General features: G+C 42.2%; 2 protein-coding genes, 3 long non-coding RNA genes and 2 other non-coding genes across 22 annotated transcripts in view; 5 read left to right on the forward strand and 2 right to left on the reverse strand.

Moving 5' to 3' along the window:
* Positions 1-3,704: 3,704 nt before the first annotated feature.
* LOC107400709 (uncharacterized) lies at positions 3,705-97,991 on the forward strand. 7 transcript variants are annotated; one of them, XR_013042781.1, is made up of 8 exons: positions 19,436-22,160; positions 22,269-22,348; positions 83,122-84,616; positions 86,200-88,596; positions 89,761-89,849; positions 90,498-92,417; positions 92,508-92,628; positions 97,138-97,991. XR_013042781.1 is itself a non-coding variant. In XM_076546017.1 (8 exons), exons 5-8 carry the CDS (start codon positions 90,538-90,540, stop codon positions 97,222-97,224), a joined length of 474 nt encoding a protein of 157 aa, XP_076402132.1. In that variant the 5' UTR covers positions 19,436-22,160; positions 22,269-22,348; positions 83,122-88,596; positions 89,761-89,849; positions 90,498-90,537; the 3' UTR covers positions 97,225-97,891. The 7 variants fall into 7 exon arrangements, 3 of the variants coding, with proteins under 3 accessions (XP_076402132.1, XP_076402129.1, XP_076402131.1); XR_013042779.1 differs by having other exon boundaries at positions 19,436-20,797; positions 21,967-22,160; positions 83,122-88,596; XM_076546017.1 differs by having other exon boundaries at positions 83,122-88,596; positions 90,498-90,631; positions 92,246-92,417; positions 97,138-97,891.
* A 28,270-nt stretch (positions 97,992-126,261) lies between these two features.
* Positions 126,262-144,174, reverse strand: LOC121832697 (uncharacterized). Of its 3 annotated transcripts, XR_013042796.1 has the most exons (7): positions 140,480-144,173; positions 135,493-135,772; positions 134,072-134,172; positions 132,859-133,420; positions 131,319-131,412; positions 128,517-128,666; positions 126,262-127,605 (listed from the first exon to the last, which is right to left on the reverse strand). It is a non-coding gene; the product is annotated as an uncharacterized LOC121832697 (long non-coding RNA). The 3 variants fall into 3 exon arrangements; XR_013042794.1 differs by having other exon boundaries at positions 126,262-128,666; positions 140,480-144,174; XR_013042795.1 differs by lacking the exon at positions 140,480-144,173 and having other exon boundaries at positions 126,262-128,666; positions 135,493-136,930.
* A 3,820-nt stretch (positions 144,175-147,994) lies between these two features.
* Positions 147,995-390,778, reverse strand: Cobl (cordon-bleu WH2 repeat protein). 8 transcript variants are annotated; one of them, XM_076546019.1, is made up of 16 exons: positions 390,482-390,752; positions 306,245-306,445; positions 296,484-296,694; positions 294,276-294,504; positions 291,938-291,982; positions 288,180-288,277; positions 284,755-284,829; positions 256,377-256,550; positions 222,047-222,182; positions 218,427-218,597; positions 180,575-180,884; positions 170,523-170,620; positions 167,436-169,321; positions 165,380-165,499; positions 163,561-163,824; positions 147,995-149,379 (listed from the first exon to the last, which is right to left on the reverse strand). In XM_076546019.1, exons 1-16 carry the CDS (start codon positions 390,520-390,522, stop codon positions 149,362-149,364), a joined length of 4,077 nt encoding a protein of 1,358 aa, XP_076402134.1. In that variant the 5' UTR covers positions 390,523-390,752; the 3' UTR covers positions 147,995-149,361. The 8 variants fall into 8 exon arrangements, with proteins under 8 accessions (XP_076402134.1, XP_042141531.1, XP_042141532.1 ...); XM_042285597.2 differs by having other exon boundaries at positions 306,245-306,448; XM_042285598.2 differs by lacking the exon at positions 291,938-291,982 and having other exon boundaries at positions 306,245-306,448; positions 390,482-390,778.
* Positions 367,613-367,695, forward strand: Trnal-cag (transfer RNA leucine (anticodon CAG)). The gene has a single exon. It is a non-coding gene; the product is annotated as a tRNA-Leu (tRNA).
* A 111,600-nt stretch (positions 390,779-502,378) lies between the features above and the next one.
* LOC121832696 (uncharacterized) lies at positions 502,379-565,132 on the forward strand. Its single transcript, XR_013042797.1, has 6 exons — positions 502,379-502,505; positions 540,068-540,160; positions 541,485-541,630; positions 554,122-554,240; positions 563,926-564,082; positions 565,041-565,132. It is a non-coding gene; the product is annotated as an uncharacterized LOC121832696 (long non-coding RNA).
* LOC121821051 (small nucleolar RNA ACA64) lies at positions 545,294-545,428 on the forward strand. Its single transcript, XR_006061751.1, has one exon. It is a non-coding gene; the product is annotated as a small nucleolar RNA ACA64 (small nucleolar RNA).
* Positions 565,133-567,284: 2,152 nt separating the features above from the next.
* Positions 567,285-576,716, forward strand: part of LOC143267566 (uncharacterized) — a 99,677-nt gene continuing 90,245 nt past the window's right edge. Inside the window, exons 1-2 of the long non-coding RNA XR_013042798.1 lie at positions 567,285-567,422; positions 571,105-571,269. This is a non-coding gene — a long non-coding RNA (uncharacterized LOC143267566). The remainder of the gene's footprint in view (positions 567,423-571,104; positions 571,270-576,716) is intronic.

Here is a 576,716-nt window from a genome sequence, read left to right on the forward strand (position 1 = left end):
AAACCACACTCAAATAAGCAGCGAAAACCTCCAGACCTTAGTCATCAGGCGAGGTAAATTACAAACTTCTAAGAGTGTGGCTTCTCCAAGATACCACATTTTCCTCGTATAATGAGCCTGCAGTTTGTGGCAAGGAATGACTTAAGAACAAGTGAACTCACTGTCTAAAAAGAGAGTTTTTATCACTATCAATTGCTCTCTGACTGACAGGACTGTTATTTCTTTCAGTAGGAGAAAGGGCTAAAATACAGAGAGAAAACCTAGAAATAAACACAGCCTGCATAATGGCAAGGTTTTGTGTTGCCAACGTCAAAAGAGCAAGTTCCTGGGTAAGAGACCTCGCTTACTCCTGTTACAGTGACTTTGTAGCTTCTGAGTCCCTTAAAGCAGCTGCTACCGCCACTTTGCCATCAGTTTTGGGGCTGGGAGGCAGCCCTGGCAGAAGCAACATCCTTGTAAACCAGGAGCTCAGTTGAGCAGGAGGAGGCTGGCGAATGAGGCGGTAGGAATCCACATGCAAGGTCTTCAGGTGGAAATACGATGCCAGCGTACATAGAAGGCTCCAGTGGATTTTGCTTTGGGGGCGTGTCACTGAAGGTTTCCCAGAAATGACAGTTGAGGTAGATGTGGTACGGTGTGTAGGAATAACCACACAGAGGGGAGGAAAGTTCTTCTTCTCAGCAGTAACATGGAGGTAAGTTCATCCAGTGACCAAGAACTTGACTTGGCTGGTATGTAGAGCCCAGCAGGGAGGCAAAAGGAAGCCCAAGACGGACTCGCCGAGTGTGCCGATGCATGAAGGCTAGAGAGAAAATGCCTTGCAAGGGTGCTTCACAGAGGCCGACGGAGCCAGATCTAGGATTTAGTTAGTCACTGGCAGAGTGTCCAAGGTGTGTGAGGTATGCAGGATACTGTGTCATCCAGCAGCGGGTTATTCTGGGAATCTAGGTGAAGTATCTTGACATGACATTGAGGCGCGGTCTGAGTTTCAGGAACTTCAGCAACTTCCCTTTTATAATGTTGCCCAACTGTTAATTTTGTATTGTTACTAGAAAATTTCTTAGAGGCAGCAGCAGAAGGCACATTGCAGATGGCAGAAATATTTTTCACAGCTTTTATGGTGGATAACAATATACTTGACATTTTTCTCATTAAATGTGAGCTTTGCTGTATGATTAAACTCGCTAGGCATCTGTGATCTAAAATTACAAATGTGAAAAGCAACAGCTCAAATGTTTCAGTCAATAAATACACAGGAGACAGTCAACATGTAACAACTCCATCATATGCTCTCTTCAAGGAGCTGCTCGGCTGACACTGACAGTGTTTTTGGCAATGGCCTCACCTTCACACCAACAAGAATAAGGAAACCAAAGTCCCAGACTGCTAATTACAGCCTGGGAGTCCAATAGGAGCGAGTGGTTTCCATTAGGAAATCTCAAGGCTGAAGGCAGACAGAGCTGGGAGAAAAGAGAGGCTTTATTGAGGCAATTAGGGAATTACCAAGAGGGTCGCCAGGGGAATAGAACCACACTGAGCAATCCATCATAATGTAAAAGCATGGAAGATCAGTGGACCAGTCCAGTGAACAGCAGACGGTATACACATGGATCTGCTGAGGTAACTCTTCGTGTGTGTGAGTGTGTGTGTGTGTGTGTGTGTGTGTGTGTGTGTAAACACGCACACACGCCTGTGTATTCCACCCTTTGCTAAAGGAAAGGTGCTTCTGAGAACTATTCTCATATACAAATTAGCTACCTAGCCAGGATCCCCGGGTCCCCAGGGACGTCTGCCACGTGTGGAGAATCACAAATCGAGTGTGGCTGCTGTCATGACCATGATACAGAAAGAAAACTGGCACACACGAATCCTAACAGGCCCAAGGGAATGCACACATGGGAATGGCAGTTAAGTGAATGACCCAGTGAAAACCAGGATTGATGAGGAAGGATGTATTCCACTGGGCACGTCTGCATGTTCTAGAGACAAAGAATGGCATGTACGATGTGTCAGAATGAGGGGACCAGGTGTTCCACAGAGAGGATGAAGGAGACAGAGGAATGTGACAAGGTGGTAGAGAAGGGCAGCTGGACCAATGGAAACAATTAGCAAGAATGTTGGCCACCAGAACACAATTAGATCAAAGAATTTACAACCTGTCCACAGTACGGCCCCCTTCCTGAGTTATGTTGATAGCAGAGTTTGTCTATTTGGGGCATTAGAGCTAGGCTGATGCTTAGAAGCTCAGCTTCTCCAGTGCCATTGTTAAGGTACCTGTGTGTGGTGCTCAGGTTTCCATAACAAAACACCTCACCTGGGAAGCTTGCACACTGGCATTGATTTTTCTCGTAGACTAAGAGGCTGTGCACACAAGACCTGGGTGCAGGTGGGGTGGGCTTTTCCTAAAACCTGCCTCCACTCTGCTCTCACCTGTGCTTTCCATTGTCTGTGTTCTAATCACTTCTTAAAGACGTTAGTCGTATTAGAGCCCCCCCCCCATGACCTCAGTTTAATTTAACAAGCTCTTGAATGACCTTGTTTCCGAATGCAGTTACAGTCTGAGATACCAGGAGTTAAAATGTTAACATATGCATTAGTGGAGCACAATTTAGGTCTTAATCAGTGACACAATGGTACACACCTGTAATCTCAGCGCTAAGGGGATTGAGGCAGAATCATGGATTTAAAGCCAGTCTGGACTATATAATGAGAGTCTGGTAGAGTGTAAGAGATGGGGGAGGGGTGGAGAAGGAGAGAAAGAGAGAAATTGGGGTTGGAAGTTTTTGGTTGGGGATGTAGCTTGGTGTTTGCCCACATATTCAAACCTTGGGTTTGGATCCTGGTACTATACTGGAAATAAAAAAAGACCCCAGTAACCCCAGCTTCCACATTCCATTATTTATTCAAGATGCTCCAGTCATCCTTTCCTTTGTTACTCTTTAATCTAGGAGATCAGAACTGAAAACCGAGAGTTCTGAAAGCGTTTCCATTTTCTTAAGGGCTATCAGGATGTGGTTGATCAAGACTTTGGGCAATCAGCAAATAGGGGAGAAATATGTTGCTAAGGCTACAGGAGGAGAGAGAGTGGGAATGGTCCAAATATCCTTTTTTTTTCTTATAATATATATGGAATGTTGAAAAGGAGTGAAATCTTCTAGACATGCTGAGAGTTCAAAGTGACAAAGATATATTCTTCCCACCAGACCTCACCCATGCTACCTACCCTCAAGTAATCCATCAAAAGCAAAGTCTGGCTCCTCTTCCTGCATTTTCTCATGCCTCCTAAGTAGGAAAAGAAGAATAATGATGAGACATGCACATCCTTTCAGGCATGTTTTCATTGGGTTAGAGTTTCTTATGAGTGGCCCCACCTTTATCTTGTGGTTAGCTCGCCGAGGTAGGGTTTAATTTAGCTTGTGACCAAATGAGTAATCGTGGGTTTCTCAGCTCCTGAAGACTTCAGCTGCAGGATCAGCCAAGAAGCACCGTTATGCCCTCTAGGCGGGTGTTCAAGGGAGCCCAGGATTTTTTTTTCTAATAGATGGAATACTTTATTGCATGTTGTCTCAGCTAAGTGAGATCCTAGGATGGGAAGAGGTGTCAAGGATGTAATGTGTAGATCAACATCTATCACTGAATTGCCAGTCATTCTGCTGTGAGCCTTTCGTATGTTATGGTGACAGGACAATTAAATCAGATAACATGTCAAGTATGAGTATTATGAACTTACCCATTAGCAGAAAGCAGATGTTTAAATGTCATTTCCTTTCCCATCCATGGACAGCTTGCTTCAATGGATCTTTCTCACAGCTTTCCTTGGGAAGAGAGAGGTCCAGCAGCAGCAAGTTCAAGCTCAAAGGGAAAAAAAAGGACTTGGCCATGCTCTGGGCATCTGTGATAGAAGACCAGGTAAAAGAACATGGGGACTAAAGAGGTGGGCTATTCTTGTTAATGTTTGTTCTACTCACATTCAGAGTGGGCTGTCGAGATAGTAAGTTTAGCATGTTCTTATCTGTTGACACTTCTCTGATGACCTCCGTTTAAACTGTACTGACACCAAAAGGTCTTTACAACAGCCATGAGTCTCTCCCTCTAACATGCCCTTGACTTCTGATTCTGCCTTCACTTCTCTCCATGTTGCTCTGAGTATGCCAGGCGAGATCCCACAGCTTGCCCTCCACATTGGCTCCTTCCTCAACCCCAGAGATGATGCCTGCTAAATCTCTTACTACTTGTGGGTCCTCACTCAGGTGCTATCTCTTCAGTACCTCTTCCCACCTCTCTTTCTTATTTTGCATGCTTATCATCAACTAATATAGTCTATATTTTTTCATAGAATTTGCTTTTTTTGTCTTCTGTTATTTCTTGTCTTTCTTCCTCCCCTTTCATGATCTTCTTTCTAGTTTAATGGCACATATACAAATGGGCATATCACATGGATATATAAATACACATACATAATTTAAAATTTCATTTCTACATACAAGAGAAAACATGATTTATTTTTTTGAGTCTGGCTGATTCCACTTAACAAAATGATTTCCAGCTCATTTTTTGCATGTTTCAGTAACTTCTTATGGCTTGAAAATAAACTCTATGATGGTAGGGATTTTTGACATTTTTGAATATTTTTTTTACTTATTCCCTGGTATTTCTGTTATTTAAGTAGCAACCACAGCTAGAGTGAGTTGGATGTTTGAATGTTCTGAGATGGAGGAGGCCATCAATCCTGATCTGCCCGTGCTGGTTCAACTGCAGAAAGTGAACACTTGAAGTTGAACTGCAGCAAAACTAGTTGAATTATAGTCTTAATACTGTTATCTAACTCCCATACCTCTGCTAAATTGCCTCAGTTCCAGCAAAAATCAACTGTAGGCAAAAGTAAGAAGAGCTGATTCCTGGGACATGGTAGTGGGAATCATTGTTCTGTGAAGGTTTTAGGAGCTAACTATTTGATGTGTTCTTATGGACATGGGTTGGGAACAAATGAAAGGATAATAGGTCCAGCTAAAGATCCCTGAGTGCATGTTTAAGGCAAAGAAATCTGTGAGATTAAAAATGGCAGTATAGAAACAAGACTTTGTCGAAAATATAAAAGTGATTTAGCTGTCTGTGGGACAGCTGAGAACTTTGGTCATCAGCAAGAATAGAGAAGATGGAGCTTGTTGGTAGAGATCTGGTGGAGGGAGAAGTACAGCATTTCTCTCTTTTCTTCATATCTGGTGCCAGGGCCAGTCCCTCAGAATGGCATGTGTAACCCATGTGAATGTGTGTGAGAGGAAAATTTGGCAGTGACTTAGCTAGTGCCTAGGAGAGATGGATCCATTAAGGCAATGACCAAATCTGCCTTTTGATGGCTATATTCCCATTTCTGGCTCAAAGCCTGGCATGTCATAGATGTTTAACCCATGCCTCCAGAATGAATTCATGCTGAAAAATCAGACCTTGGTGCCATTGTTTCTTTTCTAAGCTTTTTTTTTTTCTCTCTAAAGCCTCTAATGTGGAGGCTTGAGGCTTATTACTAGACATTTGGTGACAATCTAAAATACATTTGTGTGAGCACACGTAAGAGTCTGCAGGGGGTTGTGGTCTATTTTTCAAGTATCTGTGTTTCTGGTTTGCTTGGTAGCATTTTGCCTTACATGACTACTTCTTTTTGTCAGTGAGAAAAAGAATGGCCCTCGTGCCTTTGGAAATAAGATGCCTATATTCATATTTCAGCTCGGTCTTCCTTCCATGTGATCTCACAGAAGTTACTACATTGTCCTGAGCCTCAGTTTCCCCATTTGTAAAGGAGTAATTATGGTTATACTATCATAGAATTGAGTTTAGAATTAAGAGAGATAATCCAAGGAAAGTCCTTAATGGTGTGCTGCCTATGGGAGGTATGTTATGAGGAGCTGATTCTTCTTATTCTCTGTGCATAGAGTGAAAGGGTATGGGAAATGAATCCTTCACCTCCTCCATGGGGGCAGGAAAGAAAATAAAGAGAAACACCAGGTCTTGTCTTGTTAGGTTGAAGCTGGAGTTGGTCAGGCTTGGTCTTATTTGGGAGCAGGAAGAAGGTATGAAGTTATTCCTGAGGACTTTAAGTGCTAAAGAAATGAGCTGTGAGAATCTGCAGAATCCCAGTTCCAAACATGAAAGGTATGTCCAAAAGGTCCAGGCACACCTCCTAAGAGCTAGGTGAAGAGCTCAAAGTTCAGGAGCAAATAAAGGCAAGGGAAAGACTAGGACCAAAAAAGGTAGAAGAAGAAAGGGCTGGCCCTGCGATACTGCCTAGAATGTTGTCACCTACAGACTCCTTGCTGGCTTGCCTTGAGTCAGAATTGCTTAAAAGGTCAGAGACGGGGCATGCAATGAGAGAAAGCAGCAAGGCTGTCCCCAGGAACTCTCTGGTGAGCTCAGATTTAAATGGCACATGAATAAAACATAGAAAAAAAATGGCATGGCATAATATTCTATGGGGAATATGAGGGAAGTGTGAGTTTGCAACACAGCTTTAGGAATACTAAAGACTGATATATATGCCCCAAGGACACAGACTTTCCAAATGCTACCAAAGGGGCTCAGACAAAGAGCAAGGTGTGGTTGTGGTGCCGGCCTGATCCCGGCACAGTCATACTGATGGCAGAAAAGCAGATGAAACTCAAGAGCAGGAACAGCAGCAGCAACAACAAAAAAACAGCTCTTGGGCCCTAAGTCAAGAAGCCAGTAATAAGTATACTAACATGGGCAAGACTGAAGCAACATTTTTGTTTTGGGGCGAGGATCATGGAGACAGTCCCAATCCATGTCATTGATGGATGGAACCTCAAATTTAATGTATAAACCCAAAATTTAGAAATCTACATATTTCTTTCTAAAAAAACCTTCTATTTTCTCAAACTATTAGATGGTTTGATATTGTTGGATGCTTAGCACAGGGTCATGAAATCTGAGGTGCTGCTGACTTTGGTTGGGAATCTTTAGTTTCCCATATTTTCCCTCCCTCCCCTGTCCACTACTTGGCTCCTATAGACATTTGAGTTTGTGACCCCTTGCGTAAGTGCTGGAAGTCCGTCCAAGTCCCTGGCTAAGATCCCAGGGGCCCATGAGACCTTGTAAACATTGAACCTCTGTGGGTGATCTTAAAGGAATCCTAGAAAACTGAATTGATGTTATGAAATGAAAATGGGTGGCATCACTGCAATGTTCAAAAAAGCAACAGAAAGTGGAAAAGGTCCCTGGGTAAACTGGGAGATGCACTGAGAAGAAGTATAATTTTTATTTTTCATAAGCACCAGAGAATAATCTACAGTGGTATCTCTAGAACGTGTCCGAGACCCCATCCTCACACTTGTCCAGTGATTTGGATGAAAATAAGGGACAGCTGTCACGTCATGCATATAACACAAAGCTGGGAAGGATATTCTAGCCACTCTTAATGGAAACCTCATTACAACACTGTAGATCCCACCCCACTGACTTTGCAGAACAGTGCAGTGAGAGGAAAGTAAGGTTGGTTTTTGATCAGAGTAGGTCAGTAGGACTTAAGAATTGGCTGCCAAGGATGCCAATCTGATCTCTGACTTCTAGACTAAAATGGAAATACCTAGAAAAAGGAAAAAAGTTCCAGCCTACTGCAGATGTCTTTCAAACCTGGCATACATGTACAATTCAGACACTTCTAAGACCTAGCTGGGTTCTAGAGCATTTGCCTAGTGTGTGCAAAGCCCTAAGTTCCAACCCCAGCACTCTGTTAGATCAGGTTGATGGAGGTCAAGTGGAAACAAAGGAAAGCAGACAAGCATCTCCAGAAAGAAAATGTAATTGTTCTTTTAATCAGAACACCTGAAGGACCGTAGTCTTTCTATGAGAGGGGAGATTGTGGCGTGAGGGTCTTGGGGTTTTAGAGGACGGAAAAGGGGGAGTCTGGCATTGTGGAATATTACTTTAAGAAAAGATATGTTACATTTGTTTTATTTGTTTGTTTCAAGACAGGGTTTCTCTGTAGCTTTGGAGCATGTCCTGGAACTTACTCTGTAGACCAGGCTGGCCTCAAACTCACATAGATTTGCCTACCTCTGCCTCCTGTGTGCTGGGATTAAAGGTGTGCACCACTACTGCCCAGCTATTGCTATATGTTTTTCCGAGATATTTGAAAAGAGGTTGCAGGCATCAGAGCACTCATACCTGCATCTTCTAAGAAGGATGACCTCTAAAGAACCACTGTTCTACCAATACATAGAAGAAAGTGGACAATGATTCCTAAGCACAAATAATATCTAGCCCTTATGTTATGAGTAAGTCAGAAAGCCTTAACACCCGGTGAGAAAGCATTCTCCTGCCTCCTTCCATTCCCTATTGCTTTTAGGGAAAAAAAAATCTTTTCTAACATTGATAACATTTCTCTCTCCACTCCACCCCTCTCATCTTTTAAAAATTAAATCTTTGAGAGTTTTAGACAATGAATTTTGACCACATTCATTCTTTTCTCCAAACCCCTCCCAAATCCACCCCTTTCTCTACCCACCCAAATTTGTAAGCTGGGAGTTTCATCCTATGAGCTAGCTTTCATAGCATTGGAAGGTGCTATGCATGCTACTGAAGGAGAAAAGTAATCATCAGTCTCACCTAGCTGTGAACCCTTTGAGCTACAATAATGAGTGGCCTAGCAAGACCTCTCTACTGCTGCAATAGTGGTTTGAACCACTTTCTGATTGGATTGCAGTCTCACTCCATAAAATGAAGCCCATACCTGGTGCCAATGTTGCACCAACAAAACAAAACAAAAAGTCCCAATATCTAGGCACATCATAGACTCTAGGGTAGAACCTATTATGTTTACTTTGCTAAATGGACACACCATTAAACTGACTCCTAATGAGTTCTTTCAGCACCCACAATGCATCTCTCGACTGTCATCAGAGAAGCTTCAACTTTTAGTAGATGATAATTGACACAGGGACCTACAACTGATCAAGGTGTGGAGAATTAAAGACTGGAATGTTTAGCCTTAAAATAGAGCATTTATACTTCCCTCTTTCCTACAAAAGCTCGGGAATCATTGTGGAAGAGCAGACGGAAAGAGTATAAGAACCAGAGATGGTGGATGACTGCAAGGAAATAATAGTGCCTTCTAGGCACAGCAGGACAGCTACACATATGAAGTCACAGTGGTTGTGACAGCATACATACTCCCTGTGAGCCTCAAGCCAGACTAAATCCCAGTATGGACAGGGGAGCTGTAAGTGAAGTCCCACCTTTCACTGAGGAGATATAAGCAATTGGCACCTGCTGGGAAAGGGAGCATCTGTTTCTTTGAAGTGATGCCATTGACAGGTGAATCATGTTCTAGTAGAAGACCGCACAGTCATGAACATATGGGCAGCACAAATTGGTCTTGATGGGTGAAAAAAAGACTACACAGTAGTTGGTATTCGAAAGGTTTTACTCTTGTCTTGAAGTGTTTTGTGTTTTTCCCCCAGTATTTTTGTAGTTTGAGGTTTTACATTTTTGATCCATACTGAGTTGATTTTTTTCAATACATACATATGTAGAGATATCCAATTTTCCATATACCACCTGTTGGCAAGTCTATTATTTCTCCAGTGCCATTTTTTGGGTTCTTTGTTAAAGACCAGTTGGCTCTAGATGTGCGAATTTATTTCTGAAGTTTCTATTCTGTTCTATTGGTCTTAGTGCCTGGTTTTATGCTACAGTCATATTGTGCTGTTTTGGTCACTATAGCTTTGCAGTATGTTTTGAGGTAAGATATCGTAATATTCTAGCTTTGTTCTTTTGCTTGAGTTTGCTTTAGCTCCTTTGTCTTGTAGTAGGTAGCTGTTCCAGCTTTGACCTGGAAGTAATAACCCCATTGAGGCTTTCGGTAACTGTCACACCTACAAGGTGGGCAGAGAGGAGTCATTAAGACCCAAGATCTGGATATGCCAGCTCTCTTGGTTTCTGGATCCTGGACACTGGAGGTAGACTGAGCAGAGTTCTTCAGAGAACACCGCTGGACTGCACTACACCTTTCCTGTACCCTGTAACTTATCCCTTTACTTGTAAGTTATCCACAAAATAAACCTCCCTTTTAACTACATAGAGTTGACTTAATACTTCCACCAATATTGCCTATTTATGTATCCTTGTTTTTTCTTCCTGTATCCTCATGATTATTTCTGTTTCTGTGAAAAATGCTATTGATATTTTGATGGGAATTACAGTGAATCATTAAATCACACTGTGTAAAACAAACATTTTAATAATATAAATCTTTTCAGTTAGTGATCATAGGCTGTCTTTCTATTTTTTAGTGCCCTTGTCTATGTCTTAATGTTACATCATTTTTTTCTTGTGAAAATAAACAACTTCCTTGTTAAGTTTACTCTTAGATTTATGTATGTGCATGTGTGCATGCATGTGTATTATGAATGGAAGGTTTAAAAACATCTTTTGTAGTAAGTTTTCAATGGGATTTAAAAATAGTAGTTATCGTTACATGTTGGTTGCGCATTCTGTAACTTTACTGTATTTGTCAGTTCTAGCAGGTTTTTAATGATATGTTTAGGTTTGTCTTTATATAAAATCATGCTGTCTGTAAACACCTACAATCTGTCTCCTTTCCCTTTTCTATGAGGAATAAGTTGAAGGAAGTGGATAGGTATTCTTGTCTTGATCCTAATTTTTACAGGACATTTTCAGTGTTTCCCAAAGACATTGGCTGTGAGTCTAACAGGTAGCCTATACTATTTTTGGGTACTTAAATTCTATTTTAAATTTTATCCAGTGGTTTTTCTATATTTATTGAGATGATCTCCCCCCCTTTTAATATCTGCTGATCTCACGTATTTTGTTTCTATGCTTTGGTTGAATAATTGTGCCTTCTTAGGATGATCATAGGGTATAATTTTTCAATGGTCTGTTAGGTTTTGTTCACTAGTATTTTGTTGAGAATTTTTGCATCTATATTCATCAGGGATGTTTTTTTTTCTTGTTGCATTATCTTCTCTGATTTTGATGTATTAGTGGTACTAAACTAGAAAGAGTTTGAAAGGATGCCTTGTTTTTCAATATTTGGCAGTAGATTGAGAATAATTGGGGTAGGTTTTCTTTCACAATGTGGTCAAATTCATCAATTAGGCCATCTTATCCTAGGCTGTGGTAGTTTAATGTAATCCCCCCCCCATAATTTCATAAGGAGTGGCACTATTGGGAGGTGTGGCTGTGTTGGAGTGGGTGTGGCCTTGTTGGAGGAAGTGTGTCACTCTGGGGGTGGGCTTTGAGGTTTCCTATGCTCACGATACTGCCCACAGGATACTGCCCAGTGTCTCAGTTAACTTCCTGTTGCCTGCAAGATGTTGGACTCTCAGTGACTTATCCACTACCACATCTGCCTGCACACCACCATGCTCCCTGCCATGATGATAATGGACTGAATCTCTGAACTGTAAGTGAGCCCCCTCAATTAAATGTTTTCCTCATAAATGTTGCAGTGGTCATGGTGTCTCTTCACAGCAATAGAAAACCATAACTAAGACAGAAGTTGGTACCAGGAGTGGGATATTGCTGTGATAGGTCTGACCATGATTTTGTTTAGAGGAATTTAGACTTTGGTCCTTTGGGTTATGACAGTAGTGAGATGCTTTAAGTACTGCTTAATGGGCATACTAGGATGAAGTTGGAAAACAGAGGTACTAAGAGTTATTTCAAACTGTTGGGGGCTAACTCAAGAGGTTTCAGAGGAGAAGAATTTTAGAATGTTGCCTAGAGATTGTTCTTGTGATATTTTGGTGAATAAGATGGCTGCCCTTTGCCCTTGTCCAAAGCATCTCCCTGAGGCTAAAGTGAAGAGTTTTGTATTAATTCCATTGGCAGAAGAAATCTCAAGACAGCCTAGTACAGACTCTGTTATGTGGTTATTAGTGGTAACTGTAATGAAGATTTATAATGAAAAGGAGCAAGCAAAGCAGGGTAAATTAAAACTTGTAAATTTTGAAGAGAAAAAGAACACCAGAAAGTGGAATAGAGCTAAATCCTGTGCTCAAGGAGATATAGGGATAAAAAAATTGAGTAAAGGGAGTAGTGACCTCAGGGCAAACTCCCACTCAGCTAATTTTCCAACTTGTGAAAGGAATTAAAGAAACACTTAGAGCTGGGTGTGGTGGGGCACATCTTTAATACTAGAACTCAGAAGGCAGAGGCTGGCAGATCTCTGAGTTTGAGGCCAGCCTGATCTACAGAGCAAGTTTCAGTATAGCCAAACTTAGGCAATGAAAGACAGAAAGCTGGTGAAGATATAAATGAATGTTTCAGCCCCAGCAAGCAGCAGAACTTGGCATCTTCAGTCACGTGGTTCTAATTTTAGAGTTAGGGATAGAAGAAAGGAGTTATGGAATAAATCCACTGAGGCCAGGCATGTGTCAAGGGTGTCCCTGAATGGAGGACTAGTAGAGAGGCCATTGCATGAAGCTATGAAGTTGAAGCCTGGATTGCCTTGGAGAACCCAAGATGTTAGAGATGCCAGAGTCCTGGGATACCTGCCTAGAAGAGCTGCTAACAGGGAGTGGAAACAGCCCAAGAGAAAGTGTGTTGCAGTCAACAAAGCTGAACAGAGTTGGAGATCTGATGAGTGTTTCCAAATCAGACATGAAGATGCAGAGTTTGGAGTTTGCCTAACTGGTTTTTGGTCTTGTTTTGGTCTAGTATTTCATTGCTATGCTCCCTTCTCTGTATTTTTGAATGGTAATGTATATCCTGTGTCATTATATGTTGGAAGTATGTGATCTGCTTTTTGATTTTGGTTTTTACAGGTGATTATAGTTAAGAGATTGCATGAATCTCAGAAGAGACTTTGAACTTTGGATTTTAAACCATTGTTGAGACTGTGATAGACTATGGTGACTTTTGAAGTTGGACTAAATGAATTTTGTCTTATGATTCCAGGGAGTGGAATGAGGTAGTTTGAATGTTATTGGCCCCTATAATCTCATAGGGAGTGGCAATATTAGGAGGGGTGGCTTTGTTAGAGTGGGTAAAACCTTGTTGGAAGAAGTGTGTCACTGAGGGGGCAGTCTTTGAAGTTTCCTATGCTCAGAATACCGCCCAGTGTCTCAGTCAACTTTCTGTTGCCAGCAAGATGTTGGACTCTCAGAGACTCGTCCAGTACCTCATCTGCCTGCATGCCATCATGCTCCCTGCCATGATGATAATGGATTGAAGCTCTAAAACTATAAGTGAGCCCCCTCAATTAAATGTTTTCCTCATAAGAGTTGCGGTGGTCATGTTGTCTCTGTACAGCAATAGAAACCCTAACTAAGATATGGGCTTTCCTTTGTTGGGAGATTTGGGTTTTGCTACTGATTTCATTTTGTTATTTATTGATCAATTCAGATTTTCCATGCCCTCATGGTTAATCTTTTTGTTGATTATATTATCTAGAAAATTGTGTACTTATTTAGGTTTTCCAATTTGTTAGTGTATTTGTTTATATTAGTCCCTGATGATTTTTAATTCAATGATATCAGTCATAATAGCTCTTTTTCACTTGGGGTTTAATCTATTTGAATCTTTTCCTTTTATTTGCTGAATTAGTAAGTGGCTTGTTGAATTTCTTTATCCTTTCAAGAAATACTTGTTTCATTGTTATTTTGTAACTTTTTAGTATCTCATTTTTTTTCTGTTCTACTCTTTGCTATTTCTGTCCTACTAATGTTGAGTTTTGTTTGTTCTTGCTTTTTTTCCCTTTAAATTGTGCCCTTAGTTGCTCATTTGAAGCCCCCCACCCCATCATTATTATAAACTGGCCTCTTCATACTACTTTTACTGTATCCTGTAGATTTTGTTATATTGTGTTTCAGTTTTCATTTGTTTCTAGACATTTTAAATATCTATTTTGATTTCCCATTGATCAATTTAGACGATGTATTTGTATTTTTAAAGTTTGTTGATTCTAGTTAAATTTGATTTGTGTAAAAGATATACTGAATTCTATTTTGAAAAAAATTGTTGACAAGCATTTTGGGCTCTAAAATATCTAACTTGGAAAATGCTGTTGTCCACTGATGAGAGGAATGTGGATTCTACTGCAGCTGGACCAAGTGTTCTGTAAATGCCTGGTGGATCTATTTAGTATACAGCATTGTTTAGCTCTGAATTTTTTTCATCTGGCTGATCTGTACGTTGATGAAAGGGTGTGCTGAAGTCCCCTGAAAGCACAGATTATTAATATTTATACCAACAAGTATAATGAGACATTGTACAATAAGTGAGTATGAATAAAATGAATAAGAAGAGGTTACAGTGTGATGCAATCCACTGAGAATTTAATTTAAGGGACTCCTGACTGTGGGTGGATCTTGTCCCTCAAAAGTGCTTTTGTTTTGTTTTGCTTGAGACAGGGTCTCACTATGTTGCTTAGGCTGGCTTCAAACTTATGGCTTGAAGTGATATTCTTTTCAAGACCTCTCAAGTAGTTGGGAATGGCAGGCATGCACCACCATGCCAGCTTCCCCAACAGCATTTTGATAAAAGCATAGTTTGGTATACGTGCAAAGCAACAGAACTTTTTATGTTTTAACTCAACTGAAAAATAGAGCATGAAAGAAAAAGGAAAAGAAAAAGCACCCCACACTTACAATTCTTCCCAATAATCACAGGCTTTATTTCTTGGCCGTTTTGCTTCATAGTTGTCTTTGTGGTTAATAAATGTCTCTTAAGACCTAAAACACCACAGAACCAAAGAAAATGGCTCACAATCCTTTGTCCTCAAAAATCATTTTCAAATTCTTTCCTTTGTTATATTAAGCAAGTTAAGTCTAATTTTGCAAGAAAGCACAGCTTACTTCCGGGCATCCTATACCATGCAGAGTTTTTATTTTATTTTTATTTTTGTCTGTAATTCTGAAGAAAGAGCAGGGAAGGGCAAAATAGCAAAGCTGTATTTTCTCATGCCGACCCAAGAGGAGGTTAATCTCTGTGGCCTTCAATGAATGCTTCAAGTGTGGGCTTTTATAATAATGTTAATATAAAAATCTAACTTAGGCCAGAGTTGCTAAGATTCTCAAGGTTTTGTCAACTGGAAGCTTTAAAAAGTGCATTCCCTTTTCTATTTTGTTTGAACTGGGAGCTACTTGTAAAACCTGGTTTTGCTTCTCGAGAACTTTCTCCTAGACATTCTGGCCAACAAAGGGGACACTTTCCTTGAGAAACGAGGAAATTCCATGAGGTGCTTTCCTGCCACCTCCTTCCTGTCCTCCAGTGAGTGGGAGCTGTCTGGTAAGCAAACACAGACAGTCCTCCTGTAAACCAGCCAGAGGTTTCCCTTAGCAGTGGAGGATGGAGAACATTGCAGAAGGAGATGTTAATCATGGGGTTGACTCTTTCTGGTCTGGGTCTGTGGCTCGATCTGCAGCCACCCAATCTTGACCCAGGGAGTAGGTGGAGTGGAAAGTCTGATTACAGCTTCCAGTCCCTGGTCATGACTCCCACTGCTTCTTCCAAGGTGTCAGGTTCGCCAACTCCAGTGAATTGAACGGCACTAAAACTAAGCCATTAAAAAGCACACGGCAGCCGGGCGGTGGTGGCGCACGCCTTTAATCCCAGTACTCGGGAGGCAGAGCCAGGCGGATCTCTGTGAGTTCGAGGCCAGCCTGGGCTACCAAGTGAGTCCCAGGAAAGGCGCAAAGCTACACAGAGAAACCCTGTCTCGAAAAACCAAAAAAAAAAAAAAAAAAAAAAGCACACGGCCCATGAGACATTACCTGGAAAATACCCATTCGTCTCTACTTATTGGAAAGCATTAGTCTCTCTATCCTGTGTACTACTTGTGTGAAGAAGAGTGCAGTGAACTTGAGCTGAGGAGAAAGGAGGCTAGGCGGGAGAGCTTCGTAGAGAAAGCATTATGTCACTAGGCTATAGTAGAATGGTGATCTGTCTAAAGTGCATTAGTGAAGTAAAGAGGACACTGAGCACTTTAGTAGCTGTGGTCAGGGAAAGCCTCAGGGAGGAGGTGATATGTAAACTGGGATAGACACTTTATAAGTAGCACGTGGGAAAAAGAATCTTGATAGGATTTTTCAAGTCTGAGGGCAGCAGAACAAAATCAAAATCAAAACCAAACCAAACCAAACATATCCTGTGTTGGGATAGTGAACTACACCTTCCATGAATAGTTGGGAGAAAGACTGTACAGGCAGATGTGTCCCACACTGTCATGTGTCAATGTATGTGCAAGTGTGTGTGTGTGTGTGCGTGCGTGCGTGCGTGCGTGCGTGCGTGCGTGTGTGTGTGTGTGTGTGTGTGTGTGTGTGTGTGTGTGTGTAGTATGGTATACTTAACGTTCCCCTTAGGTTCATCTGGTGGAAATTCCCAACAGGAATTTGATTTTCATCAGAGGGACAGACAGGCTATATCTTCCAAATGCAATTTTGCAGACAACTGAACCCCTCTACACAACTGTGTTGGATTGTTTCTTGTACATAGGGTTAAGCTGAGAATTTTCCAGAATCGCTTTCCTTGAGTAGTTCTGGGCTAGGTTTGGTCAAAGACAAGTTGGAAGAGGTCTGAAAGCAGGAGTGAAATGATACCATGGCACTGAGGCTGCCTTGCTTGGGTACAGGACAGAGAAGCGTCCATGTCCCATGCCTCCTCACTCTGTGCTGCACCCACCTTTCCATTTGGGCTACAGCAGGTGTTGGCCATGAGTGGCCTGAGCCTCACTAACTATGTGGATCAGGGCATTTCTAGCAAAGGCACCAACTTCTCAGACACCTTCATGAGCCCCCTTTGTGATCCTGGATTATTGCCTGGACATGTTCAACTTTCAATTTCCCTACAAGATCCCTCCCACCTGCTACTCACTTTATTCTTAGGAAGCTGGTAGTGGAAGAAAGCCCGTCAAACTTTTCCTTCCAGCTTCTTACATACTGGGTAGGTCCTAAACCCGGTATCAACTACCGTGTTCCCATCATGCCCATGGCTGTTTCCTGACCCCGCTGGCTTGTAAGGGGGAGGCTTACACCCCTGGGTCAGAGAATCAGGCCTCCATCCACTGGTCTGGGTTTAATAACAATCTCTGGTCTAGACATTCTAGCCTATAGGAAATCCTTCTGGCTTGGCCAAGCTGCCACATCCTCCTAAGTTTCTTTCAAGATCCCGATGCAGAGGGTTTCTGGGAGGGGACATGGGATCTGAATTTTGTAACCAGCTCTTTTGGCTAACCATGGTCATCAACTTGGCTACATCTGAAACCACCTAAGACGAAGGCTGCTGGGTGTTCCCGAGTGATTGTCTTGATAGATTACTTGAAGCAGGACGCCTTATCCTAAATGTGGGCGGTGCCTTCTGCCGGCAGCCCTGATGAAAAGACATAGAAGAAGGAAACTTCCCTTCTAGCCTGCTTGCCTTCACTCTTGCTGGCAAATCCATCTGTCTTTTTGCTGTGGCACTCCTTTGCTGGTATTAGAACCAACTTCTTTGGGCTTCTCATTTAGAGTGAAAACTCAAACCTTTCCAGGAATCCTTCAGGCCTTTAGCACTAGACTGGGACAGCTGAGGCACGCTGCTGCATGGACTGAACAACCACCAGGCTCTCTCCCCCTCCTGTGTGAGACAGCCATTGTCAAAGTGTCCAGATCACATCATGTAAGCCAACCTAAACTCTCAGTCTCTCTCTCCTCTCTTCCCTCCTCACTCCTCTCCTCTTTCTCCCCTCCTCTCTCTCTTTCTCTGTCTCTCTCTGTCTGTCTCTGTCTCTGTCTCTCTCTCTCTCTCTCTCTCTCTCTCTCTCTCTCTCTCTCTCTCTCTTTCTCTGTGCTCTATTCTTTTGGAGAACCCTAATACACCAGGTTCTTTATCTTTTCAGATGATTCTGCCACTATATACTGGTGTGTTCTAGATTGCCCTGAGGTCCTTGCTTCATTTCCTTCTTTACAGACAAGGGTGCCATGCAACATCCTCTTGTTCTTGTGTCTGTATTGAGCCGTGTTTACTTCTTGTCAGTCTCTTTTTGTGATAAACTTATTGTGTCATTATCATCATTATTTTTGTTGTTGTTGTTTATGTATTTTGAGACATGTGCTTACTACGTAGCCTTGCTGATTTGGAGCTTTGATCTGCTTGCCTTTGTGATTTAAATAAAGGCATTTCACCTCTATAACCTTAGAGCATCATTGTTGATATATTCAAGCTGCTGCATGATCAAGACAAAAAAGACAGTGAAGAAGGAATGAAGGCACATATAGGGTAGGTTCCACCTTAGGGTGGGCCCGTAAGAAGAAGGAGGGAGGGAAAGAGGGCAGGCCTGGGGCTTGGACACTTGCCTGAGGTCAGCATCAGTTACAGAAGGACGCAGCTGCCTTTTCCATCTGCAATTTAGGAAGTATGCCTTTATCTCTGTAGGAAGAAAGAATTTTCAGCTGCTTCTGTTCCTTACCAATCCCAGGAGCTGGAGCCCTCTGGGCATCCAACTGGGACTGGTGGAGACTACATCAGGGCAGCCTGTCCTAGGACAGTCACAGACTCTGGAGCAAGCAGATGCAGGGTCACCTTCTGCCACTCATCTTAGACAAATAGTAAAGCTGATATTATTGTACCACCTATCTGACAAGGGTGTTGGGAGGGTTTGAAAGGGATGACAGAGCCCAAGCACAATGCCTGGTACAAGGCAGGTTGTCCACGTTCAGCACATATGTCTATAAACCCTCCAGTTCTGGTCAAGACTACCTCTTGAGCTGCATGGCTACACACATTTGAAACTTATTTCATGTGCACCTTGGAGCTCAGCTAACCTCCTGCTTGGGGCCATCTGGATGTTGTTCCTGTCTTTCATATGGAGTAGAACAGGTAGGTAGTGGACTGTGGCTCAAAAGAGTTTCCAGGTGGGCGAGAAAAATCAGGGTCAGTGATATCAGAAGGACCTGTTTGGCTGTGTGAGTTATTCACACTGATCAGACCTTCCCAGAGGTGACTTAGAAATGATTAATAATATCTGAATACGAGCATTCTGTGAGCTTGCAAAGAAGCTCAGTGATAGAGCATTTGCCTGGTTTGTACAAGGCCCTGGGTTTGATCCCAATTCTTCAAAACCAAAACCAAATAACCTACATAAATAGTCATCACAGAGTTTTTAGACCAACATTGTGCCCTCTGAGCAGATACTCCTTCTCTCCACATACTCCTGCTGATGGTGAAATAAAGTTGGCACATTCTTGAAAGACACAGCAGCCCACCCTGCACAAGTTTCTGAGTATTCTTCTTATCTGGGCACCTGAGGGAAAGAGCCATGATCAGAAGAATCAGAATCCCCTTCAAGCTCCATAAGACAGTGGCTATCTGATAAAGCCCAGGTGGCCTCTAGGAGTGGACAGCTGGCAGAAACAGTGATTGCTATAGCCCCTAGCTGTCCTCAGGGCTTCTTTGTCTTTTTTCTTTTTTTCATCTCCACTTTCAGTCCCTGAGATATTATCCAGCTTCAGTCTGCAGAAGCATTATCTCTGCAGTAGGGCATGCAGCTCTGCACAGCAATGTACTTGCTCCTGCAGGCTCTGGGGACTGACCCAAGCCTCTTTAGTGCTCCCCTCCATTCTTTCCCAGGAGGAGAGATTCTCATTTGCCTGCTCACAGCTGTGTAGACTCCCCACCTTGCATCTCCAGCTTTTTCTTCCAGGGCCTGAGTTGGATTATGAGGACTCATCAGGACAGCGGCTGCTGGCAGTGGCCATGCCATTATTGTGGGCTGGGGCTCCCATGTAGAAGACAAGTGCTGTTCAGGTGAGCTTCTGTGCACATTTTAGCTTGGAGGTGGGATCTAGGGCAGGGAGGCTATGAAAACCTTGGGCTTCTGTTTATATTGAAGCATTTGAGGGCATGCCAAGTTGTGTCATAGCATCATGGATTAAATATAAAGCTACAAGAGTGGCCGCCTGTGGAACCGAATCCCAACCTAACATGCACCGAGGTCCAATTTTATTCCACAGATGCGGCCATTACCACAGTCAAGTTTGTTGTGGCTGTGAATATATAAATAAGCCTTAACCCAAGAACTTTTACCATTTCACAGAAATGAGGTAGGTCTTTTTTGACATACAACCTTGCATTGTTTTGGATCTGTCTAGAGGGTTTACCTATATTTCCAAATGAATTCTAGTTGTAGAAGTCGAGATGGAGCTAGTTCTAAGTAGCTTTGGAGGACTATAGACCCCAGATACACGTGGGCAAATCAGGACCTATGTCTTCCTACCTTCTCTTACTCTCTCAGTGGATGCTGACTAAGCTGGTTGAATTTGGATGGGTTTCTACAGACTCCTGCAGTCTCCAAGGCTGTCCAGTCTGAATCTTCCAAACAGCAATGACTCCATGTGAGTGAGAGATAAGATAATATCTCAGGGACCAAAAGTGGAGATGAAAAAAAAAAAAAAGACAAAGAAGCCCTGAGGACAGCTAGGGGCTATAGCAATCACTGTTTCTGCCAGCTGTCCACTCCTAGAGGCCACCTGGGCTTTATCAGATAGCCACTGTCTTATGGAGCTTGAAGGGGATTCTGATTCTTCTGATCATGGCTCTTTCCCTCAGGTGCCCAGATAAGAAGAATACTCAGAAACTTGTGCAGGGTGGGCTGCTGTGTCTTTCAAGAATGTGCCAACTTTATTTCACCATCAGCAGGAGTATGTGGAGAGAAGGAGTGTCTGCTCAGAGGGCACAATGTCAGTCTAAAAACTCTGTCACCCTTCCTGATTCCTTAGAACTCCAGACCTCCTGTCTCTTCTGGAAATCACAAGAGTGTTGTCACCTGCTCATGCTCAGCAGCCAGGAAGTATGTCTTAAATGCAGGTCGAGTTCCCAAATCAGGCACTTCATATTCCAAATTCACTGTGGCCACATACGAATACCCAGAACTTTCAGAAACAACCAGGGAGAGTCTTTTTAAATGCAACTTTAGAGCCGGGTGGTGGTGGGGCACACCTTTAATCCCAGCACTTAGGAGGCAGAGTCAGGCGGATCTCTGTGAGTTCGAGGCCAGCCTGGTCTACAGAGTGAGATCCAGGAAAGGCGCAAAGCTACACAGAGAAACCCTGTCTCGAAAAATCAAAAAAAAAAATGCAACCTTAGTTGTCATGGATCAGAGAAGAGATCTTAGTTCCATTTGCTCTTGGTTTTTAGTTGAGGGCATAATGTAATCACTTCATTGTGCTTATGAGTTCATGGATCAGGAATAAGACAGGGCCCAGGGCAGACTCGTTGCTCTTTATGGTGACAGATCTTTGCTAGAAAGACAGGAATTACATGACTGGAAAATCCCTTCCCACATGGCCTCCTCCTGCACTGTCTGCTAACTGGGCCAGGATGGCTAAAGTGAGGCTCACCTGGGACCAGAGCGCTCATGGAGTGTTATGATTTGAATCTGAAATGTCTCCCACAGGCTCGTATTTTATCTGTTACTATTTTGGGGCATGATGGGACCTTTAAGAGGAGCAGAATAGCTGGCAGAAGTAGGCCACTAGGAACAGGCTCTTGAGAGTTAAAAGCCCGGTTCCTGATTCCTGGTCTGCCACAATGTGAACAGCCGCTATCACAAGCTTTGACTGTTGTTTATGCATTCCCGACAACGAAGGTTTGAGGCACCCCGAGATCCTGAGCCCAAAGAAGCCTTCATTTACTTGTTTCTTTCAGGTATTGTGGTCACAACAATACAGAATTAACCAATGTGTGTGTGTCTTGAGCATGTAGCTTGGGCTTCTCAGAGCATGTTAGCTCGGCCATGTGTGAGAATGTCCAGAGACGGCACTCTAGGAACAAGCTGTGTTAACTATTCTGCCACAGCAACAAACATCTTTAGAAGCAAAGGAAAGGACACAGACCTAACTGAGATGCCCAAGTCATATACATTGTAGGGAAGCATTGGTGTGACAAGTATTTTCATGCCATCTTTGGAAAATATAAACCCCATGTATTCTGGATCTAACAATTCTTTCTGACCTCTAGACTGCAGAGTTCAGTCCAACCGAAGGGAGTACAAGGAATAGCAGTTGTATAGTAGAGATGATGTCCCATCTTCTTCAGCGCAAAGGATGGCCCAGCTGCTTTCTGGTTTTCCATTCGGTGGTGGTTTTAATGAGATGTCCTTCAAAGCCTTGAGTCTTTAAAAACTTGGTCCCCAGTTGGTGGCACTGTTTTGGGTGAGATTATGAAGTGTGGCCTTGCTGGAAGAAGCATGTCACCAGGGAGTGGGCTTTGATGTTTAAAAGCTCCACATCCTTTTGAGTTCACTTTGTTTTGTGCTTTAGGATCACAATGTGAAAGCTCAGCTTCTGTCCCTGCCACCATGTGTTCAAGCCACCATCATGGACTCTACTCCTCCGGAACCGTAAGTCCAAGTAAACTCTTTCTTCTGTAAATTGCTTTGGTCATGATGTTTTGTCACAGCAAGAAAAAAGTAACTAATATATATTCCAGTCTCTCTTTCACACAGATATAAGGTTTACAGTCACACCATGTCACATTGGAGCATGCGGAGACTGACAAGGGCTAAGGATTTTAAAGATTAGTGTGATAGTAATGTTGATTATCAAACTTGACAGGATCTAGATTCACCTTCAAGAGAGGTTTCTGGGTTTATATAAATTAGGTGCTAATATCTGGCTGTGCCTGTGAGGGATTAACTTGATAAGGCAAATTGAGGTAGAAGAATCCACTTTGTTAGTGGATGGCACTATTCCCTGGGGTTGGCTTCTGGAGAAAAGGAAGACAGCTGGGCTGAGCACCTGGAATCATAGTCTTCTATTTTCTAACTGTAGATAAAACAAAACCAGCCTTTGCCACCCAAACTGCCCTTCTATGATAGACTGTCCTATTGAACTTTGAGCCAAAACAAACCCTTGCATTTGGGGATTTGCTTAGTGAGGGCTGTGGAGAAATGGAGGCTCAACCTTGAGGTGATTATTGCAGAGCTGTGCCTTATTTAGTAGCTCCCAGCAGTCCCTGTCAGAACTGGGATGCAGAGTGGGTGCCCAAGGTCCACCTAAATTCCAATGAGAAACTTTAGGGCATTATCAGTTGACAAACAGAGCCTGGAAGTAGTTGGGGACTTTGGCTTCTGGGAAGAGACAAGGAGGCATTGTGTTCAGAGCCAAAGGTGGATGTTTGTCTTAGAGAAATGTCCTTCTTAGGGATGTCATAAGCTTCTGATTCTCTAGATGCACCCAACTCAAGTCCACCCTGTGTTGTGTGCTGCAAGAGGCCAAACAGTTTGACTCACACTACCAGTCTTCCTTTCCCATGGGACCATAGTTTGTCTGACTTCTATAGAAAACGGGAGGAAGGCGAGAGAAACCAGACACTTATTTCTTAGGAGCCCCCTTGACATCATCCTCTTTCCCATGTGTGTGTGCATGCACTCATCTGGGAGTCCACAAGTGTGGAAGGCTGGATGTCAATACCAGGTGTCTCCTGTTACTCCTCTTCACCATACCTTTTGAGACAGGATCTCTCTCTGAACCCAGAGCTCACCATTTCAGCTAAACTGGCTAGACAGGGGAACCCCTAGGATCCTCCTGTCTCTGTCTGCTCCCCAAAACTTGGGGTTACAGATGTTCGCTGCCATTCTTGGCTTTTATGTGGGTGATGGATATCCAAAAGGTCCTCATAATTGTGCAACGGGCATTTTTCCTGCTGAGCCATCTCCTAGGTCCCAAGTTTACCTTCTTCCTATGAGACTAGGCTCTCTATCCTTTGGGGGTCATCTAAGACACTAATGTTGTCCACCAGGAAAGAAGTAAGACAGCATAAATCTACCAGTTGCTGTTGCTCATTAGTCAGGGGTTGTCTCATGTTCTGAGACCGACTGTGAAATTTAGGAGATTTGTAAACAAAAGTATTTTTATTAATTATTTGAGAATTCCATACAGTATATTTGTTTTGTATCCACCCACACATACTCCTTCACCTGGCTAGGTCCACATCACCTCCTTCCTCCCTACAAATTCATGTACTCCTGCTTGTTTTGGTCTTAAATAGCTCACTGGGCCTACTTTGTGCTACTTGTAACATTTGTGCCACTATCGAGCCCATGGACATCATCTAGTCCCACTGGTCAGTATTGAAGTTCATGAGGTTCACAGCTAGTTGAGATGGTTGATGATCTTTTCTTCCGAGAAGCCTGCCTAGTACTTTCTGGTACTATGAAAGCTAGACAGCATGGAGGAAGCTTCCTATGACCAAAGTGTGTGGTGTTTTCAGCCACAGGGTCTTATTACAAAGTTCTGCTGGGCAACCAAGAATAATAGAAACAACATATATTCTCCTGGGGCAGGGATCTTTAGGGGAGGTATCCCACATCTGGCATTGGACCTTATATTTGGCAATGTATGTTTTCTGGGAAGAGCATTTTCCCTGTGTAGGTTAACTCCCATTAAATGTATTGTGTGAAAATATAGGTATTGAGGAAGCTTATAGCATAGTAAGTTTGCATATGGCGTTTTCAGCTATCATTGGTATTAATTATTACCCCCTACAGCTTTGCTGCCCTACTTTCTCGTCCTTTTTCCAACTTACACCTCCACCCTCATTATTCTCCCTTCCCCCTTCATCTCACATGTGTTCTGACATGCCCTTTCAGTTGGGATATTTTTCCAATACTGGTTCCACTTCATTGGTTGTTATGGACTCTTAAAAATTACTAACCTCATCTTATTTAACTGTAGTAGGTCATGTACACCTAGGAATTTATCCATTCCTTTAGATTTTCCAGTTTCATTAAATATAAACAGTTAAAGTAGGTCTTGTGATTCAAATTTCCTCATATTATAACAGTATCTACCTTTAATCTCTACTTTTGTTAATTTAAATCCTTTCTTTCCCTCTCTGTTAATTTGACTACAGTTTTGTCAAACTTGTTAATCATTTCATAGAATCAAGCCATCAATTAATAGATGTTTTAATTACTTTTTTGTTTGTTTGTTTTTATTTCACTCAATCTTGATTTTGATGATCTCTTCCTGTCTACTGTTTTTGGATGTTGTTTTTACAAGGCTTTCTTGTGCAATACTAGGTTTTTTTGTCATAGTGTATTATCTTTTTCAATATTATTTCTTTTATTTTTCATATAATTACATCATTTCTTCCTTCCATTTCTTCCTCCAAACCCTCTCATATATCTGTCTTTGCTCATTTTCAAATTTATAGCATCTTTTTCCATTAATTATATATATTCTTAAGTACATAAATACAACATACTCAGTCTGAATAATTTAAATAATATGTATATGTTTTCAGGACTGACCATTTGGTATATTCATCCCTAAGGAAGACTATTTCTTCTATTCTCAGCATTTCTTAGTTGTCTTTGGTTCTTAGTGCAGAGTTGAGGCTTCCTGAGGTCTTCCCCATTCCTCTAAACATATCTATTAGAATCATCCTTGTCCAGCTCAATTTGAAGTTTTTAACTTGAGATCTTTCAATTTTTTTGATGTATTAGTGCTATAAACGTTCTTCTTAGGAAGAGTTAAAGTATCCTTATTTGCAGATGGTTGGTTCTATACATAAAGGATACATATGGTTGGTTCTATACATACTGAGAAAGAAGTCAGGAAAACAATCTCCTTTATTATAACCTCAAAAATATTTCAGAATAATCTAACCAAGAAAATAAAAGTCTTATATAATGAGAAGTTTAATACACTAAAGAATGAAATTGAAGATACCAGATGTAAAGACCTCTTACACTCATTGATTGGTAGGATTAATGTTGTGAAAATGGCCATCATATCCAAAGCAATCTACAGATTCAATACATTTCACATCAAAATTCTAACACTATTCTTCACAGAAGCTGAAAATGGAATCTCAAAATTCATATGGAAGTACAAAAATATCCCCAGAGTCGCTCAAATAACTCAAAACTTGAAATGAAAAACTCAGGAAATTAAACAAAAGCTTATAAGAAAGCCATACCAACAAACTGGATCAAATGGAAGAGAGAATACTATGTCTTGAAGAGAAGGTAGAGAACTTGAATCACACAGCCAAAGAAAATATTAAGTGTCTACAAACCCCCAAAGAGAAATTTCAAGAACTGTGGAACAGATAAAAAGACAACACTCCCAAATCATATGTATAGAATAAAACTAAGAAATCCAGGTCAAAGGCAGAGAAAATATTTTCAACAAAAAAATCATAGAAGAAAAATTTCTAAAGCTAAGGAGATTCCTATTGAGGTATAAGAGGTATACAGAACACCAAATAGAAGCAGAAAAGAAACTACCCATATCACATAATAATCAAACTCTTACATATACAGAACATAAAAAGAATATCAAAAGCTGTAAGACAGAAAGACAAAGTTAACTATAAAGGCAGATTCATTAGAATAACACCCAACATTTAAAACTGACTTAGAAAGACAGAAGGTCTTGGTGTCTTCACAGTAATAGAAAACCCTAACTAAGACAGTTGCCAATGCAAACTATCATACCCAGCAAACCTACATAATAAAAGCAAAGGAGAAATAAACACTTTTCATGATATAAACAGAGTAAAAGAATTTACAACTTCTAAGCCAGCTCTACAGAGCAGACTAGAAAGAATACTTAAATCTGAAGAGAGAGATAAACACACTGAAGAGGTCACAGGGAACAACCAAGCAACACCAGGACAGATTATCAAAAGATAACTAGGAAACACGAGGAAATCAGCAAAACAATAGGAATTAATATACATATTAATATACATATAAATTAATCAATCAATTAATATACATATCAATAATAATTTAGGATATTAGTAGTCTCAATTGCCCATAAAAGACACAGACTAACAGACTGGATTGGATAATGGGATCTACTTATTTTTTTTGCCTTTAAGAAACACATTTCACTATCAATTATAGCTAACACCTTAAGAAGAGTATGTTGAAAAGGTATTATCTCAAGTAAATGAAGCTGAAAAAAATCAGGCATAGATATTTTATTATTAAAAAAACAAAACAAAATAGTGAGGAGAGATAAGGAGGGCCACTTCCCCATCAAAATTCCAAAAATTAGAAAAAAAAATAGAGCTTAAATTTCATTTGGAAACAAAAAGCAACAGACACACTGATCAATGCAGTTGAATTGGGGACCCAGATATAGGAGCAATACTCCTATAGCCAGTTGATTATTGACAGAGACCAACAATACACACCATAGATAAGACAGTAATTTCTGCAATGGTAAAACTGGATAGCTACATGCAGAAGAATGAAGCTAGATCCTTGTCTCTCACCCTGCACAAAACTCTCTGCTTCCGAAGGACAAAACTTTTATAAGAGGAAAAGGAGAGGGGATGATAGAAAGCCATTTGAACAACATTATATTTCAGGTACCATCTTACAAATACCCCCCCCCCAAAAAAAAAACCCTCAACTTCAAATGTGTCAAGAGAAGAATTGTATTTGTTCTTTGTGTCAGCTTCCTGTCACATGACTACTAAAATACTTGGATCTTCCTAAGTAATAGGGGTATCTTGTTATTCATCATGAGCCCCTTTGAGGTCTGAGCATTTTCTCTTGTGGTGACTTTGGGTGGGACCCTTAGATAACTTTCAGATAGGACCAGTACCAGGGAGCCCATGTATTTGGAGACATTGTGTGTGGTTTCCAGGCCCAGTTTCAGTATCTAGGAAAGAGGTAGGAGGGCTCTTTGAAAACCTTTCTGCAAGGAGGTCTAGTGATCTTCCAGGTTGGTGAACATAATCATGCATTGGGAGGATGGCTGTACACTCGAAATCCCTTGAAACAGAACTCCTTTGCTTAAGACTTTCTGGACCTATCTATGTGACTTTCTCCATCTGGCTATTCTTCTCTTTCCTGTGTAACATTCCTTATATCCAGCCAGTGAGTGTCCTGGAAAAGTTGCTGAGTGTGAGCAGGGAAATCACACAGAATCCAAATGATACTGGTTGGTTCGAAGTACAGGTTTCCACTGCAGAATGGCCATCTTAAGTGGGCACAGTGTAGTAGACTGAGTCTTGAATTTATGGAGTCTGATGCTACCTCAGGTAGAAGTGAATCAGTGTCAGAGGTGAATCAATTGCAGATCAACTATTTTGAGGTCAATTGGAGGATTGCTTAGTATGTATGTGGGATAGAACCCATGCTTTTGCTGAAAAGATGGTCTATGCTATGAGGATAGGAGAAAGCACTATGTCTTCCTGAGAGGCTGATATTGCAGATACCAGGTAGCTTAGACAATAATTATTTTCTCCATCATTCTGGATTCTCAGAGAAGTACAACTGAGGAGGGGAGGTATTCCCTGAGTGGGCAGCACAATTTCATGGATTGGGGTCCCAGACTGAATAAAAAGGAGAAAGCAATCAAGTACCAGCATCGTAAGTGCTTCCTGATTGTGGATGCAATATGCGACAAGCTGCCTCCCTCTCCTCCTGGTCATGCTTTCCCCACCGTGATGGACAGACAGACCTTCACTGTGAGCCAGAATAGATGCTTTCTTCCTTTAGTTGCTTTTGTTAAATCTGTTTTCAGAGCAACAAGAAAAGTAACTAATGAAAGCCCCTATTTCCAAACACAATAACAACAGAGGCTAGAGATGCCACTTATTGATGGGCACACAACTCAGTCTATATAAATAGGCTATGAGAATGTTTCAGTCCCCAAATTATAACACATGAGGCATGTGTATGTGTGTGTGTGTGTGTGTGTGTGTGTGTGTGTGTGTGTGTGTGTGTGTGTGTCGTTGTACTCATCTCTTAGGGATATCAAAATTAGATAGTAGTTTTATTTCAAAGTTTGTAGGTGACCTGCAGCAGCATGTATTTCACTGTAGTCTTTCCAAGATGCCATGCCATTTTACTGTATCCCATTTACTCTCTTGAATTGGGGCTCCCTCCTCTGCCATTGTCTATAACTTCATACTGCCCAAAGAAGTGAGTCTTGTAAATAAACACTATATCTTGCATGTGTCAGGATGAATAGAAGCCTGAGAATTGTTGATTTAGGGTACCATGAGTGCTGAGTGGGGGTGGAAACAGGTGGAAATCCGAGATAGCACGGAGGCACATGAGCAAGTGTCTGTTTTTGCCTAAGTTGAGTAAGCTACTTGGAAACTCTTGGGTTTGGGCAGTGCATTTCTCACAGAATGCTAATTGTCATTATTATTTTTGTCAATGTTTTGTTGGTTAAGGAAACAACAAGGAAGCAAATGCTGAAATTGGACACAGGGTTGGTAAACGTACTGTGCACATTGGCAGGTGCACTACTGAGACTTTCCAAGGGCTCTTTTCCACAGGCACACTTGCCAACAAAACCTCTGCATAGAATGTATCCTGAGGGAATGTTTCCAGTTCCACAGAGAGTAGTCCTGGTAGATCTAGTGCATGAGAACCCGATTCCACCCTTTAAGACAGTTGTTTTGAATTAGACCTAAGCTAACATGCCAACAAGATACTAATAACCATGATTTCTCTGTATTTCTGTTGCTATTTTATTTCCAGAAACCAAATCCAAATCTTTTTAGTTGTTTAGTTTTCCACTGCAATTTACTGATCTTGTATGCTAGCCAAATTGCTTTTTGGTTAGGTTACAGTGACTAACTTCCTAGCCCTCAAGAGCATTGCTCTTATTGCAGAAACCTATAGAATGGAGGCCTTCAGTTCCTGTGGGGAAATGTAAGGCAGGAAACATGACCTTTCCTGGTGACACTGGCTTCATGTGTGTCAGGCTCTGTTGTGTTCACTTGGGTCATGTATGTGTTTATTAGTTCAAGGACTAGTCACTGCCTGGCTTCACAACCAACCCTTTGTCATCTGTTGTCTTTGTCACCACTCATTCTGTAAGGGACATAAGCCACAGTGATTTTTTTAAATTCTTTATAGTGGAAGATCTCTTTTATTGCTATTTTTGACCCACTTCTGAATAATGTTCTCATAAGCTACAATAGAAATGAATTGCCAAAGAAATGGAATAAGGCATACAAATGATATACCTCAACTTTTCATTATTAGATTCAACAGACATAAAATTACATTTGAATAAGTATAATAAGAACAAATACAACATGATTGCACTGAAAGATTCCGAACACTCTCGGTAGTCATTTCAATTGTAGCTTGGAAGCAGACAATTCCTGGACCATGGTCTGCCTAGCCCTGGGGCTGAGATCTTTCTATGGACTTCCCATCCTAGGAAAAGCTCTCTGTGATCTGACCAAAATTTATGCTGTCAGTTTTGTCAAATTTGTGTTTTTTCCCCTAGGTGGTCCTCAATTGAAATTAGGGAAGAAGTGAGAGAGCTGTTCAGTTATTGATCGAGTCCTGGCTGTTTGGGGCTGTGTGTTGTACTGATTATGCTTGGTTTCCTTGACTGATTGCTCACAAGAGTAGGTTGGCCACCAGTGCTTTTGCTGTGTCAGAATATTATGGTATGTATGCTCTGTCCCACTGTCTGTGCATTTAGCATCTCAACAGGTATGAGAGTGGGGACCAAGAAAGGCCATAGATTTGAGCCTCAGCATTACCAAAAGTAAAGATAAAATAAAATCTCACATAGAGGTAGTACGGATGAACAAATGAGAGCAGATGTGGAAAGATTCCAGGAGCAGAGAGTTGTCCAAGCTGCTATAGCACCGTTGGCAAGATGAGGCTACCAAGATCAGTGAATCTAAAAAGTGTCTGTTTCTAATGACATTATCTAGACAGAGAGTCCTGATCTGGGAGCACCTGTGGATGGCAGCAAGGTGGGGCAGTGGTCGTCAGGTCCTGGCCTGTGTACTGGTAGGGAACTGAGGCAGAAGGTGCAGGGAGGCAGCCAGGCCGAACTGATGAGCAGCACACAAGTGCATACTGTCTTGGGCAAGACTTCTGTCTCTTTGATGTTGATACTCCTTTCATAAGACAAAGGGCTTCATGATGCGAGTCAAAGTTCTGTCTTTCCTTCCCTATAGGAAAAAAGTACTCATTGACAATTGAGTTACATACTTTGGAAACCAGTAACAAATGTGTTACAGTATCACCTCAGTTATTCTAGACTTTCCTCCAGCTCCAAGTGGATAGGGAATTTTAGCCAAAATCTTCTAGACATGGTATTGCCCAGAGACTTGACAGGATCACCGAGATGAGGCAGAATGAGATAGCTAGCCTGTACGGGAGTGGGAGCAAGGGTTCAAGGGCACAGAACAGCATTGGGACTTGACGGAGCTACAAAATGTTCTATGTGACTGGAAGGAGAAATGAGAATGCTGAAGCCGTAGTCTAAAATGAGGCCCAGCATTGCATTATAAAAGGTAGAGTATGAAAATTGGGATTATTCCAGGATGGGATGGTGACTCCGTAAGACCTCACTGACACTTCTGGGAAATGGTGAAGACATTACCAGGTCCCTGCATGGGAGAGGAATACATCTGATCTGGCTTACAATGCTGTGAGTCAAGGAGGGAGCAAGATGCCAAGGAAAGTGATGGGAATGTCCTACTTCCATAAAGAAGTAGAGGGGCCAACAAAGGCTTCAAGGCATCATCTCAGATTAACCCTTTCAGTAGAAAAAGAAAGGGGAGATAATTACTATATCTACACAGCCTGCGTAGATCTAGCACAGCATATGCAACCTGGTGGAGAAACAAAACTCTTTGTAAATACCCCAAACAAAGCACAACCCTGAAAATTAATTTTATCTATCTAAAAAAGCTTTGAAAATCAAGCGCAATACTTTAATAAAGAATAAAATTGCTGCATATAGAGAAATAGTGTTTTTTTATTTCTATTATACTTTCTATACATCAGCCTTAGCTTTAATTTGATAGTGCTTAATCAGAATCAACTGAAGAACAGAGGCTGTACACTCTCAGTTACCTGGATGTCAAAGTAGCCAGCCTCAGGAAGCCTCCAGTGTCCCCTCCTGACAATGAGAAAAATAACAGGACTCAGTGCTTAGGGCTCTTGTGAGGGTCACATGAGGTAATGTGCATTGTGTACCTTACATGCCCAGCACATTTTAGCTTTTATTATTATGGAGAATAAACCACAAAGCAGAGTTTATACCCTGTAGGACATTTGGTGGCTTCTGAGGACCAAGTCTTGATCTTGCTAATATCTCTTTGACCACTTATAAAAAGAGGTGTGTCTAAATCTGGGTGTCATCATTATGAAAACATGGCTCACAGTGGATCATGTGGGTGGTAGCCAGACACTGCGTCTTTGTTTGGTCATTTGGTGATGTAACCCTTGAAAAATCCTCTCTCAGATAATTCTTTTGGGAACAGTTTCCAAGCCATTAAAATGTTATTCTTGCAAGTCCTCCTGCGTGGGCAACAGGAGTGGAGACAAAATGCTATGTCATTTGGGCTTTGCCTAAAATTAATTGAACCCTCTCTAGTGTGTGAAATTGATAATAAATTTTCTGAAATCAGAGCAGTGGCTGGCTGATGTGAATGTCAAGGGTGCAGGTAGAGGAAGAGCTCATTAGCACAATCTTCATGGATTTGGAATTGCAAATAATTTTCACAGTGGTCTGGAAGAGATTACTGATTCAGGGACCAGGCCTGGAGGAGGGGTTCCCTAAGAAATCAGTACCTATTGATAGAGATATTTCATAAGATACATTTACCTTGGAGCATGAAGCATTTGCAGGATATCCATTTACATGGAAGTAATTGCTAATTATTTACAAATAATCCTTATCTGTTTCTCAGAGCAGTTTCTCTAGGGAGAAATCGTGAATGGATTATAAAAGGTTATTCTAGGCATAAGATGGAGTTTTGCAGCCAGAAGAATAAATTAAACCAACTTTCTAATTTTTTAGGCAGTAGGTGTCAGGAAAGTGGGGGCTAGCCTGGCAGCCTTGCTGCAGTGCTGACAGACAGAAGCCTGGAACAGGAAGAGAGTAGAGGCTTCTCTTCTGACCCTGATAAATGAATTAGAAGTTGTTTCACAGATGACTGTGAAAAAAGGACCCTGACATCACCCAGGAGTATGAGGGTCTTAGTCCCTGCAGTACTAAATACCTCTAGCCCCATGTTAAACTTATTTCCAATTTTAAATCCTGGAAGATCATACTAATGAGCTATTTTTCTATCTTTATCCTCCTAAGAGAGGGCATTTGTGCACCACTATCTAAATGATTGTGTTGACCAATTTGGCACACGGAGTTTATTTTGGCTCATGGCTTCAGGGGATAGATACAGTCATCACAGAGAGGAGTTCTGTCAAAAATCTCAGCTCCACATTTATTATATACCAACTCTGATGTGTTGCAGCTACAAAGTCACAGTCGAATATAATTATATCTTCTCAGAGCTTCAATTTTATCGATGGTAAATTATTTATAAGACCCACCTTCTGTTATTAGAACTGAAGCCTTGGCTTTGATCCCCAGCACTACATAAACTGAGCATGGTAGCACATGCCTGTCATCCCAGTACTTAGGGGCTAGAGGTGGGAAGATCAGAAGTTCAAGATCATCTTTAGCTACATAATGAGTTCAAGGTCAGTTTGGGATACAAGAGACCATGTGCCAAAATAACAAACAACAGCAAAACAGGAATACACACGAAGACACATACACACAATGTTCAGAGATTAGTGTTACTGGTGCATAGAATCCTGGTTTGACTTGTGGGGATGAATATTTATCATTCTGTGTCTTCTGTTCCTCTGCACTGGATTAAAGTACATCAGCCGATCTGTAATCGCCCAGATATGAAAACAGAAGAACAAGCGAGACAGTTGAGCACTGTTTGCTTAGAGTGCTCTTCTCCCTTTGGGGATTTAGTTATATGAATTCAAATCTTCAAAAGGAATGTTCTGTTTGTTGACCCGAAGCTACAGCATTGAACATTGACACTGCAAACAGCAGAAAAGAATGGAAGATGGGTCTGTCCACTGCTAATTATAAAAAAAAAAAAACATTTGCACAAAATCAACTAAATGCTACACTTTTCTCTAAGCAAGAATGCCTGTGGTGTACAATGGTAGTCAAGAATAGACTGTACAAAATCCTTTGAGACCTACTTGTATAGATCTTGGAACCCACAACAGAAAGGTCATCAAGGGAATGCTTGCTTAATTTTATTGAAATGATACCTTTTCCTGACCGGAAGTGAGTGATTTTACCCAGCTCAGAGCTCTCTTACTAGCAACCAATGACATTACTGAGTGTGGTGGTGGCTGAGTTACTTGTCTTATTGGTGTAACAAAAACTCCCCACAAAAGCGTCTTAAGAAGGAATGACTGATTTAGGTTCACAGTTCCACAGTATAGTCCAGTATGGCAGTCAAGTCATGGGAGCAGGTGTTGGCCAGTCATATTATGCCTACAATTAAGCACAGAGAGATGAATGGGAACATTCGGCCACCTTTTTCCTTTATATGAAGCCCAGGACACCAGTCCAAAGAATGTGCTTCCCACATTTAGGGTGGGGCTGCCCATCTCATTTAACCTAGTGTAGATAATCTCTCATAGGCATTCCCAGAGACTTGTCTGCTGGGTAATTTCCAGGTCTTGCCAAACTGATAATCAATATTAAGCAATCACATGGATTTTTACAAAGAACACAGACCAAAGGTGTTGGTGAAATTCAAGTGAAGTAAACTGTTTTCTTGCAATGTTCTTAAGGATCTGGGGGAGATCCTTAAACATCGAGATATAGTTCAGAGAGCCTATCAGTCTTCAGAAAATTGAATTTATTCCTTATCTAGCTTCAAGAGGACTCCACATGGTGTTAATGAGCTCAAAGGGAGTATTATTGCTTTAGGATATCACAGGAAGGTTAGGTTATCAGACTTTGTGCTGTTGATTTTTTATGTTAACTTGAGAATATCTAGAATCATGTTGGAGACAAATCTTGGGACATCTTTGAAGGATTTTCCATATTGAGTTAATTGAGATGGAAAAACCCATCAAAACTGCTGGGCAAAAAAAAAAAAAAAAAAGGGGGGGGGGCAGGCTGAGCATTCATTGTTCTTTACTTCCTTACTGTGGACAAAATGTGATCAGGTCCCTCAATTTCCTGCTGCTGTGACATCTTCCACAATGATCAATTGCACCCTTGAACTCCGTAATTGCCTTTGTCACAGCAATGAGATAAGTAACAAATACAGAAAATTGATAGCTAGAAATCAATTGATTGTTGCTGACTATGGGGTATCTAGCCCTCCGAATTGTTTTGTAGGAAGAAGGTAAAAGAGTTTGGAACTGGGGATACAAAAGCCCTAGAATACCGCAAGTAGAGTCTTTCTGGTTGGACTATGGAAGATAACAATGTTGAGATTGACATGTAGACAGTAGAGGTCTGGCTCCTGATGTTTTAGTGGGAGAAGGACTCTATTAGAAATTGGGCTAGGGTCTAAGTGGGTCATACCCTGGCAAAAATCTGGCTACATTCTGCATGTGTTCTGAGAGTTTGAAAAGGTTGAATTTAAGGCTTAATCTTGTGAAAATGAAATTTATTTGGAAGGAGAGTCTAAACTGAGAGTGCCACGGAAAGGGTTCTCTGACCCTCAGAAGTGATTCCACAAGGAAGCGTTAACCCAGGCTCGCCACACAGAGCCTGCTGTAACTGTGGTCCAAGGATGCCAGGTGTCATCTAGAGCTGGCAGGAGAATTTGGTAGCATTGTCCATTTGGTACTGATTTTGCAGGCTTAAGTTGTTTTGAGCTAGGACTGTCCTAAATATCCCCAACTTCAAGTCTCATCCCTTGACTATGGGAGGTATAAGACTTTATCCACACCATGACTAAAAGAAGAAACTGAAAACAAGACTTAAAAACTTAGGCTAATAGGGGCTCAGGATCCATCTCGTTTGGTATAGTGCTCTCCTGTCATTCACAAAATCCCGGGTTTGCTTTCCAGGACTTCATAAACTAGGTATGGTGATGCCCACCTACAATCTCAGCACTCAGGAGATGGTGGCATAAGGCTCAAGATGTCAATGTCATCTTTGGCTAAATAGTAAGATAGAGGCCATGGGATGCAGGAGATACTGACTGAATACAAACTAAGCAAAATTTATTATTAAGCTGGTGAATACACACTCCTTTCCCAACAGCCAATCCCAAAAGAAAAGATATACTTAAGTACTCCAGACCAAATTATTTTCTTCCTTCATTTTTCTTTTTGGTTTTTCAAGACAGCATTTCTTTTGGTAGCCATGACTGTCCTAGAACTTGATCTGTAGACCAGGCTGGCCTCAAACTCACAGAGATCTACCTACCTCTATCTCCCTGAGTGCTGGGATTAAAGGTGTGTGCCACCACTGCCCACCTCAAAATTATTCTTTAAAAAATACTTGATATATATTCCCTTGGTCACTCCCAGACTCCTGCTGGGACCATTAGCAACTCTGACTGACCCAGACTGAGGTCAGTGATGTTCAGCCTAGTTCCATATCCCTTCAACCATCTCCAGACTCCTGCTGGGACCCGTAGGGACTCTGACTGACCCAGTGTGAGATCAGAAACCTGCCAAGTTATCCTGTGCCTGTCTCCAACTACATACTCTTGCTCAAACCCAAGGGGCTCTCTGATGGCCACTGGGAGTTTAGGGACCCATGAACTGTGACCCTTTCCCTCACACATCTCCATTCTCTGCTGGAAGTACAAGGATTCTGATTGACCCAGAGAGAAATCAGATGAGTTCAATGATTTATACCTCTATTTCCTCTCCCAGTTCCAGGCTTCTGCCAGGACCTACATGCATAGTCTTATGTGAGGCCAAAGATATATAACATGAGATCTCAGACCTCAGCCTATTGACACATTGAATCCTGTCTCTAGAGATCAATGACTTTGCAATATGGTACCAATAACAGCATATCCTGTGGGCCCCTTTTGAGAGATCAGAGAATGTAGGGATGGCCTCAGTTACTCATCTGTGAATCAGCATTAAGTATCTCCATGACTGAACTCCAAGCCAAATCAAGACCAAGTAAACTGAGGGAATACAAGGTACCAATCCAACTGGTATACTAGAAAGGCTCAGCCAATAAACTAACTCCAGACGTACAAACCCCAGCACAATAACACTACTAACAGCTGCCTGACCAGAGACCACACCATTATCAGAGAGGCTTCCTCTGGCAGCTGATAAGAGCAGAAACAGAGACCCACAGTCAAACATTAGGTGGAGAGAGTGCCCAAATTAGAGCTTGGGTCACCCCACAGAAGAGGGAAAAGAAGAATTTATAGGTGCCAGAGGGGTCAAGGACACCAAGAGAACGTGACTTACAGAATGAACTAAGCAGGCAAGGTTCATAGGTGTTCACAGAGACTGAAGCAGCTATTGCAGAGTCTAAATGGGTCTGTGCTAGTTCCTCTGCAAATATGTTATGGTTGTTAGCTTAGTGTTTTTGTGGGACTCCTAACAGTGGGAATGGGGGCTGCCTCTGACACTTTTGCCTGCTCTTGGGACCCCTTTTCTCCTACTGGGTTATCTTGCCCAGCCCTGATGTGAGGTTTTGTGTCTAATGTTATTGTAATTTGTTAGGTCATGTTCAAATGATATCCCTGGGAGGCCTGCTTTTTTACTGAAGGGAAAAGGAGAAGGAGTAGATCTGGGGGAGGTTGGGAGAGGGGGTGCTGGGAGCAGTGGAGGGAGGGGAAACTGTGGTCAGGATGTATTGTATGAGAGAAGAATAAAAAACAAAACAAAATAAAACAAAGAAAAAGACATAACTAACAGGAAAATGAAATTAATGTCTCCTCCAAAAATCTGTTGACCTGATAGTGATAGTGATGGTCTTGAGGAAAGACACTTAGATGAAATTTTATATGAAGAATAATTATAAATATGTTCAAAGGATTCAAAGTGGACATGAATAAACACTAAAATTAATTTAAATAGGTCAAGCATACACTCCTGAATAAATTCCAAGAGAACATAAGCAAAGAACTAAATGAAATTAGAAAATCAATTCAGGACACAAAAAATAGAATTCAATAAAGAAATAGAAATACTATGATAAACCAAATTGAAATGAAGCTGTAAATGAAACATTTAATAATTCAACTAAAATCCTTAGTAGAAAGCTTGCCAGTAGAATGGATCATGTGGAAGATGGAGTACCAGAGTTTGAGGACAAAGTAAAGGAACTGGAGCATCCAAGTGAAGAAAAATGGCACATTTAAAAAATATCAATGGAACGTACAAGAACTTTGAGATACCATGAAAAGACTAAACCCTTGAACTGTGGACATAAAAGAAGGAGCAAAGGAGAAGAATCACAGACCAAAGGCACAGACAACATTTTCAATAAAATCATAGAAGAAGAATTTACAAATGTAGGAAAAGAGATGATAATCCAGGAATAATAATCAAAATTATATAAGTAGAAAACAAGTTCTCCACCTCAGATTATAGTCAAAACTCTGAATAAATAGAACAAACAACATATATTATAAGCTGCAAGGGAAAAGGGCAGGGTCACACACAAAGGAAGTCTCATGAGAATAACAACTGATTTCCATCTTGAGGATTCCCTGAGCTTGGCCTGATGTTTGACTGTGGGTCTCTGATCTCTTTCCATCAGTTACTGGGTGAAGACTCTCTGGCAGCAATTGGCATAGTCACCAATCTATGAGTTTAGCAAGATATCATTAGGCATTATTACATTGACATTTTTTTCTCCAGTCATGTTTGATTCTATCCTAGGTCTCTGGGCCATCCAGCCTCTGGGTCCTGGCACTCCAGGCAGTGTCAGGGGTGGGCTCACTCTCGTGGTGGCATGGGTTTCAGGCTGGACCACTCATCATTGGTTGGCTACTCCCACAATCTCTGCACCATCCTTACTCCAGCACATCCTATAGACAGGACAGACTGTAGGTCAAAGGTTGTGTGGATGGGTTGGTGTCCCAATCCCTCCACTGGAAATCTTGCCTTGTCACAGGAGATGACCAGTTCAGGCTATCTTTCCACCATTGCTAGGAGTCTTAGCTGGGGTCATCCTTGTAGATTCATGTGAGTTTCCCTTGTACCATATTTCTACCTGACCCCGAAATGCCCCCTTTTCCAGTCATTCTTTCTGTATGCTCTCCTTCCATTGCCCCCCACTCAATCCCTCATATTCCCATCCTTGCCTGCCCCCAGTCCACCCACAAGACTTCTTCTATTTCTCCTTCCCAAGGAGATCCATGTTCCCCACTTGGGCCCTTCTTGTTACTAAGCTCTCTGGGTCTGTGGATTGTAGCATCGTTTTCCTTTACTTTATAGCTAATACCCACTTATAAGTGAGTACGTACCATGTTTGTCTTTCTGGGTGTGGGATATCTCACTCAGGATCATTTTTTCCCCTAGTTTCATACATTTGCCTGCAAATTTCATGATGCCGTTGTTTTCTTTTTTTTCTTCTTTTTGTTTTTCAAGACAGCTCTTGCTGTCCTGAAGCTCACTTTGTTGACCAGACTGGTCTTAAACTCACTGAGATACACCTGCTTCTGCCTCTCAAGTGCTGAGATTAAAGGCATGCACCACCACCACTTGGCTGATGTCAATGAGTAATATTCCATAGTGTAAATGTACCACATTTCCCCCCATTCTTCAGTTGAGGGACATCTAGGTTGTTTCCACTTTCTGGCTATTACAAATAGAGCTGCTATGAGCATAGTTGAGCAAGTGTCCTTGTGGTATGATTGAGCATCCTTTGAGAATATGCCCAAGAGTGTTAGAGCTGGTTCTTGAGGTAGATTAATCCCCAAATTTCTAAGAAACAACAACACTGACTTCCATAGTGGCTGTAGAAGTTTGCACTCCCACCAGCAATAGAGAAGTGTTCCCCTTGCTCCACATCCTCTCCAGCATCAGCTGTCATTTGTGTGGTTTTTTTTTTTATCTTAGCTATTCTTACAGGTGTAAGATGGAATCTCAGAGACACTTTGATTTGCATTTCCCTGACAGCTAAGGATGTTGAACAGTTCTTGAAGTGTTTCTCAGCCACTTGAGAGTCTTCTGTTGAGAATTCTCTGTTTAGATCTGTACCCCAGTTTTTAATTGGACTATTAGGTTTTTTGTTGGCTGGTTTCTTGAGATCATTATATATTTTGGAAATCAGCCCTCTGTGAGATGTGGGCTTGGTGAAGATCTTTCCCCATTAAGTAGGCTGCCATTTTGTCCTTTTGACCATGTCTTTTGCCTTATAGAAGCTTTTCAGTTTCATGTGGTCCCATTTATTAATTATCAGTCTTAGTGTTTTTGCTACTGGCATTCTATTCAGGAAATTGTCTCCTGTGCCAAAGTGTTTAAGGCTATTTCCCACTTTATCTTCTATCAGGTTCAGTGTAACTAGATTTATGTTGAGGTCTTTGATCTACTTGGACTTGAGTTTTTGTACAGGGTGATAGATATAGATCTATTTGCATTATTTTACACGCTCACATCCAGTTATGCCAGCAACATTTGTTAAAAATGCTTTCTTTTTTCTATTGTATAATTTTGGCTTCTTTGTCAAAAATCAGGTGTTCATAGATGTGTGGATTGATATCTGGATCTTTGATATTGATATTGGGTCCATCTGTTAGGATCTCTTTTGTTTGTTAGTTTGTTTGTTATTTGGTTATTGCAAAAAACACAACTGACAATCAAAGACACAAGTTTATGGTGAAAGGATGGCAAAGATATTCTAAACAAAGGGAACCTGGGAACAAACAATCATTGTGATCCTAATATCAACAAAATAGACTTCATATTATAAATATAAATATAAACAAGACCACTTCATACTAATCAAGAGCATAGCCCCTCAAGAGGATATTATAATTATAGGTGCTCCCGATTTCATTTAAGAAAAAAAAAACTACTGGATATAAAGTCACATATAAATCCCAATTCAGTATAGTGGGTGACTGTAATATCCCACTCTTACCAATAAACAGGTAATCTAGACAAAAATAAACAAAGAAACATTTGAATTAATGACTGCATAGATCAAATGGATCTAACAGATATTTGCAGAATATTTAATCTAAGTAGTGCAGAATATACATTCTTCTCAACAGTCCATGAGAGTTATTACAAAGTAGATAAAATGCTAGGAAACAAGATAAATCTCAACAAATAAGAAAAAATTGACATTATTTTTTCTATTCTATGTAGATGTAACCAACCGTTTTATTAAATAAGAAACACAGAACCAATGTAAAAGAGAAAGCCAAGAGGTCAGAGCTCAGAGCTAAAATCTCACCCTTCCTCCTGCGGTGGTCCTAGCTTCCTGAAAGAGAGCTATTTCCTGTGTGTAAGTCGTTTCATAGTCTTTTGTTCTGCCTTCTCATTGGTTGTAAACCCAAACACGTGACTGCCTTGTCACTGTCTGTATGTACAGCCCTCCAGGTCTTAAAGGCATATGTCTCCAATGCTGGCTGTATCCCTGAACACACAGAGATCTATGGGATTAAAGGTGTGCGCCACCACCGCCATGCTCTTTCTATGGCTCTAATAGTTCTGACCCCCGGGCAACTTTATTTATTAACATACAATCAAAATCACATTTCAGTACAATTAGAATACCACCACAATTCTATATGACCACAATAGAACAAAACTAGAAATCAGCAGAAGAGATATTAGTGAAAATATGCTAACTCATGGAAATTAAACAACACATTTATGAATGATGAGTGGAGTCATTGAAGAAATAAATAAGGAAATCTAGAATTGAATGAAAATGAACACACAATATAACAAAACCTATGGAATAAAATGAAAGCAGTCCTAAGAGGGAAATTTATGGCTCTTAAGTACATGAATTTAAAAAATCAGATATCAGGTCGAGGGATTCTGGCTCTGAATTCCAGATCCAACCTTCCCAGGCTCGGGATGGCTCTTGCAAGGAAGGGTGGTGAGACAAAGAAAGGCTGTTCCGCTATCAACGAGGTAGTAAACTGAGAATACACCATCAACATTCACAAGCACATCCATGCGGGCTTCAAGAAGTGTGCTTCTCGGGCACTCAAAGAAATCTGGAATTTGCCATGAAGGAGATGGGGACTCCAGACATGCTCAGTGATACCAGGCTCAAAAAAGCCATCTGGGCCAAAGGAATAAGGAATGTTCTATACCGTATCTGTGTATGTTTGTCCAGAAAAACATAATGAGGATGAGAACTCACCAAACAAGTTCTACACATTGGTAGCTTATGGGCCTGTTATCACATTTAAAAATCTACGGTCAATGTGGATGAGAACTAACCTGCTTAATTTCAAAGTTGCAGAACTGCCTTCAAAAAACAGAACAAAAAAAAAAAGACATATATCAGAAAAATAACTTGATGATGCACCTCAAGTCCTTAAAAAACAAGAAAAAATAATCCCAAAGGCATAAGCATAAAGAACATTCAAGATCAGGGTGTGAATCAATGAAATAGAAAGAAGGAAAATCATAAACAGAATCAATGAAATGAAGAGTTGGCTCTTTGAAAGGATAAAGAAGATTGATAAATGCTTAGCTAAATCAACCCAAAGAGGAAAAAGGCCCAAGTCAGTCAGGTTAGAGATGGCAAGAGAATTAACACACACATAGCAATGAAATTCACATCGTCAGGACATAGCTTAAAACCTACGTTCTACTAAATTAGAAAATTCGAGAGAAACGAATTTCTAAATGCATACAACATACCAAAGTTAAGACAAGATGCCACAATTTTTTAAACAACTAAACATAAGTAAAATAAGATGAAACAAAAGCCACCATTTCTAAGCAAACCAACCAAAGGAAAAGAGCCCAAAAGAAAGTATAAGAACCAGAGACCCATTCATTTACATTCACATACTCAGGAGTCCCATCAAAATACTAAACTGAAAGCTATTATATACATACATACATAATACATATATGTATGCATGTATTATGTATGAATGTATATACAGAGGACCTGGTGCAGACCCCTGGAGGCCCTGTGCTTACTGTTTCAGACTCTGAGTTCATAGGAGCTTTTGCTCAGTTGACTTAGAAGGCCTTGTTCTCCTGGTATCCTCTATCCTCTCTGGCTCTTAGATGTTCCATCTTCTCTGAGCTCTGATGGGGAGAGATTTGATGGAGACATTCCATTTAGAGCTGTATGTCTCAAGGTTGGTCCCAAGGTTGGTCAGTCGGTCTCTCTCTGTCTCTGTCTCTGTCTCTGTCTCTCTCTCTCTGTGTGTGTGTGTGTGTGTGTGTGTGTGTGTGTGTAATATCTGGCTGTGGGTCTTTGTATTTGTTTCCATGTGCTTCAGGAGGAAACATCTCTGATGATGGCTGAGCAAGGCACTGATCTATGAGTACAGCAGAAAATCATTAGAAGTCATTTTATCATTATTTTTTTTAAGGCCAGTAGTATTTGGTTTTACTCTAGGTTTCTGTGCTATTTAGGCTCTGGTTCTCGGTCACCTGAGCAGTGTTGGGCATGGGTTCCATCTTGTGGCATGGGCCTTAAGTCAAATCAGACATTGGTTGGTTATTCTCACAAGCTTTGTGCCACTGTTGCCCTGGCATATTTTTTTTTGCTGGCAGGACAGCATTTTAGATCAAAGGTTTTGTAGCTGGGTTTGTGTTTACCTCTCTATTTTGGTAACCTACAAAGTACCTTCTTGTAGACACTAAAATGTAGAGATGAAGGTTCTTTGTAGGCACCAGCTCAACCTGTCCATGTTGAATGAGTTGTGTGGGTGTTTTCTTCAGCAATGGTGCCTTGCTGTCAGTTTGTAGAGAGCAACCTATTGTCTTGGCAACAGCCTGCATGGTTAGGGATTTCCATGGGACCCCTTTGGCCAACAACTCAATTAGATATAATCTATTCCCAGTACTAGAAGCGTCCTTTGGTGACAAGAGATGGCCAGTTTGGACTCTATCTTTCTCCTTATTTGGAGACTTCATTAGGATTATGTTAATATATTATAGGAAGTTTCCACAGCACTAGTTTTTCAAATTGTCCCTCAAATACCCCTCAATTCCAGATATTTCTTCCTGCACTCCCTCCCTCAACTCCATTTTCCTTCCCCCTCCCTAATATCCTTCTGTTCCTGCCCACCCCACCCCTAGTCCACCTATAAAACAATTTAAACACACATACAACAAACAATGATTTGAAGCAATAGTAATTAAAACAACAACAGCAACAATAAACCCTTGTGTCTAAAAGGATCCCAGGCCTAAATGGATTTGCTACAGAATTCTGGCAAGTACTTAAAGAACTAAAAACAATGATTCCCAAATCATTTCATAAAGTGTAAAAGCAAAGAATGCATCCAAGCTCTTTCATGAGGTCAGAATTATGCTGGTACCAAACCCAGATAAACAACATACCATAGACAAATCGGTCATGAATAAAGATGGAAATATTCTTTATAAAATACTTGAAAACTGAATTCAAGAACACATCAAAAAGACCATCCATTATATTCAACTTGCTTTCATTCCAGAGATATGGGGATGATTTAACACATGCAAATCAATAGCTCTATTTTTCATATAAATGGCCTCAAGGATGGAAATCATATAATCATATCAATAGATGCAGAAAAGCATTTGACAAATTCAACAACCCTTCATCATAAAAACTTCATAACAATTAGGATGAGCTTTCTCTCAGTAAAATGAAGGCTATATATTACAAATCTATAGCATCATGCTAAATGGGAAAAAAAAATCGAGAACTTCCCATAAAGTCAGGAACAAGACAAGAGTGTCCATGTTCTCCATCATTCTTTTTTTCTTTATTAAGAAATTTTCTACTCCTTGTGTTATCCACAGACCCCGTCCTCCCTCCCACCCCCCAGCCCTCTTTCCCAAGCCACCCCATATCCCCACATCCGCCAAATCGAGGTCTCCCATGGGGAGTCAGCAGAGCCCAGCACACTGAGCCTAGGCAGGTCCAAGCCCCTTCCCACTGTACCAAGGCTGTGCAAGGCGTCACACCACAGGCACGGGATTCCCAGATGTCTGCCCATGCACCCGGGACAGATCCTGATCCCCCCTGCCTGGGTGCCCCCCAATATCCATCATTCTTTAGTATAGTATTTGATATGGAGAAAAGACCTTCACAGTGTCATCGTCTAAGTATAACACTGCTATGATAATCATGAATTAAGAGAAGTTGTGCCTCCTGGCACTGGACCTATATAATCTGGGACCTCCCAAGTCAGCTATGGGAAGGAATGGCCTCACAGGATCCTGCCACTTATTGATGACCTATTGGCAGGAGATTCTTGGAGAGGGGTTGTCATTGTATCCAGTTGTGTATCTACTAGTTAGCCCATCAGGCTCTAATGGATAGTTCCAAACCTCATGGTGAGTTTGTCAGGCTACAGAGTATGATCCCTCCTCCTTAAACTTTTTTGAGCATTGCGCATGCATACACACACAGACAGACAGACAGGCACAAAGAGAGACAGAGAATAGAGAGAAGATAGAGATAGGCAGGCAGACATGGGATAGGAGCAGTGCCAGTTTGGAAGAAAGCAGTCAGTTACATTGGGAAGGGACAGGAGAGGGTAATGCAGGGTGACTATGATCAGGATGCATTCTACACATGTATGTAATTGTTAAAAATGAAATAATTTTAAAAAGAGAGGATAAAGCTACATGACAGCAAAAGATAAGACATGATAATCCCAAATTGAATCCTTGGCCCAAAGTAGATTTTACTTTTATTATTGGAAACATGATCACAGTAACTGGTGAAATTTGGAACTACCCATAGACACAGACAATAAAATAACTTGTTCTTCATATATGACATTTTAATATTAAGCTCAACAAGAAAAATAAACAAACGAGCAAGAAACAAATTGAAATAGCTAACAAAATGGTGCACACCCATCCTCTTCATGAAGGCAGAAGGTAGACCAACATAGGGTGTCTCCAGGCCATAGCATCCTTCTTTATTCCAGCTTGAGCCTCAGATCCTGTAACTCACAGTTCAGATAATTTCCCTCATTTCTTTCTTTCCCTTCCTCATCTGTACCTCTTCCTCCACACCCCTTTTGTCTTCCACAGAGATCTTGAAATTATACACTCACATAAAACGTGACCAGTTTCAAGGTCTGTTACTCCAAGGGTTGCTTCAGGCACAGCACATAGCTCTCTTGTTCTCAGGAATTTTAGGACAGGCAAAAAAATGAAAGAGTCACAGGAGATCTTTCTAGTTTCAGTGTAAACTGTCCTACATTCCTTGTGATTCTGCTTTTGCTTCATGGTTTTTTAAAGGTGGCATTCTTTTCAATTTTACAATCTACCTGGCGCCTTGTACAGCCCATAATTTCTGGTTCATCAAAGCAAGGAGTCGGACTTATTTGGTCCTCACATCCTGTATGTCTTTGTTAACACTCCATTTGTGAAATATTCAATGGGCTCAGAGTGAAGCTCTAAATTAAGCAGAGGCTGAAAATGTGAGTGTCTACCAGATGCTTCAGAATAGGTTCATCATATTCTGGGACATTGTCACTGCACAAGTTGCTGTTCTTAAAAACAACCAAACAATTTCATCAATTCATTTAGGGTCTCTTTTTTTTTTCATTCAGATTCTCATCTTCAGTCTTGGTATTTTTTCAGTTGCTCCAGAATTTCTTCTTTTCCCCCCTCTCAGTTTTTATTAGTTCTTTAAGAATTCCGTACAATATATTTCGGTCATATTCACCCCCTTCCCCAACTCCTCCCAGATCCATCCCTCCTTCCAAGCCTACTGAACTGTGTCCTTATTTAATTTCAAACCCATCAAATTCAATTTGTGCTGCCCATATACTCTTGGATGTGTGACCTTCACTGAAGCATGATCAACCCACCAGGGGCTCCACCCTTAAAGAAAACTGACTCTCCTGCTGCCAGAAGCTATTAATTCTCAATAGCTCCTTAGACGGGGTGAGACTGCTTTCCCATCTCCCCTCCTCCATGCTGGGAGTTTTTCTGGATGCAGCTTGTGGAGGTCTTGTGTATGCTGTCACAACGACCGTGAGTTCATGTGTGCCAGTACCATGCCGTGTCCAGAAAACACTGATTCCTCATGGTCATCTTGTACCTCTGGGTCTTACAATCTTTATGCTCCCTCTTCTGTGATGATTTCTGAGCCTCGGGAGGAGGGAGTGTGATACAGATGAGTATTCAGTGGTGAGCATTCTGTGGTCTCTTATTCTCTGCACTGTGACCATTTGTTGGTTTCTATGTTAATTTGCCATCTACAACAACAACAACAAAAGCCTCTTTGATAAGGGTTAAGAGATGTATCAATCTATGGGTATAATGACAAACCATTAGGAGTCACTTTAATATGATGTCTGTTTAGCAGAGTAATAGTGGAATTCTCCTTTAGGGTCCATGACACATCTAGCCACAGGTTCTTGGACCCTATGACAGTGCCAACTACAGGATTCAACTTGTGGAGTGGGCCTTAAATCTAATCAGAAAGTGGGTGGGCACTCCCGCGAAATTTGTGCCACTATTTTACTAGTGGCCAACTCTTACTAGACCAGTCATTATTGTGGATCACGTAATTTACAGTCGGATAAGATTGCTGATTCCTGTTTTTCCTCTGATAGCATGCACAGCACCTTCCAGAACTTTGAAAACTAGCCAGTAGGAATGAAAGCTGGCCAGTGAGGACCAGCTTGATGCCCCATATTCTGTGACTTAAGTTTGTGATGTCTTCAGCAATAGCATCATACCATCCAGTTCTGGATGGTAACCAATATCATTGGCAATAGCTTATAATATTGGGGTGTGGGTGGGTGTCTCTGGGACCTGACTGACTAGCCACGAACTCCAAAAACTTGCCTCCTCTAATTTCCATTCACAGTCTTCTATTGGTTAATATCTTGCATTAATGACCTCAAATCGCTTGTCTGATGGAGATAGAATTAGAATAATGTACAGCCTTTCAAGATTATGAACTTCCCCCACAGAATCTGGCTCCTGTCTGTGGCCATTGAACTTGAATATGTATGAAGGCATTTACTGACATTTAACTACCTGGTACAAGAGTTTTGTGCATCCCATTGGTGTTTTTATGAGACTATCAAACCTTTCTTGAAGGGCTGGGAGAACCTGATGATTTTGCATGATCTAAATGTCCAGTTGGTACACTGTGATTTTTCTTCATTATTGTTTAAACCATTCAAAATCTTGATCAAATGAAAAACTGTCCTTCACTGTCAGCATCCGCCATCTTGTAAGAATTTTCTGTGGCTAGTACAGGATCCAGGAATCCAGAGTTGCACAGGCAATGGCGCAGGGTCACAGTGGCCCTCGAAAGAGGTGAAAACTGCATAGCAATAGGTACCAAACAAGACCTGAGAGCTCACCCCTGATGTTCGTGTACAGATCTTCCCATTTTAACCATTGTATTGCAGGTACATAGATTATCCATCTGTTGGTAGTGGTTTTAGGAAACGCACTATAGCATTTAGGGAAAGCAAGTATGTATTCTCAAATGGTTCAAAACTAGAAAGCAATATGGCAATATAATAAAATATTAACAACAGGCATATATATATATTCTGTTACAGTTTGAATGTGGAATGTTCCTGTAGTTTTGGCTACTTTTTTTGTATACTTGGTCCCCAGTTGGTTGCACTGTCTGGGGGACATTTTAGAGATACAGCCTTGCTGGAAAAAGCCTGTCACTGGGGGCTGGAATTTATAGTCTTGCCTCAGTCCCAGTTCTTTTTCTCTGCTTCTGGCATGTGTTTGAATTTGTGGTCTCTCAGCTTCCTACTACGGGTCACTACTGCCATCCCTCCCCTGCTGGTATAGACTTTCCTTCTAGAAACATAAGCCAAACTAAACTCGTTCTGTGAGTTGTTTGTGGTCTTTGTGCTTTATCACAGCAGTAGAAAAGTGACTGATGCAGCTGTTGTGGGGACTCTCTCTGCTGTTGTACACGTCCTGTAAATTTGAAATGATTTTAGATGGAAAATGGTTTAAATGTCCGAAAATGAAAGCTATCCCCAAGCTAACACACAGTAGGAGATCATATTTACAGTGTGTATAGCTGTCAAAGGGTGATAGGCCATATCTATAAAGCATAAGCAACTCTTTCACTTCAAAAGTCAAGACAGGGCAGGGGTTACAGCTCAGTGGTCGAGTACCTCCTTAAAATGTCTGACTTCCTGAGTTCAATCATTAGGACATCTGTGAGCATGTGCACAGTAGCACAGACAGACAGACAGACAGACAGACACACACACACACACACACACACACACCATAGTATTAAAGAACTGGACAAGAATACAAGAAAATTTGAGGCATTTCATAAAAGTGGATGCTCAAGCAGCCAGTAAATAAATGGAAAAATAAAACCATCTCACTAACAATGTAAGAAATGAAAATTGGAATCATTATGAGATGACACCATTCACCCACAAAATGGCCCCAATTTTAAGTTCTGGAAAAAAACAAGTATTGGTGAAAATGAAGAGCAATGAGAATTCACAGATATTGTTAGTGGACGTTTCCATAGTGACCTCTATAAAACTGACAATGGCTGTGAAAACTCAACCCATAACTACTTTGTGACTCCAAACTTCTCATTACATACCTTGTAGAACTGCATTCACACATGTACCGAAATGTCTGTCTTTCACAGACAACAGCATATATTAAGGAATATGTAATCAATCCATCAACTCAGTATGCAATAATATCTGTATTAAGGAATATGTAATAGCACCATATAAAATACAAATAAGCAGACCATAATTTAAGCACACCTCATGTTCTAGTTTGCTTTCTGCTGCTGTGATAAACACCTTGACCAAAACCAACTTAAGGAATAAAGAATCTATTTGGGCTAATGGTTCCAGAGCAAGCGTCTGCTATGACAGAAGAGGGATGGCGGCAAGTGACTGAAGCAGAGGACTGAGAGAGCATATCTTCAATCACAAACACAGAGCAGAAAGTACATTTATAAACTCATACCCCCCAGTGATGTGCTTCCTGCCACAAGGCTGTACATCTTAAGGTTTCTACAGCATCCCCAAAACAGAACCAATAACTGGGGACCACATGTTCAAATATCTCAATCTATGGGGGAAATTTCTTACCTCACCACACCTCACAATGATAAGAAGTTTAAAAAGACATAATTGCATATGCATTTCTTGCCTTCCTTCCTTCTTCCCTCCCTCCCTCCCTCCCTTCCTCGTCTTCCTCTTCCTCTTCCTCCTTCTCTTTCTCTCTCTCATTTGTAGTACTAGACACATTTTGAAATCTTTGGTGAAGAATGGTGAGTCATAACAGGTTTTGGGGGGGCTTTGATATCTTAATTGTTGACTGAGTAGTGACTATACAGTTATGTTCACTTTATGATGGTAAATTGAGTTGAAATTTTATCATCATTCCCTTTTTCTATACATATAACACACAGTAAATATTAATATAGAGTGGAGATGATGAGCATGGTGTTAATTGACACTAAGGATGTTTGAAAAAATGTGGAAATATTTTTTGGAGACAGGGTTTATTGTATAGCCCTGGAATTCACTATGTAGACTAGGCTTCAACTCACCGAGATCTGCCTGCCTCTGTCCCTTAAAGTGCCAAAGTACCTGGTAAAACCTATTATTAATGCATATATTATGTATTACAAGCTACATATTATACAATTTTATAAAATTATATATATTCATATAAATAATTTAATTGGGGTTATCCTACACAAGGATAGTGTTCCTCTTAGAAATCGTAGGTTACCAAACCAAAAGCCTAATGCCAGATGTGGAATACATCACTGCAAGTTATTGGTGAAGGGTGTCCCAGAGACACCTAAACAATACAGGCTACTGCCATTGCTCTTCATTGACTACTGGATCTGATGGTAAGAACCCGTTGTTGACAACACCACATACTTTTGCCTGAGGCCCAGGATACTTCCTTCCTGATAGTTACCGTCACAGTACCAGAAAGTTCTATGTAAGTTGTTTTGAGTAAAGTCATCAACAGTCTTACTTGGCTTTGAACCCTGTAGACTACAGTAATGATCCGTGTGGCAAAATATGACCATGGGTTCAATAGTGGCATGACTGTTAAGAAGTGTGGTGGTAACCAACTACTTTTTGATTGGATATGAGGCCAAATCTACAGGAAGAAACATATACATGGAATTGCAAATCTGGTCAAGAACCCATGTGGTGAACATCCTGTTTTTATACTGCTAAATGGACAATAGTGTTAAACTGCCCTCTGAATTTGTCTCTATATTCATAGATGAGTGCAATGTCTAGGCCTCATCAGAGAAATTTCTTTGTGCAGTGGATAGTGGCTAACACAGAAATTCACAGGTAGTTACAGGACAGAGAATAAGTGTCAGCAGAATTCTCAGTCACAAATGGGACATCTGTATCACCCCTCCAAGGCCCAGAGACCATCATAGAAGAGGTGGTAGAAAGATATAAGAGTCAGGGACTTCTGCCATGACCACTGAACTCATGCACACACAACAACTGTGTTTGTCTGCAAAAGACCTTCACAATACCAAGCCAGCCCTCATTCTAATTGATCAATCCGCCTCTAACGAGTTTTCTTTCAGGGTGTGTCCCGTGGTGGGTCAGCACATACTGTAGTTGATGGGCATATGCATATGAATGTATGGACAGCAAATGTTTTACCCTGGTTATTAAAAAATTAAAAAAAGATAGAGGATATGAGGCTGGGAGGTAAGGAGTGGATCTGGGAAGTGTTAGGGGGAGGAGTGGGAGATGAATATGAACAAAATACATTGTATGAAAGTCTCATTGAATTAATAAACATCATAATGAAAATATTAAGAAATAGGGAAGTAAATGAAACATAACAATAAAAATAGTGAAACAATTTAAAAATGATTCTGTTATAGAAGTATGAGTAGCTAAAATTAGTCACACTTACAGTCTATTTAGTAACATTGATAGCTACATCATGTTGCAGATATACTCTCAATGGGTTCACCTGCTTCTTATCTGTGTTCCAAATCATTCCATTTGATTAGGGCTTATTTTTGGCACCAGAAAAAATACCACGTTAATAATGATGTTTATTGGGCAAATGTAGTTAAATTCCACATTGTGTGTTACATGGGCTCGATTTGGTAACATGCTTCTATATAAATTTTTCAGCAGAATCTGTTATGTATTCAGTGCTTAGTTTTTGCCTTCTCTAGGAGGGGAGATATTCTGAACCTCATTTGTCATAATAACTTGCGTTGTAATACTTTAGACCACAGAATAGTAATTTTTCACAGCCAGTGGTGAATTAATGTAATGATCTATCTCTGTGCTCACCAATGCGTTTGTATCTCATTTTCCCCACTCTGGATTTTCCTTTTCTCCTAAAGAGAAGAGTTTCCTAATTTGTTCTTTCAAAGACCTGTAAGTGGTAAATTCTTCATCTTTGAACTTCAGAGATGGCTTTATTTGTTGTTCACATCTAAAACTTGTGTTCAAAGTTCAAGATTGGCAATCATTTGACAGTTTGGGAATGATTGATAATGCCGATTGGAAGATTACCACCAAAGTGCTATTCTTTTTTTGGTCATCTATATTCTTCATGAGTTAATTGAACACATGTTCTTGATGTTTTGATATTTCATAAATGTATATTGGTTTTCATTAACTCTTTTAAAACCAAGAATCAATTTTTTGAGTGATCAGATTATTTCTACAAATTTAGAAATTCTCAGTTATTATTTCATAAAATATATTTCCTGTTACTCACTATCATTTTAATGATACTCCTAAAATATATTATAGTCTCTAAACCTATCTTGTGTGTCTCTTTTTTAAAAATTATTTTTTATTTATGTTTATATGTGTGTGTGCCTGCATGAGTTGATGTATACTACGAACATGCAAGTGCCCACAGAGGTCAGAGAGCATTGACACCTACGGAATTGGAGTTATAGGTGATTGTGAGCCCCTGATGTGTGTGCTTGGAACCAGAGTCCTTTTTAAAAATAGCAAGTGTTCTCCACCATCCAGCAATCTCTCCAGCCCTGACTTCTTTCTTTCTCTTATGTCTCTTGAGTCTGAGTTCTGGATAAGTCATTCATTGCTAGCTTCCAGCTCCCCAGTCTCTTTTGGCAAACACTTTAGAATTTATTCAACAAAAGTTCATTGAATTTTAAATGTGTATACTTTTTTCCTTCAAAGATCTTGCGTTTGTTTTTAATGTACCATTAGTTGTCTTTTTTCGGTTTTTCTTCAGTTTACTGAAGTATAGTTTATATAAGTAATTTCAGTTTATGGTTTGATACGCTTTTGGCAATTCTGAAGTCTTCTGACCACCACCACAACCAAAATACCCCTTTGCAGTCATTCCATTTCCCAGACTCAGCCTGCGAAATAACAGCTGGAATTTCCATTACTGAAGTTTTTCCCATTTAAGGACTGAAGATAGAAGAAATCATACAGTATAGACCATCTTTTGCCTTTAATTTCCTTCTCTTTGAAAAATGTTCTCATTATTTATTGATGTTTTTGCATGTACCAATCTTTTTTTATAATTTAAATTTGAATGTTTTTGAAATTCTCATACATGAGTACTGTTTTTATAACATCTCTTTCTCACCATCCAACTTCTTCATGTCCCCCCACTCCCTCTAAAATGCATATATTCATCTTTAATTATCAGTGTTACATGTGTGTGTGTGTGTACAACCTACTGAGTCTTTTTAGTATACATATATATATGCATTTATTATAAGTGCATAACCTATTGAGTCTGTTTTGCGTTGTCATATTTACATGTGTTTAGGGTTGCCTTCTTGAGCCTGGATAGCCTTTCAGGGGGTTCATCCCTGGAGAAAACTGATCCTCCCTCTCTCAAAAGTCACTGATTGCCTGTAGCTCTTCATCTAAGGGTGGGACTTCTGAAATCCCCCTCATCCATGTTGGCATGTCAGCTGTTGGCATGCCAATATGCAGGCCAGTCTTAGGCAACCAACTTGTTGATATTTCATGCTTGTAACTTCCCTCTCATGTCTAGAAGCTATGCATGTATGATTATCAGGGATGCTGATCTGTAGTTTCCTTTGTTGTTGTCTTTAACTGGTTTGGGTATGAGAGTGATACTGGCTTTATAGAAGGGCTTTGGGAGTGAGTGCTTCTTCTGTTTGTTCTTCCCCCCGCTTTGGGTAATTTAAGAAGTGCTACTTGTAGATACCCTTTGAAAGCGTAGTAGAATTCTACTGAGAATCACCTGGGCTCTTTTTGTTATTGTTGTTGTCAGAAGGCTTTTCATTTGTGTCTTGATCGTCTTATTCATTATGGGTTTATTTAAATTGTTGATCTTTTCTTGGTTTAACTTTGGTGGTTTGGATCTTGTCCATTTCTTTAAAATCTTCTAATTTAATAGAGGATAGACATTCAGATTATTCCCTTATAATATTATGTTCGTTTGTCTGCTATTAATTTTAATGTTTGCCTCTTTCATTTCTGGTTCTGTTAATTTGAGTCATTCTTTTGGTTAATTGGGCCAGTGTTCTATTTATTTTAATCTTTTTTTCCTTCAAATTTTGAGATTGTAATAGAATTACATCATTTTCCTTCCCTTTCCTCTCACCAAACCCTCCCATACATTCCTTCCTTGCTCTTTTTCAAATTAATGTCTTTAAAAAGAACCAGTTCTTAGATTCACTGATCCTTTTTATGGTTTCTTTTGTTTCTGTTTCATTAGTTTCTGCTTGATTTTTATAATTTATTTCTCTCTACTGGATTTGGGTTTTGTCTGTTCTTGTTTTTCCAAATTCTTGAGCTATATGATTAAGTCATTTATTTGTGCTCTTTCTAATTTTTTAATGTAGGTGCTTAGAGCTATATATTTTCCTCTTAGGGTGGCTTTTAGTGTGTTCCAGAGGTTTTGTTGTGTAGTGTTATAATTTTCATTTAATAGGAGGACTTTTAATTTTCTTGATTTTCCTTTTAACTCATTCATCATTTAGTATTGTGTTGTTTAATCTCCATAACTTTGGTAATTATTGGAGATTTGCTTGTTGTTAATTTAAAGCTTTGTTGCATTGTGGTCAGATAGGACACACAGATTCATTCAGTTTCCAGAATTGGTTCATATTTATTTTGTGTCCCAGGATGTAGTCTGTTTTAGGGAAGCTTCCATAGACAGCTGAGTAGAATGTATGCCCTTTGGTGTTTTGGTGGCATATTTTGAAAGTCTATTAGGTTCATTTGATGAATGGCATCATTTCATTCTAACATTTCTCTGTTCGGTTTTTGTTCAGATGTCCTGTCTATTGGAGAAAATGAGATATTGAAATCACCTATTATTGCTGAGTTGGAGTCTGTCTGTATCTTTATGTTCCATAGTATGTTTTTTATGAAACTGTGGATGCCAGAGTTGGGTGCATGTATATTGAGGGTTAGATGTCTTCTTTGCTACTTCTTTCCTTGATTGGACGAAGTATCTTGATCACTTCTGATTTGTTTTAGTTTGAAGTCTATTTTGTAAGATAGTAGGAGAGTGGCACTGCCTACTTCCTGGTCCTGTTTACTTGGAATATCTTTTTCCGTCTTTCACTTTAAGGACGTCTTTGAAAGCATGATGAGCTTTTTTTCCCCTTTCTTAATCCATTCAACTAACTTGTGACTTTTGATTAGGGAGTTGAGGCCATTAAAAGGTATATACTGATTGTTGCCCTTTTTTGATATTTTGTGTTTCATTGAACTATAGCTGCATTTGTATTCTTTCCATGATTTCTTAGCTATGCTAATTCCTTTCTTCAGTCTGAAGAACTGTTTCCAGTATTCCCAGTAGGGCTGGTTTGGTGGGCATAAATTCTTTTAGTCTATTTATATCATAAAAAGTTTTTCTTTCTCTTTCAACTACTGCAGATCATTTTTCCAGGTACAATAGTCTAGGCTGCCTTTAAAAGCATGCATAACTATATCCCACTAATCCCTTGTATTCTATGTGATCACAATGGAATAAAAGAATTCTTAAAAGTTGGAATACAAATGTCTGAGAAACATTTATTAAAATGTTCAACATCCTTTGTGATTAGGGAAATGTGAATTTAAAGTACTTTGAGATCTCAGCTGATCCCAATCAGAATGGCTAAGAGCAAAACAAACCTAAAGATGTCAAAGGCCAGCATGGGTGTAGAGAAAGGGGAACATTCATTCACTGCTGTGGGAGTACAAGCTGGCAGAATCAGTCTCTATGGAAATCAGTGTGTAGGTTCCACAAAAAACTGAAAATAGATCTACCTTATGATCAAGCTGTACCATTCATAGGCCACTCTGTATCCTACCACAGAGATACCTCCTCATCCATGTTCATTGTTGTCTATTCACAACAGCCAGAAAATGAAACAGCTTAGATGTCATCAACTGATGAAGGAATAATGAAAATATGGTATATTCAGACAATGGAATATTACTCAGTTATTAAGAAAAGTGAAATTATGAAATTCACAGGTAAATGGATGGAGCTGGAAATTATTCTGAGTGAGGTAACCAAAGAAGAACAGCACATGCTTTCTTTCATTTGTGGATGTTAGTCTTGAATTTTTAGATATATTTATTTCATTTGGAATATCCACGGAAATCAGGAAATTACTAAGAGCTCTTGGAGGAGAGTTTTCAAGGGAGAGGAAATAGAAAACCCTGGTACAAATGGTTTAAAGGGAATTATGGTACAGGAAGACTTAAATTGGGTTGTTGTAGGGGAAAGCAGCATAAAATAAGGTTAACTTGGAGGGATAGATAATGCTAAAGACTTTTCAAAAAGTTCCTGTGGAAACCTACTGCTGTAGAAGCTTCCTAAAACGCATCTATATATACACAAAAGAAGAGTTAAAATGGATTCTCCTATAATAGGAAGCATTGTCCCTAATAAACACCAGAGGCTAGTAAATAAAAAGCCCAGGACCAGGAATGGCTGCTTCTTTTCAAGTTTTGGCCAGTGGGGTCCCAAAGGCCCCTAGACACAGGCTATTGAAAGCTTTCTGATTATCCTCCAGAAGTGGACAGTAAGGCCCTATTGCTGCAGACATCACATACATGAGTCACAGAACATAGAAAAATCAAGCTAGTACAGACCTGGAAACTTCATACATACCGGCTACCCTTCATAGTGCTGGAAGTTGCTGACTATGCTACCAGAGGAGAAAGGTTAGCATCAGTCATACTCAGAGGGACACTTTGCACGCCACAATAATGACTTGCTTGTCAAGACACGCCCACCTGTGCAATAGTAGCATAAATATCATGGCAGTAAACAATACTTTATGATTGGATTTAAGACCCATTCCCCAAGATGGAAGCTGTACCTGGCATCATGATTGGGCTGAGAACCTGTGGCTAGATGGGTCATAGGTCATAGGAGAGAATCTATTGCTATTATTCTGCTAAATGGACACAATGTTTTATCAGTATACCAATAAATTAAGGCACCTTTCAACCCTTACCAGAGAAGCTTCTGTTTGTAGTAGATGATGATCTACAGTTGACCAAGGTGCAGAGAATAAAAAGAAAGTTCACCCTAAAGGGAACATAGGCACCATCCCTAGTTGCTCAGGAAACATTGAGGAAGAGGGGATTGACAGCGTCTAAGAGCCAGAGGTGCTGGTGACCACAGGCGAAGTATTCTAGACACAGCAGGACAGCTGCACATATGAACTCACAGTAGTTGTGACAGTATGTCCAAGAGCTAGGCAAGCCCAACCCAGACCGAATTTCAGAACAGAGGGAGGAGGTAGGCCTGAAGTTCTGACCGAGGAGATACTGGTGACTTTAGAGAGGGGTCAGGTTTGTTTGTTTGTTTGTTTGTTTGTTTGTTTTAGAATGTAGCCCCTGATATTTCAACCACACCCCAAGTGGAAAGCCATGCACCCATTGGTGTATAGGCAGCACAAATTGATCTTGATGGGGGAAAAAGACACAAAGTTGGGTGAGAAGAGAAGGGGATGGGCTTTTGGAAGGAGTGTAGAGATGATCGGAACTCATTATATGAAATTCTCAAAGAACTAATAAAATGATAAATAGGTAATTTTAAAAGACTGCAAGTCAATAGCAAGAAAAACCTTATAGCATGTACAATCTCATGGTGCTTGAACAACACACTATTGATGATGAGTCTGAAAAAAAAATGAATCAATCAATTCATTTCTAAAGTTGAATGAAAATGAAAACACAACATACAAAACTTATGGAATAAAGCTCATGAGGGTGTTCCTAAGAGGGATGTCCTCAGTTCTAAATGCCTATGTAAGAAAACAGAGATCTCAAAGAAATAACTTCAAGATATAACCCAAAGCTCTGGAGAAAGAAGAACAAGCCAAACCTTAAGTCAGTTCAGGGAAAGAAATCATTAAGATCACAGTAGAAACGAATGAAATTGAAACAAACATAAAAGACAGTACAAAGGATAAAAGAGTTGGTTATCTGAAAAAAATAAAGAGAATGACAAACATTTAGCTGAAGTACTCCAAAGGGAGATAAGACCCAAGTTAGTAAAATTAGAGATGAAAAGAGAACCATAACAACAGATACCAATGAAATTTAAAAATCATCAGTTCTTATCTGGAAAGTATATTCCACTAAATGGGAAAAAATCGAAAAGAAATAAATGAATTTACATACTTATGACTTACCAAAATTCAGCCACAATGAGATAAGAAATTTAAATACACATATAATAAATAGTAAAATTGAAACTAATTAAAAATCTTCCAACTAACAAAGGTGTTGGTTGAATTTTCCAGACTTACAGGAGGAACTAATGCCAGTGCTGTAAAAGAAAGGAGTAAAGGAAGGGAGGAATGATGTAATTATAATCCCAAAAGAAAAAGACCCCAAAAATAATGCTGCCAACCTCTTTTTATGGAATGAGTATTACCCTAATACCAAAGTGCATAACACAACAAAAAGGAAAAGTATAGCTTCTATGATGAACATAGGTCCAGAAAGTCTCAGTGAAATACTTGCAAACTGAATCAAAGAATACAACAAAATATCACTCATCATGATCAAGTTGAATTTATTCTGGGGATTCGGGGATGGTTCGATGTACATAAATCAATATAGGTTACAAATTACATGCATGAACTCATGGACGAAAATCACATGGTCATCTCAATTGGCGCAGAACTATTTCTGAGAAAATCCATTATCCTTTCATATTAAAAGCTTGTAAGAAATTCAGAATATATCTCAACATAATAAAGGCTATATATGACAGTTCTACCACCAACATCTTATTAACTGGGGAAAACTGAACATTTCCACTAAAATCAGAAATAAGGCAAGGGTGCTCACTATCACCACCCTCATTTAATATAGTACTGCAAGTGTTAGCTCATGCAGTAAGACAAAAGGAAAGAGATAAAGTGGATACAAATAGGAAAGGAAGAAATAAAAGTATCTCTATTTGCAGATGATATGGTTCTATATATAAAAGACCCTAAAGAATATAATGAAACATTTAGAACCCTGACGAAAGATATTGAGTATGATACTAGAAGCTAGAAAGAATTCCAATGCCCATGGCTTGGAAGAGCCAATGTTGTGAAAATGGCTTTTAAGAATTCTAAAAGATTTATTTATTTATTTTATACATCTGGGTGTTTTGCCTGCATGTGTGTCTGCACTCCACATGCATGCAGTGCCTCTGGACCCCAGCAGATCTGCTGAACTGGAATTACAGATAGTTGTGAGCCACTCTGTGGGTTCTGGGAACTGAATCTTTACAAGAGAATAAAGTACTGTTAACTATTGAGCTATGTCTCCAGCTAGAAAATGACTATCTAAGAGCAATCTACATATCCCAGGCAACCCTAATCAAAACACCAGGGTCTTTCTACACATAGTAAAAAAAATCTTAAAATTCATATGGAAACACAAGAGACCCCAGACAGCCAAAGTAACTCTGAGGAAGAGGAGGCACACTGCAAGTATCCCTACATCCGATTTCACATTATGCTACAGAGACATAGTAATAAAAGCAGCATGGTACTAGCAGAAAATAGCTCATGTCAGTGGAATAGGATGGAGGACCCAGTAACAAAACCATACCACCACAGTCATCTGCATTTTGATGCAGATGTCAAAAACACACCAGAGAAAATAATCTTTAACAACTGCTGCTGGGAAAACTGGATATTTATATGTAGAAAAATAAAACTGAAACCATATCTCTCACCCTACACAGAAAGTTAATTCCAAATGAAGCAAGGGCTTCACCCTAAGTCCTGAAACTTGGTAACTGCTACCAAAAAAATTAAGAGTATGCTTCAAGTTATAGTCGCAGATAAGGACTTTCTGAATAAGACTCTGATTGCTTATGAGATAAGGCACATAATAAATGGAACCTCATGAAATGAAAAATCATCAGTTTACTGAAGGAAACTGTCAACAATGTGAAGGGACATTTTCACATCTGACAGGTAATTAGAACCTAGAACCCAAGAATCTAAACATCAAACCCCCAAACACCCTAACTTAAAAGACAATCCATAAATCTGAACAGAAAGTTTTCAAAATAAAAAGTGCAAATGGGTACTGTGAGGGTTCGAATGTTCCCCAGAGGGTCTTGGATCTGAACACTTGGTCCCCAGTTGGTCATGCTGTTTGGTAGGAGGTAGTGTGGCCTTGTAGGAGAAAGAGTGTCATTGGGGGGTGGGCTTTGGGGATACTATAGCCTCACTCTACTTCCTGCTCACTCTTTCTGCATAGTGCTTTTGCTGTCATGCCTGTTTGTTACCACATCTCCCCATTGTGATGGACTCTTACCCCTCTGGAACCATAAGCCCAGATAAACTCTTCCTTCTCCATTGACCTTGGCCCTCTTATTTTACCACACCAACAGAAACATAACTAACACAGATAATAAACATTTTAAAAAGAATTCAGCATCATTGGCCATTAGCGAAATGCAAATTAAACCTACTCTGTGATTCCATCTTGCCCTAGTCAGAATGGTGATGTTCAGCAGATGGCTTCTGGAGAGGGTAGTTTTCTTCTAACATTCTGATAGGATGCCCAAACCCAACTGGTCAGTCTTACACCCAAGTGCATATAGGCAACACTAACTGGACCCCCTATGTATAGATGTAGGTAGATGTATTATATATGTCTATATGGTACATAAATTTATATCAAATTATATTTATTGAGGAAGAGGGTATAAATTTGAGTGAGGTGTGTGTGTGTGTGTGTGTGTGTGTGTGTGTGTGTGTGTGTGTGTGTGTAAACATGGGAGAAGTTGGAGAGGGAAGGAGGTGTGGAAATGATGAAAATTCATTGCACTCATGTGTGGAATTCTCTGGAAAAGTAAAAGAACAAGTGGCAACAAATACTGGGAAGTATGTGGGGGAGTAGCAGGGGGAAGGCTTATCCACTGTCACTGGGAATATAAATTGGTGCAGCCAATGAGGAAGCTTCTCGAAAACTAGAAATAGATCTACCCTATGATCCAGCTGTACCACTCCAGGGCATTGCAGCTTTAGTCACAGGAGCCAGGAAATGGAATCAGACTAGAAGACCATCACAGATGAGTGGATAAGGAAAATGTGGTATATACACAGAATGGGATTTTAGTTATCTGTCAAGAAAACTGAAATTTGCAGGAAAATATTACACTAAGTGAGGTGACCTAGGCCCACAAAGACAAAATTTGCATGTTTTCTGTCATATATGTACAAGCTTTCATTTTTGTTTCATGTGTTTAATTGAGACTATCTGTAGAAGCTAGAAAGAGGAGGGGAGGAGGTAAGGGACAAGGGGATAGAAAACACATGATATGCAAGGAGAGGACACAAATACTCAAGGTTGAAGGTTTAATCAGGGATGGGGCAGGGAAAGGGGAGAGGAGACAGTAGGGGTAACCAAAAACTTAAGGATGTGTGAAGATCTCTTGTGGAAACCCACTACTTCTCTTTATATAGTTATAAAGAGAAGGAATTTAAACACAAGTACACTTGTATGTTGACAATGATTCCCCCAGAAGACATGGGTTGTCACATGATAATCTTAGTGTCAGATGTGGGATAAATCTTTATGAATTACTGGTCAAGGAAGTACTGGTGGCTCCCAAAACAATGTATGTTATTCCCATTATATGTTTCTACATACATTATTCCCATCCACTGTTCTTGGTTGCCCATCAGAATGACATGGAAAGATCCTGAAGAAACTCCATACTTTGGCTAGAGGACATAGAGAATTCTATCTCAAATCTACTGGGAAAGCTTCCTCCCTGATGGCTAGCTTTCATAGATGAACACATAAACTCATAGTGGCTGTGATTGCATGCGTAGAACCTGAATAAGATCAAGCCAGCAAAAATCCCAGTATGGAAAGAGGTAAAAACAGATAAACTTCCACTTCTATCTGAGGAACTATGGGCAATTGATAGCTGCTGGAGGGACAGTCAGTTTCTTTAAGGATGCAAGTCATTGGGCTACCCATGTTGCAATAAAGGATCCTGCATTCATGCACACATAGAAAGCATTAAATAGGCTAAGTGGCTTTTTTTTTTTTTAAAAAAAGAGATAACATGAATTTAGAAGGGAAATATGGTAGAGGAAGAGGGGAGGAATTAGAAGGGGATGGAGTAGACTTGATCAAAATACATTATATATGCATGCATGAAATCTCAAAAAAAAAAACAAAATAAAAGACAAAGTAGAAGGTTAGTTAGGAAGAAGAAAGGGGTTATCAGGAAGGGGGACCAAAATAGAGGTTAATGGGGGATAAATATTATTGAAATACTTTGTGTCCATGTTATAATGAAACCCATCATTATATGTTTTGATTTTGCTAATAAATTATTAAAAATGAGAAAAAGATGTTTTTTTTTTTTTTGCTGTTGTTTTTTGGTTTTTTGAGACAGGGTTTCTCTGTGTAGTTTTGCGCCTTTCCTGGAGCTCACTTGGTAGCCCAGGCTGGCCTCGAACTCACAGCGATCCGCCTGCCTCTGCCTCCCGAGTGCTGGGATTAAAGGCGTGCGCCACCACCGCCCGGCCAGAAAAAGATGTTTTAACCCAACACTGAAAATGATAGATGTTTAATGTTTTTAAGAGGACAGGTACATACTCTTATTTGACTGTTCAGAGTATGTCCACACCTCAGCCCTGCCTCACTCATCACCCACCACACCTTGCAATTGGCCTCTCCTCCACGCAACATCAGGAGCCGAGATTCGGAAGTTCTTGACCCTTTCTTTTATCTTTCCTGTCAATTAGTTTCCATAGTAAAAACCAATATAGCCAATTGCATACAATTATTTTAAAAATATCATCAAGGCTTATATAATACCTCAAAGGAATCCCCCTCCAAAAAATGAAAAATTGCAAGTGAAGGAAGGTTGTTTACTGAAAAGTGGATGGATTGCTATTTTTTTATTTTTTGCAATGGAACTCTGTTTAATTTGCAGGAAATTTGTGCAGACTTTTCAAAATCTATCATTTAAAAAAAAACATTATATACAGAAACATGCCTCCAGTTCCTTTATGTATCAAGAATTTTTTTAAATGTAACAACTCAGATTATATTATAAAAGCCTGTTATGTGGCAGCATACTTAATACCCCCCCCAAATCCAAATCATTTAGTAATGGTGAATTTATTGAGCAATGTATGGAGAGGGTAGAAGATATGGTATGCCCTGGGGGGGGATGGGATATTTTATATTGTTTTGAGACAGGCTCTTACTATGTATCACTTAAATACATGTACCCACTATGTATCAGGCAGGTCTTAAACTCCTGATCTTTCTGCCCCATTCTCCCAAGTGTTGGGATTGATGGTGTGTGCCACCATGCCTGATGTGATAAAATCTATTTTTAGAACAGTTTGGACTTCGCAGCAAAAGTGAATGTAAAGCACACAGAATTCCTATGTATTCCTTGTCTTCCACATGCATATCCTTCCCAACTATCAACATATTTCATCAGGGTGGTTTATGTGTAATAAAAGGTAAGCTGCCTTGAGACTTCATTCTCAACCAAGATTCCACAGTTTGTATTAGATATAGCTCTTGGTATTGTATATTTGGTTAGTTTGGATACTTTTTTAATGGTATGTGCACATCATGATCCTATAGACTAGTTCACACCCCTAGGAAGCCATTACATTCTGCTTACTCTTTTTTGACTGGGTCTTTGTTTTTGCCAGAACACCACTTGATTAGAATCATATAGATTGGTGTCTTTTCAGATTGGCCCTTTCCACTCAGTAATAAACATATTCATTTTCTCCTCCTCTTTTCATGGCTTGGTAGCTCAGCTCTTTCTAGTGGTAAGTGCTGTTCCATTTCCCAGCTTTGCCAGCTTGTTTATCTATTATTAAAAGAGATCTTCGTGGCTTTTAAGTTTTGACAGTTGCAAATAAAGCTACTCTAATGATCATGTGCAGGTGTGTGGATGGACATGAAACTTCAGTTCATCTGGTTAATTACAAAGGAGCACAAATGCCAGCTCAAATGGTGAGAGCATACACTCTTCTAAGAAATGAACAGACTGTCTTTCAAAGTGGCCGCTCAACAACAGCAAGTCTGACTTTCTGGTGCTTCTCTTTATCAGTAGTCTATGCTGTCAGTCTTGGGTTGTGACATTCTGGCAGAGGTATAGTAGCAGGGGGCTTTGTTTAATTACAGTCCCCCAGTCATAGTGGTGTTCAGCCTCTGTTCATGTGCTTACTAATTTTTAAAAAGTGGGAGACTTGTTCTCCCTAATTTCTTTCGTATATATGCACATACACTCATATATGTGGCTGTGCAGGTGCGCCTACATACCATTGCACAGGTATGTGGAGGCCAAAGGGCAAACTTGGGTGTCATTCATCAGGCCCCATCCACTTAAGTTATTTTTTCTAGACTCTCAGGGTTACTCCAATGACCTACAAGTTTGTTCTTATACAGGTATAACATTATCTTTTTAAAATACCTTTTATTTATTCTTTGACAACTTTACACATGTGAACAATGCATCTTAATCATATCCATCCCCAACTCCTCTGTCCCACTTCCCTAAAGCAACCCCAACGTGTCACCTTTCTCATTTAATGGCCTCTTCTTTTATTCCGTAACCTTCTGAGTCCAATTAGTGCTTCTTGTTGGAACATGTACTGATCTTGGTGACTTGTGGTCCCCTGAAGGTCTTGTGCAGGTAATCATAGTTGCAGTGAGTTCATGGTTTTGCTCTCCATGCTATGTTTAGAAGGCAGCATTTCATAAAGCTCTCTCTACTCTCTACCTCTTAAATTCTTTTTGCCTCTCACTTTACTATGTTCCTTGAGTCTTGGGGAGGAGGATGTTGGTGTAGGTGTCCTATTTATGGCTGAGCACTCAGTAGACACTTATTCGCAGACCCTGTATCAATTTATGAGTCTCTGCATTAACTGCTGAGCACTGCAGAGAGGCGCTTCTTTGGCCGAGGTTGAGTGTATCATTGATCTTTGGGATACAAACATAAATATTATAAGGTAGGTGGACAACGTGTCCATTTAGCAAGACCACAGTCGTAGGCTCCACATTAAGGATTGGAGCCTCCTGAGCCATGGGCTTTGACCAAATTTATACTGCCAGGGTTAAATATCCTCTTGTGGAGCAAGCCTCAAAACCAAACCAAAAGTGGTTGGTTACCCATATAACCTTTATACCATATTTGCACACGTGGGTACATCTTGTTTGGTAGCTTGATATTGTAGCAATGCATTGTTTGTTGCTTGGCAATACCTTTGATGTCTTCCCACCCCAGTAGCCTTTCTGGCACTTTGCAGCACCATGAAAGCTAGCCAGTGGGGAGGAGGTTTCCCAGTTTGTTTGAGATTGATTTCTCTATGTCCTACAACCAAAATGTGCAATTTTTCAGCAACATGGTATTCTGTGTTACTGTAGTGTGCAACCAAGAGCAATGGCAGTAGCCTGTGTAGAACACATTTTGTTGTCAGTTGTCAGCGCACTCCAGGTCAGAGCATAAACTTACCTACCCCCTTCATTTTTGTGTTTTGTTTCATTTTCAATTTTATTATTCATTTATCTATTTAGTATATGAGAGTACTTGTACTTGTGGAGCTCAGAGGGCAACCTGTAGGATTTGGTGCTCTTTTAACATGTGTAGGTTCAAGGGATCAGTCTCAGGTTATCCGGCTTGGCAGCAAGTGCTTTTACCTGCTGAGCCGTCTCACCAGCCCCATTTACTTATTTTAAACATAACTGGCTCCCCAGATAAACTGTGCTAAATATATTTCTTACCATCAGTCTTGGCATTGGTATTTTTGATATATTTTTCAATGTCTTTTTCCTTTAGGAGAAAAGCACACTGGCATGGCTCTGTGGATTCCATTCTTGGTTTTACTTCTTATCTGCTGCGTGGATTTGTGAAAATGGTCAGTGTTTTTGACCCCCCAGCTTCCTTTTCTGCAGTGTGGCTATCACAATAATAGTTGACTGCCTGCTGCTGCTAGGTCAATAGTCAAACCGAGGGATCACAAAAGTTCAATAACTCTGAAAACAGTGAGGGTCGAGAAAAATACCACATGTTCACATAGCAAAATACTGTTATTTAAGCTTTATAACTTAGAAATCGATATTCACAGAGGCCTATCACTGTCCACTCTCGGCACTTCACTGCCTCTCTGGTCAGAAAGGCAGGTTTCCCTGTTGGCGTTCTTGGCTCAGCTCTGAGACCTCTGTTTATGCTGCATGTCACTCGGGACAGTCTCAAAGACACAGTATCATGGGAACTGAACTGAATCACTGGCAGATGTGACGGTAGGAAACTAGGCAAGCATATTTTTTTTTACCAGTTTTATTTGCCCCACTTTTACCCCTTAGATTAAGTGAGTCAGAAATTAGTAAATGTGAAGTTCACTTTTGGATCACGTGGTTTATTTTGAAATAGCATTATCTCAAATAACATCACACATCTCTTATGCATAACATTTAAAAGCATTGCTTTTGTCTCTTCTGAGGTGAAGGCCAAGGGAAGTGTTGCCACATCAGTAGGCGTGGCATTTCCAGATAAGAGCCAGCCACATCTCCGAGCTTCTTTTCAATGAGACTGAAAAACAACAGCGCTAATGTTTCTATATTTTTTTTCTCTTATTCTCTTGGCACTTTACGTTTCAAGCTGTTTAAGACAATTTCTTCGGTTTGTTGCACTTCATTTCTCTGGCGACAGGCACACTTAGCAAAACACATGGCCCGGCTCATCTTCAGGTTTAATCTATGTAGTAATTCTTACCTATACCATCCCACCGTGACATTTCTGGAGACATGGCCTCTGTTTATCATGTTTTCCTTATGTGTACAATGCTCCATCTCTAAAGTAGAAATGAATGGAAAGCTGACGGGGAAAGAATTTGCAACCACTGTACTGAAGCCTCGGAGAAAACAGTGGGAGAGTCCTCATAAATATTCATTGTGCGCACTGAGAAGGCAGTATGCTGAATAGGATGACAGATGAGACTTCCCATCTTAAATGGATAATAAGCAGTTCTACAAAACGACTTTCAACCATTCCTTACTTGGTAGAAATGCTGAACACTGTCCCAGGAATTCTAATGAGATGTGTGTCCGTATTTTTTTGTTCAAAAAAACAGGTGATATGCTGCATTAGAGACATTCTTACCTGTGTGTATGGTCGCCATCAAAATGTTCAGAGCTTTTCTGATGCTAAGAATCAGAATTTTTGATTCCAGATTTTTGGTTCTTATCTGGGACTTGGACATTTGATATGGGAGTACCCTTAAGTATTTTCTGTTGCTCTCAGCACTGATAATTTTATCAGTCAGTTTTCTGTGGCTAATTCCACAAAGAAGAGACCCAGTAACTTATAAAGAAAAGTTGCTTAAGATGCCCCGTGACTCTGGAGGTCCAAAGCCTCAGGGCTGCTTTTTGGTGGTAATGCTCTTGCGGGTGGGGTCCTAAGGCTGAGGGAGAAGGAACACCAAATCTGCAGGTTACTTCCTTATTCATCCTTATTCAGTCACAGAGACTGTACCCTGATAAACTGATATAATTTTGATTGTTTTCCCAACGTCCCACTCTAAGAACATGACCAGGCCAGGTTTCCACCCTCTTTTTGGTTTTTTGAGACAGGGTTTCTCTGCGTAGCTTTGCGCCTTTCCTGGAGCTCACTTGGTATCCCAGGCTGTCCTCGAACTCACAGAGATCCGCCTGGTTCTGCCTCCCGAGTGCTGGGATTAAAGGCGTGCGCCACCACCGCCCGGTGGTTTCCACCCTCTTAATGCCTCACAATGAGGATTAAATGTCATCCTGTGTTTTCAGAGGGAATACAACCATATTCAAGCCATAGTGCCCACCAAGTGGTACTTCTCAGGTTCTGCAGGGGACAGCACAGTGTTCAGGTGCAGCCCATGTGGGTTCTAGTACTATCAGCTCCTGGGCATCATTATTGGAGTCACACGTGCTTCCTGGAAATGATCTGTATTGGTATTCTTGTGTTCTTTTTCTTGTTTATAAGGACGAGATGAGATGCTGGCTGTGAGGTGCTTAGTGGGCCCAGCACAGAGATGGCATGATCCTTCTCTGTCATTCTCAGTGAACAGCATCACGTCTCAGTTCTATTGATGACAGTTTCCTGACAAAAGCATATTCTTTGAGCATTTTGTGCCTGTGTCTTCAGTTTCCTGTGTGGGAGAGCTATGATTCCTTGTCCCCATTTTCACGGACCTCTTCCAGCTTCGTTCCTAAAGCCACTCACATCACTTCCAGCTTGTAGCCTTTTTCCATTTCTGCTTCCCAAAGTGGGGGCTAACTCTGTAAATACTCTTGTGCCTAGGATAAGTTATATGGACACGTGTATACTGGCATTTCTTAGACAGTTTGTTTGTTTATTTTTTTCCCTGTCCCAAATTGGATAGACCCTTTCTGAAGTCATTCTCTGTCTACTGTTCTGAATCTCCCACTAAACCTGGAATTGCTTATTCAGCAAGGCTGGCTAGTGAGCGAACATAAGGGATCTGTCTGTCCCTGCCTCCCCAGTGCTGGGACTGTAGACAGACACACCGCCACACTTAGATTTTCACACGGGCTATGAGGATCCCAAACTGAGATCTTCAAGCCTGTATGACAAACACTCCCCCAACTGAGCCATGTCCCTAGCCCTGGAGGAACTTTGTATGTAGTCACTTAACATTTTAGATTGAGCAAGTGGTCTTCTTGATCCAGTTCCCACAGACTAGAAACAGTTACACGAGAGACTCCCCTGGCCCCTCTTGATCTAGTTTCCTAATCTTCCCTAATCTGAAGTTTCAGTTTCTATGATTTCAACTACCCATAAGCAACCATAATGTGAAAATAGCTAAATGGGAAATAATAATAAAAGAACACAAACAATTCCTAGGTTTTAAGTTTCATATAGTCCTAAGTATCTCGATGAAATCACACAGCATCTGCTGCTTCTAGTCCAGGATACAATCATCAGTCACTCGGGGTATCCATACAGCATATGCTACCAGTTCATTTGTCACTTAGTGGCTTAGTTGACTGTGTAACAGACTAGTGTGATGTCACAGTGCTTTTGTTCAAGGAACCCATATTTTACTTAATAGTAACCCCCAAGTGAAAGAACTAAAAAGGGCTGGTAATTTAGATATTCCCACATGAGTCACTAATATTCTTCCTTTCAATGAAGAGACAGAAAGTGGGGGAAAAGACAGCACGTAAAGGGTTGACTCCTAGAGAAGGTTTAATACGTCTTAGAACAGCTGCCCATCCATGGGGTGGTGGTGGGGCCAATGTAATTTAGTGTCATTATTTAAAAGAAGCCTTTAAGATGTGTCTGAGGAGCAGGATGCCTGGAGGTGTTGCATGGTATTTGGAACTACTCACCTAGGAATATTTGACATCATAAACAACCAGAACGGTAGGGCCACACAGCCACCAGAGGAAGTCTTTCTAACTGTAATACTCCTAAAAGTGATCCACATGCTGTACGAGGTATTGACCCTACCCAGAATTTGCCTTTTGGACTGGCTGCAAGTAACATCACATTTACCAGGGTGGCACTGTCCTGACCTGTTTCTGCACAGATGTTCCCCAGGGTCTCTTTTAAATCTCCCGGACTCCATGAGCCAGAGGTGATGTCAAAAATAACTGCAGGTACTGAATTCTGAGCACTTGCCTTGACTTGATATGGCCTTTGGGTGCTTTACACGACCATGCTTCTACTTTTACAGTCACATCGTTAACCGTTAACCGGTTGTTCTGCTTTGTAATTGAGAAAGCTGAGGCTGCAGGTGGTCAGTAGATGACCTCAGGCACCACAGTGGCCAGCAGCTCTCAGCTCTGCCTCATCAGCTCTTGACCTCCCATACATTCACATTGTTTGGGGAGAGGCTTTGTAGAGTTCTGCCTTGATACCTGAAGCCTTGATCTCAGTGGGTGGGGGTGAGGCAGAGATATGAACCTGGTATTTGATCTGGACGGAGCGGTGCTGTCTTCCTGTGCCCTTCCCTGCTCACTGTGGCTGCTGTTGGCATTGTTGCCTACCGCTTATCCCCTTGGGGGTAGCTGCATCTAACAGCGAGCTCGAGGAGAGGGTAAGCCCCCTTTCATCATAGCTCTTAGGTAAGCCAAGGAAAGCCAGGGAGCAGGAACTGAGGTAGTTGGAAGGAAGAAAGCCATCTCCCACTTTTCTAAGACACCTTCATGCCAGTTGCAAGTGCTCTTACGGGTTTTTTTTTTTTTTCAGATTTTTCCCTTTCTGTATTTTACAAGATAATTGACCTTTCTCTAACCTATTTGCAGTTCACCCTTCATTATACATTCAAGCTTTATCTTTTCAGAACGTAGCTTACTATTTCATGAAACAACACAAGCCTCATTTTTCATTAAATATTAATATCAGTGTAATAAAACTGAACCATCAGAGTTTTTAATCATCCCACTTTCAATCATTAAATCTCATGTGAGTTACTGATGATGCCAATACAGTGACATATGTAATGTACATTGCTAGAGTTTTAGCACCACAAAAAATTACGTTCTGCTATGGTTGCATCTTGTGAGTTCTTCATGTTTACCTATGACATAGAAAAATAGATCAGAACATAGATTTTTTTTTTTTTTTTTTTGGTTTTTCAAGACAGGGTTTCTCTGCGTAGCTTTGCGCCTTTCCTGGAGCTCACTTGGTAGCCCAGGCTGGCCTCGAACTCACAGAGATCCGCCTGGCTCTACCTCCTGAGTGCTGGGATTAAAGGCGTGTGCCAGAACATAGATTTTTATACAAAATGCTATTATGAGAATGTGCATAAATCTATATTTGTAGACCATTGCCAGTTAAAAGACAAAATATGTATGTGTCTAGTGGAAGCAAGTGTTCACATACTTCTCAGCACTCAGGGTAACTGTGTCAGTTTTCCATTGCTATGACAAAGTATGTGCAATAAACATGATGTGAGGAAGAAAGGTTTGTGTGCTTCTGGTTTCAGAGGTTTTGGCGCACAGTCCCTTTGCTCTGTCACATTTGGGTGTTTGATGAGGTACAACGTGAGGACAGAACAGAGCTGCTCACCTATGGCTGGGGAGTGAGAGAGAAAGGGATTTACATCCCCAAACCCACTCCAAGGACATGCCCCAGTGGCCTAGTTCCCTTCCACTGAGCCACATACCCCAAAGGTTCCAGCACCTCCGTGGTTCCATGGACGAGAAGCAAGCCTTCCATAAGTGGGTTAGTGCTGTGGGATGTTCTGTATGGCAAATGTGTTGCTCTGATTGGTCAATAAATAAAACACTGATTGGCCAGTGGCTAGGCAGGAAGTATAGGCGGGACTAACAGAGAGGAGAAAAGAAAGAACAGGAAGGCAGGAGTCACTGCCAGCCGCTGCCAGGACAAGCAGCATGTGAAGATGCTGGTAAGCCAGGAGCCACATGGCAAGGCATAGATTTATGGAAATGGATTAATTTAAGCTATAAGAACAGTTAGCAAGAAGCCTGCCATGGCCATACAGTTTGTAAGCAATATAAATCTCTGTGTTTACTTGGTTGGGTCTGAGCAGCTGTGGGACTGGTGGGTGACAAAGATTTGTCCTGACTGTGGGCAAGGCAGGAAAACTCTAGCTACAGGTTAGTCCAAGGCCTGCATGTAGCAGTAGCTTTCCATTGTGACTGTTCCTGAATTGGGAACTCCCGAGGCCTTCACACTGGGAAGTACATGAGAAGGAACCAAAGTAAAGAAGAGAGGAAAGACAAACATTTTGTGGTTAAAATGAAAACACAGAGAACACAACTCAGTGCTGGGGAATCTTGTGGAAATCTCAACAGCAGTCCTGCTCACAGATCATTCTTAGCTGTAGTGTCCCCCAGTCGTAGATGGCTCTCTATTCAGGTTCTATTCATGCTGTACAAGGGCCTTTGTGTTTCCACGGTACAAACCAGAATGGCTGCAGTTTTACAGATGGCTCAGACAGTAAATCACAGCCCAAAGTTCTAATCAACAAATGACATTAAACTCCAGCTGCAACACTAAGTGGATGCAGTGGGTTTTTTTTTTTTGATTTTTTTTTTAAGAAGGAAGAAGAGGAGGAAGCAGAGGAGAAGAATGGATAGGAAGAAGAAAATGGAGGAAGAAAGACTCAGAACTGGGAGGGGCCATGTTGGGGGATTCCAGGGAGAGTTGGAGGGAGAAAAATGGGGAATGAATATAATCATAACACATTGTGTGCATGTATGAAATTCCCAAAGGATAAATATAAAGTATTTTTTAAGATGACAAAAAACCCAAACAAACCCAAACCTCCAGCTGCCTTGGCCACCCAGCTGCCTGGCCACCCAGCAGCCTGGCTGTGAGGTGAGATAGAGAGCTACAGTTTATACACTGCAGAGTGTGAGGATTTGGAGGGATAAAAATGTTGAAATGCCTTAACTGATGAGATGCAAATACCAGGTGCCCTGGCTGGGCTATTTCCAGATATTTTCTATGGATAATTCAGGGCTTCAAATGCCTTCAAAGCCAAAGTGCTTCTCTGGGGATTAAAACAGGAGTAAAGCAAAGTAAATCCAGGATGGCAATCCTATGACAAATTGATGCCAGCCTTTAAACTTGATAAAGATCCACCTGCCAAAGGATAAGAAAAATGAATTTGTTATTTACTCTGTAAATGATTTTAAACTTTATCACGGCTGGAAATGTTCATCGAGTGCCAACTCTATTCTGGGCACTAAGTAACACATGAAAGTTAAAATGCTGAATTAGGTAAGATGGTGTCTGCTTCTTATCACTCATACTGGGCAGGTAGACATAGGTCAAAACTAAGAATTTAGGACACTTGAGTTCTATTTTTGATGATTGTTTGGAACTAACTTAGTTCCTTGACCAAGCTGAGCTTAGAGATAGAAATTTCTGATCTCTCGTAGAGGGTCATTGTTTGCCCAAATGCAAAGAAAATGATTGGTGCTAAAGCTAGCATGGCTGTTTGTCAATGGAACAAGACTTACCAGAATTTTCTCCCCTCCTGTGGGTTAAATACAGTGAGTGCTGTGCAGAGGAGCAGAAGGGAATGCTAGAGAGCCAGTGATCATAGAGGTCAGTTTAACATAACCATTAGAGGATGGAGGTTCTGCAGTGGCATGTTTTTGTACATGAACCTACATGCTTGGTAGTTGTTTTATGTGGGTCTGTGTGCCTGACTGAAATTTTTAAAAGTTATAAGCAGCTATGTCTACCTAGTGTGGAGACTGGAATTGGCTTTGAGCTAATCTCCTCTGGGGCGCAACTTTTAATTACAGACATGAAAGAAGGCTCATCCATTCTTGAGAGAGAACAGACCACAATCAAATCACATGAACAGCAGTCTCATGATGGCCAACTGTGAGATTTAAAGACAAATTGTGGGCATTTAAAGAGTTTTTAGTAATTGCTTTTAATTGTACAAATTTATGGGATATGTGGTGATAATGATAAACTTCTTAGATGTTCAGTGATAAACCAGAGCAGCCAATGTTGCCATCCTCTTAAACATTTTGAAAAATTTTTATCACATAATTCCTCATTTATGAAGCTGAATGTGATATTTATGGTAATTAGCATTTCCATATTCTTACCACTCCCTTTGAGTTCCTCTCCTCTCATAAAATATATGATAGGTTATTATGAGTTATAGTTCCCCCATTTTGTAGGACACTAGAACCTAGTACTTCAGTCTACACTTAATTTTAGTTTTGTGGGCCTTTTAAATTATTCCCTTGGGATTGTTTATTCGAAAACAGTACTTTACAAAGTGAAGTGCTGATTTAACTGAGCATACAGTGAGTGAGGAAGAGAAAGTTTGCTCTCTGTTAATGGCTACAGTCAGCCCTTCCCATCTGGAACTGGAATCCTCATGTTCAACCAACCTCAGGGTCAAAGTATACCAAAAAACAAATATCCTTTTCCCTTGTCATTATTTCCTAAAGAGCTAAGATTACTCTTGTAGACTTTATGATTTACTAGATGAATGATCAAGATAGTACTTAAAACATATGAGAGATTATGTGCACTGTTTGTTATACACAACTACTTGGTCACTTCACATATGGGATTTGTGTGACCAAAGATCCAAAAAGATCCTGGTTGCCATTTCATATAGAAGCTGAGAGTTGATTGAGCATAAGTTGGAGATCAGGGCTTTCGGGACTGTATGCTTCCTCAGCTACAGTCACAGTAGGGGAGTGGTGTGTGTGTGTGTGTGTGTGTGTGTGTGTGTGTGTGTGTGTGTGTGTGTGTGTGTGTGTTTGTGTGGATAAAATACAGTCATTTCCCTTGAATTGAAACCAGCTCTTGGGTTCCCTTGTGATTTGATATTTAGAACACAGTTGGAGTGTATTTAGATGACAATGAGAAGCCTGGCTCCCATATCCCACTGTCTACTATCACTAAATCCTAGAATACACAGAAATAATTCAGAACTGCTGACTAACAGTAAGCTCCCTACCTAGAGTTTAGTATTTATGTACACTTCTGTCTTTAGCCTTAGGGCATATAGGTACAAAAGCTTGGTCTCAGGACACTCTTCTCCACCGTACCCAGATCTGCAGAAGCTCATGACACTTACGTGAATCTGCAGTGTTTGTATGGCACCTGTGCACAGCTTGTATATTCTGAGTACCTCCCCCCACCCCCCGGAAGAAATGCCTTTTAAATTCTTTATCCCTTCTTTTCATGGTGGACCTACATTTCTAAGTGGTAGTCATATGTTTCCAGCCTGGGGCATTATTTATTAACTATTATCTATTAACACCCCACTACATGAGATAATACAACACCTAAAACACAGTAAGTGTTATACAAGCAGTTGTGCTGCATTGTTTAGGGACCATGACAAGAAAAGATCTGTTTGTCATCAATCTAGACACTTTTTTAAACTAAAAAATAAGTTGAAATTGTAATAAATCACAGTTTTCCCCTCCCCTTTCCTCACACTATCCTTCTCACGCACCCATTCCTCTCTCCTAAATTCATGGCCTCTATTTCTTTAAGTGTGTGTGTGTGTGTGTGTGTGTGTGTGTGTGTGTGTGTGTGTGTATGTGTGTGTGTGTTTGTGTTTGGATGTATATAATTACATTTCCTAAATATGTGAATACAATGTTCTCAGTCTGTATAATGTTACTTACATGCATATGATTTCAAGGTTGACCACTTTGTATTGTATAATCAATTTGGGGCTTCTTCCTTAGGGAAGACTATTCTTCCCCTTCTCATCTCAACATCCTTTAGTTGCCTGCAATCCTTTATCTAGGGTTGAGACCCCATGAGATTTCCCCTTTCCATTCGGCATGTCTATTGGTATCTTCATTGTTCATGTCTTCTTTAGTCAGACATTTGATAAGGCTTCATGGGTCTCGCTCTCTGACATTTCTAGGAGACAGAATCTCACAGCAAACCTCCTACTCTGCTGTTTCTCATAGTCTTTTTGGCCCTTCTGCATCTATGATCCCTGAGCCCTAGATTCAGGAGTTGTGTTGAAGGTGTATTAGTTAGGGCTGAACACCACATGGCCACTGTTTTCAGCATTTATTGAGTTGTGGCTTTCTGTAATGATCTCCATATGTTACAAGAAGAAGTTTCTTTGATGAGGGTAAGACCTATACTTATCTGTGTGTATAAGGATAAATATTTAGAGTGTAGTTAGGAATTATGCTGGTTTAGTAAAGTGGTGGTTGTACATTCTCCTTCAAGACCTATGACTTCACTAGCCTTGGGAAATAGGCTAGGTTTCCAGTACCAGGCATGGTTTCCCTTTTGTTGAGTGGGTCTCAGTACAATTAGAGAGCTGTTGGTTACCACCAATGTATGCTTGCCACTAATGCCTCCTTAGGGTTACTGAGCCATGTGGATCATTGTTGTGATTCCTAGGCATCATTTCTGGTGGGACTATTGGTTGCTCCCCTCCTTTGGAAGCTTGCATAGCACCTTCTCATACCATGAAAACTAGTCTTCCGAGGGGAGGCATTCAAGTTGGTTCTAGCTCAGGGGTCTCTGGGACCTAAAGTGCATGGTGTCTTCAGCAATAGGGGCTTACCTTCCACCTTTGGAGTCAACCAAGGGCAATAGCAAAAGGCTGTATGTTTTGGGACTCTCTCAGAGAGCCTTGACCAACAGCTCAAAAGAGGGCTTCTCAGGTCTGGTATTGGGGTTTTGTTAGGTGACCTTTGGCTCTTGGAGGGAGCACTGTCAGCCCAAATGGGAAAATTCATTAAAACTATATATGCATATTTATGCATGGAATTATGTATATTTTATTTTTTAAATAAATAGTTAATAGTATGTTTTCTTATGACTTTTTTCAGACATCACTATTGTTATTTTGCCTCCTCCCTCCTTCTTCTATATTTATCTCCTACTTCCCTATAGATCCCCCATTTCCACATTTTCCTGATCAGATTGTTTGTACCCCGCTAATCTCCCTTTTGTTGCTCCCCAGCACCCCTATACCCCATAAATGGTTCCCTTTTACCTTCCTGGTTTTTGTAGTTACTCCAGGACATGTACTCCCATCTGAAGATGTGGAGCTAGATGTTTCTGACAAGAGAGACCATGTGATGTTTGTCTTTCTGAGTCTGAGTTACCCCATTCAATATGATTTTTCTAATTCTGTCCATTTTCCTGCAAAGTTCATGGTTTCATTTTTCTTTATAGCTGAATAGTATTCCACAGTGTGTACGGACCACAGTTTCAATATCCATCTGTCGGTTGTAGGACATTTAGGTTGTTTCTATTTCCTAGTTATTATGAATAGAGAAGCAGTGAAAGTGGCTGAGGGAGTTTCTGTGGAGTGTGATGCCAAAGAGTTGTATAGCTGGGTCATATTGTAGATTAATCGGTTAGCTTTTTGAAAATTCTTCATATTGATTTCCATAGTATCTCCAGTTTGCAATTCTACCAACCATGAATGAGGGTTCTGTTTTCTCCCACATCCCCTCCAGCATCTGTGGCTAGTTGTTTTGGTAACCTTTGCAGTTCTGACTGGGTTGAGATAAAATCCCAAAAGTTGATTTGACTTGCATTTCTCTAATTGCTATGGATGATGATCATATTTTTTGGGGTATTTCTTGGCCAATTTTCTTCTTCTTTTGAGAACTCTCTGTTTAGTTCAAAACATTTATTTTTATTTCTGTGTATTTGTGTATATTGTATATGGTGTGTGCCTCATATGTGGGTGTCCAGAGACCAGAAATGGGCATTGGGTCAGCTGGAGCTTCCAGGTGGTTGTGCGCCACCTGATGTGGATGCTGGCAACTGAACCTGAATCCTCTAGAAGAACAGCAGGCTGTCTGAACCGCTGAGCTGCCTTTACACCTCCCAGTCTGTCTTTTGCTTGGGGGAATTGAAACCATTAATATTCAAGGTTATCATAGAAAAGTGTATGTCAATTTGTTGTTTTGTTGATTGTATAGTGTTTGTTGTTTTTCTGTTTCTTGGTTGCTCAGCTAATGGTCTAGCATGGTTTATTCTTTCCTGTAGCCTCATGGATATGTTTATCGTTTTCTTCAGTGCTATGAAATTCTTTAAATATCTTTGTATAGCTGGGCGGTGGTGGCGCACGCCTTTAATCCTAGTACTCGGGAGGCAGAGCCAGGCGGATCTCTGTGAGTTCGAGGCCAGGCCAACCTGGGCTACCAAGTGAGTTCCTGGAAAGGCGCAAAGCTACACAGAGAAACCTTGTCTCGAAAAAACAACAACAACAAAAAAAAAAAAACAAAAAAAAACTTTGTATATACATACACATATGTAACAATAATTAAAGAATTAGAGGCCATGAATTTGAGAGAGAAAGAGAGTAAGGGACTATGGGAAGTGTTGGAAGGAGGAAGGGAGGGAGTAGAAAAAATAATTATATTAGTGTAGTTTCAAAAAATTAAAAAAAATATATTATAAAGAACGTGCAAATAAAAACATCACATAGTGAAAAATATTTCTATAATGTTAGATTATTGGTCATGAATTAATTTAGTTTGTATTTATTACAAAAATCTTTCCCTTTTCCATTAATTACCACAAACAAGTTGAAGGGCATAGTAACCTGGGTTACCAGTTAATGTCTTTCAGATTTAGAGTATAGACTTCCGTACTCTTCAGAATTGGAGGTTTTATGTTGAAAAAAGATGATATAATTCAGGTGGATTTGTCTTTATATGTAACTTGGTGCTTCCTTCTTGAAGTGTGTAGTATTTTTCTTGTTCTCCATGCTTCATGTGTTGACTGTTGGTGTATGAAGGTTCTGTTCTTGTTTTATTTGTCTGATGTTCTAAATACCTTCTGAGCCTGGATGGCCATCTCTTTTCTTAGATCTGGGAAATGTTTTTATACCTTTAGCTTAAAGTTGTTCTTCTGTTGCCCAGATTTATAAGTTTGGTCTTTTAATACTGTCTCATAGATGTTGTATGTTACAGTCACAACAACTTGTTATTTTATTTTTGTAGATATCTAAATGTTCTAATTAATCTGTTTTGTCTTCAGTCTCTTCCTGAGGCTTTCTACTTGGATTAATGACATCTTTATTTCTAAATTTACAATTTTGTATTTCTCCAATATTTTTAATCTCCTTCTTGAATTTCTCTTTCATATCCTGTGTTGACCCTCTTACTACATTCAGCTCTTATGTGTATTTTCTTTGAATTCATTTGGGAGTTTAATTGCATTATGTTTGATTTAACTCAACAATCTTATAAGTATTTTTTGAACTCTTTGTCTGGGATTTCATGTAATTCATTCACATTGGAATATATTACTGTGGAATTAATTTTTTTGGAGGGGTCATAAAACCTTGATTTTCTTCTTTCTTATATTTCTGCATTCCTACTTGCACTTTTGGCCTTCTTCTAATGGTTTTAAAATGAGTTATAATCTTCCAGGGGAAGCACTTGCAATGTCCAAGTGGGACTGGGTTGTAGTAGGAGCAACACTATAGCTAGTAGCTAAATTCATACTCCACATGCTGAAGGTTCAGGGTCTGAGCCCCTATACAGTTTTGAGAATATAACATTAACTACAGAAGCAACCACAACCACCAGATAGACCCACTATGCAATATTAGAGCTGGTTAAATACAGTCACCCCTTTAACCTTATAACTATTGAGATAACGGGAGGGTAATATAATTTGGACTAAGATATTAGTTACTAAGGCAGGAAAGAAAGGGAAGTAGCCTGAGTAAGGTTAGAGATTAGTGTTAGATCAACCGAGAAAAATATTGAGGAGGGAAAAGTAGGAAAAGGTAGAAATGAATGTGGAAAGACATAAGTCATGTACAGGAAAAGCAGGGTATAAACAATAGAGTGGGTACAGAAATATGAAGACTATTACTGAACAATATAAAAAGTCGAGCCAGGTAATTTATTAAGAGCTGTTTATGAAAGAGTGATTAAAAAGAGCAGTAATGAGTCTTTTCTGTGTCTATTGAGATGAACATGTTATTTCTGTCCTTAAGTCTATTGGCTGCATTGCGTTTGTTGATTTGGATGTGTTGAACCATCCTTTCATCCTTGGAATAAAATTACCTTGCAATGGTTTAAGGCAGAATCTTTATTTGAATACACCGTTGAAATATTTATTAATGGCCAGTACTTGCATTTTTTACTTACCAGTATCGCCAGATGAATATCAGTTACATTTTTTTTAAAATTCTTTACTTTCTCAGTACCCATTCTTAGCCATGTTGGATCCTAGGACTTTCTTTCAGCTTACTATGTTCCTATTAGTCTTGAGGCAGACATCAGACTGGTGGTTTTCCATATGGCTTCTTAGAGTCTCTTTCTTTTCTTTGTGTTCTAGGACTACCAGTATACCATTAAAAAAAACAGCATGGGTGGTGTAATGTAGGGGAAATACAAATGAGTCTTGTAGACTCCCCTCTCTTCACTTGTCCTTAGTTAACCTCCAAGCGTGTTAGCTGGTAGAAATCCACAGACTCTATCCCCAGGGAGGTGCATTAGAGACTGGAGTCTCCTGTGTCCTCTAATAATGTCTCCTTTATAAAACATGTCCTTTTGGTGATTGGCATGCCATTCAGTGAGAAAAACTAGCTGGTTTAGTAACAGCAATATCCTACATGTTGTGAAACATCATTCTAAATACACTTTCTAATTTTCTCTTTGACTTCTTTTTAAACAGTGAATTATGAGGAGTATTGCTTAACCACAGGCATCTGGGGATTTCCCTGGTTATTGTTCCTTTTTCAGAATTTTCTACCTTATTTCTAAAGTAGTCAGAGAAACAGTTCCAGAGGTATCTTAGAATTCCTAATTATACCATTACTCTGTCATTATTTGCTTTATATAGTTTAGGTGCTATTTGATGACATTGTCTTAAGTGTCCTTATTTATTCTTTGTTAAGGTTGGTTTTTATTTTTAATTTTGTACATGTACGTGTATCTGTGTGGATGTGTGCACGCAAGTGCTGTTCCCTGTGGAGACCTCAGATCCCCTGGAGCTGGAGTTACAGACCTTTGTGAGTCACCTGATGTGAGAGCGTGTGTACTCAACACAAGACCATCTCTCCAGCCCCTTCTCTTTGACTATTAAGCATAGATGGATTGGAGTCTACACAGTATGAAGTTGCTACTGTCACAGTACCTTTCCTTGACTTGTGTTTCTTCAATGTACCCTTTTATCATTTTCCTGTGAACTTTTGGTATCTTTATAATCGAAATGTCTCCAAATACCGTAAGTGTTAAAATTTCAATCTGATAGCTTATTATTTAAACTGGTAATACTTGTTATGCTCAAATTTACTGTATATATAACACATTAGTATCAGCAATTAGTAATTTATCTGCCTCTTGGGACTTAGTATTTCTGTTGTACCCCTACTTCCCACCTTTCATTCTCTTTCTTTCTTTTGGATTAATCGTGTTATTTGCTTTTCTCCTAGTTATCTTGAATATCTCATTGAATCCTGTTACTCTTCTTTTGTGGTTTTTATGGCTCGTAGATACAGGTGATTTTTTTTAAACATCATAATATGTATATTGGGTTCTACTTTAAGATCTCTAAACCAGATGTGATGATGCAGGTTTGTGGCCCCAGCACTTGGGAGGTGGAGGCAGGAGGATCAGGAGTTCAAGTTCAGCTCTGGACACACAACAAGCCTGACACCAACCTAGGCTATATAAGACCCCGTGTTAAGAACAAACAAAACAGGACAAGAAATCACGAGGAATTACTTAAACCCAGCTATCCTTTTATCTGTATTTGATGTTGATATTTCAGAGTTAAAGTGTTCCTTGTATTACTGAATAATTCCATAGTCATTTCTACTTGCTAGATTGTGTCCCACTCACATGGTGTTTTCTTCCTGTATTCCCATGCTACCATGGAGATCAATTTCTGTCTGTGTTTCTGTATTTCCTGGAGGGCACATTGTCTCATGTTGGATCATTGGTAGGAAGTTTTTTCCAGTGGTCTTTTTTTTTTTTTTAAACAACTTCCTTATCTCCTAGTTTCCATAGTTTCTCCTCTGGCTGCTTAGATGGTTTGTCTGCCACCGTAACAGTGGTTTTGTCTTAGGGAGATTTTTCTTTTTAACTATGATGCATGTGTGCACAAATGCGTGCACACATGTGTGCGTGCATGCGTGTGTGCATGCGTGCGTGTGTGTCTTGGTGTTTATGCTGGTTGGAATTTTGCAAATTTTTTTCATTCTGTGGCTTGATTTTCTCTGCCAGTTTTGGAAAGCTATTGCTGGTAGATCTTTAGGTCTTCTGACCTTATCTTTGAGTTGTTTCCTTACAGGATTTCAGGTATACATACATTAAATGTATTTCTTATTTGCCTTATATCTTCTTGCTTGTGTTTTGAACTCACTGTTTTTCCCATTGTTCAACCTGAAAGCCATCTACTGACCTGTCTTGAGTTCCAAGAATGTTTCCATCTTTCATTTATGTGATGTCTAATTACTGAAATTTAAATAATTTTCATTTTATTGATCTTCATAGTTTTTCTATTAAGAACTTCATAGTTCCATCTATATTTGTAATTACAGTTGTTATTTTGAATTCCATGTGCTTGTCTCAAAATGGTTGCTTACAATTTTGATCAAATATTAGACATTGTTTACAAAAGGTTGTTGAGAAGCCAGATGTGGTGTGGTTCACATCTGTAATCATCAGATTTGAGAGGCTGAGGCAGGAGGATTGTGAATTATATCCAGTCTGGGTTACATAATGAGACCCTGCCTAATAACAATCCAAATAGGAATAGCAATAGTAAGGACATAGAGTTGCTGAGGTTCTGAAAGCAGTTAGCTTCAGTAAGGGAAAGCGTAGTGTTTGCTACTTCACAGATAATGTATCACTTTGAAATTGTCTGCCTTTCTCTATATTGACCTGAACGTACTAGTTAATGGACTAGGTTAACTGTCCTTGGGTTTAATGGAAATACTAGAAATACAAGAGCAGTATTCTCCTTGGTGAGTCTTAGAATCTGATTTTTCTCCTTGGCACCCCAGGGCCTCCAAATTTCTTGCATAGGACAAGTAGCCATGGTCTGGTATCATCTGCCTCTCAGAGTTCATAGCCTAGAAGTTAGCAAATGTCTTTGATGGAAATTATACTTAGAATGTCAGGTTCAGATTTAAAAATAAAGGAATGACTCTTAGTGACATTCTGCTATGTTCATAGATCTCTGTCTTTCTCAGTCATCATCAGAGAAGTTTCCTCCTGCAGTAGATGGGAAAAAATACAGAGAACCACAGATGAGCAAGGTGCAGAGGGTGAAAGACTTCGGAACACTCAACCCTAACTGGGAGGTCCCCATCAAATCTCTCTCCTCAGGGCTCAGAATGCGCTGCAGAGGAGGAGACAAAGATTGTAAGAGCCAGTGGGGACAGAAGACACCAAGAAAACAAGCCCTTCTAGGCGAAGCAGGACAGCTCCACGTATGAACTCACAGAGACTGCTGCAGCACGCACAGAGCCTACACGTCTGACTCAGATGAGATTCCAGCACTGAGAGGAGAGGTGGACACGAGCCCATCCCTAACCTAGAAGCTATCTCAGCTGATAACTCTCAGAAACGAAAAATAAGTTTTCTCCAAGGGAGTCTCACTGGGTATACAAACCACACTTGAGCACAGGGCTCATGCCCAGTAGTAGATGGCCAACACAAAACAAACTCAGTGGTACTCTTGGAGGGTTTTTTGGTTTCATAATGCTTTGACTGGGCATTGTTTTTCTTTTTCTTTCTTTTTTAACCCTAAAGGTCTTTTGTTTATATATTATGGTTTCCAGCTTTGTATTCTTATGGGATTTCTCTCTCTTCCTCCCTCCCTCCTGCCCTCCCTCCCTCCCTCTCTCTCTCTCTGCTTCGCTCTCTCTGTCTCTGTGTCTCTCACTCTCTCTGTATGTGAGAGTGTGGTGTATGTGTGTGTGTGTGTGTGTGTGAGAGAGAGAGAGAGAGAGAGAGAGAGAGAGAGAGAGAGAGAGAGAGAAGACAGAATATGTATGTCTCTGTGTCTGTGTGTGTTTCTTATGCTTATTCTTTGGCTCTTTTTTTCTGTTTGTTTTGTCCTATTTTGGTTTGTTTTTTATTTTATCATCATCATCATCATCATCATCATCATCATCATCATCATCCTCATCATCATCACATGCTTGTTTGTATCCTGATGAGAGAAAGGGTGTGAATTTGGGTGGGTGGGGATGTAGGGAGAATCTGAGAAGAGTTGGGAGAGGGGGAACTGTAATTAAAATATATGAAAATCCATTCTCAATACAAAATTCCCCTAGTCTGTCAACTTGCTCCCTAGAGTTCAGTGGGCACAGGACAAGCCCTAGGACACGTTTATTTGTTTGTTTGTGCTTTTGTTTGCTTGAGACAGGCACTTGCTCTCTAGCCTAGGCAGGCCTTTAACTCAGTCCTCTTGCCCCAGCTTCCTAAATGAGTGCTGGGTTCTCAGAGGTATGCCATCATGCTTGGTTTAGGACACATTGTTGTTAATGTGTTTTGAAAATTAATTTACCCATTGACAATTTCCTATGTGCATATAATACAGGCTGGTCACCTTCATCCCTCCACCTCCATTTACCCTCCTCCCAGTCCCACCAAACCCCCCTTCCAATTTCATGTCTTTTTGTCTTTGTTTTGTGACCCATAGGGATTAAACAGGGCCACCCCCGTGGGCAGGAGTTGAAACTATCTACTGGAGCATGAATAACTCGCCAGTGGCCACATCACTGAAGACAATGACTTCCTCTCTCCCGCAGCCCTCCACTGCCATTAGCTCCAGTGGGTGGAAAGGGACCCCATGAATCCATCCCCTTCTATGCAGGTAACCCAGCTGCTGTGGATTTGAGTACCATGGCCATCTATGATGCTGGGTTTTTTTGTTGCTGTTGATAAGACGTTTCTCTGAACTGAGAGGGAACTGCTGTGTCAAATGAGGCTCACATCAATATTTTTTCTTGTTACAAAGATTCTGCTTTTTCAAATCTCTTTTGTTTTTCTCCACAACTATCGCTGTTCTCTGACAGTGGTGTACATGGTGGGTAGTGGGCTTTACTCCAGATGTACAGATAGAGGTGTACTTCAAATCAATTTCCCGCATCAAGTCTCTGCTGCTGCTAAGAAAGTCAATGTCATTTTGTTTATTTTTTTAATGAACACATTTTTGAACTTAGAGCATTTCCAAGGTTTTTTTTTCTTCTGTTTAATAATATAATGGTTTTGACAGTTTGGGGAGAGAAAAATGATAAAATCTCCAACTATGGTTGTAGATATGTCTGTGTGGTCCCTTCAGTGGTGTCATGAATTTAAAAACCCTTTTTAGGTGCATATATATCGAAGATGCCTCTTTCTTTGCGATGAATTGATCCCTTATCATTGTGCCCTGCTTGCCTCACCCTAGTACCTAGTTTTAAAATTCACAGTATGGATATAGTCACTCCTAGGTTTCTTATGACTAAAACCTGTGTGGCATAGGCTTCCCTATCATTTTTACTTTTAAGATACCTGGATTCCCATCCTCAAAATATGTTTCATATAGTTAATATTTACCTACATCCTTTCTCCATGACTTAACCCTGTAATGCGAGGGTTTGATATATAAGTGCGTTGTAAGGTGATTAGATGAAGTAATAAAACATTAAGATTTTGTTTATTTACTTTTGTTCTTATATCCCAACCAAAGTTTTCCCTCTCTTTCCTCTTCTCAATTCCTCTCCCCCTACCTCCCCTATACTGCTCCCCCCATTCACTCCTTCTCCACTGTTTCTCTTCAGATACAGGTGGACCTCCCATGGATATCAACCAGCCATGGTAGATCAAGTTGCAGTGAGACTAGGCCCCTCCTCTTCTGTTAAGGCTGGATGAGGCACAATCAGTAGGAGAAATAGGTCCCCAAAGCAGGCATCAGAGACAGAGACAGCCCTGCTCCCACTGTCAAGGGTCCCTCAAGAAGACCACATCACGAAACTATAACATATGTGGTGCTGTCCAGATCGTCTTCTCATTCACCTCTGTCTGTATGCTTCTGCTTTCCTGATTAGTTCTAAGTTTTCAGTTTGGCTTTGTTTTGCTCGATTAATTTACTGTAATGATTTGGGGTCTACGATCTGTAGGGCCTGAGACCCCATGGCTGGAACTCTTAGGCAAGGACTGTCCTTATTCACAGGGAACTTCTTCCCCAGGGAGCCTCTGTTCTGCTCTTCCTGCCTCTGATAGATTTGATCAGACCTACTCAGTCCACCCAGGGTCGTTCCTTCCTAAGCATTAACTGACACACACACACACACACACACACACACACACACACACACATACACACACACACACTGTGGTTTTTGGTCTACTGACTAGGTCTTGTGCATGTTTCTTTACTGCTTCATCTGTCTACTGATTTCATTTTGGTTCTAGATAAAGGAATTTCAGCATGACGTGAAGTGTGAACCTTTAAGGGCTACCCCTCAATGTCTGTGAACACAGCCAGGCCACCCTCCTCCTGTCGGCAGAACTGGGGTGATGTGTGGGCTCTGAGAGTGGCTTGACTGGCTGCTTCCTCGTCCTTCCGTGTGGTTATCCTGGCCTGACCTCTCAAGTATGTCACCTGGTACATCTGGTGCATGGAGGGGTGCACACCTGCACGGGCCTTCCTCAAGTCTCTGTCTACCTTCCCTCTTTCTGACACTCTGCCCTGCACATTCTAGCGGAGTTGACTGAGCTTAGTTCTTTCTTCTGCCCAGCAAGACATCTGGGCTCTGAATAATAACATTGGAGTCTAAAAATTCCCTTCACACAGGGAAGCAGAATTACCGTGGATTTCCCTACTTTTTGCCCCTCCTTTATGGGTCTGCGCCACTTAGGTCTGAGTCCCTCAAAAAATGTTTCATACGTTTTTTTCCACTTGTACATTTATAGCGGGAGGGTGATCAGACAGTCTTACTTGTGGTGACATGGATATCATGCTATGCTTTTGTTGACATTAGTATGCTAACTTGTGTGACTCTGTTTAAAAAAAAAAAAAGTCTAGCATTGCTGTATTTCCAGCCAGCTTCTGAGGGAGATCTGCACAAAGTTTCTAGATTGAAATTCCCTTAGAGTCCTTGGCTCAGTCCTTCTAAGAAACTGTTCTGAGTGCCACTTTGACTGCAGGCTCAGGGTACACATCTCTACCTTTTATTAATATCAGTTAGTTTCACATCACTGTGACCAGAATACCTGACAGGAAAGACTTATGAGACAAAAAGATTTCTTTTGGTTCCGTTGGAGAGAATCGTGGTCTATTATGGCACAAAAGGCATGCCCACAGCAGTGAGAGCACATGGCAGAGACTCCCTGTGTGGTGACTAAGAAGCAGAGAAGGTGCTGGAACAAGGGGTCAAACTGTAACCTTCAGAAGGACGTCCCTAGTGGCCTACTTCTACCAGCCGGCCCCACTGCCCCAACTTCTTGCCTCCCCAAACAGGGCAGCTGGCTGGGAGTAAGTGTTCCAAGCATGAGCCCATATGGAACACTCCTGGTTAGATCATAGCACCCCCAAAGCCACTAGTGCCCATGGGATTGCCTTGCTTTGATCGGCCCATGGCTGACCCAGCTCCTCTCCCTACATCCATTTTAGACTGCACAGAGTGAGAGCAGACAAGAGAGGAACTCAAGAGAAAAAGAAACACAATGTTATTTGAAGAGGAGGACAGGCAGGGACTGAAACCGCATGCATCCCTGCCTGTGATGAAGGGAGTCCAGATAGTCCAAGCCTCCTTGTGGTGCAAAATATTTTGAGCAATATGGTGCTTTCTGGATTCTCTATCTCTTCAGTGTTCCTTTGAAAGTTTTCTTTTGGACCCATCTTAGGGCTGTCTTTTGTGTCCTTGAGATTAAGACATGATCCCTAAGATGCTTTATGTGCCTTAGAGAAAATGATCGTTCTTGCCACCCTGGGTCTCCTTTCCCCTTGTGTCTCGAGGCACTGCTCCTGAAAGCCTTGTTGGGGGCCTTCTGAGGTGCAGGTGTTTCCCGTGTAGGCCCTTGCATGTACTTCTGTATCCAGACAACCTCTCCTCCACTTCTATCTGTCCACCAAGGGTCAGCTGCAGGTTAAATGACATCTTCCTAGGAAGCTTGCTTGACAGCCCAGACGTGGCTGAGACATACCCCTCTTAGGAATTATAAAGCTCCACGAGGGATGGAATTCCTATGCTTCATTCACAAATGTAACTGGGACCTGTCAGTGTTCATTATACACACAGCCGGGATGCCTGGAGAACAGCTAACCTCTGAACTCATTGCTAAACTAGACAAATTCCAGTACAGTTCAAAAGCTAAGTACACGGACTACATGCCCATCAGCAGAGCAAGTTCAGAGCTGTACAACATGGCTGACCCATGTGAGCCTTTATGCCTCGGTTTTCCCATTGAAAAGAAGCAGGAGAAGAATACCTGTGCAGAGAGGTACCCTGCATGTCATGAAGCATCTAATGGATGAGCAGAGCATCTGCTTCCCATGTCCTCTGATCATCTGGGTTTGGCCATGATGGGTAGGTGTACACAGTGGACAGTGGGAGCTGGCAGGAGCCTGTGGCTTCTGACATCACATGGTTCTTGTCTTATATTTCAGGCGCACACTGGGCTTTGGTAAGATACATGAAGAGCATGTCCCTAACAGTAGGTTGGTGTCAAGAAATAGAATGTCTGTCAGTTCTTCTGCCTCCGCTCTCACGTGTGTGACTCTCAGCAGGTGCTGCAGATGGTGTGAGCATGCCCTTCGCCTCAGGTTCAGTTGGCAAAATGGAAAGGACTCGGAATCTCCTTCTTCAGGTCAGGAGAACTTCTTCAGGTCAGGAGAATGAGTATCCTTGGGGCCCTTAGCATTTACTGGCCTTCAGTTCTGAAAAATGAAACCTCATAGTTTCAAATATTAAAACTGCTTGAAGTTAGAGCCTTTTGTCAAAGTGCTAAATAACAAGAGTATGATTAGATATTGTCCCGCTATGTGCACTTTTAAAATTTTGATGGTTGGGCCTCTTGGTCACAATCAGTTACCTAAAGCATTTCAGCTTTCTCATCTCCTTTTCCTAATCATTAGGGAACAATCTCATCATTGGGACTTCACATGTCTGTCTTTCTTTAAACCAGGAACTGCCCAAAGCTCCTAGTTCTGATTTGATTGTGTCCTTTGAGGGCAGTTTTGATAACTGTCGTTCTCTTTCCCTGGCTGTCAGACTTGCAGCACAGCCTGGCCCTAGTTTGGGGGGTGATAGCTAATAGACACTCGCTTTGCAGATCCATGAGAGTATAAATTAGACCGTTAGGGACCAGTCTGGTTTTGAACTCATTCTTATACTAGTATAAATAATGAAGGATGCTAAGATGCTTCCATATATTTAGTTGGATATAATTAAAACCCCAAAGGTTGTGGTTTTTAAAAGCTACATTTGCCTGTTGTCTGCTGGGAGTTCAAGGTCCTGGAAAACGAGAGCGTTTCTGTCTTATTCTTTTCTTTGCCTTCCCTATTTCTGCTCTCCTCCTCTCTTCTGCTGCTCTTGCCTTCCAGCCCTCCAATTAAAGGCACAGTCCATGAACTTTAGTGTCAAGAAGGGTGATGGGGGATGATTTCTGTTTCCAAGGAGCTGTTAGGGAACAGCCAGATGAGAGAACTAACTGAATAAGATGTGGTAAGTGATGGATGAGGCAGCATGCCACAGTCTCCGTCAGGGTATTTAGCCCTTCTGGGTAGGATCAGGAGTCAGAAAGGCATTCTGGGAGAGGATCCATCTCAGTTCATGAGAGGTCATCACCCTTTGGGGAATTTTCTTTGAAGATAATGTCTCTGTTCCTATCTCTGTCTCTCTCTCTGTCTCTCTCTCTCTCTCTCATTTATTATATGAATCCAACAATATTGCTTCCTGTTCTTGTTCATACTAAATGTCACTTTGCTTCTGTCTCTCCATGATCTCAAATATCCAAATACTCTTCCTCTAGATCTCCACCAACACTGGGGACTAGGAACAGCTCATGCTCATGTGTAAATGACTGCTAGGACTCGGTCATTCTTTAGTGAACTTTTACAGGTGAGAAGAACCCTTAAACTATACGAAAGTGTCTTTTATTATGTGAAGGCTGTATCAAAATATAGGACATATCCCTACAGCTGAAGAGAATGGGATACCAGGAGAGCCGTGTCCACCATCGTCATAAACTATTAGGGCCATGGCATCTCTGCATAGGTATCAGAATGCTGTACCATTAAAAACTGATTTGAGGAAAGCTCAAATCAAGAACATCAAAACAATTGAGGACAGTATATGGTCCAAAGTTGAGGTTTCTTTGAATCTTGTAGGGAGGGGTCTACTATGAAAATGCATGATTTTATCAGAAGTGGCTCATGTTGGCCAAGCCTGATAAAAGGCAGGCTAACTATAATAACTTTAGTTTTAGACCAAGTTTATTCCAAGTATTCTTTACCTTATATCTCTTTATTTTTTTCCAGCCACCTAATGCAAAGACACATCTGACTTTACTGAGCACTAGTAACCTAGCTAGCATCTTTGGCTTTTTCTTTTAAACTGTTGGGCAAATATTATGATTTACAAACAAAACTCAATAAAAATGCTCACCAAGGAATGAGCCCCCAGAAGCTAATTTTTATTCTAAATGTTGGGGTTTTATTCTTCTTCAAGTTCTCTGGTATTGAGGATTTTTTTTTGTTTGTTTTAAAGGAAACGGTCACCCACTCCATTTATAAATTCTGGAAAGAGAATGGCAAGTCTGAGGATGGAGGAGAACAGAGCTACACTCTTGATGACACCTCTGAGGACCAGGAAAGATGGAGTTTCCCACAGGGACCTCTTGGGTAGTATGAAATAAAACATAGTATCATTGTTTTGTATGATAACCTCTCTGAAATTAAAAGAAACAACACTTTGAGCTTCAGCAGTTATGAAGAGTAAGTCTCTCACTTCTCTGACCTATCTTAGAAACTTGCTCCTCAGCATTAGCTCACAGCCACCATACCAGTGGTGTCCCTGCCTGAGAGTATCAGGGACAGTCCTCAGAGTGGGGAGGCTGAATCCTTCCCTTGAAATGCTCTCATTCATGTTGTAAAAACTAGGTGTTTCTCAGTGTCAGTGTTTATGTGCAACTGAAAATAATCTCCCCAGCCATCAATCTATTGCGTCCTGCAGACCAGGTGTTTTCTCTCCACAGAACTGGAATGTGATTCTGAGTAGGGACATTTTATCTGGCTGCTAACAACTGCAGAGTATCACTAAGCCATGTCTGGACTCTTGTTTGTTTGTCAAGACATAGTTTCTCTGTGTAGCCCTGGAACTTGCTCCATAGGCCAGGCTAGCCTTGAACTCAGAGATCTGTCTGCCTCTGCCTCCCAAGTGCTGGAATTAAAGGCATGTGTCACCACACCTGGCTCATGTCTTGAATATTGCAGTGGTCAAGGCCAATGGCAGACCTTGTTTAGAAGTCTGGGAGGAAGATGGCTGGCCCAGGAACCTGTGTGAGAAAGTCTTCTGTCAACCTCTTCTCTATTATGGAGATCCTGGGGTAACAGAGGGTGAGGACTCACAGCAAGAAAAGATGCTCTCCAATTCAAATGTGTTATCCATGCATTTGAGTTTCACCATGACCATCTGTAACAATTACATCAAAGTAGTTAGCATTTTCATCACTTCACACATCATTTCTACATCTGGGGAACCTTGAGACTTCTCTGATTATGTGCAATGTGTACAATAACCATAGACTAGCATAGATTGTAGTCACCTGCGCTGCAGAGCTTTAGAACCAACTCTTCTTACCTGTGTTCACTTTGGTCTGAATTTGCCTGTCTGTTGCTCTAGGTACAATATATGATGGATATGGTGGTACCCAAGAAACTGATGCAATAAGAACCTAGTGGAAGTTAAAGTTCCAGACTCCCCTGCACTCCTGGCTGTGTGTTAGATGGATGTCCATGTGTTAGATTTGCAAAGATAGCAATGGCTTTTATAAGGCTCTGACCCATCCCCCACACCTATCCCACAGTTTGCTTGTGGTTGGGTGCACACAGGAGACATGAGCACAGGTGTGGCGAGAAGTCAGTTCAGTTTTCTGTGGCTCAGCAGTGTGCTGGCTATTGTGAAGGAGGGGAAGACACATCCAACTCTTCTGGCTTCAGCTGGGTTCTCTGCTGAGGAATCCAGGAGTCCTGCCCACTTTCTTCCAGGATTCTTTGGCTTCTTTTCCTTTGTTTTAGGGACAGCATGCCTCAGGACTGGTGACAATGTCAGGGAGTCCAGCTCCCTCTCCTGACAAAGAGAAGCCTCCCAGGCACTGCAGTGAAGCAGGGGAGGAAGAGCCCTCAGTGGTTACTGTGTCTTTGGATTAAGGAGTGTGACCACGTGTTCAGGAGCTCTGGACAGGCAAGGGGAGGCAAGAGCCTTGTTTTACACGATTCCTTCTTTCTGTCTTCAAGTACGGGGCATTGGAAAGGCAAGCATATGGCAGCACCATCTGGCTCCCTTGGGGCAACCCGAGGTTCTACAAAGTACCCAAGCTCTTTGCTCCAGGTGTGATCACGAGCTTCTGTGTCCCTGTTTCTGGATTCATGAGGACAAGGCCATGTCAGGCCCCAGAAGAGGAGCTGGGTATGAGGCTTGCAGCACTCACTCATGATCCCTTTTTCTCCCTATATATGGATGTGATACAGGGTTCAAGCCCTCTTACTCTTGTTTCAGGAAAGAAGACAGATGGCTGGTAAAATTTTCACAGTGGACCGCACACTGCTGCACAGCGGTGCCTGAGCCATGGGGACGATGGGAGCAGCTTGAGTCTGCAGTGGCAGCCCCACCTTCTGTGGTAAGTGCATTGTGATGCCGTGGTAGATAGTACATGTGTGCAGACACTTGGCTCCATCAACTGGCAGGTGTAAGTGCCAATTGCTGCTGGCTCGCCTCCACTTATGTACTCACTGGGTGTTACAAAACGCTTGTTTTGGGTCAGGTACCAGGAACATAGCAATGGAAAAGACAAAGTCTTAGCTCTGCAGAGGAAAATGGAAGATAAACAACAGACCAGAGAAACATTTCAGGTAGTAGCGATAGCTATGATAACCATAACACACGATGATGGATGACCATCACTGCACTGGGGAGCAGGAACACTAGGAGATTTTAGGGGTGTGTGTCACGGGAAGAGGCTCTGCTTGGCTCACTGGAAGAAGAATGATGAATTTATGGACAGCCCTTGAGACCAAGGAGATAGGGACCACCAAACCTTAGCAACTCTGAACTCCTTTTGATATCAGCAACTTCCAGTTCTTCCAGGTCCTGCGGGACAGCTCTGCCTACTTCTTCCTCCTGTCTACCTTCCACTCAGCCCTCAATTGTTGCAGTTCACACCGGTTCACTGCGGAGATTCTGTAGCTGGCTAAGATTTAATTAACCAATGAGGGTGAAAAAAAAAGAGAGAATTTCAAACACTTGCCTCTTCTGACTCCTCTGTAAGAGACTAGGGTGCCAAGGCCACACTACAGCCCCAGGTAGCTTTGAATTTGCAGTCCTCCTGCCTTGGCGTCCTAATGCTGTTATTACAGATTTGTGCCACAAGGCCTGGCCCATGAGAGAAAAATTTTGAGCCTTAACACGGGGGGAGGGGGGCGTTGTTAAATTTTACAGTGCTAGCCAGAGTGTGGTCATGTGGCCAGAGACCAGCCATTGGTTTCTGTTGCTGGAATTTGAATGCTAAAAAAAGAGATGCAAAGACCAAGGACCAAATAGGAAATTATATTGAAAGGGATAAGAGTACTGAGCCATGCCTTCCAGGTTCCTCAAATACATAATACAACTGAATTCACAGCTTTGGCCCGAGGTAGCTAGATTGGGAACTCACTAGTTCTGTCTCTGTTTCTGTCTCTGTCTCTGTCTCTGTCTCTGTCTCTGTCTATCTGTCTGTCTCTCTCTCATTTGTAATCTTGCTTGATATTGATGGCTAAAGAGTTATTAAGAAATTATTCTTAGGAAGGAAAAGGTATAACAAAAATATGGTTACTAAAATCTTAGTTAATTTGATGGTACTGGAGCTAATCAAGCAGGAAAGGGGAAGTAAATTCTGAAATCATGATCTTTGGTTACTTATCAGTGTTGAACAGAGAATTTGGTCTTGGGGTTGTTAAAATATAACAAATAAGCATGGAACAATAGTCAGGCGTCACAAATTTGGTTGGAAAATGATCTAATCACATTTCTTCTATAAAACAAATACCTAAATTAAATAACACAAAAAAGTTGAAAATAGAAATGAAAAAGATAATCTTTTTAAATGAAATTCAGCTACATGGCTAAAAATATCCTGCCCAAAGTGTACAGATAGCTTAGTGGTTAAGAGCCTGGTTGCTTTCTCAGAAGACCTGGGTTGGATCTCATCCCCGACAGCTGCAGGTAACTCTAGTCCCAGGGAATCCAATATCCTCTCCTGGCCTCTGCAGGCCCTGCATGAACATGTACATAGACACATAAAATAAAAATAAAGTTCTTATAAAAGAGTATTACATGGATCAAAGTATCTCTTCTTGATGAAAATGACATTCTACCAAATACACACCAATTTAACCACCAAACACGGAAGCACTGATGTCTACATTACTCAAAACAGACAAAACATGCTTCTATAAAATATGATGTATCATACTTACACCATCTATATTTTTATAATAATACAAAAGGAAAAGACTATACCTATGGAATATTTATCAAGTGTAGCATGTCATAGGATACAAAGAAAAACTCAATACAATTCCCCAGTGACAGAACTCATAAGTCATATTCTGTGACCACAAGGCAGTGAACGAAGAAGCTAAGAAACAAAATTAACTGAGCAAAATCTATCCATTTGGAATATTCTAGAGCAGTATTCTTAAAATTCTTAGAATAAAAAGGAATCAAAGTGGCATTCTAGACCATTCAGTAACAAGCAGTAGTGAGGTACTCCGTGTGCCAGTCTGGCAGCCCATGGAGAGAAAGGGAAAATGCACAGCCATATGCATTTAAAAGTCTTAAAGAATGGAAAGAATTTAGATAATGTCTTAATAATTAAACTATACTTATGAGCCACAAAACCAGGTCAGAAGTAGGTGCTATATTAGTCAGATCCACGTTTCCCTAACAAAATACCTTAGAGCAATTAACTTGCAAAGGAAAAACAGCCTGGCTATTCTGAATAGAAGTTGCAGAGGTTCCAGCTCAAGACTTGTGGCTCCTTGTGAGGGCAGCATATCATGGCAAGGACACCCGATGAACAAGCCACAGCCCTAATGACCTGAGGAGCAGAGAAGGGAAATTTAGAGATCAGAGTCCCATAATACCCTTCAAGGGCATCCCTTCCATGACCCGAGGACGGCTCATCCCACCTTTTAAAGGCTCTGCCACTTTGCTGTTAGATCACCTTGAGTCTTTGCAGACATTTACTCTCCAAACTACACCAAATGTATGATGATAGAACAGAAATACCATAGGCTTGAGAAGGAAGGCCCTCTGTGGCTTCTCTAAAAGGATAATGCATAAAAACCATACATTAAAAAAAACTCTGAATCTAGGAAGGAGAGAAGAAGAGAGAGAAAGAAAACAAAAACCAACGACTGTGAGGTACAGAAAAGGAATTTTAGGTCAGAGGGCTGCAAAGTTGTTCTGGAAGAAACCAGACAGTAAGTATGTCAGGCTTTGTGAACCACAGGCAGTCTCCGTGACGAGCAGTCACCATTTATCATGGCTCCAAAGCGGCCAGAGACAAGAGTCAATGAATGCATAAGCCATAGCTGACGAAAGCTTTATTTATTGAGGACAAGGTCTGCTCATTGCGCTGTGAGCGTGTTCACTGGTTATTTAAGGGATCGTAGGTGCGTCCAGTCATGGTGGCCCAGTGAGTACACACTTTTGACATGAAGCATTATGTGTAGAACAAATGGACACACCTGAGGTGGGTGACTGGATAGGGATCTTCAGGTGAGTGGTCTCCTTATTACAAGGGCATGGGAAATCCTCCCCATAGTAGATCATTACTTTCTTAGAGAGCTTGGCCTCTTGGTGGGCCTTTTTGGGAAATTGAGTCTGCTCAGATTTGCCTTTTTTTTTTTTGGCCTGAGGACCCTTATGGTCTGTACAGAAATGGCTGGTGATCAGCTGCTCTTAGGTCAGTCCCACACAATGCAAAAGTGAAGTGTTCTGAAAGTCCCAGAGGATGACAGTCATTATTCCTGTAAATTAATGTACTTTAGAATCTCATTATATGGAACAGGTTTTATAGGGTCTGATATAATAATTCATCAATATTGGAGAAGATTGTTCTGAAAAGAGACATTTATAAGGAAAAAATAGTATGAGTTATTTTTTAAAGAATGGCTTAAAACACCACTGCTATTTCCCCTTATACTCTATGGGACAGGAGTCCAGGCTCACTTGACCGGGTCTTCACGAACATATCACTGGGCACCAGTCTGCCTGTGTTCTGGTCTAGAGCCTGTGATTCTCTTCTCAGCTCATGTAAGTGTAGGTAAAAAGTCCATCTTTCTGCACCTGCATGACTGAGTCTTCCTGCTGGCTCCAAGCCAGGAGCTGCTGACACTTCTCAGAGGCTACGTATGTGTCCATGCTTGCTTGCAGTGTGGCTGTTTGCTTCTTCAAGCCGTGAATCAAATTTTAGACACAATTCCATTCTCTAATTTCCTTTTGAATAAGGAGTGTGCTCTCTAGGAGTACACGTGCACTCCCCTTTGTTCCTGTGCCAGGATGTTTCATTGCCGAGGATGTGGTCTGAATCACCGCTCCCCTAAGGATTGACTCACCTGTGAGAGCATCATGAGTCCCCTTCATTTTCACTGTCATCACCTCTAGGTTGTCGTGATGTGGTCTCCCTGCTCCAATAGGTTCACTACATTCCTTTCTCATTCTACACAAATAACAGGTTTTCTGCTCTCTCTTACCTTGTCAGTTATTATTGTTCTGTGTCCATTATATTTCCTCTCTTTCCTTTCCCTTTATTTCTTATGCACACATGGTTTATAATTTTTCTACCTCTCAGACATTTCGTTGTTCCCATTCTCTTGCTTCTTTCCTTCAGGACTCCCATTGCATGTATGTCCTAATATTTAGTGCTGTTCTAAAAATCCTTGAAGTTGTAGTCAGTTTTTTGGTCAGATTTAAAGTGAGCTAAAAAAAAAAAAAGCCACATGAATCCTTTTGCTATAAGCATTATTTGGCTATAAATTTTATCCCATGATGTTTTTATTTCAAATGTTGTATTTTTTAATTGTAAAAGTGCCATATTAACAACTAATTTTGTGTCTCTGCTGTGATCTGTTTGTTCATAAATTAGAACCATATTTTCATTAGGCTACTGAGAACAGATGTCATATCTACTTTGATGTCCTCATCCACTTCATCAACATCTGGATCATCATGAAGTCTGTTGGTTGTATTTTATAATTCTTTGTATATTGAATAATTTTGTTGTATAGGCAGATATTGTGAATTTTATTATATGAAGACCTTGAATTTTATTATATCCCTCCAAAGACTGTTAGTTTTGTTTAGAATGCAAATAACTTGGCTAGACCCATATTGCCAACTACCTCTTGAGAGGGAACTTAAATCTCAGATCCGTTTTTAGGACTTTATGGGGCTCAGGACACAGTCAGATCTGATGTACAGGATTTGGATTCCTTTGTCTGGCTCTGTCCTTCTTGGAATATCCCCTCATTTTGCAAAGACTTAGATAATCCTAAATGATACGTTTTAACCCACCCCAAGCTGGCATCAGGTTTTCTGCTGGAGTTTCAGCCATCCTGTAACAGGGAGGCAGGTGCTACCTGCATGCCAGAATCCTGTAGTTGAAAAATGTACCCAGGGCAGACCCTTTCTTTTTCCTCTCAAATCCCTTCCAAAATCCACCTCTGTTTATCCTCCAGAACTTCAAATAGCTGCTTAGTATATTCATCCAGACATGAAATTATTATTATCTGTGAGAAGGGTCTGACAGTCACCTAGTTACCCTAAAAAGAAAATTCTTCCTTACTTTCTGTAGATTTAAACTTTTAAACATTTGTTGTTAGTAGGTCCAAGGACATAAGTATTTCCTTATATATTAAAATGTTTATGTATTTTATTATAAATTCATTATGTTGAACTGTTTAAGATAATTTATATTGTAAATAAAATGTGATATAAACTATATATTATAAAATTGATTTTATTTCTTCACATTATAGCTACTTCATCATACATTTTAAAGAAGTTACATTAGTAGATTACTTTGTTAGAAACCATAATTTACACAATAAACATAGCAGGGTTGATATTTTAATTTTTTTTTACATTTAGTGATGTGTGTGTGTGTGTGCGTGTACATGCATGCATGCATGTTTGAGGGTCAAACTCAGATCATCAGGCCTGGCAGCAAGTACCTCTCCCCACTGAGTCATTTTATCAGCCCCTAAAATAGTTACTTTATCAAAAGGATTCTGGATGGGTGTGATAGAGCTGAGCAGCTCCCCCATGAGAATATGTTAATGGTGCAGGACACATGCACAGATCACCAAGAGACTATGCCCTGACTTCTGACAGAGATTGAGCTGTCGGGGAGAGGTACGGTGGCAGAGCAGTGAAAAGCAGTAACATACAGGAAGAGCTTTAGACAGGAAGAGAAGAAAAGAGATTGAAAGGAAGGAAAGAGAGAGTAAGAAAAAAGAAATCTCTCCAATTCAAAATGTGTAGTGAAATTCAACCCAGGAGCTTCTGAAAGACTCTGATGATAGAAAAGCCTGTTAACTAAGTCTACATGGCCAAATTAGCATAGATGGAGCAAAAATAATACAACACAGTAGTCTGACAAAGATAGTGACATGTGGTCTTAGAGTTGTTTAGAGTTATAGATGTTATCTATAACTACTGATAAGGCCAGGTAGAAATGGTAAAAATAATAGCATGGGCAAAAATCAAATACCTTGCAAGTGAACAACGTGGTCACTGAAACTTTTGTGTTGACAAGAGATTTGCGAGTCCAAACATTGGCTGAACTCTTTCCACAGCTCCTCTCCCTTTGACCAAGGTCCCGTCCCCTGGCAGACAGGCAGAAACAACAAGGAAGAGCGTTCTCACCAATGACTCTTCTGATTTTTTTATTTTTCTAGAAAAAGTCTCCAGATAAGAAGAGTCTATGAAACCCTAGCTATCACGAATTTCTTGCTTGATGTGAGTAGTTAGACGGAATACCGCAGCAAACCATTGTCCCAGTTAGAGAATTTGTTCTAATGGCCAATAATAGTCCCTTTCTGAGACTCTTGTGCAGGAGTGTGACCCCAATGGAGTGTGTTTCATGTGGGAAACGTGCTCTGGGTTTGGCTCGTGTGGGCTTGCCCCCCACTTTCCTGCTGTGCACCTCTGTGGGCATGATGCCTGCACTGAAGGTTTCCTCAAGTCCTGGATGGGGGCAGACCACCTGCACTAGTCTCGAAGAGATAACTGAGGATGGACGGAGGAGTGTGGAAAGCCTTCATTTGCCAAGTTTCCTTCAGTCCAGGCATCTCCCTCTCACTATGGCGTTGAGCTGGGATGCCTTGGACATCACCACCTGCTTAAGCCTTTTTAATAGAACAGTCGAAGCCAGCGCTGTTCATTTACTTTTGCTTGGCTGCCTAATCCATTCTTGCCAAGAACTCCCCAAGGTAGGCACAGCCAATGAGCCTGAGAAGATGCCAGCTGGAAAAAGCCATCCCTCCTCCCCACCTCCACTCCCCCCCCCCAGTTTGCTATTATTTGTGTTTTGATAATGCCGCATAGTTGTTACAGGCTTCCACTATGTTAAAAGTGTTCTATTAAGCAAAAGCAGTCACGCGCAGTTGGATGGCTGACTTTTCAAAGCTGGAGTTGCTGTAGACACTGGCAAGGTTGACCCAGACACGGGTACCTGCTCAGTCAGTGGGAGCCAAAGCAGGGCTGGCACCTGCTCCTGATTGTGAAACTATGCGGCTCTGTAGGAAACATTTGAGGCACTCTTGTGATAGGAGCCGTCACGTTTTAATTACCAGTAAGCTGCCTCGGCAACACATCCTTTCTTGGCAGCCTGTGAAAAAAATACTTTTACAAACTGGAATGCAGACTGCTGGTTTAATATTTCTGTGAAAAGAAACTCTATGGTGCCCAGAGGGAAACACCGTTTTAAGCTTCCTACAATATACCACATTGCATAGCCAGGCATTTCTGCATGCTGCGCTGTGGCTCACAGATACTGAGACATTCAGAACACAGGGTGAAAAGACAGAGACTTCTTCAAACATTTCAGGAAGAAAGTGTTTGGACTGACATCTTGGGGCAAGAAGGAAAACTCTAAGAATCCCTTAGATTCCCTTTTCCCAGCTCTTGTGCTAGGAATATGGCCAGGGTTTCTTCCTTCACTTCTATCCTTCTTCACCAAGGACTTTTTTGGCAGGATTGTCTTTCCAGTCTACCTGGGGCTGTCAGGATGTCCAGAGTTAGTGAGAGCTTTGACACTTGTCTTGCACAGACAACATAAATAAAACATTTTCCAAAGCAGACAGGCACTTGGGTAATTCTTTGAGATCCATTCATGGCACTGCAGTGAATTGTTGCATTCATGGGAAGAAGGATGGAGGCACTAGTGAAAATATGCAAGTCTCCAGGACTGGGTGTAAGCAGATTAATATGTGGCGTCACAGTAGCGACCCATGGAGGTCCGCTGAGCATCAGCCCATGGAAGTTCCACTGTGGGAGGAAAGTGTTCTGCTGTGCCAGATGTCTCTCACCTGCTGCGCATGCTTTGCAGGAGTGTGGCTAGAGACTGGACAATATCTGCTAGAGTTGACAGGATATTTGGAATGATTTGGAGGCCAATATAAAAACAAGGTGAGCACCCAACCTCCCATAAGGATTAGATTATTTATGTATGTGTGCATGTGATTGTACATGTGTGGGTAGGTGTGCTTCCTTGGGCATGTACAAGTGGAAACTGGATGTTGTTGACCTCTGGGAACTCTGTTGGTGGCTTGTCACTTGATTATTGTTGTTTAGATAAGGTCTCTTCACTGAACATGGATTCATTGTTTCAGCTAGGCTGGGTGGCAATGTTAAGAAGTTTGATGAAAAGGACACCCTGAAGGAGAGCGGGGTGACTCGAGGGGCCAGGAAGCTTGGGGGACAAGTCTCTATATCATCTTGTAGTGGGTGACCCAGCCACACTTCAGACCAAAGTGGCATAGCTCATTGGAACCTTTCTCCTTCTCCAAGACTGGCTCTAAGGGCAGCCACTGTCTTCTCTGCCTTCTCCTGTTCCTGCATTGGAAACGGCACACCCTACATGATTAAGTACATTCTTTCCTGATACTTTTCAGTTAACTTTATATTGGGGCTAACAGGATACTAATTGTTCACTTTGAAGAACACCTTCACGGTTTTGTTCTCACATCAGCTAGAAAAACATGGGTCCCTTGCTTTCCTTGTTAGAAAGAACCAAATGAACAAAGGACATTTCAATCTCAAAACTTCTGCGGGCTTTCTATGAGTGATAACGGTCTGTTGCGGTATAATCTAGGGACAAACAGGCACCTTAATGAGGTGGGAGCCCTGGTAGAGCAGGAAGAACATGGGCCTGGGCATCAGATGCTCCCAGCTCTTCACTCACGGACTAACTGATGCCTCTCAGTCTCCCTTTCCTCATTTATAAAACATGAGTTGCAACAATAGTACCATTTTCAAGTCATTAGTGGGAGAATGGTAGTGTTGGAGCTTGCTACAGTACTGGGATCTGATTGCTGTATCTCTGTTAACAGCACCGGTGGCAATGTAAGTGTTCATATTCTCACAGCCAGAGATATTCAGTCATAATGAATGCCTGAATCTGAGAATTTTGGAAGCAAATTCTGAGAATCAGAATGGCCAGGAGCCTTCTTCAAGGGGCCTGCTGATGAGAATAGGAAGATGGGTGTCTGGCCTGACCAAGACAGAGAGGCAACAAGGGAAACAGATACTTCCATTGTGATCCACGCTCGGCCACAGGGAAGCTGGAGTCACCAAGAACTTCAGTTATACCCGTCATGAGTGCCTGTGTGCTCCAGTGAGAAGGATAGGCAGAAGGATCAGAAGGTTTGGGGCCCTTCCAGGCTAACCTAATGAGTAGGCATCTGCTTGGAGTCTAGAAGGAGAAATCCCAAAGTATTCAGGCCCTAGAACAGTGGAGCCAACACCTGCAAGGAGGGAGGTGGAGCTGCCCATAGGACAGGGCGTGCATAGAAAGAACTAACTAATGGCTAACAACTAACCTGGTTGCAACACACATGTAAGGAGACAAGGAAAGACCGTGTGATGTGTGACTTCTAAAGGCTAAGAGAAGTAGTGGGCCTAACCTCTACGTAACAGGGCAATTCAATGAGATGTTGGCGGAAGATGTACTGCTCCTCATTGCACGCAGAAGCCAATGGAGGCTGGGGGGGGGGGCGCTTCAACTCGTTGAGTCAAGCAGTTCTTTCCAAAAAGAGAATGCTTGAAACACACGCAACTTTTAGAGGTCCGTCCTCTCAGAACCCCCGTGCACCAAGATGAGGGTTTCTAACCCCCAATGAAGATGCACAGAAATTCTAACTGAAAAACAGGTCACTTCTCACAAGGTTACACTTAGAGGAGTGAGGAGGACTTTGTACTCAGTAAGTGTTGGTGTTGGGTGTTCAAGATAGGTAAGGGTGTCCACTTCTGTGTGTGTGTGCACATACTTTTGTGTGTACATATTTATATGTGAAGGCAGATGAACAGAGGACAGAGGACAACCTTTGGTGAATTCCCAGGTGCCTTCCACTCTCTGTTGGAGACAGGGCCTCTCATTGCCCTGGAACTTTGGAAAGAGGGTAAAACCAGCTGGCCATTGAGCTTCCAGAAGTCAATCATCTGCCCTCATCTCTAGTTTTACCATCATTGGGTATGCCCCAACATCTAGCTTTTTATGTGGATTTTGAGTTATTAAGTTAGATCCTCGTGCTTTCAAGGAGAGAGGTATACTGACCAAGCTGTCTCAATAGTTTGGGGTGCTCATCTCATAATCCCAGCATGGATATTGATGCACATGGGTTTTGAGGTTGATTTTTCATTCAACTCTCTCAGTATTTATGTGCAAGTATATGAGCATTTCTAAACAAATGAAATAGAAAAATCAACAAGTTTCTACCCTAGTATGAAATTCAGTAGAAAACTGGCTGAGGAGGTTTGCTCCCCCAAAATGTCCATTGCACCGTGGCCACCTTTTCCACAGAGTTTTGCTGTTGAGATGTGGACATGAGGTCTGAATTTGCATAAGTGGGTACATTTGGTGAATATTCTTGGTTGTAAGCCATACTGTCAAGTCTCAAGGCAAGAGAGGACCTGGTGTGAAGCTTGAGTGGGAGGATTAGACTCAATGAGTGGGCAGAGAGCATAAGCAGTCTTGGTTCCCTGCAGCAAGAACAATTAATGGCAGAGGGAGGAAACGTAAGCATACATTGCTGATGAATGCAGACGGGTAGGAGGAGGGTAACATTTTAGAAGCGATGCCATGAAGCTTCATCTGCCCAAGGCACCCTCCTAGAGCAGGGTGGGGCTGGGAGTGTGTCTGTCTATGTCCTGTGTCTGTATCCTGGTTCCAGAAATGGAGGAGGACACTTGGTGCTCATCATACAGGGACTTGGTATGCTTAGTACCAGAGAAATGAGGGAATTTCCACAGCAAGGAAGCTGAGAGGGACCTGAGTCTCAGAACACAGAGCAGTCAGTAAACAGTCTCTATAGTCACTGAGTCTCAAACACAGGGAAGCCTATATTCTCCAGATGTGTTCTTGTTACACCAGGGCATTGGTGTGCCTTATGAGTCTGTGCTTTTTCATCTTTTAAATCTTGAGTGCTCAGGTTTCAGCCTTTCCCCCAAGTGAGGGGGAACAGGTCGGACATGTCCTTACCTGCATAGTTCTCAGAGTTGGGCAATACTGGCTCTAGAGAATGTAAATTTTTTTGCTTTAGGTAAATATGATAATAATTTTGCTCAACTTTGTTTTAAACTTTTTATTATTGTTATTATCATTATGTATCTGTATATGTGTGTGTTTGTGTGTACACACACAGAAATCAGATGACATTGGGACTCAGACATCTCTTTCTACCATAAGTTCTAAAGATGAAGCTTCTGTGGCAAACACTTTTCCCACTGAGCCATCTTGCTGGACCAGTTTTTTTCTTCTTAAAGTAAGAAGATGAACACTGTCCATTTGTCAAAGAAGTCACAGGGTCACAATGTGCCAGATCCTGCTATTTCAGGTCCAGGGAGCTTTTTTTGTTGTCTTGTTTTCACCTTAAAAAGTAAGACACTTGGTTTGGGAGTTGGTGGAATGCTTGCCTAGCACTCACCAAATCCTGGATTCAGTTCTCACCATCTCATATTCTAGGTGAGACAGCACATGCCAGCAATCCCATCACTTGAGAGGCAGAGAGAGGCAAGTCAGAAGTTCGAGGTCATCCTCAGCTACATAGCAAGTAGCTGGCTACTGGATAGATAGTTGAATATTTCCACTCTTTTTTTTTTTTTTTTTTTTTTACAGTGTTTCTCTGTGTAGTTTTGGAGCCTTTCCTAGAACGCACTCTGGCTTCCTAGGTGTTTTTCTTTTGGTTTTCTGTAGTTTCACGATTTCCTGAGATGAATACTATTTTTTAATAGTATTAAAATATGTATGTAAGTATAAAGTATAAAAATATTATTTTCCTGCTGGAAGTTTACAGGGATTCTGAAATGGGAGATGGATATCTGTACTAAATAGAACTGTTTTGCTTCCACAAAACTCTACATTCACCTAGAACTTCAGGATTATGACTTGATTTGTAAATTAATCCCTGCCAATGTGGTTGATTAACAGAAAATAATTTTACAATGAGCTTGCTTGCATTATTTTGTGGAAACTAGAATTTGTTAGCTATGATTTGGATATTTACCTGAGGTTATTTCCAAGCTAAGTGGTGGGAGCATGTAAGAGTTTCTCCTCATTGCCCAGTAGAAAGAGTAGAAAAAAGAGGCAACTCAAGGAAGAATCTGCTAACCAAAAAAGAAATGCCAAGCTGTCCCAGAACCCACAGACATTAGGAGCTGACAAGATGGAACTCTTTCCCCAAGCCTTCCAAGGGCCAGATCCCTGTAAGTGCATTGACTTTGAATTTCCAGCATCCAAATATGTGATCATATGTTTATGTTGTTTGAAGTAAAAAACCATTACGATAATTTATTCTGAAAATCAGTACAATCCCAGAAAACACACCATCCTTTATCTCTTCAAAAATGAGTCCTGTTTCCCTTCCTCTCCCCTTTTGGGATGTTGGTTGAGCTGAACTGTCCCTCATTATGCCGAAGTTTCCTCCCCTCGCATGTATAAGCTCTTACTCCTTAGGTTACAGACTCTGCCTATGGTGTATTGTACACACTCTTAAGCCTATTTATTGTGGTTTTAATCAACTTTTTGCTTTGCTTATTCTAAATTCTTTTGAAAACCTGTCATTTTTTTTAATACCAAGTCTGTTCTGGCATCATACTGCTCCACTTCCCATGTACAGATGCCCATGTCCATCCTCTAAAGCTTTAAGCAGCACAATCTTTGGTCAGTTTCAACATGTAGTGTTTCTTCTGCAAGTTGGCTGTAGTTGGGACCTGGGGTATTTCACCCAGACACTATGGTGAAGGCTTGGCTTCCAGCCTGACACTATTAGGAGGCAGTAAAAAAAAATCCTTAGAATGTGTAGACCAGAGGAAGGCTTAAGGCTGTTGGGTAATGCAGCCCTGAAGGGAACTATGGGATACTGGTTCCTCTTCTTGACTATCCTTTTTCCTTCCCAGTTGTCATGAAGTGAGCAGCCTGCTCCTTCACACCCTCCCCATCATGATGTGTTTTGTCTCATCATAGGCCCAAAGCAATTGGGCTGATCCACCATGGACTGAAACCAGGAGACCAAACAAGCCATTCTTTCGGAAGCATCTCAAGTGTGTTGTCATGGAAAACTGACTGACAGTCTCCTACGTTTTCTCTGGATGGTTCTTTCCTGTTGTCTCATGCAATCTAGTCTCCACACATGGCTGGTTGTCTTTCCATGTTTACAGCATGTTTTCAAAAGTATTTGCAGAATTAATAGAAAGTAATTAATTAATTAATTAATACATGAAAGTAGCTCTCTCAGAAAATATCTGCATGCAAGGGGACTTGAGGACATTGCTAACCAAAGACTGCCATTAAACAGAGCGAAAGTTTCGAATAACTAGATTCACCAAGTGATTGAAAGCTGTATTATACTTTCTATAAGACCCTCTGATGGCATACCACTATTCTCAGGGAGGGATCCTTAGGGGTCTTCACTTAATCCAAGCACCTCTAGACTCCTCATCTAGTGTGGAGATCGGACTCATTTATATTCCTGTTTTCCATAAGAACTTTGAAAGCTAAATTAATTTTTGGGGAAATGGATTTAGGATCAGAGGAGTTTCCCTGAAGGGTTGCACTTCCTCACTATCACCAGATTTTTCTTGTTTCTAGGAAGACTGGCTTTCAAATGTCCCAGGTTTTACTGTGATAAGCAGTAGGGTTACTTCGTATCACCTGGCAGAATGGAGTCATCCGCTCTCCACACCTCAGTATTCAGAGCATCAGCATTGGAAGCAGCTGTGCCTTGAAATCCTCTCTAAACTGTGCTATTTCTGTAAAATGAGAAGGACTAAACAACCATCCTGGCAGGAACAGAGTGAGGGGGAAAAGAGACACTTTGCCTCCTTCTGAGCTATGTGAACAACAAATCCCAAGCATTTAGGGCTTCCTCAGGAATCTCATGCTATGAGAAAGAAAAGACTGAACCCTGTTGCTAGCCAGAGGAGTCACTTATCTCCCAGGGGGAAAAAAATCTCACACAGTTCTGAGCACTTTGCCCAAGAGAGCAGGGCAGAGCCAAGAGGGGTTAGTGATGGGAAGAACACCGAGGCCAGGAGACCTTAGTCACATCAATGTCTACTCTACTTAAACCCAAGCCTCCTGTTAGCACCCTAAAGGTGGACTCAGGGGTCACCGAACTTCTTTGTTGCTTTTTTCATTGTGGCCACATTGAAAGAACTTCTCCTCTTTCCACGTCACTGTCATCTCTCTCTTGAATTGGTTATTGAACACAGCACAGCTGCCAGAGGCCATGCTTTGATCCTAAACCTTCAGCTGATGGAAGGAAGTCCCTCAAGATTCACTACTACTTCCTCTCCCCTCCAGTGTACACAGGACAACCAGAATACAAATTCTAATTTTGCCAAATTCTTCTTATATGAGCAGTAAAATTCTCTCTTTAGAACAATTCGGAGAACTTTGAGACTTACCTGACCTACATAGACCATGTGTGCCTCCCCTGAATATCAGTATCGTTTCTTTACCTGCTTTCTGTTGCTGTAACAGGATTGCCAAGACTGAGTAATTGATTAAGAATACAGATTTATTTGAGCTCATCATTACGGAGGCTTGGAAATCTAAGAGCATGGAGCCAGCAATTGACAAATGGGATCTCATTAAACTAAAAAGCTTCTCTACAGCAAAAGAAACTGTTAACCAAATGAGGGCCCAAAATGGAAGAAAATATTTACCAGTTACACATCTGACAAAAGGTTAGTGTCTACAGTATACAAAGAACTGGGAAAAAAACAAAAAACTAAAAACCAAGGGGGGAAAATACCAACCCAATTAAAAATGCATTATGGATCTGAGCAAAAGTTCTTAAAAGAAGAAATACAGACTTTACAGACTTTAGGGCAAGCTGACTAGAAGTCATGTTGGAATGAGTGGCTGGTTACAATGTGAGAAAGTAAGGAGACTAGAATAGTTTATCACCCCATTAGCTACTTCTCCAGTCCGTACCCACAACAAATCTCTTCCACCAAAGGACTCAAGAACTTTCTCTACTATCAGACTGGACTCAGTGCTGTGACTGAAGCCAAAACAGCTTGTGTATGGCTGGCTTTTAACCTTTTCAAAAGACTCCTATCGGGGGATTTGCAAAAGCTGTGCCAGTGGACATTTTATTGAAAGGGTTCCCAGCAACTTCTACCAGCATACCGTCAGTGCTCCAGCAAGGAATGTGAAGTTCTGGGACTTAAGCGCAAGCTCTGGGCACTGAGCAGCCACCAGGCACTGATTCCTATCAGAGTACAGCAACCACTGAAGGACAGAGTTTGCTTTATCTAGTCATAGCTGACAGAGCAGAGTCAGGAAAACTCCATAAACAAGAAGAGCTGGGAGGCCACTAGAGAAGAACAGGATCGCTAAAATTCAATGGGGCCAAGGAGAAAAATCAGTGGATCTGCCAAGGGGATGAAAAACATTCCGGCCAGCAATCTCATTTTCTGATATCTCCACCCTGTTTTTCTTCCCCACTACAACTAATCCTTATCTTTGGTGATTCCATTATCTCACATCTCCACCCACCTCTCCACCCTCTCCTACAGATAGCTCTTATCTATAGATAGAGCAGGCCATTGTCACAGGCCAACACTGTCCCCTACTGTCCCAAGCCTTTTACTCTCTCTCATTTCTCTTTCTTTCTTCTCCCTTCCTTCCTTCCTTCCTTCCTTCCTTCCTTCCTTCCTTCCTTCCTTCCTTCCTTCCTTCCTTCCTTCTTTTCTTTTCCTTTCCCTTGTTTCTTTTTTCTTTTTCTGAACCCATTCCTCTTACTGTTATACCTCGCAAATCCCAGAGGCTGCCCAGGTTAGGATATCTGAGTACTTATCTGTACTCATACGTTTAGTCTACTGTAAACCAAATCCCCCACACAGCCGCTCCCCTTTTTCCTTTGCCTCAGTTATTCCCATTCTCATGTATCTCCCTCTCCTTCCAATTTAGCAATCGAAAACTTATCAGTCTCACTGCTCTCCCTATGACTCTTCTTCTCACCTCTTCTCTTCCTTCCCTCTCACACTGATATATCAGTACACACAGTACTATCAGGGTCCTTAACTCTCTAAACAAATTGGTACTTGATAAGTGTTTATTTATATTTACCTGCCACTCTTTTATCACAGGAGGTTGACTGTTGCATAGTGACTCTTGCTGTAAATAGTACTCAGCCTGTCTGGACAGACCGAGGACAGAGTCTGGTGCCTGGAACACCAGCAGATGAAAAAACATCACAATTCTACTACAGCCTAGTCTTTCCTGAACCCTGAACACATTCATTGAACAAAGAGAGTCAACCTGAATTAAAACAACATCGTAACCAACAAGCTAACCCCGTATGTGCAGATACCAGCTCAAAAAATAGGAGTAACATAATCTATCAAGACACACTGCTTCCTATAAAAGCTACCAATGTCATAATAATGACTCCAGATAAAAATGACTTAGATAACATTCCAGATGTAAAATTCAAAATAATGATTACAAGTATTATAAAACAACTCAAGGAGGACTCCAATGTTTTCCAAGAGAACACAGATACACAGATAAATGAAATAAGGAAGCTAACTCACAATATGAAAATAGAATTTAATAAAGAGATAGAAATACTGTGGAAAGCCTAAACTGAAATGATGAAAATAAAAAACACAATAGGAAGAAAAAAAATCCAAATCTAGGGAAAGAGAAGCCCATCCATATACAAGAGGCAGACAGATCACCAAACAGACAGGACCATGTCATAGTCAAAAACTCTAATGTACAGAACAAAGAAAGTATATTGAAGCTTGCAAAAGAGAAGGCCAAGTTACATACAAAGGCAGGCCCATAAGAATAACTACTGACTTTTTTTAAATCTAAACCATGAAAGCAACAAGGGCCTGGATTGATGTCTTTTAAACTCTAAACATCATAATTGCCAATGAGTCTAATGTCCCTAGAAAAACTATTTGTCATAATTGAAGGTGAAAGAAAAACCTTTCTATGATACAATCAAGCTAAAGAAATATATGACCACCAAACCAGCTCTACAGAGGATGTTGAAAGGAATACTTCAGTCTGGAGAGAAAGGCAAACACACTTAAGACAGGAGAGGAGGAGAAAATAAATGATGTCAACCACTTATTAAACAAAAGAGGATTGAGAAAATCCAAAGCACAGCAATGTGAAAGGGAACAAACCCCACCTTTCAATAATAACTCTGAATACCTCAGTGGTCTCAACTCACTCATAAGAAGACATGGCAGGTTAGAAAAAAATAAAATCACTCATTCTGCTGCCTCTGGAGAAACATGCTGTTTCACCAAACATAAACACGATCTTAAAGTAAAGGGGTGGAAAAAGTCTTCCCGGCAATGGAACCATGAAACAAGCAGGTGTAGCTGCTCTAATATCTGACCAAATAGACATCAAACCAAATCCTTTTTCAGAAGAAATGAGGGAGGTTGCTTCTTACTAATCAAGGGAAAGACCCAGAGAGAGAAAATTACAATTCTAAGTATATGTGCAACAAATATAGGTTCGTCTAATTTTGTAAAGCAATTGCTATAGATTTACAGTCACAGATTGACCCCAACACAGGAATATTGAGTGACTTCAATATCATACTCTTACTGTTAAACAGATTAACTCTGCAAAACACTAATTAAGATGGAACAAAGAAACAACTGGAGTCAAAGGGACCTAACACATGTCTATAGAATAGTCCACCCAAACACTTAAGAATATACATTTCCCTGAGAAGCCCAAGGAACTTCCTCTAAAATAGATCACATATTAGAACACAATGTGAGTCTCAATAAGTATAGGAAAACCTCAACAAAGGAATGGAGAAAGAAAATGTGGTACATTCACACAATGGAGTATTACTCAGCCGTTAAAAATGAAATCATGAAATTCACAGGAAAATGGATGTAACTAGATAAAAATTATTCTGAGTGAGATATCCTAGACCCTGGAAGACAAACATGGTATGTATTTGCTCTTAGCTGTTTAGTCAATGATAATCAAGCTACAATCCACAGAACCACAGAAATTAGGTATAGAGGAAGTGACTAAAGTGCAGATAGATCTCATTAAGAAAGATAAATGGAAGCAGGGCGATGGTGGCGCACGCCTTTAATCCCAGCACTCGGGAGGCAGAGGCAGGCAGATCTCTGTGAGTCTGAGGCCAGCCTGGGCTGCAGAGTGAGTTCCAGGACAGGCTTCAAAGCTACGCAGAGAAATCCTGTTTCGAAAAACCAAGAGAGAGAGAGAGAGAGAGAGAGAGAGAGAGAGAGAGAGAGAGAGAGAGAGAGAGAGAGAAATGAAATAGATAGTTATGGATGGGGTGGCTGGAATGAAAGGATCGAGTCAATCTAAATGAAATTGCCAAATAATGGGGGAAACAGAGCCCCAACAAGCCATCTCTTGTTTTCAAATAAAGCTCTCAGTGCTGGGATTGGGTTACATCTAATTGAGTTGTTGGCCAAATGGGTCCAATAGGAATCCCCAAACAACCCAGGCTGTTGCCAAGACTGTAGATTGCTTTCCACAAACTGACATCAAGCACAACTCATTGAACATGGAGACGTCAAGCTAGTGCCTACATAGAGCCTTCACTCTCAAGTTATAGCATCTTTGATATAGGAAGGTATTTAGCACTCTACCAAAAGAGAAAGGTAAACACCAAACCAGGCACAAACCCTTTGATTGACAATGGTGTCCCCTCTACAAGATAAGCTAGTGCAATGGTGGCACAAAGATTGTGGAGATAACCAATCATTATCTGATATGATTTAAGGCCCACTCCATAAGATGGACCCCCTACCAGACAATGTTTGGCTGACCAAGAACCTGAGACTAGGTAGGCCAGGAACCTAGTGCAAAACCAAGGACTGCTGTTCTTAAAACAAACAACAAACAACAAACCCTGTAGCAATAAAATGACTCCTAATGACATTCTGCCATACTGATAGATCAGTGCCTTACTTAGCCATCATGAGGGAAGCTTTCTCCTGCAGAAGATGGGAACAAATGTAGAGATCCACAGCCAGACAGTGTGCAGAAGATGGGAGACCTTGGAACACTCGATCCTAAATGGGGATGTCTCCATCAAATCTCTCTCCTCAGGGCTCAGGGGACCCTGTGGAAGAAGAGGCAGAAAGAAGAACCAGAGGGCCTGGAGGTCATCAAGAAAACAAGTCCCTCTAAATCAACAGGAGTAAAGCTCATATGAGCTTACAGAGACTGAAGCAGCATGCACAGGGCCTGCACAGGTCTGCATCAGGTCCTTTTCATACATATTATGACTTCTAGTTTAATGGAATTCTGAGCTTATCAACAAGTGCGACTTTACTTCTTATGCTTTCTCTTGGGCTCTTTTCCTTCTGCTGGTTTGTCTTGTCCAAATTTGATGTATTAGTTTTCCTTTTATCTTATTATTATACCTTAGAAGCCTGTTTGTTTTCTAATGAGAAACAGAAAGGGAGTGGATCACAAGGGACGGGAGGTGGGGAGGGAGGTACTGGGAGGAGCAGAGAGAGCGGAAACTATAATAACTAGAAACCAACAGCAAGAGAAACAACAGAAATAAATGAATTTGTGGACTAACAACACAGTCCTGAATGAAGTGAGGATCATTGAAGAAATAAAGGAAACATTCAAAATCCTAGTATAAAATGAAAATGAAATATCTCCAAATATATGGAATATAATGAAGGCAGACCTAAGTAAAATGTTTATAGCTCAAAGTGTCTACATTTAAAAAAATCAGAAATATCTCAAATAAGCAACCCAATGATGAATCTTAAGGAACTAGAAAAACAAGAGTGACCACTCTCCAAAACAGCAGTCAGGAATACAAATAACCAGGTAGACACTACTAAAATAGAAATGAAAAAAAAATCAATGAAAGAAAGAATGAGTTCTTTCAGAAGATAAGACTGACAGATCATTAACCAAATTAACCAGGAGAGAGGGAATACCTAATAAAATTTGAAATGAGGAGGAGGCATTCCATCAGACATGGAGGAGACTCAGAGAATAATGAAGACATACTGTAAAATTTTGTATTCCATGGATCTCAGAAATCTAAAAGAAATAGGTGAGGTTCCAGATGCACACACCTACCAAAGCTAAACCAAGATGAAGTAAATAAACATTAAAAAAAGCACCAATGAGATAGCAGCATTAATTTAAAAATTTCCCAACTGAAAAAAGAAGCTGAAGACTGAAAGAATTCAATGAAGAATCCTGCCAGCTCTTCAAAGAACTAAACCATTTCTAATCAGATGATTGCATGAATCAGAAAAGGAACACTTCCCAATTCTTTTTATGAAGGCTATATAACCTTAGTACTAAACCAGACAATGAACCAATGCACAGAGTAGCACAAACATTATAGAAGTAACCAACCATTTAATGATTAGATTTAAGGCCCATTTCACAGGAGGAACATGTGCATGTCACCACACATATGACTAAGCACCTACATTGGGAGCTCGTCCCCAGGGATAAACCTACTACTATTGTGCTAACTGGGCATAGCATCAATCTGCCCTCTTAATTCGTATCTCTGTTCCCACAGATTAGTGCAGCTCTTAGACCTCATCAGATAGGTTTTTTTTGTTTTTGTTTTTGTTTTGCTTTTTATTTTTCTCTTTCTTTCTGTGTGTGTGTGTGTGTGTGTGTGTGTGTGTGTGTGTGCAGTGAACAACAGTTAATGAAGAATCTCACTCCTGGTTAGAGCACAGAGAATGGAACACATGACACCTGTATCACACCCTTACCTCCCAAGTCAGGGAACATGATGGAAAAGGGTGCAAAATGATTGTAGAGGAGGACCTGAGTGAAACAGTGTCATCTAGTTAGGACAGGCCTGGTATACTCATGAGTCCACAGCATCTCTGGTTGATTGTACAAGATCTGTACAAAGTCAGGCCAGGCAACATTCCACCATGGAGGGGCAAGAAGCTTACAAGCCTCCACGGCTAGCTGAGAAGCTACTGACAATGAATGACTTCTGATAGAGGGGGAGGCAGTTTTCTTTAAGGACATGGGTACTGGTATGTCAACCATGTGCTAGTGGATAGCCTTACACCCATGACTTTATGGGTAGCAAAATTTGTACTCCATATGTTATTTAAAAAAGAACAAGAACTTGAGAGGGTTCAAAAGTGTGAGGTGTGGATATGAGAGGGATTAGAGGAATAAGTATTGGTGAATATTATAAAAATATATTGTATGCATATATGAAATTCTCAAAGAACTAATAATATTATATAAAAAGAAAAAATACATGTTGTGGGATATTTGTGCAATGTGTAAATATGTGTTGCTGTGATTGGTGTAATAAAAATCTGAACAGCCAATAGCTAGACAGGACAGTATAGGCAGGACTTCCAGGCAAAGGGAGAACTCTGAGAAGAAGAAAGGTAGAGATGCCAGGGAGACACTGAAGAGATTGGACATATGGTACAGAGCAGAGGTAACCAAGCCACATGGCAGAATGTAGATTAATAGAAGCAGGTTAATTTGAGATATCAGAGCTAGTTGAGGACAAGCCTGAGCTAGAGGCCAAACTTTCATAATTAATAATAAGTCTCAGTGTCAATTATTTGTGAGCTGGTGGCTGATGAAAACAGCTGGCAGTTGATGCTACAAATACAAATGTCCAGCAAACTTAAAAAAGTTCAACACCTTTAGGTATCAGGAAGATTCAGAGTAAAACTACTTTAGGATTCCATCTCACCCCAGTTAGAATGGTCAACCTCAGGAATACAAAAGACAAATTCTGGCATGAATGTGGGGAAAGGGGAGCCCTTATACACTTGCTGGGAGTGTAAACCACTGCAGCCCATTTGAAAATCAGTCTGGAGGGTTCTCAGAAAACTAGAATTAGATTCACCGTATGACCCATATATGACATTTGCGTGCATATTGTACCCTAAGAACTTTATGTCTTGTTACGGACATACTTGAACATCTGTATTCACTATTGCTCTATTCACAATATCAAGCAAATGGAACAGTGGTGATTTGAATAAAAAGGGTCCCCATAGGCCCATAGGGAGTGGCACTATTAGGAGGTGTGGCTTTAGTAGAGTAGGTGTGACTTTGTTGGAGGAAGTACATCACTGGGGGTGGGCTTTGAAGTTTCAGATGCTCAAGCCATGCCCAGTGTGGCATTCTTTTCCTGCTGCATGTGGATCCAGATGTAGAACTCTGAGCTCCTTCTCCAGCACCATGTCTGCCTGCATGCTGCCATGCTTCCTGCCATGATGATAATGGACTAAACCTCTGAAACTGTAAAACAGCCTCAATTAAATGGGTTGCTGTGGTCAGGGCATCTTCACAGCAACAGATGCCCTAACTAAGACAGGAACCAACCTGGATGTCCATCAACTGGTAATTGATAAGGAAAGGGTAAAACCCCTGTGAGGACTCTTAGTAATAAAGGATACAGAGTCTGAACTGTACATCTTTTGTAGCCAGGTAAGGCTTTCAGTGATGGGACTGGGTGAGGTACTGTGGAGATCCCTAAACAACCCAGGCTGATGCTAGGACACAAGGTTGCCCTCTGAAAGCTGACAGCAGGCCCCATTGCTGAGGACAATTTCCTCTTAGCTCATTGAATGTAGAGAGGTCAAGCTGATTCAGGCTTGGAGCCCTTACCCCTACATTCTAGTCTCCTTAGTGTAAGAAGGTACTCTGCAGGCTACAAAAAGAGAAACCTGGACACCAGCTCAGCCACAAAACCCTCCCCCTATAATCTGTCCTGTCTGCAAGATGTGCTGTGGCAATAGTGGCACAAAATATGTGGGAGTGGACAACCAATGTTTGGTTTAACTTGAGGCCCACCCTACAAGAGGAAGCCCATGCCCTATACTACCTGGATAGCCAGGAACCAGAAATTGGATAGCCCAGAGACCTAGGGTAGACCCAAACATGACTGGCAGAAAACCAAACCAAAACAAACAAAATGAACAACAAGAAAAACCCAATGAAATGATTCCTAATGATATTCTGCTATACTCCTAGATTGGTGTCTTGTCTATTTTCATCAGGCTTCTTCCAGAAGCCAATGGGAGCTGGCACTGTGACTCACAGCCAGACATTATACAGAGAGAGAGAGAGAGAGAGAGAGAGAGAGAGAGAGAGAGAGAGAGAGAGAGAGAGTCTAAATTGGAGGTTTCCATCTATTCTGTCCCCTAGGAGATTGGGAGCCATGAGGAAGAGGGGGAGGAAAGACTGTAGGAGTCAGACGGGATGGAGGACACCAGGAGAACATGGCCCACCAAATCAACTACACAGGGCTTATATGGTCTCACAGAGACTGAAATGGCAAGCATGGGCCTGTATGGGTCTGAACCAAGTCCTCTGTGGGAGTCCATCTCTCACCTTTTTGAAGGGTTCTTAGGTGGAGGAGAGAGGAATTAAGAAATATTAGATAGAAAGAGAGACCTAGGCAATGAGAAGAAAGACAGACACACAGGATAGCTTTGGGAGGGCCTGGATCAATACCCAACAGTTTCATCCTTTATTGAAAAGGCTTTTTATAACATGTCAAGGGGAGGGGCAAAAGACCTCCCTCTCCTAAGATCAAGGCACACCTTACAGCCAAGTATAGACCCTTCCAAACACCTGGTAACCACGCCTGTGGCCAAATCATCTCCTTATGCATCCCTGCTGGGTAAAGCAAGCCCAGATTCTCTGACCCTGAGTAAGTTCTCACTAGATAGCCTCTGTGGGCTCCCACAGTCCTCTGCATGTATGTTACGGCTGTTAGCTTGGTATTCTTGTGAGAATTCCTGAGCAGTGGGAGCAGGTATATCTCTAACTCTTTTGCCTACTCTTGAGACTCTTATCCTTCCATTGGGTTGCCTTGGCCAGCCTTGATATGAGGGCTTTTGCCTTGTCTTATTGTATCTTCCTTTGTCCTGTATGGTTGTGGTCTCTTGGAGACCTGTTCTTTTCTGAAGAGGAAATGGAGAGGGAGTGGATTTGGGGGAGAGGTGAGGTATAGGAAGGGGGTGCTAGGAGGAGTGGAGGGAGGGGAAACTGTGGTTGGGATGTACTGTATAAGAGAAGAATCTATTTTCAATTAAAAAAAAAGAAAATGCAACAGAACTAAAGATGCCATTTCTCCCTGAGACCTCACATGGTGGTGCCTTTGAGAGTATGTGTGTATTGATCTCTCATCATAAGGATAGCATGATGTTTTATAGAATAAGTATTCTTCTTAGGCAGGGCTGTGAAGTTGCAGACATTCTAAGATAAGCCAAGAATCTCTTAGTTGAGGAATGCTGTCACTGTGGAGAGAGAGAGAGAGGGAGACTTTTTAAGTTGGTTTTTGGGCATGTTCAAAGCAGGACAAAGGACCAAGAGGAGGCTAGACTGAAGGAAAAGTATAGGAGGTGTTGAAGGCAAGTGGGCAGGGACTTGTGCCCATGGTGTGATTTTCATAATCTAAGCAGGCTCCTTAGTACTTTGGGGACATACAATACAGGTAGTCATTCCCCTTTGGAGATGAAATCACTAAGATAAAATATCTTTGTTTTACAACATCCCATGGAAGTGTAGACGTGTGGGTGGAGGAACAGTGAACTTCCCTCAGCTATCATCTTAATGCCGGTGTAATTTGTTCCATTTCTTCTCTTGAACAAGGTTCAGTTGTGGTGAGCTTGGGTGAGAGGCTACAGAGATCATCTGGGATTAGAATCTGTCCCCAGTGGCCCAAACTGAGAATGGGTCTGCCACTCACATAAGCAGCCGGCTTTTGTCATTTTTCATTTTTAATCTTTGTCATGACAACTGTAGTGCTATGTGTGACACATGTGTCAGATACTCCAATTCAGCACCCAGAGGAGGAGTTTAGGGAGAAGGAATGGGGGGCGTTTTAAATTTATATAAGCATGCAAAAATAAGGGCACACAAAGAACGCTAGAATGTCTTTTCCTGGATAGTAACCATCGCATTTGTAATAAATGTAATATACATGATGCCAATGGTATAATGTATAATTTAATGCAGATGATTAAATGAAACTTTACCTAATATCATCCTCAACCTATTTTCTTTGTTTGTGTACCCTCTCTGTGTTCATTCATTTGTCTTTCCTTCCTCCCTCCCTTTGTCTTTTTCTTCCTTCTTTCCTTCCCTCCTTTCCTCCCTCCCTCCTTCCTTCCTTCTTTCCTTCCTTCCTTTATCTGAATTAAGTTCTAACAGAAAATTACTAAGTTGAGATGTCAATATAGCTCAGTGGTAAATCATCTGCCTAGCATATACAAGGCCTGGGCTTTCAATCCCCCAGTTCCAGGGAGAACAGAGAAAGATAAAGGAAAGTTAAACTGTTGAAGTTGAGAGGAAGCTATCACACACATCTCAACACAAATCCCTGTGGTGTGAATCCGTGAGAACCTCTCAGGACAAGAGTTCTCTCATGTGGTCACAGTACACAGCACAGCATCAATGTCAGATACTTAAGTCCATGCAACATTTGTCTCCCACCTGTAGGCCGCTCTTGTGTTTAACTCAGTAAGGTTTGAGAATTTTCCCTTGGCAGTCTTGGGACAAGCATGGCATTCATGGGCCTGTCTCTCTCTCAACCCTACCAAGTCAAATACATTTTCACTCTTGCCTCCTCTTTCATCCAGCTGACATATGTGAACCTCTTCTCCAGCTACTAAAAAAAAAAGACATTTATTTATTTTACTCTGTGTGGGGGTGGAGGGTGGGAGTGGCGTGCCCACAAAGCACTCATGGAAGTCAGAGGACAATTTGTGGAGTCAGCTTCTCTTTCATCCATGTGGGTCCTCAGGCTCAAACTCAGGCCATGATGCTTGGTGACAAGTGTCTTTACACACTGAGCCATCTCACCAAGCCTCTTTTACTCCTTTCAGTGGGGTAGTGTCCATTTTGGTTTGGTTTCCTTGGATTGGAGTCAAATTGCCTGTCTCTTCATACTCATCTTAGGCTCTCAGCATTAAAAGTCCTCCAATAATGAAGTAATTGATTAACCTATAGATTTATCATTAGGGGAATTCCTTCGCATTTCCATTTCCCGGGTGGTTTATAATACATTACTGCACCTGATTGGACGCACAAATCAATGAGTGCATTTGGGCAGCAGGAGCCCCTTCTGGCTGCCTTCCACATCTGGGGCACGTTTCACCTTTGGTTGGGGAAACTCTCTTACTGCCTCTCATAACCCACTGTTCTGGACTCAGCCTACCTTTCTCTATCCTGGAATTGACTATTTCTCCAAAGTAGTCTTGATCTCATCGGAGAGGCCAAGTTTGGGCTCCAATGATGCCGGCCTCTTCTCAGCTCTTTGGTAGACAGTTAAAAGGCCCTGCATTTGTAATCCATGGCTTTGGGGGCCTTTCTTGCCTCTCCTATCTCATAGCTGCTTGCTGTTCTTCCACAGTGAGACTGTGCTTCCGGTTGACCTGGTGTGCTCACCTGCTGCTCATCCCGTCCTTACGTTTCCCGAGAGTTCAGCATGGCTTTGCAAACCCTCATTCTGTGTCATCTACTCAACCAGAGAGGGAGAGATTTAAGTTGAAGAGCAGCAGTAAGTCACTAGGAATCATGTAAGATATGGTTGTTGCTCCGGAACCATTTTGGTGTGACGCCAGCTTCCAAGAAACGGAGGAACCCTACCTGGGCAGTGGCAGAGGAGGATATATGATGTAATCTTATCTGGGTCATGGATGAGGCATGATAGCACAGTTAGGACACAGAGTTTCTTATGGGCTTCACTATGCAGTAATGATCCAATGTGCAAATGATCTGCAATTGGTTTTTGTCTATGATTATCCAGAAATCTTTGGTCTTGGCTCTATCAATAATTTTCACCATGGGGATAAGATGACGCGAGGAGAAGTCTTAATTTTTCAGATTCATTTTATTTTTAACTCCTCTCTTTGTCTCTCGCTGTCTCTCTGTCTCTGTCTCTCACTGTGTGTGCCCATGTGTGTATGTGTGTATGTGCATTTAAGTACAGGTGCTTGTGGAGGCCAGATGCATAGGATCCTCTGGAGCTGGAGTTCCAGATAGTTGTAAGCCACTACATGGATGTTAGGAACTGAACCTGGGGCCTTTGTAAGAGCAGCAAGTCTCTTGAGTGCTGAGTCATCTCTCCGGCTGAGGCCACTGAGTCATCTCTGAAGGTGAGGTCTAAACAAAAGTCTCTTTTGGTTTCCCCTTTTCACTGCCTGTGTGTAGTAGCAGAGGTAAGGAGACCTAATCATGAAGATACTATCAAAAGTTCTCCATTTTGGGGTCTGCTCAGCTACCTGCGACCATGTTGGTGTCCAAGGTCCTTGTTGTAGCTGGGGCCATACTGGTTTGTGTGGCCTGTGCTGCCACTGGAGCCATGGCGACTTCTGGCCCCGAGCTGCTGCTGAGAGCATGTCTGGGTCTGTGTTCCTACTGCTGCTGGGGTCTGTGATGATGTCCAGAGCTGGTGTTACCACAGGGGGTAATAGGAACCACACGTATTGAAATCCGTGCTGAGCCGGCCCTGCCCCTCACTGGCCCTAGGATAGCTGGCCCTGCCCTTCATTGGAGAGCTGCTACCTCCACCACTCCTCCACCCCCCACTCGGGAAAGACGGCCCCACCCCTCATTATGGGCGTGGGAGAGCTGTCCCCAATGTTCTGGGCCTAGAAGAGCTGGCTCTGCCCCTTGCCTGAGGGGCAGTCCCAGTGGCTTGGACCAACCAGCTCAGCTACCACCCAGACCCACATCCTGGGCCTTGGGTTGGCCCACCCTGACATCTACCCTATCTGTGACCTGCTGGAGTGCTCGAAGGGACTGGTCCTTCAGAACGAATAACTGCAGGATCTCCTTGGCTCAGGGCAACAGCAGGACATCCAAGAGGAGTTTGGGTGAGGGTCCAGGGAGGATGGTGTGCCAGACAGAGGCCTTGAACCCGACCAATGACTCATTTCAATGAACTTTTTGCAGGTGGGGCTGATTGGACAAAAGGGGTGTACGGAGTGACACACCTCAGCACCCCATGCCACTAGGATGAATGAAGAGGTGCTGGAAAGATGGAGGAGCAGGGGCAAGGGGTGGATATAGAGGGGCTGGGAGGTGAGTGGGATTGGGGTGACTGATGTGAAATTCCCAAGGAATCAATAAAGAATTCTGTTGTTTTTTTTTTTAAGTATTCCATTTGGTCAACCCTAAACACATACATACAAGTAAGTATATAGACTGAGAAGGTTATATTTAGGAATATATGTATATACATATATGCATGTAATTACCATTGGTGAAAAAAAGACCATGAATTTGTAGGAGAGCAGAGAAGGATATAGGGGAGGATTTGGAGGGAAGAAAGGAAAGGAAGAAATGTTATAATTAAATTATAATCTCAAAAAACTAAAGAGAAAAAAAATATACCTCAGGTATACAGCCATCTCTCCTGCAGAACAAAGCTTGCTTTGCACACACTTAGGAATCAATTGATATCAAACAAGCCTGTCTGCACCCTGAACCCGGGGCTTCAGTGGAGAGGTCTCTTGTCTGTTCACAGGAAGTACTGGGGTGAGAGTTTACATCAAGCCCACGGAAGGCCTTGAGTGGAATGGTTCCAGCAGATTTCTCTAATAGAAAGCTGCTAAACTGCATTGTTCCTCCACCCGTTTCTCCATCTTTCTCCTCATATACTATGTCTACTTAGAGCCTGCAAAGGACCATACCACATGCAGAATGTCGAGGGACAGAGTGTGAGCACTGAGGGCTATGAGGCAGTATATACTGGGGCATCTACCTCACTCCATGCCATGAAAGGCAGGAATGATGGCAATTTCATTGGAAATGCTCTTTAGGCAAGACCTCAAGGTTGCGTGAAGACTTTCAGTCACTTAACGGGAAGAGTGTTCCGGGAAGGGAACAGTGTATGTCCAGGTTCTGAGGTAGGAAGACACTGCAAGACCAAGGTGTTGGGTGTGGGCTGAGGCCAACACACTCTGAAAGGCATTAGACAAGGAGAAGCAGGTGAGGGCTTGCCTGCCATGAAGAAACACTTCCAGTTCATCCTCCCCCACCATTAGCAGAAGCAGAAAGCTCTGAGGGAATTTCAAGCCGGGGGGGGTGGTGCTGCTGAGATGGAGATGCTGTGTAGATACCAGATGGAGGTGGGCTGGGCTGTGGCAAGAAAAGGAAGCAGAAAGACTGGGTGGAAACCAGCTGGTGTGTGTGGCTTTGGATGGGTTTGGGACTCAGTAACAACAGAGGAGGTGGAGAAGCAGCTGAGCTTTGGTTCTTCTTCTGCTAGCCTCCACTGGAGCCTCAGTGATGCTTAGGAGTCCAGTCTGGTGAATTTGCACTTAATAGGCTTGGTTCTGGTACCAGAACTAGCTGTGTACTGATGGGATTTTTATGTATATTCACTTGACCCTTGGTATCCACTGGGAACTGGCTCAGCACCTCTCTCATGCCAAAATACAGGGAGACTCAAATCTCCTGTATCAAATGGCATAGTATATGAGCATGACATGTACTTCCCTTAACTTCAAATCATCTTTGGATTACTTAGATTACCTAAAACCCTGTGTAAATTATTGTTACAGTATATTATTTAGGGACACAGTGACAAGGCAAAAAGGTCTGTATGTTCATCACAGATACAATTTTTTTTTTTTTCTGAGACAGGGTTTCTCTGTGTATCTTTGGTGCTTTTCCTGGAATGCACTCTGTAGCCCAGGCTGGCCTCGAACTCATAGAGATCTGCTTGCCTCTGCCTCCTGAGTGCTGGGATTAAAGGTGTGTGCCACCACCGCCCAGCCTCACAGATACAATTTTTAAAAACATCAAATCTGCAGTCAGCTGGGGACAGGGAATCTATGGATATAGAGCCAATTACTTTTAGTTTAATGCTTATAGCAACCCTGCAAGGGATATATGATTGTTATTTGTATTTTTTCAACAAGTGGGAACTAAGAGTTAAGAAAGTGAAGAATCCTTGGCAAGGGGATACCACTTGTCATTGGCAACATTGTCCCTAGAGCCCCATTCTTGGTGGGGTCACCCCCCTTTGTCGCTCAGCACACTAGGAGCAGCTGCTATTGTAGACTCACTGTGTGCTCCCCAAAATTCATACTGAAGTTCTCACCTTCAGTACCCCAGGATGAGTGTGGATTACAGCCAGCCTCTTTACAGAAGGAGTTCAAGTAAAATGCAGTCACTTATGTGGAAGCAATGCAGTGTGGCTGTATTCTTTAAGACAAAGGGACAGGACAGAAATATTGACGTATGTAGATCCAGAAAAAAGGCAGCATTCTAGAAGCAGAAGAGAAAGTCTTAGCGGCCAACACTCACATCTTGAACAGGGACTTCCAGCCTCCAGCATGATGAGAAAATATATTCTGCTATTACAGTTGGCCACTTTGGGGTATTTGTCCTCAGACCCCTAGGACACTAACATATCACCCCTTTGACCTTCAGGATTTCTACCTCACAGGGCCACAGATCTCCCAACAGCTCCTAAACCTCTCTGTGAGAGGACTGTGGTCTCCCTTTCCCTGAAAGGAAGTGCTAAAGGATTTGTTTGAAACTCTATTTTCACAACAAACATGGTATTGCAGTGTTTATTTGGGGTGGATTGAAGAGACTTGTAGAGAGATTTGTGAGCCAAGAAGCCTGCGGCTGTTGTCATGAGCTCTTCTGCAGATCCCAGCCGGTGCTTGCAGTCTGGCTGTGTGTGTGTGTGTGTGTGTGTGTGTGTGTGTGTGTGTGTGTGTGTGTGTGGTGATAGGAATCCTGTAGGGTGGCCATCACCACAGCCATGGCCATGCAAGTTCCTCACAGCCAGCCCAGCACAGGGATCCCGTGGTTAGGATTCCAATCCCAAGTTTTAATAACATGCATTAAGGGTTAATGTAGCAAGGCCAAGTTGAGCAGGAAGACGAGATGATGAGGTATAGTTCGCCCCTCTTTCCTGTCCCTGGTCTCTCTGGTGAGATGTAGATCTTACCTTTCCAGATAGAAGGGCTGAAGCCTTAGAGAGATATGTTTTAAAAATGTCCTCACATGCCTCTTGACTCTTTTTGCCTTTTTATTATAATTATTGATATTTATCCCATATAAAAATATGACCACACTTCCTAGGAGCCCCTCAAAGTCTTATTCCATTCCAGTATCAGGTTAAGGTTGAGGACCACATCTCACCTCCATCAGGTGGAAGTATAGGTGAGGTTCCCTGAATACAGTTCCTTATGCGCTATTGTCCCAAACTGAAAACCCATCAAGTCTGAGTAGACAAATGATCTGTACCCCCCACTTAACGAACATGTAATTGTGGGAAAGGACTACAAGAACTGCTTTTAGTTAGGTGGTTGGTATCCCCTAAAATATACATGTCAGTCCTAAATGCTAGAACACATGATTGTAACTTTGCTTGTAAAGAGGGTTTTTGCAAATGTCAGTCAAAGACTTCAAGATGAGGACCATCATGAATTTAAGGATGTTTCTAAATTCAGTAAGTAGGTTCTTAGAAGGGAGAGTCTTAAGAGTCTTGCACCATGCAGAACCTGATACCACCAGAAGCCAGAGCAGGCAAGGGAAATTTCTCATTCATTACCCTCAGAGGGAGTACATTCCAGCTAATACCTTGGCTTTTTTATCTGGCCTCCAAACTATGAAAGACCCCATCTGATTGTTTAATGTCACTTCATTCAGTGAAATTTATTACAGAAGATTAGAAAACAAATAGACCACTATTAGGATTCTCACAAAAATGGGGTGAGGTGTCTTGTCAACTTGATTAGATTGAGAGTAATCTCCAACAGCTAGAGCCTGCCAATGGGGTTTATCTTGGGAGTTCTCAGGGGGAATGACAGGTGGAGCCCTGACTGGGAAGAAGAGCTATCCTTAATGTGACCAGGCTCCCAACTGGAAATGCACTGGAGGAAGAGGAAGCCAGAGCAAGCTTATTCTTCCTAAACCGGTGTGTCTGTCATGGTTATTGCATGTGGTTATCAAACACAAGATTCTTTGGCCTTCAACCTGGATCTTTTCACATTGTGATGTGACACTGTTATCTACAAGTGTGCTGGACCACATTCAGAGCTGTCCTAGGATGCTTGTGGCCTGTGGCCTGTGGCTGCAGATTTGACACACTGAAAATATTTACTCTATAGACCTTTCTAGAAAAAGTTCCCCCATTCCCCCTTCATTTAATAATTAAGCCTCAATTGACAGAAAGGCATATCAGGGCTGAAGTTGTATCTGGTGAGGGATGTGGTTCCCTGACTCACCAACTAGGGTACTTGAAGGCTTTTGTGGTGGGAGATTGGAGCAGGGCATTAACAATTGGAATAGTGGGATGATGGTAGTTTCTTCTTTGTCTCAAAAGTCTTTGTTTTGTTGCTGTTCTTCTTGCTTGCAGAATTGGGTGTGGACTACAGGGTCTCATGAATGCCAGACAAGTGCTTTATCACTGAGCAACATCCCCAGCACAACTGGTGTTTTCTTCAATGAAAGCAGGATGTTTGCAGAAAGCGCAACACAGGACATGGAAAACAAAATAGGAACACTCAACACCACACACACACACACACACACACACACACACACACACACACACTCAACATATACTTACACACACACTAAAACACATGTATACACAGACACGCACACGCATGTACAGCCGGCCAAGAAGGACTTCAGGATTGCACAGTCGTCAGGATGAAGTACTTATTTGGCTTAGGGTAGGTATGTTCACATATTTGTGGAATTTTACTCGCAGTCTTCTTCTGGTGGTCCATCACCATGTTCTTTTTTTTTTTTTTTGGTTTTTCGAGACAGAGTTTCTCTGTGTAGCTTTGCACCTTTCCTGGAACTCGCTTTGTAGCCCAGGCTGGCCTCGAACTCACAGAGATCCGCCTGCCTCTGCCTCCCAAGTGCTGGGATTAAAGGCGTGCGCCATCACCACCCGGCTTTTTTTTTATTCTTTTTTTTTTTTTTTGGTTTTTCGAGACAGGGTTTCTCTGTGTAGCTTTGCGCCTTTCCTGGAACTCACTTGGTAGCCCAGGCTGGCCTCGAACTCACAAAGATCCGCCTGCCTCTGCCTCCCGAGTGCTGGGATTAAAGGCGTGCGCCACCACCGCCCGGCCCATCACCATGTTCTAATACAGTACTGAGCTTGATCCCAATGTCCTAGTTGGTTTGTATTTTCAGCTTGGCACAACTTAGACAAGCTCAGGAAGAGGGAACCTCAAATAGAGAATTACCTCCATCAGATTGCTGTGTGGACATGCCTGTGGGGCATTTTCTTGATTCCTAACTGATGTATGAGGGACCACATGGGTGGAACATTCCTAGGCGGATGGTCCTGGGCTATGGAAGAGAGCTTGATGAACGAATCATGCAAGCAAGCAAGCAAGCAAGCAAGCAAGCAAGCAAGCAAGCCAATAAGCAGCATTCTTCCACCATTTCTGCTGCAGGTTTTTGCCTTGAGTTCCTACCCTAATCTCATCCCCCCCCCCCCCCCCCCCCCCCGCCTCCCATGAGGAATTGTAAGCTGGTAATGCACAATGAGATGAACTCTTTCCTCTCAAAGTTACTTTTGGTCAGTGTTTATCACGGCAAGCTAGAACACCCAGTATGGGTTGAGAGACACATCAACACAGCTGATTGTTTTATTTTTCTTTTTCATTTTTTTTTTTTTTGACCAGGCCTTTTGGTGACTAGAATCTGTTTCAGGGCCGTGGTCAACAATGCTGAAATTTTCCAGTCCACGTGGGTTTTCTGTAGCAAGGAAAGCTGAGGCATCACACTGGCTACCAATGATCTCATGATTGGACCTTAATTGAAAGCAAAGTCAATAAAAACTGGGGATGGAAGGACAGGGTCAGCATCTAGGATCCAGTCCTGTGTACTATCCATGGGGACCCAGGAAGCACCACCTCAGGGCTTCTATCATATTGACCTTGAAATGGCCATGAAGGAGCAACTCAGCATTGCGGCATCTTCGGGGCTGAATGCTGTCCATGGCTATTGCCATTCTGCTGTAGACCTATGGCTACTACAGAGGTTAGCAACAGATTTAGCTGTTAACTGATTCAAACAACTTCATTAAGGAAAATATTTTAGTTAAGTGGATTGGATTGTCACCTAATTTACACATTTTCTAATTTTCCTTTCCATTTACTATATTTTCCATAAACATTCAACATCATTTTAACTAGCTGGGACTTTGCTTTATATAGATAACTCACAACTTATTTCATGAATCCCCTATTTTTCTAGTTCATCCATCTTTGTGATTTTTGTTTCGTTGGCACAGAATTCTGGGAATATGAATTAGTGAACAGGAGTGATGCCAATTCTGATGTGGAAATGCACTTCTAAATTGTTCAGTTGAAGCATGGTAATGGTTTAAACTTTTCAATAGTAAGTATATGAGATAATACTAATCTCTGAATATGCTCTCTTTTGTCTCTTGTTTTCAACAAACTCGTCCACAACACTCATCCTGTGAACCCACAGTCAGCCACCCAGGATTTCCTTGAGAAGCTGCTCTCTGTCACTTGTCCTGTAGTACTTGGTAACTTCAGGTGTCACTGATCCAACCCTGAGACTCCCGATTCCCGAGAGTGGCCAGGTCTGGACAGCATTAACCTTGTGGCCCTGCTCCACATGTGACCTAGGTCTGCCAGAATATGCTTTCTCCCCTGCGTCCCAGCTCTGAGTCCCTTGGCTCTTCCTGACACACGATTTTGTGGCCTGCTGCTACACCCAGCATGAGACCATTGTCACATACCTCTTGTGTCAACTGGAGTCCAAAGCCAGGCTGGGACCTGTCTTTTCTCTACCTGGCTCCAATTACTTAACGCTCCAATGAGTGATCCCCATTACTGTCAGATTTTTCTGTGAAATAAAACCCTAAACTGTTACATTTTTAAAAATTACATTCTCTTATTCCTTCCCAAGCATCTAATAATGGGCTAAGGCTCTCTCTTAGTGACTCTCGTGATTTTCTGCATCCAGCTGTCCCCAAGCGACTACAGTGTGGAGTACAGAAGGTATAAATGGGGTCTGCCCTTCCCACGTGCCAGCGCTGGCACTTCTCTTCCTGCTGCCTCAGCTTCGTCATCTTTAGTGACACAATCTGACCACTGATTTTTGTTTTTGTGTTTCTTCTTTTGGTACGGGGACGGGACCCACAGCCTGGTAGCTGGCGCTCCCTAGATTCTTCCTCTCCTGCTTCTTTTGATTCTTGTGAGCATCAAATGCTTGAATTTGTGATCAAATCTGTGAGATATTCACAAGAGAAACACCGTGTCTCTCTGGGTGTCTGCTGCTTTTTTCGTCTCCTGTTATCACAACCAATTTCTCTGAACGGTCTAGGGGCTCATTATCACGTAGTAGAGATGACCTGAAGTTCTGCGTGCATTCGCTCTACTCTACTTCTTCCTTAAAGCTGTCTCCTGGACTGGGACCCTGCCAGAGACCAGGGCTTATGAAAAAGCTAAGCAACATAAGGCAGACAGAAGTGCATCCTTTTTGCAGTGCCCGAGATGGTGGGCAATAAAATTATCATCTGAGGTCAGGTTTAAAGTACTGCGAGAGTGGGCAGGGAGGGAGTTCTGTTCCCACCACACAGCTCCTGTACATCTGTGAGAGTGTCTGGGGTGCTCGCAACCTGCATTCTGCAAACAGCCCCAACACCCACACACCACAAAGCAGGAGACTTCCAATAAGGCTGCTGCAGCAAGGAAGGGACATGCCGGGTAACAAAACCCTGTCTAGCAACTGTGAAAGTTAATTTCACACGGCACCTTGTTGTAGTCCTAGGGCGCCAGATATCTGGTTGAATATTATTTACAGATGTGTCCGTGAGGAAATTTCCAGATGACACTGAAGATGAGATTGAGTAAAGGAGACCACCCTCCTTGATGTAGCTGGGCCTCATCCAATCTGTTAAGAGTCTAAAGAGAATAAAAGACGAAGAAAGAATTTTTTTTTCTGCCCATTTTTAACCTAGGCATCAGCTTTCTGAAATCCTGACTTCAGACTCAAACTCAAAATGAATTTTATACCATTGGCTTTTCTGGGTCTATAATTCTCAGCCTCCATGATGGCATGGCCAATTCCTTATAATATCTCATATCTGTGTCTTACACACACACACACACACACACACACACACACACACACCATACAAACATATCCTTTTCACTCTTCTTTGGCAGACCCCAACTGATACTTATCTTCTTAATAATTGAAAATCTTATAAAAGATAAAAAAGAGAAATGAAAATAGGGGAAGAACTACTTGAGACAAGAAAGATGACTATCTGAAGGGTAAAAGAGTTAAGAGAGGGTAATAAGGAAGGGAACATGATCAAAGTTTATTATACGCATGTATTAAAATGTATGAAAATGTCATAATGTTACCAATTACTGGTATAGTTATTATATGCTAATAAAACGAAATAATGGAAATGAATATGTATTTGTCAAGTAAGTTTAGGTAATATTATCTACAAATGCAGTACATATAGTATAGACTTCCATAAACGAAGTCATATTACATTTTAAAAAAAATGAAAAATCCATGTGATCACGAGAAACGTATTTACCCTCTTTAAGCTCAGTGTCCTCTTCTGTATAATAACACTTTCATCACATGTAGACATGCTAAAGGGTTAAGTCATAATTAGCACTTGTGCTGGTCCCTGGTAAGAGCCCAGGAAAGCACGGCTTTTCAGAGCAGGCTCCAGAAGCACATTAGAATGCACAGTGCATTTTGAAGGCCGAGACCTCATTGGATCTGTGGCTTAGAAAATCTCCACCTCCTGTCAGTGGATGACTTGGGTCACACTAACCAAGAGCTGCCAGTGAGTTCCCTTGCATGTGTCACCTTACACATCAGTGTCAGAGTCACCTGTGTGCTTACATATAGGATAAAAATGTACATTCTTGAGTCCCACCCCTACTGGCTGAATCAGGATGCTCTGGCAATGAGCCAGGGAATTTGCATTTTTAACAAGCTCCCCCTGGGTGACTCCTAATGCAATTAAAGTCTGAGAGCTGCTGCCTTGTGCCCTGCTGAGTCCCCTCACTCCACACAGACATAATTAAGCTTCTTAATTACACTTTTTGCCAAGAATTAACAGCATCTTAATTATCTGAGAACACTGATTGACAATAAAAGGCACAGGGTAGTTTGGTGTTACTCAAACTGAAGGCAAGATTTGAACATCAAGGGCAGTAGCATCTCCTAGCAGAAATGGAGGCTCATTGGCAGGACACTGGCCATTCTGGATTGCTCACTCCAGTCTAGGTAAGTCCTTGAGGATAGCCTGTGGTTGCCAGGGACAAGTCTACAGACCTTTATGGTACTTCATGAGCAGGCTTGTTAATATCTCTGCTTTTCCCAATTGAAAAGTCATACCTCACACCTAATATAGTTCCCATTCTGATGTCTGTAGATCTACCTGAGAACATTGCTGGTGCCTAACATCTTGGCCTGTGCATAGGTCTGACTATTAACTATATAAGCAGACTTCTGTAATCAAGATAGCTTTTCCCAGTCACTTATTTAAAGCACAGAAGAGTGGGCCATTGTGTTCTCTGCATCTGTCTGGTGGGGAAAACGCTCTTTTGGTTAGTTCACAGGATGGAGATTGAAGGCTCTTTGAACTTTACTGTAGAGCTTACAGGGATTTCCTGCTCCTAATTTCCACAGTTGTCCTATCTGCTCATCTTGGCTCTGGACTTTGAGGCCTGGCTGGTTAAGAGGTAAGACATGGGGAAACCGGGCTCCCGGGTCTGCTCTACAACTATTCTGTGAAACACCTCACTGTCCATGTTGACTCGCCATTCACAGCCCATCATGACTTTCTACCATGCCATTCGGTTCTGATTGATGCTTCTGGCCTTGGGAGAATTGCAGATGCCCCGGGGAGCCTCAGTACCATGAGCTATTGGATCCTATTTTTCTTGAGTTGCATTTAAGTTCATCATTTATATTGAATCAATAAATCACCACAGAAGCCTCTTAAAGAATGGGGCAGGGACAGAATCATTTAGATGAGAGCTGGGGAGAAGAGAAAGCTAGAGAGCCAGGGTGAAGAGGAACAACCCCAGGTCTCATGGTCCCCCTGAGAGCTGCCTCTGGGTTAACCCTGATTCTTTATCCCAAGCTAGCTTGCCAGGGCTCACTGCAATTAGGGGTTCTCACTCCTAGATTATGGGAGTATACTTTTTCCCTTCAAATTCTCAATTACTGCTGTAGTTAGAATAGCTGCTAAAACTCATGCTAAAATTTACCTCTCACTTGTGAGGTTGGACCAGAAGAGAACTTTAAGAGATGATATGTGGATTAGTGCTGGGCAAATAGACTAATTCACTCATGGGCTTAGTGAGCTGAGAATTCCTCTCAGCCGAATTCCAGTGCAGCCTATGCAGAGCTCTGGGGCTCTCTCTCTCTGTATACCTTTTCCTGTGAGCATCAGAGGCCCCCCTCTCTTGGTACTCACAGCCGCATCAGCATCCACACTCTACTTTGCTCCCTCTCCCCCCATCTCATCTTGGACATTCTCCCAGAGCGAGAAGCTGAGCAGCTGCAATACTTACATCATCTGCTCGTTTTCTTTTGAACAGGATCATTTACAGCTCGTGCTTTAGTGTCCAGATGCCATTGCTGCATGTGTTGGTGTTCTGTTGTTTCCTGTCGGAGGAGAAAAAAATCTCTTCCTTATAACAACATCTTGATTAGAAGTAGAAGTTTGCATTTAAATTTAAAAAAGACGTAGAAATATGTGACTTAAGGTCACTATGCTAAGTGTAATAAATCAGGCATGAACAGACAAATGACTGCACAATTCTACTCACACAAGCAGTATGCTGATCTCATAAAACTGACAGCAGATACATGCAGAATCTCTCTCTCTCTCTCTCTCTCTCTCTCTCTCTCTCTCTCTCTCTCTCTCTCTCTTCTCTCTCTCTAACATCAAAGTAGAAGGGAAACTATTTGGGAAGAGGAAGAGGTTCACCAGGAGCACAGTTAAAGGACAAGAGGTTTGGGGTGAATTTGACTGAAGTGCATGCTATACATGTTTGAAACTTTATAATGCAATCCATTGTTTTGTGCAACTGTACACTAGTTATACAGAAACAGGCCAACAGCAGAATGAGGTTGCTAGAGTTTGGGAATTGTAGGAAAAGGGGGGTGAGGGAAGGTTGATAATGGCACCAAGGAATAATTACAAGGTCTAGGAAGGTCCGGGGTTCTGCACAGTAAGGTGACTACAATCCATGATAATGTACTGTTTCAAAATGCCAGGAAAAAGGATTTTTAGTGTCTATGCCTTAAAGAAATGGTAAATATCAGGTGTGGTGGCTACTTGCCTTTAATCCCAGCATTTAGAGACAGAAACAGGAGGATCTTTATGAGTTTAAGGCCAACCTCATCTACATAGTGAGTTTGAGGCTAGCCACGGCTACATAGTGAGGCCCTGTCTCAAAAAAAATTTTTTAGCACATATTGAAATATGACATGAATAATATGAATGACCAAATATTAATAAACCAATCATTAATAAACCCAAAAATTGATTCATGTCTCTTAATAATAGGAAAAATTAGATTGATAAGCAAAGCAAAAACACAACACTGCTTATAGGACATAGTTGCAATGAACATTAATCCAAGTGAAAGTCATGGCCAACACGCTGCGTAAAGCAACAGGCCAGCAGGGCTTATCCTTTGGTGGCTAAAACTGATGCATCAGGACCCACTCACATCAACCAATAGTCTTACTTTGTACGTCCCAGTCTTACTGGTACTACCCACTCTGGCATCTCATTTCTTTGCATGGATTTTTTTTTTTTTTTTGGCAGCCAGCGTCTTCTTTGGCACCACGTGATAGTGTGGAATTGCTGGAGAATTAATATCCCTGGGAGTAGTCCTCAACCATGATAATTGGCATGGAGCATGCAAGCACCCAGCTTCCTCCCTTGAACAGGAAAACCCCTGAGCATTCACGTTAAACCAACAGCTGGTCTCCCAGTGAGGAAAGCTCCATGTGTCCCACGGTCTTAATGCGACCCTTTATTGGCTTCCCACCCTGCTCTGACTTAGCTTTTCTCCCTCACGCATTGTGTTCTCCACTTACCATCTCAGCCACTGGCATCTGAATCCTTGTTTCCAGATCTTAGTCAAAGAAACCCAGATGGTGCATTAGATAACAGAGCAGTGCAGTGACTTTTGTGAAGTAGAAATAGATGAAACACAGAAACTGTTCTCAGTTTGAGATAGATCAAGTAGACAAAACATTTGTTAAGGCAATAAAATATGGGAGCCACCAATTAGTAGGTAACATTGTCAACGTAATGTAAGATTCCTGAACTAGACAGAGAACACACCTTCTTCCAAGACCGATTTTCACTAAAGCTGCTTATATTTTTTACACATACAAAAAATAAAACCCTCAAGTTGCCCAAACAAACAAAAAACAAAACTCCATTGACAATAGTTATGACCATACTACAACAAAGTGAAAATTAGTAACATTTTAAAGGTCCTTGAACAATATAAATGTAAATTAAAGCAGTAAGAATTTGATTGTTAAGGCTTACCCCCTTTTTTTTTCTTCCAGTGGCCATTTCATCAAGCAACTGTTAGTGATTAGATAACTCTTTGCACAACAGGAAATCTAAGGCTAAATCTTAGAACTTCTAGAAAATAGCAATAATGGAAACACAACATATCAGAATCTAAAATTCACAGCAGCAAATACTTATTTCAGTAAAATGAAAACACACAAATAAATGAGTTGCAAATTCAAAATGCTAGGAAAAAACATCAACAAGGGAAAGTGAAAAAAAAAAACAAAACAAACAAACAAAACAAAGGAAAGGTCACGAACTGAAAGCAGATTTAAGACGGGGAGAATTCACAGCCAAAGAAAATAGATGAAGGACAGAATACACAAGCACAAGAAATAAGTAAGAGTCAGCAAGGAAGTGAGCAACAGGAGAGAAGAAATAGGGCTTCAAGGAACATGAGGACCCAGATGCAATCTCTAGAAACCTCGTGTAAACAGGTGGTGGTCACGGTGGTGTCTGCTTGTAATCCTGCCAGAGTTAGGAGGAGTCCTGAGCTTGCTGGCCAGCCCACCCAGGCTACTCTGCAAACTCCAGGCCAAAGAGAGATGCTCTTTGAAAAATCAAGGTGGATGGTGAGGAGCGGCACCTAAGGCTGACCTGTCTACAGATGCACTCACACTGAACACACTCCCCACATCTAAACACATAAACAATTTTTAAAAGAAAGTGATAGTAGAGAAGAAATAAAACTATGAACTTAGCAGAATATTATGCAAATACCTTTAACAATTTGATGAAAATGGTACATTTTCAGAAAAAAAAATGTATTTCCTCAAGGTTGACCCCAGTAGAGATAGAATTGTCTAATCAGGACCAATTATCTAAGCAGAAAGAGAGCAATTTATAAAAATGGGTCTTTCAAGTACCATGATTAGATGCTTGCCTGCCTGCCTGCCTACCTTTCCTTTCTTTTTTCCTTATTTTTGATTGTTGGCTTGTTTTGACTTTGTGGGATTGAACCCAGAGCTTTTGTGTAGGTAGGTCAAATGCTCTACTGCTCAGTTATAACCCCTACCTGACCAGATGCTTCCTTAGAAAAAGTCTGCCAAATCACTAGATATCAAAAAACTGCAATGCTACTTAAATATTCGACCACTTAAAAAAGGTAAAATATGAAGTACGACCAACATGGATTCTAAAACCTACAAAATGTAATATGAAAATATCACTATAAACCAACTTCATTCATTACTATCAAGACAAAATGTAATTTACACGGGTGAGTAGAACCCAGCATTTCATTAAATATGACTTCATTGTGAGTCAACGGTACTTATTCTAGGAAGAAAAGGGTGATGTAATACAAGGAAACAGGCTGACATGAGGGCCCACACTGTAACCCTGGTGCTCAGGAGGCTGAGGGAGGAGGGTATTAAGTTTGAGGTTAGTCTGGCTATGTAGTAAAACCCTGTTTCAAAAATGCCCCCAACCCAAACAAACAAACAAACAAACAAACAAACAAACAAACAGAACCCAAAGACCAAGGCTTAGAAAATACAGGTGCCCATATGGATGCATATGTACATGTATCCATGTATAGCATGTGTCTTTTACAAAATTTGTTTTATAATTTATTGCTCGCTCAATCAAAACTCCCATTGTTTTGTTGAAGTTAAGTAATTTGATTTCAAAATTGATCTACAAGAACAAGTGATCTTGCTTTGCAAGGAAATTCTGAAGATGAAGGACTATTTTGGAGGCCTTGCCCTCCATATATTGAAAGATAATAAGAACCTAACTATAACCAAAACAGCATGTCTAATGAGATATTTACTAACTATTCACATGATTATTTCTTATCAATATAAATACCTCTCAAGCTGATTAAAATTTCTGTTAAAAATGGGCCAAACATTTGAATAGTACTTCAAAGATGGTCAGTGGTAAATTAGCTCTTAAAATACACAGCATTATTAATTATGAAAATGCAAATTAAAACAAAAATGAATACTACTACATACCTATTAAAATCTCTAATATTTTAAAAGTTTAACTTTAATGATTAATTTTATGTCTCAAATGTGTTCGAACATTCTTCTAGAGTAGTGGTTCTCAACTTTCCTAATGCTGTGACCCTTCAATACAGCTCCTTATGTTGTGGTGACCCCCAGCCATAAAATTATCTTGTTGCTATTTCATACCTGTAATTTTGCTGCTGTTATGAAATATAATGTAAAATATCTGAGATGATGGATCATGACCCACAGGTTGAGAACCATAGAGAGCTTCTTTGAGAATATTCTTGGTTGAGATAAGCATAGGAACTGGTGGACACTGAGTAAGGCAGATTCTCCTCTGCAGTGTGGGTGGGCCTGAGCCACCCAGTAGAAGGCCTGAACAACACTAAAGATGGAACAGCCACATTGGCAGAGGTAATTCTACAGCAGAAATCCAGGAGCACATCTAATAGCATACGGGCATCTGGAGACACATGGGCAAAAATGAAGTTATTTGTCCTTTTCGAACAAAATGGAGCACTTAAATGGTAGGCTAGTGATGGGGATTGGAGAGTAGGGTGGGGCTCCTGAGTGCCTGTACTTCATAATTCTCATTTTTAGTTGCCTTTGGAATATCGTGAATGCAGGAAAAGTGCTCTTAAAACATAGCGAACTGTAATGAAAGTCAATGCAATGTAATCTGTAATTGTGTTGCTTTCGTGTGGATAGTGGGAAATCATGTGGCTTTGTGTGTAATCGTTTATTTACTTCAGCTATGGCCACTGGTGCAGGCCTTCTTGATCATGAATGGCATTTCCCCGTGAGCTGACATCTGTGTCCGCTTCTAACAGTTTCTGGGCTGTGCTGCCTGAGCCCAGCTGGGTTAACCTGGCAGCCTGCTCACCTTCATGGGAGAGCTCCTGCTAGTTCCCATCTCCCTCCCCTCACTGCTTGGTCAGCTGGGGGCCACTTCCTTGGTCTGCTTTTATGTTTGCCCCAGTGACACTCACCCAGTGTTCTAGGTAGAATGAAAATTCAAAATTAATCCTGTTACTCCCTCTGTACATGTTCAGTGACTTCTATTGGCAATCAAGATGACGTCAAAAGTCTATGGCTTGAAAGTACTGAATCGTCAGTTATCCTCTTCAATTGTCCTGGTTTTGGGAACCTTCACCTTGGCTCTAGTTTCCTCTGGCCTTTCAGAGAAAGCTCTCTAGAATGACCTGGTGGAACTTGGAACTGCTCATTCTTCCATCCACTGAACTGTCAGCTTGCTGGGGAGCTTTCTTGACACTGTTAGCTAGGGTTTGGTGTGTGTATCTGCGGTCTGTCTCACTTGCTCTTACTGACACACACTTGCACCTGTCTCTCCTTCGCAGCTCCCTGTGAAGAACTGAAGCTTTGGCATCACATGTCCAGTGTGTGTCCACTGCTTGCATTTGACAGCCTTCAGTGGTTTCTGAACTTAAGTGAGACAAGGGGCAGAGGCCTACTTTTGCCTACTAATGATTGACTCTGCTCCAGACATACTCTCTCCCTTCATTCTTAACATCATCTAAGAGTTCCAGAGATGATTTGTCATGCATCTATGCAATGACTATTTGGAAATTTCTGGTTCTTGTTGGCATAGTCTAGTCTTGTGGCTGAATTGCTTCCCTCTGTAATCAACATGTATGTAGTTCATCAATATTGTCTAATTTCTTAAAGATTTTTCTCTTGGAATATGGGTCATGACAGCCTCAAGAATAGACTAACTTGTTGAAACATCACTAACCATATGATTTTCCCTTTTAACCGTCCCATTCAGGTGTGCTGAATAAAGAGGGTTAAAGTTAGAGCTCTTTGGGAGGGGGTTGGTCATGTGCATTATTAGTTAGGTAGGGAAGTAAATGAATGATTACTATAGCATTTGTTTACAAAATAGTTTAAGAAGAAAAGAGAATGGAAATTTGTAACTGGTGAAATGTGAAAACAATTAAACCCAGTTTTACATTGAAAGGAACAATTTCACATTGAGTTCAGATATTACTTGTTGTTTATTCAAAACCACCCTTTGTACCCCTTAAAGCCCCACTCTTACAGTGAGGTGCTGAAGCACTGTTTACTTTGCCTTGCTCTAACTAGGCACTAGGCAGAGTATTACATGTGCCCTTCTAGATCTTATTTCTGTCCTCTGCTGTCTACCTGGAGAATGAATCTCATGGACCCAGGAGGCTAACTATCATGGGACCTGGACGCTGACCATCGTGGAACCTAGAGGCTGACCATCATGGAACCTGGAGATTGACCATCTTGAGACCTAAAGGCTGACCATCATGGGGCATGGAGGCTGACCATCATGGAATCTACAGACTGACCATCATGGAACCTAAAGGCTGATCATCATGGAACCTAGAGGCTGACCATTATGGAACCTAAAGGCTGACCATCATGGGGCATGGAGGCTGACCATTGTGAGACCTGGAGGCTGACCACCATGGAACCTACAGACTGACCACCATGGGACCTAAAGGCTGACCATAGTGGGACCTGGAGGCTGACCATCATGGAACCTGGAGGCTGACCATCATGGAACCTACAGACTGACCATCATGGACCCTAAAGGCTGACCACCATGGAACCTAAAGGCTGACCACCATGGAACCTAAAGGTTGACCATCATGGAACCTACAGATTGACTGTCATGGAACCTAAAGGCTGACCATCATGAAACCTAGAGGCTGACCATCATGGACTCTATTGGCTGACCATCATGAAACCTAAAGGCTGACCATCATGGAACCTAAAGGCTGACCATCATGGGACCTAAAGGCTGACCATCATGGGACCTAAAGGCTGACCATCATGGGACCTAAAGGCTGACCCTCATGGGACCTAAAGGCTGACCCTCATGGACTCTATAGGCTGACCCTCATGGACATGGGATTATAACCATCATGGACATGGGACTATAACCATCATGGACCTGGGAATATAACCATCATGCACCTGGGAGGATGATCACTGTGTATAGCACTGACAGGTTCCTGTCTTATGAATTCTAGTTGGATTTGAAAGGAAAGCACTGGGAGGGCCTAAGACTAACAAACAGAAGCACTTCCTGTCCAGCCAGGCTGAGGTGGTTGGTCAGCAGCTGACTCTGTCACACGCGCTTGTCTCCTCTTCTAAGAATTGCTGAGCACAGAGCCCTTGTCAGGCCGTGGTGACTGTCCCTTCCCTTGCCTTTCGCTCCACGGCCCTCAACTAGCCTGGTTTGTTACATTCATGCCTCTGAGAACAGTTCTGGGATCAGTCTCCTCAAGTCATGCACCTGAATGAAGGTACTTCTGAATCTCGATGGACACAGCATCAAGGGTCATTCCGTGTGAAAAATTCAATTCCAGAACACCAAGGCTCTAGAGAGGCTGTAGTGGGCACTGTAAACTCCTTACTGTCCTGGGAAGAGATAGCAGCTCACTAAGAAGGGGCGCTCTACAGAGCTACTGCCAGAAAACCTGTGGCCAAGGCCCAGGGCTGAAGTCTTCTTGCCACAGGAACACTCTCACCATGGTCCCAAGCAGCATGAGTCACATCCATGAGCACTCCAGCATTCCTGTCTTCACTCTCCCATCAGACAAGGCTGCGAGATGCCATGTGTATTCACTCATCGCCTTCTGGTCTCCAGATCTCCCAGTGACACAGATGAGGAAACCCAGTGCCTACCTACAGTGCTATCATCAACCACATGGCCCGGGGAATGTGTGACAGGCAGGCTTCTCACCTGGATCTGACAACAGAGCTATATTTAAACCACCTTGCCTTGGGCTAAGCCCAACCCCATCATGTGGGCTAATCTAAAATCAAAGTAGAGTTCCGGAGGCCGGACCAAATGGCAAAGGGTGTCCTGACTGTGACGGCCGTGCAAGGGCAGGAAGGGGTAGGGGGTTACCAGACTACGGCTAACATGGGTCCCTTCGTGACCAGTAAGCCAGAGGCTCTTTCTCTCATGAAGGAGGCCCCGGGGAAATGGGCCAAGTGCTGAGAGTTGGAGCTGCTCTCAGGGGTCCCTGAGCAACGGTCACAGGCAGCCCTAAGGTCCAGGAGCATGCTGAAGTCCAGACTCAGAACTAGGAAGTTGTAAAGTTCACTGCAACTATTGACCCATAAAGTCAGGAGCACTCAGGGATGACTGTCCCCAGATCTGACCTTCCACCCCAGGGAAGCGCAGAGATGCATGCAGGTACTCTGACAGCCTCCTGTAGCCAGGGTGCAGCAAGGATGCCTACCTAAGCAATTCTGACAGTGGAGGCGCTGCATAAGCATTCATCACCTTCAGGGAAATGCAAATCAAAACCACAATGACATATCACCCAAGCCCGGGTGGCAGAGCGGTTACTGAAGACACAGAAGATAACACAGGATGGCTGAGAAAACCCCGCAGTGGGGCTCTGTTAGAGAAATGTTCACCGTCGGAGCTATTACAGAACACAGGTAGATCCACTGTGTGATCTAGATATCCTATTACTGAGAGTAAAGTCAACAAAGATAAAGTCAGGACTTCTGTCTTATTGCATCACTGTTCACAATGGCCAGTACATGGGACCAACAGGTGTCCATCCATAGATGAATGGCTGAAGAAAAATCCCTCCCTCCCTCCCTCCCCCCCACCTCTCTCTCTCTCTCTCTCTCTCTCTCTCTCTCTCTCTCTCACACACACACACACACACACACACACACAAGGTTAGTATAGTATTCTGTCATAAAAAGAATGAAGTCTTTTCATTTGCAGCAACAGCAACATGGATGGAACTAGCTACACTAGGGATATCATGTTCAGCCAGGCGCAGAAAGACAGATGTGGCATGATCTCTTTCACGTGTGGAAAGAAAAGAAAATGTTGGTTTTCCAGAAGTAGAGGGAAGAGTGGCCACTAGAGGCTTAGGAGGGTATGAGGAATAGAGACAAAGAGAAGAAGATAAGCAGTACCAAAATAGAGTCCACCACAGGGTTAAATTCCAGTGTTGTACGGCAAGCAGGGCGACAGCAATCTACAATTGATTATACATTTTATAAGGAACTAGAAGACAGGATTTGAAAGTTCCTAACATAAAGGAATGTTAATTAACCTAATTTGATCATTTTACACTGTATTTATGAACGAATGCTCAAATTGTATTCCATAAATATCTATGACTAAAAAAATAAAATGAACCTGGGAATGGTGGCACGTTCTTTTAGTACCAATCTTTAGGAAGCAGAGAGGAAGGTGGGTCTCTGTGAGTCTGAAGCCAGCGTGGTCTGCATAATGAGTTCCAGGTCAGTGGGGCTATGGTGACACTGTGCCTAAGAAAAAGAAAATCCCTGAGCAGTGGCAAGTGCTTGGAGTCCTGGCTGCTGAAGAGACTGAGGCAGAAGATCCCATGAGCTTCAGAGTTCAAGCAAGTGGAGCTAACAGACCACTAAAAAAAAAAAAAAATCTAAAAAATAGTAATAATTTTAAGTGACAAAAAGTTTTAACGAATTATACATAGCAGAGATTCTTGCCTATTGTTCATATGATAAAATCACTACTTGCTTAATAAAGAAAAGCTGGAAGTAGTGGAAAAAAGAAAATCAACCTTTCAGGCATATTGCCATGCTGCCCACGACAGGGGACAGTCTGGGACAGCGAGGTCTGGAAGAGAGATGGCTGTCTTTCCTGGGTCTGGCAGACAGCCCATCAAGGAAGCACTACCACATCCCGTCGGGGCTCACACCCACAGCCGGGCTTGCTGCCTGTTGGTCCCTGAGGATCCTGGAAGCAACAGGGGACCAGACCCTGACTCACAGCCAGCACAGCACGCTTGGCCCTCCCTCAGCACGGTTGCTGGCTGTGCCCTCTGAGGCAAACTGTGCTGTTCTCTCATCGGTAAGAGAACAGGCAGACGGGTCAGGGCAGCTTTGCATTTCCCACGATGCTCTGTCTTATGGCTGAGTTTCTGCTTGGGAATAAAGCTGAATGAAGCACGCGCTTGTGAAGAGAGCTGGGTGCTCAGGCCTCTCCCTGCTCCGCCTCACCTCGGGCCTTGCAGTCACATGATGCTCGCAGCAGCTTCTTAGCCTCAGGTTCCCGAGAGTCTCAAGTACCAGGCAAGCAGAGCCAGAAGCCCCTCGTAGGGAGCCCTAGGCCTGAAGGGACCTACAAGACCTCCTCCCCAACCATGCTTCACACCTCTCCTCCGGGACCCTTGAGGTTTTTTTTTTTTTTTTTTTTTTTTTTTTTTTTTTTTTTTTTTTTTTTTTTTTGGTTTTTCGAGACATGGTTTCTCTGTGTAGCTTTGCGCCTTTCCTGGAACTCACTTGGTAGCCCAGGCTGGCCTCGAACTCACAGAGATCCGCCTGGCTCTGCCTCCCGAGTGCTGGGATTAAAGGCGTGCGCCACCAACGCCCGGCGGACCCTTTAGGTTTTAATTTCAGATACTCAGCAATGTCTGCAGTAGGGTCTATGGTGCACCTGTCTTTTCCAGTTCGCAGGCAAGATCTATAAGAAGTTAGGTCCTTATTGCTCAGATGCACCCAAAGATGCAAAGACTAGATCACTCCAGGGCCCAGCAGTCCTGACTTGATGCTGCTTGGGTACTAGGACGTCTTAGTGAGGAACCAAGGCTCCATGAGATTCCTGGTTCAGGAATCCTGGCAACATAGAGGCTGCCTACCCTCTGCAGACCCAGCTGTGTGTCAGGTTCATGGATACATTGATCAGGTGCAGCTTTGATTACATGAGTCCAGTCAATGAAAAGCACTCATCTCTCCTGGAACTAGAGCTCTTCCTGGGATACAATGGGGATGAGGGGAGTGTGAGATTTAGGGCTCAGGACAATGTCAGGGTGAACCCAAGTGTTAGATGTTTCTCTGCCTCCATTGGTAGGAGGAGGGATCTGAGGAGACCTAGGTTTGGCTTTTTGAGAAAAATTCAGGAAACACTTGTGAACTCCAATTGGCTGAATCAAGGCAATGCTTAAGGGGCTTCAAGTTACTCTGCCTGCTAAGCTAATTACTTCTTTTTGTAAGGAGGAGAAAGGAGCTAAGCAAATGAAGGTAGAGGAGAGTGGTGGACCCTGCCAGCTGACCCCTTAACTCCTGTGTGGTCAAAGATGTCACAGGGCCTTGGTAGGCCCCCCCAACTCCATCTTACAGGAAGGGGCCTTAAAAGGCCACTGCTGTCATGACTCAGAAAATGGCACTGCTTTATCCAGTACCCACGATGTCACCCAGAAAGATCTGGGATGGTAAATGTCACGGTGCCATGGCAGGGGGGCTTGGGCTCTGTGAAACAGAATCACTTACTCCAGGGCATGCTCTCCAAGCTGAGCCTTATTCACGTATGACTCACTCACCGACTCCCAGCCGCTTCATCATTCACACAGCGTATTCTGAGTGGCTTGTGGCCATCTTGTTCTAAGCCCCACCTCAGCCAACTCCTCATCCCCAGTGCTGGTGGCTCTCTGCCCAACCTGGGCTTGGCCAGCTGTACCCTTGAGTTGGAAACCTGCCAGCAAGCCCATTCTTTGTCCTGTCCCTGGCCACTGCCATCCTTGCAGTCTGGAGTCTTTCCAAGGACTCTGAGCTGCCTTGCAGGAACACTGCAGCCTCCCTTTCTTGGGCATCTGCCCACTAGCCATTGGCCAAGCAGGTCTTCAGGAGTTTTGTACTCGGAGTTTGCTGCCAGTCTGGTTGGGGCAGACTCTGCACCATTCAACGAATGCCCATGGCATCAGTCCTGTGTTCTCAGGCTTGACACTCTCACATGAATGAGGCCCACAGAGTTCCGGGTAACAAACGCCAATAGACTCCATTGAGAAATGGCCATAGTAACAAGAAGCGCGACATTCCACAGGGGACTAAGTGGTTATAAGAGGCTTTCCTTGGGAGGTGGCTGGGTTTTGGAGGATCAATAGGCATTCTGATAAAGCAGGGTAGAATGAACCCACAAGGTATTTGCAGAGAAATCAAAGCTGCTTAAGCTTTAGAGGGCTCAGAAAGAACCTGAAGAGCAGCAGGAAATCTGAAAGGCTGCAGCCGAGTGGAGGGACATCTGCCAGAGCTCAGCCTTGAGCAAGTCCTTTACCTTGCCTGTTTGGCAGGGCCAGCGCCACTCTGGTTACAGAGTCGGGGGTATGAGAGTGGTCTCACACCCTGCTGCTCTCAGAGACCTGGTGAGGCGGGGCTCAGAGATGAGGTGGAGAGCAACGTGTGGTCCCACCTGGATTGACGGTCCATTTCTTTCTCCCTCATGAGCTTCCGGCCTCTGCACCTAGAGCAAGGGTCTGAGATGCGAGTCCAGAAACCAATAGGGCATGGTTTTCCCAGAGGAGTATGCCAGGCAGTGCGAGGCAAGCTGCTGCCACCTGCACTCACTCGGCGCACACCCCAGTTGGGAACACAGCCAAACCACTCATGAACAGGTGCCAGCATAGTTAATCGCTTCTTGATCTTTCCGCTTTGAACACATTTGTATTTCTAGTGGAACACAGGCGTGGGTGGCAGCAGCCTCAGCCCTAGGAATGAATGTCTCTGCAGTGGAACAGAGCCCTGGTGCAGAACTTCTACTCTGAGTCTCCCATAGCAGCCTAGGCTTCCCCAAGCCCTCTGGCTATGGCCTGCTCCATTCACCTGCCAAGAAGCTTCTCCCCTGATGCTCAGTTGAGGGGCTTCCACCCCGGCCACCCACCAGGAAGAACCTCCAATCTTTACCCCACATCTTTTCTCCCCCAGGATACTTGTTACACTCTTGATTGGCATTTCCACGTGGCTACTTGCCAGCAGGCTTACTGGAAGGCAGAGACACTAATTTGTAATTGTCTCCAGCACCCATCGGGGATTCCGGCTGAGAGAAGCTCTTGTAGTATTAGATGGGAAGAAAGAGAGAAGGGCAAGGAACGGAAGGCACCGAGGAAGGAGAGAAGGGAGGGAAGGATGACGGATGAAAGGAAGGAATGAGGGGTGGGGTATGATGGAGAAGAGGAGAGGGAAGAAAAAGGGAGAAAGCGGGGAGGAGGAAGGAGGGCGTGGGTGTGCCAAATGCGTCTGTACCCCCGTGTTGGGGGGTAGGTTCTGAGAACAGAGCCTTGAGACAAGGCAGAGCTGGACAGAGGCACAGCACAGTGGTGATTTGGGCTACCTGTTTTCTCCACCTGCTGTTCTTCCCTCCCTGCCCCAGGAACATCTGTCATGCTAGCCTTCAGCCTCCCTGGGTCTCTGGAATCACCCTTCCTTGGCCTTCTGGCCCTCTTCTTCTTCCTGGTAGATGGACCAATCCTCCTTTCACTGACAGTGCAGTTCTCTGCTATAACAAAAAAGAATTTATCAGGAAAAATGTATGACTCTGATGGAGTATTAGAGGAAATGACGGGATCAGTTGGTACCTGCCTCCTGTGTGTCCAGGAATAAACATATTTGTGTCCAGCATGGGTATCCCTGAAAGAGTACTCTCAGCTAGCCCTGTGGGTCTCAACTTACACTTTTTTTTGTTGTTTGTTTTTCAAGATAGGGTTTCTCTGTGTAGCTTTGGAGCCTGCCCTGGAACTTGCTCCGTAGATCAGGCTGGCCTCGAACTCACAGAGATCCTCCTGCTTCTGCCTCCCAACTGTTGGGATTAAAGGCGTGCGCCCCCACCGCCCGGCTCAACTTGTACTGCTGATGGCTTCTGGTCCTGGAAAATGTCCCAGCCCTTTCAGGAGCCAGGAGGATGCTTTGTCCAGAGGAGAGATGTCCTCTGGACCAATGTCTTGGCCACTCAGTCTCCTATTGAAGAGGAAGGTGACATCATGGTGGATTCTGGAACTGCACTCAGGCCAGTCTGCTAGGGTGTGCTCCTGTGCATTGAGATTAGTTGCTCTTCTACTCAGAATGGGGGGATGTGGTTGCAGCCAGGCATAGGCTAGGACAGAAAACACTTGTTTTCTTCCCCCTTCTGACCCATGTACATGGGATGAAAAAGGACAATGGAGCCATCAATCCTACTAATTTGTGAAGTGACTCTGCTATTTGTTGGGGCTTCTGTGATGGAGGAATAATGTCATACTCTTGTCTAAATATTTTAGATTCCAAACCAATAGGTATGTGTCCCAGAAGTTAACACGAACAACATACAGCATAGTTGCTACCCATTGGAGGTGGCCTGATCAGCAGGCACTATGGAGCTTCCATTGAGCCCAGTGGCCAGAATGCTGAGCTGCATATAGGTCTGGAGGTATAAGGAAGGCACGGGGGTGGGGGTGGGGTGGTAGAAGCTGGACCTTCAGGACGTTGGTGCAATGTGGAGGCAGTAAGGGGAGCCATGCAGAAGCAGCAGTGGGACAAATACCCACAGCCCTGGAAGGAGAAACTCACAGAAGAATTTAGTGATTAGCAAATGTTTCCTTGTCTTTCTGACTTGGAAACTGCTGAAGTGAGCCACTCAGGAGGTGCAGGCACAAGGCCCAGACACACACACAACAAAGTGGGGTCATGGTCAAGTGAGGCGAGCTGGCAGGACACACAAGCCAGCGGTCTTCCAGATCAGGAGCGCAGCTGAAGGGCTTTCCAGAGGCATAGAAAGGGACACTATTTGTGTAGCAGTGATGCTCATAGCGGGGCTCCTGGGATCCATCACTGAAGAGGCAGCTTTGAAAGCTGAATGGGTCAGGCAAGCTGTAAAGGGCCTGCCTTCTAAATTCAGTCACAAACAAACTTCCTTCTTGAGAACTATCAGCAGGTTTTAGCAGCTAGTTCCATCAGGGAAGAGTTGCCAGTGTTTTTTCAGGCTACTAGCCCTGCAGGGGTGCCTGAAAGGACATCTTACAGGTTCCACACAGAGGCAGGGAGCAAAACAGACAAATCTCAGGCAGGATGTGAGCCTTAGCTCTGGTCATCCCCACTAATATGTGCTTTCCTAGGAGACTGGGGCATTTACTGAACCTTTACGGCACTGTGTGGGCCAGAATCTGGTACTAGATGCCATGGATTTTATGAACTACATTGGGATATTTGGGGAATGCTTTTCGTAATTGGCTGGGCAATGACTGGAGCTGAGCCATTTACTTCCTGTTTGAGGTTGCTCACCTTTTCTCCCTGCCTCTGTGTTACGCAATACGGCGAGAAGGGAGTGGATAGATGTCTTTACAGGCTTCCTGCCAGGCTGATGACCCTCGTGAGGTTTCCCTGAAGGAACTCAGCCTTTCCTGCTACTCACCCCCAGGCTCATCTTTGCAGCCAGGAAGGTGAGAGATGAGGAGCTTGGTGTGGGAAGCCCAGCTAATAGAGGCGGAGATGAGACAAGGTGGGAGCAAGGAGGTGTGAGCGTGCTGGATAGAGTGGGGGAGACACCAAGGACAAAGCGGGAGACGCCCCTTGAAAGGTCTGGGTAGTGGAGGATTCTGGGCACAGCAGGCAGGGGAAATACTCCAAGACTATCAAAAATACACACGCTCTCAGGGTACTCTCAGGAAACGGGTGGTTGGATGTGGACGAAGGAAACAGTGGAAGGGCTGTTTAGATGTGAAGCGGGGAGGAGAGATAGGGCCTTTGAGCCTGGTAGGCTAAGGAGAGGATTCTGCCTTAACTCCAGGCAACATGAGCCACAGAAGGGTGCTGCAAGAATGCAAGCCACATGATGGGCGCATCTAGTCTTCTTAGCCTCCCGTTCGCTCATCTGGAAGCTGATGCTTTGATATTTGGGTTTACTAAGAAGATGAATCAAGAGTAACTGGGGCAACACTTAGCAGAGCCCACACCATGAAGCAGGAGGCTGATTATTCTATATCCCACACCTTAAAACCCGAATCTTTATGTACGTTGAGGGGCCGAACACAGGCACATATGGCATCCTCCTGATCCACATGAGCACAATGAACTAGAGCAGGGGGTCCCTGTGCTCCCTGAGGGCCATCTCTGGAGCCCTCAGGTTGGACTGGGGATCACAGCTTCACTGAAAAGGGCTCCAGGCAGTTCACAAAGACCTGAAGGGTTGGGAGTTGCAGGCCTGAGAGAACGAACATTTTCACCTGTTCTTCCCTCTTCTTCCACAGCCTTTCTCACTCCTCTCCCCTAGGATGGGTCCTTAGGGCCCCTGCACTTGCTCCTCTCTCTGCCTTATGTCTTTTCCATCAGTCATTTACCCAAACCAAGGCCTGTCTCCATCACCTGCTGCTTGAGTCTGCCGTCCCCTTTTCCCGATGATCTTTTTCTCTCTTCTACAGTCTAACCTATAAGGTGATGATGATTTTTGTCTCTCGTGTTTGCTGAGATTCAGAGGAATACAGAAAGATTCAGCTATAGTTTTGAGTTTTAAAGGCTCCCAAAGGCCTATGCATTAACGAGTCGGACTCCGGCCTGTGGCACTATTGGGAGGGAACCTTCAGGAGCCGAGGCACAGAGGAGGCTAAGGAAATGTTACACAACTGACAGAGATATCAAGAGCCCAGGCCCTTCCTCTCTCTTTTGTATTATGCCACTATAAGGTGAGCAGTGGCTCTCTGGGCATGACACTTCGGTCATGATGTGTTGTGTTACCCCAGGGGTAGCAACATGGCCACAGTCTCTAAAACCATGAGCCGAAATATAGCCTTTTAAACTGTTTCCCTCGGGTGTTTGGTCACAGTGAGGGAACACTGATTAACACAGCAGCCGAAATATCTGTTGGCAGAATAAAGTAATCCCTCCATTTTGCAGGCAGGACATACACTGTAGCATGAAATCCACACGACAGTTACAGGATTGAATTTGCATTTATTTGTGGCACTAAGAGAAAGAGCAGACAGCTGTGACTAAGAGCAATTGGCTGGTAGCTCTCGCTTCACTGAGAAAGTTTAGCAATGGTAATCACACAGTACCAAGTTCCCATTCTATCCGATGCCTAGATTTGAAACAGGGTGAAACAGCAAAATGATTTCATGTATTTTTTTTTTTTTGTCACTAAGGCAGAGATTTTTGTATCATGAACTTTTTCTGACTTCTATTGCTGTCTTGGTTTTCTCCATATAAGAAAAGGTTTTAGAGACACATGAAAAAAAAAAAACCCACAAAACTCCCTGCTGAGCTTAAATTCTTTAAAGATGGTGTCTACCCACCATGTGCTATAAGACTGTCATATAATAGCAGAGCAGCTGCTGGACCATGCTGAAGTGTGTCAGGATAAACTGTAAGTCACAGAATATGCAGCACAATTTGGACTGCCCTCTGTGACACATAAGTACCAACACCTTGCTCCTTGGCCCTCTGCAGGATTTCAGAAGGCTATTGGTGAAGACTCAGGCTCCATGCAAGGCTCCTTCAGAGTGGCCTGCTGCACTTCATAGCCTGCTGGGGCACTGGGGACAGCTATACAAGTGAAACACAAGCCATAAAAAAGGGACAGCCCTTCTAGTGTTCTGGTCTTTGCTTCCCATCACCTTGTAAGGAGCCAGGAATGGCCTGCTCACATGGTCCAGTAGGGCTCCTATTCTGGGCAACACGAGTTGAATTCTAAAAGCTTAGTTGGTCAGATCACTGTCCAAGATCATCTGTGAGGTGTGAGGCTTCACTGTGTGAGGAAGAGGAATCTGATGCTTTACTATCCTGCAAAAGTCATCTTGTAGCAGCCTTCCTCCATCACCCTTCTTACTCCAGAAACAGAGCATCATGTAGCATGTGATGGATTCTGACTGGTTCTGTTGATTTATGCTTTTGTCCACCTAGAATTCAAAAGATCTTAAACAAAGGATTTTAACCACATGTATGTGGTCAAAGTCTCAAAGATCCAAAAATCAATGTAAGGCGTGATTCTTTGTGCCCATGGCTATAATCAAGTGTGAGTGTTGGGCTCCAGCCTGTGCGTTTCCATTATTCTGCCAACAAGAGCAGTCTATTGGCAATTGTGAGCATTCAGAGGCAGATCACATGTCCTTGGCACACAAGCCACACAGCAAAGCACCATCTCCCCTTTGACTATTATGCAGGAACACCGAAAATCCACTGTGGGCACGTTGGCCTGGAGACTGGAAAGTACCACTTCTTGTTGGTTTCATTTCCTGTCACTTGGATTCCTTTAGTGATGATCCTGGGAGCTGTACAGGTGGTTTCTGCAGTGGTAGGACTTCATACGAGCAAGGGAACCTGCAGTGAAGACAGGTAGAGTTACTGTCTCTGTGGGCAACAAAGTGTACAGAAGAGAGATATGCGTGCTCATCCTTGTAAAGGGTGTTGGAGCATTGAAATCTAGACCACTGGCCATGCATGCTACTTACTGTTCCAGAGAGCCTTTCCAAAATACAAATACACTTAAAACCTTGCAATGACTTGTGATTATATGGGAGATAAAAAGCATTGTGGAGTCTGTAGATATTTGTTTGTAGGTCTCCCCCCCAAAACTATCCTCATTGCTTCCTGTGTTCCTCCACCTACAGTTCTGCTGGAAGAGCCACCTGGAGTCAGGAACCCTAGTAGGCTTACTCACTGCCACATATATGAAGTGCATGAGCAGAGTTTGTGGTGTGGATAAAGGAGCATGCGAGTTTATCCTCTATTTAGCAGGAAAGGTCACACAGCTCCTGCTGGTTCAGTTTTCTCCCGACAGCTCAACAACAGGAAATCCAGATCTAGGGGACTGACTCTAGTGCTTCTCAACATGTTTTACAGAAATAGATTTTCTATGAAATAACCATTGTCGCTCTCCTGGAGTATCAAACTGGGGCACAGTTTGGACAGTATTGGACTGGGAATTCAGCATCAGGCTCTACCTTTTCAGTTTATCAACCAAAGCAAATACTTAGAAGACACAAACAGATTCCTTCCACGGGGTTGACAGTCCCTGGCTTATGTCCCTTGTATCCCACTGTGTGTTGAGTACCATGTGGACTCTACAAGTCTTGGCTCATCTGCATATCAGTTCAAGGTAACAGTGATATTCTATCACCACCGTCAGGAGTTTTGCCTCTCATGTACAGACGAGGTGAGCTGTGCTTCAGGTCAAGTCACATCAGTTTTCTTTTAGCCAGGCCTGCTGAGTTGAATGCACAGACCCTCTGTCCACTTGCATATATGGCTCCAGTTTCTTTTTTCTTCATGAGCACCAGTCATCCATCCCCTGCAGCCCTGTAAGCTCACCCTTACCTCAGTCATTCAGGGGATCTTTTCCCTTTGCAGCCTTGTTGATGAAGCTTTGGACCAAGGTGTAGGTGGATTCCCTGCAAATATCTACTAATTCTGAAGTACCTCCCTTGGGTTGTCCTATGTGTATTTTCTCAGTTGTCCCTCACAAGGGCTTGGGCTTCTCCAGTCCATCTGCTGTCTATGACCCTTCAAGCCTCCACTCTAGTTTCCTTCCACCACCCTTAGCCTGCATGCAGAGGGCTCTGCTCCCTCAGTGGGTCTCCATTTGGCTGGATCTTCCCAACAATCCTACTATAACTCAAGAACAATGGGCACGCTATGTCTGGAAGAGCTTATTTCCTCATATTTGTAAGCTAAACATCTCAGTCCCAGGTGGTAGCTTTGGGAGGTGACTAGGCCCCGAGGAGTAGAGTGTCTACTAAGGGCTTAGTGTCCAGTCCAGGCCTGGAACAATTCTGCCCTCTCATTGTTGTGCTTCTGGCCTAAAAGCATTGGACATCATCCTCAATGGACCTGCCATCCCCTTGTCCTGACCTCCCAGGAGGAGAGAAGCCACTGTCTGTAGCTCCTGAAGGCACTTGCCAGTGTCCTCTTCCCACAGCAACAGACATGGAGTTGGTGAGGGGGGGCTATTGGCAGCACTGTCAGCCCCACAACTCCCCTAACACCTGTGGCATGTGTGGATGAAGGGGGTGGTATGTCTCTCTGCTTCCACTTGTGACATAGCAATGGGAAAAAAAATGTGTGAACGATGACCCTGCAGGGACAGAGGCACAACAGATGAGGCAGATAGACCAGTTTTGGAGTCAGATACTTTCAGTACAGTGACATTCAATCAGAGATACAGACAAAAGGGACATTCAGCTGGCAGTAATTAGTGCCTTTGGGTCAAATGCTCACAAGTAGATAGCTTAGCAAGTCCTACTCAGAGTACAGGTTCTCTGACCATCTGCATGTAAGGCTCAACTTCTTCTGTCTTCAAGTGGGCCCAGGAACACCTTCCCAGCTCTTTCAGCACCCTCTGACCTCTGGTGTCTTCACATTTTGGGGTTGGCCTCTCTGAGCAGCCTTGGTGAAGGTTGGGAACAAGGAGATGTAGGTGGCAGCCCTACTAACAGCTACCAATTATGAAGCTGTGCAGTGTCCATACCGTGGCTCCTTACAAGGGCTTCTCCAGTCCACCTGACACCTCCATCTCTCAAAGCCCCTGCTCTGCCTCTGTCCTTCCATCCCTAGCAGAAGCAAAAGCACAGGTAAGATACCCATGGCAGATCCGAGTGTGCGGGGCTCCAGAAACCCTGCAGAAAGCTGCCCAGAGCCAACAGACCCGAGGGGGAACCGGGCTGCATTAGCTACTCGTTGAGAAGGGATAAAGCCTAGCACATCCATGAAATCACTTCTGTTTCCCCTTCCCAGGAAGATCCGAGGCTTAGTGAGTCTGAGGTGACCACCTTCTTCCAAATTGCCCCAGTAACACTGTTGGAAATCAATTGACTATCTGCATGGGTTGGTTTCTGGACTCTATTGCCGCCACTGACGTAGTTATCTGTCCTCACTCACTGTATCTATGTAAGAAGTCTTAATATCACATCATGTATGTCCTCCAGCTTTGTTCTTTTTTATTTTAAAAACTATTTTGTCTATCATGGGTGCTTTGCATTCCAGCATAAATCTAAAAATCAGCTTTTTTCAATAAAAATTTCAATTAAAAAAAAGGGAGGGCCTAGTTCGTCCTGGCATTGGGACCTGGACCTACTATCCTGGGTCCATGAACTGGCATTTTAGAGCCCATTCCCTATGGTGGGATGCCTTACTCAGCCTTGATGCAGGGAGGAGGGGCTTAGTCCTGTCCCAACTTGGTATGCCAGCTGGTGTTGACTACCCAGGGGAGGCCTTACTCCCTATGAGGAGTGAATAGGGGGTGGGTGGGATGGGGGAGGTGGTGGGTAACAGGAGAAGGGGAATGAAGGGAAACAGTGGTTGGTATGTAAAATGAAAAATAAATTAAATAAAAACAGTGGGGAGAAGGGAAGAGGTCGGGAGCAGAGTAGGGAAGCTACAGCCACCATCCCCAGGCAAGATCAATTCCTCCGTGCTGGGACAAGATGGAAAGAGAAGACAGAAGTTTGAGGGTCCAATGACTAGGACAAGACCTGTATCCAGTGCAATCAGGTGGTGTCATGGGGTTGGGGAGAGGATGAGGTGAGACAAGGTCAGGATGTGGTCAGAGATGCCTCGGTCTAACTCAGAAAGGGAGCTTGCCTGCAGATGCCACAGAGAAAGTTGGGGAGGGCTGGAGGTAAGAGTGGGCAGTATAGTAGGGACCACCTGGAAGGTACAGCCAGGGATATACAGCCAGGGCCATCAGAATCTCATGCAGATATATGTCATGAGGAAGCTGAGAGAGGGGATGAATTAGGGAGAAACTAGAGTCAGCTCCAGAGCCATGGTGGAGAATGGGCAAGGGTGGCACCTCATAAAGGCCTCTGGCATAGCCAGCAGTCCAGCTCAGCATGGCAGGCAGAGAGCTGTAGGCTTACAGAGTAGGGAGCCCATACTTTATAACAGTGCTTTCCTCCAAACTCCAGACCCTGCCCTCCATGCTCCTCTAGTCAGGTTTCTGTTGATAATCCAAACCAGCAGAATAAATTCACTGTAGAGTCTAGAAGACACACATACACACACCTATCATTGGAGACAAAGTCTCAGTATGTAGTCTCAGCTGGTCTGGAACTCATTATCTAGACCAGGCTAGACTCTAACTTGTAGACAGTCCAATGGTCTCAGCTGCCCCTAGTGCTGGGATTAAGTTGGTATGTTTTAATAATGCATGTACCATGGGCACCACAGCCACAATCAAGATCACAACAGCACTTTCAAGAGTTCCTTCAACTCCCTTCATTCCCCAGAAGCCACCAATCATCTAGCACGACAGAGGAGTTTATATTTTCTAGAATTTTATAGCAATTGAACAATACGGCATGTGCTAACTTTTATGGCCAGGCTGTTTTCAGCATAATTGTCTTGAAATTCATCTATATTGCTGCAGTAATCCACATCTGTCATTGCTGTAGATACTGTATGGCTACATCCTATTTGTTTATTAATTCTTTTGCTGATATTTTGAGACAGTTATAAACACAACTTCTGTAAGTATTATACATGAATGCAAATGAATCCATCTTCTTACTCCCTTTTTCCCCCTCCATAAGTGTTGAAGAAAATCAGAGAAAACAGGCATTTTCTTACTTTTTGATGTTGGGGAAGTGTTCATTCTTGTACTATCAGGCATGGGTTAGCTGCCACTGTCCACTGATGGCCTTTATGAGTTTGAAGAAATTCCTTTTTCCCTACTTTATGGAGTTTTCATGAGAAATGATGTATGTTGTCAAATGAATCAAAGGAATCTGTTAGGATGACTTTAAATAATAGTTCATAAGGGAATGGATTTGAAATGTTAAACCAACCTTGTATTCCTAGGACACATTTCTCTTGGCTACCACACACCATCATTTTTTATTTTGTTTTCTTTCTTATCTATCTTTGTCTGGTAGAGGAATCAGTGGGTTCATAGGATAAGTTGGGGCCTGCTCTCCTCTTCAGCTTTCGGGATGGACGTGTTTAGAGGTCTTGTTACATTTGTAGAACTCATCAGTAAAGCTATCCAGGAGGTTTGGAAGTACGTGTGTGTGTGTGTGTGTGTGTGTGTGTGTGTGTGTGTGTGTGTGTGTGTGAAGGCTTTTAGTAAAAGGCTTATTTTTTAGTTTTTTTTTTTTTTTACTAGAACTGAGCTGTTCAGCTTATGTATTTCTTCTGGAGTTTTGCATTTGTATCTTCATAGTTTGAAGTTGGTGTGTTTAAAGTAACATACCCATGGCATGAAACTGTGTGTGATATTCCTTTTTGATAATAGTCTCTTATGATGTCTGTAGAATCTATGTGATATTATGTCTCCTTCCCAAAGTTGACAAATGATCTTTTTCTCTTGATATATCCTGTGGCAGTCTTGCCAATTTGCTGGTTTTGTTAGAGAACCAGCTATGGGTTTAACTTTTAAAATCAGTTTTCTCTTTTATTTTATTGATTCCTGCTTTGACCTTTACTTTTTCCTGCTAACTTTAGACTTCAGTTTCAGTCTTTTTCTAGTTTCCTAGGGAAGAACCTAACTCAGCTGTAGAATGACAAAGAACCATGGAATTATCTGGAAAACACACTACTTTGGCAGTACTCCACACTTCCATGGTGTGATTCACAATCACCTCAAACTACTTTCTAATTCTCCTTTTTTTTTTCCTTTTGCCCATGGGTTATTTAGAGCTATGTTATTTCAATACTTGGGGATTTTCCTGAGGCCATTTTGTTATTAATTTATAATTTAATCCTGTTACAGTCATGAACATAATTTTTATTTGTAGTCTTTAGGTGTAGCTACATTAACTGTTCTCTAATATCTGGGTTCATTATGGGGCAGGTCTGAGTCATGTTAAGTAGCTAATGTTGCAGGCTGGCCTTCCATTTTGTTACCTGATCATTTTTGATTAAATGCCAGACAGTGCCAATTTTGCCTTGAGTGTTAAATAGTTTCACATTCATATGTATATTTTTAAGCTTTGTTCTGAGATGTGGTCATTGGAGATAGTTTGATCCCTGTTTGAAAGATTTTTGGGGAAGTAGAGGGCCATGTAAATTGTTGCTCACTGCTGAGATGAGAGTGTCTACCCAGTGCCCAAAAGACATGACATTTGAGTCTAGCTTCGGAAGACTTGAAGGCATTATTCTCAACCTATGAGAGCTCCAGATTCTCCTCTTCCAGTCTTTCTTGGTGGTTCTCTTTGCAGCCTCACGTGTACAGGCTTAATACCATAGCAGGTCCTACAGGTCTCTGGGTTGCTCTTTGTCACGATCTCCTCTTCAATATTCACTGTGCATGCCAGCGGCCCTGGTGTTCTGGGACTGTAGCTCTGCTTCTCAAACAAGGAGTTTATGGGTGTGGTGGATAGTTTTCTGTCAACTTGACACAAGCTATAGTCTTCTGAGATGAGGGAACCTCAACTGAGAAAAGTCATGCATGAGATCAGACTGGAGGCAAGCTTATAGTGGATTTTCTTAGTGATTGATGGGGTAGGGTCCAGCCCATTGTGGGTGGTGCCACACCTGGGCTGGTAGTCCTGGGTCCTATAAGAAAACAGGCTAGGCAAGCCATGAGAAGTAAACCAGTAAGCAGTACTCCTCCATGACCTCTGTCTGCATCAGCTCCTACATCCAGGCTCCTGCCTTGTTTGAGTTCCTGTTCTGACTTCCTTCAATGATGAACAGTGATGTGAAAGTGTAAGCCCAATAAACGCTTTCCTCCCTAAGTTGCTTTTGGTCACTGTTTTATCACAGCACAGTAACCCTAACAAAGACAATGGGCCTGTGTCAGTACCTTTTCTACACTACAGCTCAGATGTTGCTGGGGAAGGAGATGTCGGATGCAGGCCTCAACATCTGCTATGAGGTCTCTCAGGGACCATGATCCTTGTGGCTCAATGGTTAATTACTTTGAAGTCACATTTTCCTAAATGTTCGGCTGCTTTGGGTAGGATGATAAATCCAGTCCCTGAAATTACCTTCCGGGTTGAAGAATCTTCCAGAGACCCATTGAGTATATTTAAAAAGCTGGGTCTTTCCTCCTAGGTGTGCCTTACCCTTTCTTCCTGGCTGGTTTGATTCTACTGGTTCACCTCCACTGTTCTGGGTTAGTAGTCTTCCAACTGTACCTGACCCTTCCCTCTCCACTCAGCCTATACAAACTGTGCCAAGGCAGAAGCAGGCAGTCTGAATAGCTATGAATCACATACACACATACACACATGCTAGCACACCTGTAAGCTCTCCATAAATACTATTTCAGCTTTATTCTTCTTGTGATTCTTATCAAAAACCAATCTCAAAATGGTTAAGATGGAGCCCCACTAAAATGACCTTTGAGCTCCTTAAATGTGGGCATGCCACTCTATGTATATTTTTACCTGAAAAAATAACTGTAAAAAGTAAACAAACTCCAGTAGCACGCAGGTGAAGTCACCCAGGAGTCAAGTATGCTAATATTTGCAATGTGCTTCTACTGCACACAGATAAAATCCTCAGCCAGGTGTGAGGGTCACAGGCCTGCAATCCCAGCATTCTGAACACTGAGACAGGAGGACCATTGAGTTCAGTGCCAGCTTGGGCTACACAGTGGGATCTTGTTTCAACAAGAGAAGAAAAAGTGCATGCTGGTAGGCAGAAGGGTAGACAGTGAAGATGGACACAGATGTGAGAGAAAACAAATACTGCAAGCTGTCATCAAAAGCTCCTGGGGCTTGCACAAATGTTTCAACTTGCACAATTATTTCAACTTTTCAACATGTTTGAAATAAAAAAAAGATAAAAAAAATCTTTCATGCAAAAATGAAGAAAAATGGAGCTTGATGAACTGTATTTTATAGAAGTCAGAGTAAGAAATGGTTATGAAGCCTAGGCAGGCTTTCAAGCAAGTCCTCCATCAAGTCTTGCGATAAGTTCACTAAAAAAAATAATCCCCAAATGTAAAACTAGAATGTGTGTGAGTGCGAGGAGCACACATTGGGGATTGTGAACTTGAACCTTGGCTGGGTGAAGCTTTGAGAGCTGCTCACATTTTTTTTTTAAACCCCTGTATCTTCCACTGGTAGAGTGAGAGTGAGATCTACGTTACAGAGTTGTCAGGTGGCCAAGGTCATTTCACAGGGTGCCTAGCACAATGGGCTGGCCAGCACACCTGCTCATCATGGGGTTCCAGGGTGCTCCTGTGTTGGCACGCTTCCCTTCACATTGCAAAGGGTCAAGGTGGCTCTTGGTTTTGGAGGTGTCAGCCCAAGGTTTTAGGTCTATGGAAGCACATCACGAAGGCAGCATTGGATAGGGCCTGTGTGGCTGGGTACATGCATTCCTTTCGCAGGAGGGAAGCAGAAGGCAGAAGGAGCTGGCCAACCATGGCCAGAACTCCCATTAGGCTTCTCCTTTGGCATATGGACTTCTGGGGAACACTACAGATGCAGACTGTATCACTTCCCAGAGTCAGGTTTAGTGATCTGTAATGAGGGTTTGGCATGGAGCCACAGGCTGAGTGAGCATTCCCAGCTTGCTAATGCTAGGATACTGAGATCATTCTGTCTGGGGTACTGTGATACCTTACCTAGGTGGATCTCTCAAGACACATGAAGATACGTGGGAATGGGGCAAGTTGGTGATGGAAGGAGAAGGGAGATGAGGAGGCTAGGCAACTGCTCATCCTTTGCTCTCACAGGCAGTGATCTGGAAGCCATGTCTACTACCAGCAAGACCAATAGGATGGTGTGACACGGGTTAGAACAGTTCTCAGTATGTTAGGAAACATTTTTGGAAAGGCAAGTAATGCTCATTTTTTTTTTTTGTATATATAAAAAAGAAAACTGCAAAAGGACAGCCTGGGAAAGATCTAGGTAGAATTTCACAGAAGCAAGTTTAGGGAGGCAGGTAACTGTCAATGAACGTTGAGCTTATATTGACAGCAAGTGATGTCAGCTCAGGCTTCGGCTACATTGCTGGGTTACTAATGCCAGCTAGATTGCTATCAGGGATGGTTCTACTGTGAGAGTCTGCTTTTGTGGCCAGCAGACCAGCAGCAGCCCGGGAGACAAGAGCGTGTACGAGGAGGAGAGAGGTGGTGCCCGTGGGAGACGGTCTCAAAGCGAGATCAGTGTGGATGCCACACACTAGAACCTCCTCCAAGACTCATGACCCCTGAAAGAGTCTCAGAGAATTTTGGTTAGACAAAAAGAAAAGTTCTCCGGGTGGGGTGGGGGGTCACTAGACAATACAGAAAGCTACAAAAATATTTGACTTTTATTTTTCTTCCTTACTTGCCAAGGAGAATATTCTCTGCATGGAAAGAGGTGAAGTGAACAGTACTCCCGGGGAATGCTGCTGGAGAATGATTTTTTTTTTTTTTTTCCAAAAAGAGATCGCCAAGAGAACAGGAAATTCTCTAGTTCAGTTGAGGGTGCAAATAGGCCAGGAAGGAAGACTGGAGATGCCCAAAGGTCATTTTATTTCCCCAAAGGAAAGGAAGGTGTGCACTTCCGATTTGAACTGGATATCTGGCAAGATTTTCTACTGATTCCCACGGGCTGTGGTCTCTCAGCGTATGGACCCAGCAGGATGCATCAGGAGGGCCGAGATGTGCGGCACGGTATGAATGAGGCGCCCTCTCTTAACTCTCCTTCCAGCTCGGGACCCAATGCCCACTCTACGCCGGCAGCTATTGATGAGGCCGAAGACACAATGATGGGCAAGTCTTGTTGCACAAGTCCATGCTGTGCAAGCCCAGGCCCACGTCCAACAGGACTTACACTAGTTCTCAGGGAACTCGGAGCTGTGGCCTGCATTATGAAGGGAAAATTACACAGTGACAACGTGGGAAAACTGAGCTGCCGGGGGACTGAAGGAGCCTTTGGGAGAGCTCAGAATGCATTTGAAAACAAGGATGAATTCACTCAGCGGTTTCGTGACATGCTTCATCCCAGCTCCATTTTCAGAGACAACAGGTAACGTGGGAGAGCCGTCACAGGAATATCTCGACTGCCTGTCTTGAAGCCATTCCAATTTAACTACACATAGCTAGGCTTACACAATGAGCAACCGGGACCCAGTGTTTGAAGCAACTGTACTTAGGAGTCAGGCCTGTGCTGACACAGGTTTCTGTTCCCTAGTCCCTGGAACATGGCGTTCTCTTCAGCTGAGAAGGAAGAGGTTTGTTTTTTCTCCTCCCTAGCTTGGGACCTCTTGACAATGTTACGTCTAATCAGTTCTTGGGGCTTCCTGTTGAGGCCAAGAGGCATGACATGCATGTGTCTACATCTGTGATTCCTGTAGTGGGAAAGAGGGCACCTGTGCTGTGTGAGCTCAGTGTGGCTCATGGGCATTTGCCAAGGCGGCCAGGAGCTGATAAGATGTCTGGGCATTACAAAGGTGCTGACCTAGGAATGTTTTGCCAGGAAAAGTCACAGGATATCAGCACCCCACCTGCCTATTTATCAAATGGAAGCCACAGCCTTTCCTCCCAGGGGAATAGAGCAGGAGCTTGTTATGCTCTCTGTGTGGGGTGGGGTGGGGTGGGGATTCTAACCAAGTCCTTCAGTTATTCTGAAAGGTTACTTCTCCCTTTTTGTGTCTCTGTGGCACAGCGCTTTTTGTAGGCACAATGAGGCTTCATTCAGCTGTCTACTCTGAATGGCTCTCCCAGTGCCAGCATCCTGGAAGGTGCTAGTGCAGGCTTAGGGAACGAAGCACTGCCATGTGCATGTTTACACATACACAGACAGAAGGAAGCAAGGTGCGCATTCCAGGCCCCCTGACACAATTCCTTTCACACAGATCTGCTAAGGCATCTGGATGCACAAGGTTTTTTGTTTTTTACCTTTGCTGTGAATGAAGGACTGAAAGAAGGAGGAAGCTACCACTGGGAGGCAGTTGTGAACTGAAGCCTATCTTTGAGAAGAGGGGACATCCTAGGAAGAAACCTGAGTGGTTATAGCAGAGATGCACGTGTCCTCATATGGAACCAGAAGCAAATCAGGCAGCGATCTGGGCCACTCACACCATGAAGGCGACTGTGATCACTGTAAAAAACGATGATGTCATCTTTAAGATCATTATTCTTTCTCCCTCAAGCTGACCATTCTGTATCATGGGCAGCATCTTCCCAATGAGACCCGAGTCACAGTAAGGTGAACAACCATCCGACTTTGCCTGGCATGGTCAGTTTTTTTGTTCTTAGAGTTTTAAATCTTGGGGAAGTCTCCCACCCCAAGATCTGAGCTGAGAAAGGGCTTTCTCAGGGGCAAGAAGCACCCTGCAATGTACACGGCAGCTTTTCACAAAATCATGGAGAGCCAGATCCAAGGGTCCATCTGAGCAGGAAGTTACACTGAACACCCAGGTGTGAAGAGCCACATAGATGCCTCACTGTAGAGAGCCCTGCCCAGGCTGCAAAAGCCACAGGCTTACTGGATTTTCCTCAAGGTCAGCTGGATCAAAGAGAGGAAGGAAGCTAAAGAAACAGAGGGAAAGCCCATGTGCTGACACTCCAGAGCCATCATAGCCCACGGGCCACACAGCAGGAGAGCACCATCTGATCAGCATTTTGGAACCATTACCTGAATTGTGAACATTTCCACTGAGGCCCCGATCCAGTGCTCTACAGAAAGTTGCAGGAGGAAGGCAAACCAGAGGCCACAAAGGTGGGGGAATGCCCCTAGGGATCCAGCACCTGCCCAGGAGAGGGCAGTGTAGCTCATGAGCACCTGCACACGCACACACACACACACACACACACACACACACACACACACACACACACACACCAGAGGGGCTAGGAAGGGCTGCTCAGGAGCGTGTGTCATCCTGCCCTGGCTTCCTAAACCATATTCTGCAGCAGGTGGCAGAGGTCATCTGGGTACAATATCGAGAGAGTGACAAGAACTTGTTCAGTGTCATCTTGGCCCACATCACCCAGGACCCAGCTGTGAGACCCAAAGCACCATGTAAACAAACATGCCATATAAATCCTTAAACACTGACTGACCCATACTTTCCAGAGTGGATAAGGAGAACCCAAGAGCTAAGTCAGTCCAAGAAATAATCAAAAGTTGGTGTTGTGGATTCCACTTAAGCAGCTGACCGAAAGCTGAGATCATGTGGGAAATCACAGCTGTGTCTCCTACTCTGGCCAGAACATTTTAGCTGTAATGACCTTTCCTCCACGCATGCCTGGGGTGCATACTGGCCAACGTCCTCCTCACCTCCAAACCTTCAGCTGGCCACGTCTAGTGCAGGCCTTCTCATTCTCTGCCCTTCATTTCTGCCCCTTCCTTTCCAAATCACTTAGTCTCTTTTTTTCAGACTCTTTTAATCTTGTTTCTTTTTATCTTCCTGCGAAGCGGAGGAAACCGGTCTCAGAGAAAGCAAGGCTGAGTTTTCAATTTGGAGACGACCACTTGTTAGTTGAATAGCCTCGGCTTTTGGCTTCTCTTGACACAGAATCCTTTTCATCATAGCAGGATAAAGTGGCAGCTATTTTGAAAAGCTCCAACTATCGGCCAGTGAGATGTGTGTAAATATTGAGAGCAAGCATGTGTGTGTAGCCTTTATGCGGGCAGTTCCCTCTCCATAGAGCCCCCATGGGTACTTAGAACTGTAGAGTGTACCAGAGCCTGTGGACTATGCTTTCAACTAGACCCACACATCTATGAGTATGAAAAGTTTATGTTATATATTAGGCACAGGGAGACATTAACAACTATAATACTAATGCCCATTTGCTATAATGAAAGTTATTTATAATTCATCAATTGCTAATTCCCGGAAATTTCCACTTAATATTTTCAAACCATGGTTGACTAGCTCACTGAAATGGTAGGAAGAGAAGCCTCCAAAAGGTTATACTCAGTGTTTTTCAGAATATATTAGAGCAGTGAACAAGACATATAATTACCCCAAATCTTACAGCAAAGTCCCTTTGTACACAGTTGAACTCAGTTGACATATGGATTCTAACGTCTGAAAAGTCTGATTCAGGACACAGATGTTGCCTATAGACTTTTTTTTTTTTCTGAAAAACATGATTTTAGGAGCTCAGAAACAAAGTCTGATTATGGTCTTCACTAAATTTCTTAGGACTTCTCCAAAGAGGTTGAGAGCCACTGGCTCTGGTACTCAGGCTCTGGGAAATGGCTGTGTGGGGTCCAGAGGGGCCTCAGAACTGTACTTGGTCATCTTAATCTGACTTCCATGAGTCCATCTCAACCATTCACAACACAAGTTCAGAAATACACCAGGTCCATAGACATGGGAAAACAGAAGGGCCCGAATAACGCTCCCATGCCCTTCCTGAGGACTTGCTTGAAGCTTGTCACACTCCACTGCTGCGGGATAGGGACCTGTAGCAGGCGTTGCCTCCAATGGAGATGGCTTACATCCTTGACAGGAAATGTCACTTCTTATCTGGAGCCACACCTGCAGAACCATGGCTGCCCTCAAAACAGGACAGGGAGGTGGGGCTAACCAGGGATCTGAACCTAATGGATGCCTGAGGGAGCTTAGAAAACTGTCACTCAGGGGGGGCCATGTAGCTCTGACACAGCAAAAGTGCTAGTAACCTATGGGTGCCCATGGAGGGAAAGACAGATTTTCTCAGCCACATGTCCTAGGGACCTTTCCTCTCTTCTGCCTCATTAGGCTTCTAATCGGGGAAACAAGGAGATCTGTCTGTCTTATTCATGACAAGAGCAGCCTTATATGAAAGTGACCCAGCCTTGGCTTCATGGGTAACCTGCTTTTCTTAGAGGATACGGCCTGGGCAACAAGTACCCTTTGTGCTAAGTCCAGTCCATGTCTGACTAAGCCAAGGGACTTGGTTGGAATCTCTAGGCTTGTATGTTTAACATAGGAAGTAAAGATTAAGTTTCTACCAACCTCTTCAGGGACAGCACAATTTTGGATGCAGAAATGATCTCTTAGAAAATCTAAAACACCCTAGGCATTCCTGTTATTAGCATAACGGTCCATATCCAGGAGGCATGTGCAACCACAGAAGTCAGTGAATTCATAGGACAGTCTGAAGCTGAAACAGAGCTCAGAAGCCAGGTGGAGTTTTCACTACTTCAGGAGCCCGAGTTTTCTACAGTGTCTAGGTGGGAAGTAGATAAGCAGGCCTGCATTATACTATACAAAGAGACTGGGGGGAGGGGGTGGGGAGAAAAAAGTGTACACTCTGCGGGGAGACTTCGAATTCACTAAGAGCTATGCTTTATGCTGGCCGACGAAGGTAGGTACTGCAAGACAGCTGACAGCATCGCAGGCTAAGGGTGCTGCATTCCCAGTGGAGCTCCAGCGAGCACACTGTGGATTCTCACCCAGCCCGTCCCTGTACTAGTGCTGATTTGGGCTTAGGAGGGGGACAGAAGTGGGTTTAGCTTAAATAGTGCCACACGGGCAGCAGGTGGTATGTAGAGCTGGCTTTCTCCTGAGTCAGCTCTTTTTTTTTTTTTTTTTTTTTTTTGCCCAGCCCTCAGTGGTGCCCTCCAGAAGCAGGGCTGCACAGTCAGCTTTGCCTCCAGTTCTGGTACCCCTACCAACACTCACCTTTCTCAGCCTTGCAGCTCCTGTGCCCGAGCGGATGGCATCCATCAAGGCTTGCCTGGCATCCACCGTGTTGCTGAGGTTGCCTGTGCTGAACCTAGAAGCCGTTATGGAGGCTGACGGAGCCTGGGGGGCTGGAGGGGGTGGTGGCGGCAGGACAGGTGGGGGTGGAAGGCCATGGTCTTCCTGATGAGCTTTGTCCAAACCTGGGGCTAAGAGCGCAGCATCTCGGAAGTTCTGGAGCTCCTCAGAGGCAAGGGATGACACCTAACGAGACAGTTGAGTGATTACTGGAGTGAGTGCTCATGGACCCCATCTCATCTGTGACACCCCAGGGTGATTGGGTTGACACTTTCAGGGGTGATGAGATCATAAATGTGGAACTACCATGAACAGAATCAGTACCCTGTAAAAGAGACCCCAGAGAGTCCCATGAACCTTCCATCACGTGAAGCCTTGGTGTGAAGGTACACTGAACTAGACAGACAACCGAATGAATCATCAACTCTGCAGCTGCCATGATCTTTGACTTCTAGCTGCCAGAACTGTAGGAAATAAACGTGCACTGTTTCTAAGCCAGCCAGTCTATGGCGCTTTGTTACAGCAGCCTGCCAGCAGCCTCAGTTACCATTTGTGTAAAGGTCCTTTCCAAGAATGCAGCACACAGCTACCCATCTCACAGCAAACCTCAAACAGCTCCTTAAGGATGAATCACAAGAAACAGGCATCTGTCTGCTGATGACTCATACACATATCCCTGTGCTCTTCCAGAGCATGGCCCCACGGGCACCACGTATGGCAGGAATACTCTCTAGTCACTCAACTTTCCTTACATGTGAGAAACATGAGCCAGACATACAAACTTGAGTAACGAGGGGTGAGGGTTGATACTCACTAAAACCATGGGGGAAAATGTGCATGCTACATCATTTCTTAAACCCCATGGATGGCAGCTATGGGTGCGCTGTCTTGCTCCTAAGCTCAATCAATATTTTGCCGATAGCTGTGCATGTTCAGGGATAGCTTCACACAGCAGCCTCGTTCTGTGAGGGTAGGCAGTGGCCTTGTTTTCCTAGCTCGAGATCACGATGAGTGTGTGAGAGAATTTGGAAAGTGTTCGTGTCCAGGGTTATGGTGGTATTGTATTTGTACTGAAATGTGATTTTAATTCTATGTTAATAAATAAAGTTGCCCAGGGGTCAGAGCTATTAGCAAGCCATAGGAAAGCAGGGTGGTGGTGGCGTACACTTATAATCCCAGCACTTGGTAGACAGAGCTAAGTAAGTCTCTGTGTGTTCAGGGATACAGCCAGCATTGGAGACACACGCCTTTAAGACCTGGATGGCTATACGTACAGACAGTGACGAGGCAGTCACGTGTTTGAGTTTACAACCAATGAGAAGGCAGAACAGAAAGACTATATAAAGACATACACACAGGAAGTAGGTCTTTTTCGGAGAGGTAGGACCACCGCAGGAGGAAGGGTAAGGCTTTAGCTCTGAGCTCTGACCTCTTGGCTTTCTCTTTTACATTGGTTCTGTGTTTCTTATTTAATAAGACAGTTGGTTATATCTACACAGGGTAGGCTTGCAGGAAAGGCAGGGGGATGCCAGTGGTCTCTCTTACTTTCTATGAGCATCGGCTATGACCGCCTCCTGGATTCGGGAGACAATGTGCTGAGCATGCAGAGTCTGCCGCTCTGACGGTGACTGCCATCTAGTCAGAGGGATGGAAACTTGGTGGTCCTGGCCTAGGTTGCTGGGGAGAAGGATGGGCAAGTTTCTGAACCTGTTATATATACACGGGAGACCCTTTCCCTTACCTTCCTCAGGCTGAGAGTCCCGCTGTGGCCCCGGATGGCTGCCAGAAGGGCGGATCGCTCACTCTCTGTCTCTGTGTAGGATGGTTTCTTTGGCCTTCCTTCAGAGGTGTGTTCTGCAGTCTAGAATATTAACAAGGTTAACATATTTCACTCTGACAATAAGGAAAGGCTCGCTCCATATCAGCGGAAGCCTATAGCATTCATTCCAATCACTCTGTCTGCCTAAAGGTACACTCAGAAGGTCCCAGAAGCGTGTTCAACTTAGCCAAAGTATCACATAACCATTTGATTGTCTGGTTTCATCACATTCAAGAACTTTACATAGCCATTCAACACATTTGTAGAGCAGGCTTTGAGCTAGACTATGATGCCCAAATGTAGGCTGATGTAAATGTTCTGAGCACGCGCAGAGTTCAGTGCATTGAGGCTTTTTCAGCTTAGGATATCTTCAACTTTCTATGGGCTACCATGACAGAACCCTGTAGTAAGCTGAGGGGGGGTGCAGCTATCTGGGAATCAAAAGCTATAGATTTGGGGTTGCATCCAATGTTGGCTTTTACTATGAGACTATTCTTGCTATTCTCCCAGCTTTCCCTAACTGGCAATGTTGTAAATCTTGTAAATCTACTGAAAGCTTGTAAACCTGGATGAGATTGTTAGTGGGTGACACTGTGCCAGAGCATTTAGACTCACCCTACCATGTTTCAGCTGAAAAAAAAAATAGAGAAAATAACTTGATATTAGCACTGGTTTAGTAATAACATTTTGATGTATTGAATGAGCTGATATGGAGAAGGATCACAAAATTCTTGTGGTTTTTCTTTAACTGTAGAATGGCAATGCCATCACATAATGTTTCAGTCAACAATATACCACAGTGATGACAACAGACTCCCAAGACTGAAAAGAGCTGAAATATTCCTGTCTCTCAGTGACACTGTTGCCATACAAGTGTCCTACTGCAATGAATTTTGCAGGGTTTTGGGGTGATGCTAGTGTAGGCAAGCCTATGCACTACACTGGTAGACACGCATGGGTATGGCACACAGTTATATATAGTTGTAACCCTGGATTATGACATGGGTGACCATGTTACTACTGTATTATGCATTCACTTATACTATAGGTTCTATGGTTTTTTTTTGGCATGGACAACTACCTTTAGGATATGGTTTTATTCCTTTATCTACCTCCATTTGCCTCCAAAATGATGAGGCGGGCTATATCAGTAGCATCCTTTTCATCTCCTGATGATTACATTTGATTTAACGAGAAGTCCCTGTTGAGTGCTGGCCTGTTGCCATATAGGTTTGTGCGACACCTCATGACGGTCACACAACAATGAATCCAAACTGCCATGCCATTCTCAGAATGTGTAGCTATGTTTATCAATACACAGCTGATCAGAAAGCAGTGTCAAGATGTTCTTCAGGAGCTCATGAAGGGCACAGTCCTCAGCCTGTTACCACTAGGAGCTGGTGGAGACTTTAGGAGGTGGTACCTGGTAGGAGGTCCAAGATCAGTGGAAGGAGGTCCTTGAAGGAGATGGTGGGATACTTGTCTCTTTTGCCTCCCTGGTTATGAGGTGAGCATTTGATCTGCTAGGTGTTCTCACCATACTCTCTTGCTTTGCCACAAGCTTAAAAGCAATAAGCTAACTGACGATGAACTAAAACCTCCAAACTGTGAGCCAAGACAAACCTTTCCTTTTTCTAAGTTTTTCAGGTACTTTGTTACAATAACACAAAGCTGACAAGAGTGCTTCTGGACCAGAGCATAGTCGCACACCCTGGCCTCCCTATTACTCTGGCCCAGAGGATGGATATTTATTGATTGACATCTTTTCCCTTGCACTGCTGGAGCCTCATCGGCCTCTCTGGTGCTTTTATTTAAATGCTTTGAAAGAAGGAGACAGAACGTAGTTAAAATGAAACCTGCAAACTAGCAGCTCTGTCTTTGCAGTCTTTCCTCCAGTCCCATTCTCAAGATCTACAACAGGGATGAAAGGCCTGCTTGGGTGCTCCCTGCACCCAACCCCGATGCCCACCACATTCACCTTGCGGAGCTTGTCCCTCCCTCCTGATGAGTGGATAGCTTCCATTAGGGCACTGTGCAGAGATGTATCTTTTGGAACTGGCCTTTGAACAACAGGCTTGAATTTTTTCTTTGGCCCAAAAATGCTGGATGGTAGAGCATCATCTGTGTCTTGAACATCTGTAGTTAACGGACTGGGCTTTTCCTCTGTCTGTAAGATGATGTAGCTAGTAGGGCTAGACTCTTTTGGACAGTGAGGAGGCTCACAATTTCCTGGAGCCCGTGCAGAACCATTCATCAGTATCCTCCCAGAGTCACGGGCCTCTGCCAAGAGTGGAGGGGGTGGGTGCGTCCTGTCCGGTGCCCGTGTGGGGTTAGATGTTGAGCTCGTCTTTTGGTTACTTGTAGTTTGCTTTTCATTGAAACCACAGCTCGGTCCCACAGAAACACGATCCCTCTGGGAAGATCTGACTGGGAGGAAATTGGAGTTTCTGTGGACAGCAGCAGGACAGTCTTGAGTAGCTGGCTTCCCATACGGGCTGCTGACCCCTACCCTGGGATGGTCTCCTGCTGGCGTATGCACACCAGGGTTGCTGGAAAGGCAGAGAGAGCCCTGGTTTGTATCAGGCTCATGCTGTCGTGCCTCTGAGTATTGGTTGGGAGCTGCATCGTCTTTCCCAGTGGGAGGTGGTCTAACCAGCTTTGGTTCTTCATGACCCTTTTCAGCAGTCTTCTTATGTGGTCTCACCACATCAGCATGGACTCTTGGAGGCCCCATCTTCTTGGCAATAGCAGAGGCCACGTACTGGCTGGATGTTCTTCTCTGAGGCTTGAGGAATGTGACTTCTGCGGGGTTAGCTGCTGGCACTTTCACAGGACAAGAGACCGCTGAACGTGGCCGGCTTCTCTCTTCCTCCAGGTGGGCCCCATATTCCTGTGGGGCAGGCTGCTGCTGGGGAGTGGGTGTTGCGGAGGCTGCCTTCGGTCCACTCTCCTGCTGTGGTCTTGCTGGTGTGGCAGTGGTGGCGGTGGAGGGAGCGCTTTTGGCTGTATACTCTGCTGGCCCATTCAGGTGTTTTTCCATTGAGTTACGCCTCCAGAACTCTTTGACTTTTCCGATAGGTTGTGCATCCGTTTCGACAACAGCTGATGACCGGGATATGGTCCTGTTCCCATTCACGTGTGGACTCACCAGGTTCCCTAGTTCATCAATCTTAATGGCACCAGTGGAGAGGGACACATCCCTGTCATAATACCTCATCTCTGACTTGGGAGGGACAATTTTATATGTAGTGAGGCCATACTTGAGTCCATAGCTTCCCCCTGAGGCCTGGCCATGCTGAGACCATGGTGATAGTGCTGAGATGGGGTTTTCCTCCTCACCATCTTTTTGATTCACTGGCAGTGAATTTACTCCGGGACCTGCCTGTGTCTTCTGGCTGTGAGTAGATCCATGCCCCTTGCCTTTATCCTTCGCTTTTAGGTCATCTATAAAAAGCTTTGAAACAAATGAAGTAACTCTGGGATCTCTTTCAACCAGGTTCTCTTCTTCAGATGTATTGGCTAAAGTTGATGACTGATTTCTCTTTCTGATATCTTGGGAAGGAGGGGAGGGGTCAGGCTCTTTTCTATTTGTTCTCACATAGGGCTGGCTATGCTCAGTCTGAGATGGGGGCAGGTGAGATCTTTGGCTGGCAATGCCCTCTGTGTTAAAAGTAGCCGCACTGTTGCTTCTACTGGGGAACAGTCCTGAGTCAACAGGCTCCTCAGAAACTTCCCCAATAAATGTAATTGGGATGTCATCCATGCCGTTATCAGGGATTATGGCTTCTTGATGACTGTGGTTAGACACACCATTTATGGAGCTGGTTAGAGAGCTGGTATCTGTTTCATAATTTTCTTCCATTCCTGCAGCGAAAGATAAACACAAGTTACCAATTGGCACCCTTTGTAGTATTTCCGGTGAGTTAATGCAAGCATGGCCAATCCTTTGATTTCCCCAGGGATTCCTACTGTGTTTTGTAAAGCATACATGTTAAGTGTTATCTTGATTTATAATCTACATCTGTCTGGAGCCAGAAGTGCAACTTCTACCATACAGCAAGAGAGCCATTTGCAGATCCATGATGTTTCAGGGTGAGATGTTTAGTCACCACATTTTGCCAAGTCATCCAATAATAAAACAGATTCCTACATTTGAAATTCTGGAAAATGTCCTCAAGTGAACTGGGATTTTACCCTTCTTATTTCTCGTGTCTACTAGAAGCACAGCAAGATATGAAGAATGATGTGCTCTAGCTTTAATTTCTTAAAGAGAGAATAAGTAAGTTTTGGTGTCTTCAGAATTACACTGATTATTCAAAGCACTAAATGATGGAGTGGGTCATGTGGTCACAGTGTGTGGGAGACTATATGGCTGGTTCAGATTCCTAGCTGTGTCAACCGAATACCAATGAGGAGACACAGAAAACTGAATTAGACAAAGTCAGGGTCAGTTTTAATGTCTCTTTTATCCTTGTTGTGTTTTTCTAGTTTATTTTTGATGTGTGCCACAAAGAAAATAGTATAGCTTTCTTTGTCTAAAGGAGTTCCTGCTTACTTACTGAAATTATTTGCACCTGCCTTGACCTTATATTGTTAAAAGAAACAGCAGTGCCATGGGGAACTCCATGGTAAGGATGTTTATCATGGACAAAAGATTGTGTATTTTGCACTACCAAGCAAGGAGGAGTTATAAGTTTTAATAGACAGCTACTTCTCTTTGTGCCATCTAGTGTTTACCTACCTCATTTTGGTATTCTGGATGTTTCTATCTTTAATGTGTGTAGACTGCTACTTAACACACTAAAGCAGTATTGCTTGTCACACACTTTAAAAACTACTGAGATGCTTTCTTAATATTGCTTGGAGCCCTGACAAAAAGCAGTCCATCAAGAACAGCCCTCACCTGAGTGAGGTGTTTAGCCCTTACATACAGGCAAAACACATCCAAAACAAGCTGCAATCCCGAGACTTCTTTCTTGTGGAGTCATACCAAAGTACTCAGAAAAAGTGACTTCCTGTAAGGTCATACAGGATGCTATCAAAGTAGAAGGCTTGTGGCTGTTACCTTCCAGGTCTTCATCAAGTTCTGCCAGGGTTTGATGGAGGTGTCCAGTAATGAATAGGTCTTCATCATCATTTGGAGGCATGGTGACTTTCTCATTTCTAAGGAAGACCAAAGAGAAAGAAAGAGTGCTTATTTTCCTAGTACTGATTAGAACTTAGTCCTCTTTTTCCAGAAACTTCAGTTCATATTCAAAGCTAAGTAGCCCCACATTCACTGGACCACTGCTGTCCTTGGAACAACACAGATTTGCATGCGTGATGTGTGTATACATGTGTATACTGTATAAGGCATGTAAGTTATGCATGTAGTACCCGGTATGTTTGGAGTGTTGTGTTCATATTAGCCCCAAAATGTTATCAACACCCGAACCCCATGTAGTTGGAATGAGGTCCCCATGTCTTCATTCTGCTATACCAGACACGTAAACATGCTGGTAGGTCTCGTGTACATACCTGAGTTGCACTGCACCTGGCATTCTAAGAAGTGAGGTCATGATGCCAGGGCTGTCTCTCTCTGCTAGGCTCTAAACTGTCAGCCTGTTCCTGAACATCTGCATCATGAACATCTGTCCATGAACATCAGTGTCCCTCAGGCTGCAGTCACGTAGGCTTCAGGCTCTGGGACAGGACACTTTTGAACTTCCTACACTGTCAGAGAGAATCTAAGAGCGGAGCACGTGGGTCCCTATGGGGAACATTCAGAAGTCCTTTGATTTTGCCTCCCCCCCTGTGCCGCCTTTCTGCAGTGAACCATCTGCAAGGTTTGGGAAGGGAGAAACAACTCATTTCTCTACAATAAGGGCCTTTCATACTGTCTGATATGTTTCTTTTTCATCACATTATTGCATCTTAATTCCTGCACGGGGCAGAAGATGTGAGTTATGGGGCCTTGGGAAACCTGATGGTGCCCCACACGGAGGTGAACTACCTTTGGATTCTTTTTATTGTAACCATAAAGACCATGACAAGAGAGACAGAAAACATTTAGCCCACTGGAACAGTAGAAAAGCTCCCATTCTTGGCCTTCCCTGTGGCTTCCTTCCTGGAGGTCTTTCAGAGGGGAGCTCCAGAAGATGGCATGCCTCTGTGCTAGAGAGGCAGGTTTGGCCTGCTGGACCCCAAATGGAGATTATTGGTATAAATCACCTTATTACAACCCTCACAAATGATTTACAAGGTAAGTGGTGTCGCCATTGTCATTGTTCAGATAGGAAACTGTAGAGAGAGGACCCACTGACAAGTGCAAGGTCACATAGCATCCCAAGCCAGGTGCACCTGCTCCAAAGCCTGAGTAAGGGTAGGCTGCATTGATCAGGTGGCCCAGCCACGTCTAGGGTCAAGAGGGACAATGCGGCCCGCTGTGGCACAGGGCATCCTGAGATGTGTCATCCTGCTGCTCAGGAGAGGGAGGTCATAATTTATTTGCGTCACAGGGACAATGGCATATGTGAGACAAATGCTGCCAAAACAATTTGAAAGCTGCCTCTGCGAAGGCCTTTGCCTTGAGTTTCCCATTGTGCCGAAAACACAGACATGTCCAGGGCAATTGTCCGTCTTCAGTGGGAGCTGAAGGTTCCTTTCCGCTGATTGTTAAAATTGAAGACCAATTTCCATCATTGCTAATCAGGCCCAGATAATGATGCATGAAATGTGCCTTGTACAATCCTCACTTACGCAGCAAAATTTTTATTCTAATAAATGAGTCTTTCTTTCTTCGTGACTATGTCCATTTGGGAGCCAGGAAGCAGCTTCAGGATCGGTCTCCGCTAATGTCCTCTGACAGGCTAGACAAAAGGGGCTGGCTGGAGATGTGTGTGCATGCAGACCAATTAATCAGGACCACAAGAGGTGCCCAACTGTCCTTCCCACTGCTTTCCTTTTGGCCTTTAATTGTTTCAATGCAGTCTACTAAAGCTGTTTCTCTCCCAGGGAATGTGATGGAAAAAATAAATTCAAATATTTACTAGAATACATGGCAGAGGAAAATGTGGAAATTTCCAGGCAAAATGGTATTTGACATATAAAACAAATCAGTTTTTAGACTTATACTTGTGGTTTAGGATGCTTAAAGTCCAGCCAAAGAATATATAATTAGAATATATGTATATGCATACATATATACACATATATATTCTTTTACATTAAGGTATTTGTCTTAAAGAATGTATGGTTCTATCACCCAGGAGACATTGAAAAGAAGATTATCAGTAAGAATTAAAACTAAATTCCACCAATTTATTCTAAACATTAAACTAGAAAAGAAAGGAAACCACTTTGAACTAATGAAACTGCAATGAATATAAGAGACGCACACCTGCTGCTGATTTTAAATGGAAAACAATATGGAATCACATATCAACAAACAACACTTCATCTTTGTAAGGAAGCAATTCAACGGGAGAAGAAAATATAAATGCAACAGTATTCATTGTATTCTGTGAAGCAATCTAAAATATTCAGCTGTAAGGAGAACTGTCTCCATTGTAAAGGGCAAAAAAATCAGTAATTCTGACATCAGAGAGCCTGTGGAGAAATACAGTCCAATCAGTAACCATGACAATCAGAGAGCCTATGGAGAAACACGGACTAATGCTGCTTCTAGCACAATGCATTAAAAAAAAAAAACCAAGACACAGAACTATATATAGGAAAACTGTGACGACAAACACCACATATGCCTGTGGACAAGGGTGGGCTAGGAATGAGCCACAGTGTGTTGTACTGAAAAGGAGGATTTGCAGGGGCTGTTTACCATCAAGTGCCTTGTGTGATAAAGTAACTGTTTAAAGTGCATGCTTACGTATTTGGGTGCTTTTATGTGCATGAATGTGGAAGTTTTGGAGATGGCCTCGCTCTAGAGTTCCCCATGTAGGCTAGACTGTCTAGTCAGTGAGCTACGGGGATCTTCCTGGCTCTCCCTCCATTGTGCTAGAAATAAAAACACATGCCATCATACTGGGCTTTTTTTTTTTTTAATGTAGGTTCTGGAGATTGGACTCAGTTCTTCATAATCATATGAAAAGCTCTTTACTGAACTATTTCCCAAGACTGATGAGCCTATTTTAATGTGCAAAATTTAAACTGTTTTCAGACTCCAGTTAACGATTCTTTTTGGTTGTAAAAGAGTTTAAATGTTTTTCACATGAATGGTATGGCAAGGCCTTCTTTCCTATAGGAGCCTACTGGTCCCAAGATCTCACTGGCCATCCATCAGGGAGAAGTCTATAGTCAGTTCAGAGCAGCCTCAGTCCTTCACCAAATTCCTACCACCCAGGAGCAGTCTCAACTGCTCTAGCTATTAGAAGCTCAGTTTTAGGTGTATGGGCTTTCTTGGGTAGTTTCTTCCCTGCATCCAGACCAACTGTCATGCTCAAGTCTGAGGTTCCATACTATTAAAGCTACTCCTCCCAGGTCTTTCCCCGGACCAGTCCCTTTCCTCTTCCTGCCTCATAGAGACTTACAGAATTCCCTCTCCACCCACTGATGCTGGCACCCATTCTCAGACCCTGCCAGCACACCTCTATTCTCCCATGGTCCTGGCCTTGCTCCCTGGCACTTGGATGTGATTTGTGCCCTTAGGGTCATAGTTATTCGGGGAGGAGTAGGCATATGCCAGCAGTGGCCAACCTGGGTGCCTTACAGAATGCAGGAAAGTCTAACCATTGCCAGGCCCTTGGCTTATGTTTCTTACAAAGCTGCCAAGTCCCTTCACTCTCTGAGCAAGGTAGCAATGGGTCTCTTTCACTGCCTCTTCAGCTTGCCCTACTTTTGATGTACCTCAAGGATTGCTATTTTCTGAGCCTGAGCTTTTACATGAAGGGTTGTCTCGTCAAGATCAATACCAATGTCCAATTGACCAATTTTGTTTTCCTGTCTAAGATTTCTGGGGTTAGAGATCTAGTGGCATTTGCTTTTCCTCCATAGCCATTCTCCATTGTTGCAGAGGGTTACACTGAAGCATGAGACTGCCATTCCTCTTTGGAACTTACCTGGACTCAATCATGGGGCCTGAAGAGTAGCTTACAGGAGAGCACAAGGCATGCAGCACTGAATGCATAGTGGGCAGAGAGCAATGCATCTGCTGCCACAAAGCAAGTGGGCATGGATCTTTCTTTCCCAGGCTCCCCCACCCCGCACCCTCGACAATGACCAAGTCTTTAGATAGAGTTCTTATTGGCAGTTTACTGTGGCTGAAGACCAAGAAAACTGAAAGCAGACAAACATTGAGTGGGCATTTTGCTATCAGCCTGCACATGTTGAATAAACACAGCCAGAGCTATTTTCTCACACAGAACTGGAGGTGATGACTGCGGAGAATGCGATAATGTTCATGCTATTCCTGCATAAGGTATGAGGGACAAGCAAAGAGCACCGGGGACTTCCAAACCCATTTGTCTAGGAGGCTCATCTGCCTCATCTGCCTTCCCCTTGGGAGCTCCGAGTGGAGCTAGAGGGTATGCCTCTTATGCAGCTGTGGCAGCTTTGGCCCAGCTTGGCCTCAGCACTTGTTTCTGTAGCTCCAGGCAGATGAGAATAGGGAATTGTCCTGTCTATTCAGTGCTAGGACAAATAGGAGCTGGGTGAGATTTTCTTTCCATTTGCTGTTAGAAAAGAAAAGGTGAATAGCATGATTCTGACTCATCTCAAATCATAAGATATTCGCAGCACATTGTTATGCTTCTTTTTGATTTGGCTGAGTTTCTCTAAGAGATGTATGCGATTGTGAACAATGTCTAAGAGGAAAATCATGATGTTTTCAGAGAGTAATGTAATTTGTTTATGGAGACCAAAGCAACCCTGCTACTGCAAAATGATAAGGGCAGCCTGAGAGTAGGTAGCCTGGGAAACTGGATGACTGCTGCACATGCTCACTGCAGCTGTAAGCATTCCCCCAGTGATAAGGCTTCAGACTGTGACACTGGTGTTTAATACACGGAGGGGGTGTGTGTTATATGTATAATTTTACATCTTCTTGCAATCCTATTTTAAAGGAGAGAAGTGAATGCAATTTTAATTGCTTTAATTTTAGCTTTATGTATACATGTGATTAAAACATTTGTTCACTGTGCACTAGAATGGATGAATATTTTAGACATACAAACTATTTCAACTTGGACAGCCATGTGGCAAGTGCTTAGCAGCTAATATGACTAGTGGCCATAGTAGAATCCAGCACTCAATATTTTTCTATAGTATTGGAGATCACATCAGGGCCTTATGTATACAAGGTAAGCACTCTACCAAAGGGGTGCTATCCTCAATGTTTCCCACATTCCTGTGTGTTCTGACACTCCTTAGAAGGACTGTACAATATATAACATGCTTTTAACTGTTCCTGTAGCTATTGTGCTAATGGTCATGAATACTCAGGGTTCTACACGGTCATGGTGTTGTTTATAAATGCCCCTATGGTCACACAGTTTCTGGACTCCAGGTATTATGGTCTGAGCTACATGAATGACTTCTGAAACGTTTGTGGCCACAGTTCCTGGAGTCCTGGTTTAGGGGTGCAGAGGCTGGATGATGTAGAATCCAGGGCTCAAGTTCTTTTCCAGTCTCAGTCTACATGCAAGGCTACTTGGGAACACATGCTCTGCAAGTAGGGGAAGAATTTCTCTCAAACTGTAATTATGAACCTCGCTGCTACCATCCTACCATTTACCAACAAGCTGGGGCTAGGAAGGTCCTTGAAGGGTTTCCAGGTAAAGAGTGGGGCGATGGATGAGGGTGGGAGAGGGGACCCTCTTCACCGCAGACACTATACTTCTCTTCACACATATACACTATTTAAAAAAAAATCCTCTGAAAATTCCATACATGTAATAACATGTTCTGACCATTTTCACCCCATCTGTTCCTCTCATCCTCTGCACAGTTCTGCTGAGCCCTTCTTCCCAAGAAGTCATCTCCACTCTCATGTGTCTTGCTTGTTGAACGAGGTTAGTTAGTATGAGTATGGACGGTTGCTTGTTTATTAGACCACGAGCAACATACCAGTAGCCACAGCACTGGGGAAAGTGACTTCCCTTTGTCCCCAGCAACCATCACTTGTCAACAACTCCTGATAATGTGAGAGGGGTGAGGCCTCATGGCCCCTCCTCTAAGCATGATGGATGGTGGACAGGCTCCATTTTGTGCAGGTCTTCTGTTAAGTGCCTGTGAGTTCATGGGTCCAATGGCCATGTCATGTACCGCAGATGGTGTTTCATGGCATCCTCCCCATCCTCTGGCTCTTACGTTACCATCTTTTGTAATGCCGAAGTATTTTCTACTTTGGGAGGCTCTCCATGTGACTGCATGTGGGTTCACTGTTAAGAAAAACCCCAAGCCACAAAGGTCATCTCTCTTATTCACATTTTACGGCGTTTTTGCCTAACTGAAGCTACCCACAGGAACCTTAGAACTCAGAGTTTCATGATGCTGATCTGTAGACAGACGAAGTGCCTGATGACAGCCAGATTGTTTGGGGGATCCACTGTTTAGCAACATTGTTAGCTCTACTCTTAGTCCTCTCAGGGTGGAAGAGACAACATCCCCTCTTCTTCTCCCTTCTCTGCCTATTATTTCTACTCAAAAAAAGATGTTCTAGTTTGAAGAGGAGGCAGGCAAGCAGAGCTGGAAATGATCATAAAGATTATCCAAAGAATCCTGTTTCTCTTATTCTTCCATGAACTGTAAATGCAGCAACAGAAATAATAATAGTATCAGTCGCCACTTTTGAAGGCAAACAATATGCTAGTCACTATTCTCAGAGGAAATGCTACATATCTCAATTTTACTGAGGAAGTGAATAGAAGGCAGAAGTGAATTTGCAGGCCAAAGGCCTACTTTTGCCAAGCTATTCTTTAAGAATAAGGAGTGGTGGCCTGGGTCCTCTATCACAGACAGGTGTAAGATACTTCTAAGTCCATCCAGCATGAATTGTAACCATTTTCCTAGGACAAAGCTACTGGTGAAGCTCCAAGTGCCACTCAGAAGAAGGGACCACCACCACAGGCATATTTCACGTGTGTGTGTGTGTGTGTGTGTGTGTGTGTGTGTGTGTGTGTCTACCTTTCGGCCAGAATTCCTCTTGTGAATTGATTTTGTGTACCAAATTCAGAGGAAGACAATGGAAAGATGATTCCCCAGTTTTTGGGTACAGTTTGAATTCAGGGCAGTGAAAAATTTGCAACTGGATCTAATCAAATGAGCTGATGGAAAAGCACCCCCCTTTTCAAACTTGTACCACACACAATAAACTAGACTTATGGTCAACCATTCCCACTTGCTTTATTGTGTTAGAAGATAGGGTTTTATGACTGAGGTCCTTAAACGTAAAGCCTAGGCTCCAGGGACGCTGGGTGGTACTCATCAACACAAGCAGCAATGAAGAAGCAGTCATAGTGGCAGTGGGCTGAGTCTCTACCCTCAGCCATGCCAAATCAAAGCAGCAACTCTACCACATGACTGCACAGTAGGAAGAAGATAGCTAGTCGCAGAGGGTGACCCCCACAGTCCTCTTGGATGGGTGCTTGGGAGAAACATTAACATGCAAACGCAGGCAATCCATTCTCCCAAATACAGATGATATCAGTAAGTAAAGACAAGAGAAAAGAGAAGCCAAGAAAAACAGGACCTTTTGGGCTTTTATGGGTTGATTTGTCTTTACATGATGTTCAAACAGCATTTAGTGACTTCCTGAGTAACGGAGGTACGGCAACAGAAGATCTCATGCTGGTAAAGTTGAAAGCCATAAGTAATTCTTATCTCCCTAGTGACTGATCCCATAGTTTCTGCATGTTGAGGGTATCTATGACAACTTCTTGGAATACACTCTCATCCTAGAGTCCTGACCTTGCTTGTTATGGCAACGGGTAACTTTTGGTGTCCTTAACCTTCTAGGGTCTAGCATTCAGAGGTGACAGAGAGGGACACAATGTAGCCTGGTCTCATACCACCATTATGCCCCATGCATGATGAACCCTTTTGGGAACACAAATAGCCATCTTAATATTAGTTCAGAAACTAGGTATTGGATTGAAATTATTCTGGGTAGAGGCAGGAGTTTGGAATGACATCTGCATCTGTACTAAGTATGAACCCTGGTAGGAAGACGATACTAAACAGAGTTTCCAAACAGTGCTTAGGGAGCACCATCCTAAGTCCCACACAGAGGCCTTTTGCAGGGGGTATAAACCAGTGTCCTTGTCTGCAAGGTCTTCAAGGTCTTCTAATAACCTACTGAGGCTGAGAGGAGAATATCATGGCTTCCCAGATATATTTGTACATGCTCTTATTCTGAATAGCCGTATCTACATCTGAAAGTATACAGATGGGCAATCAGGGTAAAAGGGCTTCTACGAGAGTCACAGAATAGTGAAGGCATCCCTATATACTTACTTAAGGGCACACCTGAGGACTACCTACCATGGACTGCACACCTGTTTAGTCTGGCCGTGAATGCTCAAGTTACGTAACAGCATTTTACATTTGTGAGATGTGAAATGCAAACCTGGATGTCTGGCACACTTCAGACCATCCACACAAGGTCTGTAACCTCCTTGCCAGGTGATAACTAGATGTCCAGAAAAGGGCTAGCTTCAGGTGATGGCTGCAAGTCCCCTGCCCTCACTGTCTGCTCTCTTAATGACGGCTGTTGGCCTCATGCCATGCCAGCTGCAGCTCTTCAGCTTCAAGCCCTTCTTACACTATGGACATTGCCTACCGTCCACCTGGCAATGCTCTGAATTTCGCACTTTGAAATACACACACACGATATACCCGTGGGCTGAGCATGTATGATTTTTCAGCTGAGATACTTTCTGCCAAAAATTTTAACCTCCTCCAACCTACAGTTTTTCATTTCATGAAAGGAGAGACCTGAGGTCATCTCTTGAGAGGATAACTTAGTGTCTCAGTCAGGATTAGAGATCAGAGACAGTCTTCTTCTTCGCCCAGCTGACAAGGTGAACAAGGTCAGATAGAGGAAAGTGACAGGGACCTGTGTTGTGTAAAGTGGTCCAGGGTGATGTAGCTACAGAAACTTGTTGTCAAGCCAGAGAGGAAGTGGATCCTGGTTAAAAAAAAACAACACAAAACAACAACAACAAAAAACCCAGACTCTTTTCACAACATGCCTGAAAAGGAACCACAGGTAGAGGAGCACCCTGGTGTAAGAAAGCAACAGAATTTCAGCCAATGAAGTCCTTGAGGTAATAGGAGGGGTCCCTTAAATATGCATTTGGAAGGCCAGGACACATTCAATCATATAACATAAGAAATTATTGTACAATTTAAAATAACAAAATTAAATTCAATCTTCAGACTTAGAAACTGCTTATGGTCAAATAGCCAATGAAGAAGTTACTAATTTAAATATGGCAAGACATACAATTAAAAAAAACATAATAAAGAATGCAAAAAACAATTCATAAAAAGTAAGATCAAATTGTTAGTAAACAGATTATATAGTCAATCTTTACTATCCAAAGACTATAAATTGAGGACACTTGAGATGCTATTTGACACTCATGGGATCAGCAAAGCTTAGATGTCTACTAACCGCAAATCCAGGGTACCACAGACACATTGATATTCCATGTAGCTGATGAATTTTTCTGATGACCTAATTTCTCCTCTGGAGAACTCTCTATATTACACAGAAATGTACATGCAGTTTGATTATTGTTTCTAGCCCTGAAAACCTGGAATAACCTGAGTCCATTAAATGAAAGAGGACAAATACATGAATGGTCACTCTATGTGTTATCAAGGGTGACTTTTAACATTGTTGAGTAGAAAAGCAGATCACAGGATAATGCCTTTGGGTCCAGTGTCAAGGCACACTAAACATTCTAATGCATTGCTTATAAGCATCTTCATGTCTACACACAGCATGAAGACAGGACTAGAGATAACAAATTGCAAATTAGGGTGGGGACACATCCATGGAAGGCACATGGCACTGGGGTATCAATGATCATTATTTGGGTCACCCTGACAAAAACGTCTTTCGTTGAAAACTAAGAGGTGGGTATAGGTGGCTCCACCTCCAGATATTCCATGACTCACCTTAGAATTGAGTTCCCAGAGACATTTTTCCCCCATGATGGGCTCTTTTGGGGACCCAGTTCTGGAGTTCCAGCTAGATCCTGGTCGCTGCAGTCCTCCTGGTCTGTGGACCATTTATCCTTAGATCTCATGCTGTCTTGCTGTGAGTCCAGAGAGATGACATCTGAGGGAGAGCTCATCACCCCTGAGTCCTCGGTTGTATCCTCGGATGCAAAACAGCTGCCCACAGATGCTGTCTCCTCAGCCTCTGGTGGCACCTGTGAGACTCCTCCCATGCTGCAGTGGCTGCCAGGCCCCAGGGGCAGGCTCACTGGAGAGGACACACAAAGACAGGTCAACACAGGCCACTCAGGGTGTCATGCTTCCTAACATGGGCAACATCCCTTTGACTTATCTGAAATGTGTGATTCAGGTAGATTTATGTAAGGAAGACCCCCTGCCAATATCATCTCCTGGAAACGTGTTAACTATGACAAGGCCTTATATGTATGCATAATTGACATAAACTTTCCCATAAAGTTGGGCACTTGATTAATTTTGTTTATTTATCTTTGTGGTGCTTGTTTAACCAGGGCACTGCACATGCTAAGCAAGGGGCCAACCAAGGAGCTACATCTTCAAACCCTTAATTAGTCCTTTAAACATGCATCCTCCAGGCAATTATGGTGATTAAATATTAAAGCTAGTGATAATGAAAGCAACTGTTTGTAGTCTAACTCTTGACTTAAAACGACTTCATATATATGCACACACACATATACACATATATGTATATAACAACAATTAATGAAAAAAAAACAGGGCCATGAACTTGAAAAAAAGGAAGGAGAGGTATATAGCAGTGCTTGGAGGGAGGAAAAGGAAGGGAGAAATGAAGTAATTACAATTTCAAAAATAAAAGAACTAACAAAAAGTGACTTCCTTAAACAAGCAAACAAAAACATTAAGAATAACTAGAAGCAAACCATTCTGGTATAGGGATTCTGACCAACAGCCTCACAGAATGATGCTGGAAATGTGATCTTACATGTTCATGACATTCCTCCTCAACGTTTGGACCTGTCTTCATTTTTAGACTTGAGATAAGTTTTTGTGTAAATAAGAGATGAGCTTGGAAGGGAAGATAAAATTAAAAGGTATCAGAACTCAAGTACCAGTGGTTGATTGATGTCCATGTGCATTAAGAAGAAACACACAGGGAGATTGTATGCAGAGCTGTGTGTGACTTTCTGTTGACTTTAGAGTTTGTCTCTGTTGAGACCTGATAGGGAACACGACAGTCATCCTGCTACTTGGAGACATGTTAAATATCACCAGTGAGAAGTCACCTTTCTCTCCCCGAGTGTCAGAAAGCTCTGTGTATAGAGCTGGAGTTTGCAAGATAGCAGTTCACCACTCTCCACTAGTTGTACTCTAGGGTTGCAGGTGATTCAGTAGACACAGGTTCTAGGTCTTAAGATTCGAGGCTAGAACCAGGTACTGTGTTCCAATGTCAATCCCTTTCCCATAGCCCCTGGACTTTCGGTGTTGATGTAGGCTGTCGATGTGTGCAAGTGCGCACTCCAATGATATTACTGTGCATTAATACAAGTCACACCCTACATCTCTAAACGTTATATCTCAGCAACAACTAACAGCATGTGCTCAGCAAACTGGAGGAAAATCCCTTCATGTGTTGCTTTATGTGAGACCTTGAACAATAAAAAAACATTAAAAATGAACACTTATCAGAACACAAATTTCACAAAAAGAGCTCAAGGCAAGTGGAGAACCACAGAGTGGGGTGGGGGAGGCACAAATGCAGAAGGCAATGCACTTCATTTCAGAGCGCTGCTGGACAAGAGTTGTTGTTCCCATTCCTGGTTAGGCTATTCTGGAACTCAGCATCCTCCTGCCTCAGCCTCCTCAATGCTGGGATGACAGGTGTGCAGCACCATGCCCAGCTGCAAGACTTAACAGGATAGACTGAAGAACAAGCAGCACTATCTGTATTTGGTGGCTAGTGTAAACTTGACAAGATCCAGATCACCTAGAAGACAAACCTCAGGACACAACTCAGAAGGAATCTCTAGATTGGGTTAAGTGAAATAGTTGAGGCAGGCAGATGACCTTAAGTGTGGGTGACATCATTCCAAGGGCCATGGTGCTGGACTGGATAATAAAATAGCAAGCCGAGCACCAACATTCATTTCTGTTTTCTGAGTTCTGATGCGAGACCAGATGACACCTGGGGCTACAGCTGCCATGTCTTCTCCACCACAATGGGCTACACCCTAGAACTGTAAGCCAAAACCCATCCATCTTTCCTCCCTCCCTCCCTCCCTTTCTTCCATTGCCTTTTCAGGAATTTTACCACAGGCATGAGAAAAGTAACACACAGACTTCCATAGCCTGCAATTCTTGCTGCCCATGAGTTGGTGATAAGCTTTAAGATTCTCCTCTGCTCTTCCCATAAAGCCTTGGAGTTGGTACCTATGTCCCTTACTCTTGGACTCCATCCCCACTTCGAACTCTGATCCTCTGAAGCTACCCAATTAGACTCCAGGGAGAGTCTGCTCACTGCCATTCATTTCTCCCTCACCTTGACTTTCTCTTTGCTCTTTTTGGTCCTAGGAATCAAACTCAGGTCCTCATACTTGTGTAACAAACATTTTAATGACTATTAACTGAACTCTTTCCCCAATTCTTACCCACATTGTGATCTTTAATTTTTTTTTTTTTATCTATCTTCCCTTCCAAGCTCATGCCTTACAGGTGTAAAATTGTCAACTAAAGAACATAGCACATGATGAAAACGCATGTATAAAATTAGACAACCACCCTCAGTCCTCTCCTTGTTCATTTATACATGTCCTGACAAAATCATCAGGGGAAAAATATCAAACCCCACATATCAATCTCTTCAAGGTAGACAATTCCTGATCTATGATGATTCACCTTAAAAAATTTTCAAATCTAGTATGGTACAAAATAACAAACATTCATTTGGAATGGCATTTTGAATCCCAATCCCTGTTGGGGGTCCCTGCTGTGGTCCAAGGCTGTCTTGTGATGTTGCATAGCAACACTGAGTAACTGCTTCCAGTTAGCCACAGGCTAAGGAAGTGAACCACGGATACTCAACACCATATGGTGTTGACAAGCTAGAAGGCTTGTACACCAGTCAGATGTAGCAAACCCATTTCCACTTCTAATACTTCAAATTTCCTTATGTTCCTCAAGATGAAATCTATTAGTCAAGGAGAATCTATACTTACAAATGATTCTGTTTTTGTTTTGATCAATAAAAGGAAAATCATATATCATATTCTTTTTTTTCCCACTAGTCATCAAGAAGAGTCCTTAAGAGTTGATTTCACCCGGGTGCTAGGGAAGTTCCCAGAAATCCACAAGGATGACCTCACCTTAGAGAGGGTGCCTGAACTAGTCTACCCTAGTAATCAGATTGGTGAACACCCTAACTGTCATCACAGAGCCTTCATCCAGTAATTGATGGAAGCAGCTGCAGAGATCCCCAGCCATGTACCAGGCAGAGCTTCAAGAGTCCAGTCGAAGAAAGAGAAGAGGGATTCTATGAGCAAGGGGCATCATGATGGGAAGATGTATAGAGACAACCAAACCAAACAAGTGGGAACTCATGAACTATGGACCAATAGCTGTGGAGCCTCCATTAAACTGGACTAGGCCCTCTACATAGGCAAGACAGTTAAGCTTGATCTGCTTAAGGGGCCCTCTGGCAGTGGGATCAAGATCCATCCCTAGGACTTGAACGGGCTTTTTGAGGCCCACTGCCTATGATGGGACAACTTACACAGCCTTGGTGCAGGGGGAGGGGCTTGGGCCTGCCTCAACTGAGTGTATCAGGCTCTGCTGACTACCCACAGGAGGCCTTGTCTTGAAGGAGGTGGGAAGGAGGGGATGGAAGCTGGGGGGCGGGAGGGGCGAAGGGAGGGGATCTGTGGTTGGTATGTAAAATGAATAGAAAATTTCTTAATTAAAAAAAAGAGTTGATTTCACTAAATTTATATGGCCTAGATTAAAAAGAAAAAAATATTTCTATGTCCCACACTGAGACTTGTGGGTTCCATATCCAATACGGAGCTAGCAACTACTGTTTGTCTTTTTTTTTTTTTTTTTTTTTTTGGTTTTTCCAGACAGGGTTTCTCTGTGTAGCTTTGCGCCTTTCCTGGAACTCACTTGGTAGCCCAGGCTGGCCTAGAACTCACAGAGATCCGCCTGCCTCTGCCTCCCGAGTGCTGGGATTAAAGACGTGCGCCACCACCGCCCGGCCTGTTTGTTTTTCATCTCAATGTATCTTAGTTCTTTATATTATATGTCCTGGGAACAAAGAGAAAATAAGGCAAATGCTCCTCATGTAGTGATGCAAATTCACATGATGCATTCTAGTATGTTTTTAAGTATCTCCTGAATAATTCTAAACAACCACACTCCCTTTCCTTTTTAAAGCAACACTTGAAAAATTACCATCATGAATTCAAGTGATTACAACAAGTTGCAACAGTTCTACTGTACTGTAAACATTAGTGTTTTCATATAAATATTTCATTAATTAAAAATTGCAATCCAAAGACTACTTACTATATTTTCATGATCAGTTCCTTCCATAGAAAAATGAACAAACAATTCCTCCTTTAATAGGCAGGGCTTTAGGCCACATCTCTTCCTCCCTGAATTAATTTCCATTCTATAGCCCAATAAAATCTTATCTTAATGGAATATATTTTTTGTACAAGATATATTTTAAACAAATTTTCTGTAAAATATGTTCATAAGTGAAAGATAAATTTTTATATCTTTTCATTGTAAGGCAATACTATTAAATTCTTTTGTGTGTGCACTGACTTCCTGCCACAATGATTAGTAGGCAAGAGAATTAGCATAAATATCTCTTTTTTCCTGAGACACCAGGCATCAACTTCAGGGTCTTGTATAATTTACACAAACAATCTACTGCTGGGCTACACCCCCAGCTACATAAACACACTAAAAATGTTGACATTTTTTAAACAAAATGGTAAAATGCTGCAAATGAATCTTATATAATGAATCAAATTGAGGCTCTTTCTCCTCCATTCATTGCTTAGAAATGTCTGGAGTCCTTATTGTTAAAATGAGGCACAGTTTAGCATAAATTCAATTCATAACTTCCGGTTTTATCAGATACAAGCACCAAAAAAAGCAGAGGTGAAAGAAAGGAATTTTCTTATGGCTACATCATTCCACTTAAATTTAAAAAGCTCTTCTTCTGTTATATGCCAAAAATAATAGACCTGTCACAAAAATTATGCTTAATGATCCATAATTGGGCAGTATAGTTAGGTCTTTTATCAATTTGGTTTAAGAGAAGAACTGGAAATTCCTGATATTCAGAAGGATTTGTTATCACTAGTGTTATATATCTGCTCAACCATATGTCAGTACCTCCACTGGTTTAGTTAGGTCCTAAGGGAAAGACTTGTCCACTGTAAGAAACTGCACCTTAGTGAGGTTCCCAGTGGTTAAGGAGAGTGTCTGTATTTGTAAGGGAGAAGAACCTTTGCCAAGCCTGGAACAGGGAAGGAAACATGGAATGATGCCGGATTTCTTATTATAGCTGTTCTCAAAAAGGTAGAAAACTCCTGGAAAGCGCTCCTTTGGAAGTCCTGGAGATCTCTGATGGAAACATGACTGGCTAAAGCCACACATAAGCCTAGTGTGTCGGCTGAAGATCTGAGGTGATGAAGTCAGTAGAGAATGTCCAGGAAATGTAGTGAGTAGAATATTCCTTCTGAGAAGGGGAGTCAGGAAGCTGACCACTGAGCCACATTTTGGAACAAACTTGTTGGAAGGTAGAGATGAACAGTCTGATGAGCGGTGGACAACACCCAAGGCAGCTTGGGAAATGCTGGGTACTGCTGCGTGGCCAGGGCTCCAGTGTCTCATGTTACATTTATGACTGCATGTACACATATGTGCAAACAGGGAGGTGGGTTTCAGGTTAGTGTTTGAGAGACCCTCTGCCATCAATGCTGCATGGACTAGTGCTCCAACTAGTGTCTGCAAATGCTGTGCTTTCTTTTCTTCTCATCAATTCTCACCAAGTGAAGATGACTTATTACTCTTCAAAATTATTTCCTCTTTCTCTTGATAGAAACTGTTTAGTATCTCATATTAATGTCCTTGTCAATTAATTCATCCAGAGACACAGGCGTGAAGACCAGCCCATGGTGAAGGTAGCAAGTATAGGAAACTCAACCTAGACCATGGCCATGTTTAGGAAGAAAAGATGATGACAACTTGGAAAGCACCAACAGACCAAGAAAATAACAGGCAGAAAAGAGAGTCAAATATTTTATTCTTTGCATCAACCTATCCTCCTTCCTTCAGAGCATGAACTATATCTAGGCCTAGAATCCTAATGTACCTATTAGAATCTCAGCCTGAGAAAACGCAACCTTACTTCATTATAAAGCAGAGTTACATTTTCACTGCTGTTAACCTTTTTCTAGCCTAGTTTTCATTTTCTGAGTGAGTCGATTGCTCCCAACAAACCCTAGCCACAGAAAGTAGTAAAGATGAAACAAAACATGGGTAATGTGAAAGACATGAACATAATGACTAGTGCAATGATAGATCTGTGTTTGAAGCTGGGAGCCTCAAAAATCTCACAACCTCTCCATCAGAGCTATTGAGGAAGCTGGTTCCCTTCATCTGTGACAAATGAATTAGGAGTGAGTTCTTGATAAGTGCTGACCATGACAACTGGCACATGGTTTTTCCACTGGTTGGAAAGAAGCATAGCCCCAAGAAAAACTTCAGTTCATGGAGCTATCATACATATGGTAGACTTATCTTGTAGAATTTCAAGTGATAAAAGCTAAACATTCTCTCTCTCTCTCTCTCTGATTAAATCATTCAAGATATAGTTGTTTCTTAGAATGAAAGAGTTCTATTTAATGAATGTTTATGTTTCTCTGACTGAAGATACACATATTTTCCAAGATGGTGTTTCCACTGTAGAAACCTTTATTTTCAAAGGACAGTAATTTGAGAGTCACCCAACCTATGCCTTACCTTTCCAAGACTTATTTGTATTGCACATGAGTATAATCCAATTCAGGATATGCTTGAGTAAACCTGGAGAACACTTTGGCAGCCTTCCTTTGTCAGACAGCAAGTTCACTGACTCCTTACCTTGACTTTGTGTATAGAGCAATCACAATATGAGTTAGAGGCAAATCTTCCTTCCTGGCTTCTCTCTTTTTAGCACTTTGCCTAATACATGAATGCCTGTGTGCTAACATGGTTTGTTTACACAATCTAAATGTAGAAGGTTGTAAGATTTTCCTTTCTACATGTGGGTATTGAAACTTTGACCAATAGGTTTCTAAATGTGTATATTTTGAAGGATGAATCCATAATTACCATGAATGTTTTTTTTTAGTTTATTTTAAACTCTATTATGAAAATTTGCAAAAACATTTCACACACCAAAATTAACCAGATGAGATCCAAATACCATGCAACTCAATGAACTTCTATATAGTTAGAGTAGTTGTTCAAAATGGAAGCTGTGGAGCTTCTTATTGGATTTTTATACTTTCACTATCAAATATATTTTTATAGACTTACCACCAAAGAGGAAAAATCTACAGTTATAACTAGAAAACAATTAGCTTTATATCCTCTTTTATAACTCATGTTCAATGCCTGCATTTGGTCCTTACCCGTCCCCTACTATTTAGCCTTTCTTGTTCTCTTTTCTGCCTGTTATACAGCAACCCCCCCACATTTGGTTGCATATATATATGGATAGATTCTGCACTCAGGGGAGAACATTTTTTTCTGAGATTATGTGGCCTCACTTAATTTTTCATTCTAAGTCCACACATTTTCCTGAAAATTTTGTGATTGCATTTTTTTTAGAGCTGAGCTTTCATTATCAATTCATTGCTATAGTGACTAAAGCTACAATAAACATAAACATAGGGATATAAATAGTTCTATTGTAGGGTATGGAGTTCTTGGTGTAGGTCTAGGAGTGAAATAGCAGGGTCCTATGAGAGTTTTAATTTTAAGTTTTAGAGATATCTCCAAGGTGATTTCTACAATGGCTGTACTAATTTGCACCTCTCCCCACAAAACAGTGAATGAGGCTCTCCCTCCCTCCCCCCTCTCTTCTCCTCCCTCCCCATACATTCATTGTCAGATTTGCTGATGATAGTCATTCTGAATAGAGTGAGGTGGTATCTCAAAGTAGGTTTTATTTGTATTTCCCTGATGGGTACGGATATTGAACACTTCTACTAATAGTCATTGGCCATTTGATTTTCTTTTTCCTTTTTCCTCTTTTTTTCTTTATTGAGAACTATCTGTTCAATTCATCTGCCCACTCACTGAGTGGCAGTTTTATTTCCTTTGTATTTAATTTCTGAAATTCTTTGTGAGTTCTGGATATTGGCCCCGTGTCTGAATGGCAGCTGGTGAAGAGTTTCTCCCATGCCGTGGACTGTTCGCCTGCCTCCTCTGCTGTAGTAAGACTTTTTCCCTTTCACATAGTCTCACCTGTTGATAGCTGGGGTAGTTCCTGTGGTGCTGGTGTTCTATTTAAAACGTCCGTACCCACCTCTAAATGTGTATGTTTTGAAAGATGAATACATCATTTTCATGAATGTTTTGGTAAACATTTGTCTATTTTTAACAAGATTAATTTTGTTTTATGCGTAGGGTGACATATGGAAATTTTCTGAAGTTATTAATACAGCATTTAAAGTTTTGCATCATTTCTTAAGTTCTAAGTAACTTTATTTTCTTTAGAGTCAACCCCTTCGATCAATCAGTCTCTTATGCATTTAAAAGTAGTCTGGCTCTCATGGTGGAGCATTCCTTTAATCCTAGTACTTGTGAGGCAGAGGCAGGAAGATCTTTGTGAGTACAAGGCCAGTCTGGTCTACATAGTGAGTTCCAGGCCAGCTGGGGCTACATAATGAGATCCTATGTCAAAGAGAAGAGGAGAGAAGAGGAGAGGAGAGGAAAGGAGAGGAGAGGAGGGGAGGGGAGGGGAGAGGAGGGGAGGGGAGGGGAAGGGAGGGGAAGGGAGAAGTGACTCTTGGCTTCTTTTATGTGTTTCATGAGGGTGGCAGCATGAGCGGAAGTGGGTTCCCTTGGTACTGGTGAATTTCAGTGTTTCCTTACTTTGGTACAAAAAGCTGAAAGACAGCAGTCCTAGATGTGGCACATGGGCCAGAGCTGAACTAAATAGAGTTCCAATGCGCTGAAAGACAGCTTGACTTCTTGAGGTAAACAATACATTGACACAGGTAGCTGGGTTTCGAAAACCAGTAGCCACAATGTTGGTGTTGGTGGCCAGTGCTTGAACCCAGTCCTCATCAAAGTAAGGTTCCATTTTTTTTTAAAAACAAGTTGTCCTTGTTTGTTTTTTGGTTTTTCAAGACAGGGTTTCTCTGCGTTGTTTTGGTGCCTGTCCTGGGTCTCGCTCTATAGACCAGGCTGGTCTCGAACTCACAGAGATCCACCTGGCTCTGCCTCCCAAGTGCTGGGATTAAAGGCGTGTGCCACCGCTGCCCTGCTGTTTTTTCTTTTTCTTTTTCTTTTTTCTATTTTTTTTTGTCAACTAGACTAGACACAAGCAGATTTATCTGTGAAGAAGAACCTTAATTGAGAAAATGCCTCCATCAAATTGCCTACATGGAAGTCAGTCTTGTATCTTTCTTGATTAATGATTGATGGGAGGCAGCTCTCTCTGAGTGATGCCATCCCTAGGCTGGTGATCCTGTGTTATATAAGAAGTCAGGGTGAACAAGCCAATGAGGATCCAGCAAGTAACCACTCCCATGGTTTCAGCTTCAGTTCCTGTTACTAGAGTCCTGCCTTGAGTTCTTGCCATGACACACTTCAGTGATAGAGCATGACCTGAGAATGAAATAAGATGAAATAAACCCTTGCCTCCTCATGTTGCTCTAGATCACAGTATTTTATCAAAGCAATAGAAACCTGACTAAGACACAGTTCTTTAGCATATAGCCAAACAGGATTCCCTGTTGATGGTAATGTCATGGCTTTGAAAGTCACCTACAATATTTGAGTACTGACTAATTACTATGAAGGACAGGTCAAGTCAACACTGATAGATTTGAAAGCCTCATTATAGAACTGGGTCTTTATAGTCTGTATTGTTTAAGTGGCTGGCACTTATCTATCTTATGTTTAATTCTCATGAGACCTCCAATGCAGGTACCATGATTCCAATTTTGCAAACTGTAAAAGAAGTTACGAGCTAGAGAGATGGATCAGCAGGTAAAGACGCATGCTCTCAAGCCTGAGAACCTTAGTTTGACTCCCAAGACCCGCACAATAGAAGGAGATAACTGACTCTCTCAAGGCTGTCCCCAGCCTCTGCATGTGTACTAACTATAGCATGAACCCCCTACTCATATACATACAGAGAAAAATCACTAAATGGATATAACATTTTTAAAGTTCAACAAATTATTCACCTACCCTCGAGGGTACATGTGACAGAAACACTCTGCTAGGCTCAGAAAAGGGGCAAGTACATCAAAGAAGATCCCAAAAGTTCCTTTAGGCAAGTTCTAAACCAAGCAAGGTTCTTTCACCAAGAAAATATAATCAGAACTTTACTAGAATATCTGCATTGGAATTTTAAAAGTTGAGTCATCTTTTACAATCAATGGAACAAATTTTAGTCACCTATATCCAAGGTTTTGAAAGTATTTGTTAATCAAAATACCTCAGCTCTCTAAGTCCCTCTGTGGCCTCACCTCTGAATGGAACAGGACTGGGAGTGGCGGGCAGCTGCTGCTGCCAAGCGCCAAAGGAAGCCTTCGTTTCCACTGTCAAAACAGAAACCCTGTCTCCAGGTCGGCTAGTGGATGAAAGCACGTGACTTTTATTTAATCAACACCTCAGAAAATTGACCTTTGGGACTTGCCAAGTTGCAAAGGGGCTCAATTTGGAAGTGACTGTGACTTGGGTCTTTCACAGAGCAGGTGAGTCATCTGCCACATGGACAAGGCAATCTATGAAAAATATCACCTGCTGCACTTGAAGTTTCTCCACCTTCATACCTTCCAGCGTTAGGGCTTGAGAGACAGCGCTTGGGGCCTACTTCTGCATAACTGCCCATAACACACCGCAGAGTTACCACGCCTGGCCTTTTAATATAAAAACCAAATAGAGGAGATTTTTACATGTTATGTTATGTTGAATTGTTGTGGATGTTTACCTATTAGGGAAATGGTTCTCAACCTGTGGGTCGCAACCCCTTTTGGGATTGAAAGACCCATTCACAGGTGTTTTCGATGATTATCCTGCACATCAGCTCCTTACATAATGATTCATAACAGTAGCAAAATTATAGTTTAAGAAGTGGTAGCGAAAATAATTTTATGGTTGGGGGTCACCACAACATGAAGAACTGTATGGAAGGGTTGCAGCATTAGGAAGGTTATAAATCACTGCATTAAAGACTCGATGTGTTTTAGAAATAAGTGCCTTCTTCAATTTGCTATTAAATTTAGATCTCCCTTGCCCTCTAAACACTTTCTCTTTTTTATTGAATAAATGTGTAATCTTTGATCCAGAGTCCTTCTTGATGTCTTTGTGCCTTGGTTTCTCAAGCAGATTAGGAATAGTCATTGATTTTTTTATATCATCTATCTGTCCATCCATCCATCTGTCCATCTGTTGTGAGTATGTGTGTGTGTGTGTGTGTGTGCGCGTGTGTGTATACGCACACACCATGATATATGTGCACCATGACATGGCACATGTGCAGGCCAGAGGATAATTTGTGGGAGTCACTGTCTCCTCCCATCACATGGATTCTAGAGCTCTAACTCAGCTTCTCACACCCAGGACAAGAAACTTTATTTGCTGAGTCATCTCATCAGGCCCACCAATTGGATTTTTATTGTTATTTTTTTATGGGTCCCTTACCCCTCTGTTTCCTGTCACATATACTTTGAGGTCTTCTGGTTTATTGTTAGTCATTTTAGGAAAAGATGGATTTATTTCCAATCATTCAAAACAAAAAATATTCCTATTCAAGAGTCCTCTAGGTTTGAATAATGCTTATGATCCCTTTTAACACTTCCTGCCATTTAGAAATAAAACAGATCTTTCCACTAGAAGGAGAAAAGACAATCCTCTCACAAACACTATGCACCACTGAGTGTTCCCTCAACCACCCCTGCCTGCCCTCTGAGATGGCAGGCCTAGGAACTGTAAAAAGAAGGGGTGTCTGGGGCCTGGGCATCCAACCTGGTGAGGAGGCCTCTTTCTACTGCCACATTATGAACCTTAAATTCATGACAAAACAACGAATAATTGTAATGTTCAATAAGTGGGATGCGTACTTTTGGTTCAAATTTGAGAATCTTGACATCAAAACCTCATCTTCTGTATGGCTAAGGACATGAGTCCTGTGAGTCACCTTACACAGCTCAGAAAAGATGACCTGCAATGCCACCATGAAATGTTGGACATCCCAGAGGCCCCCATCCGTGGGCCTACCTGGCCTCCCATGATCCCTAGAGTCCCATCCAGCATTAGGCCAGCCACACCCTCATCTTCATATCTCCACACCTACTCCCCCCCACACACTTCAGTTGTACTGAAAGTGAGGTCCATCATTACAGATTAAATTGCCATTGTATATCTATAACAAAACCTTTCATTTGGTGTTTCTAAAACAACTGAAATATAAGGTGATGGTGGTTTTCTTTTAATATAGATTACATTTGTCACCTGTTCTTTTTATTTTCATATTGATGGCTTCTTAAGTTTTGCTATTTATACATTCATCTAATGCATGGAGCTTTCAAGCTGTTCAGTGTAGTACAAGGTGTTCTAGCTCCTGTCTTGGATTCAGACCACATCATATGCCTTATACTGAACAGAGCCTTGAGGTGGACTTTTGCCACCTGAGTGACGGGTGCTAAGTGGCCCAGGTGTTCTACATCAATCAAGATTATTTCATTATTTTTCTTCCTCTTTTGACTGACTGGCCTAGAGGTAAGTGACTTCCTGAACTTTGTTCTCCGTGACATTCTGCTGAGCTAGTGGCTGATTGGTCTTGCTCTAGCTGAAGATTCTCTTGAAGTCCCTTCATCTCTGTTGCCTGAGTGGCTCTGGGTCTACATCCCGTTATAGACCCCTCGGTAATGGAGACTGGCTCTGTCCTCTAGGAGCCCAAGGGACATCACCATCCCACATCCTTTCTTATGTTTTCCTCTTCTTTTCACTGAACACGATATAAGCAAATGGAACTTACTTTTTACTTCAAACTTTCCCTTTTCAGCTACCAGACCACTACAGAGTGTCAGAGTGAGTGGGGCCCACCAACACTTTGATGTTGGACATCTGTCCTCCAGGTCTCAGAGACAATAAATCTTCATTATTCTACCCCTCCCCTCAAAATATGTTGCCATGATGTCATGAAGAGACCTATAAAAGTGAGCAGGCAGCAGGGAGATTAAGGGATCCTCAATGACTGTTAAAGTCTAGGTCTCTGAGGATTATCCATTGCACATCCCCACCCACACCTACAGCCTCATCTGCTTAGCTGGCCAGTTCATTATTTTCGCATTCTTATTTGTGTACATCGTCTAAAGTCTGGGACACATAGACTAGCACAAGCTGTGAACATGACTTATTCAAACTGCTGCCTGGGTCTGTACTAATGAATAAAAGCATATGTATTTAATATGGAAAGACACTGTGACAGGTGTTGTTTTAAGACAAGTTCCTTTCTAAATAATATCAGAAACCCCCAAAATGAAAATATACCATGAAATATGTGGAGAAAAGCTAAGTGACTAATATTTATGCTTATAATGCGTTCTTCTATAACACATACATACCCTGCAAAATTACCATCTGAAGGCCGCTCAATCCCAGTGAGTGGTTAGCCTACAGACCATGAAAAGTCACACCATGATTTTCCCACGGAGCCCTCTTGCCACTCCAGCAGGCTTGGTGATGTGTATCTGCTTGTAACGGTGACAAGATCAGCATCTGAGCCCATCATTTGGGGAAACTTGTATAGAATTGTTTCTAGCCCTCTCCAAAGTCAACAGACTACACAGCCAGCAAATTAAACGTTTCATACACAAACCACCTGTCTAACGCACAATTATGGTGGCCCAAAATAACTTGGCTTTATTGGTCAGAAAACACTCACCTCAGCAAAACTACCAATCCCCAAAATAACCTTCATGGATGCTGAGGTCCAGCCCCAAGTTTTCAAAGTCAGTCCTCAGGACTTGAAGCATCCCTTACTTTCCTTTTCTGAAAGGAAAGGATGGCACACTATCATCAGAGTTTACCTGGTAGGTTGCTATTAGGATTTCTTTTGGTCTTAAAACAAGGTTATTTACCCTCTAGATTAGAAAATCAAGAAAATACTAACAATTGGAATAAAATTGCTCATTCATTCATTCTTAGGATAATCATGGTGGTCTACATTTGGCTGCTTTTACTTCTGTTTTTTTTTAAAGGATACACATATAAGAAAATTTTATAATGTATGAAGAAAATTAGATATATCACCCTCTATTGATTTAGCCACTCATTCTATAGTCAGTGAATTCAAGACAATATTTTCCTCTATCTTTTGTATATCTCATGCTTACAGAATTCACCCATTTCACATGTTTCTTGGCATCCTGGTGGAACTGTGGTCTTTTGGAGACTCAGATAGCACTGACCAAGTGCTGGTGGCATATGATGCTAAGCACAATTCTTCAGGAGGCCACATGTGTGGAGCCAGCATCCAACACACCATGCTGTCCTTCCCATAGCTGGGACTCAAAGGGTGGAGCTGAAGTGGCATCAGCTACCATCACCCCTGAGTTATCCACTAACAAACTTCCTGCTGCCTGTTCTCTCGCCATCCCTTTGTTCTGCATGCTTAAGGTTCTCCATCCTAGAGTTCTATGAGTAGACACAACAATGATTTCACTGAACTGAAATTTAAGACTGCTCACCCCATCACTTTGGGATCTTCCTATCTTTGAAGGCTAAGAAAGGGTTAGAATGATGGCTAGGGTGACTAACCCAGACTACAAAAGGGAAACTGGACTATACCTCCTAAGAAAAGTAGGAAAGAATCTCTCTTTAGAACACAGGCTGCCCCTTAGGGCAAGTCTCAAAATTACAATGTGCTATGATTAAGGTCAATGGAAAACTACCCTAATCCATTCCAGGCAGACTACTAATGGCTCAGGCCCTTTAAGAATGAAGGCTTGGGTTATTTCACTAAGTAATGAACTATAAAGGGTCTAGGTTCTTAATAAAGGCCAAAAAGGGCTACAGAAAGAAGGTAGATGATAGAAATATCAGTTCATGCCATGAATACTGTTACAGAAATGATGACTACAGTTATACTTATTTTGTTATGAATATACTTCTAGACATATACAAATTATGCAAAAATAAATCATTTTCTTCTGGTTTTCTTTCTTCAATATGCAATACCACTGACACTTTATGTCAGTATTTAAGTATTATTAATTTTACACCAGGAAGAGAGACAGGTCTCAAAGGTGTTGATGCCCCTGGAAGAAGGCATATGGAGACTAAGGTCTCCATAGTTTGCAGTAGAGCTGCATTGTGTTACTTGATATTAAGGCCTTGTCTTTATCTGTATTTGGAGATTAAGTGTGGTTTAAAGACATCCATGTGGTCAAGCTGATGAGAGGGAGTAAACTCCTGACAGTTGTTTACATGTCATCTGATGAGTCTAAGTGAGCAAAATATTTCTGGGGTGTCTGAGGCTGGTATGGAACATGAGCATTTTAACTATTATAGATTAGAAGAAAAAGAGGATTTACAGAGTTCGGATTTCAATCTGCTCAGGGTCAAAAGACAACAAACTGCTCTGTTTGCAGGGTGACTTCCAGCCCTCTTCACCTTCAGACAACAGAGCTCCTGGTTTGAGGTCCTTTACCCTCAACTTGACTCACAGCTCTGCTTCTCTTGAGGCTGCTGCCTGTACATGGCAGATGGTAGGGCTTTCTGGTCTCCTGTCACACATGAACCACTCTGCATTTTAATTCAGTTTCTCTTGAAATAATGAGCATGTAAAATACAAGCAGGTATCTCTATGTATCAACCAGTTCCATGAATAAAGCATTAGTACATTTTTTAAAGCATCCAAGACTGAACATATATATACTGTTTTCTTGTCATTTCCTTTAAACAATCGATTCATATAGTGTTTAGATTATATTGAGTAGTATAAGTAATCTAGAGATAATTTAAACTATACATGAGAGGATTATGTAGGTTGCATGCAAATACTGCACAACCTCACAAAAGGAACCTGGGCATCCAGAGTTCCCTGTGAATAGTGAGGGGTGACTGTATACGTCATTAGGGCTAAACAGTAGGCAGGATTAACATATCCATATTTCATAAAAACTTTATTATTCTGCCCATGCTTTGAAGTTGTTCAGAGAATGAATTACACAATTAGCCATGGTGTAATTCCTCCCGAATCAGCTTTCCCAGGGTGCAACCCTCACTGCATGTCCAGCATGGATGTTTGGCACAGCCTCCCACTACCCCTCCCTTCTTGCTTCTTTCAACTGTCCCATGAGAGGTACAGGACTCACAGCCACGGAAACATGCTTGAGGGCTCAGCTGCCTCTCTGTAGCTTGGGGAATCCCGTACTCTGGTCAGACACTGGGGGACAGTGTAGCAGGAGGGCTCAGGCTTAACTTTTATAGGCTTTGTGTCCAGCACTGGGCCTACCTGTAGTGACTGGGTGCGAAGCTCCCAATTGGTATCAGTTGTGTCTCTGAAGTGGCAAAAGTATCCACTTTAGGCATCTCAATTAAACACTGGCTTCAGTGCTCCCAGAGGATGCCAGGGCTAATTTATTCCTGCATTTTGTTGCTGCATAGAAAGACTAGTGCTTGCTCATGGGCACTAAGACAGTTGGCAATGCTCTGCAGTAGAAAGAAAAGAGGGTGAAGAGGAGTCCAACTCTTCAGCGCCTATCTGCCAAGGGCATGGCATCCAGAACTCACAGCCGTAGTTGGGGGGGGGCATCAGAGGTTCTCTGAGAAGTGGCAGGAGCCCCCCAAGTGCAAGGCATTCATTTTCAAAAGCAGTTAAAGATACCTTAAGATTCCTCTCAAAGGAGACAGGCAACGACAACATCTTAAGAAAAAAGAGAAAAGCAATTTGGCCCCACATTTCTCAGGAAGGGGTCTGAAGTAGAAAATGAGGTTTTATGTGGGCTTACTTCATAACGCGATCAGCATTTTTCTTCTGATATTTTTGTTGTTGTTGTTGTTTACAATCAAGGACTTGAGTTGCTTAATCTTTCTAGTTTGTAGAAATCTGAGAAGAGTATTGAAAGAGATCTTGGGACATCAATGAGAGACAGGCCAAGGGATAGGAGTGATAGGGCACAGAGGATATCTAGAGTGCCAGGCGCCACCTATTAGACATAAGCATCACTGTACCATAACACTTTCAAAGAGACAAACTCATGTTGCCTTGCCTCTTTTTCTCATAAGAAGCAAAAGTCTAGATTTTAATGTATAATTTTTCTTGCATTTTGAATTGTAGCCACTTTCATACTAATTATGATTTGTTCAGTGTTGATTGTTGTTCTAAATGTTTCTGCATTTACTTGCTTGTGTAATTCTCAAAAGCAGCTTTTCCTTTCATAGAAACTCTGGCAGAGTGCAATTAAATTGCCTGAGATTATCCAATAACAGAGTTAAGAGAAGCTTGGCCCAGGTTGTATGACTCTAGCCTGCTTGCTGCTCTGGAGAGGCTTCTGCAGACACTGTTGGGGTTGCTCAGGATCATTTCTACCTCTTCTGCTTGGAGAAGCAGCCTAATTGTCTAGCACAAGGGTCCTCGTGACCCAATCAAATCTTACTGTCCTTGCTATGGCTTGGTCATTGCATGCTGGCCTAAAAAATGTGCGTGGATCAGTCACCATGACTGACGCTAGAGCTCACATGAGACTTACTCTGGTTTAAGGGAGCTAGTTCCCACCTCTAGAGTCACAGTCACTGGAACTGGCAGAGACCAAAGGCATATTGAGTGACATTCCAGCCACCCATTCCTGGATCTGTTATGCCAAACAATGGAAAGCGTGTCTCCGAAGAGGTATTTGTACATCTGTGTTCCCTCTGGCATTAGTCCTGATAAGAAGTGTAAACAAATTAAATCTCTGTATATGGATGGATGGAGAAAGATAATATGGCATACACAAACAATGGAAGTTACTGAGTCTTTACAAGGAAGGCAATTCTGCCTTATGCCACCATATGAATGAATCTTGAGGGCGTTGTGCTAAGGGCCTTGTGTGAGTCACAGAAAGACAAATGCTGTGTGATTTCATTTACATGAGGTACCTCGAGCATCACATTCTTAGAAACAGAAGGTGGGACTGTGGTTGGAAGAGGCTGGGGAAAAGGGCAAAACAGAAGTTAATGGATATAGAATGAGGCTTGGAAGACAGGGAAGACCTGGAGGTCTGCTGCACAGCCATGTGAATATCCCAACACCACAGAATCGTGCATTGGAACTATCTAATGTTGCACATTTTGTGTTATTTTTTAAAGTTATAATTAAGGGCTACTAACTGATTCAGCAGTTTACTCAAACAATTTAAGATGCCTTGCACAGGTCAAGCAAAAACAAGTCTAAGCAAAACACAGAGGCTGCCAGGCCCTGGAGCAGCGTCTCGAGGGCCCTTTTGCCTGCAAAGTCTGCAACACAATCTGTGGCTAATGGTTAATATCTTGGCTCAGTTTCCTCAGAAGTCCTGTTAGCTGGGAGAAACCGGTGACAACGTGGTAACCTTTAAGATGGATAGAATTCATTACATTAGAGGGTGTAAGTAACTGACTTCAGGAGAACATTTGCAGGTCCATAAATATGAAACATCTTTACCATGCTCTGAAAGAACACAAGATAAACAGGACGTGAATGCTGAGCTTACTATGAATGGTCTGTAAAACCCAAGGTTCAAATGCAACCAAGGCACAAGATAGGTTTCAACTGTGGGGTGTGTGTGTGTGTGTGTGTGTGTGTGTGTGTGTGTGTGTGTGTGTGTGTGTGTACACCAGCACACAGGTGCATGTGTATTCACAAATGCTTGAAAGGTCCAAGGAGAGGCTGAGAGGTCCATGGGGGCCAAGGGCTGGCACAAGCAGAAGCAGCCTCTGATGTCAGCATGGTGTAGGATATCACAGTTCCTGATTGCTCCTGGAAGCATCTCCTGGGATTGACAGGTTTTCTCTGATAGTCAGCAGAGATCTCAGTGTCATCAGAACTGAAGACACTCTTTAAACTGTCAACATGGATGAAATTAAGTCAGAGCAAGGGCAGGAATACATACAGGAAAATGGCTACTTCAGGGACAGGGCATCATAGGCCATGACAAATGTGGGTAAAATCAGTACAGCTAGTAGCTGGAGAGAGGTGGGGTACTGACATGGAAAAGGGCCCAGGCCCTGGAGTCAGGAGCTACTGCTGTTCCATGATTGCACATGGGTACATCATACTCTCTGCACCTCCACTATCTCCTTAGCAACCAAAGGATGATGACAGTGATTGTTATGGTCCAAAATTTGTTCTAAAAACACACCAGCTGCAGCAAATTCAGAATGGAACATTATGTGAAAAAGGTCTTGAAAGTAGTGAATAAGTAAGTCAGACCATAGGGTAGGCCTCATTCGGTGAGACAATATGACTGGCATTCTTAACAAATGAAGAGATCAGAGCCCCAAACACAGAAGAGCTATGAAGGCAAAGGGAGAAAAATGTCACCCATGAGTCAATGAGAGGGCATCCAAAAGAACCAATCCTACTGGCATCCTGATCATGTACTTCTGGCCTTCAAAGCCGGGGAAGAACACATGGCTTGTTTGAGTTGAGAATCGCTACTACGTCATAGTAGCCTCCACGCGGCAGCAGTGTACGGTGTGGCTTTGGAGAAGAGTCTAGCACAATCTAGTCTCGAGAGGTGTCCACAGGTGGGAAACCATGTGAGCCTAGTGCTTTGGCTCATCTCTGTACTTGCTCTCGGCTGGCGTTTTAACACGCAGCAGAACTGGTGGCGGTGGACTCAAGAGCTTCAATCATGACCAAACACCACTGCCCATACCTCAAATGGCAAGGGCTGCCATGCTCCGTGCTCTCCTTCTGTGGACCTATGGACAGTTTTGGGGGACGAGGAGGAGGAGGAGGAGGAGGCAGAGCAGATGCACAATGCCTGGCCGCACACTAGCAGGCACGGTGAAGGGAGGAAACAGACACAAAGTTAAGCAAGTGGGGCCCAACTGGCAAGGAACACGGCTTGGCTTAAGCATTAACTTGATTTTTGGCCCAGACCAAGTTACTTATCTCCGTGCCAAGGTTTTCTTATTTGTAAACCGAGGATGTTAACAACAGCACTGCCTTGTTAGGGCTGTGGTAAAGATTAAAGAATTAACCCATAAAAATGGGGGGGGTACCTTTAGCTACTTTTACCTCATGCTTTTATCCTATGAGGGGTGAGGCTGTGGAGTACAAAACGCTGTCCATCTCCAGAAGACTTCTTTTTGCAGACCCACTATGTTCCCCCCCTCTCTGTGTGTCAGCGAGCCCCAGGCATAAAACAGCTAATGGATGCAGATATTAAGATGAATGTTGAAACAAGCATATCAATATGGCGGTATGAGATTCCGGCCCTAGACAAAGCTGGATAACTCGCCATTTTAACCATTGGATCATGTTCTCCTCCATTTGCAAATCTCCTTCCGGTGGCAAATTAAGAATCACAGTGATTTGATATAAAATGTAATGTTTTATTACATATTTCAACACATGGTCCCTAGCTCGAGGCGCTCCTTTAGACGCTTATGGAACTTTAGGAGGTGGAGCCCCCCTGGAGGAAATCAGTCCTTAGGGGTGAGCCTTGATGTTTCATAGCTGGCTCTACATCCTATTCACCCTTTGCTTCCTAATTACAGATGCAATGTGACCAGTGTCTGTCTCATGCTCCTACTAATGTGCCCTGCCACCATGGACTGTAGCAACTCAAAATGTGCTCCAAAATAAATGCTTCCTCCCTGAAATGGCTTTTTGCTGGGTATCTGGTCACAGCAATAAGAAAAGGACCTGAGAGAGACAATAAAGAAGGCCAACAATGATTTCTGGGAAGGCTAAGTGGACAGGTTCACAGTTCTTACAAAGCCAAACACAGGTTCATAAATATCGTGTGTGACATGAACTGGCATCCACAAGCTAATAATATCACATACTATACTAACCTCATATACAGACATGTACACATACAATGCACTATGTCTGTATGCATGGTTGTATATGTGTTGTGAATGTATATATGGATATAGTGTTTCCATAACAATGATGTATACACATGCAGGTATATGGTATGGATACCCCTATGTGTTGTGTGTGCATATGCATGTGTTTACAGCATGTACCAGTGTCTTCCTACATTATGCATGTGCATATGTATACATTATACAGAGATACAGTGAATAAACACATATATCCCCACAAAGCACATACACACATGTATATATGCACATATACATAATGTTCCCAGATACATGTATTCATTAGTCACCCCAGCAACACCAGATAGAGAATCTACCAAGCTGAGTACAGGCCTTCCCTTAACTGTGTGATTTTTAAGCAAATCAGTTGATTCTTTTGGCTTTACTTTCTTCTTTGTGTGGCTAGAGAGGGATCAGCTTTAAGACTGTAGTCACCAAGCCTGCTTGTTCTGTGTGACTGGTTGCAACATAATACTGGCATAAAAGCAAAGCCCTGGTGTTTATTTTTTTGTATCTTTGTTTCCATTCTGCAGAGCCGTCCATCAACAGGATAACTAGAGCTCCCCCTGGTGGTTATATATATAAGCAGCCAAAACCACTTGTTTTTCCAAGATACCTTAAATTAAAGCAGCCCCTTAGGAACCTGCCAAGCTTGCAGAGAATAACGGGTTGGTCAGCAGTCGGTCCACATTGGAGCCTGGAAAGATTCTCCCCTGGCACCAGCCCTGCCAACTCCAGAGATGGTCAGAAGGAGACTGGCTGAAGCTGGTACTATCAGCTGGCTGTCAAGTGGGGTTAGGATAGCAGAGAGGGAGGTTGACATATGTATGAGAAATGCATTCACGCTTCCTTGGCAGGAGAAAGTGGCACGAAGAACAGCCTCATGTTTCCTCTGGAAACGGACAGGGGGACAGAGGGCAACATCTTGTGTGCATGTTTACACATCTGCATTTCCACTTACAATAACACATCCAGACGACTGCATGGACGAAAACATGCCGTACTCAATTTTCCTTCTCCCAAGAGCAAGGCCACTTCATCATTAAGGATGTTAATTTCAACGTATGATGGTCCACACTTCAACAGTCTCCTAGTTAGATGGGATGGAGCTTTACATCTCAATTGATTTACAGCGTCATTAGAAAGCATGTTTTGCTCGTTTCCCCCTTAGATTTATAATACTGACATAAGGTGATGTATGTGGATATGTAAATAATGTTTCATTTGTGCAAAAAATATGCATCCTTGCAGAGTAAAAATGGCTCTGAATAACAGAATATTTGAGGATATCTGAGATAAAGAAACATCTGAGGAACTGTGGTGCAGATTAAGAGGAGTTTGCCTATTTAAGAGAAGACTGAATAGAAGGAAAAATGGTGGAGAGGGAGGCTGCCAATGACGTGCTCCTGGGTACAGGCAGCATACAGCAAAGAGAGAAACTGGCCCTGAGAACAAAGGTTCTTTATTGCTCCCAAGAACCACCCATTCTTCTGTACAAACAGCAGCTCTATTAATAGCATATGTTTAATTTTACACCTCTGTCCACCTATGGTCAGACAGTCAGGAGCCTGGCTGTGAGACACAATCACACAACCACTCTCCATTTAATTCTCTTATTGGAAAAGCAGCACCCCAGGACACCTGGGTGCTCATACAAATGTTGGGGCCAAGGGGACCAAAAAGGTCCCAGCCCGTGCTTATGGGCACCTGCTGCTCAGGTTTCCCTGGGGGGACGTAAGTCTGTGTGGAAGGCTTCTCATACACTTCAGAGGGACTAGCATTCCAAGTTAAACGGAACTTCAACACAGGAAACTTGACTGAGCAGTGAGGCCATGCAATTATGCCGTATGTATGCTTTCTTGTCATCCCCAGTCTCCTTTGTTTGGAGATTTGTGTGAGGCAGGCTTTTACATTCCTCAAGGCTGCTTTTCCCTATAGTCCACCAGAGGAGACATTTGTTCTTTAGTCCTGGTCCGTTCCAGGCCCAAGATGGCTGTGTGGCACACATCGGTTCTGGCATCTGGACTCAGGTTTGGCTTACTCTTTCCTCATTTCTCTCCCTTCTTCATCCAGTTTATAAATCTGGATACAACCAATCCAGTCTGCCTAATCCTCTCTTTCTGTGTCCTCTTCCTTTTTCTTTTCTTTTGTTCTTTACTGGGGAATACTGGCAGACACTGTTTTCTGACTGCTAGGCAGCTTCATGCGTTATGATAAAATGCATTTACTTAAGAAAGAGAAGAAAGGGTCAGAAGTCATGGGGGTTACTTGAAGATAGAATAAACAAAGAAATAATGATATAAAGGGGACTACTCAGTCATGGTTACTAACTCCATCCAGCTACTGAAGAGAAACATGAACCCACCCACCCCCTCCATCCCAAAGAGGCCTCCTGAGCAGCGTAATTTTACTATTTAGGTATTTGTTTTTAGTGACATGTTTGAAGTTTTCTTGTTTAACCATTGTGACTGATGAGAGAAATACTACGTTGAGCTGTTTCCCTGATCCATATTTTGTGGGCCTGAACAATACAACAGTGTGTGTGCACACACATACACCCTCAAAGAGGAGACTGGAAGCAAATGCTCTGTAATAGATGAGTTCCAGGACCTTGGCAATTTATAATTGATGGTGATGTTTGAAACGTACCTTGCATCATTGTGAGGAAGGCTTTTACCTTTCCTTTTCACTTCTGGAAAATATAATCCTACCCCTATTGCAAAAAGCTTGTTTGGTTATGGGAAATGTTAGCCTCCACATAGAAATATTTTGAATCTGATTATAGGAACTATAAAAGTTGTGAACAAACTGAATCATATTATACATCCAAATTAACATGAAAACTGTGAAAATTAGCAGCTGATAAGCATTGCAAACACAGATGCAATGTGTGATTGATTATAATGGGTGCGAAAATGAAATACCAGTTGAGTAAACAGTTGGAAAATATCTCCAAATTATTTCAGCTGCAAAATTAGCAGCTTTTACGTAAAATGAGAAAGTTTCAGAATCCTCACATCAAGAGTGAAAGCTCATGCAGTTTACAGACTCACTGTGTTCCACTGTCCACTGGATAGATGTTCTCTACAGTAAAAACAGAAGCCTTTAAGCTAATTATAATTTACAAATAATTACAGTTAATTTTTCTTTTACCTTAGCATTTACTATAGAACAATATTCTCCAGGGTGCTTTCTGCTCTGTGAATGTGCAAAAGAACAGGCCAGTTACTAGTCTGCTTGATTTGTGGGTCTCCATTTGGGACATGGGAACTATCATCTTTTACAGATAGCACGCACAACACATTATGGAGAATAGATATCAACATGTTTTCCCTCCAGCAGGCTTATCAGGAGAAGGCACGACCCACAGAGTCAGGGATGGGTTCTGGAGTAAGTCAGAGAGGAGCGCCTTTCTGAAATGTAGATGCTCTGGGGCAAATCAATGTTTCTAATTTGTAAAAGACTCTGGTATAATGCATGGCAGACACTAATCTGCCTGACTTGAACTGAGCTGTTCTGAATAATGCTGTATCAGGCTTTTAGGTACTCGGTCAGAAAGGTAAATTGGGGACTGTCAGAGACTACCCATCCATGTCTTAGGTGACTTTTATAATCAAGTAAGTGGGGTTTGTGCAGTCAAGTTGTGCTTGCCATGTACTGAACTGTTCTCCCTGTGTGTGTGTGTGTGTGTGTGTGTGTGTGTGTGTGTGTGTGTGTGTACTCTACTTCCACTCATCTTCAGTATATTTTCACCATGTCTCTTTCACTTTAATCAATATTTCATAAGTAGTATCACCCTCCCCTTTTGTACTCATGTTTTGTCTTGAGAATTTTTGGCTGCCATCTTTCTTAAGCATAATAGCTGCTTCTCACACAAATGCTTATTGCTGTAATTATATACAATCTTCTACAAGCTTTAATGTCTGGCTCATAAATCCTGATGCTTTCCCAACATTTTATAAACATTACCTTTTCTTGTTTAGACTTTCCCCACTTAATGATCTGAGGTCAAATGACTGCTACTTATCAGACAAAAGTCCTTTATTTCAATGCAAAAAAAAAAAAAGAAAAGAAAAGAAAAAAGAAAAAGAAAAATGGAAAATTAAAAAAGAAAAAGGAGAAAGCACTTTCTAATGTGTGTGCATGCGTTTGTGTGTGTGTGTGTGTGTGATTGTGTGTGTGTGTGTGTGTGTGCACATGTGTCTCTCTGTGTGTGAATCTTATCAGTTTTTGGCTTTTATCCCCAATGCATGGCACTACACTGGTTTTATGTAGCTCTAGCTTGTATTTGTTTTATTACACATACCAGCATCTGCTATGATCATTCCTATATTCATTAGCTAATGTTTTCATTGTGATCAACAAGACAAGAACAATAAAAACTACTCTAAGCAAAACCCTTTAAAAAGATTCGGAGAGAAACACACACAAAAAAACCCCTCTCTGATCAAATGTGTCTTTGCACACTCAAAAGTTAACCAAAGCAAGCAAGGAACGTTTTCCATTTCAGCTTAACCTTAAATCTTCAGATATGATCATCCTCACCTACTCTGGGATGACAGAGGTGACAGTAACAGCTGAAGGATGACAGAGTATGTCAGCTTCCTCAAGATTGCAGAGGCTTGGACACCATGGAGATCCAAACCATCCCCTGTAGACATAGTTGCTATATTCTTTGGTACCTCTCTCAGCTGTATGAATCTTAGGACCAGTATTTGCCCAACAGAGCCACTGTTTTTTCCTTCCACAGCTAAGTAAAACCCACGTGTGTGCTAGCTACTCTTATTTTCTGGACAGTGGGATCTGCCTAGCGTCAGATCAGTGCTTGATGAGTGTCTAGTGAGAAAAAGATGGATGAATAATGAACAGAAGAAGGGAGAAACAGCTCCTCTTCTCCTTTCTTTTGTAAACTAGCCAAATGGCAGAAGACAGAGTAACAGGAAAACTGGAGACATACCAAGGAGTTGGACCCATGAATGCCCAAGTGGGGAAGGGCACATCCTAGGTCCTGAGTTCTAGAGGCTAGAGTTCATGTGTTCAGTACTTTGTTTTACAAGGTAGATAGATTAGTTCCATTCTGGCCAAACTGACAATACCAGACAAATCATGTATATATATAATCTACTTGTGAGGAAAATGGAGACTAAATTCTAGAAAAGAACACGGAGTAAGAAAAAGCATGAATTAATAATAAGCTAAAATAATGTACTTCACAGTGAGAGATGCTTGTATCAGTGAATGTCAAATAAGTTGATATTATCAACTTAAAATTTATATTTAGAAGTCTTTATCACCTTCAAAGAAACATGAACCTTAAGCAAATCTTTGCCATTTTTGCATTTATATGTAAATTCTAAAGAAAGTAAAGGGGGTACAAATGAGCCTATTTGTTTTGTCCTAAAAGTGGAAGAACGCAGAAGGACAGCAGCATCAGAGCCCGGACAGCAGAGACACCAGGAAAAGCCTGAGGCAGGAAGAGGCCTGTCCATCAGGAGCGCTTGCCATGGGTAGGGAACGACGCACAGCAATAAACTGTAGAGGAAATAGATGGTAAAATGAATGTAAAGTCCCGGCACAACAACTGCCTGCTGGCACCATGCACTTCAACCCCTGGAGATTTCACACTGCACACAGAGCGGTGTTGGTCAATTGACGTCAGCATTGCTTTTTTTAGTCCCTTTCCAGGTCTGTTGTTAAGTGGGTCTATTGATCCAGCAGTAGAATTCTGTCTCCAGTGAAAACTGTGTTATGTCTTGTAGTTCACCAGATAAAATAAGCAATAACACCTATTAGTTGGAAGAAAAATATTATTTCCTACCTCATTTATTTTTATTTTAGTTTTGTATTGCTTAAGAATTTCATACGTACATATAATGAGTTTTGACCAAACCCACCCTCCCATTTCATCAGTTTAAACTCCTCTCTTATCCCCCCCCCACTTTTTGATCTCAATTTCCTGTATCCTTTAAAAAAAAATCCCATTGGATTCACTTAGTCCTGCCAGTATGTGCATGATGGGTATAGGCCCATCTCTTGGGGGCATGGATAGCCTCTCAGAAGATGCACCCCTGAAGAAAACTAACTCTGTCACTCCCAGTAGCTCTTCATCAATTGTCAATAGCTCTTCAGCTAGAAGCAGGACTACCTTCTGGAAAAAAAAAAATGGCCAAGCTACCTATAGAACTAGTGAAAAATAGCTTGCATTGTTTTATAATGTTCTCACGGTCAGATATCCCTTCTTGATGCTAGTGATACTGGGCAGAGCTCAAGCCTACATTCACAGGTCAGAGTTCACTGAGTTGGAGATAGACATGAGGTGTCAGTGCAGGTTGTGATACAGTGTTTGAAAGGTCCTAAGCTCTTGCTGCTTTCCTCTAGGGTGAAAATGACCTATGATAGATATAAAGGACGACTTCAGTGAAGTAGTTCAAAGTTTTAAGGTCTTATGGCTAAGGTCTAAAATCAAGGACTCTGAATTTACACCATTGCACATGGCTCCCTAAGACGCATCTCACAGTGAGTGGCACTATTAGGAGGTGTGGCTTTTTTGGAGTGGGTGTGGCCTTGTTGGAGGAAGTGTGTCACTGTAGGGGTGGGATTTGAGGTTTCCTATGCTCAGGATACTGCCCAGCATCTCTGTCAACTTCCTGTTGCCTACAAGATGCAGAACTCTCAGCTACTGCTTCAGTAGCACATCTGACTACAGGCTGCCATGCTCACCACCATGATGATAATGAACTTACCCTCTTAACTGTAAGCAAGCCACTCCAATTAAATGTTTTCCTTTACAAGAGTTGCTATGGTCATGGTATCTCTTTACAGCAATAGAAACCCTAACTAAGACAATCATGGACCTTATTTACTTTTGATAAAAGGAGGCAATGGTACTTAATATTTTTTCACCATTCCTGAAAAACCAATGTGCCCATTACTTATTTTTAGAAGGATTTAAATTTATATGAATCCAGAAAAATGTTCTAACATTTCATATTATAAAAGTTGTATTCCTAACTTAGTTTAATGCTATAAGCTAAAGATTTAAGACACACAACCATAAGTGTAAGGGTATAATTGTTGAGTCAGCATAGTGCTTGATTAACTTGTGGAAAATTGAAGATAAACTTGTGTCTGTTTTCTAAACAATTTACTTCATTTCTCCATTCTATATATATTTGTTATTTCTTTTTAGTGATATGATGGTAAATAATAACCAGCTGTATAGAAGCAAAAGTATAAATAATTATAAGATTGAGATAAGGATGGGAAGCACAATATTTATAAGAAATTATAAAATATGTAATACTGCTTTTATAGGTTTTATATAACGAATTGATTCTGACAGAATACTTTCATTAATTTCTGTCAAATTCCTTAATTTATAACAGCCAAAATATAATTTCATTTTTTTATTCTTTGCAGCTTGAACAATTGTGTATCTCTGTCTTAGTTACCATTTACAGCAAAAAAAAAAGAAGCTTCTCTGAGGGTTGTATTAATCTATCACAGTAAGTCATTAGGAGCTGGTTTAATACCATGTTGATTTAGCAAAGGAATACTAGAAGGTTCTTCCCTAGGACCTGTCTAGCGATAGGTTCTCAATAATGGTGCCAGGTAAGGGTTTCATCTTGTGGATCAGGCCTTAAATCCAATCAGAAAATAGTTGGTTATTCACGTGACATTTACGCCACTATTGCTTGTATTGCCAGGCCAGTTATCATTGTGACTTGCAGGGTCACAGCTGGGTAATACTGATAATTACTTTTCTCCTCTGGTATCATGCATAGTGTACCTTCCAGCACTATGAAAACTAGCTGGTAGAGATGAGGCTTCAAGGTGAGGACTTGATTTTTTCCATGTTCTAAAACTCCAATCTGTGACATCTGCAGTAACAGGTTCTTAACATCAAGTTCTGGAGGGTAAGCAAGAGCACTGATAACAGCCTGTAATGTCTGGGGTCTTTGGGACCACATGGGCCAACAACTCCAAAAGTAGTAACCCATGCCTGGTACTAGGCCTTTTTATTTGTAAGTATATGATGTCTAGTAGTGGCATTGCTGCTCTGTTACAGGGTGATTCCATTTAATGTCTTTATATTTGTGTATGTCTTTTTTTTTTTAAGAAGTAGTAGCTTTTTTTATGACTTTGCTGAAATATCTGTAGTGTTGTTCTTCTTCTCTCTATTCTCTCCTTTACCCTGTTCTTCCATCCCTCCCCCCAATTATCCCTTCCTGTCCACTATTCCCCTCTCTCCTTTTATGCCATGGTGTTCCAGCCTTCCTCCCTTTAAATCCTCTCAGCCCTAAATGGGAGGGACATCTGCATCACACTGTTTCCTCCCCCAACTCAAGGATCACTGTGGAAGAGGGACTGGAAAGGCAGCCAGAGCCAGAGGCAGTGGATAGCTAAAAGGAACCGTTTCCAAGACAGAGCAGGACAGCTGTACCTATGATGTCCCAGCAGCTGTGATAGCGTGCCCCAAACCTGTGCAAGCTCAAGCCAGACCAAATCCCAGCATGGAGGGAGGGGGAGGGGAGCACCAAGTCCCATTCCTAGCTAAGGAGGTTTTGGCAATTAATCGCTGCCGGGAGAGGGAGAGTCAGTCTTCTTAAAGGTATATCCCCTGGTGGGTGAACTACCTCCCAATGAAAGGCTGCCAATCTAAGACAAACTGCCCTTGCTGGGTTTAACAAACAACAAAAAGAGGATATAATTTCGGCAGGTTGGGATAGGGGAAGATCTAGGAGGAGGTAGAGTGGGGGAGGAATATGATCAATACCCATTGTATGAAATTCCCAAAGAATTAATAAAAAATGAAAAAAAATTCACCCTTAACATTTTTCCTTTTTATTAATAATTCTATTTAGCAATTGGCTTCTAACATTCCCGGAGATTTAACATCATGCTTTCACGAGCTGACACAGGCCCCTGTCACTGCACTGCCACTAAGTTCTTGAATTCTCTTTCAAGTCAGGGACATGACACCTTATAAAGTGCTGGAAATAATAAGCAACGAGAATTAAGTTCCCAAGTTTCTTTTTTTTTTCCTCAGTGCTGCACACAGTCTGTGGCTTTCCATGCCTCTATCTTAAAAAGCATCCAATATTCGTGCTAGGTAGGGATAATAATGCCCAAGGTACAAAAATAACAGGCTGAAAATCTAGTCAGGGACAGACTCTGCTCCCACAGTCAATAATTTCCTGCTGTTTTATGGAAAAGGCTATTCGCTCATGATCTATTTCCTGTTTTCCTGGATGCTCTGCCTTTTCCCACAGCAGCAGGAGCAGCTGTGCAGCGAGCTTCCTTGCCATGGTCAGGAAAGGAAGAAATCAATAGAAGAAAAGGGCAAGTGAACGAACGTTCCTGAGCTGGCTCTGACCTCTACCCACCTGTGGACTTAAGGAACTATGCAATTAATGGGTTTGTTTTTTAAAAGCAGAACTATTTAGCGGGGTGAGGGGGGGTTGGATTTTAGAACAAGAGATTAGGTGACTTAGGACCACTGACCCAAATGTAAAGGCATCTACCAAGCCTTGCTTCATCTCACGAGCTTTAGGCTCTCTGTTCAGGCAGAGGCAGTTGTCACCAGCCATCAGCCCTTTGTGAGCATCTGCAGTTAGATTCCAGGCAGGCACCTGCAAACTACCACGGCAGTATGCTCCAAATCTCTCTGTTCTTAGCTCCTCTGCTGAGTCACTCGCCTGGAGTGTGAATTATTATTGTTCATTTTGCATTGATCAAACTCAAATTACCGACTTTTAATTCAAAATGGTAATTCTTTTCTCTGATCTTTCCTCCCCTCTGGCTTAGAATTTCCTTAATGTGTTTTAGAACAGGGTTTCTATTCAAATTTAAGAGGATTCTACAGACGATCTTAACCAAAAGACCCCGAAGTGATCACAATTTAAAATCAAAATGCTAGAAATAACACAATGGGATGGCTCCTGCTGAGAACCGGAGAAAATGGCCTATTTTTTTTTCTATGCCATTACAATTCCTGGCCAATTCTCTTATAAACATATATCCAGAGAAAGACATTTCCTCAAGCTATTCACAAGAAAATGTGTAAGAGAATGATAGCCATTGGATAATTTACTAAAAAAAAAAAAAATTAAAAAATCAAAGCAATGCTTCAGTATAAGCTCCGTGTGCTCTATCTGCAAATCCCCGGGGTCTTCTAACTGGAATTTGTAATTGATGAGCCATTAATAGCCCAATTAGGATTGTACTGTAAATCCTGAAAACAAACAATTCAGTGCAACTCATAGGATGATTTTACAGAAGTGATTCAGAGAGCAGATTCAAATGCTCTCAGAATGGAGGCTGGTTAGAAAGCCATGAAGCAAAATCCAAATGCACACATGATTATTGGTTTAGACATGCATACCAAGCACTTGCCTATGTAAGTAGTGTAAGTAGATACCTAATGGGAAATAGGAAAACTTATTAATATGAACAAGATTAAAGAACACAGAGCAGAGACCTATTAGACTCCCACTCTTACAATTATGTTAAGAACCATTCATACACAGTCATATTGGAGATGAACTTGGTAACACGAGGCTTTGGGAGGCTATTGAGCTTAATCACCTCTCTTCCTGTGGCATCCATCCATGCAGAATCTGCAAGATGTTTTGACGATGAAGGTCCTGACTGCAAGGCTCATAGAGAAGGAACCTTAATGTGTATATGTAGCAGTGCCTAGCAGAAGGAAGAACTTACTCTCTGGCAGAGGCAACTTCATGTTGTACCTTCTGTTGTTTTTTGTTTATAGTTAATGTACTTAGGAACATGAAAGAACGTTTTCTCAAGCAGGAAGTAATTTTAAATGACAACATTCTTAGGACTCATGAGTTCGATACACACCTTCACCAACACTGCTTTTCTATTTCCTTACTACTGCTATCCAGAAGACAGACACGCTGGTCTCTGGATACTAAAAAGGCACTCAATAGCCACAAGGAAGGTGTTCTAAAACCCCCACTGGATGCTAGAAAATACTAAGAATACTGAAGCAGTTACAACTATACATGGACATAGATGTGTGTGTGTGTGTTGCATTTATTTTACCATAGATCTCTTTTCACTTAAGGGGAGCATGTCTGAATTGCCAGCACTACTCCACTTGCACGTTGGGGCCATTATTAAGGACAATAAGGATTACTTGGGCATGGGCACTGCAGTGTCCTCACAGTCAATCTTAAAAACAGAGACGCTACCAAGTGACACTAATGGCCAGGTAGCAGCAACAGTGTGGGTACAGGGAAAAGGGGTGCTTCAGGTCCTGGGCAGGAGAGAGCTGGATGGTATGAGACTTTATCACGAGGTTTAAGAGAGTACATCATTTAAAATGTATGAATTATGTCAGGAATTTTTTAGTTCATTCAGATAACGGTGACTGAAACTACAGGACAGATAAGTGCAGGTGAGGAAGGATGTCTGCATTTTGATGCTAGCAGCTCTATCAGTATTTCCTCTGCTCTGTAAAAATCAGAAAATGAGAGAGATAGGTAGATGCCAAGTCTGAGGTGGCTGGTTTTGCATGACACTGTCCCTCCTCGAGAGGACTGCTCCCTGGTGATTTCTGGCTTTCAGGTCCTTGGCTGTGCTGCTTTGAGATTACTCTTCCATGTGTCCTTTACCAATAGACAGTACCTTCTCTTTACACCCACTCACAGCACATCTTACGGAGACAACCACCAAAGCGAAGGCTTCTAACAAGCATGGCAGATACCACTGGCTGTGTACGTAATATTAACCATGGAACCCCAGTGCCACCCATCAACTTCCAAATGCCTCAAGGAGAGCTGGTCCCAACCACTCTGTCTAGATGAGCCTGGTTCATTTAAGGTGATGTCATTTTTGCCGGGCCTTAGGCCAATGTATTCTCCAGTGTGATCAAGAGACATGGAGAAATCCTTTAATGAGTTTGCTTCTTGCTACAGAGGGATTAGGTTGTCTCCCTCTGAAGATTCTGGTGTCTGAATGTAACCTATGAAAGAACCACAGTGCTCCTGCTCAAGACCTGAGAAGGAAATCACCCCAAAGGGGAGAGAGAAGGGGCAGAAAGCACCTGGGTCTCTGGTGACCAGTTTGGGCTCATCTCTGCCACTCCTGCTCTGTGACATGATGTTCTCTCACTGGGGACACCAGCCCTTGAAGATAGGCTTCATTTACTTGCCACTTGAGTTGGTTACCTATTGCTACCGAACAAGCTGCCCCAACACCCAGAAGCTTAAAGCAATAGCATTTCTTACATCACAGTTTTGTAGTAGGCCTGGAGACCAAGCATACTTAGTTGGATGACAGAGGCAGAAGGTCTCCCACAAGAGCTACATCATGGCTGGGGCTTCATATGCAGGCTTTGCCAGCAAGAGGTCTTCCTCTATATTGACTCAATGGGGTTGCTGGCAGGATTTATTCTTGTGCTCTGTGGACATAGGGCTTCAGTCCCTTATCCAAGGGTCTCCTGAAAGCAGCTCCCTATAGCAGCCAGGTCTCTCCAGAAGGAAGGAGTAAGGGATGTCTAAGATTAAAGCCACAGCCATCCTCTATGTTCATTTTGGAAGTGACAAGGCTCTCCCTGCTACTCTATCACATCCTCTTCATCAGGAATCACTGGGGCCAGGGAAGGAAATTAACAAGGAGGAAGGACATTATTGGGGAGCATTCTAGAGGTATTCACCACATTTGAAGGTGTAGCTCCAACTAAAGAAAAAAGCAGGCAGAAATTGAAATACTAAACTCCACTTAGACTTTCAATCTCTCTGAAGTAAAACAGACACATGTCTTTTAGAGAACATTGGCTCACTCAGGATAGCCTATGGTATAATTAGGATGATGTTGCTGAATTCTCTCTAGCTTCAAGTGAATCTCAATTTAATGAAGCTGAATAGAAGAGTGGTCTCTACTATGTCAAGCACCAAGTTGTAAGATAAACAAAAATATAAGACAACAGCCTCCAGCTTCCTTAGGCATATACCAATTACATGTAATATAGGACAAGAAAGGGTAAGCACATAGAGATGACTAGAAAAACTCAAGCCAGGAGGGTGGTAGGCTTGTTCCTAGACAGCAGGGTACACACAGATAATGCAGCCTGTCTAAGAAGCTGGAGTGTACAGACTTCATATTAACCTGAATCTAGTCTGAGACCATCTAATTTGGGCTAGAGAACAGGCTACAACAGGTGGACTCTTAAAGCAAAGTCCATACATTAATGTATGGCTACTTTCTCTCTCTTCTGGAGCCCTTGACTCCAAATATGTTCAAAAGCCCCAAATCTGTGTGAGAGCAAACGCATGGACACTGTCTTTCCATTTCCCCCCATCACAGATTAGTTTGGTTTCACAGCCATGGATCAAGTGTTTATAAAGGTTAGGGAGGAAGTGAGGGAAGGGTTGAAATAGAAAGATAGACTGGGAGCTATGAAAACACAGGACAGAGGTCAGAGAACCTATTTTGTGTCTTCCCGTTGCCTTCCTATATCTGCATACAGATCTATCATCGACTAGCTTCTGGAATGTTCTCAAACTTAGGAAGGCTAGTTGAGCTTACGGTTTCCAAGAAAGACGAAAGGATGAATGATGTATACATCTGTTACACAAATCACAATGGGTATGCCAAAGCCAAAGGTGTCCCATGGGTGATTTCAGTACAATGAGAGAAAGGAGCAGGTGATAGACAAAGCGCGAGAGAGGGCCCAAGATGCTATAGTAAGAAATTTCACTGCATTACTTAAGGCATTCAAGCTCAGTTCTCTAGGATGGCAGGGCTGGGGTGGAGTCTACATGAGGTCTTGTGCATAAGATTCCTGATGGACCATCTGGCCCTCACAGATACTCAAGATAAGTTCCCATGGAGGGCATGGCAATTCCTTGGTAAGGAATGAAGTTTTAAAACTGAAAGGAGGAAGAGAGACAGAAGAGCTTGGAGCCCGCATGAAAACGTCTCTATTGAACATTCATGTAGCCCAAACTGCCAGAAGTCTGACTGAGAGAGCATACGATATGGACACAAATTAACACCAGATACTTTATATGCTCACCACTTGTGCCTTTCTCGATACAGGTAAGAGGAGTAACTAGATTTCTGCTTCATAGAAAGCAATGGAAGAATACAAAGGTTTCATTTTCCCTAACTATTCTTTAAATCCTCAATCAAAGAAGGCAAGTTGTAGTCTGCCTGGCTGGGCAGGTGATTGCAATTTTCAATGTCGTAAACATCAGACAGGCCAGTTCTGCTAATTAGGCAGCATAATAGCTCTGCACTGGATGCCTGCGATTCTGGTGCACACAGTCAGGAGAGAAGAGGAGTGGCCTCAGGATGCTTCCCAGGGGCTGGACTGCATTGCAGGGGCCAAGGGAGACTGAACCAAGTGGCATTTGTTGACTCTCACCTAATGGTTTCTGGAGCCTCTATCTCGGCATAGTCTTCACTCCATTACCTGCATCTTTGTGGGTAGGGAGGGTGGAGGAAAGGTGATTTATGATGTGGAGGGCTAAGGAAATGCCGTATCTGGAGAAGTAACTCAAAGTCAGATGGCAGTGACCATAGGATGAGAAACTGAGCCACAAGGCAAGAAGAAATCAAGTCTGCTGCATTACTTCACACCCCTCAGACCTCTAAGGAAGTCTCAGGGCAGGCTGGGAAATGTCTTCATAGTACCGCCAGTGAAGAGGGAAGCTCGGCCTCCCACCTAATGAAGGCTTCTGTAAGCTCCTCCCCAATCCTGTCTGCCTGAAGCCCCAGCCTGCTTGCTGAATGTCAAAAAATCTGGGGTCTGAAGAAAGGCAAGCAGGGGAGAGGATTCAGGTTTATCTGGCTCTTCCACCCTTTGTAGACCACCACACTGCAGGTCTTGTGGGTGTTCCTTCTTGACAGTATAAGCTTTTCTGTGCTCACCCACTATTTCTGTTCACTTGTCCCCACAAGGAGGAGATACTGTGAGTAAGGATAACAGCCACAGAAGTGGCCTCTGAAGTTATCATGTGCCTTGGTGTGAGGGGGCTGAGATACCCCTCTTCAGAGATGCCACAATAGCTTGATACCACCATAACCAGCATTTCACTGATGTCTAGTTGATTTTTTATAAAGATTTATTTTTTATTTTTATATGTATTATCAGTTTTCTTGCATATATATACACCATGTGCATGCCTGGCATCCATGGAGGTTAGAAGGTGGCATCTGATGGTTGTGAGCCATTGTGTAGGTGCTGGAAACTGAACCTGGGTCCTCTGTAAGAGCAACAATTGCTTTTAGCCACTGATCCATCTCTTCAGCATCTCTAGTTGTTTCTTTTTTTGTTTGCTTGTTTTTTCAAGACAGGGTTTCTTTATATAGTCTTGTCTGTCCTAGAACTCACTCTATAGAACAGGCTGGTTTGGAATTCATAGAGATCCACATGCCTCTGCCCCTTGAGTGCTGGGATTAAATGTGTGCACCGCCACCACCTGGAACTTGTTGATTATTAACCATCAAATACTTTATAATAATTTATTTTCATGAAGAAACATACTCAACATAAAGAGGATAAAAATAACTGAAGGGTATCAGAACTATTTGTGGAGAAAGGTAAATTCAATCACCATTATTTTGCCTCAAGAAAGGAAATAAGTTAGTGGACAGGTAATTGTCATTTCCAAAGTTAGAAAAAGGTAGGTGCAATGGTGGAAAGGCACAAACTTCCTACATGGCACAATTATACAGATGTTGGCAACTGGGCTAGTTCAGAGTGACACTGCACCATTAGAATACATGGGCTGTGATGCAGTGTGCACTGTCACAGGCCTGGCATGAAGGTGATGCCTTCCAAACATGCAGAGTGTGTAAAGCTCTTATCCATCCCAAAGGAGAAATGCTAGACATAGTTATTAACATTTATTAAAAGAATCCCAAGAGACGGTGAGGGAAGATGATGCATAGTGAGAAACAGGCACAAGAGAACTCTAATTCTGGCTGTGGCCAGACAGAAGCTGCTTCCTCTTTGGGTTTCTCAGCTTCTTTTAACTACAGAGAAGCAGTCCAGTGCCTACCCACTGACTACGAGGGTCACAGCTGACTTAAAAAAGTGAAGCACTCCAGTTCCTGAACATTGGCTGCCCTGACAGGCATTCACATGAGCCTCCACAGAATGGCAAAGTCTGCTCTGCCAGTGTCTCCTGCTCTCTGCCCACATTCTGAGGGAACTCCCGACACCAAGAGCATCAGCTCCTCCCTGATAGTATACCCACAAGCACATCTTTAGCTCAAGTCTACAGGCAGTAGGAACAACTGACTCACTACATCATCCTTACAGGCCACTGTGTGGCATTAGCAGTGCATCCTCTTTGAAGCTAGACGCATTGCATTGAGCATTTGGAAAGAAAATTGAAAAGGAAAGGTACAGATGTCCAAAAGCAAGAAGGGAATGTCTGGAAACATATTCGTACCAGTAGCGACCAGAAAGACAGATGGTCAACACATAACTGGGATGGAAACAAGAGGCACGTACGTTTGGGTCTCGGCTCTGAGGTCTCGGAACCAGCGCCTTCCCCAGGAAAGGTGACAGGCTCTGTCACATCTGTGTCAGGAGGAGGGTAGGGTGGGGGCGGGGGGAGCACTAACTGGGGTGGGCCCCGGGCTGTGCCTCTGGGAGGCTTTTGCGGCACCTGACGTCCAACACCTACATGGAATCAATAGGAAGGATTCAAAGGTTAAGCCAAAGGATGTCCTGTCTTCTAACCAAGGGCACATTGCCATTGCTCACCAGACACAAAACCAGTCATGATCAACACCATAGCTCACACCACTCTGCCCCAAACCAGCCATATGCAGCACCAAATCCAACAACAAAGCAGACACACACAACATCAAATTTTACACCAAAGTGGTCACGCCCAACACCAAATCTAACACTAAACAAATCACAGCTAATACCAAGTCAAATACCAAAGCAGCCACATTCAATTTCAAATCCAGCCTCAGTCTATACCAAACAAGTCACACTCAATGCCAAGTCCCAGCTCACTCTACATCAAGCCAGCCACACCCCATTTCAAAGTCACTCACCCAATTGTACACCACAGCCAACCATCCCCATGCTTAAACATTTCAAATATACAGTGTTCTACTGTCAGCTATCATTTGGAAAGATTTGCTTGGTTGGTAGCCGTTTGTGTCTGTTAGGCACAATTTCATAAATGCTGGCCCTGAAACAAGTTGAGAAAGCCCTGGAGGCAGCACAGTCAAGTTGAAATGGGACTATTCCTCACATTGGCCTTTCCCAGGCTCATAGATCTCTTTCATTTAATTTTGAGACTACCTCACTATCAACTTCTTTCATTTTTTTTTTTTTTTAGGACCAAAGTCTTCAAATTTTCTTTAGAAGTGGGTTCCGGGTTGCAGACAGAGCTGGGGGTGTGCAGTCCACCTGTACTTCGTATCAAGAATCAGAGAAGCCCCTTTCTATTTGTTATGTGTCCGGATATATTTACAATTTTATGGGAAAACAGATTTCTTATACTAATGATTTTGTGAAAGCCAATGGCTTAAGTTCATACATGACATAAATTACCATGTCATAGTTCATGTTTACTGTTGTGTTTTTAAAAACACTTTTTTCAAGATGTACAGTTTAGAACCTTCTAATAATATAGCCTATGGTTTATGCCCTTCGCCATACAACTAAAATATTGAGAAATATGCTCTTCACTAAGAGATAGGCTCATGTATCCCCTGTTTGGATCTGGTTCTCTAGATGTAGGAAAATACTGACTTCCTCATGCTAAAGTCATTTCTTCCCCAAAGTGCAAATCCATCTGAGTGATGCTATTGGTGGCCCCTGGCGAGCAGCCTTATGCGGGAGGGAGTACACATAAGGTTACACCATGGGAGCAAGGCGCACTGGAAGGATGCTCCCCGTGCCAAGATTTATTTGTGATTTCTAATAAATTAGACCCTTGACACAAAGGAAGGGAACTGCAATATTATTTTACTTCACGTTCCAAAAATAATTATTGCTTTTTAAAATCTAGATGTCTGAGTAGAAAAATCAACTTTGTGTACACGTGTGTATGTGTGCACACATGCGGGTGTGTGTGTGTGTGTGTGTGTGTGTGTGTGTGTGTGTGTGTGTGAAGAATCTTATGTCTTCCTTTTAACCTGATACCTAGACTTTGTTGCTGAGTTTTGTGGGGTGTTGTGGATATCCTCTTAATTCATGGATTCTGATCGGGAGGGAAATTCAACTTCTCGTTGCTGACAAGACCTTGTCTACCACTCCTGCCCTCAAAGGGAAACAATATTTTTTAGAAAGAAAGGGATTCTGTCTGGCTTTCTTGTATCCACCAACAAGTTACAGAGCAGGTAGGCGAAGTTTGGCAAACTGTGACTATCCACATCTTATCTTTGCACTATCAGTGAAAAGCTCAGTTCTCAGTTCTAGACATCTACCTCACATCCCTGCTGTCATCTGTGGGCACTGGCTGATCTCATGTCCAATATGACCCCAGGTCATTCCATTTTCCTATCTATCTATCTATCTATCTATCTATCTATCTATCTATCTATCTATCTATCTATCTATCTATCTATCTAGTGTGTGTGTGTATGTGTGTGTGTGTGTGTGTGTGTGTGTGTGTGTGTTCATACACACACATACATGTGCACAGGTCAGGGCATGAGTGACATGTGGATATCAGAGGACAACCTGTGGGAGTTCTCTCCTTTTACATGTGGGTTTCAAGAATCACACACAGGGTGTTAGGCTTGGTGGCAGGAGCCTTTAATCCCTGAGCTGTCTCTTCAGCCCGTGTTTTTTGTTCTGCTATTATATTCCTTTGGGAAATGGGATGAACTGATATATAAAATGCAGGTTATTACTTCTTAGGGTAATTGATTCCCAGGCTGTGAAATGCCAAGCATTAAAAGTAAAGTACTGACTAAAGCAAAAAAATGCTGACAAACAGCCAAGTCACCCTTATTAAAATTTCAGAACTTGACAATGCAACCACTTATCTTTGGTGGTACTGTCCCTTTGGGGCCACAGACCCATTGTCAACAGGGAAACAGTGGGTGGCCTGAGTCAGTGAATGGGCATGGCTGCCTCATGGTTTCAGCTCTGGTGTACCTATGGGAGTCTCAGCCGCAAGTGAGATATCCTCCTGCAGTGAGATAGCTGATGCTGAAAGATTTGAAACTCAAATGAGCGTCCTAAGGTTCATGGACCCAGAAGTCCAGCCCTTAGCATCTCCCCTCCATGGTCTCCAGCACATGAGGGTGGGGTGGAGTGACATCACAGATTACTCCCTGCTTACAGGTGTCAGGACTCCAGCCTGTTCTTCGTACTCTCTTACTCTCAACATGGGGGCTTTACTAAATGCACAAGCAGTATATAAATGGGGATTATTTTCAAGTAGGAACTCACAGACTGATATCCAAATGCTCAGAGCCAGATGTGTTTTGGAATTCAGATTTTTCTGATTTTAGAACATTTGCATATACACGATGAGGTATCTTGGGGAATGGGACTCAAACCTAAATATGAAATTCATTTATAATTAATATACACCATATATATACATATATATGTAGAATCTGAAGGTAATTTCATGTAATTTTTAAATAATTTTGTTCATGAAACCAAGCTCCATGGTGCAGGTTTTTCCATTTGTGGCATCATGCTGATGCTCAACCAGTTTCAGATTATGAAGAATTTCAGATTTCAGACATTCAAATTAAGAATGTATAACCTGTATATGCCACGAGGGGTCTAAGATAGCTTAAGAAAGACAAACACTTTTCAAACAGCCTCTACAGACATCCTCCAGAGACACCTGCCATAGCCACTCACACCTTGAGCTCCATTCATCACTTTCTCCCGGGGTTCTGGGTTCTCTAACCACAAGCCACCCTTCCCACCATCCTCGCCTCCTCGACGCCTTCCTCAATGTAAATAAGATATTAAGAGAATTTGGAGCTAATCATTTCCAGACTTTCTTTCTTTAGCATACATGTTTTCTGGGTTAATATAATTAACAAGGAGTTCACTGCCAGGGTTAACAACAGTGCTAAAGACCTGTGTTAAAGCAGGCATCCCAGAGACATGCACATAGCAAGGCACACTCAACTCACCCACTGTGCTCTTCCTGTTCTCTTCCTTATCCTCCTTGCGGCTGGGGACCACAGGACTAGGTGGTGGTGGCTGTGGAGGAGGAGCTGGCGCCCGCCGCTTCTTCTTCTGTAGATCAGCCTGTGAGCTGAGTGAGGTCTGGGAAGCACAATAAAGGATGACAAGGATTAGTTGGTTTGTACAAGGAACACATGTGGACATCCCAGGGCCGGCATGAGCCACATTATGTCCAGCTCTGGCTCAGGGAGGATGACAATGACATTGTAACACTGTCTATCAGCAGCCTGAGCAGCATTCACAGTTGAAAGTAGAATAGGTTTTTGTCTGTGATCCACTGGTTACAGTTCTTTGCTCCTGAAGGACTTGATTCTCTTCCCTTCCTCCTTGCAGTCAAAGTTATCACTAGTTCATTCTCACTTGATTGGAATTTATTTAAGAGGGGGCCTCGGTGCAGAGGATGGCTTCATTCTTTTATGTCTTCAGTTACTCATAGCCAAGTCCTGTCCAAACATTCCTAGACCTTTCCAGGGCTGGAGCCTAAGCATACTGCCACCCTCTAGTAACCCAGGCCAGCCATGGGTACTCTGATTTAATAATTGAAGCCATGCTTCATGAATACTACAATATAGTATCTATATAGCACCACGCTACAAAAAATAACCCCCTTTTCTTGACTAGAAGTGTGTGCATCTGTAAAACATGTATAAATTTTATCAGCAATACACTTTTATTGCAAAAAGTTTAAAATGTATATGGAAACAAAAGGTAGAAAAATCATTTTGTTCAGATAAAGTACTAACAGCTGGCATATCTTTTTTTCTAACCTTTAGTTTTCTCTTTTTAAAGTGATGCTTTTTATATATGTAATATATCACAACCATCTTCTGTATTTTCAAAGTTCTTTGGTATATTGCGCATAAAAAGTGGGCCAAACATGAACTCAAACAGCCCTTCAAAGCTTAGCTGTCAGCCAGTCTTGGTTCCCATCTCCATTCCAGCAGCACCTACAGAAAACACCTTCCTTTAGAATTCACTATTTCACCACAGAGTAAGGTCACTAGGCTGTCTTGATTTGCATGTGCCAGAGTCCTGCCTTTCTGCTCCAGAAGATGGAGACTCAGTTCTTGCACATGCAGGGAAGGGGTTGACTTTCCTACTCCAGTGTGCCCCTGACAATGCAGTCTGAGACTTCAATCAGCCTCCACTCTCTAGTGGCCCAGGACTCCATCCTTACCAACAGGTTCGGTTTCTGTTACCTGCAGTTAACTGTGATCTGAAATTCTTACACAGGAAACAAGCAGTTCTTAAGTTTTCCCCTGGGTCCAGCTCCTTAAAGACAAAGTTTCGCACTGTCCCACTGCCTCCTGCCTGTGAAAACAGGCTTGCCACCTAATTCTCTTTTCCTAGCTGAACTTCCAGGAAATTAACTTTTCAATGCTCTGTTGATCCACTGTTTATGAACCAAGCTATACATGAAGATTTTTGAGATTTTTGAATCTAAGAATGTCTTTATCCTATTACACGGTACATAGATACAGAGGAGACATATACAAATACAAAATACTGGAAACATTCAGGTCTGCCTGCGCCCAGACTGCCACTGTGCCCATGGGATACAAACCCTGCTAAGACGCAGTCTTCCACCTGCTTTTGGCTTTCCTCCTGCTGACCTGGAGGGTCCTCTCCCCTCTGAGCCCAGAGATAGTCCATGGTGTAGCAGAGCATGCTGTTTTCATCCTTTTCTGAGGCATTTATATTCCTGCAATTTGTAGAATTTTCTAGTTCTACCTTTCAGGTTTTTCTTACATTTATTTTCCCTCTCTGAATTTCAGTCAGTTGAGTATGGAGGATTGTGAAGCAACTGCCTATTTTTTTCTCTAGTGTTCCTGCCTCTTTCTTAGAAATTTCCTTTACTCAAATGCCCAGCTCTTTTGAGAGTTAAAGTATACTACAGCATATTTAATTTCCAAGAGTTCTACTAATTTTAAAATCAGCATTGTGGTCTTCTTTCTTGGATATAGTTTCTTTCATTTTCTCCTTGACAGCGATACACATATAGTATTTTTTTTGAGACCAAGTTTCTCTGTGTAACAGTCCTGGAACTCGCTTTGTAGACTAGGCTGGCCTCAAACTCACTGAGATCCGTCTGCCTCTGCCTCCCAAGTGCTGGGATTAAAGTTGTGTGCCACCACTGCCTGACCCATATACAGTATTTTTACTTTCAGTATTTTTAACTACTTGTTGTACTCTCCTATAAGTCTCTCTCCCTTATCTCTTCCTCCCTCTCTCCCCTTCCTGCATCTCTGTCTGTATCTGATAATTTCATTTTAACCTGTCTTCAAATATCTGTGCTCCTTGGCTGACTGCTTACAATATATTGTTTTGGAGGGTAGAGTCTATTCACACACATACAGGATTCCCTGAAGTGTCTGGGCAGAAATCTTGTTAGCTGACCGGAAAAAACTCCACATAACCACTTGTGTAGGATTCTCTCCCAAGTTAGCCATCCCCAAATAGTGGACTCAGGGTTCCTTCCTAAAGGTGCGCTCTCAGGGTACAAAGTGGAACAGGATGACAAGGCCCCGAGCCCCTGTTGCAGCATGTGGAGCTCTGACTTAGCCATGTCTGTAGTCTGGAGCCACCCTTCTGAAGCGGGGAGAAGGGGTCACGTGATGTTCCTGCTCAGATATGCAACAGTCATCAGCTCATTCTGTACTCTTGGGTGCATTGAGTCTGCCCAGATTCTGTAGCCTAGTCTGTTCTGAGCTTGCCTGCCCTATCCCTAGGAGTTAATATTCAGCTGCTCCCACTTTGCTAGGCTTTATTACAGTGCCTCCTGAAAACTGCCATTGTTTCACTCCCTATTATTGAAAATTATATGAACATTATTTTAAAAATAATTTTTATTCATTTTAATGGCGTTTCAAAAGGAGAGACATTAATTTGCCATAGTTTCCTTTACTTTCAAATTTATTGAAGTATAGATGGTAAGTAAACATTGAATATATTTGAGGTGCTGAAACTGAAGGTTTGTTATATGTATACATTATGAAACAATCATAAGCTACTTAATAATTCTATATTCTCACATGCTTACTGTTATTTTTATGTTCATATTCTCTTTCCCCTCCCTCCATCCTCTTATCTTTTATGCAAAATTTCAAGCATTTTCTCAAGTGATTGTTACTCAGCTGGGCAAGTGAGCCATACACAACTAAGGCTCCTTGTCTTTAATTGAATATTAAGAATGTTTGTCTTGTTGTGTAGCTGGGTCTGTTTGAGGACCCCTGGCAGTGGGATCAGGATCTATCCCTGGTGCATGAAGTGGCTTTCTGGAGCCCATTACCTAGGGTGGGACACCTTGCTCAGCCTTGATGCAGGGAGGAGGGGCTTGGTCCTGTCTCAATTGAATGTACCAGGCTTTGCTGACTCCCCATGGGAGGCCTTACTCTTTTGGAGGAGGGATGGAGGGTGGTTTGGGGGGTGAACCTGGTGGGGTAGTGAAAGGAGGGATGGGAAGGGAATCTGTTGTTAGTATGTAGAATGAGTGGAAAATTTTCTTAAATAAAAAAAGAAAGAAAAAAATTGTCTTGATTATTACAAACTACATTTCTTAGAACACTCTCGTTTCTTTTCCCAACATTTATCTCTTCCTTTCTTCTTCTGAATTTTCATTAAGTCCATTTATTTTCACCTCTCAAGCAAATTCAGAGTGAAGACAACAGAGTCCAGATTTACTTATCCCAATTTAAAAATCCTTTGCAAGAGTGAGATGGAGGACTATGAAGCCCTGGGCCTTGTTCTATACAAGCAACGACTTAGCATCCATCTGCAGCTTGCAAAGCTTTAATGAGAATTCCCGTAATCAGCTAGGATGTCGCAGCATCCAGACCACTCAAGCAAGAGCAGTCGCATGAACATGAATAAGAAAGCCAATTCATTTCAAGTACCTCTTCCCTTCCCCCAAGCCAGAATGGCTCAGCTCTCCCTAGGGAGGAAGACAAAGGAAGCATAAGGCCACTCTCTAGATTTTGAGAAGGGTTGCCTAGGCAGGGACTGGCTCTGTCGTGAGTTACAGGAGAGCTCTTAGGGAGCTGATGTCATTCGGATGTGGGCAGATGGCAGGAACTGAAGAAATAAAAATTTAAGGGCTGGTTGCTTCAGAGCTCAGAGACTTGGCACTGCCTCCCATGGAGACTGCTACAGTGTGCCACAATCAGGAGTAAGCACCAGCGTGCAGATTACTCACTGCGGGGATGAGAAGAGTGGGGAGGGCTGGCAATGCTTTGGCTTTCTGTATAGGCCTGCATGAGTGAAAGGTTTTGGTCACAGCTGACTGGGGGTATGGAAAGAAGTGATGTATTTCTGATACCTGTTATTTTTATGTTTATATTCTCTTTCCCTCTCCCTCCATCCTCTTACATGTAAAATTTCAAATGTTTTCTTAAGTGATTGTTACTCAGCTGGACAGATGAGCCATATGCAACGAAGGCCCCTTGCCTTTAGTTGAATATTAAGAATATCTGTCTTGATTATTACAAACCACATTTCTTAGAAGACTCTCAAGTTTCCTGAGGAAGTTATGGAGACCACCAGAGCCTAGAGACTGGCTTGGCGGCAATGTTAGAACCTGCAATACCACAGTCAAACACCAGAGGGAGGAAGAAATTATAAGCTACTTGAAAAAAAAGAAATTCATGAACATTCTATTTGGGAATACAATCACATAAGGCCAGAGAAGATACAAACACTGGCAAAGCTTGAGCTGTTCCAAGATCTGCAGATGAACTTACTACCCCGATGGACCCATAAAATGCTATGCTGTAAAGTCTGGGGGAATGTGTGGGTTTTGTTTGTTTGTTTTGTTTTGTTTTTTTCCAAATGTACAGTTTACAATAACAAACAAATAAAAACTACATTAAAAAGCCAGAAAACTATGTCCGGAGAAAATCAACAAATTAAATCTCTAGAAAGCAATCCCAAAGAAATGAAGATTGATGGCCTGAAAAAGTTAAAAGTAATTATCTTAGTAGAATTTGATGAATTATAAGAGGACAGACAGACAGACAGAGTAAGCAACATTAAAGAAAACTGTATGTGAGCAAGTTAAAAGATCAACACAAAGACAAAAGCCGGGAAAGAGAGAGAGTCCTGGAGCTGGAGAATGTAGCAAAGCTGGAAGCTCACTCTAAGGGTTTACCCAGCAAACCTAGTTAAGCAGAAGAAAGGGTCTGCAAGCTTGAAGACATGCCACTAGAAATTACAGTCAGGGGACTTCCTAAGAAAGAAGGAAGATAAGACTCTTTTTGAGATAATCTCACAGGGAGCAATGTATGCATTATAGAAGTCCCAGAAAGAGAAGAATGGGAAAAGGGTAGAGCTTCTTTGGAGAAAAAAACAATCAAAATCACCCGAAATAAAAAGTCAGATAGATCAAAGGATTCAAACTGAAACAAACCCAGAGCGGACCAGAGGAAAGACACCTGGTAAGAAATCATTGAAAACCAATGGCAAAGAGAATCAGTTCAAAGCGGCGAAGGCAGACTGCAAAGTGCTACACATGAGCAGATCACCAGGTTATGGCTTCTCAGAAGAAACTGTGGAGACCAGAAGTGATGGGATGGTAGATCCGAAGTTGTGTGGAAAAACAGAATGACAGCCAAGAACACTCTGGCAAAACCATCTGCTAAAAACAGAGATCTAACTAGCAATAACTGCCTAGACTAACGTTGCAGAACTTTCTTTGTATATTTTCTTCATATAGTTTTGAATTCAGGTCTTACTTCTATTTTTTAAAATCCATCTTGAGCTAATTTTTGTGCATGGGGTGAGATAAAAGTCCAATTTCATTCTTCTACATATGAATGTCCAGTTTTCCCAACATAATTTATTGAAGAAGCTCTTACTCATGGAGTACCCTTGATGGCTTTGCTGAAAGTCAGGTGACTGTAAACTGGTGAGTATAATTATAAAATTCTAAAAGCAAAAAGAAACAAATATGATGGGATCAAGCTAAAGGGCCTCTATATAGCAAATCAAAATATGAAGAGTAAGAGAACAGAAATCGGTTGGGAGAAGTGCTTCAAATCATATACCCAACACAGGGATAATATACAAACTGTATAAGGAACTCAAACAACAGTACATAAATAACTCAATTAAACAATGACCAAAGGGTCTGAACACGTAGTCAATAGAAGTCGGGCACAGTGACTCAGATCTGGATTCCTAGTGTTCAGTAGGCGGAAGAAGGATTGCTATGGTCTGATGCCAAATAGGGATACATAGTGCATTCTAGACCAGCCTGAGTTGCAGTGTGAAACCCTACCTTAAACAAACAAACAAACAAACAAACCAATTTATATGAAAACTGGTCAACAACTCAAATCATCATGGAAATGACAATTAAAACCACAATACTTCACCACACCCGTTACAATGGTTATTATTTTGAAAGATGATAACAGAAGTTGGGGAGGATATAGAAAAAAGGAGTACTGCTAGCTACTAGAAGGAATTTGAGTTAGTAATCATTCCCTAGAAAGAACATGAAGGCTCATAAAATGGGAACCACATGACCCAGGCATTCCCATTTGGGGTCCATTTGCTGAGGAATGGACAAAAGTGAGCTGAAGGGATATCTGCTCTCTCATGTTACTCACAAGAGCCAATACACAGAGACAATCATCTGTCAGTGTACAAACATAGAAAGAAACTGTAGAATATACATACTATGGAATACAGAGGAAGAGAGAAAGGGGGAGGGATTTAATCAAAAGATGCCATGTTTCAGTTAAACTGAAGGAGCAAATTTCCTTGTTTCTTGATGGGAACCATGGTTCCTAACACTATAATATAAATTCTCAAATTACTTAGAAAATAGATGATTAATATTTTCCACACACCCCCACAAAAGGCAAATCGGTGAGGTAACAGATATGTTGACTAGCTTAACTATTTCTACAATGTATCAAGGATCACACTGCACCCATAAACACACACAATTGTTATTTATTTAAAATGGTCAAATCTTCAAACCAAGGAAGAAGACCTTATCAGAAAAACAAAAGCCGAGGGCATTTATCATGGCCAGACCTCCACTGAAAGATTGTTAAAAGTGGTTTCTTACTTGAATTGAAAGAAGAGTAGTAGTAGATAGTGACCTTAGAGAGCCTAATAGACGCCACCAGGGCCACTGGAGTGATATTTTTGTGTTAAGGATCTGTGGTATCTGGTGAGCATGTGGAATCAGCTGTAATTAACAAAAATTATCACCACTGGAGTAAAAACTTAGTTTTATGGGGACAACTGATTCTGGTCAGCTGAGGCCGAGAAATCAGATGCAATTAGGAGACCAGTAGCACTGAGGTGAAATCTTCTGGGAGTATTTGCTCGGTGTCAGCACACAGAAGCTGTGATATAGAATGGGGCCAAGTCTGTACTCATGCTGCCAGCTGAACTCGGCGTAAGAATCACCCAGGGGCTGCTGGCTTTGAAGACACGAAGGGGTCATGGAGAGAGCTGAGGCTTGCCACAGTCAGAGGCCAGGAGAGGCTGTGGGATAAATAAAGTACAGCTTCCATTTCAGTAGGTGCCCTAGGGGTCCTGGAGAGAAGTTGAAGCTTTACGTCAAATAACAGAGTCAAGTCCCTCAAGAGGGTCCAGGAGAGGCTATCAGTGAAGGTACAGCCCAGTTGCAGAGACCCCAGAATTTTGCAGATGGGACAACTGCCGAAGGACATTAGCAGCAGTGGAGGGGAGCCAGCCTGAGCCATGTTTCTGCCTTGAGTTCCAGCCCCGATTTCCTTAATGATGTCCCTGATATGGAAGTGGAGAGGAAAGAAACCCTTTCCTCCCAAGAATCCTTTGGCATGGTGCTTTATCCTGGCAATAGAACCCCTACCTATAAGACACTAAGCCACTAGAAAGGGGTATTCTGACGGGAGTTACATGTTAAGGGAGGGAGCTATCACCTGCCAATAGCATCTCAGTAAGAACTGGGGCCTAGAGAGCACTTCCCAAACTTCAGTTGGGCTGATCTTGTGACCATGGACATCTTGGGAACACAGCCGTGGCTGGCGTGAGCTCTTGTTGACTTGCTGAGCCGAGAAGTTTTCATTTCATCGCACTGCTTCCCGTCCTCCAGCTCCTACATTCCTCCTGGCCCTTCTTCCCTTCCTTGATGTTCCCTGTGCCTTGGCAGTAATGTGGGGAAGGGGGTAGGTTAACAGCTGCTGGAGGGAAGAAAATAATTCTTCTTCTTTCTCTTTTTTAATGTCTGGCCACTGGTAGGTTTCCCATGCCCCAGCGGATGCCCCCACACCCATGCACATATGGACAGCACTAATTGGACTTAGCAGGTTATCAACAAAACCAAACAGGAGGTTGGGAGCAGGCCATGTTGAGTGAGGGGAGTTAAGGAAGGAAGTGGGGGAAGAAGTGATAATGTTTCATTGTATACATGCACAAAATTCTCAAGAATATGGAATATTAATGTAAAAACAGTGCAATAATTATGAAAAATGAATGGTAGAGCCTCACATAATTAAAATAGAATTACTATATAATCCATGATCTTATTTTTGTGTATACATTAAAAACTACAATTTAGACTGAAGTAGAATTTCAAATAAATATGTGTATATCCATATTGATTGTATCACTGTTCTGAATAGCCAAGAGACATGGGAACCCTAAATTTCTGATGATTATTATTGAATGCATTGTGATAAACACATTTAGCCTTAAGAAATAAGAAATGATAAAACATGTTACAATATGTATAAATGTTTGGGAGATTCTGCTAAGTGAAACATGTCAGTCATGAAAACATAATACATGATTCCATTTACATGGGATCTCTATAACAGCCAAAACTCTAAATCACAGAAAGTAGGAATAGTGATTGTTGGGGGTACAGGAAATAGAGGAAGGGAGAGATGAAGTAGTTAAAAAGTATAGCGATCCAACAGGAAACAGTTTGAGAGAGCTGTACAGGGTACACATAGCTCAATTTTGTACAAAGTTACAAAGATTTGTTATTTTCTATTTTTATGTTTATGTGCCTGCTTGTCTCTCTCTGCATCATGTTCATGATGGTGCCTAAAGATGCTGGAAGAGGGAGTGGGATCTCCTGGAACTGGAGTTATAGGCAGCTATAAGCTGTAAAAGCAGTGTGCATGCATTCTTGCCTGCCAAGCCTCACTGATGCACACTCGAGGGTGATGAAGATTCTACCTTTGTGGTTCTGTTGTATCACATTGGTAATATAAAGAATCCTTGTTAGATGATTAGCTCACACTGAGTTTATAAATTACCACCAGCATGTTTTTAAAAAAAATGTACATCAAACCTTGCAATGTTTCTGCAAATATCAACTATGGTACAGTATTCTAAATTCTTTTTTTTTTTTTTTTTTTTTTGGTTTTTCGAGACAGGGTTTCTCTGTGCAGCTTTGCGCCTTTCCTGGAACTCACTTGGTAGCCCAGGCTGGCCTCGAACTCACAGAGATCCGCCTGGCTCTGCCTCCCGAGTGCTGGGATTAAAGGCGTGCGCCACCAACGCCCGGCTCAGTATTCTAAATTCTAAGGCCTGCATGGCATTGGTGGTATGGTGAGCCAAGCATCCTGGAACAGCAGCTTGCCTTGTACACAATTAACGGGATATTAGTAGGCAAGACCGTTCGGCCTTTGGCAGTAGTTCTGTTTTCCACTGAAGCTGTTGCTGCTAACATTGAAAGTCATAAAGTCTTTTGGCCACAGACTTCTTCCTCTAGGCTTAACAGAACTTATTCATTAATTGTGGTCATTCAACACTATGGGTTTGCCTACCTGCATTATTTTCTAGCCCATACATCCTAATATATATTTTTTTATGTTTTGTTTTAAGATTGGCATTCCCTTCTGTAGTTTAGGTTGCTTGGAACTCAGTATATGTGAATCCACTGTTATGCTCCTGCATCAACTTCCTGAGTACTAGGATGATAGTACAACTACATCCTGCTTCTCAACCACTTCCTCAAATACAGTGAGACTTTGGTACCAGCCATTATTTTATTCCCTTTAGTGAATCAGCAAGAAGCTGCTGAGTCATTGTTCTGTAACTGAATTTACAATAGATCCAATGATACATACAACCTCCCACCTCAACAAGTTCAAGGCTACCGGGGGATAGGTAATTCTATAGAGTTTATACAGTCTCTTGGCCTGGAAATGCTGCCCTGACCTGTGATTTGGGGGCCTGGGTCATTTTTTCCCCCGTAATTCATACTAGCTAGCAGAGATCTCTAGGCTCCCAATGATGTCTGGTTAGGGATATGTTCTAGAAGTTTGCCGCACATCCACAGTAGGTTGGAATTAATTAGGAGAGGGAACAGGGAAACAATTCAGGCTTGCCCAATTTGGAAAAGTAATTTCACCTGCTGAAAGACAGCGACTGCGCCCTCCTCATTACAGATCTGGAGCAGCATTAACGTCCGGAGCCCCTGCCAAAGCTGCCTCACGCCACCACTGAAATGCTTCCTCTGAGCCAATCCTTCCCACTCAGCCAGCACTTGGGGAACAGCAGGTGCCTTTCAGCCACAGGGCCACTCGTACTAAACTAATTAAGGCACTGTGCTTGCAAAGGGTTTGGCAAGGTCTGAGGCCCTCCGATGAAGGTAAGTCCTAATGGGCAAGAACATTTTCCTGAAGCTTTTGGAGGCTTACCATGCTCAAACAAAGGCTTTCGGTAGAAAGGTTTATAGACTTGGAAGAAAACACGAACAGTGGCTGCCAAAAACATTTATTAGACATTTATTGGAGTTGTCAAGAGTATCTCACAGGACCACCCCAGATCCTTTCTGAAGAGCCAGTTACTCTCATGTTTAAAATATGTATCATTATTGTCTGTAGAGGGGGTCTATGACATGTGTGGAGGCACGTGTGTGCCATGGAACACACGTGGAGATCAAAGAACAATTAGAGAGGAGTTGTTTCTCTCTCTCCACCTTCACGTGGGTTCTGGGGCACACGTGGGCAATCAGGCTTGGGTCACAAGTGTGTTCACCTGCTGAGCCATCTCATCAGCCCACCTCTTTCATTTACAGAGAACAGAAACGGAGGTTTATGGAAAATAACTTGCCTTTGCTTATACAGCTAAGTGCCAGCATTCGGCCTTTAACGGGCACAAAACAGAATCTCTTTGGCTATTTCTTTACATTGCCTATCTGGCTAGGGATGAGAGGCTTAGGGTTAAACACCTGCAGCTTGAATGGAAATATGTCATCTTCCAGTGACACTGTAAGCAACTATAGCACAGTAGTTTTTTTTTTTTTTTTTTGGTTTTTCGAGACAGGGTTTCTCTGTGTAGCTTTGCGCCTTTCCTGGAGCTCACTTGGTAGCCCAGGCTGGCCTCGAACTCACAGAGATCCGCCTGGCTCTGCCTCCCGAGTGCTGGGATTAAAGGCGTGTGCCACCACCGCCCGGCCAGTAGTTTTTTTAAGCTACTTTTTAATTATTTTTTATTTATGTGCATTGGTGTTTTGCCTGCATGTATGCCTGTATGGAGATGTCGGATCCACTGGAACTTGAGTTACAGACAGTTGTGAGCTGCCACGTGGGTCCTGGGAATTGAACCTGGGTCCTCTGGAAGAGCAACCAGTGCTTTTAACTGCTGAGCCATCTCTAGCCACCCCTACTAGAGTTCTTAATGTCTCATATGGTAAACATCTGTTGACTGGACACCATATAAACCAGTTCATATTTGAAAATGTTGCTTTAGAGACACTTAAAAAGTCTAATAGTCTCATTAAGGCACTCTTTTTTTCCCTCTTTTTATTTATTCTTCTCTCATACAATATATCTCGATGGCAATTTCCCCTCCCTCCACTCCCACCTGCCCTCTCCCCCAGATCCACTGCTTCTGTTTCCCTCCAGAAAACAGCAGTCCTCCGTGGGAGGTCAACTGAGTATGGCATAACAAGATGCAATAAGAATAATCACAAACCGTCATATCAAGGCTGGATGAGGCAACCCAGTAGGAGGAAAGAGTCCCAAGAGCAGGCAGAAGAGTCAGAGACACCCCCATTCCCACTGTTAGGAGTCCCACAAAACCCCCAAGCTAACAACCATACCATACATACAGAGGACTGAGTGCCTTGTGAGCCCTGCTTAGTTAATTCTGTGGGCCATGTTCCCCTGGTGTCCTCAACCCCTCTGCTCCTACAATCCTTCCTCTTCCTCTTCCATGGGTTCCCTGAGCTCTATCTTCATTAGGGAATTCTTGGAGGAAAACAAAACACAAACACCAGTTTAGCTGTTCTGTGGAGCTTGCTTCTATTCTCTTTCCTCTCTGGAACCAGGAACTGTAGCTCCTTGTTACAAATGGAATGCTTTGCATCTTCTCAACAAGCTCCTATGTTGAAAACCTCAGCCCTGATGCTATGGTATTAGGCTAGTATGAGGTTGGGATTGCAGGGGTGAGTAGGGCACGGTGGTGGAACCCTCATGGATTGCATCAGTGTCTTTATAAAGCTTCAGATTCCAGCATGTCTACCAGTTAAGGACACAGCAAGAAGACAGATGTCAGACAACCAGGAGGGGGTACATCATCAGATACCAAGTCTGAAGCCCCTGAAGCTTAGATTTTCTAGCTCACACGTTCCAGAATTATGAGAAATAAATGTCTGTGGTCTAAGTGCATTTGGTACAGCAGCCTAGAGAACATTGAGCTGCTTAGTGTTAGAAAGCACTGCTCCCTTGGGCCTCTTCGGTTACTTAGTTTCTTAATCTCATTGTGTCAATTATATGTAGCACCAGACTCAAGTTCCAAAAGCATCTCAAGGGGAGGAGAAATTAATTAAAAGATGATAAATATGGATTCTCGCTATGAGACACACAGCTTTGTGCTTCTCACCTTGATCCCTGCAACTTTGCTAGGGTATGATAATCTACAGGAACTTCATACAAGGTGAATAAATGAGCCTATGTTGGCTTCTGTGATCCTTTATAGCTCTAATCTCCACACAGGTGTTGTGGTTTGAATGAGAATGGCCCCCATAGGCTCATAGATTTGAATACTTAGTCATCAGGGAGAGGCAGGCACTATTTGAAAGGATTAGGAGCAATAGTTTTGTTGGAGGAAATGTGTCACTGGAGGTAGGCTTTGAGGTTTTCAAAATCCCAAGCCAGGTCCAGCAGCTGTTCCTTCCTGCTGTCTGCAGATCCACATGTAGAACTCTCTGCTACTTCTCCAGTACCATGCCTGGTTGCATACCACCATGCTTCCTACCATGGTGATAATGGTCTAAACCTCTGAAACTGTAAGCAAACCCCAACTAAATGCATTTTTTAAAAATAAGAGTTGCCTTGGTCATGATTTATCTTCATAGCAATAGAACACTGACTAAGAAGGGAATTATATGAACATTCTTAAGGAAAATGGAAACATTCTTTTGGGTCTCATGTTTAACAAAGCTCTGAAGAACAATGGGTCGAAGGGTCCACATATGGTGTTTAGTAGAATGAGCACCATCACACATCCATTTATGTGTTTCCTCATCTTTTCATCCATTTTTTTGTCTGTCCATTCATCCATGTAAAGTGTGCTTGGTGCCAAGAAAAACCCAAAGGAGAAGAGAGTGGATTTCCTTCAAAAACAGTTTGAATTCACAGACTCAAAGGGTGTAATGGAGGCTTCTAGGGGCATATGGGAGAGGGAAATGAGAAAAAGATTGATAAGTCTAGTTTCATTTATGCAAGATGAAAACAACTGGAGATGCTACCACACTTGTCCCTGTGGTCACTAATACTACACCATGTGCTTGAGAACTTAGTATGGGAAGAAACATGCTTTGAAATAAAATTGGCTTTAAATGTGATCCGTTTTGCCAAATTGGAATTAGAAAGGTTGTATGAGCTTTAATCTTCAGCAAGTGTTGGTATCCATTCTTGTTTTTATCAGAATACATGAAAAGCATTATATAGATAATGGACATTGGGATTAGCAATTTTAAAAATTACCATTAGTTTTCATGTGTGTAGAAGAAAACTGTTCACATGCTTACAGGATGACTATTATAAGTGATTTCCTTTAAATACTCTATATTCCTAGACTATGGGACAAATATTATGAGCCAGAATAGCCAAGGAAAGACTAATAGGAGACAAGCACCTGGAATGATGGTAACCAGACTGCCAGGCTTACAGGTCCGTGTCTGCTGGCCAGACAACACTGAAGAAGCCACTGAACTAGAACAGAAACGGTACCTGGCTCTTCCAGTCCCTGTGAGGTCCAAATGGGAAATACGGAGAACAGGAACTTCTGGGGGAGTTGACGTAGACTTCTTACTCTCAATCTTGGCTCCTCCCTAACAAGAGTATCCAGCCTGGTGGAAAGCTGGACACCCAGGGGCACCTTAGCATCAGATCTGCACTGCCTTAAGTCACTGTTTCTAAGCGAACACAGAGTTCTCAGAGAACAATATTTGCCTCTCCACTTTGGTTATCTGAGCTTAAACACATTGATAATACTGTTCTATTAAAAACAAACAAACAAACAAGGTATATATAGTTGTTGTTTTCCATGACGGTCTCCATTTCTGCACAGAGAGCTTTCTTTGATGAGGGGTGATAGCTACACTTATCTGTGGGTATGAGGAGAAGATTTAGAATTCAGATAAGGAGTTATATTGGTATAGCCATATAGCAAAATGGCAACAGTGGATTCTCATTTAAAACCCATGACCTCACTAGCCCCGGGAAGTTAGTTAGGTCTCTAGTATTAGATAAGATTTCTGTCCTGTTGAGCAGGCCTTAAGTCCAATTAGATAGTCTTTGGTTACTATCAATGTGAGTGCCACTTGTACCTTTATGGTTGTCCTGATTTCAGCCACTCTGTAGCTCATAGGTATCGCAACTGTAAGGATTATTAGTTGCTTCCTTACCTTGGCAGCTTGCAGAATATTTTCTGGTGCTATGGAAGCTAGACCACGGGAAGGAGCTTATCAGGTTAGATCAAATTCCAATCATCCAAGTCCTGTGTCTTGGATGCGGTATCTTCAGCAGTAAGAGGTTACCTTCAACCTCTGGGAGGCAACCAAGAGCAACTGCAATTGTCTAGATCATTTTGGGTTTCAGGAGTCACTTGAATTACCCTGACCAACCATTAGAAAGGAGGTTTCTACACTTAAGGGCATGCCCCATGCCCAGCACAAAGGCCAACACAAAAAATGAACTCAGTGATATTTTTGGAGATTTAATTTTGTTTCACATTGCTTCATTTGAGCTTTTTTTTTTTTTAACCTTATTTGTCTTAGCTTGTAGGTTACAAATTCTGATTCTGTGTTTTTATGTTATTGTTTTGTGTGTGTGTATGTGCATGTGTGTGATGCTATTTGTGTGTATCTATTTATTTAAATTCTGTTTTGATTTACTGTTTTCTAAAGAAACAAAAAGAGGGCAGGGAGTTGAATGGGTGGGGAGTTGAGGATGATCTGGGAGTAGTTGGAGGAGGGGGAACTGAAATAGGAATATATTGTATGGAAAAATATTTTCAGTTAAAAAAAAAAGGAGGTTTCTTGTGCATGGTAGTCTATGTTTTTTTTTTTTTTTTTAAGCTTCAATTTCTTTTTTTTTTTTTTTTTGGTTTTTTTTATTATTATTATTATTATTATTATTTTACAACACCATTCAGTTCAACATAATAGCCACAGAATCCCCTGTTCTCCCCCTCTCGCCCACCCCTCCCCCCAGCCCACCCCCCATTCCCACCTCCTCCAGATCAAGGTCTCCCCCGAGGACCGGGGTTGACCTGGTAGACTCAGTCCAGGCAGGTCCATTCCCCCCTCCCAGACCGAGCCAAGTGTCCCTGCATAAGTCCCAGGATTCAAACAGCCAACTCATGCAACGAGCCCAGGACCTGGCACCAATGCACAGCTGCCTCCCAAACAGATCAAGCCAACTGACTGTCTCACCCGTTCAGGTGGCCTGATCCAGTTGGGGGCCCCTCAGCCTTTGGTTCATAGATCCTGTGCTTCCATTCATTTGGTTATTTATCCCGGTGCTTTATCCAACCTTGGCTTCAACAATTCTCGCTCATATAAATCCTCTTCATACTCACTAATTAGACTCCCAGTGCTCCACCAGGGGCCCAGCCGTGGATGTCTGCCTTCAGATTCCTCAGTCCTTGGATGGGGTTTATGGCATCACTATTTGGGTGTCTGGGGAACACTGCCAGTCCAGGTGGCATGACTTTGTTTAAGTTACACACATTTTCTCTCTCTCTCTCTCTCTCTCTCTCTCTCTCTCTCTCTCTCTCTCTCTCTCTCTCTCTCTCACACACACACACACACACACACACACACACCCCTAGGTGTGATTTGTCCCTCTTCCCTCCTTCTCTTTTTGTATTGGCTCTTCCTGAGTCTCACCCCCCCATTTTTCCATTTCCTGCTTCATGAGCCCCAGTGGATCCGTCTCCACTACAGCGTACGCCTCTACAGTTGGGGAACATCACAGAAGAGGGGCAGAGAGACTGTAAGAGCCAGAATACCAGGATATCTGCTGTGAAACAGCCTCTCCTAGAAAGGGCTGCATAAACAAGAAGTATCAGTAGACATGCTAACTCCGAAGGCAGGAATCTCACTGGCTTCCCTAGACAAGAACTGAGAAGAATTAGTCTCTCTCAGGGATGACTTCCTAATTTGTTAAAAAGTGGTCACACAAACAAACTCAAAATGTTGTATTTCTATATTTGTGCATATTCATACATACATACATGTAATAATAATAAAGAAGCTATCAATTTGAGAGTGAGGAAGGGAAGATATGGAAAGAGTTGGAGGGCGGGGACTTAGAAGGGGCTGAAAGGAAGAAGGGTAAGGGAAAAATGATATAATCATATTTTAATTAAAAGTGTATTAAAAAAAAAACCCTAAAAGAAAAACAAACAGCCTGAGGTTGGAAATCGGCCTACCTGAGCTGTGACCTATTTCTGTGTGTCTTGGTTTCCTCATTTTAAATGGCATCATGACAGTACTCACCCCACAGAGCTAATGTAAGAATTTGTGAGTGCTCAGAAAGGTCTCTGGCTGCAGAGGCTGTTAGAAAGTGTTATATATGTGCATGTTAAATAATTGGGAAGTTAGCTAAATGACATAAAAGAAACACAGTATCTTTGAACCAGATGTATAGGCTGTAGGTAAGAAAAGAGGCTGGAAGATAGACCAAGATCACATTATCCATCCTGAATGAAAAAGAATAACAGACCCAGCCTGTTCACTGAACATCTAACATGAACCAACGCAAGATCTGTGCTCAGAGCTTCTCATGTGTCACTACTGTGGTTAACTATCACACGGACCCTAAGAAGTGACATGGCTGTAATTTTCACTGTGCCAAAGAGGAAAAGAAGCTCATTAAGGTCAAGAAAGTTGCTGGAGGTTTTGAGCAAGGGGGTAGCAGGACAGCTTGCCCTTTGGATGTTGCAATACCTTTGTTTGACAAAATGAGATGGTGGTAGAGCAGTATGCATTCAGCCAATCCACACGTTTCCCATTTTGTATATTAGGAGGAAAGGGTCTGTAGCCAGCCCTCTGCCCTGGAATATTTCCTGGCCTATGCAGGATGCTCACAAAGTACTGGCTGAATCAGTGTTCTTAACCAAAGGCATGTAGGTGACTAAAACAAAACAATGTTACTTACAGGATAGATGCAGTCAATTGATGGCTTCTTTCTTACTCTATGTGAAAGTTGAACTTGACATTGAGAATAAGACAAGATCAAGCAGGGCAGAGCATATGATTAGGGTCCTGGGGAGTCAGGGGTGATGGGCAGAAACTTCAAAGGGACAGCAGATATTTTGTGTTATTTGTATTTTCTCCATGCCCAGTAGAGGATTTTGCACAAACTCAGTATGTAAGGAATATTTGCTGAGTGAATGGATGAACATGTTATGTGCTGCTGGAAAGAACCAAGAACAGAGGTTTGGGGGAAGACAATGAAGAACTGACACAGGGAAGGAGTACTCTCCCAGGAGAAGGGACGGCCAAGCAAACATGGAAGTAGTTCAAGGTGGAGAAGAGGGGCAGGTGTGTGAGTGAGTGGCCTAAAACACGGTGGAATGCTGAGGTATCCTCCTCACTTGGACACGGATGTAGCATACAAAATGCCACACAAGTGTAGAGAGAAACTTTTTAGGACGAGACCTCAGAGGTGAAATCTGGTGGATCAGGACTGGTACATGATGGGAAGGGGCCTGATCTAGGGCTACCCTAAACTATGGGACTGGGCTGTTGTGTTCTTAGAAGGCTGCTCATAGACTATGAGCATAGATACCACATCTGGGCATTCTGAGCATTTGTTGAGAATATGCAAGAACCCAGACAAGTAGTGACTTCAGGGAAGGAACGGAAGACAGAAATGGAAAAAAGTAAGTGGAAGTGAGAGTCTTAATATGTTGGGTCAAAGGACATAATAAGGAAAGAGGAGGTCTTGAAAGATTTTGGTTTGTTGTCATTTATAATATTTATGGAAGTGGAGGTGGACTTCCCCTCCGCACCAGCCTGTTCTGCAGAGCCATCAAGGTGAGGCCTAGAGGGCTGAGTTTGCCGAGATCCCTGTCTCAGCTAAAATTGGCTTGTAGGAACCAAACTGAAGGACTCTTGGGTGAGGGTAGTTATCTTTCCTGGGAAGTGAAGAAGGGGTGGTGCCATATCATCCTAATTTTTAATTTTGGAGCATCTCACCTGGCAGGGTATTCACCCTAGTTGTTAGTGATGCCTAGGAGGAGATTCTGCAATGCAGCCGTCCTTGTGCCGTCTGAAGAATTTAATCTTCCTGGCAGAGAATAGCCCCATATCTTATTCCTTACATTGTTGTTATATTGCAATTCCCTGCAACTACAGTCAAATTAAAACTTTCCTTCCAGGAGGGAAGGAGAGGCTCCTGAGACTCAGCAGGTAAACAAAAGGTCGATGTCTGGAAGAATAGAAATTTGAAACATTCTAGAGGGTCTTTTTCCCAGAAGTGTAGACAGGCTTAAACAACGACTTAGGGAGGAGCCTCAGCAGCAGATACACAGAGAGAAGAGGCTCTCAGACTGTGAAGCTGCCTCCAAGTGGTGATGAGAGCTCCAGGGCTGCAGCCTTCACAAGCTGTCACATGTGTTGGGGGTGGGCATTCTGGTGATGCGCCTGCTTTGTAGTCATCCCTATTCCTTATAACAACCTCTCACCCATACTCCTCATAGTAACCCAATAAACACTCACTGGTCCACCATATTGAACACCGGTGCAACCATTACTTTGGTCTGTACTGGGTTCCTTTTCTGAGGGGACTAAGGTGTGTGTGTGTGTGTGTGTGTGTGTGTGTGTGTGTGTGTGTGTGTGTGTGTGTGTTGTCTCCTAAGAACAGTTTGTCATGCAGTAACTGCAGACAACAGAATAATGATCTGTGTACACAAACTTGTCTGACAGAAATAGAATTCCAGAAGTTCCCATCTAAGAAGATGGATAAGGGATAAAATTCCAATTTAACTAATAAAATTATTAACCCTAAAGTAGGGAGCCTTCCTGGGTCTGAACAAAACACACATGATCTACCTGTCCCCAAAGTGTGGGGAGATGAGAACAAAGAGTTTTATAATCTACTGCTGTTCAATGGCTGTAAAATGACTGCATTTTCTTCATGCAAAATCTAGGATCTATATGGTATTTTGGGACTCTGCTTTATTTTTAGGTTCCTTTGGAAGGTTGGAAAGTGTCTAAGTAAACACATATGCCATAGGTCAACAGAGTGCTCCCTTGGTTGTCTACATTATATTTTTTAAAAAAGTATTTTCATAGGTGGGTGTAGGCATGCTGGCAGGGAACACTACCTATCATCACAGTCTTTGGTAATTCAAGAAAGAAAAACATGGGAAACTCTTCACAGAGTGTTATGAGAATAAACTAAGTGTTAGCAAACCAAGACCGTGCAGGGAACCCCCCTAAGCAAAGAAGACTATAAGCAAGGCAAGGACAAAATTACTGGCTAGGTGTCAGAGACGCCAAGAATGTAGTCACACAACATGGGTCGCACATGAACCAAGCCGCATCTCCCTACCCATCAGAAGAGTAAATCCTGTCATGTAGAGTAAGTCACACATGTTCCATGGCCCTCTGGCACATGGCATAGGTAACACATTAACTAGACCTGCTTCCCAGAAATGCAAGATGTCTCCTTCCCCTGCAAACCATAGAAGAAGCCACTTTGCTGGGCCTGCAACATGTAGGAATGGGTAAGATGAAACTGTATATATCAGATCCTACCTATAGCATCAATAACTCTCTTGCCTAAAGGATTTGGCTCAGTCTCCCATTCTCCTTTATTGCCTCCTCTTTATGCTCCCTAAAATATAACACTGAGGTTGTCTATTAAGTATTTTTTCCTTATATGACTTAAAAAAAACCCTAAACACAAAATACAAATGTGTTCTCAGCTTTTAAATGGGGATTTAAGTCTAATTTCCCTCCCTATTTCCCAACTTAATCCAGGACTGAGTTCTTTATTTTTATCTTCCCTCTCTTTCTCTCTCTCCCTTTGTCTCCTTCTCCCTCTTCCTTCCTTCCTTCCTTCCTTCCTTCCTTCCTTCCTTCCTTCCTTCCTTCCTTCCTTCCTCCTTTCCTTTCCTCCTTCCCTCCCCTCTTTCCTTCCTCCCTCCCTCCCTATAACTCACCTAAGGTTTACATGGATGTATAATAAGAGTATTATATCTAAGGTTACAATGATTAAGAATCACTCTGACACCACACTTTTAATCCCAGCACTTGGGAGACAGAGGCAGTCAGATCTCTGAGTTGAGGCCAGCCTGGTCTACAGAGCAAGTCCCAGGACAGCCAGGGCTACATAGAGAAGCCCTATCTCAAAATCTTCACACACACAACCCCACCCCCTACCCTGCACCAAAAAAAAAATATCACTCTATTCTAAAGACATAAAGATAGATGAGGGAAACAATCAATCATTCTAACCAACTTCCTTAGTTTCTTTTCCTATTGCTATGATAAAATACTCTGACAAAAGCAAGTTAAGGGAGAAACAGGTTATTATTTTCACAGTGTCAGGGTATATTCCATCATGGCAGGGAAGTCACAGTGGCAAATATCTGAAGGAACAAATCGTATTACATCTACTCAAGAGTAGAAGAGGGGGTGGAAAGATTCAAAGAACCAGATGTTAGGAAGGTCCGCTGAGAAATGTCTTCTGGATATGAAAAAGTTTATATACTCATGAACTCATTACAGTTATGGCTACTTACAAAGACCCAAATGTGGTGGTTTGAATGAGAGTGCCTACCCTAAGCTCATTTTTTGGATATTTGGTCCCAGATTGGCAGAACTGTTTGGGAAGGATTGGGAGGTGTGGTTTTGTTGCAGGGGAGTCACTAGGGATGGACACTAGAGTTTCAAAAGATGCTCCATTCCCAGTCTCTCTCTTTCCCTGCTTTCTAGGAGAGAAAAGTGGATCAAGGTATAAACTTTCAGCTGTTTCAGCCCTCATGCCTTTGCTCTTCAATCATAGACTCTAACCCTCTGAAGTCACATGTCCCAAATTAAATACTTTCCTCTACAGGTTGTCTTATTGTTTTTCTTTATTAACTTTGGTTGTCTTGGTCATGTTTTTTTTTTTTTTTTTTTTTTTAAATCACAACAGAAAGAAAAGCAACCCACCATTTTCCTCTATGACAGTATAATACAGAATGAGATTTCCTTATGCCCACAAAATGTATGGAATCCTGATTCTCCCAAGTCTGACCTCTGATCTCTTCTTTGTCTCTAATAATATTCGGTACATGGGAAAGAGATAATTTCAAGATTCTCTGGAAAAGCCTCCCTATCTTAAATGTCAACATATTTCCAGGGACACTTCTCAGTGTTCTGGGGTCTTCATGAGAAAGCATCTGCAATCCAGGAATGAATACACAATCTTTTCAACCAGCAGAAGTTCACCAACACTGGCAAAGAATAGATCATGTGATTCCCCCTGGCCCACAGCCAACTTCATAAACATAAGCATTTGGCAGACTGCCAGCTTTCTTTACAATTTTATCTGTTAGCCTTAAACCCAGGAGGAAATTCTGGGAGAGTTGTTTTACTGCTTGCATTCTGACCCACGTAGTGAGTTCTTGAACTGTAAAGTGCGGAATTTCCAGAGGCAGCCATGACTATTGTGGGTCTATCTGAACCCCGTCCACCCTCAACCTTAGCCATTCTCTTTCTGGAAGGCATCATTCCTCTTCCTCTACATCCTCCTCCTTTTTTGCTCCCATGTTACTTTTGTATTTAACATTTTTCTTCTCTTTTGCTTATTTGATTTAGTAACTGTACTAAGGATAATACTATACACCTTTAATTTCTACATTCCATTCTGATCAAGCATGCTATAGTAGGTCTGTGATGATTTCCACAACTCTAGTATTGTTTAGAAGGCCTCCAAATGACTCCCATGATAAGATCTTTACATAAAGTATTCATCTATATAGAGATTTACATTTTTAACCTAGTATTTCAATACTTTCTTTTCTTATTTTATAATTTGATTTAATTTTACATATCAGTCACGGATTCCCCTGTCCTCCCTCCTCCCGCCACCCCCGCCCTCCCCCCAGCCCACCCCACATTCCCATCTCCTCCACTCTTACATGTTTTATTAATAAACACATGAGCTCTTCAAAAGCTCTTCGTCATGTGGACAGGTTATTTTACTTCATAGAAACAGAAGTCAGAAATGTTGATTATTAAGTTCTTTTGAATGACTTGCCCAAAGCTGTAAAAATACATGGATGAGAAGAGTACCTCTAAACTATTAAATTTAATTTCAACATGTCACTGTGTAAGTACATGCATGTATGTATGTGATGGGTATGTATGGTGTGTGTGTGTGTGTGTGTGTGTGTGTGTGTGTGTGTGTGTGTGTGAATTTATGTGCATGAAGATGGGTTTGCATAAAGCTCAGAGGACAACCTTAAGTGTTGATCCTCACCTTCTGCCTTAAGACAAGGTCTCTTTGTGGGTTTTCTATTGTACAAACCAGGATAGCTTGTCCTCTAGGTTCTGGGAATTCTCCTGTCTCCACCTCCCATATCCCCGAAAGAGTGCTAAGATTACAGATGCTCAGACTATGTGCCCAGCTGTGGGTGCTACAAGTTTAAACTTAGATCTTGCTGTTTGCATAGCATGAAATTTTATGTACTGAGCCATCTTTCCAGCCCATGCTGTGACTTCTTAATCCATTGTAGGTACCTCAGCAAAGATGCACTATATGCTTTCAGGTTTCCTGTTGAGCTAGGGTTTTTGGCAGAACACACACACACACACACACACACACACACACACACACACACACACACACACAGTGCATGTATGTGTGTGTACAAATGCATGTATGTGGAAATGAATACATTAACTATGGGAGTTCAAAAACAGAAAGAAAACAATAGCTTTTTAAAACCCACATTTATCAAAGAAGTAATCGAAATTATGCTGACAAATAGAACAATATACACAGAGAACAAGAAAGAAATACACTGGAATGTGTATTTCCCATAATTAAGTAAAGCATTTTGTTTAAGATTATACCTTTTCAAGGAAATGTTGAAATCATTATTTTTATTGTAAAAATCACATGGGATTTACCATCCTAACAATTTTTACATGAGCGGCAGTGATGTACAATTAGTCCTCTAATCTCTTTTCTCCTTGCAGGACTCATCCATTCTTCTCTCTCCCCACACACGACAGACACCACTTTACTTTTTGTATCTATACACTTGACCACACTGGGCATCTGCTATAAATGGCATCACACAGTATTTGTCTTTTAGTGGCTAGCTTATTTCAATTAGCATAATGTCTTCAAGGTTCATCCTTGTTGATCGGAGTATCAGAATTATTTCTATTTTTAAAATTAATAATTCATGATACAGGTACACTTCATTTTCCTTACTCATTCATCCACTGATGGGTCATTGGGGTCACTCCCCCTTATTGATTACAATGAATAGAATGAGTGTTGAACTATCTCCTTAGGCCCATGGTTTTAAATCTTTTGGGGATATACCAGAAGGAGATTTATGACAGGAGTCAGTTTGTGATGTTTTGAGTAACTGACACACTTTTCACCATAGAGGCTGTGCCTTTTCCATTTTCACCAAAAGAACACACAAGGTCCAGTCTATCTACATTCTCGGCATTTTGTTTTTTCCTTTTCTGTTTTTTTTTTTTTTAATGGTAGTCATCCCAGTAAGTGTGAGTTCATACCATGGTTTTTGATTTGCATTTCCCTGGTGATTAGTGATATTGAACATCTATTCATATGCACATTGTCTCTTTGCAGATTTTCTTTTGAAAATGCCTATTCAACTGTATTGTGAATGTTTTATTGTTATTCTGTTTGTTGTTGCTAAATTCTAATTTATCATATATTCTAGATGCTAAATCCCCTATTAGAAATACTCTTTTCAAATATCTTAAGTTCCCTAGGCTGCTTCTTCAATTTTTTTTAGGTCTGTCATTTGATATAAAAAGTAAACATGTCACAGACACTAAAATTTCATAAGATTTGTTGAAGAATAAACCAAAAGTCTCAAAACATGAAAGTTATTTAACTACTCCAAACCCAAAGCAGAGACACCCAAGTCCAGAATGGAAGTTTAATACAAGATAATCCTGGTAACTCAGCACTTGGGTTCAGCTTCCAAAACAGATCATGCCTCCAAGAAAGGATGTAGGGTACTTCTCACTTCTCAATTCAAGTTTCAAGAATACAGATTTGTATTCTTAAACTCACTTTTCCTAAGGTTGATTATCAAGGTAGCTGGAAAGAATCATGAAAATACTTAGATATAAAAAGTTACGGGAATGGAGAGATGGCTCAGTGATATGTTGGGCACTGCACGTCTGTCTGTAACTCCAGCTCCGGCTTCAGGGGACCCGATGACCTCTTTTGGACATACAGGAATTGCACTAACGCATACAACTCCTCCCCCACACATATATACACAATTAAAAATAAAAATCAACACTAAAGAGGGAAGATGTGAAGTTAGGAGAAGTGTCATGGAACCACAGTTTCACCTATTTCTCTGTTGAGATGGCTGACAGGCAAAACCAATGACGAAGATGAAACAATGTGCCCAGAACACAAAGTCCAGCTTCCCTTTCCCACTGCCCATGAAACTGTTTCCGACTGGGAAATGGACATGGCACTCCTCACTTTGATTCTAGCTGAAAGCCTCTCTAAAATGCCACACTTTAAGGATAGCTAAAAATAGGTGAGAAATCTAATCTCTTTCAAAGCCACATTTGGTGCTTTCACAGCAAGGGTCAAAGAGGAAAGAATCTATAAACAAAAGGTAGATGTCCAGTAGCTAAAATAGCTACCATTTCCTTCCACAATGCACGCTCAGTATGGCCGCCCTGCTGTTTCCACTGAGGAACTTCCTCTGTGGCCTATTTTCCCAGGCTCTGCAGTGGAAGGGAGACGCCCAGGTTCTTCAGGATGTTTATGTTGGAAAAGAGCCTGTCTCCCACCATGCCACTGAACACAATGCTGTCTGCCCTCACTTTCTCCATGTCCAGAGAAGAAGGAAGCCTCCCAAACACCAGAGACATCTCCGCACTTACACTGACCCAACACTTTTTAAAAAGCTGTTCCATGCTGCCATAAATGTTGTGTTTTATTTCCACATTTTAGATGCAAATGGAGCTTCTACTAGGGTATCCATACAAAACAGAATCATAACAAATCCAAATAATTAGTTTCACACTAGTTTAGTTCATTCACTAAAAAGACAGATAAACTTAACTGGAACAAAGCTTTGAGCCTTTCCTGGAACTTGCTTTGGAGACCAGGCTGGCCTCGAACTCACAGAGATCCACCTGCCTCTGCCTCCCGAATGCTAGGATTAAAGGCGTGCGCCACCACCGCCCGGCAGAACATTTAAAGATTAATAACACACTTCTTTGTAGAATGTGGACTCAAAGACAGTTTGGCTAGGTCCAATGGATTCTACTTATTTTATTCTTTATTTCTGCCAAGGTTTGTGAAGTGTCTGATACCATATGAGTACATAAACAGAGTTGGAAATTGTGTGGAGTCAATAAATAAAACCAGCAGTTCAGAAAATACACAGATAATCACATGCTTTGGTCTATTACCTGCCCAGTGTCAGAGCTGGCAAAGGGTGCAGATCAGGCTCACCCCACCATGTTCCTCACTCGGCCAACTGACAGCTACATATCTCTGTGAGGCAATCAGCATTAATCCCAATGGTGACATGTAAGAAAGACATCAGTTAGCCTATAATGTGTCACTGACTGGCATGGCCGCTGCCCTGTGACCTCATTTCTTCTTTCTAAGCTTATTGCCCTTCTTGATAAAATGAAGACAGTAACTGTACATTATTTATAAGAAAGAACAACTATTAGGCTATATGAGATGGTGAGCACAAAGGTCTTTGGACAAAAGATGAATTGTTATTAAACCACTATAATTATGTTTATGAGACCTGGGGCCAGTTAGATGAAGGGGACTTTACTGCCCAATAGTCACAGGAAAGTACTGCCATTGAACATCCATGTATCTGTGATTTGTCTGCCACAACAACCAGCTTGGCCTTTTGGGCTTTACTTTTCTTTGTATTTCTTATGTGATATACTGGAGATATTAGTGAATCAAGATACAAATTGCTTTGTCTCCTAAACCTGTATGTTGAGGGCTAAGAGAAAAGTGAAATCAAGGAAGGGAACATAGAGTGACAAGAGAAGACGGCTGTCTTGGTTTCTTTTCCTGCTGCTGTGATAAAACTTCACCCACCAGCAACAGCACAAAGGAAAAGGTTTACTTCAGCCCCCAGTTCAAGGGTATAACGTGTGAGCTTAGAACAGCTGGCCCCATCCTAGCCACAATCAGGAGCAGATAGTGATGAACATAAGGGTCTGCTCTCTTGTCCTCCATTTATATAGTCCAGAATGACAGCTATGACATGGTGCCACGCCAAGTGGGAGTGTCTTTACACCTCAATTAATGCAATTTAGATGTTCCTCCACAGGCTAAAACAGAAGTCCACCTCTCCGGCTAGTCTAGATTCTATGAAGTAGATAGCACTAACCATCTCCCAGTAGCCATGCTAGTCCTGTTGGCCAAACTTACAGGGACTCCATTGTACCAGAGATCCTAAAGTCCACCTCAGCCCAGGTGACCTCTCTGAAGAGCAGACACAATGCCATGCCATCAGAGGCGACCTTGGGAGCCTTGCTTGCAGAGCATTTCCGCTAACCCTGCCCACGCTTCTGAGTTCTATCTCAAAAAATCTAACTTTTCCTCACCCCGTTCCTATTCCTTCTTTGAACATTAGACAAAATATATTACAATGCCACTCTCCCTTGTACACTCTCTACCTATATTTCTGTATGTCTTAATTTCTACAACCTCCTTTTAAAGAAGCCACGTCCACATTCTTGGGTTTATCTTATATTTCCTCCACAGTGTCTCTCTTTTTTATGACTCCCAGGGTCAAGATTGTATTAAAATACTGTGACAAAAAACCAAATTATGCCTCATAAAGAAAAGAGAATCAGCCTTTAGCGCTGAAGATGTAGAGTTCTTGCTTAGTGTGCATAAATACTTGAATTTGCATGTGGTGGGAGACATGCCAGTAACAATAAAACTCGAGGTGAAGACAGAAGGGTCAAGAGTTCAAGGCTACCCTTGACCAGCCCAACATATACTGAGTGAACTGGAGGCCAGCCTAAGCTATGAGACCCTTTCTTAAACAAGTGAACAAACAACAAGAAGAAACAGACTTTAATAGTAAGATAGATACTTCATTTCTCAAAAAAGTATTCCTTCTGAGGTGCCCTCAGCAGTTTTTTATTTTCTGTAATATTCTAATCACTAAATCCAAGAAGTAGAAATGTTATCAGTGAAGTTTCTAAAAATCTAGGATCATTCTGTATCTTCATGATATGAGATATTATGCTTCCATGTGCATGCTTCATTGAAGCATGAGAACAATGAATGGCAATTCCTGGTCTTGGGGCAGAGCCTTGCTTTCCACCAGTATTTATTGAACAAATAAACAACACCATCACAGAAAACCTTACTTTGGATGATGTTAGTACCAGTTCATAGCACAGACCTTCACCATTTTGTTTCTGTAGTCCACATTGCTATTTTGAATCCCTATGGCAATGAGCCCAAGATTACATCAAAAATCCCTGTCACATTGGAAGTTTGGGATGCTGAACATTAGAATACAACATTTCAAATAGTATAATATAACAGGACGTTTCAGTAGCTTTAAAATACTTTCTTTTTTATCATAAGAGATGAAATATATAGTTTGATAGGCATAAAAGTAGGTACATAATAACTGTATACTTATATAAGGAAGGAATAGTTGTTCATAATGTATTTGTGGATAATGATAACTGAAATTAGACAACAGCATTATCTGGTAAACTTCTCCTAGTTGTTTCTAATCTATTGGTAGAGATGAAAGCAAAATGAACTTCCCTGTGATATGCACAGCTCTGGGGGATACGAGGTGTCAGCAAGCCTTGGGTAGAGGGTGGTGTTGCAGTCTTTACTGGGCAATGAAGTCACCTGGAGAAGAATGTCTTCTTAATAGTTTTCTACCCAGCTTGATGACCAGGACTTGGGAGGAAGGGTGAATCTTCATAATTCTCTGAAGTTATGGAATAGTGGGTAGTGGGTCTGTCCTTTGTGGTTATGAACCAAACTTGAAAATAATAATAAGAGCCACGCCTATGTTGAAGATTCACAAGATTGATTAGCTTATGAGAATTTCCAGCCAGTGGAAAACTAGAATGTTGCAGATGGAGAGCTGACATCATCTTGGGCTACATTAGTACCTTCAGTAGCCATGCATCACCTAACCCATCCAACCTAGCATCCTTTTGACAATGAGATAAACTTTTGGAATATATTCACCTGGTTCCTCATCAGCATCTTAAAGTTACAGCAAACACTTTCCACTTCACTGTCCCCACTTACCCGATGTCATCTCCACCAATGTATCTGCAGAATGCATTGGTGTATGACTTCCTTTTGTTTCATTACTCTTAAAAGTTCGTGTGACCAATTTCATTTGGGGCAACTAGAAACCACGTCCCCAAGCCACCATCACTCATATTTGGCTCAGAACAAACTGATTTCTTTCTTCCTTGTCAGAAAGGGCTGTGTTTTCCATTAACAAAGCTGAGAAGGGAAAATATCACTAAGAGGGGAAAAGACGCCAGAGTTGTTTAGCACGTGACTCTGTCCCAGGGTGACACTTTTATCATATACCTGATACTTGGTAGCTATAAAGAATTTGAATTTTAAGGAAATGTGGTCTAACTCTGGCTTGGCCCTACAGCTCTCTCATGACACCTTCCATCCTCCGACCTCACCCTCACACCTCCTCTGTACACTTTGCACACGTAGGAACACAGGCACACAGGGGATCTTGCCGCAGGTCCCCTGTTCTGACTATTCCAACATGTTCCTGTCAACACTGCTGACTGTTTTCATTTTACAGCGGAGGGCACTGGGGACCAAAGAGAGAGCTGGGGATAGATTTCAGTCAAGCATGCATCTGACTGAGCATTTGTTCATAATCTGTCATTGCTTTGCACAAAACAAGTGCAAACCAAGTGGGAAAGCCATGGCTAGATGAAAAGAAAACAGTTCTCCCTGGGGCAGGTTGCTGAAGACAGTACATAAGCTATGGCTCAAAGACAGGTACAGCAAGCTGAGATCCCATCGGACTCAGAGCTGAGGTTTAGGGAAAAGCCATCACAGCATCAGGCAAGCGGGAGATGCAACATGGACTTCCTAACCAGGAGACAAGAGAAGGAAAATGGGTATTTCCTTTCTGTTTGATGAACATTCCTCAGGTCCCAGTGTGCACTTCTTTTGAATGTTGAAATACAACTTTAGGTCTCAACTTCTTTCATGGTAGTTTTACAGGTGTCTTTTGGTATCAATTTTGTATCCACAATGATACAAAATTCTGTTCATATCCCTTATTCAGAATGGCAATGCATTTGCATACGCTATATATATATGTATATATACACACACACACATCTTTCTACATACTGCAAATTACATCTAGATTACCTAATAAAATATAAATGTATGGAAACCATATTTTTAGGGGACTATGTTAAAAAAGACTGTATACATTCAGCACAGACACAAAATTTTTTCAATTATGTTGGTTCAAGGTTGGTTATATCTACAGATATGGAATCGATGGCTATGTGGAGCCAATTGTAAATAATTATTATTTTGTATTATTATATTTGTTTGTGTTGAGATAAATTTTCTGCTGTAGACTTTCTCCATATATAACACTGACTAGTCAGAATTCTGAGTGGAGACAGCCTTCTATGTAGTGGTAGTTTGCAAAGTGCAAAACAGATATGGTGAGATGAAAATACTCAGGTTCCTCCCAGACTCAATGGATGGGATTTCTGGGAACAAGGCTTAGAACATGAGTTTACAATCCTACTCTGTGTCTGTTCAAGTTAGAGAAATACTGGCCCAGCACCGAGTGCATGACCTACATAACATGTTATCTCTACCTGAAAGTTCCCCATAATATAGTCAATGGTCAAGATGCTGTTGCCCAAGCAATGGGCTCTGAAGAGAGGCACCATCCTCCTCCTGAAGAGATCACGCCTTTGTTCCCACTCATGTTCTCAAATGCTCTACACAGAGATTTGTATAAAGGTGGTATTGCTTGTTTTCCAGCTACAGCTTCTCCAGGGACATCTCTTGGGAATTACCTTCAAACATAAATACTGATGACCAAATCATGAGTATTTAACTGGGTAAAAGATACATAATATTTTTTTTTTAAATTTCAGAACATGGCGAAATTATTCTACCTTTAAGTCACTAATAGGTAAAATTTTAATTTTGTAACCTAGTCGATAAGAAAAAGAGACATGTAAAGATGAAAACCTAAGTATTTTCCTAAGCTGGCCAAGTCCTGAAACTAAACATTTTCTCCTGATTCTGGATTTTGATTTTAGTAGCAGCTACATATAAATAAGGTTTTCAAACAAACAACTTATCTTTAGATGAAAGGAAATTCATTAAAAGGAATTGATGTTCTTCCCAACAACCAGGACAACATAGTTTTTTGGGTTCCTTTCTCAGAAATTGGTAAATAACAAAATATATTTCTCTTTAAAAAGAAGCATGTTCATTGGAAAGGCTTAAATGCAATCTGTATTTCACCCACACAATTAAAAAGGAAGATGGTTTCCAGCAACCAATTTCTCAACTCATTCTGTGCCAAATAAAACAGATTTCAGCAGAAGCTTTTATTGCTGCAGAGGGAACTCTGTTCATTCTGCAGGGGAGAATGTACTGTTTATTTTCCATTTAAAGTTCCCAATTCTCTAGTTACTATATGTTTTTCTGCTCCAGCAGAATATCCAGTATGAGTAACTAAATTAAATTCAGAAAAACAAAACATAACATCCTTGTATAGAAGAAAATGTTCAAATGTTGATGTACCATCTATGTTCTATCACATTAAGGTTTCTTATTGAAGTAAAGTGTTTACATAACCCTGCTCCTGGAATACATATTTTTTTATCATTAAAGAAATATCTATCTGAACCAAAAGGAAAAAGATATCTCGGGAGTAACTGGAAATGGCTAATGTTATCAATATATCTGGGTATTTTGAAAAAGTACAGAATCTAAACTGATTAAAGAGATGAACTATGCTCACAGGAAAGAGCTTCACATAGTGGCTACATCATTCCATCAAGTATGGAACAAACTGATGTACCTCTGTGACTAAATTTCCTTTAATCAGAACATGGCTGCAGCATCACAGAAATCTCAAAAGAAATGAGTATTTGAGACAAAAAATATCAGAACATCTTCTAAAATGTGTTGTGTTGTAGATTTTGAGATAACATTTCTGGCGAAGTGAGTATGGGCCTATAGGGGTCAGCTGTGATCTCTGACAGGCAAGGTTAAGAAGGCCTGTGGAAAAATAGACGCCTATAGGGCAAGTCTACAGACAGACAGACAGACAGACAGAATGATAAAGATGCTGTGATGGCTAGTCTGCATTGTCAACTTGATCTGATTTGGAAACCTACCTCTGGCTATGTCTATGATGTCATTTCCAGAAAGGTTTAATGGAGAGAAGAGCCATGCTGAGTGTAGATAGTATCATCTGATGAACTGAGGTATGGACTGAATAAGAAGGAAAGAGAGCTGAGTATTCGCTCATCCTTCTCTGCTTCTTGATGAAATGTAAACAGATGTCCAATCTCCTGCTGCTGTGATTTTCTTGCCGTGATGGACTGTATCCTCAAACTGCAAACCAAAACAAACCCTTCCCACCTTAGGGTGATATTTTCTCATAGCAATAAAAACTATAACTAACACAGGTCAAGGAAGATGTCAGGACCCCATCATAGTGATATGCAGCTGTAATGAAGACCCAAGGCAAAGCCTCAAATTTTGGTGGAATGGACATTGTTTTTAGCACACATAAGTATATTTTCAGAAAAAGCCATGTTATAACTAATGTAAAAATGATTCAAACCTACAGACTGTCAGTGTTCTTGAGAGTCATGATGCAGGGACAGAGCAAGGGATGCCAAGGCATCAGGAAAAAAGAGGGTGTGAAGTCCATCAGAGAGCAGAAGATGCACAGCATGACTCATGTGATATCAGTGTTCGGGGTATGCTTTCTTCTCCTGGGAGAAGGGATCCAGAGGCAGCTGAAACAAAGCGGCCAGTGAAGAAAAAGCCATCCTCATTCTCAAATTGCACCTTAGCACATGGATGATGATACACAGCTTGGAAGAGCCAAAAGCATGAGCCCCTCTCAGGTACCCAAGAGGTGATCTCCACACTTTCACCCAGTTGAGGATGTGTTTAGAAAAGTAAATTTTCATGTTTTTTTTCAGTATTTCCTTTAGAGCTTGGAAAAGAGGAGTAGTAGCTAATCCCTCCCCCAATACCTACAGAGGACACAAATTTCAGAGATGCCTGAAACCCTAGTACCAAACTACACACACACACACACACACACACACACACACACACACACACACACACACAGAGAGAGAGTATAAGTCTCTCTCTCTTTCTCTTTCTCTCTCTCTCTCTCTCTCTCTCTCTCTCTCTCTCTCTCTCTCTCTCTCTCTCTCTCTCTGTGTATACACATACACTTTGAATAATGCTCCACTTAATGAAAGCTTTCTTTGGCAAATACCAACCGCTTCCATGTTTAAATTACTATTCTTCATGTTTGAGTCACAATTAAGTCAAATAAGAATTATGTGACTATAGCACTCTAATACCATGACAGTCAGTCATAACTGAGATAGCCACTTAGTAACTGACAGATAGTCCATACACTATAGATACATTGGTCAAAGGGACGGCTCATTTCCTAGCAGGATGGAGTATGACTGAGATTTCCATCATGCTACTCAGAGGAGTGTGGGAGTTAAATATATAAACTGTCTCTAGAACTTCCTACTTAATATTTTTGGAGTGGAGTTAGCTGTGAGTAACAGAAATGTCAGAAAACGATATTATAGTTTATAAGGTCACATGGTTCCCTACTCCTGGGAAAAGAGGGCTTAACATTTCAAGTAATGCTTCCAGGTATCAGCAGGTAGCTGAAGGAAAGAGAACCAGTAGAAACCATGGGCTAGGTAACTCACTGCTGAGGGTGTGATCTTCAGCGCAACATCTAATGACACAATGCCTTAGAAGGCTTTGCACTGCTCTTAAGACAGAAAGTGGGCTTCTTAAATACCGGGCCTATGAAATGAACCCTGTATCATATTAAAAGCAACTTAATATGGTGAAGTTTGTTTTGCTGTGAGTCTGAATAATTTGAGGCATCTTGGTTACACACTTTGTCTCTTTCACCAGCTTCGGCTCTCTTGAAGTACCTTTATTTGTGCAATTTGTCTCTTTCACAAGCTCCGGTTTTCTTGAAGTACCTTTATTTGTGCAATTTCTCATATGCAATCGCTCTGACACTCCCCAAAACTTCAGTGCTAAAATAAAACACATGTGAATCTACAAGCATTGGGTCCTTAAGAACCAAAGCCCCCAAAATAGTTTCTGACCTTAGTAACTGAAACAGAGTGATGTCGCACCTTGACTTCTAAATAAAGCTCAGATGTTCACCCTGAACACAGCTTGCTAAAACCACAAGAGTAAAGAATTCAGCATTTCCAAGGATCTGCAGTGGAGTTAACTGGGTCACTGAAAAGATGCTTTGGTCGTGAGAGGAGCATTCCCCTACCTTTTCCGATGTTTTGTCTTGACCCAGGAGTCCTGGACTTGGAGGAGGAGGGGCCCGGCGCTTCTTCATTTCTGACTTCATAGACACTCCAGAGATGTTGCCCAGTGAGAGGGAGGGTCCCAGTGTTAGGGACCGAGAGTGCATGGACGGTGAGTTGGGTGTTGTCAAGCAGCCCTGTAGGAGAAAAGACAGACAACACCTCATCAATAAGGTGACTTCTCTCTGTATGGATGTCCAAACTTGAAACTACCCACTCAAGTTTCTATTGGCATCTATTTATACTGGCAGACATGAAGGACTGGAGCAAAACACCTATTACCATTCTCCTAGGAAACTTTACAGCATTCCAGACCTATGTAGTAGGATCTACTTTCTTTTATTTTACTGATTTTTATGAGGATTTTATGCATGCATGCAGTATTTACATCATTTGTCCCTTCTCTTTCCTCCCTTTAATTCCTTCCATATTCTCCCACATTCCTCAAATTCATGACCTTTTTTCTTTAATTATTATTTCTTTAATTGTTACACACACATATACATATATATGCACATAAATTTATAAACAACTGTTGAGTTCATTTAGTGTTGTTCATATGTATATGTGTTTAGGACTGACTGCTTGGGACTGGATCTCCTATCAGAAGATCAGCGTGGGAGCAGACAGATTCTCACTCTCTCAAAAGTCAGTAATTGTCCATAGCTTTTTATCTAGGGGTAGGACCTTGTGAGATTTCTCCCATTCACATTGGCACATCAGTTGGTATTGTCATTGTCAGGTATTGTTTGGGCCAGCATACTGTGAAGATTTCATGGGTACAGCTCAATCATGAAGCATTCAGCAGCTCTAAACTGTTCAGGGCACTTAAGAGCTAGAACCACTTGGCATTTCCATCTAAACTGTGGGCGTAAATCATCAATCTTAAAGCTTCAATGTGTCACAGGAATGAGTTCTTAGAGACTGCAAAGAAGGGGCTCCTGAAGCAATGCACTGCAATGGGGGAAGAATAGCAGTAGTTTACCACTGACAAGGATTTCACCTATTTCCAGTTTCTTCTAACCTGCAAAAGTTAGATGAAAATGTGATGGTGTATTGTAAGCACTATGCTTTGAAGACTCTCAGACCAATAGTGCAGAACTTGGCAACAGTTGCTAGTGAGCAAACATATAATTGCCACTCAACACACTTCTTGTTGGTCTCTAGAAACAATTTCCTTCCTTGAGAAATGAGCTAAATAACATACGCATTTTCTTTCAATCAACTGTTGCCCAAGTTTCTTAACAGAAAAAGAAGGTGTATGTTCATGAAGAAAAAAAAAACACTTAGGGAACTAAAACTCTAACATCACATTAAAAACAAAAGGCAGCCAAACCTTAAGCTATACTGTCACTCACATTGATCTTTATCTACAGCACAAGCCATCCTGGATGTGTTCCACATAAAGTCAGTACAGAGAAAGACAAAGTCTCAGACTTGGGAGATACTAAGTTTGATTTCTGGCTTTGCCCCCCACCAGCCACATAACCTTGGGCAAGTTTTAATTTGTCTTTGCAACAATTTATGTCTTTCAAAACTGAAGTGAATAGCTCCTACATAACAGAACCATCATTGTGAACTACATGAGTTACTACATGTAAAAGAGCATGAAAGAGTTCTTGGCACATAGTGAACACTCAAAATGTTTAAGTGATTACGATTATGTAATGCCCTGTCTATCTTTCTCTCCTATTTATATGAGGGCTCTGTGAAGACAGTGATTGTCTCTTGTTTTAGTCACTGCTATGTCCTCCGCACTCATAGTTGCTAGAGCCTGGAAGGCTCATGAGCTTATATCTGTTGGAATGAATGGATGGTCTTTAGCTTCTACAAAACTCCACTTTCACATTTGAACTTGTGGGTAAGGTTTCATGTGACCAACTCATTTATATATATTACATATATAGAGATGTTGATATATATTTCATTGTGGCACATGTCTATAATCATAGATACTTGGAAGGGAGAGGCTGGTGGATCATGAGATTAAGATCAGTCTGAGCTATATGGCAAGACCTTATCACATAATTGTTTTAATTAAAGAAACATATAAAAGAGTAAGCAACAACCTAGTATTACTTTGGTTAGTCATAAATTTTATTATTCAATCTCCTGAAAAAGAATTTTAGTCTCAGATTTCTTTGACCTTAATTACAAAAGCTGTGGTAATTTTAATGGGAATGGTCACCATAGGCTCACATGTTTGAATGCTTGGTTCCTAGTTGGTAGAACTGTTTGGGAAGGATTGGGAATTGTGGTCTTCTTGGCGTAGGCATAGCCTTGTTGAAGGAGGTGTGTCATTAGGAGGGCTTGAGGTTTCAAAAGACCATGCCATTCCAGTTACCTTTTTTTCTGTCTTGTGGTTGTCTCAGCATGTAAGCCCTCTGCTACTGCTCTAGCACCATGTCTGCTTGCCTGCGTTCATATGCCCTGCCATGATGGTCATGAGCTAACCCTCTGAAACTGGAAGCGAACCTCTAATAAACTCTCTCCTCTATAAGTTGCTTCCAAGTTGTTCATGGAAAACCTCAAGAACACAGGACCTAAGGGTTCTGGTGACTAAATGAAGTATACGAAACAAACCACTAAAGGAACTTTGCTCACTCAGTGATTGGAGTTGTGGAGATGTTTCACTGGTGGCCAGTTGACTTAAATTATCTCCCAATTTTGGAGGAGCATAAACCTTGACTTTCCTTACCAGTCTGCATGTGGCCAGAAACATAGACACCAAGATCATCCAAGCAATTTACTTATACATAAAGTCAGGTGATTACACACACACACACACACACACACACACACACACACACACACACACCTTCACATACACATTTAACACACAATATTAGCACAAGCTTACACACTCCTGTTAGGGAGGTTTGTTTCCCTCAATGGAGAACAAGACTAACTATCTGGCATCCCAGTAACACTAATACCATTCTCAGTACAATGCATTTCACAATTCTAGCATCTCATTGCTTCTCTTCACTCTATCCTGTCTAGTTATGGTCCTTCACTTCCTCTCTCCTTAGTATTCACCACTAAGTATGCTTGCCTGACTGACCACATAACATGCTTGTGAAATTACCTCTGCTCTGTAAACGTCTTCACATAAAGTTCTGTGTCGCCTATTCCCATTAAGACACTTGACAAGGAACTTACTGATTTCAAGTTTTAATTTTATAACTCTTCCATCCCCAGAAGCACTGACATATTGAATGGTCAACAACTAGGGCAAGGACAGCTACCACATTTAAAATGAGGAAAATTCTATTGGCTTCAACACTATTGTAAGCATTAAATGAGGTAACTAAGGGAAAGCACCTGGCATCATTCTGTCATATTAGAGGTATCAAATGAAGCGGCCAGAAAGATGGTTCCCTTGTGGTGGGCCCAAGTTTAGAACCCAGAACTCATGTAAGATTGCCCACAACCATCTGTAACTCTAGCTACAAGGGAGCCAATCCCCTCCTCAGCACATTAACAACTCCCTGGGGAGTGTATAAATATAAGTAATTCTGCAGGAGAAAGTAAAACTATCCCATGGCCTTGTAGTCTGGAGGTGAGAAAAGGGACCAAACCTATGGCTCCACTGTTACAAAGGGTCTAGTTAATTCTTTGTAATGATGAAAACCAACAAGGGCCACTTAAAGCCAAAGAGAGATGCTGAGCTCCACGACTCAAAGGGTAATGGGTCTCCTTCTAGCTTACTGGCCTTTGGGGAGGATGCACTGTTTCTTCCCACACAAAATTATAGGATCTTAGAGCTGGGATGTCACCTTTTCAGACACGAACTTATGTGGAAACTCTCTGCAGATGCTCAGTCTTGAAGAGACAGAGCCCTTGATCAAGATGAGAGTCACCAGTCTCCCATCCTCAACTAGCACTAGCCATTCTGATATGACCAAGACATATCCTCAGAGCAAAATAGAATGATACTAGTAAGAAAAGCTGAGCCAACTAAAATTCTCAGTGCATTCATGCATAAACTGCCACAAGATCTGGATTCACCTCATCTGCTGAACATGCCCCAAATTTTCCAATCTTAATTCAGCGATGTATGCCAATTTCCCTTGGCTCTGAATCACAGAAAACCAAGATCTATGTAAATTTTGTATGTTAGCTCCAGTCTGTGGCCCACTGGTATACTATATGCTTAAGCCTGGGATACACATGGATACACATCTCTTCCCAGATACTACAGAAAGATAAAACAAGCTTCACCCACTGTGCCCAGGCTGCCGCCTTAAGAGTTTCCACAGGACACTGGCTTTTGTAGGAAAGTAGAGTAGGCTGGCAAAGAGATGTTCTGATGTTTAAAGAAGAGATTTAATGCCTGCTCCTCTGCCTCTCATAATCTCCCTGCCCCGTCTTTCACAATGTTCCCTGCGTCTTAGGTGTAGGGCTTATAGATTTTTTTCCCATTGGGATGGGGCTCTATAACTCTGTATTTTGATTCATTGTGGTTTTTCTGTAATTGTTTCTGTTGCAAGGCTTCCCTGATGAGAGGTGAGGAATTCACTTATCTGGGGGTACAAGAGCAAATATTTAGAATGCAGTTAGGGACTGTGCCGGTTTAGTAAAGTGGTAGTTGTAGGGTCTACTCCAAGATTCCTGACCTCTCTATCCCTGTGTAGTTAGCTGGGTTTCTGGTAACATACAGCTTATCCCTCTTGTTGAGAGGATCTTAAATCCAATTAGAGAGCTGTTGGTTACCAACAGGGTATGTGTGACATGAATGCACCCTCATAAGTGTCACCTAGGAATGTCAGAAGCTACAACCATAAAGTCTCACCAAAATTATCTAAAAGTGAGGTGAACAAAGACAACAACAATAGAAATATTAACACAGATAGATGACAGCTCAAAAGGCCTCAATCCTACACAAAGAACTATAGGCAACTAAGGAATGCTGGGAGTGGAAGAAATAGTCTTCTTCAGGAAAGAACACACAAATTGGCTATTCACTGCCAAATGGTCAGCCCTGAAAACATACATACAAGTAACAATATGCAGACTGAGCAGGTTATACCTATGTATTTGGGAATATATATATATATATATTATATATATATAATATATGTGTGTGTGTATGTATGTATGTATACATATACTTATGTGTATATAACAGCAATTCATGAAGAAAGAAACCATAAATTTGAAAGAGAGTAAGGCAGGGTATGTTGAGGGCTTAGAGGGAGAAAAGGGAAGGGGGAAATGATTTAATTATGTTAAAATCTCAAAAAAATAAAAGACGTAGTTTAAAGAAGGTGTATTTAAACCTTGCTAATAAGTCAGTGTGTCGTCCTCATGATATAGTATATTTCATAAAGCAATTAAGAAGAATCTAAGGCATTTAAGGTCAACTATAGCTTACCTACAATAATGTCCAGCATATTCTATTAGTTCTCTAGGTATACATTACCAGGCTTTAATATAAAATGAAAAACATTTTCATTTAATACTTTAGGAAGTATTAGAGGGGCAAAGTCCAAGCTTCCTTGATTAGGACATGAGCATGGTCATTTTTTTCAAAAGCAGAAGCCTTGCTGCAACAAGATGAAGGATTCACAGCAAGACATGCTGGGGATGCAGCATGGCCATTCTCCTGCCTGGGCAGGCTGGGGATGCAGCATGGCCATCCTCCTGCCTGTGCACCAAGGCCAGCACCCGCAGGGACCCTAGTCCATTCTTGAACTCAGATACGTTGGCAGATTATTTCTTCCATGATCTGATCGGGCTTTATGCCATCCATGCCTAGCTCACATATCACATGGTCTTAGGGAAAAATATACTCTGACTCATACTTTAATGTTTAATTTACACACTCTGCAAGTTTGCATTAAAGGTTTAGACAGTGTTTGAAAAAACTGCTACGATCTGAAATGGCAAGGCTGCTCTTGCAATGTCAGTGTTCCAGGAAGGGCTGGCTAGGCACAGGGCAAAAGGGTAGACATGGCAAGTCCTCTAAGGTAGTTGTTCACTTCTGGTTCAGGAAAGAATTTCAGAAGCAGGGGCCCTGTCAGCTGTAAGCCAAACAAACAAACAAACAAACAACCCACCCTCTCTGCCACAGTAGAAAGGTGTTTACAGCTTTCTACTATATTCTTTCTATGTGTTATTTTGAGGAAAGGATTTCTCAAAATAGACAGGCGGGAACCAACAGGTTGTGCCAGAGCTGCTCTGACTTCCACCTTTCGGATGACCAGGTATTTGGTACCAATCAAAGGTGGTCAGTGGCGACGTTCACCTTGCACCCTTCCCTCTGGCCTCACGAAAAGCTCCAGCATTTATCCTTGCAGAGGTCACTGATTCTGTATAGAAACCAGCTCTCTCCAACATCTTTTTTAGCACAAGTGCCAAACCAAAAGGAAGAGGAGAAGGAATAAACCGTTATTTCATATTTTCAAGGCTCCCCAGGTATTTCTTAGTGCTGTCAAATCGCTGCTTTAAGCTTTCTCATTAGACTCTGGCTTCCTGGGGTGCTGTGTTCTGTTGCTAAGGAGAAGCTGGCGAAGGCCAAAAATATTCTGAAATTGAAAGCAGCTTTGTACACAGGCTAATGGATAGCACTAATCAGCTTGGAGACAGCATCTTCTCTCCGCCTTAGAATACGGTTGCAGGGAAGACGTGGTGGCCTTGGAGGGACAAAGGATGAAAATGGGATGAGGGGCATTTCTGTTTCTCTGACCCAACATGGAAATGCTCTGGCTGACCCACCAGAATTCTGCAGCTCAGACCTTCAGCTGTGGCTAGACTATAGGATTTCTCAGAATAAACAGGCAGGAACCAACAGTATACAAGCTACAGCCCTCATTCATTGGGAATTATTTTTATATATGTTGAAACCCTTAGGGAGATACTGTACTTTGGTGCTCATAATATTAAATTTACATGCTCATAGAGCTGACTGTGGATTCTAGTTTTGTCCTTTCCTATGGGTCCTGGAATATAAGGGTCTTACCAAATGTGGACCATCTTTAGTTAGACACCCGAGGATAAGTAGTCATATAAAAATTGGTCTTTCTTTTGAGGTCATATTACTGTGCTTCTTGATATATTGCTGTTGAATTTGCTTGCTGGCTGGCAATTAAGTATTATTGTGAACAGGATGCTCAGAATATACTTTTTACATAAGCTAGAATGACATAAAATTCAGAAGGAATTATCTATACTCTGAGACTAAAACATATGTAAACATTATCTCATCCTACTTATCTGAATAATAATAACTCATTACTGAGATGCTGCCCAGAACTACATGTTGCTGGTTTTTTTTTTTTTAATAAAAAAAAAAAGATGTCGAATGTGACTTGGTTGTTGCTGTTTTAACAGCATGCTCAACTAATTAAAACCATATAGGAATTTCTTTCTTCCCACAAAGAAAATTAGCAAAGTAGCTGCTCAACTCAGACTGTTCCTCCCTGTCTTCCACTTTCTTGTCATCAGGAAAGGGAGGTCAGGGGCAGCAGAGGCAGACAAGCAAAGGAGGCCTCAGCAACTTTCATTCGCAGGAGAGTAATGGCGGTTCCGCCAGCTGTGTGCCCAACTCCCCTCCCTTTATTTTATTCCAACGTCTGTGCTAAGCTGAATGCCATTATCTCCCAGGCTCTTTTGTAGCTTTATACAGCCGTGTTCGTAAACTCTCTCCAATAAAATGGACATGTACTTCCAGGCTTGTCTTCCCTAGAGTGACACCCAACCATAGTCACCAACCATAGTCACCAACGAGAGCCACCCTGGATCTGTGTTGCGCTAAAAGGCCGATGCCTCCATGTCTAATTACTGCAACTTTTCAGGCACTGTGTGAGAGAGTGTCTGATCAAAACCTCTGCATTTTGGAATCTTGTTATAGCAGCATATCCTTCCCTATTATGGTGGCCACTGTGAGAGGCTGTTTGAATGACATGGATGTTAATCTATAAAAGAAAGCCTGAAGAAGGACTATGGCAGAGTTTTAAGCGACTTCCCTAAGCAGAAATTTGTTGAGGCTGTTCACTGGATCTGAGAACGTACCAGCAACTGTGAGCTACACGAGATAGACCTCATGGGTAACTAGTAGGTGAGGCCTGGAGGCAGAGGGGCTTGAGAGCCACAGAACTAAAGTAACACATTACAGCGTTCAGTGCAAAAGGTGATATGCTAAAGGAGACGGTAGACCTGGGGGGATGGTACTCACAAAAAAAAATCAATATCCTGGTGATTCAACAAAAACATAAGGCTGAAGCTTTTCCCTCCTCTGCTTCTGCCATATAAAATTTCTACAGGACATGGGATATCCTTTTCCTCCTGAGAGTCAGCATTCTCAACAATGCAGTGAAGCAGGGGTCATCAGTGACATCTGGGGCTGCCTTACTGGTACTTGTGCCTGGTCCTCCTGACCTCAACCCCCATGGGCTGGAGATGGCAGTTCCCGGAGAGGAATGGGCACTCATAGTTTTCCATGAACACCCAGTAATAATTGAGTGTACTGCTCTATCCTTTTAAGGAGGCAGCCTCATTCCAGAGCTCTGCATGAAAACCTGCTTTGCAACGGTGACAGAAGTTTTAGCACTAATGCATTCTTGTGTGTGTGTGTGTGTGTGTGCGCGCGCGCGCGCGCGCGCATCATAGCTTTGCTGAAATGCTGCGATCTACTTTAGTGTAGGACATAAATACTAACAAATTACACCAGAAGTCAATTCTCATTGGCTGTACTTCGAACATGACATTTTTACATTTAAGTAATGGCTCTACTCCACTTTCCAGCTGCATTGTTTAATGCAATCTGGATTAATAATTGTAAGATTGATAAGAAAAAATAAATGGTGCTTGTCTTTTACAGTTAAAATCTTTTATGTGCTACCAAAATCACTCCAATGTTTCAAAAAGAAACAGGCTGTAATTGATTGTTGAAGTCAGAAGATAACCCCCAAATCAAATAGCAGAGGTAGATTTTGACATGGTCAAACCTGTGTAGATGACTGAAAGAGGAAACCACAATCACTGTTTGGCAGGGCCATTAGAGATACAGTACATAGAAGATAAAGTGTTAATAGTAGTGACAATGACTGTACACATAATTTATGGGAGTTCACGGCTTTTTATCTGCATAGTCCAAATTCCCTTCCTTACCCCAAATTAAAAAATAAATACTCAGAGGAAGATATCTACAGAGTAGTACATACTAAATAGAGTTCATACTTGATTTAATGGAACATAAGCAGACCACCACCTTCCTAGTAATATTTAAGTCAGCTATTTGACTTGTTTAGGTTTTACTTGAGGCATCTAATCTGGGTCCAATTATAAAGATTTCTATGGCAGACAGCCTACATCACTCAGGAAATTTCCAGCATTCTTATTTATTCATCTCCACAAGACCAAGAGGATTCATATCACATTAAATAAAGCGAGAGTAAGAATGGAAGAAAACTCACAACTTGCATATATATGCATGTACACACACACACACACAAACACACAAACGCATACACACAATGCTTCTAGCCCATCTAAGACAGAAATTCATTATGCTAAAAGAAAACAAATATCAAAGGCAATAGAGTTAACTTAGGAATTATGATTAAATATATAGTTTTACTTCAAAATACTTATATAAAAAGCTGGGATACATATATTAGCAATAAATAACTATTATTTTCAATCGAGGAAGCCAAACAATTTCTTTCTTACACTTTTAGTTTTCATCCTTTCAGAAAAAAAATCTCGCCAAAGTATTCATGAAGTAGTTATTGTCCAAATTTGCCAAATTATCTCAGTGTGAAGTTCAATGCCATCCCTGATGAAATGTCCTTTCCTGAAAGCTCATCCAAGTTTCACCCTAAAAGGAGACACCCAGCTCCAAGGAGGCCATGGTAGGAAGCACCACACAGAAGTGTCCAGGTTTATGGGAGGCTACCCTTCAAAGGAGTTATGCTTTCTAATTACGGGTGCATGGCTTCATCCACAGCTGAAAGGAAGCACTCTTAGCCAAGCTACCAGGGAGTCATTCTGACTGTGACATGAAAAGAATTACTTCATCTTTCTCACCACAGTGGAGGTCATGCATGGAATAGTGATAGGTCATATGTTCAGCTTATCTCTGGATGCATGTTTCCAATAGTATCCATTAAAAACCACCCTTTATATACATATGTACATCCCAGGTGCATGCTCACACATAGGCACACACATGTACACCACGGCCTAAGTTAAACATTTAAGGGTGAGTTGAGCTTCCTAGTCATAAAATAGTATGACTGAAGAACTGCAAGTTTTACTTAGCCTTTCTTCTCGGTCTCCTTTAAACTCTTCTACACTTGAGCTGGAAGTCCAAATGCCCCCTTAAGTTGGAGCTCCCCTCAGGATTCTCAGGGAATTCCGGAGGAGAATTGATCTTATGTGTCCAGGCCTTCTTCCTCTCTCATTGGGAGCAACCTACCCCAATGAGGAAGTGGACCCCTAGCATGTAGATGAGCTTCCATCTGAGAACCATGACCTCAGGCCCATAGCATCAGTACAGGTTCAGTCTGCGCCAGTGAGAGTCCTGTCTGTGTGCTTAGTTACTGCAGGGGAGGCTGGCCGCTCTTCCTCTTCTCCTCCTCACTGCATCTTTATTATTTCTTTCAGGTGTTTTTATGCCCTCTCCCCCATTCCCTCCCTCCCTTCCTCCCCTCTCGCCCCATCAATATTAATTGGTCTTATTCCATGAATCAAGACCCAGCATTAGATAATAAGCCATCATTTCAAAAGGGCTGATTACTTTACATCACTGTGATTATACTTAATGTTCTACATGCTGGAAAAGTGCTGATGGAAAATGTAAAAGCTCTAACTGAGAAAAATATGATGTAGCAGAGATGTTACTTTGATTCAGCTATATTGCAAGAAGCATTTGTACATCATAGTATACAGAAAAAGCTATATAATTTTCATTTATCAGTTAAACGAAGAAAAGGAGTCCTCATCTGTTAAACTATAAAAAACATACCGTGTACTGTTTATGGACACTTGTCAAAAGAGTCCTTACCCTGGGTGGGGGGATGTTGCTTCAGAGGGCTCATTACCTCAGGGAGGGAGAACATGAGATGTGCTAGGCTTAGAGGGGCAACACTATTTGCACTTCCTGTATTTCTCAGAGATTTACAATACAATACAATACAATACAATACAATACAATACAATACAAATGTAGCTAAACACGAAGCCTTATGAGCTGTGCATGATGGATGAGTGGTTTTGTTTGTCCTCGGTAGTTCAGTACAAATTGGGGCTAAGAGCATTTCTAAAATGCAGAAGGACCCTCAGAGGTGGTTTGTTTTCAGAGTGGAGTCCTGAGTGAAGGAGTAGGATGCTGAGGACCTCTAAGTCTCCCGTTGAGTCCAAAACCGTGATAAGAGACAAGGTCAACATGGAACTCAAGCTGAAAGTCACAGCAAAGGCCAGCCAATAGGGAAGGAAATGTAAAGTAAATGGAACAGCAGGGAATGCTTGTCACAGATACCCGGTCCAAGGTCCTAAACACTAGAGATGAACTCATCCCAGGACTGCAAAAAAGTGGGGGCTAGATGCTCCCAGGGAACCCATAGCTGCACTGCTGGACACACTTTGCCTGCTAAGACCAGGGAGAAAGTAGACAAGAGAGCTGGCAAAAGAGCCAACATCAGACAGCTTCAGGAAGAAATAACTCACTGTAGAAAGAACACATGAGATCATAAGAATGTGCAAAGCGCAGCTGGCCTTCTGCCTACCACTCGACATTCTCAGGGTACAAACTGAAAATAAATCCAGAACAAGGTAGCAAGAGGTCTGAGATATCATAGGTGTTGGGCAATGAGTAGAAAAAAGACTCTACAATAGTTTGAAAGGACATATCCAGGGGAAAGCCATAGTATAGAAAGCCTGTTTCCATACAGATCTAGATCCAGGCAAAAGCAAATGTGCACAGGAAGTTTGAGGGAGCAACACAGGAAGAGATGAGATTGAAGAAATGAGGAGGCCCCAGGAAGATGCATCCTTCTCAGGCAGCCAGTCCTCCAAGGCTCTAAGCCAAGGAGGCTGCAGACAGCATCTCTCTAGCTTTTGAAGGGCTGTACCAGGACCACAAACTCCAAAATTAGAAGGTGGTTGCATAGACTGTGCTGGGAGTTGGGAGCATCAGCCTTGGCAAGATGATGGCAACAGGGCTGTGCCACAACATGATGTTCTGTATGCTCCCTGCAGGTAGCAGATGACCTGATGGTGGGTCACAGGTACAACAGTGGACAAAGGAAGCAAAGAGCATCCTAGGTTTCTGTTTAGGCAAAGAGAATACAGAACTACCATTTCCTGGATGGAAATGATCATGGGTCCAACACTCTGCAAGTCACCCCTCCCTAGTATCTGAAGCAACTTAAACTGATCGACATGCAGCCATGTGAGAGTCTAGCTTTGTATTCACCTGTTAGAGAATAGGGACAAGGCCAGGAAAGAACTAAAAATGTGAGAAACAGCAGGTCATGCCTTAAGGGAGGAGAGGAAATAAGTGTTTTGAGAGGGACATTTTCTACCCCTGGTATTCCTACAAATATCATGTTTTCAGTAGAAGTTAAAAATCTATACTTCCTAGCCACTATACCATGCAAGTATGGGGTGGAGAGATGGGAGAGAAAGAGAAATGCTGAATGGTTTGAGCATGATGAAGAGAGGTAGAGCCGAAGACTCAAAGGTGGAGAGAAACAGCCTGATGTGAAGCCACCTGAGATCATGGTGAAGTCAAGTCCTGACCCATGTTGCCACTGAGGGCCATGACTGGGTCGATGGCCATGAAGTAGCAGGGGTCTGTGTCAATGTCCAAGGCACACCGAAGGCCATGTGTATGTCCCTGGTCTAGATTGCCACCTGGGGACAATGTTGATATCCAAGGGCTGCACAGAGTTGGCCCCACCCCTCACTGGCTACAGCACTCTGGAGCGTAGGCTCCTGCGTGTTGTCTGGGCAGCACAGTAGAACCGGCCCTGGAGGTGTGGGTATGGGTGGGCTGGCCCTTAGCACTTGAGAACAGGATAAATGGCCCTTTCCCTTGCCACCTGTGGCATTGGATGAGCTACCTAGGTCATGCTGGAGAGCTCTCTCTTGATAGTAAGGATGAAGGAGAACTGGTGGGTGGACCATCCCAACCACCACCCAAGCCAGAACCAGGGCTGAGTTGGGCCACCCCAACATCCACCTCATCTATGAACTTTTAGAGCATGTGAAGGGGTGGTTCTACATATCCAAAGCTGCAGGCTCTCCATGACACAGGACAACAACAGGATATTCAAGAGGAGTCCCAGTGAGGGCCATTATTGATCGTGTAGCAGAAGCCAGCCTTGAATCACACCAATGACTCACTGCAATAAACACTTGCAAGTGAAGATGTCTGGACTAAAGGGTACACTGTGTGACTTACTGTGTCACAGTACAGCTCCATGATGAGAGTTTTTTTCTTTTAATTAAATTTTATTTTGTTTGGGGGAGGATGTTGCAAAGGCAAAATGTGGATACAAAGAGACAGGGAGATGAATAGGATTGGAGTACATGATATGAAATCCAAAATGAATCAATAAAAAGTTTTTTAAAAAATTTGTACTTCCTTTTTTTCCATCTAGAGTTAATGACTGTCAATCAATTTTTCAGGTTCTGTTATATACTACAAGCTAAGCATCTGCAATTGCTGGGTGTGGAGTACCCCTGAAAGCCATGACTTAGTTCTTAGGACCTATAAGGAGGTAGTGGAACCTTCAAAAGGGGACCTAGTACAAAGAGTTTGGATCACTGAAGGAATAGCCTTGATAGGGGTATTTGAATCTCATCCTCTTCTTTCTTGGGTTCCTGGCTACCATGAGATGACCACCCTTCTCTACCACACACTTCCCTTATAATCTGCTACCCTTATCTAAGCCCCAAAGCAAGAGGTTAATCAACTATGACTTGAAACCTCCAAAATGCAAAATGTGAGCTAAGATAAACCTTTTTGAAAATGGGGGGGGGAAGGGAGGGAGAGAGAGAGAGAGAGAGAGAGAGAGAGAGAGAGAGAGAGAGGGAGAGGGAGAGAGAGAGAGAGAGAGAGAGAGAGAGAGAGAGAGAGAGAGAGAAGAGACTGCGACAGAGAGACACAGAGAGAAAGTGTGTGTGTGTGTGTGTGTGTGTGTGTGTGTGTGTGTGTGTGTGTGTGTGTGTGTGTGTGTTTATGGAGATGGCATCCAGGATCATGCACACAATAGGGTAGGCTGAAGCTCTATCATTAAGCTACATCCCAGACTGCCTTAGATACTTTTCTTTTTAGCTTTAACATGCACGTGCACATGTGTGGGTTTGCATGCAGAGGACACACGTCTCTTTGAGACTTGGTCTCTCACTGAACTTGGAGATCACTGAGTCCCCAGGATCCTCCTGGCTCTGCCTCCCAGTGCTGGGATTATAGGCATACATGGCCACACTTTTTCTTTTTCGAAGGTGGGTGCTGGCAAGCCTGAACTCAGTTTTTCATGCTTCTGTGACAGAAACTTTACCCACTAAGCCATCTTCCTAACCTCATCTTAAGATATCTTGCTTCAGTAGCAGATGCTGATGAACACAGCATCTCTAATTGGACAATTAGGAATCTAACAAGCTCTGACATTCCAAAGGTTTTGGGCACTGACATGATGCTTATGTTTCCCATTGTGAAGTCTTTCAGATTTTGAACTTTTGAATTAAGGACTATCAGCTGGAAAACCAAACACAAATACTGCAGATACTTCTTGTGCCAAGTATTTGTTGGATAAGGGGCATTAATTTGAACTCTCATTGCAAATACTTTGGGAGGAAAAGTCACTGAAGCTTTAAATATAAATGTTTCTCTGACAGCTCCCACATTAGCTCTAAGAAGGACATAGCATGACTTTTATTTTTAATATATTTTTTTCTATTTATTTCATGGGGGGACATATGTGGAGGACAGACAGAGAGCAGCTTGCTACAGTCACTTTTCTTCTATCACGTGGGTCCCAGGAATTGAACTCGGGTCATCAAACTTGGCAGCAAGTGCCTTTACATGCTGAGTCATCTCATCAGCCTAATCTGAACATTTCAATTACTATTTTTCACAAGTACACAGAGAAAAAATATTTGATAACTCCTCTTAACTGTGTATTGAGGTCTACATACCTCCAATGTACAGGAATTTCACAATTGAGTCAAGGGAAAAGAAACTCAAAACCGGGCGACTTCACAATGAACTGGTACTTGTTTCTGGCAGGAGCATGCCCTTGCAGGAATCAATATAGCGACACAGTCCTGTGAAAGCCATAAAATTCCCAGTTGCACTGATTCACTATTTCTTCTGCCAGCTTCATTAAAACAACAACAGCAACAACCAAACTTCCAAATGCAAACAGTTTTGGAGACCATGGTGGCCTGCATGAGTGAAACAGTAACAAGTGACAGATACGGTGAGCTTTATCAGGAAATGACCGAGAGCCCTCACTCTGCTGCCACTCACTCAGCATCATTCAGTTTTCCTAAAGACGCTGAGTGGTGGTGATGTTAAATCCACCCAACACAGGGAAAGACAGGGCTCTATAAGGTCAGAGGATTCTAAGTGCTTACATCAGAATCCAGATTCGAACAGACACAACCCAGAGTCAGTCTCCCTTTTTTGTACTGCAGATGGAACCCGGGGCCTGGTGTGCTAGGCAATGGCTTTCCACTGAGCTGGACTCTCAGCTTCCTTTTACAAAGGCACATCCAGCCTTTTCACTATGAAGACAGCAGGGCAAAATTTTAAGCATGTGATTTTTAAATGGGGAAAGGGGAGAGCAAATCTGCCACTCCACATGTATGTCAGAGTGGCTCTACCACTGAGAAAGGTACAAAGTGACCAGAAACCTTGGAGACTAGAAGCATTTGATGTGACTCCCAGGCTACCCATGCACATACTAGTAGCTAGCACTAATTAGATTCAGTGGATTTAACAACAACAACAACCAAAAACCAACAAAGGGGACCTTAAGTTGGGGAGAGAAACATGGTATTGTGATCTTGGAGTTCAAGAAAGGGAGTGGAGTGGATATGATCAAAATATACTGTATACATGCATGAAATTCCCAAAGAATAAATAAAAATATATTTTTAAATTGCCATCTGCTATTCATTTTACAATATTGAATATATAATGTAAAGATACAGACTATACAAAATTGATTTCTAACAAAAGTTAGTTCTACCCGAAAAGCACATGGCTCAGCCCTCAGGATATATTTTCTTATTAGCAATTTGTGAATGTTCCAGAAACAGCCTTCTTGAGCTTTTTAAGGCTGGGCAAGCCTGATTCCTTGTACTTGTGGGAACACTGACACCCTGTGGTGAGCCAGCTCCACACACATGCTTCTGGCAGCCTCTGGGAGTTCATTGTCTTCTTTACCTAGACCAGTACTAGCTGGGAAGGAAGATAGGCTGGAATGCATGGGAAATATGACAGGATTTCCTGAAGATGGTATTTCTAATGACCTTTCCTAAGTTGTCCTTGTATTCATGGGCTTCCTTGCTATTTTTTGGAGTCCTAAATGGCTGGGCTTGTGGGTAAAGACCACAGAGCGCTTATGAGGGCTTTGAATATGGAATCCACTGCAAAACACAGCAAGAGACTCCTTCTACCCAGGGGAGCCAATGCCACAGTACTAATTTTCCCCAGGACTTGAACAGGGCAAGTGAATAAACTGCCTCTAGTTTTAATTTTATGTACTTATGTTTTGATCCCTGATTCTTTAACTCATTCATCAAAAAGCCTTTGACTTCACAGTAGCAAGACAACAGTATCAATGAACCTCTTGTTAATGAATTGTTGATTGGTTCATTTATAGGATTTTTTTAAAAGCAAATGATGGGGCCTATTAAAGGTAGATTATTTCCCATGTTAATTCTGGAAAGGTCAGCCTACCTTGCTCAGTGTACCTGAGCTAATGACAAATCCTCTAAAGCACATTCCCTCCATAGACACAGAAAGAGAAGCTTCCTGGAAAATGTGGAATTCCAAGAAAATCATTTGAAGTTATTAGAAAAGTACTGAATATATTTAATTTAATTCAAATAACAGAAGGAAGCTAAATCTTGGAATAAGGTAAACTTCAGTCTATAGAAACTGAATTTTCCTGAGAAGTGGGTTATAGGGACCATTTATATTGATACTGTTTTTTTTTTGTAGTTGTTTGTTTCATAGATATGATAACCTAGTTACAAGCTTCTAAAGAAAAAAGCAATCAACAATATCTGCAACCCCTCTGACAAGGCTCCACTCAATTGTGTTCAGTATTTCAGAAGGCTTCCTGGTGGGTGGTGTTAAGTGAGCCATGCAACACTAATCTTTATACTGAGCTCTCCTGAAGAATGCTGTTTTACCATTGAGGAAGGGAAGAGGGACAGGTCCCCCTGCTAGGATGGAATATAAAGATTAGCTCCTGACTCTGAGGCAGCTACTTGCTCTGGCTCTCATAGAGACTGACCCTACTCTTACCACAGACACACACACACACACACACACACCCTTCCAAGCACTCTACTGTCTGTGGCTGGAAAAGTTCTATAAAGGAACAAAGCAGCCTAATGGCAGAGGAGTGCTCAAGAGTCACAAAGCCATTATCTCGCGGCTCTTAAGGCAGTACACAGTCCTGTATAGGGCCTAGAAGAAGAAGAAATCAGGAGATGAAGAGCTTGCAATTTATCACTGGATCTATGTACTGGGAGTCTCTCAGCCTAAATAGTACAACTAGAAGGAGGAATAGCTGCCTTCAATCCTTCAAAACAGAGAACATACAAAGACATGAAGGGCTCCTGTGCCCCCGACTGCTGATGCAATCTGATCCTGCCTTCTTGTCAGTTTGAGGGTGTACCTGCAGGCTAGAAGACAACAGCAAAGTAACAGGCAATGGCAGCATGGTGTTCTAAAGGAATGCTGTGTCATCTATGCACTCTGGCAAAGCAGAGATCACATTAAATACCCACAAAGGGATTCAACAAGTGAAACAGATTCGATCAATCATCCACCTCTGGAAATTGGATTTTTCTGTGTCTGTAAAAGGACGATGGACCGAGATCATATAACTAAGCTAACCACTGATGCCAGGCAGGGCTGGGGTAGCAGCTAAGGTCACCTGTAGGGACAGTAACCATTTCATTACATGTCATCCTGTCCTAGGACTTGAATTATTTTCAAAATCAATGGTTGACCTGGCATATCAAAGCTTCATTACAGACTTTGTTTTACATTAAAAATAATTATCCCTCTTTTTTCTAATGGGGAAATATATATCCCAGAGAAGACCGCACATTTTCTTCTCTTCACAGTGCTGCAGTGAATCACGCTGAATCACGGTTGTTTACCCGCTCAGTCTCCCACTCAGGAGCCTGTGGGCGTTGTTTAGCTCTTGCTATTACAAATGATGTCGTAAGAAATGGACTCCTGCATCACCACAGACTCTGGTAAAGGAGCTTTTACGATCAATAGCTTTCTAAAAGTAGAATTTCTGATGCAAGGAATAATAAATCTACTTAATAGTTTGGCTAGATAGTACCAAATCCCCCACTTTAAATGCTATGTTGTTTTATATTCTGCTCAGTAACATATTTAAGAGTCCCCACAGAATAGCCAGCAGAAGTGATGGGCAAACTTCAGAAATTTTGCCATCTAGTAGGTGGGTAATAAGAGTTCCCTGTAAGTGTAATTAGTATTTCTCATGACTAAGTTTCAAGTATTTTCAATAATTTACATACCACCACACACCAGTTTTCTTTCTACATTGTCTATGCACCCCCATCTATGCATCCACTTAAATCTGCCTTCGATATTTCTAAAAGCCCTCTCCCATGTGATATTTGGAGTTTTATAGTTTTTATACTATTCTCATATTCATATTTTCTCTCGCTCTCCCTCCTCTTTCTCCTGGATTGCTTTCTTATGCCTTTATTCTTCATCCTGTCATTCAACATCCCCCCCGCCCCGCCCAGTCAAATTTATCAAAGTTCTCATTAGCACATCTTGAGTTTGAGCCACAGCTAGAAATTATTCACACATGTTTTTTGCTGGTCACATGCCTGGTTTCAACATACACATGTAGATTTTTGATCTTTGGATTTGTTGTAGTGTATGCTATAGAGCAGGCTCAGTTTTTACTTTTCTTCATGGTCATTCCCACTCTCACTTATTAATGTTCACTGGCCTCTGCTGTGGAGTGCTGACTGTTCTGTAGTCCGTATTTCCTGTGCAATTCGCTCCAAGTTTTCCTATTGTGTTGCCATACCACCATAGCGTCGCCAAACTGCTATAGTTTTCTTCAAAGCTTCAAAATTTACTTGAAAAAACATAAGGCTTTCCATCTCTCAGGCTTTTTTTTTTTAAAGGTTTTCTTGGCTATTATTGTTTGTTAATTTTTCCAAATAAACTTTATAACTAACTTAATTGGTTCTAAAACAAAACCTAACTGAAACAATGGTACTGAATTAACCTAAGAGTATGGCCCCTGTTTCCATAGAAACAGTTCTATTGTTAGATATATTTGTAGGACCTTAAATTAAAAAAAAATGTTTTAGACATTTCCTATGAAGTTTTTGCTTAGGTTCAATGTGTCACCACCCATCATTTATCTGCTCATCCACCTTTCCATGTACTCATCCAGTCGGCCAGCCATGAGTATCATGACTATGTTATGTTCCTAAGCACACCAAAGTGGCTCACCCAAATTAGCGATGCTTACTGAAAAATTAATCTAGCATTCATTAATGTAGAAAGAGTTACTACTTGGTTATATAATAGCCTCAAACATAGGAGATGCCAAGCCCTTGGCGATAATGGGTTCCCCACTCAAACATAAGTAGTTTGTTTATTGAGTGTGTGAAATATTAGAAGACATTTTGTTTTCAACATCTCCTGGATAAAATAGGCCGATGAAAGACAAGCCCAAAAGACTAGGGAGTTTATAGCCATCAAAAGTCATCCTCTGTTGATTTAAGTCTGTTTAATAGCAAAACAAACACAATGCCTGGTTGGTGCAATTAGTTCAGATAGGAACTTACTGAAGATTACCACAGAAGAGCGTTCCTTACAATCATTCCATACTCTATTCAGGCTGGGGCGATTTGTATGGGAAAAGGCATGGATAAGTGCGTGCCCCTGTTCATACAGGCTCAGCGGAGCTTCGGGGATTGTATTAAATCCTTAAAACTGCAAACATTCTTACTTGCCAAAAAGAAGTGGCTACAATAAAGGCGGAAGTCTGGTTTCCACGGTGCATTCATAGGAGGCCATTGAAAGGAGGAAACACTTAAGTTCGGAGCATTAAACTTGTGTTTTCAAGTGCATACAGAGCATCAGTACATCCCAGCACAGCTGTGGTTAGAGGCAGAAGTGACATAATTACCTCGGGCACATATTTATTTATTTCTTTGAATTTAAAACCGTAATTGGACTTTTGTAACTAAGGGAAATTTGACATTTTCTTAGGCCAACAGTAAGGGCTTCTTGTACCAATTAACTTAGATAACAGGCATCTCCCACTGTCTGAATGAGCTAACTTTCACTAACCCCAGCCCTTGACAAAAAAATAAGCCCAAGATTGTTCTCAAATAAAATTCCACATTCTTGCCTGTCTCCCTCCCCCAAATAGACTTGCACTTCATGAAAATACAAATCATTAAGAGGCCAGCCTGGGCTACAGAGTGAGTTCCAGGAAAGGCATAAAGCTACACAGAGAAACCCTGTCTCGAAAAACCAAAAAAAAAAAAAAAAAAAAAAAAAAAAAGAATTTGTTTGCAAAAATTAGTAGAAAGTAAGGCTATTACAAAGACTTCAAGTCTCACGAATATAAGGTCTAGAAACTACCCACTGGTGTGAGAGTGACAAGCACTGGATAAGACTGAGAGAGACCGTTCTTCCTTTACACCTCCCAGAAATCAGTGGTTCCCGAGTGACTATACATCAAAAGGCTCCCAAGTTGGGGCCATGAACAGATTTGGAAGACAATTGTTTATTCTGACCCTAGGTCTCTGTGCTTTGGTGTGGGCTTTCTCGAAAGACATCAAAGAAGTAAAAGGTGCCGATGTGACAGGATTGCTCCACCCTTAAGGACTATTCATAGAAAATGTTCCTCAGTTTAAATCAGTGAATGTGGTAAGATGTACCGAATTAGTACTGAGTCTCTTCTGAACCTGTGGAATAGGTGAAAGACAATTCATCTTTCATTTTATTAAGAAATGTCTTTGCACTGGTTGGTGGTGGTGCACGATTGGTTGGTGGTGGGAGGTAGAGGCAGGTGGATGTCTGTGAGTTCAAGGCCAACCTGGTCTACAGAGTGAGTTCCAGGACAGCCAAGGGTACACAGAGAAACCCTGTCTCAAAAAAACAAAAAGAAAGAAAAAAAGAAAGAATGAAATGCCTTTGCAATAAAAATTTATTTCTCGAAGATGGCGGAGACAAGCAGACGCAGGTAGGCCTGTGGCAGTGGCCCGCGGAGGTGGACGGGTCCGGCGGCAGTGGCTGACAGGGACATTTAGGCCCAGCGGCAGCTGGCGGAGACATTCAGGCCCAGCGGCAGCCCACAGAGGTGGACAGGCCCTGCGGCAGAGATAAGCAGATGGAGGTGGCCAGGACCGGCGGCGGCGGCCGACAGAGACATTCAGGCCTGGCGTCGGTCCACAGAGGTGGACAGGCCACACGGTAGAGACAAGCAGACGCAGGTCGACAACTTGCGGAGGTGGAAGGGCCCGGTGGCAGCGGCCGACAGGGACGTGCAGGCCCAGCGACAACCGGCAGAGACATACAGGCCCATTGGCCGCCCGCAGAGGTAGACAGACCCAGCGGCAGCTGACAGGGACATACAGGCCCAGTGGTGGAGACAAGTGGACGCAGGTGGGCCTGTGGCGGTGGGCCACAGGGGTGGACAGGCCCGGAGACGGAGAGGGGCGGACACAGCTTGGAACGGGGACGCCCCTAGCCCCAACACTTGGGGAAGAGGCTATCTCCGTGGGTCGGAACCAGGGCGAGTCTGGACACTCCGTCTGGGGACAACCCAGGGCCCAACTGCTGATCCTGTGAAACCCAACAACTTGGAGGTGTTGGTGAGACTACCCTGCTCAGCTGAAACCCATCTGGGAGAGGATTCAGATACCTACAGTTTGAAGTCTGAAGAAACAAGATCAGCTGAGGAGTTGACAAATGAATAAAACGTGACCTGGGAACACAGAAGAAGGCGCTACCCAGTCACCAAACCAGATCACAAGAATCATAAGTATATAATTCACCGACTGAAATAAGCTGTCCCTGAAGAAACAGCCCAATAGCACCAATTTAACTAAGAACCCCTACTAAACCAAGACTAAAAATTAGAACAAGAGAGGCACTCTCAGACACAGACACCACCTGCACCGCACAGAGGAAAAGATGAGTAGACGCCAGTGCAAAAATACAGGCAACAACATAAAGACCTATATGGCAACATCAGAACCTAGTGATTCTACACCTGCAAGACCTAAACATACCATGACAGAAGAAACAGAAGAGATCAACCCTAAAAATGACTTTAAGAAGATGATAGAGGCCCTTAAAGAAGAAATAAAACATTCCCTCAATGAGGAAATAAAAACTTTCCTTAAAGAGGAAATGAAAAACTACCTTAAAGAGGAAATAAAAACTTTCCTTAAAGAGGAAATGAAAAACTCTCTTAAAGAGGAAATAAAAACTTCCCTTAAAGAGGAAATGAAAAACTCCATTAGAGAGGAAATTAAAAACTCCCTTAAAGAAATGGAAGAAAAAACGAACAAAAAATGGGAAGAAATCAAATCAAGCCAAGAAAAAGCAATTAAACAGATGAAAGAAACATTCCAAGATCTGAAAAATGAATTTGAGACAATAAAGAAAACACATGCTGAGGGAATGCTGGAAATAGAAATCCTGACAAAACGAACAGGAACTACAGAAACAAGCATAACCAACCGATTGCAAGAGATGGAACAGAGAATCTCTGACACTGAAGACATGATAGAGAAAATAGATTCGTCAGTCAAAGAAAACACTAAAGACAAAAAAGTCATAACACAAAACGTCCAGGAAATTTGGGACACCATGAAAAGACCAAACCTAAGAATAATAGGGATAGAAGAAGGAGAAGAATACCAACTCAAAGGCACAGAAAATATATTCAACAAAATTATAGAAGAAAACTTTCCTAACCTAAAGAAAGAAATACATATGAAGATACAAGAAGCTTACAGAACACCGAATAGGCTGGATCCAAAAAAAAGTCCCCTCGCCACATAATAATCAAAACACTAAACACACAGAACAAAGAAAAAATATTAAGAGCCGCAAAGGAAAAAGACCAAGTAACATATAAAGGTAAACCCATCAGAATAACACCAGACTACTCAATAGAGACTATGAAAGCTAGAAGATCATGGACAAATCTCATGCAGACACTAAGAGACCAAGGATGCCAACCCAGACTATTATACCCAGCAAAACTCTTAATCACCATAGGCGGAGTAAACAAAATATTCCAGGATAAAACCAGATTTAATCAATACCTGTCTACAAACCCAGCCCTACAGAAAGCACTAGAAGGGAAAATTCAACCCAAAGAAGCTAAACACATCCATGAAAAATCAAGCAATAGATAATCCCACACCAACATACACCACAGAAGAAACAAGCTGGTGTAGCTATCCTAATATCTAGAGAAAAAGGATGTTTCAAAAGAGAAGAAGTCGTGTGGCAATGCCTCAGTGGTCCAGGTAACTACCAGAACTCGGAAAAGTTGGTTGAATTTGGGATTGACTGGGAGGCCAAAGATTTAAAAAGCAGAAGATTCTCTCAAGACACAAGTTGTGGGATAATAGTGTGTTTTGTGTGTGTGAATGAGAATTTGTAAATGTTGAATTCTAGGCTTCGACAATCATTGTCAGTGCAGATTAAGCTGCAAGTATTTATGCTTTAAAACTTAAATTATAAAGCTAGTTACGTCTTTCTAACAACTAGTTTTAATGTTTATGAGCATATTTTACCTACATTACCTTTTCAGGATGTTGAGAAAGATGCATCACAAGCAAAGGCTGGAGGCTGGGGGCTAGATGGTTTTGAGGAAGAGGTCTTGGTGGACTCTTTCATAGAGCAAAGGGAAGCAATGCCTTCTGGGAAATGAGCTAAGTTTTAATCTAGTCTTTAGGATTAGAAGTCAAAAACAAAAATATTAAGGAAAGTAAAACCTAATTGATCTTTGAAGTATTGTTATATGGAATTGAGTGGGACTTTTGAGGCCTTTCTTCCAGAAAACAAGGACTTGGTTGTCAGGCCTATATTAGGCCTAAACCTTGGTGCCATGTAGTTGTACTTAAATCATTTCAATGGAAAGTGTCTTAGTGATTGGAACTTCTAGTGCAGTTTGGAGTTCTTCCATTTGAAAAATGTGATATTTGCATGGGATTGTTTGAATCTTGTTTTCTAGTCCCTCCCCATCACCATCCTCATAGTCTGAAGGTAGATTTTTCTCTTGATAAAGGAACAAAAAAGGTGAACATCTTGTTTGTAAATAGGTATCTAGTAACTAGTGGTAAACTTGAAATGGTAGAATTCTTTAAAGCCTAATTCTAGATAGCCTTAAGAAAATATATCTTAATTACTTTTGAACCTGTATTCACCTTGTTTTTTTCAAATATCTTAAGTTATATTTTCTTTTTCAGAGCTGCTTCTTATTTGGGGCTACTTTTTTTTTTTTTTTTTTAATTGAGGCGTAATTCATAAAAGGGTATATTGTTTTGATGAGACTTTTTTACAACTGTGGCTGGATGTCTTTCTTTAGTCTTCCAAGAAGGGCCATTTTACTTTTTTAGAGTTACTTTTCAAAGTCATGAGGTCAACAACTTGGACTACTATGCATGTAAGTGCTAATGCAAATTAAAGCCCAAGTTGACCTCCAGCAGCAGTTCATTCTATGTTGACAGTGAGAGAACACTTTGCCTGTTAGGATACTGTTACTCGTGGACTGAAATGCTGAAGAAACCCCTCCCCCTATTTTGTTTTTTTGCAAAAATCAAGGTATATTCTAGGGTTTCCTGGTTGACCTCAACAGATAAACTGAGATGATAGTCTTAGTTCAGAAATGATCTGAATGTAGATTTACAGTCTACCTGTACAGCTGGCTAAGTGAGATCGCTTTCACAGTTCTGCATGTATCCCATCGTCTCCCCATTAGTCACTGAACTCTTAAAACTGGTATTGTAACATTATTACAATGTTTTGCACCAATTTTATAAACTTTACAGTACAATATGTGTTCCTTTTCTGAGGCAAACCAATGGTATATTTCTCAAGGTTCTGCTGCTATCAGCAGTGTTGATGGAGGATTTTTTATACATTTGTAATAGATAGAAATAAACCAGAAAACAAGAAGGAAAAAAAAATGGTGGAGGAAAAGGTGAACACTGCAAGAATACTCAAAAGGGCTGAGAGTTGCAAACGCCAAGATTGGCTTTGCATAGTAAATGGAATAGAACAGCTCTGAACTATAGCTTACTTTTCCTGGTTTGGTCTGACAGAATGATTGAATGCTTTTGTACAAAAATCAGAGCCTTAAAAACAAGGATTTGGTGAGATTGTAAAATGGTGTGCCACTTTGGCAAAACAGTCTGGTGGTTGGTCAAAATGCAAAACATTGTTACTCTGTTACTCAACAATTCTACCCTTAGGAATATAACCTCAAACTACTGAAAATGTGCACCTATGAAACATGTACATGAAGGTTTACAGCAGTGTGTTGCTAATAGTAAAAAAGTTAAAACAACTCAAATAGCTATCAAATACTGGAGAGAAATAAAATGTGGCTTATTCATATAATAGAATATTATTAAGACATAAAAATGAATGAGAAACTGACAGATTAAATGACTTTGGTGAACCTTCATAATTTCATTTGTAGATCTTTCCATTTCTAATTTATAAATACATTTGGGGTTATAAATTATAAATGTACTGCCTCCTGTCAACATTGTATATTTCTATTTGATGATTTCTGTTGTCAAACATTATATGGAAATGTTTCCAAGTATTTTCTGTATTAACTGTGAATGAATAGAACAAAATAAATTGCCTGTGATGGAAAAATAAATAAATAAACTAAAAAAAAAAAAAAAAAAAAAAAAGAGTTGAGAAGCCTGGTGCAAAAGTACCGACGAAGGTCCCCATTCCCTGTTAAATAACACACTCAGTGTATTTCGTTTTATACTTTCATACTTATTTGCATATTCGAGCATCTTCCAGTTTTCCTACTTTGACTACTATAACCTGTCACAGAATTGAACACGTATAAAGTCATGGTTTGGGGCCAGAAAGATGGTTCAGTGAGCAGGGCTCTTGCTGCCAAGGGTGACAATGTGGTGGAGTGAGAGAACTGACTCCTGCAAGCTGTCCTCTGACCGCCACACTTGTGCGTGGCATGTGTGCCACACCCCAAATAAATGAATGTAATATTAGTAAAAAAAAAAAAAGATCATTTTTATAGAACCGAGAATCATAAACTATTGACAATAACTAAATTGAACATCCACATTGTAGTTCTGTTGCTAGGTCAGTTATACTTGAGTGGGTAATAGGTATAGACGTACCCCAAGAAATACTTTTTCTTCCCTTCATGTTAGCAGAAAATCACTATATAGTTATAATTGAAATTTCAACATAATGTGATCTCTGGTGATAGCAGTGATCTAAAGTAGCTATGATTTAAGTGGAATGGAAAAAAAAAATTTATTTCTCACGTTTAATGATCAATATCAAATGTAATATCATTATATTATCTTGAAGAATTGTTATAAAACTTAACATATAAAAATGTTTTCCAATTTATAGCTATATAACCACAGGAATAAAACAAATCTTGGATGGATATTTCTACACCAGACTTTATTTCAAGATTGTTAAAATGCTTTAAAGTATAAAAACACACACTGGCTAGAAGAAAACTTGATGTGGTAACTAAGGTGAGACCAAGAGTGACAATTATAAAATTATTACTGATATGGAAAGTTTGTCCGGGCAATCTGTGTGTGCATGCATGCATGTGTGTGCACCTACATGGATGCACGTGTGCATGCATGTATGTGCATGCGTGTTTACATGTGTGTCCACGTGTGTGTGGAGGATAATGCATGAGCTGAGCAGAAGCCAGAGGAGTGCACCCAGCTGTCCTACTTTGTCACTCATCACCTGACTCCTTTGAGACAGTGCCTCTCACTGCCCCTGGAAACTGCCATTTCAGCTAGACTGGCTGGCCAGTAGGCTTCCAGAATCCGCCCATTTCTAGCCTTCAATCTGGAGTGACAGGCACACGAAGCAGCCATACCTGGCTTTATGTGTGGGTGCCAGGCACTGGGCTATCTTCCTATGCCCTGTCTAGATAAATTTTAGAAGTAATTGTCAGACCTTTATTAAAGATATTCAACATATATGTCCTTATATGATGTAATGAATTACACTGTTTCAGGTATTTAAAAAAAATGATAAGGAAACTTTCTAGATGCCAGTTTTGAAATGTGGGTAAAATGGAGTTAGAAGAGATCCCTTTCTTGGTTCTGTGCACAAAATACAGTTACAGAGCTTAACAAATGTTAGCTCTGGGTGGCCCGTGGCTATAAACTATCAGCCTGCTCCTAGTAGCGTATGTGAAAAACTTCAGAAAGTGTACATTTGTCTAATTTAATGCAGGGTTCTCCTGCCTATGCTTAGTGGAATACAGAAGAGCAGAAGCCAAAATACTGAACACTGTCCAAATAAGTATGAGCAACCACACGCAGCCACTACAGAAACCAAGCAGAGGAGCGAACAGAAGCTAATCTGTAGCTAGAGTTTTCCTGCCTGGCCCAGAGCCAGGACAAATCTCTGTCACCCGCCAGTCCCACAGCCGCTCAGACCCAACCAAGTAAACACAGAGAGACTTATATTGCTTACAAACTGTATGGCTGTGGCAGGCTTCTTGCTAACTGTTCTTATATCTTAAATTAATCCATTTCTATAAATCTATATCTTGCCATGTGGCTCATGGCTTACCGGCATCTTCACATGCTGCTTGTCATGGTGGCGGCTTGCCATGGTGGCGGCTGGCAATGTCTCTGACTCAGCCTTCCACTTCCCAGAATTCTTCTCCTCCTTGTCCCGCCTATACTTCCTCCTGCCTGACTACTGGCCAATCAGTATTTTATTTACTAACCAATCAGAGCAACACATTTGCCATACAGAACATCCCACAGCACTAATCTTCAGTTTTGTTACCTGCAGTGGGAAGTTCCGCCTGGCTAGCAGAAGCACCCACTGGATTAAGTACTCACGTTCAAGTCCCCTCCAGATGCTGACTTCAAAGGGTCCTCATCACTATCTGCACCCGACAGCCCGAGATGCTCAGCCTAGAACACAGACATGCACCCCACTGTCAACTCCAGGGAAAATCAGCTCCAACAAGTGCAGGCATCCTTAGCAACTATTAAGGCAAAAACACTGGCATGGCATTCCAAGCTTCCAACAATGGAGAGTGCAGAGTCCACACTCACTCTTTCACCTTATGAAATGGAATACTGTCTTAAAACAGCTCCTAACCAAAGCACTCCCTCACTCGAAAATCACATTACTGAACCCACAGCGCATGGGAAGAGACTTACTTTTTCCTTTTCTCTTTCCCCAATGCATTTCTTTAATTTAGAAAACATTTAATTTAAAAAATAGCAGGGGCCATGAACTGACAAGTTAGCCCAACAAATCAACTGATTAACTAGGTCTTGAAGATTTCCCAGTTTTAATCTCCACACAGTTAATGGACTGAGTGTACACAGAAACCATTTACCAAACAGCTGATTCCCTTCCTATGCATAAAAGGCGAACAATAATACACCATCAGCCACACGATCAGGTAGGGAGAGCTAATTGGAAAATTCAATTCCCTGGCCTCCTAATGAGAATCTGGGGACATGACCCACAAGAGTTCACACTTTCAATTAGGTCTCAAGATGACACTTGGGTATGTTTTGAAAACAACTGGTTTAAGAGAATATATGATGCCAAAGTGATACAAAATTGACATGCATTAAAAATCAAATTATTAAACATTGGCCCTCACTTACTTGAACCAAAATTATGTTTCTTTAAGGTATATACTTTATTGAAATTTTATGGATGTAACATTCACTCACCTATATACACCTATGCATAGTCTTCCATAACGGCAATATAGAATATATAGAATATAACTTCAGTTTGAATGCTTTCACAAGTTCCCATTCTCAGGCATGTGTATGCCTGTCTGTCATCACATCACAGGATTTTAAGAATCATTTTAAAGTTACTCCAAGTGCTTTTTATAGATAAAGAAATTGAAAGTTTTGCTAAGCATTGTACAATATGAATGAGTTATTAACATAAAGGACTTAGAAAGGTGTTAATTCTAGCATTTATTAATCCTATAGCTGACTAAATTACAAAGGCATGAGCTGCTTGACCATATTGACCTGTATAATGTGATGATAATTCTTCTCTCCCAGGTCTTTAGGGACAAAGGTAAGGATGTATTTAGCATGCAAAAACCTCCAACTATAACAAGGAGAGAGGCAAAGAGCTAGGAAGTGTATGCATAACACACACACACACACACACACACACACACAGAGAGAGAGAGAGAGAGAGAGAGAGAGAGAGAGACAGAGAGACAGAGAGAGAGAGAGAGAGAGAGAGAGAGAGAGAGAAAGAGAGAGAGTAAAGACAAGGCTGAGTAAGTGACTGTCTAGAGCAAAATATATTTAAATAAGGCAGTAATAAATAAAAGATGAGGTACATAAAAAGTGAAAAATGACTCTAGAATTCCAACACAGAAAAGATAAGGTACTACATAAGGAAATGTCCTTATGATGAACAGAGCAGATTATACCACCACATGACTAATAGTCATGGGGTCCTCGTGTCTACTCCTTTCTAATTATCAAAAGTTATATGGTCGTCTTCAAACCCCAAGCTTTGGCAGCTGCCTTACTAACTAAACCAAATGTACTCTGATCCCTATATTTTGCTTTATTTTCTGGGGTTTGCCTCACATAAAGAAGAAGTTGCAGAATCAGCCAGATCTAAGGTGAGGAATGGGGAATGGTGGTTTTATTATGAACTGGTGACCAAGGGGACATCAGAAAACACAGTCCCAGCAAGTTCATCTAAACAATACCAGGAACAAAAACACAATTAAGAGACCTAAAGAATTTTGATTCCTTAATTTCATTTATACTAGACATGAAAGGAAAAGAGGCCAGGAAAGGAAGGGGAAGAAGAGGAGGGGAGTGAATTCCCCAAGGCTAAAAGGATCTCAGTAAAGAGACATATCCTGAGCACAAATTCTCAAAGAACACAGAAAAACATGGTAAAGAGCAGAAAATATATAATTATATACCTCATCATTCACAAATCAGAATGAGAAAACCAGTACAAGGTTCCAGGAGGAAGGAGGAATAGACTGTGAAATCACTAAAGACACGAGGGTTTCGTTGTTAAGAGTCTGGAGTTCTGTGTAACGTATGTCTAGTGGAAGGGGCTGCTTGCCTCCACAGCTGGACAGACCCTGGCGTTAACGGGTCACAGACACTGGGCAAAGCACGTTACATTTCTCAGCTTTAGCACCATCACCAGCAGCAAGCACAGGCAGAATCATAACACCAGGGCTGCAGGTCGCAGAAGGGAAGAGCAGGAGATGTCTGGGTAGCACAGAGGTACAGGTCTGTGAAGCAGAGCTGAAAGGCTTCCTCACCTCTTATAAAGCCACACAGAAGGCAACCCTGTCCCAACTGAAAGAGTGGTATTAATGTCAATTACTTATATTAGTCATTTCACAAAAAAAAACCCAAAACAGTGTGTGTGTGTGTGTGTGTGTGTGTGTGTGTGTGTGTGTGTGTTTGTGTGTGTGTGTGTGTGTGGGTATATGTGTGTTTTACACACACATGTGCCTGGTTTTCTACAAGGAGCTGGGAACCCAAACTCAGGTCTCCATGCTTGCACAGCAAATAACACTTACCCATTAAGCCATTCCTTTACCTTCAACTTTGTATTTTTGAGCCATAATTATTAGCAAGGAACAGATATTACATGCTAGTAAAATACACATATTAAAAGAATAGAATAACATTAATGTGTTCTTTGCAAAATAGTTAGAAGTAAAAACAAACAAAAAGCCCTTCATTTTAATCCTTTGTAATATGACTTTAAATTATTGTACAATATTACACCTATAATATGAATATAAAGACTTATTTAACAAAGAGTAATGAGATCAAAAACAACTTACAGTGTTCTATGATTTCAGGCCATGTTAAAAAGGTATGAAAACATTTAAAACTATAGAAAATGGGCTAGTTCCTGACAGATGCAAATGGTCTTGAGTTCAGCTCTTCCAGGCTTCCTACTTTAAGCTGGAAAGCTGCAATTATTTGCAGGAACACTGTCCAGGTACTTAAACTTAATAATGCAAGATTCACTCATTCATATACCTAAAAACTGTGTGAGTGTGGGCACCCGGCAGGGTGTGGCTCACCTTGGCCTGGGGAGTCCAGAGGTTTGCCACTCTACCAATAAGTGAATGACTTCATCTTAAATAATTGCCTGGAGCACCAGGTGAAGATTCAGTATTACTAAATAGAATTATTTAGAAAAAGTCCCAAGATCAGTCCATAAATATTTTAAGAAACACTTTTATACCCCACAGAGTCATATGCGTGTGGTGAATTACCTTACTGCTGCTCCTTTTATTAACTTTGAAAAATCCCAGAAATTTTTTCTTCTCTTTATCTGTCTCATCATTGCCAAGCGATGATTTCCTGAACACTTCTGGAGGGGAAAAAAAAAGTTGTATTCTTCAGCATTTGAAATGTGAGATTAAGTACTTCACTTCTTAAAACCTTAACTGAATCCTTTAATCTGTTAGTTCTAAGAAGAAAATCATCATGATTTCATTCAAAGCCTTCGGCGCTACCTCAAAGCCCTCTGGCCCACAGGAAATCACATGAAGTCCTTACACAGGTTTTTAGGGACTAAAGCAGCGTTTTCTCTGAGAGTGGCTTTGTCCTTGTGGAGCTGAAAAGCAGCAAATCAATGGAGGTTCAATAGTGATGCCTTTCAAGAGATGGCTAATGCAAACTGTCGTTTTACATCTGCTAGCAACTCCATTAAAAAAAATAGATGATGTATTTTCCTTTTTTCTTTTATTGAAAATAGACAATTTTCTTTTCTTATTTTTTTAATTAAGAAATTTTCTACAACAAGAAAAATTAAAAATAGGTGAAGTCAACTTTATAATTTTATCTAATCAAAAATAATTAACATTATAATTTTACCAAGGTTAATATGAATGTGACTGATCTTTTACACTTGCCTTGGAACTGACAGTATTTCTCCATTTGGACTGACTACTTAAGCTCTAAGGGCAAGAGATGGTCTGGTGCTGCTCAATTAAATAGTATTACTGCAAGGGCTGAGGCATTTGTAAAAACCAGTCTGCCTTATGAGCTATAAGTAAGGTTAAAGAAATGCTAAATAAATCATGAACTCCCCTGTTCTTTCCTAGAACATGGGGGAACAGTGGAAGAGATTTGGGTACTATTGAAACAAGATCTCCAGGGGTACTGGTCATCATTTTTTTTTCCATAATCTTTCTTATATTTTTAATTAAAATTTTGATTTATTTTATTTTACACATATGAGTGTTTCCCTATAATGTATGCCTGTGTACTACATTCATGCCTGGTGCCCACAAAAGCCCAAAGAGGACATCAAGTCCTCTCAACTGGAGTTACAGATGTTTGGGAGCAGCCATATAAGTTCTGGGAATCAAACCCAGGTCCTCTGAAAGAGCAGTAAGTGCTCATAACCACTGAGCTGTCTTCTCTCCAATCACAGAATATTTCCTTTTTAAATTACGTTCTCCTATTTGCCTATTCTGGGCTTTTACTATTCATTCACTCTGCCCTTCTCTTCCAACACTTAAAGGTATGAAAGAGCTGGGGAAAACAAAAAAACAAACAAAACAGGTGTTTGTAAAGGGAAGAAAGATCAACTTTCCCAGACCACACTGCAGGATGGCCAGACCTCAGGACCACTGGTGGAAATACTTCCTTGTGGGATTTGACAAACTGCCATGAGTATATCAACCCAAATACAGTAAACACCCATTAATGTTTGTGTCTAATGATGTGTGGATTCATTGTCAATGTTGAAGAAGAACATAAAAGTCAATGCATTTTAAAAATTCATAATGAAATAATACTGTCTATTCAACAAAGCCAAACCCAGGCCCTGTGGTTCTTAAACCATCCTGCAGGAAGCAGGGCCTTTGTCCTGTTTGGGCAGGCCAGGGCGCTTAACGACATGCAAAGGGCTTAGCTAAGGAGATTAGCAGGCTCTGTATCACACAGCAACCAAACCAGAGGACTTGCTCACATGATGTAGTTGTACAGATACACATGCACACACATAATATTATGTTAGTCACTTCAAAAATCCTCACTCAGTGTAGAATTAGGAAGAATAAAATATCTTACAGCACAAAATAATACCATATTCAAATGATGGCATGCATTAACATGTGTATTTCTAATTTCTAATTGGTTTTACAATTGAATGGCATATGACAAGGACATATCAAAATTGGTAACACTGCAGAACCCCATAGACAAACAAGAAAGAAAATATGTTGCTATCCCACAGGCCCAACTATAGTACCCATGAAAAGGATAGATTGAAACAGAAAACTGAAAGCAAGCTAAATCTTTTGTTTCTCTCCCTGAATAGACAGTGACTGTTCAGAGGCTTGAGAGCACCCTATGAAGAAGGGTTATGTATGACCCTGGCATCAGAACCCTAGTGTTGGGAGAGGTGGCTTCTCATGCCACTGCCTAACAACTGCGTGGTACAGGAGGGCCTCAAACTGACGGCATGTTTCTAAAGGCTTGATCTATGGATCGATAAGAGGTTCCTGATACTAGACAAACACTGTAAGGGGAGAGAGCTGAGCAACAGAGATCTCTACACTGGCCTCAGTCTCCACAGACAGCTTGCTCTCCCACGAGGGCAGTGAGCTGTGAACACACAGATCTCCCCGGAGAGCATGTGCTCTAAGAATTGGAATCACAGCTCCAAATGGATGACCATACATGCGAACAGGGCACTTATTTTCGGGGCTCACATTTAATCTCCAAGAAAGCACTTTCCATGTGGACATATTAAAGTGATGGAGACAATGATAAAGGTGCGTTGAGTGGCACAAGGGGAGGAGAAAGTGAAAACATCGCCGAATCTAGTCCAGAGCACCTGCTTGTCTAGATGGGAGAAGTGGAAACTTGGCAGTTCCGTGACCAGAAAAAGGCCAGCGAACAAGTCCCCGGAAGAGAGAACAGGGGGGAGTTCCCACATGGTCCGTGAGGGCATTCTCATCATAGGCTGTCTCTAAGGTACAGACACAAGGCAGGAAAGGAAGAGGCAGTAAGTGTACCTCTCCCCAGCCCCGGTCTGCCTGAATCCCGAAGTAAAATCTTCCAGAATGGCTAAAGCCTTCACGTGTCATGAGTGTCCTGTTCAGAACAATGGTGTTCCTTAAAGAGAACGCTTGTGTGCGAATTTCTGTTGTTGAGGAGACAGGTCAGCTATGGGTTGGCAAACAGGACACTCAGCCCCAGCACTCAGATGCTCCCTCACATCACTGGGCTCCATGCAAATGCTGCATTTTCTTTCACTAAATGTGTTTAAAACACAAATTGGCATTTATTATCTTATAATCAATACTTTAGCAAAAATGATAAACTTCCTGCCGAAAACAGAAACTCATCAAAATGTTAACTTTTAGTATATATGTTCATATGGGTGTATGTATGCCCTAAGAGGCTCATTAAAACCATAATTCATATGTGTTTATGTCTGTATGTATATGCTTATGCAAATATGCACAAATACATGCATGCAAATATGTGTACCTCCGTGTTCATATATATGTGAATGTACATGTAAATACACAGAGACTTTCTAAATAAGTGCCAAATTTGAACCACCCCTTTGCACACCTATATTACTAGGATATATAGGGTTCAATTTCAATCCCACACTGGCGCATACTCCGCAGCATGTAGCCTAGACCTGGGCAGGAAGCACAAATGTAAGAACCACAGACAAGAGGAGGCAAAGGGGCCTGGTGTCATTTCAGTACAGATCACTTTCACCTGAAGTCCTGGGCCACAGACTTCCCTATTCAACAGTCGCAGCCTGTTCTATGGGTTAAAGCCACACAACAAATTTTCACACAGGTACATTCTTGTCTAGAACAACTGGGGAACTGAAAACTTAAACCGCAACCTCCTGTCAACCCAGCAAGCCCCCTCCCTTCCCTGGGGTGCCTCAAGCCAAACTCAGCTCCTTTAGGGTCTGACATACATATGGCCTCCGTGCACCCTCCCATCTGGAGCCATGCAGAGTGCAGCCTGGGAGCTCACTCACTGTTACCTTGACAGCTCAGAGAAGGCTCAGACTGCGTTTTGGTCAGAGGAACTGGAAAAGGCAGGCAAGGAGAGAATGAGAACAGCTTGGAGGCCTGCCACAGCCCCGACCAAAGCTCTAACTCCTCCTGGGCCTCAAGTGTGGGCTACAGCACTCACAAAAGCGACAAGAGCTGGCCTGTATCCCCAGGCCTGGACTCCGGCCCCAGCACAGGCTGCTAGGCCTGCAGTGAGCACAGGGGGCAGCAGAGCCTTGGGATTCTTCAAGCATCCATCAGTGCCCAGACAGCTGAGGCATCAGCCAGCAGCCTTAAACTCCTGCGGGGCTCTCTCCCCTTTCTCTGGCAGGCAGCCGGCAGCCACAGGACCAGGGAAAAAGCTCCCTGCCCTCTTGTAAAGGCTCCCCACCCACACCCTAGCAGCTCTGCTGGTCAGCTTCCAAAGAGAGAAGGGTCCTCAAGGACAGCCTCTGGAAAACGCTCCTTTCTTCTTAGATGTCGGGTGGTTAGCAGGATGAGATGGAGGCATGTGGCAGGGTGGTAACCAGGGACAGCAAAACAGGCCTGGTCTAAGTGAAAGGCATACAGGTGGCCTTGGGCTGGGAGGTCTCCCCACCACGGGGTTGGGAGATAGATTGCCATGGCAGAGAGTGGGCTACTCTGGGTCTTTGGAGTTTCGGTCGAGAGTGGAACGGCTAATTGGCTGTATCTCATGTTCTGAAGCTCCCCATGTCCGTAGATTACATGAGCTGTGCTCAGTGTCCTGATCCTGCTGAGGCTTCAGCTTCCATGTCTCTGATACCTCAGTGGGACTTCTCCTTAACAGAGAGGCAGGCTGGTATGACTTCTCCAGGAAGCAGCTTGGCCTCTGCTCTTTAAGATATGTCCAAGTGAGTGTGTAACAGAAGCCTAGGTGTGCAAGCCTTTTTACCCTTGGATCCCTAAACAGTTTTTCTTGTTCTTTCCTTTTCTTCTTTTTATTAGGAGAGATTTTCTTTTCCTTTTGTATTACGAGAAGACCCCGCCCCCACCCCTCCACAAATCCCATAATCCAAGTTTAAATGTAACCAAGCAAACATACTCTCAGCAACCGGGGCTGTGCTGCGGACACTGGGAGCACTACTGTCTGTGCTTTAAAAAGATTCTGGTTGGGAGATCATGCCTGAGGTCCCAAGTTCAACCTCAAGAACCACGAATATCAGCAGCAATAAACTTGACTATGATCTAAGCCTCACAGCACCTTTTCCAGGAGACTACTCTATGTGCCTTACACTACCTGGAACTGGAACCCTTTCTTCCACGCCAATCGGGAGGATGAGCCCAGAATCCCCAGGGAAGGGGTGGGTTGAGAGGAGCCAAAGTATGGATTGGACCCCTAGAAAACCACTGTGTTCACAATATATTTGCTAATAAGGAAAACCATATTTTTATTAGAATAAATTATCTTAAAAGCTGTATTTGAAAGACTGTAGAAGCACATATAAAAGACCAGCTGCATGTTTTCATAAGTCCAGGCTATCTGGAGAATAAATAACATGGGCAGCAGCAGTGTTATTTGGACCAGTTTTGTGAAGAGTTCCCAGCAGGTAATCGCAGCTGCTCTGACTTCATGATGGTGGCATCTATGCCTTGACCAAGGGCAGAGTTCCACACTTGAAAGTCCATCTTAAAACCAAAATGCCAAGGACTATAAATTACACTTTTGCCTGAGAGTCATTTAACTAAAACTTCAAATTGTTATGTCAATTGGAAAATTCTAATTGTATAATATATTTCTCTGTACCAACCTTACACAGGGGCTGCCACTCATCTATGGCACTAATGATGGTGCCACATTCACATCACAGGTGCAGCATGGGCAATAAACTAGTGTGAGATTTGTCTGCAAGACCTATCACGGGGACCAGAATTGGTTGATGTCAGAAGACAGTCAACGTTCTTCTGGCAGGTGACCTTAGACACGAACAGTGGCAAAAGCCTGGGAGCCATGACAGCTGAACCAGAATTCAAGCAATGTTGTAAGTGCTCCCTGAGCAGGAATAGCAAAAGGTGAACCCTCTCCTCACCATTTCTTCTTATTTGCTATTTCTTGTCAGAGCTTGAAGGAAGACGGAGGCCAAAGCCACCGTCTTGCAGAGGTGTGAAGAAGGAGACACACTTAGCAGACAGGCCAAACTCTTCTTTTGCCTACTTCACCACTGGACAAAAACCCAGGTGCCTGAAGCTCCCCACACCCATGTCTAGGTAGTGCTACCGACAGAGGCAAGCAGAGAATACAGGTTTTGTGTGCAGACCTCATGTCCGAGTCACTATGCGCCAGGGTATGTACAACACGGCAAGCCTCACCTCTTCTATTGTCCCACGCATACAGCTCCTTTATCCCCAGTTCATTCAGGGACTTGGACAGCTCCAGCTCCTCCCCAGCAACATTGTCCCTGAGCAGAACCACGTGATCCGGGTTGACCTCACACTTTGCACAGATGACTGGCAGAATATTCTGCAGAGGCACCTCAGGGCTCACACGCACGACAGCTTTCTGCGTTCTTAAGTAATTCACGACCAGGCGCACGGATTTCTGCAAGAACACACCAGACAAAAGAATTCTATGAACATGTCTTCCTGGTATTGCTTTAATTTCTGTTTTAATTCTAGAATTGAGTATGGCTCTGGTCATTCTTCCACAAAGTTGGTGGGTCCAGGAGAAAAAAAAATAACATAATGAATACTGAAAAATAAATGTATAGAATATTAGATGTTTGTTAGGATCCCTCTTATAATTAGCAACTACTAAACAACAGGGAGAAATTGACATAAGTGAGGCATCTAAATTTAAATCCTGTACGTGTATAGCTTTTCACAGATTCTGGCTAGACTCGGGCACAAATCATTTATATATTTCTTCTAAGGGAAAACTCTCTGTAAATGGTATGAATAGTTTTAAGAATAAGTCTCACAAAACAAAAATGCTTGCTTAAGAAGTCAAAATATCCATATAGATGTGAATATATATATATAAATTTATATATATAAAGGCATTATATATACTATAAGTACATATAAGGTATGTGCAGACATATGTGTACATATAGATACATACATATTTATATGTGTATGTACATATGCACTATATATAGTTATATTAAGCCAGAAATATATTTAATCTTTTTCAAATACCTAATACTCAGAAAGAAAAACAGTTTCTCTAAATTGGCTGACTGTAAGTACCTACAGTGACACTAAGTGGCCCATCAAAAACTTAGAGGAGTCCAAGCTTCATGCAGACTACTTTAGTTCATGCAGACTACTTTAGTTCATGCTCACTGCTTTAGTTCATGCTCACTGCTTTAGTTCATGCTCATTGCTCTCCACATGGTACAAAGACCTTGCAAAGGTGAAGGTAGCATGTGTGAAGAGTGAAAAGTGGAGGTCATGGTCCTCTTAAACTCTGAGTGGCAGCCTTAGTGGACTTAATGAACTGGAATTTAGGAGGAATATGGGGCATTGCTCCAGCTTAGGATTCTCCAAGAGGAACCATGCACAATACTTGGGCTTAACTCTCAATGGAGCCTAGGCAGTTAAGAAAAGCCACAGGCTCTGAACAGGTCCCTTTTCTATGAAATACTGCTTTTGTTTGAAGTATAATTGAGATTCTCTCACAGACTTAGTATGAAAAGTTACCAATTAAATGTTACTAATCACTGAAAACTAGAAATTAACAGGAGACAAATTACTGACCTAAATGCCAATTTTGAAAGCAAGAAAAGTGAGCATATCTTCCAAGAATCTGATCCAGGCAGTACTGACTTAACTAGAGCCTGAAGACCATCCTTAAAACCATATTACAAAGCTGTAAGAAATTGGGAGTAAGCTGGGTATGGTGGCATACGCCTGCTGTGGGATGGTCTGTATGTTAAATGTGTTGCTCTGATTGGTTAATAAATAAAATACTGATTGGCCAGTAGCCAGGCAGGAAGTATAGGTGGGACAAGGAGAGAGGAGAATTCTGGGAAGTGGAAGGCTGAGTCACAGAGACGCTGCCAGCCGCCACCATAAGAAGATGTTAAGATATCGGTAAGCCATGAGCCACATGGCAACTTATAGATGAATAGAAATGGGTTAATTTAAGATATAAGAACAGCTAGCAAGAAGCCTGAGCCATTAGGCCAAACAGTTTAAGTAATAGAAGTCTCTGTGTGTTTACTTGGTTGGGTCTGAGCAGCTGTGGGACTGGTGGGTGAGAAAGATTTGTCCTGACTGTGGGTCAAGCAGGACCAGGAAAACTCTAGCTATACACACACATAACAGTTCCACCTGTATAATATAGAAAGGGTCAGTATTACAACAATAAACATTATAAATTTGGAAAGTCCTTACTTCCTGTTGCAAATCTCATTAGTACCTACCTTCACTTGGCATAGAAGACGAAACCTCAAAACAGCACTGTGTGTTAGGTACTCAAACAAAGAGTAAGTCTGACCTCGACAGCACTCCTGCACACTCACACACAAATCTGTATCTCTGTATATCCTCGGACAACACACAGGTACCACTGACCTCAGGCACCTTGGGTACGCCAGGCTTAAGTTTCTCTTCAGGAACTTTTTCTTTCAGAAGTACAGTGTGTATATTCAAGGACCCAATCAAAGTATTTGGCTTAAAACTCAAGGGCTGTTGGGTCTCAGAAGACCAGATCTCCAGGACATGATGAGAAGGATTCAGGTGGTTCTGAAGGCAGAGGTCAACCAGAAGGTCCATCATGGCATGGCTGAAAAGGAGAAGACAAATCATGGTTATCAAGACTGTCTGCAGGTTCCCTTCGGTCTAGCTGAGTGAGGCAGAGCAAACGGACATGTGGATGCATGAAAAAGCCTAGAGAAGAAAAGAAGAGGAGGAGGAGGAAGATGAAGACAATGACGACAAAAGCAATGTAAAAACTAAGTTCTTATCCATGATTGTATGATGGCAAATTAACAGTTTCAATGCTACCAACATTACTAAAAAAAAAAAAACCAAAAAACCTATTTTAACAGCCCCTCAAAATCATAATAGATGAAAGTAAGAATTCCGTTTCTAGTTAAATCCATGGATCTACTAGGTTAGCTATCTAAATTCTATAAGCAAAACTATACAACCTATGGTTTCATGGCACTGATTTTTCAGTTATTTGTAAATGTAAAGATTAATTCAAAGATTAAATTTTAAGTTGAAAAAATTGAGAGGTACTTTGATGAACAATGAGCCAACAAATTAACAACTGACAGACTCTACCAAGATTGAATCAAAGAAAAATGAGAATCTTGAACATACCAATAACAAATAGAGATTGAATCACCTCACCAAATCAAACCTCACCAAAAAGAAAAATCTAAAACCAAAGGATACAACAGAAAATTATACCAATTAATTAAATAACACACCAATGTTTTTAACTCATGAATAACAGTAACAAAAGAATAAACATCTCCTAACATCAGCAAACCACAGGCTGCCATACCAAATGAACAGGGATGAAAAAAAATCTCCAATAAAATACTAGCATATATAATTCAATAGCACAGCAAAAAGATTATGTCCCATGAATAAATAGGACTTATTTCTAGAATTCAAGCCCAGTTCAATATATAAGGGCAATTCAATAAATAATGTGATATATCATACCATCAAAATTAACCATAAAAACACAAATATACATCTCAATTCATACTAAAAGTATCTTACAAAATTCATCCATTCATGATTTAAAAATCTCTCACCATAATAGATACATAAGAATTTACTGCAATACAATAAAAATCACACAGAGAGAAAAAGAGAGAGACAGACAGACAGACAGATAGAGACAGAGAGACGGTGAGAGAGAAAGAGAGAGAATGAAGAAGCATAAAAGTACATGCTTAATTCAGAAAAATAATACAGATAACTAGAACACTTACTGGTGTATGGGGTCATTTATTTGAAAAATTTTAAAATAAATAAAGCCTGGTCTCTGAACCCAGAAGAAAACACAAGCCCTTGGTTCCTCCCTCCTTGGCTTGGAGCAAATACAGTATCAAAAGAATCCCCTAAATGCCCTATTTCTCATTTATTTATTTATTCATTTATTACCTAATGAGCATGGAGAATATTTTTGATTGATCCAAAGAAATATTCAAGACTGTCAAGCAATGGTTACCACATCTTCCATCTAAGATGACATTAACAGCATGCGCCAAACAGTACAACAATGATTCTCATGAAGCTGGCACCCTGTGTTCCCTTGGACATTGGGTGGGAGGGACCAGGACACCTTCAGCCTTTATGTATACACTAAGGCATGAGCAGGATAAGCCCCGCTGTGATGTCTGATTCTTCCAGCTTGGATACACACTCACCTTTCTCCCAAAACAGAACTTACAGTACAAGGAAAACACACACTGCCATGCACTGTGTACCACAGTAAAGCCTCCTCCCCAGAGAAATCTCTTTGAAAAGTACTAAAACAACCCTGCATTTTCTTTGCTAGTATTTTGTTCAGTTTTTTTTCATCCCTGTTCATTTTGGATGGAAGCCTGTTGTTTGCTGACGTTGTAGTTTCATTATATATATATATATATATATATATATATATATATATATATATATAGCTATAGATAGCTAGATATAATGAAAATAAATCTTTTAAAAAATACTAATTTCCATCCATTGTCTTTCTGGTAGCCTAGGGCTACTTACTGTATATTCATAAGTAGTTCCAGTATGAGCAACAGGAACAGTCATTCTGGGGTTTCTACAAACGCAGTGCGGGGGCTCAATTTATACCCATGTCTATGGATACTGATTCCAGCTTTGTCTCAACTAAGCCCACTGGGGAATCTATTCCCACCACATAAACATGTGAATATAAACTATCAAAGAACACAAAAAAAGCACACAGCCATTAACTACTACCATCCAAACATTAATGTCTGCAGAACAACCAGAGTCCTTGGAAATATATCTGAAATGCAAAGGGCTGTAAAAGGGAGCATGCAAGGTTTGGGGCTTTCTCCACTAGAGAGAACACATCCTTTTGCCTTAGTAGATGCCAATACATGCAACTCTATGTATTGACAGTGTTTGTCAATTAGGTTGAAGCAAATAACTTGGTGTCCAAATCTCAACTTTCTATATCAAATGACATTCTCTTTGTGATACTGTCCTCCCTCCTTCCAAGTCACCAAGGAAAGGATGTAGATTTCCATAGAGTGCTTCATTCTGAGAAACTGCAATGACATTTCAACATCTGAGGGTGGGAGCAGTTATCAAAAGCCAATAACCTACCTACTCCAACATATCATTAAGTGGAGGGGGAGGCACAAAAACAAAGCAAAACCTAAAACTCCCAAACATAATAAACTAGACATGCCTCACTATGCATGTTACATTACTAAAGAGCACAGAGTCATTACTAATTCTGCCTTGAGGAGCAAATAGGTTCCCACACCTTCCCGGTGGCTAGAGCCTATACCCAGCTCAGATCAGTTTTTATGGGAAGGTGAGGAGGTCCGGGGGCAGACAGGACTGAGGTCTTAGCAGCTGCTCCACCCGGCCCCAGCTATCTTTCACTGTGAAAGTCCTGTTGGAGCTTTCTCCTGAGGACTGACTTGGCTGTAATGGGAACCTGGGTACAGATAAGAAAACACAGGATGCTGGGTCAATTTACTATGTGTCGTGAGGGGGTTGGCACTTGATTTAAAAGAGGATGCTCACTGGCATGACTTGTGACTTTGCCATCATTTTATATTCATCAAAACCAAGTGTGAGTGGGGCCATGTCTGTTTGAGTTTGAACCACACCTGTTAAACTGCTACTTGGTGGAGCTCCTCAGGTCTCTAAAAGTTCCTTTGATCCTCCTGGAGAAACCTATCCAGAAAGGGAAAGACAGCTCTCTGCATAGTGGTAATGCCTAAGAATGGACAGAGGTGCTAGCTGCCTCCAGTCCCTGTGCGTCTTTTTTATGACAAACCCATCAGATCCCAACTTGCCTCCTGTTGCCCATGGACCAAGAACTAATGACTTTATGAGCTGAGTGTTATGCGTATACCTCCACACGGTCTTAGTAGGTCACTGTGTCACTCTACCACAGAGAATTTTCCAAAGACTGGCAAGGCTGCTTGGCCACTCCTCATCATTCTCACCACCTGCTGAGTCTGGCCTCTCCTCCCATGAACTCCTAGAGAAGTCCTGGCCCCTGGTCCACAGCTTTCCTGACATCATCCTCTAGTCAGGGACTGGTGTCTTTCCCACGGCAGCATTCAGCCTGCCTGTGTGGAATCCTGGGATCACTACACATGGCCTCTCTGGCCCAGGAAAAGTGCCTGTACTGCCTCGGTTTCCCCACAGTATGAGCATTAGGCTAGAGCCCACCTTAGAGGGTTGTAGCTGAAGTTTTCCTGTGTCCCAGCTTGGTGGCAATTGGGACAAATCTCTCCCACTCATGTCCCCCAAGTAAACACACAGAGACTTATATTATTTAAAAGCTGTATGGCCGTGGCAGGCTTCTTGCTATCTGTTCTTATATCTTAAATTAACCCATTTCTATAAATCTATACCTTGCCACGTGGCTCATGGCTTACTGGTCTTAACATCTGCTTCTCATCGGGGCAGCTGGCAGAGGCTCTCTGCCTCAGCCTTCCACTTCCCACAATTCTCCTCTCTCCTTGTCCCACCTATACTTCCTGCCTGGCTACTGGTCAATCAGCACTTTATTTATCAATCAATCATCCACAGCTCTTCCCCTTTTACTTGGTTGGGTCTGAGTGGCTGCGGGACTGGTGAGTGAGAAAGATTTGTCCTGACCATGGGCCAGGCAGGACCAGGCAGAACCAGGAAAACTTTAGCTACAAAGGGGTGTTGGAGACTTCCATAAATTAATAGCTTTAAGACACTAAACATTGTCAGCCCAGATGCAGGCACCACGTCAGTGCTTGCTAAGTCAATGGCAGTTCACTGATCTGTTCCATGTGAACTTCACACTGCTCTGGCAGAGGATTACAGTGTATGTGACTAAGTGCCACCCTGCTCTCAGCAAGTGACATCAGACCCTCAAATTGCAAAAGAGTTTCCCCTATCTCCTAAGGAATGAAACTTAGCAATCAGACACTCTCAGAATGTCAAAGGCATAGTGAGGCATGCTAGAAATTCAGAAAGTGCTAGAGATCCGGCCCCCTGGGATGATGCTATAGGAACACTCGAGAATCTGAATAAAATACACAAATAGCCCTCTGTGCCACTTCTCTACGTAATCACCCATTTAAAATTAAGGCAGAATCACAAGCTTAATAGAAGAACAAAAATTATAGTAATAAAGGGGGAGTGACCATCTCCCAAAAAGAAGTAAGCTGAGCTGGAGGGCTCACTAGTCTCTTTTAATTTTTTCCTCCCATTTACCCTCCATGGCTTTTTTTATTCAGCTGCTTTGCCCTCTGCTGCCCAATGCCATTTAACATTCATAACACAGAAGAAACTGTTTCTGGGCACTTATTATAAACCTAATTATAAATTTGAAAAGTGAGCAGAATTTTTATAAACTTCTTTCTCTTAAAAATATTGCTTTCTGCTAAGCAGTGATGACCTTTAATCCCAGCACTCGGAAGGCAGTTAGGGAGATCTCTGTGAGTTCAAGGCCATCCTGGTCTTCAAAGTGAATTCCAGGATAGTCAGGAAACTCTGTCTTGGGGGAAAAGAAAATTTTTTTTCATATATATGTATGTATAATATACATATACTGCTTTCTAAAAGTATACAAAGTTTAAAACTTGGTTTTGCCTGAGTCAGCGACTTCAGTAAGAAACTGGTCTTCTGCTTTACATGGCTGTTTTCAGAGTTGTACTAAGGGACTAAACAAGAAATGAAAGGACTGTGTGGCCGCCACCACTATCCCCACACCGGTGAGCCACTCAGAGGCCAACAGTCCAAAGTCAGAGGGGCCATAAACCAACTGCCCTCCTGGACTGAAGGGAATCTCTCTAGATCATAACCTGCTGTTATACCATACTCTCAGGTGGATGGGATAGGTGGAGAAGCACTGGGGACACTCTGTCTGGGTGTCTGGGTGATAAAGACGATGGAGTACATATAGTACTCATATATGTACTCCAATCTCCTTCCTCACGTCATCAGGCCAGGAAGAGCCGAAACTCACTGTCAGGACAGAGTGCCTGGCCAAGGGCACAACCAAGAACATGCTGTTAGCAGAAGATCTCCTGATGAGGATGCTATCTGAAACTTTAGGGCTATGGAGACATAGTTTAATGGACCCCACCCACGGTGTTCTGATTCAGCCAAGCTTGGGTGGGGCTGAAAAATCTACACTTTCTCCCCTGCCCCCGAGTTGAGGACCAAACCCAGGGCCTTGCACTTGCTAAGCAAGCACTCTACCACTGAGCTAAATCCCCAACCCTCAAACCTACACTTCTTACAAGTGCCCTGGTGGTGCCAATGTTACAGGTGTAGGGGCTCACCTTTAGAATGTCATGATACTAAGTATCATAACATGCACACTGGGAACCTATGTTGACTGAATGGTCACTGGGTGCTAGGTACGCAAAGTGCTTTCTGGTATATCCCAGCAGTCTTAAAACAAACTGAGTTTACACGCATGGCCAAATCTCAAACTATTCCAACGTGTCCTAGTTTCTGGTATGGACCAAGGCCAGCATGTGGCCCTAAGCTCTGGGTGAGTCATACCACAAGGCCAGTACAAATCCTGAGAGAAAGTCCAGTTTGTCAGGTTCATGTGGCACCAAAGAGGAAAGGCAAGATGTAATCAAGGTCCTTGGCAGACAGTCTGCACTGAGGATCTTTACCAGGGAACATGTGGACAAGACAGCAGTACAGTCAAGAACAAGATAGGAGACCAGAAAAAGGCCCCTAGACAGGGAGGTCTGATGGCCAAAGGCAGGATTTCAGATATGAAGCTGAAATCTCCAACCAGAATCCAGTCTCGTGAAAGCCTGGGTCCTGGTTAACAAATGCTATAGCGAGAACAATGGAGTAAAATTCCAGAGACTTGATCTCCCAAGGCCATGCAGCTGTTGCCTGTCTATAAAAGGTCTAATAACTTGGGTTTAGAGAGAGTTGCAGGTTGCAACTGAACTTAAAAACAATCTGAAAGCAACATTGCCTGGAATCTTTGCTCTGAAGAGAGGAGATAAGCTTAAGCTGGGAATCCAGGAGAACCTGGTGCTTATCCTGTTCAGTAGCGATCCCATAGGATGCGGGTTATGGGAGCAAGTGTGGACAGGTTCTGCCCCAAAGGTATCCCTTTTCTGACCACAGTTACGCTTGTCATTTTTTAAATCTGTCCTTACTGTTTTTCACCTGTGTCTTAGAGGTCACCTTTCTTCAGAGTCTACAGCAGTGGTTCTCAGCCTTCCTAATGCTGTAACTCTTTAATACAGTTGTGGTGACCTCCAACCATAAATTTCACTGCTACTTCATAACTCTAATTTTGCTAATGTTATGAATCACAATGTAAATATCTGATATGCAATGTAGTATATCAACAGGTGACCCCTGTGAGAAGGTCATTTGACCCCAAAGGGATTGAGACCCACAGGTTGAGAACCACTGGTCTATACCATTCTGTGTCCAGCTTATAGGAGAGGCAGGTATCTTCTATATGATCCTCATTGAGAGGTTGTACCATGGCAGACCTGGACACACCTAATTACCCTTAGAGTAATGAATTCTGGTTTTCTTAAAAATTCATCTAAATTTTACATGCCACTCAATATGTTTATTTTTTCTTGGGTTTGAAGAAAATTAGTGCTCCAAAGCCAGATTTCTTACAATTTGTGTAGGCTAAGGAAAAACCATTGCATGGGCAGGTCCACCTACCTTTCCTCCTCACTCTAGACTCTGTAACGTGGACCTGCCTGTTTCATAGGTGGGCTGCTCAGCAAATGTTCCCCTTTCCCCTGCTGCCTGAGATACACTCTTCCCAGTGACTCGCATGGGTTTGTCATTTATTATTTATTTTGCTAGATGGATAAATGAACATTTTACTATTTAGTAACCTATCAAGAGCCCACAAAATAATACTTCCCCTGGACTGGAATAGGACCACCATCCAAACAAGGACAATGCCTTCTACAAACTATCGGGCTGTGGGTGTGTGAAAACACTCCTTTTTTTTTCCCGCAGGACAGCAAGCTCTTCGCCATTCAAATGTCAGCCCCTCAGTCTTGCTATTTACACAGAAAAGACAATCTCCTTTATTTAAAAGGGAGAGAAGGGGAGGGAGAAAAGAAGGGAGGGAGGGAGGGAGGGGAGGATGAAGGGAAAAAGAGGAGGAGGGAGGAAGGAAGGAAGGGGAAATTGGGTATGGAAACTCCTGTAAATAATGATGTTCTTTAATAGCCTTTCTCATAGGCTTAATAACTAGGAAGTGGAAGTCTTATGCTGCTTTACAAGGCTCGTGACCTGGAATTCCCTGCACAGGTATAAACTTGTCTATTCTGTGGTGTTTGGGGCACAATGGTTCTTAGGGGCAGAATCAGGACTGAACCCTGGGAGAGATTTCATCTATTCTGGAAAAAGAAACACTTGCCTTTCCCTGCCAGATGTCCCTTAGCTGTGTGAACCAATGTGGATGTGACTAATTTTCTACACTAAAATGACACAGCCTAACACTGTCAGCACTTACGAGCCTTTTATGAAGCTCCCCCGGGGCTGAGGGTACTGTGTCTTCAAAGATATTCTCTTCACTTGTGCTCCCAATTAAAGCCATGGGGCTGCTGGCTTCCTTCCCACCCGCCATGCAGAGAGCTGGCAGCCCAACTCCTAACGGCCTGCCAGGCCTTCTCCCTTAGTCAGGAACAGTTCCAAGCCCCATCCTTACATCTTCATATTTAAGAACAGACAGGGACTTTTTACTTGCGTTTCTAAGTTCCAGAGCAGCTCAAAAAATCAAAAACTGTGATGTGCAGAATGGGGCCACAAGCATTCAATCACTAGCATGTTTTCTCTAGGTGATTCTTGCCTGTCAGGAAACACAAGGTTCAGGGCTGGCTATGTTTTGTCAAGTGCTGTTTAGGGCAAGATGAGCATGTTCTTTGCTAAAGCCACTGCTTAAGCAGAAGAGGGGGGAAAATGTAATGGAAAAGCAAAGAGTCAGGAAGCTGACATCAGGAACCTAACATGCCTTCATCTACAGCACCCAGAGGGCATCCCAGGAACGGAGGCCTCCAGGCCGATGCTGATTCTTCCTGACTCTAAGCTTCCCTGCTTAGAACAGAGAATGTTATCTGAATCATTTATAAGGTTCGGCCTCATCTCTGTGGCAATCTTACAAAACTGTACAGTGATGACTTCTGCTCTAAAGGGAAGACGAAGTGGAAGGATAGAGGGAGCACAATGCATTCACTTGAAAGCATTTTTTTTTTTCAGAAATCTTTCTACTTTCTAGGAGGAACCCCACCTTTTCTTGTGTTTGTCAAAGAAGATTCATGTGTTACTATCCAGATGCCACAAGCTAAGGGAAGAAAAGTGGTAACTATCAACTGGGACAAAATATAAAAATGGGAAATATATGTTTTACTGGTAGACTGGCATGCATTCTAAAATCATTTTTAAACTATGATATGATAGCATAACATACTCCTGACTTTGTAGGAAGTGTGTGCTAAACATAATGACTATTCTATAAAACAACCAGACACACACACACAGCAACTCTTACAATTCAGAGTCTCTGAGCTAGGCCTGGGGAAGTGCCACCAGGGATCAGTCAGTCTCAAGCCCAAGAAGCTCCTTTGATGCTAATATGAAGATCTCCCTACACCTGTGACAATAGCAGCAAGGAGGAACCCTGCTGGAAAAAATATCTTCTTACCCTATGCTGGTGGTAAGACCTTCAAAGACAGTGTGATAATACCCATTATAACTAAAGTCATGGTATCTTAGAACACAACAATTCCAGTTGTGGCTATAGACTGAGGCTGGAAGCAATACTCATCAATATTATGTTTCATTATCACATAAAATAAACCTGAAAATTTATGTATCTCTATACTTTTTTCTGAGCTCAAACTCTACCAGTGTGGGTTTTTAGCTCTGGGTCCCCTAAAGACTACAGAGAGCCTGGCTGGGCCAGTTAGCCCACACTCTTCCCAGTGGGACTGTTCTGGTTCTCCTAGGCTGTGATCTTGTACCAATCCATAGCATGCATTCTAACCTGAGTCAAATTCAACATGGAATTAAGTATGACATGCCCACATCTATTCTTCCTTTTCTTCCCACATGCATGAGGCAGAACACAGGAGCTATCTATCACCCAGGTACCAGGATCTTACCTTCCACTGACCACACTCTGCTTTTCCAGTCCACTGGGCAGAACCACAGTGATGTCCAAGGTGCTATTCTGTAGTCCCTCCTTCATGTGGACCAGGCTTTGCTGTGAACCCAGTGTGGCATCATGAGGCAGTTTCTGTTCACTGTGGACACTCTGGGCAGTAGGCTTTCCAGGAGGTGGTGGAGCACGGGCCTTCATCTTCCTTCTTGAAATGATAACACAGAGACACTAGATGAGGGTTTTATGCTTGCCTCCAAATGATTCATCCTTAAAAGCATTCATGGCTTGCTTCAGAAATACCTTGAAAGCTATGGAGACCTTTTAAAGTTCTGTGTTAGCAATCCCCAATCCACAGATAATATCTTCCACAAACAAGTAAAAAACAAACCAGTTCAAAGAAACAGCATGAGAAGCATTTCTGAAAGTGTTTCTGAAAAAGAAATATCCTAAAAATGTTGTCCCCATCTGTAAGCAACATGTCCTATTTTCTACCCACCCTGGTCAAGGTGTAGGCATGTACAGAGGAGTTTGCTGGCCTGGTCCTTTCTCCATGCTGGCTCACCACTAACAAGTAGGTGGTCATACCTAATTTTCTGCAAAGCTCTCGTGTCCACCTTTTCCAGCTCAGGAACTAAGACCAGCTCTGAGGGCCTGGATCTATGAACCTGTAATACTGGATGCCCTGAACCAAATAACCATCACAATCTGCTTAATAACTACCTATTCATCCAATAGTCACTTTCCAGATTTCAAAATATTTTGCAGCCCAGATTGATTTGTAGCTTAATTAAAAGCCCACAATCACTCAATATCAGGCAGAGGTAGGAACCATACCCAGCTGATGCCCCAGTGCCTACTTCCTCCCAACCCTGTACAGCCCTAACCAGAAGACACATACAGAGGCGATGAGAGTGCTTCACACACCCTGAGCTCTATTGCCCAATTGAATTTCTGTAGGCATTCTGGCATGAGGTTTATAAGATATCAGACAGGCTTCTAGAAATTGATTCTCAAGAAGCTCATCATATACTATGTGATATGATGACATCATTTCTAATGGTAGACAATCTAACCACATACCAACCAGTAAATTAAATAACTAATAGGACATATCAGTAAAGATCAATAAATTATTTTATATTGGTATATTGGTACCAATAGTTAAAAATGTATAATTCAATGAGCAAAACCAGATGTTTTTGAAAATAATTTTTAAAAAATAGAAAATTTCAAAATAGTTGTTTAGGAAACCATTTTAGAGAGGGCTACATTCTAGCAACAGACTCTACAACAGTCTAGAAAGACACAGTGAACAATTAGCAGTGGGCGATGCCAGATATGACATGTGCTTTGCTACTGTAATGTGTGTTACTTGTAAAACATGAGCCATCATTTAGAAATGAGAACAAGCAGGAAATGGGATCCAGAAGAGGCTGTAAGCTTCCAGATGTCCCCATCATAGTTAACACAGACTGAGGAATGGCACTTGGTTACTATTCTCTGCTGTGGGAAGTAATTATAAATTAAGTTTAAAAAATAAAAACATAAGATTTGTATTATATTTGTATATGATGCTATATTTTAACTGTTATTGCTTATTTCCTTTCATTCATAGACATAAAAGTAAAAAATATCCAGGAATAGCGGTATACTCATATAACCCCAACACACTCAAGAGCCTGAGGTAGGAAGGTAGCAAGTTCCAGGCCAGCCTGAGCTATATAGTAACTTTCATGCTAAATCTGGGCTACATAAGACAAAACCATGAAAAAACAATTTAAAATAAAAATAAAATCCTTAGTATCAGAAGTCCCATTATTTATTAACTCCTATTTCCACCTGTGCCACTTTCAAAGGGAAGACTTTTCCTATGTTATAGATAACAAAGGGGCACATCCTCCCAGCATTACAAAGACGTAGAGCTACCCTCAAACCCAGATAATTTACGCAGTGTCTGAAACTTTAACCACTGTATTTTTGAGTCTCTTTGAAGGACAGCTGTTAAATCCATTTTGGAGATTAAAAACATGAAGACAAAGAAACATTCACCAATTAGCCTTAACTGCAAGCCAGAAGCCCAGTCTATGAAATACCTCCCACAGGTGCTTAGACAAAATTTATATTGTAATTTTTAGAGAAGAAATACCTTTCCAATTTAGCAGAGCAGAGTCAGGCAGGAAGCAGCCCAGTGTTCAGTGCTATTGCAGGAGCACAGTATTATAGTGAAGCGATGGCTGTCATCCATTCCTTCACTCATTGCAAAAGCAACCCGTCACCATCTTCTAGATACCTTGTGATATCACTTTATCCACCCTACCGTGTTCATGATTCCAGTGGTCATGAACCTCACACCTCCAGAGTCACATAACCAGCTTCTTTCCCAGTCAGTTACACCGCCCTAAGGTTCCTTCCACAGTGTTTAGGGATCATGATCTGAGGGCTGATCCTCACAGTGCACCCCACAAACTACCTGGGAAAGCCCATTGACTATGGCCTGATACAACTTGAAAGGCTGTGAGTACTCTGAGTAGAGCTTTTTGCTCAGGACAGTGAGGGGTGTGTGTGCGTGTGCACATCATGTATGCACATGTGGCAAGTCAGCCAATATTTAAGAAAAACAGAATTCTTTAAAAACCACAACATAATTTCTAGTGCTTTCTGTTAAAGAGGAAACATGACAGTGTACTGAACACAGTCACAGCAAAGTCAGCTGTGTCCTTTCCAGTGACGGAGGGGGTTTCCATCTCAGTGACATCATACATCTTTGCCCCACCAGACTATACTGATAACCACACCTTTGGAGTCTTGGCCGTCAACCTCTCCCACATCTCTCCAACTGTCCTGTCAACTGGTCCGTAGTCTGGAGCAGCCCCATCTGTATGAGCCTCATGGCACTCTGCCCTCTCCCTATTCTTTGTCCTGTGCAGGTCTCTGGAAGACCACAGTTTCTGGTGCTCATCTCTGGATGTGACAGGCCTGGGGAAAGACCTATGACCAAGATGAAGAGTCTCCACTTCTCTACACTCAGCCTGAAACTCCACAGGGAGCTGAAAGTGTGCCCTGCACCTGCCTGTCACTGACCAGCTAAATCCTAACAGCTGAAATGTATGGACTGTAATCAAATGTTAAAATAGCATTATTATAGTTACAACATTTATTTCACTGGACAACGAGATGTAGCCATTAGGATACTATAGAGATGAACACCCGTGCACCGCTACTGAGAACATGCAGCAGCACAGGCACTGCAGGGGACAGGAAAGGGACTCCTTAAAAGTTAGAATTATCAGGTGACTAACAAGTCCTGCTAGATCCAGATGCCGAAGAACTGAAAAAAGAGGCTTGACTAGGTATTTGTTCACCTGTGTTCATAGCAGGTGGCTGTTTTGATGAGCAGGCTGCCAGATGAAGCAAGGATGCTGAGCCTGAAGAGGAAGTGGCGGACAGAGATTTTAAACTGTCACTTAGGAGGTCATGGTTAACATGATGAGTCTCCCGGGTGGGGATCCTGATAGAGGGAACAGGCTATGCATGGAACATGATGAGGCTTCAACCCTGCCTCCCTCCTGACTCATCTTCCACCAGGGACAATGTACTGATGCAGATATTTTATAGTCAGGCTTGTCAAGGATGTGTGCATTAGGGAGCAGAGGTTTCTAGTGTGGGTGAAGTACACAGCCTTAGGGCAAAGATCTTTTTTCCCTTCTCCATGCTTGCTGGCATGGCTTCTCTGAATGTCCTCCATAGAACATAGTCATAGCTGGGTATGATGGCCTATGCCTTTAATCCCAGAACTCAGAAGACAGAGGCAGGTAGATCTCTAGGTTCAAGGTCAACCTGGCATGCAGATGAAGTTCAAGAACAGTCAGAGCTACACAGAGAAACTTGTAAACTTTGTCTTGAAAACCAAAAACAAACAAACAAAAGAACATAGTTGTAGTGAGAAAAAGAAAATTCCATTTTCCTGCACTTTTGAACAATACAGAGAGAACCACTGCTATTCAAACAGATATTCTGAGTCATCTTCACTCAGTTGTGAACAACCTCATGAGTGCTACCAAGTAGATGGTTGTCAAAGATCTATGCAAATCGTCAATCTACAGAAGCTAAGATTCAAGACTATAGGAGCACATGAGAGAAGGCCAAGCTTCTGCCCAAGTGCCATGAAGTCCTTAGGGCTAGGGCCTTGCCTGGCTCCTCTTGGGCACATCCAGGGCAGGTGCTGCTCAGCTGCCATCAGGTAGGTCCAGCCAGGGCTCTTTAGGAGAGGAATCACTAACACACAACCCAACTCCTTTCCAGCTCTCCAAGTTAAAACAGTGGGTGTGCCCTGGCAGGAACTGTTTAGAAAAAAAGTATATTATATAAGAAAACAGTTCTGGCATTTCCAAGTCATCAGTTGTGGCTCCAAATGATGTGGGACCATCCTACATCCCCGCTCCTGAGTACTTACTAATTTCTCCATCAGTTCATGGCTCCCAGCTGGGTTTTATTTCTGATAGCTTTTTCACTATAGAAAAGAGTGCTTGAAACCTGGTCCCTGAAAGCTGGAGGACCTATGAAGACATGGGCTAAATGGTCCAGAGACTGCAAATTTTAGGCTCTGTGCAGACAGATGAATTAAATCCAAATTCCATAAGGGATCAAAGGCCTTCACTCAAGACTACAGAGGCCCAGGATGAGGAAGTCCAGGGTCTATAAATTGAACAGGGAAAATTCACACCTCTCCCACCTCTCTATAGCCCCAAGTCCAACATCTAAAGGGTATCTACTTTGTGTTTCTCTTGTCTTTCCATCAGAGCCTTCAGCTGCAGACATAAAGGCATACTTTTTTTTTTTTTTTCGAGACAGGGTTTCTCTGTGTAGTTTTGGAGCCTGTCCTGGATCTCGCTCTGTAGACCAGGCCGACCTCAAACTCACAGAGATCTCCTGGCTCTGCCTCCCAAGTGCTGGGATTAAAGGCGTGGGTCACCACCACCAGACCAGGCATAAATTCTTTTTAGCCACCCAGGACCAGAGGACACAAAAGATGTGAGGAGACAGGAACTAATGCTTTTTGTCTGAAAGTCCCTTTTCAGCTGAAGCCTTTTGGCTAAGGAAGTCCTTTCAGGCTGAGGAGTCCTAGAGGTAAGATGTGGCAGTGGCTTGTTCCTTGTCTCTCTGATATTTCAGCATTTACCCCAATACTGGCTCCGTTTTTTTTTTGTTTGTTTGTTTGTTTTTTAATTAAAAGACCATTTAGAAATTAGAGTTACATCTGGTGTCCAACTTTTGGGGCACGAATTCCCGAAAAAGCTGCTTGTCTATGGCTCAGGCCAGAGCTACACAAGGCCAGAGTCCCCACCCTGCTGGCTAAGTTTTGGTTGCAGCCTCTCTGCAGCAAACTCCGTAGGTTTTTTCAGCTCCCAAAACCACGGGAGTTAGCCACTTTTGTACATTTTCCCTGTGCAGACAGCTGGATCTTTCACTTCCTTCCTCTCCTGGTGGGTTTTTTGCTTTCCTTGGGCCCCCTCTTTGGGCTGTGGCAACACCATTATCTGAATCATCACTGTCAGCAGATTTGGTGAGTCAATTAAGATTTCTTAAAGGCAGAAATTAGTTAAAAGAAAATTTTTTTCCCACATTAAAAATTAGGAAGCATTTTTACATTGGAGGGAGTTTGGTCCCTGTTTGATAATATGAAATGACAGATGGTCTAATGATGGAACAATTAAATGAGAGGATAATTAATGTTGATGTGATTTATGTAATGTAAATTATAAATATTATTTGTTTGATCATTTCTATTTTATCATTTTAAAAAGTTGTTTAATATGAGTGCCAAGATAAAAGTTTTAGAAAAACTTGTTAAAACAGATCTTAGAGATATTCAGACCCAGACAGAAGAATTTAAAGGAGAAGAAATCTCAACATTGCATTATAAGGTTACAGAGAAACTGCCTAATGCTCTCAAACAGCCAACCTTAATTTATCCAGTAACCTTACAGGAACTGCCAAATGATAGATATCCCCAAGACTGGATATGAGCTGAATGGACTCCTGTGCAAATGCTAAATCTGAGGAGACTCAAAGAAGCAATAGTCTCATATGGCTAATCTTTTGTGAAGCAGATGTTAAACTCATGGTCAGCTTGTAATAGAATTATCCCTCAAGACTGGAAAGATTTTATTACAGCAATCTTAGAGGCTGATCCCCAATTACAATGGAGGACCTGGTGGAAGGATGAGGCTAAGACCATTGAACAATGAAGCAGGGCTAGAGGTCTTGAAATATCCCAAGACCAACTTCTTGGAGAAGGTGATTATGCTGATGTACAAAGACAATCTTTATACGATGACCACACATCCTGGCTTTATGTCACATGGCAGCCTTGAATGCGTGGGACAGAACTGAAGAAGTAGGAAAGAAAATTGAGTCATTTACTAAAGTTATACAGGGCCCCCAAAAAATCTTCACTGATTTCTTACAAAGATTGACTTCAGCAGTAAATAGAATGATACTAATTCAGAAGCTAGACATATAATTATTGAATCTCTGGCTTTTGAAAATGCTAATACACAATGCAAAAGGGTAATTATGCTGTTAAAGGCAAGATCAGCACCCTTGGAAGAATGGATCTGAGATACAATAAATATTGAAACTCATGATGATGCTTGGATAGGAGAGGTGATTTCCAGAGGTTTGAAGAAAATAGTAATGTCAAATGTTTCAATTGCAGTAAACATGGTCACCTAAAAGGGACTGTAAACAGGGTGTTCCTAAAACAATGTTTTTTCAAGGAATAAACCCAATGGAACACCCCTCTCTTCTGGATTATGCAAAAGGTGTGGCAAAGGCAGATATTGGACTAACAAATGTAGATCAACAAGGGACAGACAAGGTAATCCCTTGCCTTTGCCTGCAGAAAACACCCAGAGGGACCTTTCAAAGGCCCCCATGTCAAATTCCTTTCAGTCATTTCCTGTCATCATGGAAGAAACTCCTTCTCAGAGCAATTAAATAACCTAAGGCCTATTGTAAGAAACCATACAACTCTGGATGATAGAATAGCTTTAGAAAATAAAGCAAAAATTTAAGGCAAAATTATAAATCAAAATTGATAAAGATTAGATTTGGAAACTCGCTAAAGTTAGGGTTGGGGAAGGGTTTTGTTTTTGTCTTTCAGGAGAATGAAAGCTAAAGAATCTCAAGAACAATGGACAAAAGAGACATCCAAAGAAAAAGGACAAATTATCCCAGAAAACTTGTTGCAAGAAAAAGATTTTCTGCAATGAACCATGACCATGCCTAACAGTGACCTTTGAAGTCTCCAAAAAAGATGATGGGACCCCACAACAACAATCATCAGGATGATGATGACACCATTAAGCTGACAAACATCACCAAAACATCAGCTTTGGACCACAAACTGCTCAGGACAATACTGAGATGGCTAGCTGAGATGATACAGCCTCACACACTACTCTTGTCAGGACCTGACCATAATCCAAAATTTTCTTTGTGTCCCCATAAGATTACCAGCATCCCCAATCAGTAGGAAGTAGCCTAGAAAACTATGCCACAAAAATGGATTATGGATGTTTGTCTTTGTTTAGGGGTTGGTTAAAAATTGTTATTGGTCATAAAAGAAGAAAGGGGAATATGATATAAAAATGTATTATATAGAAATGATAGGATAAAAGGGTAGATTATTGAATCTACTCTAAAAAGAGAGAAATAATAGGATAAAAGGGTAGATTATTGAATCTATTCTGAAAAGAAAAAAGAGAGAATATGAATATGATAAGATTAAATGGTAGATTATTGAATCTACTTTTAAAAAGCAACTACTATTTTTAAATACTTTACATTGGATTAGATTTTTTATATTGTATAAAATTGTGTATATCGATACAAAGTTGAGATTATTTTTATTGGAATATACTGTACTTACATTTCTACACTTGTTCAAGATGTTGTACCTATACAGCTCATTTAACAATGTAATGCAAATTGCTAGTCCTTGAAAGTAATTATTAGAATATAAAGAAATGAAAATTAGTAGTTAGTTATTACAATTGAAGTTGTAGTCATATTAGGTATGTTTCAAGGTCAAACAGATATATTTTAGATAGACATGTCATCTTCAAACACTTCAGAGATCCTCAGAATATGGCATTTAAGATGTTTTAATAACATTGATTCTTTTTTTTTTTTAATGACAATGAGACATGCCTGCTCCTGGCAGCATCAATCTACTTCAGAGAAGATGATGGGTATTGAAGAAACTCCATATGGAGTTTACTTTCTTTGTGGCAAGTTAGCCACTGGGCAAGAAAGTAGCTTCAAATGGACTGCTGACAGTATGTGATCCAAAATGGACAAGCAGGACACAAAAGAAAGGACTGCCAAACCTTGCAAGGTGGGAAGGCCCTTCAGAAAATCCTGCTTCACAGAAAAGTTTATTAGATATGCTAAACCGAAGATGGATGCCCCAATGTTGCAGAGGAACCTTGGGTGACTGTCCAGGCAGCCAGTTGTTTCTGTCATTTCTTACATTTTTGAAAGTCTCTTCAAAATGTACTTCCTGCTTACTCAGTTAATATTATTTCCTTCTCGAGTCTCTGAAGGAGTTGAAGATTAGATACTTATAGTTATAGTATTCCTTGTTAATAAATTCAGAAAAGAAAGTCACTAAAGAGGTATAAAGTATATAAGTTTGAAAGATATCAAAAGATAGTTTTGTGTTGGTAATACAAGTTAGGATAGAAAATGAATTAGGTACAACATTTTGGACTTACAAAAATTGGATAAATAATGGAGTATTTCTCTGAATCTGCCAAATGTTAATGGACTAGACATTGTTAATGTAATTCTTGACTGTTTATATTGTATATACTTATGTATATAGTTTTTCTTATATTAGTTACTTCTTTTATTATTTTAGACAAAAAGGGGAAATGTGGTGATATATTGTATACCCTAATAAAATTTGCCTGAAGATCAGAGGACAGAACAAGCCACTAGATTAAACATAGAGGCCAGGCAGTGGTGGCACACACCTTTAATCCTAACACTCGTGAGGCAGAGATCTGTCTGGATCTCTGTGAGTTCAAAGTCACCCTGGACTACATGAGATTGACTCAGTCTAGGAGAGAAACAACCAAGCAGTGGTGGCACACACCTTTAATACCAGTACTTGGGAATCACACGCCTTTAATCACAGCACTTGAGATTTCATGCCTTTGCTTGGGAAGCACACATGCCTTCATTCCTTTAATCTCAGCACTAAAAAGGAAGTGATACGGCTGGGCAGAGAATGGTATATAAGGTGTGAGGAGACAGGAACTAAAGTTTTTTGGCTGAGGAATGCTTTTCAGCTGAAACCTTTCAGCTGAGGAAGCCCTTTCAGGCTAAGGAGTCCTAGAGGTAAGACAAAGCAGTGGCCTGTTCCTTTATGTCTCTGATCTTCCAGCATTTACCCCAATATCTGGCTCTGGGTGTTTTTTAAATTAAAAGACCATTTAGAAAATTGAGTTATAGGTTGCTGACACTAACTCGCCTGAAAAACGCCAAGTATGAGATATAAATAGCACCTGCTCACAGGACATTTTAGTGGAACCAGGTAGACCTGGCACATCCTGCCAATCACACCATGAAGCAAATTGGTATCTGTTTATGCTGCAGGCACATGGGGGTTTCCTTTCTCTGCTGGAGGTCTCTGGATTCCTGTCTTTGCTTTCTCCTGGAAGGGAGCCTTTGAGTGCAAAGTGAGCTGTCTCTGTTCTGTCTGAGTGTCTGTTACTAGCCACAGCTCTAGACAGCAATCCCAAGAAACCACGGACTTCAACAGGACAGTGCTAAGCCCAGGGAAGACAACTCAGAAGCCACTGGCCCAAAGAGTGGCTACTAGAGTAAATCCCCCGTGATCAGTCATCTTGTGCTCAACTTTATACAAAGGATTTCAGGAACCCCACTCTAATCCAGAGTACAATCAGGTCAAGAAGTAAAGGGGCGTCCTCATGTCCAGCACCAACTCCTGCATCTATAATCCATTAACAGTCAATTTTTTAGCTATCGTTTCCCTGAATAATTGGGAACTAGTCATCAAACCAAACACTGTATGTATCCAATCCTAACAGCAATTTCATGTGACAAGCTTCCTGTCTCGGGTCTGAGGCTACTGAGGATCCAACAGATGCATCAACATTCAGACAAGCACACAGCTAGAATGTCAGAATTCCAGCTGCAGCGTTGCTGACCCCTGAGCACTGCACTAGCTGCTGTGGACACTGCACTGCCTTAAATGCTTTCCAAAACCAAACAACCCCAAGCTAATGTAGAAATGCAGGCCCTATGCACTGCCTTAGCACACTGGAGGCCCTGCAGGGAAAGGGATTGGATAAGGGCCATCCTTCAACAAGGTTTCCAGCATACAATCAGATACATCCTCTTCTCTAATGAGGGCTATGGCCAACCTTTGTAAATAGAACTGGTGCCCCCTGAGAACTGTACCCACTGTTAAGGCTCCATGTGACTCAGACATAATGTCAGGAACTTGCTAAATTGCCTCAGGAAATGGAGAAAGAACTGAACTTGCAAACAGATGGAAATACATGCCCAGGCTGATGACAGGTAGTTGAGCTGAGGCAGGTCCCAGTTAGTCCCAAGGGTTCCGCAATGCCTCTAGGGCCAAAACCACCATTGAAAATATAACCTGCTGTGGATATCACTCTATATAAATAAAACTCTATTGGCCAGTGACCAGGCAGGAAGTATAGGTGGGACAAAGAGAGAGGAGAATTGGGGAAACAGGAAGAAGGAGGAGAGACACTGCAGCCACCGCCAGGAGAAGCAGCATGTGAAGACGCTGGGAAGCCACCAGCCACGTGGCAAGGTATAGATTTATAAAAATGGGTTAATTTAAGATAAAAGAACAGTTATCAAGAAGCCTGCCACGGCCATACAGTTTATAAGTGATATAAGCGTCTGAGTGATTATTTTATATGTGGATTGTGGGACTGCGGGGCTTGGGGAACCTGGAGAGAAGCCCTCCGGCAACAAATGGCACCCAACGGCTCGAGTTTCCACCTTAAACCTGAGAATATTTAATAACCAATTCTAAACAGAGCCAAAACCAGGTTCCTGCTTCTTGTCTCATATGAGCAGCTAGATGCCGCAAAACGTGGGTTTGAACACTGGCAGGTTCCCGGCGTGTGCGTTTGACCGGCAGTATGGCGGGAATGGGGGTCTAAGACGCCAGAGGCACATTATGCTGTGTAGTAGATTTAGTCTTTACTAGTATTTAAAAAAAAAAAAAAAGGTTTCTGGGCTACATGCTGCTTTGATAAAAGCTTAGACCCACTATTTCTGAGACTTGATGACTCCCAGAGCTGGCAGAAAACGTACCACTGCCATGTTGGGAAGCTGAAGTGGGCGGAACCAGCAGCCACAGTGCTGTTTCAGGCTTAGAAGGATGCAGTTTAAAGCAATAGGCTCACAAAAAGACTGATTCAGATAATATCGTTTACAATGTGTGTAAAATATACGTAGGCTTGAAAGAGACAAAAAAATTAATGTAAAAAGCCACGTAAAGATGAATATTACACAGACAATCTGGATTGTGTTGTCTTTGGGATTTTTAACTGCAAAAAAACATTTGATCAAAAAAGATGTTGAATTAAACCAATATGTATATTTTAAAGGTAACTTGACTTCAAAATTTGGATTTAAGGATATGTTGCTTTGGAAAAGAGGTTCTGCTTTTGTTTCCACAGAAAGCCAGAGGCTATGGATTTGTTCCATATTAAGATACATCAGGTTTGACCAGCCAAGACCCCCTGAAAGATATCCGATGACACCATGGCCCAGATGATCCAACATCCAGAACGGTTTCAAGGCAACTGGCTCCCACAATACAGCCTCAAGGACTACCCCATAGGCCTAAAATTTTCTTTTGCGTCCCCATAGGATACAGCGCCCCCCTCCAGCAGGAAGTAGTAAGAGATGCTACGCCCAAATTCCCAAATATACCAAGCTGGCTTTAGAGGTGGAATTGGCTCACTCCCCCTCTAAACCCAGACATATTGCTTTAAAAAAAAATGGTTAAGAGATTCTTGTGTCCCAAATCAGAAGAGCTCTCTGGTGTGGGACAGAGAAAAACCAATATTTTTATTTAAAACAGGTTGATTATAAATGTGGTCTCTTTCTAAAAAAGAAAAGGGGATATGATATAGATATATAGAGATGATAAGATAAAAGGGTAGATTAATGAACCTACTTTTAAAGAACAACTTGTTTAAAATGTTTTACATTGGTATAGATTTTAGTTTATGTTTAAAATGTTTTACATTGGTATAAATTTTAGTTTATTGATACAAACTTGAATTAATTTTGTTATACTGTATATATATTTCTATTCTTGTTTGAGGTATTGTTTATGTAACTCATTTAAAATTGTAATGGATAATTAAAATAGATTAATAATTAGTCATCTATGATAATCATATTTGTAGCCATGTTAGTTAAGTCTTCTAGGTATACATAGAGATATTTCAGATAGATAGGTAATCTTCAAACACTTCATAGACCTAGAGAATATGGCATTTAAATAACTTAAAATTCTGTTGACGTGAGACACAATTGCTCCTGGCTGCACCAATTGATCCCGAGAGAATGTTGGGCTTCTAAGACATTTCCATTTGGAAGTTTGTCTTTTGGCACAAAATGGCCTACTGGGCAAAGAACTGCCCTTGCCTTGATGGCTGACAGTACAAATGCAATGCTGTCCTTTCTGGACAAGCGGGACACAAGGAAAGCGACCACTGTACTCTGCCAAGACAGGGTAAGATGGTCTCTCAGAATTCCTGCTTCTGAAATGGTCTGTCAGATACTCTAGGCCTATAGCCAATTTGAATGCACCAACAATGCTGAGAAACATTAGGTGACTGTCCAGGCTGCCAGCTGTCTTGGTCTACTCTTGCAAGATTCCCGAAAGTTGTTTGCATCCATCTACCATTTCTCAGGTACCATTTTCTTCCTTCTCAGGTCTTTGATGTGGTTGAAAACTAGATAGTTATAATTTCCTCAGTTATGATAAAAGATAAGTTAGCTATAAAACCTTAAACTCACAAATATAAGATAGATAAGACATCTTCTTTAATATTGTAACTATAATTCTTGCTCGGTAATTGTTTTGTTATATGTAGTTTTACCATGTTAAAGTTAAAACCTTCCTTTTTAAAAAAAAAGAAGAAAGGGGAAGTGCTGTGGATATCACTCTATATAAATAAAACTCTGATGGCCAGTGACCAGGGAGGAAGTATAGGCGGGACAAAGAGAGAGGAGAATTGGGGAAACAGGAAGAAGGAGGAGAGACACTGCAGCCACCGCCAGGAGAAGCAGCATGTGAAGACGCTGGGAAGCCACCAGCCACGTGGCAAGGTATAGATTTATAAAAATGGGTTAATTTAAGATAAAAGAACAGTTATCAAGAAGCCTGCCACGGCCATACAGTTTATAAGTGATATAAGCGTCTGAGTGATTATTTTATATGTGGATTGTGGGACTGCGGGGCTTGGGGAACCTGGAGAGAAGCCCTCCGGCAACATAACCAAAGCTGGAAAATTTCTTGAAAACAAGACATACCAAATCTTCTTCCTGTAAACATGGTTTTTGCAAAACAGGTTGTCTTTCAGGGACCCAAGAAAAGAAACCCTGTAAGACCTTCTCTGGGGGCTCAGCAATCCCAAAATTCAGGGCATTGCTCCTATGACAAGATTATCTTCTAATGATAGAAAAGATAAATCAAGAAACTTCTGGCAAAGCTTTCACAACTGTCCTTGCCTTTCAAAACAGAACTTAACTCTAAGAAGACATCCAAGATCCAGATCATCGCGGCCTAGAGTATGTATCTATAAAACAGACAGGCTGAGACCACATTCAAACTATGGCTTGCAAGAGAGCTGCTGAGAGGCGCTGTCTAGCTCACTGCTCATTGGATGCAGGGATGCAAGTTTACCCGCAAAAATACTTCATTTCAGGGAAACAGTCAGCCTCAGGATACCCTCTCATAAGTGCAAATGAAGTACTGGGCATGGCGCCCTACTCCAGATTCACTAAGTCTCTCAGGTCAGACCCAGCAAGTCTCTGAGGTACTGTGCATCCTCCAGCAGGTGGCTCTATTTGGACAAACCATTGTAATCTGTAGGCCTCAGTTTCTCCAAGAGCTGAACAGAAAATGCGGAGGTTTACCAGGTAGTGGTGGCATGAGCATTGTTATGAACTAACTCCTACGGGGACAGGCAATGATCAATGACTACTACTTAACCACACGGATTTTCACTCTTTGGGATTAAAAGAAAAACCTTTTATCTGTGTAAGAGCAGAACATTAGCCTATTCTTCCAGATGCACAATGAAAAGCTCACTTACGCAGCAAACCTACTGAAAACTAAGAAATGCTATTCACAATAAAATTTTAGTTTTGACCTAGGGTGGAGGAAGCTTTCAGCAACTCACCATAAAAAGATTGACTTTCCTGATAGGATTCTCTGCAGCACAGTAACAAAAGCTATTAGGTCTGACCAACCTCTAAACCCAGGGACCAGTACATATGGGAATGCTGATATCTCACCAGACATCAGGTACATACTCAAAGAGGAACATTTGAGAGCTGGGTCTCATAGCTATTACTGAACTCCTATCGAGTTAAGAAAGCCTGTAGCGTGCATGACTTAGCTATCAGCAAACACTCCACCCTGCGGCTGAGCACGGCAGCTCCTGCTCTGAGGAGCAGATAAAAGCTAGAGTTGTATTGTTGAATATCACAGAAAAGGAGTATCCACTTTCAAAAACAAGCCAATGCTAGTTTACTGAGGTTTGAACACTCTTAACAAATGAAATGAGGTAAACGGGGAGAAAACTGGTACTAATTGCCAAACCGTTAGCCAACACATGCATACATCTCAGGCTGTTCCCTACCCGGGCCAGGGGACTTAACTCACCCTACATAGAAAGTGAGCATGTGCTTTCTATGGTAGTCAGTGCAGTCCCAGGAGCTAAAGGAAAGATTCCAGTGGGCTCAGTCAGGCCTGGGGGAGGAGCACAGTGACATTTTTATGAGGGCCACCTGATGTAGTGCTTCACAGGTGGGGAAGAATGCTGCTGCCTGGGTTCCCAGCAAAAACCTCCCAAGGCCCTTTGCAGAATGACATCAATGGAATTGTCCCGCTCGCCCCTCCCCCGTTGAAACCCATAAAAGCATAGAGGAGAGCACAGAAGTGATGCAGGAGGAAGAGCGGAGTTCCTATGGAAGGAGGATGTCTGGCGGCACCCGCTTCTTCCTCCCAACGCGTGTGCCGACCTCTGGGAGTTGGCAGTGTGGGTGCACAGGCGTTCCCGTGGGGAAGATGCCTAAGTATTCTTGGAGAGATGAGTCATCTCTCCTAACACTGCCAGCTGGCCGTATGCACTTAGGCTTTATTGAATTTGGATATAGCAATCCTTCCTATCATCTTCTCAGCCATGATGTTGAACCTTCTCCTGAAGGAGTTTGGGGTTTTCTTCTTTTCAAAGCTATGCAACCAGAAGCTTGTTATTTCTTGGTAGTCTGTCTTTAAGGGATGGTTTGTTTATTTATTTATTTATTTATTTATTTATTTATTTATTTATTTATTTATTTATTTATTTAGAGTCGGAAAGATATGTTTTGTTCCACTCACAGTCCTGTCCCAGAATCACAAAGGCTGCTGCTGATGCCAAGGACACAAGCAAGCAGCTATGTCTGTGAGCCTGGTGGACTCTCAGTTCTCCTGCAGTCAAGGGCTCAAGGACCCCAATGAATGCACAGCAGGTTTCGGGATCTGGGAATCTGGCCATCCTCTCCAGCTCTCCTCCATCTTTGATTGCTCCCCTCATCTCCATGTCCACTGCTGTGTAACCAGAATCAACACCATGCCTGGCTGACGACCTCCACAGTTGTGATCAGCCTCTCTCATCTCCGAGGGACAAAGGCCACTTCCAAAATAGACCTAGGAAAGTACAGAGTAGGCCTCTGGCATCCCCGAGGAGAGGCCATCTCCTCCACTCTTCCTCACAACAAACACCCAGCATACTGAAACACCCCCTGACCCTGAATATACAGGCACCATGAGGATCCACGTCTGTAGCACCCTAGCCCCTAAGGATATCCAGAGCAGAACTTCCCAAGGAGCCTCTTGTCTCTTTCAGTACTTCATCTTCTGCTCAGGGTTCAAACCCACACTCTCCTCTCCTCTTCCTCCTCACATTCAACAAAATCCTTCTACTCTTCTCCCAAATCCAAATTTATTTCAATGCTGCCAAGGCACTTCCCACGTCTCTAGAGCTACAGATGCTCTGGCTGTTCCTCTTACCTTCAGACTCTTAGGGTAGACTCCTAAGAAATCTCTACCACCTATCTGGCTCACCAACCCCCAAGTCCCATCTCAAGCCAAAGATGTATCTTTTCTAGAAAATCTCCATCTAGCTTTCCTCCATGATACAAATGTCTGAGTCTTCACTCCCTGTTTGGTCCAGATTGTTCTGTTTGATCTAAAACTCCAATGTTATATCCATCATTCCCTGCATCATCCATGACAAGAACCTTAGTGGTTCTATACACAGAGTAGGCTCCAGGTTTCATGGTCTGCCAATCCCTCTTAACCTCCATTGAGTTAGTAGAGAACAAAGTCACAGGGCAGACTGTAAAAGTGTCTTGCAGTGGGAGACAAGAAGGTGAAGAAGACCTTTAAGAAGTGATGGGGAAAGGTTAACATTGATTGGGCTCAAATCTCAGTACTATCAGGAACATGCATGGCCTAACAATATATGCTATGATTGCTTCTCTTTCCCCTTTGTATGATAGGGATAATGGCCACCCCTTTACCATGGGATCAAGTAGAGACTGCAGGAATCTAATCTTCAAAGTCCATGGCCAAAGCAAAGTTCCTGGTGCCTAAGCCTTCAGAAATGACCCTGCAACACAGTGGAAAAATGAAGCAGTCTGTGTTACACACCTCCTGAAATCTAAGAGCTGACTCAGAATCCCATCATTAGAAATTAGGAATGTGCTTGTACTGGAGAGCCCTGGAAAACAGCAACAGGTGTCTCATCCCCTGATATCACACTACAGAAAAGATAGGACATCAGACTGCCCTCTTTACCTGGTGCTTCTCCAGTTACCCCACAAACAAGTGGGATTCCTGGCGACCTATGTAGGGCTGAACAGGGCGAGGTCAGCAGACAGGATACACCTTCAGGCTTGGAGCATCCCAAGAGCTCAGTGACAAAGGCCCCTGGGATTCACGGGTGCAGATAACACACAAACAAATACCACAAAGTATTTTTCCAAAACCATCTTACAATATCCCTTCTCTCTCTCTTCCTTCTCTATTGTTAACAAGCCAGGAAGACCAATGCTTCTCACAGGCCCATGCCTAGGACTCAGCCAATTGATCAGTCAGTTCCAATGATGGGCAATCATCACACTGTTTTCAAGGTTTGTTTCTGTTTATGCTGTCACTGTTAGTGTTCTTTGCTTAGACTTCTTGTTGCAGGTGTCATCTGGGAAGTGGGAGTGTAGAGCTGGAGTCCACGGTCTGGCATCTCTGCACAGTTCTAAGTCCTGGGGGTAGGTTGCAGGAATTCTGAGAGGGTGGACAAAGCCAGAGAGGCTGTGTTGCCTGTTCCCACAGAGCCTGTGGGGCCACTCAGCTCAGGTTTCATCAGCCCAGACATCTGCTGTGAGGCCCAGTCCCTATTTTAGAAACAGTCACAGTGAGGTTATCAAGTGTCATATTTTCAACAGAGAATTAAAAGGCACTCAGCACTTGGCTCTTTGTTCAGAAAATGTCCATATGGAGTCACAGTGGCTCTGGGTTGCTGTGTTTTCACACTGTCCCTTCTCTCTGATGTTTTTACTGGAGGTATCTTGGATTATAGCATGTCTCCCCATCCCCAACCCCGGGAGGAGGGGGGGGGGGGAAGCGTGTTGTGTCTATTTTAGGCAGTGGAAGCTCTGTTTAAAACAACAGCAGAAATGAGATTATAAGGTGATTTGATTAAATTGTAGGTACATTTATACACAGGTCTAGCTGGTTTTAGAACAAATACACAAAAGTTTGTTAGCATGTGACATTGTGTGTAAGAGTGCCGGCCTAGAAACAAGGAAGTCCCTAAGACATGGATGTGGACCACGTGGACATTTGTCTCTTTGACCCACTGTGTTATATGAGTCCCTAGCCCCAGGTGCAGGGAGCTGGCTTCATTTTCCTGAGAACTTCTCTGAGCTCTGTTCAATTCCCATCAGTTACTAGTTGTGTGGAAAGCTGTGTAGTCAGATTTCCCTGCTTTTCAGTTATTTACAAAAGTAAGTAGAAAGAGAGCTGGCTTATCAGCAGGGAGCCACAATGTGTTTCAGAGTAGATGACTTCCTATTTAACTCCTGGTTCTGGCATCTTTATCTTAAGATTCCCACTCCACTTTTCTTCATGCTTTGTTAGAAGGAATTTAATACAGCTCTGTTATTTTTTTCCCACTGATTGGGGGGGAGAGGGAGGGAACTACACCATGTGGCTTATTGAAAGCAAATGACTATCTTCAATATTTTCCTCACTTCTGGGCCAGGCATTCTGTTCTTCCTGAGACAGGAGACATACTGACTTCTACCCTTGCTAGCTCCGGGAGTGGATTCACATAAAAACTGCTAATTTCATTGTAAAATTTTGGATCTAAAATGAGTGCCGATTCAGCCAGCATATCTCCTCTGGGGCTAATGTGATGATAAGACATAATTGGAAATTGGTTATGCTTCCCAAATTTGACAAATTTCATTTTAATTAGGTTTGTAAACATTCATTCTGGTATGTTCAATAACTTAATTGCTGTTTATATTTATTTTCGCCAATCACTCTTGTGGCTTGTTTTCCATTTTTATAGTTATATGTTGTGCAGTTTACTTCTGGTGGTTTCCTAATTACCTACTATTTAACATTAGAATGCCTAGGTAGTTCCAGAGGATGTAGCTGGCAGTGATCAAGTAGCCTGGGATGAAACTGGATAAATGTTCAGGAGGACATTATTTCAAATTGGCTAGTTAGTTCAGTATACCCTACTACCCAGACTTCAGTTCTGGGGCAGGGGGTTCAGTTTTGGAAACTGGAATTGAAGGGGACACTGTTGCATTATGGGGAGTTGGACTAACAGTTATGTCTCTGTCACTCCTCTCTCCTGGAAGCAGGCTCTATGCACTACCCGAACGGCCCCATTTCTCAGAAGGGAAACATGAAGCCTGGGCTAAATCCCCTGCTCCCACCATGAACTCCACAGTCACGGGACCTGGCTAGCGAAGCACCGGCTCCTGCTCTTGGCCTCCTCTCCTTGGAGGTCTACCTCCATGGCCCAGGTGGGGACATGGAACAGGGCGTGCCCTTGGCTGATGGTCTCTGTCCTTCCCTTGTTGGTAGTCTGGCTGGTGCCCTGCCATGGAAGAACAGCAGCTAGCTTCTTGACTGGAGGGAGCTTCCTCCAGGCTGTTTTCTGCAGGATGTTTGTAAACCTGTGTTTGATGAGGTTACCTTTCAGCTCTTGTTTGTTCTTTTACTTGGAAGTTCTACCCAAGGGGATACTATCTACTTTGCCTGGGACTCGGCCAGTGACTATGAACGACTGCCTCACCAGGCCTCCCCCAACTGATTTCTGCTGGATGCTTTGGACACCATGATTGTTTGCCATCTCTTATCATTTATTCTTTGACTTTGACTTGTTTATGTACTTCATAAACTCACTCATTTAAAGGCCAAATATGACTGTCATGGGTCATTCTCTAAACCTTACAAAATACTCACTCCTTCCCCTCACCCCTCCATGTAGATGCTTCCTAGAGCTGTCTGTTCAATTAAAAAGGGCAACCTTCTCCAATGCAGTAGCACTGCTTTCAGGTCAGGGACATAGGAAGAGCTGCACCCCCTTGCTAGAACCCCCAAACCAGCTATCAAGTAAGGAAGGGGAACCACAGACTTGGTTAAACAGTGGGATGGGGAAGGGTTGGCTTCTAGTTCCAGCAAAAGTGTACACTCTTCTTACCCAGCTCCCTCTACTTTTCCCAGGCCCAATCCAGTCTCACCTTTTACTCTCTCTACTCTTCCCATAGATAGGGCACTTCAGTATGCTGAGCCAAAATCCCACCCCCATACCTTTCTTATGTAGGAAAACCAGAAACTGTTATGCTTTCAAGTGTGTCCCCTCCCTTACATAAGCAGAGGCTTAGCCTTACTCTGTTTGGTCCTCCAAGACTGAAGAAAACTAACATTCCGGTGAAACTCCGAGGTCTTTTGTGGCAACCCACACAGGAGCTGTCACCTGACTTAACAGATAGAAAAACTGAGGCTTGCTGCTTTCACAAGAAGGGTTGGGAAGTCCTAAAAATAGAGAAACCCAGTTCCTGTCAACAAGTGACTTAAACTAGAACGGGAATTCAGACCTGGAGCAATTATGGTATAGAACAGCAGATCCTGGATAAGACACAGGAGATCTCCCAAGAAAACTCTTCACAAGGCCTTTCATCTGGGCAGGGATGGAACCCTACAGCTGATAAAAAGACTATTTTTTTTCAGGGAGAAAAATCACTAAACCCCCATACCAGAAACTTAGGGCTTTCAAGCTTCGCTGGAAGAATGACCCTTAGATCTGTTGGCTTGATCTCCAGTAAAAAGAAAAGATGAGATCCAATCCCAGGGAAGTCTGGTAGACAGATTTCACCAGCATGTCCAAGAGTTGAGGCATTTAATTCCTTTCAGAGTGGGTAGATACCGTCACCAATCGGGCGGGGGCCTTCCCCTCAGGATAGAGAAGTCCTCTGAAGTGATCCAAACTTTAATTCATGAAATATCTCAAGATCCGGACAGCTACAGAGTCTTTGAAGAGATAACAGACCAATGCATTAATGCGGTCACAAGGACATAGAAGTGTCATTATCATGGTCTGCATCCCCAGAGCTGTGTTCTTTGGATGATGAGGAAAGAAGTTTGCTGACTCAAGAGATAGAGTTCTCAATAGCATGAGTATTAGAGGAAAAATAATGAAACTCTGTAAGCAGGAGAGGTTGCAGGAGAGGACACCAGCCAAGTGGCAGGGGCAGTGTCTTTGAAATGGCTACAGAACTGACAGCATATTGGGGTAGTGGGTAAAATAATGACTTGTCTTCTCCTGGTGTACAAGATGACTGATTTCTTCCTAGCAAACTGAGTCCTCTCTCCCACACACAACAGGTCAGACCTGGGGGCGGGGGTGAGCTTCTGTTGAAGCCACTTGCTTCTGTTCCCACACCCTGCGTTCCCTTAGCTTTCTCCCTGGCGTGTCTCGGGGCACTCACTGTTGGAAGAAATGGGATCTCCTTCCAAATGCATACTTAATGACTTCCAAAGACATGCAAGGTCTCCTGGCTGCTCCTTCCTATGCCCGCCAAACCTCTTACTGACCACTAGAGTTCTGCCGAGATCTTCTCCTGAGAGCTAACCCTCAAGCTCTCATCAACAGAGCTTAGCAATTCTATGCAGGGAGTGCAGGGCCCAGGAAGGAAAAAGAAAAAAAAAAAGCCCCCTACTGGTTCAGCATCTCTAAAAGTCAGACTTCTACCTCTGCACCTGGCCTGGTCAGTCTGTAGGAAGTTATCATGGTTACATACAATGTCCCCTCCCAAGATGGCCCCTCTTCCTCATTCTTCCTTAGAGTCTGTCTCTGCCCTGCTCTCATACCTCTAACAGAGTGCAACAAAAACTTCAGCTAGTCCTTAAACACCTTATATTTTTTAACCCTCACCTCCTCTTCATTTCCACCCACTCCTGTGAGAATGAGAAGCCATTTCTGCAACCTCCCAATTAGGATATCAGTTCTGTGCTTCTTCTCGACACTTTCCCCAGAGCTCTGCAACATGTGCTCTGATCAACTCGGTCCCAAGTGGCATAAGCTTTGTCTTCTCACCAAACTCTGCACCAATCAGAACAGTCAAGATTAGCTAGCTGAAAATATAAGCTCAAGGAGTAACTGCCAAGTGAATTAATTACTCCCATAGAAACGGCATGCAAAGAGCACGGAATTCATAAACATGGAAAATCGACTTTCTGAATATGGGTGTGCTACATCCATGAGTTTAATCAAATGCAGAGTGAAAACATTTTTTTTTTTAATTACACTGAGGCAGCATGATGGTGCCTGACTGGAACCAATCCCATCATTTAGTAGGTACAGGCTCAGGAGGACTCAAGTTCAAGTCCACCTGGACTTCATAACCAGACCCTTTCTCAAAATAAAAATAGCATCTGTACTGAATAGACCTTTTCCTCATCACAATTATCTAAACCATAAAAGGCCTACTTATATAGAATTTACATTGTAGTAGGCATTATAAGTCATATAGAGATTACTTAAGCTTTATTGGAGCACTGCATAGGTTCTGGGCAAGGACTATGTCATTGTAGGTAAGAGGCCTGGGCATCTACAGACAGGTATTTTGGGGGGTCCTGGAACCAATCCCTTTGTGGATATGGAGGGGTGACTATTTAGGACTTTGTTATTTTTGGAAGATTGACTGGACAACCTGTGATACAAATGTTATATGGTCTCAGATTTTTTAGTGGCTAACAGTCTATTAGAGATGATAAGAAACACACTTAAGTTTTAAAGTGAAAGAAAGCATGTGATTAAGTGATAGGAAGTAAGGAAGGCAGCTTGTAGGATTGCAGGATTCAAATGTGGACATTTAAAAGCAATTATTAATGGTACTAAATTATGCAAAAGAAAGTTAGATGAAAAAACAAAGCTTGCCTGCAGAGTAACTTACAATTTTGTAAGATAGTTATTTTGGCACAAAAGACATATTACCGAGAAGGTTAATTCTCAATATAACAAAGATTATTGTAAATATTAAATAAAAATAATAATCAGTTATATCACATAGTAATTTAATTTTAAGCAAAAATATTTAGTAGCACTTAAATAAAAACTATCATTCCATGAATTTGAAACAAGAAAAGAAAACTCAAACACCCTAACCTTCACGAAGAACCATCTAATATCTGAATTCCCTATTCGAAAAAGAGGGGCCATGTTCAGAAGGAAACATTTCAATGTATAATCTGGCAGAAAGTGACAGATAATCTTCACTCTGTCCAGGCAGGAGCTACAACAGTAAGGACAGCTCTGCTTTTCTCGGCCAGCTTGGGACCTCATGATAACTGTGGCTGCAGGGTACCTAATAACTCCACTCCTCCAAGTCTCCTGAGACCCTTCCCTGTCCATCTTCAGTCATGAGGCATTGCTCAAAGCTACGTGAGTGAACCAAGTCCCTGGCACACATCTCAGAAATTATCTCGGCCCCACCCTTGCATACTTTGGCCCAGCTCTCAGTTCCAGCAGTGATAGGGACAGACTGATATCTGTACATAACACAGCCCAGCACAACGTGTGGCACTGGATCAAAAAAAATGCACTGAAGGCTGATTAATACATCACTAAAACGTTTATGAAATAAAGTTATGGTGGTTGTTATTCTAGATCGTCCTTGACTTGATCAGATATCCCAGTTATGAACACTTTGCCATACCTGCTGACTTCTTCCAAGGTAGGACATGGGCAAACAGACATTTTGTTTGTCTTAGACAACTTAAGTGCATTTTAATTATTCTTTCTAAACTACATGATAAATATCAGAGAATATTAGAAAAATTCCAGGGTTTTCACAGAATGATCTAGATGGGACTGTGCACCTGTTTCATGTCAGTGCCACTAGGGTCCAGCACATCACAAAAGCTCCTCACAGTTAACTGAGACTGGCATTTCTACAAACCAGAAGCACATCAGATCTGTGGGCCTTGGTGTCTTATAAGATCAGTGGACACCTATGAATATCATCGGAACTTGCATAGTCCATGCCCTCGATTACTAAATTAAGAACACCACATTCCTTCTTTCTTGTCTATGCTGCAAAATCATAGGATTTGAAACATCAACACCACCCAACAACAAGTCCTTCAAATTACTTCCCAACTGGAATTGACTCTAGAAATACAGTGAGCTTGGGGTCCAGTTCCTTCAGAGCCATATGTCTTCTTGCTAGCATCGAATTGCCTTGATATCTGCAGGCTGTGGGGATCGTCTTCTCTTCTCCCTCTCAAAGACCCCCACTGGCCTTTGGTACAAGGCCTCTTGAGGCTCTTGATCTCTGGGATAAAGGGTAAATAAGGCTATTCCTCCTTTGGGAGTGTTGCTGTACAGAAAATAAAGATTCATTTTCCTCAGTTTTAAACTTGAGACAATCTTAGGCAGCTAGATGGAAGATGGTGTGTGTGTGTGTGTGTGTGTGTGTGTGTGTGTGTGTGTGTGTGTGTGTGTTTGTATCTGTGTGTGTATTATGTGTGTTGAAAGAAATGTATACATATATGTATATGTGTATATATATTTATCTTGAAAGAAAGTTACATATTTTTCTTGCCACAGCTATAGGGATCTTACAAATGAAAGTTCAATAAAAAATAGCTTTTACCAGGTTGATTAGGCAGAAGCTCAGTTGTCTGAGGTTTCTAATATACAGTAAAATAAAATGGGTGGATTACGATTCCTAAATATGAAAGTGGGATGCCTATTTATGTGAGTTTGCCTTTCTGCTCATCCGGTAAATTTAAAGAGGCAACTTTTCAACCAATTTGTATGCCTCTCCTCTCTCTTGGGCTCTTGGTGACCCAGAGGATTAACAGTATGGTGAGAGGAAGGCGCGAGTTCTAGGAGACAACCAAAGGGAGACAGGAGTCCTGCAACCTAAAATGGAATCTTTGCTAGAGAAAAGAATACATGAAAACCAACAACGAGCACAGAGACTCTGCTGCTTAACCTGCACAGGGCCTTCCCCAAAATATATCCTCATCATGTGCTCCACAGAATAAAACCCTGGAAAGAAAGGGCAACATGAGTCTATTTTTATATACCAAATGACACTTTCAATGAGGGCAGACCAAGGAATCCAAAAGTGACTTTCTCAAATTCTTCAAGAGTAGATCATCTGAATTATATAAAGATAATGTGACTCCTTTCAACTACATTTTTCTTAATGAAACACATTTGCAATCTCACTTCTCCAAGCAAGACACACCCACATTTTTGCCACAGCTTTTATATTCTTACTTGACATTTTCCTTTCTTCCTACTTCTGCTTCTCAGTGAAGACTCTACGTTTATTTTTACACTTTGACCATCCTGCAGTTTTCACGCGTCCAAGTAGCAGAAGCCAGCAGACCCAGCCCTGAAGGGAGGCTCATGCTCTCTGCACGGGGTTGGGTATGACTGCGAACTCTAGCTTTATCAAATGAAGTGCAGAATGGGCCTTCTCTTGACCAAAGTCCACGTGTGGCAGGTCTACAAGCACGGGCTCCCGTGTCTCTAGTAAGCAAAACCAAAGTCCCCTCAAGCCATCACACCCACCAAACAGCCGTTCCTCCTCCTAGCTGGCTATGATGTTAACTGACAAAGCAGAACGGGCTGCGTGTTCACATTCATCACTACCAGCTGTCCATGTGACCAATTATATAACAACTAAATTATCAGTTAAAGTAATGAGATTTAAGTTTAACAACTCCGTTAATTGCCTTTTCCATCACATGGGCACAATACTTGAGATATGCAGTTGTCCTAGCTGGCTTCCCACTGCTGTGATAAACATGACCCAAAGTAATTCGGAGAAAAGAAGGGTTTATTTGGCTTAATCTTTGACATCACAGTACATCACTAAGGGAAGTCAGGATAGGAACTCAAGCAGCAACCTGAGGTAGGCTCTTGAAGCAGAAGTTATGGAAGAATGATCCTTACTGGTTTACTCCCTCTGGCTTGCTCAGCTTCCTTTCTTAACACAGCCCAGGCCCCACCTGCCTAGGGATGGAACCACCCACAGTGGGCTGGACCCTACTACATAAACCAGCAATTAAGAAAAAGTCCCTATCGATGATCTGCCCACAGAGCAGTGCCATGAAGGTAATTCCTCAATTGACCCTCCCTCTTCCCAGCTATGTCAAGGTGACAACTGAAAACTCTGACAGCAAAGTAATGAATGACAGGGTTTATCTATTTCATGGTTTCAGGAATTTCACCCTGTGGCTGCAGGGCTCTGTTGCATTGGGCCTATGGTGGCACAGTTCTTCATGGTGGAAGCTGGTGATTGCGGAGGCTTGTTCTGTTACCTCATGATAGGAAGCAGAGAGAGAACCAGGGGGTGGGAAATCTTCATATCCCTTCAAAAGGTGCACCTGTAACAACGTAGCTTCCTTCCACTGGATTCTACCACCCAAAAGTACCACTCTGAGGACCAAGTTTTGAACCATGGGTCTAGGGGACATTCCAGATACCAACTATAGTGACAGCAAAATAACGGATGGCTGTATGTAAAATACTGTGGACAAGTGATGATGATTGTCTTTATTTTTAAAATAGTCTTCCTAGAAGTCATCAAACAAACTGAAAAAGAATGGGAATTACTAAAGTGAAAATGCATTCACTATTGATTCGGTACAACTGTCTTTTATTGTCTTTGTCCCTTATGAAACTTAAAAGAAAGTCTCAAGTTCTTACATTAATAAAATTACTTAAAAGATGCTCTTGAATCTTAAGTATTAAACCCCATGATGACCACAGGGGGCTTGATGTAATACAGGAAAAGGCAGTAGTCCTCCATGCCAACAATGTAGGTATCTGCCAACAGCAAACAGAGACAAGCTGGATTTAGCCTCACCAGTCCCAGGTACTGGGTGCCCTGAGAATGCTGAGGTTGAGAGCCATACAGGCTCCATTCACACTTGGGAAAAGGGCCTTACTCCCGCTGTGGTTTGAATACAGTTTGTCCCTTCCAAAATGCATGCTAAAACCCTGCATATAAAAATTTTCTGGAAGTGAATAGGTCATCAGGATGAATGCAGTGTTTTCAGGAAGGGATTAGTCACCCCAAGGACTAATGGTTATCAAATACTGGTAGGAGCAAGGTCACCCCTAGCACTGTGCTTTATTTCACATGTTCTCACATCTTAGTTTTCTACTATGTTATGATGCAGTATGAGATCACCATCAGGTAGAGATGCTGATTTTGGACTTCCATACTTTGGAGCTGTAAGCCAAAATCAATCAATCAATCAATCTCTCTCTCTCTCTCTCTCTCTCTCTCTCTCTCTCTCTCTCTCTCTCTCTCTCTCTCTCTGTCTGTCTGTCTTTGAGACAGGGTTTCTCTGTGAAACAACTCTAGCTGTCCTGAAACTCATTTTGTAGATCAGGCTGGACTCCACCTCACAGAGATCTGCCTGCCTCTGCCTCCTGAATACTGGGATTAAAGGCCTCTGCCACCACTGCCAGGCCCCTCTATTTTTTATGTCAGCAATCCTCAGGAATTCTGTTACAACAACTGAAAGACAGCCCTATATTGAAGAATTTGCCAATGAAGGTATTCTACATAGTTTGTTAAGATAAAGGTACGTATGTACTATATTTCCTCCTTTAAATGACTTTTTTTTTTTTTTTTTTTTGGTTTTTCGAGACAGGGTTTCTCTGCGTAGCTTTGCGCCTTTCCTGGAGCTCACTTGGTAGCCCAGGTTGGCCTCGAACTCACAGAGATCCGCCTGCCTCTGCCTCCCGAGTGCTGGGATTAAAGGCGTGCGCCACCATCGCCCAGCCTTTAAATGACTTTTTAAAGCATCTGGCCAAGCATTGGCATTGCTTAAGATGATTTTTTTGAGCACTGTTAAATCTCCTCAATGACAGTCAGAGTCTAACAACAGATTGTAGTATATATTCACAACTTAAAATGATTAACAATATCTTGAACAGTATAGCCACCCTATAAATGTCACATGAATGGGTAGAGGACCAGAGATAAACTTGCAAATTAAAATAAATGCAATAAGTTAAAGAATAGGCAGCCCCATGAAAATGTATTAGACACATTAGACATCTTATTTTCCTGTATACTTCATACCTCTTTTTTTCTAAGAATTTCAAGCACAAAATACACTCAACAGTTCTGTATCTCCCGCCATCTCACGGGTGAGAGTAGAGCGTTGACGTAGGAAACTGCTGGTGATAAGGGGTTCTGCATCTGCTTCAAGGTGCTACCAACCACATGAAGGAGTACTTAAACCAATTAAATGCAATCTTTCTCAAAGAAAGCATCTCTCAGGCATGGAGAAGAACCCTAGTCAATCCCATGACCCTTCATCAAACCTAAGTAAAAAGTACTTAACACTCAATTTAAACTCAGAAGTCTCAGTTGTGCCCAAGCAAGTCTTTGGAGGTATTTTTTCAGTCAAAATCACAGTCAAGTTTCAGGCACTGTGCTTCATTGCGGGACCCATTTAAATGATAACATTCTCTATTGTATCTTTGTTTTGTATTGTAGTTCTAGCATTGGATTTTTAAAAGCAGCTTTATTGATATACGCATACCATAAGATTTTCCCACTGACATTGTACCATTTCAATGTTTCATCAGTTCACAGCCAACAATTTTATGTTTTTATCAACCCCAGTGACACCTGTATGTCTGAGTAACCAGTCCCCTTGCTCCTTCCTTAGATTTGAGCAACTATTGATCAACTTTTTTCTGGATTTGTCTATTATGGACATTGTCATATAGATGGAACCATATACCTCATGGTCTTTGTGGCTAGCTTCTTTCACATAGTATAATATTTTTAAATTGTATGCTCATTGTTGCACCATCTATCAGCACTTGGTTATTTTGAGTGCTGCAAGATATCACACTAGAAGAGCAGGCCACATTATATTTATGAATTCAGTAGTTAGTAGACATTTTGGCTGCTCCCATTTTTTTAATTATTGTAAATAATGCTGCCATAACATCTATGAAAAAGGTTTTGTGTGGACATGTGTTTTCATGTTTCTGCGTAGGTATAAAATTGCTGTGCCATGTGGCCAGCCCATGTTTAATAATTAGAGGAGTTGACAAACCATTTTTCAAAGTCACTGGACAGCCCCACAAGCAATGCACAAGGCTTCTAGCTTGCTCTGCATTCCGGGGGCATCTGTTACTGACTTTTCTTTTGTTGTTTTGTTTTTGTACTGACTTTTCTGTTACAGCCATTTTAGTGGTTTTTTCAGAGGCAGTTGACATGATTTTCATTTGCATGGCCTCAATCACTAATAGAATGAGGCACATTTCATGTGTGTACTGACAATTTGGATTTCTCTTTTGGAGAAATATCTGCTGAAACCTTTTGGCAGTTTTCTAACCAGGTTGCCTTTTCACATCAGTGATGGGAAAAGTTCTTTACAGGTTCCAGAATTAAGTGTCTGCATCACATAAGAAATGGGCAAATATTTTAACACACTCCACAGATTAATTTTTACTTTCTTCGTGATATTTTATGAAGCACAAACGTTTGTATATCTAACTTATCCAGGTTCTCTTTGGCCTACTGTGTACTGGCTGTTAGTCTTAAAAATCTTTTCCTAATTCAAAATCACAAAAATTTATTCCTGTTTCCTTCTAAGAATTTTCTCATTTTTAGCTCTTAGATTATGGTCTGTGATCTGGGCCAGCAATATAGCTCCATGATAAAGGTGCTTGCTGCAAGAGCCTAGCAACCAGAGTTCAATTCCTGGAATCCATGTAAAGGAGGAAGGAGAGAACTGACTCCACAAAGTAGTACTCTGACTTCCACCGCATCACATACACCCATACTCAATCACATGTGCACACACATACATACAGTAATAATAGTAATACTAATAAATTTAAATCAGAGTGTGTGAGCCACTGTGTATAATACAAATACTGAATCCAACTTCATTCTTTTGCATGTGGGTATACAGCTGTTCCTGGCAGCACTGGTTGCCCTGCAGCACTGGTTCCCCAGCAGCACTGTTTGACTGGCAGCCCTGGTTGGAAGGCTCTTCTTGCTCACACTGAAATCAGATAAAACAAGTCCTGGCATACTGTTTGCTGTTCTTTCTCAGGATTGTTTTGGCTCTCCTGGGTCTCTTGTATTTCCACAGAACTTTTAGGATCATGACACTGAGTTTTATGAAGAAGCTTTACTGCTGCTATATTGAACAGTCTCAACCATGTTATCAATTTTATATATTCAGACAGCATTTTGGTTTTCAACTTCAGAATTCACTTCAGCTTTGGCACTATCTTGTTTTCTGAATCTGTAAAACCATCTCACATCTCAAAATCAAAATCATATAAAGAAGAATGTTTGAGAAAGTCTCATTTCTATTTTCTCCAGACATCCTTTTCTTGTAGACATATACTATTTCTCTTTTTGTTTTTCCCCCAAAAGAAAGCAAATATGTGTTTATTCCATTTTCCCCTCAATTCTTGCTCCAAAAACATACAACAAACAGCTTCTGAATGCTCTTTTCTCTGACAGTGACTATTAGAAATCACTCTGTTAACCATCAATGAGTTTCATCTTTATTTTTATGGCTGCTACAAAGTACTTTTAGAAAATGAGCTAAGACTAAGAATACTGTCTTGATATGAAAGAACAGAGAAAGAAGCATCTTCCCTTTGATAATTAAACGTGGCACTATCACTGTAGAATGAGGTGCTATTTGTATTTAATTGGATCCTAAATTCAAAGCAAATAGGAAAATGCATTATCTATTTATAGCAAGTAGACAAAAACATATCTTCAACATTGAACTGTGAACTTGAACTAAATCATATAAAAACAACCAAATCCTATCATCTACACAGAGCTCCATATTCATCTTCTTTCCCTCTCTTTGAATTCCTCTTTCTTTCACCTCCATTAGGGCCATCAAGTGGCCTACTAAACTCCAAGAATCTTCCAGATCAAATATTAGAGCTGTGAGTAACTAAAATTCTCTAGACAAGGGCCTATTAGTTCTTGGGTTTATGGTGAAGGCATGGTCCTATATCCCATGGGCCCTGTTTGCTTTATGTTTTCTGTGGTCTTGCTCAGACCTCAGCACAGTGCTAGATGAGTGTTTGATTTGGTGGTATCTTCTCAGGTGACTTATAGTGGTCCTACCTCCATTTAAAAAGTATTAACATGTCCTATCATGTACTTGAATATCTATGTATTCTTACTCACTTAACTAGAAGCACTTTGTCAAGCTGTCAGCCAAACATATATTTCCCCTAAATCACTAATAAGAAACTGAATCACAAGATTTCTGCAAAGCCTGAATTAATCTGAATATCTTATGCTATTTCTGAGCCTGCTGTTTAGAACATGCCAGATTCCTTTGTCTAAAAATAAGCATTTTAAATGCACATTCTAACTGAAAGAGGGATCATCCCAGCTATCTCACATTGCTGCTACTGTGAGGGTAAAGTGAAAAAATGTCTTTAAGAGTGTCTGGGGTGCTGCTGGGTGCACAGTGACATTCAGCCAGTCTATGAGAGCATTTCTTCGTCTTTCTCTGGGAAAAGAGCCAAGCAGTAACACTACAGCCTTTGCCAAGTCTCCTCTGAACAAACTTATTGATGGCCAGACCTTGGACACTATAGGAAATGGCATCATCCAGGCCTTAATAATTTTCTGGTAGACCAGTTGCCTTGTCCTTGTGGCATTTGCATTCTTGTGAGGCTCGCAATGAATCATGACCAGAGCTCTGTTGTCTCATATCATGAGAGACTACAGTTAAAGGAGAACTGTCCTGCTCCCAACACAAGGGCCATTCAGGCTCTAGAGGTGGCCTCACCCATCACAGTCACTCAGCTGACCTGCAGGAACTCCAGCCCCACTCTGTTTTATGCCTTAAGCTCCTACAGGGTCGGATGTTCGCCTCCTATCAGCAAGTCTACCACACCCTGTCACTGACCTCAAACCCAGGACCAGTATGTAGTTACCTCTCTATGACAGGACTAGAGGCTATTTTTACCCACCACACTAACATTATTACTCTTGGTTAGGTTTTCTAAAATGCACTCTGAAATCCCATGAGCAGGATTTTGATGTCATGTGGCTTTCCAGGACAAAAGCAGTATTCCCAGGCAGTAGCAGAGTTACCTAGCCTTTATATGGGCCCTTCGTCAGTCCGCCCTGGGTACTTGATCTGACAAGAACAAATTAGCAATCTCACATGCTATAGACTGGAGAAGTGAGCCAAATAAAAGGCTGAAGCCAAAGGCACCAAGATTCAGTCGTGAGATTCTTACAGGAGCCTCTCCAACCGTTCTTCCACAGCATCCTTCGAAATCAAGCTTGCGGGGACACAAGCAAGCCTCTGTGCAGCAGAAAAGCCCACTGGTGGCACACACACACACACACACACACACACACACACACACACACACACACAGCCACTGGGAAACAGAACCCACTCTTACCACTCGTTGGAGAGTCAACAACCGCACCCACATTGTTTTGAGTTGGGATTCAGAGGCCAGAATCCCTGGGGACAAACTATCATGGGAGCTGTCTGTCCGTGGTGCCATTGCTGGAGGCCATAGCTCCCCTCTGGCCACCCTGCTTTTACATAATCTTTCTAGTACCCAGACAGCTCTAAGCACAGTCTACTCAAAAGGAGCCCACAAGGAGGCCGAGCTAGTATCACCGTTGCCACTAACAGGAACCACAAACCTAGAGGAAGAAGCTTTGAGGCTTGATGAAGGTGGCCAGCTGGTTCATAGAGGACAGGTACACAAGAGGGAAGTTTTATTGCCTCACAGTTGTCCAGCTCAAAACATTTCCTGTCGGACAGCCTGCTTCCCCGAGTTACTACTGCAGGTAAAGAGGCCACACGTCTCCTAGATGGGAATTCTTACCATTACTTTCACCAGTATTATTTATCCATTATGTTGTACCTAAAACAGATAGGGATGCGAACCGCCCCACAAATGCTCAGAAGTCCACGATGCCACAAATTCTTCAGTCCCTACAGTAGTAGGCAGGACTCTGAGCTTCCTAAGCAGTCACAACAAAGACGAATATCACAGCCTGGTTCAAGGTGGCAAAGCTAGTGGATTGCAGAAGCATACTGCCAAAGGCCCTTGTAAGAGGAAGGATACGGTGAGATATAGGGAATTCTAACCCCAGCAGCGTGCTAAACATAGAAAATACCTAACTAGACAATGTGGTGGTATTGTGTTCCCCAAAATATTGTGCATGCTAATAAACTTATCTGAGGGGTCAGAGAACAGAACAGCCACTATATACAGAGGCTAGAAAATGGTGGCACTCACACCTTTAACCCTAGCATTCCAGAGGCAGAAATCCGTCTGGATCTCTGTGAGTTCAAGGCCACATAGGAAAAAGCCAGGCATGGTGACACATGCCTTTAATCCCAGGGAGTGAGGCTTTAATCCCAGGAAGTGAGGGCAGAAAGCAGAAAGGTATATAAGGCGTGAAAAACAGGAACTAGGCTGGTTAAGCATTCAGGCTTTCGAGAAGCAGTTCAGCTGAGATTCATTTGGATAAGGACTCAGAGGCTTCCAATCTGAGGAAACAGGATCAGCTGAGGAACTGGCCAGGTGAGGTAGCTGTGGCTTGTTCTGCTTCTCTGATCATCCAGCATTCACCCCAATAACTGGCCTTGGGTTTGTTTTTATTAACAAGATTCTTTAAGATTCATGCTACAAGACAAGAGCTCAAGATCAGAGTATGGTACTATCTACCTAAGGAAGAAAATGTGGTCCCTTGCAACAGTCTGGAGGTGCTGGTTGAGCTATGTTTTAAAGAACAGCACAATACTCATCATGGAAAGAAGGGTATGAACTAAGAGGAAAAGATGGGAAACATGGCTGGACATAGAAACAACTGAACTTACAAGCATGGTTTGAACTTAGAATGCAGTGTTTAACCTACTTTTGCTGCTTCTGGTGTCTGCTGGCTGGCAGCTGCCTGGCTTCTGGCCCCGGGGTGTCTTCCTCATTCTCCCCTCTCTTCTTCTCTTGAGCCTACAGTTCTCCTATTTATTCTCTCTGCCTGCCATCCTCACCTATCTCTCTTCTGCCTTGGCCATTCAGTTCTTTATTAGACCAATCAGGTGCCTTAGGCAGGCAACGTGAAACAAATGTAACACATCTTTACAAAATTAAACACACATCCACACATCGTTAAACAGATGCAGCATCAACAAATGTAACCCATCTTTACACGGTTAAAGTGATATTCTGCAGCATAAACAAATGGAACACATCTTTGCCCAGTTAAATTAATATTCCACAACAGAGAGGCCTTGTCCCAGAAACAGCAGGAAGTGCTACAGAACAGTGGCCTTTGTGCTCTCAGAAGGTCACACCCTCAGGAAAGAATGTAAGGCAGAAAAATTGGGGGTTTTTCAAGAGTTTTGAGAAGAGAAAAGAAAAGAAGGTGTTACCCTATAGATTCGGGCCAGAAACACATGGATACATACACCCCAGCAGAAGTCACACAGGACAGAGCACTGATAAGTCCTCCAAGAAGCTGGGGACAAAAGCTTCTGAGATGAGAGAGTCCCAGGCCATGTGTACACAGAGCAATCAGCATTGCCCTGGTGGGCTGGGCAAAGCAAGATGAAGGCAGCAACAGCCGGGGCTCGGGGCTCACTCTGGCATTAGTGGCAATGTCCTTAATAGCAGTAGGGTGACCACATATGGAGTGACTACTCATTCACTGGGAGTTTCCCAAACCCAGAGAGTGGCCCTGGAACAGAGTCCTATTCGAGAAATCACTTGTCATGTTCACCCCACTGGGGCAAAGGAAGAGAAGCATGCTCCCACTCAGGCTCAGCTGAGCATAGACCACACAGCCTGAGAAGATCTGGACTGGACCAGAGGACCTTATTCTCAGACGTTCCTGGGCTGTTGCATTTGAGTGGTACTGGGAGAGAGAGAAGGAGCAAGTACATGGTTGAAAAGGAGGGAAGACGAGAAGGGTGTGATTCAAGAACTCTCTGTAGCAAATAGAAGATGGGTGAGCAAGTATGAGGCTAGAAGCAAGAAAGCTTCAGAAACCTCAGGAGGAACTGGCAAGGGGCTGAACTAAGAACCAGGGCTGCGCAAACCTTACAGTGGGGATAAGACCACAGAACAGGGAAACGCTGGAGGAGAGAGACCACAATGAAAGGGAGGGGTAGCTGAGCAAGGGGCTGAGAGTTCAGTGGGTCCTGACCGACCCCTGTCAGCATTTTCCTCTCCCCACATGATCCGGCTCATGACAACCATGCCGATCCCACACACAGCCGCATTCACTATGTCACCTCATTACCTGGGCTGAGTGGATTGTCAAGGTCCCTCCAAACCCAGGCTTGGAACCCCATCTGCTGCAGATTCTGAACATGCCTTAGGATCCACACCTTGTGTGGAGCCAGGGCTTCTCACAGGAGCCAGGGCTTCTTGGGAGACAGACCAAGGTCAGCTACCCCAAGTAGGGTCTGAAGTTATTCACGGTTCCACAGACTACACAGGGACAAATTCTGTCAAAGGGGAAATGTTCACAGCTGGATCTATCTTCCTGAACAAAAAGGGGGTAGGTACCTGTGTGTGTGTGTGTGTGTGTGTGTGTGTGTGTGTGTGTGTGTGTGTGTGAGAGAGAGAGAGAGAGAGAGAGAGAGAGAGAGAGAGAGAGAGAGAGAGAGAGAGAGAGAGAGAGAGAAACTAGCAGGTGACCTGCTCATGCAGCAGGCAGAGGACTCTGCTTTAGGGTATATTGCAAAAGGCACACAGGCACACATTGACTTTTAGATGAATCTTAACCATTTTTAGTAAAAATTTCAAGAGCCATGAGGATAAGAACTCCCAGACGTGGCTGTGAGGCTCCGGGTTTCAGCCCTGCCAGCCTGGCTCTAAGTTCAAGGACTCTGGTTGAGGCCTGGGAGAAAGAACCGGCCAGACTGGTCTTGATAGATTGTCCCTCTGATGGTGACACAAGTCTAATGTCATCGAACACCTTTTTGGCGACTTCCGAACATTTCATAATCATTTCTATGCAAAAGTATCTGGCATTGTAGAGCTATCCCCTTTTCAAAGGAGGGAGAGGAGATAACTAACACGGATGGAATGCTCACTCTCACTCTGAGATAGTGCCGAGATAGGCGTCCAGACACACAGTCTCCTTGGATTTTCATGGCAACCCATAAGGGAGGAGCTATTTCCCATTTTTATAGATGAAACCGAGACTGGGATTAAGTAACTGTCAAAACACGAGATAGCTAGCAAGGGATGGAGCCATAACTCCAGCTCCGGTCTGTCTCAGCTCAAGTCACCAGGAGATGCTCGCCGCCAAACAGAGTGGTGTATGATAAAAGTAATCCTAACATGTGAGGCAAGAAGAAGCAGATGCCTCCATTTCCCTTAAGCTGGTGGCATCAATCCAGCAAGTCCCGGAAGTCTCCTTGCTCAGATCAATCACACTCTCTCATTTCTACTGTGAGTCCCTCCCAAAGGGCTACATGATAGTGGCCTTAAACCTATACACACAAAATCGTTTTAATAAGCTGCTCAAGAAAATCCACAAGGCAGGACCTCAGAGGCAGGGGCATTCTTACTCTTCAGTCATGTTCTCATCTGTTTCAGCGTCCCTTGGTTGTTCAAGGCTAGGGGCATTAGTATCCCTGAAACCTCTAGAGAGTTCAGAGCACAGAGTCAGTGCGACACTTCGGAGGGGAGGGTCCCTAACCACTGACTCGTGCCTCTGTCCCCCAGACAGACCACTACCAGCATTGGGGCAGAATGTTCATCAGCAAGTGGCTAGAGGGCACAACTGTCACCTGGCTCTGGCAAGGACAGAGATGCAGGTGAGACAGGGTGTCCCAGTCCTGGGAACAGAGCTCACTGCAGAGGAGGATGGAAGGGCAAACTGCAACCTGCCAGGCCCACCTCTGGAGGGGATCCTGTTCTCCTAGTGGGCAGAAGGATGGGAATGAAGGCTGGCACTTACTCCCAGATGAGGCCACATAGGCAGTGTTCTGTTTCTTGTCACTTCCCTCCCTGCTAGGGCTCTCAGGCTTCTACAAGGAGCTCAAATTTCACATAGATTGATACAGTCTATGGGGACCAGCAGATTTTTTCTTTAACCATATGATAAAATGTATACCCACTAACACAGTCTAAGGAAACAGCATCTCTGTATCTATAATAAAAACTAGGTCCACGTGAGATTCAGTCCACCCATGATTCCGTCTACATTTTGACTCATGATTTCTTTTACAGTAATTTATAATCCTGCGAGCCTTCTTGAGTTACTATAACATTTAGTATTTGATATTCACCAGACACCAGGACAAACTGTAGCATTTCAAGTACCTAATGACACATGCTGTGGAAATATTTTAATTTGGTAATTAACAAACTTGTATGTGAGCAAATTAATCACAAAATAAGAACTATCATTTTCTGTCACAGAAAACAAATGTATAGTAAATACAGATTGAAATTTATTTATTATAAGCAAAAGATTCATTCAGGACAGGCAGTTTTTGTTTTTCTTTTTTGCTTTAAAGGTCAACTTGCTATTACTTTAAAGGACAAGGTGAGAAAGGTTTTTCTACCGGCTGCTTGCCAGCCCTTTGGCACACATGACTCACGTGCAAAGATACTTCCATCCTCCCACACACAAATGGATGGCTGGACTGCAGGGCAAAGCACCAGTGTGTGCCTGTTTCATGACTTGCTTCCGAGTGCTGCGGACTGTAGACTGTTGGAGAATTGTGTTTTTATTCAGATAATGCAACTCGCTTGCCTTGGGAGGTATATGGAAAGGGAAATGTGTAAACTGAGTCCCATTTTTATATACCCTATTAACACTATGGCAACGTGCATTCATTAGTTTCTCAGTTTTCAGCCAATGATTGATTGATTACACAGCTAAATTAAATAACCTAATTACAAAAGCAAAACCATTTCAACTCGTGTCATGGTTAAATTTCCAAATGGGTTTGGGATAAACCTCAAAGGAGTCAAAGGTGTCATCTCAATGTATCAATCTTCCTTCTAGCACACTGGCTCTTTAAAAAAACAGGATGTGTTAGCAGGAAACCAATATAAAAATTATCCCTAGCTGGGCAAGGTGGTGCACACTTTTGATGCCCACTCTAAAGACACAAAAGCAGGAGGATCTCTGTAAATCCAAGGCAAAACTGTTCAACATAATGAGTTCCAAGCCAGATGAGACTACAAAGTGCGACTCTCACGACATAATAGTAACAATCGTCATCATCCTTAAATTTCACTTTTCATGCCAGTTCTAATACAGTAAATAGCCTGACTACTTAGGTAAGCCCTCTGAACTGAAGGTTGTTGGCCCTTTTCCACATAGTAGTTAGAGACTAGGGTTCTAGAGGGCCAAACTAAGGACAAAAGCCATTCCTTCTGGTCATCAAGGAAGGTCTACATCATGACTGCATCTGAAAAGGCTTTATGCCACTACCTCTATTTCTGTATATTTGACTACTTATAAATCATAGGCACATTATTAGTATATTGTGAGCGTTACAAAAATTATACAAAATAGGTCTTTGGAAGACTAAGATAACAGCAAATATTTTCTTGCCAAAATCCAGTCATTCTAACAAATGAACAAGTGAGCTATCTATGCTTAGGTCTCATGGTGGAGTGATAAGGAACCCACAGCCTTCTTCCCCATCCTTGCCAAGGACAGGAAATGAGAATTCCAGAGCCAGGAGTGCAAGCAGCAGCAGCCCTAAAGGCAAATACATCCATTCTCCCTTCCAGCATGTTCCAGAAAGCTGCTGGGTCTCTAGGCAACCCACAGCTGGAGGTCTGCTCTAAGGTCATATACATCAGTGGCTGCAGGAGAGGGGAGGGCTGGGTGGTACCGCAAGGACCTACTTGTCACGGTTCTGTAACTAACAGAAGGAACGAGATGCAGCCACCACCCAGAGCCCCTGGCTGGCCCAGTTGGCAGGAATGTGAGGCATGTCTTCAAGTCTGGGTGTTGCCTTACCACACAGGGTGGGGAAGCACTCAGGAAGGAGCCCCATGTTCTGCCTCACCCGACTCCTGTGGGCTAGTTCTTCCATGGCGGATTCCAAGTAAGCAGACAAGACCTGCTCAGTTTAAGGCAAGGGACAATAAATGCAGACTCCTTGTTGTCATCGTCGAAATTTTATTTTGAGACAACCAGAGGCAGGAAAGGGAAATCACGTTTCTGTGGGTTCTTTATCAACCTTTTCTATGTCTGCTCATCTTTTCAGTTAGAAAATCAATGTTCAGTTATACCAACACTCCCCATAGGAAAGATAAGGTGTCTGTCCTGTCTTCAGGGGAAAACAAAACAAAACAAAGAAAATCCTGAGATAGTTGAAGGCTGTCCTGAGAAAGGGCAGAAAATGCCCATGGGCCGCTTCTCCTCCCTTCTGGCTAAATTTCAATTAGCAGAATGTAAATATGCCGATGCCTAAACCTTTCCCAAGCACAGGTTTCCGTCTGGAGTCTACTTACACAGCCAGCCTCTGACATGGACACAGACTTATATGAATGGCCCTGTCTTGTCATGCGAATGCTTCTAGTGAGCAGAACCTGCCATGGGGGCACATTTGGAGCACCTGACAAGGCACAGGGGGGTCTAGCTGAAACAAAATAAAAGGCATCCTTTTCAGAAAGGAAGAGAAATTTGAAAACTTTCTTTATTCAGCTGAAAGGCAGCAAAGCTCTGCGCCAGGACCAGCTCTGAGGTGATGAGACGCAGCAGTCCCATTCAAAAAACGACTTCAAAACGAGGCTCCTTGCAAACTCCGATTCCTGGATGTAGTTCCAAGTTTCCTCAATCTGCTCATTCATTCCCATATTTAATGTGTGCTTACTGGGTGCCAAGCGCTGCTTTCAGGAGTTGTGTGGCGAAGCGGGGGTGGGGGTGGGGGTAAGAAAGCACAGCCCGAATTCTGGCAGAGGGCAAAAACATCTGACTTGCTTACACTTCAGATACCATTTAAAGGAGACAGTGCCTTTTGCTGGGCAAACTTGATTATGCAAACACAAATATCCCTAGGAGACGTGGCACAGAAACATAAATTTAATAACCCACTGTCAGATTTTTAATCCTCCGAATGGAGTTTCATAGACTATTTCTATAGAAAGTAGGAATGCTAACAGGGCAGAGAAGACATATGGAAACTAAGGCCTCAGAAAAGGCGATCTGAAAGACTGAAAGACCTGTTTACCTCAGTGCTGTTTTGATAGCAATTTACTAGAGAATTAAGAAGCATACAAATCACATCTAACTTTTTAAAAAAACAAGATTATATGATTTTAGAAATGTTAAGCAGGTGGAGAAGATAGCTCGGTCAGGAAAGTGCTTCCTGCACAAGCCTGGGCACCTAAATCAACCTCCATAACATGTGAAAGAAGAAGTCAGGTATGGCGGTATACCTTGTCATTCCAGAACTGGGGAATAGTGACAAGGTGATCTCTGGAGTTGGCTAGCCAGCTAGCCTAGCCAAGCTGGTGAGCTCCAGGCTGAGGAACGACTCTGTCAACAACAATAACAACAACAAAAAGGTGGACAGCTCCTGAGGAACGACACTCAAGGTTGACCTTCCACACACACACACATGCATGTATGTCCACATATACCCACACAGACATGTGTGTACACATATGCAACAGAAGAATGTTTGCTACCAACACACAGTGCTGAACTCTTAGCAATTTGCTTTTGTTCAATGTATTTGTGTGGATAACATGTGGGAGGGCATTAGCTAGGGAATGTGGACAGGCTGGTCTTCCTCTGCAGCAACAACTGGGCTCCTGTGCATCCTTTCTAGTCAAAGAAGACCTGCTACCACCAGGCTTGGCGCGGGCACTATGAGCCAGCCCTGAGCCCCTCCATCAGCAGGGATGGCACACTGGCTCACAAGCTTTGGTCCGTTCCCTGCTGTAGCTGCAGACCTTCTTACAAATGCAGGTTTGCCAGCACATTGGTTCCGGACTGTCGAAAAAGCATCCTTGTTAACCCAGGGCCTGCTTGAGAATACAACAGATTATCTCTATATCAGAGGTCTAACCTCAACCTTCTTCCTCTAACAGTTACATTTTGGTATTTAATGGACTGAAACAGGCACCTCCTTAAAGAAGACAAAAGGGGGTCTGAGATGGCGAGGCAAGTAAAGGTGTTTGCAAACTGAGCTCCATCCCTGGGACCCGTGTAAAAGTGGAAGAGAACCAGCTTCCCAAAGTATCCTCTTTTCTTCACATGGACAACACAGCATCCCCCCCCACACGCACATCTTACACACATGCACACAGAATAAATAAAATTTGAAGAAAGAACATATACAAGTGGTAGTAAGTGTATAAAAGACATTGAAAAAATTTCCCAATCACCAACATGACTAAAATGACTTTGACATTTGTAAAATGGGTTGGTGAGAAAACAAGAGAACAATATTTCCTGTTACAACATTTCAAGAAATTCAAGTTCCTCTGCCCATAGACAAAGCAGCCCTGGATCCCAGCCAGAACTCATTTATGAACTGCTCAGTGGCCATGGATGTCATGGCAGAGCCAAGGAGTCCTGCGGAGACAGATGGCCCACAGAGCTGGAAACATTTACCACCTGACCCTCTGCCAAAGTGTTCGCGGACTCCTGCCCTGCTGCGTAGGGCACGCAAGGTTTTCCAAGACACGGGCTGTCCCTCTTCCGGCCACTCTGTGAACCACTTCCTCAGCTCCTTCCGTGAAAGAGCTCCTACCAGGCTCTTCCAGGGGCCAGATTGTGAGGTGGGGACATGGTCATTAAATGCCAACTCTGACATTCCCAAACGGCTCAGGCCAGCAATGTAATAGCTAGTCCTATTTAAATAATTTTGCAGCAGATAATAGCTGTAAAGAGAGTGTAGAAGTATTTTTACAAAAGTTCCATTTTAATATTTAAGGAAAACCTAAGTGAGCTGCTAAAAATTACATACATGTAAACAGATGTTTACTAAGGTCACAGAGAGGGAACTGAGAAAGACTGAGGGCAGGAGGAGGACTAAATCTAGGATTTTACCACATGGTTTACAGTTCCTAGTCACATTCTGGGCATGGCCCTCTATCAAAAGGTCACCGCTTCCTTGTAAATACACGGTAAATTAACTCACTTAAGTGAGTTCTTGCTGGCACAGTGAGGACCTGAACAGCCTAAGCTCCCTGCTCTTTCAGGTGGGCATGGCCCGCTCAAGTGGGGTCTTCTTCCACTGGGGTAGAGTTTCTTCCCCCTTTGCATCTGGAGTATGGATTTAGCCTGGCAAGGTCTCACAGCTCAGGGGCAGCACATTTAATCCCAGGCAACCTGATCCAACACAGCATCCTTTTCTTCAAGTCTCTAGTACTCTCACTCTGAAGAAACCCAAGTCACGTTTTGGTACAGATAAGAATTAGAAATATTTAGCCCGTTGAACCCTCCACCACAGGTAAAACAAAAATCTTATTTTAATTTGAAGTTTCAAGAAGAATATTCAGATTACTAAGAACAAATTAATTCAGGAAAAGACTAATTCAAAGGTCATTCAGTTCTAGTCTAAGTCCTAAAATATCAGTGAATATTTCCTTAGATATCTAAAACATTCAAATAGGCACAAGCTGTACAAGCTGCCAGATCAAGGGGAGCCCACGTACCCACATAAATGCTGTCCAGGCTCCTCTCTCCATATCACCAACCTGTCTCTGGAGTTTGGAGATGTCCAAACAGAAACCCAAAGCAGGCCTGTGAGTTCAGAAAGCTCTTCACAATCCACTGCTTACCGGAAAGAGGAGATGCCACAGAATGGACCCCTTTCCTCAATGTGTGCATCCATTATGGAATGCCACACAAGCAACAGCAGAAACAATAACCCAAACACGTGCCTGTTCCTGTTTTAGAATAAGTAAAATGCTAAACAATCGAGTAGCCATCTTAAAATACAAACCATCTACTATTAATCATCAACATACTGTAAAGGTATCTGAGGTAATACGACGAGAAATGCCACTATCTAAAATTTTCATAAAATTTATCATAAAAGTAACCAGTACCTACAGCGACATTTCTGAGAAAATTCTTGCAGAAGTCAGATCATGACAACCTGGATCGGACTCACTCCCTGCCACAGTCCTCCACTTTAAGAGAGAAGACTGTTCCTCCATCCTCAGCTCCTCCTATGAGAGAGTCTGGGCAGCTTGTCTGCTGCATATTTATAGCGGCCTGGTCTAGCTGCATTTAATATCAAGATTCTAAATGAGAATGGCGAGCTTAGCCAGCGAGACAAACTAATTTTACTTCTTTGAAAATAGTTAACTTGCCTAAATTGTTTGATAATCAAAACCAATTCTTAAAATACTTGATCACTTCAGTGGCCTTGGAATTCCAACATCTCATACAACCTATTTTAGATGTTTCTTTTTAAGTGTCACCGAACTGTCCCAACTCCCGCATCCAGCAGCGCTTTCTCTGGTGACACTAACTCCACCCATTTGTGATTGGGTCTTGTGCTAGTCAGTTGTTTCATTTCATTTTGTTTTTATTTGACTTTTGGTGTACATGACACAAGCTTCAGTCATCTGACAAGGAAAAAAAAAGCATCAATTAAGGAAATGCCTACATCAGACTGACCTATAGGCAAGTCTGTGGCGCATTTTCTTGACTAATGATTGATGTGGAAGGGCCCAGCCCACTGTCAGTGGTGGCAGGTGGTCCTGGAATGTGTAAGAAAGCAAGCTGAGCAAGCTGTGGAGAGCAAGCCAGTAGGCAGCACCCCTCCATGGTCTCTCTTTCAGTTCCTGCCTCCATACTCACACTCTCGTTTCCTTCCACGATGGACTGTGTAATCTGTAAACTGAAACTCTTTACTCACCGAAGTCGTTCTTGGTCGTGGTGTTTATCAGAGCAACAGAAAAGCAGGCAAAACCTTGGACAGGCCTGTACGCCTTGTGAAAATGCAGTCTTCCTCGGCGGCCACTTGTTCACAGCTCTCTTCCTCTTCTTCATGTCACAGGACACAGTGGCCCCCTCCACAGTGGCACCTTTCTATCCCTTGAGCGGGCCTTCCTCTCCTCTCCTGGAAGGGCCTCGTTTGGCCTGAAACTCACTGTCATGTTGTGCCTTGCCTTCACCTGCCCCCTCCCATATGAATAGACTTCCAATTTACACCCAACCATGTTTTAGCACCTTCCCTACCAAATAAATACACTCAGCTCCCTCACTGTGCCTCAGACAAAGAACACCCCTTGAATAACTACCCCAGCTCACCCCCATAGCTAAGTCACCCCAGGCCTGAGGATGGCATGACTTGCAAGGACCTCTAACGTGCTCTTTTCTGCCCATGGTTATGGCCTCCACACCCTCCAGTTCCTCTCATCTGTTTGCTCTACTGTCACAATGGGCTCCAAACTGTTTGCTATTGCTTACTCTCTTGCTTTCCAAGGAACCAAGTCGAGACCACTAATTATCTGTGAAAGAAAGGCAGAAATAAGCCACAGAGCGGGGGTGTCTGGTGCCAAGCACAGTAGACAACCCTTGCATCTGTGTGGTGACTTACTCTGGAAAGCTCAACCTACAAAGCCCCACTAAAATCCGCCACTCAGCATGCTTCTCTGCACAGGCTCAACACAATCTTTGTCTTGCACAGTGGAGGACTCGTCAAAGTAAACAACACTCCTGCAGGAATTCCAAGTTCAGGGACTCCCTGCCTCCAACAACAGATTCGTTTTAGAAAACACTAGTTTAAATCTTTGTTATTTAGTCATGTTTTGAAAATGCAAGGCAGTATTTTGACACATTGTTAATAAAAAGAATTCTTCTCTGACACCAATAATTTGATTTGATTTGAAGGTCTGCATGCTCATTATGAGGCTCTGAAAGGAGAAACACCAATGGTGATAACAACTTAAAATATAAACAATCTGGCTTGAACTCTTGGCTGCCTGTGAGTTCACTTCATCAGGGACTGAACCGTTGGAAGAGATGCAGGCAGGGCTGAGGAGCCTGGCGGAGACGGGGTTGACAGGACTGGTAAACACTAGGAACTGTTACAGAGATGATTACTCCATGCCAGACAGTTGAGAGCAACAGCAGAGGCCAGCTCACAAAGAGAGGGGGCACCAGGGCAGCTTCAGTAAGGGCCAGGAAGTTCCACTGGGGAGTTCCCTTCTCTGCCTGAAGGATAAACCCCTCAGGACATGATGCATATGCAGAACTGAAGCATCAAACACCTCATCCTCTAGCTTTTTTTTTTTTTTTTTCTGTCCCCACATTTAGCATACTTGTGGTTGCTGCTGGAGAACTACTGCTTCCAGATCTGGCAGGGCAGGGCACACAGGGTGACATGATATACAGAGTTCTGGCCCTGCTCTCCAACTGGGTCATATACTATTCCAGGGTTCTGGCCTCTGCAGTCCAAGTGGCCATAATCCTTTCTAGAGCACATTTGGCAGGAGAGAGGGGATGAGGATAAGACCCCACCACAGCAAGAGGTTCCTTGAAGGATAGAGAAAAGACTATGTAGGAAACACACAAAGAAAAAGACATCCAAGTATGTCTGCCACACAATGCAGCGTGGCTCAAGAGCCACTATAAGGACACAAATATCCTCAGCCCTTAACATCAATTAGAGTCACTAAGGAACTTCCCAAAGTTACAGATGCCCAGAGCACCAGGCAGCCCACAGGCCCTGACCTCCATGGTCAGTGAGTGAACACAAAATTACAGGTGCCCAGGGCACCAGGCAACCCACAGATACAGACCCCCCCCCATGGTCAGTGAGTAAACCTAAAATTACAAATGCCCAGGGTACCAGGCAACCCACAGTCATGGACTCCATGGTCAGTAAGTGACACAAAATTACAGATGCCCAGGGCACCAGGCAGCCCATAGACACGGACCCCATGGTCAGTGACAAGTGCTCAGGAGAAACCACAGCATCCCACCTGGCCATGCAAGGGCACAGACGCAATTACCCATAGACTCCTAGAAGGCTAGCAATTGTGGCTTCCACCTCCCAGTGGGAACCCCAAACATGTTCTCAAAGCCCCGGCAAATGCTGCAGCCCTATTTTTCACCTGTTTCCCTCTTCCTCTAACCTGTCAGGTGGGAACTGGAGTGTCTACCTTAATAGAGAGGAATTGATCCTCTTTCTACTCACTCGTGGATAACTATCAGACCCCACTCTTTTCTCTACAAGTTAATCTCTGTTTTCTCCAAACAGAAGGTACACTTTGGAGAATCTACTATGAAGACAGGTTTCCAGGCCACTCCGTAGATTTTCGTTAGAGTAAGAGAGGAATGGTTTGGAATCTCTTTCCATCGGTACTCTCCTACATGGCTGGATGGCCCACACGCATCCTCAGTACCTTCTGAGTCTATGTAAGAAGGTCTCTGACCCCATTAAGTCTTTGTTTTGGAGAACATGAGGAATGGGACTCTTTGACTTGTTACAGCTTCTAGATTACTCTGGGCCCTGAAGCCTATGGGAAAGGGGAGGATGACCCAAACTTCTGGGAAAGGAGGCACTACCCATGGTAGCTGCCGGGTCAGGGTGGCCATACCCTGCTGGTGATGCCATATACTCAGCCACAGATAGAGAATCTGCCTTGACTTCCGGGAACATCCATGCTGGACTTTCTCACCAATCCTGCCCAGCAGTGGCTCTTCTTATTTAGTCATTGAAACCTTCAGAAAACTTCCAAGAACACCACCAGAAAGCCAGCGACCACACAGGGCAAGGAGGCCCCAGGGGTATAAACACTGGCCAAAGGGCTGTGGTGGAACCTGAGAATGGGCATAGAGGCATGGTGTTAAGTGGGTTGAGCAAGGGAGTGGGTAAGTGGGAAGGAAGATGCCTCCAGAGGAGGGAGGGAAGTTTCAGGTCACCGTTAGCAAAGGGGAGGGGAAGGCTGGACACGGTGCCAGCCAAGCCTTACGTGCACCTGGGCCCAATGCCCAAGGAAGAACCTGGCTTGCACCACAGAGGGGAGAGGAGTCATCTGTAGTCATTGCAAGTAGGAATTGACCAGCAAGAGTTATGAGATACAGCCTAGGAAACCAAAGGGAAGGCAGGCCGGGAACCTCCAGTGAGCACACACATGGAGGGAAGCTGGAGTAGGTATCGTATCGTTCATGCCCTCCTGCTCCTGGTCTGTCACCAGCCTGTACAAAGGCAGCAGGCAGGGAACAGGACCCCAAGCACAGGATCTCTCTCAATGCAGGATGAGATGCTATTGTCAAGGCCCAGGATATAGCCCTACTGCTTCTATGATGGCCACAGATGCTCTGGAGTCCATGTCAATGTCATGTCCAATCCAAACGTGCCAGTTGTGCTAGGCCAGTCAGCCAAGAACAGACCCTACTACCCCTGCGCTTTCCCACTGTCTGCAGGATGCAATGATTTTTAACTTGGCAGCACCCAGTCTTAATTGTGAGCCCAGATTTGTCTGATATCTGTGGATAAGCCGGCTAATATCTGTACACAGTCAGTCCCCACCCAGCAGCTCCACGGGGCACAAGGCCCTGCCTTCTCAGATAGCATCAAGAGTGAGAGTTTTGTGAGAGGCTTTCTGCCCTAGGGATGCTGATGAAAGGGGGTGAGTGACTGATCATGATGTGACTCTGGCCTCTACTCATCTGGATGTGTTTATATCTAAACCACTGAAAATGTAGGTATGAGTTGCATGGCAATGGAAGGTACAAAGATCAACAAAACTGTCAGTTTTTTAATTATGAAAAACAGAGTGTTTATTCTGATGTAAGATTTCTACCTATCAAAAGTCCAATGTCCCAAAACACATTTCCAAAAAATGTGTGGAACTTTCACGTATCAGTACAATCACCGTTTGGGGGGAAGAAATCAGCCTTTCCCTAAAGGAACCTCCTCCCTTTATACCTCTGCTCTCCTTTCTTTGGGGAGTACTGGTTTTGAGGGGAAGGGGAAGGTAGGCCTGGCTGAGGGGAGTGAGAAAGCTATGTAATTATACGGAAAAGACTAGGAGCCAGGCCTATCAGTGCCAGGGAATGAGTTATAAATAAGGCGTGTGGGAAGGCTGGGAGGGGCAGGGTTAGACAGAGAGACATAAGGCTGAGCTCTTGAATTAGTATATCTTGCTCTGAGATAAAAGGGAGTATGTGTGCATGTGTCACACACATGTGAACAGATGCATGTGACAATAAGGAGTAGAAGAGAGAGCAGCAGAGAACATTATATCCACGTGAAAAGCAGGAATATATGGAGGGAGAGTGTTTCAAGATTCCTTCCTTCCTTCCTTCCTTCCTTCCTTCCTTCCTTCCTTCCGTCCTTCCTTCCTTCCTTCCTTCCTCCCTCATTCATTTATTCATTCATTCATTCACTTATTTATTCATTCATTCACTTATTTATTTATTTGGTTTTTTGAGACAAGATTTCTCTGTGTAGCCCTGGCTATCCTGGAACTCCCTCTATAGACCAGGCTGGCCTCGAATTCACAGAGATCCATCTGCCTCTGCCTCCCAAGTGCTGAGATTAAAGGTGTGTGCTACCACTGCCTCCTCACTCTCTTCAAGATTCTTTTATCACGGGACTTCCTGTAAATCTGATATTATTCCAAAAATATAAAGCAAAAAAAAAAAAAAAGGAAATCAGATTTGATCCACAGATATAATGGTGTAATTTCTGTTTGATACACCTACTCATGTGTACCAGAGACACCCCTAACCACTCCCTCCAGACCACTTCCTAACACTCCTGTTAGCACTTTGCCAATGTTGGCCTCAAGCCTCTCTGTCTGTCATCTGTCTTAATTGCATAGTAAGTAGTTGTTTTTGATGTATAACATTTAAGAGGAATTCAAGATTCTTTATTTGAAGCAATTTAATTATTTTCCAAAGAAGAATTTTTGGTCACATTTTAAAATTTTAACTGTATGAAGAGTATATGATTTTTTTTATTCCCATGAGTTGGCCCTCCTTTATTACAGTGAGGTTCTGTAGTCATGGTTAATATCCCTTAGTGATCTACAAGTATCTAACCACTGATAATCAACACAGTAAGGCTGACGTGAAAGAACATCCTATCTCCTCCACAGTTCTTAAGGTCAAATGCAGGTAGGAGGATCACAACCTAAGTGGACACAGGCCCACATCACTAACCAAGAAGCTATCTGCAATTGGTACCCACTTGCAAAGGAAAAAATTAGTCTTTTCCAAGAGAGGTTCACTGAGTATATTAACCACACTTCAGGGCAGGCTCCATGTCCAGAAGTATATGGTCAATACAAAGCAAATTTAGTACCTTTGTCTTAGTTATGGTTTCCATTGCTGTGAAGAGACACCATGACAACTCTTATAAAGGAAAAGATTTAATTCGGGTGACTTACAGTTTCAGAGGTTTAGTCCATTATCATCATGGTGGTACATGGTGGCATGCAGGCAGACATGGTGCTAGAGAAGGCTGAGAGGTCTACATCTTGATCCACAGGCCACAGTGAACTCTGTCATTGGGTATAGTTTTAGCATAGAAGACCTCAAAGCCCACCCCCACTGTGACACTTTCTCCAACAAGGCCACACCTACTCCAACCAAGCCATACCTCCTAACAGTGCCACTCCTTTTGGGGGCCATTTTCTTTCAGACCATCACACTCTTTCTCATATAGCTTTGTTAGGGCATTTTTTTTGTCTTATTGGTCTATTGCTTGTATATTCTGGTTTATGATTGTGTGTGTGTGTGTGTGTGTGTGTGTGTGTGTGTGTGTGTATTTTTTTTGGGGGGGGGTTTCGAGACAGGGTTTCTCTGCGTAGCTTTGCGCCTTTCCTGGAGCTCACTTGGTAGCCCAGGCAATTATTTTTTAAAGAGAGAGAAAGTGAGTGAAATTGGGTGGGTAGGGAGGCAGGGAGGACCTGGGAGGGGTTGAGAGAGGAGAAAAGCATGATCAGAATGTATTGTATGAAAACAATCTTTTTTTCATTAAAAAATGGGGAGACTGCTACAGGAAATTATACAGCCACTGGAGAGGCAACACACAGAGTCTGGCCAATGAGAACGATCAATACTGACTTCAGCCGGGGAGACAGGGCACCTGGCCCAGGATGGGCTCTCAAATACATCCTGGAGTCACTGCAATATTCTAGGGTGACCTCTGAGCATGCAGGAAGTGAAGGAACTGTGTCTGTGATGTAGGCAGTTCAGTTTGACATGTGTGAAGGAGCTGTGTCTGTGATGTAAGTAGGCAGTTCAGTTCGACATGCATCTTTGGGCTGCATAGGAATATGAACATGTCTAATAATCCTAACTGTACTAAAAGCAGCAATAGCCTGGAGTACCCAAATACAGGAACACAAAATTCTTATCAAGCAATAAGTAAATGTAGAAATTCCACATGTACAGACTCATACAGGCCCACCAAAAGGGCAGTGTCTGATCAGACGAGCTGAACCCAGAAAGAGGCCAGGGCGGGGAGGAAGGGTGAGCCTCCTACCAGGCCAGGGGACAGAGCAACCCTTGTGTATAGTCACGCCGATGGCCCCTTCTCCAGCACTAGAGACAGCAGTGGTGTTGTCTTTAGACAAGTCCCTGACTCTCACCTCCCAAGCCAGTGGGTTACAGACAGTGTCTTAATACTTCATTTTTTCCCCCAAAAGCAAAAAAACAGAAAAACAAACAAACAAAAGCAACCCCCTCCAAAACCAACAACAACCACCAACCCACAAACAAACAAACTACAAAAACTATAAAATGGCAGCCATAGAGCACAGGGACAGGGGTGGAGACCCTGTCTCTTAATATGCACTGTCTGGTTTCGTTTTATTTTTCTGGTTTTTTTTTTGTTGTTGTTTTGTTTGTTCGTTTGTTTGGTGGTATTTATTTTAAGATTTCAATTTGGAGATACATGATAATTACAGGCTCTACATAGCTACCGCATGCCTTGCCTGTGACTGTCCCAGGGCTGTGTGTTATGACTAATTGCAGCGCCCACACAGCCTCAGGGCAGGCGACAGGGAAATGCTCTCCTCAGAGACACTTGTGTCCTATAAGGAATGGTACAGCTGTTATCGTTCTCAAATTACCACCAAGCCCCACCCTGTGTGCCAGCCCAGCAGTGAGATGAACCCACTGTCTCAGCTCTTAAAACCCAATGATTCACCAGGGCAGCATGTGGCAAAGTTCTGAAAAAGGCATTGTACACACTTTAAATTTATCATGGAGTTCTAGCAAGTTCAAAACTATCTATTAGATCCTGATCATTCCAATAAGACACATAAAAGCAGCCGACAGTCATAGCCTGACAAATGAAGAGAAAGGGGGTGGGGGGCGCTGCATTACACTTCCAAAGTGCACATTGCTTTTTTGATAAATTTAATATCACTGTGCTTTAAAGCAAATCACATTGAAGATTTCAACTACAGTTCCTAGGCATTCCAATTGTTTTACTATGTAACCTTTGATGAATGTATTAATTTTAAAATCAACTTAAATGTTTTAGTAGTTTTAGGTTTGCAGTGAATTTGAAAAGGAGGTACAGAGGTCACATTTGCTCACTTCCTTCACATAGGCACAGCCATTCCCACTAACAACACTCTCCACTGTGATCATGCACTGTTAAAACGGGTACACTATAGCGGACATGACTGTGGCCTACATCACGTTACATCACATCACATCACAGCACATCACATCACATCACTCTCGGTGCTGTACATCCAGTAGGCTGTACAGCAAACAAAGGTGCAAAGCCACAAATCACCATTAGTGTCCTATAAGCCCTTTTAGTGTCCCACAAATCCTTTGTAAGGCACAAATGCGCCCACTTTCCATCTCCTCAATCCCGGGCACCCCCTGTTGTTTTTTACTTTCTCCATTATCTCCTCCCTTTTAGAAGTCAGTTGGAAGGATACAGCATGTAGCTTTTGGAGACCGATGATTTTAGCTTCGTAATACACACAGTTAACAGCCCCGTCCTGTCCTGTCCTAGCTTGACTCATTATTTCTCCTTAGTGCTGAATACAGTTCCATTGTCTGGATGTGAATGGTACACGAATTTCACAGGAAAAGAAGGGTGGCTCAAATAAAAGGAATGCACGATTTGTTCAGTGCAGCCACAGAAGCAGCTCCGGGTGCAGAGCACTACATGAGCTGGGGAACGTGAACAGTGGTGGATGAACTGAGAACAAAAGCCAGAATTCAAAGGACCATCAGTTTACTCTGCCACTTCTTTGCTCAGTCCTGGACTCAGCACAGCCTGAAACCTGGGGCAGGCAAGGCTGGAACAAGGAAATCTGGACAAGCACCGTGCAACCACCACCTGCCCTCCCCCAGATCCAGCAGAAAGAGAAGAAAAGGAGGAATGAGAATGTGCAATAAGTGAAATAAACAACTCAAGGGATGGGTCCTCGGCAGAATCACCAAGCCTAAGTATTTGTCAGTGGAATTATCCAATCTGAGTGTCAGAGAGAAACAATCTGTCAAAAATGAAGGCTCGGAAACCTACCGAATGGTACCAAGAGGTCTAAGCTTCATGTCAATGGGATTCTAGAAAGGAAGGAGAAAGTGACCATTTCAAGAGTTAATGGCAGAAAACTTCCCAAAGTTGGCAAAGGAAACAAACCTACATATTCATAAAGTTCAGCAGACACCATACAGAGTGAAGGCACTGCACAATCTTGGACATCATGATCTAAGTAATCTTAAAGCTGAAGACTGCTGTGGGATGAATGTCTTTCTGTATGCTGTGAATATGTGTTGCTCCCATTGGTTAATAAACAATGCTGCACTGGCCCATGGCAGGGCAGGATGGAGGCAGGCCGGAAGTCCAAGAGAGATAGAGAGAAGATAGGTGGAATAAGAGGAGACGCTCCAAGCTGCTGCCAGGAGAAGAAAGCCACATGGCAAAACATAGATTCCCAACATGGCAGAGAGACATTTACTGCCAGCACTGGGAGCCATGCTCACAGGACAACTCTGGGGAGCAGTGGGTCTATGCCTCCATCAGGCAGCGTGTAGCCCAAAAACTTTTTTTTTTTTTTGTCTTCACTAGCAAAAGCTAAATCCGCTATACAGTGCTCTGTGCAGCTTGGAGATGCCTCTGTGTATCACAGTGGGAATCCGCTGTGTTGTACTCAATCTGTAATGCTGCAGCGTGCGTCTCTGTGCCTTGGCCCGCATGAGAGAGATGAACCAAGAAACTGCTCTTGCCTGGACTGTTTGACAGTATGTTGTATAAACTGGACATGCAGAACACATGGGAAAATGACCCCTGAACTTTGCCAAAACAAGGCGAGATGGTCCTTCGGGTTCCTGCCTCACAGAAAAAACTGCCAGACATTCTGCAGGACATGGAGAAAAGAGACTGACAAACTTTGCCATGAAACGGTCCTTTAAATTTCCTGCTTCACCAAAAAGTCTGCCAGAGACTCTAGTCCTGAAGGTTGAGGGTAGATGCCCCAATGTTACAGAGAAATTTGGGTGATTGTCCAGGCAGCCAGATGTCTCTGTCATTTCTAGATTTTTGGAAGTTTCTTACAATGCACTTCCTGTTTACTCAGGTAATATTATATCCTTCTGGGGTCTTTGATGGAGTTGAAGACTAGATAGTTATGATTACAGTTTTTCTTAATCATGATAAATGGTAAATTAGATATGAAACTTTAGACTTACAAAGATAGGATAGATGCAGTATTTTCTTTAATTTTGCTAAATACAAATAAACTAGGTATTGTAACTATAATTCTTACTTGATATCTGTTTTGTTATATGTAATTTTACTATATTAAAATAAAAATCTTCCTTTTTGATTAGACAGAAAATGGGAAGTGCTGTGGGATGGTCTTTCTGTATGTTGTGAATATGTGTTGCTACTATTGGTTAATAAAGAAGCTGCTGTGGACTATGGCAGAATAGAGCCAGGTGGGGAATCCAAACAGAGAGATAAGGAGAAGAAGACAGAGTCAAGGGAGATGCCAAGCGCTGCCAGGGGAGCACAATGTAATGGAACACAGGTAATGCCAAGAAGTCATGTGGCAAAACACAGATCAAATGAAATGAGTTCATTTTTTTTTTTTTTTTTTTCCGAGACAGGGTTTCTCTGTGCAACTTTGGAACCTGTCCTGGATCTCACTCTGTAGACCAGGCTGGCCTCAAACTCACAGAGATCCACCTGGTTCTGCCTCCCAAGTGCTGGGATTAAAGGCATGCACCACCACCGCCCAGCTTGAAATGGGTTCATTTAAGATGAAAGAGCTAGCTAGTGAGAAGTCTGAGTCAGACCAAACAGTTTATAATTTATATAAGCCTCTGTGTATTTATTTGGGACTGAATGGCTGCAGGAAAGAAACTTCCGCCAACAGAAGAAAAAGAAAAACATCTTGAGAGCAAACAAAGCAAACCACATTTTTCCTGACACAGAAACAATGCCTAGGGAGTGACCAGGTCATAAAAAGTACTGAAGGGAATTTGTACATTCGGTGACTGTATCCTGGCTGCGGTTTGAATTGAATATGAGATACCACCCCCCATCCCCTCCCATAGGTTCCCATGTTAAATACTTGAGTCCTCAGCTCACTTCATATTTTGGAAGGTTCTGGAAACTTTAGGAAGCGAGGCCTACCTGGAGCCAGGAGGTCACTGGGGGCAAGTCTTTGGGGGTCTCTTGTTTTTGGCTCTTTCCTGTCTCTGCTACTTCCTGTCTACAACCAGGTGAAGAAGCTCTTGTAGACACCATGTTCCACCAAAACACACAAGGCCAATCATGGACTGACTCCTCAGAAACCCCAATTAAAGTGAAACCTTCCTCCTTTCAGCTGCTTATAAGAGCTATTTTGGTCATCACCATGAAAAGCAAACGAATACCTTCTTTCACATATAAGTTGAAAAAGAAAAGTCATTCTCAAATGAAGGCAGATAAAAATAATTTATTGCCAACAAAACTGTTCTACAATTGCTAAATTAAGCTCTTCAGAGATGACAAGACATGGCAATGAACATGGCACATACATTACGAGGAAAAAGAACCTGGTAACATATTCAGTCCCATAGGCTCTGCATATTCTTGACTTCAGTTCTTTTTTTTTTTTTTTTTTTTTTTTTTTTTGGTTTTTCGAGACAGGGTTTCTCTGTGTAGCTTTGCGCCTTTCCTGGAACTCACTTGGTAGCCCAGGCTGGCCTCGAACTCACAGAGATCCACCTGGCTCTGCCTCCCGAGTGCTGGGATTAAAGGCGTGCGCCACCACCGCCCGGCTTGACTTCAGTTCTTGACAATGTGCACAGAGCACAAGGCCCAGATGATACCATGTGAGTGGATAAGGCAAGCACTCCTTACAAGAAATGATTGGCACCATCAGTACTTTGGATTTCTGAGGGTTTTTTGGGGGTGGGGTGGGGTGGGTTCTTAAATATTTGTACATTTTTAGAATAATGTTTAGCTCAAAGTGTTTTATATCTTACAGAATTTCAGATTTCAGGGTTTGGGCTTAGAAATGCTTGACCTGTATGTAATATTCCACATAAATGGCAAAATACTAACTTAAGTAAAATGCCAAAAGCTTGTGCATTTTCCATACTACTAAATACATAGAATTTTAAAGGTTTCCTAAAGGAAAATTTAAAAAAAACACCAGAAATTAAAAAATCAGAATAGATAACCTAAAGATAGCCACTTAAAACTTTGGTTTTTCTGTGGGGAATGCTGTTCAGTGGTGAGTCACATGTTTAACATTCACAAGGCCCTGATTTCAATCCCCACCAACATGAACAGTAACAAATAACTTTGAATTTATAGTTAGGAACACTATGGAAAAGGAGTTTTCAGGCCCAAGTAGTTTCACTGGGAAATTCAACTGAACTGAACACTAAAAAAAAAAAAAAAAAAAAAATCTGCTCTATACAATCATTTCTAGAAAACAGAAGACAACACTTTCCAAATTATTATATAAGGCTATTATTAACCAGATGACAAAGACCTGAAAAAATAAATTGCATTAAGAACAGAAACCAACATATCAAAGGCCCTTGGCAACACATATAACAAAACTTAAGAAAAAAGAGCAAATAGAATCAGAGATACATAAAGGGAATAATGTGTCACACAAAATGTCTTGATCACAGAAGTACAAGGCTGGTTCAATATTTGAAACTTGATTAATGTAATTAATCAGTTATTGTAAATAATCAACACTATCAGTTGAAGGAAAATGAAATTTAAAAAAACAATGAGGTAATTCAATGTCAACAAATAAAGAAGAAAATGGAACCCCTTTAGTCTTTGAAAAGACATCTATAGGAAGCTGGAGAGATGGTGAAGAGCACGGACTGCTCTTCCAGAGGACCTGGGTTCAACTCTCAGCACCCACATGGCAGGTCACAACTGTCTGTGACTCCAGTTCCAGGGAACCCAAAACCCCAGGGCAAAACACCAATGCACATAAAATAAAAATGAACAAAATTTTTAAAAAGACATCTATAAAGCATCTACAGCTGATAGATTTTTTTGGTTAAAAACTGAATGTTTTCCCACTAAGGTTAGGAACAATATAAGGATGACACCTTCGGTCTTTTCACTCGACCCAAGCATAGGGCAAGAGGAAGGGAAAAGGTTTAAAAGAAATAAAGATTAGACCAGTGGCATGAAGCCATGCCTGTCTTCTAGACAGTCATATCCATTCCCAAAGAACCTTCAAGTAATATAAACCCACAGAATTAATAGATTTAGCAAAGGAACAGGACAAGGTTCACACACACAAATCAATTAAATTTCAATATTATCAATCAACAATTTCAAACTGGAATTTGAAAATATTACTTATACTTTTGGTTCCTAAAGAAAAAAATATTTAGGTATAACCCTCCTGAACACAGATAAAACTGATAGACGATGCTGGTGGGAGAAATAGAGGGGGACTTAGAAAAAGGGGCAAATATTCATGGATTAGGAGACTGAAATTGCTTTACAGATTCCCCATGATTATAGACATTGTCAATGAGATTATTTTGTAGCTATAGATAACCTTATTTAATAATTTGTGTGGAGAAGCACAGGAAAAATAGCTGAGACAGTTTTGAAAAACCAAGAATGTTCAGGGCATTAGACTACACTACTTTAATAGTTACTATAAAGTTACAATACTCAAGCAGGGTGGTTTGTGGGGAACAAGTTAATCAAGAAACAGACCCTCACAAATATGGCCAGGTGATTTTTTTTGACAAAATATGAAGGAATGAAGGAAAACAATCAAACAAACAAAAATGGTCTTTTCAATAAGTGGTGGCGTTGTGACTGGACCCTGGGCTAAAAGGGACAGAGAGGAGAAAGTGGAGAAGGAAGAGAACATTGACCCAAATCCCAAGTTTATACAGAAATTCACAAAATGAGATGTATATAAGGAAGCATAAGACAAAACCTTCCTGTTTAGGAGTAGGCAAGAGTTCTCAGGCATGGTACCCACACATGTAAACATGAAGTTCAAAGAGAACAAATGTCTTCAGTGAAAACTTCCACTCTTCTGAAGATGATGATAAAAAAAAAAAACAATGAAAATACAAGCTATAGACTGAGAAAAACAGATTCTCAACTCACATACAGAGCCAAAGAACTGTACTCAGGTTACATAAAGAAACTTCAAAAAAACGATATTAAAAAAAAAGGGAATAGGCAAAGGGCTTAGACGCATTCTTTTTACTAAACAGATGCATGGCTGGCAAAGAAATGAAGCTATTAGTCATCAGGTAAATGCAAGAGTAAACATACTCACCCTAGCAACACAAAACTAGGAAGTGTACACAAACACAGACCTGCAGGAATGCTGATAGCAGCATAGCAGTGGTATAACACTGGAACAATGAGTGATGGTAAACAGATTGGTGGACCCACAGGCTAGACTACTGCCGAGCAACAGAGAGGAATAAACCGACATACACAATCACAAATGTAATGGTAAGCGAAGGCTCAAAGGGATACACTGTGTTGACTAGCTTTCTATCAACTAGAAACAAGCTAGAGTCATCTGAGAGGAGGGAGCCTCAGTTGAGAAAATGCCTCCATAGGCTGTAGGCAAGCCTGCAGAATTTTCTTAATTAGTGATTGATGTGGGAGGACCCAGCCCATTGTGGGTGGTGCCTCCACTGGGCTGGTGGTCCTGGGTTCTTTAAGAAAGCAGGTTGAGTAAGCTAAGAGGAGCAAGCCAGTAAGCAGCACTCTTCCATGGCTTCTGCATCAGCTCCTGCCTCTAGGTTCCTGCCCTGTTTGAACTCCTGTTTTGACTTCCATCAATGATGAACAATGATATGGAAGTGTAAGCCAAATAAACCACTTCCTCCCCAAGTTGCCTTGGTCATAATGTTTCATCACAATAAAAACATACCTGCAAGATTTTATTTGTGTGGCATTCTCAAAGTCACAGTGACGAAGAACAGATTGAAGAGTTGTCAGGAAGACTATGAGATAATATGAGAGGTCAGGGGTATGTTCTTTACCCTGACTATAAACACAGAGCTATAATGTGTTAGCAAACCTACAAAGATACAGGACTTTGTAAAAAATATATATAAATCAATTGCATACTATATTAACTTTAAAAAATAAAATGTTAAAAACAAGAATTCATTCAAGTATCTGTCTTTACAATTAATGTTCATGAAAACTATCTTCCCCTTAATGTCACTGGAAACCATGACAGTCATCCATAATGGAGAGAGTGAGGACCCTTTGGTTTACCAGGACTCCCTAAATATCAAAATTTTCACCTGTTAATGTGCCTCCTATAAAATAGTAAGATTGTATTATTTACTTATAATTTATATATTATCATATACACTTTAATGTCTAACTCATTTGCAGTACCTAATACAACATAAATTATATAGAAGCAGCTATTGTCATGCATTGCTTAAAATGCAAGAAAAAGGCCTGTACATATTTATTACAGATGCAATTTTTAAATAACTTTCAATCCATGCATATTCAAACTAAAAATGGAGAACCTGAAGCTATAGTGCACATACTATATTCATTTTTTCAACCTGTTCTTAAGAATAATATAAAATATTCGTAAAATGTCAAAATGGATTGCCTTGCTGTGGATAATGATGCCATGTAGATACAGCTTAAGTAGGAAGTAGGGCGGATCTAAATTTACATCTTTACCCATAGATTATTTCATATCTCAGACCTCATCAGAGAAGTTTCTTTGTGCAGTAGACTATGCTGTTAAGGAAGAAACCCCCAACTACTCAAAGCACAGAGGATAAATGTTGGTGGAATGCTTGACCATAATTGAGCTCAGAGACCATCTTGGTAGAGGAGATGGATTATGAGAGCCACAGGCTTGGGAGCAGTGGGGCAAACGGTGTCTTCTGGACATGACAGAACACCCCCCTCATAAAGGCAACAGCTTAGCTGCCTACACAAGACATGCATAAGATCAAACCTGTGAACATGACTGCTCGGAAGGGAGGAAGGGCCTAGAAACCTTACACGCTGAGATTGAGGGGCTATTGACAGTTGATGATTGCTCAGAAAGAGAGAGTGAGTTTTCTTTAAGAATATGGCCGTTGGTAAGTCTACCATCCTCCAACAGATGGCCCACTGAATGTACTGGCATCACAAACTAGACTCAGTGGGGGCAATTTTTTAAAATGGCCGGGGGCATGAAGTTGTAAGAGGATTTAGGAGGCAGAGATAAATCTTGGAGGAGATGGAGGTTGTGAGAGTAAATATGATCAAAATACATCATATCCATGTTTGATAGAAGAAGGCACATAATAGTCACTGCATCTCTTCCAAATGTGCCAGCTGCATCTGGGGTTCAGAACTGGATGGACAGTGAATAGACATCAACTGGTTCATGACAGTGCTTTTTCTTTTAGCTGTCTAGGGTTTGGGGCCATCCCTCTGGGAACAGTGCTTCCAAGACTGCACCTGTTCCTCCTCTGTCCTCACTTCACATACTTTCCCTCAGGGACTTACAGCTGTGATTGTTGAAGAACGCTGTGTTCCATCTCAGAAGGGAAGGACAGATTTCATAGACTGCAGTAACAGCTTTGCCACCTCAACTGTGAGAATCAATGTTTATGCCACCCTTCCACCCCCTCCACCACTCACATCCCCCCCCACCCCACCTGCAATCCTCTGCTGAATCCTAATGCCCAAGATGATGCTATCTGGAGGTAGGGCCTGAGAGAAGAGCATAGGCCATGGGTGGAGAGTCTAAAAAATGTGATCAGTACCCTGAGGAGTGGTTCTTTCTCTCTCTTGCCTGTGGCTCCATCTCTCCCACTTCAGGACATGAAGAAGGATGCCATCTGTAAGTTAGTGTGCTAGTTTGAATGAAAATGGCCCCCATAGGCTCACAAGGGGTGGCACTATTAGGAGGTATGGCATTGTTGGAGTAGGTGTGGCCTTTTTGGAAGAAATATGTCACTGAGGAATGACTTTGAGGTTTTAGAAGCTCAAGGCAGGCCTAGTGGCTTACTGCCTCTTCCTGTAGCCTGTAAATCCAGATGTAGAATTCTCAGCTACCTCTCCAGCACCATGTCTGCCTGCATGCTGCCATGCTTCCCACCATGATAATAATCAACTAAACTTCTGAACTGTAAGGCAGCTCCAATTGAATGTTTTCCTTTATAAGAATCACCATGGTCATGATGTCCCTTCACAGCAACAAAACCCTAAGATAGGAAGAAGGCTCTTACCAAGAATCAGAACCAACCATGCTGGCACTGTGATCTGGGGCTTCATGGCATCCAGAAATTGTGAGAATAAATATTTGTTGTTTAAGTTGTTTAGTCTATGATATTCTTAGTCAGTTTAAACTGTCAGAAAACTAAGTCAAATACACAGTAGAACAGCAAGTAAAATATAAGCTGCCTAGTTCAATGTGAACTTCAAATAAGCAATGAAGAGTTAGGATATGTTTTTAATTTTAAGTCTTGCTTTTCACTTCAAATTCTCACTTAACTGGGCTTCCTGTGTGTTGACAACCCTAGGACATGGCATGCGTGCATGCGTGCCTGCGTGCATGTGTGCACATGTGTGTGTGTGTGTGTGTGTGTGTGTGTGTGTGTATGTGTGTGTGTGTGACTTGTGTGGGGTCCAAATATAGGTGTATGTGCATGTGTCCACGTGGAGGTCAGAACTTGATTATCAGGTGTCTCCCTTTATCCTTCTCTACTTTCTTTTTTTCAGACAGGATTTCTCACTGAACATGAAACTCACTGATTATGCTAGAGTAGCTAACCAGCTAGCTCCCGAGGTTCTCCTCTTTACACCCTACCTTCCCTACCAGCAATGGGGTCGCTCTGTCCAGTTTTCTACGTGGGTACTAGAGACTCAACCTCAAGTCTTCACATTTGTGCAGCAAGCCCTTTAAGCAGCTGAGTCATTGCCTTAGCTTCCAGGCCCTGGGAAAATTCTTAATCCTCCATGTCACAGTATCCTTAGGGAAGAGAGGAAGGTGAGACCTACCAGATAGATGGGTGATAAAAACGAGACAGGAAGTGGGTCAGGATGGCCGAGCGGTCTAAGGCGCTGCGTTCAGGTCGCAGTCTCCCCTGGAGGCGTGGGTTCGAATCCCACTCCTGACAACTTGATATCTGCCGGGCGGTGGTGGCGCACGCCTTTAATCCCAGCACTCGGGAGGCAGAGGCAGGCGGATCTCTGTGAGTTCGAGGCCAGCCTGGGCTACCAAGTGAGTCCCAGGAAAGGCGCAAAGCTACACAGAGAAACCCTGTCTCAAAAAACCAAAAAAAAAAAAAAAAACGAGACAGGTAGTGTCAGTTTCTGCTGTGGCTTTAGCAACCTTTAATCAGAGTTAGTCTCTGGTCCACTTGGTGATCTCCAAGGTCCATTCAGGAGCTTGGACTCCCTGCAGGTACTCGCTCACTGCTGAGCACTCCAGACGGGCCCTGCTCACCAGCTCTCCATTGCATTCTCACTCCATATGAAAGCTGGCACTCGGCTCCTTACCCAAAACTGATGGCTGAAATTACAGACCTGCTTTGACAACCACCATGACCCAGGGAGTTGGCAGCTCCAGCTAGCTGTAGGCCAGCCTCCACCACTCTGGCTAGGTGACTCAGAATCAGTCTTGATGAAGTGAGACTGAACTGAACCTGCCCCTGTCCTCTGAGGAAGATCAAGCATGTATGACGGCACTATCATGCTTGCAAAGGCATTTACAAAGTGCTCTTCAAACTATTCTTATGGGCTCATGACCAACCAAGTCATAATATCAGAACTCAAAAGTCCCTCTCCTTCCCCAATTTGCACCTACAGTGGGTCTTTGCTCTATCAATGACAGGCATCCTAAATTCCCTTCCAACCCACAACCTCCTTCCTGAGGCAGCTCAGAACTCCTTTTTCCTCCCTCTAGGCTGGCTGCCACAGCATAGCCCAAGCTCTTGTCTCCCAGCACCCCCTGACTGCTACCAGAGTTAGTTTTCTAAGATAGGCTCCAGTGGTCCCTCATGTTCTTCCAGTGCCTTTGGTCAAAGCTCCCGATGGGCTACACTGCTGTGTGGCCTCTATGAGAGATCCTGCCCAGATATTCTTTCTGCTGGCCTCCCTTCATGCAATGCCAACTTTCTTGCCATCCATAAATAAATAAATCTCATCACATGCCTCTGTTCCTTGTTCCTGTTATGCTACTATGCCTTTTCTACTGGAAGTTTCACTGCTCAGGCCACTGAGCCCAGCACAGGCAGCCCCATGCTCTTGACTCAATGGAGCACCATACCCACAGAAGTATGGTTCCACAAATGCTCACACTATACCATCAACCACTTATCCCATTCCACATGCAGTAGGTATGCTTACAGAGTCTGGAAATTCTGAGTAAACCTTTCCAACAGGCCACAAAATGGATGGGAGTCCAGGGCCCTGACCAAACAACTGCAAGGGATTACCCCTTAGTACCAGAAAAAGTAACACGCCGCTTTTGGGGAACCAGAATATGTCCTACGTTTAATAATTAGAATAACGGAAATCATTGTTTCCCTTATGCTCAGCTTGTCAGAAATGCTAAGACAAAACTGATGCTCAGTCACAGCACACTGCTTGTGTTCATAGCTAAAGGCTCTCTCCATTCTCTGTTTGTTTGTTTGGCTTGCTCTGCTAGTTCTGTTTCTATTACCATCCTTGCATATGGGCCCTATTAAAGCCTTGGGGAAACAGATGGGGTATAGAAAAAAATAGGAGCACAAAAGCAAGAAAATGGTGTTGGGAGGCACCCATTCAGAAGGTACTGGGAAGTAGGATATTAACTGGAGCAGCATCGGCCTCACCTCAGGGTGGCTGGACTAACATTTGAAGTGGAGAAGCAATGATTGTTCAAGGTCCACACTTACATTGAAAAAATCCAGTCAAACACAAACACCAATCCTAGAGACAGTGGAGGGCCAAGTCACAATATCATTATGTGTGCCATGTGCTGTTGGCTACCAGAAGACAAAGGACCATTTCTTTTTCCTTGGAAATCTGGCTATTGATCTCTGGGACACGTTGGTTCCAAGAGGCTAAGCAGACTGGAACACCCCTACCCCAACACCTATCACTAAGATCTTCCCAGCAGAGATCATGTGAGTTACCAAATGTCACAGTTCAAGGAGCCGATTTCAGGAAAGCAAAACAAAACCTGTTAATATCATTGACAGACTTGTGTTCAGTCTTCCTTTAAATCTTAAGCAAAAGGTTTAACTGCACCCTCACCCACAAAGATAAGCATAAATACAAAGAGAAAGGGCACTGAGGAGTATGCGTGGCTGTCTTCCTGAAGTCAAACCCAAGCCTATCCTCAGCCAGCTTGAACCTCTGGGGCTCCCCTACCACCCTAGACTACTTCCCAGTAACATTCCTCACATATCAGTCTTTTCTTCTCCTTTCAAGTTTCAGGAAGACTGAATTACCAAAATAATGACACTAACCATTAATATGTGAACGGCACTTCCCCATAGATCCAACCCTGACCTTGTTGTCAAGCACATGCCCCTCCCTACACAGGCATACTAATCTTCCAAGGAAGCCCTGGGGCACTCCCTCTAGCAGAGGCCTCCCCTGGGGTTTGACTGCCTGTCCCTCTTGCCACATCTCACCAATAGCAACAGCATATAACCTGCATGACTACAACCAACTGTGTGTGCCTTCTAAAGAGCCAAGTCACCGACATCTAGTACTGAATCCCAAAACAGCAGAGGCTAGGTTAATGTCAGGGTGTGTGCGTCATCAGCTGGATGACCAGCACAAGGAATACTAGAAACTGGAAAGAGGAAACCTTGGCTCAAGGAATTCAGCCACTTGAGAATTAGAGCCGCAAAGGAAGACTGATTCTTCACTCTGCACATGTGGGGGAGAGGCCTATGCCTCACACACTTGCCACACAGCCCATGCTTGGAAACAAGGTGCCCTTATAAAGAAGGCTGTTGTCCTTCTGAAGAAAGCTACCAAACATTTATCACATTTCAAATCAAAACAGTTACATGAGCCGGGCGGTGGTGGCACACACCTTTAATCCCAGCAGAGGCAGGCGGATCTCTGTGAGTTCGAGGCCAGCCTGGTCTACAGAGCGAGATCCAGGAAAGGTGCAAAGCTACAGAGAAACTCTGTCTTGAAAAACAAAACAAAACAAACAAACAAAAAAACTTACATGAAAAATTCAGTAAGTTTCATACACATTAAAATGGGGGAAAACCAGCCTAGCAAATATAATTCCTGTGCATAGTTGGTGGAATGTACGACTGGGCAGAAGTTCCTTAAAACATTAAAAGCACATCAATCATATGACCCCACCTTTCTTCTCAAAGTATTGACCCAAAAGGAAGGGGATACATGTCACACAGAGCCTGTATGTGAATGGTCACAGTAGCTTTACCTATTATAGGAAACCTGGAAATCACCCAAATATCTGTCAAGTGGAGAATGGTTAGACAAGCTGTTCCAAGTTAGTGCATGGATCAGTGCCTGTCAATAAAGAGTGTGAAGCCCAGAAGTGCCTGCCACACGAGAGTAAATATCGAAACCATTGTGTTCAGCGAAAGAACATAACCAAAGCAGAGTACTGCGATGCGCAGCGCCACATACAGACAGCCACACATAGACTGACAGCAGCACCAGACAGCGGAAGGGGAGGAGGGACTGTGGAGGTGCATACCGGAATACCAGAACTGCTGGCTGCAAGAGAAACACTTAACATGGTGACTATGGTGAGGAAACACACATCAGATTTTCTGAGATGGCCCTTCACAGAAGTAATCTGGACATATCCGGGCCCTACACTTAGGCAGAACTAATTGGTCCTTTAACCGTGAGTGTTCCTGAAGCCCTTGGCTGACTACTCACAGAGAGTGCTGAGCCCATCAAGGGCTTGCCTGCAATCTGGGCTCAGCTGCCTTCTCTCTAAGCAACACGGATGAATATGTGAAATGCATTAAAAATGGCAGCAAATGGACATTATCAGGAACAACATGAGGATAACAAGGGTAAACCCAAACTGAGATATTTGCTCACTTTCCAGTATCTGAGGGTTTTGTTGTCCCTTGTTATTAACAGTAGGCAAACTTTCACCATTTTGTGAATGTTTATGAAAACAATGATACATACTCATGTAATGATAATAACCACATGCAGTTCTCTGCACACAGAAAAACAACTATCAGAACGCCTTGTGCCCATCCCACCTCAAGTGGGATTTGGTTATAAAAGTCACCTCTTTGGACCCCTGATGGATGTTATTAGTGGATCCTCAATAGGGTCTTGACAGTTGCTTTGGAAGAAGGTGATTCAGCGGATTGCTCCATGGAAATTCCCAAACAGGTGTTTTAGAGTAGCTGCTACAACCACCCACGCCCCCCAGCATGGTCTTGACTTAGTGATTTGTACCTAACTAACAGAATTCGGAGCTATCATGTGTGACTTTGGAGGCTAGGTCACAAAGGCCTTACAGCTTCCTCCTTCATTCCCCCAAGTCACTTGGTCATCTGCAGGTGTCAGGTACCAGCTGTGAGGACACCCAAGCACACAGAGAAAGATGGCCACACCGCAAAGAGCTGAGGCATCCCACTGTAAGTTAACCAAGCTGGAGCCATCTCCCAGCCATTTCATATGAATGACTGCACAGAGCTACTGCAACAAGGGAGCTTATGTCACATTTAGAAAAGCTCTTCCTGATGCCATTGCACAGTTCTAGGACACTGATACAAAGTAACAGATCACTACTATCTGTTGTCTTAAATCCAGTCACTTTCCTTTGTGATCAGATGTGATTTCATAACAGTAAACAATAACCATCCACACATACAGGCTACCTACATAGAGCCAGCCCCAAGGAGCTTTACAACCCAGCACAAAGGCAGATAACTGAGCAAGGTGGGTGACATCACCACGCTTGATTTATTTGAAGTTTGTTGGTTTGGAGATAGAATCTTCCTCTGTAGCTCAGACTGCCCTGGAAACTCACTATGTAGGCCAGTCTGGCCTTGAACTCATAGCTCTTCTGCCTCAGCCTTCCCAGTGCTAAAATAACAGATGGGAATTATAATGCCCAGCTTACTTTGATGTCTTTAATCAGTACATTGGCTATTCTCCACCTGGAAAGTAAAGAATGAAATTCATGAAATTCAAGTGACATGTATCAAGTATCATTAAACAGACCCCAGAAGTAACAGTAATGACCTAAATAACATCATCAGAGAGCATTCTGTATAGCATCCAGGATCCCAGACAATCCACAGCTAAAAGCAAGCTTAGAGTGGACTTGCTTGTGTAGAATAGAGTAGACTCTAATTCTCCAGTCCAATCAGCTCATCTCAGTATAATGACTCACTTCTGTCATTTCAGATCTCCTCCACTTACTCCTAAATACTCCCCTCCAAGACTCTTCCCATCACAGAGTTCCTGTAGCAGGAAGAACCATCTGAATAGAGTCCCTTATGGTACATATGATGTGGCCAAGAAAAGACAGCTAGAGGCAGGCACTGCTTAAGAGCATGTAGTCTTATTCTGCTCTTTCCTAGGGCCACAAGTAAGGCCACAACACACCCTCTCAAAGACCAGTCAACACAACCTTCCATGGTCTGTACATACATACACACACACACACACACACACACACACACACACACACACACACACGCACACGCACACCCCTCACAGGGCTCAGCACTCTTAAGACATTGAGAAATGAAGTAATGTAGCCCAGCAATTGCAGTCAGTCCCCACTGCCTGGCTTCCTAGAAGGTATGAAGGTGTCTGTTAAGAAAGCATCATATTCTCCAAGGACAGAACATCTTCCAGACTCAACAGTGCTGATGCACATATGAACTCAGAGAGACTGTGAAATCATGTATAAGACCTGAATAAGTTCAAGCCAGACAAAATCCCAGCACAGCTAAGGGAAAGTAGGTAGAAAGTCTGGGGGAGAGGAAAAGTATGATAAAAATATATTGTATAAAAAAATTTTTTTAAGCCAACAAACAAACAAAGACATTTTAATGCAAATTTGCTGTGGAACCAAAAAGAATAATAATCAGAGACCAAAGTAATCTAGACTTTACTCATCTTTTCCTGTCTGTTCCTATTTCTTCCCAAAGTCATAAGCTTGAGACCCCTGCAGGATTAATAAATCCCAGCACACCAGCATTGGTTCCAGGGGTACACACCTGTGGCTTCCCCACTCACTGCAAGTAAGGATGGGCCCTATGGCCCTGGAGCCAGTGGAGGCTGGTAGTCCTGTTCAGAGGACAGGTGGTATTAACAATAGAAATGCTGTGTGTGTGTGTGTGTGTGTGTGTGTGTGTGTGTGTGTGTGTGTGTGTGTGTGATGTGTGGTACTGTTTCCGGGCTACCCTAAACTAGCTATTCAAGCTCTCTGGATTCAGTATGTTCAGCTCCAAAACGGGGAGTGTAATGGTCCTGCAAACAGATCTACTGAGGGGGATGAATGACAAAAATCTAAGAAAAATAAATACTCAGTGATTCAGGTGACCTGCTCTGGGTCTAGAAGTCCAAAGTTGTATGCATCCTTCTCATGGTATGCCTGGGTGTCTCCACAAGGTTCTGAACTTCTTGAAGCAGGGATTCACTCTCAAAGCCATGCTTACCTCACTGTGGACAGATGAATGCACAGACTAAATCTGAGTAACTCTGAAATCTCTGCCCAGAAGCTCACTGGCTTCCATTCTTGCTTGCTTTAAGTTTCAGACACCCCCACTTCTCAAAGAGCAGGATGCACAGTGTACTAGAATAAACAGTGCACACTCACAGTCCTTGGTCTATGTCCTCTACTGTGTCATTACCACCTGTGTGTTGCAGAAACACTGGGTAAGCAGGATGGATACCTTCTCAGGGGAATAAAAGAATAAACTGTGCCAAACTCCAAGCCAACCACGCCAAGGACCAAGCACAGCCTAAGTAAACCCAGCCTTCCTCCCAGGTCACCTGCATTCCAAGGACCTGAGTGAGCTCTCACTGTTCCTCCCTGATCTCCTCCCTGCTTTCACCTCAGAGTCTGGACTTCCCTCGGGGCCCTCCAGCATGTTATCCATGAATATCTGAGGAGGGAATGAGATTACATCAACATAATTAATAGGTGAACGTATCAAGTTAGCTGTTCTTGGTCATGAGAGTTAACCCTCTGTGTTCCACAGTCCTTGCCTTTAAAATAGGATTAGAATCCACCCCATGAGGTATTTGTGAGAAGTAAAGGTGAGGACACACAGGAAGACATTAGACCCTGCCAATGTCTACACTCTCGGCTGATATCACCAGGGCCCAGCCCCGCCTGCCCCCTTACTTCAGCTATATACTAGAGCAGCTGTCCTGACCCCATGGCCAATCACAAAGCTTATCAGTCTTCAAGGAGATAGAGGCACCTGCTGACAGTCACATATGATGAATCGTTATCCTGTGGTCAGAATACAACACACCCATTCCCACCCTAAGGAAATTTATGAAACTTTTCAGACCCTGGGCTTCTGCCCAGTTCCCACTTTGTGATCTGCCCAAGACACCAACACCTGCACTGTGAAGGTTTTAACACTTCCGACTACACTCCCTCCGCCATGACTGTGGGACAGGGCAGCACCCTACCATCCAGGACTCATCAGACGAGAGCCGCTTCAGGATACCGACTTCATTATTAATGAGACAGCAGAGCCAAGGCATCGTCACCACAACCCAGCTAATCTCCACCTTTTTCTTTCCTCTATTCTCTCTCTGGAATCATGAAATATTCTGAGAACAACCTTTGTCCATTTAGTATCCTGTTGTACTCAAAAATGCTGGCCCGATTCCCGGTTCATCAAGATAAAGCCGTGTTCTGCATTGCCCACCTGCTGGCCCTCCACAATGGACTCCTGATGCAGGCATCTAAGTCACGTGTTACCCTTGCTACTGACTTACATGGTGGTGACGACACTTTCGTCAGTCCCGTGGCTTCTGTTCATGCCAGTTGGTACCCTTCTGTGATCCCCTTAGCTATACCTTATCCAATTTTCAACCTCACAAGCTCTTAACACCCCCCCCACCCCCCGCCCCGCCCCATCCCTAGCTTCACAAAGGCATCATTTCTCAGCAGCAATAGCCAGGCTTTGCCCTTGATTGCTTCTGCCTGCTCTTCACTGCCTCAACCTCCCCTCACCCGCATCCCACTCAATTCCTATGTCCTCTCTGAGGACAGCCCCTGTGCCTTGTGCTAAAAAAAGGCCCTTATGAAAGAACTTTAGTGAACAAGGGTAAAAACCTGACCTCACTCTCTGAGGAGTAAGTTTGGAAGAAACCTGTGAATAAAGCAAGAACACCTTCCCTAGTGCTGAACCCTGACAAGAAGTCCCACTCCCAGACATCGTTGCTGTTGTAACTGAATGTCACAGACTAGGAAACCTACAAAGAATACAGATTCCCTTACCCCATGGTTCTGGAGACAGAGAAGTCCAGAGCATGGCACCCGCATTTGCTTAGCATCTGATACAGCTGTGTCCTGAATGGTTGTGCAATAAAGCCAAGCTCGTGGGCTAACCGGGCTCCTGCTACCTTTTCTGAAAAGCCACTAAAGTAAGCATGAGGTCCCCAAGCCATGGTCTTAAATCCCAGTTACCTCCCAAATACCTCTCTGCTAAGATATCAATTTGGGAATTAAAATCTCCAACCTATAAAGATTGGAGGACACTTTCAAGCCATACCCACATTCTACTGCCATGTAAACTGATAAAGCGCTCTCTCCCACTAAAGGATCACAAGTGTCTTGATAACCATGCTTTCAAACTATATATAGGGCCCTAATGTGGGCTCATTCCACCTCTTGATGAGTAACTTCTACTGCCAGTTTGCATCTATTTTTAAAAAGGGGCATCACATACAGCACCAAGCATGATTATCAGAGCTGGACACAGACACCTGCCAGGCAGCAGCAGAACTAGGCTCTGGCACATATGAAATCACTAGTTCAGTGTTTCCAATGTAACACTAAAATTATGATAACATATTCACAGGCCTGCATTTTCAAAATGAGCTATTGCCTCCATTATTGCTATATACCCTATACTTTATAAAGTAGGAGGGTTAAAATACTATAATGGACTAATGCTTTTCTAAGCCTCCTTACAGAGTTAATGCAAAACACTATAATCTCAGAGTAATGCTCTAATATTCATTTGCAGAGGTCAAAGATATACATAAATGCTTTTTACCCCTTATAGAGTCTGAGGACATAAAACCCAATTGAATGAGAAAGGAAAATTTCACTGTCTAAAACCCTACATCAAGTTACTGTGCCGTATCAAGGTGGCATCATCACTGGTGGGATAGGGCACCCTGCCCCATCTGGACAGTGGGGCCTCAGGAAAGGCAAGGCAACTTCTTAATGACTCTTAGATGTTACATGTGACAAGAACATACATACTGTTCATAGTTTAGTTTAACTATTGGTCCAGCTCCCAACAGGACACATGTAAATATCCTCTGGAATGACCTATACACATGTGCAGCATTTTACCTAACACTCAGACACCAATGTCTAGGTAAATTGTCCTGATTCTTGTTGCTTCTCTTCTGAATATTATTGCTGATGGTGCTACACAAACACCAAGCTCCGAGATGTACTTTCACACTCATTTTAATTGGATATAGGATGGCATGCAACTTGTTAAGGGCAGCTATCTCTTCATCCTGGATGGGACCTGGCCTCGTCTTCGTGGAATCAGACAACTGCCAGGAGAACAGAACTTAAAAGAAACATGGAGCAGACACTTCTGTTTGGGAGCAGAGCACTGAGCCCCCAGCCAGGGTCACTAAGCTGATAGATACAAGGTGCAGTCCACACTCAAAAATGATGACAAAACTCCTCAAGAGAGACAAACGGGTCTCTAGAGCTTCTCCATCAGCCCCGATCTTTCCTGTCCTGTGCACCCCAGAACTTCCCCAGTAGCTCAGCCTACCTGTTCCATGTACAATGCTGTGCTCATAACATCTGCACAGGAGCAATTTATGAACACAAGCTACCATCTTTATCAAACACCTACTGCTGTTTTCCCGCGTTAAAGCAGCAGGCCCTTCTGAACACTATACCAAGTCCTCAGTTTCCTATTACAGTGGCATTGGCCGTGTCTCTACTGTGGGAAAACAATGGGAAATGTAGTGAATGTCTCTCTACAGACACGCTCTGGGGCAGTGTCCTGTACTAGTACCTACTGTCTGCTCCTTTGTTTAGCCTGATGGCTTGCTGGTAGAAAAAAAGTAATGGGAAAAAAGAGGAACCACCATATGGCAGGCACTCCACTGGATCCTTTTACTCCTTGTCAAATTATCTCATGAATTCTACAACCCAAGGCCAGCACGATGGCTCGGGGATAAAGACCACATCAACCTAATGGCCTAAGTTTGAGTCCTCAGACTCACAGTAGAAACAAAGCAGCAACTCCGGAAAATCCTCTTCTTACTCCCACATGCACTGTAACACACACACACACACACACACACACACACACACACACACACACACACACATACACAGTAATAATAAATAATATTTAAAAACTTTAAAAAACATCCTATAATCCATGTAATTCCAGAAAATCAAGAGGACCTGGAGGACAAGGAAACTAGCTAACTGGTTCAAGTTACATGTGTCTCAGTGGCCGAGGATGGTTTGGGAGATCTTACTTTTCCTCCCCTCAAGATCTACAGTTCCACAGGCTCAGCATGATAGAGACCAGAACTGCATGCAAACCACAGCCATGGTCCTGCAGCAGCATCCCTCACTGTCCCAACACCAGGAAGCACCCACAGAGCAGGGCCTTAGCCTTTGCATCACTAACAAAAGAAAGAGGGACTGGTGGGGAAAATCTTTCACAAAAGTCATATAACCACTTAGACATATTTAAAACAAATAAACACATTTTCAAGCCAATAAACATTTTTTTCATTACAGAAACACTGCCTTTTCGAAATAAAAATGTTTATGCAAATGAGTGTGCAGCCCTCCCCTCAGGGCACAGGAGTTTATTATGAAGGCCAACTCAGTTTAAAGGCAAATAACCCATCACTTCCCCCAAGCTCCCTGTTAAACGGTCTTCACTGACGTAAGAGACCTATAGTTTTGAAAAGTCAGCACCAAAAAACATTTCAAGCATACAATTTTCCTCTAAGGTTGCTGCTCAGATGTCTTGTGTAAGGAGCAATGTTTCCCACAGACCAACAGTTAAAGAGTCAGGGGAATACTCTTCCTCCTTCACCTGAGTTAGCTATAGCAACTGGTTAAAACAGAAACAAGGATTCTGCTCAAGTCCATCCAACATCACCACAAACAGATTCCACTCCAAAAAAGAAAGATTGGATGAGGGATGTTCCATGTGCACAGACCCCCACAGAGCTAAGAATCTAATTTGCAGAGAAGATTCAACACAAAAACAACTTACTCTAGGTGAGAAATGCATTAGCCACGAAGAAGGAATGGTTTTCCACTTTTGTGTCTCTCAGTGTGCAATGTAATGTTTGGATTTGGAGAGCCCCTAGAAGCCTGGCATTTTAATGGCTTGGTCTTGAACTTGGTGTTACTGGGGCATGGCATAACTTTAAGGAGGTGAGCCCAGCTGGAGAGAGTCCTGTCACTGGGGACCCTGCCCTCCCTTCCTGTGTTTCCTTCCCAGTCAGCCACCATGACCTGAGCAGCTTCCTCCACAGCACTCCCTACCACGATGTACTCCCACTATCCAAAGGCAACAGGAACAGGAGACCATGGACTAAAGCCACTGAAAACCACAACCACAAGAAATCTTTCCTCCTGAGAACTTAATTATCTTAGGTAATGGTCACATTAATAAGAAGCTGACTAATAAAAATAAGAACCAGTGAGCTGTAGGAATGGATACAATACCAGGCACAAGAACCCAGTAAGAGCCACACCCTCCCAAGCCACCCCATATCTCCACATCCCCCAAATCGAGGTCTCCCATGGGGAGTCAGTAGAGCCCAGCACACTGAGCCTAGGCAGGTTCAAGCCCCTTCCCACTGCACCAAGGTTGCCCAAGGCCTCACACTACAGGCACCGGGCTCCCCAAAGCCTGTCCATGTACCAGGGATGGATCTCGATCCCCCTGCCTGGGTGCCCCCAAACAGTTCAAGCCAAACAACCCCCCCCCATATCCAGAGGGCCTAGTCCAGTCCCATGGGGGCTCCACAGCCACCAGTCCACAGTTCATGGGTTTCCACCAGTGTGGCCTGTCATCTCTGCACGTCTTCCCATCATGATCTCCATGTCCCCTGCCTGCAGAATCCCTCCTCTGTCATCGATTGGATTCCCGGAGCTCAGCCTGGCGCCTGGCTGTGGATCTCTGCATCTGCCTCCATCAGTCACTGGACAAAGGCTCTATGATGGGGGTGGGAGGAGGGAGGAGGGGGGATCTGTGGGTGGTATGTAAAGTGAGTAGAAAATTTCTTAAAGAAAAATGAAAGAAAAAAGGAAATAAAAATACCACATTGAGGTAGGTGATACAAGATTTTTATTATTATAATTGTGTAGACTTATGTATAACTACAAGAGGAAGTTCTTAGTCTTATTGCAACTTGATATGCCATCCATTGGAGGCCTACCATTTTCTGAATAGAAGTGGAGGAGAAGTGAATGGAGGCATACAATGGGGAAGGCCAGAGAAGGACTGCGAGAAGAGAAGAGAGTGGAAATTGTGGCTGGGATGTTGAATGAATGAATGAATAAATAAATAAATAAATTTTTATTATATTAAAAAAGGAGCCACACCAAAATGCTACACACTATCCTTCCCCTGTCTAGCATGTCCCTGCAGAAGGACATCAGCCCTTAGAAGCCCTACAAGTACCAAGTACACTCGTTGTCAGTGACATTCACTTACCAACAACAAAGGGACAGTTAGAGAATCACCTAGCTCTCGCTGAGGGTTGCCTAAAGTTATACACAAGAAAACACAACTAACCAATCTATGAGTTTAGGGAGTGCATTTACTGAACACGGCAGAATTCTGCACCTCTATCAAACGTATCAGCACAAGACCCAGAGAGCCGAGTCATATCAGTACAAAGGAAGGCTTTTCATGTTTATTAATTCATTAGCCAGCATCAGGGCAGAAGCACTTGCTAGATGGGAGGCAGAGTCTGGGCCCAACTTGTATTAATTCAGCCATGCTCTCACTGCATCCACCCACTTCTGAGGGGGGTCCTCTCCTACCACATATGCATACTTCCTTCAGGAAACTAAGTCCCATCTAGAGTCTCAGGGGGTGTGCTTCCTGGAACTGTAGCAAGACATCATCAGGTGGACAGCAGCAGGTGACAGATATCAAGAGGCTTCATGTGGATGCTTACGGTAGACTGTTTCTTAAAAGGCTGGTGAGAAGCTATAGCATACCAGGGTATCACATCCTCCTGCAGGAAGCAGAAGAGGCCCCAGCAGAGGGGACTTTGGAACCTCAGTTCTGTGTTTCCAACTGGTGTAGCAGTAGAACCAAGGGATGAGGTGTAGGGGATACCTGCCAGATTAGAAAGTCAGGACAATTGAAACCCCAACCAGAAGAAAGCTACTACTGTCCTTCTGACCAGGGGAACCCTGTAAGAGTCAAGCCTCACAGAGCGTCCAAAGACTCAACATGACCTACAGCATGCCACCACTATGGTAACACACCTAACTGACAGCCTAAGAACACTTCAATTTCCTCCTTTAAAAGGAAAAAGGAAAAAAAAACTGGGCTGGAGAGATGGCTCAGTGGTTAAGAGCACTGACTGCTCTTCCAGAGGACCTGGGTTCAATTCCTAGTACCCACATGGTAGCTAACAACTGTCTGTAACTCCAAGATCTGACACCCTCACACAGACATACATGTAGGCAAAACACCAATGTAAATAAAACAAAAATAAATAGTTAAAAAAAACTATAACCCAAAAGACTACCATTCCAAAAATGTAAATTGTAGGTAAATGGAAAAATAATAAGAAAATTTCTCAAATTGAAGTGTTGTTTTCAACTCAAACTGGTCTACTTTACAAACTAGATTCCATTACCTCCCCTTGCGTGCGTGCGTGCGTGCGTGCGTGCGTGCGTGCGTGCGTGCGTGCGTGCGTGCGTGCGTGCGTGTGTGTGTGTGTGTGTGTGTATGTAGATGTGGGGGGGGAGTGCTCTCATCTGTGTGAGTGCCAGTGTGTGTGTGTGTGATCCATGCAAGGCATCTTCCTCCGTCACTTCCCCCCTTATTTTTGATTCAGGGTGTCTCACTGAACCGGCAGCTCCATGTTTCAGCTAGAGTCTAGCTGCTAGACTGAGAGGGTATCAACCCCCAGGGGCCAGCCTGTTTCTGCCCCTGATGCTGCACTTTATGGAAGCATGCCACCACACCCAGCTTTTACTTGGGCACTGGGAATTCTGAGCCCAGGCTCTCATGCCTGCATAGTGAACACTTTACCCAGGGAGCCATCATTCCAGCCTCTCATTATGGTTCTTCATGTTGTGAAATTTGCACATGAACTTCATTTGGAGCATTTTCTTTGAAAATGAATCACTCCATGAACACCAGTCAAAAACATCTGAGAAGTAGTTAAGGATAGGAATTTAGAGGGCTGATGTAGCATGAGAAACACTGAGAGTTCTGTACCCCAACTAACACTCGTGAGAACTATCATGTGATCTGGTAAGGGCTGGAAGAGATCTCTAACTCATTCTCCATACAAACCATGCTGCCAGAGCATAACTGACCATTACCACATAATAAGTGACTTAGACACTGAGTAGGACAGACAAGGTTTTACTTCGACCTTAAAACCGAGTCAACACCAAATTAGTGGCAGCAAGATGGGTGACCAGACAGATGGGAACCTTGACAAGGAACTATTTACAATGGCAAACTCTAGATTCTACCTACACTACACCAGCTGCTTGCAAGCTAACCATTTGTTTAATGAACATTAGTGAGTTTTGTTCTTAATTATCAAGGTTCTAGCCACCTGAACAGAAGTGTTCATGTCTGAATTATCACTCCCACCCAAACCTATTTTTAAACAACTCCCAAACTATTAAGTTTGGGAAACACTGCCAGGACTGATTGAGGAAGCTATTTAAGTATTTAATTGCTCAGACTATGTAGTTAGAATTGAAAATCAGTGCCCTGGGTACATCTCAGGTTCAGTTCTCTGACTTCCAGCCACACACAGTATTTACGTTGCTGAACTTTGTAGACAACCTTCGTCATCGGAGAACAGGTATTCCTTGCTCATCCTGCCTTCTCTAAGGAGGAAGGCAAGAGGCTCTCCAACTTCCCCAGCACAGCTAGCCTATGGCTCTGGCTAGGGAATTCTCTCCCCAACCTGTTCAACTTTAGACTGCTGTACACCATGAACAAAAAGAACTTGGTAGGACATGAATATGGAAGATGAAAATCATAAAAGTCAAAGCATGCCAGTCCCCCAACATCCGACAGAGAGAAAGGCCTGGTTACTTCCCTTCCATCTTTTTGGGTGACTGTCTAAATGTCACTTCCTCCTGGGGATGGACAGGGAACTCCTGTGCTCTGAGTCTCCAAAGTCCTGAAGAGATGGCGGGGTGAAGGGTCTGCATTTTCTCCACACTCAGATGTGGAGACAAGAATCAGAACCACCAGCTTCTGGAGGCCAACACATAGCCATTCTGTGAAGCTCAGGCCCATTTCCTGCCAATTATAAACTGAGCAAAATAAGGATGCATTTCTCAGTGCAGGCTAGAAACCATCTGGGCATACCTCCTGACAGCTGACTTCTGAGGGCCCTGGTAGGAGGGAGAAGAGTCACATGTGCAATGAGATCACCTGTCCCGTCAGTCTACTGTGTCAAGCTCTTCCTATCCCTCACTACACCATCTTGTCAGGGGCTGCGTCCCCCTATGCTGAGTCTCCCCTTAATGACTGTATTTTGGGAGCTGGGCCAAGGCCACATGTATAAAAGAGATATGTACAACTTGTGTCACAAAGTAAAGGGCAGGTGCTTCTGCGACCTGCTCCTCTTTGGGGCTAGAACATGGCAAAACCACATGCTGGCCATTTTAAAGCATCAAGGCAAGGCAGGAGCTTTGTGATAAGCTGGGATCACCCCCAGCCCACTCACTGGACAATCAGCTACAAATGGACATACTTTCCCAAAGCCACCATTGCTCCAAGTTCCTCCATAAGGCATCTGACACCTCTCAAGTCGGTGCAGAACAGGGCCACATCGCTGGCAAACGTTGTCAGAGCCGAGAACCCACAGTGCCAGCTGATCTGTCTGTTCACACACAGTCTGGCAGAAACAAAGGTATGTGAGAGTTTAAGAAAATGCCATTTTGAAAAATGTCTTTTTGAAAGAGGCATCCGGCACATGCTGGGAACACACTGAATCATGTGACACAAGGCCCCTCTGAGTTCTACCTTATCCAGCCACAAATGGGAAGCGGAGCTGGTTTACTGGATGACAGCTGTCTCCTGTGCCACAGGCAGATGACACTAACACAGAGGGTGCCTGCCTCTGAGGAGCTCTGAATTCGGTGGGGAGGAGATTAGCCGACTAAAGTCACAATTCCTACCAGGGTTCTGTCAGGGGAAAGCCTGGAGATGCAAGAGGAAATGCCAGTCAACTAACTTCTGTAAGTCACCGGAGGCCTGGGATGGAAAGCCTACGTCGTCTAAAGGCTTCCAGGAACCATCCTGGGACAGAAGGAAAGGCTGCCAGGGCAAAGTGACGGGAAAAGTGTGCAACACTGGCGGAAGTATAGGGAAGATGCTGCCGTGGCCACCAGAGACTGAGAAACCACAGTCAGAATCCTGACCTGTCACCTTCGACCTCTAAGCCGCACCGAGTAACTTACATTTAAAATGAGCTGAAAACAGGCCAGGTGAAGAACTCTGTCCTCCGGGTGCACTGGCCACTCACACAGGACGGCACTGTGAGATCAGACAGTTCAGCTGACTGACATGCAGAGCCCTGTTAGTCAGGGCTGCAGACCATGCTATCGGAGGTGCACACTACCACCAGCATCCAAATCTCCTTCCAGTCTTCTCTCTGCTTCCCACAGGAGAACAGGAGTAACAAGCAAAAGTCCTAGTCACCTAGAATGGTACCCACTAACCCCACCTTCTCCTGGTGCATAAAAGAGAATGGGTACCCTTGCTGCCTTGTGCCTGGAGCAACATTGAGCTTGCCCTAGAACAATGGCTCCCTCACTGGGTTCTAGAGCAGCAAAGACTGGACAGGAGCTATGGTGAGAAGGAGGAGGGAGAGGAGTAGGACTCCTGAGTTCAGTGACTTACAGTTGGAAATTTTTAATGGGATAAGGGCTTATTGAATTCTCTAAATGAATTCAAGGTAGTGTTTTGCTGTTGTTGTGTGCAGGGTTGGTTTGTTTGATTGATTGATTTTAGGTTCTGGGGGTGGGGAGCTATACCACCAAGTGAGAATCCTAAGAGATTATCTTAGGCCACATTTCCACCCTTCCTTGTGCTTTTCGCTTTGAAAAAGGGTCTAAGTTGCCCAGGCCGGCCTTGAACTCACTCTGGAACCCAAGAAGACACTATGACTGAGTCTATAGCTCAGACTGGCCTTGAACTTACGATCTTCCCACCTCAGTTTCCCAAGTAGCTGAGACTGCAGGCCGGCACCACCATGCCCAGCTTCAGCTGGAGTCTTTAAAATGCATCACTTGGGCCGGTTGGTGGTGGCGTACACTTTCAATCCCAGCAGAGCTGGGCAGATCTTTGTGGGTTCGAGGCCAGCCTGGTCTACAGAGCGAGATCCAGGACAGGCCCCAAAACTTCACAGAGAAACCCTGTTTCGAACCCTCCCTAAAAAAACAACTACAACAAAACAATAAAAACAGCAACAACAGCAACAAAACCCATCACTTGGTTTGGTGTAGATGGGAAGTGGATCTACAAGAGCATTTATGTAAAAACACCTGTGACCTGGGAATGTGTCTAATCAAATGAGCCTAAGTAAAACATATTTTGACAGTTGATCTTAAAGTTTCTTGTTTGGCTGGGCAGTGGTGGCACACACCTTTAATCCCAGCACTTGGGAGGCAGAGGCAGGTGGATCTCTGTGAGTTTGAGGCCAGCCTGGGCTACAGATTGAGTTCCAGGAAAGGGGCCAAAGCTACACAGAGAAACCCTGTCTAGAAAAACAAAAACAAAAAAAGTTTGGCTAGGGAACTTATTTTAATTGGACTTGGCCTATGGAAGACACGGTCCTAGCCAGGAGCAGTTTACCTCCTGTTGAGGGAGACTAGACAGATGATTTTAAAATCCTAAATTACCACAGGGTGCTGCTGGCTGGGGGAAAAAGCTATCTTATAAAGAGACTTGCTCAGAAACATGGGAAAGGCCCAGGGGATGGACTATGGGGAATGTGTGTACTGTTGGAGAAGCATCACCATTTGTCACTGTAAAGTGCATACATACCACCGTGGGTCTAGAATGATGAGTACAAGTCTTGAAAGCTTTATAAAAGGCAACTGAAACCTTGTCAAGCATACATAATGTCCCCCTAGCAAGGGAAAAGTCAGAAATATAGAGTGGTGGAAGCAGGGAAGGCGAATGGAAACCTGTAAGAGGCCCTTCAACCACACAGTGGCAAGACAGAAGGAAGACTGCAGACACACAGATCACAATTCACTTACATAAATGAAAATTATTTTACAAGATACATAATCTATAACAACAATATAAGTCAATGCAAATAGTTTAAGAAAAGTACAAGCAGGAGGAGATATGTAAGTTTTCAGTGGGTGGTGCAATATGAGAGCAACACAGATTAAAACACGTCACTAGGTAGAGCCACAAAATCCACAACCCCATCGTTCAATGTGAATGGGGCCAAAGGGACACAGTAAATACACTGTCTGTTGAATGTGTCTACTTAGTTCAAGTCTAAAATAAAACCTTGTTCGTGTATTTCAAATTTGATTTGATATTAAATATTTCTGATCAGTTTTGAAAACTTTTGATCAGCTGCAAAAGCAAATATAATTGTAAATTCAATCACAAAGTTCAAAAGGCCTAGTATCTTAAGGCAGTTATTATGGGATACAGATACATCCTATAATCACTGTTTTCTTAATAATTACAGACATATAATTGGGTGCACACAAGTTACGACCTCATTTTGCAAGTCACAAATTAAAGAGGCCACAGAATTCAAGCCTGCATAAATGTGGGGATTGTCATATTTCCAGGTCACAGTGCCACCCAGTAATAATCTAATATGCCCATGCATGGGAGATCATGAGAGAAAACCAAAGGATGGACTGCATTCTAGAATCCCAGAGACAGGAGTGATTCAACAGTTTGCATGTATCTTTGAAGCAATGTTCATGGCCCTTCAGATCCATCATCTGAACACAGCTATTCTGATGTAATAAAAATGATCTGTAATTATTTGATATTGTAAATGTATAATTCCTCATAGATAAAAAACATGACTACAAAAAGTAAAATCCTAGGAGTACTCTCCAAACCGTAAACTAAATGTTATTTAAGTGGGTTGATGGAATAAAGAAGAGCTCAGAGTAACATCTTTAAAAATGTAGCTCAAATTTAGTGTTGAAGTTTTGTAACAGATAATCCTTATTCTCTCATTCTTAAGGATCTCAACACTCCCCAGTCCATTCTCCAAAAGCAAATCTAAATGTCTTATGATATGTAGTTACTATTTCTTTACTATCAAAACACTGAATGGTTTGGTACAAAACATGAGTATGGCTGGTGATATTACCATTAAAACAGATAGGCCCTCTTTCTTGATATTGTGTTGGCTGCTGACAGGTAAGAAGTGTCTCACATTGCCCACTTTGAGCTGGGCATAGCAATGCATGCCTATCATCCCAGAGGTCTGAGGCACAAAGATCACAAGTTCAAGGCCACTCTGGGCTACATAGAGAGACTCTATATCCCAAAGCAACAACAACAACAACAACAAAAAGTCACCCACTTAATTTTTTTCAATTTCTTTCAATTATTTCTTGTTCTATTAAGTCTATTAAAATAAATATATGCATACAAATAAGTAAAGCTACGTTTTTGTGAAGTTCACTAATTTTTAATGAGCAACTCAGCCTTTGCTCAGATGTACCCAGTTTTGAAATTTCATGTAAATGGATACTTTCTAGTTCTACACAATTAAGCATTTTCTCTATAGAAAAAAAATCAATATCTACTATCCTGCCAATGCCAAACACTCTCCCTTATTTACATGGTGTTCAGTACAGAATTCAGTCTCTAGTTCTATAACAACCAACTTCTAAGATGGATCCCACATACTCAAACAGATACATTAAAATACATTAAGTATGGGCTTAACTATATTTTAAAACTTCACCCAAAAGCAATTTGCTTAAATCTGTATTCTAAAATATTCCACCAGCTATCACTTCTGACTAGTCGTAACCTGAGGAGAGAACTGACTCCCAGGTTGTCTTCTTAATCTGCACTCATGTGTGCAGCCAGCCACATTTGCAAACACACACACACACACACACACACACACACACACACACACACACACACACACCACGCCCTTTAAAAAATGAGCTCTAAAATTCCCTAAGCAACACATCAAGTCTACACACAATCTCCTTCCTAAAAGAATGCCTTCCCCAGACAGACACACGTCACAGTCACTGCTTTAATGGAATTACTAAGAAAAATATGATTTCAATCCAAGTAAAATTTGCATTTGTGTTCTTAACAAAGATAACGCTCTAAGGAGATGATTTTACATTCACCAGCCCATCTGTCCCTTCACTAATCCACACTTTATAATATGCAATCTCTTGCCCATTCCAAACAGTCTACACAGCACAAGGAGGACTGAGGAGTTTTTGTCAATAATAACAAACTCATTACATCAGTTGTCTGCTGTCACATGGGAAAATGATAGTTTACACAAAGTTTAATTTTATAACTAGCCTCTTTAGTATCAGATAGAAAACAAACTTCCCTCAAGCACACTGCAAACACCGCCTATTCTCAAAAGATAAAGAAAACAGTAATTTCCGATACAAGCCAACAAAATCGAATTGCCTCCGATAACACCGTGAAGCCCCAAAATGCCACAATCCTTTATGAGAGGCAAGCAATACAACTAAACAATATAAAATATCCAAAATCCTAGTGCCATTTCCTCCTTCAAATTTTAACACAAGATACTTTATATCGAACCTGTAATCTCTGTTGAAAAAAATAAAAGCATATTTTATACTTTCTTGGTGTTTCTGTACTCAAAGTATAAACAAGTGACAAATGGCAATAAAAGACATTACAAAAAATAGATCTACATTTCCTGGACGAAGAGGTTGAAGCAAGCAAACAATATGCTTGGGATGCTGGGCATCACGCCTCATACACTCTGCACCATGGTATAAGTCCTTGGTTTTCCTTGGTGGCCCGAAGTGAGGAAGGCGGACCTAGGTTGTCCTCTTAGGGAGCAGTCTGAGGAGGGTGGTTTCACTATTACCAGACTCTTTTACTGGTTTCTGCAGATACTCTAAGAAACTTTGCAGACCTCCTAAATATTCTATTCATATTTTTTATAGGAAAATGTGATCCAATAATTCAATTCCCTTAAACACACTTATGTAATAAATCTAGAAAAGCCACAAATGTAAAAGCAATTCTGTTTACATCTCCCCAGGTCATGTTGGGATTTCCGGCTACCAAGAAAAAGGATTCCCGTATTTATTTTCTTTAAGGGGAATCTGTTTGTTCAAAGGAATTATATAACCACACCTAAGTATAGTGGGGGGGAGTCTTTTTTTTTTTTTTCAACATTCCTTGGCTTCAAGGTTATGAGTTACTAGTGTAGCTTACTTTTTTGGAAGCCTCCAGGGGAGATTTTTAAGAAATAATAAGGAGCTGCTTTAGAAGGGTTTTATAAACACGTGGGCAACAACATCTATGGGCAAAGGACAGGGTGAGTCAGTGGACATAACTGCAAAAGAAAAGAGATTTGTTGTCCCCAATGCTGCCTCAGAAAACCCAGTTGCTCAAGTGGAAAGTGGGCCATTCCGGGAGCAGGTGCGGGCCCACCCCAACTCATTCCATTCGCAACACTCATGACACATTTGCTCCAGAGATCAGAGGTCAAAGGTCGGCCCCATGGCACTCTCTGAAATCTACCTAGTCCACAGGGGTTGCCAACCGTCCCGACAGGGATGGGCACGAGTGGGCACGATCTGGGGAGGTGTTAGAGGGCAAGGTTGCTGGACCTGTGTTAGGCAAGTTTCTCTTTCTGCAAGTAAAATCCTCACTGTGACAGGCAATCTCTGCCGCCAAGGTGTGGGAACAGCAAAAAGAAACTAAAGAGGTTGGGACATTAGAAGATACCGGAAGACCTGGATGACAGCTCTGCTTTCCTGGTCCGATGAAGGGGTCTTACCTCTTCCGGCCCCATACAACCGGGGGGAGGGGGGGCAGCACGAAGAACAGTGTTTGTTTAGTCCCTTCCACACACACCTCCCAAGATCGTCTGGCCACATGGGCCTCACGTGTCCAAGTACCCTCCTGTCATGAGGCAGGGTGCAAGCCGGCCACTGGGCCTGCCAGGGGTGGCTGGAGGAACCCACACACAGGACCAGACGGGCACCCCTGGAGCCCGAGGCCCGAAGTCCCGTTGTCCCCTCGGCCTGCAGCAGCCACGATCACAAGGGGCAGGAGGCAGCCCCAAGCTGAGGTTCTGCACAGAGGGTCGGCCCCCCACCCCCGACCCCGACACACACATTTATACACAAGGGCTTTTACACCAGCACCACTCACGGAAAGTGCACCCGGGCCAGGCCTGCCACGGTGACCAATGCAAGACCCTGGCGCCCCAAGTACTCAGCACCTCGCAGAGAACTGTGCCCGCCCTTCTCCAGCACCCGCTTACCCGGTGGGGGGCTTGGCCGCCAGTGCGTGCGGCGCGTCCATGGAGCCGGCGGGCTGCGCTCGGGGCTCTGCCGGCCGAGTGAGGCGCTGGCTGCGGCGCCGCCGTCCTCATTCACTTTTTCCGCGCTGACCCATCGTCCTCCCACGCGGGCTTGGCGAGGATCAGCGGCCGTGCCGAGAGGAGAGGACGGAAGCGACCGGAGGCGTCCGGGCGGGCGGGGGCGCGGGGAGGGACCGACGCGGCCGGCCGGGACGCGGGAGCAAGGTGCGCCGCGCCCCCGCCGAGCTGGCTCAGCCGCGCCCACCGCGGCACCGCCCCGCGCCCGCGCGCCGCTCCCCAGCGCCCGCCTCCCCGCGCGCCCCCGCCGCCGCCCGAGCGCACCTGGGCGGGGCGCGCACTCCGCGGTGGGCACCGGCTCGCTTGCCAGCCTGCCGGGCGGGTGGTAGGAACTGGGCAGGGAACCACCTAGCCAGCTACCTGTGGCTGTGTAGGGCGAGGCCGGTGGACTAGCTGTCGAGAATTGAATGGAAGGAACAGAGAGGCGTACCTGGGACCCCGGAACCTAAAAGAAGCTTTGTCAGTGCCACAGAGCTCCTGCGAGGGGTGGGGAGAGGGGTCCGTGAGGTTCTTGGAGTGCAGCACCGGGAAGTGGAGTGGGATGTAGTTTGGGGTACAGGTACACGTTCCTGAGACATCAGAAAGCAGAGAGGCTGGTGCAGACCTGCTGTGCCAACAAGAACTGCACTGGGTTGGATGCATGCTTCGATTTGCCAGCCTGGTTGACTGGATAGTAGTGGACATTACTGTGGCGACTCCTGTGCGGACTGGTGGGCAAAAATACCAGCAGAGGCTGCAGGTGCTGAGCCCTCAGGGCAAGTCAACCTGAAGGCCCAGATCCACCAAGCCTCACCTCTCCACACTGCTAATTGACACCAGGGGAACAGGAAAAGACCCTGGTGGCTATGAAAGTTCAGCCCTACAAATACAGCAATGGTACTGGGTTTAGAATTAGAATAAAAGACTAGTAAGATGTAAGATTCCGTGACTGAACTCGGTATTCAGAAGCCAGCCCTAAGCCTCTCTGCCTCTGAGCCCCAACTTTCTGTTTAAGGAAAGAGGGGAAGGCCAGCCTTTGTACAAAATGTAAGCCCTGAAGTGGCTACAAAGCCTTCAGCCCCCCAGCCCCGGTGCCCACTCAGAACAGGTGAGCCGCTTCAGCTTCACACCTGCAGCGTGGCCTGGCCTCATTCTGAATGCAAATGCTCAGAGCACTTTCCCACCCTAGGGCCTCTGGGATCTGTATGAACCCCGCTGGATCTGCTCGGATACCTGCTGCCCAGGGAGGCCTTTCGTGACCCCTCTGCACTAAAGCACAACCCCATTCTCAATTCCCATCTGCTTCTTGTCCAGTGTCCTGAATTTGACACTCTTGCTCATTGTCTTGATGTCCCTCATGGATGCTTATCACTTGTGTGTGTGTGTGTGTGTGTGTGTGTGTGTGTGTGTGTGTGTGTGTGTGTTTATAAAGTGCTTCCATGTATATGCATACAAATTTTATATTTATATAAATATGGGTGTGTGGATTATATATACATGGGATATAAGTATATGCATATGTCCATACTGTATTGGATATGGTTTTTTTGTTTTTATGTGTTTGACCTGGGTTTCTTTCCTGAGAATGTGACTCGGTGTTCGAACAGTGGGCCTTGTCTGATTTTTTTCATTACTCTCAACATTTAGGAGAGCAAGTGAGGGTGGATTAGGGCTCACTACATAAAGAGAACATTGAGTGAATGAGTTTCTAGGCTGCCTTCCAGCTCTGGGTGTGGGTATCAGAAGTTACCTCCTGGAATCTCTAAGATCTCTCCATGCTCTGGATACCACTGTGGGAAGGAGTAGCCTGGGAGAGGCCAGGAGGCCAGGAGCTAGGGATCTAGACCCCAGCGAATATCTCAAGAAGTATCAGTGGCTCAGACGGTGGGCCGCGATAGCAGCTAGAAATCATGAGCACTGAAGGCAGTTGGTTCTCAGACAGAGAGAATACCACACAAAAAGAAGTAGAGGAAGAAAGGCACTGTCCACCTCAAGGCTGAGCTTCCCATTTCTGTCCTAGGAAAAAGGCCCTGGCAGCATTGGGTTTGGACAACTTCCAATTCTAGGGAAGCCACTAAACACCATAATCTGAGAAACCCAAAAGGGAAGTGGAGTGGGCGGAAGAAACTGAGAAGACTTAACCACAGTGAAGCACAAGGCAAGGTTGGGGCTTAATACCCGTAGGCAGATCTAAACTCCTGACGCCTCTGCTCGGAATGTAAATAGGCCAGCCCTGACAATCAGGACCCAGCTTCCTTTATGGAAAGGGTCCCAACAGATCCATCTATGCACAATTGTTTCCAAAATTAAATCTGTTTCACAGGTACCTATGAAGGCTGATAATAGGTAGAACCAGACAGGGAAAACAGAAACAACATGCAGAAGGCATAGCTCTTTGAGGCAGAGGCTGTAAAACAAAGGTCTGAGGAGGATTCCATACAGTACCACGTGCCGAGATGACTTGACCTTGGAGGTCACTGGATGCTTTCATGTACACCTTGATCTGAGTAGAGCAAATAACATAATAACATGTTAGGACATTGATTCCAGGAAGAGGATGATTCCTCCCTGCATGCACTTTAAAATGCCTTTCAACAAACCAACACTCTTTCAAATATTGACCTTCACAAAATATTTTATAGACATGCAAACAGCCAAGATATTCTGATAATTATCTGTAATTGCTGAGGGGGTAAGGATGTAGTATTTGTCAGTTTGCATGATGTGACTAGTCCACATGGACTGATGATGTCAGATTCCCATCAAGGTGTTCCTGAAGGAAGAAGGGAGAGGCAACACGCTTGCACTTCTTCAGATCTCAACTTCCTATGTGCTACACAAAGGCTGTACCTCTGTCCCTTTCATCCAAGAGCACAGCTAAGCACCAGCTGTGCATCTCAGGGTTGTGACTGGTGATGCTGGTGATATCACTGAGCTCTTGACTCCGGAAAGAGCTAGCACCAGAGTCCAGGTCACTGGAGGGACTTTCTTGTCTTATTGTGTCCAGATCTCCCCTTTCCCTTCTACCTTTCCTCTCAAGTCTTGCCTTTCCTCTGGTAGGGACACCTGGGACCTCAGAGACCCTACTACTGTGCACCCAGACCATATACAAGGTGCCCAGGATGGCCCAGGGTCACCACAAGGGCACATAAAGATGGGTAGAGGTGAATCTGACTAGGTCAGTGCTTCCTGAATTTGAATGTGCAAAGGGTGCAGATTCTGATCCAGTTAGTGATGCACCTGAGAGCTTTTGTTCCTAATGGGCTCTCAGGGATGCAAAATTTGCTGGCCCAGGGACTGAAGGTCACACACAGTAGCTTCTGGACTGATCCTGCACTGACTGGTAGTGTTGCCAGCAGCAAATTCCTTCTCTCTAAACATTCATTTCCTTCTGTGCAATGCGAGAGCAACCCAAACGGATCCAGGTTTTGTGGGGCCTTCACCTTACACGATTTCAGGAACCTTTTAAAAATGATAACATGATTGATACAAATTAATTCTAAGGTGGTTATTTATTGTATGGATAAAATTTTGTGGACTTCTGAAGAATAATAAAGCCCTAGTCTATAATCCACAGTAATTGGAGAAAGGCTCTAAGGCAGTAAGATAAAACAATAACATGCTGTTGAATCTCGACTCCCATGTGGTAGATGTCCTATAGGAAAAGAAGAAATACTGGCATTCTCAGTATGCTCAACAAAGGCCACCTGAGGACACAGTGAGAGGGTGGCGGTGTGGAACCCAAGGAGAAAGTCCTCACCAGAACACAAGCCCAGCAGCATGTCAATCATGTCTGTTTCAGCGTACAGAGCCATTAGAAGATGAATTTCTGCTTTTTAAGCTACCCATTCCATCGTATTTTTGTTATGGCAGTCTGAAGAGACTGAAAAAGATTTGGAAAATAGGCCATTAAAACAATTGTTCAAAGTCGACACACCACTACAAGCCAGCAGGTCGCTAGCATATCAGTAAGTCAGCCCCCAAGGGGTAAGAATAAAGAGTAATATTTATCTCACATGTCTGGGTAAGGATTAAACTAGATATCAACTGCTTATGGTGGCACCTGGCACTCGTAAGTAATCAATCCATGTTAATTCTGATTGCACAGATTAGATATTCGTTTTTCTTGAGGTACATAGTTCCCTTCAAACGTGTGTGACCAGAGTTCTAGCTCCTTGAACCGTTGCTAGAACATAGACAAAAGCCACACCCCAGTCATGTTGCTCTGGCAGGTGACACGAGTTGGGTGGTGGCGGGAAGGTTATTAGCGGTAAACATTGCCAGAGCAGGGATGCCTTTCTCCTTATGTGAGGGAAGGCCAAGACATAACCCGGGACCAAAGCCTCTTCTTCGGCCATCTTGCTTGGGTGCTTGAAGCCCTAGGAACCACTTTCCTGGGGAAAAGTGTGGGTTTTACAGCTGCAGCTGTGTGTTATTTCTGTGCAGCTTGTGGCACCCAGCTGGAGTCTGCAACAAGGAGTCATTAAATTTAGGCCCCAGGTCTCTTGAGAAGAGACCTGATGACCCCATGTCCTGCCATTCATGTTGCTATTTCATTCTCAACTCTACTTCAAGGTAAAGGCTGAATTGCTTTCTTGTTGCTTGTTTTAGTTCTTTTGGGGGGCCTGCCACCCAGCTCCCACATAAATCACACAGGGAGGCTTATTCTTAGTTATACATACCCGGCCTTAGCTTGGCTTGTTTCTTGCCAGCTTTCCTTGACTTAAATTATCTTATCTACCTTTTGCCTCTGGGCTTTTCCAGTCTCTTATTTCTGTAAATCTTACTCTGTGGCTTGCTGTGTAGCTGGGTGGCTGGGTGACTGGCCCCTTTGAGTCCTCCTCTTTCTCTGGCTACCTTTACATCTCCTCCTCCCAGATTTCTCCTTCTATATATTCTCTCTGTCTGCCAGCCCCACCTATTCTTTCTCCTGCTTTCCTATTGGGCATTCAGTTCTTTATTAGACCATCAGGTGTTTTAGACAGGCACAGTAACACAGCATCATAGAGTTAAACAAATGCAACATAAACAAAAGTAACACACCTTAAAATAATATTTTACAACACTTTCTCTTTAGGATGGTATCTTCAATGATTAATTTTGAGTGTCAACTTGATTGGATTGGGAAGTGCCTGGGGATCAGTAAAATACATGTCTGGGCATATTGGTGTGGACATTTCCAGAGAAGATAAGTTAACTGAGAGGGGAAGACCTACTTTGAATTCATGGTCCTCTCTGAATGAAATAAACTGTGAAAAAGGAGAAAGCCAGCTAAGAGCAGTCATTCTCTATCTCTCTATTTGCTACAGTGGGATTTGCTCTGTTCATCACATCCTCTCCACCACAAAGGAATGATGCATCAGAGACGATGAGCAAAAGAAACCCTCCTCCTCTTAAGTTACATTGCGCATTCTGTCACAGCAACTCAAATGCCAGCTGGCACAGTGTGTCTTAGCCAGTTTTGTGTGTTCTACAACAACACTTGATACAAGGTAATGTATAAAAAACAGAGGTTTGTTTATATCATAGCTTTAGAGGCTAAAATTCCAGGATTATGTTGCCTAATCCCATAAGGCTGCCTATGTCACAGCATGATGGATGGCATTACAGAGGAGCAGAGAGATGGAAGTGAGGAATGAATAAAGGGAGGGACCAGACTTGTTCTTTTATAACAACATTCTCTAAGTAGAATAAACCTGGTTCTAAAAGAACTACATGACTCCCTTCAAATGGTGGTATTCCATAAGCTAATCAAATCATAAAGGTTGGTCAGTATGTCAATACCATTGCATTAGGGACAAAGTTTCCACCATATGAACTTTTGGTGGCAAATCATATCTAAAACATAGCAGAATCAAGTATTTAAATGGCATATTTTACATGCTTATTGGAGCCCATTTTAAGGTTTTCTAGTGGCTTTACCCAGCAGGTCTGCATAGAGAGAATGATTGGACCATGGGCCTGGGTGTAAGTGTCTGAGATGGTCTGCATTTGGCTGTTGCGGGGGAGATCTTTTGCTCCACCCCTTGGCATTCCTTTAAGTACCCTAGGCCAGAGACAGCCAGGGCCTGATGGATTAGGATCCAGGCCCTCTGGAGGCTAGCCTGTGTTTTCTGTTTCTCTCCCCTCTATTTTTCTATCTAATATTTCCTGCTGCTCCTACTCAAGAGTACTCTGGGGAAATGTAGGGGTGAGAGATGGCCCCCCACACATGCTATCATTAGTTAATAATAATGGCTTAAATGTTTGTATAGATTGCTTCTCTTTTATGAAAAATATAATTTACATTCCATGAGAGTCATCCCTTTTAAGGCATACAATTTGGGACTGGTGTGGCAGCTCAGTTGGCAATGTGTTTACCAGACCAACATGAGAACCTAGGCTTGATCTCCAGAACCTAGGCCAAAAAACCAGCAGCATGGTCAGACATGCTCATAATCCCAGCCCTAGAGAGCAGAAATGAGCAAATCTCCGAGGCCTGTCAACCGCCAGTGTAGCCTAATTGGTGAGGTCCAAGCCAAGTGAGAAGCCTTGTCTCAAGAAAACAGTGGAGTACAGCTAAGAAGTGACATACTAGTCTGACCTCTGGCCTCCAGGTGTACACACACACACACACACACACACACACACACACACATACACACATACACACACACACACACACACACACACACACACACACAAAAGAAATAAAGAATGCAGTTTAATGGGTATTTGTATGCATGTAGATCTTGGCAACAACCACCACCATCTCATCCCAGACCATTGTAATCACCCCCAAGTAAGCCCTGTATCTATTGGTATTCATTCCTTGGGACCATTAATCTCCCTTATTAATTTGCCTATTCTGGACAATTTATATACATGACACCATACAACAAATGGTCTTTAATGACTGGATTATTTTACTTAGGATAATATCATCAAGGTTTATCCACAGTGTAGCATATGTCGGTACCTCATCTTTTAATACTCAAATCATACTCCATTGAATGTACAAATGACATTGAATTTAACTGTGGATCAGATGATAAACATTAATTGGATTTCCACTTTGGACGTTATAAATACTGCTGCTGTGCTATACATATTGAAAACGGTGTGGATGTATGTTTTGGGTTCTCTTTGGGTATGTACTTAAGAGGCATTACCAGACCAATAGGTAACTACATGCTTATTCCTTCCAGGGTATGCTTGAAGAAGTGCAAAGCTGTTTTCCAAAATGGTTGCACTATTTTACACACCTGCCAGCGATGGATAAGGCTTATGGGAGGAGTTCCTATCTTACTCTACTTCAAAATCAGTCTGTGAGCTGAATCAGTCTCCACTTTGCTTCATTTATTTCCTTTGAACCCCGCCCCCAGCAATTAAACAGTATAGATACTCATTTGTCTCTTCCTCGCTTTGAGCAATAATTATAATAACTTCATGTACCCAGTGGACAATACCCCAATGTTTGTTGAACCATAGCAAAAGTTAATATTTAAAAGCAGTGTCTAAGCCGGGCGGTGGTGGCGCACGCCTTTAATCCCAGCACTCGGGAGGCAGAGCCAGGTGGATCGCTGTGAGTTCGAGGCCAGCCCCAGGAAAGGCGCAAAGCTACACAGAGAAACCCTGTCTCAAAAAAAAAAAAAAAAAAAAAAAAAAAAAACAAAACAAAACAAAAAAAAAAAAGCAGTGTCTATAGGGGCTGGTGGTGGACAGTTGCAGGGTCCAGCATGTGGGTGAGATTCAGCATCCAATGCTGCAAAAAAGTAAAACAAAATCAAAATACAACAATTAGATGCCATGGACTATGATAAATTTGTTAAGAAATCCTAGTCACTTAATGTTTAAGGAAACCCCAAAGGGCTTGAATATAGCTCAGTGATAGGGAGCTTATCTGGGTTCTATCCCCAGCACTGCCCTCTACAGAAAATCAACACAAAACATAGGTATCGTTGCTGTCACCCTTTTACAATGGGGGAAAAAGCCAGAGTTTGGGAGCCTCAGAAAGTTATTCACGTTTGCACAAAGCAAGGGCTTGTTCCCTGGAATCTTACCCTGCATACTAGGCTCTTCACCATCCACAAAGCACAGTTGCTCTCATGTATGCCGGCTGCCCAGCTCTTCTGACGATGATTCAACACAGAAGTAGTGCCAACACTTAGAGTTTGTCGGAAAGTGTGTGCTGTGCTTACAGCCAAACAGCAAACGGAGAGAATGTGTAGGTGTGGCTCTCCTGCCACGTTGTCATGAAGCTTTATTTAAGCCACCAGCTGTCATCATTTTTCTTCTGATGAGATCATTCTGGGAGCTCTGCTTCTGGTTGAGGGAAGCATCGCTTGGCCGCTCTGCCTTGATGTGCAGTCGGGGTGAACTTATATAACATTGCACCTCCACCCTCAGCCCACACGAGGATTATGCAACTGCGTGTAGGATTCTTTGCAGGGGTTTCCGGAAATATGAGCCTGCACAGAAAAGGCATCAAGCTGTTCTGACTAAAGAAGACTTTCCGACCTGGGCCTGTGTGTGTTCTGTCTCTTTGAAGTATTTTGCCTCAAAGAACTTGCCTGGTTAAAAGTTAGTAGAAAGTAAATCTCAGAAGTCAACAGATAAGTATGTCCTCTGTTATAGCTCTGTTCTGTTCCGCTTTAATGCTATTCTGAAAAATCAGGGATAGATTTATCACAGTTCCCTCTTATACACCTCCTTCATTGCTACAAGCTCTCTATTTCCTAACTTGATCAAGAATGAAGAGATTGGTGAATGGAGCTGTATTCTAAATTTTATTTATAGTTTCAATATTGGTGGTGTTTTATATCAAACCATGAGATTCTAACTTGAATGAAAAATGTCATCTTTCTAGTAAGCCAAAACTCTGCATTTACACAAAGAGGAAAGAGGAGGGAGTTGTCTCTGAATTCCTGCATTCCCAAGTATTTAATATTTAACAGGGATCCCAGATAGCACCTATACTTTGGCCTCAGGCTGTACCAGGCATACCAGACAAAAGAAGGAGTTGGGTTGTTAAGACACCCATGTCTGGAGAAGCTGAGGAAGCTTCTAGAAGAAGTTTATCCCCAGGGTTGAGGGTGGAGAAGAGCAGAGGAAGCTCAAGAGCACTCTCAGCATCAAGGGTGGGGGAATGCAAACCTCATACTGTGTCACACACGTTGTGTTTTGCTCCAATCTTTCCTAGATCCAACAGGTGTGGGGCAGATCAACATCTAAGCCACATTGTCTTACAGTGCACTTGTGGAGGAAAGCCCAGCACAGGGTTTCAGCAGAGGAAACCTCATCAAAGATGGTCATTGACTAAACGAGAGGATCTTGGGGAGCCACCACTTGTAGCAGAACCACTGATCTGTGAAGTATGGAAAAAGCATCTTGGGGGAGTTTCAGAGATATGGGTGCCTTGGAGATCCATAAGGATACTAGGATAGAGGCAAGGACATTCTCCTTGTTATGCTAGTTAGGCATTATTTTCATTCATTGTCTAGGACAGCCAAGAGAACTTCAGCTGTGGAACGAACAGTTTCTTCAGGAATATTTTCAAAGACCTTCAAGATTCTGCAGATTCATAATGACAGAAATGGTGATGGAGGGTCCCAGCCTCCTTCAGAACAGTACCCCAGGGAAGAGGACTCTCTGACATGGGTGCATGCCGCCACCACAAAGTTCACTGTGGAAGCCAAGCACTGGACCGAGCCCTGGGAGTCAAGTTGAAGAGAGGGAGGAGGGATTGTTTGAGCAGTGGGGATGGTGGTGGTGGTGGTGGTGGTGGTCAAGATCATGATGGGGAAACCCACAGAGACAGTGGACCCAGGTCGTGGGAGCTCAGGGACTCTAGATGGACAGCTAGGGAGCCTGCGAGGGACCAACCTACACCCCCTGCTGTAGCACAGAATCTTCCGGGTGAGAGAGATGCGTCCTGATTGTGGGCCAGGCAGGACTGGAGAAAACTGCAGCTGCACTCCTCATGTGGGGGATAGTTGTGCAGCACGCTCTGTTTGTGGCCCCAAGCAGTGAGACCACGATCTGTCTCAGGTGCATGAGCTGGCATTTTGGAACCTATTCCCAGTGGTGGGGTGCCTTTGCTCAGCCTTGATGCAGTGGGGAGGAGCTTGGTCCTGTCTCAACTTGATATGCCTTGCTTTGTTGACTCCCATGAGAGGCCTTACCCTTCCTGAGGAGTGGATGGGGGTGGGGTGGGGGTAGAATGGAGATGGGGAGAGGGAATGGGAGGAGAGAGGAAAAACTGTGGTTGGTATGTAAAATACATTTTAAAATTTAATAAAAAAGTTCATTGTGGTTGGCAAACCTTCAGGCACAAACAACAGAGCTGAAAGTGTTTTTTTTTTTTAATTGTAAAAGCAGCTTATGATATATGATAGCTAAGTCAGAAATGCCATGACTGAAATATCTGGAGGTGATGGTATGTCTCAACAGCTGAGGGCTTTCCCTGGGGTGCATCTCATCCCTGATGGTGAAATCACACTTTCCGTCTTAACTAGATCTTCTGGGATTTTAAAAAAAAATGAAAAAGCAGACTTTGGAATCTTAGTTCAGGGAATGTCACAGCCTATTATACTCAACTTCTAATCCAATGTTTTCCTTTGTTTCACTCATTAAAAGACAGCGAGTTCTCATGCAGGCCATGCCAACATCAGCACGCTAACCTGCAGAAATAGTGGCTTCCCACACTTTCAGATTAAAAAGTATCCCAAGAGAACAGATCTTAAATGCAGGCAGCTCTGTGATATTCACTCTTCTGAAGGTATTACTTTTATTTTTTTCCAAGTAATCACATGAACATCACAATGGCTTTTTGGCAAAAGTTAGATTTCTTCCTGTGAGGGTCCAGCCCCTGTGGAATGTCCCAAGCACCCTGTGGGAAAGTTATGGGGTAGATAAGATCTTGCTTAGCATCACCTCAGAGGGAGCTGCAGCTCAGTGATGAAGTGATGTGTTACCGTCAACCCTGTGCAGAGATGGGTGCTGTAGATCCTGTGAATCTGGGTCTTCAGAAGTGGCCTGATGCCTGCTGGTCCCGGGACTTCTCTTGCAGACTTTGTGAAGGTGCTTGTGTTTATGCTTCCCAGGTTACAGCTAATGTTGAGCTGTATTTATTTAGCCTCCCAAACCCAGAAGCGAAAATGAAGGGATGGGATTGATTCTTGAATTCTGGAAGGGAGAGACCCAAGGTCACTTCTCTTTCCGTCCTCATCTCTCCTCCAGCCTGGGTGTCATAAGGATTGCAGATGCTCCAAGCACAGTCCTTACAGTGTTGCTTCTTTGAGGTCAAAGATGCCTGATCTGCACAACTAGTGAAATCATTGAAATAATGCTGAGACAGCCAATTCTTGGTGGCTCCCTACCTCCATCTGGGTCTTGCCACAGCTGTCACTCTTTGAAAAACAGAAGGTAACAAAGCTGCTTTGGGTCACCTGAGGGATAGTGATTTGACTTTGTTGACACTAGTATAAAAGTGGGATCATGACTTGATCATTTTCATCTAGGGACTCAGGGAGCAAGGCAGTGGCAGGGCCTTTGGATCAGATGTTTAGGGACTTGAATCAGCAGTATAAGTACTATAAGGGAAGCTAGGAGCAGAAGCTAACATGGAAAGGCAATGATGGCAAGAAGTTACTGACTACATGTCAGTCAGCATTCCATCATTGTGACAAAATACCTGAATGAATCAATCCATGAAACAGAGCTTTTGTCTGGGCTTCCAGTTTCAGTCCATGGTTACATGGACCTCTTGTCTTGGGTATGTGGCAGCACAGTGTACTTCAAGAGCAAATGGCATAGGAAGCTACTCACACCATGACCACTGGAAAGCAAAGACAAATAAAAAGAAGCCAGAGTCTCAATGATCCCTCTAAGAGTATGTCTTGAAGGATCTAACTTCCTGCTACTAGTCCTGAGCGCCTGAATGTTTCATCATTTTGCACAAGCGCCATGAGTTATAGACTAAATTTCAATGCATGGCCCTTGTGGAACTTTTCATAAAATGTTATCTTAAAACTCCATACTTCATTTATTTTTAAATTGCTTTAAAGAACAGATGGCCAGTGTATTTATTTATTTATTTATTTATTTATTTATTTATTTATTTATTTATTTATTTTCTTATTTTCTTATTTTACTTTATGTATATGGATGTAATACCTGTGCCTATGTCTGGGCACCATGTGCCTGCAGGGCCCATAGACTCCAGGGAGGGCATCAGATCCCCAGGGACTGGAGTTCCAGCCAGTTTTGAGCAGCCATGTGGGTACTAGGAATCAAACCCGGGTCCTTTAGAACAGCAGCCAGTGCTCTTTATCACCGAGCCATCTCTTCAGCCCCTGGGAAGCATTGTAGATCCAGACAGTCACAGTTTATTTGTACTTTCATTTCACACCAGTGATTACCAGTACACACTTTCGAGTCTTCCTCAAGGGTCACTAGACACCATCGTCTGCTGTGGGATGTTCTGTATAGCAAATGTGTTGCTCTGATTGGTCAATAAATAAAATACTGATTGGCCAGTGGCTAGGCAGGAAGTATAGGCGAGACTAACAGAGAGGAGAAAAGAAAGAACAGGAAGGCAGAAGGAGTCACTGCCAGCCGCCACCATGACAAGCCGCATGTGAAGATGCCAGTAAGCCACGAGCGACATGGTAAGGTATAGATTTATAGAAATGGGTTAATTTAAGATGTAAGAACAGTTAACAAGAAGCCTGCCATGGCCATACAGTTTGTAAGCAATATAAGTCTCTGTGTTTACTTGGTTGGGTCTGAGAGGCTGTGGGACTGGCTGGTGAGAGAGATTTGTCCTGACTGTGGACCAGGCAGGAAAACTCTAGCTACAATCCAATTTCAAGGAGGTCTGGAGATATGGCCTCCCTAAAACTTACTGCAAAATGAAACACAGGGGTCATTCTCAATATTTGAACAGGAGCATTTAAGGTTCTGAATGTAAAGCTTTTTCTTGTCTTTTTTTTTTTTTCTGTAAGATTTCTCTTAACTTGTCATAATGATTTCCACTTGGTCATTGTCATCCCCAGTAAAGAATATTCTGAAACTTTAAATCCTGAACATCTATTTTCTTTTGATCTTTTTGTTGCATAATGCCACTTCTAAATGAAAATAAAGGCAGAGCCAAGAGAGAAGGCTCAGCAGTTAAGCGCACTGACTGCTCTTGCAGAGGACCCAGGTTCAGTTCCCAATATGCACACAGTGGCTCTCAACCATCTGCAACTCCAGCTTCAGAGGGTCCTGTGCCTCTTCTGCCCTCTGAAGACTTCTATATGCACATGGTGCACATAGACACACACTGGCATGAACACGCAAATATACATCAAAAGTTTTTAAAAGACAAGTTGTCTTTAATTCATATGTAGACTCACCAAAATGACACAGTATGTATTTTGTAGCTCCCACATGTGATGTATTTTGTTCATATCAGAACTTGCTAAATAAAACTTCAGAAAACTAACCAAACTGCTTTTATTTTGTTTCTGTCTATGATTGTATAAGGGAAGACTAAATGGAAAAAGAGTTATGAGTTGCCTTAATTTTCTCTTTCCTTCTTTGTCAGTATCTTCTGCTTTGAGTGGTATAAATATGCCAACAAATGCAATGAGCAGACGTTCCAGTAAAGAGAAAATCTCATGACTTCTACACCACTCAGCATGGGTTAGATATTCTCAATTAATCCAGTTACTGTCCTGGCCAAAGAAGTGTGTGTGTGTGTGTGTGTGTGTGTGTGTGTGTGTGTGTGTGTGTGTGTACATAAGTTTGTGTGTATGTATGTGTATGTGTGTGTGTGTGTGTGTAAATGTGTTTGTGTGTGTGATTGTACAGCCCACCAAACTCCCCCAGAAATGGAAGAGGGGGTGATAGTTCTTAATTTGTTCAGAGACACCAGAATTTCCCTGATACCAAAATCACAGAGAGATACGATTCAGAGAGAGACAACAGCCAGCAATATCATGAATATAGACAGAACCCCGCGCTATAGATACATAATCAGTAACTGAAGATTCTCTTGAGAAAACAATCAGTAAGTATGGTGGTATTTTTTTTAAAGATATATTTATTTATTATGTATACAGAAGAGGGTGCCAGATCTCATTACAGATGGTTGTGAGCCACCATGTGGGTGCTGGGAATTGAACTCAGGACCTCTAGAAGAACAGTCGGTGCTCTTAACCTCTGAGCCATCTCTCCAGCCCGTATGGTGGTATTTTATTTGTACTGAAATGTGATTTTTTTTTTTTTTTTTGGTTTTTCGAGACAGGGTTTCTCTGTGTAGCTTTGCGCCTTTCCTGGAGCTCACTTGGTAGCCCAGGCTGGCCTCGAACTCACAGAGATCCACCTGGCTCTGCCTCCCGAGTGCTGGGATTAAAGGCGTGCGCCACCAACGCCCGGCCCTGAAATGTGATTTTAATTGTATGTTAATAAATAAAGTTGCCCGGGGGTCAGAGCTATTAGAGGCATAGCAAGAGTGTGGTGGTGGTGGTGGTGGTGCACACCTTTAATCCCAGCACCTGGAAGGCAGAGCTAGGTAGATCTCTGTGTTCAAGGATACAGCCAGCATTGGAGACACACGTCTTTAATCTCAATACCATAGAAGACCTGGAAGTCTCTACAGACAGGCAGTGACGAGGCAGTCATGTGTTTGGGTTTACAACCAATGAGAAGGCAGAACAGAAAGACTATATAAAGACAAACATACAGGAAGTAGGTCTCTTTTGGAGAGGTCTCTTGGCTGAAGAGGCTAGCTGCAGGGTAAGGCTCTTAGCTCTGATCTCTTGGCTTTCTTCTTTGCATTGGTTCTGTGTTTCTTATTTAATAAGATGGTTGGTTACATCTACAAGTAAGAAAGAGAGAGAGAGAGAGAGAGAGAGAGAGAGAGAGAGAGAGAGAGAAAGAGAGAGAGAGAGACCAAAATTTAAACTAATTGATTGACTTACATGATTATGGAGTCCATGAAATGACCACAGACCATCTACAAGCTGGAGGCCAAGGAAAGTCAGTAACAGTTTCAGTGCAAACCTCAACATGTGGAAACTAGGGGAGCCAATGGTGTAAGTCCTTGTCTTGGCCCAAAGGTCTCACAAATCACAAGTAGAATAAGATGGATTCTGCAGCATCAACGGAGGAAAGGATTCATTCTTTCTCCTCCTGTTTCTATCCAAGGCCTCAGTGGACTGAATGATACCATGATACTCACGTACAATCCTCTTTACTCTGTCACCTCATTTGAATGTTAATTTCTTTCCCAAACTCTCTCACAGATGCTCCAAGGACATACCATTTGGATGAAGGGAAGGCTCAGCAGTTAAGAGCACTTATTGTACCCATTAAACCACAATTCCTTAAGTTCCTGCTTTCCCTCCAGCCCTGGTAACCACCATTCTACTTTCCATGCATTTGATGACTGAGTGAAAGTGAAATCATTACTAGTCCTTTTGTGACTGGGTCATTTCACATAGCCTAACGTCCTCCACCTTGTGTATTACAGCATGTGTTAGCAGATCCTATTTTAAGTTAAATAATGCACCATTGTGTATATCTGCTGCCTGGATTACTGCTATCACTGTGCTGTTGTGCATGATGTTGTCAACATAGGTATAGTTCTTCCTTTAAGAGCTTACTTTTAGGAGCCCATAAGGTGGTTCAGCGAGTAAAGGCACCTGCCACGGAGCCTGATGACCTGAATTCAAAACCAGAGCCTCGTGGGCTGAAAGGTGAGAACTCACTCCCGCGAATGATCATCTGACTTCCCCACAGCCACTATGGTCCATGAACTCAACACACAAAAAAATTATTTTTTAAAAGACCACTTCAACTACAATTAATAATATGGGGTTGGGGAAGTAGAAAGGAACACTTGTTGCTCTTCCATAGGGCCACAGTTCAGATCTCTGCATACATTGTCCAATACATAGTCATTTGTTACTTCAGCTCCAGGGAGTCTAATGGCCTCTTCTGACCTCCATGGACACTAGCACATATGTGTGCATGCATGTGCACGTACATACATACATACATATACATAAAAATAAAACAACAAAAACTATATCATTATTTGCCAGATATTAAGACAAACTTAGATTAGCGAAATGGTCACATAAAAGGAATGATCCAAAGCTCACTTCTTATCAACTTGGTGCTCAGCCATATCACCTTAATCCAAACTAAACCTCCAAATAAAGACAATTGTAAAGTTCTATTTAGATCTAACACACCCCAGGTCTCCTGTACCCAAATAAAACTGACTAATCCCTTCCCAGAATCAATGGTAAAGACCCCATGTTTACTCTTCTCCTGGTAGCCCATAACTTTAGTGCTATGATGGGAAACTGACAAGATTTATGTAAAATTAGTACATTTTCCCCTTTGTGTTACTGGAATAACACAGGAGCAAAAACAAAGATGCTCGCTAATTATATGTACTATATGCACTTAAGCATATTCTCAATTAAATAAGGCTATTAGAATCCTCCTTTCCATGACTAGTCACATGGTCATAGCTGGCATTTGTACTCTTCTACTATTAATTCTGTGTCCTTCCAGCAAGTAACTTTTTTCTTTACCTGATGGAGTAGCTCAGAGCTGCATTCCTGAAGGGCTGTCAGATGTTCTGCCTGGATTGAGCAGTTGTAGTTTTCCACTGGCCTTAATCACAGGGCATTGTAATTCTGAGAAATGCTCTCAGAAATGGTCTGTGCTTCAGAAACACATCTTCCCCACCTCCATTGTGAAATAGCAAAACAATTTCCCCCTTGGCAGTCTAGATCAACCACCCTAGCCAACATAGTAACTCCCTTCTCAGTCTATTGACTCAGAGACACAAGGAGTCCAAAGTGGCCAGGTGGCAGTGTCAACCTTGAGTTCAATGGAATCATTGTTTTGTTACCTGGTGGAATAATTCTTTGATCTGGAGCTAAGAACCTTAGGCCAACAGAGCATAAGTCTGTGGGAACAGGAAACAAACTTTTTCTAGTAGGTTAATAGGTGATGGTGTGTGGGGCCACTCCCAGCTCCACCCCTTCATTTCTAGACCCATGCGTTTCAGCTATGAGAAAAACAACACCTTATAGTAGGACCTGATTCAGAATATAAACAGCCTTCTAAAGAACTGTGTCCAACTTGCAAGACACTCCACTGAGCAAGTGTTGTTATCCTCAGAAACCATCCACTATTCTACAGATTAACTGCTTCAGGGTGCTGAAGTTCATATTAAATTCCATGAGCATGATACCAACGCTATATTTCTTTGGCTGTGAAAAGAAATTTTTGATTAGAGCCAATGTGTTGTGTAACATATCATGCTAGATAAGGCTTTCTCTATTTCTAAGGATGGGGGTTTTGAAAAAGATGATGTAGGCAGAAAAGTCAAATCCAGTTTTTAGTAAGAGTCTAGTAAGAATGAAATGATATTTCTCCCACTAAGGAAGTGATACAATATATCCAATATTGCCATATAACTGTCTGATCACTACACAGAATAACATCATACTAGAGAATCTGATATGGTTGGAGCTAGATCAGCCTTGATCAGAAGCCCATAGTATTAAGCATGTGACTGTAGCTGGAAGTTTTCTCTGGTCCCGCCCGGCTCCCTCGGTCCCATGGCTACTCAGACCCAAATGAACACACAGAGGCTTATATTAATTATGAACTGTATGGCCTATAGCTATGATTTCTTGCTAGCTAGCTCTTACATTTGAAATTAACCCATTTCTATAAATCTATATTTTGCCACGTGGCTTGTGGCTTGCTGGTATCCTTACATCTTGCTTCTCCTGGTGGCAGCTAGCAGTGTCTCCTCTGCTCTGTGTTTCTCCTTCCTCTCTCTCTGGTTAGAATGTCCTGCCTAACCTTACTCTGCCTCACCATTGGCCAAACAGCTTTATTTATCAACCAATCAGAGCAACACATATTCACAGAATACAGAACGACATCACCCATCATGTGATTAACTTCCATCCCTGCCACCATAGCCACCTTGTCCTTGCACACTAGATGATGATGGAGGTGGCTAGGGGAAGAAGTGGGTGGGGGTCTACAGAATGGGTCACCTCATATACCTGATTGCTAAAATCCTCCTTTGATGTGCATTGACATGGGTGTCCCGATACCTTCTTGCTGGGGGATGTCTTTCTGTATGCTGTAAATATATGTTGTTCCCATTGGTTAATAAATAAGTTGCTTTGGCCTATGGTAAGACAGCTTAGAGGCAGGCAGGAAATCCAAAGAGAGACAGACAGAAAAGAAAAAAGGTGGCATCTGGGGAGATGCCAGCCTGCTGCCCAAGGAGCAACATACCAACAGACTGGTAAAGCCACGGAATGTGTGGCAAAACACAGATGAATAGAAATGGGTTAATTTAAAATATAAGAGATAGCTAGCAAGAGGCCTGCCATAGGCCATACAGTTTGTAAATAACATTAAGCCTGAGTAATTATTTTATAAGTGGTAGAGGGACCATAGGGCTGGGCTGGACCACAGGAATTCAGAACTGGAAAAAACCTTTAGACTACACTTTCTTGTCTCCTATTCATGAAAAAGAAGTCTAGCCTTTTCATTTCTCCAAAGTTCTTTGACACCAATTTTTCAATCATTTTCCTATTAATTCTATAATAGAATTCAATTCAGCCAAACCAGTGAATTGAATATAAGCATATGAATATATCCAAATGTCTTTTTGTTTTGTTTTGTTTTGTTTTGTTTTGTTTTTCGAGACAGGGTTTCTCTGTGTAGTTTTGGTGCCTTTCCTGGAACTCACTCTGTAGCCCAGGCTGGTCTCGAACTCACAGAGATCCTCCTGCCTCTGCCTCCCAAGTGCTGGGATTAAGGGCATGCGCCACCACCGCCCAGCTCCAAATGTCTTATAATTTTTCTTCTAATCATATATACTACTCAAAGTTCTTCATATGTAGAGGGTTTCCCTCTACCACTGTGCCTTAGAGATGTGACAGAGAGGGGTTGTAGTGCTGCAGACATCTACTTTAGGTGGAAAGTGCATATCACAAGGAGCCATTCATAAACAGGCTGTAGTTCTTTCTTACTCCTACAAAGTCAAAGTTCTACTCCTGCTGGGAGGGCATCCCTAACAAGATGTAGAGTGGAAGACAGAAAGCAGTGTATCAAAGTAGGATTGTGGGGGTTTGTTTTACTTCTCCATAGCTTAACTATACCTTCAGAGCCTGATCGTTTACAAATCACTCCAATCGATGATGGAATATTGCTGTGTAGGTCAAGATTTATAGCTTGATGATTCAGATAATACCAAGTTTACAGAGGACAGTTAATACCCAGTGTACAGAGGACAGTTAATACTGTACAGGAACTTAGTAGCCCATGATCATAATTCTGTTTTTATTAAGGCACCATAGCAGGCCAATCTTTCTCTGACTAAGAAGAAGGTGTCTGCAGGTGATAGCAGGGCGTTGTTCCAAAATCGCAAGGCTCTGTGTTGCAGTTCAACTATAAAGGATTGGAAAATGCTCTACATCCCTTCTGGCTCTCCAATGACAGCTCAAAGCCATTGGATCTGTCATGTCACATGGCCCAAACAACTGATGAACTCATGGCAGAAAGGCCCATGTGATACCTCTGCATGTCCTGGAACCCAGTTAAAACTAGCAGCTTTTGTGTTTATCTATTATGTGGAATAAAGTAGTGCAGCCATGTGTGAGATGGGTTATCTGCACTGTTCTATGAGGCCCACTGTGCAATGTGCCCCTTCTTCAATTGTAAGAAAGGATAACTACAGAGATGTATGCTTTGCTTTAGAATGGCTGTCTCGCCCTGCCACAGGAACCCGGAATGTTTCACTGAAGTAGAAGGCTCCTGAATTTTAATAAAACATGTCCAACCCTGAACATGTATCTGTATTATCAACACATCTAGAGTAGCTTCTTTTTCTTGATTATTAAATGAAAATGCCATAGTGCCATAAAAGGGATATACCATGCCACATCCTGTAGAGGAGAAAGGGGGATAAAGTTCCCTTATAGGTGAATGCAATAGAATTGAAGAGTTAAGACAGAGAAAGTACACTGCTGACCTTGTCACCTCAAACCAAACTTCTTCTTGAAGTCTTTAATAATGTATATAAAAAGAGCATTTGCCAGATCAGTAACTGCACATCAGGGACGTGCTAATTTGTTCAAGCAATGAAACCATACCTTGTACAGCAGCTACAACCATACAAAATAAGAATCCAGAAGTAATTCTACATACACCTGGGCAACTGGCTCTCAGTGTAGGGTCAATTCAATATAGAAAGAGCACACCTTTCAACAACTAGTACTATAATAAGAAAGTATTCATATTTTGAAATATTGATGTGAATTCTGGTTCGTGAAATAGACAAAATTTAACTCGAAATTACATATAAAACCATATAAAACTTTGAGGAAATATCATACAAGAACAGTTTGTGCTCCTAGATTGGGGTAAGATTTATTAGATAGATATGACAATAAAAGTACAATAAAAGAAAAGGACAATAAAAGACAAATAATACAAATTTGACTCTGCCAGAATTTAAAATTCTGCTCTTGGAAGATGAAAAACAAGAACCTCTGGAATGTAAGAAAACATTGGCAATGCACATCTCTGTCTTTGCTTCTGTCTCTTTCTCTTTTACACACGTACACACTTACACACACACACACACACACACACACACACACACACACACACACACACAAGACAACCCAACTAAAACATTGGGAGAGGATTTGAAGACAAGTACCACAAAGGAAGATGTATAGGTTTATAATAAAGAATAAAAATGCTCAAAACCTGTTGGCCATATAAGACTCAAGAAAACACTACAACCTGGGGATTAAAATAGCAAAAGAAAAAGACTGATTTTTACTGAGAGTACTGGGAAAGTGTGAATGAACTAATACTCTCATTCACTTCTTATAAGAGTGTGGAATGATGCTGTGATGACTAATTTTGGCTGCCAACTTAATGCAGACCTATGGTCACCTGGGAAGAGGGAACTTCAGTTGAGGAATTGCCTCCATCAATCAGCCTATAGGAACATTTGTGGTGAATTTTATTAGTTTTTCACTAATATAGGGGGGCTCAAACCACTGTGGTCAGTGTCATCCCTGGGGCAGGAGGACCTGGGCTGTATAAGAAAAGAAAGTTGAACTTGAGCCTGGGAGTAAACCAGTAAGCAGCATTTCTCTGTGGTCTCTGCTTTGGTTTCTGCTTCCAGATTCCTGCCTTAAATTCTTGCCCTGGCTTCCCTTGGTGATGTATGTATCTTTAATTTTGATTTGTGTTTTATCACAGAAACAAAAAATGACTTAGTGTAGATTCTACCTGTAAGACAGTTGAGAAATGCCATATACCTACCATGTGATCCAGCCATTCTGCTTCTAGGTATTTGCCCAACAGAGATAGAAACATATCTATATTACATATAGACCAGCATTCTAAGGAGTTTTGTTTGTCATACTCCTAAGCTGGAAACAACTTAAGTACAGAACAGGTAGATGAAAACACTCATAATAGTCTACACAATAAGCCAGGCGGTGGTGGCGCACGCCTTTAATCTCAGCACTCAGGAGGCAGAGGCAGGCAGATCTCTGTGAGTTCGAGGCCAGCCTGGGCTACCAAGTGAGTCCCAGGAAAGGCGCAAAGCTACACAGAGAAACCCTGTCTCGAAAAATCAAAAAAAAAAAAGAAGTCTATATAATATTATGTTACTTGTCAATCAAAACAAAACAATCTAAGGACTAAATCTAACATATTTTCTATATATAATATATATGCACACATATATAAAACATATAGAAATACACAACAAGCTGCTAATTTCAGCCTCTGAGAGAACAGAATGCTGGAGGTAGCAGCATTCCATGTTAGAGGCTATTGCTCTTCTCATTATTAGTCCAACCGTATCACCATCAAATGTAAGGCCTGACTGGAAGTCTGAATTTAACCAAAGTGTGTGGTGTGGTGTGGTAGTGGCAGTGGGTGTTGGTGGTGGTGTTGGTGGTGGTGTTGGTGATTGTGTGTGTGTGTGTATGTGTGTGTGTGTATGTTGGTGGTGATGGTAGTGGTGATTGTGTGTGTGCACATACGTGTGTGTGTGTGTGTGTGTGTGTGTGTGTGTGTGTGTGTGTGCATGCCTGCATATAATTTCCTTGTGACTCCCTGCCATGTTTCTTGGACTTGCTCCCACAGTGATCTCTGATAAAGGAAGAACTGATACCCCTGATGCACATACATATTAAGTTTAATCTACCCCTAAAGAAAAAAAAAATCTCCTGTTTATTGAAGCAGGTAAAAGGAGATTTCTTAACCAAGTCCAGACAATCCTCCTCCATGGTCCTCCGTGAGCTCAGAGTTTCCATTCCTCATCTCAGTTGGCACCAAGCTCAAGCTTCCTTTGATTTTTCATGGATACTTCACTCAGCATTTATCATGATATCCTTTCCATGCTGTGTACTAAGAACAGACACATTTGCAATTGGATCCAAGTAAGCTTCTTAATGGCCCTGGGTGCAACATCCTCAGGCATAAAGTGAACATAGTATCTCAGAATCACAAGCGAAAAATGCTTTAACATTTCTATCTATCTATCTATCTATCTATCTATCTATCTATCTATCTATCTATCTATCTATCTATCTATCTATTTATTTTTATGTATATGAGCACTCTATCTGCATGTAGGCCTTTATGCCATAAGAGGGCATGGTTGTGAGCCACCATGTGGTTGCTAGGAACTGAACTCAGGCCCTCTGGAAGAGCAGCCAGTGCTCTTAACCACTTAGCCATCTCTCCAGCCCTAATTAACACTCTTTAGCAATTCATTGAGTGAATGGGCTGTCTACTAGTTTTCTAATCATATGCTTAAATTTTTGTATGGATTTAAAGGAGAAATGAGAACCGGCTCCATGTGTAATAATCTTAAAGAAGCTAATTCAGTGGTTACAGACAAGGAAAAGTGCCTAGGTAAGGCTCACACCATATCCTGCCCCACCTTGCTGATCTGTTTGGATAGGGCTCCATGTTTAAGCTGCCACACAGCATTACATACCTCATGATTTCTGCCCTCTGCTAAGGCAAATGTATTTGATTACACATTGGACATATGCGTCAAAATGTCGCATTATGCCCTATAAATTTGTAGAAATGTCGTCCTAGTCAACCAAAATATAAAGTAAAATGAAGAAATAATTGGAAGACAATATCATAGTTTTTAAAAACAGGAGGATTTATGACTCCATAAATTCTTGTTAGAGATGTTGAAATTGTATTATGTCTGCTTAGAATAGAGCCTAGAAGGAAACACATTTGCCTCCTAAAACTGCAATTTACTGAGAAAGGAAATGTGATGAGCAGAGCCTGGGTGCCCAGGGTGAGTCAGTGAAGCCTTTGCTGTCCTGACGTACAGCGCATCTGCCGCGATCTCACTGATTACAGGCTATGCCATCTAATTTACATGGTCATTAAGACATGGGAGGGAATAGTATTTTAAGTGTTTTAACTAAACAAACATACTGAAAGTCATAAACCTCTTTCTCTTGAGACCCACCAATTATAGTAAATTATGTTACATTAAGTCCTCAGCTGACTTCATGCGGAACTGTGGGAGCCACTCCTCTCCCATCTGCTTTTCGCTGCAGCAAAAGTACAGTTGGGTTCTGTACTTTGTTTGAGAAATTGAATGTTGCAGTAAAACATACTGTACAGGAGAGTGAATTCATTTAAACTCATGACCTCTCACCTTAAGGGAGCCCAGGAACTGCTCCGTGATTACATTTCCCACCTTGCATGACACCACTTGATGTCCTTTGGAATTTACCAAGACCTCTGAGCCTCTTCTCTGATCCTTTGTTCATTGCTGTGATAGTTAATTATATGTGTTGATATGACTGAGGGATATATAGACATATATATATATATATATATATATATATATAGAGAGAGAGAGAGAGAGAGAGAGAGTCAATGCAGACAAAACAGCTTTTTCTCATACTTTAAGAAACAGTAATTTGTTTTTATTGTATGTATATGAGTGGGTTTTTTTCTGCATGTAAATCTGTGCACCTTGTGCAAATCTGGCTTTGATCTTCTGCAACTGGAGTTACAGACCCATTGTGAGCTGCCTTGTGTGTGCTAAGAACCAAACTGAGTCCTCTGTAAAAGCAGCAAATGCTCTTAACCACTGAGGTATCTCTCAAGCCTCCCCTTCCATGTACTTTTGACCCTGTGAGTTGAATTCATGAATGCAGAACCTGAGGATGCAGAAGCCTAAATGGATTAAATGGATATGTGTACCTGCTTCTTTCTGTTCTAGTTCTTTGAAAATTCTCACTAATAGAGCTAGCAACCTTGGTAATTGTGTCATGAGGAAACATTAAGTAAAGTTACTCCTAGCTTAGGATGGGGCTATGTACTGACAAGCCTATCATTACCTTCAAGATGCTATAATCAGAAAGTATATTTACTATATCTGATACTGCACATCCTTGTTTAACAGCGGGGCATGACAGAGTTTTGGTTAATAATCCACATTCTGGAGAAGCTGCCTAGAGCCATGGACACTCACTGCCTTACTCTGCACCTGGAGGGAGTATAAGCCGAGCACACTACTGGGCTGAAAAACGTCAACATCCCAACCACCTCTGTTGTAGGCATACTGCCTTCACATCATAATGGAGTCAAGCCACCAGAAGCCAAGGAATGTCTGTCATCAGAAGAACCTTGCAATCTCTTCCTAACCTCTTGGTAACTTGCCTATAACCCTGTCTCTCACCTTGCTAATAGGCTCAAGGCCCTAACTCCTAAGGCTACCTCTCCCCAACCTAGGGCTTTGCTCCCCCAACCTTTAGGACCTCCATAATCACCCTTTCCCAGATCACTCCTGTCACCAAGCCCACATTAAATACCCCCAGCTGCTGGTGTTTGGTTCCCCCTTTCACTACAGTCTTTCAAGATCAACCCTGAGAACGATTTCTGTTGCTGCTGCCAGCTCCCTCCCATCTCCTCTTCAGGTCTGTTCTAACTCTATTTGCCTGTTAGTATCACTGGGTCCCGCATGCGGGCAAAGTCAATGGCCAGTGCTAGGTCTTTCCCTATCCTGCTCTGCTCTTTGAACCTCAACCATGTACAATCATAAAAATATAAAAGAAGCCTTCAAAAGCAACAGGAAATTAAAGAATTGCTTTAAAAACATGCAGAAGTTTTAAAGAACTGAATTGAAATTTATGATTCTTTTAACATTAAAAATAGCATTTCAAAGTGTTTCTAAATAATGTTTGGACTTACTAACAAGTCTCAAAGCAGTACAGAAAGTCCGTGGGTGCCCTCAATCAATTTCCTGAGTTAAAATCGTCTATAACAATGGCATCATTATTCAAACCAGGAACTTGACATTGGTGTGAGGCTGTTTATTAAACTACAGCAGTTAATTAAAAGTTGCCCGTCTCTCGACTGTTCTTTTTCTGTCTACTCCAGGGCCCCAGGCAGCATTTAGTTACCGCTTCACCAGAGTCCTCCACAATTTAAGATAGTTCTCCAGTTCAACTTGGTTCAATGTTTTCTGACTAATGCAAATATTTCTTTTTTTGTCTTTTTTTTTTTAAAATTGTTTTTATTGATCCTTTGGGAATTTCACATCATGCACTCCAATCCTGCTCATTTTCCAGTCTCTTCATATCTGTCCCTTCCCTCCAAAGATAAATAAATAAATAAAAAATAAAAAACTAAAAACATATTAACTGAAAACAAAACAAAAACAAACAAAAACCCAAAACACTTTGCTCCTGCATCTCTGCATCTTTCCTGCTTCTTCTACATCTTTTCATTCATCTCAGTGGCTTTGGGAGCAGCTGTGTGTCAAGCAGTATATCCATTTGTCCACTCAACTTTATTTGCAAATGTACATGGCAATGAGTTGTTGGTCTGGTTCAAGGCCTCTAGCTTCGAGCACACCATCAACTCTGGACTCTCACCAAAACTCTTCTCAGATAGTCTGCTGTTTCCCTGAGTCATGAGGATCCTGTCATTATGGGTCTGCAGCACCAGTCTGGCTATACTTGGGCAGGTCATAGCTGGGGATGGGATGCTGGAGTGGGTCAACAAAAAGCCTGGGATGTGGGTCTGGGTGGTAGCTGATTTGGTCAGTCCTGGCTGTTGGGACTGCAACCCTCAGGTGTGGGGCAGAGCAAGCTCTTCTTTGCCCATGCCATGAGGGCTAGCTGTCCCACACCTATGGTGAGGAGTGGGACCATCTCTCTTGAGTGTGTGAGAGGCATCTCCTCCATGAGGGGTGGGAGTCAGGGCCAGCTCTTCTGTTGCAGTGGCCAACAAGGAGCAGGGCCAGCTCTCCCAGAGTCAGCACAGGGCAGTGCCGCCCCCATACAACCCTTGGATTTTAACATGAGTGGTTACTGTGGCCCCCTGTGGTAACATGGGCCACGCAGATCAACACAGACTCCATCTGTAGCAAGACCATGGACCCAGACATGGCCCTTGGCAGCAGCTTGGGCCCTGATGTCGCCATGGCCCTAGTAAAACACATATAGATTGAGCAATTCTAATCTGAAAATATGAAATCTAAAACTTTTTGAGTAACATGACTTCAGAAGCGATAAATTCCACACCTTGGAATTTTTTTTAACACACAAAATTACTTAAAATATTGTCTAGACTTACCTTTGGGTTATGTAAATAAAATGTAGTATATAAAACATAAATAAATTCTACATTTACATACCCCTAAGTAATTTATTATGGGTATGATAATAATACCATAATTTTTTTCTTAAATCCTTCTGAAACACTTCTGGTCTTAAACATTTTAGATAAGGTACATTCAACTTGTAAATTTATAGACTTGTTTCTAAGATGACCGACAATATCCTAAGTGTTTTCAAAAGTATGTTAACCAGCTGGGTGGTGGTGGTGCACACCTTTAATCCCAGAACTTGGGAGGCAGAGGCAGAGGCAGGTGGATCTCTGTGAGTTTGAGGCCAGCCTGATCTACAGAGCAAGTTCCAGGATAGCCAGGGCTACACAGGGAAACCCTGTCTCAAAAAACTAAAAAAAAGGGGGGGGGAAGATATATTAACCTACTTAAAATCCTCAAATGGATGATTTTCCTTCAGTTTTACAAATGAAAAAAAAAAAAAACTAGGTAGTTAAGCAACTGCCCAATTACTGCATAGCATGATTATTAGTGATAATGTGAGGACATAAGGCCCCGCTTCGTTCCTCTTGCCCATGTATGTCCAGCTGCACAGGTGGCTAGGAATCCAAGAATTCAACTTTGAATAAGAGAAGGGAAAACATCTTTTCAATGCTTTTTTTTTCCAACTCTCTCCCTCCCTCCCTCCTTCCTTCTCTCTCTCTCTCTCTCTCTCTCTCTCTCTCTCTCTCTCTCTCCCTGTGTGTGTGTGTGTGTGTGTGTGTGTGTGTGTGTGTGTGTGTGTGTGTGTGTGTTGGTGGCAGTAGTTGTGCTTTTTGATGCCGAGTTTCACTATGCAGCCCTGGCTGACTGAACTGACTGTGTAAACTAGCTAGCCTGGTCCTTTGGTCTCTGCCTCCCCAGAGTTGGGACTGCATCTGTGTGCCAATACAGCCAGTCTAGAGAGGAGAAACTTCTAACAACATCACTGAAAGAGGGGCCAAGACATTCTTATAGTCCCTGGAAGGCCTGAAAGGGAGCTCCTTCAAAACATCACCCGACAGAGTTTAGTCAACTGTGTGAGTTGATGATCAAGCAAAATTAAACTCCATGCTTTTTTTTTGTTTGTTTGTTTTCTTTTTTCCTTTCAAGATTGCAGGCTGCATTCAGACCTCAGAGAATCTCCAGGGAATAACCAGGTGAAGGCTGAAAACCAGCTATCAGAAAAGCAACAAACACTTTAAACAGATGGGAAGAAAAGAGGTCACATCCAGGGCAGCGAGTGTTAATAGAAAAGACACCAGGGAAAGCCTTCTCCCACAGAGCAGAGGCAGGACACCATTTCAAAAACACTTCTGCAGCTGTGGCTCTTGACAGCCCAAGACCCTCTGTGAACCTCAGGAAACTCAGATGAAGTGTTTTAGGACTGTGTGCTGAAACCTGAGCAAGAAAATACTGAGCAACTGAGGCACACACAGAGAGAGAAAGGAGAGAGAGAGAGAGAGAGAGAGAGAGAGAGAGAGAGAGAGAGAGAGAGAGAGAGAGAGAGATCTGCACAGCATTCAGTGATGTTAAAAATCTGGTGGTGGCCAACAGGAAAACTCATACAGACTAGCAGCGCACAGGCTATCGGTAAGAGCTACAGAGGGGCAAAGCCAGCGTGTCCTGAAGGAATTTACAGAGGTGCACTACGATCTGAGACTCCACCTGTGACATGCTGTCCACGGATTGTGACAGCACCAGGAAACCCACCATCCAGAGTAAGATTCAAAGTGCCACAGGGACCACTCCATCACAGAGGAGCTCCCAGCAGTGAGACAGGCTTTTAGGAGCCAGGGAGAGAGCCTGAGAGACGCCAAAAGGAATTCAGCCACCAGGCCAATTAGTTTTATTTCCTATATCCTCACCTGATTCTCTTTCTCTCTATACATGTTCTTTTTTTGTTTAATACTCAAAGTTTATCCAGCAGTCCAGCTCTGATCTTGCCTTATATGGCTCCCCCCCCCCCATCCTTATACTTCTGTCTTTCTTTTTCCTGGCCTGGTTTACAGGGTCTCGGCGGCTTAGCTCCCGAGGGAGATTACTAGATGCCATTATGATATCATATCTTTACATTTCTTTATCAGTCTTTCCTTTAGTCAGACTTCATATCCTCCAGCTTGTGTGTGTGTGTGTGTGTGTGTGTGTGTGTGTGTGTGTGTGTGTGTGTGAGAGAGAGAGAGAGAGAGAGAGAGAGAGAGAGAGAGAGAGACCTTCTGGTTCCCTATTCTGTTTACATTCCCTTTTCTATTATCCCAATACTAATCACTAGTCTTGCTGTATTTTGCTTTTCTTCCCCCTCATCTATAAAAACTAATACACTGGCACTCACGGTACAATCAGTGTCCCTTTACTCTATCAAACTGTTGATGCTTTAGGAGAAGTTGTTTTGCAGTTGCTTATTACACTGGTTTTGTAGGGAAACTATCCCAGCAGAGTCACAGCTGTTACAGAGCATAGTCTATGTGAAAGATGTGAAAGATGAGGGATAGAGCCTGGTGCCCTGGATAACAGCTTAGCAGATAAAATGACACTTCAACCCTACTACAAATTAATCCCTCTTGAACACTGCAAATACTTTCACTGAAAGAAGAAAAATTACTTAAAGAAAAGAATTCAACTTACAATCTAACTCTTGATGTGCAAGTCCTAATGAAAAAAAAAACACAAGTAATATAAAAAACCAAGACTAGAGGACCACACAAAAACCCACAAATCCCAGCATAAAGGCTGCCAATGCAAATGACTTTGATGAAACTAAGGACAAAGAATTCAAAAGAATGATTATAATATTTTCAAAAAAATAAAAGAAGATATGAATGGACTCATGAATAAATTATATGAAAACAAATAGCTAAATGAGATAAAAAACTCAATATAGGATATGTAAAAGTATTCCGTAAAGAAGTAGAAGTACTGAAAAATGAACCAAATAGAAATGATGGGACTTGAAAAATTCAGTAAGTAAATACAAAACTGAATGAAGAACCTCAACAATCGGATAGATGATGGGGAGGATGGACTATCAGAGCACCAAGACAAAGTAGACCAGTTGAAAGATTCAGTCAAGGACAACAGATGTGTGAGTGGAATGTGCAGGATCTTGATTACACCATAAGAGGACTGTTTCTATGAATTATTGGCATAGAAGGAGAACTCCTAACAAAGGCATGTAAAACATTTTTCACTAAAACCATTACAGTAACTTTCTAAAATCTAGGGAAAGGCCCATGCAAGTATAACAACTATATAGAACACCAAACAGACAGAATGAGCAAAAGATTTCATGTGCCATTTTATAGTTGAAACTAGATACACAGAACAAAGAAAACACATTGAAAGCTGCAAAAGAGAAATACAATGTTACATACAAAGGCAAACCCATCAGAATAGCAAATGATTTCTTGCACAAACATCAAAAGAGAAAAGGTCTTTGGATGATAATGTTATTTCAGTTCTGAATGATCACAGCTTCTGTAGTGGTTTGAATGAGAAAGGCCCCTGGTAGTATCATATGTTTGAAAATGTAGTCCCTAGTTGGTGGAACTATTTGGAGAGTATTAGGAGATGTGACCTTGTTGAAGGAGGTGTGCCACTAGAGGTGAGCTTTGAGGTTTAAAAAGACTCATGTCATTCCAGTGTGCCCTGTGTGCCTTCTACTTATGGTTCAAGATGTGAGTTCTCAGCTGTCCCAGCCACCATGCCTTTGCTCTGCCATCATGGACTCTAGCCCTCTGAAACTGTAAGCCCAATTAAATACTTTTCTTTATAAGTTGCATTCATCATGGTGTTTTATCCCAGCAGTAGAGACCATAGGGTATCAGGAAATCAGCTATAGCTATGACAGACCTGACTTTCTTTCTTTCTTTCTTTCTTTCTTTCTTTCTTTCTTTCTTTCTTTCTTTCTTTCTTTCTTTCTTTCTTTCTTTCTTTCTTTCTTCCTTCCTTCCTTCCTTCCTTCCTTCCTTTCTTTCTTTCTTTCTTTCTTTCTTTCTTTTTTTTTTTTTTTTGACTTGAATGCTGTAAGTGAAACTTGATGAATCATCTTAGTACGTGCCTGGAAAACACTGAAATGAGTCATGAAGACCGTGGAGGCCAAGTTCAAAGGGTTTTAGAGGCAAACACTATTAGCAAGTGGGCTAGACACTCCTCTTGTGAAACTGGCAAATAACGTGGCTGCCTTCTGCCCTTGTCCTAAGAATTTTCTTGAGGCTAAATTGAAAAGTATTGCATTGATTTCTTTGGCAGAGGAGATTTCAGGGCAGCCTAGAATTGATTCTTCTGCATTGTTACTAGTAATCAGGTTTGTGTAGGCCTACAATGAAAAAGTGCAAGTAAGACAAAACATATAATTTGAAGAGAAAAAGAGCACCAGGAAATTTGATGTTGGAGCCAAGGCTTGTTCTTTAAATGATAAAGAGATTAAAGAGAAGTCTGATCCCCAATGAGATAAAGGGAGGAGCGCCCTTGGAAACTCGCCAAGGAATTTTATGCTCTTAAAACACCCTAACAAATGAAAGCTGCTACAAAAGTGATTTGGGGATGGGAATAGGTTCCATCTCAAGCAGATAGCTGAACTTATAGTTGTAGGTTGGGTTTTCTGTCTTGCCAGCCAGCTCCCAAATAATCACACAGAGATATATTACTAATTCTGGGCTGAAAGCTTAGGCTTGCTACTAACTAGCTCTTCTAATTTAAATTAACCTTTATTTCTTATCTATACTCTACCACATGGTGGTACCTTTCTTCCAGCATGTCATGTTCATCTCCAGCTTCCTCTCTGTTTCTGGTTGGTGAGCCCCCTCAATACTCTGCCTTCTTCTTCTTCCCAGCATCCTCTTAGTTTGGCTCTTCCGCCTAACCTCTTCCTGCCTAGCTATCACCAGGCATTTAGCCTTTTATTAAACCAATCAGAAGACACCTTGGCAAAGACACATCTTCACGATGTACAAAAAAATTATTCCATAATATGCAGTCTTGTCCATGTGGTTCTGGCTTTATTGTCATGGAAGACACATGAATGAAGGAGCTATGGAGTCTTCTCCATGGTTGAGAACTGCTGAAGCCCAGCCATGTATGGCAAGACAGTCCCTATATGAAGGCACTGAATGGTCATTGCACGAGGCTGTGGAAGCGAAGCCAGGATTGAACTGGAAACCCCAAGAAGTTCAAAGTGCCAGAGACACGAGGTGTCTGCCAAGGAGAGTAACACACAGGTGGGGGAACCAGCCCAGGGGATGTCTGTTGGAGGCAGCGAAACTGGAAGAACAGAACCATCTAATTCCTTTGATATCAGACATGGAGCTATAGAATATGGAGTTGAAGCTGATAGATTTTGGTCTTGCCTTGGTTCAGTATTTTTTCTCCATGCCCCAATTCTTCCCTTTTGTAATGGTAATTTATATTCTGTGCCATTGTATGTTGGAAGTATATATATATATATATATATATATATATATATATATATATTAGAGAATTATAATTAAGAGATTTCTTTGAGTCTCAGAACAAACTTTAAACTTTGGACTTTTAAACAGTGTTGATACTGAAATCCTATGGGGACTTTTGAAGTTGGACTAAATGCATGAGCCTATAGTGAGTGGAGAGTGGACTGTTGTGGTTTGAATGAGAATGGCCCCCATAGGCTCATTTTGAGTACTGGGACTCCAGTTGGTTAAATTATAAGGGAAGGATTAGGAGAGGTGACCTTGTTGAAAGAGGTATGTCACAGGGAGTGGGCTTTGAGCTTTAAAAAGGCTTATGTCATTCCAGTGTGCCCTGCCTGGCTCCTACTTGTGGTTCAAGTTGTGAGTTCTCAACTGTTATATCATGCTTTTACTCTGTCATTATGGACCTCTACTCTCTGAACCCATAAACCCAATTAAATGATTTCTTTTATAATTTGCCTTGGTCATGATGTTATATCACAGCAATAGAAATCCTAAGACAACTTACAACACAGATTGCTATATTTACTAAAACTATCAGTGTTGGGGCCGGGCAGTGGTGGCACACACCTTTAATCCCAGCACTCAGGAGGCAGAGGCAGGCGGACCTCTGTGAGTTTGAGGCCAGCCTGGTATCCAAAGCAAGTTCCAGGAAAGCTAAACAGAGAAATCCTGTCTTGAAATAAACCAAAACGAAACCAAACCAAACCAAAACAAACCAAACCAAAACAAAACAAAACAAAAACCCCTATCACTGTTGGAAAAAAAAATATTCATGAGAAAAGCAGGCTAAAGGAATGTGAAATACTAACCTAGTTCCATAGAGGATACTGAAATGAATTTTTCAGACTGAAAAGAAAGATAAACACATCTAAAGGGCTACAAGGTAAAATTAAATAATGACAAAATAGTAGTTAATAGTTAAGCAAATGAGGGAAATGCCAAACACTACAAAATCAACAAAATGACAGAAATTAATGCCACCCTTTCAAATATAACTTTGAATATTAGTGATCTCAACTCTCCAATCCAAAGGCACAGACTATGGCTGGAGACATGGCTCAGGAGTTTACGGCATCTGCCCCCAATTCTGATAACCTGAATTTGATTGCTGCGGCCTACATAGTGAAAGGAAAGAACCAACTCTAACAAGTCTTCCTCCGATCTCCACACACATGCTGTGGCAAGAGCCTTCCTTCCCCTCCACCACATAAATACATGTAGTAATTTTTTCATTTTAATCATTTTATTTCAAGTATATTTTAAAAATCATAAATGGGGTTTGTAATTTTTAAAAGACACAGACTAGGGTTACATTTAAAAGCAGAATTCCTGTATCTTTCTGCCTCTAAGAAACACACTTGGCCATCAAAGATAGACGCTACCTGTAGTAGTTAGTCTTGTCAACTTGACAAGATACAGGATCATCCTTCCTTCTGTAAGATGCACTTATCATCTGCTTTGTCAAATCAGTGATCAATCAACTAATACACTGCCCTGTGGTGGATGGATGGAAAAAATGGTCCAGGAAAATGCAACCAGGAAACAAGAAAGATCACGTTAGATAAAGGACAAACCGAAAAAATACTTACATTCCAATAAAGTGGAAATCCTAAAAGAAACAGATGTATTTCAGGTCAACACCAAGTCACACAAATTAACAGACTTAGAGCAAGCAATGAGATTAAAACAGTGAAAAAACAAAGACCAAAACAAAACAAAAAATACCTCTCCTAACCAAATAAAGTTCAGATCCACACAGATTCACTGCAGACTTCTACAAGATCATTTTAAAAGAGCTAACACCAATACTTCTCAAATTATTCCATAAAGTAGGAAATAGATGCTTACAAACTTTTTATGAAGCCATTAACACTGTGATACCAAATCATATCAAAACACAACAAAAAACAAAATTACAGGTCAATGTCTCTGATGAACCTAGATGCAAACTTCTCAATAAAATACTCAAAAACTGAATTCAAGAGTAAGTCTAAAATATCATTCACCATGACCAAGTTGACTTCATATGAGAGATACAGGAATGGTTCAACATATACAAATGAACAAATGCAATATGTCACATAAAAGGACTGACGGGCAGAAATCACACAATCATCTCCACGCAGAAAAGGCCATTGACAAAATTAGGCATGGAATCTCTTGAAGAGACAAGACATGAGGGGAATGTCTCTTAACACATAATGGTTGTATATTGCAAACTTACAGCCAACATCATGCTAAATTGAGGAAGAAAATAAAATATTTAAATTAAAAACAGGAACAAGACAAAGGTGTCTATTCTCTCTACTCTCCTATCCATGATGGTGCCTAAAGTCTCAGCTAGAGCAATAATGGCCATAAAGCAAGAGAAGGAAATTAAAGGGTTACAAATAAGAAAGGAAGAAGTCGATTTCTTTATTATAGGTGATGCTATTCTCATTCTAAGGAGTCTGCCAGAAACTCCATGTCTGACCTAATGTTCCTATGACTATTGAGTCAATCCTTTGGTATGTAAAAACAAACCACTAGCTTCAACCAACCAACAGACTGAAAATGACTTGAGATAGCATCTAGGTTAAATATCTGAGTTTCCACCCTATTTTTCTGTAACTTGCTCACCTGACATTTATACCAATGGATGTGAAAGGTGTTATGATTTAAGATTTTCTTTATTCTGTCCCTGTAGAATCTCCATGAAACTGTTTCCATATATGAGCATAGAATTTGGGGGCAGCCTGAATCTCTGTTCCCAGGCCATAGTTATTCATATTTGACTCCAGAATAAGCTGTTTCTTATTCACTTTGAGGCAAGAGTTGTGTTTTTGTGTTGTCAATAGTCTTGCTCAGCTGTGGACTCTTCCTGCAACATGACTTACTTCTCAGCCAGATATGCCTACTGGTTCAATAGTTTCAAGTCTGTTATGGGGGTAACCAGTTACCTTCTGATTGGATTTGAGTTCTGCTCCGTGGGACGGAATTTACATTTGGTACGGTAAACTCAATCAGAAGCCTGTGGTTCCAGAAGTCACAGGCTCTCTCTAGTGGGTAACCCAGTAGTCTAAGTTTCTACATGAATGTGATCTTACCATCAAATTGCATTTTAAACAACTGTTTATGTTTAAGCCATATGGGTAGGCACTTTGCATGGCCTTAGAGAATCTAAGCCATGATGAGTGGTGACATAGTTTGTTTGTTTGTTTTTTTGTCAGAGAAGCTTCCTTTTTCAGGGTATAGCAGTTACTGCAGAAATGATAATTAGTTGACATAATAAAAACCAGTGACAGTTGAATGTTCAGCCATGAATGGGGCATCTATATTATCCAGTGTGAGGCTCGGGGAACATTGTAGAAAAGAGAGCAAAAGAGTGTCAGAGCTGGGGGAAGGAGTGGGGTGCTGTGACTATTGTTGTTCATGCACAAGATAAACATGGCACTTACGAATTCACAGACCTGCACAAGAACTCCATGAGATGAGGCCTGTTGACATTCTGCCACAGAGGAGGGAAGAACACATGAGGCCCCACCCTTACTTATTATAGACAGTTAATGGTTGACTAGAACCAGAGAGACTTCTTCAGTGGTATAACCACTGGTGAAGTACATTATTATATATAATTAATATGTGCTAAGAAAAATAATTTAAACCCAAACAACTTATTTCAATATATCGTTAAAATTTTCTATTTATTATTATAATTTTCTGTTTATTATTATTATGTATCTTGTGCTTATATAGTAAACCATCATGTGTAAATAAAATACTGTATTGTTAAAGAATCTCCAGATGAAATTGTCTCAAGTTTCCTCATTCTTGAACTCTCTTTGAGGTGTGCTTCTCTTGAAGTCTTCTTTTATCTTAAGGTACAAGTTATGACCTAGAACGATTCCACTGGGTCATGAGCTGCTAGATAAGAAAATAAAGACTGCAGATACAGCTTAGCTGTTGAGAGCATGTGCTGCTCTTGCAGAAGACCTGAGTGCAGCACCCAGTACCCACATGTGACTCCAGCCCTGGGACTATTTGATGCCTCTGGACTCCTCAGACACCTGCATTCATGTGCACATATCTACACACAGACACACAAATACACATAACCAAAGGTAATAAAAATAAATCCTAATAAAATAAAGAACATTCTTTCTAAGCAAAATAAACAACTAAGACAAGACTGCTATAAAAACTATGAACTCTGTGCCATTCCTGAAGGATAATCAAAGTGTGCTTCCTATGGATATTCTGCCAACAGTCCCGGAGCTTGTTCCCAAGGACAGAGCAAAGGCTGTCCTATTCAACAGTGCCCCCTTATGCACCAGTTCATTGTTTTCTTTTACATACAAGACACATTAATAAATACTCTTTTACACAACAAATGATTAATCACCATATTAAATATTAATCTACAATTACAACAATGCATCTATCTTGGCCATTGCAGCCTGGAACAGACCACTGTTTCCGTATCACTAAAATCACCAGGAGGAAAATGCATCGCAGAGACGACCGGCTGACTGGCCAGAGGTCGGTACTGGGAGTGTCTATCACCTATCAGTGACACCTGGGACTAAAGAGCAGGTGTTTCCCCAGCCTGGGTCTAGCATTGTTTAACAGCTTTATCAACGACCTGATGAGATGTCATGGCAATCATGACTTCCTATATTTGCAGCAGATGCGGAGCCACACGGGGACAAGTAGGGCTCTGGAAGCCATGGTTGCAATTCATATTGGCCTTGGCAAAAAACGCTCCCACTGTTTAGTGCAGCAGTGAGTGTGGTGCAACTGTGAGGAAATAAAGGTTAGGACACGGGCAGGCCACACGCCCGAAAACCAAGGGACCTGTGAGTGTATACAGCAGACAGTATCTCCCTCCTCCTAGCTTCCCGGTGGTTAGGGATCTAGGAAGTGACTGGGCAAGGAGAGGGACTTGACAATGGAAATAGGAACTCAAGGAGATCTGTGGGAAGATGGTCCACGGCAGAAGGCCACGGCTTGATTACTGCCGTGCAGAATAAGCAGCAAAAGAAGAACAGTGAAAAAAGGTAGATTCTCTAAGGCCATGCAAAGTGCCTGTCCATATGGCTTAAACATAAATCAGGCCTTTTGGGAATGAAAACTCTAAGGTGTCTTTTGGTCGGGATTTGTGGAGCACGTTTTGCCGTTAGTAGTCGTGAAGTGGAACTCGAAGGGCCCCCTTAACTGCAGGCCAGCCTTCCTCGAGTGCTGCGGTGGTCTGGGCTCTGCTTTAGTCCTTCCCCCCCACCCTCAATCTTCTGATTCCCTTTTTGCAGAGCATGGTGAATCGGCGGCAGACCTTGACGGTAAATCAGCTGCGTCCAGAGTCAACAAGGGGCAGGAGGGTTTGCTGGTAAGCTGGGCATCCGTATATCTGAATTGCTTTGCAATAAGGCGGAAGTACAAAAAAAAAAAAACAAAACAAAACATAAATCAGGAAGAAAGAAAATTCCAAACTGTGTGCGAGTAAGTGTTAAAAGCTTCCAGTAGGAATTGTGACTTGTGAGAACACCGAAAGTCTTGCCGTTGGGGATGGAGGAGCGACAGACATTCTGCTTTGCTGTGAGTTGGTCTATGTGCTATATACATTGTGCCTCCCATGAAAGCCTAACAAGCAAGAAAACACACAAAAACATACAAACATATGTTTGGTAAGGTTACTTAGAGTGGGATTCCCTTTGGTACTTGTCCATTGAAATATAATTTGTAGATCTTAATATTCACCCCTTTAATATCTTTCTTTTAGTGCGTGCGTGTGAGTTTGTGTGTGTGTGTGTGTGTGTGTGTGTGTGTGTGTGTGTGTGTGTGTTTATGTATGTATGTGTGTATGCAGAGTGGAGTGCACTACCTAAGATGATAAACACAATGTTTAGCAGGAAAACTATGACTCTGCACCTTGCGGAGAAGGTGTGATTTGGAACAATGCACTGCCTATCAGAGGCCATGAAAGTCCCCCTTTGACGAAGAAAGCTCTCTAGGATGTCACTTGGTTCTGTTAAGTCAATTCTCTGTGCTGTGTTGAGATGTGTAACTTAGAGATAGTCTGTAAATAGGAAAATAAGCAGTCATTTGCTATTTGGGCTAGTGTACACTGTAAATGTTTTCTCTGATGGTGCAAAATATCCAAATGAGCAGCTGCAGCCTTTCCTTTTCATCACTGAACAGCAATGCTCCATAGTGGAGTTATCCTCAGCTGTCACAGTGAAACCAGATGGCATAAACTAGTGCAAGGCAAAATACTCACTCTTTTGCCAGTGGGCTGAGAGGTGAGCTGCTGTCAATCTCTAATAACCAGAGGGATGATGGGTATCTTCTGATCACCTTCCTCACTCACTGTAATGGACTCAGAGCCCTGGTGACATGTCCTGCAATCTGCCTATACAGAGGCCACCCTTCCACCCTGAAAAGAAACCTCTAGGTTGCATCATAACCGTTTGAGAATTCGATTTTTCTATAGTTCCGGTATTTTGAAGTCACGAATACAAGTCAATCATGCTTATTTGGACATTTTTAGAGAATATTTAGCTATTTCTTCTCAACTTAACAATTGCTCTTCGATAAGCCTTTAATATCTAATATGTCTAATCAAATTCTGACAAACACCTGCAGACTGGAAATGGTTGTGATAAGTTATTAAGACCCCAATCATACATTTCCATAAGAGAGCTTCCATATGCCATTAGATAAAATATGATTTTAGTATTAAAATATGATCACTGCTCAGATATCTTAACTATGCTTTTTTTTGCAATAAAGTTCTTTTATGAATTTGTTTTAATGGAATGATATTCATTATCTCTTTGTATAGCTCAGACACTATCAAATTTGTAGGGCCATAAATAGTTAGAGTGACATAAGCATTAAGAATGTTTGTTCCTGTTGGGATTTGTTGTGATTTGCACCTACATAAACCTGTGTAATTCTATATATACCATATATGTGAATATGTATAAAATTAGTTTAAAATAGAACTTGAAAGTATTAACTAAGATTCAGGCCCATTTCAAATATAGAGCAATAAAGAAATCTCTCAGTATTCACATCCTGGTAGCCATGTCAATATAAAAGGATGCTTTATTATAAATATTCAAATTCCTCACTTCTCCCCAGGGCTGAGAATTACATGCTAGGCAAAGTGCTCTACAACTTTTGGTATAGCTTCATTTCTAAATTTGGCTTTTATTTTTCATCTGCATTTGTGAATGGGCACATTACCAATTCTCTTCCCCTGGATTGAAGGAAACTGGAGCAGATAAGAGGACATGAGATCTCTGGCTTCTCTGGTCCAAGATATAGTAATTAAACTCCATTTCAGTTTCTCATGTGCTTTCAGGAACATCTCCAAAGAAAAGAGGAATTGATTTGATTGGGTAGAAGCAGTTCTTGATTGACCGATCAGTTTATATTGATGGAATGTAAAGGAGAGAAAGTCTTTACCGTTGCCCACTTGTTTCAGCTATGGCCACAATTACAGCTTGCCAGTATTAGACCATCAGCCTGTACATTGAAACATATTCAGTCCACAGCTTTCCAAGTCAGAGACTTCCTGAGCTGAGCCTCCCAGAATGAGTGCAGGAGCACCTAGCACGTCTGCATCTGATGTTCCCAGGACATACAATACAGCCTGTCCAGCAGCCGGGCTGCTTGGGTTTCAAGTTAGTGTGGTGATAGCCCCTTCCAAATAGGGAAGAGGATCAGTTGGCTGTGTGCTGTGAAGGCAGGCATTGGGTTTCAGTCTAGGAGGAAGAGCGTATGGGATCCCTGGTGTCAGGTTGGCCCTGGCATCTTTCCCTTCTTTGCCTTCCGGAAACTTCAGACACTCAGGGTGGTGCCGAAATTCCCTGTATCTTTAGCCAAGGTTTCCCTAGTGTGGAGCATTCTTAGTTCTGGGATATAAGGGTGGAGCATATAGAAAGTTCTGTTTTGTTTGTCTGGAATGCTGTTCTTACTGACTGTGTTAACCAAAGCAAAATGTTATACGAACCTATTGGGCTATGATTACCTGTAATTGTGAAAAGACTAATATAACAGATTTGAAGTTAGAATCTCCATGATTTGACACACAGTTTATAATTATCAGGGATTGAAAGCTAGGGCATATCACTTAAAACTTCTGAAGTGATTTTTTTTTTTTTTTTTTGAGACAGGGTTTCTCTGTGTAGCTTTGCGCCTTTCCTGGAGCTCACTTGGTAGCCCAGGCTGGCCTTGAACTCACAGAGATCCGCCTGGCTCTGCCTCCCGAGTGCTGGGATTAAAGGCGTGCGCCACCACCGCCCGGAAGTGATTTTTAATCTATAAAATAAGGATACTACTGTTAGTGATAATTAAATGCTTATATTCATGTTAAGAATAGGCAAAATCCATGCTCTTGCTTCAGGCATAATTATTGGGCCATGATTGCAGTTTGCTAGCCTCTGACCAGTGGCTCATACAATGAAACACACCTAGGCCACTGGTTTTCAAGCCAAATTGATCTAAGAGACCACTGTATGACAAGTGAATTATATGATATGCAATTTAGCTGATGGCTAAGAGACCTTCAACAGAAGATCCTTAGGAATCATGCAAGAAGAGATGGGCCATGTCTTCAGTGGTGTCTGTATACACACTAGCTCTGCTTTATGGAAATATATATATTTTAGGCTTATTTCTCCTTAAAATCATAAACTTCAGGTTTAAAGACTTCTCAAGAAGCCATCTTTTCTATTCTTCCCAATATGCTTAAAATGTACAGATTATATAGCTCATTGCAAAAAGGTGAATTACTTTGTCCAAGATACAGAGATATTAATGTCATAATGAAGAGGCAATTGTGGCCAGTGTACATGGTATTGTCATGTGATGTACTCCTAAGAACTTGGGCAGCATACCCTGAGAGTCCAGCAGGTAACATCCATTCATAACTGATGGTCCTCAGAGCTTATAGAAACTGCCACAAAGGATGTACAGGTCTAGAGGTTTAAAACTCTGTGTCTTGTATAACTGTTTTCTCTGCAGACTTTCCCACAGAAGCATGAAGCCTACTGAGTGTAATTACAATCACTTCTTAAGATTGATATGACTCATCACAATTTATCAAGTGGGTGTCCTATTCCTATATTGTCCTCTTGTGTATTTGGTTAATGGGAGTTTTTTTTTTTTTTCAAACAAATTGGTATCAAGCTCTCATACACATGAAAATTTCCCTCTTGAAGGCCAGGGACTCTTAAGATCTTGAATTTCAATGGTTTGGCAATGCCAAAGACCCATAAGATGTCAGTCACATACCTCTTTCACAGGCACCATCCTGTAACTTTGTCAGAACCATGCCACCAAACCCAAATGCAGTTGTCTTTGCATTCCAAGGAAGAGCCGGGGGTGGCACTAAATATCCTTTCTCTCATTTCTCTTTCAGGCAACACTAACCCCTTCTGCTGTGTGTTCTCCTGAGCCTAGGGGTGGCCTACTCAGGCAGACACCACCAGGCTGCGAAGTATGCATGAAGAACAAATCATAACCACAAAAATGTACTCAGAGGTGGCTGACCAGCCTGAAGGCACAGGTCTTGGAGTTCGCATAACTTGGGACTGAGTGAGAGTTTTGAGAATCTGTTGCCAGCCCCACTCCATCTCTGCACATGACAGTCACCCTGACACCCTGATGGTCTTCAGATTATGGTAAGGATATGCTTGCTGGTGTTTTACAATTTGACTGCTACAGCCTGAGAAAACAGATACATGTGTTTGTTTGTGTTTATAACTTGTAATGGTCTGTCAAGACAAGTTTCTCAGTCCATTGGATGAGAAAGTGTCCTTGGGTGAGATGCCATTTCTCTGAGTAGCAGCATATGGGAAAATTTAATTGCGAGTCATTCTACCTGCTCTGTGTTAAGTGGCTCTTTTCTACAATAGATTGAAACTGGCAGATCGTGAGGTCACTCTCCAGTTTCTACACTTTCCCTGCCAGGCAGGTTTCACTCGGCTGGAGAAGCCTGACAAAGGCAGCGTTTATGATCTTCTATGGGAGTTTCAGGTTACTGTTGTTTCTTTGGGGACTCCTGAAACTTTGGACCCGATCCAGTATTTCCTAATTGAATTCATACCAAGTTTAGAAGGCTTCCCAAATGTATCAGATTTATACAAATTGAAACAAGTTGTAGTGGAGCCACAAATTGGAGCCTCAGTTCTACCTCAAATATAAACACATTGAAAATTAAAGAAATATATGTAATGAGAGGGAGAGAGCAAGCTGATGAGGTATCAATTTGCTGTTTCATCTACTGGTTCAAACTAATGTTTTAATCTCCAAGTACTTATCTTTTGTGTTATTTAATTGGATCAATGCTGATTTATTAATTCTATTTATTAATTCCCAACATATTTATTGAGTGCCTACTATTGTCCAGAAAATATGTCTAAGCCCAGGGGGTGGTGCATTAGATTTGAAATAGTTTCTTTGAGAGACAGGGTTTCCAGTCTTTAGAAAATTTTTATGATTCATCTCTTTGCGGTCTAATATCCTGTTTTCAAAGTACATGGGTCTTATTTGTGTGATAACATGTTAATGTTTCTTGCCAAACTCCATTCAACATCCAATTAAATTCTTTCACTTTTGGTGTTTGTTATATGCCATGCTTACTGTCAAGGTGCTGTTATTGCAGATGTATAGTTTCCTAATTTTGCAAAGTATACAAAGGGTATTTTCAGAATGCTTGATGTTCTGAAACATCAGCCAAAGGAAAGGCTATGTGTTCTTGTGTAGTTTTTTCTGACCATGAATTTTGTCTATGGAGTTATAGGGCCAGCTGTTTGCTCTGTATGTTCCATTGCATGAAAACATTCTACTTCATTTGTCAAACATAGTAGTAATTCACAGACGTGTTGCCTAAATTTACTAATACAAGTAAAGATTCTATGTCTATTTTAGTGCATGCGCTTGTGTAGAATTGTATAACTGCTTCCCTTATTGTCTTATCCAGGAAATGGATTGTTGAATCATGGGAAGGGACCTGCTCAGTTTTAGATGCTGCTGATAGGTTCCCAAGGTGGACATGCAGATTTAAAGTCCCACCCGTGAATTGTGAACTAGTGATTTTTCTTGAAGAAGCAGGATAGAAATGCAGAGAAAAGTAAGAGGACCTGGGAAGAGAAATGAGCCATTACCCTGGAACCTGGTTTAAGTCTCTTGCTGGCTGAGATTCAAAAATTCCAGTACAGTACAACTAACAACAACAAACTCCTCTGTGAAGATCGCCTGTATAGAGACAATCTTCCTTTCTCTTTGAGAGATACTTCAAATAAGAATACTAAAGTAGCAGTGAACCATGTCTGTAGTCAAAACATAGGCTCTGACTTTCCTGGAGGGTAAGAATACCTTTTACTATTTTATCTATGCTCTATTTTATCAGTCTGTGAACTTGTGCAATGTACCTCACAAACTACATTTCAGTCTTATTCATTATATTGCATTTTATTAAGCATCTTTTGCAGCACTCATGCTTATATCCACATTGAAACTTAATTTTCTTAGTAAGCTTTAACTGTGCTTTATACTAACTTGCCCTGATGTTTTTCTTTTCTGCGGTGTAAGTTAAGAATCCCAGCTTCATCAGAGTAGGTCTCGGAAGAGAGTTCCTTAGACTATACAGCTGGCAACACTGAGTGGAGCTTCCTGCTGGCATAGATAGATAGCAAGACTTGGTATTGTCAGTCTTTTCCATTGCAATTCTAATGGCATGTGTGAACAGAGATCACACTGTGCATTTTATTCCGTTTCCTTGATGATGCCTGCTCATCACAACTAAAGCAAAACACAGTCTAATTTCTACATGCAGCACCTGGGAATTCAGTTAATGCAAATCATTGTCTTTGATCAAATATGTGATAGGCTACATTTGACAAGCTGAGAATAAGACCTTGAGCTCAGATAATAGTAAGGCTCTGTGAGAGGGAATATGCAAATGGCTATGACCTCTGTCATAGACAAAAGTTATACTAACTAAAACTACGTTTGATCAACTGTACATTCAAATCCCAATTCCTTCCCTTTGTTGACCAATTTCTTCAGCAGGCAATGTCTAGATACTGGTAGGTTTGCTATGTGTATCCTTGTCTACTTAAAGCCCTACCATATTGGTCACTCTTTTCTTTCTTTACTCATTCTCTCTCTGTCTCTCTGTCTCTGCGTGTGTGTGTGTGTGTGTGTGTGCGCGCGCGTGCGCACGCGCACGCGCGTGCATATGCATGTGTATATGTGTGCACACACACCTGTGTCTAACAAAGAAAAGAAGTTTCTGATCATGGCTTTTATTATAAAGAAGCATTTTTTACACATGTTTCTTCTATGGTAATTGGTCTTGATTAAACGTTCCATTTCTATTGTGATCAGTTTTAGGGAAATATGTTTTTTATTTAAAATTTCAAGTTTTATCTAATTATAAAAGTATCTGTAGAACATCTGCTAAATGTATGACTTTTACATTTTTCCCTTTTATTATTTTATTTTAAAATGCTTGTGTATGCGTAGTGTGTGATTACAGGGATTTACATGTGGAAGCAAGAGGTCAACCTCGGAGGTTCCTCTGGGGATATTTACATTGCTTTTTGAACCAGGGTCTTGCCTTGACCTGGAGCTCACTCTAGGTTGGCTGGCTGTTGAGTCTTAAGGATCTACCTGTTTTGCCCATCTAGTGCTAGGATTACAAATGAGTGTCCCTGAGCCTGGCTTTTTTTTTTTTTCATGGCTTCTGGTGATCAAATTCAGGTCCTCAACTTGTGTGACAAGTGCTTGACTGAGTTATCTCTTTAACCCTCCTCTGTCTGTTTGAATATTTGAATATGCGACAAACACATGTGATGGGGCCAAGTGCTTGGCTTAAATTCTCAGTACTACCATTTGTCTTTGGCCTTGAGCACTCCATGCTCTGTGCATAGAGGAATGGCGGTGCAGGAAGCAGGTTTCCCCACCTTCCCACAATAGCACTGCAGTTAGCCCCTGTCTGCATTTCAGTCAACACTGGATCTTGCAGCACGGAGCTCCCTGGCCTCAGCTGTGTTTCTGCATTTTCCTCATGTATACAAGCTATGAAAGAATGCAACTTTTAATTTCTACCTTTTATGTTTACGATAATAACTATTAACACTGAGCTGAAGTGAATCCTGAGGTGGATCATTTATCTAATTCTCCAAGATTCAATGTGTTTCAACAGCAGAAGTACCAGTGCTAGGGATGTACCCCAGTGGCAGAGAACTTGCCTACCACCCATGGAGTCTTGAAGGGCATATAATGTGACTTAAGTACATTGGACTCTCCTCACCTACGGTTTTTCTTTCTGTGGTTTTAGTAAGCCATAGTAACCTATTGTATTAAAATATTATTTGAAGCATTATAGAAATAATCCATGTAGGCTTTAAATACTTTCTTCTGGCATATCATTATACCATTTGTTTTATTATTGTTGTCATAAATCTCTCACTGTGCCAAATTTATAAATTAAACCTTTTAATAGATATGTAGGTATAATCAGCCTTTCATACTTGCAAGTTCTGTATCTACAGATTCAGCCAATCATGGATAGAAAATATTTGAAAAAAAATCTCATCCATTACTAAACATGTACAGACTTTTTCCCTGCCAGTATTCTCTAAGAGTAAGACTAATAGCTACTTACACATTGTCCTCAGTGTTGTAAGAAATCTACAGACGACTTAGAGGATATAGTAGGATGTTGGTGGCTTATAAGCAAACACTCTGCAGTTTAATGAAAGGGATTTAAGCATCTTTTGACTTTGGCAACTGCAGGGTACCCTAGAACCAGTAGCCCTTAGAAAGCAAGGGACAATATATAGGGAAAAAACAGCCAATAGAAATCTTAGCAAATCTGAGGTCTCTGCCTTCCCCTGAGGCTTGAACACAACCTCTGCAAACAAAGAGGGGCAACTGTCCTCCATGTACAGATAATCTGTGCCTTGTGGAATGCTGGAAACTTCCACCTGGCAAAAGGGCATTTTGGGAAAGGCTGCACCAAGCTGTAGGATTTGAATCCAGTATGGACATGAAAGGATCTGTGGGGAGTGGAAGTAAAGCTGGGTGGCAGATCAAGGTCAAGTGTCCAGTGTACAAGGGAAAAGCCTGTCTCTGAGTCTCCAGGGAAAAGTAAACAAATATAAATTGTTTGTTTTCATGTTCTCACTGGGATCTTTGAAGTTCTCAAGAAAACAAGGTTTAATTTGTCAGTTAGCGTCTTTGATTTCTGTATATTTTATTACTCTCTGTGCTCAGGTCTTATGTGCTGGAAGGAATACACGGTGTGCTTTTGCCTGGTTTTCATCTTCTTCATGCAGATGACATCCCTCCCCCCCTTTCGCCCCCGTCACTAAAACAAGGTGGGGGTATCTAGCTGGGGGTGAGATTGCCTGGCCCTCTCCATTCACTGTAAAAATAAACACAGGTGCTGGTGTCTGGAGGCCTCTGCTGCATGGGGATCATTATGGAGACACATGAGCAGGGCATAGCCTGTAGCTACCTAAGGCTGCAGAACTGTGGCTCAGGAGCAGAGGGGCCTGGCTGCCTGCCATCCCTGTCTCAGAAAAGCACTCATAGCACAGGATCTTGCATAAATCAGTTTCTTCCCTTTACTCATGAATAGTCAATCATAACGCAGTGGTGAGATTTCCTCATTTATTTTTTTCCTTTTCTCACTCACGTTTAACCTGACATTTCATATATTATGCCTGCTTGTTAGTTCCCTCCATGTGACCTCTAAGATGATACATGTGTGAAAATTTTATTCCTCTTGTCTGCTCTACACGCATGTCCATTGTAACAGATTGTAACAGGGTGCAGAAAAGCACCAGAATGTTGGGGGCCTTCGTGGTACTGTGACCTTATTCTGTCTTTTCTCAAAGATAGAAGGGTCATGCTTGACCATGTTCTCATAGGATTTACAGATAGGCACTGAACTCCTGTAGAAACAATAGGATGTACTTTGCCTATCATTTGAGCAAACACAGTAAGTAAATGGTGGCTCAAACTTGAAGAACAACCTTTTCGGTCGTTTTGGATGCATCAGATTTCTAATATCCCCATTTGCTTGGCATAATGTGAATGTTCCTAATGACAAATGCTGATGCCGTCAGATTCAACCTCTCATACACACCATTCTTTGAAGAGCCCCTGACTCTTTAGCATGATAGTCTTTATTATTTTATCAGACTTGTCTAATTTGACTGGTAAATAGAAGAAAATTAATCTGTTTATCTGTGGTGGTTAATGATGGCAAATATTTCATTGCTGAAGTGTTTATTGATATCAAACTGTATTTAAAATCCCATTGTTTTATCCTACACACAAGTGATGCATACTTTGTGTTAGAAACAGAAAGTATGGGCAGCTTTTCTAAAATTCAAGGTGTATTTTACGCAAATGCCTATTCTGAAGGTCTCTGGGACTTGTTTCAGGATTGGATTCTCTACTGAGACCCTGTTTTGTAGATGATACCCCATCTAACCCTGTTTTGAGTGGCTCAAGGCTAGTCCTTGGTGTCACCTTTGACTTATCCTTGCCTGTATATATACCCCCACTTCATACTGGCACCTTCCCTTTAAGATAAGCCTTTTAAAGTAGTCCTAGAACTAGGGAAGCTGAGGTAACAGCTTGAGAATCTGAGACCAGTCTGCCTACCTATGGGACACAGGGAGAGCTTCTGCTCCATGGCTTTACATCTTTCTATTCTACTCTGCATGTTCTCTGAAAATTCATTTCCTGTAGCTACCTTATTAGATCTCCCTAGATCTGTTACTAATATATTTAAAATTGCATTTCCTAATTCTTTGTCCTTACTTTATTTTTCCTTGTATTTGTCATCACTTGATATATCATTAATGCATTATTATTAGTGTTATGGACTGATTGTGCTCCTTGTGATTAATATGCTAAAGTCCTAATCCTTAGTGTCTCAATAGTGTTGTATTTGACCAGGTGTGTAAAGAAGGAATTTAGCTAAATTAAATTGGTCCTAATGTTGTTGCTATGGTCTAAATGTCTGTGTCCCTCTAAAATTCATATGTTGAAACCTACTACCCAGTGAGATGGTTTTCGGAGGTAAGCTCACATGACTGGGATTACCTTTTCAAAGGTAGCTTAATATGTGAGGACATAGCTAGAACACGGCCATCTACAAACCAGGAAATGGATCCTTTGCCAATACTGGTAATGCTTTGATCTCCATTCCTCAGACTAGAATTGTAACAAATGCCTATTGTCCATAAACTATCTAATCTATGTCATTTTTTAAATAGCAGCCCAAACACTCTGAAAAAGGCATGCTGGAGGAGTTGATGGACAGGCACTGAGGATCAACTCTCTGTATCTATCACAGCCCCTGGGATTAAAGTCAAGGTATGATGCAGAGGCACTAATCACCACTTAGCTGGACATCTCCTTTATCTAGCACAGAGATGGCCTTCTGATGAAGACTGTCTACTAGATGATTACAACCTCCAGTGTGTATTTACCATCTGAGACAGGCCTTGTCTGGCCTCTAACTCTTGTTCTACCTCCGTAGCGTGCAGGCACTTACAAAGTTAAACATTCCTGCAAACCAATGATGCCAGCAGAAGTGGTGAATGCAGGAGATGCCTTCCAGGCAGGCCTGGTCTACGTTTGCCTGTCTTGGTATTCTGGACAACAACTCTACAATCTCTGTAGGCAAGTACACACACAGTATGCACCTGGACATTATCCCAACTAGACATGTAGATGTCCTTTACTCAGGAGACTCCAGAACATTCTGAAATTGCCTGCATTTAGTCTTCTTTCCACCATTGTTTTGGAATCCAATCTTCTTCAAGAGGAAAGAATGCTTATTTGGTCCTATAGGAGGTCCTGAAGATATTGGCAGCTAACCAGTGAAATCATTTTGTTTTAGAGTTTGGATACGAAGTGTTCCCTCAAAGACTCTTATGTTTTGAAGGCTTAGTCCCTGCTACAAGGATGTTCAGAGTGACTTTGGGGAAATGATGGGTTCATGAGGGCTCTGACTTGCTGAATGGATTAATCTCCTGATGAATTCCTAATGTGGCGTTACTGGCCATGGACCCAGAAACGTGGAACCAGTTGACTATTGAATAAAGCTTCTGAAACTGAGCTATGGTGAATCCTTCTTGTCTTGAACCAAATAAATCCTTCTTCTCTGAAGTTGTTTGATTTTGATGTTTATCACAGTGACAAAAACCTGACTGACGACATATTACTTGTGCCTTCTGCAGTACAGAATGATTCTTCAATTTCCTGGTATTCACTGTTCTCTGAGTGAAGGCCTCTGCTTCCAAGCTTATTTCTTGGGACATTCATCACACACAAAAAAATCCATTAAACAACCTGTGTGAGAATAGTAACTCCTCACTATTAGAGGGTCACATTTTATTGACAGCCACAGTCACAGTGACAAACCTTGAAATTCTGTTCCCATCAGGCCAGGGCAGGTAGGACATTTCAAATCTTATTTTGTACACTTTGTGAATGTATAAAATCTGGTGCAGTCCTTCTCTAGGTGTTCTTCCACTCAGTGGGACATCCTCACTTATAGCAGTGGCAATGTGTCTAGGGGCTTTGGGCTGGGTGGCCCTGGAAGAGACACGTTATGTGAAAACATCAGCTGTGACTCTGGTTGGAGGCTCATGCTCAAGAACTGAACTTTGCTCATTTATTTCATTGTGTGACTCCATGTGACATTCCTTTGAGATATTTGTATTCTGGGTAAATAATAGGGTGGGAGGCCAAGATATATTGCACTTGCTCCAGGATGCTAACTGCACCCAGCTTCTAACCCTGTTTCCCTCCTCTGCCCACCATACACACAGTCATAAGAGGGTACTGTTCTGTAACTGACAGTGTCTCCCTAGTAGGTCATGGGCATTACATCCTTGAACAATGTTGTCTTTTGTGTGTGTGTGTGTGTGTGTGTGTGTGTGTGTGTGTGTGAGGGAGATTGTCCAACTATATAACCTTTGGATATTGATCACTTCCCTACAGTATTTTAGCATTGGATCTCATTATCTATTTGAAGATTGGGCTGTTTTTTTTCCTCCCCTAGACTCAGTACATGAGTTGTGGATCCTTCGCTGCATATTGTGTTATTTTAACCTCAGTGGCAATTCTTACCTCATCCATTCCAGTCTGGTTTCAGATAGGAGATGAGGGTTTTTTTTTTTTTTAAATCAAATGAGAGGGTGCAGCGTGAGAGTGCTGCTGAGTGTGCCTGTGTTTTAGACAGGTCTTCTTTCCCAGCAGAAACTTGTGGAGACTGGGAAAGCATGTCTGCACTGGTGCCAAAGTTCACAGAAATTCACGATGTCCTGAGGAATCGATGCACACTTTGGTTTCTAACTTACTACACTTTCTTAAACTCATATATACATATTAGTTGGTGATGGAGGCTTGGGAATATCTGTTTGTCTGCCCACTAGATACCAAGTATGCTCACAATATTAAATGGAGGATATTCACTGGGCACTTTCAAGGCCTCTAGCCTCTTTTTTTCCCTTGTGCTTTGTTATTATATAATGAGAACGCCCCCCCCCCCCCTCCTGAGCATCACCAAGCTCTTTTCTAACTCGTTGTAACAACTTACTCATAGTGCTGGTAGCCTTGATGTCCCTTTGCCCTTTTGATATTGACTGGGAACCTTTTCTGATGAATGAGCCATGCATGGGTGGTCCTTTGGGATACTCACTATGGGGACAGAGGTACTGCTCAGAGGTGAATTATGATGATTAATTAGATTTAATCATACAGTACACTTATGGTGCTTTATGATTAAGTCTTCAGTAGACACTAAGACTTGCTGGCTGTCACTGTTACCAGAATCATTTCCACACCATCACCACCGTTATAATAGCTCCTGCATCACTGGAATGCTCACTATCACCAACACCACCATTACTACCATCACCAGCAACTCTACGGTCATCATCACCATCATCACCACATTGCTTTCGCCGGTGTCATCTCTGCTGTCGTTTGTTTTCTAAGAATCATGTGCTGGAGGCTGGATTCAGAGGTGTTTTGGTAAGAGGACTATGAAGAGTAGGCCACAGTAAGAGGTCCTTGGTTCGACTGGGGATGTGCTCTCAGAAGGGACACTGTGACCCCAGACGCTCTCTGATTTCTTGTTTTGCATCTCTTCCCTGTACACACAGTCTCACCATGATGCGACACAACTGAGAAGACCCCTGTCAGAGCTGTGCCCGTTTTATGCTCTCGATCCTCCAAATCTGTAAGCTAAACACATTTCTCTATAAGATTAGCCTGACTGGGACAAATAGTGTACTACTATAATCCTCATTACCATTACTGTTACCATAACCACCTCCTCACCACTAACACTACTGGCCATCACCACCATCACCACCACTGCCGGCTACTTCCTTTATAAGCACACATGCCTTTTTGCTTTCTTGTGCCTTATCTGATCCTACTGGGCCACTGCAGTCTAGTTGGGCCTCAGTGGCCTGCCCTGTCCACAGGTGGGGGAGCGGGGGGTAGAGACTGGAACAAGGAGGTCCTCTCTGAAGCTCCAGGGTGGTCCCTGGGAAAGCAGTGCCTGCTGTGGCTGGGGTGGAAAAAGGAGGCGTGAGGGAAACCCACATCCCTCTGTGAACTCCCACTGAGTGAGCAGAGCCTCTTGCCCATGTCAAGGGAGGAACAGGGGGATGGGGCTGTGCAAACAACCATGGAGCCCAGCAGACCCACCACAGCACCTCTGTTTAAGGCCCTCCTGGAAAAATTGCTTGTATTCATCATCCCAGACTCTTCCTTTCCCTTGGGCTCATCTCAGTAGGCTGACCCAGTGTGAAAAGTCAATCCTTCTTATGTCAGCTTTTGTACTCGCCCATTCTGACCCTTCTTTCCCTTTCCAGGTCTCATTTTGTCTCATTCTGCGTCTTCCCCTTTGACCCTTCTTCACAGATGTACCCAGCTGTGTTTACCACCACCCAGCTGTGTTTACCTCCTCTGTTGCCCGATGCACAGACCCTAGAGTTACAGGTCAATTGGGAATAAATATAAAAGACTAACATCAATTAAGGCCCAAACAGCACACTCTGGATTGACATTTCTTTCTGCTAACAACAGTGAAATAGTGACCCCATGAAGTTCCCAGGAGTAATGTAGTATATCATATTGGCCCCAAATATTTTTTGAACTCAGATGGCTAGGCAAATAAACCAAAAATATAATTGTATTTGTATTTTTTATATTGAAGAATCAAGAAACAATTGTTCTGGATCTAATAGCAATCTTTGATTTCCACAGCTGTCCCAGGATACAATCAGTCATATAAGAATAGAAATACACAAAGCCATTCATGTTTGTTGGAATGAGTTTTTCTTTTGTTGTGGGAGATCATCCTATTTGGCTTTCTGTTGCTGTGATAAATACCATGGCCAAAAACAACTCGAGAATGTGTTTATTTCAGCTTACCAGTTAGAGTCACTCATGGAGGGAAGGCAGAGTATGAGCTCGAAAGTAGAAACCTGGAGGCAGGAACTGAAGCAGAGACCACAGGGGAACTCTGCTTTATTACTTTGCTTTATTTACTTTGTATACTTATTTTCTTCCTTTGTATAGTTTGCTTAGCTACACTCCTTATTCAGGCCAGGTCAACCTGCACAGGGGAGGTGCTGCCCACACTGGCCCTCCCACATCAACCAGAAGTTAAGAAAATGTCCCACAAACATACCCAAAGTCCAGGCAGATGGAAACTATTCCTCAGATGAAGTGCCCTCTTCTCAATGTGTACAGTTTATAGCAAGTTGACAAAAACTATGACAAGGATTGAGGTTTCAGACATGCTAAGTACAAGCTGACCTAGAGCCTAGTCCTGTCTATGTAGCTTTACCAAATAATTGTGAATCACACAAAGCCTAGATTCAATGATTGAGTCACAGAAAATGTACAGTTGGAAGATGGTGTTCAATACTACTGTAGATGTAGATCTTCAGTAGATGTAGATCTTCAGCAGATGTAGATCATCTTCAGCAGATGTGGATCTTCAGTAGATGTAGATCTTCAGCAGATGTAGATCTTCAGTATATGTAGATTTCAGTATATGTAGATCTTCTTCAGTAGATGTAGATCTTCAGCAGTGTGCAGTGACTCAGAGAACAGGAGAAAGACTCTGTTCCTTTAACAAATCCATTTATGGGAAAGAAAGGTGGAGGGAGAGAGAAAAAACCTTTCATATTAAAAGTGACCATTGGACACCATTATCAGCAAACTTTAACAGAGATCTTATTTGAAAAAATAAACACAGAAATAAAGAGAACATTCAGAGATACCCAAGCGTCCTCTGGATATTGAATGGTATTAGGTACAATTGATAATTCAGTTTTGGAAAGACTGTGTATACTGTTTAAAAAGAATACTTGCCCTTTAAAAGAATATGGTAAAATGTTTTGAGATGAGAAACCTGATGCTGGGGAATTGCTTTATCATAATCTGAATGGAAGTAAGGGCAGATGGAGAAGATGCTGCTGAAATGGGTGACTACTGTAAGGAAACCACTTCCCCTTTCCAGTTTCTCTGTTCTAGAGTGTCTGTATTAAAAGTAAAATGATAACGTTTACTCGGTAGGAGAGATGCCAGGACCAAGACATTAGCTTTCCCAGGGTTAGGTCCATGCTGCTGCACTTTTGCTGATCCCCAATGTGACTTCTCCAAATGTGGGGGATTCAACTGCATAATTTATAGTAATGGAGGACATTGTCTGTACAGGAAAGTCAACTAGTGATAGTAAAATGAACCAGCCAAAAAGAACAAAAGGGTAGCTAGAAAAGGCACCACAGCCTAACAGAATGGGGCCTGTAATCCAGAGACTGAAGACATATAACAAGTGCAATGTTTGCGCTATTCAAAAGAGCAGCTATCAGACATTGATGACTGGTCCTCAGGGGAGGAATTACATGACTTGACACTTATCAATAATAGAATTTATGGTTTTACAAATTTGGAAACCAGTGATATCTGGGCTTTAGGTGCAAGACATCCAGTGAGAGAGAGAGCACTTGCCTTGTGCCCTCTCCGTCTCCACCAGTGACACCCAGCATCTCTATGGCTCCCCTGGAGTTTCTCGAAAAAACTTCACTGGTGTCATCATACTTCTCACTCCGGCAGCTGTCACTTCCTGGAACTGTATACCTTTATTTTCCCTGCTGACTTCTCTCTGTTTCTAAGCTTAATATGTGCACCTACTAAATTGGCCAATTAAAATAGACTAATGTCTTAATAGGACACACTGAAAATGTAATTAAACTCTTCTGATGGAGAAATACTTGCCTGTGTTTTATGATAAAGCCATCATCAAAAACACATTTATAAAAGCAGAGGTAATTAAACCACTTTCAGATCACAGAAATAGGAGTTTTGCTTTAGCAGAGAAGTGCTCTTAGGTTGGGGTAGCCAGTTACTCATATCAAGTACTATCTGATGTATTAATGAGGCCACTTGGGCTAGGTGAAGCCTCCCCTGTGCTGAGTGAAGAGCTGCTACTAATATCTGACATGGGCACAAAACATTGCAGCCCCTATTTTCAACATGCATCAAATAAGTGTCCAGTTGCCTAGAACAGCATTTTCAAGTGTGGACTCAATAGGAGAGGTACAGTTGGTCCGTGACAGTGTAAACATTGGAGAAGATCGGCACATATAACTGAGTGGTAAAGCATTTGTCTAGTATGTGCAAGGCCCTGGGTTCAATACCCAGTAATACACAACAAATACAGACACACAGACATACACAGACACACACACACACACAGAGAGAGAGAGAGAGAGAGAGAGAGAGAGAGAGAGAGAGAGAGAGAGAGAGAGAGAGAGAGAGAGAGAGAGAAATTAGCCTTAAAAATCTCAGCTATGTCTTTTACCAACTATACATAGTCGACCAGGCTTCAGGAGTTGTCCCCTCCAGAAGCAGTTTCGAACCAGGCTCAGGGATGTGAACCCTGGCCAAGGTCAGAGAATTGGAGATGATGAACAGTCAGAGAGACAATGAACAGGGGAAGAAAGGCGACTACGTAGCCCAAAGGGATGCTGGGAGTTCGCAGCTAGAGGGAAAGACATGAAGTCTATTTAGTTTAAAGAGAGCCTGAAGCTGGAGCAGAGACTTTGCCGAGATTTATGTGGAAGGCCATGTTCGTGGACAAATTGTGCCTGCACTGGCCCAGGTACGCCTGTCCCATTAAGTGCTACCTACAGTCATGCCCAAGCCATCAGGATCTGCACAAACCTCGGAGGGTTTCTGAAGGGCAGCTTGTTATCCTGTATGAGCAGCACCATGGGAACAGCATGGTTCATGGAGGTGGGGGATGACTGTGCGATGTTTGCTCCTGAGCTTGGTTACCAGGACAGCTCTCTTCGGTGGGGGCGGGGCAGAGGAAAAGAGTGAGCCTCAGAGTGGTTGTTCTGCAAGGCTGCATCCAATCCTCTGAGAGAAGCCAGCAGGGTTCCCTAGGCAGCTCGCCAGACTGCCCGAGCTTCAGCCAGTAAAAAGGCTTGCCTCAGAACCCTTGGAAACAAATCTGCGGGAACCACTTCCATCTAGTGGTAACTGTGATAAAATACAGCCCACAAATTGCAATGATTGCCTAAGGAAGAAGCCACAAACCCAGTGGCAAGCTTTATTGTCCGCCTTCACAGACACACAGACACACACAGACACACACACACACACACACACACACACACACACACACACACACACACACACACACACACACACACACACACACACACACACACCGCTCCCGACCCAAGGGCAAAATCACCTTCCAGATCAGCAGTCTGGCCCTGAAATGAAAGCTGTCTGTCATCTTCATGGAAAGTGAAAAACTTGGGGGACTTACAGCTTCTGGGGCTCGCTGGCTTCTCAAAGTAGCCATTTCCTGCACCTAAGGAGAGGCAAAGTGTCTACTCAAATGTTTCCCTAGAAACATGAAGCTATGCAATAAGTGTCCAGATAGATAGAGAAGAAAAAGACAAACAAATGGACAAATAGACCGCGGACAGGCAACTATTTAGAACTAAACAGTAAGTGAGGCCTAAATAATACAATCAAATCTGTTCGGTACACAATGCTTTGTTTTCATTTCTCAGCCTTTTCGTTGCTTTGGGGAAACCAGTGTTTCATGATTGTTTGGCCAAGAGGACATCAGAATAATGTTTTATGTTAATTCACTTATGTTGGTTTCCCTAAAGGGAAATTCCATAAGGGCAGCCAGGGGAACTTCTGTGCTTCCTATTCTATCCCCAGGTAGCAGTAGTTCTAACCAAGACTGGGTCGTGGAGGCAGAGGCATGGAGCTCATTGAGCAAGCATTCTTCAGATTCTCGACAAAGCATGCCTGTTGCTCTGAGCTTCATGTTTCCTCTCTCTCCAAAGGAAGACATTCTGTGCTCTTCATTTTCCCCTGCTTTTTCTTAGATTATTCATTTCCCAGTTGACAACAATCACCATTCTTCTTCCAAACACCCAACACCCACCTGCAAGTCACTGAAATTTGGAGCCCAAAGGACATCTATTTAAGTCACTATCTCAGTACAACAATGAGTCATCTTTGAGACTTTTGGACAAGATGCATCCTCACTGGCTAATTGGTTTTGATTGAACATTATTTTATGGAGTCATGAATATCTTAGACTATTCGCCCACTGGCTTGCTCATACTCCTGTTTCTTCTTGTGATTAGCCATTGCTGCTCAATATCACCAGGACATAGTCTTCTTTACCCAATCTAAATGGAGAGAATGCCTCTGTTCACACTCTCTTACAATTCTTTATTTCTGTTTGATTTCATTTTAGTGCTCAGTCATGTTCAGTTACTTAATTTAGCTTTGATGATCCATTTTATTCATTCTTTAAACCAAACTCTATGAAGTAAAAATCACTCTACCCCACTCTGTTTCTGCTACTGTAGCAAAATGCCTGAGACTAGATCATTTACAGAAAATAGAAATAATTCTTCAAAGGTGTGCAGTGTTTTTGAAGTCCAATACCGAGGCACCAGCAGATTTGGAATCTGATCAGTATCTAATCTCTCTGTTTTCAGGATGGCACCGTGATGTGGCATCCTCTGGAGGAGAACATGGTGTGTGCTCACATGGCAGAAAGGATGGACAGACACGACAGCTTTCTGAATCCTCTTTTATAAGAGCACCACTCCAGTCCATGGAAGAAGAGCCCATAGCCTCATCTCTTTCCTAAAGATCCCACCTTCTAATACTATCACCTCTGTGAGTAGATTTCAGCATATGCTTTTTGGAGAGATGTGTATCAAAACCATTAGCATCTTCACACAGATGGAACTTCTTTCAAAATCTGAAGCAATTGTCATATGCGACTTCTATACATTTTATTCTGTAATTGAAATAGCTGCTATTCCTCTGATGTCTCTGTGTAAGCTGTCTCTTCATCTGTGTTTCCAGGTAAGCCCATCCAGACTTCTTCTGTAGGGAGGTCGTAGGGAATTTGATGTTAGTAGTTGATAATGCCTTTCCTGCAGTGTCACATGGGCCTTTACTTCCCACGGAATACTCATGTGCTAGGTCACATTTCTTAGCTTTTCTGTACTCAGACATAGGTGGTGAGCATGCTCTGCTCAATGGGCTGATATTGGAGTTAATATGTGTTTTATGTAGACTGAGTCATATAATACCTAGCAATGCACTCTCAAGATATATACTCCTTTGTGTTGGTTACCTTGGTGACAATGTGTTGAAATAAACCATTAGTAGTGTGCTGATAAATGTAAATCAACACGTTGGTATCTCCCAACATTATGTTAGTATGTATTATCATCCAGTGTAAAGGGAGGAGGAGATACCACAAGATCTGGCTGTGGCGAGCCAGCATGAGCCAACATTGGACACAGAGCCATCAAATCCAAGTTACCTGGATACAGAGTTACAGCAGGGAGCAACCATGAGAGTTGTCTTGCTAAGAGCAGATGCTATATGTGTGAAAGCAAATTTTTATGTACTAACTCTCAGGGATTGTATTTCTTGCTGAAGGTCAAACAGGGCTTATTGATTATGATCTCAATATTTGGCACAAGATTTGAGATTTCCAGTGTTCTAAAAGACTAGGGAGCATATCATCAAATCCTTGTTCTAGAAGTGTTTTGGTCTGGTATAAAACAAACACTGAAAAAATACGTCATGGTCTAGTAGTGTGCTCAGTGGTAGAGCACATGCTCTGAGGTTTAATTTCCAGTAAGAAACAGACACAAACACATGCGCGCGCGCGCGCACACACACACACACACACACACACAGAGACAGAGAGAGAGAGAGACAGAAAGAGAGAGAGAGAGAGAGAGAGAGAGAGAGAGAGGATTCTCTCCCTCATCCCTTCCATACTTGTGTTCTTGGGACTGATGAAGGAGGCAGGAGACTTGAGGAAGAAAGAAGGGTTGGTTCCCTCAAAGAATAAAGCCCCAGAAGGTATGCTTGGGAGGCACAGGCCTGAAAGATTGTGCTTGACCCCAGGCTCTGGAGAGAGTCACAGGTTTTTTTTGTTTGTTTGTTTTGTTTTTGTTTTTTAGTTTCATACAAGGGCTAATGAACCATTTATTTTCCATTTTTTTAAATTTAAAAGCTTTTTTTTCATTTTACATACTAACCAGTTTCACCTCCCTCCCCACTTCCTGCACACACCCCCACTTCCCCTTCAATCACCCCCCTACCCCCCATCCTCCCACCCCGCCTCCAACCACTCCTCAGAGAGGGTAAGGCTTCCCCTGGGGAGTCAACAAAGTCTGGCAGACCAAGTGAAGGCAGTACCAAGCTCCTCCCCTCTGCATCAAGGCTGAGCAAGGTATCCCTCCATAGGGAATGGGCTCCAAAAAGTCATTTCATGCACTAGGGATAAGTCCTGGTCCACTCTGTTTCCAGTGTGGCCTTGAACTCACAGAGAGCTGGATGAATCTCTGCCTCCCGAGTGCTAGGATTAAGGGTGTGTGCTACCACTGCCTTACATCTATGTTTAATATAGTGCCTGGCTTTTTTCTCTGATCTCCAGATAAGCTTTATTAGGGTGCACTAAGCTTTATTAGGGTGCACAATATATTGGGGGACACAATATGTCACCACAGTAAGTTTAAACTTTAAGCATAATGTTAACCATCACACTGAAATGTGCCTGAAAATTAAATGAAAATTTAGGGAAAAAACAGAACTCTCAAATGACTCAGGTTAATTTGAACAATTTATCATTTTGTTCTAGCAGAGGAAATGGTACATTAAATAGAGATTAAGTTAGTAAAGATACACTTTGTACCTAAGAGTTTCATGGAAGGAAAGTAGTGTCCCCACCATAATGCTACAGTGTTGCTCATTGCTTATATTTGTTTTCTATTGCTGTGTGACAAATTGCTATAATTTAGCAGCTTAAACAACATACATTTGTTATCTCATAGTGTCTGTGGGTCAGAAAAGGGAGAAAGGCTTAGCTCTCTCCTAAGCTTAGGATGTCTGAAGGCTACAATTTAGATACTGGCTGGGGCTGTCATCTCCTCTGAGGCATTGGGTTCTCTTCCACGCATGCATGGTTATCTGCAGAACTCATTTCTTAATAGCTTAATCAACAAAGTAAAAAAATAAGTGACTGATGCATAAAAATAAGAGTGACTACATCCCCAGAGACCAGTGGTTGGAACAGGGAGTGGGTAGAGAGCAGATGGCATGGCCAACATAATTTATGCTAAAATGTCTTCCAATCTTTGATTCTGTAATGGAAAGAAGATAGAAAAGTCTCCTGAAATTCTGAAGAGTGAGACATGAATTCTTATTCTTCTTCTTATTATTATTATTTGAAGGCCCCCTTCCCACTAATTCCCCATATAGTATTCATTGTACCATTTCTATAAGCAAACTGACTTTCTAGATTGAGAATTAAAGCTGAAATCCCTCATCTCATAGACTCTCTGGGAGAAGGAGTAGATTAACATCAGAGACAGCTGTGGAAAACACACAGCCATGTCCTGCTGCTAAAGGGATGGAAAGGTGTACTTCTGCACTCTGAAATCAGGGACTTGGTGGAAGAGCTGGTGAAGAGACCAGCTAGTGCTGTGAGCTTTGGGCACCGCAGTAAACATGGAAATGTGCTGGCTGGATGCCTTCTTTTAAGGCCCCTCACTAGTCTCTGGTGCATGCTCTCAACCACCATAGAGTGAATGGCCAGGCCTGTTCCTGTATTAGGTGTCCTTGCTTGCCATCTGGTGTCTGATTCTGAAAACACATTCACATCCACTTGTGGCAGGATGTTAGCCTGGAAGGTAGGCAGGGAAATTGCGCTAGAGAGAAGGAAGCAGGAGAGGCTGGAAATGATGGGTTCATGATTTGGGAAGGTTGTCATTAACAATAGCACAGAATACCATGTGACCCTGGGGATGAGTAGCCATGGTTGGCAGAGACAAGAACAAGGGGGAGAGAATGTTAGAGGTTGAGAGATGAGACTACTAAAGGCCAGCTGAGAATGGAGGGAAATAAACAAGAATCGTGCTTGGCATTCTTTCAGCTGAGTGACAATATGCTGAGAGCTAAACCGATGCAAAAGCAAAGAGTCTTTTATTGAGAGTTAGCTCAGGCCTCTCTGTCTGACTGATGATGCAGCAGAGCAGGAGAGACCCTGAGTAGCAACAGGGCAGGGTTTTAATAGTGGGTAAAGCAAGGTTTGGGGAGTCTTGGGTCTACAGATTACATAGGAACAGACTCGGGATTGGTTTATGCAAGTGACAATCATGTTAGTAACTTTTAATTGGCTAGGGTTAGTTGGGGGTTTGCCAAGGCTACATACACTAAGCCATTTTGAGGCAGGCCTGGAGCTTTGTCCTTGAGCTGCTGTGGAGGCCAGCTGGCCTAGCACATATTGACTGTGGGGCTGACTCAGTGGCCCAAGCTTGGTGTGTCTTATCTCCCTGTGCCTGCTGACAAGAGCATCAGTTATTAATTGTCTTTTGTTCATGGCCCTCCCAGAAACTGCTTGCTCAATCTTAGGAAACTGAAATTGAGGCCTGATCTCTGAGAGAAGGCTGAGCAGCCTGTTATGGTGGCGTCTGCTTGGTCTTCTCAGTATGAATGGAAACATTGGCATTTCATGGGTCTGAAGTCTGTAGCCTTTGGGTTGAAATTTACACTATCAGCCTTCCAACTTGCCAACCTCAGATCTTAGGAATTGGCCTCCATGATCTAATCTCCCTGCTCACACATACACACAATTGACTCTGTTTCTTCAGAGAACTCTAACTTTTATCCATTCTGAAACATACATTTACTGACAACACTATTTGTATACCAAACTTTTCACCTTTCAAAAATGATATTCTATATCTGTGAGGCTTTAAAGGAAAAATATTTCTAATAGTCTTGGGCATTTGGACACTTGGTACCCAATTGGTAAAACTATTTGGTAAGGTTTAGGTGGTGCAGACTTGCTGCAGGAAGTAAGTCACTGTGTGCGTGGGGGCTTTGAGATTAAAAGTCTGGTGACATTTCTGTTTTCTCTGTTGTGTTTTGTACTTATGGTTAAGATAAGAGCATTCTCACCTGAGCTCCTGGGAACACTTGGACTCTGGACCAACAGTTAGGGAGCTTGCATGGGACCCATCTAGGTCCTCTGCATGTGTGTGACAGTGTGTGGCTTGGTCTGTTTGTAAGCAGTGAGATCAAGACCTATCCCTGGTGCTTGGCTGGCTTTTGGGAACCTGTTCTCCATGCTGGATTACCTCCCCCAGGGGGAGGAGCTCAACTTGATGTGCCATGCTATGTTCAAGCCCATAGGAGGCCTGCCCCTTTCTGAATGGAGATGGAGGAGGAGTGGATGGATGGGGAGGGGAGTAGATGGGAGTCAGTGTGTGTGCGTGTGTGTGTGTGTGTGTGTGTGTGTGTGTGTGTGTGTGTGTGTGTGTGTAGGGAACGCGAGGAAAGGAGAGACAGAAAACTGGTTGATATGTAAAATAAAGGAAAATATGTTAATAAAACATTTTAAAAAAAGATATAAGCATTGAGCTTTCTGTTCCTGCCTCCATAATTGCTGCCATGCCTTCCTCCCATAATGGACTTTTATCTTCCTGGAACCATAAATCAAAATACACTCTTTCTTCCATAAGTTGCCCTTAATAATGGTGTCTTATCATAGCCACAGAAAAGTAATTAACCCAATATCCTTAAACAATAACTCTCCCCACCCCCCCGTCACTCAGCTGCTGGTCCTTATCATCTGCCTTTTGTCTCTAGACATTTAACTAATCAAGACACTTGTAATAAATGAGATGATATAATTTTTGCTCTGTTATTGGCTTATTTTGATGAGCCTTTTGTCCTCCAGATCACTCCATGTTGTAGCATCATTGTCAGGATGCCAACATTTTCTTCCTTTGTAACATTCAAAACTGTAAACTGTGTAATTTCTTTTTCCATTTATCCTTTAATAAACACTCAGTGCTTACATCTTTTGGTTATTGTGAATAAAGTTGTTGTTGTGTGTGTATGTATTAAGATTTTTGTAAGTTCTTGCTTTTAATTATTTTAGAAATACAAACAGAAGTAACATTATGATATCATATGGTTAGGAGCTATGCCATTTTTCAGTACCTCCAGCAGTAAACAAAAGTTCTATTTTTCCCATGTATATTATTTTATTTCATTTTTCTTTAAAATGGATGCAAGATAGTAGAATATTTAACTTACAAATTTTCACAGGAACTTTATGACTAAGTTCTTCCTTCCACTTAAGCCCAATTACTTCATTTATCTGATTGATTTGCCACAATGTGCCCCGGCCAGCGGGGTCTTCAACAGGGACCTAAAGGGAGGGCCGGTGAATGAAAGGGACAAGAGACACAAAGAATGAGAGCAAGACAGGGTGTCTGATCAAGCTCCAAAATTTTATTTTACGCTCAAGGTGTATATAGGTAGGCAAAGGGGGTTGAGAGCAGGAAGGGACTTAATTATGGGGGTTGCAAGCAGGAAGGGACTTAATTATGGGCTGTTTGGCCAGCAGGAAATGTTGCTCTGAAGGTTATCTATCTACCCTTGTCTAACTGCCTAATTGCTTAACTGCAGCTCATTCACCTGATATCTGAGAAGAGGTTCTGGTACCTGTGGGAAGAGGTTCTGGTGCTATGGAGACTTAAGCAAGGCCTAGATCTAAGAAAAGAAGAGAGAAACCCAAATATGGCAGCATGTGTGTCAAGGGTTGCTTAGGCTTATGGCTCCCGTCAACAATGTATGTGATAAATTCCTTGAGTTAAGGCTTTACGGGGATTAAAATTTATTACAAGGAGAAGCAAGTCCAACCCTCCAAGCAAGTGTCTTCTCTTCATGTGATCCTGCTGGGAAGTCACACTCTGGTCTCTGTTGGGTTCCAGTCTCAAGAAGCTGGCCACTTGCCACTGGCTGAGTGACTAGAGAACATGGACCACATGCTTTGTGCTGCTAGAGAGGACCCTGGTAGCTGGAGAGGTGGGGTGGGCCTCTTTGTGTTCCCACACTGGAGGGAGACAGTCATCATGTGGTAGTGAAGCAGCAGCCTTGGAGGACTGTGGACGCCACCTGCCAGGCTCCTGCTGTGGCCTCTCTTCGCCAGAGGCAGGGCAGATGAGAGTGTCATCCTTGTGCTTGGATTTTCCTTGAACAACAGACACTGAGGAATTTTTGGACACTTCATTTATGATGTTAAGATGTAGCAAGAAGTGACAGTTGACTTAATTTGGAGCTTTCTCTTTCCACCTCCCCTGCTAAGCACATCTAGAAGATGGACTTCTTCGTCCTCAGCTTTGTTTATATTTTAAAAATTCTCAGTACTTTTTTTCCCTCTATGGACAAACTCTGTCTTTCCTGCCAGTCTTTGAAATCCATATTTAATTATGACATAGGCTACTATTATGGTTTTTTTACATTATTTTTCAAACATTGTTTTGTACCCAAACCTTTTATAAATACATTCTTTGTCTGAAAACAAGGTCTATTTTTTTTTATTCTCCAAGTTTTGACAACTCAATGTATCTGTAATCAAGTACAGTTTTAAATATGAATTTAAATACTGTAAATATTATAAAGTCATTAGGAATAAGTAGGGTACCCAAATAATGTTTGAGTTAATTTGGGCCATTCTTCCTTCCTAGGATGATGATAATGTTAAAGCTAAAATTCCAAATTATTCACTCTGAGTCAGTCAAAGAAGAGGGAATAGGAAGTGGCCATTTCTGGCTCCTTAAGGTGCACATGCAAGGATTCTGAGGGCAGGAGATTCGTTGAGAGGGTCAGGACTTCTGGAGGTGGAGCATGACAGAGAGTGGGGAGATGAGGGGACAGCAGTGGGTCCCGGGGAAAGTGGAGGAAGGAACAGGCCATAATTAACATTATAGACTGCCCTAAAGACAGAGGTTCATCTTCCATTTTGCAGCTCCCAGAGGGCAAACTGTGGTAGCACTATAGAAGAACAGGTAGAATGGCCAGGCAGCAAACTGCTGACATCAACAGCAGCTCAAGCCGCTTTAGGACATCACCAGGAGAGCACCCTAGGCACGGCCATGTCCTTGGCAGAGCGGCAGAGCACAGGGAGTTGGCCTTCTTGGTTCACGCCTGCGGGTTGTGAACTTGCTCCAGTTGATAGCCAAGGCCCAAGCCCTTTACCATAACCTTGTCTTTGCTCTCAGCTTTTTCAAACCCTGAGGCAGAAGTGTGTCTTATTGCCCAAATTGCTCCATGCTTCATCTACATGGTATTTTTTTTTTTTATCCTCATATAATGTTGTTAGGGGAGGGAGCCACAGGATGGCTTTACCTATCCCCAGGTGCACCAAGCTGAGTTTTTAAGGAAACCCAGGCTTCACTTTAACTTGTCATCACAGGCAAGAGGTAGGCTCATTGCTTTCACGTTTACCTTTATTGCCTTGCCGTATCTTTCATAGCCCCCACACATACCTGATTGAACATACATTGCTCTACAGGCTGAACTTGAAAGATCACATGTCTTCAACCTCAACCATTTTAAAACACCTTAATTGGTAAAGTCACATGCATGCCATTTAACTTAATGATTTGTTATTTCTGTTTTGCGATGAAAAATGTCTTCTTATTGGTGCCACCCTGTGGCAAAGAGAAATCATTGAGGATATTTAAGCAAAGAGCCCAGTCAGGCAAGGGTTACTCAGTGTGTTGTTTGGCTGCATGGAGGGGAAGTTCTGGACTTAGGTAGGTGGTAGGAGAAGGCCATCCAGGGTGCTAAGGTGGTGGTGACAATGATTCTAAGACGGTCAGAAAGAGGTCAAGGAGGCAGATCCAGTAAATCCTGTCAAAGGAAAATGAAAGAACCAACAAAGGCAAACTTTTTACAATGTTTCCTGGGAAGATCTCTAAGATTTAACAGAACTGAAATTAAAAAAGTTTTCATAATTAATTACGAAATAGTGTCTAGCAGAAATCAAGCAAGGAAGTACCATTAAAACTGTGATACGTTATCTGTGGAGGCCCACAAAGGTTTTCTGGTGAGATCTGAGCTTGCTTCACGCAGCAGGGCTACATTAGGGGATGACTTGACCACATGCATGGTCACCAGGTGTTTGGGATTATTCTGCACTTGGTTGTGCTGGGGGGAGGTCTTTTTCTCCACCTCTTGGCATTCTTTTAAAAGCCCTTTAGTAGAGACAGAAGGGGCTGGTAGGTTTTGACCTAGGCCCTCCTGAGGCTATCCTGTGTTTCTTTCTGTCTGTTTCTCTCCTCCATATTTCTATCTAAATCTTTTATTTACTTGGGGTAAATAACTGTGGGAGCTGCCCCCCACAGTTATCAAATGACCTCAGTGTTATTTGTCCTTTCTTCATCTTCCCAATTAGAGCCTCTGTTCTGATTTCCCCCTTTCCTATCACCTATATTCTGTTATTCCCCCTCAACCCCTGACTCCCCTACACAGACCCCCTGCACGCACGCATGCACGCGCACACGTGCGCGCGCACACACACACACACACACAAACACACAGACACGGAGTTCCTTTATATTTCCTGATTTCTGTGGTTCCTCATATACTCACATCTGAAGATTTGGAGCTAGGAACTGCAGATGAGAGAGATGGGATAATTCCTTATCGAAATTCTAACTCTTATCCTTATACCCACAGCTAAGTGTAGCTATTATTCCTCATCAAAGAAGCTTCTCTCTGCAGCAAGCTGAGACCGTGACAGAAAATCACAACCGAATATAAGGCAAATATCAATGGATCATGGGGAGCACAGCCCCAGTGGATACATCTCCATCACAGCTCCTACATCTATGGCTCAGGGAACATAGAAGAAGAGGGGCAGGAAGATTGTAAGAGCCTGAACAGCAAGAAGTCTGCTTGAAGTAGTGTCTCCAAGGAATGGCTGCAAAACCAAGACTGGAACAGAGGCAATATCAATGGGCAAGTTAGTGGAGAAAGGGGGAAAATTTCAGGGGTCCGTCTCCTAGTCAAAGAACCACAGGCAGCTAGGAGAATTATCCCATTTCAGGGATGAGCCCTATTATTGATTGTCCAATGCAGAATAGTCAGCCTTGAGAACACAAACATGCACACAAATGTGCACACAAACAAAAACAGCTTTCAGGTTGTGTGTGTGTGTGTGTGTGTGTGTGTGTGTGTGTGTGTGTGTGTTTGTGCATGTACATAAATACACACATCTGAAACAATAACAATCCAAGAAAAAAGAGCCTATCAACCTGACAGTGGGGGCAAGAAATGACTGGAGGGAGGAGGAGAGGAAATTGATAGAATTCTATTCAACTAGAATGAATAAAAAATAACTATATTACTTTCCCCTCTCTTTCTTCCTCCAATGCCCTCATCACTCTCAATGTGATAGCTTTTTCATTTGATCATTATTGTTGCATTATATGCACAAATATATAACTATAACCTGCTAAATCTATTTTTCTTGTTTGGTTTCAGAGCTGTGTATGTACGGTTTCAGAGCTGACCTCCCCCTGTTGGATAACCAAGCAGGCAACTCATCCCTGGGGGGAGGCTAATTCTCTCTCTCAGCATTCACTAGTTGCCTATAGTTCTTTGTCTGTGTGTGGGATCCCGTGAGACTTTCTTCCTTCCATGTTAGTATGTCCATTGATAGTTCCATTGTTCAGGTTCTTGTCTCTGCAGGCGTTTCTAAGAGAGGTGGTCACACACATGGATCACCTTGAGAAGGGGAAACAGATGAGATCTCCATGAGTAAACTGGGGATGAGGTGGGGGCCAATAGAGGGCATGGGATAGGGGTTGAGACCATGAGGGGATGGGATGGTTGAGCTGGGGAGGGACGGAGTGGGAGAGCAATGAAAGAGATATCTTGATAGAAGGAGACATTATGGGGGTAAGGGAGAAACCTGGTGCTAGGGAAAATCCCAGGAACCCATAAGGACGACACCAGACTAGACTTCTAGCAATAGTAGAGAAGGTGCCTGAGCTGGCTCACTCTGGTAAGCAGATTGGTGAATACCCTAACTGTCATCATAGAGCCTTCGTCCAGTAACTGATGGAATCAGATGCAGAGATCCACAGCCAAGCACCAGGCCCAGCTCCAGGAGTCCAGCGGAAGAGAAGGAAAAGGGATTCTATGAGCAAGGGGAGGTTACGATCATGATGGGGAAATCTACAGAGACAACTGAACCAAGCTCATAAGAACTTTAGACCAACAACTATGGAACCTGCATGGGACTGGACTAGGCCCTCTGAATACAGGAGACAGTTGTGTAGCTTGGTCTGTTTGAAGGGCCCTTGGCAGTGGGATCAGGATCTATCCCTGGTGCATGGACTGGCTTTCTGGAGCCCACTACCTATGATGGGATGCCTTGCTCACCCTCGATGCAGTGGGGAGGGGCTTGGTCCTGCCTCAACTAAATGTACTAGGCTTTCCTGACTCCCCATAGGAGGCCTTACCCTTTTGGAGGAGGGGATGGGGGGGGTTCTGGAGGGGAGACTGAGAGGGAGCAGGAGGAGGGATGAGAGGCGGATCTGTGGTTGGTATGTAAAATGAATTTTAAAAAATTTAACAAAGGAGAGACGTGGTCACAGCTGACTTCCTTCATGTTGGACCTCTTTGCTTAAGAAGACAGGCCAGTCAGTCATCCTTCATGAGCAATGAGTACCTCATGGACTCATTGCTCATGCAATCAAAGTTGCACTGAGAGTTAGTGCCCTCGATATTTTCCTTCACACAAAGGAAACACACATGCACACATTTACTAACTTTTCTGATCTGAATTGGCTATGCTGGCCTATTTGCACCCGAGTTACTATTTTCACTGCTCTGGAGAATGATACATCCAAGATAAACATGTCTTCTGAAGGCTCATTGGTCCTTTGGTTATGGGGAACTAAGATGTCCTTCTGGATTCTCAGTCTCTTTAATAAAATAATTTAAAAAAAGATTCAAAGAAGCCCAAGCACAGCAAATTTCGAGAGAAAAACAACAGGATAGGCAAGGTGCAAATCCTGGCAGCTGCCAGGAGGAGAAGAGATGAGAACAAACAAAACTATGCTTTTTAAGTCAGGTGCAGAGTCATGAAAACATTGACAAAGGGTGTCTGGGAAGCATGCTTAGGTTTTAGGCCAGTATCCAAAACAGAGACAAAGAAAAGGAGAAGAAAAAACCTGCTTAGTGCTGAGCTCGAGATCTGAGTTCAGGGGCACCCAGTTCCAGGCTATGGTGTCCAAGGACAAACGATCGCACTGAGGACATGTGATTAGAAATAGAAACAGATGGTTTATCATGAAAAGAAAAGCATCCAATGGGAGTGGGCTAGTGAACCAAGGAAAGAGCCTCACACACCAGGTCAAGAGGCTTGCAGTCCTTTATTGGACACTTACGTAATGCCTGTCCATCTCCTTCATGTTTTGCAGGCTCTTTGTGAGCTGGCTCTATTCATTACATGAAGCCCAGGTGAGAAAGGACTTCCAGTCTTCTGCAACCTGGCTCTTGTCATGTGATTCTTTAAAAAAAAAAATTTACTATAAAGTCTGCTGCAAGATCATGTCTCCTAGAAAGACAGGGAAATGACAGCCATGATACCTCAACAATATGTCTGCATAAAGGATCTGAACAATGACAACACCATAGATATGATAACATGGAAGGGGGAAATCTCACTGTTCCCAGCCCTAGACAAAGAGCTATAGATCATCAGGCATTAACAACTGATGAGAGAAGAATTAGTCTTCCTCAGGAATGAGCTCCCTAATTGGTTATCCAATATCAAATGGTCAGTGCTGAAATCCTATACATTCAAGTAACACTAAACATACTCAGTAAATTGTATTTATATATTTATCTGTTTATATATGTGGCAATAATAATTAAAGAAAAAGAAGCCATAAATTTGAGAGGAAGCAGGATAAGAGGTGTGATGGGAGATGTTGGAGGGAGGAGAGGGAGGGGGAACATGTGTAATTATATTTTAATTTTAAAATTGAAATTAAAATACACAAATCATATGTTAATCTTGATGTTTCAACCTTCAGTCGCCTGCCACACTATAACTGTTCTTAATACACCCATATATTCATTTAAGTACTTAACAGTTATTCACTCATAATAGCCCTTCAGTATGGGCTTCTTGTCCCCATAAGGAATCAAAGTCAATGTCATTGTACTATCATATGTTAAGGTGATCTTAACTCTTGTTGCAAGTGATTGATAGATTTGTAGATCATTGACAAGGGACTTTCATCCTGAGATGACCAATACACCAAGACCCACAGCCACCACTTGGGGTTAAAGAGAACATTTAATGGTGGAGTGTTTGTTTATTTGTTTGTTTATTTATTTGACAAAATCTCATGTCTCCCGACTTGGCCTTCACTTTGTTATATAGTGGAGGATGCAACCCCCCTGCCGCCACCTTCCAGGTGCTGAGATGACAAGCATGCGCCACCAGGTCTGGTTGGTTTATGAGGTACCAGGGATCAAACCCAAGACTTACTGTGTGCTAGACAAGCGCTCTACCAACTGAGCTACATCCCCACCCTGGGCCTAGTTACAATGCACTCAATTTTTAATTAGAGCTTGGAAAAGATGACACCAATATGGAATACTTCAACATGGGATGGACTTGTCTTCATTTGTGCTCCTAAAAAGAGAGGTGTGTGTGTGTGTGTGTGTGTGTGTGTGTGTGTGTGTGTGAGAGAGAGAGAGAGAGAGAGAGAGATAGAGATAGAAATAGAGAGAGAGAGAGACAGAGACAGAGACAGAGAGAGACAGAGAGAGAGACAGAGAGGGAGAGAGAGAGAAGAGAAGAGAAGAGAAGAGAAGAGAAGAGGAGAAGAGAAGAGAGAGAGAGAGAATATGAAATAAATACATGGACTTAAAACTTTGACCAGAGTTTGCACTCTAATTACCTATTAGTTTCTTTAAAATATTGACCATATGATTTTAAGAAGAGTTCCTTTTGGGAGGTAATTTTTTTTTTTAAACTTTCTGTCATTAGTGTATTCCCCTCATGTTTCTGCCATTTCTATAATTTATGCTAATTTTATTGCCACTTTAAAAATGTTTTAAAGGTGGCCTAGGGGGATGGACACCCCCAAGTGCTCCCTGGGGCCCCTGCAGCCTGGGGTAGGCAGGCACCACTACAATAAACAAATACGTGATGGAGAAGTGGAAAGATAGAAAAACCGAGTGGTGTGCTTGCTAGGGAGAGGTGGAACTGGATGGTGGTGACAGGTGAGAGAGAGGGCTGAGGTCGACATGCTGTCATTCCTGGTAGGGTTGGTGGGATGGTATACAACAGCCGGGAACTTATGCAGACACAGACTTGGCCCTGAACCTGCCACCTGGCTGCAGGATTCCCCTGTCTCTGGGCAATGATGGAGGCCCGAGATGGGAAAGTTTCACTTCCTGGATTGGACCTCCTGAAAGGACCACCATGGTCCTCAATACCACCAGAGGGCATGTTGGTGTCGGAGGTCCATGTTGCTGCCTGGACCGCCATGAAGCCTGAGATCCATGTGGGCGTTTGCAGTCTGTGTTGCTGCCCCATGCCTTGGCTTTGCTGCCTTGGGGAGCCGTGCTGATGTAAGTAGCATGTGTCACCACCTAAGGTCGTGTTGAGGCTCATGGTCATCAGCCTCTGAGGGCCGTGAGTAGGATAGTGGTCCTGATATGGCCAAGAGCCATGTTGATGTCTGCGGCCAGTGTTACCACCAAAGGCCATGCAGATGCCTGTGGTTTGGGCTGCTACCTAAACCTGTGCTAGTGTGTGTGGGCCTCAGGAGATCTGGCCCTGCCCCTCACAGCAGGCTCCACCCCTCACCAGCCCTCAGCACTGTGGTGCAGGTGATGGTGTGGGTGTAGGGGTGCAGGAGACCCTTGGACACCAACCACACAGCTCTCCTCAGCTGATGGAGAAAGACTCACCCTCCTTTGGTGGGCTGGGTACTAGGAATTTGATCATGCTCCACGCTCCAGTGAATATAGGATAACACAAAATGAACTTTTTTTTTTTGAGGGGGGAGGCCACATGGGAAGTGAACACAATTGGGTTGCATGATGTGAGATTCTCAAATAATCAATTAAACTGTTTTACACTTTTTTTTACTTAAGTACATTTATTTGTTAAGAAAAATAAATGTGGATATCTACCTGGGAATCCAGGAGTGGCTATGTGAGGGTGTTAGGGTAGGTACAGGCTTTGTGTGGGCTGTGAGGTGAGGAAGGGCTCAATAGGGAGCCCCCAAGAAATGCTGTAACTTTAAGAATCTCTTGGTTTTACTGGAGTTGTGAGCAGCTAATTGCAACATGTGATTCAAAACCTCACAGAGATCAGCTGGTGTTTCAGGATGCACTTGGCTACCACTAGCTATTGTTATTTAATATTTATCTAAGCACTTCCCCAAATAAACTTTTCACATGGAAATCCTGGAGTACTCTACAGATGGTACAAGTTTCAAAGTCTGACTAATAAGCCACTGGCTTGATCTCACTGTCCTCTGACCCTTCAATTTGGATGATTCAGTGAAAGGATATGCAATAAAGGAAAAGAAGTTTGTCACACTTTTGCATGGCTAATCTTGGTTGCCAATTTGACACATCTGGGGGGGGGGGGAAGAACTTCAATTGAAGAATTGTCTCCTCCAGTTGGGGCTTCAGGAACATCTGTGGGAGCATTTTCCTGATTGGTAATTGATGAAGGAGGGCTCAGTCCACTGTGGGTGGTCCTATCCCCAGGCAGTTGGGTCTGAGCTATATAATAAAGGTAGCCTGTGAGCAGTCCAATAAGCAGAGGTCCTTTATGGTTTCTGCTTTAAGCTATGGCCTTGAGTTTCCTCCACTGATGATGTCCTGTAGATAAAAGAGAGCCCTTATTGCCAAACTGCTTCTGGTCTATCACACAACAGAAAACAAACCAGAACACATGTTTCTTATCCTGGGAAGATGTTTTGCCTTCTGAATCCGTTCTTGTTCTGTTTAGCAGTGGTTCTCAATCTGTGGATCACGAATGACCCTTTTATAGGGGTCACCTAAGACTATCTGCATATCTGATATATACACTGTGATTCATAACAGTAGCAAAATTACAGTTACGAAGTAGCAAAGAAACTAACTTTATGTTTGGTGGTCACTACCACATGAAGAACTGTGTGAAGGAGCCTCAGCATCAGGGAGGTTGAGAACCTCCATGTTAGAGCTTCCCTGGGTGGCTAACACGAGTGTAACCTTTCCTGTATTGCAAACCTTATTATCAATGCCACAGATTGTGAGTTGGCCCCTGGCACCTTCTCTGGGTGTTCTAAATTCTTCAATCATTTTTATATGTGGCTAATGCTATTTATGATGGTCCAGATGCAAGCCTTCCACACTTTGTCTATTTTCTTGTGAATTTAAATAATAATTTGAGAGTGGAGATGGAGTCAATACGGTAGCTTTTCACAGTATTTTATTTAAAGCAGATGTGAAAGTCCTTCCTCTGGACACTGTTAGCTATCACTATCTGACTGCAGTCAGCACTCCACGGATCAGTCCTCAGAGGCACATCATCTAGCACACCCTATACCCCATCCGAAGCTGCCCAGAGCCCTTGAGCAGGTGCATAGACACTCAAGAATCTCTCATCTAGTAATTAGCCTCCTCTGTGGATTTCTTCAGTTGCTTATTAGTTTTCCCGTGCATAAATTCTAGTCATCAATATGGCCACTCTTGATTGTTGTTTGCATCTATGTTTTTAATCAAATGTCAAGATATACGAACAAGGAGTGAGCTATGCACTGAAGTGGATATGATACAATGAGTTCCTCCTGCCATCTAGCGGTCAAACTCTTCATTGCCAAGGCAAAAATGATAGGCTAAAAGAACAGATGAAAATACAAAAGGGACAGACTGGTAAGAGAATCACCAAGAGTGAGAGGAATGAGGGAGGGTTATGAGCGTGAATATTATTAAAATACTTTAGATGCCTATATTACAATGCACAATGAAACCGTTATTGCGTATAATTAACATATATATATATATAATTAACATATATAAATCTTAAGGAAAGAAAAAGACAGACTGATGCACTATCCTACAAGAGTCTTGATTTTTATGTGGGACTGCATTTGTCATCTTGTAGATGTGACACTTAGGAAGCCAGCAGCAACCACTAAGGGAGACTGTACCTGTCTGGGTGTAATCTTGTTGGTTAATGAGTGAGAGCCTCCAGTTAATAGAACACAGGCTCTGGGTCCCATCGGGACAGCTTTTGATGGGAGCAAAACTAATGTGTGTTGAAAGGAGTCTGGGTGGAGGTTGCACTTTGGTTGTTGGGTCAGGAGTTTACCAGAAGGGGTCATGTGGAACATTCTAGGGGGTGGCATCAATGCTCCAGGTGCCACGACAGAGGATTGCGTTGTAGAGTGTGAGCACTTTTCAGAACTCTCCAGATGGTACACTTCAGTTATTTGTGTGGTGAGGTCACAGCTCAGTCATTAAGTGCTGCTGCACAAATATGAGGACCTGAATTCTTTCACCAGAACCCACATAAGACGACACTGGAAACAGTGGTGTGAGCAAACAGTCACAGGGCTGGGGGAGCAGAGACAGGTGGATCCTTTGTACTTGCTGGTCAGTCAGCCTAGCTTAATTGGTGGGGCCCAGTAAGAGACTTTGTCTCCAAAACCAAGGCGAACAGCTTCTGAGGAATGACTTCTGGCCTCCACCTGCACACACAGGTGCCCATGCACACATTCACTCATATGCATGCATGCACGCACACACACACACACACACACACACACACGGAACAAGAGCAAGAGAGTAAGAATGAGAGAGAAAGGAGAGAGAGAGAAGGGGAGAGAGAGAGAGAGAGAGAGAGAGAGAGAGAGAGAGAGAGAGAGAGAGAGAGAGAGAGTTTCATTACATGTGAGTTTTACTTCCCAAATAAAATGTCATGTAGAAAATTACTCATGTTTGAGCCTGTGAGGTGCACTTAAAAATAACAGGTTCACCAATGAATGGGCATAGTAGATACATGTATTGTTTTAAATCCAGTGTAGTGAAAAATAATTGCAGAAGTGAGATGGTATATGCATATAGGAAAATGTTGCCAATTTTTCTGTATGTTAGAGAATCTTGCAGTCTAATGTTGGAAAACAATTCTCAGTTGAATACTGGGTACCATGAACTTGATCTTATTTTCATTAATTGGTATATTTAAAGATATGTCAGGAGGAGGGGGCCTGTGAGTTGACTCAGCTTGTAAAGACACTTGCTACCAAGCTGACCTAGAACTCATGGGGTGGAAAGAGATTTGACTCCTTTACCCCATACACACACACACACACACACACACACACACACACACACACACACACGCACACACACGCACTGTTAAAGATTAAAGCTATCAGGAACCATGATGGCTAAGGAAGCTGACCAACTGTGCAGGTGATGAACAATAGGGCTTCCATCCATGTCCATGTTGCTAGGTTCCATCACAACACTGGCTTTTCACTCATTAGGAAACAAAACACATTCTAAGCACCGTGGGGGAACTGTGGTGGGGTAAATCTAACTGCTGTTGGGAAAGCAAATGTCTAAGCCCTGGCCCTAATCAAGGATGGCCTTTCCTATACAAAGTGCAGATTATCACAGAACAAGGACCCAGCCTGTGAGAGTCTCCAGAACATCTCTTTTTATTTTATTTTATTTTATTTTATTTTACGATACTATTTAGTTCTACATACCAACCACAGATTCCCTTGTTCTCCCCCTTCCTGCCCCCCTCCCCTTCCCCTCAGCCCCCCCTCATTCCCACCACCTCCAGATCAAGCCCACCCCCGAGGACTGAGATCGACCTGATAGACTCAGTCCAGGCAGGTCCAGTCCCCTCCTCCCAGGCTGAGCCAAGTGTCCCTGCATAAGTTCCAGGTTTCAAACAACTATCTCATGCAGCGAGTCCAGGACCTGGTACCACTGCCTAGATGCCTCCCAAACAGATCAAGCCAATCAACTGTCTCACCTATTCAGAGGGCCTGATCCAGTTGGGGGCCCCTCAGCCTTTGGTTCATAGTTCATGTGTTTCCATTCGTTTGGCTATTTGTCCCTGTGCTTTATCCAACCTTGGTTTCAACCATTCTCGCTCATATAAACCCTCCTCTTTCTTGCTAATTAGACTCCCAGCACTCCACCCGGGGGCCTAACCGGCACATCTCTTGATATGCTTCATGCCCATGGCCTCTACTTTCATTTTAGCACAACAAGCTATTTCTAGCACTTGGTTTTTATCTCTAATTTTATATATAGAACTCTGTTATTTCCAAACATTAAGAATTTTAATATTAGAGTTTCAAAAAAGACATAGAGATGAGAAATATATTCTTACTTTTTTTCTTTTGCTCATTTTTTGGTGACAATATCTGATTCTGTAGCCCAGGCTAGCTCCTTGAGATCTTCCTGCCTCTGCCTCCCAGATGTTTTTATTCTTACCTTTCCCCATATACTTCTTTATGGACTGTCACACTAGGTCATCATGTGTTTTGACATTTTGGAGGAGAATGATGACCCAGGAGGTGAGTGGTGCACACTTTTATCTAAGCTACAAAGTCATTGGCGGTAGATTTGTGCATATTGTGAAGTTTCGCTTAGTCTTAGTTCAGGTATAAAGTGAAAGATGTCATCTCTGGGATCTGGTCCAGCCATGACTGACTCGTCATCTACGTGATCTTGTCTCTGTGGCCCTCACTGTTGGGATGCTACTGAGTACATGGTACTGGGCTAGTTCTGGCTTGCCCCCTGTTATTAATTGGGTGGGTCTGGAAGGTCCTTTTATTTCCTGGGTAATCTTGGTGGCATTCTAGATCAGAACTTCTCTGAACTGCCCAGGCATATTGTTATCCATTTGGTGGATGTCCACTTTCTTCTCATGCGGGATTTCCCAAGCAGTGATTCTCAAAGACACTCCCAGGTTCACTTTCACAAGGCAAAGGGGGAGAATTTTCGCATGGAAATGTTTTTACCACTGGGTGGCAATGCTGAACCACAGAAACTGAGTGAAGGAGGCCCAAGATGAAAAACATCACTCTTACGTTTCCAAAAATGTTTCACTTGGAAATACTTAATCACTTGTTCAACAGAAATAGCCTTTTCTAAGCCATGGGATGGGAAGTCCCATCATGAAATGAAGCTCCAGCGCTTGTATGCTCCCAACTCTGAGATCTGTGCATCTTCACAGGAGGCTGCTAAGGAGACAGAAAGTTGAAAACCAGTAGTGTTGTCCTGGAGGTACTTTGGCAAGGGTAAACACTGAGAGGACAGTGATTATTTTTCTGGCCATCAGATCAAACCTTACTTATTGTCAGGGCTAAGAACTACTAACGGCTCTAAATGGCAGCCACTAACAATCATTAAGAGCAAAATCCCTTATATTCTTCATTTTTTTCTGACTCACAGTGAGGCACTCAGTCCTACTCTAGACATTGTGTGTGTGTGTGTGTGTGTGTGTGTGTGTGTGTGTGTGTGTGTGTGTGTGACACACCTGGGGTTGAATTACTTCAAAAGAAATGAGAATGAGAAAGGGGATTGGAAATAGCAGGAGGCACTGATGTTTTGGAAAATGGCAGTTCCTTGAGAGAATCCACTTACATGAAGATCAAAAAGTATACAAATGCAAAATGAATATTAAGATCCATACACTTTATATTTTACTAAAATGACATATGAGAAAATATCCACATGCATTCAAAATAAAAGGCTATTTTATTCTTCCAGCATTATTCCCCAAAACCTTCTAATCACAAGCCAGCACATTTGCTGTCTGGGCATGGATGTGGACAATATTAACAGAAGCACAAAAAGAAGTCATGACCTGAAAAAAATGCCTAGTCAAGTTCATTTGGAAAATATGCTTTCAGGTTAAAACCTTTCACTGCATAAAGGGAGATGCCGAGGATTATGCAGAGACTAGAGGAAAGAAAATCCTCCTGTGTTATTATTTTCATTTTAATATTTTCAGATAAGGAATGAAAGTCTGTAAATCAATAAATCTGTAATGAATCCATGAATGCGGGCTAGAGGCATCTATTCTTTTGCACAGCATCCGTTCATAAAGGCCCAAAGGAGGAATTCTCGCAGGTCTAAATGTCAGCATCAGTCATGTTCCTTGTCTTGCAGACCCTGGAATCTTATAATGGATTGTTTCTATCCTTGTACCAAAGGAGAAACAGCAGCTATGTGTTGGAAGATGAGAGCCGTGTATCCGTGGACAACTGTCAGAGTGAAGCAAGCGGCTCCCCGACTGCTCCATTGTTTCTTTCTGACGGGGCAAACCTGACCTCCCCGTGTTTGTTTACTTGTGAGAGGATCTTGCTGTATGACTCAGGCTGTATGGGCTCTTGATCATCTGCACTCAGTGCTGGGATTACAGGTATGGACTAAACAAACATTTCACCCAGTTTTAACATGTTTTTTTTTTTTAATCTTATTTACTGGAGAAATTGTTACAAACAGTGCTGATGAATTCCTGTATATGTCTTTTTATTTATGTGTCTATGATACACATAAATAGAAACATGAACATAAAAGAGAGATGAGATGTAGATGGAGCTATAGACTTCGTCATACTATAACTTGGAAATGCCCATACTTAGGTCTTGGGTCCAGCAAAGTACAGCTTCTTAGTAGTGGGTATGTGCCCTTTGCCCTTTGCACATGGCCCAGGCAAGCAAGCAGAACATAATAGAAGACTGTTTTGTTTGTCTGCTGGGTAGTCACCATGCAGGAGGCCACTGTGAAGAAATGTAGCCAGCACCTGGCAAGTGCCTGCACTCCCCCTTCCCAGTCAATCAGCTGTGTGCTTCTGCAGGACTCGGACCTGTCTGTAGAAAGCCTGTGGCCAGTTATGAAGGCACTACCATGCTGCACATCTCAACAGACCTTCCCCAGCCCAGGGAGGTTTCATAAGCTGAACAGGACCAGCTAGCTATTCCACGGTGGCAAATGTTCTGGCCTGAGACAGTCAGACATTCGGCTCTTTGCTCTACTCTATGTCAGGTGCTGCTGAGAACAAAGCAAGGGGCAGAATGGATGTAGAAAAGAGGACAGGCATCCAAAGAAGCTCGGAATGCTAGAATAAGAATAGAACAAAAGATAGAGAACTCAGGCTGAAAAGACTCAAAATGTCTCAAGTGATAATTATGCAATTACAGTGGCAAAACACTTGTTAAATCAGGATTGCACATTAAGGGAATTCAGAAGGGTTTCATAAGCCCATTGCATGAGACATTAATCATAAAACAATCTGCAATAAATACAAAGGGTAACACAGTAGGAATCAGTAGACCACACTAAGAATATGAGACAATACTGTGACTCTGTGTCTATATATAGTCATTCCTTGGGGGTCTAGTAACCCCTAGTTAAATCCGAACTGAAAATTATATATGATTATTCAAAATGCTAACTCCAGCTAATGCATGCCTGTAATCCTAGCACTCGGGAGGTAGAGGCAGGAGGATCACAAGTTCGAAGCCAGTATGGGCTACAGAGTATGTCCCTGTCAAAACCCCAAAACACACAGAAGACATTAATGTGGGAGGTCTGAATTGTTGTATCCCTGAAATGCAGGAAGTACCCAACAGTCAGCGCATGAACTACTGAGTGAATAAAGCTGGTACTTAGGATTAGCAACACCACATAGCAGCATTGGGAGAAATGCTGTGTGAGGCTTCATTCAGGTGAGGCTTGTGTGTGGGCCACTGCTCCTGAGGATGATATGTGCCATCTGCCCTGGGCCTGGTTCTGAGGGTTCCCCTCTAGTTAGAGAAGCCGTGGACTCCAAAGAGTCACTATCTATTGAAAGGAATCATGAGCTCAGTTTGGAGGAATAGGAATGAGCAGTGTTTATAAGGTCCTCTGTCTTCTGGAGCAGTAGAGTATGATTGGGTGTGTGTGGGGGGGAAACAGAGAGAGAGAGAGACAGACAGATAGGCAGACACACACACACACACACACACACACACACACACACACACACACACAGAGAGAGAGACAGAGGGACAGAGAGAAACACACAGAGAGGATATAGGCATGCTATTGAGAATTATACATACAAATTTATACATATATGTATAAATTATACATATTTGGCAGGAAGGTAACAGTGAAGTAAAGCGACAGTGAGAAAGTGAAGCAAACCAGGCTGTGCCAGGTGTAAGAGGAGGCCAGGCCTACACTTGTTAAGACTGGAATCTGAAATGGTCAGTGATGGGTAAGAATAATTCTCAGTGACTTGGAGACGCTAATGTGCTTTGTAGATACATTTGCGATTGGATACGTGGTATAAACCAATTCTGCTTAACACCACACTTGTAACGACAGGTTTGCAGCAGCACTGGAAATATACATATGCTCTGGGGCATGCCAATCGACGATGGCACATCTGATCTCATTCCACCACCTTTTATTAAGCTGGGCCTGCCCGAGTACTCTTTGAGTGTCCAGTTTTTTTTTTTTTTTTTTTTTTTTTTTTTGTGTGTGTGTGTGTGTGAACTGAGTCAACATAGAATCACCTTCCCAGAGCCCAGAGAGAATGGCACCAGTTGCTTCCTGGGAAAATCTCAGTGGGTTCCCAGGTCCTGGTGGAATTTGGCAAGTGAATGTCCTGCATCTGTGAAAAGGGATACAAAGTAGATTTGAGAATATGTTACAGATTCCCAAAGAGAGAGACGATGCTTTTCTTATTAGAGTAGAGATTCTCTAGTTATCAGGACATTTGGAAAGCCTCAACCACATAGCAGATGAATGTGGTACTATAATCTTCTAATCCTAGCACCGAGGAGGCTGAGGCAGGATGAGTGTGAGTTCAAAGCCAGCTTGGGCTACATAGTTGGGTCACGTCACAAAACGAAACAGATGAAACTAGACAGCAGCTGGAGAGACTCCTAAGGAAGATTAATATTAGAATTAGAGAGGGAGGGAGGGAGGGAGGGAGGGAGAGAGAGAGAGAGAGAGAGAGAGAGAGAGAGAGAGAGAGAGAGAGGGAGAGGGAGGGAGGAAGGGAGAGAGGAAGAGAGAGAGGGAAGGAGGGAGGGAGGGAGGGAGGGAGGGAGGGAGGGAGGGAGGGAGGAAGACAGAGAGAGGGAAGGAGAGGGGAGGGAGGGAGAGAGAGAGAGAGAGAGAGAGAGAGAGAGAGAGAGAGAGAGAGAGAGAGAGAGAGAGCAAGCAGACCAGGATGGCATGTTAGAAGCTACTGTAGAACCATTGTTCTTGGTTCTGACCCTCAGAGCAGACCAGCATTTCTGAATCAGGAAGCCTGGGCAGAACCCAAGACCTTGAGTTTTCAGATAATGTGACGTTGATATTAGGGTTGGGCACCTACAAGTTGAAAGCCCTCTCATAGAGGGAGGGCTCTGCGCATGTTTTTGTCCTGCAGCATCACTTAAAGGGGATTGAATATGAGGTTGTTGGCTAAGAAGAGATTGGGCCATGTAAGATCCATTTTCCCATGGCTTTCCCAAGACCTCCACCTGGAAGTCCAGAAATGTACCTTCCCAGAATAGCTTTAGCCAGGTCTGGTCCATGGCAAGGCAGCTGTTCTCTCTGGAGCCGAGGGTCTGCCATCTAGGATGAAAACACTCTTGTAGGGCTGTAGGCAAACAGGAGAAGTACCAGAAGGAGCTGCCTAACTGCAGAGCTAGCTCACCTCAGCATCCTCTGCTGCTTTGTGCTCTAGACTCACAGCCAGGCCAGAGAGGATGGCACTTGTATTCAAAGCTCTGGGACATAGTGAAGGTGTGCAGAGGATGGAATTGCTAACATTGGCAAAGCAGCTGACTGCGTTAGTAATATATCAAATTGGGACCATGGATCAGAGTAGCAGAGGCAATTCCTCAGCATCTTATCTCTGGGCTGGAGGGTCATGCTGCTAAGACTGCTGGGAATTGCAGAGCACAGCAGCACAGGAGAATATAGGTGGTGAGGACTGGTAATCAGGAAAGCACCTCCCTTGGGAGGGCCAAGGACTTACATGTATCAAGCCCATGGTGGCCCTGACCTGGGGATGAGGGTGACTCACATACAATGTTATCTCATTACATTTTCACAGCAGTCCCTGCAACGTGTTAATAGCTTCACTTTACTGATGGGCAAATAGGCTGAGAAAGCTAATCTAACTTTCCCGCTACCACAGGGCAGCAGATGGGAGTCTCTTCCTAAGCGTTTTGAGAACTGGAACATTCATGAGGACAATTTAGCACTGAAAGTTGTAACAGCCTTTTGCCCCTGACTCTCTTGACCCGGTGGCAGAATTGATTGTAATTGTTTCAGGAATGGAGAATGCACTGGCTAGTACCTGGCACTTTTTTTTTCTTTTTTGGCATTCGAGTAATATTTGTTTCCAGAACAATGCACGAATGGGCATACATACATACACACATGGGAAACTGTACAAACACATTTCAGGTAGGTGTCAAAGTCCCAGAGGCTCCTTAGTGGATCAGCCTGTAGTTTGGGTCCTGCAGAAAAATTGCGTATTTCAAAGGCTAGATCTGCAGTGAGGAGAGTATTTGAGGGACTGGGGAGGGGGGCAATAGTTGAATTAGGATTTTCAAAAATGGCATGTTGGTGAAAATAAAGACAACCAGTTGGGTAGATGCTACCTAGGCAGTAGCCCAGAAATGCTGCTTACTCATCTGTGGCTCAGAGGCAGAGTTTAGCAACAGACAAAAATGTAATAAAAATAAAACAGGTACTTTCCCACACAGAGAGTATGAGAATTCGAGGAAAGCAAATTTAATCTCCCTGTAAGTCCTTAAAACACACACCACAGCCATAGCAGTGTGTCATTAGCAGGCTGAGGGTTTCATACAGAGTAAACATTTGCTATGACTGTCTTTGGGCAATAGTCAATGTGAGGGGCCTGAATCCTGAAGGGTTGGGTTTCTCACTGCACAGCCATTCTCTCTTTCTGCCACGAATCTCTGCCTTCCTCTACTCCTCATTTTACTTGTAATGTTGCTGGTCAGGGCAGAGAGAGATCACAAGTGGAAGAAGAGGAGGCAAAGACGGAGGCATACTGCCCTCAGAGTCCGCCGACACAGGATCCCGGGTTTCAAATGGCGTTGGAGCAAGCTTACCTCCTGAGTGAGGGTGGTATCCATCATGGTATAGTCGAAGGGTTGTGGTTTGGGTTTAGGAAGGCTGGACACCTCTCTTGTGGCCCACCAAAGCCACAAGGCAATTTCTGTAGGTTACATATGATTTCTAATTTGTGAGGTTCACTGTGAAATGAAAATGCTGGGCCTCCTGCTGACGGGGACAAGAAGACAGTTAGAGCTGTAACAGCCGATAAAATCTCTCTTCAGTGCTGCCCCTGGTTCCTGGCACGCAGCTTCGAAGACCCCTGTGATTCCCCGAGGAGGCAGAGTTGAGAGGAACATCTTTCCTTACGTGTGACAAACCCCTCTTGACCCTACCAGGGTTGATGCGAGTGGGAAAATCTTGGGTCCTGGGAGCTGGTTGCCATGAGCTCTGCTGACATAGCGCTTGTAATTGATCTTGGCTTTCCACACGTGAATGAGTACCTGAGATAAGTGAAAAAGAGAAAGAGTTTACTTTGGGCTATCGATGCAGAGGTTTCAGTCTTTGCTTAGTCGGGTTCATTGCTTCTGGTCCTGTCACATATCATGGTGTGGAGCACATTGTGGAACAAAGACACTTGCCTCACAAAGAGAGAAGCAAAGAGAGAACATAGAGGTTGGCCTAGCTCACACTACCTCTACTAGGCCTCACTTGCGATAGGGTCCATCACCTGCCAATAGTGCCAGCGGGTAGTGATCGAGTTTCAACACATGGGCCTTTGAGGGACACTCCCAAAGCATAGCAGACAACTCCATGAAAGCTTAACCTAAGTGGTGGTGCACTAGAAACCTCCACGAGCCCCTGAAAAACTCCCTCCCTGACTTTGCCCTGATAATCTCCTCCGTTTGTTTGCTCTGGAGCTGTGCCCTTTATCATAAACCGGTAATAGTAAGTGTCATAATTAGCTTCAGCTGTCAAGTTGGCACAAACCTACAGTCACCTGGGAAGAGGGAACCTCGACTGAAAAACTGCCTCAATCAGATTGGCCTGTGGCCATGTCTGTGAGGCATTTTCTTAATTGCTAATTGATGCAGAAGGGCCCAGCCCATTGTAAACAGTGCCATCCCTAGGCAGGTGGGCCTGAGCTGTATAAGAAAGCAAGCAGGAAAAGCTAGGGGAAGGAAGTCAGCAAGCTGTGTTCCTCCATGGCCTCTGTTTCAAGTTGTTTTTTTCAGGTTGCTGCCTTGAGTTCCCGCCCTGGCTTCCCTCAATCATAAGTCAAAAGGCAAATCCACCTTGTGTTTGGCACCTGAAACAGGGGCAGTCTGGCAAGTCTGGCCGTCCCCTCTAGGGTTGGCACCGAGGCTCCAACTCTACCAGAGTTGGATTAAATTGTAAGACAGCAAATTGATGTCTGTAGAAAACTGGAGAATTGCCATGAACAAAACCGGGTGACATGGCCCATGCCTGTGATAACAACACTTGGGTGGTAAAGGCAGGGCAATCAGAAATTCTAGGTAGTCATCAGCTACATAAGGAGTTCAAGGCTAGCCTAGGCTAACAAGAAAAACCATCTTGAATAGCTACTTACCCAATGGGTCTCCCTAGCTTGCATATATAACAGAAAGTATTTCTCTCCCCTCTTAAAGGTACAAAAATGCAGAGTTTTCTCTTTTTTTCCACATGACTTTTCTGCTCATATGCATATTTAGTTTTCCCTGCAGACTTCACTTAGAGGAAAGATAGGCTCAAGAGAGAGTTAAGAAATTGAAGACAGAGGGTGGGCCTGTGAAACTGGCCCACTAGTGAATGAAGGGAGCAGCAGTGGCTGTGGGTGGAGTCATCCGGTGGCTGGTCAAGTCCAACGGAAGGGGTTTGTTCACGTAAGTCTACGTTGAAAGAGTGAGTTTATGGCCCTGTCACTTGCTTGGCCACTGGAGCAGACCATTCCCTTAGTCTGGGTCGCCGCCTTCTCACTGCTGGCTCTAGACCCTTGTGTTTCCGGTTTGCATGCCTTATCTTTGGCATTTCTGTCACTGAGGTGACAAAAGGGTAAGAGGAGGTCATCTGGAGCTTGCTGCAACCAGCTGAGTCTGATTGCACCATGCTGAAAGAGGTCAGCCTGAAACCACAGGAAAAGAAGGCTCACTGATGAGAACGGCAGGGCCCCCTTAGAGTGCTTCATCCATGCCCCATGTTAAGGAGTGGAACTGGGTTAGGACCAGTGGATTAAGGTGTTAAGGTCACAGGAGACAAAGCAGTCACCTACCCTGTGGAGTTCCCACGGGGACTCTCCAGTTCTGTCACTGTTCAAGGGTTTTCCTCACAGCAGACATCCCGTAGGGAGAAGCCAATAGATTGTTTTCCCAGCCTGGAAACAAAAGCGCCAACCGTGGTGGGAATCAAGGACTTGAGATGGGACTTGATGTTATGCAAAAGTCGCATACTGATGGCCTGTAGGTTTGACCTGCATTTGGGTTGGGTTTGGCCCAAGGATGATGACCTGAAAATGAATTAAAAAATGGTATTAGCATTAAAAAGTTTGGACACTCCCTATAGACAACTTTATTTATTGTTTCTCCTGAAAATTCAGCAGAACTAATCACCCTGATCTGAAGGCCCAGGCTCTTGTATCCTGAGGAGCTTGGGACTCAGACAGGAACTCAGGACTCCCCAGCACAGGTAGGCAGTGAGGAGCTTGGGACTTAGACAGGAACTCAGGTTCCCCGGCACAGGTAGGACCTGCCTTAGTATCCCAGCTGACTCCTGGCTTGAAGCTCTTCCCTTGCCTGTCTTTACTAGGACTCTGTTTCTACAGCCCAGGGCCCTGTCTCCCAGCTTCCTGCCAAATAAGATGTCAATGAGAATAATTGCTTTTTAAATTGGGCACCTAATTCTTTCAAACATATCACAATCAATTTTTTCTCCTCTATGGCAGTGGAATATCATTTCAAGGAAATTCTTAAATGTGTGTGAGAACCGTGATTGATAAGGAAATAAAATTACCTTATAAATACAAATAATTACCCCAGCAGAAAGAAAACAGAAATATGTTGTGAAGGGCCGGCAAGTGACTGGTTCCAGACTAAAGAGCTATTTCATTTTATTGTTTGGATTCCTGCTGGAGCAGGCAATTATGTGCACTAGGAGTGGGAGGGTCTGTGTGACCTTGAACAACACTGACACCCTTCTGCCTCATGTCTTTACCACCTGCAAAGCAGACTTTGAAGCGCCCACTCCTGCTTTATTACATCGGTAAATTAGACCTTGTGTGCAAGCGCCAGCTATGAGTTCTTCTGCAGACACAGGGCACACACAGCTGATCTTGATATTGTGAATTGGAACACAGACTAAAGTGTTATTTATTCTGAAAACCTGAGGTTATTATTTCCTTGGCAGCTGAATGACCCCTTTAAACAAGTGCATATTTTCTTATGAGGCTGGGAAAGAATAGAATGAGCCTCTTTTACTTGGCACAAACGCATAGTTTTAAATGTTTGTAATGCCTGGCAAGCATTCTGCCCTGATCACTTTGAATCGTGCTAGTCATAGTCATAATGTAATAAGGCCTTGTTTTTTTTTCTTCTATTGCGTTCTTCCAAAAGAATGCAGAATAGATGGGGGTTATTAAAAAGGAGGATTAGATTGTCCTTTGCTGTGTCAAATACATGCTGTTCTTATTTTTTTCTTTCTGTTTTCTCTACTGGCACCCATTTGAAATGCACCCACACAAAGTTTATATTCATTTCCACAGAATCCTATATTTTGGTCCTAAGGCAATTTTTTTTTCTTTTTTCTTCTTTAAAGGAAAATGCTTGCAAATCATAGAGACCTCATTCTGCCTCTTATAAGTTGGTCAGTGGGCCCAGGCCCACCCTCAGGAGGAGGCCTACCCCCTATTCCACACTCTGGAGATTATTTTATGCCTGTGGGAGAGTTTTCGAGAGGCATAGAACCAATAGGATATAATCTGTGTATATTTGGGATTTATTGGGGAATTGCATGTGTTATCTTGGGGAAGGGGAAGTCCTGCAATAGGCTATCTGTAGTTGGAGGACCTGGGATCCTAACGATGTGTCCTAATCAGAACTGATGGTCTCAGAACTGAGAGATTTCATAGTATAACTCTGTCCAAGGCCTAAGGCATGAGAATCCAGGGGCTGCCAGGATGAGTCCTGGAGTTCCAGAGTCAGGAAGCTTGGATTTCTGATATGCAAGAGCCCCAGCAAAAGAGAGAAGAAATGACTTCCTTTTTTAATTAAAAATATTTTATTCATTTTACATACCAATCACAGATCACCCTCTTCCCTCCTTCTGCCCCTTCAGCCCCCCCCAACACATTCCCCCATTCCCTTCTACAAGAAGGTAAAGCTTTCCATGAGGAGTCAGCAGAGCCTGGTACATTCAGTAGAGGCAGGTCCAAGCCCCTCCCACTGACTCAAGGATGCATGAGGTGTCCCACCATAGATAGTGGGTTCCAAAAAGCCCACTCATGCACCAGGGATGGATCCTGAACCTACTGTGTGGGGGCCCCTTAAGCAGATCAAGCTATAAAACTGTCTCCCTTATGCAGAGGGCCTAGTCAAGTTCCATGGAGGCTCCACAGGTGTTGATCTAAATTTCATGAGTTCCCACTAGTTTGGTTTGGTTGTCTCTGTACATTTCCCCATCATGATCTTGATGCCCCTTACTCATAGAATTCCTCTTCCCTCTCCTTGACTGGACTCCTGGAGCTTGGCCTGATGTTTGGTTGTGAATCTCTGCATCTGCTTCCATCAGTTGCTGGAGAAAGGCTCTATGATGATAGTTAGGGTATTCACCAATCTGCTTACTGGGGTAAGTCACCTCAGGCACCCTCTCCACTATTGCTAGTAGTCTAAACTGGGGTCATCCTTGGAGATTCCTGGGAACTTCTCTAGCACTCGGTTTTTGCCTATCCCCATGGTGTCTCCCTCTATCATGGTATCTCTTTCATTGCTCTCCCATTCCATCCCTGTTCCAGCTTGACCATCCCATTCCCTTATGTTCTCATCCTCCATCCCCTACCCTCCATTGCCCACCCCTCATGCCAGTTTACTCTAGGAGATCTCATCTACTTTCCCTTCCCAGGGGGATCCATGCATCCCTCTTTGGGTCTCTTTCTTAGCTAGTTTCTCTGGAGCTGTGGCTTGTAGTCTGGTTATCCTTTGCTTTACATCTATTATGCACTCATGAGTGAATACATACTATGTTTGTCCTTCTGAGTCTGGGTTACCTCACTCAGGATGGTATTTTCTAGCTCCATCCATTTGCCTGCAAAATTCATGATGAGAAATGATTTTCTTAAGGCAAAGGCTTAGACTTAAACTCATGAGTCTTTGGAGGGCATTTCAAGTCTCAGACAGAGTAGTGAGAAGGTAGACAGATGGCTCAGCAGTTGCCAGCCTGTATTACTCTCGCAGAGAACCTGAATTCAGTTCCCAGCACCCATACTGGGAGGCTCACAGCCATTTGTACCTCCAGCTCCGGGGATCTGATGCCCCCCCACACCTTTTGCCTTCTCCAGGTACACCTATGCATTCTTTCCATCAGTGAGTTCTCACATTAGTATCTGTATGATTTCCCTCCATCTGACTACTTCTCATCTCCCCCCCAGGACTCATTTCATATCAGACATCTGAGTCACCTTATTAGGGCATTTATCCATTATCCATTCCAAGCATATGCACAGCTTTTCAAAAATATAACATCAGACTCTTTGTTCCAGGGCTCAGCCAAGTAGTCCCTTTACCTCTGAGTAAAATCAAGGCAGGGAGCAGAGCACTGAGGTTTCCTTTATATTTATTATTAGTATTTTGTTTCTATGAATGTTTGCCTGCATGTATGCTTGTGGACTATGTGTTCGCCTGGTGCCTGTAGACGTCAGAAGAGAGCATCAGACTCTGGAATTGGATTTATAGATGGTTGTGAGCCCCATGGGGGTGCTGGGAACTGAAGTCAGATCCTCCACAACAGTACTCTTAACCACTGAGCTATCTCTTCAGGCCCCTGTTTTTTTTTTTTTTTTATAGCAAAAGTTAAGGAATAAAATGTGATTCCATAGGAAGTGGAAAGAATGTTTAGTCAGGAAAAAAATAGTTGAAGATTGTAGTAAAGAATGCTTTGGTCTATCAGGGAATCCATTGGTCTTTCAAGTCTTTGTGTCTATGGTGGTAGATTTAGTGGACAAGAGACCATGAGTAAGGGCTGGAGAGACAGCTCAGTGCTTAAAAGCAAGTACTGTTCTTGCAGGGGACCCAACTCGGTCTAAGAACTTACATTGGGTTGCTCACAACTACCTGTAAGTCCAGACCTAGGGGGATCCAATGCTTCTAGCCTCTATGTGCACTCACACGAGAGAGAGAGAGAGAGAGAGAGAGAGAGAGAGAGAGAGAGAGAGAGAGAGAGAGAGAGAGACTTAAAATTAATAAATATAAATCCAAAAGGAGACTGTGAATCAAGACAACTCAGGTGAGCAGCAACTGGCATGCCCTTTGGCATAGAAAGTCATTGAAGGCATAAACTGTGGTCTGGGCTTGGTCAGATTTCTATTACTGTATCTAAATTCTCAAGATAATCTCAAACTTCTTTCTTTCTTTCTTTCTTTCTTTCTTTCTTTCTTTCTTTCTTTCTTTCTTTCTTTCTTTCTTTCTTTCTCTCTCTCTCTCTCTCTCTCTCTCTCTCTTCCTTCTCTCTCTTTCTTTCTTTCTTTCTTTCTTTCTTTCTTTCTTTCTTTCTTTCTTTCTTTCTTTCTTTCCTTGAGATGTCATCATATTTTTGAATTGCTCATAGCTTTTGAGACATTGGTGCAGTAAGACATTATGACATGAATGAGTATTGGAAGAATTTGCTCATCTCATAGTGGTCACAAACAAAGGGAGAGGAAGAAGTGACAGAATCCTAATTTCCCCATGAATCTGTACTCTAGTATGTATGTCATGGGTTCCCTAGCTGGAGTTAGTAGTTGCGTGTGTTGAATCTCCCTAGGAAAAGTCTTATCACATAACAATAAGAGAGTGACTATACTTAGGAATACAACAGAAAAACAGTGATTTCAGTCAGGATACAATGGTAAGGTTTGACCAACAGCCCCAGTAACTGGTTGAGACTCAAAACTTTGACAAGTGATTCTTCAATCTATATGTCTATTTCAAAGTGAGCCCTGAGGAGCAAAACAAGAATCAGCCTGCTATTTATGGTATGGGTGAGTTTACCTCTGGGCTCCAGATTTGCAAGCAGAAGGATTCAGGGTTTTATGAGTGGAAATTTTAAGGAAACAGGGACCAGTCATGGCCTGACAGTATGTGGCTTTGTGGAAAGTCCTCATGTAGGAGAATCTATGCAAATGTGAGGCACAGGCAATAAAAATCCTGTGGTAGGTGAGAGAGTTTTGGATCTAGAAATGCTGAATGGGAGGCAGTGCAAATCTGCGAGTATTAGGTGACAATGAGCTTGGTCTTGTGGCTTGAGTCCAGAATTTCTCATCTTTAGAACAAAGATTGTAATGCCTGCATTTCCTATGTCTCAGAGTAGCATTTGTGATGTACTGTCAAAACAATAGCCTGCTGGTTGCTAATTCTTGTAAAAAATGGGATTGCTGATCAAGGCACCCAGGAAAGCCTGAGCTAGATGAAGAGGCATAATTATCCATCTGCCCATGCTTGGGTTTCTTAGAGATTGTAATCAGCTATCATGCTTTCTGGATTTCTCTCAGCGAGTTTCATACACGTGTTTGTAATTTTCACTTTTACTGCAACCCGTTTCCCTCTTTCTGGCACCTTTTTCTCAAAAGCATTTCATAGAACCCAGTTTGGGAAGTGCAGCCGTAAAGCAATAAAAGAAACAAAAAGCTTGTGCCTGCATGCTTTCTTCTATGTTAAACAGTGTCTTGCTTATAATACTAACATTGTACAAAGCAAAATACAGTCTCCTTATTTCTCATGACATTTTGAAGCAACCTGGCAGGCAGCACTAAGAAGGATAAAAAGAAAAGCCCTTAGTGAAAATCATGGACACAGAAAGGTGTTCTTGTGTGGGCCTTGACACCTTGTGTGCTGACTTCCGGAGTAATATGGCTGCTTATCAAGCTGAATAGCCACATGACCAGGTGGGAAGGAGACAGGAGCCTCATGAATACTCTGCTGAAGATGCAGCCCAGATTCCTTGAGACACACCATAGTGCCTGGATTTGACACAGAAAGCATTTCATTACTTTAAAAAGCTGAGAGAAAGAACCCAAGATCAAAACTAAATTGATGCATTTTTAACAGTTATGTAAAGTACTTGGTTGGATCAAACCATTTTTTTCCTGGCTATCAATGGCATCTGTTTGATGGAAATGTTAAGGATGTGGCTGTCCCTTGCCCTGTGCAGTGGGCCTTGCAAGGCTCATAGTGTAAGGGAGGCTGCCACCCCTTTACCACATATCAGGATTATGATTTATTATCAGAGACAATGTGATTTAAAAGTTTTTTTTTATCCTAGTTTCTTTATCTGTGAATTGAGAATGATTTCATTAAAGTTGAGTGGTTCCTTTCTTCCATTTATATAATCTAGAGTCTAAAATAGAGCCCAAGCTTGAAGACACAGTTGCCATTACTGGCATTTTGGAAACAAATGATTTGATGTAGAGAGGAGAGTCTGCCATGTGCACTGTGGGACATTTGGCAGTTGCCCTTGCCCTGGGTGTCTGTGGCCCTCACTCTTTAGTTGTGACAACCAAAAGTGTCTCCAGATTATAAAATACTCCATGGAGGGAGAAATAATCCTGTATCATGGTGTTTACTGGAATGTGAATTTCAAAAGCAATTGGTTCAAGGGTGGGGGCAGATGGCCCAGAGCTGGAGCTTTAAGGGGAAAAAGGGCAGATCTTTTGACCACGAACATTTCTTTAAGGATGCCTTGAATGGTTGTAAACACAGTCAACCCTCAGAATCCCTACTAGGATCCTCAGTTGACTCTGGAATCTATATATGCTTGAATCTTTTTGTAAAGTAGCATAGTATTTTCACAGAATCCACACAGTCCTTCTGCATACTTTAAGTCATCTCCAAATTGCCAGTAATACCTACTGTGACATAGATGCTTTGCGAAGAGCCATTGACTGTCATATTGAAGAAAAATGAGATAGTGCATGTTCAGTATTGGTATCGTTTGTTATTTTGAATACTTTCAATCTGTGGGTAATTGAGCAGAAGGATAAGGAGCCCACGGATGCAGTGGAAGTCTCCACTGCAATCCAGGCTTCACCTTCACAGTTTCATGCAATAGATTCTCTGGGCCTCCATGCTAAGATTCATCTGCTACATGCCTGGCCTCAGTGGCTTTCTTTAACCTCTGAGGGAGATTCCACAATTCCTTTCCTTTAAAGCCAGAACTTTCCCAAAGCTGCCAAGTTCTTCTGCTGGCTAGGATTGAAATCTGGCTACCTCTTTGAATTATACTTGCACAAACTTTGACTTGTTGATGATCCAGGCTGAGGAAATCCTTTAAGATTATTTCTTTTCACAAGTTTCAGCATTGGTTGGGTAGTGTCTTGCCCTGGGGGTACCACTTCTTTTATTCCATTTAGCATTACGTCGTTCTTTAAACTTTATCTCCTTGAGCACAGGAGACAAAGTTTGTATCCTTGGCTTTAACACTACATTTCTTGGTCCTCTTTTCCTTCTCAAACTATGCATTTTGTATTTCTGTTTGTTCCATTCGCTCCCTTTCATGTAGATCTGCCTAGGAGCAATCACTAATAACCACATCAGTACTAGACTGTCATGACATCTCCTTTGCCAAAGCCATTAATCCAAAACTCTTCCATTTAACCTCCAGCATATTTTTGGGGGGCAAGGGCAACAGGCTAGCATGGTGCTGGAAAAGTAGCTAAGAGCTTTTATATCCTGATCTGCAGACAGCAGACAGAGAAAGACATTGAACCTGGTGTGAGGTCTTTGAAACCTCAGAGCCCACCTCCAGTGTCATATCCCCTCCAACAAGGCCACATCTCCTAATCCTTCCCTAAATAGTATACCAACTAGGGACTAGACATTACAGTATGGGAGCCTATGGGAGCCATTTTCATTCAAACCACCACAAACCTCCAACAAAAATATGCTTAAAAGAAAAAAATAACAATTATAAACAGAACTTAGAACAAACTGGTCACAGAAATCTGTGAGGCTGAGAGGTTTAATGGGGGGGGTGAGTAATCAATGGTATTAAGTATGACTAAAGAACACTAAAGAACAGATGTAAGAACAAGGATACTGTACCTGCTAACTGAAGCCATTTCAGTGGAATAGTTTGTCTAGCTTTTAGAGAGAACTCCTGTGATAGAAGATTGATGTAGGATTGGCAGTGGAGGAATTATTGTTAGTAAGGGCTGTCTTAAGTTTGCTGAAGTTAATAGAACAAATCCTTAGTCTAGAAAAATATATACATAATTGACTTTCCCCTCCTTTCAGTTTTAGACTGGGAAGCCTAAGTTTAAGGTGATGGCAGATTTGATGTCTAGTGAAAACCTGTTTCCAAAATGACACCTTCTCTGTGTTCCTGTCTAGTAGGAGGGGAAAAATCAGTCCCTTCAAACCTTTCATGAGGGCACTGGTCTCACATGTGGATGCAGTTTTCAAGACTTAGTCACTTCCTAAGATCCTCAGTTGGCAATACTACTTATTATGACATACTGATAGGGGAAACACTGATACTCAGATCATAGTATTAATTTTCTTTATTAGAGGGTGAAGGGATAGCAGGATGCAAATGAAAGGAAATGTAAAGGAGGCAAGGAGGGGAGAGTTGGGGGATATATGAAGTGATACACGGAGGAAGTTGGGCAATGTCATTGGCTGGGTCATCATTCTCTTAGGAATTCAGCTTGTTATTGAATGACTACAGATGGATGAGTAAAGCAAATACTACCAATATTATTTTCATAAAAGACAGAGAAATGAGAGGTAGAGATATGGATAACGGCAAGCCTAGCAAGGCAATATGTGGTCAGCATGGTTTCTCTTGATGTTGTATCATCTGTAGGCCTTGGCTTCATTAATGACCTTTTTATACCTAACCCATGTTTCCATTGCTCTTAGTAGCATCTTGATTGGTTTTGTTGGAATTTTTTGTGGTGGGTAAACAAAACTTTTTCTGAAGAGTTTGGTTGTCTTGGTAGTTGTATTTTAATGTCCCTTGTAGTGTAGTGTAGTGTAGTGTACTTTATGTCCTGATGCTAGACCTGTATTTCCTGAGTCAGTGAAAGACAGAGGAATTACCCCTTTCATGCTGAGAGTCAATACAATGGATTCTTTTTCATGGAAAGTCCTTTCTAGTAGATTGGCCACAGGGATATTTTGATATTTCTGTGGTAGTATCAGTACAGACTGAGCCTCCAACCATCTCTGAATTGTCTATTTCTCTTACCACAGTACCTAGATACTTTTGAAGATGAATAGTATTCCTTTGGAAAAGGCTAAGAAGATCTATGGTGTTGTGATACTTTGGTATCCACAAGAAACTGGTTCCAGCACCCAAAGAAAAGAATTTGTGGCTGCTCAACTCCCTTCTATAAACATGGCTTAGTACTCGTATAATATCTTTGTAGAGCATCCTGTCACTTTAAATCATCACTAGCCTTTTTTATCCTACCTATACTGTATTATGCTGTGGTGTTCAGGGCATAATGACAAGGAAATAAGTCTATTCATGTTCAGTATAGACACTATTTCCTCAGCTAATATTTTAAATCTCCAGTTGGTTGAGTCTGGACATTCAAAATCCATATATATTAATGGCCAACTGTATCTTTCAGTAAGAATTCCACTTGCTCTCAATCACCCAGGCTCTTCTTATAGGGTTCTGGATTTGCTTGAAAGAGATGGAGAATTCTCCACCATCTTCTCCTTCCTTCTGTATATATCTTGCTAATTAGAAAATGTCTGAACATCTAGGAAATGCTTTCCATTTAGCTAGGAGGGCCCAACATTTGTGGTGTTACTGTAGCCTATATTACTCACTTTTATTAAACTACCATGATTAAAAGTACCTGGTAGAAGAGTTAATTTGTTTTAAATATTTTTTATTGATTCTTTGTGGATTTCATGTCATGCATCCCAATCTCATTCATCTTCTCATTCTGTCTTATTAGCCCTCTGCTTTTAAAACCTCCCCTCCCCAATAAAATAAAATTTAAAAGAAAAAATAAAAAATAAAAAAGCAAAAGCAAAAACAAACAAAAGTCTCAGTGTGAAAATTAAAGTGTGACTCAGTGAATCACACAGTATACCCTTTAGTCCATACATCTTTACTTGTGAGTATTTGTTGCAGTGAGTCATTGGTCTGGTTCGAGGCCCTGGCTTCTGCTGTCCTCAATACTGAGCCATCACTGGGAATCCTCCTGGATATTCCATTGCTGCATTATATCATGGAGGACCTGTAGCTTTGGTTCTGTATGTCCAGCCCCTTCATATGCTCCAGCAGTTTGTAGATGAGGTGGTTGTTGGGGTGAGCCAACTCATAGCCCTGGTGCTGGGACTTGTTAGTGGCTGGGGGTCAACCTGCCAGCTTTCCCTCACTGTCACCACCAGGGTGAGCTCTCCAGAACTTCCCTGGATAGCTCAAGAAGAGTAAATTTTTGGCTTAGAGTTCTAGAGGGTAGTCCATCGTGACAGCAAGCAGCAAAAGCAGGATGCTGAGAGATCATATCCCAATCACACATAGGAAGCAGACAGGGCAATCAAGAAGTGAGGCAAAGCTCCAAGATGCTCAAACCCTGTACCCTATGATGTACTTCCTTTGACCAGGCTGCACCTCCTCAAGATTCTACAACATCCCTAAACCTAAACAGTATCACAAACTGGGAACCAAGTATTCAAATACATGAGCTCATGGGGAACATTTTTTTTTTTTTTTTATTAAAATTGTCACACAGCCCATGTGGATGGAGGACCTATGGCTTTGTTGGAGGGAGTATGTCACTAGGGGGTGGGTTTTGAGGTTTCAAAAGTCCATTCTATTTCCAAGCTAGCTCTTTCTCTGCCTCCTACTTGTAGATAAGGAAATAAGCTCTTAGGTACTGCTCGGCGCCTTGCCTAACTGCCTGCCTGCTTTCTGCCATGCTCCCCACCATGATGGTCATGAACTTGGGCCCTCTGGTACTGCAAGTGCCAATTAATTCTCTCTTCTTTAAGTTACCGTGATTGTTGTGTCACTTAAGAGCAAGAGAAAAAGTAACTTAGACACAGCCTAACCTGTTGTAACTGGAACAATCAAAGAACAGTCTCAGATGGAAGAACTGAGTGAAAGACTATGGGCATGCATGTAAAATCTGTGTTTAACTTGCTTCTTAATCATATACACTAGACTCCTTCATTTGCAGTCTAAGTGGTTTCAGTCTCCCAGAAAAGTAATTTGAAAATATGAAATTGGAAATTATATAAATAAGTAATAAGTTCAAAATTGTGCATCATCATGAATAGGATGATGGAATCTTAGTCTGTCACACTCTATTTCACCTTGTATATGAATCATCCCTTCTCTGAGGGAACTGTACTATTTGTCTGTTACTTAACTTTTTTAGTTATCAGACTGTCCACAGTGTTGAAGTAATTGTGCTCATGTAACTTTTTTTTTTTTCACTTAACAATGGTCCATGTCTAATTTACTTTCTCTTGCTATGATAAACACCATGACCAAAAACAACTTGGGAAGGAAAGCCTTTCTTTCAACTTATAGGTTATAGTCCATCACTGAGGACAAGCAGGCCAGGTGGTGAAGTGAGAAACACAGAGGAACACTGCTGGCTGGCTTACCAATTCATTTCTGCTACTTTTCTTATATAGTGGGTAGAGTCTTCCTACATCAATTAGCAATCTAGAAAACTCACCCCCAAGTTGTGCCCATAGGCCAATCTGATGGAGAAAAGTCTTAAATTGAGGATCTCTTCTTCCCTTCATCATGTTGACCACCAAGATTAGCTATCACAGCTCCAAAGCACAATTGTACTTGTCTAATAATTCAATTATTAGAAAATTGTAATGTGTTCCCTTCAACTATCATCATACATCATCATAAGAAGAGAAAGGTGAGCACAGTATAAGATAAGACTTTTTGGGTAATAGCCAGCCACATTCATGTAGTTTGTATTATAGCATATTGCTATATAATAGTCACAGTTTATTATTCGCTCCTCTATTAGTCTCTGGGGCAAAGTGCCTGAGCAAGACAAACTACAGGATGAAAGATTTATTTTGCTTCATAGTTTCATTCCATCCCCATTGATAGAGTATGGCAGATAATGGTTTTCAGAAGGCAAAGAAGCTGTCTGCACCAAAAAGCTTTATCCATCTTCCTTTCTACCCTGCCTGGCCCTCATCCAAGAGGACCTGCCACTTTCCTCCATGTTCATGTAAGTCTCCCTTCTTAGTTAAACCTCTGTGGAAATGCTTTTACAAACACATCCAGAAATGTGTTGTGCCAACATCTAGGCATTTCTGAATCAAATTAAGTTAATAATTAAGATTAACTATGACAAGTCCATTCCTTATCAACTTGATACCACTGACTCCACCAAAAGTTTCATGTCCATCTAGTAATGCCAAACACACACAGTCCTTCTCCAAGCTGTAAGACTCACAGGTGTGTCGGTTCAAGCATTATTCAAAAGGCCAAGTTCAAATTTTCTTTTGAGGTTTAAAGCCAACTTCGGAAGTTATAAAGCCTGCAAAACCAAACCAGTTAAGTACTTCCAATAGCTAGTGGCAAGAAGTGAGCATTTCCATTCCCAAAGGGAATGATAGGGGTACAGAAAAGAGGGTTGGGACAAAGAAAGATCAGAACCCAGAACAATATGCACTGAATTCTGTAGGCCCAAGTGTCCTTTGATCTTAACTTCCACAGGCCTGGGCAGTCTCATCTCCATGAAAGTGCCGGTTGCAGCTCGCATGTCCTCTCTTGTGTTAGTTAGCTCTGCTTACACCCTGCAGTTTCCCCTGACAAATGTTTTACATTTCTGGCATCTCAAACTCCCTAGGTTGTCCATGCCTGCTTTGTCTTCCCCCTCATTCTTCCATGACTTCTTAGGAGGAATTTCCAGGTATTTTCACCTTGCCATACATTGTCTGTCCCTACCAGGCCATCGTTCCTATTGCCCTCTTTGCATCCTAATTATTGCCCCTTTAATAAGTGCTAATCTTTTCATAAACCGTATCTTCCATAGTCCCAACTTTACATAGCCTTCTGGCTAAATGACTTTCCCAAACCTCCTTTCTCACAGCTATTATAAACTTGGCTTACAATAGCCAGCAATAGCAATGAAATACCCATAATAAAAGGTGAGTGCTGGACTGCCTTGACATTCAGTCTGCCAGACTTAGCTGTCACTCTTAACCTCACCATCCCCAAAGTCTCATAGTGGGAAGACAATTTAGACAAGTTCCTTGCGACAATGTAATACAAACACATTCCCTTCTATTTCCCCATAGAGTTCTGGTTACCATCTTAAACTGGATGAGTATAACCTTTACTCTCTCTGTTCCTATTAACATTTTGGCCTTCCGAGCTCCCTCTAGACTCTCCCATCATGCCCTACTTTATCATTCTAGGATTTTCTAGCTCACATGTCCAAAATTCTCCAAATTACTCCAACAAATCAGTTCAAAGGCTTTTGAACCATGAGATAGTGTAATCATGGTGATAATCTGATTTTTTGTGCCAATCTGCTGTTAGTAAGATCTTTGTCACTGTGACAAAATATCATAGCAACACAATCTAAGGAAAGAAGGACTTAGTTCATGGTTTGAGAGATCCCACTACATTATGCCCGGGAAGGCACAGTACAAAGGTAGGGAAGACGAGTTTACTTCTGGAACCTATTTGGAGTGCAGAGAATGTCTACACTCACAGGATTTGTCTAACTTCTGTTGTTTGTTCCATCCAAGGCCCTAGACTATTGGATAGTGTTACCCACATTCAGGTGATTTTTCTGTTCTTAGATAATCATTTCTTGGCTATGTCTTCACATGCACATCTAGAAATGTGTTTTACTAATTCCAGGCTAACTAAGTTGACAAGATTAACCCCACAGTTATTTTTGGTTGTGAGCCTAGTCTTTAATACCTGAGCCATCTCTCTAGCACAACGAAAACAATTATTTTTAATCTATTAATTTACTACATAATTAAATTTTATTACAGGTATGCATGCACATGAGCAATGATATACAAAGCCCAGTACTACTGGTGGAGTCAGGCATTTACTGAGGCTCTTAGAATATACAACACAAATAAAATGGAAATATTATTCACCAAGACTGATGTTAGTTTAGGCTTGCATTGCTCATCTCTTTTAGTTTCTGGGACCATATTCAATCTCTCTCAGCCTCTTCCAACTATCTGTAGGTGGTCATTTCTGAGCTCCATCCCAGTTTGGCTGCCCAGGACTATAACAATGCCATCTTTTCTCTAGTTTCCAAGCTCATGTCAGCCAGAGAAATTATAAACGTTACCAAAGACAGATACACTTAGAAGTGACGTATCAACCGCTCACCCCTGACCTTTGGAGGATTCTTTGGTCTCAACTATGGGGCTGTTTTGTGTCCAGTGCTCTTTTTCATTCTCCAGAGTTGGGAAAGATAAAGGTCACTATGATAAAAAGTAAAGCAAAGTAAATCTCCTGCACTTCTGTCTCCCAATGACTAGGATTTCTTTTCTTTTTTTAAAAAAATGTTATACCTAAGTAAAAATGGCAGTTTTACCAAAAGCAATCCACAGATTCAATGCAATCTCCATCAAAATACCAACACAATTCTTCACAGACCTGTAAAGAATAATACTCAACTTCATATGGAAAAACAAAAAACCCAGGATAGTCAAAAGAATCCTGTACAATAAAACAACCTCTGGAGGCATCACGATCCCTGACTTCAAGCTTTACTATAGAGCTACAGTAATAAAAACAGCTTGATATTGGCATAAAAACTGACATGTGAACCAATGGAATCGAATTGAAGACCCTGATATTAACCCGCAAACCTATGAACATATAATTTTTGACAAAGAAGCCAAAAGTGTACAATGGAAAAAAGAAAGCATCTTCAACAAATGGTGCTGGCATAACTGGATATCAACATGTAGAAAGCTGCAAATAGATCCATATCTGTCACCGTGCACAAAACTTAAGTCCAAGTGGATCAAGGACCTCAACATAAATCCAGCTACTCTGAACCTGCTAGAAGAGAAAGTAGGAAGTAGTCTTGAATGCATTGGCATAGGAGATCACTTCCTAAATATAACACCAGTAGCACAGACACTGAGAGAAACAATCAATCAATGGGACCTCTTGAAACTGAGAAGCTTTTGTAGAGCAAAGGATACTGTCAACAAGGCAAAGTGACAGTCTACAAAATGGGAAAAGGTCTTCACCAACCCCACATCTGATAGAGGACTGATATCCAAAATATATAAGGAACTCAAGAAATTAGACATCAAAATGCCCAACAGTCCAATTAAGAAATGGGCTATAGAACTAAACAGAGAATTCTCAACAGAGGAAACTCAAATGGCTGAAAGACATTTGCTCAACATCCCAAACCATCAAGGAAATGCAAATCAAAACAACTCTGAGATACCACCTTATGCCTGTCAGAATGGCTAAGATCAAAAACACTGAAGACACTTTATGCTGGAGAGGTTGTGGAACTAGGGGAACTCTCCTCCACTGCTGGTGGGAATGCAAGCTTGTACAACCACTTTGGAAATCAATATGGCACTTTCTTAGAAAATTGGGAATCAATCTCCCCCAAGATCCAGCTATACCATTCTTGGGCATATACCCAAGAAATGCTCAATCATACCACAAGAGCACTTGCTCAGCTATGTTCATATCAGCATTGTTTGTAATAGCCAAAACCTGGAAACAACCTAGATGCCCTTCAACTGAAGAATGGATGAATAAATTGTGGCACATATACACAATGGAATACTACTCAGCAGACAAAAACAATGACATCATGAGGTTTGCAGGCAAATGGATGGATCTAGAAAAAATCATCCCAAGTGAGGTAACCCAGACTCAGAAAGACAAATATGGTATGTACTCACTCATAGGAGGATATTAGATGTGGAACAAGGATGACTGGACTGCTACTCACATCACCAGGGAGGCTACCTGGAAAACAGGACCCCAAGAAAGACACGGGGATCGCCCAATGATGGAGAAATGGCTGAGATTTACATGAACAACCTGGACATGAGTGGGAGCAATGAAGGGCGAGGGTCGAGGGAAAGAGAGCGGGAGATCCCAGCTGGATCAAGAACAGAGAGGGAGAACAAGGAATAGGAGACCATGGTAAATGAAGACCACATGAGAAAAAGAAGAAACAAAGTGCTAGAGAGGCCCACAGAAATCCACAAAGATACCCCCACAAAAGACTGCTGGCAATGGTCGAGAGACAGCCGGGACTGACCTACTCTGGTGATGGGATGGCCAAACACCCTAATAGTTGTGCTAGAAACCCCATCCAATGACTGAGGGATCTGGATGCAGAGATCCACGGCTAGGCCCCGGGTGGAGCTCCAGGAGTCTAATTAGTGAAAAAGAGGAGGGTTTATATGAGTGAGAATTGTTGAAACCAAGGTTGGATAAAGCACAGGGACAAATAACCAAACGAATGGAAACACGTGAACCATGAACCAAAAGCTGAGGGGCCCCCTCTGAGCAGGCCCTCTGAATAGGTGAGACAGTTGATTGGCTTGATCTGTTTGGGAGGCAACTAGGCAGTGGGACCAGGTCCTGTGCTCATTGCATGAGTTAGCTGTTTGAAACCTGGGGCTTATGCAGGGACGCTTGGCTCAGTCTGGGAGGAGGGGACTGGACCTTCCTGGACTGAGTCTACCAGGTCGATCCCAATCCTCGGGGGAGACCTTGATCTGGAGGAGGTGGGAATGGGAGGTATGCTGGGGGGAAGGGGAGGGGGGCAGGAGGGGGGAGAAAGAGGGAATCCGTGGCTGATATGTAGAACTAAATGATATTGTAAAATAAAATAAAAAGAAAAAAATATGTTATACCTAGAAACTCCTAGTATCTTTTATTACTTAGTATGACAGCTTTTCATTTCTAATTTTAGTCAATCAACCTCTCAAACAACAGCATACCACCCCCAGCTGCTGGGTTTCAGACTTCAAATTATCAGGCAAGTGACTTCCTAAAAATGAATTTATCTATATATAAAAACCACAGAACTCTTCCCATAGTCTACACTTTCAGATTCCAGTTTTGCATTTAGGTTATGGATTTTTACAGACACCTAATATAAAATTACACCACCTTGGGGTTTAGGAAGTTTTGAGGTTTGCCTTTAGACTCAGGCCATAGGTGAAGATTGAGTCAAGATCTGGAGGTTTCTTTTCAGAGCAGACTCCATAAGGGAAGCAAACAGGCTGTCTGTCCATCAATTCATGGGAAACGGCACCAAACCATGGAGGAAAGGCAGCTTCTGCTGTCATGGTAGCATAGAAGGCAGGGTCTAGGGACTGCTAGGAGCTTTGTCCCAGTAGATCACCTGTACTTTCACCCGAGTGCCACATGGGGGCTAGAACTTTGATTCAGCCCTGCGAAGTTTTATATCGATAACACAATGCTGTATGAACCCCTGTTGTTAGGTGGCAAATGCTTGTCAGAGGAGGTCAGCACTTCTGAAGTTTCATGAACAATGCCATCTGTGTTCCAGTCAATAGCAGGAATCTTTAATATACAGTGATTTTATTCTCAGTGTCACGTCTACCGCTAATCATTTATTACCACCATTTCCATTCACTTCATTCCATTTCTCTTATTAGCAGCACAGAACATTCCCATATTCAATTTGCTGGAATCAGGTCTCCATGTGGCCTGTGGTGGTTTGAATAAGAAATGTACCCCGGAGGCTCAGGCATTTGAACATCTGATGCCCACTTGGTGATTACACTTGGGGAGGTACAGGAGGTATGGCGTTAATGGAGGAATTATCCTGGGCTTTGAAATTATATAGTCTCTCCCTATTTCAGTTCATGCTCCACTTCATAATTTTATTAAAAGATATAACACCTCAGCTTTCTGCTCCTGCTACCACGCCTGATGCTTGCTGTCATGCTTCTCTGCCATGAGAGATTCTTACTCTGTTGGAATCATACACCCCCCAAAAATCTCCAATAAGTTGTTTGGGCTATTGTGTTTTATCAGAGAAAAATAAGTAACTAACACATTGTCATTGAGTATTCTTGGGGCCCTTTATTTTGTGTCCATATGTCATGGGAGCATGAGTACACACAGGTGCTGGTTCATTTGGCAAGCCTGTCCTGAGCCTGTTGGGAGGCATATACCATCCATCCAAACTTGGTATTGCATGGGTTATATTTGACTGAGTTTTACTTGAGTCTGGTTCCATGTGCATAATGGTTTCTACTGATACTTGATACAAGTATTTACTTGTTTTGTCCACACAGGTACATCTTTATATAAATGTATCAATGTTACTAACAAAAACCTGGTGAATGTAGTGTGATTGTTCTTCTTATAATGATGCTATATTTTACTGAGGTTTCTGAGTCAAAATCATTTGTTTTAAGCCACTTAAAATAATTCTTCACAATATTGTCATAAACCAAACTGAAGAGTTAGCTTTCAGTTGTTTCTGATTTTTTTATTCTATTCATTTTACATATCAACCACAGATTCCCGTCCTCCCTCCTCCCACACCACAGCCTTCCCCCACAAAACATCCCCGTTCTCACCTCCTTCAAGGCAAGATCTCCCATGGGGAGTCAGGAGAGCCTGGTACATTCAGTTGAGGCAGGTACAGAGACAACTAGCCAAACTAGTGTTTCCGATTTTTAAGGTTAAAATATCTAGTTTTGGTTTTACTTCTTGATTTTTATAAAATATTCATAAGATTCTAAAATGAAAACTGTAGCTTGGCACACCAACTTTCTTCTTTCCCATCTCCATGTTCTCCCACTGCCACACAAACCAACCTCCATTGGTTCTGTCTTTTCATTTGTATTTCCATTTTTTTTAAAGTGCATAAACCGAGCAGGGCAGTGGTGCACACTTTTAATCTCAGCAGGCAGGAGGCAGAGGCTGGTGGATCTCTGAGTTTGAGGTCATCCTGATCTGCAGAATGAGATTCAGGACAGCCAGGGTTACACAGAGAAACTCTGTCTTGAAAATAAATAATTATATAAAGTACATAAAGTGTGTGAACAGTAGCACAAGTGACATATTTTACACAGATATCTGAGAATGTCTTAATAGTTATAGGGTACACAAATATCCAATATCCAGTCCAATATCCAACACCTTTTATTGCTTTATAGTATTTCCTATGAAATTCATCTATGTATAACATTGTGATAGCCTTATTTCAAGGCTGCATTGTAATGCATAGGATGGGCATAGTTATCTGCCTAATACTCAGGGGAGAAAGCAAGATTGGTTTCAGCTGTTTGCATATACTCATCATGTTGTGATGCCTTACTTAATGCGAATGTCAGGTCAAGCTCTACATGGTTGTTAAGATAAATCTCTGGAAGGGGGAATGCTGGTTTAAGGGGTTTGTGTATATGTAACTATCCTGGATATGGGACCTGTTGCTTTGAGATTGCCCTTGGGTTTCTGTTTCTTTCTGTTAGATGAACTCATTTCCATGATGCTTCTCAGGCTGTAAGTTTATCCAACCAATACTTTTATGTAAATTCATATAATAGATTTAATATATGCACACATAGGTACATAATATATGTATATAAATACACTCATGAATTTCCATATATATATTTGTACATCTACATGTATGTGTGTATGTATGTTTGTATTCATAAATACATATATGTTTAAAATCTACCTATAAAGAGACTCACGATTATATTGAAAATAACTGAATCCTAAGGCAGACATAGGCTCAATTGGAAAACCAGTGACACTTGTTTTCTTAAGTGCAGAAACTCAAGAATATGATAATCAAATATAAAATTATTCCTTTATTTTCTTTCTTCCTAGACAATGACTAGAAATTATAATCCAGAATGCAATTTTCCGATGGCAGAGAAACTGGAAAGTAGTCACCTGGCAACAGAGCTGTGGCAGAGCTTCTCATCTTTGGCTATAATACCCCTTTCACCTTCTCTTTAGGCACAGAGAAAGGCCTGAGATTCAGGGCATGTCAACACTAGTATAGCAAAAGTCCTCACAAGTCCTCACTGAGGACTGTATTTCTAGTCATAGGTGTCTCTGTCCTATAGCTTCCAGGTTCCTCAGATGTCCTTTTGCCCACACTACCAGGGCAGAGGATGGGAAACCCCTTATTGTGTGTTTAGTGAGAGTAACCAGATCTCCTTCCAGGGAGAAGGGACAGTTGCCTTGTTATTCTTGGAGCTAAAGATTAATCATTCATGACTGACAGGCTTTGCTCTTCCACATCCAGCAGAAACAGTCCCTTGGGGTATAGATGGCATTTTAGCAGATGTTTGCTAGGACAAGAGACTGTTTCATTAATGAAGGTGAAGACAATGAACTTTGGATTTTCCATCTCCATCTCACTAACAGAATATCCCAGAAACCATTTTGTAAATTTCTCCAGCAAGAAATTTGTGAAATTGGTATAATAACAGTAGCAGAAATCTATTGCAAGTAGCTTGGGCCATGTGAATTTTCTTGGAGCCCAGTGAAACCTTAACTGGACAGGTTCAATTCATTTTCACTGTGCACCTTTGTAAGTCTGATTCTATGCACTGTAGGAAATATATCTCTTTCAGAAACTGAAGTGGGAAGAAGAAACATTAACCAGGGACACAGAATAGGTGCTTTAGTATGGCCTAAGCAGCCATGGGAACACAGAAAGAGGGTGTGCATTGTGTTTAAATTGGAAGTAAATTGAATAACCAAAGAGTAAAGTTTCCAGCACTAGCTTTGATAAGGGCATCATGGGGGAGCTGGAAACTGATGGGAGATCTGGAAGAGAGGAGAACAAGTCATTCCCCCAAATGAGAAAATCCTAATGAGCTTGCTTAGGTCTCATTTGTTCTAAATGTCAGTGGTTTTTTTTTTTTTGTTTGTTTGTTTGTTTTAAGATGATTCTTGCTTTGTAAGCCCACATTAGATTTGAACTCTGAATCCTCCTGCTTCAGCCTCCTGAGGACTAGGATTACAGGGATGTACCATTGTGCAGGCAATTAAAGGAGACAACAGAAAAATACCGCCTTCAGATTTTATATAGTAAGATAGCTTAGGTGAGAAGCAGAAGGCCAGGGTAGCTAGCTCAATGGAGAGTGCACTTTTCAATGTAATTTTCAAGGTAACAATTATGAAGTGGGTTAGTACTACAGAGATGAGAGGCACACCTATGTATTATTTTCCTCCCATTTTGATACTAGAAATAATATGGATGAAAATATCAGTATACCTGGAGTAGTTTTGATTCTGGAGACTGGCTCTTTGTTACCAGTTCCCTGCTGCATTACTGTCCTTGTCGGTGTGACAAACACCCACAGAAGCAGCTCAAGAGAGGAAGGACATGTTTTCACCTATAGGTTCAGTCTGTAACAGTGAGGGGAAGGTATGGAAGAATGTGGCAGTGGGAGCATGTGGCTGAAGTTCCTCACTTCTTGGTGTATCAGGAAAAAGAACACAGGGGCAGAAGCCGGGTCACTCCCTAAACTCCCCACAAGCTCCTGGTCCCATGTTTTAATGGAAATCTCATGCAAAATATCTTCAGTTCAATTTCAAGAGTCCTCAACACCCAGCATATTTCAAAAGTACAATGTCCAAAGTTTTTTTTTTTTTTTTTTTAAATTTAAGGCAGAGAGAGGAGGGTAAAATAACAATAAGTATGTCTGAAAGGCCACAAGGAATCTTACTATTAACTATTTACCTATTTATAAAAAAATTTTTATTTATTTACAAAAAAAGACAAAACAACAAAACAAAAAACAAAACCCAAAGCCCCATATATACAAACCACACTTAAGGGCAGGACCCATGCCTGGCATCAGATGGCCAATACAAAACAAACTTAAGGGTGGTCTTGTAGATTTTTTTTTTGTGTGTGTGTGTGTATTATTACTTTGTTGGCTTTGTTTGGGCAATTTTGAAAACCCTACCAGTTTTTTTTTCTCTCAAATGTTATTATGGTTTCTGATTTTATATTTTTATGTTCTTTTTTTTGTGTGGGGGAGAATGTATGTGTATGTGTTTGTGTTTGTCATGCTTTTTGTTCATATTTATTTATGTATTTATTATTTATTTATTTAGCTCTTTTATTTGCCTGTATGTTTTCTAAAGAGAGTGGGGGAAGAGAGAGGGACAGAGAAATAAGGCATGGAGTTGGATGGATTGGGTGGTGGAAAGGATCTGGAAGAGATACCTTGATCAGACTATATTATATGAAAAAAAGGTATTTTCAATCAAAGAAGTTTTTTTAAAAAGCGCTATTGTGAAGTGAAGGCATTTTAAAGACTAATTAAATTATTATTCAACAATCAATTATTTTGTATGAAGCTCTGTGATAAAGGCACTAAAATTATCATATATGACATTGTTAGATGTCTTGTGAAAAATAATAAATGTTAAATTTAAGTTATCCTATTATATAAGTAATTAGGGAGACATTTTTAGGGACAAAAAAATCCACCTATAATACTGAAAATTCAGTGTTTAAATATACGCACAGAGTTTTAATGAACCTTTCCTTCTGGGCTGATGGCGTTCTCTCTAAGAGCCAAAGACAACCTAACAAAACTCTAACACTAGGCAGAAGAAGGCCTCTTTCCTGTTGCCCAGGGCTGCCCAAGGGACTCTCAAAGCATGCAGCCTATCGCTGTTGCCCTTGGTTACCCTCCAGCAGTGGAATGTAGTCCCTATTGTTGAAGACACAATGCACTTCAGAAAGAGGGCCAAGGCCCCTGAACTGGGACTGACCTGAATGCCATCTCCCCAAGGACTAGTTTTCATGATACTAGAAGGCACTGTGCAAGTTTTCAAAGGAGGGAGGCAACCAACAATCCTACCTAGCTATGACACCTATGAATCACATTAATGACGAGCATGGCATGATACAGTTAAGGGTGAAGCAGTGGCATGCATAACTTGGTGGCAACTAAGAGATCTCTAAGTGGACTTAAGAATTGCTCAACAAGAGGGAAACTATGCCTGGTACTGGAAACCTAGCTAACTACTCAGTAGTAGTAAGTGAGGTCGTGGTTCTTGGAGGAGAATCTACAACCAATAATTGACTAAGCCAGTATAATCCCTAAGAAATAAACATTTTCCTTATACCCACTAAGAAATGTAGTCTTCACCCATCATCAAGGAAACTTCTCTTTGTAACAGATACAGACCATGACAGAAACCCACAACCAATCAAAATGCAGAATTGTGGAATCCAATCTTCAAAAGGCTGCCACACATAAGGTTCTGGGAATAGTGCAGACGATGAGGTAGAAAGATTGTAAGAGCCAGAGAATTACAGAGTTTGCTGTGAGATTGTTTCTCCTAGTAATATTAGAAGCTACATCCACAGTCTCACCAACATGACTTCCCACACATGAGCTGAACAATGACGACACCAATAGACATGTTAAAGCAGATGGGGGAAAGCCCACATAGCCTCATTCCTACACAAGAATTATAGGCAACCGAGGAAAGCTGGGAGTGGGAGATGGGGTCTTCCCCAGAGAAGAGAGCATCAATTGGTTGTCCAGTGCTAAATGGTCAGTCCTGAAAACATACAATATACAGACTAAACAGGTTTTACTTAGGGATATATATGTGTATACATACACATAAATGGATACAATAAATGTTGTAATTACATTATAATCTCAAAAAGTAAAAAAAAAAAAAAAAAAGCCGGGTGGTGGTGGCACACTCCTTTAATCCCAGCACTCCATTTGGGAGGCAGAGCCAAGAAGATCTCTGTGAGTTCAAGGCCAGCCTGATCTACAGACTGAGATCCAGGACAGGCACCAAAACTACATGGAGAAACCCTGTCTCAAAAAATAAGAAACAAAACAAAACAAAACATAAAATAAAGAAGAAACTTAAATAAACATCTATGAAACTGTGTGCAATACAAAAGAAAGTTATATACTTACAATATACAATGATGAAGAATAGAAATGCCCATCAAATCTCTTTTTGTAATGTTTTTTATTTGAAAGTTCTTTACAATAAAATTTAATAAAAATAGATGTGTAATAAAAATGTCTATTCTAAAAAGAAATAATGGGAAGACAGTAAAGAAAGATTGGACTAATACAAACCCAAAACCCAGCAGGGCAAAAATCAAACAGTTAGGTCCATGTGATAGATAGTATTAATTGTCAAATGGACAATTAGGAGGCAAGTCTCCAGGCACACCTGTGAAGAATTGTCTAGATTAAGGTTAGCCTCTGAGAATATCAGTGAAGGATTGTATTGGTTAACTTAATTGATATAGGATGATCTACTTTAATTGTGCATAGGATCATTCTCTGGGTAGGGGTCCTTGGGATGTCTAAAGTGGAGAAGGTAAGCTGAGCACAGATAAACATTCATATTGCTCGGCTCTGACTGGGCACATAATGTGACTGACTTCTTGAAGTTCCTGGTGCCTTGACTTCCCCATATGATAGACTATAACCCAGAACTGTGAACTAATATAAACCCTATTCCCCTTAAGTTGCTTTTGTCCAAGTATTTTATTACAGCATGAAAAAAGAAACTAAGGCAATCCACACCTGGCATCTGTACCACGTGGTGGCACCGTCTGTGTCCCAATGTGCTCCAGTTTCCATGAGGCTGTGACTGGGAATACACATGGCCTCTGTCTTGGGCTCAATTTGCTTGGTGCCCATAGCTTTCCTTGTTGGACACCCCATTTTCCTCACAGCTCCACCATCCAGGAGTCTCCATTGCAGCTTACCGTGGCTTTCACTTGCTGAGGAGTTCCATTCAAGGAACCTGGTTCTACTATGTATTAAATGCTTGGGCTTGTTAGCTTTTTTCGAGAGCCTTGACTCCAGCTGCTGTGATTCTGTAAGTCTTGCATTTTGCATGCCTACAAAATGACACTACAGGAATGATGCCATGTTATGCTGAAAGGCACCTTTCCTATTGCCCCAGTGCTGTGAGCAGTGTTTCTTTGAAATTGTGTTGATCTCTTTAAAACTTATACTTGCTTTGTCTGTGCCTCCTTTGTCTGAGACTTCACACTTTCATACTGCATGCTTTTTACATCTTTCTCCTCTAAATCTTGCTTCCTCTTATATAAATACAGCTAAAATCAGAAAGAATTAATCATGTCACACCCTGAATGCTATGCAGTCTTGAAATTTCCCCTGCAAATGAATCAGTCCATTACTTTGGAATTCAACCTCATTCCTATTCTCTGGACCTAGGCAAAACGTAGCCAGATTCTTTACCATAATGTTGTCCAAATGACCTTTAGTCCAATTCCTTGTTGTCCTCTGAAACCTCATGAGCATAGCTTTGTTTTTTTGTTTTTGTTTTTTTAAAAACATAACTCATTAAGTCTTTGTGAATTTCACATCATGCACCCCAATCCTGCTCACGTTCCAGTCCCTCCATAGCCACCCTCACCCCTGTAACGCACCCCCAAGAAAAACATTATTAAAAACAAAACAAAACAAACAAACAAACAAACAAAAACCCACCTCTCTCCTCTGTCTTTGCAATACCTCTTCATTCATCCTAGAGGCATTGGGAGCTGGGGTGTGTCACGTAGTATACCTTTTTTTCCAATCAGCCCCACTCGCAAAATGTTCATTGAGATGAGTCATTGGTTGGTTCAAGGCCTCTGGCACACCATCATCACTGGACCCTCATCGGAAACTCCTCTTGGAAATCCTGCTGTTGTCCGAGTCATGGAGATCCTGTGGCTGTCATTCCACAGGACCAGTCCCTTCATGTACTCCAGCAGGTCATAGATGGGGTTTGATGTTAGAGTGGGCCAACCTAAGGCCCAGGATGTGGGTCTTGGTGGTTTCTAAGCTGGTTGGTACGGGTTTCTAGGACTCCCCCGTCCCCATGCCTCAGGTGAGGGGTGGAGCCAACTCTCCTAGACCCATGTCATTGGAGCCAGCTTTCCCATGCCTGTGGGAAGGGGTGGGGCCATCTCTCCTGAGTGTGGGGGCCAGCTTTCCCATGAGGGGCAGGACCAGCTCTCTTGCTGCAGTGTTAGGGCCATGGACATGGACCCAGACCTAACCCTCAGCTGCAGCCCAGGCCCGGATGTCACCATGGTGGTACCTTGTGGCAATACAGGCCACTCTGATATGTATGGCCTCAGCTGCAACATGACCCTCAGACCCCCACCCAGTCTCAGGTGACAGACCCTGGGTATTTGCATGGCCTTCAGTGTTAACAGGAGACACGGATATTAACACAGACCCTGGCTGTGGTAAGGCCGTAGATCCAGATATGGCCCTCTGCCACAGCCCAGGTTCAGACATCACCATGATCCTGGTTGAGAGTATAGTCCATCCAGATTAGCATGGCCCCAGCGGCAGCACAGTTCTTTGATACCAACATGGACTCAGGTGTCTGACCAGACCCCAGTCATCCACATGGCCTTCAGTGGTTACTGCAACCATGGATATCAACACAGACCCTGGCTGCTGCAGGACCATGGACCTAGACATGTCCCCCCAGCAACAGCCCAAGCCCAGATGTCATCATGTCTCCAGGTGGCAGCACAGACCACTCAGATCAGCATGGCCCCAGCAGCAGCATAGCCCTCAGACACCAAAATGACCACAGGCGGTGGCCTAGACCCCAGGCATCCCCATGGCCCTTGGTGGCAACATGGGTCATGGATGTCAATACAGATTCTGGCTGCAGTAGGACCATGGACCCAGGCTTGGCCCTAGGTAGCAGCCCAGGCCTGGATGTTACCCTGTTCTTGGGTGGCAAGCAGGCTGCCACTATCGGCCCATTCCTCACAGCCCTTACTTCTTCAGATCTGACTCTTACCACAGCAGACAAACAGTTGTGCTTCTCTTTCCCCCCTGTTTCTCCACTATGTGCTTGTTCATCATAATGGGACCCACCCGCCTAGCAACACAAGACATCAGGCAAGCCTGTGGATGCCTTCAGCCAGCCCAGACTGTGATGACCCAGGCTGGACCATCGGTGTCTTCTACCTGCGGGAGCAGTGTGGCACCAGGAGGGGCTGTGGATGCCTTCAGCCAGCCCAGATGTGAGCACAGCTTTTATGTTGTTGAGACTTCTATTCATGTTTTTATTTTCTGTGCTTCCACTATAAATGGCTGCTCAAAGAGCTCTAGGGCTGGCTGGCTGGATGCTCAGGAGGGCATACTTCGGGTTTTCCCATTATGAGAATTTTATCATCAAAATAAATAGAATGTGGAATTAAAGAAAAAAAAAGAACTCTAGGGATTGTCTATCCTGGAATTCCAAACTTCTAGTCTCCTCTCACAAACCAGCTCTGAAGGTCTAAGAGTAATGAATGGGTGGGTTTATTACAGTGACAATCCCACTCCTCTTATTAATTTCATGTATTGGTTACTTCTCTCATGGATGTAAAAATCCCTGACAGAAGCAAACCCCAGAAAGTTGTATCTGGGTTTTAGTTTTTGGCCATCATCATAAAGACATGGTGGAGTTCACGGTGGCAGGAGTGTGTGTGTCAGAGGGTTACATTTTATTGGATCAGGAAACAGTAGGGCTAGAAATAGCAAACAGGACTGGAAGCAAGAATAGGGCTACCATGGGGCTTGGAAGTAACATGGGAAGCTTTACCCCTAGTGGCCTACCTCTACCATCTAGGTCTATCCCTTGAAAGTACCACAACCTATCAACAGAGTCATTAGCTGGGCAACACATGATCAAATACATATTCTAGTGGGAGATATTTCATCATCAAACTACTACATCTCCAATTAGCTGATGACAAATGCCAGTGCTGGGGTCTCACTTAGAAACTTACACTTTTTTTTAAAATCATTTTTTGTTAGATTTACTTACATTCTCAGCTCCAGAGTCATTCGGTCCCCATTCTGGAGACAAGCTAATGACAGCAGGAATGTAGTGTGGGGGTTCTTAATTGGAACCCATGCTACCATATAGTGACATTTACAAAGATTTTTCTATAAAGTAGAAGGCAAGGGTGCCCTGCCTGCCAGTGGCCTCGTTAAGGTGCCAAAGATAATTACCAGACAGAGCAGTGCTGATTTAATTGATTCTACCACATTTGGTTTAAAGACAAAGGCCAATGTAGGGAAGGAGCAGTCAAGCAGAAACTGCCTTTCCTGCCCAGAAAGTGATCACACTGTTATAGAAATATGTCAGTGGGGGGTCAAGCAAACTCCTTAAAATGTCTTGGTAACATATACTAAGACCGAGTTGGTGTGGGTTCCCGTCTTCCATGGGTCTAATATTCAGGCATAGGCTGGAGAGATAGAACAGAGGCGCCTCAGGCTTCTGAAGCAGAGGACCAGATCTTGCCACAAAAGTGGGAAGTTGGAGGGCTTGGGAATGATCTGGCAAAGGTGGTGGCCTGAGAGGAATTCCTAGAATGAGTTGGAGGAAATTAGAGAGAGATAATTCCTCACAGAGCAGGTGAAGTACATATTTTACCCCTCCAATGAAGAAACATTGAACAAAATAAAACCCAAGTACCCAGATTCTCACATATACAAAACTTGTTGCCACACCTCCTTAACACAATGGGTAAGCTGTCCTCACTCCCCCCCCCCCCCAGGACTTCATAGTCATGATTCACACCCAAGGTCATAGATATCTGGAATGTGTCTAGGGAGAGGGAGGAGTCTGAAGCCATGAGGCCTTGGGAAGCCATGAGCTGTGGTGTCAGGATGCTAGTTGGGGTTATGGGGAAGTCTCCATTCACCCCATGTCCCACCTGACCCACTGCAGGCCCATTCTAGAGGGAGCTTTGCTTTTCTGCTCTTGCCTTTCAGATCAGAAACCAGATTATAGCTGCCTCACACAGAAGCAAGACTCCCTTCCTTTGCGTGCATACCACACATCTAGGTCTGGGGTTTGGATAGGTATGAGAAAGAGGGACACATCCTACTAAGGCTTGTCTTAGTGACCTGGAGATATGTGACATGTGCACACAGGTGACCAGGACAGTAGAAATGGATTGTCTTACAGTTCTGGATTCTGGAAGTCTGGGCCTGAGGTGTCAGCAGGGCAGCTTTCTTCTGAAGTGTTTTTCCTTAGCTTGCAGACAGCCACTGCTCCCTGAGTCTTTTCATGATCTCTCTTCATGCTTTGGGGCCGATTATCCTTTGTTATAAGAACACCAGTCAGAATGCATTAGCACTTTCAAGGCCTCAACAAGTCAATTCCCTTATTACCGTTCCCTTCTCAAAATACAGTCACACTCTGATTTTGGAAATTAGGACTTCCACACTAGTAGGTGTTAGAGATATCTGTGTGTGGGGTGATGAAGTGGACACAGTGAAGAGTGAAAGGCATTTGCACCCTCCCTAACACTGAGCGGCTTCACTTTAGTAGTGGGATGACAGAACTGCCTTCATGATGATGGAGCAGGACAGAACACTAATGAAGAGATCTACCCTTGGGCTCAAGAGAGCAGGGTCATTCCTCCTTGTAATGGTGACAAGACTCTCCTTGACAACACTTTGTCAGTCTATCCTGGGTCCTTGCTGATTGAACTTGACCTTGGACTTCATTCTATGTTCTGGTGGAATCCAATTTTATCTTGAGTCTCACTGTATCAGTTTAGCAAAAAGCCTCTATCCTTAGTGTCTGACCATGCTGAGTATATTAGCATTCTGACCTGCCCTCCAGCGAGAATGCTGTTACATTTGTCTAATGAGAATCCTCTTTACTCCTCAGGTTTCCTCTAAATAGCTTTCTAGCCACTGACCCTGGATTGTTTATAAATTTCCACTTGACCTTAAGTCAGAGTTGAGCTCAGAATTTCATGTAGAACTGAGTTTTAGACCTTTCTCTCCCCCTAAATAAAGCAACTTTTAAAATTCACAAGGCCAATCTGTCTTGTCCTCTACAAGAATCTGGTGAAATTCTGTCTCACCTTGGTCAGGAAGGGGGTCATCAAGAAAACAAACAACAAACGTTAGGATGGAGAGTGGGGAAAAGGAGCCCGAGGTGGGAATGCAGATCAGTGCTGTGGCAACCAGGAAAGCAGCTCCTCAAAAGACTGTTAGGACTCCCAGTGATCCAGCTGTTCCCTCTCTGGATGCAGCTGCTTACAGCGCCTCACTGCAAATCTCCCCACCTGTCTCAGTTCTAACTGAGACAGCATTGATTTCTTTTCTCTCAGCCCCCAACCAATACAGCTCTGAAAGCCCTCCATTGCTGAGCCAGCCTGTTTTCCTGACCTCTGACTCCAGAAGTAAGGCTTTCTCTCCTTCTCTTTTCCATTTCCCTCCTCCCAGCATCTACCAAGATGCTACTACATGATGCTATCAAGATTACTACAGCTTGCCTCCTCTGTTCTCTGTCTCTGTCTCTTTCTGTCTCTGTCTCTCTCTCCTGAGTCCATGTTTTAACTTGCAGAAGAGACTCTATGTTCTTGACACAGCATTCCTGATTCAGTAGACCTGGAGCAGAGCAGTGAATCTGCATTTTTAAAAAACAGGTTCTGATTAGGGGAACATACTTGGAAGACCTAGACAACCAAGGAGGAGAATACTGAAGACACTTCAACACTGACAACATAATAGTTTCTGCCTAAAAGACTAAAAGGAGAGAAGTCGGTTGAAATTTTACTTAGTGTATTAGTTTACAAAAATACACAGAGTGTTTATGAGAAGATGGTTGTAATTGGACACCTTTGTGTTTTTTTCCATATATATATATATATATATATATATATATATATATATATATATATATTCTGCTACATTTTCAAACTTCAACCATGACTTCAGTATGACTCTAGGTAGCATACTGGATTAGATTCAGGACTTGGTGGATTCGAGGCAAGGGCCATGGTAGATGTTTCAGATTTTGGCTGATGTTAGAGTTCTGTGGGAATTTCCTGAGGGACTCCAGGGTCTTGTATCCTGTTGTGATATTTTGTTTGCGCTCTAACAAATAAAGCTTGCCTAGAGATCAGAGTGCAGAGCTAGCCACTAGAGGCCAGGCAGTGGTGGCACACACCTTTGATCCTAGTACTTGGGAGACTCATGCCTTTAATCCCAGCCTTTGGGAGGAGGAAACAGGAAATAATATGGCTGGGCAGAGAGAGGAAGTGATAAGGCAGGGTGGAGACAGGAACTCAACCCCTTTTGGTCTGGGGATTCGGTAGAGATAAGAAGTCTTTCTTTTTTTTTTGGTTTTTTGAGACAGGGTTTCTCTGCGTAGCTTTGCGCCTTTCCTGGGACTCACTTGGTAGCCCAGGCTGGCCTCGAACTCACAGAGATCCTCCTGGCTCTGCCTCCCGAGTGCTGGGATTAAAGGCGTGCGCCACCACCGCCTGGCGATAAGAAGTCTTTCTAGTGGCTGGCTGCTCTGCTTCTCTGATCTTTCAGCTTTCACCCTGATATCTGACTTTGGGTTTTTATTAAGACCAATTACAATTTTCTGCTACAGTGTCCCAGTAAAAGTAATTGGACAGAGACACCTGGATAGTGGCAGAAACAGGAATAGCTTATTAGAAAACATACACTTTGAAGCTGGAGAAAGTTTAGAAGCTCAGTTGCAGCGATGTATAAAGGATAGGGACTTTGATGCCACATTCTGTGTTGTTTGGCTCTTTTGCATGGTGGTGTTTTCTGGGGGCCTGGGTGAGTCCTGGCAACAGCTTCCTTGTGTGCTAATTTTGCAGCCCTTATATAAAGTCTTGCCCACTCTGCCCTTCTCCCTGATTCCTCACCTCTCTGCTAGTGGCTACCCTTAGGAACTACAGGCCAATGTTTAGGACCATCATGGTCTCCATTAGGAATGGGCCTGTAGTCTGGGCTGGATGTTCCTCCAGAACATTCAGGGCCATTCTGTTTTCCACACCGTATCTTATTTTAAGCCCTAAGCAGTGAGGAGCCATCAGTAAAGTGTTTTCCTGGGGACCTAGTTTGACATTCATGCTGGCTCACATCCATTAGCAACTGCTCAGGCCTCTCTCTCTCTCTCTCTCTCTCTCTCTCTCTCTCTCTCTCTCTCTCTCTCTCTCTCTCTCTCTGTAAAAGTTAGATCAGGGAACTAGTGGAGCCAGTCCAGAGACTGGGTGAAGTGTGTTCTCAGTCTCTCAGCTTCTTTAAAGGTGTGATAATGAAGCTTGAAGCTTTTTAGTCTAGTATACTCTTATTTACTGAATGGAGGGTCTCAGCCTTCAGTGGGGTGCGTATTGCAAGAACAGGAGGGGTCAGTCTCTTTTTGATGTCCATAGTCATCTTCTGATTACCAACTTGAAAGGACCCTTACTTTCTTTTTTCCCCTTTATTGAAAATAATTTTTGCTAACAATATATCCTGATTATGATTTCCCCTCCTCCTACTCCTCCCAGTTCCTCCCGATGTCACCTCCCATCAATTTCTATTCTCTCTCATTAGAAAATAAACAGGCTTCTAAAAGATAATTGTGGTTATATTGTGTCCCTCAATATATTGTGGACCCTAATAAACTTTTCTGGGGCCAGAGAACAGAACAACCACTAGATAGACATAGAGGCCAGAAAAAGGTGGCACACACACCTTTAATCCTAACATTCCAGAGGCAGAGATCTATCTGGATCTCTGTGAGTTCAAAGCCACACTGGAAACTGCCAGGCATGGTGACACACACAAGCCTTTAATCTCAGGAAGTGATAGCAGGAAGCAGAAAGGACCAGGAACTAGAGTCCTGTTAAGCTTTTAGGCTTTTAGCAGCAGTTTAGCTGAGATCCATTCGGATGAGGATGCAGAGGCTTCCAGTTTGAGGAAACAAGATCAGCTGAGGAATTGGCGAGTTGAGGTTAGCTGTGACTGGTTCTGTTTCTCTGGTCTTTCAGTGTTTATTCCAATACCTGCCTCTGGGTTTGTTTTTATTAATAAGACTGAATAAGATTCGTGCTACAGATAATGATAAAATATAATAAGATAAAACAAGAATTACCACACTGGAGTTAGACAAGATAAACAGAAGGGAAAGAGCCCAAGAGAAGGCACAAGAATTAGAGACCCAGTCCCATAAAAATACTAAACTGGAAATATATATTATACAGAGGACCTGGTGCAGACCCATGCAAGTCCTGTGCATACTGCTTCAGTCTTTGTGAGTTCATATGAGCTTTGACCAGGCTGATTTAGAGGGCCTTATTTTCTTGATGTCTTCTTTCCTCTCTTGCTCTTACACTTTGTCTGCCTTCTCCTCCACAGGGTTCCCTGATGGGAGGGATTTGATAGAGTCATCCTGTTTAGGGATGGGCTGAATGATCTAAGGTCTTTCATTTCTTGCTCAATGTCAAGCTGTAGGTCTCTGTATTTGTTCCCATGTGCTGCAGGAGGAAACTTCTCTGATGATGGCTGAGAAAGGCACTGATCTATGAGTACAGTAGAATGTCATTAGGAGTCATTTTATTGCTACTTTTTATTTGTTGCTTGTTTGTTTAGAACAATAATATTTGGTTTTATCTTAGGTCCCTGGGCTATCTAGTTTTCGGTTCTTGGTCACCCAAGCAGTGTCAAATATGAGTTCCATCTTGTGGAGTAGGCATTAAATTAAGTCAGATATTGGTTGGTTATTCCCACAAGCTCTGAGCCACGATTGCCATAGTGTATCCTGCAGGTAGGACACCATTGTAGATCAAAGGTTTGTGGATGGGTTGTTGTTTCTCTTTAGGTAGCGAGCAGAGTACCTTCCTGTACCAAAGAGATGCTAGATTGTAAGGGTGAAGGCTCTCTATAGGCACCAGTTCAACCTTGCCATGTTCAAGAGTTGCATTGCCCAAACAGTTCCCTCAAGTTCTCATCCCCTCATCCCTCCACCCCTACCCAGGAGATCTCTTCTATTTTCCTTTCCCAGGGAAATCCATGCATCCCTCTTTGGGCTCTCTTTAGTGCAGGAGGCAGTTTGCAGGAGGATAGAGGGCTAGTGAAAAACCTAGTGCCAGGGAAACTCCCAGGAATCCATAAGGATAACCCCAGCTAAGATCACTAGCAATAGTGGAGAGGTGCCTGGACTGACAATCTACTGTAATCTGATTGGTGACTGTCCTAATTGTCATCACAGAGCCTTTATCCCGTAACTGATGGAAGCAGATACAGAGATCCACAGGCAAACACTGGGCAAAGCTCTGGGAGTCCTCTAGAAGAAAGGGAGGAGGGTTTGTATGAGCCAGGGAGTTCATGATGGAGGAACCCACAGAGACAGCTGATCTGAGCTTGTGAGAGCACATGGACTCTGGACCAACAGTTAGGGAGCCTGCATGGGACTGACCTAGGCCCTCTGCTTGTGTGTGACAGTTGTGTAGTTTGGTCTGTTTGTAAGGCTCTTATCAGTGAGATCAAGACCTGTCCCTGGTACTTAGCTGTTTTGGAGGAACTCTTTTCCATTCTGGATTACCTTGTCAAGCCTTTATGTGGGGGAGAGGAGCTCAGTCTTACCTGAAGTTGGTGTATCATGCTATGTTTAAGCCTGTAGGAGGCCTGCCCCTTTCTAAATGGAGACAGAGGAGGAGTGGGTGGATGAGGAGGGGGTAGATGGGAGTGAGGGGGAAGGTAGAGGAGGAGAGGAGGGAGAGGAAACTGTGGTTGGTTGTAAAATAAAGGAAAAAATGTTAATCATTAATGAGAGAGAGAGAGAGAGAGAGAGAGAGAGAGAGAGAGAGAGAGAGAGAGAGAGGAGAGAGAGAGTTGCATTGGTGTTTTCAGCAAGTGGGGGAAATGACCCTTTCTCATCAAGAGAGTATATAAATTGTGGGGGCACACGCCCACATTTTCCCCCAGGGTACTCTTGAGCAAGGAGAAATGAGGACTACATAGATAGAAATATAGAGAAGAGAGACAGTTTGAAACGTAGGATAGCTTCGGGAGGATCTGGGTCAAAACCCACCAGCCCCTTCTGTCTCTATGAAAGGGTCTTTAAAGGAATACCAAGGGGTGGAGCAAAAGACCTTCTCCCAGCACAGCCAAATGCAGATGATCCCAGACACCTGGTAACCATGCACATGGTCAAGCCATCTCCTAATGCAGCCCTGCTGTATAAGGCAAGCTGAGATCTCACTAGGAAACCTTTGTGGGCTCCCACAATAAACAAAATAAAAAAACCCCAACCCACTTGAGCAAAAGATTTGTTTATTATTATTTATCAAAAGTTATTATTAATTATTAATAATAAATCATTCAAGAAGGAAAGAATGGGTCATGATGCCTGGGAGGCACCTTTGACTTCAGCATGGGGAGGTCCCAGACTGACTATTGGAGAGGGCATCCCTCCACTTATCTACCTTTCAAGAAGCAGGAAAATTCTAAGTCTGTGTTTGATTATCAATTTGGAAGGGAATTCACCACATACAGGGTTTTCTTAGCTCCATCTCAGATAGTTTTCTCAAGACTTTAATTGAGTCACAGAGTACTCAACATATTGTCAGGAATTTATTAATTATTTTTTAAGGCATTTTATACAAGAGTACTTTATTTTTATTGAAAACATATTTTTTTCACACAATATATTCCGACTATGGTTTCCCTTCCCTCAGCCCCCCCCAAAAATCTCTGCTACTTCCCCACCCACTCAAATCCACACTCTTTCATTAGAATACAAATAAACATATAAAAATATATAATAAAATAAAATAAAGTAAAAACAAAGCAGAATAGGACAGAACAAGCAAACACACACCAAAAAAGAGCTGAAGAAAAAGTGCAATAAACACATTCAGATATACACACACACACACACACACACACACACACACACACACCAAAACAAAACCAGAAACCACAATATGTAAGCAAAAAAAAAAAATCTGTAAGATTGAAAAAAAAAAAAAAGCCCAGACAAAGCATTGTGAGACAAAGAAATGTCATTGAGTTTCTTTTGTGTTGGCCATCTACTCCTGGGCCAGGGGCCACCTGCCCCTAAGTGTGGTTTGTATACCCAGTGCAATTCTGTTGGAGAAAAGTAATTTTTCCTTTGAGAGTAGTTTTCAGTTGGTTAGGGGTGGGGCCTCATATCCACTTCCCGTTGCGGTGCTGGGACCTCATCTGGCTTAGACCTGTGCAGGCCCTGCGCGTGCTTCTACAGTCTCTGTGAGATCAGTCCTGTTGTGTCTCGAAGGCCTTGCTTCCTTGGTGTCTTTCATCCCCCTCCCTCTGCCACCCCAAAGTTCTCTGAGCTGTGAGGGGAAGATTTGATGGAGACATCCAGTTTAGGGCTTAGTGTTCCAAGGAATCTGACTCTCTGCACTTTGTGTTGACGGGAATTTAAAACAGAACTTTTAGTTCTTTACTGCGACAGTAGAGCTCTTTGTTACCCATGTAATGGGACCAAGACAATCACCCGTGAGTGTGTGAGCATCTGTGAGGGGATATATGCATTTCAGGGTGGATATGTTGATTGGGAAGGGTGTTGAGGTAAGAATATGTGCTTGTGAAATAACTTTTGTGTAATTTGTGTGAGTGTATGATAGTGTCTACCCAGAGCATGCAATCACACCCACTTTGAGGAGGTAGAGGCTGTGCGTGGAACTGGAGCCTTTTGCTATCATCAGAGACCTGGGCCTGTATTGGGCCTATATTTTCAGAGTGAGTAGATGAGTGAGAGGAATCCCTGCCTCTTGCTTCTAGTTGCCCTACGATGACCTACCCTTCTTCCCTTTCCTCCTTCCTTCTTTCCTTCCTCCTTACTTGATGCCTTCCTTTATTTCCCCTGTCTAGCCATTCCTCCCCCTCTTTCCCTCTGTTCCCAACAGAACTTAAGATCAGATGGTCAAACCTAATGGGAAGGAAAAGATAGATATGTGGTTGTTTCATTGAGTTTTTATTGCTGTTTATTATTTGTATGCAATAATGGATTACATTGTAACATTTTTGCATATGCATATAACATTTATTGATTGTAGTCATTCTCTTTATTAGTGTGCTTAAGATTGGTAGGCTCTGTTCATGTCAGGCAACCTACTGCACAGGTGGTGCTGATGGCCTTTGCTGACAAATATGAACCAATAGACTTCATGTCTGCAGGAATAATAGGGCTGCCTTTGGAAGCTGCTGGCACTGGCATAGTTGCTTAGTTACAAGTAGCTGAGGGAGTCAGCTTCACCAGGGGTGTCTGGAGTTGTGGGACAGGGCACAGATTTTTCCTAGCTTCCTGTCTTGGAGCAGGGAGGTCCTGCCACGTGGTGGCTTTTCTCATCACTCTTCATTTGTCCTCAGTGCTAGGAACACTTGAACTATACTTAGAATTAAAAAAAAATTGTTATTTACTTAAATGAAAATCTATGTGTCCTGTGTTCTCATTTGCTAAATCTGACATTTCTGCCTTGAGGTATCAGCTGTCTAGCATGTCATGTGATGCCCTGTGAAAGTCGCATGGCTGTTCCCTTTGCTTTGGATGTTTAGACTTTAAGGAGTAATGAATCCTACTTGTTCTCTCTGTAGCTAAGTGAACCTCTTTCCTACCATGGAAGCTGTAAGGATGAGATGTTGTAGTTAGGCAGCAGCTTCAGTAACAGGATAAGCTGAGTCTGAGGCAAGAGTCCATTGCCAAAGGGTTATTGTTTGCAATATAAATTTATTCCTTTTGCAATTTAATGGGACTAAGTTAAGGCACAGATGGTCATGATACCTGTTCAGATAGTTTCTCTATAGTGGAAGATTTAAATGAAGTAATTGCATGGTCCTTTGCTCTGAGTTCATCTAACTAACTCTTCAGTGGACTATAGGGAGGTCAAGGGTTATAATGCATTGTAGTAAGAGGATGGTTCTATGTTTCTATTCTGCTTTATAGACCTTGAGTACACACCGAGAATGTTGTCATGTACCTATGAACAACTATGACCAGCACAGGAAGATATTTCCAATAGTGGCTCTCATATCCTGTTTAATTGGACTTAAGGCCTGCTCAATAAGAGAGAAATCATGCCTGGTACTGGAAACCTAGCCACTTTCCTGGGGCTGGTGAGGTCATGGACCTTGGAGGAGAACCAGCTACCACAACTTTTCTACATCAGTATAATTTTTAACTGCATACTAAATACTTACCCTTATACCCACAGACAAGAATAGCTTCATTGAAGAAACTTCTCTTTGCAACAGAGGGAGACCCTTACAGAAAACCACAGGTTGTCAAAATTCAGAGAAAAACTGATAGTGGGGTGCCCAGCCCCAGTGGATACGTCTGTAACACAACTCTTGCACCTAAGGCTCAGGTGCGAACATCATGGAAGTGGGGATGTACTTATTATAAGACTCAGACCAGGAAATCTGCTGAGATACTCTTTCCTGGGAATGACCCATGATAGTTCAATGATACGGTTGCATAGATAAGACTTGAACATGGAAATCATCAATAAACATCCTAACATTGAAGGAGGAAACCTCAGGAGCAGGGCCTCCCATCCCTAGACAAAGAACCACAGGCAACTACGGAATGCTCAGAGCAGGAGAATAAGTGTCCCTGGGGATGAGTCTCATAACTGATTATCCAGTACCAAGGGGTCAGCCCTGAAATCATATGTATCCAAGCAACAGTAAAAAACACACACATATATATATATATATATATATATATATATATATATATATATGGTGTGTGTGTGTGTGTATGTGTGTATAACCATAATGATTAAGGAAAAAGAGGCCATGAATTTGAGAAGGAAGGGGTGGGGATAACATGAGAGGAAGGGAAGGGAGGAAATGATGCAATTGTAATGTAATTTTTAAAAAAATACGAAAAGAAAATGTCATCTCTGGGCACCTGTCTTAGCTGCTTTTCCAATTGCTATGATAAAATACTCTGACAAATTAAAGAAGGAAGCGTTAATTGTGACCCCTCTTGGCTCAGACTTAAAAAAAAAATCATCCATCCCTCAGTTAAAAGGCACAAAGAATTACTACTTTTTCTTTCCTGGTTGTAGAAAGAAGTGGAAATTTTCATAGGAACGCCTTGAAATTTGCTTCAGTGTTCAGTTCTGCTGTCTAGAAGTCTGAAGCATTCCTACTGTGAGGTACATGAATTGGCATCCGCAGGCTGGTTCCTACATAGATGGCAATCTCCTAGCTGTTCCAACCCTGAGTCAATGCAGATGCAGAGATCTTGGCACCCTAGTCTTATGTGATAGTGTGAAATTGTCCCAAACATATAACCAGCTGTTTCAGATTATTCTGTGAATTGCAGTAATTTTGGTAATTAGGACAAAATACTCTAATTTTTTTTCTTGGCAAAACATTTTAATGGCTGATACCCTCTGACCTTGAAGGAAAGCTCTTTGTCCCATCAGCAGATAACTCAGAAGGTGATTAATTAAGCCCAATTAATACAGTCATTTCTACAATAGCGACTTGGACAGCTCATTAATGAAAATGTTGAAAAGACAGAGCAATTTTTCCTTCCTGTTTCCCCCTCAAAATTGAAAACAGAGTGTGGTAGAGGCTCTCTACTGCCCTGGTTTTCAGTGATATAAATGTGAGGATACAGTGCAATCCATTCTGGTCCTACGCTTGAGACTAGAATTCTCTGTGAGGTTCCTACATGCAGCCAGACCCGTTTGTGGAGTGAGGCTTTTGAATTTAATGTCATCGAAAAGCAAAGAGCCCTGTCAACATCTTGAATCTTTTATTCTCATCTCACTATTTAGCTTTGATGAACCCCTATTTCAAACAGCAGGATTTATCTTGTTAAAGTCCTGTGTTTTCTGTTCTCTCCTTCCAGTGACCTTCCAGGAGTCTTTGAACTTCCAAAAGAAGTTCATGTTTTGTCCATGTTTTTAAGAGCTACACACACACACACACACACAAATCTATATACACCATATTCAGAGGCATGCATGTGTTTTGTGAACTTTTGTGTATTTGTTTTTCTGTTGCTGGGGATAGACACAGGATCCTGTACATGCTAAGGGTGTCCTACTGAGGGGTTCTGTTCTGTGGACCTGATGATACTGAGCACACCATGACCTTCCTGTCTAGTACCAGTATTTAGACCAACTGTCCTTCAATTGTAGCTCTGTCTTGTCCTTGGTAAATGAGAGAAAAACATGTACAACTGTAGCTGTGATAAAAAGATGTAAATTGAATTATTTGTATGCCAGAGAAGGCTTCAGCGATGGAGTTTCTAAATTCAGATTTCTCAAGATAAATTAAAGCCAATGGATGTGGACCTGATAAGAGCATCTTGATTCGAATTCAGTCATCAAGTACCTAATTTCTAGACGTTTATTTGCACATTGCTAATGGAATGCTATTTGGAAAGGCAGAAGGTAGAACTGAATTTATTTCCTTTGAAGTAAAAACTCCTCCTTTGGGATTTCAGGTAGACCAATTTATTATCACAATAGCTGACCATCCCCACGTGTGAAGGGCAGAGCAATTTCAATAATTTTACTCCAGGGTCTTTGATTTATAGTTTCATTTTTTTCTGACTCAGGGAAGTCGTACCTTCATGTATTCATGCTGACATTTGGTAATAATTCCAGTGCCATCCTGCTGAGTATTTACAGCTCCTAGAATGTCCCAGGAGCCACAGGGGCCACCCTCTCACCAGACACATTTATACATCCAACTTTGAGTTGTAGCACACACTTACAAGAGGAAAAATGAGCCATCCCTAAGGAAGATGAGCACAGAATGGTCCACAAGGAAAGATTTTGCATATATTGAAATCCATTGCATTGTATTTGAGAGTGCCAGACAGAAGGTTATGTGATAGAGATTCTTTTTAAAAAGTCATTTCATGAAACGGTATTCATGAAGTGGTTTCTTCAGGTTGTTCAGCTAAGATCCTGGCCCAGAATTAATATAACAAGCAGTAGTAATTTTTACTGTTTTTGAGATATTTGGCAGATATTATAACACATTTTCATAAGACCTCTATAAAGTAGATATTATCCCAATTTCATTAAATGAGTAAATGAGGTTGGCATGCATTACATAGCATTCAAAAAGTTAAAATTAATTCATTTATTGGAAGATATTCATATTAAGGTCTGTCTCACCTCAAGACTATATGCTGTCCTCATCTCTGTGTCAGCCCTCTTTAGAAGTATCATCTCTCTTGGAATTAGGTAATGAAGTGAAAGTGAATGAGAGAATTCATCGAGTTCATAATACCTAAAAAGAGCACGGTGTGAAGCTATGAATGTCTCAAGGCCAGTCTGTAAGAGCTAAAACTGTATGACATTTTAGAGTTTAATCACCTTCTCCTCTGCACTTTGCCCTGATACTGTAACTTCAAGTTCTAGGTCAGTATTCTAATCTCATCCAGCCAGGTCATCCTGAGCAGCAGAGTGCATTGTTGACAAATGGGAAGACTAAGCCCACCGACAGGGTCTTGTTTTTGTTACCAAGAGACAAAGGGACCCCGTGTGTGTGTGTGTGTGTGTGTGTGTGTGTGTGTGTGTGTGTGTGTGTGTGTGTGAGAGAGAGAGAGAGAGAGAGAGAGAGAGAGAGAGAGAGAGAGAGAGAGGGAGAGAGAGAGAGAGAGAGATTCTCAGTTTCATAGATAAAGTAATTTTAAAATGGATTCAAGGGAACTAGAAAACAAGTTTATTGGATTTTGACAAAAAAAAAAAATAGCGCAGGGCAACTGTAAATCTAGGTAGCTACCAAGAAGAGGAGGATGCTTCTTTCTCCTTTCTTTTCATTTCTTTCTCCTTTCACATAGTATTTCAAATTTTAAGGAGGACAATTTCAGAATGTACCCTTTCTTAAAATTTGTGTGTTATCAAGGAAACAGGATGTAGGGGCCAAAGCTGATTAGGAAGGGGAAAGGCCCACCCTCAATGAGTTCTGAGCTGGATCATTATCTGACTAGCTACCTAACATTTTTACTGGGTGTTTGAATGTCTTTGGGGATCATAACAAGTTATCAGTCCACCTCCTGAATCTTTGATGTCTGTGACACACTGCAAAATTGGTATCTTATAGGGCCTCCTATTAAGGTGATTGATTAGACCAGATTGCTAATCAAAAGGACATATCACACTTGCTCTGGGGAGATTTCTCTAGAGATACTTTCATGCTTATCTAGTGTGTTTTAAAAACGTTCTTAATTGAAATAGAATTATAACACTTTTCCCCCAACTCCCTCCAGCCCCTCTATGCTACTCTCCCTTGAATACCTCCCATGTTCTCCTTCAAGTTTCTAGCATCTTTATTATTATTATTATTACACACACACACATGCACAAATATATATAAAATACAACCTGCTGAGTCCATTTTTATTGTTTGTATATATATGGTTTAGAGGCTGACTGCTTTGCACTGGACAACCAATAAGGGGACTCATTCCTGGGAGAAGTTAATTCTTCTCTCATCAGTTCTTAATTGCCTGTAGTTCTTTTGTCTAGGAAGTCTTGTATGAAACAGTCTCTCCAGTGTATTTTTACATTACTGAAACCTTAAGTTTCCTGTTGTAAACTTAGTAGAGCTAAAACATAAACTGAGATACAAAAGCATGCAGTATATTCCAAAAGAAAGTGAAAGGAACTAGGAGAACCACCTATGAGAATTCAGGTCAATAAGGAATGACTCAAAGCTTTGTTCCTTATCTTCATTATTTAGATGTCTCCCCTCGAGTGTGTTTTCATCCTTCACTTTAATAGTTCCCAGTATCCTCTACCTTACTATTTGAGTCTAGAGGACAGATCTAGGTCCAGCATTTCTAGGTTCTTATGCTTTATCCTATGAAGTTACACATAGTTAGTTACAGGAAAAAAGGTAGTTATTAAGGAGAAATACAGACAGACATTATCTGTGGTTATTAATCACACAGATGGGAAGAGAAAGACCACTGACTCAAAACATGGCCAAATTAATTAAACTAAGCAATTAATAAAAGCAAGCTTTAAAAAATTTGTTTACACGGGCTGTCTCCCCTTAAAAGCAGGGTTCAAGAGATCAACATTGGACATGGTTAAGATAAGGGCTTTCATAGTCCAGGAGTAGGAGGTTTCCAAAGGGGATTTGTCAAGCAAATAGTGGGGGTTATAGAGGCAGAACATAAGCATAACAAGTTGGTCATAATAACCTTGTGAAACAAAGACATGGTTGCAAGGTGATCATAACAAGGTAGTCATAACAGCAGGTGGTCAAAACAGCAGGTGGTCATAATAACCTTTTGAAACAAAGGCATGGATGCTGTTTTCTGGAACAGGCAACACAGACCATTTGTAGTTAAGGTTACAGGTGAGGTATAGCCTAATCTTTGAGAAACAAAGGTTTAATCAGGAATGAGCCTGTAGTTTGCCTTTACTGTAAGATGGCTTTCAAGCTTAAGATGGAGGCAGGCTGTTTTTACCATTTCCCACTTGTCTTATGTCCCTGTCAAATCCTTGATAGGGATTATCACTCTTTCTCCAGGGGTAAACAAAATTTGTAATGCATTATAAGATGCATGGCCTGATTATATATCTGTTTGGTTAGCAACAGATTTTTTAAGGCCATATAATCTTGGTATGCCAATAGGATTGTAAATAGTCATTTTGTCCCCTTTGCCAGGGAGTTTCCTTTTGATTTAACATTCTGGCCTTCTGTTGATGATAAGGGACAATGCATTCTCTTCTGTAACTGCTTATCAGTTGAAATTAGGATGTGGTGGTCAGGGCTCAGAAATCATGGAATGTTAGTTAAAGGCCAGGAGGGGATTAGGGCAATGGGCTATTCATCAGAAGCATCTGATTTGCTGACTCAGCTGAAGAGACAGAGTGCAATCACATTGACTTGACTGGTTTACAGTTTACAGTTGGTCAGTTTTCTGCAAATTCAGGACTTTCCAGCTTTATAGGACTACCTGGAACTGGCGTGGTGTAGATTGCCTTTGGGGCAATTTGTAGTCTGCAGCCAATTTCCTCATGGTATCTACTAGCCAATAGAACTCTGTCAAGACAGATATAGACTAAGTACAGAAGTTAGGGTTAAGGACTTAAAGGATATTTAATGGAGCTTCCCCTCATGAACAGGATAGAGGCAGGGAAGCTTAGGCTGTTGACAGGAGTCCTAAGCTGGAGTCCATTTGACCTGTGAGAGGTGGATCTAAGTTTTTATGACTTTTTCAACTCCATGAAACTTATGTTATCATTATAATCTGTATTGAAATCAATATTGTAGAAAAAGCAGCCAATAGGGATCTATAATACAGCTCAGTAGAGTCATGCCTTCAAGTCACAGCAGGAGCTGTCACTTTGGATTAAAAAGTACAGACCTTTTTTTTCTGTCTATGGGGCTGGATATATAGATTGGACAGAGATATTTTTAGTATGATGAGAAGCATCTTTTTTTTTTTCAAAATTTCCTTTATTTTTTTGCTTTCAATACATCCTGACTGCATTTTCTCCTCCCTCCACTCCTTCAAGTCCCTGCCCTCCTCAATTCCCCTCCCTGCTAGATCCAGTCCTCCTCCATTTCCCATCGGAAAAGAGCAGGCCTCCCAGGGATCAACTAAACACCACATAACAAGATACAATAAGACTAGGCACAAATCTCATATTAAGGTTGGACAAAGCAACCCAGTAGGAGGAAAAGGGTCCCAAGAGCAGGTGAAAGAATCAGAAACACCCCAGCTCCCACTGTCCCACAAAAACACCAGGCTAACAGCCATAACATATAAGCAGAGGAACTAGCACAGATGCATGTAGGCTCTGTGATTACCTCTTCAGTCTCTGTGAGCCCCTTTGAGTTCTGCTTAGTTGATTCTGTAAGCCTTTGTTCTCCTGGTGTTTCAACCCCTCTGGCTCCTGTAATTCTTCTTCTCCCTTTTCTGCTGGGTTCCCTGAGCTCCAAGGTGAGGAACTCAATAGAGATTTCCAATGTGGGCCCTCTCTCCACCTAATGTTTGGCTACAGTTCTCTGTATCTGCTCTTATCAGCTGCAGGTGGAAGTCTCTCTGATGACAATTGGGTTCTGATGATAGTCTATGAGAACAACAGAATGTTATTAGCAATCATTTTATTAAATAATTTTATTGGTTTTTTTCCCCCTGTATCCTAGGTCTCTGGGCTACACAGTCTCCAGCTCCCAGTGATCCAGGCAGTGTCAGGCATGGGCTCCCTCTTTTGGCTTGGGCCTCAAATTAGAGCACTTATTGGTTGGCCACTCCCAGAAGTTCTGCACCTCCATTGCCCCAGCACATCTTGTAGATTGCATAGACTGTAGGCTGGAGGCTTTGTGGCTGGGTTAGAGTCCCAGTCCCACCATTGGAAGCCTTGCCTGGTTACAGAGGATGGCTGGCTCAGGCTCTGAATCTTCCATGACTAGGCGTCCTTGCTAGTTTCACCCTTGTAGAACCCTGGGAATTTCTAGGGTGCTAGGTTTCCACATCGTCCCTCTCAATACCCTCCAATTCCAATCATTTCTCCCCATATTCTCTCCCTCCATTCTTCCTCCACCTGATCCCTTGGCTGTTCCCTTTCCATCCCATCCCCCAGTCTACCCACAAACTATTCTATTTCCCTTTCTCAAAGAGATCCATGCATCCCCCATAGCTCCCTCCTTGTTACTGAGCCTCTCTAGGTCTGTGGATTGCAGCATGATTATCATTTACTTAACAGATAATATCCACCTGTAAGTGAGTACATACATATTTGTCTTTCTGGGTCTGGGTTACCTCACTGAGGATGATTTTTTTTCCTAGTTCCATCCATTTGTCTCCAAATTTCATGATGTCAATTTAAAAAAAGAGCTGAATAGTACTACACTGTATAAATGTACCACATTTTCTTTTTAATTTTTTTCAGTTAATCTTGCCATAGCCATTTTGCTCAAGTGACATGTTGTTGTCCAAATTGTAATAATATGTTGTTTTTCTCAGTTTATAGTTTTAACTACTGAAGATTTTTTTTCCCATGTTTGTTTCCAAAGTACGCATCCATTACATAGATGGGCTATTCACCTTTGGTCTACTAAAAGTGTAACTTTTGAGAATAAATTTGTTTCTCCATTACATTACAATACACTATATTTTGCTCCCTGAGTAATAAGATAATCTCATTTCTGTGGGGTTTGCAGCATTTAAATTCTCATGACAATATAGACTGTTTATTTCTGTCTCTTTTAAATAATTTTTTATTGATTCTTAGGGAATTTGACATCATGCAGCCCAATTTTACTCATTTTCCAGTTCTGCTGTATGTGCCCTTCACCCTTGTGGTGGTCTTCACTGAAGGAAAACTAAAAGAGAAATAATAAAAATAAAAAATAAAAATAAATAAAATACAAATAATAATACTACAAGCAAACAGAGAAACAAAGCAACCCCAAAGCCCATTTCACGCCTCTGTCTTTCTTGCCTTGCCATTGTTTCTTAATTTGCCTTGGTGGCAGTGGGAGCTGGGGCATATCATGCAGCTTCACTTGCAAATGTTCACTGCAATGAGTTGTTGGTCAAGATAAAGGCCTCTGGCTTCTGGTACACCACTAATACTGAACCCTCGCCCAAACTCTTCTCAGATGTCCTGCTGTTGCCCCGAGTTATGAAGACCCTGCAGCTATGGTTCTGTAGGACCAGTCCCTTCACATGCTCCAGCAGGTTGAAGATGGGGTAGATGTTGAGGAGTGCCAGCTCAAAGTCCTGGATGTGTGCCTGGGTGGTAGCTGAGTTGGTCTGACCAGGCTGCCAGAACCACCCCACTCAGAGGGTGGGGCCAGCTCTCTGTGTGCGAATGGTGAGGGATGGAGCCAGCTTTCCCAAGGTGGGGCATGTAGTTCTCCTATTAGGGTCAGGGCCAGGTCTACTGTGCCAGGGTTATTCAGTTCATTAACTCAGGCCCAGTGAGGGGCAGGACCAGCTCAGCACATCCCTTGTACTTCAATGCGTTTCAACACATGGTTGCACGGGCCCCTGTGGTAATATGGACAATGGACATCAATGTGGGGGCCCACAGAGGCTCTCTAGCAAGGCCTAACTCAAGGTCAGAAAGTCTGAACTTGCTTTACCCAGCAGGGCTGCATAATGGAATGATTTGGCTAAAGGCATGATTACCAGGTGTTTTGAAGGGTCTGCACTTGGTTGTACGTTGTGTTTTGATCCTGAAAGTGGGAGGTCTTTTGCCTCTCCCCTTGCTAGTATATAAAAAGCTCATTAGAAATAAACTCGAGGCTGCTGGGTATTGACCCAGGGACCTCCTGAAGCTGTCTTGTGTTTTTGTCTTTTTCTCCATCTATATTTCTATCTAGCATTTCTTAATTCCTCACTCCTCCCCACAAGAACCCATCAACAGGTTGGGAACTCCAACACTGAACCCCGACACATCAACACAGACCCCAACTGTGGCAAGACCACAAACCAGACATGGCCATCAGCAACAGATTGGGCTCAGATGTCACCATGGACCCGGGTGGCAGCCAGGCCTCTCAGATCAGCAGGCAGCCCAGACCCTAATAGGAACCATGGACCTCAACACAGACTTTGGCTGTGGTATGGCTACAGCTAAGGTTTGGAAGTCAACAATGGCTCTGGGTAGCAGCTCAGGCCACCCCCATCTGTATGGCTCTGGTGGCAGCATGACCTTTAGGCACCAACATTGCCTCAGGTGTCAGCCCAGACTCAGTCATTTTCATAACCTTCAGAGGTAACAGGAGCCACTGGCATCAATGCAGGTCCTGGCTATGGTAGGGCCATGGACCCAGACATGGTCCTTAGCAGCAATTCGGGTCTGGTTGACACCATAGCCATGGGTGGCAGTGCAGGCCACTCAGATTGGCATAGCCCCCAGTCACAGCATTTCCCTCAGTTCCCAACACGGCTACAGGTGGCTGCCTAGAACCCAGGCATCCATGTGGCCTTTGGTGGCAACATGGACCATGGATATCAACACAGACTCCAGCTAAGTAGACCACAGACCAGATATTGTCTATGGCAGCAGCCTAGGCCTGGATATCACCATAGCCTTGGGTGGCAGTGCAGGCTACCATGATCAGCATCACCCAGGCTATAGGTGATACAATGAGGTCACATGTAGCAACTCAGACCCCGGGAATCCCCACAGCCCTCAGTGGTTGACAGGAACCATGGAGATCAACACAGACTGTGGCCGTGGCCGGGCTACAGACCCAGACATAGCCCTAGGGAGCAGCCCAGGACCAGATGCCACTATAGCCTTGGGTGGCAATCAGGCTTCTGACATCAGCCTGTTCCTCATCACCTTTGCCTCCCTAGATCTGCCTCTCTTCAGTATGATCCACTCTACCTCCCTCTCTTTCTCCTATCCCACCCTATCTTTGCTCACCATGATGACATGCAACCATCATTGTTGTCATTGGATTGTGTGTGTGTTCATGTGTGCTTCTCTTCTTTTATTTTACTGGTGTGAGATTATTTCCTGTGTTTTCATGAGTATAGTTAATCCTCTTGGGTTAAAGTTTTCCTTTTAGTACGTTCTGTAGGGCTGGGATTGTGGATAGATATTGTTTAAATTTGACTTTATCATGGAATATCTTGTTTTCTCCATCTATTGCAATTGAAAGTTTTTCTGGGTATAGTAATCTGGGTTGGCATCTGTGGTCTCTTAGAGTTTGCAGGACATCTGTCCAGAACCTTCTGGCTTTTATGGTCTCCATTGGGAAGTCAGGTGTAATTCTAATAGGTCTGCCTTTATATGTTACTTGCTCTTTTTCCCTTGAAACTTTTAATATTCTTACTTTGTTCTGTATATTTAGTGTTTTGATTATTATGTGGTTACTGGACATTCTTTTGTAGTTTTATCTATTTGGTGTTCTGTATGCTTCTTGTACCTTTATAGGCATTTCTTTCTTTTGGTCAGGAAAATTTTCTTCTATGATTTTGTTGAAAACATTTTCTGGGATTTTGAGCTGGGTTTCTTCTCCTTTTTCTATTCCTATTATTCTTAGGTTTGGTCTTTTCATTGTGTCTCAGAGTTCCTTGATGTTTTATGTGAGGAATATTTTAGATTTAGTATTTTCTTTGACTGATTAAACCATTTCTTTTATCATATCTTCAATGTCTGAGATTCTCTTTTTCATCACATATATTTTGTTGATGATACTTGTGTCTGTTGCTCCTATTTGTTTACCTAGATTTTCTATTTTCAGAATTCCCTCAAGTTGTGTTTTCTTTATTGTTTTCATTTTCATTTTCAAGTTTTGAACAGTTTTATTTGTTTCTTCCAACTGTCTCTCCTTTATTCCCAGGCTTTCTTTAAGGAATTTATTCTTTTCCCTCAATTGTTTGTTTGTCTTTTCTGTGGGAGCCTTGCTCCCATATTTTATGACAGGCTGGCTCCCATATTTTATGACTCCCATATTTTATGACAGGCTGGCTCCCATATTTTATGACAGGGAACTCTTGAGGAGAGAGGGATAAGAGATATTAGACAGAAAGATATAGAAGGGGAGAGGAAACAGGTAGAAACACAGAATAGCCTCAAGAGGACCTGGATCATTATTCACCAGACCCTCCTGTCTCTTCTAAAGGGCTATTTATAGGACTGCCAAGGGGTGGAGCAAAAGACTTCCCCTTAGCTCAGCCAAGTGTAGACCCTTCCAATCACCTGGTAACCATACATGTGGTCAAGCTATCCTCTAATGCAGCCTGCTGGGTGAAGCAAGCTCAGATCTCAGTAGGAAACCTTTGTGGGCCTCCACACTTTTCTTCAATTTCTTGGGAGGAATTTATTCATTTCCTCTTTAAATACTTTAAAGTTGGTTTTAAGGTCTTTTTCTTGTGCTTCAGCTATGTTGGAATATTCATAGCCTGCTTTGGGAGGGTAGGTGGGTTATGGTGGTGACCTGTTTGTTGCCTTGGCTATTGTTGATTGTGTTCTTATTCTGTTGTCTAGACATCTGGGGTTGGCGTGATTATAGGTCTAGGTGCTGATTTCTGGGTTTGTCTTTGTTGGATGTGTATTTTGTTCCTTGTTTCTGTTTTCGTTCTGGTCTTCTGATTGCTATGGCCTGTGGTTGAGCAGGGGGTCTCTACCCAAGTTGGGATATAGGATATGGTGACATGGAGGTGGGGGGAAGATTTGGGATAGCATGGGGGGGTGCACTAAAAGAGTGGAAAGGACCATGGATGGGGTCCCTACCTGGATTTCTTGTGACCATTGTGGTCTCTGGTAGAGCAGGGAGTCTTTATCTGAGTTGGTGACTGGGATATAGCAATTGATGAGAAGTATCTTCAAGTCTATATTTAGAAGACAACCAGAGGAAATTTAAAATCTTGTGCTGTGACTGATAAGAGTAATCTGTGCTTTACTTCAATGATTAATGTTAAAACTTTGAATTTTTGAAATCTTAATATAACAATAGTATAGTCACTTGTATTTATGTATCTTAAGTCATCTTTTTATATCTTCATAATTTATTTAGATTTTTATATCCTCAAATGTTTATAATTTAAATTATTTTTAGACTCTTATAATTTATATAAACCTTGAACTTTTTTATTCCAATTATTTACCATTAGTCATACATAAGTAGTTGATTACTGAGAGCACTCTTTGCAAAGCAGTTTTCTTTAAATAGTACAAGTTACATTTGAAACCTTTTTATCCTTTAATATGAAGCCCTTTATTAAGATAAACCTGTCTTTGAGTTTTCTTATTCAGCAGGTGACCTAATAGCTTTAGAAAAGTAAGGCCTGGTTTTTATATATGAAATGCATTGATGAGGAAGCTGCTGCGAAACTGATAAAGCTGCAGTTAGCTATCAACACCATCAGTAATCTGAGGATAAATTATGGTATGAAGCATAACTAAGTGGCCTCTGTATCGATTAAAATGATACAGAGACTTACCAGCTATCTGGATGATTACCCTAGTATCTTAGGATTTCTGTTGCTGTAAAGTTGACCTCGGCAACTCCTATAAAGGAAAACACTTCACTGGGGCTGGCTCACAGTTTCAGAGGTTGAATCCATTATCTTCATGATGGAACATGGCGTTTTGCAAGCAGATATGGTGCTAGGAAAGAAACTGGGAGTTCTACATCTCGATCCACAGGAAACAAGAAGTGAACTGTATACCTCACTGCGTGTAGCTTGAGGAAAGGAGATCTCAAAGTCTGCCCTCACAGCGACAAACTTCCTCTAACAAGGCCACACCCACTCCAACAAAGCCACACCTCTTAATAATGCTACTCCCTTTGGGGGCTATTTTCTTTGAAACCACCACACCTAGGTTCTTGTGGTGGTCCCAGTGGTTTCACAGAGGACAGAGGTCTTCAGTACAGCATTACATTTTTAGCTGCTGCACAGAACAGCATCAGCCTTTAGCTTGCCAGACCCAGATGAACTGAGAGACTTTCCCGTGGAGAAGAAACCTGGGAAAACTGGCCTCACTTTGATGAGACAGAGTATGGCAGTTAACCCAACAATATCCATAGTTTGAGTAAAGCCCTAGTGGCAGGCAAAGCAAAGGACAGTTTTGCCTAGTGGTTAGTGTGTTATTACAATCCAGATGGTTTTGTTGGTGTCCCATTGTCTTTTTTGGAGATCTTAGGGTTGGTTGCCTCTAGGATTTGACATTTCTGTCTATTACATGAAGCTTTCTCCATTACACATTTTAAAATCCATATTCAGCAGATCTCTGAAGAGTTTTGAAGGTCATTTATTAAGTATACCTGAGCTAAATAAACTTTACTTGCTTTTAGTTACTTGTTTTAGGTTTAGCCTTGAAAACATATACAGGAGGCTAAATAAAGCTTGTCTCCATAAATGAATTATATTTGCAGGGAATTTGATCATTTATAAGGTGACTACTAATCTGTATGTCTTAATTATCTTTAACAGTTTACAAAAATTAGTATCTTTTATGAGACTAGGATTTTATAGTTTTATCCCTGTTAAATTTAGTTTTAAAATTTACAATTCTTGAATTGAAGCTCTTTTAGTACAAATCATAAATGTAGTCGACAGGGAGACTGGCAATTTTCCTTTCATAGTGCCCCATTGCAGAATATCACCATTTCTAGTATGAGTCAGTTTATCAAAATATCTAAAACTTAACAAAGTTAGCAAAGAAAAGGAAACCAGACATACATTTTTAAGTCAGTCTCTGTTAGCCTGAATAGACCTTAGGTAAGGAGAGGCATTTTATAGGCTCTTTGTCAGACTGCTTAGGACATTGTCTTGGTGCATCATAAGATAGGAATATCAGCTGGCAATTATTCTGGGTGTTTGGGATTCCAGCGTAGCCTTGGGCCTTTAAGTTTTGGGTTGACTTATTTCTTTTAACAAGAACAGTTAGGGGGGTTACAAAACAAGGTTAGTATATTTGGAAGCTTTCCCAGAACTATGGAGTCGGATGGATTAGGTCTTTGTTTTTATTTTGGCTGGTGGTGCTGTCTGTGTGCTGAGTTTTACAGCCTGAATGGTAAGATTACCTATGTAGCTTTCTAATTATTAACACATGTGCTATAAGTTTTAAGTCAGCTTTTATTACAGATTCTACAGATTTTTAACCATATTCAATAAATTTATAAATCTAGAGATATAGAAAGCCCAAATAAGTCTTACAAACCTTGGAGCATGGTTTGTATCTTAGAAAAAGTTTTAGGCAGTTAAATGAAACCAGTAGTTTAATTTTTTTTTAGCTGTGCTGCCTAGCTCATTTTTATTTTTCCTGTCATAAAGTCAGGTGGCTCCCCTGACACAAGACAGAAACTTTCCAACTCCAGAGCCAGCTTTTCAATACAGTAGAATAGCACAAAATAATATTTCAACATTATCCATACCCAGAAGATGTTTGAATCCCTCCTAGATTGAATCCAGTGACCAGAAAGAAAATTTGAAGCTTGGCTAACATGTGGCTGCAGCAAGCAGCAGCATGGGATTTGTGCCTGGGCAGGGAGGAGTGCCACCCAGGGTGGCATGCTGGGGAGAGGCATGCCCACATTGCCCCAGCCTCAGCCAGGCAGCATTGAAGTGGCAGCAGCTAGAGCATTGTCTGGCTCCCATCTCCACATGTAACTTAAAGAAGATTGATGGGGGGCACAGAAGTACACTCAAGAGTTGGAGACAGCAAAATCGAAACCAATACACAGAACACAGGCTAGAGGACTGTCCAGCTCACTAGACTTATTACTCATGTCCTTTGTCTGTTTCAGTCACCTGGAGTTAGAATATACAAAGACAAGCAAAGCACAAGACAAGACAGATTAAAAATATTAACAGAACAGGGACAATGGCAAGGACAACTGGGGTCATTCAAAGATACACCATTTTGACCAAAGAAGTTTTTCTTTTAAACAAATACAAGGCTTTTTCTCAGAGTGTGTGGTTTTCCCAATTCAGCTAGGCCAGGCCTCTCCAATTTCCATCTCAGCTCCCCGTAATACCTAGCATCCCACACTGGGCTATGCAATCTATTGGCTTCCCGTATCTGGAAACACCCTCAGGGGTCCTTGGCTCTGTTGTACAGCCTAGACATTGAAAACTTGCCAATGGGTACTCAGATTTGGCCTCTCTTACTTCTCAGCTCCCAGTCATACCAGTGTGTCCCCAGGGTCCCAAGGTGGGTCAGAAAAACAAAACAAACAAACAAACAAAACAAAACACCCCCCCAAAGAAAACATCCCCCAAAGAAAAACAACAAAATAAAAAAACTGGTGGCTCTGGCTGAACTCACAGGTAATGCGATGGGCAACTGCCATGTCTCACTTGTTGCCCTAGATGGGAGAATATTGGATCTCTTCAGATCCTTCCTACCACATCTCCAGATTGGGTTCCTACAGAACCAGAACAGAAGCAGATGTCACAGAAAGTATCTGTGGCTTACCAGAGGATGCTGCTGTTTGCCCAGGCAGTCCACCACACAGAAGTCATACTCTGGGGCCTTGGAATGTCTCCAAGTTGCACAACACCTAGAAAGAAGTTCAATCCTGGAGGACAGGAGGGAAAGGTCTGACTTCTAAATTTATGTTGGTGTTTTTAATCTTGCTGGGGGCCTCCAAATGTTGATCCCACAGACTCAAGGACAAAGACCATCAATCCAAATAACGGCCAAATTAATTAAAACAAACTTTTTATTGTTAGTGAACACAGGTCGTCTCCCCTTAAAGGCAGTGTTCAAAAGATCAACACTGGACATGGGTAAGGCAAGGGCTTTTATCGTCCAGGAGTAGGGGGTTTCCAAAGAGAATATTTGGCAGGCAAATAGTTGGGGTTATAGAAAAAGAACACAAGCATAACAAGTTGGTCATAACAACCTCCTGAAGCAAAAACATGATTGCAAGGTGGTCATAACAACAGGTGATCATAACCTTTTATATTTTTGGTTGTGAGCCATCTCTCCAGCCCAGTAGTCACCTTTTAAAACAAAGGCACAGCTGCTGTTTCCTGGAACAGGCAGTCAAGAACCATTTAGAGTTAAAGTTACAGATGGGGCATAGCCCGATCCTTGAGAAACAGAGGTTTAATTATAAACAGGAATGAGTCTAGTTTGATTTTACTATAACATAGCCTTCAAGCCCAAGATGGAGGCAGGCTGGTTTATCATAGTCTGGCTACAAAAGGGCAAACAGGACGAGGAGTCAAGGGCTGTAGTGATCTTTTATGGGTCATTTACATAGTACCCATCTCTTCCAAGTTCATAGAGTGGAAGAGCTTTTCTAAGCATGCTCCCTCGGTTGAATGAAGCTCAGGTAGGCTGAGGGTTTCCAGTTTTTTCACTGCTGCTTCCTCTTGTTTGCCCGTCTCTGGGATCCCCTCTTACTATATCCTGGTAGTGCTGACCGCTGTGGCTCACCTACCCTGTTAGATAAATTTTAGAAGATGTTCCAGGCAGGATGCAAGGTACTGTGACATTGACTTTCAAAGTCAATACTTCAGCAGTAGTATTAGAGCATTGTGCCATAAACAGCACAATGGGGTCATGGGGAGGCTATATTCAATTCCAGAGAATAGAATTTCTTGGCTATATAGATTACTCACCGGGGCAGGGGGAATTTCAAGGCATGTGGCCTAGTCCATATGCTGGGAGGCAAGAAGAGAGTGATGAAGACTAGGGACTGTGGATGTAAATTCAGAGAAAGAAGACCTATCTTCTTAATCATAGGATTAATTAGAAATTCATTTATTGTGGAGAGGTTGGAATGTTGCAGATCTAAGACCCAATTACAAATTATCTTGGGCTTTCTTAGGCCGTTAATTGCCATTTATTGCCCATCTCTGTATGTGACCTAATGTCTTTGTGATCACTAGATAAATCTTTTGGATTGTACAAATAGACCACTAGTTTCCATTAAAAAAAAAAAAAAAAAAAAAACAAGAATGCTGTCAAATAGCATCTTGCATGTATAGCAGAGTTTCCCCCATTTTTCTATCCTGGTTAGGGTTACTGTTGCTATGATAAAATACTATGGCCAAAAGCAACTTGAGGAGAAAGTGGTTTATTTAGCTTACATATTATGAATCGCAAGGGACTGAGGGGAAGCCAAGGGAGGAATTCAATCCTTGTATTTGGGAACCTCGTGGCAAGAGCTGAGGAAGAGGCTTTGGAGGAGTGCTGCTTACTGGCTTGGTCCTCATTGCTTACTCAGCCACTTTCTTATAGAAGCCAGGGCCACCAGCTCGAGGATGTTCTCTCTTGGTCTGGGTCCTCCCACATCAATAACTAATTAAGAAAATACCCTACAGACTTGCCTACAGCCTAAACACATGGAGGCATTTTTTTTTTCAACTGATGTTCCCTTCTCTCAAATGACTTTAGCCTGTGTCAAGTTGACATAAAACTAGCTAGGATGCCTGCCTACCTGATATTTCTGCTACTGTATTTTAAAAGTATCTTGATTTATGATTTTTCTTTGTTCAGTTACTATAAAAACTCCATGAAACTGTTACTACATTGGATCATGCAATTTGGGTGACATGAATCTGTGTTTCTGAGCCCTGGTCACTCATATTTTTCTTCAGAATAAACTATTTCTTATCCTGTTAGAGGAGAGAGATTATTTTTTTCATAGACAGGCTTGTAACTCAAGATTACCTTTGGTCTAAGTTGGGGCTGTGAATGAGGCTGTGTTTGCTTGCAGCTGCAAGGGGGGCAGAGAAGGACTTCAAGGCCATAGCTGATATTGCTATTAGCTCTCTGGAGAGAGACCTGATATTTAGGAAAGCAAACAGCGGCTAGAGGGTCAGGGATAGGATATACCTCTTTGCAATAAGCTCAACTAAAAAGCCAAACTAATTGTGAGAAGCAGAAAAAAGGAGATTTAACCAATTTAACATTGGGAAAGTGGACAAAGAGACAGTGACTACTTCTACAAGTCCATCTTTGGAGTCCTAGAAATATGAGGAAAAAAAAATCACAACTACACAGCATAGCCATTCACCAATGGCTCTCAACTTCAGCCACTCCTTCAATGAGATCTGAAAAGTTGAAAATCTTTCTTGGAGACAAGTTCTTCCTCAGGGTCAGGGTGTCAGAATTTTTCTTTTCTCATGATGAGAAAACTCCAAATCTTAGGGTGTCATTAAACAATGAAATAATCTGATAGCCAAAAGTAGGGAAACTTGTGTCTCTTTAGAATCTCCCTATCCCTGCCAGGCTGATTACACAGCCATGTACTTGAGGAGGTTGAGTGGACCTCAATGTTGAGTAGCAGACATAAATATTGATGAGTCTGGGGCTCAGGTTAAGGCCAAACCATTGTTAAAGCTAAATCTTAACAATTACTAATAGCTCCCAGACTACAATAAGATGTTTATTTGTCATTGTAGATAAAAATTCTCATTTGAACATTCTTAGCTAAGGTCAGATTGACCTAAGTAGGAATTTGGTGAGTAAGTTGTAAGAAACAAACAATTCACCAGTTCACTGAGGAGAAAAGCAACTTGCATAAGAAAAGGTTTGATTTTCTCACTTACTAAGCTGCTGGGAGGCATTTTTAAAAGGCCACTATCTCCCTGCCCCCGACTGTGTTGGAAATTGACATTTGAATGCACTCTTCATGTGGTGCCAATGATAGGCAGCCAAACAGCTGGGTCTGGGAGTGTGAGGTGCCATTCCAGGTCTTTCACCCGTCATGGGCCCCTCTAGCTCATTTCCTGATTGTGAAGCACTCAGGTTCCTGGTCAATAGGCAGTTTCCTGAGTCAATCAATCCTCCACTAAGAGGCCAAAACTATATGAACAAGCCAAAGTCAAATCTTGATTTAAAAATGGTTACTATAAGTCCGATTATACTATGCCAGAAACACAGACAATTTCAGAATTTATTGACCAACAATAAATACACAAAGTTCTGCCATGACAGTGACAACAATTTGCCATATAATCGTGCTTGCCTTGGTAATAGGCAGGGATAGCCAAGAGGTTCTCTGCTTGCTGGTCCTTCATGTACATGCAAGGTATCATATCATATGTTGTTTGGAGGCCACACCATCGCAGTGTTAGGTATCCATCACTGTATAGTGCCCAGGCAAAGAAGTTACAGCTTTTCCTGACTCTGGAGTCTCTGATAAGTGATGAAACAGCCTGCCTCCATTTTAGGCTTGAAAGCCATCTTACAGTAAAGACAAACTGGTTCATTTGTGTACGATTAAATCTCTGTTTGTCAAGGATTGGGCCCCACCTGTAACCTTTAGCTACAAATGGTTCTGTACTGCCTATTCCAGAAAATAGCATTTTGTTTCAAAAGGCTATGATGGCCACCTGTTATTATGAACACCTATTGTTATGATTACCTTATGACCACTTGGCAATCATGTTTTTGTTTCAAAAGGTTGCTATTACTTTGTTAGGACCACCTTGCAATCATGTCTTTGTTGCAGGAGGTAGTTATGATGAATTTGTTATGTTTATGTTTTGCTCCTGTAACTCCACCTACTTTGACTGCCAAATCCCCCATTTAGAAAACCCCTACCTCTGAGATATAAAAATCTTGTCTTCCTCATGTCCAGTATTGACCTCTTGAACCTCACCTTAGGGGGAGGCAGCCTATGTACATAAATAAAGAAGCTTGCTTTAATTAATTTGGTCATGATGATTTGGACTGGTGGTCTTTATCCTTACATCTTTGGGATTAAGAATAAGATCTTATACCTGCTTTCCTTGAAATAATTTGGCCTTATCATCTCAATTTATTCTGATAAGTATGTAGGGTAGCTCCCTTTGTATACTAGGGGATAAGTTATATATCAGTCTGTGCTGTGTGGTAGTATCTGATGGATGGTACAATTTCTGAGTCTACCCAGGGACTGACTGGAATCATTTTTCTTCTAAGTGGAGCTAAAAGTTGCTTGTAAAATGGGCATATATAAGACTGAAAAGCCAGTTGGTTTTATACAATATGGAATAATATAGAGTCTGGAATGCTTGATGTCAATACGGTATCTGGTTTCCTGAAGGAGTAGACGCCTTAGAATCTATAATCCATAGTCAGCCTGAAGCTGTCCCTCACACCTCATCTTGCTCTCTTTATGGCCAGACAGCCCCCTTGCTCATCAGTGGTCTCACAAAATGCCACATTTTCAAATCACTTGCATTTGCTTTTACTGACATTCCTTCACCAGCAAAATCTGTCACTCTTTGTGGCCTGGTTGGAATGTCATCTTTTTGTGAGACATTTCTATTGCCACTTCACAAAATAGTTATTTATAAATTGTTATGTATCCTTCACTAAATACTAAGTCCCTTAAGACATGTCATAGTGCTTAGCTTATTGCTTGCCAATTTAGTGGACACCTAATCAATTTCCATTTAATTAGTGAAGCTTCAACGATGGGGGTTAAACTAAGGATGATGAAGTGTAGCCTGGCTATGACTATCCTCACCTGACCTTCCGAGTTGAATAACTGCCACTGATAGCTCAGCCCTAGGCAGGTATCTTCTGGTGCTTTATCATCTTCAAAGTCTGTGATTCAATACCATTTTCTCTAAACTGAAATGTTACCAGATGCTTATGGCATTGTCAAAAACAAAATCACATAAACAATTTAGTCTAAAGATCTTAATTGGTTTTATTTATGATCCTAGAATTTGGCCTGTCTTTATTTCATAGAGTAGAATAAATGCTTCAACGAACTGAGCAGAGAAGGTTGGGTTTATTGATAGGAAGAGCCCAACATACAAACAGATCAGCCATTTCAAAGTTACTTTTTTGTGTGAGGCAGGGCCAGGAAGAGAGAATAGAAAAATAATGGATTGGTTAACAAACCGTGTGTGTGTGTGTGTGTGTGTGTGTGTGTGTGTGTGTGTGTGTGTGTGTGTAAGGATTAAGGCAGAGGGAAATTTATTAGCATGTCGATTGAAACTGGCTTCTTTGGGAACTGTGGCTGTTATCTCTCTAATCCTGATTTCTGGGAAGGGTAGATAAACAGCTTAGTTTCAGCTCGGTGATGTGGAACTTCAGCATGAGTGACTCCATTTTGATTTTTAGTTTAAGCTGGTGTGGCAAGTATGGAAGCTTAGTCCCAAACAATGTCCTCCTGTAATTTTTATTTAAAAACACCTGACTTTTATGACTGCTCTCACGTATCTGTGACAGGCTCTTTAGTCAGAGGTGAATTTAATGCATTTAAACAGGAGTGGTGAAACCAGAGCTTGAGGCTGACCTCCAAAGAAAAGATACACAGGCTTCTTCTCTATATTTATCAAAGGACTCTGGGGATCAAAGACCTCTTCCAGGACAGAATGAGTAGGGTTCTACACCCATCATCACGTTGAGTCCTCAAGATTAGTTTTCCTTTTTGAACGTGGGATTGTAGATGGAATGTCTGCTCCAGTTTTCTCAGGCATTAAATTGAACACAAATTGTCTCTGTGACTGCACAGTTTTTAAATATGTAACAGACCCTCTGTGATGAGGGTGAAGGCAACTGCTGAGAATAGAGACCATAGAGGCAACCCGAGGGGCTTCCCCGCAGGAAAAGCCTGGTTAAACTGCCTAACAGCTAAGTCTGCATATCTTCTGGGTTTTGTTTCATATTAACTATGAATTGTAAGGCTGCTGTTACCATGATTTGGGGTGGGGGTGGAACCCATCTGGGTTGCTACATGGAACTGGGGTAATTAAGGGTTCCCTTTGGGGTTTTTAGTCTCATTAATAAAATAACTTAAGAATGGACTAAAACAGGAGCTTGCAACCATTTTATTAGAGTTTAAAATAAAAGTGCCCAGAAGATGCAAGCTGTAATCTCAATATTTACCCAGGGAAGGAGAATGGAAGAGGGAAGGGGAAAAATACTCACTGCATTTAAACCAACATGGATATCAGGAGCATGAAGGACCAGCTGCCATGCAGTGGAGGAGGGAGTAGGACTTAGAATAAGAGTAAGGAAGCCCAGTGTGTCAGGGAAAGCAAGCTGTGAGCAGAGATCAAAAGAACAACCACAGCTGTGCTTTAATACGTAACTCAGAAGAAGGATCTTATTAAAGAAAAAAATTATTTCACTTAGCTCTTTAGCAAGGCTTAAGTTGATTTTGCCTTCCTCGGGGTTGATTCTTGGTCAGGTGATTGTCAGTTCTCTACCTAGGCCTGAAATTGTATTCTCTTGACCTGAAAGAGATTTTTTTCTTAATTGGCCTTTATTGCTACAGTAACGTAGCCATGGGTGGGGAGAAATTAGAATTCCTCTGAGCCCTTAGAAACTGCCCACACCCTTTGGCCAAAACTGTATGCAAATAAAATCATCTTCCCTTGCCATTTTTATAGTCCCAAGTACACCTGTTTCTGATCAGGTCCCCACATAAGAAGGCCAGAGATCAGAACAACAGACCCTGTCAATATTTTCTGCCCATTTCATCCTCTGAGTCAATCCTTTTGAATTTTATTCCTGGCATATGTGCCTCTGCAGTGACTTTAATACACTTAGCATCATCACAAACTGCTCATTCTGATGGTCTTTTTAGTGAGTTAACAGATGTGGTGTGACAAAACCAGCATTGTGGAAAAATAAGATTTTTTTCTTTCTTTCTTTGGTTTTTTTTTGAGACAGGGTTTCTCTGTGTAGTGTTGGTGCCTGTCCTGGGTCTTGCTCTGTAGACCAGGCTGGCCTCGAACTCATAGAGATCTGCCTGGCTCTACCTCCCAAGTCCTGGGATTAAAGGTGTGTGCCGCCGCCGCCGCCGCCGCCGCCGCCGCCGCCGCCGCCGCCGCCACCACAACCACCACCACCACCACCACCACCACCACCACCACCACCACCACCACCACCACCACCACCACCAATAACATTTTTGTACAGGGCATTTAGGTCTAAATGTTAAACAGCTAGTTAGAAATTAGGAGACTTGAAAATCATTATCTCTCATGATCAATTTTAGACACTACCTCTTGTGTTCTGGCTAACACATTAATTTTAAAGAAATGGAATGCTTAAGAAAGTGCCCCTTCTTAGAATATGAAATAGGGGGAGATGCATAATTGCCTTTCCTGAAGACTTAAAATACCTCATGGAAGGAAGGAAGGAAGGAAGGAAGGAAGGAAGGAAGGAAGGAAGGAAGGAAGGAAGGAAGGAAGGAAGGAAGGAAGGAAGGAAGGAAGAGGGATTAATTGATACTCAAAAAAGCAAGGCCACTACCTCCTGTCAAGCATGGCTATGTCATAGATTTATTTCTTTTTATTTTTTTTATTTCATTTAATTCTATTCGGTTACATAAAATTTAGACAAAACAACAGGATCTGAGGTGTATCTCTGATCTGGATGGAGATTTTAAGTTGCCCCAAAGGTCCTAAGATCACTATCTATGGATGCTTGCTGGTAAAGGAGAAAGACATATTATAGTCCCCACTTAAATGCTAACCCAAATGGGCCTGTCAATCGTATTGACAGGAAGATGGTCCTCAGGACAGGTATCTGTTCTTGAGACTTTAGATAGTAGCACACAGCCTACCTACACATATAGATTGGCACAGTGGTTTTGGCATACTGAATTGCAACTCTCTTTGAGGAGCTGACACCCATTCATTGTCTTGGATGCATTTTGCTTTCTTCTTGAGTGTCTCTTTCCCTTTGATGAATACAGGGGAAATAAACACGTCTCTCAGTTTGGGGTGGGGACCTAACTAAACCAATAATCCTGCCACTTGTCCTTGCAAACCAGTACCATGTTGGTCAGAAGCTGAGGATACCCTTGGTTCTATTGGCAGCTTTTACCTTGCTGGAGGCCAGAAATACCAGAAGTGTCTAGAAATATTGGTCTGTGTTCTGTTTTCTTTTTCTTCTTCTTCTCCATTTACAGAGCAGCTTTAATGAGAAGAGCTAACCAAAAGCTATGCTTCATCAGAAAGGGCCTGAAATGCCAGATGCTAGGATGGGAAAGGTACATCAACACCTTGTGAGTGGGAAAACTGACCAGCTCACTACCCTCCCTCTAATTCCTCCACCCAGTAACACTGTGTTAGTCTCTAGAGCCAGACTCTTGGTGCAAGCCTTTCCTAGCACCCACTCTTGCTGAACAGGAACTTGCTTCCTTTTAAGTTCTCACATACACTTTTTTCCCTCAAACTCACCCTCCCTGATACAGGGGGGAGGAGCTTGGTCCTGTCTCAACTTGATATGCCAGACTTTGTTGACTCCCAATGGGAGGCCTTACCCTCTCTAAGGAGTGGATGGGGGTGTGTGTGGTGGGGGAAAGGTAGGAGGTGAGCAGGAGGAGGGAGGGAGGGGGGACTGTGGTTGGTATGTAAGATGAAAAAAAACCTTTTAAATAATAACAAATTAAGTATTTTTTACCTCAAAACAAACAAACAAACAAAAAACAAAAAAACAAAAACTCACCTCTCCATTGACCATGAAGTTCATTTTTCAAGTCTGTGAGACAAAGGACTCAAAGGCCATGTTAGTTATTGTTTGAGACTCTATCACTGCCACCACTTGAGGCAAGAAAGCCATAGAGATGCAATTTGCTTCCTTGGAACCTCAGTTTCATCATTGTATAGTGAGGGAAGCTGAAATAGGCTGGTTAGTCCTCAGATAGTTATACTCTTATATTGGTGTGGATCCACTCTGGTGTCCCTATGCTTTTCTGGACAACTGGAAGGAAGAGACAGGTCAGAGGGAAAGAAATCTGATTTCTCACTTGCTACTAATTTCACCACTTTGGACAAAACTAGCAATCATTTTATACAGGGCAAATTCTATAAAATTCTTTCTAATAATGTGCTTGGTTTCCTTAAAGCAGAGGACACTGACTTTTTTTTTTTTTTCTGAAGAACTGTGACACAGGATACTAAGCAAATCTAGAGGAAATGTTTGTGGCCTAGAAATATTTTCAGTATTACATCTATTGATGAGACCTATTAAGCACACCTAGGATGTATATAAAAGCTAGAATCCACAGTCATCAATATAAACTCTGTAATACACAAGAAACTCTGTAAGAACAAGACAATGTTTATTATACAGCAAGTACATACAGCATGAATCCATTCTTATATCAGTTCATACAGAATTTTTACAGAGATAGCATAAACTATGGCTCTCTGGGAGTGATTTAGGTATTTCCACATTGTGTTTCTCTATAGTTTTCAGCAATGACAATTTATTATTTTAAAAATAAAAATCAGAAAATAATACTAAGTAGAAAGCCACAAGCCAAGGCAGGGCCTAGGACTCTTACGATACAAAATCAAGGGACTAAAAAGTCACAGCTCTGGCACTAGAAAGAAGAGCGAGGACTCAGAGCTCAGGCTTATTCCCAGCCCGGGAGGACCAGGCTCCAGGGATGGGGTAGGACATAAAGTGTTGGCATAGGAATGGAGGGGAAACAAATTGGGGTCAGCATGGTCAGCAGAAGGCTGACTTTGTGACAAGCAGGCCATCACTGAATTCTGTTACAGGGACATTTTCAGCGGCTCATCCAATAGCATGTGCCCTTGGGATTAGGCTTGGACCACTGCTTTTGTGATTGATTGTTTTCTGAATTTTTGTTAGTGTGCCATGTGTTTCTGTCTGCTCACCCTTAATCCTGGCCTCATTTGTCATAATTATGTTCATGGACATTTCTCAGTATCTCTGTGTGCAGTGATCTTTTGGAATCTTACATATTCATGCAATGCTCTACCCACCTTCCCAACTTTCTAAACTCACTTATGTGGTAAAGACAAACCTAGACACATTTCCTAAGTCCCATCAGTCCTGCCAAATTCCAATCCAGCACAGTGTTCACAAAGATGCTCTTTACATTTATCTCTGTCAGCCTTTCTACACATTAGCAAGCTGAGAGCCAGACTATTTCTCCACTGAGATGCTGGGTTTCCTCTAAAAACACCATAGATAGGCATCTTTTGAAGCTCTCTAATGGCACAATCTGAGATTTCTAGAGAAGATAAATTTAAAATTATGATTTTGAATGAAAAATTGACAAGCTATTAGAAATCTATTCATAGTCACTAAATTAAAGCATTACTGTAGCTTATGTGCTTATATACTAAATTTTAAGTAGTTTACAATTTATCTTTTATAACACACAGTAGTATTTTTAGGTAGATCTGTTGTGGAATTATGGGCAGAAAAATAACTTGCTGAGGTTCACTCAGGTAGTAAATAGTGAAAACAGTATTTGGATGAAGATTCTCTATCATCAAAACCGTACTCTTGTCCTTGATACCATGCTGCTTCTCAACAGTATTTAGTGGTAGCATAAAATATGTGCTAAGCAAGTAGCCATGAATAGGGCACATGCTAATTCTTGATGGCTGAATACATCAAGGCTTCCATCCACATTAAAAGTAAAGCACCTTCTGTTTTTTTAGGTGAAGATCATATACAGATGACCTGGATTTTTTTTTTAGTTGTTCCTCTGTTTAAATGCCTATGTCTCCAAGTTTCCACAGCTCATCCAATAAGTAAGTAAATAACATAAAAATTCCCTTCCTCCTGAGAAACAGAAGGGAACTTCATTCTTGAAAAAGAAGATCACTTTCTGCAGGTTTTCTTTAACACTCTAGTAGGGCAGGTTTGTGACATAACAGCTGTGGTTATGCAATTTTGTTTTTAAGACTTTGGTATTACCTATCCAGTCTTCAAAATACCCGTATATAGTTTAATACTATCATTACCCCATTTTAGAAATGAGATGAGTCACAGGAAGGTAATAACTTGAGTATAGGCTCATACTTGGTAAATGGACCCTGAACAGTGAATAGTGTATGGATTGACCAGCTTATTCCTGAAAGATGACCACAGTGATGGTAAATTGATGTCAAAAGGGCCCCTGTGCACAAGGTCAAAAAGGATGGATGAGAAGACAAGATTTGGGGAATATAGGATGAAAGAGAAATGCATTTCTGTCAGCAGTCTCGGAGGCCCAGCATCAAGCTGATTCATTTTTAAAACTTAGCAATCAGGCGTTGGAGGAAATGAGCTCTTGGAAAAACAAAGATAGAAGGTAAAGGCTGAAGCAATGGAATTTTCCTTTTGGATGCTGTGTGATGCTGTCTGATACACTTTTTCTACCTTGAGGAGCTTGGGGGCATTCCTCACTCTAACTTTGGAAGAGCGTAAGAATTGACTGTCTGCAAAGGACTGGCCCCATGAAATCATATACTGAAAACACTGAAGAGGAGTGCTGTTAGCATTATGAAGGGAAATGACTTCCCAATTAGAATCTTAGACCCAACTTTGATGTTAATGCTAGCATGAGAATTGATTGAGATACAGCCAGGTCTGGGCATGTCCAGAATTTTAGCTTTCATCTTTTCTTAGTGAGTGGCTAGAATGTGTATTCCACCATATCCTGAAGGGGTATAAGCATGAGAATGATACAGGCACCAAAGAAATAGGTAGGGGCGATGGTAGTCTTTACAGACTGTCATAAAAAAAGTGATTGCTCTGTCAATCACTTTATGAAATGATAAAACATAATTGCTGTTGTAAAAGTAGCCTTGATATAAAGGGAGTGTCATTTATTTATAAATATAAACCCATATGATGGTGAGATTATTAAATCAGAACTACAAAAAATAGTCCTATAGATAGGGTAGCTGAAATGACAGTAGCTTATTTTCTCATTGTTCTGGAGTTTGGAAGAAGGCCCAGCAGGATAAGTGCCTGGCCAAAGTTCCCCTTTCTGAGCAGACAGGATTTAATGACACAGGTGTTGCTGGGTCACTGGCTGGCTGCCATATAACATGTCTATGCATTGCCTTTCTTCATGGTGTGTGCATTCAGAAAAAGAACGAAGGCTCTGGTGTTTTATATATGGACACTAACCTACAGGATCGGGGCCCCATCCTTATCACCTGAATGGCTTTCCTATTCCAAGTGTAATGAAAGGATGTGTTCGAGAAGGCATCGTTAGATCATTTCACTATGAGGTAAAAATCACAGAATGTATTTACCCAGATTGCAATGGACCGTCTTCGATGTCTCATATCCAACCAAGATCAATAAAGTTTTTCTATATCTGATGTAGTCACCCCTAAAATTTTGTTTGTCCCATTTCCTTTACTGAAGCAAATCATTTAGCAGTTCTGTTCACTTTTCCTTCTCTTTCAGATGCTCATTCTACTGAAATGGGGTGTGCTTGGTGGTGAGCCACAACCATTGCTGATTTTATAGTCACTTACCACTTTTAATTTTGTTTCCAAGTCAATCACTCTACAAGCTCTCTAACTGGCAATACTAATCGATGACTCTGTACACTTTGAGACCCCATTAAATAAAACAATACTTTGTAAAATAGAAAATGATGTAATCTAGAAACATCAAGGGAAGGACACAGGCTATTGCTTATCTAGGGCATGTGTGTGTATGAAGACACAGTCACATTGGGGTTTAGGCTTAAGCAAATGGATTTGGGTCACAATAAGTTTATATATCATGCACCTAGTCTGCCCAAACGCATATTTCTATTTGCATATAAAATGCATTAATTGCATTCTAACAGCTCCCAAAGTCTTAACTCATTCTAGCCTCAATTCTCAAACTAAAAATCTTATCCACATTAAGTAGGCTTGAAACTTTAGGTACAATTCATTATGGAGACAAATTTTCTTACTGCTGTAAACCAATGAAACCAGACGCATTGTGTGCTCCCCAAACAATGTTGTGACAGGCATATGAGGGATGCTCAAGGTCCAGAAGGGAGATATTGGAAGAAGGAAGGAGTGGCAGCTACAGACGGATGCCAAGTTAGGGAAGAATCCAAGTAGGTCTTAAAGGTCCGATTTTCCTTTCCGGTTTGTCTCTTTATGTGCTGGGCCCACTGGGTGGAGGTGTTACCCAGATTGATTGGCAGGGCGGTCTTGCCCCTTGTTCTTAATGTGTTACATGGAGGCAAAACCAAATTGTAAATACTCCATTGTTTGAAAGGGAGGAGGTGGAAATAGTGCTGCTGGGTCTGCTACACACAATATTGGTGGCTCTGAGGCTCTCTGAACCTTCATTTATTTGGTTGTTCACAATTTTGAAGGACAATGCCTGTTCACATCAGGATAGCTCATTCTGTCTTGTGGAGTCTAGAAATATGACAGTATTTTTTCATTCTCTATATTTTATCTGTCTAATCCCACTCCAGTTGGCAATGGAGCAATAATCCAACCTCTCTTCTGGGCTTCTCCTGAGGTGCTTGCTTGATTAAACTGTGAGTCACATGCCTGGTTGATGGCTATTGGTCATCAACTTGACTACATCTGGAACTAACTAAAACCCAAGTGTCTGGATACATCTGTGAGGGATTAAAAAAAATTAAATCATATGAAGAGGGAAGACCCACTTTTAATCCACGTCTTTGAGGTGGATGATCCACCTTTAATCTGGGCCATACCTTCTGCTGGCAGCTTATATAAAGGCTATAACAGACTGAAGCTTGTTCTCTCTCTTTGCCTGCTTGCTTTCACTCTCTCTGAAAAGTCCATCTCTTCACTGGAATTAGACCTACTTCTTCAGAATTTCAGTGTATATTGAAAACCAGCTGAGCTGGGCGGTGGTGGCACACGCCTTTAATCCCAGCACTCTGGAGGCAGAGCCAGGCAGATCTTTGTGAGTTCGAGGCCAGCCTGGTCTACAGAGCGAGACCCAGGAAAGGCACAAAGCTACACAGAGAAACCCTGTCCACATTTATAGGGTTGAGCAACTACGGGATTATTGGAACTTCCACTGGTAGACAGCCATTGTTAGACTAGCTGGACCACAGGCTGTAAACCATTCTAATGAATTCCATATATATACAAATAAATAATATGATATATTTAATATATACATATGTATATATTCATTTTATAAGTCTGTTCTTTAGAGAACCCTGACTAGTACACATACCAAAGTACTTATCAAATGGTCACTCAGCTATACAATTTAGTCTTTTCTCAGAATAAGTGTCCTTATTCCACATAGTACAAGTAGGCTGAGAGTTTGCAAAATCAACAAATTCTGATTCTTGTTTTTCTTAATAATTCCTTTGACTTATCTTTCTTCTCACATTTTACTATAAATTTCAAGAATGACTTACTTTGCTGTTTAAGTGCCTCTTTTAGAAATCTCCTTAGCCCTGTGTCCAGTTTCAGTTCTGCCTCCTACCAGGCACCAGGAAATTGGGCACAGTTCAGCAAAGCTTGTTGAGATTTTTCCAATGTTGTTTATTCTCAGCATTCTTCTTGTGTTTCTCATGTCTATCTTAGACTCACCAGGATGGCCCTTTTCATTCATATTTCTCCTCCATCTGTTAATGATTAATGATATATTTGCTGAGATTACAGAGGTTTCTCTACAGTTCTTACTTTCTACTTGGGCCTTCAGCAGAGTCCCCAATGTCCACATTTCTACAAACACTCTCTTTAAGGTAATCTGGACTCTGTCTAGCACAGACCTCAAGGTCTTTATAGTTTCTCCTCATGACTCAGTTCCCAAATCATGCTTCTGGGTCTTTGGTAAAGTGGACTCTGATTCTTATTTAAAGGTATTATAATTCTGAGTGGGAGACATTAACAAGATACTAAAGAATATGTGATAAATAATAGAAGTCAGTTATGGAGGGGGAATTCTTAAATCAAGGTCCACGAGGAGGCAATTTCTGGTGTAAGTTTTATTCCTGGCTTATAGATAACAGAGTAGTTTAGGAGACATGATTACTTACCCCTAGAAAAAAGTAAAGTAGTTAGAACAAGCATACTCATACTTCATTGTTTAATTGTAACTAACAATGTATCATATGGAAGCATGCAGATTGAGTTGACCACAGCTTTTGACCTACCTGTACTGAGAAATATGATAAAAGTATACCATGTCAGTGTTTGCCAAAGGTGTATTATGTTAGTGAATTATTGAAGAGTTAGGTCCTCAACATTCATGTACACACACACACACACACACACATACACACTCCATATATATGATATATTTGCTGAAAAGAAATGAGCAACTATAAAATAAGTATTATAAGCTGTCTGGCTATTAAAGGCCAAGGCAGGAGTCCCTCTGAAATTGACTTTTCTCCTGCCTCCGTTAGAGTTCTTTTAACCACTTCCTTATAATGCCTTCCATATTATCCCATTCCTACTTTGTGGTGGTAGTTGTTCTGACAAAATTTCAGTCTATCTCATCTTCCAATTTCTAGTTATTTTTCCAAACAACAGAGTCTATTTTCATAATGACTAGACTATAAAGGCTAACAGACAAGCAGAAATTTGTACACAGTGACAGCATTTCGAGCTTTGTGGTCGATTCCCTCATAGTCCAGAGTCCCAAATGTAGCACAAAGAATGTTGAGTGGCTATTGTGTTTTCTAACAGGCACACACTTCCCTTCATAATGAACATCTCCTTACTTTTCACTTGCTTACTGTGCATCCCCAAGGCTGGGTGGGATCAGTAAACTGTAACTGTGCAGTTCAGTCTTGTTTTTCTAAAAGAAATTCAGAGTGAATACATGACGGCTCTTGGCCTTCTTTGTTCATTTAATTTCCTCTGGTTTAGAATGAGTCATTATGGAAAAAGAGTTTGATAAAATCCCTTTTATTAAAAATTGCCTTGAAGGTCAATGTTCATTGAAAACTATCCCTGGCATTGGCCTTGATGGTTATGTGGGGGTTAAGAGCTGCTGCTCAGAACCACTAGGGGTCTCAGATCGCCACCTGCTACTCCAGTGTGGGAGGGTGAAACCTGGCCCTGACAGCCAGGAAGGATCACTTAGCAGCTTGAATATTCTGGCTTCTGGCAGTGATCTTAATCACATATTTTCTCCACAGTTTCTGGAGGCTGCTGTGGCCTGGATAGCAAGGATGGCAGTGTCTAGTTGTAAGGATTCTGCCTTTAATTGCATCATCAGCCTGCAACAGCGTCCCAGCCTAAAAAGCGGGTGGGCCCTCTGTGTGTCCCTTGTTTTCCTTTCTGCTCTCTGCCCTCCTCCCCCAGTAAAGCTCTAAAAAGGTAACCATGACTGTGACTTCCCATCAGCACTCTCCTCTGCTGGCATGGCCGCTGTGGGCGGCAGCCAGCCACTAGCAGTACACCGTATAACCAACACTAGTTGTCCCCATGGCTTAATCAAAATGTTTAACTTTTAAAAGTTATTATGAAGGCTCCTGCCTTTTATCTAGGTTTTTGGTTAATAGGAAATTTCTATCAAATTACTGTGAACATTTTTTTCATCAGAATTTTTTTTTTTTGTTTTGACAAAAATAACCACTGAGTTCATTTTGTGTTGGCCAACTACTCCCAAGCAGGGAGCCTACCCTTAAGTGTGGTTAATATGCTCACTGAGGCTCAATGGAGAAAACTAAATTTTCCTTTGCTTGCAAGTATCCATTGCAAATAGCTTCTCCTCAGTTAGGGGTAGGAGCCAATGTTCATTTCCCCTTCTCAGTACTGGAACCCCACCTGGCTTGGACCCGAGCAAGCCCTGTGCATGTTGCTACAGTCTCTGTGAATTCAGATGTGCATCAATCCTGTTGCACCTTGAAGACACTGTTTTCTTGGAGTCATCCATCCCCACTGGGCTCCTACAATCTTTCTGCTTCCTCACCTGCATAGCTTGCTGAGACTTGTGGGGAGGGGTTTGATGAAGATGTTGGACTTAAGACTGAGTACTCCAAAGTCACTCACTCACTGTACATTGTCCAGTTATGGGTCTTTGTTTTAGTTCTCATCTACTACATTAGCTTCTCTGATGATGGCTGAGTAAGACATTGATCTATGAATACAGCAGAATACTGTTGTTCCTTTAGGTTCAGAACAATAGGCCCATGGCCTATCCAGTCTCAGGTTTTTGGACACTCTAGCAGTGTCAGGAATGAGTCCCAACTCATAAAGAGGGCCTTAAGTCCAATCAGAGAGTTACTCCCACAATGTTTGTACCACTACTGCTCAGCATAACTTGCATGCAGGTTGTAGGTTGCAGGGTTTGCAGCTGTATTAATGATTACCTTTCTCCTTTGAAAGTGTGCAGAGTATCTCCCTTTCAGTACCATGAATGTTTGTCAGTAGGAGTGAAGCATCCAGCTAGGTACCAGCTTGACTTCTCTGTGTGTAATGAGATATGTAAGTGTTGACTTTAGCAATAGGGTCTTCCTATTAGTTTGTGGTGAGCAACCAATATATTGCCTTGGGAATAACCTGTAATGGTGGTGGGCATGTACAGTGGGGCCTTCTTGGCCAAAATTTAACCCGTTCCTGGCACTGGAGGTTTTATGTGGTGTTACAAGATATCTAGTTGGGATATTCTCTCCCCTATTACTGGTGATTCCTTTCATATATGTATGTATTTTAGGAAGCTTCTAGAATAGTTGGTTTTCATATGCCCCCTCAAATGGCCCTTAGTGTTAGTTCCCTCCTCATATTTCCTCCCTTACACCTATCTTCTACCCCATTTCCCATGTAACCCCCACTCTTGTCTCTCAATAACAGCACCTTCTTTTTTAAACAATTTAATTAGTTTATTTATTTTACATCCTAACTGAAGTTTTCCCTTCCTCTTCGCCTCCCATTCTTCTACCTCCCCGCTACCTCTCTCAATCCATTCCTCATCTGTTTCTGTTCAGACAGGGGCAGGCATCCCATGGGTATCAGTAAAGCATGACATAATAAGTTACAGAAATACTAACCACCTCCCCTTGTATTTAGGCTCAGCAAGGCAATTCAATTGCTGACACATTAGCCCCTGCTCCCATTGTTAGGAGTCTCACAAATGGACCAAGCTACACAATTGTCACATATATGCAGAGGGCTTAGATCGGTCGCATGCAGGCTCCCTGGTAATAACAACATATCCCATTTACCTTTCCTTGAGAGATCCTCTCCTCCAGCCAGTCCCTTATTAGGTACCTAACCTCTGTAGTTAAATGAATAATAGCATGCATATTGAAGGTCTGTCATAAGAATTTTAAACTTGCCAGTATGCCTATAATCTGATGAACTATGGGTACTTTAGGACCTCATGCTCTTCAGTTTGCCATTTTCATCAGTCAGATAAGGAGAAGATGTACAACACTGGAGGTAGGAGGAAGTGGGTAAGGGATGCCAGTACGTTCACAAGTGGGCAGAAATATAGAAGTGGGTAAGGGATGCCAGTGTGATCACAAGAGGGCAGAGATAGAAGTGGGTAAGGGATGCCAGTGTGATCACAAGAGAGCAGAGATACAAGCGGGTAAGGGATGCAAGTATGTTCACAAGAGGGCAGAGATAGAAGTGGGTAAGAGATGCCAGTGTGATCACAAGAGAGCAGAAATACAAGTGGGTAAGGGATGCCAGTATGTTCACAAGAGGGCAGAGATAGAAGTGGGGAGGGGAGAGGGGATCTATCAAGGGTCCACAAAAAGCCAAGGGATACATGAAAAGAAAAGTGAGATGGAAAATAGAACAACTGAGAGGTGTGTATGAAGACAAACATTAAAACGAAAACAGAAAAGAAATAACTGAATCCTATGGAGATGAAGAGAATGAGCATCAGAGCCTTTAGTCCTTGAAATATCTTGTCTCCGTCACAGCATCTAATTCATGAATGCTATGGCAAGAATGTTGATTTCACGTGAGTCTGCTGACTTGGACGATCAATTTTTTAATTCCCCTAAACTCAATTTCTGCCTCCTGATTCTCACCATAAGTGGTTAAATCACTTATGCCTGGTTATACTAGGTAATGTGTATAAGAAAATGATACATGAGGATTCATGAATGAACACCTGTTTACCCATGATAGGGCAATGGTGACAGATCAAGGAAGTGAGTCCATTCCATGAACTCAGTGAGCCAATGAATCAGGAGCAGAACTGTCCTACACATAAGAATTGTGTTGCTTTGTATGTGACTGCAAACAACATTCATGATTCTGTCATTTTCCATATTAAATAAGATAGTGTTTATACCCATCTCTACTTAAAATTGCTCTGTATTAGGGTATACCTAGACTAAAAAGTTACTTACCTTATTTCCTCTTGAAGGGTATTTGTATTTCTTGTTCTCTGTCATGGTCTTTCTGCCCCCGCCCCCTCATTTTTAACTTAATTACTGTTACTCTTGATATTGATTTGTTCATGTAGCAAACATTATTTTAGACTAAGAACTGTCAGTGGAAGTATAATGTAAAAGCTATATTCACTTTCAGTAGAAGTAACTCCAAATTTTCCACAGGGTAATCAAAATGATGGCAATAATTTACTCTCTTACAAGCATGCTTTCTGCATATTATCTCTAGCATTCAACCAGATTTTCCAAATGTCTTTTAAGGCCATTAAGATAAATGTACTTATTTTTAAAGTTTGCTTTCTCTGAGTTTGAATATTTTTTTTCTGGTTTATTAGTTTTCTTCTTTTGTTGATTATCTGTTAGAATTATTTTGTATTATTTTAAATTTTAATTTTTTGATAACTGTGTGTGAGTATTGTATTTACTGGTTTCTTAGTATATAATTTGTAAAATTATTTGTATGTTTTATTTTTTATAGTCGTTTATCTTTTTCCTTTTGCTTCACAGACATTTTATTTTAAGTACTCTTTTACTGTGTTTGTGTTATGTATGTATGTATGTATGTATGCACATACTTGAGTGTGTTTACATGCCAAGATGGATACACATGTTGGGGTCAGGGACAACTTTGAGAGGTCAGTTGTCTCCTTCCATCACATGTGTCCTACATCTGGAACACATGGCTTCATGCTAGCAGCATGTGCCTTTACCTACTGAGATGTCTTACCAGCCTGGAACAAATATTTTAAAATTTAATTAAATAACATTTTCTAGTATTTTATTATGTTTTTTTCCTGGATCTTGCTTAAGAAATCTATCTCTAGTTATTCCTTTCATCTCTTTACCGTTTGTAGTTTTTTATTTTTTAATGTGTAATACTGTCTTCTTTCTGAAGTATTTTAAAACACTGTGTGCTGTACATTACTACATTTTTTTCTACTCAGATAAGAAAACTACCCTAAAATTGTTTCTCAACAGGTCATCCTACTCTTACTGATTTGCAATACTATATATATAAAGAGATTTTTCTATTCATTTTACATATCAACCACAGATTTCCCTGTCCTCCGTCCTCCCACCCCCAGCCCTTCCCCCCAACCCGTTCCCCATTCCCACTCCTCCAAGGCTAGGTCTCCTCTGGGGAGTCAGCAGAGCCTGGTACATTTAGTTGAGGCAGGTCCAAGCCTCTCCCACCTGCACCAAGGCTGGGCAAAGTGTCTCAGCATAGGCACTAGGTTCCAAAAGACCGGCCATGCACGAATTACTGTATCTTTAATGTTTTGAGGGAAATATCTATTATGCTTTAAATAAATTATATTTCTTCCAAAATTTATGCTTCAGAAGAATTTCTCAATGAATTGCATGAAGAGGTGAGGCCTTTAGAAGCTGACTAGGCCACCACAGTAGTCCTTACAGAAGGGCGAGCCTGAACTCTGCCTTTTCATCTTGGCTAGGTGAAGATCTTTCCAGCAGAGAGCCCCTACCCTACGATGCACCAAATCTGCCAGTGCCTTGATTGTGGACTTCACTGCCTCTGAATGGTGAAATATAAATGTCTATTGTTTATAAATCACCTAGTCTGGGGCATTTTATTACAATAACCCAAGTCAGAAAAGATTATATCTTGTAAGGAAAATTTCATATCTTTGTGGGCTTTCTTCAGAACTGTCTTACCTAATCCTGGCTCTTTATTCATTATGTGTTTCAACTGGTTAAATTCCAAAAATTACCTCATTGAATTTTGATCACAGTTTCAATTAATTTAGAGATAAATTGGGGAAAATAATTATGCCATCATTGTGTTTAATGTTTTCATTAATTGTATCTCCTTGTATGTATTTTTATCATCTCTATCTAGCTCTATATCCATCTCTGTGGGTGTCTGCATTTATGTCTGTGTATAAATAATACCTCTGTAATTTTACTGAAACTTGCAAAGATATATCCACATTAATATAGTTTCATATTTTAGTTTTCAGCCAGAAATTTCAGCCACAATTTTAAAATTAAATTTCTAAACATATTAAATATTCCAAATGCCTTGGATTTCTGACTACTATTGTAAAAATAATTGTATTTTATAACTTAATTTTTATTTTAAAATTTTCTGTATATGGGAATATTACTGAGTCTTGTACACTGATCTAATATTGAAGCATCCTGTAATTTTATCCTGTAATTTAAAAATGTACCTTTAATAGATTTAGTGTCTAGAAGATGTTATGTTATTTGCAAGTGTGTATTTCTTATAAAGGTGGATTGTCTGTCTTTTTCCTCTTCTTATGTGTCTGTGTCTGAGATGTGCACATTTATGTGTATATATGTATTCTTATGTGCATAGTGCATAGGTTGTGTGTGTGTGTGTGTGTGTGTGTGTGTGTGTGTGTGTGTGTGTGTGTATGTAGGCAGATATTGGGATTTTTCTTTGATTGCTTTCCAGCTTATTCACCAAGGCATGATCTGGAAATCAAACCTTTAACTCCCCCAAATGGCTCGTCTTGCTCACCAATTTGTCTCTGCCTTCTGAGGCCACAATTAGGGGGTGATATTACAGCTACCTGGTGTTTATGTGAGTTCTGGGGAATCAGTTCTCTGGCCTTGTTGCTGAGAAAACACTTTAACCACCTAGCTGTCTTGGTTCCCAGCCTAGCTTCATTTATTTTAACCTCTTTTCCTTCTTATTTATTTGAGATAGGGTCTCATGTAGCTTACACTGGCCTCAAACTTGCTAGGTAGCCATGAACATTTGAGCCTCCTGCCTCCACTTCTGCGGTGCTGAGCTGAAAGGCATGTGCCACCATACCAAGTAGATACAGATGGTGTTAGAGATCAAATAAATTGTTAGCTCCATGTGTGCTAGGCAAGGGCTGTACCAATGGACCTGTATCCCTAGCTCCTTTTCCTCCTTATTTTTTAAGGAAATAAAAAACCTCTAATGGTTCAATCTCTGGTGCGGTTTTGAATAGGACCGGCGAGAATTTGTCCCCTTCACTTGTTTTGTTTCTATATTTACTATGTGTGTTTCTCCATTAGTTGTACTGTTCATTCTAGAGTCTGGTGTCCTGCATTTTAGCAGCCTGTGAAAACCACATTTATGTCCAGCTTGCTAAGTGCAGATTTAATCACAAATAACATTTGCTTTTACCATTTTTTTGTGTCATTTGAAAGAGATTTTTCTTCTTTGATCTGCAAATACAGAACATGATGGAAATTGATTTTTGATGTGGAAGCCTCTGTATTCTTCAGGGAGGTGCTACTTCTGTCTGCATATGCTGTGGAAAGGGATGTCTTGCTATTTTTATTTAATAAGATTTCTTGCAATATTCTATTCCAGTTCAAGTGTCAAGCTCCCAGTGCCAAATAAATGCCAAGCCCTTGTCATTATTTTTCAAGTCCCTGACTCCATTTTGGATAAGAAAAGAACCCTTTCCTAATTCCTTGTGTGTGTTTAGGTGACTATTTAGGTATATATAAGAAGGCCTTTGAGCATTATTTCAAACTTAATTAATTTATTAATTATTACATTGTTTTGCCCATTTCTTCTTGGGAAAGTTATTTTAATTCATATTTCTATAAAAAATTTTCATTGTATTGAATTTTGAATCTATTAACAGTGTGTATGGATGGTTATAAGAATTTATTTCCTGTAATATACTGGTTCTTTGCACTTTATTTTTCAAGTTCCGTGTAAAGCATTTATCTACTCGACTTCTTTCTGATTCTTCCCCATATCTCGGAGCTCAGGATTGCTATTTCTGTTTTCAGATGGAGAATGAAGGCAAAGATGTGTTAACTTCCTTTTTCAATCCCCCTTAGCTGTTAAGACCAGAGTAGAAAGGATTCAAGCTCTGTCTGGGTGCTTCTCCTGACACTCTTTTCAACTAATGCCATCTTTTGATGGAAATGTCTCTCATCATTTTTTGCTCTTTCTCATGGTTTTCCATCATTTTGGCCTGACAACTAATTTTATTTGAACGTTCAAAACTGCACAGGTCACTCCTTGACATCTCCCCCATCTCATTATAGGCACTTTACTAGGTCTGTCTTGAGTTGAATATATACGTCTGGTTTATTCTGGGGCTTAGTGGAATCTAAAATGCATTCACTGGTTTTATACTGATGATCTCACCTCCGACTGAGGGAAACATTGTAAACAGGGGAACTATCCAAGGGAATACTGTTATCTCATGCATTCAAATGAAGTAATTCAAGCCTAGCTCTCCTAGGAATCTTTAGACCTTGATGAGATTATATTTGCATTAATGCTGCTATGAAATTCAAATGTTTAGACCAGTACAAGGGTGTTGGGAGGGTAATGAGATGGATTAAGGAAAGAAACATTTAGTCTGATCAGGTAAATCTCTTAATGAGCTCTCTTAGATGGTAAAATTAGGAGAGAAGAGATGGTGTGGGCTGGACAAATAAAGGGCCTCAGAGACGGGGAACAAAGATTTTGTGCCTAATTCAAGGTTATATGATCCATCAAAACTTTCTTTGCTTCTGAGATTATTACAATGGTCTTCTGTTTATAAATTCTGTCTACACATAAGTGAAGCTGTTTAGTTCGTTAAAATGCAAGTTTTTTTTGAGTGCCTATTCTGTCATAGGTACTTTATCATGTAATTTAATTTCACAATCATGACTTTCTACAAGAACATTAAGTGCTATTGTGTCTAATACTTTGTTTTTAATTGCTTGTTTAATTGCCTATTTTCTTAATTAGACTCTAAGTTCTATGAGGCAGAAACAGGGCCTTCCTTACAGGGCATCTCTGTAGTATTAGTACTTGACAGTTTTTGAGATATGAGTGTTAATCAGTGTTCTATTATTATGGTAAATACCAGAGATAAGTAACTTACAAGGAGAAAAGGCTTAGCTCACAGTTTTGGAGGTTCTAGTCAACAATCTATCTAGTTGAGTCAGTGGTGAGAACATATACATGGTAAGGTATGTGGTAAACCCAAACCAGTTAAATAGTGAACCAGAGAGCAAAAAGAGAGGAGTGAGACAGGGGCTCAAATTCCCTTTCAAGGAATATTGCCAAGACTAGGACCTACCACAATTTCCCCTGAGAGGTCCCAAGAGCAGCTTAGGACTGAATCTTTAGCAGGTAGGCCACTGGGAGACACTGAATTTCCAAACTAGCAAGAAGACACTCCACATTAAATGTGTTGAAGAAATGAGTGCCTCACTTCAGAGCTCATGTTCTGCTATTCTGAAACCGTGAGCATCAGGCAACTTCATACTATTGCATGTGTTTAGCAACTTATTTTGTCTTCCTATGTAGTCTAATAGCTAGGATAATAATTGAGTCCAGTAGTATTTATTTCATTTGTGATTGAATCCTATTTTACCCTCTATGATAGCTGCTGTCTTTGAATGTTAATGCACTCTTGTCTTTATTTCTAGTTCTTGGTACTTGCCAAGTGCATGAAAAGTCAATGTCAATATTACAAAGGAGGAAGGCAATGCGTTTCTGAAAAATGTTGGACAGAGGTTCCTGCATCTACTAGCTACCACACTGGAAGGTACTTAATACTCCATCTTGTCCCAAATTCTCATTCAGCTTTTGGAAACCCAGTCAGTATAACATACCTTTTCATTAAGTCACTTTTCTTATTAATATCTGGTCTCTGATATATATATATATGCATATATATACATATACATACACACACATATATAATATATATGTATACACATACACACATATATAATATATACGTACACACATATATACACATATATAATATATGTGTACATATATGTTTAAGTTGTATATTATTTAAAAACCTGTTCTATGTCATGGGTCTACATTACCTTCTCTGATACTTATGTTAGCTCTCTCATATTCTCTTATAAGGAAACAGTTGGTAAATCTCAAATAAACCTTGGGGTCCAATCCTTTCAGTTTAAGCCTGTAGCAAAGCAAAGGGGGTTAGTCTTTCTCTTATCACCTCAAGTGTGGATGGATGGGTGGGTCATTATTGTCACAGTAATGAATACTTTCTCAAGGCATCCTGAAAGTTGCAGAGCAATAGAATCCTGACAAGCATTATAAGATTTTCATATGCTTTAGACATTAGGGACAGGAAGTATATCTTTTATGACTATTCATTGGTGAATTTTGAATGCTGAAAAAAGTCATCTACTTCAAAATTTAATCTTTCAGGAAAGTATATGTTTCTCCTATATCTGAATAATTGCAACAGTTAGAGAAACTATTTGTTCTAAATGGTGTTGGTGGCTATGCTATCATAGAATAGCCTCAGGACAGATATTCAGAAGAACAGTAATGTTCTAAGAATTTTCATTCTAACCTACAATAGGAAATCGTCTTATGTACATACTGATCACTCACTGGCACTGACTTCACTTTTGAATGTCACCTCTATGAGTCTGACAGTGGCAGACGGAAAGATTTTCTTCCTGTTGTTTTTTTTTTCCGTCTTAGTGAGCAAAGTGTGTAAAGAACAGCAGTGCAGACTTTTCTTCCACAGAGACTTTCAGCTGCGACATCTGATCTTGGGATGAGGAGCTCTTCCTGACACTGCTTGCTCTTCCTCTCTGCTTGTCACCTAGCATTGTGACACTGCAGGATACAGAAGACAGATATAATATGTGTTAAATTGTGGCCACCTCTAACATATATGGTGATGTCTTATCCCTTTTCCTAGCTGCTGCAAATGTGCCATTATGTGCAGATAGGTTCTTTACAGAGGAGACAAAGTAAAATGAGATCAAGGAGGGACCTTTATCCAATAAGGCTCGTGTCCTCATAAATGGAAATGTAAACATAAACATGTACAGGAGAAATGCAGAGAGGGAGGGAGGGGACTGACTCTGCAAGTCAAAGGGTGTGTGTGTCTAGGGGCAGGTTTTTTTCCTTGTAGACTTGAGAAGAGTCCAATTCTGCCAATACTGTGATCTCTGGCTTTCTAATCCCAGACATGCGAGATGATGCATTTCTGTTGCTTAAGCCACCCAGCCTGTGGTATTTGTTATGTGGTATTATGACAGGCTGAATAAACTAAGATGGGAATGCATTGTGGACGTTCCTTTCAGTGCTGTTGGATGATGATTTTCACGTTTATTCTGGCCATCTTCTGCATCTGTCTCTTAACTTTTCACAATATAGTGATGATTTGCTTTGGCCAAGCAATATGATCTCATCAGATGTATGACTTCTCTATCATCGGGCAACAAATCACCCTAACATAAGGCAGAGAGCAAACAAATGTGGGTCTCCCCCAGCTTTTGAGGGTCAGGCATCCCAGAGTAACTTCATTTGGGTGGCTTTTGCTTAGGTTGGCTCAGGAGGCGGCAGTAAAAGCTGGCTGTGATAGAAGACCATCCTCCAAGTTCATGTACGTGGCTATTGGTAGGAGGCATTAATGCTTAACCTCCTTAGGGTTACTTTCAGTGTGGACTCCCCATATTTCCAGAGAGTATCCAAGGAAGCAAGGGAGTACTCAGCATCCTGAAAGCTACAGTGTCTTTTGTAACCTATTATTGCCAACTGGTCAACTTTTGCCATCATCTATTTGTAGGAAGAGAACATTTAAGATTTGAATACCAGGAGGAAGGAATAGTAGGGACTCTCTTGGATGCTGGCTATTGTGAGAGGCAGAACACCTTCTTTTGTGGCACAGCTTTATTTTGCATAAAATTGATCATATGTAAAGAAAATTGTGAACCAGACTCTCTGTTTATTTTGTCTTTGCCTCTCATGAAACAGGACTAACTATGTTAACTACTGGACATCCAAAATCATTCTATGTCCACTGGAAAATTCTTCTTGACATTTAATGAGAAACAAAAATAAAACAGAGAAAACATTTCTTGGCCTGGGAAAATGGCTCAGTGGGTAAAGTACTTTCTAGACAAGCATGAGAATCCAACTCAAATGCCTAGAACTTTCATGTCTATAATCCCACGTTCCTACTATGAAATAGAAGGGAGTGGCTAGAGAAACCATAGAAATTCATGGGCTAGAAAGACTGACATATGCAGCTGCAAATAGCAAGATGCCCAGTCTCAAGGAAGAAACAAATCAAGGATCCACACATCAGACTGTCTTCTGACTTCCACAATATTCCCTGGCACATTAATGGCCAGACTTATATATATATGTACATGTATACATACATACATACAAATGCATAGGCATCATAAATGGGTGGCCAGACCCATACACATGCATACATGCACAAATACACAGATGTCATATATGTGAATGCACATACATGCAAATAAAAATAGTAACAAGAAAAATAGTAATCCTCTACATTTTTTTTTCAGAAAATAAAAAAGAAGTGGCATATAAATCACCCCCTCTTCATCACCCTCACAGTTTACTTTCCATTTCTGATCTTTTCCATGTAGGACTCCCCTGGGGCTTGAGCACTCCCTGGAACCATTAGCTCTTTGAGGTTGGGAAGGTTGTAGATGTAACCAACCGTCTTATTAAATAAGAAACACAGAAACAATGTAAAAGAGAAAGCCAAGAGGTCAGAGCTCAGAGCTAAAATTTCACCCTTCTTCCTGCTGTGTCCCAGCTTCTCAAAAAAGAGCTACTTTCTGTGTGTAAGTCGATTTTCCAGTCATTCTGCCTTCTCATTGGTTGTAAACCCAAACACGTGACTGCCTCGTCACTGTCTGAATGTACAGCCCCCTAGGTCTTAAAGGCATATGTCTCCAATGCTGGCTGTATCCCTGAACACACAGAGATCTATGGGATTAAAGGCGTGTGCCACCACCACCACCACCACCACCACCACCACCACCACCACCACCACCACCACCACCACCACCACTCTCTGTCTATGGCTCTAATAGCTCTGACCCCCGGGGCAACTTTATTTGTTAACATACAATCAAAATCACATTTCAGTACAATTAGAATACCACCACAGAAGGTGGCTGAGGAGGGTTGTTCCTCTGGAAAACAACTTCACCCTAGATGAGTTTGATGTGCTTTGTTTGTCCTACCGCTCCCCAGCAAGCAAAGAGCACCTGCCATGTGGGGCCCATGCTGGTGTCTTCCCCCGAGTTCTCCCCATTAAGGCTCTAACTAATAGCTTGGTCCCTTCAGTCCAAATACAGAAACAAATTTACATCGCTAGGGATGCCCAAAGGCAGAGGGGCATGAACTCCATAGGTAACAACAGCTATTGAGTTGATGTTCATTGATAGTCAATTCCAACCATCTTTTCTCCATTGACTGGAAAGTATACCAAGTCCTGTTTAAACAAAGCTAAACATGTACTCCTTTGTGCGCCAGGTTGTTGGTAAAGGTGATGTATTAGGAGATGGTTTTCTATCATTGGTGTGGAGTTTGAAACAGCATTTTAGAGCCAGTGTTGCCTATTAGCTTTACAAAATTACTTCATCTGTTTTGGAAGGACTATGGAAGACTTAGAATCAAACTCTAATGTGCTGGCAGTAGGCTCTGTGTTTCTCATTTATGGAAAACATCAGTAAAGCCCTTAACTATTGTCTCTGGCTCCGGGTAATAATGCCTCTCCTTCCCCGCATGTCACATACCATTCGACAACAAGATGGATATTTCTAAGATTCACTTGTGCATTCATTCAAATTAGAGAACCACACAAAAACCAGTTACTGTGTGGGTCTGCTTTCTTCTGCTCATGATAATTGGTCAGGATGAATGTACGAATGTAAGCTGCCTTTTTTAGACTGTCTAGGCTTTGTTATGGAAAGGGAAGCCATTGTTAGAAAGGAAAATCTGTGATGCCATAGGATATTTCTGTAAGTAGAGCAGGAGTAGTGATGAGGTTTTTCCCTACTAGGTTATTGGTGAAATTATTAAGGCTATTCCACATAGTTAAAAGGGAGGTTTATTTTGTGGGGTAACTTACAAGTGAATGGATAGTTTACAGAGTCTGGGAAAGGCGTGGTGCAGTCCGGAGGTGTTCTCTGGAGAACTCTGCTCGGTCTACCTCCAGTGTCCAGGGTCCAGGAACCAAGATACCGGTGCATCTGGATCTCAGGTCTTCAGGGTCCTCTCTTGGCCCCACCTTGTAGGCGTGACCGTTACTGAAGCCTTAATGGGGGTTGGAACTTCCAGATCAAAGCTAGAATGGCTACCCACTACACTAGGTATTATAGAATGGAGGTAAACCAAGGCCTCTCAAACAGAGCCTGGCAGCCTCCCCGTGAAGGGACAGACAGGAAGCATGTATTCAGATTGGGGACATTGGGCCCTAAATGACTAATATGTAGTTAATCTTTTGTATCATTTAATATAAAAACCAGTTTAGGGACAAATTGTTTCTGCTTAATACTGAGGCTGGCTTGGAAAAAGCTACTACTTTACAAGAGAAGCAGGGAATATTCAGGGCTAGAAAATAAAATGGACTCAGAAGCATAGCTTCAGCTTCCTTGAGCATGGTCCTCTCTCCTGAGTTATCTCATCAAAACAAATCATTTCCACATGTTGCGAGTGTCAAGCACACCGGCATCCAATCAGGCTCTTGGAAGCTGCAGCAGAATACATGGCCTCTGTGAATGATCTAGGGGATTCACCTTCCAAATGTTTTACTTTAATAATGGATAAACAGTGTACATTAGAATAGGAAAACATGGGCTGGAATGGTGGTGCGTGTCTGTAATCTCAGTGTGTGAGAAGCTGAGACAGGAGGATTATAAATTTAAGAATACCCTGGACTTTATAGTGAGACCATGGTTAAAAGCAGATGTTAGTCAGAGAGGGGTGTGCTAACATTAATGTTTTCAAGACAGGAAGTTCCTGTTCTTTGTCTCTTGCTGAAAGCCTTGAGTAGTCACTGCTGAGTACCTGAGTGTTCCATTGCATCAGTACTGCATAGAAGACAGAGAAATTGTCAGTGGTTCACTGCTGGGCTCTTGAATTAAAATTCTCAGGGGTCCACCTTTCCAGTTTCTCAGCCCTCAAAGAGGTTTCTTAAACTGTGTGTAGGAGACCTTGGAGTAAAATGCTCCTTCTGGAGCCTTCAGAAGTTCAAAGATGGAAGATGTAATGGCAATGGGGCCCATCCACCAGTGGCTGAAAAGAAAGGATGATAGAAGATGTCAACAAGAATGAGGTGATGAGCTGAGACCCAACTGATTCCACTGCAACTGTTTTCACAACAGGGCAACATCACTTCCAGGAGAACCGAAGGACACTGCCAGAAGAACAAAGCCATCTGCATGGCATAGATCCACAATCCTTTCCAACTCCTGACTCTTCCAGGGAGCAGAGTCACACCCATGATACGGTGTTGTGGGAGGCACAAGGGAGTTCACACAGAGAAACAGACAGTACTGATTTTCATCTGTGAGTGAGAAAGAAAACTGCTCTAAGATTGAGAGCTGTCCATTTAGGGGGAAAGCATGATTTAATAAGTATGTTCCTCTCTGAATTTACTTTCTGATGAGAACTAAAGGACATAGCTTTCAGGATGGTTCTGAAATGTTCCTCACATCTATTAGACACTCAGTAAATGGCAGTTATTCTCAGAGAATTGGATTCGAAAGTCTCTGAGGTAATTTTCTCTTCCATTTATCCCTTCTGCCTATATTGGCTCATATTGAACTTCATTCCTTTCATATTTAGAAAAACCGTGCTTCATCTTCTATGTAATGTTCTAAAACAGTATGGCTGCTGGCACCCATTTCTTGAGAGCTCATTGATGTGTAGGTCATCGGTGCTGCTGTGAGTCAAGCCTTATTCTTAAGCCCAGCTTTTTAGTTGTTTTAATTTAGAGACTGCTCACATGCTGAATGTTTTTAAGAGTCAATGGTAGGCACAAATACACAGTTGTACACAGAATAACACTGAACAAAGACAGAAAACAACTTAACCAAGAGAAAGCAAATAAGCGCCCAGCTTCCTTCTGTCAGCACGGCTGGAATTCACAATGCTTCAGTAACAAAAAGAATGATCTGCTTGTGCTTCAGTTTTCCTTGATCTGCATATGGGGAGAATTACTCATGTTTTATAGTCAGCCAGCGTCCACCAAATGTCTGTCATTATTCATGCAGTCCTGTAATTTGTGCCTTCACATTTCGTTTAGTGCTCTCCTGCAGCCAAAGAGAAGCTGGAATTGTTTCCCATGATGCTTGTGAGGAAACTGAGACCCAGAGAAGCAAAAATACTAAATTTATAAAGAACCAATTCTGTGATGCTTTGAACATGTAACTTTTAATTGTTTCCCCTTTGGGCATTTGGTATTTGAAATTACAGATACATTTTAAGAGTGGAATGGAAATGCCCATCATTTCTGTCATTTGGATTCACCGTGTTAATGTCTTGCCATATTTACTTTATCTTCCCTATCAACTATCTATCTGTCTTCATCTATGTATCTATGAATTTCCCTCTCTTTCAGTCATTGTCTGTCTATCTATCTATCTATCTATCTATCTATCTATCTATCTATCTATCTATCTATCTATCTATCATCTATTGTTATCTTTCAAGTCTAAATAATTTGACTATTAATTATATATCTTATATAATATATATTCTTTAAGTACTTCTATATGTGTTTCCTGAGAGAAAAAATATATCACCATAATATAGGTACTATATTCAGTAACTTTAGCATCAACATAGTATTCATACGAAACTAAAACTCACATTCTCGTTTCTTAGATGTTCCAGAGTACTTTTTATATGATTTAACTTCTGGTCCAGGACTTAGCCCTGGAACATGCAATGTACTTTGTTGCTATGCCCTTTTAGATTCTCAGGTCTGGAAAACTCTGGGCTTTTGGCTTTTTATATCACTAACATTAAAAAAAATGACAGGTCAGGGCAAATGAGATGTCTCAGTGGGTAAAAGCATTTCCTGCCATGTGTGATTTGAATCTGATTCCCAGAACTCACAGGATGGAAGAAGACCAATTCCTGCAGGTTGTCCTCTGACATCCACCCGTTCACTGTGGTACACACACACACACACACACACACACACACACACACACACACACACATACACACACGCACACCTAAACAATCAGACAAACAAATAAATAAATGTTATGAAACAAAACAAAAGATGAGTTACTTTCAGACTTCCCTTCAGTTTGGGTTTGTTTGATGTGTTTAAATCAGGCCCTCATGTCTCTCCTGATATGTTGTATCATACAAGCTTGGTTTGCCCCAATATTGGTGATGTTATATCTTTGATCTAGTTTCTCCATGATGATGTCACCTCTCACTGTTTTTTAATGAATCAATATTCTGTTAAAGATCTTTTGAGGCTGTATAGTTTATTCCTGATTTTTGAAGCTCATGGTCTGTTTTATAGTTAATTAATGCTGGTATAACTTCCTTGCAAGGAATGGAAGTATTCTAAAGAGACACATGGGACTCTTAGTTTTGATTATCAGACCATTGAAATGATGGTTTCCCAAGAAATCAGAATTTTCTCAGCAATTTCACATTGAGAGAAGAGAAAGGCTGAAACTTGAGCCAGGTGGTGAACACCTTCTCTCCCAGGAGGAGATAAAGACAGTACTTACTTGTCAGTCACCTTGCAGGAGAGACCAGAGACTGGAATTTAGACAAGTATGAGTCAACCTTGACCAGAACTGCTTAGTTACACACGCCTCCTGCTCTTTCAACCTAAATCTCGTGTCAGGAACCCACAGGCAGACTTTTAGGAAGGGCATTGAGTTCCACCTGATCCCTTTACTTGATGCTCTGCCTTAGTGGCCACGTTGAAAACAGTAAATGAATCTTCCTTCTTTGTTTCCACTCCTACTGGCTTATTCAATTGTTTGGTCGAGGATGGGAGGGGTAGGGAGAGCCTGGCTTGTCAGAGTTTTGAGAGCCCAGATTCTGATCTTAAAGACTCCAGAAGCCATTTTGATTCCAGAAGGCCATTTTTGCACAAGTATATAACCCACTTTGAACATATTCTAATCCCATTTTGCACTCTGTGCCATTTCTACACCCCGCCCCCCATCTCCTGGTTATTCTTGTTTTTCTAGGCACATTTTTTTTCCCTGCCTTTTTGCCATCCGGACACATGATCTCATACTTCTCATTTTATTTTAGTTTTGACTAATGCTTTTCCTTTTAAGTTTTAGTGTAAAAACTTATTTACAATTTAGATTGATAAACCAGGAATTCTGTATTTTTTACTGACAAGTAACTTGCTTGCTACAGGATCCATCTTTGAACTTAGGACACAGAATTAAAAAAAGCTGTGTCTTTTTTTTCCTTAACAGAGGATATTTCTAGTTGATTGTGACTTTGACACTTTTCTCTGGTTTTAGACTCACCATTAATACCTTGTGCCCAGGTGGTCTGTTATAGCATTTGCCTTTGTTTAATGTAGTACTGTGCAGTAGTTTTCCCTTCTTCCTCACACAGGATGTGGCTCTAACTGGTTACCATATATGCAGAGTCCACCAGTTGCCACACAGTAGGTGTTGCACAACTGAAATTAGGGTTCAACACTTGTCTGAAATAAATCACTGTTGTTGAATTCAGCCTAGGAGAAACCATTTGAGAATCTAAAGCTTTGACAATTCACAATGTGCTCAACTTGAGCTTTCTGGTGATTGCTTCTTCCAAAGTGGACTAAGATTTTGCTCCAAGCACATACCGGACATTGTACTCTACCACAGTTGCACATTGTAGGGACAGTGTTCTCCTCATGTGTGCCAGTGAACGCAGATCATGAGGAACTGGTGTGCCCGTGGAAGCAAGAGGAAGGTTTTTTGTTCCCCCATATTTCTCTGGAGAACTACAGAAGAGTGGAGATGAAATGTCTGTTGGCCAGAGGGAAAGCCAAAATCTCATCTATGGAGGCAAGAGGACAGGGATGGGAAGTGAACAATGCACGAGAAAAAAAGCGCTAAACCAAGGAGTAAGCACTCTTTCAAGCTATCAGTAACCAAAAAAAAAAAAAAAAGCCAAGTCCTTTTCTTCGATGCAAATGGGTCTCAGTTGTGCAGGCAGTGGCAAGGAATGGACTTTGAGAGGATGCGTCAAGGCAGAATGGTGTGAGAGCACTCTGGGGTTTCCTCTGGAAGAGGGTTACTTCCTCCCCTTGATGGGAATTCTGTTGGCTCTATAATGGGCAAAGACAAATAAGTGCTTGCACTTGTCTTGCTTGCAAGAGAAAACTAAGGGAAAATGCTGTTTAAAAGAGGGAGAAGTAGTCTGGGTACCATTTGTGTCCCCATTTTAACTCCTTCTTTCTCTCCTCTAAGCTGCAAGTGATCCTGGGAAGTGCTAGAGTTTTTAGGAAGAAGTAGGTTGCCTGAAAGGGTAGTAGTGGTTCAGCTACTCTGAAATCATCCTCCACCTGACATGTAGTAAAACTTCAAAGTTGTGTAGCTGCTTTGAGGACACCCACTTCAAATTCCTGTAAGTAGCTCCTCACCTCTGCTCCATAAGAAAGCCCAGTACTCTAATTGGTTTGCTAAGTTAGACTTTGGGGGGAATTGTACTTGGTCTGTCTTCAGAGCCCTGTTGATATCTGTCAGGCAGTGTTTTGAGTGGGGACACCACACGTAAGTGGATCTTTTTCTTATCCTTGGTTGGAATCCAGCAACCAGAAAGAAACGTCTTTGGTAATGTTAGCAATTCCATCCAGGCCAGAGGAGAGAAATACCAGAGATGTTTAGGGGCACTTGCTTGTGCTCTGGCTTCTTGTTACCTTTCTTCTCTCTATTTAAGAGGAAACCTAAATGAACACAATACTCTGAAAGCTAAATGTGAGGGTTTAGTGAAATTCCCATCCAGATGCCTGGGATGGAGAGGCACATGAATACCCTGTAGGTGGGGCAATTGGACTGACTAGCTCATCGCTCTACATTATTTAAAGCCTTATTTAACCTCTAGGTATTCTCAGTGACAATCCATCTTTGAAACTTGCTCCTGAAATGCAGGAGCTCTGCTTATGTCCTTTCTCTTACTTCTCACCCACAAACCTATAATAAATGCTTTCTAAAACTTACCCTCCTGTTGTCTGTAAAAGTCATTTTCCAAGCTCATGAGACACAGGACCCAGAAGCCACTTGATGAGAGTGGCTTTGATGGTCTTTGATCATCCTGGACCGCAGCTCATTGTGCTCCCAAGTTAAAAAAAAAAAGCCTTGATCACATCCAAGGACTCCCTGCTTTTCCTCCATGTATATTTTTCTGGGTTGAATAGACTTTGCTTGCATCTTTCCAGGTAGTTAGCACAGTGTGTATCCAGTGAGACCTTGCTTTAAAAATAGAGAAAAAGAATAGAGAAAGGCAGGAATTCTAGAGAACTTCATTAGGCTTACCCATAGCCACGAGGCCACTAAGACTCCTCAGAGGTTTTGTTTCTTTCCAGGACATTTCCTCCAAAATCCTGTTGATATTGTCCTATGCATAAGAACAGATGAAGACATTACCCTCAAAGAATAAATGATACTCTGTTATTAATTGGACTGTGGTGGTGGCTCTTTTTTTGCAGCTATTATTCAACCAGAAGGTGTATCTTTCTTTAATAAATTCAAGAAAGTGCTAGATAAACAGATTTCTTTCTTGCAAGGCTTCTTAACACCCTTACTATGCAAACGTACAAGGTGGCTCCGTGGCAGACAAAACATTGTTCTTTTCTCCAGAAGTCTACTAATATTTTTTTTCCTACTTCTATCTCCTCCATCCTTTCATCTAAAGTATCTGTGGAAACTAGTACACCCAGTATCACGACAAGCAGACGAATTGTTGTCAAAATGAAGGTAACATTATTTGACTGGTGGCGAAATGATTCCAGCACGCCATATCCAATGAAAACAATCTTTATCAAACACTTGACTTAGGAAGGAAGCAGATCTAAATGATTGGGGTGGTGATGTGGAGAACGTAGTAACTGGGTGGCAGGAGAGGATGCAGTTATTCACTGACATTTTTCCCCCTGGGAAATTAAGAACACCTTGTAGACTACTGGGGAACTAAGGTAATATACAACAAAACAAAACAAAACATCCTAAAACCAAAACCTGAATCCTGAGACAAAGCTGTTTTTCACTTTCTTTGTGGCAGAGTTTGGTGAACACAGGTTCTTCAGTGGTGCATGGGTGTGGCCATGTGATCCTGTCTTCCCTTTACAGAGTGGTTGGCATGAGCTCTAAGCAGGGCCTGAGGACTGCATGGTGTGCTTACTCACAGTTGTGCCTTGGCGGTGATCTAAGGGGCTTCTCTTTGCTACATCACCCTGTTTTGACTCCCAAGAAAGAGCCAGTGTGAAGTGGAGAGCTGCTACTGTTTCGAACTACACTTCAAAGGCAGATCCACTTTCCCCTCTCAGGCCATTTTGAAGGTTTGCAACTGTGAACGTTGTCCTGGGAAGCTGGACACATAGCTTTCCTTTGAACTCAGGCTTCCAGGAGAAGTGGAACTTTGGAAAAGGAATTGTCTTGCTGGGACCTGGCTGGTTTGCTGAGATGACCAAAGAGTGAGAGAGGATCAGGCCGTGAAAGCACTCTGTGCCTGCTGGGAATGTTCAGGGAAAATCAGAATGAGAAGGGTGCAGCCTCATTTCCTTAGCACTAGTCAGGAAGAGTAAGAATTATGATCTGGTTAAGAGGTTAAATTTTACTTTGGTAAAAGAATAATGGAAAACCTGTGGAGAACTTGAATTTCCCTCTAGTGACTGTGTTGTTACCCCTTCTTTCTCAATAGTTTCCCAACAGGGTCAAAGCTGGTGGGATTTCTTTGATGATGGCAGTGTTAATTCAGCACCCACCCTTTGTTAGATGTCTCCCACGTGGACCTCCTAGTCCTAATGTTTGATCAGTTGTGTTGGCACTGAAGAGACCAAGCTGGTGTCACCTTAGCATTGTGATTGCTTTGTGCTAAGTGCAGTTAAAAAGTAGTCCAAAAGAACCTTCTGTCATCCCTCTAGAGAGCCAAGAAACTCTCTTTTCTCTACCCGACACAGGACACAGTATACAAGCAACTATTATGTTGGCAGGAGAAGGTCAGCATTGATAGAGGTTTGTATAACACAGCTTGCTCATATTTTTTTCATTAGATTAGCTTCAAACTGAAACTTTCTAAAAGATTCATTTTTATTATTTTTATTTGTGTGTATGTGCGCACATGGGTGTGTGCATGTGTGAAAGCTACATGTGTGCTGGTGCAGGGGCTTACAGAGTCCAGAAGAAGGAAGTAGATCTCTTGGAGATGGAGGTACAGGTCATTGTGAGTTTGGAAGCTGATCTTGGATGCTCTGGAAGTACAGCAAGTATTCTCAGCTGCTGAGCCATTTCTTCAGCCCTACTCCACCCCCCGGGAACCTCCTACAAGTTATTGCCCTTAAAAATACAAAGGCCATTTGTTGTGTGTGATGGTATTGTGTTCCCCAAAATATTGTGCACCCTAATAAACATTATCTGGGGTCAGAGACAGAATAGCCACCATATTAAACATAGAAGTTAGGCAGTGGTAGCACACTCCTTTAATCCTAGCATTCCAGAGGCAGAAATCCATGTGTTCAAGGATACAGCCAAGCATGGTGACTCACACCTTTAATCCCAGAAGTAAGCCTTTAATCCCAGGGAGTGATGGTAGAAGGCAGAAAGATATATAAGGCATAAAGACCAGAAACTAGCAGCATTTGCCTGGTTAAGCTTTCAGGCTGTGAGTAGCAGTTCAGCTGAGATTCATTCTGGATGAGGACTCAGAGGCATCCTGTCTGAGGAACAAGATCAACTGAGGAACTTGCGAGGTAAGGTGGCTGTGGCCTGTTCTGTCTCTCTGATCTTCCAGCGTACACCCCAATACCTGGCTCAGGTTTGATTTTATTAATAATAACTTTTTAAGATTCCTGTTACAGTTGTGTCTTACTATTTATCACTCTTTGTTAAAATGACATATACATCTATCAGACTTACCTGCTTAAAAGCCACCTTAAATATGACAATTAAACTATTAACCCCATAGAAAACTTTGACTGATATCAATTGTGAGTTTTATTTATAGTCAAAGTAAAACAACAGTTTTGTTTGTTTGCTTCCTTACCATACCCTTGTTTCATAGTTGAGGGAACTAGATACATATAGGGACTTAATGCTAACCTAAGTCTATAGGGCCCTAAAACCTGTGTATGCTCATGACCCTTTTAGTAATGCATGTAACCAGTTACTTACAGAGCTGCATGCCAGGATAAATCTTCATGTACAGGGAACACATTCATGAACTAAAAGTTTCAACACATGTACATGGATGTTGGTATGACCTAAGAGAGGTGGGAGAAAGCTCTGCTCCCATTTGTGTGTGGGATGATGAGTGGCCTGATGTGGGCATTAGTATTAGACTGGAGTTGAATATAAGCTTTCACACTTATTAGTTGTTGTTTAATTGTGTTGTTTTGTTAGTACAGGGTCTCCCATGAAGCCCAGATTGGATTGGAACTTGTGATCCTCTTGTCTTAGCCTTCCCAGTAATGAGATTATGGGTGTGTATTGTCATGCCAACCTACTCACTAGGTTTTGAGTTAAGATAAACAGTTTAACTCTGCAAAGATATTTCTTCATTTCAAATATAAAAGATATAGATTCTTACCTCAGAGAGTATTGGAATAATTACAACATATTTCAAAGGGCATCATATTCATCACAAGAACTAATATCTTTCTGTGTTTGCTTTGGCTACAAGGAATCTCAGAATGAATTTGATTGTTTTTTTTTTTTTTTTTTTTTTTTTTTTTTTTTTTTTTTTGGTTTTTCGAGACAGGGTTTCTCTGTGTAGCTTTGCGCCTTTCCTGGAACTCACTTGGTAGCCCAGGCTGGCCTCGAACTCACAGAGATCCGCCTGGCTCTGCCTCCCGAGTGCTGGGATTAAAGGCGTGCGCCACCACCGCCCAGCTTGATTGTTATTTTTAACAGTGGTGTAGGTGCATGGTAGGTACTTGATGTCAACATTGTGGGTTATATAAGTGCAGTTAGGTGTCAAGTTTCTCAAGTTTCCACTGATGTAGCAGTTAATGGTCAATTAGAAATAAATAGGTAAAGACAGTGGGTGGTGAGGTAATAGTGGTACAAAAATATGGTGAACTAAATTAATTGTTATCGAGACAATGCACTGAGAATCCCTCAGTTATTTTGTTTTCTCTCTTTTTTTGTGAAAGGTTTTGTGAATAAATTTGACTGGGTGCCTGAAGACAGCTGAAAAAAATCACTATCATTATTATTTTACCTCTTGACAATTATTATAATAACTTTCTCTTCTTTGGGAATATGTGGTCTCTAAATGATCAACCTTGGCAGCCTAAAGTATTTATCAGCCCCTGTGCTGGTTTGTTTCTTTGTCAGTCGGACACAACTTGGGTCATCTGACAAGAGGGGACCTCAATCTGGAAGATGTCATTGAACATTTCTTGATTTCTGATTGACATGGACAGGCCTAGCAAACCAGTGACAGTGGCAGGTGGCCACTGAGTTATACAAGAAAAAAAGTCTGAGAAAGCCATTAGGACACAGTAAGCTCCATTCCTCCATTGTCCTGCTTCAGTTCCACCTCCCAGTTTCTGCTTGAGTTCCTGCTCTGGCTTCCACCAGTAATGTATGTGCTCAGGATGTGTAAGCCAAATAAACCCTCTCCTCTCCAAGCTACATTAGGTCATAATGTTTTGCCTCAGCTATAGAAAGCGAACAAGACAGACCCTTAGAGTTTACTTCCACTCACTATGAATAAAGTCTTTCCTTTCCCCACCTCATAGGCAGCGTTTGTTGTTATTTGCTGTCTAGGGGGCAGCCATTCTGATTGTCTTGAGATGGAATCTCAAAGTAGTTTTTATTTGCATCTCTCAAAAAATATTCATTGTTCATTCATATTTCTTCTTTTGAGAACTCTCTGTTCAGTTCCTCAGTCCTTTTTTTCCCCTTAAATAAAGCTGTTTGTTTTCTGCTTGTTAGATAGTTAATTGAGTTTGTTGTACAGGATTGTTATTAACCTTTGTCAGTTTTATAGCTGGCAAACACTTTCTCCCATTCTGCAGGCTACCTCTTCACTCAATTTGTATTCTGCTGTAAGTATTCTTTTTACCTCACAAGGTCTGTTTGTTGACCTTATTTCCTGAGCAACTACAGTCTTATTCAGAAAGTTCTTGTCTATACTGTAGCTTGTAGTGTATGCTGTACTTTTTCCTCTAGAAGTTTCAGACTTTCTAGTCTTATGTTGAGTTCCTGGATCCATAGGAGTTGGCTTTTCTTCAGGGTGAGAGGTAAGGATCAAGTTTTATTTTTTTCTACATGTAAATGCCTGCTTTTCACAGCACCATTTGTTAAAGAGCTGGCTTCTTTCCAGTGTATATTTTTAACAGCTTTGTTAGAAATCAGGATGTGTGGCTGCAGGAGTTGATATTTGAATCTTCTGAATATGTTTACCTATGTGTCTGTTTTGTACTAATATCATTCTGGTTTTTCTATGGCTCTGTAATAGAACTTGAAATCAGTTATTGTAATATGTTCAGGATTGTTGGGATATTTGTCTTCAAATAAGTTTTAACATATATTATATGTTAAATAACATAACATCATGCACATTACACACACACACTCACACATATAATGTTTAAGAAGGTTTTTTTTTTTTTTGAAATGGGGATTGCACTGAAATCTGTAGACTACTTTTGGTAAGTCAGCCTTTTTTTTTTTCTGTATTGTTTCTTCTCCTCCTGGAGCATGAGGGCATTTTCCATCTTCTGGTGTCTTATTCAGTTTCTCTCTTGAGTACTGTAAGGTTTTATAGAGGTCTTTCAATTCCTTGATTAAATTTATTTCCTTTTTTGTTTGTTCATTTGGCAGTTGTAAACATTCATGAATGGGTCTATTTCCTTAAATTCTTCCTCAGAATGTTTGTTATTTGTATGTAGAAAGGCTACTGAGATTTGTATGTTAATTTTGTATCTTGCCATTTTGCTGAAAGTGTTTATCCATTTTAAGAGTTCTCTGGTTGAGTCTGTTGGCTCTGCTATGCCTAGAAACAAACCACCTTCCAATAAGGATATTTTGCCCTCTTCTTTTCCAGTTTCTCTCCCCTTCCTTGTGTCTCTTGTCAAGTTGCTCTAAGTTTTCCAGAACTATCTCAAGTAAGAGTGGCAAAAGCCAATGCCTTCTTTTGTTTCTGCTTTTAACGGAAATAATTTGAGTTTTTCCCAATTTAGTATAGTTTTGCTGAAACGATTGTTGTGTGTATTTCCCAAGGCTTTTTCTTACATACATATGTATGAGTGTGTTTACATGCATGTAGATACACAGGTGTGTTGCATGTGTATGCATATGTATGTGTGTGGTTACATGCTTATGGATGCACAGATGTATGCACGTGTGTATGCATATGTATGTGGAGGCCGGAGATTAATGTTGAATTTCTTCCTTAATTTTTCTCCACTTTATTTGCTGAAGCAGAGTTTCTCACTGAACCTGGAGCTTGACAATTTAGCTGGCCCAGTGAACCAGCCAGTGCCAGTTTCCTCTTTTCTCTGCCTGCTGAGCGCTGAAGTGACAGGTGAGCTGGTATTCCTGATACGTATGTGCCATGGAGACCTGAACTCTGTTCTTCACACTTGTGTGGTAAGTACTCATCCTTTGAGCAATCCTCTAGTCCCACCTCCAGTCCACCCCAACCCCCCCAGAATCTTTATCATGAGGTAATGTTAAAATTTTGCAAATGCCTTTTCTACATCTGTTGGGATGATCATGTGATTTATGTCTTTAAGCCATTCATGTGACATTATATTTACTGATATGTGTATGTTGAAATCATCCCTGTATCTCTAGAATGAAGCCAGTTTAATCATGGTTATTAGACATTTTGTGGTATTCTTGAATTATGTTGGCAACAATTTTAAACTTTTTTTCATATGTTTAAATTATTTGTCTTATCTTGGTTTAATTTTATATGTTCTATATATCTAGCTATTCATCTATTTCTTTTAGATGTACTGAAATACACTTTTGTGACATTACATCCTGAAGATTTTCTAATTTCATTGCTTTCTGTGGTAAAGGGAAGGCTGACATTTCATCCTTACTTTTATTTGGCTGTATCTTCTCCCTCTTTCTTTAGTTAGTGTTGCTAAGGGTTTAGCGATCCTGCTTATCTTTTCAATAAACCTACCTTCTGTTTTACTGAGTCTTCATCATTTTTTTTAATTTTCCAAGACAGGGTTTCTCTGGCTATCCTGAAACTCACTCTGTAGACTAGACTGGCCTCAAACTCACAGAGTTCTGCCTGTCTCTGCCTCCTAAATGCTGGGATCAAAGGTGTGTGTTACTATGCCCAGTTCATTTTTATGGTTTTTATATAATTAGTTTCTTTGTGGATCTAATTATTTCTTTTTGTTTACTGACTCAGGCTTGGTCAATTTTTGTTTTCCCGAGGCCTTCATGTATATCATTGAGCCATTTTGCTGAAAGTGTTTATCCATTTTAAATATCTCAAGGATATTTTGCCCTGATTTCTTAGGGTGAGTACTTAGAGTTACAGCCTCCTGTAAGATAAATCTTAAAAGGTCCTATTAATAACAAACCCAGAGCCAGATATTGGGGTGAAAACTGAGAGACCAGAGAGCAGAAAGAAGCCAGCATGTTCTTACTGCTAGCAAATCCTTAGTCAGAAAGAGAGCTACTTCCTGTATACTCATGCCTATATCCTTCCTGTGCCCTGCCATCTCACTTCCTCTCTCCACCAATCTACATCACTTTCCTCTTTCCACCCAGCTCTACCACTTCCTGTCTGTCTGTACAGACCTCCAGACCTCTGTGATTAACTAGTGCTGGGAATTAAAGGCATGTGCCACCACACCTGGCTCTATTCCCAGTGTGGCTTTGCACTCACAGAGATTTGGATGAATGCTAGGATTAAAGGTGTGTGCTACCATTGCCTGACTTCTATGTTTAATATAGTGGCTGGCTTTTTCCTCTGATCTCCAGATAAGCTTTATTGGAGTGCACAAATAAAATATCACCACCACCTCCCCCTTCAGGAATGCTTTCTTTGTTGCTGTAGCTTTTGTCATGCTGTGTTTTCATTTTCTGTCACCTCTAGGAATTTTTAATTTCTTTCTGTTTTCTTTGAATACCCATTTATTATTCATTAGTGTGCTTTTAAGTCTGAAGGAGTTTATATATGTTGTAGGCTTTCTCTTGCTTATTACTGCTTCATTGTCATCAGACAAGGAATTAATTTTCTTATGTTTGTTAAAACTTGCTTTGTGTCCTAATATATGATCTATTTTAGAAGAAATCTCATAGGCTTCCAAGAAGAGTGTGTAATTTGCAGCGTTTGGATCGGACATTTTGTAGATTTTATGAAGTCTGTTGTTTGATGCCATTTAATACAGATATTTCTATTTACTCTTTATTGGGTTAACCCATCAATTGATAGGAATGTGGTATTGTAGTCACCCACTACCATTGTTCTAGGATTAATCTCTGCTTTTCTATGTAGTAGCATTTGTTTTATGAAATTAGCTGCCCCTACATTTGGCATACATGGCTAGAACTGTGATGTTCTTTTGATGGGTTGTTTCCTCAATCAGTATAAAGTGTTGTGGGATAATCTTTTTGTACACTGCAAACATGTGTCTATGCCTAAGGTACCTTCTGATTGATTTAATAAAGAGCTGAATGGCCATTAGAGAGGCAGGAGAGATTAGATGGGACTCCTGGGGAGAGAGAGAAAACTCTAGGAAGAAGAGAGGTATAGACATCAGCGTGATGCAAAGCAAGTTGAACATATATAATGGAAGAGAGATCAAAAGCCAAAGCCACCTGGCAGAACATAGATTAATATAAATGGGTTAATTTATCAGAGCTAGTAGGATAAGCCTAAGCTAAAGGTCAAGTTTTCATAATTAAGAACAAGTCTCCATGTCATTATTTGTGGGCTTGTGATTCAAAGATAGTCTGACAAGACAGATTGCTACAAATGGTGGCCAGTGCTTGGCACATGAGTCCACATAAGGCCTGAAAAAACTAAAAAAAAAATTCAAATACAGAGTTGGACACAGCTTCGTGGAGATTATAGTCTCTCAGGCAGGCACTATGATCTTGATGTACAGAGGGTTGGCTCTTTTAAGAGGTCCTGCTGTGCAGCTGAACACTTGAAATGCTGGCACTGGGTACAAAGGACTGCAGATGGCTGCAGATAGACATAGCAGCTTCCCAGAGCTGGGGAGGTTAGGTGTGGCTGGAACAGTTAAGCACAGCTAGGACAGTTAGGATTGGCTCCTGCTGTTGCCTACAGACCCAAAGGGGGCCAAGCCCACTGCCAGCACTATGTGCTAATCTAGTCATGGGGAGGAGAGCCTAGCAGGTTAAGGTTTGACTCACAGGGTCAAAGAAGGCTTCAGATACACATAAACTCAGATCCAGACAGAAAAAAACCTCTAAGCAGGTAAAATGTGATTAACTGCTGAAAATGTGCTTAAGTGCAGAAGAAAGAAAAAAATGGGTGTAGACAGTTCTAGGAAAAAAATAGTTTATAAACAATAAAGTATTTAAAGAAAGACTAAAGTAGTGTGAGAAGCATAAGTCACATAAAGATGAAAAATACACAGGGAGTCTAGATCCTGTATGGTGTTTTGTTGACTTTGAATTTTTTTAAATGCTAATATTAGAGCAAAAATTGCAGCTGCTGAGAGATATTGGATTGTTAAAAAAAAAAACCTACTGAACTAAAGCAGCCAATATATTTTAAAGAATGTCTTGACTTTAAAATGGAGGTCAGAAAATGTGTTGTGTTGGGGAGAGGTTATGCCTTTGTTTCCATAGGAAACAAAAAGCTATGGATTCCTTCAAAATTAATAAAGATCAGATTTGGTCAGGGAGACCTTTTGAAATCTTGGCTGCAGACATGAAGAGAGAAACCAAGAAGAACCTCAAGACAGGTGAGGTATAAACGGATCTCTCATGGGAATAGCTTTGAGACTGGATGAGACATGATAAATCTTGTTAGCTACAGGGTCCTCATGACTTATTACTACATGGCATCCTTCACATGACATGGATGGAGATTTATATTACAGTTTGGTTATACAGTTTATAAGTCCAAACAGACTTATAAAGTTAGTAGATGTATTTTACCTGCTCAAACATAGAAAAGAGAATCTCCTTTAGCTAATTTGCACATACCACAATTTCATACTTGGGCTAATGCAGATTTATATGTTACCTTTAAAAGTTTGTGTATTTTCAGAAAAAAAGACAGACAGGTGATCCAGCCTCTCAGAATGCCTCTGTTTCAGTCTCCTCAGAAGTCTGCATCTAGAACATCTTCATAGCACCTAGCTAGGATGTTCTAGTCTCACAGATTACTCTCATCAAGACTTCAGATGAGCCCTGTACTTTACTGTCACACAGAAACTGGACAAGAAATGATACAGTTAGTTCTCCCAGGACTTGATCATTATCTTAATTTTTCCAGGGTCCCCTAAAGATGCTATTGCCCCCAGACAGTAGGAAGTAATTTTATGACCACAATGTTAACATTCCCAAGAGGTGGGATAAGAGGTTTTTGGTTGTTCAATGGGTTATGGATGTTTGTCATTAATTAGGAGGTTAGTTAGAAGTTGTTATTGGTCATGGTCAAGGGGAAAAAACTAAGCAAAGGAGGTTAGATTCATGGATTTCTTTTTGAAAAGATAAAAAAGGGGGAATATAGGAATGATAGGATAAAAAGGGTAGATTATTGAATCTAGTTTTAAACTTCAAAGTAACTATTAATCTTGAATATTTTACATTGGTATGGATTTTTGTATATTGATACAAGTTTAAGGTTATTTTTGTTATAACATACTGTATATATGTTTCTACTCTTGTTTAAGGTATTTTTGTATTTTGATATGTTTAAGGTTATTTTTGTTGTAACATAGTGTATATATATTTTTACTCTTTTTGTTTGTTTGTTTTTGAGACAGGGTTTCTCTGTGTAGTTTTGGTGCCTGTCCTGGATCTCGCTCTGTAGACCAGTCTGGCCTTGAACTCACAGAGATCCATCCACCTGGCTCTGTCTCCCAAGTCCTGGGATTAAAGGCATATGCTGCCACTACATGGCCATGCTTTTACTCTTGTTTAAGGTATTGTACCTATGCAACTCATTTAAAAATATATGTAAAATTCTAGTCCTTGAATGCTATTATTACAAACTATTTAAGATAATTAAGAAATGCAGGTTAGTGGTTAGTCATCTAAAACAGTCCAACTTATGTTTGGTATGTTTTCAAGGTTAAACAGAGATATATTTTAGACAGACAGATGGTATTCAAACACTTCCAAGAGCTATAGAATATGGCATTTAAGAAATTTTAATAATATAAGGCTTTTCATGACAGTGAGACATGTCTGCACCTGGTAGCACCGATTTACTTTAAAAAAGATGATGGGCATTGAAGAACCTCCATATGGAGTTTACTTTCATTGTATCAAAAGTTAGCCACTGGGCAAAAAACTGTCCTTGCCTCAACTGCTGATAGTGTGCTGTCCAAATTGGACAAGCAGGCAGGACACAAAAGAAGGTGACTACCAAACTTTGCCAAGACAAGATAGAACAGTGCTTCAAATATTCTTGCTTCACAAAAAAGTCTGTTAGATATTCTAGGCTGAAGACAGATGTCCCAACATTGCAGAGGAACCTTGGATGACTGTCCAGGCAGTCAAATGTCTTGCTGTTTCTATAGTTTTGGAAGTTATTTGTTCTTCACTTTCTGCTTACTTAGGTAATATTATATCCTTCTTGGGTCTCTGATGGGATTGAAGACTAGATAGTTATAGTTACAATTCTCCTTATTATTAAACTCAGAAAAGAGACTCACAAAAGAGACGTAAAGTGTATAAGGTTGAGAGACATAAAAGCTTAAGTTGTTTATCTAAGAAAATGTTTTAAGGTCTAAAAAGATATTTCCAGGTTGGTAACACAAGATATGATAGAAAGTGAATTAGGTACAAAACTTTGGATTCATCAAGATAGGATAGATAATATTTTCTCCAAATTTACCAATATCAATGGAATGGACATT

This window comes from Peromyscus maniculatus, chromosome 10 (assembly GCF_049852395.1).
Source record: "Peromyscus maniculatus bairdii isolate BWxNUB_F1_BW_parent chromosome 10, HU_Pman_BW_mat_3.1, whole genome shotgun sequence".
NCBI lineage: Eukaryota > Metazoa > Chordata > Mammalia > Rodentia > Cricetidae > Peromyscus > Peromyscus maniculatus.

What these genes read in the sequence shown, in the direction of transcription:
- LOC107400709 (XM_076546014.1), top strand. Translation starts at nt 90,538, where the DNA reads ATGGCAAGTCTGAGGATGGAGGAGAACAGAGCTACACTCTTGATGACA. An exon ending in TTCCCACAGGGACCTCTTGG is followed by an intron (nt 90,632 to 92,245) that starts GTAGTATGAAAT and finishes TCTGTCTTCAAG; the next exon opens with TACGGGGCATTGGAAAGGCA. An exon ending in GGCCCCAGAAGAGGAGCTGG is followed by an intron (nt 92,418 to 92,507) that starts GTATGAGGCTTG and finishes CTCTTGTTTCAG; the next exon opens with GAAAGAAGACAGATGGCTGG.
- Cobl (XM_042285597.2), bottom strand. Translation starts at nt 390,522, where the DNA reads ATGGACGCGCCGCACGCACTGGCGGCCAAGCCCCCCACCGG. An exon ending in GCCTTCTCTGAGCTGTCAAG is followed by an intron (nt 288,278 to 291,937) that starts GTAACAGTGAGT and finishes TTTCCCCTCCAG; the next exon opens with AAGTGTTCAGGAAATCATCG. An exon ending in TCTGGGAACTCAATTCTAAG is followed by an intron (nt 170,621 to 180,574) that starts GTGAGTCATGGA and finishes GGTCTTCCTTAG; the next exon opens with AAATGAGAAAGTCACCATGC.